The 576716-nt window shown below is 41.1% G+C and overlaps 7 protein-coding genes and 2 long non-coding RNA genes across 33 annotated transcripts in view; 3 read left to right on the top strand and 6 right to left on the bottom strand.

The window, feature by feature from the left end:
• The first annotated feature begins 640 nt into the window (after positions 1–640).
• On the top strand, positions 641–18409 carry LOC109623083 (mitochondrial pyruvate carrier 1). 2 transcript variants are annotated; one of them, XM_020077553.3, is made up of 3 exons: positions 641–927; positions 1317–1568; positions 17256–18409. In XM_020077553.3, exons 2-3 carry the CDS (start codon positions 1397–1399, stop codon positions 17465–17467), a joined length of 384 nt encoding a protein of 127 aa, XP_019933112.3. In that variant the 5' UTR covers positions 641–927; positions 1317–1396; the 3' UTR covers positions 17468–18409. The 2 variants fall into 2 exon arrangements, with proteins under 2 accessions (XP_019933112.3, XP_062702946.1); XM_062846962.1 differs by lacking the exon at positions 641–927 and adding an exon at positions 1050–1193.
• A 318-nt stretch (positions 18410–18727) lies between these two features.
• Positions 18728–42403, bottom strand: LOC134285687 (uncharacterized). The gene is made up of 3 exons (XM_062846960.1): positions 41853–42403; positions 40493–41647; positions 18728–19434 (listed from the first exon to the last, which is right to left on the bottom strand). Exons 1-3 carry the CDS (start codon positions 42153–42155, stop codon positions 18934–18936), a joined length of 1959 nt encoding a protein of 652 aa, XP_062702944.1. The 5' UTR covers positions 42156–42403; the 3' UTR covers positions 18728–18933.
• Positions 42404–53073: 10670 nt separating this feature from the next.
• Positions 53074–330320, top strand: LOC109408315 (solute carrier family 35 member F3). 16 transcript variants are annotated; one of them, XR_009996545.1, is made up of 14 exons: positions 53074–53496; positions 67324–67788; positions 223749–223887; positions 223972–224252; positions 224342–224974; positions 258838–258966; positions 259043–259232; positions 259514–259603; positions 259700–259829; positions 261016–261091; positions 274367–274396; positions 286836–286851; positions 287083–287304; positions 313627–313898. XR_009996545.1 is itself a non-coding variant. In XM_062846975.1 (13 exons), the coding sequence occupies exons 3-13, from the start codon at positions 223800–223802 to the stop codon at positions 329325–329327; spliced, it is 1770 nt and encodes a 589-aa protein (XP_062702959.1). In that variant the 5' UTR covers positions 53074–53496; positions 67324–67788; positions 223749–223799; the 3' UTR covers positions 329328–329478. The 16 variants fall into 16 exon arrangements, 10 of the variants coding, with proteins under 10 accessions (XP_062702959.1, XP_062702955.1, XP_062702954.1 ...); XR_009996547.1 differs by lacking the exons at positions 287083–287304; positions 313627–313898 and adding an exon at positions 329221–329357 and having other exon boundaries at positions 286836–286964; XR_009996546.1 differs by lacking the exon at positions 287083–287304 and having other exon boundaries at positions 286836–286964.
• Positions 91325–211364, bottom strand: LOC109623085 (uncharacterized). Of its 2 annotated transcripts, none has more exons than XM_029860048.2 (3): positions 210352–211364; positions 104994–105091; positions 91325–92612 (listed from the first exon to the last, which is right to left on the bottom strand). In XM_029860048.2, exons 1-3 carry the CDS (start codon positions 210376–210378, stop codon positions 91478–91480), a joined length of 1260 nt encoding a protein of 419 aa, XP_029715908.2. In that variant the 5' UTR covers positions 210379–211364; the 3' UTR covers positions 91325–91477. The 2 variants fall into 2 exon arrangements, with proteins under 2 accessions (XP_029715908.2, XP_062705530.1); XM_062849546.1 differs by lacking the exon at positions 210352–211364 and adding an exon at positions 111053–112410.
• Positions 330321–338554: 8234 nt separating the features above from the next.
• On the bottom strand, positions 338555–361878 carry LOC109408313 (protein C3orf33 homolog). Its single transcript, XM_029860360.2, has 5 exons — positions 361724–361878; positions 361362–361515; positions 339847–339906; positions 339261–339778; positions 338555–339186 (listed from the first exon to the last, which is right to left on the bottom strand). Exons 2-5 carry the CDS (start codon positions 361449–361451, stop codon positions 339081–339083), a joined length of 774 nt encoding a protein of 257 aa, XP_029716220.1. The 5' UTR covers positions 361452–361515; positions 361724–361878; the 3' UTR covers positions 338555–339080.
• Positions 361879–362251: 373 nt separating this feature from the next.
• The window catches only part of LOC109408327 (myosin-I heavy chain), a 254619-nt gene continuing 40154 nt past the window's right edge, over positions 362252–576716 (bottom strand). Inside the window, exons 2-16 of the mRNA XM_029860214.2 lie at positions 477397–477512; positions 443691–443753; positions 398446–398553; positions 396426–397397; positions 395202–396367; positions 393593–394144; positions 381139–382009; positions 380665–381027; positions 380372–380601; positions 379315–379492; positions 378307–379261; positions 377745–378251; positions 377370–377671; positions 376862–377305; positions 362252–364639 (exon numbers count right to left, since the gene is read on the bottom strand). Coding sequence (XP_029716074.2) covers positions 364301–364639; positions 376862–377305; positions 377370–377671; positions 377745–378251; positions 378307–379261; positions 379315–379492; positions 380372–380601; positions 380665–381027; positions 381139–382009; positions 393593–394144; positions 395202–396367; positions 396426–397397; positions 398446–398553; positions 443691–443753; positions 477397–477512 — 7166 coding nt within the window. The 3' untranslated portion in view covers positions 362252–364300. The remainder of the gene's footprint in view (positions 364640–376861; positions 377306–377369; positions 377672–377744; positions 378252–378306; positions 379262–379314; positions 379493–380371; positions 380602–380664; positions 381028–381138; positions 382010–393592; positions 394145–395201; positions 396368–396425; positions 397398–398445; positions 398554–443690; positions 443754–477396; positions 477513–576716) is intronic.
• Positions 432873–439631, top strand: LOC134285688 (uncharacterized). Its single transcript, XR_009996540.1, has 2 exons — positions 432873–437325; positions 437754–439631. It is a non-coding gene; the product is annotated as an uncharacterized LOC134285688 (long non-coding RNA).
• On the bottom strand, positions 491725–503662 carry LOC134285689 (uncharacterized). 8 transcript variants are annotated; one of them, XR_009996543.1, is made up of 3 exons: positions 492142–503662; positions 491971–492058; positions 491725–491910 (listed from the first exon to the last, which is right to left on the bottom strand). XR_009996543.1 is itself a non-coding variant. In XM_062846966.1 (3 exons), the coding sequence occupies exon 3, from the start codon at positions 498161–498163 to the stop codon at positions 492299–492301; it is 5865 nt and encodes a 1954-aa protein (XP_062702950.1). In that variant the 5' UTR covers positions 498164–498387; positions 498448–498535; positions 498619–503662; the 3' UTR covers positions 491725–492298. The 8 variants fall into 8 exon arrangements, 5 of the variants coding, with proteins under 5 accessions (XP_062702950.1, XP_062702951.1, XP_062702947.1 ...); XM_062846966.1 differs by having other exon boundaries at positions 491725–498387; positions 498448–498535; positions 498619–503662; XM_062846967.1 differs by having other exon boundaries at positions 491725–498255; positions 498321–498387; positions 498448–503662.
• The window catches only part of LOC134285691 (uncharacterized), a 36081-nt gene continuing 30602 nt past the window's right edge, over positions 571238–576716 (bottom strand). The window contains exon 2 of the long non-coding RNA XR_009996544.1: positions 571238–576716. This exon is cut by the window's right edge and continues 583 nt beyond it. This is a non-coding gene — a long non-coding RNA (uncharacterized LOC134285691).

The following is a 576716-nucleotide window of genomic DNA, read 5'->3' on the forward strand; positions in this document are numbered from 1 at the left end:
ATCAGTGTTAAGTTTTGTACTGAAGGGTACACAAGTTCGTAATGGGACTGACTTGCGATTACATTTCATTATGGGACAATCTGATTTGGTGTTGTTTTTTTATTTTTACTGAACAAACTATATATTTTTATTCACGCAGCTGAAAGATCATCCAAAGAAAGATCGAAAACGGTCATTAACTCATTTTTGTCCAAAATGCAGATGGGACTGACTTGCGATTCACGGCAGTATAATAAATTCTTCAAAATGCTTAAGGTCTCTTAAGACCTTCTTGCCCCGCCCCCCCTCATATGCCATACAAGTTGCATGCAAGTTGAGTTAAAACGGCACTTCTATTCGAATGTCGATATTTCCTGTTTTGCTTGGTTGTATCTTTCAATGATGCAATTTAATAATTGCTTCTAGGATCTAAAAGTTCAATTTCACAAAAAGTGTGACGTTCTTACATAATCATTGCAAATTTGATAGCAAACTTTAAAACTTTTTTTCTTGCGGGAATATATTACCTGATATACACGTACGTTGCCTTTTGTTGACTGCGATCTGCGACTGACAGTTCTCGCTGTCAAACCGCCGCGGCGCAGCTGATTCTCGCGAATTTGCGTCGCGACGCAGTGCCGATCGATGATGAACGGCGAGCCAAATCGCGATATCTCGTCAATGTTTTTTTATGTTTACGCCAGCGAGCATACGCGAAAACAACACAAGCTCAACTCGTTACGTATTATTCAACACAAGGCCACCGAAACCGACGCAAAAGTTCCTCTCGCTTCAGTCGGATCGGGTTTAGTGTGTTGTTCAGGTTCTAAGTTAGCGAGGGTGCGATAGCGTGCACCTGGTACACAATCGGACCGGAATCCTTCCCGACCGAAGTCCCTTCCCTGTTTGGACAGACACACCCGAGGACAGCGGGACCCCATCCATCCGGTAAGTGTGTTTGGTGTGCGTATACGTATGACGTGGGAGGGCACCTCAAGTTCAATTAGAAGCGAATCAGAATCACAAAATAGACGTCTCAATTGGCAAAAATTATATAACTTCCAATCAGTGAGGTATTAATCGAAAAGCCAAACTTTCGCTCGTACGATCGCGTCCCATTGATAAGGCTAGGCAGAAGGACCGACCGTGGCAGATGTTGATGCTGTTGGTTAGCAGCTAGTTGTGAACAAGGGCGGTTATAAGTGGCTCAGTCGGTAAGCCTAATCTTATCAATCCGCGAGCGGCGAGAGTAATTGAATTGTGATTTCTGTTTTATTACCGCAGATGACTCTTGCTTTGAACAGACGATGATGAATTCTTTTTGATTCACTTTCTAGCACGTTCATATAGTCGGTTTTCTATCTGACTAGCTACACCTAATTGCCCCAGTAGAACGTGATACGATAATCTAGGAGAGATGGCCGCCGCACTGGGAAGGAAGCTGGTCGACAGCTTGAAGAGCAAGGAATTTCGGGACTACCTGATGAGTACCCACTTCTGGGGTCCGGTAGCTAACTGGGGCATTCCGATCGCGGCTCTCGCTGACATCAAGAAGGATCCGAAGATCATCTCCGGGACGATGACCACCGGTAAGATATCAAAGTGCGAGCGTGTTAAGGGAAATGTTAGAGGTATTTGATCATGTTTGTGGTATTTTCTATTATTGCGATATTGAAGAAATGCTGATTCGCTTTGAAGATCTTCTTCTTCTACTTTATGGCTCGACGTCCCCACTGGGACTTGGCCGGCCTCGCTTCAACTTAGTGTTCTTTGAGCACTTCCACAGTTATTAATTGAAGGGCTTTCTTTGCCTGCCATTGCATGAATTTGTATATTGTGAGGCAAGTACAATGCTACACTATGCCCAGGGAGTCAAGAATTCAATTCAATTCAATTCGCTTTATTTTAGAGACTTTCAGCCTTGGGCTGGTTCATCTCTAGTCAAGAAAATTTTCCCGACCGGAACGGGAATCGAACCCGCCGTCTCCGGATTGGCGATCCATAGCCTTAAGATATTAGGTTCAAGGACAAACGCCTCAAACAAATCTCAAGAACCTTCAATCAAACGACAGAGTATTTTATTATTTTGTTCTTGCTCATTTGTACCTAATAAGATTAAAATGAGAAGCTCAGGTGTGCTAGTTTTGTTTACGAAGAGATTTGTGCTCTCAAAATCGTGAGTAGGTGCCTAAGGTCGTACTATTTGGACTAAGGAATCGCTATTAAAATTCTTAGGGAAATTCCCGAAGGAATTCCAGGAGGAACCTTAAAAAAACTGCAGGAGGAATCCCTGGAGATACTCCTGGAGGAATTTCCCAAAAATAAAAACTCGGGAAGGAGTCTCCAGTTCCTGGAATAATGCCTGCAGGTACTGCTGAACGGAACCCTGAAGGAATTTCTGCAAGCATTCCTGGTAATTCAAGAATTTCTCTTAGAGAGATCCCTGCAGAAACTCCCAAAGAAATTCCTGAATGGATTTTTTTAGGAATTCCAGAAAGAATCCCTGAAGTAACTCCAGAAAATTTTGGAAGGAATTCATTCCTCATGAAATGAAGAATTCCTAAAGAAATTCCAGGAAGAATCTCCAAAAGAATTTTAGGAGGAACCCCCGATAGAATTCTAGGTAAAACCCACTAAGGAATTTCAGGAGAAACCTTAACGTAACTGCAGGAGGAATCCCTGGAGAAATTTCTGGAGGAATCTCTGAAATAAACTCGTGGAGGAATCCCTGAAGGAACTTATTGACTTATCCCTGCAGAAACTGTAGCACGGAACCCTGACGAAACTTCTGCAGGAATTCCTGGTAGCTCAAGAATCTCTCTTAGAGAAATCCCTGCAGAAACTTCTAATGTATTTCCTAAGTGGACTTTTTCAGAGGAATTCCCAAAGTCATTCCGGGAAGAATCCACGAAGAATTTCCAGGAGGAGTCCCCGAATAAATTTTGCGATGAATTTTCGAAGGAATTTCTAGAAAGAATCTAGAGAGAAATCCAGGAATCCCCGAAAGAATTTCAGCATGAATCCAATTCAAGGAAGAATGCTCTGAGAAATTTTAGGAGGAATCTCCCAACGCATTCCAGGAAGAAATACCAGGATAAAATTCCAGGAGGACCCCCGGAGGAAATTCCTGATGGAATCTTCGATGAAATTCCAGGTGAAACCCACGAAAAAAAATCCAGGAGTAATCCCCGAAGGGATTCCGGAAACACTTTGGGGAGGACTTTCCACGAGGAATTCCCAAAAAAACTTAAGCAAGAATCTACGAAGAAATGCTGCGAGGAAAACCAGAATAAATTCCAGGAGGAATGTCCAAAGCAATTCCAGGAGGAATCTGCGAAGGAATTTCGGGAGAAATCCCTTCGAAGAGTCTCCGAAGGAATTTCAGGAAGAATCCTCGAAGGAATTCCAGGAGTAATATCCGAAGAAATTCCCGAAGGAATTCCAGGTGAAATTACCAAAGAGATTCCACGTGGAATTCCTGAAGGAACTCCAGAAAGAATCCGCGAATGAATTACAGATGGAATACCCGAAGAAATTGCAGGAAGAATCACCGCAGAAATTTCAGGAGGAATCACCGATGGAATTCCAGGGGAAAATCACGAAAAAATTCCGAAGGAATTTTAGAAGGAATGCCCGAAAGAATTCCAGGACGAATCCCTAGAAAAATCCAGCAGGAATCTCCGAGGGATTTCCAGGAGGCATCCCCGAAGGAATTACAGAAGGAATCCCCGAAGAAATCCCAACAGGAATTCTGGAAGGCATTCCAGGAAGAATATCCGAAAAAAATGCAGGAGGAATATCAGAACGAATTCGAGCAGGAATTCTGGAAGTAATTCCAGTTGAAATCCTCGAAGGAATTCCAGGAGGAATCTCCGAAGGAACTGCAGGTGGAATTCCCGTAGGAACTCCAGAAACAATCCGTGAAGGAATTACAGATGGAATTCCCGAAGAAATTGCAGTAGGACTCCCCGAGGGAACTTCAGGTGGAATCCCCGATGGAATTTCAGGTGAAAATCCCGAAGGATTATTAGGAAGAATCCCCAAAGGATTTCCAGGAAGAATCCCCGGAGGAATCCCTGAAGCAACTTCAGGATGAATCCCCGAAGGGAGTCCAGGTGGAATTCCCGAAGGAAGTCCAGGAGGAATCCCCGAAGGTGACCAGGAGGAGTTCAAGAAGGAGGTCCTTAAGAATTTCTTGAAAGAAATCTTGGAAGCATTCTTGTAGGAATTCCATGCGAGATGCTTAAAAGAAATCCAGGAGATATGTCTGAATATAATAAACACAATTCCCCTGTAGGTATTTCCGAAAGAAATCGCTAATGTAACTCCTGGAAGTATCCGTAAATCCTCCAGAAAACATATGCAATATAACTCCACGTACGATCCCTGAAAAAATCTCCTGAAAAAATCCCCGAAGGAAGTTCTCGAGGAATCCCCTTGGGAAGGACTCCTGGAGAAATCTTAGAAGAAACTGTTGGGCTAATCCCTGAATGAACTTCTGAAGAAAATTCTAGGGGAATCCTTGAATTCTCCTGGCCCAAGTAACAATTTCAATTCCTTTTAGATTTGATTATTTTTATGGAAGCTTTATCACAGCATGACCAATTCATGAAACATTTATAGTTGTTTTTATCAAGAGAAAACAATCTTCGTTCGTTTGCGGTTTTTAAGTTGTCTTCAAGTTAATTTTGAAATTCGCGCATAAAACAACTGAATTTACAAGAGCATTAAATCTTATAATAAGTTTTAAGGCGTATTTGAAGTTATTTTCAACACATAACATCAACATATTTTATTAAAAGTTTATGCTTCGTTTATTCAAGTGCATTTCATCTGGCTAATCCTCCTTTAAAAACTTCTCGAAGCCTTCTATTCTTGAGCTAGAGCCATTACTCTGGAACAAGAACTATGCGAAATAATGATAAGACAACGAACTATTTTTCAATCCAAATTATGAATGTAACAACTTGGTTAAAAAACCGCGTTCTCATGCAAATATAAACACATAAACATGTTTGCTCACTGATAATTTAGCCATTCTTGTGCTAAAAAGTAATCATGTCAACGAAATAATGATTTAACGGTCAATCAAAAATGCGAGTAGCTGGCTGCTGTCGTCCTGCCTTCAACCAGTTTCTCACACAGGCCATAGCTATGCGAATCGAAAATGAAATGGGTACTTACTGTGACTGTGCTCAAGCTCATGCCATATAGTGTAATTGTAGTAAGTTGCACTTCATTATTAATAGCAAAAATACAGGGAAACAAAATAGAATTGGCACATCTTGACGCGAAACACCGCGAAATGTACAGAGACAACTTTCTAGCATCGAAAACGTAAACAAACAATTGTCAAAGGCTGTTACTCTTGTATAAAACGAATAAGTTTCATTTAAGACGAACAAATCTGCCTTAAGATCATAACTAGTAAAAACAATCTTCAATAAAGGCTGTAGCGTTCATGCAAGGTGACTTGGTTCCATCATTGTTTTGAGGGGGTTTGGATTAAAGGTAATAACAATTGATGGCGGCTGCATGAATTTTATTCGCTTGGAACGGCAGCCATGCTTAGAAAGAATTGAAAAAGTGGCGTAGCCTTTTGTTTTTAAAGGAAATTTATGTCTTCGTATATTAATGATTGATATTATTTTTGAGGCGCTTTGTAATTTTCATATGTTTTGGGTGGCATATCAACGAGAAAGTGGGTATGGCACGGAAAATTTCGATTCCCTGTTATCAATGATCTGTCAGGCAATTTAACTGTTTTAGCCAGGCTTGACAGAAACTCCCTCGCGAGAAAATGAGGAAGTGATTTTGGCGATTTTCTGAGGAGCGAAAATAAAACTCAGAAATCACAACGCAAATCCTCAACAGCACCGAGCGCGAGCTTGCCGCGCAGCGAGGAGTTCGTCCAACACTCATAATTTCTTGTTGTGTTTCTCACGTCCACTCACGCTCAAAAAGCTCTCGCGAGTTCCACTCCCATACAAAGAAAGACTCTCGAGGCGAAAATCGCACTCAAAAACCCGAAATAATCATCGACTCTTTTTTCGTTCCCCTCTTCCTCACTCAGTTTTTATTGCCTCTCTGTTTGGGGTTCGCTCGCTCCCTCGCGACGAGGCAAAAGCAAAACACCGCTCTAGAGCATGCTGCAGAACTCTTTTGATTTCGAGGAGGAATATCAAGCCTGGTTTTAGCCATTTCAATTTGATGAAAATTAATTCACAGTTCAGTTAATATTTCATCCATGAAACAAAACTTGTTTGCATCTGCATAATGCTTAGGTAAAAGATTTCATTTATAATGCACTGTTGACACTTTTGAGAAAGACAGCTAAAAGATCAACATGCCTCAAGATATTCTTGTTAAAGTTTCATGAAGTTCTCGAGAAATCCCCTTGGGAAGGACTCCTAGAGAAATCTTAGAAGAGAATGTTGGACTAATCCCTGATTGAAGTTCTGTAGGAATGTCTGAAGAAACTTCTAGGGAAATTCTTGAATTCTCCTGAAGGTTTCTTTGGATCTTCCTGTAAGAATCTCTGAAGGAATTCCTAGAGAGATCTTTAAAGAAACTTATGGAGGAATTCCTGATTGAATTCATGATGAATCCGCACGAATCGCTGAAACTCCTTAAGGAATCTCTGAAGGAACTCCTGGTCTAATCCCTGTAGGAACTCCTGTAGAAATTTCTGAAGGAGCTTCATTAGGAATTCCTGGAGGTATGCTGATTTCTGATTGTGCTACTTTTCCCCGAATGCCCGTTTCCCCGAAACGCGTAAGAAGTAATTTTGAATCATTAGTTTGTGTTCTTTAAATATATTGTTCGTGCAAGTGGTAGGATAAGTTCGGTAAGCAACATTTCTTCCATGTAGTTAAAATATTTTGTACGTTTCACATTTTATTTATTAACGGAGTGTACACTCAACTGGACTTGACTACGTTGTGTTATTGACTAGAAACAATGGGTCAGATACGCTAGGCAGATAATGTAGGGCTAGAGTTTAGAGCCGGCAATACGGATGATGGAGATCTCGTCCAAACATATATTAAAGTACATATGTACATGATTTAAATGAAAAGGAAAAGTTTCTAGTGAAACGACATTAGCTTTATTTATAACAATAACTTCAGCAGTCAACCGCATTCTTTGAAAGAAGGGAATATATCTAGTGAAACTATATCAGCTGCGATGTTAACAACACTTTAATTTCAAAACTTGAAAAAACACCTTCTTTGAAAATAAAGGGTTGATTGATTGATTTGTCTTTATTAGAGAGACTTTCAGAAAATAAAGGGAAATTTATTAGTGAATTAGTATTAACTATAATGTAAAGTTATCTAAGATCTCTAAAGAACAGCCATCTTAGTAGCAAGGAAGATTCTTATAACTGTTAGCTGGTAGACATGCCTGTCCGCACTGAGCACATGAAAATTCTGCTCTTTGGATTTATACCATCAAGCACATCATAAATTAGAAATCTTTTCATCTTATCAGATAGAAGGATGTTGCAATATCTTAAATGTCATTATGAACTGTCAAAAAACCGCACTGCAGAGCCATACGGAGCGCGCAAAGAGATTTTCACCCGGGTGAAAACATTGCAGTGAATTTCACTTTGAACCGCACGGGCCCTGCGAACAAGTCTGCTAGTAGGAAGCGTTAGTTGTACCTAATAGTAACAAATATTTAAGATAAAAACTTGATAGAAGAGGTTAAAAAAGTATTCAATGGAAATTAGACATATAATGTTTTCTTTGATATGTAATACATCAAATTAAAAATATTTTTCGGGGAAGCTTACTTATTCGGGTTAATGGCATTCGGGGTAAAGGGTTATTCGGGAAAACAGCACTTGGGGGAAACGACATTCGGAGAACCGATATTCGGGGGAAAAGTAGCACAATCCTAATTTATGAAGGGTCTCCTGTGGGAATTCCTAAAGGAATAACTCATAGATCTCCAAGAGGCATACCTGAATACTCCTGAAAAAAAAATCTCTGAGGGTACTTCTGGAAGACTATCGAAAGCCGGCCGAATTGAGAAACAGCTGGTCTTACAAATGTTACCTCGGAAAGTACTTGTAAAGATGGTAGGGTATTGGTTCCCTTATTAAGCACTAGCTGTCCCGGCAGACGTTGTACTGCCATTTTGATTGTGATTGTTTGACAACTGCTGGGGAGTCATTTTGGCACCGCACTCTAGATTGGTTTTATTGTGATCGTTTTGAATTTCTTCCCCGCTCATAACAATTTCAGTAATTTTACAATTTCTTTTCTTCGAAGTTGATTTTCGTACCTTTTTTACCCTTCTTACACCCATAAGAAGGGTATAAATATCGCTCGAAAAACCGACTTTCGATCCGAGGCCCGGAGGGCCGAGTTTCATATACCAATGAACTCAGCTCGACGAACTGAGCAAATGTCTGTATGTGTGTGTGTGTGTATTGCGGATTTTTAGAAAAAAATCCGCTCTACGGTAGCCGCCGAGTCCTACCGCAGCTGTCAAAGTCCTACCGCAGCCATGAAAATCATCTTATCATTGAAACTGAAGGCCAAATCAAAGTATGCTTGCTAGGTGAACTACTCTGAAAACCAACAACAAACAATCATCATCGGCGTCGTATCCAAGGCTATCTAAGGCATCGCTTGGGTAGATCGATGATACCTCAGTGAAAATCAGTAGTCTGACAGCTGCGGTAGCTTTTCGTTCTACCGTAAAACGGAAAGTTTTCTCTAAGTTAGCAAGTGTGTGTCTAAGTGTGTGTATGTGCGTTACAAAAAAAAGTCACGCACGTTTCTCAGCCGTCTGTCAACCGATTTGAGTTCTCTTGGAAGCAAATGAAAGCTACTACATCCTAGTAGAACGCTATTGATTTTTTTTTTCAATTGGACGTTTGGTTACCGAGATATCTCTCGAAGAGTACTTATGAGTCATACATCTAAACTTTTTAAGATTTTTGACCAAGTGTATCATAATAAATATTTCGGCCGTTTGTCAATCGATTTGGGTTCTCTTAGCACCAAATGAAAGCTACAACATCCTAGTAGATCGCCCAGAAATTTTATTTCGATTGGACATTTGGTTACAGAGATATCTTCCGAAGAGTACTTATAGACTGTTTCAGAAATTATAAATACACTTTATTTAGTAAATTAAATGAACTGTTCTAATGATTTTTACCTACTTCTTTCATAGTATAGCATATTGTACTTCATATTTTTATATTTCCTTTCAATTGTCTTGATATTTTAAAGAACAGTCGAGTTCTCTAACAAATAACTTATTTTTTCAAATTTGCATTTGCACAAAGGTGTTTTTTAATGATTTCAACATTATTTATCATCAAATACCAAAAATGATCTAATTTTTTATCACTTTCGCTTTCTCAACAAGTTGTCTAAGGAATGCCTTGGTTAAAATTTGGGAAAAATCGATAAAGGCATTTCCACAACATTTTTTCGGAGATCAAGTTTCTCATTTTTTAAGGTTTTTTACGGAACATAAGAACTACCACACAGTTTCTTAGCTTTCGTGAACGCATTTAATCTAAACAAACTTATTTCTTCAGCTCATTCGATCCTTCACATGGCAAAGCTTGTCATACCATAAAAACGAATGCAGTAAGCAGTAATTAAGACATTCGTTTGCTTAACGTTTGTTGCTACTGGTGTTGTTGAGAAATTTGAAACAAAAATTTTTGTTTTGAGAAGGCCCGTAATGGTGGTTCTTGATCAAATATTCCAGTAAAAATTACTCTTACCAATCGAGAAATATCTTTTATTATCGATACAGCAATTTCTATTGTGTTTGGAAATTAAATATTTTATCTGTGAGATTTTTTTCTTTTCTACTATGCTACATTTTTTTACCACTTTGTGCAACTTCAAATTTTGATCATCTTGTTTACAGAGCCCTATTTTTTAACTTTTACCAGAAACATCAACAAAATTGATATTATTTGCTTCGTTAGCATGTTTACTATTAGAGCTAGAAGAAACTTTTTTGGATAATGTGCTCAAATTGAAATGGCAGGTTATTGTTAGTGTATTTATAATTTCTGAAACAGTCTATAGGAGTTATACAATTAAACTTTTTGAGATTTTTAACAAAATGTATCATATTAAATATCTCAGCCGTCTGTCAACCGATTTGGGTTCTCTTGGCACCAAATGAAAGCCACAACATCCTAGTAGATTGCCCAGAAATTTAATTTCGATTGGACATTTGGTTATCGAGATATCTTTCAAAGAGTACTTAGGATTTATACAACTAAACTTCTTGAGATTTCTGCCCAAGTGCATCATAATAAATATCTCAGCCGTCTGTCAACCGATTTCGGTTCTCCTGGCACCAAATGAAAGCTACAATATCCTAGTAGAACCCTATACAATTTTATTAGGATTGGACATTTGGTTACTGAGATATCTTTCAAAGAGTACTTGAGAGTAATACAGGTTAACTTTTTGAGAGATTTTTGAGAAAGTGTATCATAATAAATATCTCAGCCATCTGTCAACCTATTTGGGTTCTCTAAGCACCAAATGAAAGCTACAATATCCTTGTAAAAGGTTCTGAAATTTTATTTCGATTGGACATTTGGTTACTGAGATATCTTTCGAAGAGTATTTCAATAAATTCCTTTTTAACCCTTCTTACACCCATAAGAAGGGTATAAATATCGCTCGAAAAACCGACTTTCGATCCGAGGCTCGGAGGGCCGAGTCTCATATACCAATGAACTCAGCTCGACGAACTGAGCAAATGTCTGTATGTGTGTGTGTGTGTGTGTGTATGTGCGTTACAAAAAAAAGTCACGCACGTTTCTCAGCCGTCTGTCAACCGATTTGAGTTCTCTTGGAAGCAAATGAAAGCTACTACATCCTAGTAGAACGCTATTGATTTTTTTTTTCAATTGGACGTTTGATTACCGAGACATCTCTCGAAGAATACTTATGAGTCATACATATAAACTTTTTAAGATTTTTGACCAAGTGTATCATAATAAATATTTAGGCCGTTTGTCAATCGATTTGGGTTCTCTTAGCACCAAATGAAAGCTACAACATCCTAGTAGATCGCCCAGAAATTTTATTTCGATTGGACATTTGGTTACAGAGATATCTTCCGAAGAGTACTTAGGAGTTATACAATTAAACTTTTTGAGATTTTTAACAAAATGTATCATATTAAATATCTCAGCCGTCTGTCAACCGATTTGGGTTCTCTTGGCACCAAATGAAAGCCACAACATCCTAGTAGATTGCCCAGAAATTTAATTTCGATTGGACATTTGGTTATCGAGATATCTTTCAAAGAGTACTTAGGATTTATACAACTAAACTTTTTGAGATTTCTGCCCAAGTGCATCATAATAAATATCTCAGCTGTCTGTCAACCGATTTCGGTTCTCCTGGCACCAAATGAAAGCTACAATATCCTAGTAGAACCCTATACAATTTTATTAGGATTGGACATTTGGTTACTGAGATATCTTTCAAAGAATACTTGAGAGTAATACAGGTTAACTTTTTGAGAGATTTTTGAGAAAGTGTATCATAATAAATATCTCAGCCATCTGTCAACCTATTTGGGTTCTCTAAGCACCAAATGAAAGCTACAATATCCTTGTAAAAGGTTCTGAAATTTTATTTCGATTGGACATTTGGTTACTGAGATATCTTTCGAAGAGTATTTCAATAAATTCCTTTTTTTATTATTATATTCGCTTGTTATCTTGCATTAGATTTTGACCAGTCTAAGGTAAATTATTTTTCAATAAATAATGCTGATCTCATATAAAGTGTATCGGAGGCGAATGACTTTTTGTTAAAACCTCTTTAATAAATAAATAAATAATAATAATAATATAAAGTGTATACTAGCAGGTTATTATTTTCAATAAAATTATAAATAACAAATTACAAATAAACAGGAATTCTTTGAAAACTAACAATATGTTAAATGAAAGCTTTGAATTTATATATTGTGGGTAAGTGCAAGAACCGGACAGCCAAAATAACTAGCTAATGCCAAAACTGATTTACATAGTAGATATATCATTTTTGTCCTTTTTGCACCATAACTATGAATACCAAGTACTTCGGAGCTAATTTATTCGACTGATTAAGAGATATTAGACAAAGTGTATCTCGCTGATTTTCTTATCCATTTGTTGAATATGGAAGCTATTATTTTTAAACATTCCATACAAGATTCTAGGAGGTGTCTGGCGTTTCTGGTAGTTAAGTCCATGGTCTGATGCTATTTTGGAAACCAAACCACTAGATGCCAAATCCACAATATTTTCTAGAACTTTTGGTCAATCAATCAAAATAAATTTGTTAAATACGAATAATACAACAATATTTTTAATACGTGTAAGAAGGGTTCTGTTCACCATAGGTGGATTAAATCGGGTTTTTACATATAAACACAGCCACCATGAATACGAATCAAACCCTGCAAGAGTCATCCCGATCGGTTCAGCCGTTCGTGAGTTTTGTTGCCTCAAAGGGACTTCAAACTCATTTTATATATATAGATGTGGCTCCCATTTTCATCCTACGAAAAACAAATGATTGAAGCGCTGTTTGTTTTGTTTCTTATTTTTGTATTTTTTGTTAGAAGTGAGCACGCATGAAAACAAAAAGAACGGAATCTATCGGTGCTGTATTCGCTTATTTTCGAATAGGATGAATATGGGAGCGTGAGGTTACTGATGGAACACATACCCTACGACATTTCCCCGAGCGGTCTGGGACTGTACCACCTAAGAATTTGCACGACTTGCTAAATGCTAATTAAAAAAACTTCTGAAAGACTACCAGAGGGAACTCACGAAGGACTAGTGGAGGGAACTTCTGAAGGGTATCCCTGATTAAACACCAGGAGGCATCCCTGAATCCTCCTGAAACTACAAAAAGAACTCGTGGAGAGATCACTGAAAAAACTTCTAGAGCAATTCCTGAAAGGACTAAGTTTCAGTAGGGATCCTGGAAGAAATTCTCGGAGGGATCCTAAAAGAAACTCCAGGAGAAATTTATGAAAGAATTCCAGGAAAAACTCCTGCAGATATTACTGAAGGAATTTCTGGGGTAATCCCAGAAGGAATTCTATGAGGAATCCCTGAAGGAATACCAGGAGGGATCCTTGAATAAATTCCAGAAGGAATCCCAGAAGGAACTCCTGAAGGAACCCTTGATGGAGCCTCTGAAGTGATCCTTGAAAGATCTTCTGTAGTGATGATCCCTGAAGAAACTTCAAGAGAGGTCCCTAAAGGGACAAATCCTGGATTGTAATTCTAGAGTAATTCTGCCGAAGGATTCTCTCAAGGAATTCTTAGACTATTCTAAAGGACCTCCTTGAAGGATCAAATTAATCACTGATGGATCTCCAGGAGACATCCCTGAATCCTCCTGAAAGAATCCCTAAAGGAACTCCTGTCGGAATTTCTAAGAGGTCTTCTGAAAAAATAATAATAATGAAACTCCTACACTTACTTTACTTTCAGTCCTGAGCACCCATGGTGGTGCAGAGGGCCAAAATTGAAAGATTTCCATGCTGGGCGATTGCCAGGGCGATTGCATCGCCTTGATCTGTCTGTGGCCAGGGCAAATTTCTGTTGACTTGCTCTATGGAGGCCGCGCCGCCAGGGCTGTTTGGCATAATGCCATTGGCATAAGGACGTTTGGCATAATGGACATTTGGCATAAAGAACGTTTGGCATAAAATAATTTCAGTAAAAAATGAGCCACATACTTAACGTCAAAAAAGAAAAAGTATTCTAAAGAAGGTGTTGTAGCGGAAACGGAAATGGTCACAGTAGGCATCCAATCTAATGTCAATTAGTCTTTAGAAAAATACACTCATTCCTATTTGTTCGTTCATACTAACTGTACGTGTTTAATTCACTGCGAGTCACACACTCTACAAGAGGTTATGGGCCCAGTATTAAAGTTAGAAATGGCGAATGCGAATCCTGGAATCGAGAGACTGGCCGGCAGGGAAAATTGGAGCACCTGGAAATTTGCTGTTCAAACTTATCTGGAAGTCGAAGATCTTTGGGAAGCGGTTGAACCCAGGAAGAATGCTGACGGAACGCTGGCGCCCGTCGATCCTGTTAAGGACAGAAAGGCAAGAGGGAAGATTATCCTGTTCTTGGAGCCGGCAAATTATTACCATGTTCGTGAGGCCAGAACAGCTCGGGAGGCTTGGATGAAGCTCAACAACGCGTTCGAGGAGACCGGCTTGACGCGGGAGGTTGGCCTGCTCTACAAGCTAATTCGGACCGATCTGGAGTCGTGCGGAACGATGGAAGCAGCGACTGGTGGTACCGGTGGAATTCGGAAGTGGTCCTGCTTCAACTGAGATTGTTCCTACAATTCAAGATGTTGACGAAGCAGCATACGAAACCGCCGAGGAGAATTCAGAAGACGAAGATGCAAATGACACCTCTACAGATACTACTGTTGATGTGACTGTGCTCCCTCCGCGAACAACTTCAAATCCACCTCGGTCACAGGTGTTGAGGCGCAGCGGACGGGAGCACGTACTGCCAGGCAAGTACAGAGATTTCTATATTCAGAGCAAAGGTATTCCCGTACATAATAATTCTCAGGTCGCAAACGATGAGTCGAGCTTCAGTAGCGGTGGCAGTAATCCCGATTCTGACCAGTGCCTGTCAGTGGATCCCAACTGCGGACTACCAGCGATCGAACCGAAGAATTATCGAGAGGCCATGGCATCCCCGTATGCGGAGAACTGGAAGAAAGCGATGACCGAAGAATTGGAGTCGATTCATGCCAACAAGACCTGGACGTTGACTGATCTCCCTCCAGGACGAAAGGCTGTTGGATGCAAATGGGTGTATAAAATCAAGCGAGACGTCAATGGAGAGATAGCGCGATTCAAGGCCCGCTTGGTTGCGCAAGGATTCAGCCAACAATACGGATCTGATTACAACGAAGTGTTTGCTCCGGTCGTGCAACAAACTACTTTCCGGACGTTGATGGCGGTTGCGGCAAGGAAGAACATGACTATCAAGCAATACGATATCAAGACCGCATTCTTGAATGGCGATCTTGAGGAGGAGATTTATATGCGGCAGCCATGTGGATTTGCAGAACAAGGAGCTGAAGGCAAAGTTTGTCGGTTGAATCGAAGCTTATACGGCCTGAAGCAGGCGGCTAGAGCGTGGAACCAGAGACTACACGATGAGCTGAAGCGGCAGCAGTTTCAACGGTGTCTATCCGATCCATGTTTGTACCGCAAGCAACTGAAGGGAAAATGGTGTTACGTTCTGGTATATGTCGACGACCTAGTAGTGGCGAGTGAAGATCCGAAGATGATCGAAGCGCTTGCGAGAAACCTGAAGCATTCGTTCGAGGTCAGCGAACTAGGTGACATCCATTACTACCTGGGTATGGAAGTGGAGAAGGACCGTGAGGGCGATTATTTCTTGAGTCAACAGAAGTATATCCGAGAAGTGATAGTATCAAGCGGATTGGCGGACGCCAAAGATTCAAAAACTCCACTAGATCCTGGTTACATCAAGAATGAAAGCGAAGGGACGCCCTTATCCAGTAATGCAGAGTATCAGAAATTGATCGGGAAAGTCCTGTATGTAGCTGTGAATACTAGGCCGGACATTTCAACCGCAGTATCGATTCTGAGTAGGAAGACAAATCATCCCACCCACGAGGACTGGAACGAATTGAAACGCGTGGTACGGTACCTCAAGGGGACAATCAACTACCGATTACGTCTAAGCAGGAAAGGAGAGGTCGGCGCCATCACCGGTTACTCTGATGCAGACTGGGCTGAGAACCGGGATGATCGGAAATCGTATAGCGGTTTCGTGTTTCAAGTTAACGGAGGTACGGTGAGTTGGGCTTGCCGCAAGCAGTCTTGTGTGTCGCTATCAACAGCGGAAGCCGAGTTCATCGCTCTTGCAGAGACAGCGCAGGAGGCTCTATGGTTGAAGTTACTGCTGCAAGAACTGAATGATGAACAACGAGTTGTCATCTACGAAGATAATCAGAGTTGTCTGAAGATAATCGAAAGGGAGAAACTAACCCGAAAAATGAAGCATATTGCAACAAAATTTCATTTTACTAAGGACCTTATCGAGAAACAAGAAATTGAATGTATCTACTGCCCGTCCGAAGACATGGTAGCAGATTTGTTAACGAAGCCATTGCAGCGCATCAGATTGGAGAAGTTGGTCAAGCTGATCGGACTTTCTATTACCGTTTAGGAGGAGTGTTGTAGCGGAAACGGAAATGGTCACAGTAGGCATCCAATCTAATGTCAATTAGTCTTTAGAAAAATACACTCATTCCTATTTGTTCGTTCATACTAACTGTACGTGTTTAATTCACTGCGAGTCACACACTCTACAAGAGAAGGATATTTAATACATTATAATGCAATAATGTTTCTGAATATAATATGCAGACAAGGATGATCTGCTGGAAAGAACCATTACCGGAATCTAAATTACTTGTATCGATAAAGAACAGCCTATATACAAAATCAAGAACATTCCCCTTCCGGAAAAAATCAAATTCATGGAAGTGAAAGGTTATTTCGAAAATAAGAGATCCAAAATAATGTACCACTAACAAGTTTGCCTTCTTTCCATTGAAGGTTGTTCTTTAATTTTTCTCCAGAGGGAAAATATATTTCACATATTCTTTATGCCAAATGTCCTTTATGCCAAATGTCCTTATGCCAAACGGCCTTATGCCAAACGTACCAGACCCGCGCCGCCATGAGCCTCTGGTTCTGCCTCTGCTGCGATGTTCTGCAGGGTTCCAATGTAACGCTTGTTTGCAGATTTCATTCCTGCTCCCGCTTAGAGTGTGGCCGACCCACATCCACTTTCGCTCCAGAATATCTGTCGCTATCGACTTTTAATAACATCGACGAGGGAGCTCCGCGTTGGAGATCCAATTGTGAGGCCACCATGCACGAATTTATACCGCAGACATCCTCCTAGAGGCATCTCTAAATCCTTCTGAATGAATCCCTAAAGAATTTATTGAAGATATCTTTGAAGAAAATCCTGAAGAGATCTCTAAAGCGATTTCTGGAGAAATCCTTAATTGCAATTTTAGAGGAATCTGAAGGAATTTGAATCTTTGAAAGAATCCTGTAGGAATCTTCGAAGAAACTTCTGGTTATTCCGTTCATTCAATAAAAAATGTCCACTTTTGCAGAATTCATAAAATAGATTAAATGAATAATAACCAACTTTTGCAATTCCTCGTCCACAGCCCTGTGCCTATACTCGCTAGTGTTCATGCGCTTCGCCTGGAAGGTGCAACCGCGCAATCTGCTACTGTTCGGGTGCCACATCACCAACTTCACTGCCCAGAGCATCCAGGGTGGCCGGTGCTTGGAGTACAACTACCTGGGTGGTAACAAACGTGCACAGCAACAGCAACAGCAAACGAATGATTCCCCTGCCGAGGCACAGAAAAAGTAGGCAAAAGGCAGCCGAACCGTTGGGTGGAAATCTCTCGAATGGATCAACAACAATCGAATCGAACCTAGAACAATTTTTAGCAAACGAGATCTAACTATGTGCGGGGTGGGGAAGAAAGTGTTTGGCACATCTATTATACTAGTTAGTTAACAGAAGCTGTTTTGTCAAGCCTTAAAGGTGCTGCTTTCGTGAGAGTAGGGAATATGATTCTGGTAGTTCACTAGCTTTAACTATTGTTTCGGAACTTTTTGTGTTTGTTGTTTTGTGGAGCTTGTAACAAGGCCCAGTGTGTCCTCAGTACTACTTATATGGGTACTATTAGTTTACGGGGGAAAAGTGAAACAAACGGGAGCTCGGGAAAAAGAGGGGTTAGAGCGCAAACAAATTTTTAGAAACATACAACACTTGACAAACAGGATACAAACTTTTACAAACGCACTTTTGCACGAATCGTAGTCTTTCCATAGTTGCACTATTATGAAAATTTAAAGTTAAGAAAAATTAAGATGTAACATAAAACAGGAAATTGTAGCCGGGAAACTCAGGATTAACTTCAGCCAATGTTCAATAGAAATTTAAAACCCAACGCTCAACCCACTTCTGAGTTTTCATACCATAGTGGAGATTACTACAATTGAACCTATTGTAATAAAAGACATAAACCATTTAATTACGTACTCTTGTAATAGACCCAATGAACAACAATCAAACAGATTCAGTTGCCAATAATGTTGATCTTCTCGCCATAAGTGGTCCTTGAATCCTATATCTTTAGCAACAACTGGTTATCGAAAAAGTATACCGAAACCGCACATCACGTAACCAGACAGAGACAACGAGGCGAGATCAATCGGAAAGTACGGGCACACTGTTTTACGGGAAACTATTTTTTGTACATATGTGAAGCAGGTATTTTCACAATAAATGTCTTACTGAAAAGAACTTTTAAACTGCCTATCAAGCGTCGAACTTCTTGTAGATGACAATCCAGATTATGAAAAGAACAACAAATTGCAGGAATCCTAAAACTGCTGAAATAATCTAAGTCTTTGTTGGAGAGAATGGAAAGGAAAGAAAAGGTCTGGGAGAAAGAGGGTGCCATATTCGTTGCCATTTCGATATTCCTACAACTATATCCTTGTCATCTACCATATACTTTGTTGTTGGTAGACAATTCTCCGTACAAACAGAAGAACATGTTGAAAAGTAGATTCAAAACAATATTCCAGGATGTGATATGCAATGACAACCTCAGTTAACTTACTTTGAAACATACCATCAATAATATTGACATTCAAACACCAGCTCTTGCTGATTGGTTACAAGTCACAATTCGAACAAATACATCAAATTTGGCATAAATTTTCACAACTTACTACTCTAATGACTGGATCAAACGGAAATCTAAATCTCATACGTAGACATTTCGGTACTTACCCCTAACAGTCTGTCGAAAGCTTCTCTCCCTACGGAATGATCAGTTGGTCTTCGTCACTGGCGAATGCGTCCTGATCGTCGTCCATATCTTCCTCGTCCTCGTCCCCTTCTTCCCCAAATTCCTCGCCCATTTCGTTCTTGACACCGAATTCCAACTCTCCCTCACCCCCCGTCGCATCCTGGCTAGTGTCTTCCACCGGATCCTGTTCACCCTCCATTCCGGGCAGTTCCTGCAGACACGAGCCCATGTCCAACCCTTCGTCATCCTCTTCCATCATGGGGTGCTCGTGTTCGCTACCCCGATCCTCGAACGACTCGAAACGGCCCTCGATGACGATGAACACCTTACACTTGGTGCACTTCCACGCCATGCGGCCATCGCTCATGAACCGATCCGACGAATAGCGGTAGCCTTTGTACAGGACGAACCGCTGGCCCCGTTTTCCCGGAATGAGTTTGTAGTACACCTGCTCGCTGGTTTTGGCGTCCGTCATGTAGCCCTCGATTACCGTTTCTTTGGCGTAGTCGTCCTGTTGGGTGGAGTAAAAACAAGATGCAAGTCTTTAGTTAGCATCGTATGTATGGTATGTATCTATCAATATGTGAGCCACATGTATTTATTGATTAGAAATGCGAAAAGCTTGGTCATTTTAAGAGATACTGTAGGAAGTGTCTAGAAATAAAGCCACCTTTACTACCTATGGCCACATAATTGTCCCAAATGAATCCAAGAACAAGAAGCTGCGCTATGACAACCTTAGAGGATTGTTTCGTTTCAACAGAGTCGTACCAGGACTCAAGACAGCACCCGGAACCTTATTCAATGTCCGTTTAGCGATAATCTGATTGCTTTCGGAAAGGGCTGGAAATCTTGGTAATTTGAAGACTATCACATAAATTTAACCACCATCGAGAATTACCGAGCTTCGATTTTTCCTTGGGGCGGTGATTTTTTACGGAAGATTCGTTCGAAACATGCACAACCTACGGCATCCAATGAAATAAAAGCATGTCCGCCCAGCAACAAATCAAATGAGAGTGGGAATCTAAATGCCAGCAATTTTTCGACGAATTCTAGATGATTCTCCAATCCAACGTGCTGCTAACTCATTATGACCCCAAGCTACCGATAATTGTTGCAGCAGATGCATCTAGCACAGGAATCGGTGCGGTTATTGTCCATAAGTTTTCAAACAGCAGTTGGAAAGCAATCCAACATGTTTCCAGAGCACTAACTCCAGCGGAAACAAATTACGGTCAACCGGAAAAGTAGGGACCAGGGAGATCTGGTGTGATGGTTAAAGCACGTGACTATCACGCCGAGGACCTGTGATCGAATCCCACTCCCGACTAACTCGCAAAATGTGAGTTCTTCCTTCGGAAGGGAAGTAAAGCGTGGGTCCCGAAATAAAAAAAAATCTCATTACTACAGAAAGAAAAGCAAAAACATTTCCGACTGCCATGTCCAGATCGCCAACATAAAGACCATAGGTGCAACCAGAGGAGATTATCACCAAAGCTAATGACTCAATAAACCACCCATCGTTCTGCCAAAGAACAGTAAGTAGATGCTCCCAATACAGTTCAATACCATATTAACCCAAGTATTAACCTAGGATCTCTTTCGAAGATATTAGTTTGCTCACTAATAAATCTGTTAAGAATATCAATTTGGTTTCATTTGAATAAAATTCACCACGACCAGTGTACGCAGTATATACCACCGCAAGCGAAAAATAGGCAAGAAAGATGGCACGGCAACAACGCTTTGTTTTTTCGTTAGCAGATAATGACAAAATCGCTCCCGAGTTTGTTCACAACAAAAACGGTAGGAATATTTGTCTCGTTCTATTCACATCGTGATTTTCGCATTGTTTTACAACTGAAACTCAACTCTGAGGTTTGCAAGAGTCTTGGTTCGTCCTAATGCTTATGAATTCGATGATGTGGGTCGAAAATTTCAGCAGAAAAGCCGGAATATCAGCACACGCACGGCAAGTGATGTTTGTTTTATTGTTCTCATCGCCTGACATGCGTTTGTTGTGGAGCGCCTTTGTTACCAACATGCACCGCTTAGGACAAAGCGTTTGTTTTTCGGCGTGATCCGTTTTTCATACCCTGACCACGACATATGAAGGACCATGGAGAAGTTTCTTCCGAAATTCTATCAGCAGTTCGTTCTGGAATTCCTCAAGGAGTTTCCTTTGGGATTCCCATTTTTGAGAATCCCTCCCTTTTTAATTCCTTCTGGGATTTCTCCAAGAATTTCCTTTGGGATTCCATTTGAGATTTCCTCCTTTTTGTATTCCTTCCGGAGTTCCTTCTTCAATTCCACCAAAAGTTCCTTCTGAGATTTTTCCGGGAGTTTTTTTTAAGGATTTTCTAAAAGTTTATCCATGGTTTCCTTCGCGAGTTCTTCGGACATCTCTTCAGAGATTTGAAACGGAATTCCTTTTGAGATTCAATCAGATCTTCTTTCTGGGTTTCCTGATGAAGTCCCTTGCGGGATTCCTCCCGGAGTTCCTTCTTGAACACTCATTTTTATGTTTTGTGCTAACGTAAGAACTAACTGACATTCACAAGACGCCACGCGAGACAAACACTTATCGTTCTTAAACCATTTGACGATTGTAAGAACGAAAAGTGTTTGTCTTGTCTCGCGTCGCGTCTTGTTAAGATCCTTCTTGGTTTCCTTCAGGAATTCCCTCAGATATTCATTCCGAGATCTCTGTAGGAAACCCCTCCGGCATTCTTCCAAAACCACTTCAGGAGTTGCTTCTGGGATTCCTCCAGGAGTTTTTTTTTTTTTTGGATTCCTTCAAGAATACCTTCCTGGATTCTTCTTGGGAGTTTCTTCTGGGATTCCTCGAGGATTTATTCAGGATTTTTTTTTTCAGCACTCCTCCCGGAACTTTTCCCGGCATCCCTCCATTCGCTCCTTTCGGAATTCCTTCAGGATTTTCTTTCTAAGGTTTCACCAGGAGTTCTATCTGGATATCTTCCGGGATTCCCCAAAAGTTATTTTCGGGATTCCTTCAAAAATTTCTTCCGAGATTCCTTCAATAATTACTTAAAGCAAGTAATTGTAATTGTAATTGTAATTTTTATTGAAAACTAGCTGTCCCGGCAAACTTTGTCTTGCCAAGCTGTAGTGGTTTGACAACTATTGAGGCCAGTGCAGCATGGCACTCTAGATTGGTTTCATTTCGATCATGTTGATCTTCCTCCCAGTTCATAAAAAATCAGTATGTTGCCGACAAGTAAGCCATGGCACAGGCCCACGTAAGAAATTTTCATTCCCCTAACAACCATTGTTATAGCGAGATCAATAAAACAGTTGTGTGAAAAACAGTTTTGCGAAGTATTATTCCGAGAAGTAGCAGTAGTAGAGAAAGTAGTGAGTAGTAGTAGTAGAGAAAGTAGTGAGTGAAGAATCGCGAGGATTGATTCCGTGTTCCCGGCAAAGGACGATCCAGTGTTCCCAGCGAGGATCGATTCCCGTTTCCCAGGTGAGCCCATCCTGTCGGTGTGACCCCGAGCGAGCCCCTGAAACATTGGTCCTTCTTTCCCGTTTCCCAGGTGAGCCCATCCTGTCGGTGTGACCCCGAGCGAGCCCCTGAAACATTGGTCCTTCTTTCCCGTTTCCCAGGTGAGCCCATCCTGTCGGTGTGACCCCGAGCGAGCCCCTGAAACATTGGTCCTTCTTTCCCGTTTCCCAGGTGAGCCCATCCTGTCGGTGTGACCCCGAGCGAGCCCCTGAAACATTGGTCCTTCTTTCCCGTTTCCCAGGTGAGCCCATCCTGTCGGTGTGACCCCGAGCGAGCCCCTGAAACATTGGTCCTTCTTTCCCGTTTCCCAGGTGAGCCCATCCTGTCGGTGTGACCCCGAGCGAGCCCCTGAAACATTGGTCCTTCGAGAACAAACGTCCAGTTTATATGGAAAGTCACCTGCAACGGCCAAAAAGGTGCAACGCAGGTACAGTGCCAAAAAATCTAGTAGATTATTATATCGAAATCCCGAAATTAGAACGAGAAGCGAGAATGCAGCGAACCCCGGTTACCAAATCCGTACTTCCGGAGGTGTCTCGCGTTGCTGATAGCGTTAGTAATAAGCAGGGTAAAGAGAGTAAGTTGGTGTCGGAATCGCTGAGAAGTTTCGCGTCCGGTAGCAGGCGATCGCATAAAAGCAAAGCAGCGGCGTCGGTTACTCAAAGTCAAATCAGAGCTTTGGAGCTCGTCGACGAACTGGAGGAAGAAGAACTGCGCGTCTCCTTAGAGCAAGATAGGATTGTTGCTGAGCAGCGGCTGGAAGCACTGAAGATCCAGAAAGACCTGGAGCTCAAACGTGAGCAGAAAAAAGCGGAATTCATCAAGAAAAAACGAGAACGAGCAGTTCAGATGAGCGAGCTACGATCGTGCTCAGGCGTGTCAAGCTGTAGCTCTACGCAACGTGTACAGGACTGGTTGAACAGAAATGTGACTCCAGCGATCGAAATCAAAGACGACAATGAACATGTTGAGCCAGATGCAGCAGCAGCAGCAAACAGCGTAAACGAGGTTTTGTGTCACGCGTTAAAGGCACTTCAGAATCGACACGTCAAGGATCAACCCAAGGATCTACCAACGTTTTCTGGAAATATCATGGACTGGCCAATATTCGAAAACGAATTCAAGACGTCGACCGCCGAGTTCAAGCTGACGGATAGAGAAAATCTCAGAAGGCTGAACAACGCTCTGCAAGGGAAAGCTCGAAAAACTGTAGAGTGTTTGTTGTCGGCCTCCGAAAACGTTGGACTAATCATGCGGATGCTCAAATCGAATTTCGGACGTACTGAGTGGGTAGTGGCGAACAGACTGGAGTTGCTACGCAACCTTGACTACGTGAAGGAAGGTAATATCGAGTCTTTCCGAGTTTTCTATAACGCTGTCATTGGAACTGCGGTGGCGCTGAAAAATGTTAATGCGGAGGCGTACTTGATGAATCCTGAGCTGATATCGCATCTGGCAGAGAAGTTGCCCGCTTTTAGCAAGCAAATGTGGGTGCGGCATAAAGCGTTTCTGATGAAGCAAGATACCATCGTCGACTTCCAGGAATTTTCGCGGTGGTTGGAGGATGAGATGGAGAATCAGTTGGCGAGTATGAACCCTCTCTTTCTCAACAAAAAAGATCGCAAGGATATACCGTTCGCGAGATCAAAGCCTCCTGTGTTGAACGTGAACACTCGTACTGCAGACCAGAGAGGACAGTGTCCTTTGTGCAGTTCGAACGACCATCTGAGCCTGGTGAAGTGTGAGCAGTTCGTCAAACTATCTGTGGAACAACGGCGGTCTGCTGCAAGATCCTGTAAGGTATGCTATATATGCTTGAAGCAGGACCATTCTCGTAGTGATTGCCGATCCAACAAAACCTGTTCAGTGTGCAATAAGAACCATCACGAGCTAGTGCATTCGGACAAGGAGTACAGGAAGTCAGTTCGCAAGTTCGGTAAGAAAGAACCTGAGGATATTTGCCATGTTAACGGAAGGAACGAGAAAACTCTTCTGCGTGTTGGTAAGGTTAGGATCCGCAGCCAAGGTAGAGTTCAGGACGTGTTCGCCCTTTTCGATGAAGGATCTTCTATCTCGATGATCGACACGGAGCTAGCCGATAAAATGGATCTCCACGGACCGGTATCTCCTGTAACATACCGCTGGACAAATGGAATAACACACCAGGATTCGAGGTCGATGCTGTTATCCTTCGAAGTTTCTGGACCAAGCGAACAAGCTAAATGGCACGAAGTGAACAACGTACGGACCATTACGAACATGAATCTTCCTCGTGTGAACCTCGACATCGCCAGGATCAAGAGTTTGTATCCACTCCTTGACGAGGAGAAGCTGATTGTTCTGCAAAATGCCACACCTAAAATGCTGATAGGATCAAACAACGCCGGTCTCATAGTTCCATTGAAAACTGTGCAATATTCGTTAAGAGGTCTACAACTGACGCGTTGTCATCTTGGATGGACAATCCACGGAGAAATTGAGCCTGCGACAGTGGACACTGCTGACCAATTTCACGTTTTCCTCTGCAATAACAATGAAGATCTGGAGCTGACGGAGCAAATAAAAGAGTTGTATAAAATTGAAGACTTCGGCATCCGAGATCAAGGTCCAAAAATATCCGAAGAAGATGAACGAGCATTAGACATCATGAACCGCACACTGAAGCGTCGCGACGACCGTTTTGAAGTTGGTCAGATTTACCGATACAACAACTTCACGTTTCCTGACAGCAAACCGCAGGCACTCCGCCGCCTGACCATCATGGAGAAAAAAATGGATGCAGACCCGAAGTTCGCCGAGCAATATTGTCAAAAAATTGAAGATTACGTGACAAAAGGCTACGCACGGAAGCTGAATCCCGAGGAGATGCACGAACCACCAAATACCTGGTATTTGCCGCATTTCAGCGTTATGACTGCAAACAAATTTAGGCTGGTGATGGATGCCAAAGCAAAATCACACGGATTTTCCCTGAACGACCTTTTGTTGAAAGGACCTGATTTCGTTCCGTCTTTGATTGCAGTATTAATGCGCGGTAGACAGAAAAAAGTGGCGTTTATGGCAGACATCAAGGAAATGTTCCATCAGGTGCAGATACGAGAGGAGGATCAGAATTCTCAACGGTTCTTCTGGCGTGGCATGAACCGTACAGAGCCTCCTGAAGTCTACGTAATGATGGCGATGATTTTTGGTGCAGTATCGTCTCCTTCTATTGCACAATTTATCAAAAACTTCAATGCGAAGGAACTAGAAGATCGTTTCCCTGGAATACTGCGTCCAATAGTCAAACAACACTATGTGGATGACTATTTTGATTCGACGGATACTGAAGAACAAGCCATTGGATTACTGAAAAATGTTGTAGCGGCTCACGAACATGGCGGTTTCAAGCTGGTTAAATTCGTTTCCAACTCCGAAGCTGTGCTGAAATCTCTTGACCCGTCGTTGAAAGCTGAACCGAAAGCAGAAGTTCGTGTTCTAGGTCTTCAGTGGAATCTTCACACCGATGAAATGGTGTTTCCGTTGGATTTTCCGAAGCTTGACGTTGCTCTTCGAACAGGTGAAGATATTCCCACCAAGCGACAATTACTGCAGTTCATGATGGGAATTTTCGATCCGTTGAACGTTTTGAGTCCCATCACAATTCATTTGAAGATACTTTTCCAAGATTTGTGGCGTTTACAAACTGATTGGGATGATAAAATACCCGATGGCTTGGTACCAAAATGGAAGGAGTGGCTTCAAGAAACCGCGAAGTTAAAAGAAATCAGAATTCCGAGGTATTATTTTCCCGATGTTCCGTCCTTTGGAAGTGTAGAACTTCATGCTTTTTCGGATGCCAGTGATAAAGCATTCGCTTGCGTTATCTACATGGTTCATCGATGTGCGAACACGTCGCATGTTGCACTGGTTCTGGCTAAGTCGCGTGTTGCTCCGCTGAAATCACAAACTGTTCCAAGACTTGAGCTTCAAGGATGTGTGCTTTCTAGCCAGATGATGAAGGTAGTACAAGAAGAACTAGAAATAGAGGTGACATCAACACACTTTTGGACGGATTCTAAAATATGTCTGGCATGGCTTTGCACCAAGGAGAAGTTGGCAGCCTTCGTAGGAGCTCGAGTCTGCAAGATAAAAGAAAATGGACATGGTACTGCAATGTGGAAATGGGTTCCGTCGGCTTTAAATGTTGCTGATCTTGGGACAAAATCATCCAAATTCGCGAACATATCCGAGTGGCTGCATGGTCCCGTTTTCTTGAAACACCGTCAGAGTGAGTGGCCGAAACAGGAATGTGTAACAATGTCATCCGAAGAGTCTGTAAACTTTCATTTCGAATTGGACTCAAGCGAAGAAACGATTTGCCATCAAGTATATGCAAAAGATATTATGGATTTGCCTGACATTCGAAGATTTTCAGATTATAACCGATTAATAAGATCAACTGCATATTATTTGAAGATGAGGAAGATTCTATCGCTACCGAAAAATGAAAAACCGAACAAGTTCACCATCAACGTGTACGACATGGAAGACGCAAAGAATGAGTGGTTCAAACGAACTCAAATGGAATCGTTTTCCGACGAAATCAACAGCTTGAAAACGTCAGGATTTGTGAAGAAATCGAGCCGTTTGTACACGTACTCTCCAGTTTTGATTGATGGAGTAATTAGAATGAAAGGACGAATACAAGATGACATTGTTACACATTCCTGTTTCGGCCACTCACTCTGACGGTGTTTCAAGAAAACGGGACCATGCAGCCACTCGGATATGTTCGCGAATTTGGATGATTTTGTCCCAAGATCAGCAACATTTAAAGCCGACGGAACCCATTTCCACATTGCAGTACCATGTCCATTTTCTTTTATCTTGCAGACTCGAGCTCCTACGAAGGCTGCCAACTTCTCCTTGGTGCAAAGCCATGCCAGACATATTTTAGAATCCGTCCAAAAGTGTGTTGATGTCACCTCTATTTCTAGTTCTTCTTGTACTACCTTCATCATCTGGCTAGAAAGCACACATCCTTGAAGCTCAAGTCTTGGAACAGTTTGTGATTTCAGCGGAGCAACACGCGACTTAGCCAGAACCAGTGCAACATGCGACGTGTTCGCACATCGATGAACCATGTAGATAACGCAAGCGAATGCTTTATCACTGGCATCCGAAAAAGCATGAAGTTCTACACTTCCAAAGGACGGAACATCGGGAAAATAATACCTCGGAATTCTGATTTCTTTTAACTTCGCGGTTTCTTGAAGCCACTCCTTCCATTTTGGTACCAAGCCATCGGGTATTTTATCATCCCAATCAGTTTGTAAACGCCACAAATCTTGGAAAAGTATCTTCAAATGAATTGTGATGGGACTCAAAACGTTCAACGGATCGAAAATTCCCATCATGAACTGCAGTAATTGTCGCTTGGTGGGAATATCTTCACCTGTTCGAAGAGCAACGTCAAGCTTCGGAAAATCCAACGGAAACACCATTTCATCGGTGTGAAGATTCCACTGAAGACCTAGAACACGAACTTCTGCTTTCGGTTCAGCTTTCAACGACGGGTCAAGAGATTTCAGCACAGCTTCGGAGTTGGAAACGAATTTAACCAGCTTGAAACCGCCATGTTCGTGAGCCGCTACAACATTTTTCAGTAATCCAATGGCTTGTTCTTCAGTATCCGTCGAATCAAAATAGTCATCCACATAGTGTTGTTTGACTATTGGACGCAGTATTCCAGGGAAACGATCTTCTAGTTCCTTCGCATTGAAGTTTTTGATAAATTGTGCAATAGAAGGAGACGATACTGCACCAAAAATCATCGCCATCATTACGTAGACTTCAGGAGGCTCTGTACGGTTCATGCCACGCCAGAAGAACCGTTGAGAATTCTGATCCTCCTCTCGTATCTGCACCTGATGGAACATTTCCTTGATGTCTGCCATAAACGCCACTTTTTTCTGTCTACCGCGCATTAATACTGCAATCAAAGACGGAACGAAATCAGGTCCTTTCAACAAAAGGTCGTTCAGGGAAAATCCGTGTGATTTTGCTTTGGCATCCATCACCAGCCTAAATTTGTTTGCAGTCATAACGCTGAAATGCGGCAAATACCAGGTATTTGGTGGTTCGTGCATCTCCTCGGGATTCAGCTTCCGTGCGTAGCCTTTTGTCACGTAATCTTCAATTTTTTGACAATATTGCTCGGCGAACTTCGGGTCTGCATCCATTTTTTTCTCCATGATGGTCAGGCGGCGGAGTGCCTGCGGTTTGCTGTCAGGAAACGTGAAGTTGTTGTATCGGTAAATCTGACCAACTTCAAAACGGTCGTCGCGACGCTTCAGTGTGCGGTTCATGATGTCTAATGCTCGTTCATCTTGACCAGATGAGATGGAGAATCAGTTGGCGAGTATGAACCCTCTCTTTCTCAACAAAAAAGATCGCAAGGATATACCGTTCGCGAGATCAAAGCCTCCTGTGTTGAACGTGAACACTCGTACTGCAGACCAGAGAGGACAGTGTCCTTTGTGCAGTTCGAACGACCATCTGAGCCTGGTGAAGTGTGAGCAGTTCGTCAAACTATCTGTGGAACAACGGCGGTCTGCTGCAAGATCCTGTAAGGTATGCTATATATGCTTGAAGCAGGACCATTCTCGTAGTGATTGCCGATCCAACAAAACCTGTTCAGTGTGCAATAAGAACCATCACGAGCTAGTGCATTCGGACAAGGAGTACAGGAAGTCAGTTCGCAAGTTCGGTAAGAAAGAACCTGAGGATATTTGCCATGTTAACGGAAGGAACGAGAAAACTCTTCTGCGTGTTGGTAAGGTTAGGATCCGCAGCCAAGGTAGAGTTCAGGACGTGTTCGCCCTTTTCGATGAAGGATCTTCTATCTCGATGATCGACACGGAGCTAGCCGATAAAATGGATCTCCACGGACCGGTATCTCCTGTAACATACCGCTGGACAAATGGAATAACACACCAGGATTCGAGGTCGATGCTGTTATCCTTCGAAGTTTCTGGACCAAGCGAACAAGCTAAATGGCACGAAGTGAACAACGTACGGACCATTACGAACATGAATCTTCCTCGTGTGAACCTCGACATCGCCAGGATCAAGAGTTTGTATCCACTCCTTGACGAGGAGAAGCTGATTGTTCTGCAAAGTCATCCGAAGAGTCTGTAAACTTTCATTTCGAATTGGACTCAAGCGAAGAAACGATTTGCCATCAAGTATATGCAAAAGATATTATGGATTTGCCTGACATTCGAAGATTTTCAGATTATAACCGATTAATAAGATCAACTGCATATTATTTGAAGATGAGGAAGATTCTATCGCTACCGAAAAATGAAAAACCGAACAAGTTCACCATCAACGTGTACGACATGGAAGACGCAAAGAATGAGTGGTTCAAACGAACTCAAATGGAATCGTTTTCCGACGAAATCAACAGCTTGAAAACGTCAGGATTTGTGAAGAAATCGAGCCGTTTGTACACGTACTCTCCAGTTTTGATTGATGGAGTAATTAGAATGAAAGGACGAATACAAGATGCAACCAAACCTTTTGCAGTTAATAATCCAGTGATATTGCCCGACAACCACAACTTTACTAACTTGTTGATCAAGACATTTCACAACGCAAACGCTCATCAAGGATTGGAAACCATTATCAATAATTTGAAACACCGTCACCGTATATTGAAGATTCGGTCCCAGGTCAAGAAGATTGGGAACTCTTGTGTGCGTTGCCGAGAGCTGCGTGCAAAACCGAGCGTGGCACAGATGGGAAACTTACCATCAGAACGGACGACCGCTTTTGTGTTCCCATTTACTCATGCAGGAATTGACTACTTTGGACCCTTAACAGTAAAAGTTGGACGACGCACCGAGAAACGCTGGATAGTACTGTTCACGTGTATGGCCAGTCGAGCGGTACACCTGGAAGTAGTTCCATCTCTAGATACAAGCAGCTGTATTATGGCTATCCGATGTTTCATGGCGATTCGTGGTGTTCCTCAAAAAATCCTATCTGATAACGGAACAAATTTTGTGGGAGCTAATCAAGAACTGAAAAAGTTAATCAAGGAACTAGACCAGCAGCAGATAGAAGAGACTCTTAGCGTCAGAGGTGTAGAATGGACGTTCATACCTCCGGCCGCGCCTCATTTTGGAGGGTGTTGGGAGCGATTGATTCGATCAGTAAAAACAGGAATGCGTGCTATGCTGAAGGAACGGCACCCAACGGATTTAGTTCTTCGAACGACAATTTGTGAAGTGATGAACGTAGTCAACAACAGACCCCTAACTCAAGTTTCCGACGACCCTCATGATCCCGAACCTATAACCCCGAATATGTTATTACTTGGACGGAACAATCATATGCAATACGATCACGATTTTGACGAGAGAAGTCTGGACTGTAGAGCTGCCTACAAGCAGGCACAAGTATACGCTGACCGTTTTTGGCGGAAATGGGTGTCAGCCTACCGCCCAGAATTGATGAAGCGACAGAAATGGCAAGACAACCGAAACTATTATGAATATTCTGTAGGAGATTTAGTTATGCTTGTCGACGAAAATTTACATCGTGGATGCTGGCCCAAAGGAGTCATAGAAAAGGTTAACCGTGGACCCGACGGAAAAGTACGAACAGTGGAAATGAGGACTTCAAGATCGACCTACGTCCGGCCTATCACGAAGATAATTTTGTTACAGGCCAATTCCGCTGGTGCCCCGGAGAATGTTGCCGACAAGTAAGCCATGGCACAGGCCCACGTAAGAAATTTTCATTCCCCTAACAACCATTGTTATAGCGAGATCAATAAAACAGTTGTGTGAAAAACAGTTTTGCGAAGTATTATTCCGAGAAGTAGCAGTAGTAGAGAAAGTAGTGAGTAGTAGTAGTAGAGAAAGTAGTGAGTGAAGAATCGCGAGGATTGATTCCGTGTTCCCGGCAAAGGACGATCCAGTGTTCCCAGCGAGGATCGATTCCCGTTTCCCAGGTGAGCCCATCCTGTCGGTGTGACCCCGAGCGAGCCCCTGAAACATTGGTCCTTCTTTCCCGTTTCCCAGGTGAGCCCATCCTGTCGGTGTGACCCCGAGCGAGCCCCTGAAACATTGGTCCTTCTTTCCCGTTTCCCAGGTGAGCCCATCCTGTCGGTGTGACCCCGAGCGAGCCCCTGAAACATTGGTCCTTCTTTCCCGTTTCCCAGGTGAGCCCATCCTGTCGGTGTGACCCCGAGCGAGCCCCTGAAACATTGGTCCTTCTTTCCCGTTTCCCAGGTGAGCCCATCCTGTCGGTGTGACCCCGAGCGAGCCCCTGAAACATTGGTCCTTCTTTCCCGTTTCCCAGGTGAGCCCATCCTGTCGGTGTGACCCCGAGCGAGCCCCTGAAACACAGTACTTTATCAATTTTCTAACTAAATTAGTTGATTTTTGTAATTTTTAATACTTATAAACACAGCCATCATGAATACGAATCGAACCGTGCAAAAATCATGCTGATCGGTTCACCCGTTCGTGAGTTTTGTTGCCTCAAAGGAACTTCAAACTCATTTATATATATATAGACAAGTAAAATTTTTATTAAGCTTAGTAGAAAGCTACGTAGCATATCATGAACCCCTACTCCCCTATCGTCACAAACACACCTACCAACATGCTACCTTTCTTAAGAGCAGAAAGACAACTCGCTGAATCTGATAGAATGATTAATGGTGTGTCGTCCGCGTGGAATGCAGCCATTGCAAGAGCAGCGGCTTCTGCTGAAAAAACAATACAACTAACAGGGAGTTTACCTTCTATGGTGAAATCTGAACCGATTACTCCACAACCACCTCCTGCATCATCTTTAGATCCTTACTTACTTACCTTCCGGTCAGGCTAAGGCCGGGATGGCCTCTGCTGTACATAGTAGCCGCCTCCATTCCACTCGGTCCATGGCTGTTTGTCTCCAGTTCTGCACTCTTCGTAGGGTCCGCAGATCGTCCTCCACTTGGTCGACCCACCTAGCTCGCTGCGCTCCACGTCTTCTTGTACCGGTCGGATGACTCTCGAAAACCATTTTAGTCGGGTTGCTATCCGACATCCTGATGACGTGACCCGCCCACCGTAGCCTCCCGATTTTCGCGGTATGGACGATGGTTGGTTCTCCCAGCAGCTGATGCAGCTCGTGGTTCATTCGCCTTCTCCAAGTCCCGTCTTCCATCTGCACTCCGCCGTAGATGGTACGCAACACCTTCCGTTCGAAAACTTCAAGGGAGCGTTGGTCCTCTGCACGTAGGGTCCATGTTTCGTGCCCATAGAGGACGACCGGTCTAATCAACGTTTTGTAGATGGATAACTTCGTATTACGGCGAACTTTATTCGATCGTAGAATTCTGCGGAGTCCAAAGTAAGCACGATTTCCTGCCACAATGCGCCTCTGAATTTCTCTGCTGGTGTCGTTGTCGTCGGTCACCAGTGAGCCCAAGTACACGAATTCTTCAACCGCCTCGATTTCATCACCGTCGATATGAATTCGGGGTGGCGGGCGCGGTGATTCCTCCCTGGAACCCTTTGCCATCATGTATTTTGTCTTCGACACATTATTGACTAATCCAATTCGCCTGGCTTCACTCTTTAGTCGAATGTACGTTTCCGCCATCGTCTCAAATTTACGAGCAATAATATCAATATCATCGGCGAAACCAAGCAGCTGAACGGACTTCGTGAAAATCGTCCCACTCGTGTTTATCCCCGCTCTTCTTATTACACCCTCCAAAGCAATGTTGAACAGCAAGCACGAAAGACCATCACCTTGCCGTAACCCTCTGCGAGATTCGAAGGGACTCGAGAGTGTCCCTGATACTCGAACTACGCACATCACTCGATCCATCGTCGCCTTGATCAATCGTATCAGTTTATCCGGGAATCCGTATTCGTGCATAATCTGCCATAGCTGTTCTCGATCGATTGTATCATACGCCGATTTGAAATCGATGAACAAGTGATGTGTGGGCACGTTGTATTCGCGGCATTTCTGCAACACCTGGCGGATGGCGAACATCTGGTCCGTTGTAGCGCGTTCACCCATAAATCCAGCCTGATATTGCCCCACGAACTCTCTTGCAATCGGTGATAGACGGCGGCATAAAATTTGAGAGAGTATCTTGTAGGCAGCGCTCAGTAGTGTGATCGCGCGGTAGTTCCCGGAATCCAACTTGTCGCCCTTTTTGTAGATGGGACATACGATACCTTCCATCCATTCCTCCGGTAATACTTCCTCCTCCCAAATCTTGGTAACGACCCAGTGTAGTGCTCTCACCAGTGCTTCTCCACCATATTTTAGAAGCTCGCTTGGTAGTTGATCTGCTCCAGCGGCTTTGTTGTTTTTCAACCGGCCAACCTCATCCTCAATCTCTTGGAGGTCAGGGGCCGGAAGTCTTTCGTCCTGTGCACATACTCCTAAATCAGTTACCACGTCACCTTCAGTACTTGCAACGTCGCCATTAAGGTGCTCATCGTAATGCTGCCGCCACCTTTCGACCACCTCACGCTCGCTCGTACGAATATCCCCGTGATTATCTCGGCACATGTCGGCTTGTGGCATTGCGCGAGCGGTTCAGCTTCTCGTAGAACTTTCGTGTGTCCTTAGCGCGGTACAGCTCTTCCATCGCTTCGCGATCTCGTTCTTCCTGCTGGCGCTTCTTCATCCGGAAGACTGAGTTCTGCCTGTTCCGCGCCTGTTTGTAACGTGCCTCATTCGCTCTCGTACGGTGTTGCAGCATTCTCGCCCATGCTGCATTCTTCTCGTTTTTCAACTGTTCACATTCGCCGTCGTACCAGTCGTTTCTGTGATTCGGAGTCGCGGAGGCTAGTGCTGTAGCCGAGGTACTACCTACCTATGGTGTATCGGATATCGTAGCCGTAGTCTTGAGCCACTTCTACGTTACGCAGCTGCTCGATGTTGAGCCGCGGCGTTCAACTTCGACGCGTGGTGATAACTGTTGAAAGTTTTGAGCGCATGCATACAGCGACTAAGTAGTGATTCGAATCTATATTCGCACTGCGGTATGTGCGGACATTGGTTATATCCGAGAAAAATTTACCGTCGATTACAACGTGATCGATTTGGTATTCTGTTTGATGGTCGGGTGATCTCCAGGTGGCTTTGTGGATACAGTAATGTTCCGATTTTATTACGCCCTCCTCGCGTCAGTCCTACATTTTTCATACATTTGCTGTTACATTTCAGAGAAAGTGTTCCCCGTCTTCTTCAAGATGAATGTTGAAGGCGCGTTATGTAACGATAAAAATATTGAAAATGCGAAAAGTTTTTGTAGAATACCATACCACAGGAGGCTGCAAAGTTTACGCATCGCTGGCCGTTATCATTCGATACGGCGTGCAGGCTGTTTCGCCCGATTACCGGTCAGTACATTTCCTCCCTTCCTAGCTGCGCGTTCATGTCGCCGACAACGATTGTCACGTCACGCGGCGAGCAACCATCGTATGTTTGCTCTAACTGCGCGTAGAACGCTTCTTTCTTGTCATTGGGACTCCCTTCGTGTGGGCAGTGGACGTTGATGATGTTGAAGAAACGGCCCCTAACTCTCAACATGCACATCCTTGTGTTGATCGGCTGCCTCCCGATCACACGTTGTCGCATCTTCCCCAACACTATAAATCCTGTTCCCAGTTCATTGGTGGTGCCACAGCTTTGGTAGAAGGTAGCCGCTCGATGCCCGCTTTTCCACACTTTCTGTCCAGTCCAACAAAGTTCTTGCAACGCCACGATGTCGAAGTTGCGGGGTTGTAGTTTGTCGTAGATTATCTTGTCACATCCTGCGAAACCTAGTGACTTGCAATTCCATGTTCCAAGTTTCCAATCGTAGTCCTTGACTCCTCTATGAGTTCCAATGAAATTCCTCCAGTAGTCGCTCGGAAATTCCTCCAGCAGTTTCTAAACAATTCATTAATATGTTCCCCATGAATATGTCCAGGAGCTGCTTGGAAATTTCTCGAAGAGTTCCTTGGGAGTGCCTCCAAAAGTTTCACGGCAATTTCGTCAGGAGTTCTTCATAACCTTCATAACCATAAGCAACCTTTAGAAGGAGAGTATTTGAGCACTATGAAAGTAATAATCGATAATTAGTTATACATATATTGATGTTGTTAATTGCCAAAATCATATCAAATCGTATACTTAACGTCAAATCCACCATTTTCGAAACATGTAACATAATAAGATGTATGTCTTGAGTTACGGAATTGAATAAATAATAATAATAATAATAACCTAAAGGAGTTCCTCGAAAATTCCTTCAGAAGGTGCCTGAATTCATTCATACTTTCCCCGTAAATATCTCAAGGAGTGCCTGGGAAATTCCTCCAGGAGTACGTCGGGACTTTCTTCAAGAGTCCCTACAAATTTCCTCTAGAAGTTCTATGGGAATTCCTCTGAAGTTAAATGGACATTTCTCCAGAAACATGACGGAAATTCCTCCAGGAGTTCCTTGAGACTTCTTTCAGGAGCTCCTCAGAAGTTCCTACAGATGTCCTTGAGAATTCCTAAAGGAGTTCTTAGGAAATACCTCCAGGAATTAGCCAGGGATTTTTTGCAGAAATTCCTTGATAAAATCCCCTGGAGTATCTTCGGAAATATAACAGGAGTTCTTCGGATTTTTTTTGTAGGAGTTGATCGAGAATACCTCCAGTAGTTTTTCGGAAACTCAACCAGGAGCTCCTGTGCAATTTATCCATATTTCCCGAGAATATGTCCAGGATTTTCTCGGAACTTTCTCCTGGTGATCGTCGGAAATGTCTAACGGCGTTTCTTGGGAATTGCTCTAGGTGTTACATGAAAATTCCTCACGGAGTTCCATGGAAATTTCTCCTGCAGTTCCTCGGAAACACCTGCAGAAATAAAACGAAAATTCTTCAAGGAGTTCCTCTGAAATTTCTCAAAGAGTTCATCGGGAATTCCTTCAGGAGTTCTTCGGAAATGGGGCACGTTCGGTGTAGTACTAGATTTGTAGTAATGAGCTGAATTTTAGTATGGTGAGAAGGTCAGTTCTCTGTTTCTGCAATGAAATGGTACAAAAAGCGTGGGTATTATGATTCCTTGCCTAATTTGATGCTGTTTGAGCAAAACTTTGGATAACTATGTTGTTTATGTTGCAAGAAATGAAGAAAACAACAACACAGTTGCCCAAAGTTTCGCTCAAACGGCATCAAATTAGGCAAGGAATCATAATACCCACGCTTTTTGCACCATTTCACTGCAGAAACGGAGAATTGACCTTCTCACCATACTAAAATTCAGCTCATTACTACAAATCTAGTACTTCACCGATCTATCCTATTCCTCCAGGGTTTGCTCGGGAATACCTTCAAAGAGTTCCTCGTGAATTCCGCCAGGAGCTCCTCAGGAATATTCCACAGCCAATATTCGAAAATATCTCCAGCAATTGTAATTGTAATTGCTCAGTCCACACCCAGGCCGACAACTGTTAGCCCATCTGCTTGTAGGCAGATGTGGACCTACTAAGCCTCCCCCGGTAACATGTAATCACAGACAAACAGACGTATAACTTGGAACAAATTGCGATAAAAAATCATCGTCACGAAAACATAATCGCCCAATGCTAACCAGGCTGTGTTACGCAAACCACTCAGTAGGTGGCAGTAGTGAGCAAACGTCAAACCGGAGCAAAAACGATGCGAGCGCCGTGATCGAGCGATTTGCGAACTACAGAATATTTGAACTAACCGTTAAAAAGGGTAACGATGAGAAGTGAGTAGAGTGAGACGTCTGTTTGTCTGTGGTACTTCAGTAAGAACTTCTCTTACTCTCCCTAAGAACTCTTTGAGAAATTCTCAAGGAATTCCTGGAAGCGTTACCGACAAACTCCTGTAAGAATTTCCTCAGGTAGGATGGATTTTTCGGGGAATTCCTGGAGATGTTTTCGAATATTACATCACAGACAAACAGACGTCTCACTCTACTCACTTCGCATCGTTACCCTTTTTAACGGTTAGTTCAAATATTTTGTAGTTCGCAAATCGCTCGATCACGGCGCTCGCATCGTTTTTGCTCCTGTTTGACGTTTGCTCACTACTGCCACCGTGACGATGATTTTTTATCGCAATTTGTTCCAAGTGATACGTCTGTTTGTCTGTGGAAGTACCACGAGAATTCCTCTGAAATTGCTGTAGGAGTTTCTCGGAAATTGCCCCAGGAATTTCACAGAAAATCCTCCAGGAGATGCTTAGAAATTCCACCAGGAGCTCCTAAAGAATTCATCCAAACGTTCCCCGTGAATATTCCCGCGGAGTTCCCCGAAAATCCCCCAGCAATTCCATGGGAATTTCTCAAGGAGTTCCTCAGAAATTTCTCCAGGAGTTAACCAGGATTTTTTTTAAGATCCTCTCGGAAATTCATTCAGTATTTGTTCGGAAATTCAACCAGCAGTCCCTATGCAATCCAAGTTCCTCTTTAATGTCTAAACGAGTTCCATGGGAATTCCTCAAGAAGTTCCTCGGAACTTTCTCCTTTGGAATTACCGCTAGTAATATATTGGAAATTTCCCCAGGAGTTCTTCCTGGAGTTCCTCAAGAATTTTTCCAGAAGTTCCTCGGAAAATTTTGCTGGAGTTCCTTGGGAGTTTCTACCGTAACTTCTCAGGAAGATTTCTCAGCAAATATTCGGAAATTCTTTAAGGATTTCCTCGGAAATTCCTCCAAAAATTTCTCGGAAATTGCGCCAAGATTTCGTTCCTGAGGAATTCATGCACACCATCTCAGCGAACATCTCCAAAAGTTCCTCAGCAATTCCTCCAGCAGTTCCTCGAGAATTCTTTCAGGAGTTCGTCTGAAATTTATTCAGGAGTTCCTCAAGAGTTTATCCAGAAGTTGTTTGGGAATTACTCCAGAAGTTTCTTGAAAATTTCTTCAGGGGTTCCTCGGGAATACCTCCAGAATTTTCACGGAAATTCTTTTACGAATTTCTCGGAGATTTCTCCAGGAGTTCCTCGGCAGTAAAAAGTGTCCTAAAACTAAAAAGGTACAAAAGGATCTTTGAGGGTGACCTAACAGGAAATTTACAAATACTAACAAATGTCAACATAGATCCGTTTAGTGACACGAAATGATAACTGGATGCAACAAAAACCCATCTTAGATATGCTATACAAAGTAACGAAAACGATCTACGATCGGAACACGTGGGAATCTGGTGGGCCTACAATTTCACCACGATCTATTGTATTTTACAGACGGTTCAAAAATGGGTGATAGAACTGGGGCTGGAGTGTATGAACCCAGGGCTAAACTCGTCATACCAATGGGTAAATGGCCTACGGTATTCCAAGCAGAAACTCAAGCAATTTTAGAATGTACTTAAAAAGAAATACAGACACGCCCATATCTGTATCTTTTCAGACAGCCAGGTGGCTTTAAAAGCTAGCAGGGCATTTGAATGCTATTCCAAACATGTGTGGAAATGCATTGGATTACTAAAAGAACTGTCTTTAACCCTCGAGCGATCGCGTTGTTGTATTGTGTACAGCACGCTGAAAAAATCTCGCTTTTTGTACCTACTCAGCAAAAGCGTGGTGCTGGCGGTGGCTTCCAACCGCGCGACTGCCGGAAGGTTAAAGCATAAAGGCAACCTTTTAAAGTGCCAGACAGGACATAGTAACATTGCAGGTAACGAAGTTACTGATCAACTTGCTAGGGAGGTGTCTCTGGGTACCTGGGAGTATCCTTAAGTGCATTATCGATAGAACTTCAAAACTGGGAGAAACAGACTGTAGGATCAAATTAGCATACTGGGAATAAACCAGTCATATAGATTCACTTTTCAAAGCGTGAAAAACATGAAGGGGTGGTGGGGGTAAAGTGGACAGGTGGGGTAAAATGGACAGGGTACAGTTTCATGACTTTTATTGTTTTTCAAAATGTTTTAACGATTGAAGCTTATGCCTAAGCATGTTTCATTATACTTTTGCCGATCTTGAACATTAAAATCAAATAAACCTCTTCAAGATGACAAAAACTTTAAAAATCACGTGAAAAATCGGAAATGATGTAAAATCTGCTTATAATTGCTAAGGTTTTCTCGTAAGTTATTTTCAAATTATTACAAGTTTTACACCCTAAACCAATAAAGTCCACGTAGAAGAGTATATTTGACCCAAAACAAAAAAAAATATTTTACTAAAAAAAAAGTTTTTGAAATAATTTTAACAAAATCAGACCGTGGGGGTAAAATGGACAATCGGTTCAAATTTCACCAAAATTTCACATATTTTTTTTCAAACTTCAGAATCATCAGCCGTCATACCTATCGTGAGATAGTTGAAGTAAAAAGATATAAAAAAATATTTTATATCAACAAAATATAATTTTCATCCAAAACAGTGCTTGTTTTTTACACTATTTTTACAATAATTTTTTGAGTGTGTTTCAAAGTTTGTATTAAAAGTTTGAAAACAACAAAATAAAGGTATCGTATGAAATTTGATAGTTTGTATTTAAAAACATAGAAATAATATGCTGTTATATGACTTTTACCGACTTGTTCATTTTACCCCATCGATTGTCCATTTTACCCCCACCAATTTTTTTCACGCTATTTTGATGCACGATTTGGTGAAGAAAATAATCAAAGAAAACAATATTTTTAAATGCAACCCCTTACAAGATTTCTGAAGTATATCATTACCTTCCATGTTGCTCGGAAAAGCAGACGGATTTGGCCACATTTCCGCGGGAAACGACCAAAATGCTTAAGTTGTCCACTTTACCCCCACCACCCCAATGTACTGCTGAAACTTAGCAAGCGCAACTTAGCCGCTTATTAACCGGCCACTGCCCATCACAACACTTCTTAATGAAGCTAAAGAAGATTCATTCTGAAGAAGAAGAATGTCGGTTCTGCGGGTCCAAAACTGAATCCGCTGATCACCAGCTCAGTGAATGCAGTCCTTTCTTGGATAAGAAACGTTATTTATAACGAAGGATGATCCTTCAAGGGTTAATTAGGTAATACTCACATTCGCTCCATGGTTGTGAGCCCACTCGCTCTCCTTGATGACCCTCCCGCCAGCGTTGGTAATCAAATTGGCCGGACAGTTGAACAGACTCTTTTTGAAGCATGCCCAGCGCGAGTACTGCCGATCGATACGGGGAAATCCGTATTCGTACCCCTTGTGAACCATCACGTTCTTCTTGTGACCTTTAAGTACTTTCGGGGTGGCGCTGCTCCTTACGTCAGATATGTTATTTCCATTACGGGGGATGACCACTTCTTCCGTGAATTTTGTCGGCTCATCGTCCAGCACATCCGGTAGCGGTTTGCTCATGTCGTACTGGGCCGGGTGGTTGTGCGGATGGCCATTGGACGAGCACGCGCTAAAGTCCATCCGGAACGACAGAATTGCTTTGCAGTTTTCCTTTCCGTTGTGCTTCATGCAGCGCCAGTATGTGGTCTGCTTCTGGGTGGACCTGGCGTACCGATACTTGTAACCATTGCAAATCATCTGTGTCGGATGGATTGGACTTCGGTGGCTTTTGATCATCTTGTAGGTGACTTTTCGCCCGGTGTGCACGTCTATAATAGTTCCGTCGACGTCATTAGGAACCGCTTTCTTCTTGTCCGGTTGGTGATTGTGACGATGAAATCCGGTGTTGATGGTGCCATTCGGGGAGACGAGAATGGCGGCCCGACACTTGAGCTTCGATTTGTACATGCACCGCCAGTGGACCTTGCCGTTGGCACGGGAAGTGGCACAGGTGTACCGATACCCTCCGTAGTAATAATCCTGGACGTTTTCTCGGCGTGCTCGTTGCTTTGGCAGTGGCTTTAGCTTCCATGGTTCCATTGCAAGGCCAGTTCTTGGCACGGCGCTAGGAGATTCATTGAACTCCTGCGACTGTTCGCTATTATCTTCCTCGTCCGGGATGTCAAATTCATCGGAATCAATGGGTTCATAGTCGGGTTCTTCTTCCTCTTCATCATCATTGTATTTATCTTGAGCCTTGGCAGATGCTTGATCGCCGCTAGTATTAAAATTAATCTTGGAAGGTTTAAGGCGTCCCCTCAATATGGCATCATTGGCCAAGCATTGTTCCTTGTAGACGAAGAATTTTGTAACTTCTTGAATGCAAATTCGACAAATGAATGTGTCGTAATCATCTTCAAATGTGAGCTAAAATAGTAGAAAATGTAAATAAATTTGAGATAAGATCCATAATAGATTTAGATTTGTCTGTTTTTCAGATCAGAATTTTCAATTCAATTCGCCAGGAAAGTTTTGAACATAGAACAAAGCAACATTCAAAACTTTTAAAGCGTCATCTCTAATTACAAAATCAATAAACCCCACCCCATTCCGCCGACCCTGCTTTACTTACTGCGATGGTGAGACAACTGAGAATCCTTCCCAGCAGCGTCTCGTCTGGGGTTCCACTCGGGGGGAACAGCGGCTTCAGCTGCTGCTGCTTAGACAGACACAACCGACAGAACCGATGATCACCGGTAGCGCCGGAACCGACCACCGAAGTCATCGATATTTCCTGCTCAAAATCCGGCTCGGTGGACGTAGTTTTCTTCTCCTCGTACCCATTTCGCTTCGGTTGAACCACCTGCGGGTACCAGCCGCCTCCGCCACCGCTACTGCTACTGTTTTCGCCGCTCCCGGCACTAGCCGATGCCATTTCCAAGCACAATATTCACTACAAACTTCCTAAAACTGACTTATTAACGGGAACACCCTTTCAAATACGTAAAAACTTTACGGTCTTCCTTCACGAAAGTAATTTAGCACAGGTAAAAATCAACACAAAAACACACAAACGCGACAACTCACTCGGCTTCGGCTTGCAGCCAAAACTTGCAAAACTTCAAAACAGAAAGCGATCGGTAAAACGCGACTATACTTGGAAAAGGGCGAAATAGATTGTGTCTTGAGCCATTCTCAACAATAATCGATTGAAACCCTGATTGAAACCAAATATATTTTCAATAAAGAATAATATACATTGATAGTTTTTACAGGCATGTATGAAATTACAACCAATTTTCCGGATTTCGACCGTTGCAACGATAATGTCTACAAGCGTTTATTCCCCCTTTTCCAGGTTCAGTCCAGAAATGCAAAACATTTTGTGACAGCAGCTGTCGGCTTCGGTGTTGGAAGTTTTGGCCGAAAATTATCCGAATCGGGACGCATTCGTAAATAGCACGGAGAAAAACAACGCTTGTAAAAATAAAAAGTCGCGTGGCTGATTTTCAAATTGAAAATTAATTTAGGAACGATTCAAATATGACGTCCATAATTTTTTGGGCATTTCAGACATCTCCTCCACCCTCTGTCACGCTTTTTCATATGCCTAATACATGTAGTGTCACACTTTTTGAACAATTCTGATTGGCAGGGCCGGATCTAAGGGGGGGGGGGGGGGGGGGGGGCGGCAGGGCCCCGGGCCCCCACATTTTAGGGGCCCCTACAAAAACCAATTTTGGTTCAAGAACTGTTAAAAAAACAAAGAAAAACTGTATTGCTCATCACATTTGTACCTCCGAGGGACCTTCACAATCCTTAATCCGGGCCTGCTGATTGGGAATGACCCCGCTCTAGTGTCAAAATTCTCGGACCGCGATGAATTCAGTTCATCGGTGCACTCGTCTATGAGTACACTCTAATGGTAAGCGTTCCACCTGCTACCATAGATTTACCGCCTTAAGGGCTTGTTCACAAATGTCATAACGCTCGAGGGGGTGGGTGGGTGTCCATCGTGGTGTTACAGCTCGAACAAATAATTTTTCTCCCCATACAAACAGTGTTACGAAGGGGTGGGTGGGTGTCAAAATAGACCAATTTTGGCGTTATGATATTTGTGAATGAACCCTAAGTTGTTCGCTCTGCCCCGGAGGCTCGGGCCCTGGCTGGTACATAGACTACCCGTTGGGCTTAAGCTCCTGGATGGGGAGGGGGAGCCAACTCAACTAGCTGTTGTTCGGCTCGCCATTTTCTCCGTTGTTCAAGGACGATTCGAAATACATACCGAGGAAGAAACGGCATCCATCTTGTCCTCCCCCGTACACATTCCATCTTGTCCTCCCCCGTACACATCCTTTCAACAATGCGCTGATGACCCTAAGGCCCATCAACCTGTGTGTACTTTCGAGCCGCTCTACGTTTCGCCTTCGCCTGACCTCTAGCGCGCTCGACCATGCAGCGGCACCATACCGTAGTATGGAGACCGCTGCTGTCGCGAGAAGTCTACGCTTACTCGAGACAATTGCCGAGCTATTTGACATTATCTTCGATAATGCCGCAATCGCCATGCTCGCCCTCTTGCAAGCATATTCCACGTGGCTACCAAAGTTCAGCTTATCATCAATCATGACTCCGAGTGGCATCAATGAGCGCTTGGAGTTGATCTCACACCCGCCTGTGGTGACCACCGCCCTCGTCCGTGTCATAGAGTAGCACCCTATCCTCGAATAGGGACGTCATGTTTGAATGACCTTTATTGTAGTCGCGGTTGAAACTCGAACGTGACACCCAATTCTTCTCCAAATCTATATATAGATAGGACCTATAGGATAGGCATACGCGCCAACTTGTGACGTAGTTGAGGGGCAAGGCCTCTGAATAACAATAAAATACTTTCAAAATCGATGCTGTTCATCCAAATCAAGCATTTTCACGTGAGCACTAGTGCATTTAGCCGAAAAAAATGTTCAATTTTGAAGAGTTTCGTTCCCCCCCCCCCCTTTCCTCCAACTACGACACAAGTTGACTAGAGTCCCTATAATTAGAGTCTGGCGAACTGTCACTTTCGACCAGAGCCAATCGACTTACCGTTACTTACCGGTCAGGCTAAGGCCGGGGTGGCCTCTGCTGTACACAGTAGCCGCCTCCATTCCACTCGGTCCATGGCTGTTTGTCTCCAGTTCCGCACTCTGCGTAGGGTCCGCAGATCGTCCTCCACTTGGTCGACCCACCTAGCTCGCTGCGCTCCACGTCTTCTTGTACCGGTCGGAGCCAATCGAGCATGACGTCATAGTGTCCTCACCGATAAATGCTACACCGTGACGTCATGCTCGATTGGCTCCGATAGAAAGTGACAGTCCGCCAGACTCTAACTAGACTGACTCTAAAGTTGACGCGTATGAGGATAGCGACACTTTTCGACTAACGACATTTTTTTCTGTATTGTCGTCGCGGTTGAAACCCGAAGTTTCCCCACACACGACAATGGAATTTTCTCAAAATCTATACGTGAAACCTACACGGGGAAACGAAAGTACCCAAAAGTGAGTTCATTCCACCCGACTTCGAAGTTGCGTGCGGGAAGCCAATTTTGTGTTGAGAGAGTCGATGTTGAGCTTGGTACATTGCATTTAGGCGTATACGGCCAAAGTACCTATCGTCGTTCTTGTTACTCAACCTTCAGTTAAAATTACTCAACTTTCGGTACTATATCGCTAACTCAATTTTGGGTTCCCGCATCGAACTCTCAAAGTTGGGTTGTTTTGCTCTTCACTCTTTGACAACAATAAAAAGAGCGAATGAAACGGGTGTGGTAACTTCCCGCATCCATTTTCCGACCGCAAAATAGAAAATTAAAACGCAAATTAAATGAGCGATAAAATGGCGTCCGTCAGCTCTGAACTTCGTTTTCTGAATGATCTCAGAACGGCACCCTCGAACCTACCAACCGTCCTCTCACGCACACACATCTGTAAGTCGAACTCGCTATCCATCTTTTTAACAACGCAACTAAGTGTAACCACTTTGTTCGAAAAGCTCTTAAAGCGTTTCACCTTAATCAGCTTTCTAAACATTGGACGAGCTTTCTAACCATTGCATGCAATATTAGATGATCGACTGAAAATTCATGATCGCTCAATGCTGCTCTGACGGCAGTCCGCAGTCAGTGAGAAACGTCAAATTTTGCCTGTTTTGTTTTGATCCAATCGCGAATGATTTCTCCCCCGTAATAATAATTATTATTCAGTTCGCACCATTAGTTGGTAAGTTTTATTTTAAACATTTCTTCATTGTGATGCTCATCTACTACATTCTTTTCCATCTCTACTCTAATAGCGAAAAACTCTTCTGCTACTCAAACACGGAATAAACAAATTTGTCATCGTATCTGCTGGGCTTCTTGATGATTTCTCGTCTGCGCAGTCCTTTGTTCCGACATGGTTGATGGTCCACTGCTGCATCAGATCCGGTTGATGTATCGTCGTTTCCAGTGTTTCTAACACGACCTTCAGCATCACTTGAAGGAGCTGCACTTGAAGAAACGTTTTCCCCAGCCGGTGATTCATCTGCACCCGTAGTCGCATCAACTTTTTTGACGTCTTGTACATTGCGAGCGTACTGGATTCCATTTCTACTAATCACCACAACTTTTGGACCATCTCTAGCTACAACTTTGAAGTGATCTTGTGAGAAAAGTGGATCAGTCTTAGACTTCCGGGCTTGAGCCAGTAAGACCGTGTCACCAATTTTGATGTCGGAATGTTTAGCTCCTCTTGCTGAATCTGCATCGCTTTTGCTGATTAATTTCGATTCAGCATCCTTTTCGCGTACATCGGCCCGATCTAGTCGCTTGCAAGTGTTTTCCCACAGACATGGGAAATGCCCGCGGAATTTCCACCCACACATCAGTTCGAATGGCGTTACTAGGAGTCTTGAATGTGGAACCAAATTGTTATGGTTATAGACGTATAGCTGAAGAGCACGCCTCCAGTTGGTCCCCTCAATTTTCGACGCTGCAAGTGCTTTCGTGATGCCCTGGTTCTGGCGTTCTACGGCCCCATTTGATTGAGGACTTAGTGGGACCGATTTACGCACTTTAACGCCTTTGTCTTCCCAGAACTTGATGAATGGTGCGCCCTGGAACGGAGGGCCGTTATCACTCTGAAGAATGAGTGGACAGCCCCATCGTTGAAATACCTCACACAGTGCCGCGTTGGTATTTTCTGCATCCATCAGCTTCATTTCAACCACTGAAATGTACCGCGAGTAGGTATCGACGACCACCAGGAATTCGCCAGATCCAAATCCGGGGACGCTGAGGAAGTCAATTTGAAGGATTTGCCAAGGACCTTCTGGCAATTCTCTGCTACAAAGTGGAACAGGCGGGTTCTTCCTAGCAAGCCGGAGACATGTTTCACACTTTCGAACGAAGCATTCCACATCAGAGGACATTCTTGGCCACCAGAAATATTCCCTCAAGATGCGTTTCATAGCGACTTCGCCGATGTGGCCACCATGAGCTGTCTGCATGACACGTTGACGCAGACCATGTGGTAAGATGACTCGGGTTTCCTTGAAAATGAGACATCCTAGTGTGCGAAGATATTTCTTTTGAGCTTCGAATTTCCGAAGCTCCGGTGGCCAAGAATCGTTATCGATGGCAGCACGCAACAGTTGTAGCTCATTGTCACCCTCTGAGTTGAGTTCAATCTCCTCCCACGTCACATTCAACGAACCTAGGTAGATTTTTTTTGAATTTGAAACTAAATTTGAAAGCAACCTAAAATACAAAATTTAATTACCTGTGTCAATCGCGAACAGAAAATGATTATCGTCTTCCTCCTCGAACGGAACTGCCTTTTGCGATTTATCTATCAGCCTTGAGAGTGCATCGGCCACATTAGACTCTCCCGGAACTCTTCTTATCACAAAATCGTATGGCTGCAACCGGAGGGCCCACGTATCCGCTCGTGCTACAGCCCGTCTGCCTACGCGATGGGTACCTCCGAAAATATATTCATTTGCCTCTGCGTCAGTTCTTATGGTGAAGCTGCGGCTTAGCAGATACGACGAAAATCGTTCCACACCCCACACAACGGCTAATGATTCCTTATGTGTGTGGGGGTATTTTTTCTCTGTAGAGGTTAATGACTTCGAAGCGCAAGCTATAACCCTCGGCACACCAGCTTGGTCAAATTGCACCAAAACCGCTCCTAAGCCAATAGGCGAGGCATCTACATACAGTTCGATAGCATCTGTAGGACTGTAGTATCCGAGCGTCTTCACAGTATTCAGAGCACCATCTTGTAAAAAACGAAATTCTTGTTCCTCCTCCTCAGTCCAATAAAAATCCTCAGCATTTGCCAGTGCTCTTAGCTTTTCGGTTTTATCTGCACGGTTAATTATGAAGCGGTCGATGAATGTCACTAAGCCGAGGAAGCTTTTTACTTCTCCCCGGTTCTCCGGCCTTCTGAAACCTTTTATAGCTGTCAACTTCTCGTCATCGATCTGCCACCCGTCAGGAGTAAGAACAAACCCCAGGAACTCAACGGATTGGCTTCCAAACACGCATTTTGATTCGTTTAGCTTCACGTTGTGCTCCTTCAGTCTGGCTAGTACTGCTGCCAAATTGGCGTCGTGTTCCTCTTTCGTTCTTCCATGAACCAGTACATCGTCGAGATAATTTTCAACTCCTTTGCATCCACCAAGAATTTGTCTCTGCAATATCTCCTGAAACAAGTCCGGAGCATTGCACAAGCCAAATGGTAGTCGCACACAACGGAACATGCCGAACTCGGTAAAGAAGTTTGTTAAGTGGCGTGATTCTGCATCGAGCTCCACATGGAAAAATGCATTGCTAAGGTCGATTGTAGAAAAATACTTAGCTCCGTTCAAGTTTGCGACAATGCTCTCCAGTGTTGGCATACTAAATGGTGTACGATAAATGTACTGATTAGGTCCTCTTAAATCTATCACAAGGCGTATATCGTGCTTGCCCTTTGGAACCACGATCATGGAGGAACAAAACGAGGTGTCCATGTCCTGCGTTACGTTTTCAATGATGTTGGAACTGACTAATTGTTGGAGACGTTCTTCTACCAACGGTTTGACGGCCTGGGGTATGCTGAGATAAATGTTTCTGCATGGTGGTACTGACTTGTTGTACGAAATTTTCACCGGTGGTATGTTGAATTTCGGAAAGGAATCATTCATGGTCACCGCAGCTATTTCACCCGTTAGAAACGACACCGTAGAAACTGCATTCACCATTACTGGTACCTTAATTCCCAACAGAAGAACGCTATACCTTGTTGCCGTTGACCGGCTCAGTAGTGACCTCAACTCTCTTACAACGTAGAACTTCTCCAAGTATATCGGTCTATCTATGGAGATGAAAAGGTACGCTTCGAAGGTTGCAAGTACCTCAATTTCTCCCGCCGAAGCATACGCTTTCAGAGGCCGGTCCGACTTTTCTTGTACGTTGAGTACCCCGTCGCTGTACTTTGGATCGGAAACCATTACGCGAAACAAGCTCTCCGTGAGCGTATTGACTTGAGCGCCTGAGTCAATGAGGAATTTGCACGGCATTCCTGCTACGGTAGCTTCTATGATGCCTTCATCCGTCGGGTGTAATGTTGCAGTGATCTCGCTAATCGTTTTATTTCCATGCGTTGCATGTGATGATACCTGCCAGAAGATATTATTACTAAATAAGTGGTGTTTTCTCTTTTTTTTTTCCTAATCTTGGATTTTGTTCTACTTTTTTTCTTTTTTTAGAGAGTTTTATTCTTCAGACAATCAATATTTCAAAAACAATCTTATGTAACTCAAGAACTTCAATCCAAATGTATGTAATTCGACGAGATTCTCATGAAAAACTCATTTTTCAGTTTCATCACTTACGTTTTCCGCTGATACCTCTTCCTCCTGTTTTTGAATGGTCGCGATATTACGCGGTGGACCCGCGGACGTAGATGCCCCATATTCTGGCTCGAATTTCGCTTCTGTGTGGGTTCTCGTCTTGCACGCAACTTTGATGTGGCCCTCGCGACCGCAGTTTCTGCATACTTTGTCAATGGCATGACAAGCAGATGGACCATGGAACACGCTTGTACACCTCCAGCATCTGGCGTTCGTTGAAGGTCGTTGATTGCTGTATTGCATTGTCGTTGAAGGTCGCTGATTATTGTACTGTGCATACGGTGACTTCCCATTTCTGAAAAATCGTTGATTTCCGGGTGGCCGAGAATATTGGCGAGCTGCGAAGCCTCCATACCTATCACCATGGTAGAGATTAGGGCTGTTGAAGTTCTGTCCACGGTATTGTCGTTCGTTTCTCGGAAAATCGGCGCTGACAGGTGCCAATGATGCTTGCTCCTTTGGCTCGTGTCGTTCCTTGAAAAACTGCTCACTTAGGCGAATGCACTCAATTTCGCGTACCTTGTCAATAAGGTCGGTGAAAGATCCCTTGCGGTGCAGTATCTTAAGTGCAGCCATACGAACCTCCTTGCATCGAGCGTGGTCGGCAATAGTTCCCAACATAGCTTCGGATTCCCTGTCCTCGCCGTAATCGCACAGCCGAGCTGTAGTTGCAACTCGGGTTATATAAGCCGAGTCAGGCTCTCCTGGCTTTTGAACCATGAGAGCCAGTTTCCGTCGTTGTAGCATCAAATCTGATCCCGATCCGAAATAAGTATTCAGTCGGTACATAGCATTCGAGAATGGCTTAGACACCGAATCTGGAGCATTTTCGTCCGACTTGGCATTTCTGAAAATGTCCAGCAATCGGCTGCCCGCTTTTACCTTGAATATCATGAATTGGGTAGCTTCATCAGATATTCCAGCCAGCTGCATCGAATCCACCAACAAGTTCTTCCACTGTTCAAATGCATGGCGTTGTATCTCTCCGTCTTCACCAATCGGCTTACACTCTGGAACATTTACTGATGAAACGGACAATTGGTTGATCGAAGACATGAACCGGGACTCTTCAGACGTTGATTTTTCTCGCTGAGTGCTGTGTGGACGAAAATTTTCACTGAAGTCACTGACACTTGGGTCAACATCAGGCGCGACCGTTGCCGCAGATTCGAGTTGCTGTTTCTCCATTCGAACTTTTTCCAATTCTTTCCGAAGCTCATCGGAACGTGATCTTTCCGCTTCCAGTTCACTGGCCATAAGTTTGAATTCTCGAACATTGACTTGCTTCTCCTTCTGTTTTTTCTTAGGGACTCCATGTTCCGCAGACGTTTTTCTGTTTTTCTTCACAAGATCGATTTTTGCAGAATTCGTTTCCACTTCTGGTTCCGGCAACTCGGTTTCTTGCTTACGCTTCTTAGCGAACTTTTTCCTAAAAATAAACAGAAATGCTTTTTTTGAAATTAACTGAAGCTTTTCAAGGTATCGCTCATCTGGAAGATGTGTCATAGTAAGCCTACTAGATTTTCCCAGCCTACTTACTACCACATTTTCTTTTACTAATATTTTTTTCATTTATGTTTTTTTCAAGCCTTCTTACTACCGTTTTGAAATAATCTCGTGCATTCAGAAGCAGTGTCATAGTAAGCCTACTGGTATGTTTTTTTTTCCAGCCTCCTTACTACCACCTTTTTTTTTTGCTTGTTTCATTTGTATTTTTTTTTTTTTTTTTTTGAAATATTGCACGTAAAATATACATTCTCTTTCTTTTTTTTTTTTTCAATTAACTGTGTCATAGCAAGCCTACTGGTAAGTCTTTTCCAGTCTCCTTACTACCACGTTTGAGCTGTTTTTGAAATGTGCCATAGCAAGCCTACTGGTAATTCTTTTCCAGCCTTCTTACTACCACGTTTAGAGCCACATTTTTCGGTTCACTTGCCCCTAGCAGTTCACTGTTTTTCCTCCTTTTCAACGGTTTCGAAACACACTTTTCAATCGCTTTTTCACTATTTTCAAAATACTCACCCTGTGGAAGCATTTGCTGCGCCATTGTGGTAACTTCCCGCATCCATTTTCCGACCGCAAAATAGAAAATTAAAACGCAAATTAAATGAGCGATAAAATGGCGTCCGTCAGCTCTGAACTTCGTTTTCTGAATGATCTCAGAACGGCACCCTCGAACCTACCAACCGTCCTCTCACGCACACACATCTGTAAGTCGAACTCGCTATCCATCTTTTTAACAACGCAACTAAGTGTAACCACTTTGTTCGAAAAGCTCTTAAAGCGTTTCACCTTAATCAGCTTTCTAAACATTGGACGAGCTTTCTAACCATTGCATGCAATATTAGATGATCGACTGAAAATTCATGATCGCTCAATGCTGCTCTGACGGCAGTCCGCAGTCAGTGAGAAACGTCAAATTTTGCCTGTTTTGTTTTGATCCAATCGCGAATGATTTCTCCCCCGTAATAATAATTATTATTCAGTTCGCACCATTAGTTGGTAAGTTTTATTTTAAACATTTCTTCATTGTGATGCTCATCTACTACAACGGGATGCAAAAAAGAACTTAAATGTGAGTTTAAAAATACTGAAGTTAGGGTTCTCTTGTTTTTCATTGTAACGTCGGACGTTGTGCGGTGGACAGCGGATATGGCCCTCTATTCAACGTACAGTGCCCGACGCACGTCCGACACACCGTTTAGGAGAAAAATCGATTTTCGCGAGTAAAAAATTCCGGTTTTCAACTGCACGAACAATACCGGGTGCAATGCGCTGTGTTCATTCATTCATTCATTCATTCATTCATTCATTCATTCATTCATTCATTCATTCATTCATTCATTCATTCATTCATTCATTCATTCATTCATTCATTCATTCATTCATTCATTCATTCATTCATTCATTCATTCATTCATTCATTCATTCATTCATTCATTCATTCATTCATTCATTCATTCATTCATTCATTCATTCATTCATTCATTCATTCATTCATTCATTCATTCATTCATTCATTCATTCATTCATTCATTCATTCATTCATTCATTCATTCATTCATTCATTCATTCATTCATTCATTCATTCATTCATTCATTCATTCATTCATTCATTCATTCATTCATTCATTCATTCATTCATTCATTCATTCATTCATTCATTCATTCATTCATTCATTCATTCATTCATTCATTCATTCATTCATTCATTCATTCATTCATTCATTCATTCATTCATTCATTCATTCATTCATTCATTCATTCATTCATTCATTCATTCATTCATTCATTCATTCATTCATTCATTCATTCATTCATTCATTCATTCATTCATTCATTCATTCATTCATTCATTCATTCATTCATTCATTCATTCATTCTTGTCTTCTTGTCTTCTTGTCTTCTTGTCTTCTTGTCTTCTTGTCTTCTTGTCTTCTTGTCTTCTTGTCTTCTTGTCTTCTTGTCTTCTTGTCTTCTTGTCTTCTTGTCTTCTTGTCTTCTTGTCTTCTTGTCTTCTTGTCTTCTTGTCTTCTTGTCTTCTTGTCTTCTTGTCTTCTTGTCTTCTTGTCTTCTTGTCTTCTTGTCTTCTTGTCTTCTTGTCTTCTTGTCTTCTTGTCTTCTTGTCTTCTTGTCTTCTTGTCTTCTTGTCTTCTTGTCTTCTTGTCTTCTTGTCTTCTTGTCTTCTTGTCTTCTTGTCTTCTTGTCTTCTTGTCTTCTTGTCTTCTTGTCTTCTTGTCTTCTTGTCTTCTTGTCTTCTTGTCTTCTTGTCTTCTTGTCTTCTTGTCTTCTTGTCTTCTTGTCTTCTTGTCTTCTTGTTTTGTAAGAAATTTATTGCGAGTCACACTTCCTCATTACTGGAAGGAAAACTGTAAATGTTCCCACACCCCATTTCGCAACAATCAACCATGCGTTCGCTTCTGTTTACATGCATCCATTCAACACATGAGTCGGGAGCCTGGCAGTAACTTCTGCTCTCCCAAACATGCGAACCAACCAACAGCGTGTCCTGCGTGTTGGTATCCGTAGGTATGGTGGTGAGTGCGAGTTCCCTGTTTGTTGTCGCTCCTGGTTTGGTCCCTCGCAATCGTCACGTCTTCCGCTCGCTCGCTCCCGCCTCTGCTTCTGGCTTCGGTCCTGGAAAATCCGATTACATAAAAATGTCGTCCATTGACAGAATTTTCCTCAGTCCGAGCAGAGAACTTGACCCGAGTCGGTGTCGCGGAAAGGCTTCAACACGCGGAAACGGACAAGGACAAACCCGGATCAGTTGCGGGATGGGCGCGTTTTTTCTCCGTGGATTTAATGGCGTGAAAATTGGAAATTCGAGGTTGAATGGTGGATTTTAACTTGTGGTGAGCCGAAGAGTGATAGTACTGATAAGATTGTGATTGTTTGGTGAATGGCTAACGGGATGGTGATTACAATGTCTCTGTTTTTCATTCGATGAAAATTTTCAGCATAATTCCTTTACAGTCAATCATCGGGGAAATCACACAGCTGAGTTATTTCTCAGATATGAAGCCAACGTAATTTTCCACAGTTATTACAGTGATGAGTGGGCTAGCGATAACGATAATACTCCGCGGCAATGGAATTCGATGAAAGTGATTCAATTTCCAGATAATCAATTTCAATCAAGTGAATAGCAAATGAACGGGAAGTAGATTGGAAGAAGTGTAGATGCATACACTTTGGGGGGCTTCGTGCGACGACTTCCTTCGCATTCGCATTGCTTCGCGGTGAGTGGGAGTTCCGTTTGGTTCTCCCTCTCTGCGACGACCCACCGTGGAGGCCGGAGGGCTGCCATCGTTACTGAAAAAGACGTTTTGTGTATATGGGGTGACTTCCCAAGAAACAATTATTCATTTAAGAAATGTTTCTCAAAGCAGTATTATTAAACCATAAGTTGTATTATATTTGGTTTAGTTTAAATTAAACTGTTGTTAAACTCTTGTTAGCCCAGAAATGGAGAATCTGTTCAACTACTACCGTTCTATAGGCATTGTGAATTTTATGTTTATTCAATGGTCGTACCTCGGTTGTGCAGCTATTGTTCAACGTGCAAACCATTAATTGTTTACAAATATGTCAGGAACTTTTCTTCAACGTTTATTAAACAATGATATGTGATGCTTTTTTGTACAATCGTCTAATACAGGTCGTAGACACTCGTCGTGCAACTAGCTGCTTAGGTCATAATAAAAAGCTTTCTATGGCAATTATTCCACTACAATACAATCAAAACATAAGGGACCATTTCTATTTATAGGTTTGATTGAATTAATGCTACAAAAATGTTTCATAAACGTTTGTTCATTATTTCTGGACCAATAAATTAGCAAAAATGTATTATTTTTGTTCATTTTTACATGTGTATTCAAATTGATACAGTTTCATATGACATATAAATAGCAACGCATTTTAAATTACTTTTTTATGGAACGACTCACAATAATGACAAGACTCGAACCTGGGACCTACTCCGTCACTGTCGTCTGCATCTGCGCTTCTCCAATCCGGATCACATGAATCGGAAGATTTGAAGTAATATTTAAATATTGAATCAAATACGTTACCGTTCATGCGTTGCTTAAACATCGCTTAAGTTTTTTAATCGACTAATTGTCCAAATCAACATTGAAACTGATCGATGTTTGAATAATCATTACCGCAACACTTGCTCATGTTTTTAAACTTTTCAGGAAGCTTTGTTCATCTGCAGCGCTACAAAAGCTTAACAGTTCATTTGTATAGCTAACATACATATTTTGTAAACATAGCGGCTCTTCTAACAATTTTTTGGTTTCGAACACCCAAACAAGTGAGCTGTGCGTAGTTTGTGTTACTTTTATTATGTGTCGGGAAAAAATGCCTATCACTCGAGTGAAATCATCCCGGTATTAAATGGATCCTGTTCCCGGTCGAGATTGATTCGATTTGAAGATCGATACATGGTGAAGGATTGAACCGATGGGAGAACTCCTCGTCGATGCCAGTAGTCGCAGCTGCTTCAGCTGCCGTTTTCAGCGAGGTTTTCAGGGCTCGCTGGTTTCGCTGCCCAGTTTAGAATATAAGGTTAGTACTGATGTTTTCAAAGTGTAATATGATTATTTGTTGCTGCAAGGCTCTTATTTTAAATATCACAGGACATCTTTTTTTCCTGAGCAGCTGCGACTTATAATTAGCAACCATGTTTACAAATGATAACATGGCGAACAAGAACAAATGAGGGTTACTATAACACTACTAACCAGCAGCTGAACAAAATATTGAAGCTACTGTTGTTAAACTACGCTTCAACTACTTATTCCACCGTAAATCATATGTGGAATAACGGCTTCTAATGTATTGGAAGCAGCTTGTTTTCAAGCATCATTGCAACGCTATTAAGCAATGAACATAAATACTTAACCAACTTTCTTTACACTTCTGTTCGACTAGTTATTCAATTACCAGTTACATGTTGAACAAAAGTGTTGTTTTCACTGATTGAAATGTTTATTCGTCACTTTGATAAACACATAATTTTGTTCAACTATCGGCACTATTGTAGAACATTTGTTAAACTGGCATGCTTATTAATGATTCTGAATTGTTACTTGGGTTGTCGGCTGCTTTCTGGATGTTGAACAAGGTGGACTGTGCGGTAACTGTCACTGTCGGTGCGAGTTTGAGATATCTGAGTGCAAGCATTCCGATGAACGACATGTCAATTCAAGACACTGCAACAGAAAAGATTTCGAACATCATTGAGTTTAATACATTATCGAACTATAAAATATCAAATTTTGGAGATTTTATGTTGAAGAAGCATTGAAGAAGCATCGAAAATTCAAAAGCAGTCTAGTCTAGTCTAGTCTAGTCTAGTCTAGTCTAGTCTAGTCTAGTCTAGTCTAGTCTAGTCTAGTCTAGTCTAGTCTAGTCTAGTCTAGTCTAGTCTAGTCTAGTCTAGTCTAGTCTAGTCTAGTCTAGTCTAGTCTAGTCTAGTCTAGTCTAGTCTAGTCTAGTCTAGTCTAGTCTAGTCTAGTCTAGTCTAGTCTAGTCTAGTCTAGTCTAGTCTAGTCTAGTCTAGTCTAGTCTAGTCTAGTCTAGTCTAGTCTAGTCTAGTCTAGTCTAGTCTAGTCTAGTCTAGTCTAGTCTAGTCTAGTCTAGTCTAGTCTAGTCTAGTCTAGTCTAGTCTAGTCTAGTCTAGTCTAGTCTAGTCTAGTCTAGTCTAGTCTAGTCTAGTCTAGTCTAGTCTAGTCTAGTCTAGTCTAGTCTAGTCTAGTCTAGTCTAGTCTAGTCTAGTCTAGTCTAGTCTAGTCTAGTCTAGTCTAGTCTAGTCTAGTCTAGTCTAGTCTAGTCTAGTCTAGTCTAGTCTAGTCTAGTCTAGTCTAGTCTAGTCTAGTCTAGTCTAGTCTAGTCTAGTCTAGTCTAGTCTAGTCTAGTCTAGTCTAGTCTAGTCTAGTCTAGTCTAGTCTAGTCTAGTCTAGTCTAGTCTAGTCTAGTCTAGTCTAGTCTAGTCTAGTCTAGTCTAGTCTAGTCTAGTCTAGTCTAGTCTAGTCTAGTCTAGTCTAGTCTAGTCTAGTCTAGTCTAGTCTAGTCTAGTCTAGTCTAGTCTAGTCTAGTCTAGTCTAGTCTAGTCTAGTCTAGTCTAGTCTAGTCTAGTCTAGTCTAGTCTAGTCTAGTCTAGTCTAGTCTAGTCTAGTCTAGTCTAGTCTAGTCTAGTCTAGTCTAGTCTAGTCTAGTCTAGTCTAGTCTAGTCTAGTCTAGTCTAGTCTAGTCTAGTCTAGTCTAGTCTAGTCTAGTCTAGTCTACACATACACAGCCATTCATTGAAATCCTGGAAAATGATAGAATCGAACCATTTTTCTTGTCATTATCAATACCTGCAAAGCATCAGAGATATATTACACGTATTGAAGGCCTGGGCACCCTCGTTCATCATTTTCTTTCTCGTGTTTGTTTAGGAGATTGAATCAGAAAAAAAAGGAAAAGGTAGCTACGCCAATGTTCCTTTATGAAACAGGAGTTTAGTCTGGGATCCAGGGATTCGAACAAGGGATTTCTCCAGGAACTCCTGAAGCATTTCTAGAAGAAACTAAAGGTTCCTAGATGAAACTCGTAAAGGAATCCTATCAATCCTGAAGGTTTCCCTTGAGCAACTCTTGATCTTCTGGCAGTATTTCTACAATGAACCTCTGAGGAATTTTTACAAGGAACGTCTGAAGGATTCTCAGAAACAACACCTGGAAGATTTCCATACGTAACACCTGGAGAGCTGAATGATTTGCGGAAGGAGATTTTCCAGAAGCAACTTCTGGAGCACTCCCAGAAGCAACTTTTGTTGAATTCCTAGAATAAACTTCTGGAGGATTCCCCTGTAGAGGAAACTCTTAGAGGAAATGCAGTAATTGTTGATTTGATTGATTTATCTTTATTTGAGAGACTTTCAGCCCTTGGCTGGTTCGTCTCTGGAAATGCAGTAAGAAATCTTCAAGATTTCCTGAACTCGTGGAGAATCTTTGAAGATATTCATTGAGGAATGTCTTCCGGATGAAGGAAACATTTTCTTTTTCGTTAAAAGATCGAAATTGCTTTCCAAGAGATTGAACATTCCAAGAAGTAAGCAGTCGAGTCAAGTACAAGACACTGAAGACGACCTTACAGTTGACGTCGAAATACGTATCTGTCAAAGGATGCAAATTCTTAGTGGAATTCAAAAGAACAGTACTTAACGCGATTTTCTTTTTATTTACAGATATTCCCCTAACAAGCCCAGGTTCATCATTATCATTCCAAGAAGTGTTATGATTATTCTTAAAAGCATCGTTCAAGGTAATAGAACTGGCATATATGCATCACTCTTACGTTGAATGAAAGAATTTCAAGAAGAATTCCTGATGGAATCTCTGGAGGAATTGCTGGAGGAATCCCTGGGGGAATTCCTGGAGGAATCCCTGGGGGAATTCCTGGAGGAATCCCTGGGGGAATTCCTGGAGGAATCCCTGGGGGAATTCCTGGAGGAATCCCTGGGGGAATTCCTGGAGGAATCCCTGGGGGAATTCCTGGAGGAATCCCTGGGGGAATTCCTGGAGGAATCCCTGGGGGAATTCCTGGAGGAATCCCTGGGGGAATTCCTGGAGGAATCCCTGGGGGAATTCCTGGAGGAATCCCTGGGGGAATTCCTGGAGGAATCCCTTGGGGAATTCCTGGAGGAATCCCTGGGGGAATTCCTGGAGGAATCCCTGGGGGAATTCCTGGAGGAATCCCTGGGGGAATTCCTGGAGGAATCCCTGGGGGAATTCCTGGAGGAATCCCTGACGGAATTCCTGGAGGAATCCCTGACGGAATTCCTGGAGGAATCCCTGCGGGAATTCCTGGAGGAAATCCCTGCGGGAATTCCTGGAGGAAATCCCTGCGGGAAATCCTGGAGGAAATCCCTGCGGGAATTCCTGGAGGAAATCCCTGTGGGAATTCCTGGAGGAAATCCCTGCGGGAATTCCTGGAGGAAATCCCTGCGGGAATTCCTGGAGGAAATCCCTGCGGGAATTCCTGGAGGAAATCCCTGCGGGAATTCCTGGAGGAAATCCCTGCGGGAATTCCTGGAGGAAATCCCTGCGGGAATTCCTGGAGGAAATCCCTGCGGGAATTCCTGGAGGAAATCCCTGCGGGAATTCCTGGAGGAAATCCCTGCGGGAATTCCTGGAGGAAATCCCTGCGGGAATTCCTGGAGGAAATCCCTGCGGGAATTCCTGGAGGAAATCCCTGCGGGAATTCCTGGAGGAAATCCCTGCGGGAATTCCTGGAGGAAATCCCTGCGGGAATTCCTGGAGGAAATCCCTGCGGGAATTCCTGGAGGAAATCCCTGCGGGAATTCCTGGAGGAAATCCCTGCGGGAATTCCTGGAGGAAATCCCTGCGGGAATTCCTGGAGGAAATCCCTGCGGGAATTCCTGGAGGAAATCCCTGCGGGAATTCCTGGAGGAAATCCCTGCGGGAATTCCTGGAGGAAATCCCTGCGGGAATTCCTGGAGGAAATCCCTGCGGGAATTCCTGGAGGAAATCCCTGCGGGAATTCCTGGAGGAAATCCCTGCGGGAATTCCTGGAGGAAATCCCTGCGGGAATTCCTGGAGGAAATCCCTGCGGGAATTCCTGGAGGAAATCCCTGCTGGAATTCCTGGAGGAAATCCCTGCGGGAATTCCTGGAGGAAATCCCTGCGGGAATTCCTGGAGGAAATCCCTGCGGGAATTCCTGGAGGAAATCCCTGCGGGAATTCCTGGAGGAAATCCCTGCGGGAATTCCTGGAGGAAATCCCTGCGGGAATTCCTGGAGGAAATCCCTGCGGGAATTCCTGGAGGAAATCCCTGCGGGAATTCCTGGAGGAAATCCCTGCGGGAATTCCTGGAGGAATCCCTGGGGAATTCCTGGAGGAATCCCTGGGGAAATTCCTGGAGGAATCCCTGGGGGAATTCCTGGAGGAATCCCTGGGGGAATTCCTGGAGGAATCCCTGGGGAAATTCCTGCAGGAATCCCTGGGGAAATTCCTGCAGGAATCCCTGGGGAAATTCCTGCAGGAATCCCTGGGGAAATTCCTGCAGGAATCCCTGGGGAAATTCCTGCAGGAATCCCTGGGGAAATTCCTGCAGGAATCCCTGGGGAAATTTCTGCAGGAATCCCTGGGGAAATTCCTGGAGGAATCCCTGGGGGAATTCCTGGAGGAATCCCTGGGGGAATTCCTGGAGGAATCCCTGGGGGAATTCCTGGAGGAATCCCTGGGGGAATTCCTGGAGGAATCCCTGACGGAATTCCTGGAGGAATCCCTGCGGGAATTCCTGGAGGAAATCCCTGCGGGAATTCCTGGAGGAAATCCCTGCGGGAAATCCTGGAGGAAATCCCTGCGGGAATTCCTGGAGGAAATCCCTGTGGGAATTCCTGGAGGAAATCCCTGCGGGAATTCCTGGAGGAAATCCCTGCGGGAATTCCTGGAGGAAATCCCTGCGGGAATTCCTGGAGGAAATCCCTGCGGGAATTCCTGGAGGAAATCCCTGCGGGAATTCCTGGAGGAAATCCCTGTGGGAATTCCTGGAGGAAATCCCTGCGGGAATTCCTGGAGGAAATCCCTGCGGGAATTCCTGGAGGAAATCCCTGCGGGAATTCCTGGAGGAAATCCCTGCGGGAATTCCTGGAGGAAATCCCTGCGGGAATTCCTGGAGGAAATCCCTGCGGGAATTCCTGGAGGAAATCCCTGCGGGAATTCCTGGAGGAAATCCCTGCGGGAATTCCTGGAGGAAATCCCTGCGGGAATTCCTGGAGGAAATCCCTGCGGGAATTCCTGGAGGAAATCCCTGCTGGAATTCCTGGAGGAAATCCCTGCGGGAATTCCTGGAGGAAATCCCTGCGGGAATTCCTGGAGGAAATCCCTGCGGGAATTCCTGGAGGAAATCCCTGCGGGAATTCCTGGAGGAAATCCCTGCGGGAATTCCTGGAGGAAATCCCTGCGGGAATTCCTGGAGGAAATCCCTGCGGGAATTCCTGGAGGAAATCCCTGCGGGAATTCCTGGAGGAAATCCCTGCGGGAATTCCTGGAGGAAATCCCTGCGGGAATTCCTGGAGGAAATCCCTGCGGGAATTCCTGGAGGAAATCCCTGCGGGAATTCCTGGAGGAAATCCCTGCGGGAATTCCTGGAGGAAATCCCTGCGGGAATTCCTGGAGGAAATCCCTGCGGGAATTCCTGGAGGAAATCCCTGCGGGAATTCCTGGAGGAAATCCCTGCGGGAATTCCTGGAGGAAATCCCTGCGGGAATTCCTGGAGGAAATCCCTGCGGGAATTCCTGGAGGAAATCCCTGCGGGAATTCCTGGAGGAAATCCCTGCGGGAATTCCTGGAGGAAATCCCTGCGGGAATTCCTGGAGGAAATCCCTGCGGGAATTCCTGGAGGAAATCCCTGCGGGAATTCCTGGAGGAAATCCCTGCGGGAATTCCTGGAGGAAATCCCTGCGGGAATTCCTGGAGGAAATCCCTGCGGGAATTCCTGGAGGAAATCCCTGCGGGAATTCCTGGAGGAAATCCCTGCGGGAATTCCTGGAGGAAATCCCTGCGGGAATTCCTGGAGGAATCCCTGGGGGAATTCCTGGAGGAATCCCTGGGGAAATTCCTGGAGGAATCCCTGGGGAAATTCCTGGAGGAATCCCTGGGGGAATTCCTGGAGGAATCCCTGGGGGAATTCCTGGAGGAATCCCTGGGGAAATTCCTGCAGGAATCCCTGGGGAAATTCCTGCAGGAATCCCTGGGGAAATTCCTGCAGGAATCCCTGGGGAAATTCCTGCAGGAATCCCTGGGGAAATTCCTGCAGGAATCCCTGGGGAAATTCCTGCAGGAATCCCTGGGGAAATTCCTGCAGGAATCCCTGGGGAAATTCCTGCAGGAATCCCTGGGGAAATTCCTGCAGGAATCCCTGGGGAAATTTCTGCAGGAATCCCTGGGGAAATTCCTGGAGGAATCCCTGCGGGAATTCCTGGAGGAATCCCTGGGGGAATTCCTGGAGGAATCCCTGGGGGAATTCCTGGAGGAATTCCTGAAGGAATCCCTGGAGGAATTCCTGGAGGAATCCCTGGAGGAATTCCTGGAGGAATTCCTGGAGGAATCCCTGGAGGAATTCCTGGAGGAATCCCTGGAGGAATTCCTGGAGGAATCCCTGGAGGAATTCCTGGAGGAATCCCTGGAGGAATTCCTGGAGGAATCCCTGGAGGAATTCCTGGAGGAATCCCTGGAGGAATTCCTGGAGGAATCCCTGGAGGAATTCCTGGAGGAATCCCTGGAGGAATTCCTGGAGGAATCCCTGGAGGAATCCCTGGAGGAATTCCTGGAGGAATCCCTGGAGGAATCCCTGGAGGAATCCCTGGAGGAATCCCTGGAGGAATCCCTGGAGGAATCCCTGGAGGAATCCCTGGAGGAATCCCTGGAGGAATCCCTGGAGGAATCCCTGGAGGAATCCCTGGAGGAATTCCTGGAGGAATTCCTGGAGGAATCCCTGGAGGAATCCCTGGAGGAATTCCTGGAGGAATTCCTGGAGGAATTCCTGGAGGAATCTTTGGAGGAATCCCTGGAGAAATTCCTGAAAGAATCCCTGGAGGAATCCCTGGAGGAATTCCTGGAGGAATCCCTGGAGGAATTCCTGGAGGAATCCCTGGAGGAATTCCTGGAGGAATCCCTGGAGGAATTCCTGGAGGAATCCCTGGAGGAATACCTGGGGGAATTCCTGGAGGAATACCTGGGGGAATTCCTGGAGGAATCCCTGAGGGAATTCCTGGAGGAATCCCTGGAGGAATCCCTGGGGGAGTTCCTGCAGGAATCCCTGGGAAAATTCCTTAAGGAATCCCTGGGGAAATTCCTTAAGGAATCCCTGGGGAAATTCCTTAAGGAATCCCTGGGGAAATTCCTGCAGGAATCCCTGGGGAAATTCCTGCAGGAATCCCTGGGGAAATTCCTGCAGGAATCCCTGGGGAAATTCCTGCAGGAATCCCTGGGGAAATTCCTGCAGGAATCCCTGCGGAAATTCCTGCAGGAATAACTGGGGAAATTCCTGCAGGAATCCCTGGGGAAATTCCTGCAGGAATCCCTGGGGAAAAACCTGCAGGAATCCCTGGGGAAATTCCTGCAGGAATCCCTGGGGAAATTCCTGCAGGAATCCCTGGGGAAATTCCTGCAGGAATCCCTGGGGAATTCCTGGAGGAATCCCCGGGGGAATTCCTGGAGGAATCCCCGGGGGAATTCCTGGAGGAATCCCCGGGGGAATTCCTGGAGGAATCCCCGGGGAAATTCCTGGAGGAATCCCCGGGGGAATTCCTGGAGGAATCCCCGGGGGAATTCCTGGAGGAATCCCCGGGGGAATTCCTGGAGGAATCCCCGGGGGAATTCCTGGAGGAATCCCCGGGGGAATTCCTGGAGGAATCCCCGGGGGAATTCCTGGAGGAATCCCTGGGGGAATTCCTGGAGGAATCCCTGGAGGAATTCCTGGAGGAATCCCTGGAGGAATCCCTGGTGGAATTCCTGCAGGAATCCCTGGAGGAATTCCTGCAGGAATCCCTGGAGGAATTCCTGCAGGAATCCCTGGAGGAATTCCTGCAGGAATCCCTGGAGGAATTCCTGACGGAATCCCTGGAGGAATTCCTGACGGAATCCCTGGAGGAATTCCTGACGGAATCCCTGGAGGAATTCCTGGAGGAATCCCTGGAGGAATTCCTGGAGGAATCCCTGGAGGAATTCCTGGAGGAATCCCTGGAGGAATTCCTGGAGGAATCCCTGGAGGAAATCCTGGAGGAATCCCTGGAGGAATTCCTGGAGGAATCCCTGGAGGAATTCCTGGAGGAATCCCTGGAGGAATTCCTGGAGGAATCCCTGGAGGAATTCCTGGAGGAATCCCTGGAGGAATTCCTGGAGGAATCCCTGGAGGAATTCCTGGAGGAATCCCTGGAGGAATTCCTGGAGGAATCCCTGGAGGAATTCCTGGAGGAATCCCTGGAGGAATTCCTGGAGGAATCCCTGGAGGAATTCCTGGAGGAATCCCTGGAGGAATTCCTGGAGGAATCCCTGGAGGAATTCCTGGAGGAATCCCTGGAGGAATTCCTGGAGGAATCCCTGGAGGAATTCCTGGAGGAATCCCTGGTGGAATTCCTGGAGGAATTCCTGGAGGAATCCCTGGAGGACTTCCTGGAGGAATCCCTGGAGGAATTCCTGGAGGAATCCCTGGAGGAATTCCTGGAGGAATCCCTGGAGGAATTCCTGGAGGAATTCCTGGAGGAATCACTGGAGGAATTCCTGGAGGAATCCCTGGAGGAATTCCTGGAGGAATCCCTGGAGGAATTCTTGGAGGAATTCCTGGAGGAATTACTGGAGGAATCCCTGGAGGAATTCCTGGAGGAATCCCTGGAGGAATTCCTGGAGGTATCCCTGACGGAATTCCTGGAGAAACCCCTGGAGGAATTCCTGGAAGAGTTCCTGGAGGAATCCCTGGAGGAATTTCTGGAGGAATCCCTGGAGGAATTACTGGAGGAATCCCTGGAGGAATTCCTGGAGGATTCCCTGGAGGATTCCCTGGAGGAATTTTTGGAGGAATCCCTGGAGGAATTCCTGGAGGAATCCCTGGAGGAATCCCTGGAGGAATTCTTGGAGGAATCCCTGGAGGAATTCCTGGAGAAACCCCTGGAGGAATTCCTGGAAGAGTTCCTGGAGGAATCCCTGGAGGAATTTCTGGAGGAATCCCTGGAGGAATTCCTGGAAGAATCCCTGGAGGAATTTCTGGAGGATTCCCTGGAGGAATTTTTGGAGGAATCTCTGGAGGAATTCCTGGAGGAATTCCTGGAGGAATCTCTGGGGGAATTCCTGGAGGAATCCCTGGGGGAATTCCTGGAGGAATTCATGGAGATATTTCTAGAGAAGTTTCTGGAGGAATTTCTGGAGAAACTCGTGGTGGAATTTCTGTAGGAATTCCTGGAGGAAATTCTGTAGGAATTCCTAGAGGAATTTCTGTAGGAATTCTTGGAGAATTCTCTGAAGGAATTCCTGGAAAAAATCTTGGATGTATTTCTAGAGGAATTCCTGAAGAAATTTTTGGAGGAATTCCTGGAGCAATTCCTAGAGGAGTTCCCGAAGAAATTCCTGGAGGAATTAATGAAGAAATTCCTTGTGCAATTCCGGGAGGAATATCTGGAGAAATTCCTGAAAGAAGCTTTGGAGGAATTCCTGAAGGAATCCCTGGAGAGATTTCTGGAGGAATCCCTTGAGAAATTCCTGGAAGAATTCATGGGGAAATTCCTGGAGGAATTCTTGGAGGAATCCCTGAAGAAACTCCTGGAGGAATCTCTGGAAGTATTACTGGAGGAATTGCTGGAAAAACTCCTGGAGAAATTCCTGGAGAAATTCTTGGAGGAACCCCTGGAGGATTTCCTGGAAGAATTCCTGGAAGAATTCCTGGAGGAATTCCTGGAGGAATTCCTGGAGGAATTCCTGGAGGAATTCCTGGAGGAATTCCTGGAGGAATTCCTGGAGGAGTTCCTGGAGGAATCCCTGGAGGAATCACTGGATATATTCCTGGAGGAATCCCTGGAGCAAATCTCGGAGGAATCCCTGGTGAAATTCCTAGAGGAATCTCTGGTGAAATTCCTAGAGCAATCCCTGTAGAAATTCCTATGGGAATCGCTGGAGGAATTCCTGGATCAGTTCTTGGAGGAATCCCTGGAGCAATTCTCGGAGGAATCCCTGGTGAAATTCCTAGAGGAATCCCTGGAGGAATTCCTGGAGAAATCTCTGGAGAATTCCTGGAGGAATCCCTTTAGAAATTTTGGGAGGAATCCCTGGAGGAATCACTGGAGGAATTCCTGGAGGAATCCCTGGAGGAATTTCTGGAGGAATTCCTGGAGGAATTTCTGGACGAAATCCAGAAGGAATTTCTGGAGGAATTCCTGGAGAAATTTCTGGAAGAATCCCTGGAGGAATCACTGGAGGAATTCCTGGAGGAATCCCTGGAGGAGTTTCTGGAGGGATTTCTGGAGGAATTTCTGAAGGAATTCCTGGAGGAATTTTTGGACGAATTCCAGGAAGAATTTCTGGAGGAATTCCTGGAGGAATTTCTGCAGGAATTCGTGTAGCAATTTCTGGAGGAATTCCTGGAGCAATTTCTGGAGGATTTCCTGGAGCAATTTCTGGAGGAATTCCTGGTGGAATTTCTGGTGGAATTCCTGCAGGAATTTCTGGTGGAATTCCAGGAGGAATTTCTGGAGGAATCCCTGGAGGAATTTCTAGAGAAATCCCTGGAGGAATTCCTGGAGGAATCCCTGGAGGAATTCCTGGAGGAATCCCTGGAGGAATCCCTGAAGGAATCCCTGGAGGAATCCCTGGAAGAATCCCTGGAGGAATCCCTGGAGGAATCCCTGGAGGAATCCCTGGAGGAATTCCTGGAGGAATCCCTGGAGGAATTCCTGGATGAATCCCTGGAGGAATTCCTGGAGGAATCCCTGGATGAATTCCTGGAGGAATCCCTGAAGGAATTCCTGGAAGAATCTCTTGAGGAACTCTTGGAGGAAATTCTCGGAGGAATTCCTGAAGGAATTTCACGAGGAGTTCCTGTAGGAATTTTAGCAGAAATCCCTGAAGGAATAATTGGGGGAATTTCTGACGGTATCCCTGGAGGAATTCTTCAAAAAATCACAGGTTTCTTGTTGTTAGCATGACGTTTATTCGAATTGAATGTTACTGAAAATTTGTGAACTTTGAGCAGCATGGCCGGAACATGTAAAAAAGATCTAGAGTGAAATTTGTAAGGAATTTCTCATGTAACGAGATAGGGCGAGAAAATCCTGCAAATCGCCCATAGGCCAGAAACTTCTCCAAAGAAAGATCTTCGAATTTGATGGAAACTTTTCAAATTCACTTTTCAGATCTTTTTGTCTTCTTCGTGAAGATATGTAAGTACCCATCAACACAATTTCTTACAGCCATGTACAAACTCAGTCGAATCTGAGTGTACTCCACACACTGCAATCTTCGGAACTCTTTCTCTCAAATCGTCATGAGCATGAGATACTCTCCTGCTCCTCTCATTCTCTCGCCGCAAGTTTTGACCATTCGGCTCGGTTGCTGCCATGCCATACGTTTTCTACATGTTGCCTACTTTCGGGCAGTTAGTTGACCATCGGCAGTTCTGCGACAAGGACCATGTCCATACTCGGTAGACGTTGAACTCTCGCGTAGCATTCGGATACGGATTCGGATGATGGCCTATACCTACAATACCAAACTGCTCATTTGAACAGATCACCTGCTGGTTTTACTACAGCAAGGCAAGCAACATCGTCGCCCGAAGTGGGACTCCGTGTAGAACCCCAACACGAAGCGATGTCTGGATAGGACACTGAAATGTGGAGTGTTGTTATCCCTCTTGATTGAAGAGGGGGAAAATTGTGGACCACAGAGGAGCAAGGCGTTTAGGTAATGGGACTCTGTTCGATCTGGCATAGACTATGGATGATATTTGACGTGTGTCTCTCTCTTTCTCTGGGCGTTGTTGTTGAGTGATGGATGCAAACACCGATGACGATGGACGCGGCGGAGTTTAAAAATTAAAGGATGAGGAATGACGTTCACGGCACGGCTGGTAGTGGTGTGGTGTTATTTACGATGTTCTCTTTCCATCCATAGTGTGGTTGAAACTTGAATCGGAAGTGGTGTTCAGGCAATAACCGATGTATACAGCAGTGAAGCTAAGTATAGCTGTACTATGTTCAAGTGGCTGTTGAGCACAGGAGGAGGTACACAGCAAGTTAATAGGGCTGCAAACGAACGATGATGGAACGTAATTAATGTGTCCAGGGGAGGAAATTTTTAACAAGAGTGATTTGTAAGTGAAGGAAGGATACATACCATACCCGGATTACGGTTGACGGAAAGCTGTAGTAGTGCTGGAGCTGTAGTGTGCTGTGCGATTAGTGTCGTATCGAATTACGGAAGCGGAAGAGTTTTACTTCTTGTCGTAAAAGCAACGTAAGACATCTATTCATAGAGGAAGGTTTGGTGAAGGTGTTTGGAACAGTGAAACATTGAAGGATGGTGATGATGGAGCAGTAACGAGCAATCAGCAACGATGGATTTATCGGTTCAAGCATGGTGAGTGATTATGAATGTACACACCTTCGTAAGGGGGCTAAATTCGTTGAATTGAGTGTGAACATTACTGATACTTGTACAAGATTGGTCATCTGAAAACTTAGTCCCTTGAGTACCGCTAGCTGATTATGAGCTTCATTAGCGTGCATATTAGTATGGGACACACATCAAATTCTCGCTCCAGTCGACTTTTTCGATTCCATTTAGGTCCCATATCAACTGTACAAAATTTCAGCGCAATCGGTAAAACTATAATTTAGCGCAAGCGGTTCAAAGTTTGCATACGATTTACTATGGGAAACGTTACATTTTCAAACAAAAAATCCCAGAGCTTGCCCTTTGTCTCCTTAATTCAAATCGATCAACGCTTCTTGTAGGAAAATCATTTATGAAACTTTCCTTCGAAGACCGCAAAACAATTGGATGCTTGTGGAAAAAGTTATTGATTTATTACCGATTAGTGATCCAACGAACGGCTTTTTGTTTTGTATTATTAGCAGCACTGTAGCTGCTGCCTTGGTTGTTGCTGTTTCTGGGGGTGGTGATGCCTCCCGCCACCCCATGCAACAACGGCAGCAGCAGTGCTGCTGATAAAACAAAACAAAAAGCCGTTCGTTGGATCACTAATCGGTAATAAATCAATAACTTTTTCCACAAGCATCCAATCGTTTTGCGGTCTTCGAAGGAAAGTTTTATAAATGATTTTCCTACAAGAAGCGTTGATCGATTTGAATTAAGGAGACAAAGGGCGACCTCTGGGATTTTTTGTTTGAAAATGTAACGTTTCCCATAGTAAATCGTATGCAAACTTTGAACCGCTTGCGCTAAATTATAGTTTCACCGATTGCGCTGAAATTTTGTACAGTTCATATGGGACCTAAATGGGATCTAAAAAGTCGACTGGAGCGAGGATTTATTTTTTCCATACAAGCGTGTCCCATACTAGTGCATATGTTTGAAACACTGAATGATGCACAATGTGTTAACTTGATTATAGATAATGTGTTTGGAATGAGCACGAGCATGAGCATTGGTGACCGTACACTTCGTAGTTGCTACTCCGTGATTGACCAGAGCTAGCGGAATTGCACAGAGAATCAATAGATGGGGCTTGGGATTAGCGCACCTTCCTCAATGTACACGTTCCGAGAGCTCAAACTTTTTTGGGTCAATAACGGCGCCGGCCACGTCCTTACGGTCTACCGGGGAAGGAAAAGAATGTTAGTTTGACAACCGTTGCTACTAGAGGTTGTATGTACAGGTAATCTTCGATATAACGTACCCTCGATATAACGTACCCTCGATATAGCGAATTCGATATAACGTACATTTTGCTTCGATATAACGTACAACATTGAAAATTTTTATTTTTACCAGGAATAACCCTTAGATAAACTACGAAATCACTCAAATCAATGTTTTGTTGCAGCATTAGCCTTGTTACCCAGAATTAGTACAATTTGGGGAAACATTTAGTGTACGTTATATCGAAGCAAAATGTACGTTATATCGAAGCACAAAAAACGGAATGACTTTTTCGTGAAAACTCAAGTTTTTCATTATTGGTTTTCTGAATTTCACCGAAATCATTATTTGGGATTAATTTCACGTCGAATACATCAATACTAGCATAAACAATATTAAATTTTTCTCTGCTTCGATATAACGTACACTTCGATATAAAGTACAAAGAGAAAACTTTTTTGTACGTTATATCGATGAATACCTGTACTACTGGACCTTCCACAGTTGTCACGGGAAGGAGTTTATGTTAGTTGGCGGGATCAATAGTTACACAAATCAGGATTCGCTTTGGTAAGCGATGTAATGCATGTAACCGTGAGCATACACAAAACACATATACACAGAGTTGTGTCACCTCACAGTTAGGAAGAATGGTGAGTCCTTGAAAATTCTGAGTAGGAATCTAGAGAATGTCTTATGAAACGAAACAGATCTTGCGTCACCTCGCAATTTAGAGAACTGGTGAACCAATACGCAGTGATACTTGCCTCTGATACCATGGACTCGATACATTGAGACAAAACTCTGTGCCGACACCATCAGTGGCGGACCGCACAATTCAAGGGAAGAAATACTGAAACATATTGTAAAACAAAAACTGAGGTCAGCACCTTGAAGTGCCGGACTGTACAATAATATAGGGAAATTTCATTGAAAAAAAAATGTATTTAGCGAGAATTTTGGCCGAAGTAACGAACTTTACAGTGCTTGCTGCGTAAATTCTTGAAAGATTGATATAAGTAATATATACAAACTTTAATAAATAAATAATTAAAAAATATATACAAACAGAACTAGGTAGAGGAAGTGATAATTTGCAAGATGCAATTTTGGAAATTGACGAAAACAAAACACATGTCGACACTCATGGTGACGAACTATACAAATTCGATGAAAGAATATTGAACAGATACATACACATACATTAAAATTAGACACAGGCTATCATCTATTATGAATCAAGAAGTTAATGAAAATAGAGGCAATATAGAGGAGAGAAACAACAAGGAACAAACTCACCGGATTATCCCCTGCAGCACACCAGAAAGTCCCTCAGGCTATCACGCATGTTCACTCGTTCAAGCCACTCGCTGGATCTTACGTTTTCTAGCTACTATGTTAAAGTGCCCTTGATAACGCGCGACACGAACTCAATACCGAAACACAAAACAAAACAAAAAAAAACTTTTCCTCAACTATCCCAACGACCACGCGCGACCCGAACTCAATGTTGACTCTACCTCGGGCTCGGAAAACGACGACGCACATGACACAAACCAACACAGCGCGACATTTTTCTGCTGACTTTCGACGCCATCTCGAACACACTGAACTACTACGGGGAACCTATAGATAATGTGTTTGGAATAATGGAATAAACTTCAATATATCAAATTCATATTTGTCGCTTGTACCTATACATTAATTATGAATATTCATAATGTGAACCAAATTGGCAACTAAATTAAACCATATTCGCATACGGCTACGATTTACGTTTTCATTCATCTGCCGGGCACGTGATTCAATAGCTTTTTTACTGGAAGGTCAATCCCAACCACAATAGTCCATACGAATAAAACTGTGTAAAAGTCATCCCGAATAAAAAAATACAGTAGAAAAACCGAACGTTGTATTGTAACAGTACTATTTAAAATCATATTTTTACAATAGACACCACTGTAAAAATAAAAATACAAAAACAATAAAATGTAATGTAGAACCCAATACAGTATATTGTAAATAAGATTTTTACAATATACTGTACGGGTGGTTAAGTATCGTAACAATATAAAAAAATATTTTTCTCCATATATATTTTTTTGCAAAACCATACATTATATTGTAAATGAATTGTTATAAATACTGATACGTGGGTTTTAATAAACCGTACTTTGTATGGTACACATATGGTTTCAAACAATAAAATGTACCGTAAATATATTGTTTTCAATTGTAGTTTCACTACTGGTTATACATTCAATTAAATGGTTTTGGAATGATTCTCTTTTGTTATGTTGTATTGGTTTACATTACATAAACCATATAATGTTATATTATCTTGCCATTTTCCTCCTGTTAATGGCATCTTAGGCTTACTAGCATTATGAGAATGCGCTTTGGGAATTCTCCAGAGCGTTTTGGATAACCCTTCATATTGGATCGCCCACGTCGAAGTCTGAGTCGAGGTCTGAGTAGTCTCTGTTTGCATTAACAGTTGAAGCTTAGGCTCCCATGCCCCACCAGCCAGATAACTGGGTTTCGCAAACTAAGCATTATTTGTGGCAACACTTTGAGCGGCATGATGGAACTATGCCGAGCGCGCTAAGTATTATTAGACCACTAATGTAGTTGCATGAAGTGGGTGACGAGGTACATAAGTATCATTACAGCGTGCTTAACCGTTTTTGCAATATTGAGGCTCCAGTTTGACCAAAGTTTGAAATACACGGAGAAAACATAACAACTCATGAGAAAACTGTCAAGTTCGATTCAAGTATAAGTTAGGTTAAAAAGCGAACCCACAGACGAACCTATATTAGAATTTCTTTCAGTATTCAGTCCAGTCCATATGTTAAAGATGGCTCTACGATAAAGTACGTCAATCGTATTTCTCTCATCGCACTCTACATACCTAGTCCACCATATCTCTTGGATCTGCAGTTCTTAAGAGATCTGGTTTACTACTTATTTAAACATTTTAATGACTTTAAATTTATGATGATGATTAACCTGGGCTTGTTAGGGGAATATCCGTAAGTAAAAAAAAATCGCGTTAAGTACTGTTCCTTTGATTCTTAGTGGAATTCAATGGAACAGTACTTAACGCGAATTTCTTTTTACTTTTAAATTGATGTTTCAACTTATTCACTTTTTTTCTTTCCTTTCCTTTGCATCAAAAAAGTCACAAACATCAACAAAACAAAGCACGGAAAAAATCTAAAACTGAATAAATAATTAATAATGCACGGAAAAATAATGTTTCGAAAAATTGAATGGTTCAAACGTAAGAAAAACAGTATAATATATTGTTACATAAAAATCGAATGTAAATGTATAGTAGCTACAATGTGCGAAGCTTTTAGTGAACCATTTCATTACAATATACATTATTGTAGCTGGTACACTGTATGGTGCATGAATGGTTTTCACCAAACACCCTATGGTTAGTTTTTATCCGGGATCACTTAGATCTCTTTGAAGATTCACAGTGATTTGCTTCACGGCTTCACATATGTATTAAGCAATGAGTATTCACTCAGCATTATTCATTTTGCTTAATATCATGCATTGATCATCCATGCAGCTATGTCTCGTTCCGTGACCCCATTCTTGGGTTCCACTTGGTTTGGCATTGAAAAAAGTTCTGGAAGTTTTTCGAAAGCTTGCGAAAATGTAGAATGTATAACATTGCACTAAGGTCCAGGAACGCAAAATAGCCGGACAAAATTAATTACACCGAAATGAACCATTTCCGGCACATGATGCCTTCGACAAAGTTGATTGTAATAATCAGGGACATTGATTGTCAAGAATTTAGTAGATCGCAACTTATCCGCATAGGTGGCGCCTCCATCTTAGGGGCTGTTCATAAACCACGTAGAACAAAGTTTGGCCATCTTAGACCCAGCCCCCTCCCCCCTCGTAGACTTTTGATCATACAAAAATTTTGAAATTTGTATGGAGCGTAGACTTTGGCCAGACCCCCCCTCCCCCCAAAAAGTCTACGTGGTTTATGAACGACCCCACTTTTTAGTTTTACGTCCTAGAGCCTTCGCGTCTTCGGCAAAGTTGTTGATTTCGACAACATTTTCTAGAGGTATTTTGAAAATAAATTTAAATAGTTAAAAATCAGTTTCTTGAGCTTATTTTAGCGTTTTTATGCGACACCATGTGGATTTAAAATATTTTCTGACGCTGATGTGTCAAATATTAACTTTCGGACAGAACACATTCAAAATTGAAAAAAAATCAAAAAAATGGGGTAATTATTGTTAAATTACAATATCTCAAAAATAGCAACCTGAAATTTTCACCAAATACACACCAATACTAGGCAAACATCCCAAGTAATCATAATCAATAATATTTGGCCTCATATAGGCATTGGTAGTATTTTCAAGCTCTATTTCAGCACTGACAATGCAAATAAACTTATCATAAGCATTTGCAATACATAGAAGCCCTTGACCTGCATTAATGGTGCTGATAAGGCTGTATGCAGAGAAGCAATTGTTTAGCACTATATCAGCATTTTATGCGCATACATCAGAGCCTCTCCGTAGTTGAGGGCCCACAATTTCATGCACTTTTTTTTTTCATTTATTTTGATTACCATATGTTTGGCTGCGCTCCATGCACCTAGAAAGTTCGCCCGAAAAATCGGGCGAAAACAACTGACGTTTGTCCTGTTGCTGAATTATGGCACTTTTAGTGCAGTAGCTGGGCTTTTATTTCTGCATTTTCGCAACACGCTATTTCGCCTTTTCTGGCATTAACCCTCTAATACCCAACCCCGCCTTTAGACGGGGTATAGTTTGAGCATTTTTGTAACTTTTGTTTCGTGGAAAATCTTTTTTTTTTATATTTTTGGCTGATATTTAGGACTGTTTTGTATATCTCAAAATGGTTTTTAGTGTATTTGGAAGCGTATTTACATTTTTCAAAAATCATGGAAAAATTGATGTTTAAGTCACTTTTTAGAGGTCATTGTTTATTTTGTATTGAATCGCTACAATTTATATATTTTATTTTTTCTCAATCATTCTACCCTAGTTTAATAGTTTTAGGGAATCGAATACACTCTAAAATTATTTTCCTTAAAATTACACGGGAAATAAAATTTTATATGAAAAAAAATTAAAATAAAAATATTTCAACAATAATCATAAAATCTCAAAATGTTTTCATCTTAAAAAATCCGTACCCCAAATAGGCTTCCAGGAAAAATACCAAAGTGTGGGGATGTTCAAAAATAAAAATTAGAAAAATCAAAAACTGAAATTCACGAAATCGAGAATTAAAAAGAATCATCTTCCAAAACATGTTTAAATCGATTTTAGATGACGAAAAATGATATTTAGATCAAAATCAAAAATTTGGGTATTAGAGGGTTAAATTAGCATTATATCTGCATTTGAAGCAAGAATGCATCAAATGATTGCATTATATTGTAACTATGCCGCTTCTTAGTGCGGACTGGTTACTTTATAAAAAATTTGAAGAGGTTTATTTTGGTGTTTTTGAGATATTTGTTCTTTAGTATTAGTATTAGTATTAGTGAAGGTGGTGTCAGCGTCTAACTTTTGACCGTGACACTATAGAGAATTGGTTCCTTCGAGAAACTAGTTTGTTTTGACAAAATAAACAACTCTTTATAGACGCCAAAATTCCATGGCCTACTGTTTTCGGGTTATTATAAGAAAAGTATTATTGATGTTTTTTGTAATTGTAATTGAATTGATCAATCATACGTAAACCATCCTGTACATTTATCGGGTCAAGGAAACTGTGGAGTATATGCACAGTATGAACTACATCTGTCAATAAATCAAAAATAGTAGGCCGTGAAATTTTAACGTTTATGAGAGAGATGTTTATTTTACTCTCATATTCCTTTGCAACTGGGCCTCTCAATAGGCCTTTTCATGTCCGTGAATGTATTTGTTTACAAAAGTTAAACAACAGCTGCTAACACAATCTGTCATCTCCATAGAATTGGCCTAATCAGAAGACGTTTAAAATCAGCTGATTTTGTGGGCCTTTGACAGTACTCCTATGAAAATGACAGTCCAGCGTTTGTGCCTTTGTTCGGCAGTTGTAAACAGTGGCATACAATTAACTGTCAACTGAAAAGGTCTATAACCGTCAAAGTCCCAAAAAATCAGCTGATTTAAGACGCTAAATGAAAAGGCCAATTGTTATCGATGTGGAGGTTAATTTATTTCTACAAATATTAGTGTTGATGAACCACCACTAGGGTGTTTATCAAGTTTGATGAGTAAAGCCACTAAAATTTTCGATGGGCCCAACTCGTGCTTCATTCACCATAAATCATGGCTTAGGCTCAGGTCCAACTTTCAGCGAAATCCGATAGCTTTGGATCAGTTTACTATTTCCGACATCGTTTTTCGTCACATCCATGACTTTGTTGTTTTGTGGTTCAAGATAAATAGTCTATTTAACGAAACGACAACAGTCAGTGTTGATATTGATATTAACACTCACGGGCTTGGGCGCAACCTCCTGTCAAATTTTCATTCATGAAATGAGCGATCAGCTGATCCGAAACGTCTCGTAAAATGGCTCATTGGAGCCCCGCATGAGTAAAATGCAAACATCGATGTTTTTAGCTGATTGCTACTCCGTGATTGACCCGAACCAATGACAGTTGACAACTGAATAATTCTGGAGCAACATTTGAAAAGGGCTCAAGAGGTCTTGTGTCTTTTTTCTAAAACGCTCCGTAGGGCATAACAGCAGCCCGCCCACGCAAATGAACACCGTTATCCGAAAGATCGATGTTTGCTCTATCTGATAACGGTCTTAGTTTTTGTGAATAAGCTGAGGGGGGCTCAGGAGCGACGTGTGAAGTCATTGTTTACCAATGCTTGTATGCCCTTTTCAAATGTTGCTCCAGAATTGACTTAGAGTGGCCAGCATTCTCACTGTGCACGCTTCAGAGACGGTACAATAATAGCGCCGGCTACGTCCTTGCAGTCAGGTTGGGAGAGGGAAAGAATATTAGTACCAACCTTCGTTTACCGCAGTGACTCCACCTAAGGCTGCAGGAAGAAGTGCGTTAGGGAAGATATCTTTCAGTCTGGATTCACTTTGATAAGGGGCCATTCATAAACCACGTGATCACGAGGGGGGGGGGTCTGCCGAAAGACCACGAAAAGCCACGGAGGGGGGGGGGGGGTCGGTTGTGACCAAACCACGTGTTTTTTTTTATTTGGTATTTTATTTTTCCTGTCTTTTGCAAAAGCATACAATCAATTTTTATTTAACTGACTATGCTGATTTTTCCTGTCCACAGCATGAACAATTGTGTTGTCCATTTAGAGTCCGTACAAACAAACCACCTGTATCATAGAAAGAAAAAAAAAATAACATAGGGAAAGGTCGAGCATTGAGAATAAAGACGTTTAGTGCACTTTAGCCTTCCGTCAGTCGAGCGGTTGGCTACCACAGCTAATGCAGAGTACTTAAAGGAGATTTTTTCAACGTGTTGTACAAAATGCAGGCTGATAAGAAAATGCAAAGAAACTTTTTCTTTTATTTTGGATACCTTTCCGGTTTTTTCTTATGAATACTTGAAATTTACATAATCCCAGCTAATTTGAGTACATGTTTACAAGGTTCGGTCAGGGACAAGTTCCAGATTGCCTAAAATTCCATATCACTTTCTAGTAGAAACAAAATAATATGAATTGAATTCAGGACTGACGCCGCTAACCGCTCCGCCTTGAAGCCCACGCAGGTGTCCCCGAAGGATTTCCAGAAGGAATTTCCAAAAGATTTCCAGGACGAATCTCCAGAGGATTTTCAGGAGGAAATTCAGAAGGATTTGCTGGAGAAATCCTCTATTAAATGCCAAGAGGAATCCCCTAAGAACCTCCAGGTGGAATTTCAGAAGGATTTTCAGGAACAATCCCCGAAGAAGTTCAGGCGTAAGTCCAGAAGGAAATGCACTAAAAAAATCCTGCGTGATTATTGTAGGAAGTCTATGAGACATACATCAAGGAATCTCTGGAGGGATGCCTAGAAGGAAATTCTGGAGAACATCTAGAAGAATTTCTGAAGGAATCCCCGACGGCACTTCTGGAGAAATCCTTGATGTAATTCCTGGAGGCATTCCTGAATCGTACTGGAAAAATCTCCGCAAGATTCCCAGGTGCAATTCCTGGAAGAATATCTAAAGGAACATCTGGAGGTATCCCTGAAGAAGCATCTGGAGAAATCCCTGAAACTCCTGGAGGCATCCTTGAATCCTCCTGGAAAAATCTGTGAAGATCATCCTAGAGAGATCCCTGAAGGAACTCCTGGAGAGATCTTTGATGAAACACCTGCAGGAATCTCTAATAGAAATTTTAGACGAATCCTTGAAGGAAGGTACTTCTGTAGGAATACCTGAGGGAACTTCTGAAGGAATCTCTGATGAACCTCTTGAAGGAATCCCGGAACGGAACTACGGGGTAGTGCCTGTAGGTATTCTAGGTAAAATCCCTGGTTGTATTCCAGGAGGGATACTTGCAGAAATTCTTGGAGAGATTTCAGAAAGAACAGTAGGAATCATTGATGGAACTTCTGGAGGTATCCCGGAATGCTCCTGGAAGAATATCTGAAGGAACTCCTGGTAATTTCTTTGAAAGAACTCCTACACAGATCCCCGAATGCATTTCTAGATAGATTCCTAAAGAAACACCAGGAGAAATTGCGGATTGGAACTCTGGCGAAAGCACTGATTGGAATTCTGTGGAGAACCGTTTTCACGGATACCTGAAGGAACTCCTGAAGGAATCTCTGAAGAAACTACTGGACTAATCCTTGAAAAAACTACTGTTCTAATTCTTGGATTTCAGAAAAAAAAATCCTGAAGAAACTCCTAGGCAAATCTCTGAAGAACCTCCTACCTTCTATAGGAACTTCTGGAGTAATCCCTGATGGATCTCCTGGAGTAGGGTGGGACTAATTTCAAAAAATCTCTCCGATATATGATTTCTCAAGTGGAAAGTGATCTACTAGTTGAAATAAGTCAGCTGTACAAAAATGAGCGATTTCGGTTGATATTTAGGGGTGGCGCAAAGGGTTCAAGTGAAATTTTTGCTAGAACAAACTTTCAAAAATCATTTCAAATTTAATTTTCAAACTTATTTTTTCTAGACTAAATCGGTGATTCTAGAACCCAATTGGGCCAAATTTGTGCTCAAAATTGCGATGTCTCCACTGGTTTCCGAGATATTTGAGAAAAATGTCATATTTTGGTACCAAACCCAAAAAATACTGAAAAACGAAATTTTTTTTCAAATATCTCAGAAACCAGAGATATCGCAATTTTGAGCACAAATTTGGCCCAATTGGGTTCTAGAATCACCGATTTAGTCTAGAAAAAATAAGTTTGAAAATTAAATTTGAAATGATTTTTGAAAGTTTGTTCTAGCAAAAATTTCACTTGAACCCTTTGCGCCACCCCTAAATATCAACCGAAATCGCTAATTTTTGTACAGCTGACTTATTTCGACTAGTAGATCATTTTCCACTTGGGAACTCATATATCGGAGAGATTTTTTGAAATTAGCCCCACCCTACTCCTGGAGGCATCCCTGAATCCTCCTGTGAGAAACTCTGCAGGAACTTCTGGAGCAATCCTTTAAGGTGCTCCTTTTGGAATAGTTGAGAGTTCTTCTGAAGGAATCCCTGATGAAAATACTAGAGACATCCTTAAACCCTCATGGATGAATCTCTGATGGAACTAGTAGAGAGATCTCTGAAATAACTCCTGAAGAAATCTAAAGGAACTTCTGGATAAATTCCTGATTGCAATTTTAGGAGGAATCTTGGAACTCTTGGAAGAATCTCCCAAAAAACTCATATTGATATCCCTGTAGAATTTTCTGGAGGAATCCCTGATGGATCTATGTATCACTTAGCCCACAATTAAACACAACGATCAACGAGCCATTCGCAATCGTTTCGAAACGACAGATGACTACTGAAGAGGTAGATGGTCGCAAATGACTTTGTATGCCTTGAATACCTATATCTCATACAGTACTACGATGCTGAACCCAGTGTTCCTTCAGTATATCAGCTAGTATGAGGGGCGGGTGCTCCGGGTCAAGTAAAGATATCTGCAGTTCCACAAACCGAGTAGTTTCCAATCGCAGTCCATTTTCGGTTGTTGGGGTCATCGTTTCACTCATTTGATGTTCATAAACTACATATGTGACAATGGTTTTAACACATACAAGTTGATGCATGGAAGATGACAGAACACAAAAAGACATACAACATTTGATTTCCATCCTAGCTCACCTTTGTAGATGAATGACCCATAACTATCGTAAAAAGCGGCTGTTCTTTTAGTTCTTAATTCTGCTCTGCTTTGTTCGAAGATGAGCAAGAGAACATCATTGGATGAAATTGCAAATAATTGGTACAATTAACTCCGGCTTGACCCTTTCCGATGGACACATCTATGTTCGACTTCCGGAGATTACCCGCAAATAAGCGTTGTAATTGAACGGTACTTGTTACATCTGCCAACATGCCGAAAATTTTCGCCGATCATTAGCATCATTTTCAAATTACATTAGCGAAAAAGTTTCATGCCTCAGCAATGCTATTTATGCATTCAATTCATCAATTTTCATGTAAATTTTAATGGTTGTTCGCAATTATTGTATTAACCTTGCCGCTCGTGTAACACTTGCCATTTTCCAATCAAGTGCAAACCGCCCAAAACCACACCTCTTTCTCACGTCTCCCTGTGGTGCAGTCTGTCTTCTCATCTTGATTGCAATGGCCCGGTCGATTATGAGTGATAATTCTCAACTCCTTAATTTTTCTCCGGCTGTGCTGCTGCTGCGAAACAGAAAAGCAACGAAGAAATGTGCAACAGATCCCCAAATCCAAAACATCCAACTGGTGGTGGTAGCGCTGTCCGTTTCGTATAATGCACCCCATCGTTGCATAATTTAGCAAGTGCTCATCATCATCTCTAGGTCGTCTCCGGTTCGCTTGCGAGTTCGCACATCCAAGCGAAGGCGACGGGCACCGTTTGTTTGTAGGTAAGGAAGGTACTTCAAACACATCCGGACAAGACAAAACGGCTGATTGCTCCATCACCGACCGACCGGAAGAGAAGCGCTCCACCAACGAACGGACGGGACGGTTGCATTTGCAGCGTGCTTCTCATCATCCCATTAGTGCGCTTCGTCCCTTCTACGTCGTCGTCGTCGTCACAACGTGCCGGCACGATCCTCGCGAATCAAAGGAATCTAGGTCAATTGGCAATAGACAGCTACCCTCTCCGGGCCGGGTGGTACATAGGTACCTTCAGCGTCAGCAGGCTAATGGAGCCATTGCTCCAGCAGGGTTGGCGGAAATGAGCCATCCCCGTTCCGTCCCTACCACAGCTGAACAACGAGTTTATTAATCATGATGATGGCTAGTGGGATGCGAAACGGTGGTGCCTTTTCATCCCAGCTGACGTTGAATGAAGAGTAGCTGGACTGGTCGGTGTCGGTGGTTTGTAGTCCTGTTGCGCTTTTCGTCATCATTTATTCCGACAAATTTGAGCTTTGACGAGTGCTATTTGCTACACAAAAGCTATATTCATTCATTCATTTACCGTGGAGCGGACCTGGTGTGGTGGTTAGAACACTTGACTACCACGCCGAGGACCTGGGATCAAATCCCATTCCCGAAAAACTCACAAAAAGTGAGTTCTTCCTTCGGAAGGGAAGTCTAGTTTGGGTTCCGAGATGAACTAGCCTAGGGCTAAAAATCTCGTTAATACAGATAAAAAAACTGAACGACTTTTATTTCAAGAATCTATGACAGAATTTTCGGAGAAATTCCTGGAGAATTATTTGAACAAATTCCTAAAAAAAATCTTAAGTAATTCCTGGTAAAGTTTCGAAAGAGACCTATAGAAATCTACCTAAAAGAGTTCTTGGAGATTGTTTTTGGAGAAAATCATGAGGGAATATCTGAAGCAAGCCCTCCAGAAATTTCTTAAAAATCTCTCAAACAATTTCTGAAAAAAAAAAAATCACAATAGAAGTTACTGAATGAAACCTTGGTAGATTTTTGGAATACTTTCTGAGGGAATTTATGGATTAATTTTGGAAGAAACCCATATAAGGATTCCTTGGATTTGGAAACCTTGGATAACATTATAGAGGAATCTGACAAGGATCTTTTGAAGCAATCTCCAAGGAAATTTCCAAAATAATCCCTGGAAGAGCTTGTGAAGGAAACTTTGCTAAAATTGCTGAAAGAATCTGTGGAAGATTTTCTAAAGAAATCCGAGGCGAAACTTGTGGAGATACCTTTGATTTTCAAAAATAATCGCTGAAAGCAGTTCCTAATGAATCCTTGGATAATTTTCTTGAAGAAGTAGGGATACCTGAAAAATTCATTAAGGAATTTTAAAGGAAACCCATAGAAGCTTTTTCAGTGGAATTTTCGGAAAAAAATCTGGAGGATCCTCTAAAAAAGTTCAGACGGAAATTCTGAAGCGAATAATAGAATATGTTCTTAAGAACTTTCAAAGAAATAATCCGTGAAAGACTTCACAAAAGAAATTCTTGAAGAGTTTTCTAATGGAATCTATGGAGCAATATCGGAAGGATTCCAAGAAAGGTTTTATAAAAAAAAAATCCTAAATTAATTATTATTTTCTAGAATTTAGAGAAAATTCTAAATGAAACTAAGAATGTTCTAAAGGAACAGTGGATAGAAAAATGAAAGATAATTTCAAATTTTCCGTAAAAGTGCTTTTTTACACCTATTTGGAATATTCACAAGTACATTTTTTTTCGTGAATTACTGAACGAGCAAGCTCTTCCCATACCTGGGTATATCAGAAAGCCGGCTCCAGAGGCACGCTATCCTGCATTTGGGACCTTTGTCCCTTTACCCAAGTTCCATATATTATTATTACTTTATTATAGAGATTTTCAGCTCTAGGCTGGTTCATATGTAGCCATATTTTAGGCGCTCCTCAGTCGTTTACTGAAAATACAAAAAAAAAAAATCCTCTAATCCACCGAAAAAATCACCTATGCAAAATTCCTACATCCAGTGGGACGAAAACAATTCTAATTTCACTGAGAAGCTATTTTTTATTCGTGGCTCAAAAAAAAAAACAAAAGACAAAGCACTATATACTACATGTTTTGAACTTTATTAGCACTATGCGCCATCTAGTGGAGTCGCTGTTCCCAGATAGTTCTCTACTCGTTGAACAACTTTGCTGAAAACGGCATACTTGTAGCTCATCTTGACTTACGTGTTTGAACTTTTTTATACTGGGTGCCATAAATTGGATACCATAAACTCAAATAGTTCTAAGCTTGATTAACAACTTTTCCGAAAACGACATCATCCTATCTCATCAAGATTCTGAGATATGTATAATAATAATTCGAATATTATTGATACCGGCGCGGCCTAGCGGGTGAATCTTGAACCAAATTTGTCGTTGCAAGAGAGTTCTTAGCCTGATGAACAAATTTGCCGAAGATACTATTGTTTTACCTCATCGGCATCTTAAGGTGAAACCTTGGGGCGACGTGGAATGATAAAAACTAAAGCATATGTCCGTCATTATCGAACAGCAAAGTTTTGAGTTTTGTGGTACTTTTCTTTCAAGATCGAAGAAGAAAACAAACACCTTTTCTACCACAAACTTCCCTTAAATTTTTATCTCAAACTTTCCTGTTTCAAAATACTAGCTGCGCTTCTCAAGCTCTGTAAGAAATTTCGTCCATACAACAATAGTATACGAAAAATCTATCAGCTTTTTAGTGGTACCATCAAAATCTTCTTCAGAAATACCCGGAAAACATAGGGAATACGTTATCATCTGTTTATATAGACAAGATGTGTCGTTCTTAGTTGATTTTAGTCTTTTGCATTGCGGTCATTTTTGACCCAAACCGTACACTACGCCATAGGGCCGTTCTCAACGTAATGCAAAAAAGGTCAATTGGTACAAAAAAAACAGATGCTTCGCCAATAGGCTTGGTATACACTTTCCGACAAAACCCAAATCCATCAATCGGGAATCGTTCAAGCAGAACTTTGCGGTAACGCCAATTTTCCGACTGTCGAAGGCAGAACGGCTCTTCTCTACTCCCCAGTGTGAAAACTGGAATGCGACACAATGGGTCCCTACAAATCCCTCCCACGGGTGCACACATCTGTCATGCTGGATTCAGTAGATATAGTATAATCTGAACATCTAGCATAAAGTTAAATCACTGAGCTCACAATAGAAAAAAACATCTTATTTGGTTGCACAATCTATTTACTATTTCAATATCAGACAGAGGCATGTAGAGTTGGCTCTTCCTAGTAGTACTTCCTACCATCAGGAATTATAATAAAACCACATAACATAAGTGGAACTCTGACTCATAAAGTTGAAGCCTTTTCGATTGTGTGAGCTGGTATAGAGGACACCGAAATGTCAATACCATGTTTTATACCATACAGTTTTTCAACATGACTTCACAGATCTAGACTGGCAACACGTGGAAATTATAATAAAACATAAATTGTTACGAAACTTTATAAAGTTTGGTCTAAAATACATTTGTCTAGTTACAAATAAAAACGGAAATCGATATGTGGTACGTAGAACGTGGATGTGTTTTTCCGTAGATTTTAATCATTTTATGACAAAATGGTAAGTGGGTTGCCAGCAACAAGCTTTGCACATGTCCCCGCAGACAATCTATGTTTCTGTGATCTTTTCTAAAACTGGACTACTGCTTGGATCAGATGTTTATTGTTTATCAATATCAATGACAGTTTGTTGCCTTCTATACTAGATATACCAGTACCGCGTGCTGGAAAAAAGATACAACTTTTTCCTTCGTTCTGACTTATTGAGTTCCACTTATGTTATGTTGTAAAACCTCCATGAGTCTATATTAAGGCTTTTTACGGCATCATTAGCATCAGCAGCCATACTGGATATGTGGCTCGAAATTTCAAAGTGATAATTCTTTCCCACCAAAGCGAATATTCGTTTGTATGTATGCTCACTCGCAGTGATGATACTTTTTCTGCTGCGTTGCGGCAAAAATGACAGTTTCGTATCACTTTAGAAACGCGAGGCAAACAATCATTGAAAAGCAAAAAGTCAACGATTCGTTTGTAAGCTTAGTGATCCATCATGACACCTTAACAGGACCATCAACTAATGCAAACACCTAGGCCTAGGGCATGAGTATCCTTCTTCAGCTTACACAGTTAGTCGCGTATGGTAACTTTTACCAAACTCTCAACTGCTGAGCGCTCGGTAATGGTTTTTTTTCTGAAGTTCTGTAAAAAATACCAAATTTCGGTCAAATGTTTTCGTTTATCAATCAAATTCTTTCGAATTTCATTAAAGTGGCAAATTTTGGAAGTATATCAACATCGCTAAAGAAGCCAATTACCCGAAAATGTCTACATGGCTTTGGCTTCCCCACGAATACAACGGGAATATTCCTTGGAATTTCTCTATGATTTTTCTGGAAATAACTACATAAATTATCGGAGAATTTCATCCACAATTTCTATGAAATTTAGATAATCTCTGTTTCCTTTAATTTGAGAGTCTATGCATGCCAAATCATACTTGATAGAATTATAGTCGATAAACCAAATTTACTTCGGAAGTTAACCAAGCATTAATGAACAGTTCTCTCCAGGGTTTCCCAGGTATGTTTCCAGGATCTTCCCGAGTTCCTCGGGTATTCATCCGGGAATTCTTCGGAAATTACTCCAGAATACCCTCGTGAATACCCCCAGAAGATCCCCAAGAAGTCATCCTGGAGTTCCTCCAGCAGTTCCTCCAAGAGGTCCTTGGAAATTCCTCCAAAAGAACCTAGAGGCAAGACACTGCGCAATCCGGAGCAACTCTCAGCAATCCTGAGCACCTTTTTTTTTGTTCGAATTCATTCAGAAACGTCCCTACGAAGCGGAAAATCGGGCAGGACTGCTCAATATTTCACTGCTATCAGGCAACACTTCGGGAAAACCAGAGTGACCCTGAGCTATCCAGAGGAATTCTGAGTAACACTTCGAAAACAGAGTTACTCTCGCTGTATCTGTCTTGCCCCTAGAGAAGATCCTCGGAAAACCCTTCAGGAGATCATCGATAATTTATCCAAGAGATCATCGGGAACTCCTTTGGAAGATCCTCGGGAATTCTTCCTGGAGATCGTCGGGAATTCCCCCATAAGTTTCTTGAGAATTTCTCCACGAATTCTTCGAGAATTTTTTTTGGAGTTCCTGCAGAATTGCTCCAGGAGTTCCTACGATTTTTTTTTTGTTTTGTGTAGAGAAATTTTACCCTGAAGGGGCATTCGTCTCTACACGGAAATTCTTCCAGAAGTTCTTCGGGAATTCCTCGAGGAGATCCTCGGGTACCCTTCCAGAAGGGCCTCGAAAAATCCTCCACGAGTTCCTCAGCAGTTCGTCCAGGAGATCCATGGTGGGCCTCCAGGAAATCCGTGAGAAATCCTCCAGAAGATCATCGGCAATTCCTCCAGGAGTTCCTCAGGAATTCCTCCAGGAGAGGCTCGGGAATTCATCCAAGAGATCCTCTGGAATTCCTCTAGGAGTTCATCAGGAATCCCTTCAGGAAATTGTTTGTGTTTCTCGAGAGTTCTTCTAGCAGTTCGTCGGGAATTCCCTCTGGAGTTACTCGGGAATTTCGCCAGAAGTGAAGTGTTGCTCGGGAAACCCTCCAAAAATTCCACAATAATTCGAGAATTTCTCGAAGTTTTTCCCGGCAGTTCCTCGGGAATTCTTCTAGGTTCCCCGGAAACCTACTCCAGGAGTTCCTGAAAAATTACTTGAGAATCTCCTCAAAGTATTCCCAAGAGAATGCTAGAGGGGTTCTCGAGGAGCTCCTGGAAGAATTCCTAAGTAGCTCCTAGAGAAATTCCCATGGAACTCATTTGGGAATTCCCGAGGAACTGCTGAAGGTATTCCCGCGAATCTTCTGAAGAGATTCCTGGAAGAATTTCCAAGGAACTCCTGGAAGAATGCCCAAGGAACTCCTGGAGGAATTCCCGAGAAATCCCTTGGGGAATTCCCGTGGAATTCCTAGAGGAACTCTCAAGAAACTCCTGAAGAAATTCTCGCAAACTCTTAGGGGATTTCCAAAAAAACTCCTGGTGGAATTTTCGTGGAACTCCTGAAGGAATTTCCAATGAATTCCTGAAAAAAAAAAATTTCGAGAAACCCCTAGAGGAATTTCAAGGAATTATCGAGGAACTCCAAAAGGAATTCTTGAGGAACTTTTGAAGGAATTTTCGTCAATCTCCTCGAGAAATCCCCAGAGAACTCCTGAAGAAATTCTCTAGGAACTCCTTGAGATAATATCCGAAAATCACTTGAAGAGATTCCCGAGGAACTCCTGGAAGAATCTCCGAGGATCTCGTGGAGAAAATCACAAACAACTAATTGAAGAATTCCCGAGGAACTTTTGGAGGAATTCCCGAAGAACTTTTGGAAAAATTTCCAAGAAACTCCAGGAGGTATTCCCGAGGAACTCCTGGAGGGATTCCAAGGAGAAATATCCTAAGAAGTTCTGAAGGAATTCCAGAGGATCTTCTAGAGAAATTTTCAAGAAATTCCTGGAAGAATTACCAAGGAAATACTGAAGAAATTCTGTGCAAACTCTTGGAGATTTTCAGGAAAAACTCCCGAGAAAATCATAGAGTTCTCGAGGAACTCCTGCAGGGATTCCGAGAAACTCCTGGAGGAATTTCCTAGGAACTCCTGGAGGGGTTGCCGAGTATTTTCTAGAGAGAGGGATTCCCAAGGAACTTCTGAAGGAATTCCCGAGCAACACTTGAAGAAATTCTCGGCAAACTCTTGGAGAAATTCCCAAAAAAAATCCTGGAGGTACACCCAACCCGAGCAACTTATGTAGGTGTTCTCGAGGAAAACCAGGAGGAATTGCGAGGAACTCCTGAAGGAATTTCAATGGGAAAATCTGGAGGAATTTCCAAGGAACTCCTGAAAAAAATCTCAGTAAACTTCTGGAATTCGAGAGAATTTCCTGGAGGAATACACGAGGAGTTATTGGAGGAATTTCCGAGAAACACCTGGAAAAATTCCCGAGAAACTCTTGAAGTAATCTCTGGAGGAATTTGTGATGAAAACTATGGAAGCATTCTCGTGGAATATTGGGAGGGATTCCCGAGAAACTACTGGAAATCTCAACAGGCTTTCTTGGGCAAATTTTCGGACAAATCTGCGGGAAATTCTGGACGTATCTGTTTGAAACTCAAACGAGGTTTTTGATAAACTAGAGGAGAATACCCCTAGGAATACCCATATGAATCTCTAGGGGAAACTCTGAAAATCTATTAATATAACGTCTGTCAGAATCTTTGATGGCATTGAAATAAAAGTCCTTGAATGAAATGAAAAATGATATGAACAAATATTTGATTGTTCTGGAAGTTATTTTGAAAAATTTATGGAATGTGTTGGTCACTAATGGTATCTTTATATGACATATTTGGTACAACCTGATCAGAAGAAAATTCCAAAATAGTACCAAGATATGGTAGTCCGATGGGGAATTTATGCTACCGCATATCCACTTCATGGATTAAGTATTACTAACCAACCACAGAGTCAGCACGATGATCCCGTTACACGTTAACTCCCACATGGGATTTGCCAGTTTTCCTTGCACTATATCATACAGTTCAACTAAATTATACCGAAGGGCGTTGACATCTCAACAGTATTCAAATAGAAATCAAAATCATTTGAGTCGGATTGATGAGCCGTCTTTTGCCTTTCTCGTATACTAAGTATACTGGAAAGGCTATATGTCCACTCCAAAAATGACTTTTTGATAAAAGGCCCGGAGAGTCGAGTCACATATACCAATCAACTCAGCTCGTCAAATTGAGGTGATGTCTGTGTGTATGTAAGTATGTGTGTATGTGTACAAACAAACTTATGTCACTTTTTGGCAGTAAATCTCAGTCGATTTTAATGACCGATGGTTCATTCGACGGGGAATCTGGTCCCATTGTTTCCTATTGAAAATGGTTCGGATTGGTCCAGCCATTCCGGAGTTATGGCCATTTAGGTGTTCCGAACCGGTACCCCAAGAAGGGGTCAGATATGAAAGTGCACAAACCCATGCATGCGACACACCAAACCACGGCATTTTCGATACCCTGATGAACGGTAAGAAGGAAAATAGCCTCACACCATATCTGAACCGGTATTGTACCGCAACCGGTTCCAGGTGTCCCGTCGGAAATGTAAAAGTAAATCAAACCCATTTATGCGACTTACAAAACTGCGGCTTTTCCGATATCCTGATGAACGGAAAGCGTGAAAATAATCTCTAACTTTATCTGAACCGCTTGTGTTCCGGAACCGGTTTCGGGTGTCCCGCCAGAAGTGACCAAATATAAAAATGAACCAAACCTATGCATGCGACACATCAAATCGCGGCTTTTTCGATAACCTGGAATGGTAAGAAAGAAAATAGTCTCAGACCATATCTGATCCGGCAGTGTTCCGGAATCGGTTCTCGGTGCTCCGGTGATTTTTTTCAAATGTAAAAATGAACCAAACCCATGCATGCGACATATCAAATAGCAGCTTTTTGGAAAAGCTTATGAACAGCTAGTAAGAAAATAGTCTCAGACCATATTTTGGACAATCGGTAATGTTTGGGAACCAGCTCCGAGTGTCCCACCGAAATTGGCCAAATATAAAAGTGAACCGAACCCATGCGATACATCAAATTGCGGCTTCTTCGATGACATGATGAATGGTTTGCAAGAAAATTGGCCTAGACCTCATTAAAACAACCGGCAGTGCTCCAGAATTGGTTCCGGGTGTCCTGCAGAAAGTGCCTGTATATAAAAATGAACCAAATCTATCACATCAAATAGCTCCTTTTCCGACAGCCAAATGAAAAAAAAGTCTCATACCGTACTTGAGACAACCGGCAGTGTTCCGGATCCTGTTCCGGGTGTCCCACCGGAAGTGACCAAATGTAAAAGTGAACCAAACCCATGCGACACGGCTTTTTTGATAACCTGATGAACGGTTTGCAAGAAAATAGGCTCAGACCGCAATAGTGACTACCGCTATTGTTGTAGAACCAGCGTTGGTTCGCCGGAAATACGAAAGTGAACAAAACCGGTGCATTGTAAGATAACAAAATCTTGACAAAACTAAAGCAATATCATCAAATCACACCTTTTCATTTTTCTGAGGTGTAACTATACAATAGAACGGTTCAACGAATTAAAATTTATTCGCAACAACTCCGGTTTCGGGTGTCCCGCCAGAAGTGCCCAAATATAAAAGTGAACCAAACCTATGCATGCGACACATCAAATCGCGGCTTCTTCGATGACATGATGAATGGTTAGCAAGAAAATAGGCTTAGACCACATTAAAACAACCGGCAGTGCTCCAGAATTGGTTCCGGGTGTCCTTCAGAAAGTTCCTAAATATAAAAATGTACCAAACCCATCACATCGAATAGCTCCTTTTTCGATAGCCAAATGAAAAAAAAAAGTCTCAGACCGTATTTGAGGCAACCGGCAGTGTTCCGGATCCTGTTCCGGGTGTCCCACCGGAAGTACCCAAATGTAAAAGTGAACCAGACCCATGCGACACGGCTTTTTTGATAACCTGATGAACGGTTTGCAAGAAAATAAGCTCAGACCACAATAGTGACTACCGCTAGTGTTGTAGAACCAGCGTTGGTTCGCCGGAAATACGAAAGTGAACAAAACCGGTGCATTGTAAGATAACAAAATCTTGACAAAACTAAAGCAATATCATCAAATCACACCTTTTCATTTTTCTGAGGTGTAACTATACAGAAGGAAGGTTCAACGAATTAAAATTTAATCGCAACAACTCCAAGCAAAGTTTTTTATCCTCTTTTGCGTCTAAAGTAACTGCATAGAATTTTGATGCGATTGGTTGCACCCTCGCGCTCTGTAATGTAGTTGAAATTTTAATGGGACTGATTACGGGGAATTTCACTTGCTGTGCATAAAAAACTTTGTCCAAGACCGCAAAGTGATCGGCCTCCAGTGATAGTGAAGGTGGTCATGCAGTCAACTAAGAGGTCTGATATTTTTCAGCTCTGCCTATGCATTGAACTTTCCTACAGAAGCTGAAAATGCTTCTTTCATAAGTTGTAAAAGCTTTCCTCAGAAACTGTGCAGCATACTTCTCGTGGTAGCTGTGATAAATTCTCACAAAAGTTTTGAAAGGTTCTCACAAACATTGTAATAGTTTCTCTCAGAATTTATGAAAGCTATTTTTCAGAAATTGTTAAATCTTCTTGCAGAAGCTACCCAACAAACATTATCGCTGTGCAACAGATGCGTAAGCCGCTCTTAGGCTTGATTTGGAAAATTTTGGTTGAATAAGCTGTTATTCAGCTATCATTATTGTTACTTGAGTATGCCAGCTTCTCATAAAAGTAGTGCAAGGTTTACATAAAAGCCACAAAATCTTCTGCAAAGAAGCTGCAAAAAAAATTCTTGAACAAGCTGCAAAACATCTCACGGATTTTGTTGAAGCTTCCCTCGGATGCTGTGAACGTTTTTTTTACAATTCTAAAAAAAACCCTCGCAAATTTCAGTAGAAAAACACTTTTTTAACTAGGTGAATCGATCCGGCAACTTAACCTAGCTGGTGGCTTATCCTATTTCATTTCGTCGTCCTTTTACCAGCCAGCGGGTCTGGTTTGGAATTTTTCGTCTCATGAAATATCGCGCTGCGGTTACCGGATAGTGTGCTCTGCTCTGCCTGATGGTAAAAGGACTCCGATGGGAACCATAAATCAGAAGTTAAATAAATGTACGCTTTATGGTTGGGTTTGGGGTGGTAAATTTGTAGGATCCTTTTTGGCGTTGAATTAGTTGTATTGGAATGATGTATTTTTATACGAATTTGTGGGATGGAAATATTTTATGATTTTTTTCACACAGAGTCTTACAAAGATTTACATTTCGAGCGAGATTTGGAATATTTTTTAAGATAATAATCGTAAGTTACAGCAAACATTGTGTTCTGTGGAAGATGTTTTTACCTTGATCTTGAAACTGTTATTTGATTCGTTTTGAGGTAAGAACTCAAATATCTATTTATTTGGCATTTAAAATTGATGTATGTGCCAGGGAATTGGGAGACTACTTACCGTATCGTTTATACTCAATATCAAGCAAAAGGGTGGTTCTTTCACAACAAATCTCTTGCCACATTCCGAATAATTTTCCTCAGCGTTTATTTGTCGTAACAATTTGATTTAAATTAAAAATCTATATTCTCTTTATTGGCTAGAAGAAAAGGGAAGAAAAGAAAGGATGTTTAAGATTTTTATTTAAGCAGGAAACTTGCATGAGCTAGCGAGAGACCGCTCTCACTGCGCGGCGTCACTGGACAGGTCGATCCGGATGTCGATGTCGAATTCCGGCTCGTACAGATCGCTCTGCTTTTCGGATTTTTTGCCAGTGGTGCTGGCCGCTGCCTTGTCCCTGTTGGTGTACCGGAACCGGCTGGCTCCGTTCTGGCCGAACGCTAGCAGGCTGGCATCGGTGACCTTACCGGTGGACTGCAACACGGACGGAGCAACGTACGGTTGTTTGGTCGTGGTCAGTGCTGGTGCGATGTAGGGTCTCCGTTGGACGGGAGCTTTTGTCGGTCTCTGTTGGGCGTGGTACTTGGCAGGTGGCGTAGGAGTCGTGGTCAGCGTTGGGGCCACGTACGGTCGGCGTGTCGTTGTAGCAATCACCGGTTCATCATCTGAGTCATCGTCGAACGTCGACTCAACCACGATTGGCTGGAGTTTCTTCTTCTTGGGCACCGGATGAGAACTGAAGTAGGAGTATCCTCCGGAAATATAGTGGAATCCGGGAATGTTCGTTGGAGATGAGTTGTTTGATAGGAAATGGAACGGTGCCGAAGAGTGACTAGATCCGGTCAATGGCTTAGCCAAGGCCTCTGCCGATTCGGAAGAATCGTCGTAACCATGATACTGGTTAACGCGGTGACCATTGTTCTGTGTACGGAATCCATGCAAACTTGTATCGATTATCGAGCTTGGTTTCGTCGACGGTTTGGGCTTTGAAATTGGTCGTCGTTTGATGGGTCGTTCTGTTTCGTAGTCAAAATTGCTAGTACTGGTCTTTCCGTCGTCATCGTCATCATTGTGGTCTATGAAGGAATGTCGGATCTTCTCGTGGCTTTCGAAGATCGGAATGGAATTTTGCTGCTTGAAGTTGGTGTTACTACTGCTACTAATACTGCTATAGCTAGGGGCGGCTGCTGCTGCGGCCTGGAATTCGTTGTTTGCGAAACTGTGCTCTTGGTTACCCGAGGTGAAAAACTTGTTGAAATAGGGCTGTTTTAAGGGTTGTTTATAAGGTCGCTTGCTTCTCAGCACTTGTTGCTGTTGCTGATGGTTGTTGAAATTGTGGAATCGTTGGTGCTGTTGTGGTTGTTGCAGGTGATGAAGTTTGCTCTTTTCAAATCGTGGCGCTGAACCGTCGTGGTAACTGTAGAGGAGAATAGAAAAAAAGGAGTTTCAGGAAGTTAAGATTAGTATTGGCACTCGATGTAATTGAAGGAATGCAATAAAATTGGTGTTAAAAAGCAAATAATCATAAGACTGTAGAAAATTAATGCCATTTCGTACATTGCGATTTAAAATGTATATAATGGTAAAAACACTGGAACTTCTTTTTATGCTATGGGTTTGGGTGCATAAATTTAAGAAGGGCGTAAAAAGTTTGAACTTTTTCATTAATTTCGTCAGGGATTTAATGAGGTAACTTAGTTCGCGAGAACAGGTCTTGCTCCTGAGCGTTTGAGATATGACCTTGGGGGTTTCTAGAAAGTTCCCAGAGAGCCCAAAGAATGGGTTCAAAGGGGCTTCAGGGGCGTTTCAGGGAGTTGTTTCACGGGTTTCTGGAGCCTTATAAGGGCGTTCCGATAGGTATCATTGACGTTTCAATGGGATTACGGGTATTTCAGGGTCGTTTCAATAATATTACTGGGGTTTCAGGGACTTCACAAGGAGTTTTAAGAGCGATTCACTTTTGAAGCCCCAGGAGCCTTCAAAGGGCGTAACAAAGGGTTTCAAAGCCGTTTCAATGGCGTTACTGGAGTTTTAGGGACGTTCCAATGTATTTCAAGGGCGTTATAATGGATTTCAGGGCATTCCATGAGGTTTCAGGGCCGCTTGATAGCATTTCAGGAACCATTCAAGGAGTTTTCAGAAGCGTTTGAGGGGGTTTTGGGAATGTTTTAAGGGCATTCAAAGGGGTTCAAAGGTATTTCGATTAGATTGCAGGAATTTCAAGAGTGTTTCTATGGGATTATGGAGATTTCAAAGGCGGTTCATGGCATTTCAGGGGTGTTTAAACAGGTTTCAAGGGTATTTCTGGGTGGATCGGGAGCCTATTTAGATCGTTTTTAAGGGCTTCGGAGCGTTTTAAGGCTTTTCATAGGGTTTCAGTAACTTTTATTGCAGAAATTTTTGGTTATATACAGTATCGGACAATAAAAATGCACCAAAACCGTTTTCCCATACAAACTAGTCAACTTTAAATTACCATGTCTCAGTTACTTCTCAGCCGAATATTTTCATTTTTCTGTGACGAACTACAAAGCATTCCAATTTTCGAAGACTATTGGAAAAGTTCAGTAACAACTATTGTTACAAAAGTTACAGATAGGTTGAATTTTAACAATAAAAATGCATCAAGACAAAAAATTGTTTAGCAAAAAATGTTGAAGTCAAATCATGTTTGTCTGTTCAGCAAACTTATTCGTCATCACACAAGAAACATATTTGCCGAAGACACCATAATGATATAACGTAACCATTTTTTGCTATAACTTTTTTTGTCTTGGTGCGTTTTTATTGTCAAAATTCAACCTATCTGTAACTTTTGTAACAATAGTTATCACTGAACTTTTTCAACAGTTTTTGAAAATTGGAATATTTTGTAGTTCGTCATAGAAAAATGAAAAACATCGGTTTAGAATTAACTGAGATATGGTAATCTAAAGCTGACTAGTTTGTATGGGAAAACGGCTTTGGTGCATTTTTATTGTCCGATACTGTAGTAACATCAATTTGAATTGAGCAAACGTCCGTGACACCCCCTGAATCCCCGTCAGACCCCACGAAAATTCTTTGAAACCCCCAGAAGCCTTTAGAGTCACCCTGAAAGGCCTTGGAAAATCCCCTGATTCCCGCCTGAGACCCAAAAAACGCCTGTTACCCCACCAGACCCCCTTGAACGCTTTTGAAAACCCTCACTGGGACCCTCTGAAATGCCCATGAGACCCCTATGGGCCTCCCCGAAATGCCAATGAGATTCCAGAAGTGCCTGAGTAACCCTCTGGAAATGAAATCAATTGAGACTTAATGAAATCTCCTGACATCCCCAAACGCTCATCAGACCTTCAAGTATCACCTCTAAAACACCATGAGGACCCCTGAAACGCCTTTTTTTCTTCTAAATCATGGGGGAAAATCTACTCAATAGACATCCGGACAGAAGGTCCAAGTAGTGTGGAGTTAAGGACCGTGATCACCTAAAAAAATGGCAGGACTTCCTCGACCTTTCCCATGGTCGCCAAACCCTTTGTCTCTCTGGAACCACCAAGAAGGCATTGCTTCAGAGAGGTTAAGGTTAGCTGCGTAGCCTGCTGCAACGAACATCGATGACTCGTTTTGGAGAGTCCACTAAGGTAGCATGCTGACGCTGAGTTTCCCGAGTGGTCCTTAGTCCCTTTGTCCTCGGAAGGGTCCACAACACAGTTGCTTCCAACTGCACAGCAAGTATCAAGATCTGATACCGCGAACACAGCTATTTCATCTTCCCGCAAGTAAGGCGCTATAAACCAGCACACAAAAGGACGTGCTGACATGAGGCCTCTACCTGCCCTGACCTTGCCAAAGATCCCTTTCCAACCGCGGATTCAACCCAGTAGACAGTCGCGTAGTCGCCGGCTAAGAATAGGACTGCTAGCTATAATTCTGTGTGTCGGCACCGCTCAAACGTCAAATTTTCTGTGAGAGTAAGCAGGCCAGTATATATTCGTGCAGTGATCCAAAGGGCACTGCACGAAATTCTCTCCTTCTCTTTCACTCTTACAGAAATTTTGTAAACAACAAGGCCAAGAAACGTCAAAATCCCATACAAAATCAAAATAATGCAGTGGCCTATAGTATAATCGCCTACAATGATCACCGCTTGCTGCTCCGGCTTCGGTGGTTGTTCACAACCACCACTCCAGTTTTGTGGTGAGCCAGCTCCAGTTTCCTGGACCGCATCCACGCCTCCACAACCTTGATCGAGTGGTCGGTAGTCAACTTCACCTCCTCGATCGTTTCACCGTAGACTTCGAGCGTAATGTCGTCGGCAAATCCGACAATCTCCACTACCACTGGGTTCTCTAACCTCAACACCTCGTCGTACATGACATTCCATAACACCGGACCCAGGATGGAACCTTGCGGGACTCCTGACGTTATGTGAAAGCACTTCCGACCCACCTCCGTGTCGTAGACTAGTACACGGTTCTGAAAGTAACTTCAGAGAATCTTGTACAAGTACTCCGGTATCCCCAGACGTAAAAGCGCATCGGCAATAGCAGACCAGCTGGCGCTATTAAACGCATTCCTTACATCCAGAGTCACTACCGCGCAGAAGCGAATTCCCCTCCTCTTGGGCTCGAGTGCTTTCTCGGCGGTTTTTGTAACCGACAAGATAGCGTCTACGGTGGACCTCCCCTTCCGGAAGCCGTACTGGTTGCTCTAAAGACCATTTTCGCCCCTCGGTGAACCTCAACATTCTATTGAGGATGATCTTTTCGAGCACCTTCCCCGCCGTGTCAATCAAGCATATTGGTCTATATGCTGACGGGTCTCCAAGTGGTTTCCCCGCCTTTGGCAACAGTACCAGGCTCTGCCTCTACCAAGCTTCTGGGAAAACTCCCTCGTCCAGGCATTTCTGCATCGCAGACCTGAACATCTCGGGAGCCTCTGCAATAGCTGCTTTTAAGGCCAGGTTCGGAACTCCGTTCGAACCTGGGGCCTTACTTACGCTAAGGGACTCAGCTATCCCCGCAAGTCTCACATCGATGACCCTCTCCTCATCGCCAGCCCCAGTCCCCGGCTGTTTTACGAAAGGAGGCCAAGGACTAGGATCATGATGCGGAAAAAGTCCTCCAATGATCCCCTCCAACATCTCTGGAGATTGCTCTGTAGGAGCCATCACACCTCTCGTCTTGGCCATAACGGTCCTGTAGGCGTCACCCCACGGGTTCGTATTGGCACTCTGACAGAGACCCTCAAAGCAGGTCTTTTTGCTTGCTCTTATCTCGGTCTTAAACGCGGCTTTTGCAGCGACGAACACCACCCGCCGTTCGTTTCGCTATTGCTCTGATCGTGCTCGCTGCATCCGCCGCCTAGCCCGTAGGCAAGCGCGGTGCAGGTCCGCAATCGCGTCGGTCCGGTGGCCTCCCATTTCTAGGGTGGACTCGCCTAGGCATCACACGCACGTGAGAGCACCGCTACCAGCTCGTCGCCGTCAAAACCGATTAAGTTTCGCTCACGGCGGAGCGCCTCCCTAAATACCTCTTCGTCGAAGTATGATGTCTTCCACCTGCGAGGGCTTGGCCTAGGCCTAGCCGCCTCTTCTTCTATCCGCTGTCTGCTGTTGTTGTAGTCGATACTGTAGCGAACCGCCAGGTGGTCGCTGTGAGTGTAGCCATCATCTACTCTCCAGTTCGAACTACTTGTTAGGCCAGGACTACAAAAGGTCACGTCAATAATTGACTCCGCTCCGTTTCGACTATAGGTACTCTTGATACCGACGTTAGCCAAGTCGCCATCTAAGACGGCCAGTGTTTCTAGCAGGATCTGACCCCGCTGGTTCGTAAAACGGCTTCCCCATTCCACAACCCAGGCATTAAAGTCACCCGCTATTACCACCGGCCTTCGCCCTGTTAGCACGGTCGTTAAGCGGTCCAGCATTTGCGTGAACCGCTCGATCGGCCACCGCGGAGGCGCATAACAGCTACAGAAGAAGACCCCGTTTACTTTGGCGACCACGAAGCCCTCATAGGTAGTAGACACCAACTCCTGCACGGGGTATTTACCCGTCGTCCAAATCGCCGCCATTTTCCTGGTCCCATCCGAGACCCAGTTGCCGTTGCCGGCGGGTACTCGGTATGGGTCCGATATGATGGCGATATCCATCTACCACTCAGAAACCGCCTGACAAAGCAGTTGCTGAGCCGCATCACAGTGGTTCAGGTTCAGCTGCGTTACCTGCACTGTGATTTGTTGTTCACTGCGGCTTTCTTGAAGGTCGGGCACCTTGGACCACCCATCGGATGTCTGTTTTTCGAGGATTTACCGGTACAGATCATATAGATGGGCGGACTCGTGCAGCTTTGGGCCTTATGACCTTCAGCGCCGCATCGCCTGCACAGTTTGCGCCTGTCGGGGCCTTTGCAGTCCCACGACTTGTGTCCTGGTTCCAGACACCTGAATCAAACCTCGGGTGGCTCGTGGAATGTCAGATGACACACCAGCCCACCTTTATACTTCCTACTTTAACGGACTTTTTAACGTCGCCACAGATAGCTGAACCAAAGCTATCTGTGTCCCTGCTGGCCCTCTCGCACTGTTGCCGCAGGGCCGTGACGAGCTCTTCCACTTCGGTGATCTCGTCAATGTCCTTGACCTTCAGAGTCGCCTCATGTGTCAGAGCCCTCACCTGTACACCCTCACCAAGGACCTCTTCTGTCAGCCTCTTACAGGCGGCGCCCTTGTGCTCCTTCTGGCGCTTCAACTCCAGGATCATCTCGCCCGTACGAGTACGTCTAATATTGCGTACGTCGGCTCCAAGACCCTCAAGCTTGGCGTCGCTTCGCATCGTCTTCAAGACGTCCGAGTTCTTGGACTGTTCCGTCTTGATGACGATCGCGTCGCCTTTCTCGCGCCTGGCGCCTGAACTCCTACGCCTTGGCTTGCCGTCCTGCACTACTACCTGCGGATTCACCTTCTTCTTCCTCTTCCGCTCTACCTTCGTCCAAGGGGGGCCCTCCCCTTGGATCGCCCTGCTCTGTGGCTGTTGAGGGACCACCAGCGGTCGCAACCCCTTGTTCCCATCGTTCCGGGACGGGCCACCCTTTTCAGGCCCACCCTTCCCAGCTTTCCGGGAACCCTGGCTGGGGTCCGACCTTCCGGCATTATTAGGGGCCGTCCATATACCACGTGGACAGAAAATTCATGGTTTTTGACCCCCTCCCCCCTCCCCGTAGACAAGCGTGGACTTTTCATTGACCCCTACCCAGAGCCGTAGCGTAGTCCCATGGCGCCCTTGGCAAGCATACCGATTGGCGCCCCACGACAATTGGTGATTGTGATTTTTAAAAAGATTGTAGTTATTCATTTTTTTTAAATGTTTTAAAGTTGGGTTTTGGTGTTTCGAAAAAGCAAGTTGTCCCTCGATTATTTATTTTCTTAGAGTACTTTTCATTCGTGTTTTTCTTTTATTGTTCAATGGATGTCACCTATTTTTTTTCCAAAATTTATTTCTCTTGTACGAATATAAGTGCAAACATATTTTGTATTTCAAGAATTTCACTAAGACCAACATAATAATAAGAAATGACATAAATGATGAATACATTTCTTCAAGATATTTTACAGATTTTTTTCTTCCTTGGTTTTTTTGTTCAACTGAATGATGTTTAAAAAATATACTCAATTGATTTTCAAGGGTTTTCAGGAAAACTCAAACGATTTATTTTACAAATTTTCGGCGATTAGCTCAATTGGTTTTACCAGAATTTTTCCATTAACTTAAGCAGATCTTCTGAAATTTAATTACAATATTTCACAGAAGATCTGTGACAAACTTTTCATTAATCATTAGACAAGCTATAGACAGGATCACCCAACATACATTTTTGATGTAGGATGCAATATACCACTCTAAAGCAAGGTTTAGCTTAAGAAACTGCCATACAGCTGGTTCTGCTCTCGAGGTATTCCCGAAGAAATTTCTACATGAGCTTTTGTTGGAATCTGTGCAATAATTCCTGCTGGTATTACTAAACAAAATTATGCAGGAACCTCTGAAGGAATTCTGCTGGATATCATCTGAAAATCCAGGAGACATTTCAGCAAGAATTTCCAACGGAATTCATGTAATAATTCTTACAGGAATTTCTGTAGTAGTTTGTAAAGAAATACATGAAGGAATGCCTGTAGGAATTCGTGGAGAACCCCTGGAAGAATTTCGGAAATACTGCTGAAATTTTTGAAAGAATCCCGGTTAAAGTTCTACAAAAAATCCGTAGAAAATTTTATGAAGAAATCCCGAGAAATTTTTGAAGGAATCCATGGAAGCTTTCAATCAAATTCTTTAAAGAAATTTTGTTACAAATCAATGGTAGATTTTCAAACGGAAAACCTAGTGATGTCTGAAGAAATTCTATATTCACGGTTTTCTGAAGGAATTTATTATAAAATTCATAAAATGTTTTCCACGGAAATTCTACCAGAAATGTTTGGATCTCTAGTGAACATGGAACAATTTTTGAAGATTTTCCAAGCTCTAATGTTGTCGTTGCCTTTTTTCTGAAGGAATCTATAGAACACTTTTTGAAAAAAATATTTGGTCAAACTATTTACTAAAGAAATCTATTAAATATTTTCTAAAAAAAAATAACAGGAAGAATTTCTGAACGAATGCTTAAAGGCATTGCTGAAGAAATCCCTGCAGGAATTTCGAAAGGAAATCTCTGCAGGGTTTTCTGTACAAATTACTGAAGGGTTTCAAAGTTAACCTTGTAGATATTTTTGCAGGAATCTTCTTAGGAAAAAAATGTGAAATAGAAGTAGGAGGAATTTCTGAGGCTATCCTTCAAGAAAATTTACAAATTTATCACTGAAAGATTTTTTGTAAGAATATCTGCTGAAACTCTGACATAACTAAGGTAAAATTATCTAATAAAATCTTTAGAGAAATATCAGGAGGAATCATTTGACTTATTCCTGAAAAACATTCTAGATAACTTCCTGAATGTCTAAAGGAATAAAATAAATACTTCAATGAATGCGAAGAAAACCCTCGGGAGTAATCTCAAAACATCCCCAGTGAGAATGTTTAGGAATTTTTAGAAAGAAACTAGAATTTTGAAAATTGTTTCTCAAAATATAATAGTAGGTAAACTCCCTGCTCATATCATGATAAATGCTTAGAATAAACTAGGGGAATTTGAATTTTTGAGAATACTGAAAAATGAAAAAAAAACATATCAATCTCAAATATTATAAACAGTGAAATCTTGACAACATTCCAGAAATCATAAGCAACATCCGATTGAACACGAATGTAAACTCATCTGGTAAAGTGTTCTTTATAAAACATAATAATTATAATTAGCATCATCCAGTTTCCTTCTAGCCTTAGGCCTTTTCGGCGCCCCTCTGAGGTTGGCGCCCTTGGCGGGGGCCAACCTGGCCAACCCCGCGCTACGGCTCTGCCCCTACCCCCTCCCCCAATGTCCACGTGGACTTCCGAAAAAAAAATGATTTTTTTTATATTCCTAAAATAAACGGAAAATTCATTTTGAAGTTTTTTTTAATATTAGGGGTACTCATTAAACAGATTAAATTGCTGCGTAAGCCATGATTTTCTGCATATTTAAAATGTTTCATGATTTTCGAATGAAATAATCAAAGATTGCCTTGGTGATCACGACGTTTAATCAGTTTAATCAGTTTACGCTGTTAAGTGAATCCCCCTATTGAGCTTTGCAAGGATTTTGCGACGATCGTGCAAATGTTCAATCTTTGACAGCACAATGTTCACACATCCAACAACAAAGGAAACAGTGCATAAACAAACCGATTAGTCGAAACACCACCCCAAAATAACGCTCCGTTACTGCAAAACTGTAGCGCCGACATCAACCAATGTATGCTGAAACCGGTGTGCATATTTTGTGGTGGGACAATTTTGTTTGCCTGTGCGTCGTATTTGGCGCAAGATCGTCAATAATGTTTTCTTTTTTCTTCGTAAATATTGCCTAAAATACCAATAATTAACTACTTTATGAATAAAAAATATTTTATGGAGTTATATAAAATACAAACAACATCAAAAAATAAAAAAAAAATAGGAAGAAAACTTTTTGAGTGACTTCATTTTAAAGTCTTTCTCAAAGAGGAACAAAATAGGTAGCTACAAGTTTTCAACATTGTTTTTAATTGAGCTTAATGTTTGTGGGAGTATGGGTTCGATTCCCGCTCCAGTTGGTGAAATTTTTTTTCGTTAAACGGAAAATTCCCCACTAGGTGTTTCGTGTGATGTTCATCGCCTAATGTAAGTGATTGCTCAGTCTGTTCAATCTCTGGTTGAAGACGGTGGTTTTTAAAAGGTTTTTTTTGTGTTAAGAATCTTAACTTAACTTGAGATAAAGTATTTTTTTTTGTTGAGATAAGATTATGTTTCTCAGTATCAAAGCAAAGCAAAGCAAAGCAAGCAAAGCAAAGATAACCGTACACATCGTAGTTGCTACTCCGTGATTGACCAGAACAATCGAAGTTGCACAGAGAGCCAATGAATGTGAAAGCTTGGGACTAGCTAACCATTCTCAATGTGCACAATTCGAGAGTTCAGCTATTTAAAGTCAATAACGGCGCTGGCCACGTCCTTACGGTCATCAGGAAAGGGAAGGAATGTTAGTTCGACAACCGTTGCTACTAGAAACCGTGGAATCCACAGCATCCCCACAGTTGTCACGGGAAGGAATGGTGGTTAGTAGGGTAGGGTAAGGTGTGGATCTAGGAGCCACCTCTGTTAGGTGATATGATCCACTAGTTATATGGAAATACATGTCGCGGTCTTCATCACGATTATGATTTATTTGATCACGATGACCACTGATCCCGGATTTCGTGCTCGCGTTTCCATCGCCCTACCGTGGAAACCGTCTGATCTACGATTATTGTAGCGCGATTCTGAACCCGGATTTTTCACTCGCACCCCCATCACTCTTACCTGAAAATTGTCTGCCATTCGAAAATTCTCAAGCTAATCTGATTCCGCATTCCACACTATCGCTTGCATGGCTCTACCGAGAAAACCGACTGACCCAATAAGATTATGTTTCTCAGTATCTTACAAAAACAAGAATATCAGCAACTTTTCAAAAATGCATAGAGTATAGCCGAAACTTAATTATATTACTGAGATTTAGACTTCAATAACCTATAGAAACATCTTAAATTTTAAAGGAAGCTCAAAAAAATGATCAAGATAAACCTGCAAATCTTCACATGTATTTTGAAACTTCGGAGAAGTTTACAAAATTTGATATGAAACTTCGAGAAATTCACACAGAACTTCAATGAAAACTCTCTGACGGAAACACCAAGATTTGCATGGTCTATACTCCATTTTAAATCTCCGGATTATTCCTCGATGAAAAAAGTAAGTAATTAGAAGTTGTGATAATTTAAAACAAATTAGTCGATGTGACTCCATGATACCATGATTTTTTTCCTTGAAGAAGTCACGTCCAAATAAAAAACAATGTATAGTAATATAAAATGCAAAGAACTTTTGTTGAAGAAAATCTCATTAATAATGCGACATAATTGATTTCGTTTGTAAATCTTTGTTTCTTAATTCTTATGGCAATGTTGTCCACGTGGACATTTGACGAACCCCTACCCCCCTCTCCGTGGACAAGCGTTGACTTTTCTCGAACCCCCTCCCCCCTCCAAGTTGTCCACGTGGTATATGGACGGCCCCTTACCGACTTTCGGGGTAATGATTCGCCTGGCCTTGCGGGCACCACCAGACAGCTCCTCGCCTGACGGTTGCCTCGCCCGCTTCTGCGATTGGTTGCCCCGTTTGTCGCGAGCAGTCGCTTCCGCCTTATTCGGACTTCCTGCGAAGGAGAAGGCCTCCGTTTGGGTGAACTTCGGCACTTTCTCAATTGCAGGCTCCGCTGCTGGGCAACGCGAGTGCCGCGTGCTCCTGCTTGGCATCGTCGATCGAAGCAAGGCCGTTTTCAGGTCCTTACTTATGTTCGACTTAGTGGACGCAAAGTCGATGATTTTGTCAAGCTGCTGTTCAGCCAGCTCTATTGCGGACCGTCTTTTGAATTCTTGGTTGACAGCTCTCAACAATCACGCTCCGTCCATATCCTCGACCGGCTGGCTTGCCGGGAAGTGGACTGGAGCACCCACGCTCGAGCTCCGTACGCAACTCCCAGCGCCTATCTTCTCGCTTCTCCTTGTCGGAGATCTCATCAACCCGCTTCTTGCGAAGGTGTTGATCCCACTACTATTTCCGCCTAGATTCTGATTTTTATTAAACTTCATGATTAAATCCCACGAGTAGCACGGGAAAGAATGTCCACCACGCCAGAGCCCTGCATCAACGCGGTAAGGGACAGCTTACTGTGGGGGGTGCCCAGGTATCTCACCCCACAGGCTCCGTTAAAGATCGAGCATCTTTTTCACCCCCTCGATCACTCATTCCTCAGCACGTGTCGCTTGACACCTTGAATTGGGGTTAGTAGTCCTATTCGTAGTCGGCGACTACGCGGCTGGCGTCGTTCTATGGGGTTGAATCCGAGCTCGCGGTTGAAAAGGGGTCCTCGGTAAGGGCCGGGGCAGGTGGAGACCCTGCTGTCAGCAACCTTTTGGTGCATCTGATAGGACCTGAAGGGTATCACTTCCTTACGGGCAGGTCAGATCGGGTTGCACGTGAGCATCAGTTCTTGATGCTTGCAAAACAATTGGGTACAGGCGTGGGGTTGACTCTGCCCGCCTTCCGAGAGAGTGATGAGGACCACTCGGGAAACTGGCTAAGCACCAGCATGCTATCGTGGTGTACTCGAGACATGACTCCAGGTAGCGCTGCCAGACAAGGGCGAGCTCAATGTGGCCCCTCTAGAGGACTACGGGAACACTGTAAACGCAGCCATCAATGACAGACTCTCGTACCTACTCTTTAACAACACTCTGGAAGGTATAATGAAACGAACCGGGGTAAGATTTTCACAAAATCTGGTCAATTTGTGTGCTTTGCAGACTATATGAAGAGCATTTGCAACGGTGACAGAGCTGTAGGAACACCCGCATGAAACGCGAAGCAACAAAGGTCGAACTAGTGGTGAATGCGTCAAAAATGAAGTACCTGCTGGTAGGTGGAACCGAGCATGACAGGATCCAACAAGGAAGTAATGTCACTATATACGGGGACATTTTCGAGATGGTGGAGAAATTCATCTACCTAGGATCCTTGCTGACAGCTGGCAATGACAACTAATGTGTGTCAACTTATGTGTGCCATAAAAAACTTAGGCGAAGTATCAATGGAAGTTGTAGCCCAGTCAACCAGTGATCGTATAAGATGCTGAATAAGATGGTAAAGTGGAGGCGATATGCGTACATTTTACATGCGTCTAAATGGAGGCATGCACGCATATGGCCTCCACTTTATCATCTTATGCAACATCTTAGACGATTACTGGTTGTCTGGGAGGGCTCCAGAAGAAATTGTGATAGAAAAAGATTCACCTCCGTTCCAAATGAAGTTACCGTGCACAGAACGGTAATAAGACCGGTGGTTCTCTATGGACAACAATTAAATCTGTCGATGATTTTATTTCGGAATGCCCAATTAAATGAATATCCCAAGGGTATTTTGCACATTTCTAACCTGATTCCCACTCGATACCGTGTAGCTTGTCGCGTGTAAAACTTAATTGGTCCTGTCAATAGTTCCTAGAAATGCGAAAGATAGACACAGAGAGGTATGCCCTGAAGGAGCACCACTGCTCCTCATCCCACTTCCCCCCTCTGATAATGGTGGTATACTCACTGATAATCGTATTCATGACCGTCAACAGTTTTGATGTAGTCAACGCGGTGCTCCGTAACGCCATAGGATTTGACAAACTTTGCCAGGCAAAATATGTTCTGTGTTGGAGAAAGAGAGCAGAAAGTAATGTCAAGAGTTAGAGTTGGAAGTTGATTTGAGTTCGCAAGCACGTGTAAGCGCTGGCTGACCGGAAGCCGAAGATTGTGCACAGGAGATATGGTGCGACGGATGGAAAGTGGTTCGGTTTGCATGGTACAATGTTGACGGCGCGGTGGTTGGCGGTTCGCTCGTTGTTGGATGGACGAAGGCGATGAATATTTAATTCGCACGCTGATAGGATATCCCATTAGTAGTCCCGTAATTGACGATAACGGTGGGTTCGCCACGGTTATTAGCGTGTGGCGTAATTTAGTGGAAACCTCGAGGGGATTTTGAGGAATACTTGTTTGATTAGATGAGATTTTTTTGGTGTTTTAGGATGGCAGTTATCTTTGTAGATTTCATGGACATATTATAACTAAAATATGTAAACGAGAAAATTAAGTGATTCTGAGATGGTCATAACTGGTCAACGAGAGTTTGTACAACCTCTAAGGACAGTTCAATGGCCAATAAAGTATTTCTAAAATTGCAACGGTACGAATTTATCTTACATGCATCGTAAAATCAATTTGCCACATTGTCAGTCATTAATTTTACTGCCCACTCTAACTCGATTGAGTTAAAACAGAAGTGGATATAATCTAAATAGCCATTCATAGTAGCACCTGACACTATGACAAGCAGCTGGCCGCGGTAAGAAGGCGAAAGCGACTAATGCGGTACAAAATCAATGTCAAGATCAACAACCAGTTTCACGCTCCGGATGTTGACACACTCACCGTACTGGTGACGACGACGGCTGCGGTGAACAGCAACGCATTTCGGCAGCTCTTTCTTGCTGAAATAGGCTAAGTCGAAGTACATACCTACCTACCTACCACAGAGCCCTGATTTATATATTGGTCTACCAGCGACTAGCCAGCAACGCAAATTGAATAAAACTCTATTCGCAGTGTTGAGTGCTGATTGAGCAAAATGGACGATACGACAATTAAGTTGTAAAAAGGACTCGACTGTTCAAGTTTTGTCACTCTGGCTGGGAACGTAGGGCAGATGATGCCCATTTGAGAAAAGTACAAAGTAAGCAATTTCCATTGCCGAATACTAAATGGAGGAAGATGAGGAGCATTATTTAGATGATTATTTTTGCGAAGACTAACTGGCGACGACGTGACGAAATGGCAGATGACTTTAATTCCCATCATCATTGGGAAAACTGGTACCAGCTCTGTCACTAAAAGTTATGATTGGATGTATTTTTAGGCAGCAGAGAACTCAATGGCACGGCAGAGCAAGTTACGTCAAGAAGAAAAAGTTTTGAAAATTCGTCATTTGAAAATCCACTAGAACCTTGCTGTCCTCGAAAAAAATATTCAGTATTCAAAGCTAAAAGTTTTTGTGAGAAACAATTGAATGCCAAATGCACATTGCAGAAATTTATTGAGTCTGGTTGGATAAATGATTCAGCTTATGTTTGCCTTTCTTGTACACCAAAGTGTACTGAAAGGCATATGTTCACTCAATAAACGATTTTTTGATAAGCCACATATAGCAATCAACTCAGTTTTTTTTTGTAAAACCTTACATGTATTTAGCAATTATTTGTTACAGTTTAGATAAAATACAAAATTCTCTAATCCTATAGAGTTTTCATGTGTTTCTAGATGATAACTAAAGAAAATACCTAATAGTTTTATAATATAAACTTTAGTGTGTTGGTTAACGTTTCTTAAGTTAAGATATACAAAATCTTCTGGTTCTAATCTGGCTAGGCTAGATTCATGAGCTAGTAGTTCTCGTCGATGAAACCTCCAAATTTCTCTCCTACCATGACAGCGAAATAACTTGTGAATAGTGGTTTCTACTTCACCCGGGCATATTTCACAGTACGGGTTATCTATCACACCTCGTTGGTATAACAGCTCACGATGTTTTATCTTCTTGTGCATTACGGTATACCAGTTTGATCGTTGCGTTGATGTAAGGGATTTGTTATGAAGGTGCCTGAAAATTGCTTTCCAGTCTCGTTGATCAGTGGACACAAATCCTGGATCTGGTTTCGTTTCCAGAAAATGAAGGTAAAACCCTTGGGACGTTGGTGTATTTATAAGGATATCCGGTAACTGGTCCAGCTCGGTTTTTAAAACGGTGATATGGTTGAACACTGCTGGTACTGGATCGATTGGATTTTGGAGTAGACTAGTCACAAATGGAAGTTGGTGAGCCATGGCTATTAGACGATTCAACAAGAGGGCCTTCGATTTTGTTTCAGGACAATGTAGATTTAGACCACCTCGAGATTTAGGAAGAATTAGGTTTGCAAAAGCTATTCTTTGCAAAGATTGTCCAGGCCAGAGGAATTTTCCGATTTCCGCTTTTATTTTTGTTGCAAATCCCTTCGTGAGTGGTATATTGGAGGCCATGTACCATAGTTTTGAGTTGATATACGTATTGATTAATATGACTTTTTGAATCAGATTTAGCTTTCTTGGATGATGAAACCAAAGCCGTGTGCGTAAACCGTTGAGAACGGATTGCCAGTTCAATTTCTGCGCTTTCTTGACGTTTTCTCCGTAGCGTACCCCGAGTATGTTGACAAAGTTTTCAATGTTCAACCATTCCGTGTCTGTGGTAAGATTGACATTGCCAATCATAATTGCTACAGTTTTCTGTTTGTTTAATATAGCTCCAGAAGCAAGTCCGAAATCACTAAAGGTGGCAGCAATCCGCAACACTGCCATCTCGTCGTCGAGAAACATGGATATGTCATCCGCATAAGCATTTATCATAGCATTTGGAAATTTTCGAGAAATGGCGTCCAGGAGTGGTTGAAGATACACGACAAATAGGTGCATTGACAGTGGGTCACCTTGTCTTACTGAACGACTAATTTTGATTTCCGGTGTTAGATGACCGTTGACCAAGATTCTGGAATATGACTGACTCCAAATCGTATCAAGAAAATTAACTAAATTCGGATTGAAGTTCATTCTGTCCATGGTTTGTCTCAGGAATTGATGATCAACTCGGTCAAATGCATGGTCCAGGTCAAAGGAAACTAGCAATGAACTTCTGCGATGATGCTTTAGTTGACAGATTTTGTCGTAGATACGACTTGTTGCTTCGAAAATATTCCTTTTTCCATTGGAACATTTCTGACTGTCTGACAGCACCAGTGGAAGCAGGCCGTGGATTCTCTGTTTGAGAATTCTTGCTAAGACTTTATAATCAAAGTTTAAGAGGGAAATTGGTCGATATCCTCGTGCAGTTTTGTCGTTGCCTTTCTTTTTAACGAGAACCAAGATGCCATCGTAGAATTGCTTCATTGCATTCCCTTGCAGTGCGTCATTTATAACTTTGGTAAATTCAACACAGATGATCTGCCAAGACTTGAGAAAAAATTCTTTGGGAAGACCATCAGAGCCTGGAGATTTTCTTGAACAACTTCCTCTAATGGCTGCCAGGACTTCATCTTGCGTTACTTCTTGCATTATGTTTTCGTTGGCTGAAGTGTTTTCAGGGATCGATTTGATAGGAATGAATTCTGTGGAGGGCTCAGCATTTACCGCCGAGTAGAGATGCTCGAAATACGATGTAATTGATTCCTGTATTTGAGCTTGATCGCAGATTTCAACCCCATCTTCATTTTGAAGTGCTGTGATAGATGTTTTGGATTTTTTTCCTTGAGCTTGAGAAACATGGAATAGTGTTGTAGATTCACCGGAAATGTAAGTTTCGTTGAATTTACGAAGGTTAGCTGAAAAGTTCTTTTGCAGACGAAGCATCTGTGCTTTGATGTGGTTTATCGTTGCTAGTTGCTGCGGATTTCCGTGGTAGTTATCATATGCTTCTTTTAAAAAGCTACGATATAACTCTATTGCATCTCTAAATTCTCGGTAAACGATCGAAGTTTTCCATTTAAGGAAGGAAGTCACTTTTGGTTTGGCATGCAGAATCCACCATTCTATCCAAGACCGGAAATGTCTTCGCGCTCGGACCCAATACTCCCATTTTTTAGACAGCTCGTTTAGAACGTCGGTATCATCGAGAACAAACGGTTGCAGACGCCATATACCACGCCCTACCGGAGTTCCCAAGTGGGGAAGGACGATGCGGACTATGTACGCTTTGTGGTCCGAAAACGATGTCACCGCAAAATGTGATGTCCGAAGCTGGGCTTTCATCCCATTCGAAATCAACAAGCGATCTAGGCGTGATGCTGTGTTCGATCTAATGTACGAATACTCCACCCTACGTCCATGCAATGCTTCCCAGGTATCTACTAGTTTTGCAGCACTCATGAGTCGTTTGCACATCGGACTAACGCTGCTGCCGCCCGTGGCGTCTTTTGTATTGACCACCGCATTAAAGTCTCCACCAAGCACCACATGCTCCGAGGAGTGATGCAGATAGTGAGCAATGGAAGAGTTGAAAAAATCCTCTCTAGCTGTTCTTTGTGCCGCACCGGATGGAGCATAGATGTTTATAAATGTAATAGATCCGACCTTGATTGATATTATGCGATTATCAAGGCTTTTATCAACATTATGCACTTTGTACTGATCCCTAACTAAGATAGCTGTACCTCTCTGATCAGCGTCTACATTGAAAATACCCGTATACCCTGGTATATACAAGTTTTCGCTTTGCACTTCTTGTAGAAAAACAATATCCAACTCAGAGGCATAAACAAAAGACCTTAAGGCATCGACTTTTGTTTGGTTCGAAATATTGCAAATATTAATAGTTGCAATTTTATAACTTAACATTTGCATCACCCTAATGTAAAAAGGAGTCCCACCTTGTAGTGAACTTGTATGCGTTCCCCGTCTCTGAAATTTACTGACACTGATATGTCACGAATCAGCTGTGCTGAAGTCACATTTGTTGTCGTCTCCTCGTACCTTTGGTCGTTTTTGTTTTGGTCATCGTGTTCGCTCACCTGAAACTCCTGAATGGCTTGGGTGTAGTAGTTTACCAACCGTGTAGTCATCGTTCGAAGATTTATCGCGTAGAGCTGTACATCAGCAGTAGTGCCATAGTGTGTCGTCGTCGATCGAGTTTCTACAAAAAGTGATTTTTCCTCTAGTGCGGCAGTATCCAGTATAGCTTCGGTAGAACATATACTAGGGCTTACCTCACAGAGAGAGTTGCCCTCGCCGACAGTGTTTTGTGCGATGGAACAGCGTTGTGACGTGCGTTTCGGTATTGCTGTGTGCATTCGAAATGCAAATATCAAATGCGGGAACACCAAATGCGGCAAGATTTTCCAACAAGTAACCCGATGTCAGTGAGAGCATTTGGATCCAAGGTTGGCGGTGGTTTTGTCTGTGTTTGCTAAGTTGCCTTTGGCAACACTGTGTTACCGCGTTTGAAGCGCATTTGGGCACCGTTTGCAGCTAGAACGCACACAGCAATATTAGTGCATCCGCGGAGTGTTCATTGATAGTTTCGTTGAGTGCAGTTTGTCGAGAAGATGTTTTCCAGTGATGAGACTTCAGAACGGCTGTGTTTTGAAGTTTGACTCCGTGAATGGCGTATTGAGTATTGAACGAGTGGCGAGTTAGCAGCGTAAAGGTGGATTTCCTCTGAGTCGGTCGTCGGTCAAGTCGAAGGTGGGATTTTATTTCTGCAGTATACGATTTTTTTTCAAGTGCGGCAGTATCTATAAGTGCTTCGGTAGGACATATACTAAGGCTTACCTCACAGAAGAAGTAGCCCTCGCTGACAGTGTTTTTGATGATATCCGTGTTGTGTACGTTGCGCTTTTGGTTGTGCGGTTTCATGACCAATGCTTGATGTAATGAATGAAGAAATGTTGGGTGCTGTTGGTCCGATTCACATGCGTAATTTAGTGAATCTCCATGGGGAGGTAGTGTCATGAAGAAGGGTGGATATTGATTGAGATTTGGAGCAGCGTCTATGTTAACTTCGGCAGGACATATACTAGGGCTTACCTCACAGAAGTAGCCCTCGTCGGTAGTGTTGTCAGTCGAAGAAGCGATGCGTTGTGATTGCCTCCAACGGAGGAGATTTTCCATTGTTGTTGTGAAAGATAGATATGATATTTTCTTGAGACGAATAGTAGTATCTGCGATTGCTTCGGCAAGACATATACCCATGGCAAAGCTTACCGGGAAGACGAGTTGTGGGTGCGACTCCTACTCTTGCGTTTGACCTCCTGGAACGGAGCTTCATGGGATTCAGCGGTTTGTTGTGATCGTTGTCGTTTTGGTGCATTTACTGTTCCCTCACTGTCATCGGAAATGACAAAATCCGAGGAGTTCTGGATCGACAGTGAACTCGTGCGACTTGATTTAGGATTTTGTGTGCATTCTTCAAGGGCGAGACGGGAGAGAGAAGATGGCCTGCTGTGTTGTTTTGCAGCTGATCTCGTCATACGGTCTGTAACGGTTGTTACTTGGGTTGTCGTGGGATTTTCCTGCATGTTGTTGTTACTCATCTCCCCATCTGAGGTTTGCATTTCAATTTCATTTTCTGTTGTTGATGAACTGGATGATGGAGATGGATCATTTGCTGACGAAGGCGGGATGACACCTTGAACAACTTGAGCCGCGGTGAGGCGGCTGTTGATGTCAAATCCCTGTTCTTTGCGAGCCTCGTTGCAACTACGACCGATGTGCAGCGGTCTTACACAATATCGACATGTTCGGATCTGGTTTCTGTAGGTGATGAAGGCTGTGTGCGTTGTCATTGGGACGTAGGATGGAATCGGTTTGCGAATTCTCATTCGTGCCAGTCTGACGCCGGTGGGCAAACCAGGCCAAAAGTTTTTCCACACTTCCTCTTGTGTGGATACGACTTCGCCATATGGGGTTAGGTGTTTTGCGATCATTTCGGTGGAGAAGTAAGATGGGAGATCAGCAATCCTAACCTCAACCGCATTGTCGTATGGAACGATTGGGACAGCATACTCTTTGTTGTTTAGCTCCACAGTATGCTTCGAACTATGCTCCGCAACTAGCTCTTCGACATAAGCCTGTGACTTTAGCTCGATTATGACTCGAGCTTTAGTCATGCTGGGCTGAATGCAATTGACTTTTGCCATGTCTAGCTGGATTTTCTTGCTTATGAGCTCGTGAACTTTCTCAAGCTTGGGGCGGATTGGCATGCCGCTGAAGTCTAGGTAAACAGAGTCTCTGCGGTAGTCGTCCATGATGGAAAGACCCGGATTCTCTGCGACCACACTTTTGGCCTAAAGCCGGACAAACTTCGGGGAAACCAATAAACTAGTTTGTTTTCACTTAGCTATTCTTTCAAACACATCAGTTCGACACGACAGCTAACTGTCAACTGTAACTCAGTTTGACACATTGAGATGATGTATGTATGTGTGTATGTATGTCTGTGATCACTTATTTTTAAGGCACTTCCCATTGACCAAAATTAAGGATTTAAGCACGAATCGAACCGGAATTTTAACACATTGCATTGTTTGCTATTAAAAATTCTTCACCGGTGGAACTTGCCGTATATAAAACTGAACCAAACCCCAAAATGAGACTCATCAAATTGTGCCGATTTTTCGTAACCTTTAGCATGGTTGACGAATTTTGTACGGAAAATCCAAAATGGCAGCCACAAAAAAGTCAGCTGTTTTAAAGTGTGGCTTTAAGACCATGGCATATGAAAATATATTTGAGTATGGAGAAGATGTCCGGAGTTCCGTTTTGACTACTAGAATATTCAAGATGGTCACTCAAAATACAAGATTGAGGCCCACAAATTCAAGATGGCGGCTGTTCAAGTGGTTCTATAACATTTACCCGAAAACCATTTACCCGAAACACATTTACCCGAATGACATTTACCCGAACGTCATTTAACCCGAATGCGACATTTACCAGAATGCGACATTTACCCTAATGCGACATTTACCCGAATACGACATTTACCCGAAAAATGCAAAAAAATAAACCGTGGACTTGATCCCTATATGATTTGACAATAATAAATATGTTATGGCTCGGTGTTGTACAGCCGGCTTTCGTTAGACCTTATATTATATTATTTATATTATAAGGCTTATAATCATCAAGCTAAGTGATCTTCAAGCACTCTGGTACAGGACTAACTGACGGTCAAAATGCAATTTTAATTTGAGGATTTTTTAATGTTTTGTTTTACCCTTCTTACACCCATATTACCCTTCTTACACCCATAAGAAGGGTATAAATACCGCTTGGAAAACCGACTTTCGATCCGAGGCCCGCAGGGCTGAGTCACATATACCAATCAACTCAGCTCGACGAATTGAGCAAATGTCTGTATGTGCGTGTGTGTGTGTGTGTGTGTTGTGTGTGTGTGTGTGTGTGTGTGTGTGTGTGTGTGTGTGTGTGTGTGTGTGTGTGTGTGTGTGTGTGTGTGTGTGTGTGTGTGTGTGTGTGTGTGTGTGTGTGTGTGTGTGTGTGTGTGTGTGTGTGTGTGTGTGTGTGTGTGTGTGTGTGTGTGTGTGTGTGTGTGTGTGTGTGTGTGTGTGTGTGTGTGTGTTTTTTTTTTTTTTTTTTTTTTTTTTATTCTAGGAGTCCAAAAATCTTCTAAAGACGCTGTGTGGGATTCGAATGTGCGCCTACCCACTAAAAACACTCTCCTAGTTCGCCTCCACCTTAAATTCCCCTCCGGTACCACCATGCAGTATTTCTTCGGAGGGGAGGCGTTATGTGCCTTGTGCACCATCACCAATTCGTTATCCTAGTTTTCTTCATGCTATGCGCACCGCTTCATTAGTATGCTGTTAATATTACAGTATCGCCACTAAGCGACATGCATGCTATTTTTCAAATTTGTTATTCTAATTCGTTCTTGGCCTTTCGGCTCCTGTTAGCTTGTTATTGCTTAGCGTACCGCCATTGAGCGGCAAACTCTATGTTAGTACCACAAATTTGTTATTCTAAAGCCACGCTGAGTTCATCGGCTCCTACTGATGTGCCCCGAAGAACGATGCCCTCCCGGTGCCGCCCGAGTGCCAATCAGCACTCGAGGCTTCCGCGCACGACTCGGATAGTCCCCGACGGTGGATATATCCTACCCGACGAAGAGTTTCCCGACACTGAAACTTCTCCCGCAACCGACTTCCCGGGCAGATGCCAAGGTCAGTCCTGCGATTCCGGTTGGAGACGGCTTCCGGTTCACAGGCGCCCTGACGACCATGCTCCGGTGCTTCTTCCCGATCGCTCTACTCTGACAGTCCCCGGCGGTGGATCTGTATTACTCCGACAGAGAAGTCCCCGACGAAAGACGTTCTCCCGTTACCGCCCGTGTGCCATTGAGCACAATGACTTTACGCGCACTACTCGGATACTCCCCGGCAGTGGATCTATCCTACTCCGACAGAGAGTTCCCCGACGTAGGAAGTTCTCCCGAATACCGACCGAGAGCCAGTAAGCTCCACACCTTAATCGCTCACGACACCGGTAGTCCCCGACGGCGGATCTACCACACGCGGACGGAACTACTACGCTTGCCCCGGATTGTCTCTACGATCATTCATTTGCTGCTCTCGCCATTTCCGCTGGAGAAACGACATTATCTTTACCACCGCAGCATTCACCGCGTTCCAGCAGGCTTCGTCGCGGCACATTCTAGTCACAATGTTGTCGGCCCTTATACCAGCACCGCAGATTGCTGTCATCTCGCTGCGCTCCACAGTGAAACGTGGACACTCGAAAACAACGTGTTCCGGCGATTCCTCGACATCTCCGCACTCAGGGCAGAACGGCGACCCTGCGTGTCCGAATCGGTGCAGGTATTTCTTGAAGCAGCCATGACCTGACAAGAACTGCGTCAAATGGAAATTCACTTCCCCATGATCTCTGTTTACCCATTCTACCAAATTTGGAATAAGCCGGTGGGTCCACCTTCCCTTCGCTGTGGTATTCCACTCGTGTTGCCACTTCGCCATCGTGACGACTCGCGCTGCCTTCCGAGCTCCTCTAGCGCCCCTGGCCTCGTAGCACTCTTTGTCCTCTTCCAGAACGAAGACGATAGGGACCATTCCGGCGATCACGCACACCGCATCCGATGATATCGTGCGATAGGCGCTCGCCACTCTCATGGCCATCAGTCTGTGCGTGCTGCAGAGCTGAACGCGATTCCTCCTAGTTTTTGTTGCGGTCGCCCAAGCCGGACCAGCGTACCTTAGGATCGATGTGGACACGCTAGCTAGTAACCGCCTCTTGCTACTGCTGATTGCCGAGTTGTTCGGCATGATCCTCGACAATGCTGTGATCACCTTTGCTGCTTTTCCGCAGGCATAATCGACGTGGCTATTGAAATTTAACCGGTCGTCGATCATAACGCCGAGATGCTTTAATTCCCGCTTGGAGTCTATGGCATGTTCCCCGACTATGATTGCAGCCTTCTGCACCACCTTGCAGTTGCTGATCAGCACCAGCTCCGTTTTCTGGTGGGCTATGGATAGTTTCTTCCTCTGCATCCAGCTCTCAACAGCATCTACCGCCTCCGTAGCAAGTATCTCCACTGCTTCTAGGGACTCGCCAACTACCACCAACGTGATATCGTCCGCGAATCCGACGATTTTGACGCCTGTCGGTAGCTGCAGTGTCAGCACCCCGTTGTACATTGCGTTCCACAACGTCGGACCTAGGATAGACCCCTGTGGGACGCCTGCACTTATCGTGACGTTCTTTTGCCCTGCACTAGTATGGTAGCACAGAGTCCGGTTTTCGAAGTAGCTACTGAGAGTCCTGCAGAGGTAATCCGGAACCTTCATCTCGTGCAGCGCTGTAGCGATGGCTTCCCAGCTTGCGCTGTTAAATGCATTCTTCACATCGATCGTGACGACGGCACAGAAGCGGTTACCCCGTCGTTTTTTCGTCCTTGCTTTGTCGGCTGTAGCAACAACCGCCTGGATAGCATCTATCGTTGACTTCCCTCTTCGGAATCCGAATTGCATCCCCGACAGACCATGCTCTCCTTCCGTGAAAGTTGTCAGCCTATTGAGGATGACTCTTTCTAGCAGCTTGCCGAGCGTATCCAGCAAGCATATCGGCCGGAATGAACCTGGTTCACCGGGTGGCTTGCCTGGTTTCGGTAGCAGTACCAGTTTTTGCCTTTTCCACTGAGACGGGAAACACCCCTCATCTAGGCAGATCTGCAGAGATGTCCGGAACATATCTGGGTTGGCCTCGACAGCTGTTCTCAACGCTATGTTGGGGATACCATCCGGGCCGGGCGCCTTCTTCGCCTTCATTTTCTTGGCCGCTGCTATCAGCTCGTCGTTGGTGATACTCACTCTCTCCTCGCCTGTATGGCCGTATGGAGTCGGTGGCCATATCGTAGGCTCGTGTTGAGGGAACAACCCTTCGACGATTACTTGCAGCTTCTCTGGGCATGTCTCAGCGGGTACCGCTGGGCCTCTGATTTTGGCCATCGCCACTCTGTATGCATCTCCCCATGGATTTGCATCAGCATCCCGGCACAACTCCTTAAAGCTTGTTTTCTTGCTCCGCTTGATCTCCTCCTTCAGAGCAGCTTTTGCGGCTCGCAGCACTACTCTACGTTCTTCTCTCTCGCCGTCGGTTCTAGCTCTTTGCATTCGTCTCCTGGCTTTGAGACAGGCTTTCCTGAGGTCCCGAAGCGCTTCATTCCACCAGTATGCCGGACGACGTCTATGGTTCGGCTCGAACTTTCTAGGCATGGTTGTGTCGCACGCACGCACCAGCGCTGCCGTTAGCTCCTCCGGCCTTAGATTCGATCCCGGATCTTCTCTTCTGAGAGCTTCGACGAACAGCTCCTTGTTGAACTGCTTCGTCTTCCACATTCGATCGCGAGGTTGACTGCCAGTTAGTGTACTCCCTGGCCGTGATCCAATACTATACCGGACCTCCTGGTGGTCGCTGTGAGTGTATCCGTCGCAAACTCTCCAGTTCATGTTTCGCGCCAGCACGGGACTACAGAAGGTGATGTCGATTATTGATTCTCGACCATCCCTTCGGTAGGTGCTGGTGCTTCCTACGTTGGCCAAGTCCACGTCGAGCTTTGCTAGCGCTTCTAGCAGAACACGCCCTCTTGGGTTGGTGAGGCGGCTGCCCCACTCAATCGCCCAGGCATTAAAGTCACCGGCGATTACGACTGGTCTCCGGTCGGCTAGCTTGTCGGTTATCTCGTCTAGCATCTGGTTGAACCGTTCTGTAGTCCACCGAGGAGGTGCGTAGCAGCTACAAACAAAAACTCCGTTAATTTTGGCGATCACGAAGCCTTCGTTTGCCTGGTACACTACTTCCTGGATGGGATACTTCCCCATCGTCCATATAGCAGCTGTCTTCGCCTTATCTGCGATCCAGTTATCGTCTCCAGCTGGTATACGATACGGCTCAGAAAGGATAGCCACATCGCACTTCGACTCCGATACGGATTGCCACAGCAACTGTTGTGCTGTGTCGCAATGGTTGAGGTTTAGTTGAGTTACCTCCACTGCGGTTTAGTACCTCTCGCCTGCTTAAAGGCCGGACATCTAGGGCCTCCCGTCGCGTGTCTGTTGCGACTTTTGTCGACACAAAACAGACATCTTTGCTCGTTGTTGCAGTCTTGCGCCTTGTGACCTTCCTGACCGCACCACCTGCACAGCTTACTCCTGTCGATTCCTTTGCAGTTCCGCGCCAGGTGGCCGTATTCCAGACACCTGTAGCACCCTTCCGGTCGCTGGGAGAACCTCAGTGGGCAAACTGAACAACCGACTTTGATTTTGCCGATTGTCATCGCTTTGTTGGCTGCGTCTACTGGAAGCTTTATCGACGCTGCCTGCGTTCCAAACGGTCCTCTTCTCAAGCGTACCGTCATTTCCACGCCTTCCAAGTTACATTGATCCCTCATGGCGAGTCGCACTTCCTCCTCGGTGGTGATCTCGTCCAAATCCTTGCATTGGAGCGTCGCTTCGGGACACATGGCTTTCACGTGCACCTTTTCGCCCATTACTCTCTCTGTAAGCTCTTTATACGCTGAGCTTCTGTTTTTCGAGTCTCTTTTCAACTCGAAGATCATGTCTCCTGCTTGGGTTCGTCTGATCTTCTGGACGTCATCACCAAACTCCTTGAGTTGCGGATCCGTTCTCATGGCCCGCAAGACGTCGGCGTACGTGTCTTCGCTGGTTTTTACGATGACCGCTTCACCTTTCTTCCTCCTCCTGATAGGTTTTTGCGTTTTAGCGCTATCCTTTTTGTTTCTGTCCTTCCTGTTCCGGACTTCGCGCCAGGGGGAATCACCCTTTCCGCCGCTAATCACTTCGTTCGTCGGTCTTGCATCCGCATTCTTTTGTTTTTTGGGTGCTGCGAGCCTTTCATCTCCAGGTGATGATCTGGTTCTCTTTGGGGTGAATGCTGGTGTGCTATCCATCCCCAATGGCTTTCCTTTCGTCTTGGTACCTCTACCGGGGGCTGTTCCGGTTTTCGCCTGTTGTAGGACCGCTGCTGCCAGGGCGTTCTTAGTCGCCGCCAACTCGGATTCAGCAGCTTCCGCTCTCTGTATCAGCCTTCTCCAGTCTTTGATGGCTGACCCAAGGCTACCTTGGATCCTTGCAACGAGGTCCTTGATATCCTTGTGCACGTTGTGCCTTTTGTCAACGAACTCACGGAGTTCGTCCGCTACAGTTTTCGCAGCTTCCACCTTTGATTGTTTTGGAAGCACATTCCATGCGCTTCGCAGCTGCCGTTGCTGCTGCTTCTCGTTCTGTTCTTGTTCGCGCTGCTGTTGGTCACACAGCTCCTGCTCTCGCTTCTGCTGCTCGTGCAGCTCTTGTTCCCGCTCCTGTTGCTCCAGCTGCTGTTGTTGCATCTGCTGGTTCTGTTCTGTCGGCGACCTCGCCAGACCGCTTCTTGCGAACGGATTCTCCGCACCTTTGCCGTTGATGTTGTTGTTGTCGTTATCTTTATCCATGCTTTTCGGGTCCCCCCTCCGAGCCGCTATCTCCACTCGTCGTAAGTAGTCGTCTATTGATCTCATGGTTGTCTATGTAACAGGGAGGCCATGATAAGGTTGTCACGGTCCTTCATGGGGTACCGTGATCAGAGCCGATCGACGCTAGTCAGGAATCTTCAACTGAGCCTACTTTCCACCAGCTAAGGTGGCGAGTTTTGAACGTACTAGGAGGCCTGCCACGGTTTTAACGGGACGGGGGCAAACGTACCATTAGCCCAAATGCCGTTTCAGAACGGTGTCACCCATTCTTAGTAAGGAAGTGGAATAATACGCAAACCAGCTCCATAGCGTCGTGTTGATTAAATCCTTGTGAAATCCTAGTCTTTGCAGCCAGTATACCGTAATTAGGACCTAACTGGTATCGGTCCTAATGTGCTCAGCGGCACGCCTTCTTTTGAGCCACCTATGGAGTTAGGCGCTCGGTCACTTTTCCACCTCCTAGAGGGTGTAGGGGGCAGAGAAAGTGCCAACTGGTGGTTTTTCATTGGCGCTAGGGAACAAGCCCCTAGCTCCCACCTCCTGTGTGTGTGTGTGTGTGTGTGTGTGTGTGTGTGTGTGTGTATGTATGTTACAAAAAAATGTCACTCACGGTTCTCAGCCGTCTGTTGACCGATTTGAGTTCTCTTGGAAGCAAATGAAAGCTACTACATCCTAGTAGAACGCTATTGAATTTTATTTTGATTGGACGTTCGGTTACCGAGATATCTCTCAAAGAGTGCTAGGGAGTAGTACAACTTAATTATTTTAGATATTTTTGACAAAGTGTATCACCATAAATTTCTCAGCCGTCTATCAACCGATTTGGGTTCTTAAGGCCCCAAACGAAAGCTACTACATCCTAGTAGAACGCTTTTGAATTTTATTTTGATTGGACGTTCGGTTACCGAGATATCTTTCAAAGAGTGCTAGGGAGTAGTACAACTTAACTTTTTAAGAGGTCTTTGACAAAATGCTTCATAATAAATGAATCAGCCGTGTGTCAATCGATTTGAGTTCTCTCAGCACCAAATGAAAGCTTCAGCATCCTAGTAGTATGCTATTAAATTTCATGCCGTTTGGACATTTTGTTTCCGAGATATCTTTCCAGGAGTACTAAGGAGTAATAAAATTTACGCTTTTGAGAGATTTTTGATAAAATATATCATAATAAATTTCTCAGCCGCCTGTCAACAGATTTTTAATGATCATATTTGGTTTCTCAAGTTAGTTATACATGAAAATGCAATTGCTACAAATACAGAAAAACAACTATCACTTTGTAATATTTGAGCTTAATAACGCAATTGGCAATAAACAGTAGCAAAAATATAATGGAATATATGTAGGAAAAGCCTTTTTGCTTATATTTATTAGAAGTGTAAGAAGGGTACTGTTCACCATCGGTGGATTAATTCGGTTTTTTTAACGTCTCCACATCACAAGCCCGAACGCCAACCCGAAATCATTCAGGAGGTCGCCCAAAAAGTGTTCACTGTGGACAATTTACTAGAAGTTGAAAAAACTTAATCAGTTAGAAAAGGGTAATCCTTGGGCAATCTTTAGCAACGTTGTGATTCATTAAAGGTTTACTTAGAGGGAAGAATTAGCATAAGTTAAAATTCCCTAATAAAAAAAAAATAAAAAAATTAAGGGTTTACGGAAACGTAAGAAGCAAATGCAATGCATTTATGAAAATTGCGATGAAGGGAGAGGTTGCTAATTTAAACAATTTGCCTGATATTCAGCGTGCATATCCAATGGCCGAAGACAATGTACTTATCCATTCAAATATGGATCCTGAAGAGCTCGGCCTTTTTTGAATCTATTGTGTACTCTTAAAATATGTTTAAACATTTGCTATTGGCTCTAATTCCGAATCATATTTTAATACATAATTCTCCCTTCTTTTTATTATTGGCTGTTCTTTGGAACTATAAAATGCTGCTACAATATAGTTGTTGAAGTTTTTATTTGAGAATTCTTTTTATTTCAAGCTATGAAAGTTCTTTCAAAGCTATAGCTATTTCTTTGAAAGCTATAAGTATTTTAACCTGAAATGTTTCCTTCTTTTAAATGTTGAATGTTCTTTCAAATAAACGATCTTATAGCCATACCCCCACGAAGTTCGTTTTCATTATAATTCATTTGGTACCGAATTCTTGCCCCAGACCTTGTCAAATGGCTAGCTTTCTGATAAGTGAGAATGCCCGAAAAGACATCGAGCCATTCGGCTAAAAATTGTTCATGCCGAAATTCTTGAGGATGAATACTAAATTGTCACCAAGAAGTTTGAGATAAATTGAACTGTTTTTAGCACAACTGAACATTTGAATGTAATGACTTTTTCATTACCAAGATATTACATTTTAACAACACAGGCTGCTTTGAGCTACTTACATTTATATACTCGGTCACAATTTAGCAGCCATACTGCAAGTATTCTCCACTTCTTCTAATATTTGCCTTCTTTTTAAAATAGGGTGTTCTTTTGAATTTGCAGAGTCCAACTGTGTACTGTAGCTGAGTTGGTCGACCAAACTGGAAATAGAGACTATTTTTCGAGTTGGAATGTTATATAGTTAATTTGCAGACGAACTTCTAACTCCATGAAAGATTTGTCCTTCTTTGAATAATAAGCTGTTCTTTCAAGTTAAGATTTACACAATTGAATGGTGGCCAAATTAGCAACTTGATCAGATATTTTCTTTTTTTAGAATAAACTGTTTTTTCGAGGCCTGCAAATCGATCGATCTATCATTTTTTCGGCCTAATAACCGCTCGATTAGTATGCTGGGCTTACTATGCATTTCTCTACCTATAATGGCTTTTGGGATAAAGGTCTATTCTGGGTTATGGATTTCGGGCCGTGGCATTAGGGGTAATTTGGTAGAGTTTCTTTTACAGAAATAGTGTTAACCTCACTAAGTTGTTTGGTGGCCAAACTATTCCTATCCTTCGAAGATTTTTCCTTCTTCTCTTCAAAAGCTGTTCTTTCAAGTTGTATTGCTGCATATTTTATTGGCGTTCGATTTACTAACTGTATATGAGTTTTTTTTCTTCTTTCGATCATAGGATGTTCTTCTAAATTACATTTTTACAGGATTGAGTGATGGATTCCAAGTCTACACCTAAGAATTTTCCCTTCTTTAGTAACAGGATGTTCTGTATCGTGAACAAATTGCAAACTTTTTTATCAAAGTTTTATTTCTATTGATTTGTTGATTTGTCGAGGGCTGTTCTCTAATCGATTCGATCTAATGACCATTCGGCCTACAAATAGAGTCTTTTCTTTAAATCATAAACTGTTCTTTGCTTATCGAAAGAACAGCTTATGCATCAAAGAAGGGTAAATCTCTAGAGGGAATGCCAACAGCAAACACAAAAAATATCCAGCTGCAGTGTTTAGTTTTGTTCAGGTGTTTGCCCTGTGAATTCCTATCGCGGATCATTTCTGAGAAAATTTAATAAAATGTGGTTTTGGGGAATTCGACATTAACAAAAATTGTCTGAGCCGCAATACAAAATAATACATGTACTTTTTGCATTGAACATAACAAATGAACTTTACTCACAAAATCATAATTTATGCAGAGTAATAAACTATTCGGGTAAATGTCGCATTCGGGTATGTGTCGCATTCGAGTAAGTGTCGCATTCGGGTAAATGTCGCGTTCGGGTAAATGTCGCATTCGAGTATTTGGCATTCGGGTATATGTTACATTCGGGTAAATGGTTTTCGGGTAAATGTCTTTCGGGTAAATGTTATAGAATCGTTCAAGTAGTTTCATGCTCTAAAACCATGCAATATGGGTATATCGGGTATGGATAAAATGTCCGGAGTCCAAAAGTAGTAACCAGAATATTCATGATGGCGGCCTATAACTCAATATGGCAGCTGCTTTAAGGAGTTTTAGGCTCTAAAGGGAGTTTTAGGCTCTAGCGTTGGAAAATTACCCAGAATCATTAAAAAGACACTACACCGCCTTCAACCAGAGGTTGCACAGACTGAACAATCATTAACAGTAGGCAACGGACAGTACACGAAACACCAAATGGTCCAGTGGAAAATTTTCCGTTTGACGAAAAGTATTCACTGACTGAAGCGGGAATCGAACCCACGGCCAGACGACTGACGCTCTTAACCGCACGGCCACGAAGCCCATCAGTCATAGTTCAAAAGTGACAACCAGATTATCCAAGATAGTGGCTTAAAGATTGCGGATGTGTTACACTGAGGCAAAAATACTTAGGAATTTAATAAGTCGCAACTTATGAACGGTCGATTTTTTTGTTTCATTACTCGCTTATTGATGTTATAGTTGTCGCAAATGCGTTTCATATCTACAACTTACGATTGACATACGCGACATTGTTGTGAAAAAGCCATAATTGAAATCTATCAAAATCTTCACAATGAGGGTATGGATTCCAGCTAGCTGCGTCTTAGACAAACAAGCATTACTCACAGATCAGTTTTTGGAGCTATCGGACACTCAAAATCAAATTGATTTTATTTAAGTGCCCATAAACTCTGCCAAATCAACAACAACAATGGAATTATACGTAAGTAACATGATCGATTCCTCTTAATTGATCCTAGCGTAAAAGTGACAAGAAGCAAGTTTGACTGAATTCTGAGGTAAAAACAAAACATGCAAACTTGCATTCTTTAATGAACGTACAGTCGAATACGCTTCTTGTCACTTCATTCCAAGTGATTGATGAAGAGAAATCGATCATTTTACTTACCCGGTAATTCAAGACACATGACATGCGAGTTGGTGCAGAATTATTTCATCAAAACATCCACAATATATGAATACGAATATCATTTTACTTGCGTCATGATATTCATAATTACCAATATTGTTTTCTTTAAGTTTCAGTAGTTGATTTCAATAAGAGCAAACTTAGGATTTTTATAACTTTGATCCAATGATATTCTTAAGCAAAACTTATGATTTCGGCAAGTGTCTGGATATAAAAATTTTGCCCTCCTAATCATAAGTGAAATTTATGGCATTCAACAATAATCGTAGTGTCACAAAATCTTAAGGGGATCTTATGCTCTTCCTAAGTTTTTTTGCCTCAGTGTATGGAGTTATGGCTATTTTTATAGAATGAGAAAATCTGCTGATCAGATACCCAAGAAGTGATTCCTCGGGTTATGTGGGTTTCAACCCACTAAAAACTCATTCTCGCTCTTCCTTATCTTCGCGGTATGCCCGTTAGGGATGACTTCAAGAAGAAGGAGGGGACCGTACATGAGTACTCTCTATTGGTTAGCGTTTCACCAGCTACCGTCTTAAGTTGTCCTTACTCCTCTCGAAGCTTGAATCCTAACTAGTACTTCAGACTACCCGTTGGACTAAAAAAACTTGATGGGAATGGGTTGCCCATATAGCCGAGGCGGTAAACGCACGGGTATTCAGCATGACCATGCTGAGGGTGACGGGTTCGATTCCCGGTCGGTCCAGGATCTTTTCGTAAAAGGAAATTTCCTTGACTTCCTTGGGCATAGAGTATCTTCGTGCCTGCCACACGATATACACATGCAAAATGGTCATTGGCAGAGGAAGCTCTCAGTTAATAACTGTGGAAGTGCTCATAGAACACTAAGCTGAGAAGCAGGCTTTGTCCCAGTGAGGACGTTACGCCAAGAAGAGGAGGGAATGGGTTGCCAACTAAACTTGCTGTTGGTTCGACATTTTCTCTGTAGTTCAAGTACGGTTCGAGAGATCGTGGAAGTAACGGAATCCCACTTGTCCGACATGCTATTTGACATTATCTTTGACAATGCCATTATCGTCATGCCGTTTTGCAGGAATAATCTACGTGGCTTTCGAATTTTAGTTTATCGTCGATCATGACACCCAATTGCTTCAGTGAGTACCAGCTTGAGTGAGTAGTGCTTGAGTGCCAGCTGTCTTGACCCTTTCCAGCCAATTGCATGCGTTAGCGTTGATCTCAGTTCCTCTATCGACTCGCCGTATACCACGAGGGTAATATCATCGACAAAGCCGACCTGCTTTACGCCCGGTGGAAGTTTGAGCCTCAATACGCCATCATACGCCGAGTTTCATAGTACCGTACCCAGGATGGAGCCCTGAGGTACCCCTGCGGTGATGTTGTAGCTCTCCAGTATCCGGCATAAGCTAACCGGGAGCGCTATCTCGACCGTTTTGGTTACAGCTCTCTAATAGCGTTCACCGTCGATCGACGCTTCCGGAAACTGAACTGGTTATCCGAGAGGCCAAAATCGTCGGGTTTCTCAGTATAGATAAATTAGCCTCGACAGAATGATCCGTTCCAACAATTTCCCGGTGGTGTCCAGAAGGCAGATAGGTCTGTATGCCGACGGGTCGCCAGGTGGCTTGCCGGGTTTGGGCAGTAGAACCACTCTTTGCCTTTTCCACCTCTCCGGAAATTCGCCTCTGTCTAGGCATATCTGCATAGCTATTCTGAACATGTCAGGGCTAGCCTCGATGACCGTCTTGATGGCTATACTGTCGGGATTCCGTCCGGGACCGGAGCCTTGTTCAACTTAAGTGACTTCGCTATTGCGATAAGCTCGTAGTTCGTTACCCGTAATTCGATCGCCCCCGCTTTGTTCGGTTTGGCCATAGGGGGGGATGGGGGTCCATGGTCTTGTGTCATGGCACGGGAACAGCGTTTCCACGATCTTCTGCAGCATAATGGGGTCGTGTTGGCTACCTGGCAGAGATTTTCGAAGCATGCCCGCTTACGTGCCTAAATCTCTAAGTTCAGTGCCAGTTTAGCCGCCCTGTAGGTGTCATTTCGCTCCATTCTACCCTCATTGGTGCGAGCTCTTTGCATCCTCCATCTAGCTCTTAGGCAGGATTCACGGAGTTCTGCGATTTCTGGACACCACCAGTATACCGGTTTGCGTCCATTTCTGGGTAGGGATCGCCTTGACATTGCGGCGACTAATGCACGGCTTAGGGTTCCGACTAGATCATCGCTGGATAGATCGTCGGTGTTACCCTCCATGAGCAATCGCTCCAATCGCTGGGTTATCGAAGCGCGAGGTCAGCCATCCCCGATGGCGGTCAATGACCTTCGGCTGTGGCGGTCTTCTTCCAAGTTCCATCCTGTATTGTCAGATGCCCACTGTGCGTCCGAGCTCCAGTCCGAGCTAGGGTTAGATCCGGGGTCCAGAAGGATACGTAAATGGACTCCGTTCCTACTGTAGGTTTTTTTGTCGCCTACGTTTGCGACATCCACGTTCAGTCTAGTCATAGTTTCGAGTAGAGCCCGGCATCTCACGTTAGTCTAACGTCTACCCCATTCGATCTACTGATGACCACGGGACTCAATTGTACTAGTGTGCTTGATTGCGAATCCAGCATAGACGAGAACTTTTCTATCGGCCGCCTGGAGGGAGCATAACAACTACAGTAGTACACCCTGATGATCTTCGCAACTGCAAAGCCCTCGTGTGACGTGGAAATTATTTCCTGGACTGGAAAACGACCGGTTGTACAGATCGCCGCTAGCTTGGCCTTATCCGCTACGCAGTTCCCGTTATCGTAAGGATTGCGGCGATGTCTGTACTTGACTCCGAGACTGACTTCCACATCAACTTTTGTGTGGCTTCACAGTGGTTCAAGTTTAGCTGTATAACCTGCATTATCGTTGGTTGGTTCGACCTCCTCGCGTGCCTGAACATTTACGCCCGCCCATCGTGTGACCCTTGTTCGCCGTGCAAATCAGGCATTTTAGTTGGCGAAATGGCCCTCCACTCCGCACTTCCTGCAGAGCTTGCTCCTGTCTGGGCCTTTGAAACTTGAAACACGCCACTGGCGGCTCGTATATGCTAAGCGGGCATACTGACCTACCTACCTTGTTTTTGCCGACTGCAGTCGCCTTATTCACCTCCGCACGCATACCAGGAACCTAAGTATTATCGAACTTCCATGAACCTAAAATCTTTTTCCATGAGCTTTCAGCTTATGGTCTAACCTTTCAGAAAAACCTTAGTTCAAAATATTCTATCGGTGAATCTTCAAAATAAATCAAGTTTGAAGATTTTCTATCAAATGAGGTATATTCAGAGCATAATTTTGATGATCATCCAGAACTGCAAACAACAAGGCATCGTGCGTGATCTGTCAAATACGCGATGGCCTCTTCTCAGTTTTCTGAACATTATATTCACTTGTTATTTCTTCGGTATCTGTGTTATATGATCAGCCCAAGGGAGTCTGCCGTGGTTAATTAGCCCTTTTCTTATTTGGCGGGCTTCGTCATGGGTTTAGTCATGCGATTAGTGGTGTTGAACGTTTTATGTAGTAAGTCATGGAGTAACACTCGGGAGAAAATTTTCGTGAAACAAAAAATCCTAACTATGTTCTGTGTGATGTCTGTTATTTGGTGGTACATAGTAATGTTTAGTCTGTTCAGCGTCTGGCTGAAGACGGTGTGGATTGCCGTATTCGTTAAGTATTTTAAATAACATGAACATTTGCCGGCACGATTTCCACAAGCCATCTTCTTTACCACTGCCACAATATCGTAGATTTTTCCATCAGATTTAATTTACGTGGTTAGCTCAAGTTATACCATCGTCCTGCTAACAATTAGGTGGAACAATTAGGAAGCATAAACGAGGACAGCAATGTGTGTGTGGTGAGGCACACGGTATACCAGAAGACGAAGTACGCCATTTATCTGTAAAAACTTCAATTTTGGACGTCAACTTGTGATGTCATCCTTATCGTCCTTTTACTTGGATGAAATTGATGAGGAGCAATTGATGGTTTTGCATTTGCACAATTTTAATTATGTTCTTCTTCTTCTTTATGGCTTTACGTCCCCACTAGAACTTGGCCTGCCTCGTTTCAACTGAGTGTTGTTTGAGCAATTCCACAGTTATTAAATGAAGGGCTTCCTTTGCCTGCCATTGCATGAATTTGTATATTGTGAGGCAAGTGCAATGATACACTATGCCCAGGGAGTCAATAAAATTTTCCCGACTGGAACGGGAATCGAACCCGCCGTCTCCGGATTGGCGATCCATAGCCTTAACCACTAGGCTAACTGGAGACCCTGTCCCAGTTTTAATTATGTATTAAAATATTTGCCACACAATAATAGAACTTTTTGTCTGTAACGTGTTTTCAAATTTGAGGATTTATCAGGGGATTCTTTCCTATTATATGGATCTAATTATCATGTTGAAAGTAAATAATTGATTCATGAATGATGTTCAAATATTTGATTTTACTTTTGTTTCATAACATTCATTACAGTTTTCAAATTGATAAAATGTTTGCAGATGAGCAATACTTGCAACTTTGATTTCATGTGTCGGAACAAAAGAACGCGTGTTTTGTGTGTGCAGTGTAATAGGGTTGGGCTTAAATATCCCAAGGAATCCCAAAGAAATTTTGAAAAACTTATACATAGAATAATCTTTTTTACGAATACTACAATTAAAGTCGGAGTGTGGGTTCGATTCCCGCTTCAGTCGGGGAAAACTTTTCATCAAACGGAAAATTCTCCACTGGGCCATTGGGTGTTATACGTGTTGTCCGTTGTCTAATGTTAGTAATGTTCAGTCTGTGCGGCCTCTGGCCGAAGACGAGTTAGTGTCTTTTAAGCTTTTAAAAAAGTTTCATTAAACCTTTTGCAAGGAACCCATATACGGCAGATTTGAATATTATTACAGTTTTCACAAATTAATTACTAAATAAATTTAAAAACAAATCACTACCACTAAAGCATTTGGATTGGCGAAGGCACGGCATAAAGATCACAAGACAGACTAGCAACCTATGTAAAAAGCATTTTTGGATGTAAACATGTCTGCCGTGTGCAGCATAGTTGTCCCATGTTAATAGGGATTCCCATAGAACATGGGACAACTATGCTGCACACGGCAGATGTGACGTCGTTCTTATCGTTTTACGTTGATCAAATTGGTGAAGAGTACTAGATTGTGTTCACGCCTATGAAGGATTTGAGTTACGCCATCAAAAAACTGTCAGATTTCCGGAAGGTATCACCTTCTTAATATTGTACACCGTGGGCGAAGGGAAAAAATTACATGCTGAGTACACTCATGGAATTCAAAACATAAAATAAACATGGCCAAGCAGTAATGTTGTTATTACCCAAATTATATTACTTTAATAGCAAAATTATCAATCACATACTAGATTTTATTGAACTTTATCAAGTCAATAAAAAAAATACCTTTCGTTAGTCGCGTGGTCAATCACTACCGCCAGCACCACAGTTAAACGGTATATAACATGCGAGTTTGTATGAACGTGTTGTACAAAATACACCAGCACAACTTCTGAATGGTTAAATTTAAGTGTTCTAATCATAATATGATTATTTGCATGAACATCCATCGAAATTGTTTATCTAGCTCAAAATTATTAATCATTTGAAAAGTGTTACTTCTTGTCGTGCAATGTTTCTGTTGTGGTTCACAAGAAAAAAAAAAAACGCTTATATAGAGTACGGCAGACTTCCTTGGGCTGGTTATATCAATCGGATGCCGGAAGACTATTGTCGTTTTTCTTCTTTAAAGAGCCAAGGTAGGTGTTGAGTCCGTAATCGGTAACGCAAATGACGCATAGCTATTTGCAACTACATATAATCTGTCTAAACGTTCTGAGCGGCTAACGGTGTTTTACTAACGACCGGGTCATGTGTAAGTAAATTCTCCGTTCGGCATAGATTGATGACGTAAATGTGAGTCTATAAAAGTAAACCATAACGCAGTTCTGCTTCACGTAATAACTAATTGAGAATTGTGTGACTACGAGACTCTACAGATAGGTCTGTGCATAACAATACGTCAAAATTATGCTCTGAAAATACATCAAATAAGAGAAAATCTTCAAACTTGATTAATTTTCATTTTCGCCGATAGAATATTTTGAACCAAGGCTTTTCTGAAAGGTTAGACCATAAACTAAAACCCTATGGAAAAAGATTTTAGGTTCATGCAAGTTCGATAATACTTAGGTTCCTGGTATGCGTGCCTCCCCTATAGGAAGCTTCACCGTGGTGATCTGCGTGCCTGCATTTGATGCATCTACTTCGCACTACTGTTTAAGTTTGGCTGCGATCTCTTCTGCGTCGGTGATCTCGTCCAGGTTTTCACACTTGAGAGTCGCCTCGGCCGTAAAGGCTCTTAAATGCACTTTTTCGCCCAGTTCCTCTTGAGCTAGTGCTTTGTAGGAGGTACCTTTCATGGCCGCCTCCTTCTTCAGCACTTGCATCATCGCTCCAGTCCTGGTGAGCTGGATGCTTTTACCATCTGCTCTCAGCGATGAGCGACGATTTTCTCTTCACATGGCGCTCAACTCTTCGCTGTACGTGTCTGCCTCGGTTTTGAAGACCAGCGCGTCGCCCCGTTCGCGTTTGCGGGCTGGCTTCTTCTTTCCCACAACCTTATTCTTTCCGACCGTAATCCAAGTGTTCTCTTCCCTTGGTCCGGTTGGCCAACGGTCCTCTTAGGGTTGGCCTCTTGAGGTTTGGTTTCCCCGTCTCTTACGCGTTTCGCAACCGACTTGGCGCCCGTCTCTGCCGGACACTTTTTGGGTCGCGTCTCCTCTGCAGGTTTCGACCATGCAGCTCGAGCCGTAGGACGTTTGGATCTCACCGCTACGGCTCCAGCGAGCTGCCTGGTTTTGTGCTGCATAGTCGCGTTGCCAGCAAAGACGAAGCTGCCCTTTAGGTGGACCACTCCTAGCCTCCTGCCATCTGCTCACTGGTTGGTACACCAGCCTCTCGTAGTGACGATCTCGCCAGTTCTCCTTGCGCGAACGGGTTCAACGCCGTTTCTCCTGCCTGTCCACTCTCGCTCACATTGTTGTTTATGGATTTAGTAGTAATCGTCAATTAAGGAGTGTATCGGAAATTAACTATAAACATTCAGGATGCTCTATCTCGAAGCATGTTTGGTATTATCATTTCGGTTCTTCTATCAAATCTTCACAATACAGTCAAGTTTAGAACAGCCTGAAAAAAATTGAAAAATGTTTAGCATTATTGAAAATATTGTAGAATGAACACATCTCACAAATTAAAGTTTTGGACAAATTGTTGTTTTTAAAGATTTTTCAGCGTTTCAATAACCTGTAGCGAATACAACTTGTACGGCGAAAAATCCAAAAAATATTAATTATTGTTAGCAGTTATGTACACATAACATATCACCGAACACCAACTTGAAAAAAATATTTATGATCGAAAAACCCTCAATATTTAAAAAATGACCTATCCTAAAAAAACACTAATTTTTTGTCGAACTTTGACAGTCTGTTTTAAATATCTTCAAAGGTTATACAATTCCATTCTCTACTAAAGCTACCTCGTCGTTAAGTTTAAAAACTTTTCCAATTAAAAAAAAATTGAATCATCAATTTGATGTATTTTTTATTTGCGTAATCGTGCTTTGAATGAGCATCAAAAAATAGGGTCCCTGAAAAATGACCTTTTTTCATTTTTAAGAATTGCACTAAAATGGAATCGATTTTTTTCTTGAAAAAAATGTTTTACCTATATTATGAGCAATCTGGGAAAGAATATATTTGCGCTAATATATTTTAAAAAATCAAAAAAAAAAATCCATTTTTCCGCAATTTCAAATTTTTAAGAGGTGTCCAAAATTTCAAGATCATGCGTTTAAACTTTGAGATTGATGACCATGTAAAATAATTATTTTTACAAAAGCAAAAGTGCCATTCCTTTTTCTGAGGATTTATATAGTACCTCCAAAAATAAAATTATTTATAACTTGAATAAATTATTTTTCAGGATGTTTTGAACATATATAGTTAATTTCCGATACAGTCCTTATGTTAGGTCCCGTTTAGAGTCGCTATCTCTCACTGCAAATGAAATTGTCGGCAATGATCGTGGTGGTTATCTATACATGAAGAGAGGCCACCCGAGAGTTGTCCCAGGCTCTTATGTGAACTGAGCTCAGAGCCGGATCAGCGTTAATCAGGTGTGCTTCTGAACCCACATCCAGTTAGTTGCCTAAGCTGGGAACAGGTCAGAAACGTAATTAAAGGCCACGCCACGGATTTATTGGACGGAAGACAGTGCCGACATTAGCCCATCCGCCGTTTCAAGTTATAGTGTCATCCGACCTTACTATTAAGAGGATAAAATGCCGTCGCTATCAGCTCACTTATGCATAGTTACCCAAGCGTGTATACCATAATCAGGATCTTACTGGTGCGTTGCTGATGTACCCGAGGCACTCCTAGCTTGGCTGGGCGCTTGTACAGAGTTGCTTCCGGATGTGTGGAATTTCTGAAGACGTCCAGTACACCTGCGCTTACTCCGCTTGAGCAATCCATATGCCCCTGTGCTCGGTCACCTCCCAGTGCCAAAGGTGGTAAGTCCACACAGGTGTGTGTATATGGTTCGATTAGGGAAGAATCCTAGGCTCCCACGTGATTCGCAGAAAGGGGGGGGGGGGGGGGGGGGTTCGTCAAGCCTCTAGACTGCTCTTCACTGCTTCCCTAGACTGTGGAAGAATTAAGTCATAGAGCAACTGTGGAAGAACTCAAGCTGAGTAGCAAGCTTTGTTCCAGTGGGGAAGTTATGCCAAGAAGAAAAATAAGGGTGCCGAGGAAGAAAAACAAGGTTGAGGGTTATTTCTGCGGGTTCCAGAGGATTTCAGGGGCGTTTCAGGCACACTTCCACAGGGTTTTAGCAGGTTCAGAGAGAGATCTCAGAGAGTTCCAAGGCGATTTATGCGGCTTTCAGAGCCGTTTCAAGGGTATTACATGGAGTTAAGGGAGTTATAATTGATGCCCTGGAGCACCCTACGAAGAGTGCTGAAAAAATCAAGTTTTGCAACGAGTTTCATACAAAATTTTATGCAATGTACAGGGGGTGGCCAAAATGTTTGGGATAGGCAACTTTTTTTCTCCCACAAAAAAATTCAACATGCTGTAACTTTTCATAGAGCGCATCAAAAAATCTAAAATTTTGACTGTTTATCAACCTGTTATATGTGTATCGTTGGTACAAATTTGGGCTCGATTGAATAGTTTTTCACGAAGTTAGAACCGTTTGGGTAAAACACTATTTTTTAGACAGCTCATTTTTGAGCTGTCATATCTCGGAAACCAGTGAACCGAATTGAATGATTTTTTAACGATTATCAACAATATATTGATACTTAATACAACGTTATAAAATGTAATATTTTTTCACGGCGAATTAAGTTATACCGGGTTGAAATTTTTCCCCTACAGAGGATAGTTAGTCAAATTTACAGTATCATACAAAAATTACTAAATGTGTTCTTCCTTTAAACTAAATTGGCTCCAATATATCTGATTAAAGATAACTTGAGAACAGATGTGGAAAATCTTTGGACATCAACTCTAAAATTTATTAACATTGACGTAAAAAAATTACATTTTTTCGAGGAAAATCCAAAAAGTGTCTCTCCATGATAACTTTTTTCAACGTTCAAAAAGTATCTATATTTTAATAGTTTGTGAAGCATTTGTATATTGTTAGTGTACGTTCAAAATTTCATTCAATTCGGTTCACTGGTTTCCGAGATGACAGCTCAAAAATGAGTTGTCTAAAAAATAGTGTTTTACCCGAACGGTTCTAACTTTTCGAAAGATTGATCAATCGAGCCCAAATTTGTACCAATGATGCACATATAATAGGTTGACAAACAGTGAGATTTTTTTATGCACTCTATAAAAAGTTATAGCATGTTGAACTTTTTTGTGAGAGAAAAAAAGTTTCCTATCCCAAACATTTTGGCCATCCCCTGTATTCTTCATAATGCAACTCATTTGAGTTGCATAAAGTTCATAGTGCATCTCAAATGAGTTGCATTATGAACATTAACAACTGTTTTTCATTATGCAACTCTTTTCAGTTGCATTGGCAATTATGATACCGAAATGAGCTAAATTGCATAAAGAAATATATGTAATAGCCATTGCCAATGGCAAATAGCAAATTGTAGAACATTTTTTTAAATAAAACATGATAAGGCGGTGTCCATTAACTTCTTAGACTCATTTTTGGTCATCTAATAGTAGAATGGCACATTTTGCTGACGGAAAAGATTTCCTTAAATCCAAGTCAGTCTCTAGATGAGTTATGCCCTTCGTCAAGTGTAAATTCAACTTAGCTCTAGATAGCAAGTACGGAGAAAAAGCTACTTGAACGTGATGGTTGAAAACTGCTTTGCCGCTGAAGATGGTATAGGATGTGCAGTCAAGTGCCACTAGGAGATGCAAGAGAGCACTTGGTAGTCAACTTCTAGTCTTCAGCGTAAATAACACAGCCTTATGTAGTGAAATGTAGTTAAAGAGAGTTAGCTGATACGCGCTGATTATTTTTTATATGGTTGAAAATTATCATAACCACTTTCCGAATGCTAAACTGCTGTTCCGCATGACCCAAGACCATTTCCTCTTCACTCGTGAGCCCTACAATTAATCTAAGCAATGCTCAAGGATTTCCGTTTTCGAATCTGTGTATTGAACAAAAGCAACAACATATCGACCTAAAAACATCATCGCCGAAGTCGCGTTCATCGACCACCGCTCAAACAGAGCCGAACGCCCTTCAAAGTTAAAAACCGAAAAACGATCAGAAAACGATTCAATTATGATCAAGATCAATCGATCCGCTCTGGCTCTGGTGTCCGACACCCCAAAACCCAAAACACCTTCCGCGTACCGCTATGAACTCCACGCCGCGGTTAGATCTGATTTCCTCGCGCCCGTTTTCGTGGTTTCTAAGACTTGATCCGCGACACTGAGCATAAAGAACAACGGCCACAAACCCATATTTTGTGGTTTATTTAAAGAGCATTAGGCGACCAGCTGAACTGTGTCGATTTCGTTTCTCATGATCGATCAGCTCCTTGAAATTGACACTTTGTATTTTAAGGTTGGTTTATGGTACTGCACCACATCGATTGATTGAGTACCTCTGTAATTGACACAAAATGCAGCAATTGCTGAAGTCGTAGCATTGGAGGTTCACGGTTGTCAGTTACCAGAAACCTACCGACAAAGGAACCCGACCCGTCGAGGCTAGATTGTCTAGATGGCAATTTACTTATGACATGAAACTTAAATGGAAGCCAATTTTGGGCACTACCAGCAGGCAAAACGGCAAGAATGAAAGCTCGAAATTGCGTAACCCTTCGGAAAGTAAGTCGCTTTGTTACTTTCTGTTGCTTTCGAACAGAAAAAAAGAACAAGATAAATTGAGACAAGACCTGCCAATTGAACCGAATCCGATTGCAATCAACAAAGACCAACGGTGCAGTTTGTTGTTTGCAACGGGAAAAGGAGCTGACCTTCGTCGTTCTATGGAGCTCGTTCCACTTTCGCAAAATCAACTACCAAACCCTGTGTGAAATGTTTGCGATATATCTTTTCCCCAACTTAGCAGTGCTGCGCTGGGTCCTCCGGTTTCACACGAAAGCGTGTGGTACATTTTGGAGGTTAACAAGATTGGATTTTCATAATGTATGTAGCATGTCGTTGTCTGGGGGCTTGGAAAGAATGTATCTCAATGGGTTTTCAATTTGAGAGCTGTTCTAAATGCATTCATTTTGAGCTGAGCTGGGTGAAACTGGTTCCGGTGCCTTTTGAATGTGTGGGGGGATTTATTAGATCAACAAGTATGTGCTTATATTACTTTTCATGCAGGCTCAATAACAGCAAATCAGATTGTCCTTCAAAATTATTCACGAACGATTCACATAACACAATCCGAAGCTCATGCGAACATTCAGTATCATTAAAACATTTTGTATTTAGTTTGCAACGCGTACTGCATTTTTTCTCCATGACACATTTTATTCACTTATTACATCGAAATGTGCTCACAATGACTTAGTTAACTGTTTTTCTTATTCATTTCAGGTGAGACATTGAATTTGAGGTGGTTTATTGCTATCGGTAAGATAATGGTATGTTTCTCTATCTAAGAAATCTCAAAGAGTCATGAAGCAATACCCAGGAAACCAATAAGCACTTCAATCAGCCGCATTTCAGTATGAAAACTGCAATCCACCGGATTAGCAACTGAACTGCTACCTTGAATCTGACAATTTATGTTATTCTTCATAATTTTACACGTTTATTCTTCATAGTTCTTCTCAAAGCCAACAAGTCGCTTTATATCAATTTTTTTTAAAAGAATATCCGTTTTTTTTATTAAACAAATCTTGCAAAAATTTCCAAAACAAAATTCTGGTGAGATATCATGAGGGGATCCTGGAAAAGTTCCTGGCCAAATTCCTGCAGAAATTTCGGGAGAAACTTCCAGAGTATTTCCTGAAAAAAGCTCCATAGGAACTCCAGTACGGATCCCTAAAGTACTTTCAGGAAAAAATCTAGAAAATACTTTTTATGAACTCCTAAAGAAATACCTGCACAGTTCGAAAAAAACCTGTAAAATTATGACGGATCGAATGTAACAAAAGGACCCCGTCATATATGATGGAAATTTTTGTGCGATCTTAAAATTACATTGCAGATATCTGTTAGAAAATATAAAGAAAAATTGAGATCCGAGCGAGAATTGAACTCAGATCCTTGGAGTGTGAGTAGCACGCCCGAGCTCTCTCGGCTATCTCAGCTTGTTGAAAAGCAGACAGTCAAAGTTAAACTGCTTCTACCATAATGCATGCATTCCCGACTTGCTCCGACTGCTGCAAAGAGTATTGAGAGAGACAACGAGAAAACCGCCACAGCTGCGAGCAGCCGTTCTTTAGCTGACGACGGAGAGTGGCTGGCATGGTTTATAGCAGATGCATGTAAATTTAAAGTGAATATGCTTTAAAATCTGTAAACAAGCCGTCTGACCAGCAGCGGACTGCTCGGCTGACGTTAAATGTTGGCGATTTACATTTTTCTGTCGCAAATTTCAGTTGATCTTCAATTTACGTGCTGTTTAACTTTCATATTTTTTTGCTGTGTGGGTAATCTTTGGAGAAATTCTAAAAATATTTTTTTGCAGGAAACCATTGAAAAGTTTTTTGGGCATTTTTGAAAGGATCCTTATAGAAAATCTCTCAAGAATCAGTAGAAATTCTTAGAGAAATTATTAAAGGAATCCCTGCAGAAATTTCTGGAGGCATCCATGGAAGAGCTTTTGGAGTAAATCCTGGTGAAATCCCGTTAAGAATTCGTGATTGGGATACCTGGAGAAATTACTTATAGGATCTGGGCTGGAGAAATATTTGTAGATACCCCTATAGATATGTATTTCTAGAGATTTCTTGGAGATATTCCAGTAGGACAATGATACATATTGCCCATTTTACTGGCATTTTACCAGATTAGCTGGTATGTCTGCAACATACTGGAAAAACTTGTAATTAGAAGGCACGAAATGTTGCTAATTGGCAAATTGAGCGATGAAATTTGTGAAAAAAATCGCGTTCTGGTGGGATTCGAACCCACGACTCCGTATTCGCTAGACCGGCGCTTTAACCAACTAAGCCACAGAACAGGTAATGGTTCTGCGGAATAGAAAGCCAAACTGACTCTGAAGCCGCACCGTGAACACTCCTATTTCACAAACTCATCTCTCTTTTCGGCTTAGATGCCAATCCACAACACACTCCTATTTGTGCCCACTAACTACAAGTGCGAGCGAATTATTTATATGAAGCCGAGACTTACTCTCGCACTCCGCATACCTAGCCACCAGGCAGTTTGTTTTGCTGGTGTCTAATTAGTATGCGTCGAGAGCTCGGCACGGTCAGACGCTCGGACGACCGAACTGCGCCAGAACTGCCGCAGAACCATTACCTGTTCTGTGGCTTAGTTGGTTAATGCGCCGGTCTAGCGAATACGGAGTCGTGGGTTCGAATCCCATCAGAACGCGATTTTTTTCACAAATTTCATCTCTCAATTTGCCAATTAGCAACATTTCGTGCCTTCTAATTACAAGTTTTTCCAGTATATTCCAGTAGGAATCCCAAGAAGTATTCTTGTAATAATTCTTCGTAAGTTTATGGTATTCCGGGAGAAATTCGTGATGAAATCCCTGGAGAATAACTGGATGAATTTCTCAAGAAATTACCGAAAGAAGTACTGAAGAAATTGCTCAAGGAATTACTGAAAAAATCCAAGAGAATCCTTGTGAGAATCCCTGGCGGAATCCATGGTGTTATTCCTGAAGGAATGCATGGAGGAATTATTGAAGAATTTACAGGATGAATTTCTGAAGGCAACCAAGTTTCTGAAAGAATCCCATGATGAATTCTATGTGGCATCTCAATAAGAATTTCAGAAGAAATCCCAAAAGGAATTCCTGAATACATTTTTCGGATGAATTTTCGAATGAATCCTGAAAGAATTCCAAAAACTATTCCGGAAGAAATTCCAGGAGAAGTTCCTGAAAGAATCCCAGCACGAATTCTTGAATGAGAGGAGGAATGTCTCCCTAAGCAAAAAAAGACCTGTAGGAATTCAAGAAGGAATCTCAGGATAAATTCAAAAATGAATCCCAGGAAAAATTTCTGGTTGAATCTTCAGAGTAATTTCGGGCGGAATACCGGGAGGAATTGTGAGAGGAATACCAGGAGGAATTGCAGAAGAAATCGCAGGAGATATTCCTGAAGAAATCCCTGTAGGAATTCCTGAGGGAACCTTGAGAAATTTGTGCAAGAACTTCTGAAAGAATTTATGGAAGAAGTTTGTTGGGCAGTCTGTTAAGAAGTTCCACAAGAAATTATTGAAGAAATTTTTGGAATACCAAGCGTAATTTTTGAAAGAACACATGAAGAACCTTTGAAGATATCTGTTGTGTATTCCGGGGGACACGCAGTTTCGCTGGGAATTCGAACATCAAGCTACGCAGTACGAAAATAAAACGCGTGTAAGCTTGTCGTACTCACTAACAGAATGAACTTTTTATTTAGTAATGTTGGTATACATTCGGGTGAGAACCAAAGTAGTTTATATGTCAAGGTGTAATAAAAATCGGGTAGCCCGGAATTCAAGTTGGCAATAACAGCTCTTCCCTCCTTAGTTCAAGCAATTCACAAATCAAGTCTTGTAGGCGGTCACGTTGCCCTGCCGGATCTTCTCAGTAATCTCTCTAAATCAGCGGGACAGAAATGGATGAATCAGGAACAACTGATTCATCTGGTTGATTCGGGTTATAATCGTTCGACACGTGTTGTTTCCTGTGCTGATGTTCGGACCAGTATCCTTTGCTTGTGGTGATACTACAACTGGAATGTTCGGTAACTCACACAGCTGCGGTACCCTGGTGCTATCGAACCTGGAACCAACTTCCCTGAGCTGATCGATGTGCCTTTTCCATGTTCTCCGTATTTTCACGTATCGCTGTCGATGTAGTCTCTAGCCGCATTTCTCGCCCTCTTCACGATGATTCATACCTTCTCTGTAACATCCTTCGCGACATCAAGTCCAAACGAGAACCGCAGCGGACTATTGAAGACCATCATAGCCGGAGACTGGCCACTTGCTGGATGAATAGTGTTCCTGTAGATGAGTAAAACGTTGCGTTGCACAGCTTCGCTTGCAGCATCGCATCGCCCGTCAAACTTTTGAGCTTGGTCTTGAATTTCCCAATCAACCTTTCCGCTAATCTATTCGTAGACGGATGATATGGTGTTCCTATCTTGTTGTAGACACCATTCTTCTGAAGAAAGTCCTGGGATGCTTCAGAAGTAAACTGAACGCCATGATCCGCTCAAACGGTCTCACCGGTTGTTGCCTTGTCATGCCAAAATAAGTTGAATGCAGTTCACTGAGGACTCTTTCACGAAGACTCAGGGGAACGTAGAATCTGATCCCGCGCAGAATACAGCCTTTCTGTACGGTGAGCTCCGATCTGACATAATCGACTACAAAACGGTGACCTGGCTCAACACTTCTTCCAGTTAGCAAACCTTCCAGTTCCAGCAACGCTTTCCCGGTATGATTGGCTGCGGTAGCCTTTGCGAGCTCTTCAACAGTTATCGGCAAAGTCTCGATCATGTTCACCTCTAGCATGTCCGTCTCTTCAATAACGTTGTCCGATACTACTGATGATAAATCGACTGTATGGTGAAATTAATTATGTTTGGCTACGCAGTCATTAACTGAACAAAAGACGTTCTTTATTAACTCGACGTGTCGAAAGGTAGGGTAAATAAAAAACGTCGTTTGTTCAATTAATGACTGCCTAGCCAAACATAGTTAATTAAGTTAGCTGTCCGGTACTTTCTCCTTTAGCGGTAGCCTCGAGAACGAATCGGAATTCCCGTGTTATTTAATTAGTCTGAATTGGATGCTGTAGTGAGTCGAATGATTGCAAGAATATCGCATAGTGTTGCATTCTTAGTGCTGACATTTTTGGAAGACCTTTCGTGTCCGACTGGATTTGCCGGCATTGTCCGTGACCAGAATGAACCGTCTGCTATATATAGGTATTGGTAGAATCGCCGAACTTCGAAAGTTATCGCGTCAGCCTCCCGGTCAACTTGCTTGTACGTCTGTTGGGTTGCGTTTAACTTTAGTGAAGCATACGATATTGGTCGCTCCGAGCCATAAGGATAACGTTACTCAAAACAGTGCCGACCCCGTACGGTGACACGCCAGTTGCCAGGACCAATGGAAGATAAGAAACCTATCTGAATGCATCTCCTGCTTCACGCTGTCGAATGCTGCTTGTCATTACTTCGACCAAACGACTGGAACGACATTTTTGAGCAAGTTATATAATGGGTACAGTGCCGTGTTGAGGTTCGATAAGAACCTCCCGTAGTACTTAATTTGTTAGCCCAACGAATGGCCGTACTTGATCTTTGTTCGCAGGTGTCGGCTTATTTTGAATAACCTCAACCTTGAATACCGGTTTTTGTCGATTTGGTATCTTCATTCTTATTCAAATCTTTATAGAAATGGCTCAACTTTGGCTCTCCAGAACTCTTAGAATTTCTAACAACACTAAATGTTTTCTTCCTCATTTTGAAGAACTACTCTTTGCCTTTGTCCGGGAGCAGCGAGCTCGTAGTCTATCCTTCTCCGCCACACACCGTTCTCCTGCACATCGCCGAAGACCGTCCTTAGCACGCGTCTCTCGAAAACTCCGAGTGCTTGCAGGTCCTCCTCGAGCATGGTCCATGTCTCGTGCCCGTAGAGGACCACCGGTCTTATTAGCGTTTTGTACATGGTGCATTTGATGCGTGGGTGGATCTGTTTCGACCGCAGTTTCTTCTGGAGCCCGTAGTAGGCCCGACATCAACTGATGATGCGCCTCCGAATTTCACGGCTCTTGTCGTTGCCAGTCGTCAGTAAGGATCCGAGATAGACGAATTCCTCCACCACTTCGAAAGTATCCCTGTCTATCGTAACATTACTACCCAGACGGATCCGGTCGTGTTCGGTTCCGCCTACCAGCATGTACTTTGTTTTTGAGGCATTCACCACCAGTCCGACCTTTGCTGCTTCGCGTTTCATTCGGGTGTACAGCTCTGCCACCGTTCCAAATGTTCTGGCAATAATGTCCATGTCGTCCGCAAAGCACACAAATTGTCCGGATTTTGTGAAAATCGTTCCCCGGCTGTTGAGCCCGGCTCGTCGCATCACACCTTCCAGAGCGATGTTGAAGAGTAGGCATGAGAGTCCATCACCTTGTCTCAGTCCCCGGCGAGATTCGAATGAATTGGATAGTTCACCCGAAACCCTTACGCAGTTTTGCACACCGTCCATCCATGGGCGAAACTACGGATTTTTCCAGGGGGTGCACCACAAACAAATATTCATTAGTTTATCCATTCATCATTCATCGCCCCATATCTCACAGCAATGCATTTAAATTCTAGGGGGTGCCTGGCACCCCCGGCACCCCCAGTAGTTTCGCCTATGCGTCCATCGTTGCTTTAATCAGTCTAATCAGCTTCCAAGTAAAGCTGTTTTCGTCCATGATTCTCCATAGCTCTGCTCGGTCGATACTGTCGTATGCCGCTTTGAAGTCGATGAACAGGTTGCGTTGGGACCTAGAATTCACGGCATTTCTGGAGGATTTGCCGTACGGTAAAGATCTGATTCGTTGTCGACCGGCCGTCGATGAAGCCGGCTTGATAACTTCCCACGAACTCATTCGTTTTAGGTCACAGACGACGGAAGATGATCTGGAAAAGCATTCAAAATAGTGATCGCCCTGAAGTTCTCACATTCCAAATGGTCGCCTTTCTAGTCAATGGGGCAGATTACCTCTTCCTTCCACTTCTCCGGTAGTTGTTCGGTTTCCCAGATCCTGACAATCAGCCGGTGCAACAGGTAGCCAACTTTACTGGGCCCATCTTGATGAGCTCAGTTGCGATACCACCCATACCAGCTGCTCTGTTGGTTTCGAGCTGGTGAATGGCATCCTTAAGGTGGCTTCCCTCAGCGAGCGTGGGAGTTGGCTCATTTCCGTCCTCTGCTGCATTGGCGTAGTCGTTACCTCCATTATCGTGGTCTCCCGTGCCTGCGTCCTCCAAGCCATTCAGGTGCTCGTCAAAGTGCTGCTTCCACCTTTCGATCACCTCACGTCCGTCCGTCAAAAGGCCTCCGTCCTTATCCCTGCACATTTCGGCTCGCGGCACAACGCCGTTGCGGGATGTGTTGAACTTCTCATAGTTTCATGGGAACGGCACGGCAGTTCCATTTCCTCGCACTCCGCTTCTTCCAGGCGGCGCTTTTCCCCCGAAAGAGTCGGGACTGTTGATTAAGCTTCTGTTTGTATCGTTCCATGTTCTGCCGGGATCCATGCTGCAGCATTACCACCCGTGCTGCGTTCTTCTCTTCCAAAACCGCTTTACACTCCTCGTCGAAACATTCGTTTCGTCGGCTCATTTCCACGAACCCGATCGATGATGCTCTCGACTGCGTCGTTAATGGCTGCTTTAACTGTTCTCCAGTAGTCCTATAGAGGGGCCTCTTCCAGCTCGCCCTTGTCTGGCAATGCTGCCTCGAGATTCTGCGCGTATGCTGAGGCGACATCTGGTTGCTTCAGTCGCTCAAGGTTGTGCCGTGGCAGTCGAAAGTACCGTACATTATTGATGACGGAAAGTTTTGGGCGCAGTTTGGCTATCTCCAGATAGTGGTCGGAGTCGATGTATGTGTAGGCCCTAATGTCAATAATGTCGGAGAAGTGATGTCCATCAATCAGAACGTGGTCGATTTGCGATTCCGTTGGCTGTGATAATATTCAGGTGAAACGATAAGGAGGGCTGTTTAGGGAAAAGGTGCAACGTATGACCTTGTTTTTAGAGGCTGCAAAATTGATGAGTCGTAGGCCTTTTTCATTTGTTGTTACGTTGCCGAATCCACGACCTTCCAGTAGATCGGCGAGTATGCAGGTGCTTCCAATGAAATTGAAGAATTTGTTGTTCAGCGCATAGAATTTCCAACCGTACAAAAGTACATAAATGATAAATTGCGATAAACAGACTATCAGTAGGATTCCTCAAAGTTATTTTTTGCGAGAAGTAGACTCGTCGCCATTTGAAACATCATGACACAGGAAAAGAAGAATGATATAAAATAAGAAACCCTGTCATTCATACAGGAAAACTAAAACACGAAAAGATTACACGCAAAAAATCCGTTCCGATATGCGTGCACTCTCAGTCAGGGGCCTACATCGTCGAAACCAAAACATGACGCTGAAAGCGAGCACCCATCAGCATCGGACGGACGCCGACGATGGGAACATTCATAACAACATGCATGCGCTTCGCTTCATCCATCCTTTTTGTCACTTTCTTCGACGCAACGACGGGTGGCGGCTCATTTTCACACCGACTGGGATTCAATTGAAATTTTCGATTTGTCTAAAATGTATGTTTGCTTAATTTTTTTTTATGGGTAATAGACTATTTCAGTAAAATATGCATAGCATACATTAACATTACACAGATTTGCCGGTTGTTACACTCATTATTTGAGTTATAACAGAGAAATTCATTCGATGCCCAACGAGCGTGCGTGAGCTTGTGAGTGCGAAACAAAGTGGCATCTGCGACGACGCAGCACCGTCGGTTCATCGGTGACGATGACAGTCGGGCTGAGCGACGACGACGGCGCCTTGTTTCCATTGACGATTGAAAACATTGTTTTCAAACTTCGTCTGAAAATTTCAATTGAAATTGAAAATGTAGGGCCCTGCTCTCAGTCACGGCAACGGGAACTATGCATAGCAACGATAACAACAATAAGAAATGTACACCGTGAACTAGATGTTACGGTCTCTAGAACGACCTTATTGACAGCTGGAACTAGTTCCAGTTCACGGTGTATATTTGCTTGTTCTCATATTTGCGTTTGTTTGTTCACGTTTATCAGAACGGATTTATTCGCGTGTCTTACAAGTTTTTTTTATTAGAGAGACTTTACCTCTGGGGCATTCGTCTCTTATTACAAGTTTCATTTTTGTGTTAAATGTACTATTTTAACTTGTAAGCATTTTCCTAAGTTTAAGGCACATTTATAGTGCACTGAAGTGAAAGAGCACCATGCAATCAGCAATCTAATTTTTAATGGCCTACTTTCAGGTCATTTCGGGCAAAAAATTAATTATCAGATAAGGGAGCGTGCAAAAATTACGCCACGCAGCTCTTTTTTTCACTTTCAATCCCTTCCCCCCTATGTCACACTTTTTGTATGAGGCTTCTGAAGTTTTTGTATGGGTTATCAAACTCAACCCAAATCCTCCCCCCCCTAAAAGCGTGACGTAGTTTATGGACGTTCGCTAAGTGAATCTTTCCCTATCAGAAACATCAAAATGTGAACGTCTCGTATTAAAACCTGAATTTTAATGTCCCCGTTAGAATTACAAATTTCTAAACAAAACTCAAGCTATGAAAGCAACTAATGCTGCGAACTACAGGGACTCTTCCAGAGAAAATACGATTACAGGATTGGCTGATGGACCAACAACAATTATGAAACCTCGTCATCCTGTCATCAAAAATTGTTATTCAATAAGGCAACAGGACAACATCCTTGTTCTTGTTGTGTTTGTCCAAATGCGATGTTCTAATTTTTCACGCATTTGTAGTGTACCACAATTAGATGTCATATTTTTATATGCATTTGTAGTGCTTCACTTTTTTCGTAATAATGTATTCATCGTACTCATATTTATTTAAAAAACAGTGTATGTGTGTGCGAAAAAAAAGATTTTTGATTTTGACCCACGCTTTACTCATTTTCGAAGAAGAAGAAAAAGTCATTGCCAAAAAGTGCACCGTGAGCCAATAGGTCTGGAAAGCCCTGAGTCTAATCAATTTTCTCGGAATGCCATCTGGAAAACACTTTCTGAAAACGTGATCGCTTCCAATCAAACATTTTTTCTTATCGTCGAACGAACAGCAACAGCAGCTACAAAAAATGCTAGGAACTATAATTACGGTAATCAAAAACTCATGCGAGTGCTCGCTCCACAATAATAATAAATATCAATTCCAGAGAGCCCCGTAGTTGGCGAAAACTTTTTCGGCAATGTGTTTCGGTGCGTTGGGTGGAGACCCCAACAACGGCTAAGAAAAAATGCGAGCACGTGTACGCCGGCCGGTAAAGACGTACACTGTTTGGAGCTCCAAAAAGAGATTAAATACAATGCGGCATGCAGCAGATGAAGATGCGATTCATGCTTCTATGATGTTGTGGGAAATTTCCATTTGGCATGTGCATGTGGCTTAATACCAATTATTGAGAACAGCAATCTTTAATTTATATTCTGTTTATAACAGGACCCAGCCGAAGCGGCAAACGCGTTGGTATTCAACAAAACAGTCATACAGGGTTCGATTCTCGGTAGGTCCAGGATTTTTTTTTTAATTCCTCGTCTTCCTTTAGGCATAGGGTATCTTCGAGCCTGCTTCTGGGGCGCTACGTCAAGAAGTGGAAGATGTAGATAAGTATTGAAAAAGACACACATTTCATATATCGACCTTGCACTTCGACACACACGATTCATTCATCATGAACCGTCGTCATAAATCACGCGGCAACCTCCCACAAAAACATGACGTTCAACACCTTCACCAGCTGATTGAAAATACCTAGTTCGTCAGTTTTTCGGACACGGACACGGACCATGACTTTAGTCGCGCATAACTCCGCGGTAAAACATACCGCGTAAGTGGCAATTTGAAGCAATTGAGCAAAACAACACTTCGACAGTCACTTTGGTTCGCACTGTTATACCTACCAGTGAGAAACACGCAACTATTATAGACGACGACGATGACGACGCTCTGGTTTGGCTGCAACAAAATGTCTTAATTGATACCAATCATGGCGTAACCATCAACGACTAGCCACCAGCACAACCGTCCAGTATGTGGTTTGGTCCGGTGTACATGTGAGGCGGAAAATGAAACACCATCCACCTACGATTGGAATGCTTATTACTCGTACCGCACCTATAACATATGTATGATGTACATTAGCCTGGTACACGGTTTATATGGAAAAATACAAAAAATGTGAAAACTCAAGTTCCTGTATACTTTTTGAGTTCCACTTTGGTCCCATATCAACTGTGCAAAATTTCAGATAGATCGGAAAAACTATATTTTAGCGCCCGCCATTCTTAGTTTTTCATACGATTTACTATGGGGAAATTTTACTCCTGCAAAGAAAAATCACTAGGAGTCACCCCTGGATCCCTAAAAATAAGTCGACGAATGATTTCTGTAGAAAACTTCATTAGGAATCAGACCTCCGAAGACAGCAAATTGATGCGACGTTCGTGAAAAAAGTTATTAGGCCTCACCCGATCGATAAAATAACGAGATTTTATTATTTATTGTTATTCCTTACATGTTAAACAGCGTTTGCATGCCATTCGGTTTTCAGTCAATAACTTGTTTCACATGCCTTAGATTGCTTTGCGGTCTTCGGAGGGTTGGTTCCTCGTAAAATTTCCAACAGAAATCATTCATCGATTTATTTTTAGGGGTCAAGGGGCAACCTGTGGCGATTTTTCTTTGAAAATGCGATTTTCCCCATACTAAATCGTATGAAAACTTAAAATGGCTGGCGCTAAAATATAGTTTTTCCTGTCGACCTGAAATTTTGCACAGTTGATATGGGATCAAAATGGAACTCAAAAAGTGTACAGGAGTAAAATGTCTTTTTGTGTCCCACGCTAATGTACATGCCTTACCATAGTTCGCAAGGTAACTTCTACATAGTAGGTATGGAATACCTTGGCCTTGCCTTAGGATCAGCTGACTTTGATCACTATGACCGTCGACGTCGTCGCACTAGTAACCCGTGAGTCATGGGCTACCATAAGGACTACTAGGTAGATCAGCCTTGATGCATGAACTCTACGTCTATCATTGTTGATGTTTGTGCGGAATTTGTCAGAGCAAATTGCGCCTATTTCGGGGGTTGTTAAACATACGCGTAGGATCAGTTAGTATAGATCATAAACATACAGTTTAAGGTTAATTGTTTTCGGTTTCACTTGTCTAAGTTGCAATTGTATCTTGTGTCGAAGGCGTACCTACCTACTCGACGAGCTCAGGCAGAGGTGTCATTTATGGCCGAGACATTGACTTTCAAGTGGAGAAAAAAGTGCAATGTTGTCTCTGCTGCTCAAGGTTGATGGCAGGAATTACACGGTCATTAAGCTAGAATTGACGGAATTTCATTGGCATCGATTGCGGTTTCCTTTGCAGTTTCATTTGCAGTGCATTCTAATTATCGTTTTTTTTTTGCAATCTTTGAGCATCCACCGGAAACTTCCACGATTGCGCTCAACTATAACTTTGAGTTTGAGAACATTTTCAATTTGTCAACACGGTTAAATATATGTTATCTAAAACAGTTAATTTTATTCGGACAAATTTACAATTTACCACACAATCACTACGAAAAGTAGGCGTTGTTACTACAAACTCATCACCGATTCCGTCGGTCATCGTATCCACGATCAAAGCATATGCGTGATTGATTGCACTGTGATTGTGATATGCCTTCGTGATAGATGGATGATAGGTGAATGCTTCGATTGCGACTGACCGAAGCGACTGACTGAGCTTTGGAGCATTATCTGCTATATCCACCATCCACCTAATAGCACCACAACAATTGTGTGAAATTGACATGTAATCGCTATTTCTCGAGAGTTTTGTGCGTGTGTACGTTTGCGTATGTTATTGATGGAAGATTCTCCTTCACCACCGTCGATGTCAATTATCGCAATTATTGGTTGAAATGCGACCGAAGCCGTTAATCATGATAAATGATTTAAATCACTGGAAGTATTTTCGAAAACTGACCAAATTGTGGATGAACATAATTGATCAGATACCAGGCATCGGTTTGAATTATAATTCATCATCTCTCACAATTAAAAGTCAATAAAGCGGGATTCGTATAGCCTTGACGTGCAGTTTTTCACCAAGGCCATGGTGGCAGTGGGGCTGACTGGGTTTGATCCAAGACAATTAAGAATTTGTGATGAAAATATCAGTAACTTTTTTAGATATAAAGTATTTCCGTAACAATTGACAACTGAGAAAATTGTTATGCAAACCTGCCACATATAAATGAATTATTAATGAAAATATGTAAAAAAACATGTAGCTATGTTTGAGATTTAAACTCAGGACCCCTGTATGCTGGAGGAGCGCTTTACCAACCAAGCTACCGAGCTAATTAATGCCATGGAGCCTTTAGTTATTTCAGGGAAGCTGAACTACGATCGACCTTGGTTCATCCATCCATCCAAGCATCCATCTCAGTTGCGCATATTGTTGAGTAGTGGAAGTACAACTCAACTTGATAGCTTGGTGGTTCAAGGCTTGTTCGTACTGCTCCAAAATATCTTCAAACCATTCCGACTACTACGAAGGTGGAAATTTTTCGATGCGCCTTCGTATTTCATGGCAGCCCCACCACGGTAGATAGGGGACCTTAGGGCAACAACCTACTGTCTCCGAAACCCAAAAAACGTTACTGAAACCGAAAATGAAAGATTACGAACTAATTCAACGGCAACGACTTTTAGCACGAAACAACGGACAGGAATTGGAACTTGGAATGTATTAACCCTAGCCCAGCAGGGTAAACTGACACAACTAGCCAATGGGGCATGCCGTATGAAGCTTGAGATCCTAGGACTAAGCGAAGTCCGTTGGTCGAACTTTAGAGAACACAGATTGGCGTCGGGTCAAATTCTGCTATACTCTGGTCTACGAGGTGAACACGCTCCTCGCCACCGTGGAGTTGGTTTCCTGCTCAGCGCTCACCCCCACGCTGCGCTCATGAAGTGGGAACCTATTAGGGGCTGTTCATAAACCACGTAGACCAAAATTTGGCCATCTCAGACCCCCCCCTCCCCCCTCGTAGACTTTTGTCCATACAAAAATTTGGAAATTTGTATGGAGCGTAGACTTTGGTCAGACCCCCCCCTCCCCCCTAAAAGTCTACGTGGTTTATGAACGGCCCCTTAACACTTAAACTACTGAGGGGGTAAAAACTCCCGCGAACTACCAAGGGTCCAAAAAAAGTCGGAAGTCCAACTTTGACAAGGCATTTCTCGGCCGTTTTTCAACCGATTTTTTTTGCGATGGAACCGGACAGGTTTCAAGATCATCGTCCATTTAAAAAAATATAAAATAGATGCGTCTACCCAAAGTTATTAAGCAAAAGGCACTTCCTAGTTTTTTTGAGAGCACATTTTTTGCGCACATTGATCAATAAAACAAAATTAAAAGCGATGACATATGGTTTTTTCGACTCTAAATCATACGTACAGCTTGAGTGAACATGTTTATACAAAATTAGTGATTTTTTAGTACACTGATATTTTACCTTACCCACAAAATTGCTATAATACCCTATTTTTCACATAAAACAAGCAATAAATCAAAATTCAAAGCAATGACATATAGCTTTTTTGGTCTTAAATTGTTCGTAGGATTGTACTCGACATTTTTGATGAACAATGAAAATGTTCCAATTACACTCTTATTTTGTTTTACTCGGAAAACTGTGAAAACTCCATACTTTTTACATAAAGTTGTCAACAAAACCAAATTTAAAACGATAATATGTGGTTTTTTAGCCTTGAAATGTTCGTAGCAGTTTGGGGGACATACTCGAAGAATAATAGTGATGTTTTCATTATACTCTAATTTTGATTGACTCAAAAATCAACGAAAGTACCACATTTTTCACGCAAAATGGTTAACAAAAATAATGGCTTACAATGCAAAGTAGTTTTTTTGCCTTTAAATTATTCGTGAAAGCGTACTGGACGTTCTTGATGAGTAATAGAGACGTTTTCATGACACACTTAATTTATTTTGCTCGAAAATCTACAAAAATACCATAATTTTCTTACAAAACAGTCAATAAAACAAAATTTAAAGCCATAACATGTAGTTTTATGGCCTTAAATTTTCCATTACAATGTACTGGACCTGTTTTTGATAAAATGTTAATGTTTACATTACACTAATATTTTGTTTTATAAAAAAGGACGAAAATACCAAAAAAAAGCGAATAAGCCAAAATTTACAGCAATGATATGTAGTTTTTCAACTATGAATTTATCGTAGTAGTTTAGTGGATTGATTTAAACAACCCTAGTGATGTTTTTATTACACTCCTATTTTATTTCACTCGGAATACTAGGAAAATATCACATTTTGCACACAAAGTAGTGATCAGATAAAAATTGGAGTCAATGCATTATAGTTTTTTTTGCCATGAAATTATTTGTAAAAAAGTACTAAAAGTACTAAAAGTACTAAATAATAAATAATAGTGATCTTTCAATTACACTCGTTGTTTTCTAAATTTTTTTATAAAAAATCAAAAATAACTCAAATAGAGAGAACTTACTATGCGCAGCATATAGTCACATGTTGATGTACCGTAAAAAATATATATTTTTTACAGATAATGATTTTTGATAGCTAAAAGCACTGAGATTTTCACTCTGGTGGAGTACTGATTCACTTTGTTATTTATAATTTTATAAAATTCTTCATGTTTTGATACAATAAATAAACCTAACATATTTCATACGGCTTTTCCTATCTTACTGATACTCTTTACGTTGCAATCTGTAATATTTTTTGGGATTTGATATGTTTTTCAGAGCACTTTCAAAATTTCCCCAAAATGAAAATGTGATCCTCGCTCATATGAAAGAAATATTGATCACCAAAAACAATTAAAACTGTCCGATCCTTACACTGCAATTATAACTGAGACGCCAGTACTTGTTTTAAAACTATTAAATCAGGAAAAATACTATCAAAGTTACCCCGTTTTACGGTATTGCTTCAGAAACTCTTCTATACATTTGTTTTTCAGAAATTTCCCAAAAGGTGCATTTATATTTTAGGAAATCTTCCAAAGATTCTTTCAAAATATTTTGTCGTGGGTTCTTCTCGAAAATCTTTCAAAAATATTCCTGAGATTCCTTCAGGGATATTTTCAAAAACATCAAGGATTCATGCGGAATTTATTTAGGGGTTCTATTTCTCGAGGAATTCTTTTACAAAACTTTTGAAATGTTTTCGTGAATTATTCCTTTGGGTTTTCATCAGAAATTCCTCTAGCGATTGCTTGATAAATTTCTCCAAGGATTCATTTAAAAAACCTTCCGTAAATTTTCTCAGTGAATCCACCAAAGAATCATTTAGAATATTATCATATTTTTTCAGGAATCTCTTATTTTTTTTTCCTGGAGCATTTTCGATTTTTTTCTGGCTTTCTCCAGTTCTCTTAAGTTTCCATCCTAGTTCCCATGCAAAGTGTTTTTCTTTTATTTGCTCCCATTAATAGTTACTTCGTGGTTTTTTCGATATTTTTTTTAGATTTCCGATAATTACTTCTGGAATTTCTGCCAAAGACTTTTCCGATATTTCTCCTAAAATTCTTCGTTGGTTTTCATCCGGAATTTCTCCCGGGATTTCTCTTGGAGTTTTTCAGAGTTCTTTTATGAATTTTCTAAATATTTCCTACCAGAGCTTTTTTACGAGATTTCCCAGTTCTTCTCAGGATTTCTTCCGAAGTTTCTCTTGCGTTCCTCATTGCAGAATTTCTCGCAAAAATGACGTGGATTCATTCCGACATGTCTCCGGGAATTTACAACAATGAAATTTGTAGGTTATCTCAGGCAGGAGGTTTTCCGAGAAACACTCCTAGAAAAGTACAGTACTGGATGCATTGATCGATTTTCATACAAAATTCTTAAGTTTGGAGCTCTGCATTCAGCTTCTAGAGCACTAACTCCGAGAGTAATCTCAGGTGAAACTTCAAAACTCTCTCGCGAGAACCTTTATAAAATATCCCGGATGAAACTTCTATAGAAATCCGGGAAGAAACTCAAGAAAAAAATCATTGAAATTACTTAAAACTTCGGGAGAAATCCCAGAAGCAATTCCTTCAGAAAACTCGTGAAAAACTCCTTTAAAATCCGGGAGAAGCCTTAGTTGAAATCCCAGCAATAGTTTCTGTAAAAACCTTAGAAATACCGGAAAAATCTCATGGAGAAGTACCAAGAGGAATACTGGAAGAAATCGCGGAAAACCTTCAAGCGAAATTCCGAGAGAAATTCTACGACAACATCTGAGGTATATTCCAGGAGAAAAGAGAATAAATTCCACGAAATTTGAGCAAAACGCTGTAGGAAAAATCCAACGAGAGACTCTGAGAGCAAACATGGAAAAATCTCAGGAAGAAAATCCATAGGATTCCCATAAAAACCTTCAGGAGACAATATTTGGAATTCAGAAATCCTGCAATATTCTCCAGGATTTTTTTCCGGAAAGAACTGTTTGAATCTAAAAATAAAAACGTCGATAGGAATACGAAAGAATCTCCGAGAGGAATATGAAAAGGAATCCCAAGGAACAGGAATGAAAGAAGGCTGAAAATCTCTCTAATAAAGACACAAAACCTAACCTTAACTTTGAAAACCAGTTAAGTTCGTATTTTTTTTTCATTTTCACGGGATTTCCGTTTATTTTTTGGTGATTGCTACTGCAGGTTCAGGAGACGCAAATGGACTCAAATAAAAACAAATAAAAAATCCCTGGTGGATTTTCGGTTTGCCTTGTATTTTTTCAGGTAGTAGATAACGTGAAACTGGTACAAAAAATCAGCAATAGAAATCTGCATGTGTTTGTTTTGAATTTTGTGTTATTGACTATTTTGTGTGAAAAATATGGCACATTTATGATTTTTTAGTAGAACAAAATGTGGATGTGATGCAAACATCTAAATTTTCTCAAACACATGTCTAGTACATTCTGACGGAAAATTTTAAGACTAACAACTACATGTCATTGCTTTGAATTTTGTTATATTGACTATTTTGTAAGAAAATTATGGAATTTTAAAACTTGTTTGGTAAAATAAATTAAGAGTGTCATTAAGGCGGTATTATTATTCAATTTTCATCATTTCACGAAAAAATTCAAGGCAAAAAAACAGAATGCATTGCCTTATATTTTTATTTGTTGACTACTTTGTGTGAAAAATGTGGTATTTTCCTAGTATTCTGAGTGAAATAAAATATGAGTGTAATAAAAACATCGCTAGGGTTGTTCAAATATATCCACAAAACTACTACGATAAATTCAAAGTTGAAAAACTACATATCATTGCTTTAAATTTTGGCTTATTCGCTTTTTTAGTATTTTCGTACAATTTTTTATAAAACAAAATATTAGTTTAATGTAAACATCAACATTTTATCAAAAACAGGTCCAGTACATTGTAACGGAAAATTTAAGGCCATAAAACTACATGTTATGGCTTTAAATTTTGTTTTATTGACTGTTTTGTAAGAAAATATAGTATTTTTGTAGATTTTCGAGCAAAATAAATTAAGTCTGTCATGGAAACGTCACTATTACTCATCAAGAACATCCAGTACGCTTCACGAATAATTTAAAGGCAGAAAACTAATTTGCATTGTAAGCCATTATTTTTGTTAACCACTTTGCGTAAAAAATGTGGTACTTTCGTTGATTTTCGAGTCAATCAAAATTAGAGTGTAATGAAAACATCACTATTATTCTTCGAGTATGTCCCACAAACTGCTACGAACATTTCAAGGCTAAAAAACCACATATTATCGTTTTAAATTTGGTTTTGTTGACAACTTTGTGTAAAAAGTATGGAGATTTCGCAGTATTCCGGGTAAAACAAAATAAGAGTGTAATTAGAACATTTTCATTGTTCATCAAAAATGTCGAGTACAATCCTACGAACAATTTAAGACCAAAAAAACTATATGTCATCGCTTTGAATTTTGATTTATTGCTTGTTTTATGTGAAAAATAGGGTATTTTAGCAATTTTTTGGGTAAGGTAAAATATCAGTGTACTGAAAAATCACTAATTTTGTATAAACATGTTCACTCCAGCTGTACGTATGATTTAGAGTCGAAAAAACCATATGTCATCGCTTTAAATTTTGTTTCATTGATCAATGTGCGCAAAAAATGTGCTCTCAAAAAAACTAGGAAGTGCCTTTTGCTTAATAACTTTGGGTAGACGCGTCTATTTTATATTTTTTTAAATGGACGATGATCTTGAAACCCGTCCGGTTCCATCGCAAAAAAAAGTTTTGAAATCGGTTGAAAAACTGCCGAGAAATGCCTTGTCAAAGTTGGACTTCGGACTTTTTTTGGACCCTTGGTAGTTTAGGAGTTAATGAGAGGATTATTGTAGCCAGCCTTCATTCTGTTACCAACGATAATGATCTGCGCCTTGTGACATTCGCTGCTGCTAGAGGGATGGCAATCAGCAGTACCTACTTCGCACGTAAGAATATCCGAAAACACACCTGGCGACACCCGAGTGGTGACACTTGCTCCCAGATAGACCACGTGCTGGTCGACGGGCGACATTTTTCGGACGTCATAGATGTGAGGTTCTACAGAGGCCCGAAGATCGACTCGGATCATTATCTTGTCAGCCTAAGGGGTTGCTGCACAGTACCATCAGAAGCTAGACGAGAGGATAGGAGAGACCAACGGATCTGGAGATATCAACAGCTTATGGGGAATTATCCACGAGGCAGTGACAACAACAGCGCAAGAGATGATAGGTACCGCTCAGCGACGCCAACGTAATGATTGTTTTGACGAGGACTGCCAACGAGTGACGAACGAAAAGAATGCCGCCCGAAGTCGAATGCTAGTGGCCGGTACCCGGCAGAACAGAGAGCGGTACAGCCCAAGTAACACACATGTTACAAAGGAGTGTAGACAGCGCAGACTTTTGGTTATACAGGAGCTACATTACTGTAATTTCCACCCAAAGGCAGAATAACTTGAAAATAACTCGTGTACAACCAAAAACCTGCGCTGTCGACACTTCTTTTTGACATGTGTGCTGCTTGGGAGGGTTGCAAGAGCAGAAGAGAAACGCATCCACCTCAGAAAAAACGGCAATACAAAGAGAGTTTTATTGCTGAAGCGCAGGAAAGTATGGACAGGAACGATATGCGGAGGTTTTATGCAACTGTCAATGGCGCGCGGCACAAGACTGCGCCAGTGTACGCCATGTGCAATGACCGGGAAGGAAATTTGCTGACAGACAAAACAATGGTGGCAGCCAGGTGGAAAGAGCACTTCGAAGATTTGTTGAATGAAAGCAGCGAAGGAGAACCCAGGAACAGGATTAACATAATGGATGACAGTCAAGCAGTGGAACCACCAACACTGGATGAGGTTAAAAAGGCCCTTAAGGAGCTGAAAAATAGCAAGGCTGCTGGGAAGGACGACAACCCGGTCGAACTTCTTAAGCACGGAAGCGAGCAGCTACATCAATCAATCCACCAGATTATTATAAAGATTTGGGAGGATGAAGAATTGCCCACCAGTTGGTTGGATGGCCTCATATGCCCAATCTACAAGAAAGGGCACAGACTGGAGTGTGCCAATTACAGAGGGATTACCCTTCTAAATTCGGCGTATAAGATACTGTCGCGTGTCCTGTTCAACAGACTGCGACCTCTTGAGGGCCGATCAACGACGGATCAAATGTTTACCCTGCGGATGATCCTAGATAAATTTCGGGAATATAACTTGCAGACTCACCATCTGTTCATTGATTTTAAAGCAGCATACGATTCAGTGAAAAGAAATGAGCTTTGGCAGATAATGTCAGAACATGGTTTTCCGGCGAAACTAACTAGGCAGATACGCGCAACGCTGGATGGATCAAAATAAAGTATTCGGATCGCGGACGAAGTGTCTACGTCGTTTGTGACCTTGGATGGATTGAAGCAGGGGGATGCTCTTTCAAATTTATTGTTCAACATTGCACTCGAAGGAGCGATTAGGAGGTCAGGCGTGCAGAGGAATGGCTCTATCATCACACGGTCGCACATGCTCCTCGGTTTTGCGGACGATATTGATCTCATCGGCATCGATCGTAGGGCAGTGGAGGAAGTTTATGCTTCTCTGAAGAGAGAGACAGCGAGGATAGGCTTGACGTTTAACTCTACAAAGACGAAGTACATGTGTTTGAAGTTGTTGAAGAACTTGTTTATCTTGGAACACTTGTGACATGTGACAATGACGTTTCCCGTGAAGTAAAAAGGCGTAATGCAGCTGCGAATAGGGCCTTTTACGGATTGCGTAGCCAGCTTAGGTCCCGTAACTTGCAAACGCAAACAAAATTCGCTCTGTATAAGACGCTGATTCTTTCGGTTGCCCTCTACGGTCACGAAGCGTGGACGTTGAAGGAGGTAGACCGTAAAGCTTTTGGAGTTTTTGAGCACAAAGTGCTGCGGACAATTCTCGGTGGGAAACAAGAAAATGGAGTGTGGCGCAAACGCATGAATCACAAGTTGTACCAAGTGTACGAAGATGCGAATATTGTGAAACGTATAAAATACGGCAGACTTTAGTGGGCTGGACACGTAGTGCGAATGTCGGAAGAAAGAATAGCGAAAACAATATTCAGCAGAGAGCCCGGTAGAGGAAGGCGACTTCGTGGGCGGCCGCGAACTCGCTGGCTGCACGCGGTTGAAGAAGATCTACGATCACTACACGTTCGCGGAAACTGGAGGAACATCGCCCAAGAACGACGAAGATGGTGCTCTACTATACGCTCGGCGTTGGAGTAAAGTTACTTTGTAGCCAACAAGGTATCAAGGTAGGTATTGTAGCCAGATTCAGAACACGGGTTCGAAACCTTACCATGATCCAACGTTACGCACCAACCGATGCTGCCGAATTGCAAGACAAAGAGAACTTTTACAGTCAACTGAATCTTGTCGTGGACAAGATTCCGAAAAGTGATATCAAGATCCTCATGGGCGACTTCAACGCGAAGGTTGATTCCTACAACTCGGACTATGAGCACGTCATGGAACGCCATGATCTCGGAGAAATGAGCGAAAACGGAGAGCTGTTTGCAGAGTTTTGTGGCAACAATGACATGGTGATTGGGGGATCGCTCTTTCCTCATCGACCAGTGCACAAAGTGACATGGGTTTCCCGTGATGGCGTCACGGAAAATCAAATTGACCCATCTGCATCAGCCGAAAATGGAGACGGAGCCTAGGACGGAGCCTGCTTGATGTGCGGAACAAACGTAGCGCCGACATTGCGTCCGACCATCATCTTCTAATCGGCGCGATCCGACTGCGCATTGCCAGGATCCAGCGACAGGAGGAGAAAATCGGGCGCCGGTTCAACACACGCCGACTGGAAGACGCTGCGGTGAAAAGGTCCTTCGTCGAGGAGCTAGAAAACCGTGCTGCGGATATTCCAGCAGGTGAAAGCGTAGAAGATCAATGGAGCGCCATCAAGAACGCCTTTATCGCCACCGGCGAGAATAATTTGGGTGAGCTACGAACCCGGAGAAAGCAGTGGATCACAAAGATAGAGATTCATAGAGATGAAGATGGAGAAGCGAAGGAACGCCAAAGCCGCGATAGAGCGAGCGAAAACACGAGGAGCCCAAGCCGTAGCCCGTCTGCGCTATTCGGCTCTCGAGAAGGAAGTAGAACGCTCATGTAGACGGGACAAAAGAGCGTGGGCGGACTCCCTAGCCGACGAAGGCGAGAAAGCCGCAAACACCGGCGACATCCGTCTCCTCTACGATGTCTCACGTCGCCTTAGTGGGGCCAATATGAATGCTACGAAGCCCATGAAAGACACGTCTGGACAGTTACTGACCGACCCGACTGACCAGTTAAAACGCTGGTTCGAGCACTTTGGAAACCTTTTTCAAGAGTCGGCCACGCCATCAACACCTCAGCATGATCCACCAAGGGTTCGACGCATTATCCGTGTCAACACCGAAGCTCTATGAGTGCAGGAGATAGAAACAGCCATCCGTAGCATGAAATAGAACAGGGCCCGAGGGGTCGATCGCATATTAGCTGAGATGCTCAAAGCTGACCCCGTAGTATCCGCACAACTACTGCATCAATTATTCTGCAATATATGGGAAACCGCGACATTTCCGGCCTACTGGATGCAAGGCGTCTTAGTAAAGGTACCCAAAAAGGGTGACCTGACGACTGTATGCGATAGTTGGCGGGGTATCATGTTACTGTGTATCGTTCTCAAAGTCCTCTGCAAAGTGATCCCTAACCGGATACAGCAGAACATTGACGCAACTCTCCGACGGCAGCAAGCAGGATTCCGTGTAGCTCCGGGCACTGCGTGAGCGATTCCTATTGGAAGCTGTACATACACCTCGTACAGCGCTTCAATGTATCCTACTCTAATTGTACTACATCGAACTGGTTGCCGTTGCGCTGCTTTCACTTTCTACCCTCCCGGGTAGACGAGAATATCTAAATCATATCTCAATTCGAACACTTTTTGCTGTCATAGCTCGATGTGATTTTGATGAGTTATTCAAAAATCTGATGAATATCGCACGAATAGCTCAAAGTGATATGATATCAGTTTTTGTTTTTTGTCGAAATAGCTGAAAATTTCTACATAAGAACAAGTTTAGCTCTTCTGCACGAAATGGAACACATACACTCATGGCTCAATGTTAGTGAAATGCCATGTGCCCCTTTCTGAGCTGTGGAAACGAAGAACCGCATGCTCTTATTCCCATGTTATTTACAACAGCGAACCATAGTTGAGTGGTAAGCATCGCCGCCTGTGAATCCTAAGGTCGTAGGTTCAATGTTGGATGCTTACATTTTATTTATTTATTTTTTTTCTAGAAAAAAGTGACAAATCTTGTCTGCTATTGTTTTGATCTTGTTATATCTTAACGAGCTATTATTGAGTAGTTCACCATATTAGATTTTGATATTATTTCTGTTCTTTTACCTCTTATATCAATCAAACCAATATCAGTTTTTGCTCTTCAGTAATTCAATCAATCATAACTGAATATGCTATTCATCAGATTTTTCCACCTACTCGGGAAGTTACTTTTACGCTAACTGATCTTAAACAATCCCAAACAAAACCAGAAGGATTTAACATGATGGTTTCCATATTTTTCATTCTGATAATCGATTCCTGCTTCGAAACTATAAACGCCATGTTGATGTTTGGATTGTTATTTGAATGCATAGTTTTCCAAGCTGGATGGAAATTGATATTTTTTGACGTGGCGTTTTGTCTTATTTCGGAAGTACATATTATATTGCATTTAAATCATCCTGCCAAACTACCACCCTATAAACGCAACGCAATGTTTTGCAAGCAACGTTTGTCGCCAGACTTCTGAAGAATGGTACTGACTCGCAACCTTGGGTGGAATTCATGGGTAACATATCAGTAGATTCAACATTGTTATTAGATACTATTTAAATGAAAAATTGAAAAAAAAACACAGATTAAATTACATGTAGATGCCGTAATATATGGCATCTACATGTAATTTAATCTGTGTTTTTTTGAAGCAAATAAGATATAAAGAGTAACCTATGCAAAGAAAAGGGAAACCATCATTTTTCAACAATTTTTATGTATTCAGCATGACCATGCTGAGATTGACGGGTTCAAATCCCAGTTGGCCCAGGAATTTGTCGTAATGACTTCTTTGAACATGAAGTATCTTCGTTTCTACGATATACATTTGCAAAATGGTCAAGGGAGGGGAAGCTTTCAGTTACTAACTGAAGAAGTGCTCATATAGTACACTGAGCTGAGAAGCTTTGTCTTAGTGAGGACGTAATGGCAAGAAGGAAACCCCATGACCATTCGGCCTAACAACCTTCGACCGAATGGCCTGATACCATACAGATGCTTGATACCATTAAGAATGTTGTACATTTCTCCAACAATTTGCTTGCCAATTTCTTCAATAATTCTGATAAAATTTATGCTGCTAGTCCTAAGGGAATTTTTTCGGCAACTTCTTCATAAATGCCCAACGTTTTCTTTTTTCGATTTTTAGAAGCTTCAGCGGCTACTTAACTAGAGATTCTATGCTTCATCTATTTGAAAATTTCCAAACATATATGCATAATGCTAGGAATTTTTCCACAATTCTTTAGCAATGTTCTACCCGAAAGAATTTTAAAATATTTTTTTAAGAAGAAATTTTTAAAGAAATTGCAATTTCTAAAAGAAAAACCGAAAAAACCTGAAAATAAAGGAGTTCTCATAGGAACTGTCAGAGAAAAAATCTGAAAAAATTTCAGAAAAACTTCCTGACAAATTTCCAATGGAATTACCAAAGAAGTTTCCATAGCACAATCCTAGAGGAAAATGGTAATAAGATTCCAATGGTTTTGTCGAAAAAAGTTCAAACTTCCGCTAGTATACCCAAATTAATTTCTGAAGGAACTTAGAAAGAATTCTTCAAATAACTTACAAGTAATCAAGTAATTTCCGAACTGTTTTTCGAAATCAAAGGAATAAATGATGACATTTCCAAATGAATTTTTAAAAGAGTTGGTGAATGAATTTTCAAATCTATTTGCAAAGGAATTTCTATCAAATTTTTTTGAAAGAATTACCGAAGAAATTCTAAAAAACACTTGAAACTATTTGCCTGATTTTTTTAAAGAGATTGTCGTTGAATCTCATAAAAAATGTTTTGGTACAAATTTCAAAGAAATTGCCGAGGTCATTCTCAAAGAAACTGCCGCAGAAATTTTCAACTGCATCACTGAAGAATTCACGGAGATATTGATTGAAGAACTCATAAGAATTGCAGAAGGAATTTTATAAATTCCTTCTGCAAGGAATCATTAACCTTTCAGGACGCGCGCCATCAAGCAACTGAAATTGCACTGCGCTCGCGCTTTATACGACAAGCGAGGTTGTTTGGTAGTATTGTACTTTTTACAATGACGAGCGTTCTGAAGGTTTAAAGGGATTACCGAAAGATGCCTCAAAAGGATTAACAGGTGTTTTTCGATTTAAGTGATTAAATTAATTATGAAAATATGAAATTTTTTTATAGAAAAAGGGCCCTATGTACAAAAATAATAGAGATACGAGTTTGTCGTCTAAGATAAAAATGTGTGATATTATAAGTATAAAAACCAAGAATTAGATACAAAAATTCATTAGAAGAAACGCGTTTTTTCCTATGTGTATTATTTCAGCATAGAAAGATGAAAATAAGATCTTTTGAACAAGACTTAAAAATTTAAAATCGGCTTGCGGCCTTCTAAGAAATTTAGTGTCAAAAATCAGCCAGGTTTGAAAGAAAACCACGAATAACTTATTAAATTGGTACAACTTTGCTGTCTTTGGAATAAAAAAAACGTGGCTTCTTAAATGCACTGAAACTGCTCGGAATAAAGTTTTTGGGAGAAATCAATATTTAAAAAGTTATCAATATTGAACCTTTTTTTCGGTGGCACTATTTTTGTTCTTTAAAAAATAATATTACTCTGTAACTATAAGAGATATCAATATGGTTTGTTCGGCAAAGTTGTTTAGAATTTAGTACTTTTCAACTTTGTAAAACATTTTATTGCTCTATATGGATACAATAAAAAGTTCACATTGTGATCTTGAGATTCTCAAGTTGAGAACCATTTGGACCACCCCCATTTCAAATTTTTGGAAAAAATGTTCAATAATTATGAATAAACTTGTCTGAAGACAGCCAAAACTAATATTTTAGGCGGAAATATTTTTTCCATACGGCCCTCGGACCAATGTGGTGCAATGTTTTGAGGCGTGGCAGTTGGTGTAAGTGAAGTATAGCATGGCAGTGGGAGTGTTAAATAGGTTGTAAGTTTAAAATGCAAAAAGCTACTATTACATGATTGTGTCTCATATCATGCCCTGGACAGCCGCCGATCAATTGAAATTTTGGATTGCCCAAAAGTTCGACCGAATCGGCAAATACTGCGTAACTGTTGTTTTCCAAATGTTCGAACAGTGCAACAACTAGCTGTGTCATTACAAATTAATCACTGGTTGAGTTTTCCAATTCAACAACCGTCTAATCGTATTGCCTTCCATGAAAAGTGTGCAAAATTTTTACGATTGACAGCCTAACAGTTTGCATGATCGTGTCTTCAAAATTTTGCACGCATCGGTATCATTTGCCTTGCGCGAAAAAAAGCATTACACCCAATTGGCACTATTTTGCGCCACAAATCCGTTGCATTAACCAACAGTCTAAAACTGGATGGCTAAAAAAAGTACTAAAAACAAAATTACCGCACCTGTCCCGGTCAGTGCTCGATTGCTTACTTACCCACGCGCTCAACGATGCGATGGATCATGGCGATCGGGGTAACCAACACGCGAGAGAGCGAGGATCATCTGTTTACTTACACACTGCAACCGGGTCGAACTAATTCATGGCGATCTTCTCTGTTTTTATTACATCACCGTCGAACATAAAAATCAACCAAAGCTTTCATCAGCCAGTCAGCTGACTGGCGACCACGGTCTGCAACCGGCGCAGCGATCTACGCAGCTTTTCCAAAGGTCTCATTTTTTATTACTAGGTATTACCCATTATTTGGGCACAGCGTCCATTTTCCCGCGCAGTTTGCAATTGCGTTGGCAAATTTGAGTCAAATCGCATCCATTAGCTGCTGAAGCCATGCATAAATCGATCGATTGACTCGCGATAGGTTCGCTGAACCCACCGCAACGCAGCGTTGTTGACGTCATAACTAAGCATTCCACAATCGGATAGATCACCGAGATCCAGATAAGATCTAGACTACGGCAGCATTGAACTTCCGTCCGGCACGGCTACTAGACGATCGTGATTGGCACTACCAGACAAACGGCCAGACGAAGCTCACGATGCCCGCCGATGCACACAGGTAGGTACGACCTCTAAGTTCAACCTCTTCGGCCGAGTTGTTCTTCCAATTACCATGCTTCAGCGATTTCAGCCTACGCTGCACAACAGTATGTGGCTAATTCTGCCGGACCGGCTTCTTGTTGAATCGTCCAAACTTGGGAATGTCCGCAAATCGGATACGGGCCCATTTCGGATGCGATTTGATGCATGCAGTTCCCCATGAGATGGTTCGATTTGGTATGCATAGTAGGTTCAACTCGCTGCGAACGGATCCGAATTTGTGGCGCGTGCTCGGCGGACCGCGGAAAAAAAACTTTTCTATCTCTTCTTTTTTTGATGGGCAAAAACTTTACGCAATCACTTTCGATTTTTGTGTCGGTTGGTTTCAGGTGTTATTTTTGGGCTACTATTAGCTGCTGCATTTTGACATTTTCTGAGTTTTTCGAGGTTGTGTGGCACAACCGAACGACGACATCCACGCCACGGTATGTTTTGTGCATTTACAACAATCGCGAAGAGGAAGAAAGCGATGATGACGCGACGACGCGACGTGCCGCAATGTAAATTGTACCCCCGCGTCGGCTGTTGCTGACTTCGGAACTCAAATCTGCAAGTCATGGTCCAGCTACAAACCTCTCTGAATGAATGGGAAGTGCTTAGCTCAGTACAGACAGACGAGAAACGAGGAATTGATTAGGTTGAAGAAACATTGTCCGAAGTCCGGCGCGAGGTCAAGTTTTGCCTTGTCATGAATGTTGATTTTGTTTAACCTAATCCGTTGGGTATAGTGATTTTATGTGAGCTAATTGGATATGGCTGTGTTGTAATGCTTTTTTTCATCATGAATGATTCATTTCACTAATCGAGCCGACATATTGAGAACTACATCAAAAAGCTTAATCTTACTAACTAACTAACCAGATTTTTGTCTATTTTCCGACGTGTCGGCGCAATGTATTTTGCCTCCCTCTTGGGATGTTTAATTTGTACCATTAATTGATTATTATGTCTGTTGTATGTTATTTACTTACTAGAATTCTTTTTTTTTGTCATTTTATATTGTCGTACTTTTTGCTTACGCACCACTGTTATGAAATCGATCAATGGGACATGTAGTAGAAATAAAAACAAAAACCCAGATTAATCCACCTAGTTGTGATAGTGCCTTTCTCGTCGAATATGTACTCATGATCTTTCCGTCGACGTTAGCCAAAATGTTCCTGAACTCTGATAACACTTTATATAGAAAAGCAACAATTTTAACAGAACCATCATCGATTTGGAAAACTTATTGATGGTTCAACAGCAAAATAGAGCTGAAAAATATCAGACCTCTCAGTTGACTGCTTGACCACCTTATCCCTAGTCGAGCACTCGAGTAATTATGACCCTATTCCATACGCTACGGCAGCGGGGTGAGCGTCAGCTAATGCATGAAGAAGGTTCACTTTATTCACAATCACAGATCACTTTGTGATCTTCGACAAAGTTTTTTTTTTCAACACACTTTAGGGTATATTTTATTATCATTGGTAACACGATTCGTGTAAAATTTGACCTCCTTACGAGAAAACTGCAGAAAATTGAAATTTTCTATTCAATTTTCAATCGCAATGAGAAGAGCAATGGCTCAACCAGCCGCACCCAAATTGTGAGCAGTATATTTAGAAGCAAAAGGAGATTGAAGATTGAAAATACTTTTTTGTAATTGCGTTGCGTTTTCCCCTACTTTTCACTCGCGGTTACAATGATAAAACGGCCTACTTTTCTTCACTAAAACAAAAGTGCCGAAAAATACTACTTTTCGGCACTCTTAAGAGTGCTGAAAAGTAGCACTTTTCGGCACCTTTGCCAGAACCCACTTTTCGATAACTTTCACAGCTACCATAGACACAGCTGCTGCATCTACATCCTCTGCGCAGCTCCAATCTGAATTAGGACTTTTCAGGTTCTGATTAGAACTGCAGCATATCGGCGTAGAAACAGCAGCTGAAACTACTTTTGCTCTTGCCCATGCTGCAGTATGACGACGACGGGAGCTTGCAAATTTCTGACACCTGCCCTATCGTAGCCTACCTGATCGAACAAAAGCACCACGCTGACGCGTATGAATGAGTGGCACGTGGTTGCTCTTAATACATGTTCATGTAGAAAAGATTATACTGATTGAGTAATGTTTTGCAATTACAAAAAACTTTGTATGCAACTCGTTGCAAAACTCGATTTTTTCAGCACTCGTCGTATTTATCCAACTCGGCAAGCCTCGTTGGATAAACGTACGACTCGTGCTGAAAAAATCATCATTTTGCAACTTGTTGCATAAATAACTATATTCGGTGTTGGTGTGATTAAAATATAATTTTTCCATAAAACGTTGTTCCATTCTACACCGTAGGAATCTGAAATGGTCTGATTTGATGAGATCGCTTTGGTCACGATTTTGACTCACTCAAAGTGCAAATTTTCGGTAATACCAATCCGTGTGGTCAATTATGAATTTCAAATAACTCAACGTACATATGTACAGATGGGTAAATTATTGGTCAAATTGGGAAAAAATCCACAGCTACCAATAATCCAATAATACATAAATATCCAATTTAATCAATAATTTACCCATCTGTACATATGTACGTTGAGCTATTTGAAATTCATCACGATTTTGTTTCCTGCATATATGAAGACTTCGACCATTTCTTCACTTATAATCTTACCCATCGTTTACAGGCCACGATTTGATTTATCGCTTTGACATATAGGGGAAATAACCTATTCTCGGCCGTTTTGTTCTCTTCGTCTTCGGGGGTTTTTCGAAACCTATTGACCTCAGAGTTGGTCTCGAATCCTTCCCAACTAAGCTGAATCATATGGCCAAGTTTCAGGCAATTTGGCTGAGAAAAACCCCCCATGACGAAGAGAACAAACCTGCCGATAATACCCATTGTCACCCTATTTTGTTTAATTTAATAATTCCGCTATTTGATGTGCAGCTTGCATGGGTTTTTATCAATTTTACGTTTGACTACTTCCGGCAAGACACTTGGAACCGATTCCGGTTATCTCAAATATGGGTAGAGACTGTGTTCTTGTCAACTGTTCATCAAGTTACCTAAAAAGGCGTAAATTAATGTGATCTGAGGCTATTTTCTTGCTAACCGTTCGGCAAATTTTTGAGGAAGCCGCGATTTTATGTGTCGCATGCATGATTTTGGTTCACTTCTATTTAATCACTTCCGATGGAACACCCGCGACCGATTCCGAATTACTATTACAAGTTCTAGATGTGGCATGAGACTATTTTCTTGTTGGCCGTTCATCAGATTATCAAAAACGACGCTATGGTTTGATTCCCTTTTACATTTTACCATTTCCGGCGGATAACTCGTCTCGTCACCAGTTCTGGAACACTACCGGTTCTTCCAAATATGGTCTGAAATTATTTGCTGGCTAACCGTTAATCATGTTACTGAATAAGTCATTGAAATGTCGCATGTATTGGTTCTCTTTTAGATTTGATCATTTCTGGAGAGACACCCGGAATCGGTTCTGTAACACACTGATATGACTTGCGTCTATTTTCTTGGGACTTTTCATCATGTTACTTAAAAAGCCGTGATTTGAGGTATCGCTTGCATGGGTTTGGTTTCACTGCCGGCCCGGAACCGGTTGCAGAACACTGCCTGTAGTCTCTTAAATAGTCTGAGCCTATTTTCTTGCTAATGTTTATTAGGTTATTAAAAAAACCGTGCCTTGCTGTGTCGCATGCATGGGTTTGGTCCAATTTTATATTGGGCCGCTTTTGGGGGGAAACCCGGAACTATTTTTGGCACTACTGGCAGTCCCTAACGTGGTAGCCTACTTCCTTGATAACCGGTCATCAATTTGTCAGAAAAGCCGTGATTTGATGTGCCGCATGTATAAGTTTTGATCACTTTTATATAAGGCCACTTCCAGCAGGATACCCGGAACCGGTTCAGATATCGTCTGAGTCTTTTTTATGTCAACCTTTCATTATCAAAAAAGCCACGCTTTGATATGTTACATGCATGGATTTGGTTCACTTTGATACTTGGCCACTTCCGGCGAGACACCCGGAGCCGGTTCCGAAACACTACCGGTTCAGATATGGTCTGAGACTGTTTTCTGGCTAACTGTTCATCAGGATATCGAAAATGCCGCAGGTTGATGTGTCGCATGCATGAGTTTGGATCACTTTTATATTTGACCACTTCCAACGGGATATTCAGGACCGGTTCCGAAACACTACCGGTCCAGATATGGCCTGAATCTATTTAATGCCTACCTTTCATTAGGTTATCAAAAAAGTCGCGCTTAGATTCGCCCCATGCATAAATTTGGATCACTTTTATATTTGGCCACTTCCAGCGGGACACCCGGAACCGGTTCTAGATCACTACCTGTGTCCAGATATGATCTGAGACTATTTTCCTGCTTACCGTTCATCCGGTTATCGAAAATGTCGTGGTTTGATGTGTTACATGCATGGGTTTGTAGCATTTTCATATCTGACTCCTTCCTGGGGTACCGGTCCGGAACACCTAAATGGCCATAACTTTGAAACGGTTGGACCGATCCGAACCATTTTCAATAGGAAACTATGGGACCAGATTCCGCGTTGAATGAACCGTCGGTCATTAAAATCGGATGAGGTTTACTGTCAAAAAGTGATGTGAGTTTTTTTGTACACATACACACACAGACATCACCTCAATTCGTCGAGCTGGGTTGATTGGTATATGTAACTTGACCCTCCGGGCCTTCTACCAAAAAGTCATTTTTGGAGTGAACATATAGCCTTTCCAGTAAACTTGGAAACTAGGATGCACTACTTCCACAAAAATCTGCATGCCAAACTAAAAATTGTGAGATTTCTAACAGTCGCTAAAAGTAAAGAAAATTTTTGATGTTCAAACCAACTTCTTTCACAATACAGTTTATTGTGTTTCATATTTTAAAACATCATGGTAGTTGAAAACAGTCGAGTTTTTCAATTATTTATTTCATGCTCTAAATATTCATTTGCACAAGGATATTTTCAACATTATTTATTACTAAACACCATAAATTATCCAATTTTTTACTAAAAAATTTATATGGGACGACTGGGTTGACTTGATCACTGTTTTTAATTTGTCTGTTATTTTAAGGAAAACACTAAACCAGATCGGTTTGTGCACATAATGTCAGGTAGACATCTATTGTAAGTTACATACATAAAAGAGTTTAAATTATTGAAAACAAATGCAGTTTTTTGGTGCCATGTCTTATGGTGCATTTTTTCAAAAATAGGTGACGTTTGACTACCCTTTGAGCACTTGGCTCATTTAAGAGAAGAAAATGGCCTCATGGAATTTCAATTCAATTTGTTTTAGCAGTGCTTCCTAAACTGTGCACCGTGGCTCCCTTGAACATTTCGCTGTTACTCTTAAGCCAAAGCAAAAAGACAAATATAAAATTCAATACAACTTCTTTTTTTTTTTGTATTAATTTTTTCAACACTTGAATATTCTATGGAACTTCTGGTAACCTCTCAAAACATTTTAATTTTTATCAATTTCTTTAATTTTCAGTTCTGAGAAATTTTCGTTAGAATTCTAAAATGGTCGCATTAATTTCTCGGTCTTCATGTTGTCTTTTAGGAGCGGCATTTTTTTACTAACGTCATTATCATAGAATACTTCTGCAAATAGTCGGTTTCGTGCAAGTAGGTCACATCTCAAAACTGATTGTTTTTGAGATCTTGATGAAAAGTGATGGAATAGAATAGTATGTAACTTTTGATCTCGTGAAGATTCGCTCCAAAATTCTTTATGAAACGTGAGATTCTGTTTTTTTGTGCACGAAAGGGATTTCTTAAAGTTAATCAACCTTTTAAATGGTCGCAAATGCAAGGTCCATAATCAGCAATGCAATGACTCATAATCAGCCTGGTCCTGAACATTCTAGTTTTGTTTTTAAGTTTGCTGAAACTTTCCACGCTACATTGGTAACTAACATTTTTTTAAAGTTTTGTAGTTTCCTCAAAAATCTAAGATTTTCATATAATTCTGAATAATCATTCAATTTATCAAAGTTATCGAAGTCCATATTGCACAAGTTTTTCTGTTTTTGGTTGAATTATCATGTAACAGTAGCTTCCTATAAATGTAGAAGTTTTTGTCATAGTTGTTTGGTTTGTGTGATAAATAAATATGGCATTTGAAATGTTATAAATATTGATGAAATTCTTATAAAGAAAGCATGTTGAGAAGCACATTTTTATTTGGATTTTGCGAAAACACGGTACTGAAAATTCTGCATAGTTTTGCATTTAAATTTTTTGAACTAAAATTTTCTGAAATAATGAAAATTCTCTGTAAAAGATGTTGGTGCGCCGTGACATTTTCGAAAATTGCAAATGGCACCGCTATAGCAAAAAGTTTGGGAACCTCTATCTTTTAGAGTTGTAATGTTACCCTTCATACACCAATAATAAGGGTATAAATATAACTTGAAAAATCGACTTTTAATCCGATTCCTGGAGGGCCGAGTCTCATACACCAATCAACTCAGTTCGACGAACTGAGCAAATGTATGTATGTGTGTATGTGTGAATGTGTGTGTTTGTGCGTTACAAAAAAATTGCGCACGTTTTTCAGCCATCTGTTGACCGATTTGGATTCTCTTAGCACCAAATGAAAGCTCACAGACAAACAGACTTAAACACTCTTCAAAACGGCTTGATACATGCAATTTAACGATCATGAGTGCCTGGTTCACTTAATTCCGGAGTTATTCCGGATTGTCTTGGGGTACCAAAACTATCCACATACTTTGCACAACGTAGAAGAGTAGTGTCTTCGGCAAATTTATTCAGAATGTCAAGAACTAACCCAAGTAACACACTTGTCACAGAAGAGTCACGGCGGCGCAGGTTTTTGTTGCGCAGAAGTCACTGTGACTTACTTCTAACAAATAAACACTTACTTGTTAGAAGTAAGTCACAGTGACTTCTGCGCAACAAAAACCTGCGCCGCCGTGACTCTTCTGTGACAAGTGTGTTACTTGGGAACTGACAACGGCGACTTTGGTTCGAGATTCGGTCGCTAGGTGGCATCAGGTTCAAACATATTCAAACCCGCATATCTCAGAATGATACTGTCTTCAGCAAAGTTCTTCAGCAAACTTAGAACTATCTGATAGTAAACTCTTTGGTTTTGGGATTTATCCGCTAGGTGGTGCCTTGTGTCTGAAAAAATCAAACACGTATATCTCGATACTCTAATGAGCTACAAGCATGCCGTTTTCAGCAGGCTAAGAACTATCTGACAATGGCGTCTTTGGTTCGAGAATCGTCCGCTAGGTGGCGCCAGGGTAAAAAATGTTCAAACTTCTATGTCTTAGAATCCTGATAAGTTAGAATGATGCCGTCTACAACGGAGTTCTTCAGCAAACTAAGAACTGCCTGGCAGCTGAGTTTTTGATTCGTGATTTATCCGTTAGGTGGCGCCATGACGAGCTAAAAGTATGCATTTTTGAACAAAGTTATTCAGCAAGTTGAGGACGATATTGTAATGCAGTCATATATACACATATATAGAATGTTTGTTTTCCATTTAGTGCAATAACTATTGCTTATAATATGTTTTTCATTTAAATCGTCTTCTTCCTCGACTTTTATTTACTTGCTTCAGTGCTTAGTTTTAAAGGCTAGCTCAATTTTCTTGGTGTATTCGCAACAAATATAACACCTTCCTCGTTTCGTTGCAAGTTCAATCTTGAATTCTAGCAAAACTTGGCACAAGGAGAAGATATACATTTCAATTGATTAGCAATGAGGATCACAGTAGACGATAGAGCATTTTTCGCACTACCTCAACAATTTTTTTTCCGCCCACATTTGCTCCAAACGGTTGTAGATTCGGCACAGCATACTTTTGTTCGAAGTTCTGAATAAAAATAGTCATTGCTTCCTTTTCTCGATGATTGAGTGGTTTCAAATTTTCCCTCTGCCGAACATGATCCAAATCCTTCGACAGCCAAATCCTTCGACAGCCATTTCACAAAGAATGCTTTCCCCAGGGGATGCCTCCAGGAATTCTCCCCAGTTATTCCTCCAGGAATTCCCCCCGGGGATTCCTCCAGGCATTCTTTCCCACACACCAAATTTTTTTCGCTGAAAATCAGCAAAGTTTTGCTGAATTTTGCCGAGCTGTAATTTCAGCAAACAATTCAGTAAAAAAAATTACTGAAAAAGTCAGCAATTTGAGCTGTCATCGAAGTTGACAGGGGTTTACTGAATGATCAGTACATTGTGCTGAAATTTCAGTAAACTCGACCGAGGCGGAGTTTGGCACCGTTTTACTGAAGAGTTTCAGCAAATCAAAGCAAAATACTAAAAATGATTATTGTAAATACTCATAAAATCAGCTAAATAGAAGAAAATGCGCGTATTTATTCAAATTGATTAGTTTTATTCAATTTTACTTCGACATAAGTCCATAAGATGGTGAAAAATAAACTCAAAACACAGCCTGCAGGCTGATTTTTTTGCTTCAAATGTGCTGTCCTTCGTGCATGATCGCAGACGGATATCATATACTCGAAATATATAAAAACATCCTGGACTGGAGGAGCAATTGCACCGTACAGGGGATAGACAAAATGATCGGGACAGGCAAAATGTTGCCTTCTCAAAAAATATTCAAATAGCTGTAACTTTTCGAAAAGTGCATCAAATATTCTCAAATTTTTACTGTAAGTAGATCAACTAGTTGTGCATCAGTGGACAAAATTTGAAAAAGATCGGGCTATTCTGCACGAAGTTATAAAAATTATAGAAAAAGGTATAATTATCCGATAGCCAACTGTGAGCTGTTATATCTCCGGATTCAATGAACCGAATGCAAGGAAATTTTGACCATTTACGACTTATATAATGAGCTCTGAAAAATGTTTGACTCAACATGAAATTATTCACAAGAGAAAAAGTTACAGCGATTCCATTTATTTTATGATTTTTTAGTAAATTGGTCCATTTTTAATATGCATCCCATTACTTTTTCAATGAATTGCCGGCTATGTTGTTTCTTTCTTTCAAAACATAATTATATTCAAGACAATTAGAGGGAATATAAATGAACTATAATTAGCATCTTGAATTTTGAAACGATGTTGAAATTTAAGAAAATTTGGTGATTAATTAGAAAAATAATCTAATTGTTATAATTTTCTTCCGTGTTAAGAATTTTAAGTTAAGTCAAAAGTTTTTCAAAGCTCATTATATAAGTCATATACGGTCAAAATTTCATTGCATTCAGTTCATTGAATCCGCAGATATAACAGCTCAAAGTTGGCTATCGGATAAAAATACCTTTTTCTAAAATCTTTATAACTTCGTGCAGAATAGCCCGATCTTTTTCAAATTTTGTCCACTGATGCACAACTAGTTGATCCACTTTCAGTAAAAATTTGAGAATATTTGATGCACTTTTCGAAAAGTTACAGCTATTTGAATATTTTTTGAGAAGGGAAATTTTTGCCTGTCCCGATCATTTTGTCTATCCCCTGTAGTTATCTTTTCGGACATCGTCGGATCTGTTATTTTTCCCCTGGGAGTATCACCTGTCGTGCAAAGGAAACAAAAGTTTTACAGTGATATTATTAACTTATTCGAAATTTTCGTTACTCACCTTTAACCCAAAGAGACGGGAAGAGCTAAATTTGCTTCTGGTTAGCTCTTAACTTTATTGAAAAAACGATCTGGATCGTGAAAAATATGGAGTTAACTATTCCGGTGGGATGCACAGCATCAACTTTTTATTTTTCACTTTGACAACTGACCGATGTGGCTGCTGGCAGACGAGATTGCTGAAAGCTCAGTATACCCGACCAGTTTGCTGATTCTCAGCTAATAAATCCAAAGTGCTGATTTTTTCAGTAAAATGTATGTTTGCTGATAATTGTTCAGTAAACCATTTTGCTGAAATCCCAAATCGATTTTTGGTGTGCAGGGATTCCTACAGGAAGGAGGATTACCTGAAAAAAAATCCAGAGGAATTGCTGGAGGAATTCCTAGAGAGATTTCCTGAGGAATTTTTAGAGAAAGTCCAAGAGAAATTCGCAGAAGATTTCCTGAAAAACATCCCGGAAGATTTTCCGAAAAAATTCCCGGAGGAATTCCTGGAGGAATTTCTGAAAGAAATACTGGAGGATATCCTGGAGACATTTTCAGATGAATTCCTGGAGAAATTTTTGACAGAATTTCTCGAAAAATTCCTGAAGAAGATCCCGGAGATATTTATAGCAATTCCTGGAGACATTCCCGAAGACATTCCAGGAATAATTCCTGGGGAAATTCTCTGTGAAATTCCTGGAGGAAATCCTGGAAAAATTCCCGGAGGAATTTATGCAGAAATACCCAAAAGAATTCCTGGATAAAATCCCGGAAGAATTCCTGTATAAATTACCGAAGGAATTCCTGGAGAAATCAACGGAGGAATTTCTGATGGGAATCTTAGAGAAATTCCCGGAGAAATTCCTGGAGGAAGTACCAGAGGAATTCCCAGAGGAATTCTAGGAGAAATAATAGAAGTATTTCCTGAAGTAATTCCTAGTGGAATTTCTAGAGAAATTCCCGGAGGAATTCCTGGAGAAATCCGTGGAGGAATTTCTAGAGAAATTCCTGGAATCCCTCTCCCGAAAAACCCACCAAATGTGAGTTCTTCCTTCGGAAGGGAACCAAAAGCATATTTTCAATTAATTTCTGTTTAAGTTGCTTCTTTTGTTCTGCCGCTGATCTTATGCAACTCAATTAGTGACGTCACTAATTGCGTTGCATAAGATCAGCGGTAGAACAAAAGAGACACCTAGTGGTTCGTAATGTTTATCAGCGTCACCTGTAACTGTACCTCATTGAATTTCATCCAGTACCCTATAGGGCGCGATTACTAAGGTAAATTTTGGAAGTCTTTGACGATTGTTGTTTACGATTCAGAGTTAGAAAAATGTTGATAGCTTTGTAATTCAGAAAAGCTTTGCGAGCTTTTCGTGGGTGCTTTGATTTAATTCAAAACGTGGGGAACGCCTATGAGGGAATGATTGATAACTACATGGTGGCATGGTGGCTCCCTCCTGGAGGTCTTTCTGGGATTCCACAGGATTTTCATCCGGGACTCACAAATTCATTCAACAGCTTCTCCTGGAGTTCCATCTAGGATTCGCAGCGAGTTCTTAATAAGATTTTCTCCAGGGCTTCATTCAGGTTTCCTTCAGAAGTTTCCTCTGGGGTTCTTTCAAAACTTTCTTCTAAGATTGCTAAAGAGGTTCCGTCTGGAATTCTTTCAAGAGCTCTTGCCAAATTCCATGGACTAACGGAGGTGCCATATGTCAGGCACCTCCTAGAATGTGTGTGCATTGTTGAGAGATATGGGATGATAAATGATGAATCATCCATTCATATTTGTTTGTAGTGCACCTCCCGGCAAAATCCGTACTTTCGCCCATGTAGGATTCCTCCAGGAAGTCGACCCGGGATTCTTCCAGAGACTCTTTCTGTGGTTTCTCTAATAATTTATTGCAGGTTCCCCCTAGCATTTCCGACTGTGATTCCTCAGGGAGCTATATCTGAGAATCTTTTTGGTATCCCTTCAGAAGGTTCCTCTGGGATCCCTACAGGAGTTTCTTCTGAGATTCCTTAAAGATTCCATCTGAGATTCCTCCAGAAACTCTTTCCAGGATTCTTTCTAAGATTTCCTCTGGGACTTTCTGTTGGGATTTATCAAGGAGTTCCGGGAATCTTCCAGGAATTGCATCAGAGATTCACCTAGTAGGTCCTTTTGGTTTGTCTTCAAAAGTTTTTTTTTTCGACTTCCAGAAGGTATTCCTGGTAAAATATAACACCAAATGGAAATGTTGGAGGATCACCAGAAGGAATTTGTTGGAAAACAAAACATGGTGGAAGAATCCCAGAAGGAATCCCAAAGAAATTCAGGAAGATTGGCGAAGGAGTTCTTGAAGGAGTTCTAGAAGTAATTCCTGACAGAAGCCCAGAAGAAGTGGAGAATCACGTTATTAAATAATCTGAAAAGTCTTGAACAGTGTACAGTAGAGTGGGTCATCGTTTATATAGAAAAATGAAAAATTCAATGGTATCCCATCAGATCAAAGCTTTTTTGATCCCATTTCAGGACCCAAATAAGTGTGCAAAATTTGGACAGGATCGGTTATGCCTACGTTTTGCGCATCACGTTTGAAGTTTGTATGGTGTTTTACATGGGAAAACACACTTTTTTGCATTTCTCTCATAACAAGCTCTAATTTTTCTAAAACCATGTAACCGATAAAGTGAAAACATAGCCTAAGGTGTCCTGAAAAACTTTGTCGAAGACCGCCAAGTGATCTGATGCTTATGAAAAAAGTTATAGCGTTGGTATTGCTTGGCGAAACAGCATGATTTTGTTGCTATTGTTATTCCTTTACATGTTAAAACATAAATACATGCATGCGGTTCGTTGGTTATAACTATTTTCACAAGCATTGGATCGCTTTGCGGTCTTCAACAAAGATTTTCAGAACATCCTGGGCTATCATTTTACAGCATCGGTTAAAAAGTTTCAGACAAACTTTTTCAACTTATGACAAAAATGCAAAAAAGTATGTTTTCCCATACAAAATCCCATACAAATTTCAATTGCAATGCGCAAAATGTAGACGCAACCGATCGTTCTCAAATTTTGCACAGATACTCAGGACCCGAAACGGAACCAAAAAGCTTTGATCTGAGAAAACGGTTCCGATGACCCACGCTAGTACAGGTCTACAACGCCACAAGGCCACAAGCTTGATTCTAGCTAGAGGCTTAGGTTCTCAGAAAATAGCATTGTTCCTAAATAGTCAATTGAACTTTTCATGGTCTGACTTGGAAATCTATATGCGTTTGTGTCACAATGAAGTCGTCAAATTCTACCATTCATCCATAGAATAAAAAAAAAAGATTGGGATGACGCTGTTATAAAAATCAATTGCAGTAGCGTTTCTTCTCGGCCAATACTGCCAAGTTCAATGCATTTGCAGTGGGTTTTTCACCGTCTGAATTTGTTTTGAATTCGTTTAGGTTATGGCTATGCTGTGCAGCCTGCCATACGGTCTTCACCAGCCTTGAAAAGCTTGAGACACTTCGAAAACATTTATAGCCCAGAAAATTGCTATCACAGCTTCAAATTATCTCGATGCGCAATGTTTTTCTTTTTTTTTTCTCTAGTGTTTTTCAAACTTCAGTTTTTTTCACATTTGATACGCACTGGCTATAACTTTGATTGTTTGTTGATTGCCTTCTTTTCCTGTGCCATCAAGGCTCTTCGTCGCTCGGCTTGCAAGCAGCAGCCGCAGCACATCGTTGGAAAAGTAATTTTTGGGTCACTGTGCATCGGGGATCCAAACCGATCCGATCCAATCCAGTATGGGTATATAGCGATGCAGTGCGCGGCACCTATGTATGTGCGGTGGACAACAGATGGTAACTGTGAGAAAGGTGTACAATAATGGTTTGGTTTTGGATGTCGTCCGAATGGTCGTTGCAAAGCCCCCCAAGCCGCCAAGCCCCAACAGCAGCAGCCGGAGAAATGCGGTGAAAAATGTCCACTTGCTTCGTTTCGGCTCTGTGGTGGTCAGTTCAGTTGCATAATCGTTGGTGGCTGGGTGATTGGCCGCAAGCGAGCTGGAAAGGTTTGTGCTTGTGAGGTGAGCTATGGATGGGAATAAGTTGATAAGTTTGGTAAATAAGTGGGTTTTCAGGTTTTTTTCTTCGAAGCAGTGATTATTGTGGTTATGGAATGTTCAAAGTCACCGAAGTGCGTCGGTGAGTGACCTTGCCAATTTGCGGTTGCACAGTCACCTTGAGATACATTCTCCTTTATTGAGAGCGGTAATGCACCCGTAGGCTTGAAAAAATGATTCCACAATTTGCGGTGGACCGGATAGGTTGCTAAAGTAGTGTGCATACAATTTACAAACCTAGTAAACATGAAGATACAGTTTTGTTGTAGACTTCAGCAAAAGTGAAGGGAAAGAATCAATTAATTTATTCATCAACCAATGATGCACCAATCATCTCGAAATCTCAAAACAAGTATAAAATTTCGTATCGCCCTCTGGAATACATGGTTATTGCACTAGTTTACAGCATTTTTGTGTTATATCTCAAAAATTAAAAAACATACATCTCTGATTTTTCGATATGCTACGACCAATTTCCTGAATTTTCTGATAAAAATATAAAACCGGGATACCATGATGGTTCCTTTAACATTTTTTTCTTCAAACCTACAACTTAATGCCTGTATCCGCAATAATCGGGACACAGAAATATGGCTGTAACTCTGCAATAGATACATTAAAATTGCTCAAATTTTGCCTGATAATATCTTAAGATGCGTTCATTTCACCTGCAAAATTTCATGTGACTCGGTGAAGTACCTTGTGTTGTAGCAATGAAACTTTAGAACGCGAGCGATTGAATTTTGTACAGCCCCTGGTTTAGCTTGTCAGCGCTGTAACTTTTGAATTTGATAAAGGAAATGGCTAAAATTTTGAACACAAACCTCTCAATCTACTTTACTTGCATAGGCAAAATTTCAAAAAAATCGATGCACTACCAACAATTTTATAGTCGAAACATATATTGGGGCTGACCGTGATTTTAGCCCCTCAGACAACAATTAGTGAGTACCCCTTATTGTATCGATTGTATTGTTGAAAGTACTACACCAATAATCATCAAACTTTGCAGGCATAATATACACATAATCAACTACCTTCAGTGAAAATTTCATGAAAATTGGCAGAGACATTCAAAAGTTATGAATGGGCAAACATCGAACATGAAAAACATGAAACATTTTCACTAATACTATCAACACCAGTAACTTTTAATCCAAATGATAAAAGTTGATGAAATTTAGCAAGAATGTGTCTCTACAAGTATCATAACTGCTCACGAAATTTCATAATTATCCACACAGAACTTTGAATTGTAGCAGAAAAGAACCATCTAGTATGCAAATGAAAATGGGTGATGATTGTACAAAATCTTAAAAACCACGTCTGTTTGTTTCTCATCCACAGTTAAAAGTAATGCATCGATTTTTATGAAATTTTGCACAAATAATAAACATACACTCCCGTTCAAAAGTTTGGGGTCACCCCCTCAAAAACATGTCATTTTTTTAGGCCCATATCTCCGCCAAATTGCGTCCGATTTCAAAACCCTAGGTTTCATTCAAAAGATAATAAGTCAAAGAAACTTTGAACATGATTTTAAAGAAACTTTTTCAAAAAAATTTGTATGTAAACTTAACCCAAAGTTGCCAAATTTTCTAAAAAATGAATATAAACTTACGGCAGTGTCGCTGGAAGTTGGGTCGACCAAATTTTGAGATGAGAGCGGTAATATGACCCGTTTTCTATTAGCTTTCAACTGCTTTTTACAGAACTTAGCTAAAAAATCTAGAAAAAAAGTTATTAAGTAAATTAATCCTTGATGTCATCGACCAAAAGTTTGGGGTCACCCCTCAATATGATGTATCGGCCAAAAGTTTGGGGTCACTTTCGTAAAACATGGAAAAGTGATTTGGTGATATCTTCGTCAACTATAGTTCAATTTTAATTATTTTTGGCTCATTTCAAAGATAATTAACTAAATTTACGTTTGATGTCTTCAACTTAACGTATTTAACGATTTTTGTACATATATAAAAATGTTATGTAAAGTTAGCACATTTTACCACGCTTCAAAAAATTTAGTATGTAAATTTCAACAAATATGTGTGGTTCAATGTCTATGCAGTAAGTATCATTCCTTTTGTTTCAAATAAGCCAAGAAGAATTAAAATTGAATGAAAGATGACAAAGATATCAACAAATCACTTTTCCATGTTTTACGATAGAAACTTTTGGCCGATACAGCATTTTGAGGGGTGACCCCAAACTTTTGGTCGATGACATCAAGGATTAATTTACTTAATAACTTTTTTTCTAGATTTTTTAGCTAAGTTCTGTAAAAAGCAGTTGAAAGCTAATAGAAAATGGGTCATATTACCGCTCTCATCTTAAAATTTGGTCGACCCAACTTCCAGCGACACTGCCGTAAGTTTATATTCATTTTTTAGAAAATTTGGCAACTTTGGGTTAAGTTTACATACAAAATTTTTTGAAAAAGTTTCATTTAAATCATGTTCAAAGTTTCTTTGACTTATTATCTTTTGAATGAAACCTAGAGTTTTGAAATCGGACGCAAATTGGCGGAGATATGGGCCTAAAAAAATGACATGTTTTTGAGGGGGTGACCCCAAACTTTTGAACGGGAGTGTACATCAAAGAGTTCTCAGTTAATTTTTGGCCAATTTCTATTTATTCACTACAGAGTTACTGCCGTACTTCTATGTCCCAAATATTGCGGATACAGGCTTTAATAGCTTTCAAAAAAAAACTCGGAAAAAAGACGCCTGTTTAAAACAATAAAACGCATGGTTGATTTTCAAACTGAGAATTTACTTACACCAAAATCATATTTCAATGTTCTTACTTAGAGTTTATCGATCAAAACAATCAATTACCATCATTCCATATAACGTTAGAAACTTCACGAAACACATGTTACAAATTCTTACCCGAACTTCGCCACAACGAGGAGGATGTAGAAAATCCATCACCGCAACTTCCAAGTGCAGTTTTGGTCGTGATGGATAACGCGCAGGTATTCCCAACCTGATCGCGGAAAAATTTTTCCAATTTATTTTGTGTTACTTTTATGATAAAATATTTAATTGCATAGGGTATATGTAACATTCCTTGGCCTAATTTGCAAGCCACCTTGACAATTTTGACCATAACTCATGAATTAATAGCACTAGAAATAAAATGTTGACTCTATTGTGCACTCTAGGCAATGCATGTTTCACCAATTGGAAGTAAACTAACGTAAATATTCAAGAATTTACTTAATTTCGTTGAAAAGATTCGATGTGATGGTATGCAACGTTGGTCTATGGTACACAAATTGGCCTATTAGTGGATACAACGTTGGCCTATTGCTTTCCAAGCGCTAAAACCACTTATTATCTCATTTTTTAATATTTCTAATGGAGTATTATCACTGTTTGTTCACCAATCGTAATTTCAAATTACATTTTTAGAGCCAAATTTTCAAAAAAACTAAAAATAATTCACTTATACTAAAGTTCTTTCTTAATCGAAGACATTTTCCGGCAATACAGTCAATTAAACCTTGCGTTGATTCTTTTAAATCTTCGCCAACGTTTCGGCCCTTGTTGGGACCTTCTTCAGGGCTCGATCTAAATCAACAAATCGAGCCCTGAAGAAGGTCCCAACAAGGGCCGAAACGTTGGCGAAGATTTAAAAGAATCAACGCAAGGTTTAATTGACTGTATTGCCGGAAAATGTCTTCGAACAACAACACCAGTCGTGCCACCAACATCGTTCTTTCTTAATTTAGTAACGAAAACAACGCAACCCTATTATTGTGTTATATTTTTACAGTCAACACACAAAAACTTTTTCTTCCTGTTTGTTCTTTCTGGTTCTTACGTAAGCAATGTTGTTGACGTCACTTTATCGGTGTTTTTGACGTCACTTTACTGATGGGCCAAGATTTGGGTACATAGTGAAAAAAATGTCCTCAATATGCGGCCCACATTTAATTTGTAAAATAATTATTATTCGTTGAAAACAAATATGCAAGTTCAAAATAGCATCTTTGACCGTCGCAATAAATGTTCAGTTATTGATTGAATAGTCAACTCGAAATGTTCCAGAATCATGCCATTTATGATCATGTGTATAGACTATCCACTAAGCCGAAGAATCATGGCGTCTAAAAAAGCTAAACAAAGTGCCATTTTTATTCAATTTTAATGCTCCAAAGTGCTGAAATTGAAACGAAATGTTGCAGTTGTTTGGCGCATAGCTTTTCCGATACCCAGTTATACGTGTTTGTTTGAGTTTTTGGTTTACGTTAAGATAGGCCGAACGAGGGGACCATGCCAACGAAGCATCCCGATACCCTATTTCAAAAGTATTAGTGTTGTGAGTGGGGGGAGGGGTGGTCTGCAATGCTTTTTATTTCGTTTCAGAGAGCGAGTAATGGCGCTTAAGCCTAGGCTATCGAGCCCGGACACAGATCAAATACCTGTGATCCATCCCAGGAGTTGACATACCAATGGAGTGCGTATTAACCTTCTTAGCTTCACCACTCCCAACGATTGTTTCAATCCTCATTCCCCTGTAAACGAAACGGTTGGTACGGTTGTCCCCGTTTCTACTTCTGTCAAATTCGAAAACTTGTGTCAACCATGTTATTCATAAGTAGATCATCTGATTGCCACATTTTTTTGAATTATCTTTGAACCCATTAGTCTGCACAGTGCGCCTGGCCGTTTTAATATTTGTATCACATCATACCTGATATGCTGCAAATATTAATGATGACAAGAAAATATCAGAAGTAATTTTGGTATTTCCAGGATGCTTTTCAATACTGGCTGTGCAAGTACTAGGATAGAATAGAATAGAATAGATGGATAACGCGCAGGTATTCAAGACAGCATTCATAAAACGTTCGTCGGTTTCGCCTCATTGTCTTTTTCTGTTTGTTCTATTTCCCATCCGCTTACCGAGTGTCTAAAAATAGATTTCCGAGCCGCCGCAGGAGCTGTTGTTACCAACACACAATCACAATCCGGCGTTGTTAGCAACGAAAGTGCAGTCGTTTGAAACAATCCATTATTTTATGTTGAAACTACCAAATTTCAGTTTGGTCTAACAAACTGTCAAAAATTTTGACAAATAGAAATATTTGTATTATCAAACAATAAAACAGTTCAGTTTAAACTGGAAATCAGTTTGTCACTATAGCAAACTGAAAAATCGGTTGATTTGAACTAGAATTTAATTGTGTAAAGAAGTTCAAAATCTGTCAACTGGTTCAACCGTTATAATTTTTTGAAAGTTTATGGTTTTTAAAGACCTTGATTTTTAGGACCATCCTATCTGAAAATTGGTCACCCTAATAAAGAATTAAAAAAAATACGGCTCGATGACGAACTACAAACCCACCAAGTTTTACGATATTTGGAGTTGCACTGTATCGTTTTTCTATTGTTTTCTCGGAAAGTGATCCAATATTGCTCAAATTCGGTAGGAATGATCTTTACCAAAAATAATAAGATCCGTAATTTTTTGTTTCGCCATTAGGATAGCAATTTTGAAAATAGAGTTGTCGAAAAAAACGATATTTCTCATTTTATTTTATTTTTATTTTTGAAACGTCATATCTTTTGAACCAACTGATCGATTTTCAGTCTTTTTTACGAATGAAAAGATTATTAGTTCTAGATTTAAGAACAAAATAAGTTAATATGCAACCATGATCAAAATATCAGTTTTTTAGGGTTTCCACAATTTTGGACCACAACGACTATACTTTTTTCGATTTTTTTAACTAAAGTTTATCTATTTTTACAAAACATATAAAAAAATAGAAACATCAAACAATTAGAAATGTTCTTCAAGTCGTCTTGGTGCTGTTTTTTTCAATTTCAATTTTTGTGCTCATATACGTATGGAATGACCATGCATCTCAATCATATTAAAAATGTTAATTATTGTTTTTTTTTATATTTATAAATATATGCAGCCATGGATTACTGGGTGGACTCCAGTTAGTAAAAATACCAGCTGCCACAGAGCAAATTCCTTCAGACATTCCTTCAGAAGTACCTTCTGGATTCCGCCATAAATTCCTTCTGATTTTCCTATAGAAGTTTCTTCTCAGATTTCTCCTAAAGTTTTTCCCTATGATTCATGAGCTCCTTCTGGAATTTCTCTAGGAGTACCATCACTTGCGTGCGCAGCTTTTTCTTTTTTCTCGCTCGTTCTCTTTGATACACGCAAGAAAGAGCGAGATAAAAGAGGGGGCAAAATGCCCCCTCTTTCATCTGTTTCTTTCTCGTGTATGTTTACGAACGTGAGTGAGAAAAAAGAAAAAGCTGCGCACGCTAGAGAGTACCATCAAAGATTGATTTTAGAGTTCTTCCTAAGATTTCTCCAGAGGTTGCTTCGAGAGACCCCTAGAAGTTCCTGCTGAAATTACTCTAGCAGTTTCTTCCGGTGTTCCTCCAGGAATTAAATCTGGGAATCCACAAGAAGTTTCTCCTTGGATTCGTTAAGAATTTCCTTGGGATTTCCATTACAGAGAATTCCTCCAGAAATTCCTTCTGGTAATGCATCGAAGGTTCTGATGTTTCAATAAGTTTCAATGAGTTCTTCCTAAGATTTCTCATGAAGTTTCTTAGAGTCTTTCTTGGATTCCTCCAGAAGCTCCTTCGAGGATTCCCTCAGGAGTTCCTATCTGACTACCTCCTTGAGTTCCTTCTGGGATTCCTTCAAGATTTTTCAAGATTGACCAGAGTTGTTTCTGGGATTTATCAAAGAGTACCTTCAAAAATTCATTCTGGGAATTTCAGCGCCAAAGCTTAGAATATTTACAAGAGTTTTTTTTTTCTAATCAAGAATGCGCAAACATATGAAAAATCACGCAGGAGATTTTCTTTTTTTTACGTAGGACTATGAGCACGTCATTGAAAGCCATGGTCTTAGAGAAATGAGCGAAAACGGAGAGATGTTTGAAGAGTTTTGTGACAACAATGACATGGTAATTGGGAGATCGCTCTCTTCCCATCGACCAGTGCACAAAGTGACATAGCTTTTCCATGATGGCGTCACGGAAAATCAAATCGCATCAGCCAAAAAAGTAGACAGAACTGTCTGAATGTGCGGAACAAACGTAGAGCCGACATTGCGTCCGACCATCATCTCCTAATCGGACGAAGCCGAAATTATTGTTACACTTTTGTTTTTTTTGATTTTTTTACAAGCAACTTTCAATTGCCTAAATACTACTGTTACACGATAAGTTTTGACGAAAAATTGCAAATGTCCCTAACTATAGATTTCTCAGCAGTACCTGAGGTTTCGAAAATGGTCAATCTCGTCTATTTCTCATAACAACTCTTGGGGTTTTCCAAAAAAAAATCTAAAGAAAAAGCTATGACACGAAAATACATGAATAAGTAAAAAAAATCATGACGTGTTGCTGAAATTAATTTAGCAGTTCTGAACTTCAATGAAGCCTCACCGGGCCAACGGATTTGAACCCATTCCAATTCTGCCACAGCTCACAGTATACCCGTGCTAGCGCCAGCCTTCGGAAGAGGGAACTGCAAAACCAAACAAACTAGCCGCAACCGCCCTTGCTTAGCATTGTGTTCATTCAAATGTCTCAAGTCAAGTTGAAAATACACTGTACCTACAAATCACGTGGAACCGGTGAAATCTAAAAGCTGCAGCGGCAAGCTAGTAACTAACGCAGCACAAAGGAAAAGGCGCGATCTGTGAAGGTGAAAAATAATCAATTCAAACCGAAAAAAGCCCCCAAATTAGGTAGAAAGTTTGCCAAGTTGTCGCTTCTCGTGAAGACAACAGCGCAAGCAGTAGTTTTGCAATGCTAATTTTCGGGGTTAGTTTGCTGGCAGTTGATAACAATCTACGCGCCATCCTTGTCGTAGCCAACACGAGACAACTATTCGTAGTTAGCTACGAGCTGTTGCTTTCATTGTTGGACGCAGTGAAAGAAGAACCGTATCGTGTCTAAACAACATCTCATCGCGCGCGCGAATTGAATAACTTGAAGTTTTTTTTTGTAACTATCCTCGCACGACGACGCGACTACGCCGCCAGCAGCAGCCGCAGCGTGACTTGCAGTTGGTAGGTAGGTAGCAGTCAGGTGAGACAACCAAGCCATTCATGCTATGGATCGCGCCAACCACACATCGCATCGCACCAGGGCAATTGTTTCGTTGTTTCGGGCATGGTTGTAAATTGGCCATAACAGAGAAGGTGACGGCGAAGCAGGATGACGTTGCTGCCGCGGCGGTGCGTGCCCCTATGCACAAAGAGCCTCCCAAAGCGTGAAAGTGGCAGAATTATGAAATTAGTTGTAATCGATCCCCTGGCGATAGGCAGGTGTAACAACACCACCAGGGAAAATATCTTTTATTGATTCTACGAAGATCTTAGTTAGACAATCAAAGGTTCCCGCTGATTACTATGAAGAACTCATGGAAAAAAAAATCATAAGCAGACTTTATCCCAGTAAGTATATTACTTCCAGTGATTCAGGAGGATTTCTATCACTTGCTTCCTTTCAGTCCTGAGCACCCCCGATGGTGCAGAGAGCCGAATTGAAAAATTCTGGGCGATTGGCCAGAATAATAAGTATTTTTTTTTCAAGTATCATGCACATTACAAATTTAGGATAGCCCATGTTATCAAAGAAATTGGGATTTTTTATGGTAACAGCTATATGCATTCTTGTAGATCTGTTTATTTTAAATAAGTTTGGTTAAGAAGGACTTGGTGGTCTACTGGCTACCGCTTCTGATTCATATGCAGATGACCCTGCAAGTAATATTTTTAGTCAAATAGACTTAAAGAGGTTCTTAAAACCACCATAAAATAAAAAAACAAGATTTAAGGTTCTATGACGGTTTTCATAATCTCCTCAAGACCAATCAGTCATCAAAATTTTACTAGGGCTGGGTTCAATCCCTGGTTCATCCTTTTCCTTCTACTTTAAATCTTATTATAGAGTTTTACCTTCTTATCTACATAGGGGGTGGTCTAAAGGCTTGGGATGAGCAAATTTTTTGTCAAAATTAAAATTGACGCCCTTTTAACATGCCGGAACATCTCCGGTGTCCGCACATGGTTCCCAAATCTTAAGCAATACGCAGTAAGTCACAGTGACTTTTTTCCTCCCCTGTTGGGAAAATTAAGCCACTGCGTCCAATAAGTTGAACTTTTGTGGCATGTCCCGTTATGATATTCGCATCTAACTAGCTAATTGCCATGTGTCAAGTAATCAGCTTCTGTCACGACACGTCGTCTCCCAGTCAGGTGCAATGGAATTAATAAACCCCAAGAGCTTTCCAGGTTCAGCAGACCAGATCTCACTGGGTTGCAAGCAGCCACTATTTAGAAATCTTTGCCTGTATAAAGCAGACTGTAAAGCAGATGTTTCGAAGTTTCACGTTCCGTACACTCAAACCTCCATTTAGGTAGGATCCATTTAGGTAAAATCTATTTAGGTCCCTCCATTTAGGTAACGTTACCTAAATGGAATTTGATTGTGTTCAGACCAGTTGTAGTACTTAAGGTTAGGTATAAGGTTGGTTTACGGGAAAGAAGTAGTGAGTGGTGTTAAGGGGGCATGGGGGGATGCAATGTTGAGATATGCTCCCTTAAACACCCACCCCCCTCCCCCCAGGCAGTGTTGAAAAGTGTCAGTATCCAGCGTCATTTCCACCTGAAATTGAGATAAGCAACCATCCTTCCATCATTCAATTGATATCAGCTCCAGCATTGATGACGTCAAACCCGACATCAACCTATCATTCACCTGTTTTTATTTTGGCCACCAAACCCGAAATAGACTTAACAGTTGTTCGATGTTGGTCCAACAATGGCCCAACATACGATAAAAAGTGGCCCGACTTTGGCCCGACATTCAATAATTTTTCAGTCTGGTGGAATTTTGCAGGGTTTTTTTCGTGTTTACATATTCCATATTGTTTTCTCAGCTAGTCATTTGAATGACAATTCTTATCCAAAATACCCGAAAACGCCCCTGAAGCCCCTCCCCTCCTGAAATCCACCCCCTCCTAAAACTCCTTGAAAGCCATCTGAAACTCCGCATGACCTCCTTTAAATCTCCTAGTAACTCTACCTTCTTAAACTATTTTGCAACCTTGTACTCCATTTAGGTAATAAACTGAATCCATTTAGGTAATGAATCCATTTAGGTAAAAATTCTATTTAGGCAGTCCCGACTCATTACCTAAATGGAGGTTTTGGTGTATTACAGAAACGACAGATAAGACTCTGAATCTGGCCAATATTTTTCAAGCGATACCTGCTCGGACAGTGTCCAGTTACTAGGCCAGTGTATGTACATAGAGCTCTCTTGTTGAGCTCTAAGAGCGTTTTGGTTTTATAAGCATTTGGTGTTATAAAACGTTTTGACTGATTGCAATTTTTCACATCCATCCAATTGGATATCACCCTCTGCTCAGCCCAGCATTTCAGGACCATTTTTATTGTACAGTTTTATATACCGTAGAATGGTTCTGGGCCCGAAAACTGTAATTTGGAACCACTTTTAGCAAGCTCGTCTGCCATTTCATTCCCTTCAATGCCACAGTGACCTGGAACCCAGTATAAGTTAACTGAGTTCCCTTGACACAACCTGCGCAGTGAAAGAAAGCATTCCCAGACAAGCTTTCACAGTGACTTCTGTGCAACCCTTACATGCGCTGCCGCGACTGTTTTGTAACCACGTGTGTTGCTTGAGAGGCTTTCGGAGGGTTTCCGAAGGTTTGAATTACTTTGTTACACCCAAAAGGCCGTGTCATGAATTGGCGGCTTTAGGACATTTCCCCGAATTCCATTACCCCGAATGGTCAATTACCCCGAATGATCCATTACCCCGAATGACCCATTACCCCGAATAATTTATCCGCAAGCCTATCTGGAGACTGGGTCTGGGTAACTAACGGTGCTCGAAGTTGATGGCCATATTTTCAACAAAGATTTTCCTTCTTTGCGCATATGTTGTTCTTTCAAGCAATACTACTGAGGAACTTTTTGGCATTCCAACTGCTAATGAGATCATCAGATATGTATCCTTCTTTCAAACATAGGCTATTCTTTCTAGTTACTTTTATCAGAGATTTTTCCTTCTTTTTATCATAGGCTATTTTTTAAGGTGTACTGTCATATGGAATAGTGACAAGACCACTAGTTTATTATTCTTATTATTCATTATTATTCTTCGACCATATGAACTGAAACCAATAGTTCAATAATTATATTTTCCTTCTTGTAGCTTTTGGTAGTTCTTTGGTGTTCCAGGATTTGAATATACTCTCCTCTAAGTGATTCAGTTCTCTAAAAGGCAGAATGAAATATTATCAACCAAGCTTGTTCATTCCGGGGCTAACGGCATGGCTTTCCTTCATTTCAGAAAAAAAAAAGAAAATTAATTATAGAGAAAAAAATATTCGGGGTAATGGGTCGTTCGGGGAAATGGAATTCGGGGAAATGGGTCATTCGGGGTAATGGAATTCGGGGAAATGTCATAGAGTCGTTGATTTTTTTCCGTAATTTCACTAATTATTTATCCATCTGTACATATGTACGTTGAGTCTATCAAATAAGTTTCATAGATATTTTCAGAAACATTTCAGGAATTCAAAGCGTTTTATGGGGTTTAACCCTTCCCTTCCCATGATTTTGAATGACTTTTTCTATGCTAAAAAAGCGTTTCCAAAAAAAGTGCTCGAACAAAAATTATTTTAAATTGGCGAAATTTTTCGAATTCAATGAAACGAATTTAGCTGTGAATCAATAGGTTTTTGATTGCTTTTCAGTAGTTCCACTATTGAAACAAGTAGTTAGTAGTTGGACTAACCTTATGCGGTTAAGTCATATTCTAATTGTATCATATCCATCTAATTCCGTTTGTCCCGAGTTCGTCGAAAATCTATGGTGCTCTAGAACAACCATGGGAAGTAGAGGGTTTGGTGTTTCAGGGGGCTTTTGGAAGTGGTTTCTGTAATTTCAGGGTGCTTTCCTAAAGGTTTGAAAGATATTTCATCGGGTTTCAAGGTGTACCATGGGTTTTCAAGACGTTTCATGAGGCTTTAATCTTCGTTGTGCATCACGTTGACAGCAGCTCGCCAGACATGGGCAAAACACAAAACCGTGCCGCACCGGTGGCGTGTTTGCCCGTAAACACACCACCGTGTGTGTTCATATCACCACCTTCGTTCAGCTTCTACACGGAACCAGAAATCAACCCAAATATAAGTTCTTTTCACTCATATTGGCTCTTCCGTGCGAGAACCCAAATTTGGCTATACTGCGTTAAAGCTCTGAGTGGGTAGTTTCCGTTTGATCCCGGCAGAAAATTGCAACCCACCGCAAAGTTCTTTCTACCTAGCGTCGACTTTCGAAGTACCCTAGTGGGTTGAAATAAACCCACTTTTGAGTAAACGGCAAAAAACCCAAATTTGGCTTCTCGCACGGACATTATCGGCTAGGTAGCTGCTTCTCGCTTTGTTTTTGACAACATTGCGAGCGGGAGAGCGAGAAAACAACCCACTGCTGGGTAAAAAGTTCAAGCGATTTACTTAATTTTGCGTTCTTTTAACGTATTTTTTAGGTAATCTGTTTTTTCCGTGTACTGATGAACACGCAGTGCGACTGGCGAAACACTCGTATCGGTGTTATAACTCGAGCCTCAGTTTCGGCTCCGTGTTTCAGTTTTGGTTGGGCACGGAGGCCGAGTGTTTCCGATTGTATGAAACACCAAAGCAGTGAGCTCGGCCACAGTGCGTGGTAGCTTGGCTGCATCAGAGGCACTGAGTCAGAAGGGACGAGAAAGACACAAAAGGAGCCGCCAAGTACTTCACTCTCGTCGTCGACCAACAGAATTTGCAAATTGCAACTGGTGCTGGAGAATGAACGGCACCGAGCGCTTGAACTCGAACGAGTGTTTTGCATAATCGGAAACACTCGGGCTCCGTGTTACCCGAAGCGTCAAACACCGTGCCCAGTGCCTGAGCACCGCCACCGACACCGGTGTTGAGCCAGACACGGTGCGTGTTCGTTCTGAAACACGGAGAGCTAGGTGGTGGCTTGGCACCCACGGTGGTGTGTTTGAGCATCGACTCCTCGTGCAGTGTAGTGTTTGGACATGTCTGCTAAGAAGGAGGAAGGAGAAGCCAGGGATTCACCCCAGGTCGTTCTGCATATGAATCAAAAGCGGTAGGCCCGCCAAGCTCATCATTCTATGAAATCATTAATAATACACGACGAACATCATATTAAATGATTAAGGATATTTGTGCATACTTCTTGCAAGCAATTTCGTAGAAATAGTACTAAAGGTGCCATTAGACTGTTTGTCATTATGACAATTTTTTGCCGTTTAAGCCCGACCTTCATTCAAGGTTCACGTTGTGTTGGTCATTTGTTGGGCTTGTTTGGTCAAATATTTGTCATGTCTAATGGGACCTTAAGGAAATTCGTAATAAATTATTTTCATAAATTTCCACTATAAATTCTTTTAATATTCTCAACATGATATTCCTTAAAAATAAAACTAGCTCCTGAAATTCAGTTAAAATTCTCTCTGTGAGTTTCTTCCAAAACTAGTTAAAGAATTTCTCATTGAAATACTGAGGAAATATTTGCCGGTAGTATGTATATGCATGGTTAATGCCAGAAACTTCTATGTAGCCCTTAAGTTTTACCTTTATATTCACCAGATTTTTTTTCAAGGGATCTGTTTGTAGGGGAAGGTGGGGTAATATGCACCCTCTAAACAAACGTGGCCCTATAACTAAGATTAAGATGATTTTATGGGTGTCTTGCGTTTTGAAAGTTAGTTTACTTATTTGACCAAGAGATGCCAATTTTACCGATTGAAATTAAAAATTTTAAAAAGTGTTACGTTTTGAGTACTGAAAAATTGTTGGGGGCAAAACGCACCTTGAGGTGGGGCAATACGACCTCTGGCATTTCTAGCTTTGAATTCTAATGAAATACCAGGCGGCTCCATCTTACTATTAACGGTAGCAAATGGAAGGTGTAGGAGGCGGATGGTAGTTAATAGGTTGATTCCATATAATCAGCGCACAATCGCTTAAATTGCGTGCTCTCTAAATTAGACAATCTTTCCAAATGTGGAAAATCATCGTTTTCCACGCTTGTCCACGGCTTGACCGGCTCAATTTTACGTCTAGTTTGCTTGCATCGGACGGAACTTCACTTATATAATGAAATAGCGTGAGGGCGTTTTGCCCCAGAGGTGCGTATTACTCCAGGTTACACTATTTTTTATTTACATATTTTAAGACATTTCCATGTATCTCGCTCAGAATTGTAAAAACATCTTAAGCTTTTGTACCGATTTTTCAATCCCTCTAAGCTTTTTCGAATGAGTGTAATCAGTTTTGAGCCGTTTAATTCTGCCCAGTTTTGCTTATCCTTCGACAGATACGCGTATTTCGACTACCACTTGTAATCTGCCTCAGTGTCAGTTATCCACTTTGGATCCTCTCTGGGTGATAACTAACATTGAGGAAGATTACAAGTGGTTGTCAAAATGCACATTTTTATTAAGGTCGTTCCCTACTCCATCTCATGCTAATAAACTTGGCAACGTGCTTGATACTTCATCATTTGATCAAAAATCCCATGCAAGCTAGGGTTACAATCCACATGAACATGTGAAATTATCCATTTTAATAGATTTCAATCAACTCAAGATCCCCTTAAAAATGGAATTGGGTTTCATCATTGATCTACGTTCTGATCGCACTTCAAAAGATTATTTCAATGAAACCATTAGACCACTTCGATAAATTCAATGTCGTTACTGTCGAAATGAATACTCGTGTCCTCGAACGACTTCTAGCCGAAGCTGTTAGCCGTTTACCAGACTAACCCACTTAAGCCCCCGTATCAAGTAAGACAATATACAGCCTGTGCTTAAGATACTTCCACACCACTAATCCGATTATGTCACTTTTCCGTCCACAATCACCTTCGATCTGGAAGGACCCCCACTAAAAGGAGAGACCAATCTTGCTTCCTGGGCACGTTTCATGTCAGCCATAAAACACCTTCACTATGGCGACGACGGAGGATGATGATGCAAAAAGCTTAGCTATATAGTGCAACCTGCGGCCATCGCGGCGCGACCGTCAGCTAAATTGAACGTTATGGCATGGGCACTGACTGGCTGGCGGCTGACTAACGCTGCTGGCTGACTGATGAAATTCTTCCTACCTTATGGTTTCAAGTACGGCCACTAAAAGTTTCCAATTCTGGGTCTTGGCACTTGCCAAAAAGTTCCAACCTCAAATCGAGCAGAACACGGCGCTCCGCATCGGTTTCTATTTTTTCCCTTCACTTCTTTGGTTCATATCCGCCTTTGGCTCGTGACAAACATAAGGCGTCACTCACTACCTTCCGCCGCCAATCCTAGTTTGTTCAACTTTCAAAGAACTCGAAGCGGTAACGAGAAAGCAAAAACCTCCAGCCAAATCCTGCTCCAAAGCCCAACCCCGACCTAAGCTGGTAATCCAATTTTGATGTTTGGGGCTGGTGGAGGAGACTGACTGTTCGGCATGGCTTTGTGATGTTATTGTTGGTGGGCGACTCACCCGTCAATATCCAATTAAGCTGCACTCAAGTGTCCGACGCTACGTTGCCGTTGCCTTGGGGCCGTTCAAGGTCGTTTAGAGTGTTTACTATGAGCTCACCGTCCGTCGTCGGAAACCTGTGGCTAAGGGAAACTTTCCATTCTAACTAAAGGACGAACCTAATTTGAATACGCATGGGCTGAAATTTGAACATAATAAAATTGCCAGAAATCAATGTAGGTTCGTCGCTTGCTGCTGTGCAAAGTAGCAGCAGTCTCTGTTCGGTGTTGGAAAAGCCAAGCAAGTTAATTTTCGAACAATATTATATCGTTGAGGATGTATCCGTGGATAGATGAAGGGTTTCTTCTTCTTCTTCTTCTTTATGGCTTTACGTCCCAACTGGGACTTGTCCTGCCTCGCTTCAACTTAGTGTTCTTTGAGCACTTCCACAGTTATTAATTGAAGGGCTTTCTTTGCCTGCCATTGCATGAAATTGTATATTGTGAGGCAAGTACAATAATACACTATGACCAGGGAGTCGAGAAAATTTTCCCAACCGGAACGGGAATCGAACCCGCCGTCTCCGGATTGGCGATCCATAGCCTTAACCACTAGGCTAATTGGAGACCTCTGAAGGGTTTATGTACACTGAAATCTCTATTAAGGTAGGACCCATTCAGGTTAAATCTATTTAGGTCCCTCCATTTAGCTAACGTAATCTAAATGGGATTTGATTGTGTTCAAAGCCGTTGGAGTACTCAAGATTACAGATAAATTTGGTTTACGGTAAAACAAGCAGAATTAGGAGTTAAGGGACGTGCACGGAATTTTTAAGGGTTAAAAGTTTAAGAGTATCCGAGAACTCCCTGAAGTTTGGGCCATCTGATCTACAACCGGAATCAGTGATCTATTGGAGCTTTATGAATGAAATTTATGCTTGCATAGCCTCATGCAACTATGCCAAGTGGTGAGTTTGTTGTCAGTTTAAGGATCTCCAAGAACTTCCTAGCGTGTAGGTCATCGGATCTATCAATGATTCTTTAAGGTTCTCCAAGAATTCCCTTGAGTATATAGGTCATTGAATCTACGAGGGCTACTAGTTGTATATAAGAGCATAAAGAATGAGTTTTATACTCACACAGCCCCAGGCATCTATGTTCTATCAAGTGGTGGGTTCTATGATTGTATAGTATATCCGAGAATTCCCTAGAGTTAAGGCCATGTGATCTATAACCGTGATCAGTGATCTATTTGAGCATTATGAATGAAATTTATGCTTGCATAGCCTCATGCAACTATGGGCTGTCGAGTGATGAGTTCATTGTCAGTTTGAGGATCTCTAAGAATTTCCTTTAGTATAGGGCATCGGATCTACTAACGTATTTGGTTGTCGCTAAGAGATTTACGACTAAGGTTCATACTCACACAACCTCAGGCAACTATGATCTATCCAGTTTTGAGTTCGAAAAATCTTAAGGGGTCTCCAAGAGCTCCCTTGAGTATATAGGTCATCGAATCTACTAAGAGCACACAGAATGAGGTTCATACTCACACAGCCCCAGGCATCTATGTTCTATCAAATGGTGGGTTCTATGATTGTATAAGAGTATCCGAGAACTCCCTGGAGTTAAGGCCATCTGATCTACAAGTGAAATCAGTGATCTATTTGAGCATTTTGAATGAAATTTATACTTACACAGCATCATGTAGCTGTGTGCTATCAAGTGGTGAGCCCATTGTCAGTCTGAGGATCTCCAAGAATTTCCTTGAGTAGGTTATCGGATCTATTACGTATTTGGTTGTCTCTAAGAGATTTACGTAATAGAGGAAAAGTAAAATGGGCTTCTATATTCCCCTGAAACCGTCTATATTCCCCTGAAATGGTCTCCATATTGAGATGCCTTGAAACGTTTTGAAACCCTATGAAATCTTCATGAAATTTACCTGAGAGCCTCTGAACCCCTCCGAATCACTCTGAAACCTCCTGAAACGTCCCGAAACGCATTGATACGCCTCGAAACGCTTTTAAACGTCTAAAATCTACGAAAAATTCACCTGCGAGGCTCTGAAGCCTCCTAAATCCCTCCTGAAACCTCCTGGGACGCCCTGAAACTAGCGTTGGGCAATTTTGAATCGATGTTCTGTTTCGATGATTCGATTTTTTAAATCGATGTTGAAGGCCCACAAATTAACTAAATCTAGGGTTAACTAAATCGATGCATACCTGTATATCTCAGGTTTCTTGGACAAATTCTCCCAGAAGTCTAAGTAAATCTTACTCAAGATTCTGGAGGAGGCCTGCATATCCTGCTTATGGTCTAGAGTCCCTTTCAGGGTTCTAGCGCATCCTTCTCAGGATTCTTGGCCAGTCCATCTCTGGATTCCGAACATTTTTTTTTGAGAATCCCTCTCAGGATTCTAGATGAATTTCTCTTAGGGTCTGTCCATAAACTACGTTGACTGTTAGGGGGAGGGGGTACAGGCCAAAGGCTACGGTTCATACAAATTTCAAAAAAAAAATGTATGAGCAAAAGTCTAAGGAGGTGGCGGTGGTTGTCTGAGATGACCAAAAATTAGTCTACGTAGTTTATGGACAGCGCCTCTCAGGGTTCTGGGGCCATCTCTTTCAGGACACTAATGGGATGTCTCTCATTACTGCAGGTGAATTTCTCTCAGGATCTAGGAGAATCCCTCTCAGGATTCTGGAAGATTCCACCAGGGTGTTCTGGGGATATCCGTTTAAGCATTCTGGAAGAATCCCAAGGAAAAACTTCTCTCAGGATTCTTAGGCAATCCGTCACAGGATTTAAGAAGAATTCATTTTGGGAATCTGAAGAAATCCCTCAGGATGCCGGAAGAATTCCTCTAAATATTCTGAGAGAATTCATCTCAGAAAACTGGAGTAATCTCTCCCATGATTGTAGGGAAATCCTTTATAGAATGAAGGGTGTTTTCCTATTGGAAGATTCTTTCTCTCTTTTCTGGGATAAGGTCTCTCTGGATGCTGGTGTGATCATTTTCAGCATTTTGAAGGAATCTCTCACAAAGTTTTAGAGGAATCCTCATAGTTATGGAAGAGTCCCTTTAAAGTTTTAGAGGATTTTTTTACAGCAATATTTATGGCAACTCCTATCAGTATTCTTGAATCTAAGAGAATTCATTTCACGATTTTAGGGTATTTACTACCAGGGTTCCCTACCAAGGGTGAAATCGCTTCCAGGATTCCAAGACATTTCTGGATGACGTGATTCCTCTAAGGATTCTGGAAGAGCCTCACTTAGGATCTCACTCAGAATTCTGAGGAAATTTTTCTCGGCATTCTCAGGAACTTTTCTCAGACTTCTTGGAGAATCATACTCAGAATTCTCAAAATTGTGGCGAAATTTCTCTCGGAATTCTGGAAAAATATTTCTAAGGATTCTAGTGGTATCTTTCCTAGGATTCTGCGTTAAATTCTTTTAAGATTCTGGGGAAATATCACTAAGTATTCTGCGGGTACTTTTCCCAAGATTCTCTGAAAATTCGGCTTTTTGGGGTTATCCCCGTCAGGATTCTGGGGAAATTTCTCTCAAGATTCTGGAGAATTTGTCTCATGAAATCCTTGGGATTCTGGTGCTGTATTTTTCAAGAAGCTAGGGCACTTTCTTTCAGAATTATTAATTATTGATGAATCTGTCACGAGATTCTGGGCAGAGTTTTCTAGATAAATTCGGATTTTTGAGAATCCCTCGCAAAGATTTTGTGATTCCTCTTAGGATTCGGCAGAAATCCTTCTCAGAATTATACGAGAATCCCAGTAGAATTCTGTTTTCTGTATTCTGGAGCAGTTGCCCCCATAAATCCCTTTCAGATTTCTGGGAGAATCTCTCTTAGTAATAATGGAGAATCCCTGAAAAGATAATAGGGAAATTCTTTTGAGATTCTGGTGTAACAAATTAAAGTATTCTAGAGGAACCACTCTCAGATATCTGGGACAATCCCTTCCAGGAGTTTAGGGAAGTCCTTTCAAAGATTCTGGGGGAATGTCTTTCAGGAATCTGCGGTATTTTTTTTTAAAGAAATTTCCTCAGAATTTTCTCAGATTTTTCTCAGAATTCCAGAGAATTCTTCTCAGGATGCTGGGGAAGTCCATTCTAGAAGTTTTCGTAATCCCTTTCAAGGAGAAACCATATCAGATTTTTCGAAAACAAAATCCTTCTTAGTTTTCTAGATGAATATCTCTTAAGAATCTGAAAGAACCTCTCTTATGATCCCTCTCGGGATTCTGGGAGAATTATTTACGGGATTCTGACAGAATTATTCTCATCATTCTAAAGGATTCCACTCAGGATATTAGAGGAATTTTGGGAAAATACTTAAAAGGATTCTGGAGGAATTCTTCTCAGGGAATCCTATCTCTCAGATTTCTGAGAGAATATATATCAGGTTCCTTTGGCAATCCCGTCCAGCATTTTGAGGGAACCTTTCTCATGATTCTGGAGTAATCCTTCTTAGGTACCCTTTTCAGAATTCTGGGCCATACGTTTTAAGTTTCTTGGGAAATCCAGCTTAGAATTCTGAAAATATTTTGGTGAGAATCTCTCTTATTATTCTAGATGAAATAGAATGTGAAAGAACCGCTCTTGGAATTGCTCACAGGGTTCTGGGAGAATTCATCTTAGAATTCTGGGATAATCCTTCTTAAGATTCTGGAATATTTTGGTAGCATCCCATGGGAAAGCTTATCACTGTCTCAACGTTTTATCCACATCAATTTTCAAATCAGTGTCGCGAAATGTTCGATGTGCAATCTCAACCATGAACTTGAACTACATGTAGCAAACGAATCATTTATAGTTTTCAGTTGAAAACATCGATTCAATGCTTTCAAATTAATCGGTGAATCGATTCTGAAACGCCCTGAAACGCATTTAAACGCGTTGAATTACTTTGAAACGCTTCTGAAACCCTCATTAAACCTCCGTGAAATTCGCCAGCGAGCCGCTTAAGCCCCCTCAAATTCATCGGAAACCTTCTAGAATGCCCTGAAACGCATTGTAACGCATTGAAACACTTTGAAACGCCTCTGAAGCCTCCGTGAAATTCACCTGCGAGCCTCTGAGGCCCCCTTGAGCCCTTTTAAACCTCATGAAACGCCCTGAAACGCTTTGCAATACTTTGAAACGCCTCTAAAACTTCTTTAAAACCGGAGTGAAAGTCACCTGAGAACCTCTGAAGCCACCTAAAACCTCTGTGAAACCTCCTGAAACGTGGCAACGCTTTGAAATGCCTTGAAATACTTTGAAACGCCCTGAAACGCCTTGAAACGCTTTGACACGCCTCTGAAACCCCTATGAAACCTACGACAAATTCACCTGCGAGCCTTTGAAGCCCCCTAAAACCCTCCTGAAACCTCCTGGGGCGCCCTGAAACGCATCAAAATGCCCTGAAACGCTTTGAAACGTTTCAAAACGCCTCTTTAACCCCTATAAAACTTCTCTGAAATTCACCTGAGAGCCTCTGACGCCCCATAAAATCCCTGTGAAACCTCCTGAAATGTCCCGAAACTCCCTGAAACGCATTGAAATGCCTAGAAACGCATTGAAACGCCTCTGAAACTCCCATGAAATCTCCGTGAAATTTAAATGCGAGCCTCTGAAGCCTCCTTAAATCTCCTGAAACTCCCTGAAACGCATTAAAACGCCATGAAATGCCTTGAAATGCTTTGAAACACTTTGAAACGCCTCTGAAACATTTATTAATCCTCCTTCACCTGCGTCCTCTAAAGTCACACTTGAACCTCCTTAAACCCCCTGAAAGGCCATACGGCCTGAAACGCATTGAAACACCTTGAAACGCTTTCAAACGCCTCTGAAACCGCCATAAAACCTCCGTGATACTCACCTGAGAGTTTCTGAAGCCCCACAAAACCTCTCTGGAACTTCCTGAAACGCCTTGAAACACCTCTGAAACACAAATGAAATCCATGTGAAAAGCATCTGAAGCCCCCTAAAAGCCCTCTCAAACCTTCTTCTTCTTCTTCTTCTTTATGGCCCCACTGGGACTTGGCCTGCCTCGTTTCAACTTAGTGTTCTTTGAGCACTTCCACAGTTATTAATTGAAGGGCTTTCTTTGCCTGCCATTGCATGAATTTGTATATTGTGAGGCAAGCACAATGATACACTATGCCCAGGGAGTCGAGAAAATTTACCCGACTGGAACGAGAATCGAACCCGCCGTCTCTGGATTGACGATCCATAGCCGTAACCACTAGGTTAACTGGAGACCCCTCTCAAACCTGCTGAAACTATTTTGCTCTCTGAAACCCTAAGATTTTGAAAATTTGAATAGCTGTCGCGGGAGACCGTGCCAGAATGTGCAAGTAGAAACTTTCCAAGATTCTCGTTTTGTAGAAAAAAAAATATAGTATGGGATGATCTTTTGGCGTATCTTTGTTTTGATATTTCCGGACCGTCATAGTGAAAACTAACACCTTATTAAGCTTTTGTTGCTATGGACCTTTTGGCTCTATAACTGTGTCTGGCTGTAGGGAATAATGGCTACCCCGCTGCTTCTTTCAATTGAAGGGTGCAATGTGCAAACAACAATCGATTGACCGTCGATTCAGTAGTCTGAAATAGCCGAACTGGGTTCGTCTTGAGTTTCGATTATCCAATGATTTTTCACGTTGAATAACTGATCGTAATTTGTGTTTTTACACAGACACTCGATGCCGTCCGTCGCGTCGTCGTCGGTGTGCAATTTTTATTATTCATTTGCTCCTCGATCGAGCCAGGCTCAGACCATGTGCGATGTTGTTGAGCTGTCGGCATTTGATGAGTTAGAAGTCCGGTATGAGCCAGTAAAACAACGTCTGCTGCGTGGTGAACGCATGTTAATGTGGCGGCCGACGGATTACTTAGCCAAAGAAATTAGACAAGCCGAATTCAATTTCGGTGCAAATCGAGCGGCTTTGTTTTTGGTCGGAGCATATGCTGGCTGTAGCCGGCATAAAAAGTGCTGATAAGGTCGCATCGGTTCGCAGGTGTTACATTTGAACTCATTTTGAGCTATGTAATGTAAAAAATAAAGCATCTTGCAATGTATGATTCTCTCTGGCACAAATCACATCTCTACAGATTCAATTAAATTGATGTTTCTTATTCACTGCTGATCATGACATTCTGATGAACTCGATCCGATTAAGTCTGTGAAGTTTTTTTTTTCATGAAATGCACATTTCCTAGAAGTAATATGCTACTTTATCTTCATTTTACTATTACATTGCCAGCTTATCAGCACTTTATGAATGAAATTCATGCTGGCACAGTCTTTTGTAACCATGTGCTGTCTAGTAGTGAGTTCTATGGCTGTGTGAGGAAAGCTCTCTTGAGTATTCGCCTTGACGGAGGCTCTCTGAGAGAATTGCGCTGTGCACGCAGAACTCGATGTACACAGCGCAACGAGTAACTTTCACGCAGCGACCGAAAAGACAAAAGAATTTTCACGCAGATTTGTGTAACACCGGATCAACACAAAAAATGTGCTGATCCGGTGTTACACAAATCTGCGTGAAAATTCTTTTGTCTTTTTGCTCGCTGCGTGAAAGTTACTCGTGCGCTGTGTTGTTTCATTTAAGGGTGTGCGTGAAAACAACTTTTTTTAACATGAGAAAGGATAGGAGCTGCATTTTCAAATGCTTCTAAAATATTTTAGGGACTTCAGATTGAAGAAAGTGTTAATGTTTTGCAATATACTTTCAATTAGCTACACTATAACTGGTTTTAGACAAAAAGTTTTTAAATCACAATGTTATGTCTATAATATAGCGTATCAAAATCTCATTCGATAACATTAAGAAGGTTTGGCTTAAAAAAATCTATAAAGAATTAGAAGCATTTGAAAATGCAGCTCCTATCCTTTCCCATGTTAAAAAAATGTTTTCACGCACAGCGCAATTCTCTCAGAGAGCCTCCGTCAAGGCGAATAGGTAATGGGATATACTGGCGTAATCAGTTTGGAACGTCTTTTTTCTGAAACCGTCTGAAACGCTCACTTTAGAGCCTGGGAAACCCCCTAAAACTCTCAAAAACCTCCTGAAACGCCATGAAACGCCTTGAAACGCCTGTAAATGCCTCTTATACCCCCCACGTAAACCACTCTGAAGCTCTCCTGAGAGCTTTTTGAACGCTCTAAGACTCATCCGAATTCTACTGAAACGACATGAAACGACCTGAACGGCCTCGAAACGCATTGAAACTGCTCTGAAACCGCCCTGAAATTCCAATGAAGTTCATTATAGAGCCTGTGAAGCCTCCTAAACGCTTTGTCTAGAAACAATAAACCAGCAGGGAAGCAGGGATTACAGTCCAGAGGCTTGGTGAACCGTGACCGTGAACAACAGGCACCCATTCATTGGGTGGTCTAAGGTGCCCGGCTTTCAAAAAGAGCCGTAGCGAACAAACCACAGTGCAGGTAACGCAGCTGAACGTGAACCACTGTGACGCAGCTCAGCAACTGCTTTGTCGGACAGTTTCTGAGAGGGGGATGATTATCGCCATCATAGCGGACCCATACCGAGTATCCACCGGCAACGGCAATTGGGTCACGGATGGGCCCAGAAAAATGGCGGCGATATGGACGACGGGTAAGTACCCCATCCAGGAGTTGGAGTCTACTTCCTATTAGGGCTTCGTGGTCGCCAAAGTAAACGGTTTTTTTTTCTGTAGCTGTTATGTGTCTCCGCGGTGGCCGATCGCGCAGTTCACGCAGATGCTGGACTGTATGACGACCGTGCTGAAAGGGCGAAGGCCGGTGGTAATAACGGGTGAATTCAAATGTAACAAATATTTATACCTGTAACATTCTACTTACTTACTTTCAGTGCTGGGCACCCACGGTGGTGCTGAGCGCCAAATTGATAGATTTCTATCCTGGGCGATTGCCAACCATCGCCTTGACCTGTGGCCAGGTGAAATTTCTGTCGACTTGCTTGATTTCGCTATTGAGGCTGCGCCGCCAAGAGCCTCTGGGTCTGCCTCTGCTGCGATGTCCTGCTGGATTCCAGTCTAACGCTTGTTTGCAGATTTCGTTTCCGCCCCTGCGTAGAGTGTGGTCGACCCACCTCCACTTTCGCTCCCGAATTTCTGTCGCTATCGGCTTTTGATGACATCAACGATGTTCTCCACTGGTACACACCAGGTTTCACTGGCGTATAGATTTCACGTTCGAGTTGAAAATTCGGATTTTGTGCTCCATGGTAATGGGCTGCCACAGCAATCCACGATTTGGTTCACGGTCAATCGCACCTACCAGGATCTCGTCGATTACGATGAGGAACAATAGCGGTGAAAGGATACATCCTTGCCTTTTTCCAGCGACGACCCGGATGGGATCGGACAAAACACCGTTGTACAGTACTCTGCACGAAAATGCCCTGTACAGTGCTTCAATGAGGCCGATGATTTTCTCAGGGAGACCCTTGCGCCTGAAGAGTTCCCACATGTTTCCGTGATTGAGACGGTCGATAGCTTTTTCGTAATCAATGAACACCAGGTAGAGAGACTCTTGGAATTCATTGATTTGCTCCAGAATGATACGGAGTGTGACAATATGGCCCACACAGGATCGTCCGGCACGTAATCCTGCTTGCTGCCGTCGAAGAGTTGCGTCAATCTTCTCCTGTATCCGGTTAAGGATCACATTGCAAAGGACTTTGAGAACGATACACAGTAACATGATGCCCCACCAATTATCGCAAACAGTCAGGTCACTGTTTTTGGGTACCTTTACTAAGACGCCTTGCATCCAGTCGGCCGGAAATGTCGCGGTTTCCCATATGTTGCAGAATAATTGATGCAGTAGTTGTGCGGATACTACGGGATCAGCTTTAAGCATCTCAGCTGATATGCGATCGACTCCTGGGACCCTTATCGATTTCATGCTACGGATGGCTATTTCTATCTTCTGCACTGATGGAGCTTCGGTGTTGACACGGGTAATGCGTCGAACCCTTGGCTGATCATGCTGAGGTGATGATGATGTGACCGACACTTGAAAAAGGTTTCCAAAGTGCCCGAACCAGCGTTTCAACTGGTCAGCCGGGTCGGTCAGTAACTGTCCAGACGTGTGTTTCATGGGTATCGTAGCATTCATCTTAGTCCCATTGAGGCGACGCACAATGGGAAAAAAATAGGTATAAAACGCGAATAAATTCAATATCTCTGCTCGGAGTGGATGGATTTGAATGAGTTTTTGACACAAACTGCAAAAATCTCTATACATAGTTTCAGATAAGGTTGGAAATCAGAGTATCGGGCCCGTTTTATCCAACTCTCTCTTTTTCACATTTTAGAAAAATGCTGGAGTGCAAAATAAACGATTTATTTAGTTCGTGTTTGTGTAAAAACTTCCGTAGCATCGAATGGAGCTGGTTTGGCTCACCGCACAGCCCTAAAAATTGAAATGTCTTCAAGTTACACCGATATCCCCTATTTCATTGAAATTTTACATGCATCTTCGCTCGGAGTGGAACGCAATCGATAAGAGCAGGACCAACCCTATGTCAAGTTGCCGATACTATGAAAGTTTTTACATAAATATGAGCTTAATTAATCATTTAATTTGCACGTCAGTCGGGAATAAATAAGGATTTTCTCTAAAAAGTGTGTAAGAGAGAGAGTGGGGTAAAACGAGCCGAATACACTGATTTCCAGCATCGTGCGGCGAATGGCACCCTCCTTATCTGAAACTATAGATTTTTTTTACAGATTGTGTCAAAAATTCATTCAAATCCATCCACTCCGAGCAGAGATATTGAATTTATTCGCGTTTTATACCTATTTTTTCCCCACTGTGCGACGTGAAACATCGTAGAGGAGACGGATATCGCCGGTGATTGTAGCTTTCTCGCCTTCGTTGGCTAGGGAGTCCGCCCACGCTCTTTTGTACCGTCTACATGGGCGTTTCACTTCCTTCTCGAGCGCCGAATAGCGCTGACGGGCTACGGCTTTGGCTCCTCGTGCTTTCACTCGCTCTAAAGCGGCTTTAGCGTTCCTTTGCTCCTCTATCTTCCTCCAGGTACAGTAGACGTTCGCTCAGTGCAAACGGTTTAACTGCAATACTTTTTAACTGCAAGTCCGCTAAGTGCAACAATTTTGCAGTTATCGCTCCGCTATTTGTCAAAAACAAAACGTCAACAGAGTTGCGATGTTATCGAATGCATTACAGCTGCATTGCGATGTTTTTGAGTGCAGTCTGGCTACGTCCAACAGCAATTGACAACTGTTTGACGGCTGCCAGTCGTTGCAATTAGCGAATTTCATTCGGTAAAAAACGTAAACATGTTGCACTTATCGAACGTCTACTGTATCATCTGTGATCCACTGCTTTCTTCGAGTGCGTAGCTAATCCAAATTATTCTCGCCTGTGGCGGTGAAGGCGTTCTTGATGGCGCTCCATTATTGATCTTCTACGCTTCCACCTTCTGGAATATCTGCAGCACGGTTCTCTAGCTCCCCGACAAAGGACCTTTTCACCGCAGAGTCTTCCAGTCGGTGTGTGTTGAACCCGCTCCCGATTTAATCCTCCTGACGATGGATCCTAGCAATGCGCAGTCGGATCTCACCGACCCAATGCATTATTCATTTCAAAATTTGGTCGACCCAATTTCGCATTACACGGAAAACAATTTAATGTCAGATTTATGAAAAACACACAAGTTTGGGCAAACTTTTTATGAATTAGTCGTTAGTTAGGGCGAGGTTTTGCAGAACGTGACGACCCATACAAACAGTGGCGAGGTCCCATATAAAAAGCGTGACTAGAGGGGAGGGGAGGGGGGTTGAAAAAGGACGTATTTTGCGTGACATAATTTGTGTATCACTCCTTAGACTAACTCGTTTTCGCTCAAATGCTGAACGTAGCTCCTGGGAGTCCAAAACAATCGATACAGGAGGTAAGACTTGCCATTTTTCGAATTTTATGTTTTTCACATAAGTGTGGGCCACCCCAATACGCTCTTTTCAAATGGTAGTCTAGATAAATGTTAGATTATGCAAAATTGCTTCTTCAACAATTTTTTAAACATCCATAAAGTTTCATTGGTTGATGAGAGGCTACTGAACCTATATATGGCCATGTTGGCACGAAACACGATAAAAAATATTCACTCAATTTGGACATGAAAAAAGTTTTTGTTAGAAAAACTTTTTTCCCTTAAATATGTCACAGCAACATTGTTTGGAGAAAATGTAGGTAATTGAAATACCTTTCTCCAGAAAAAAAAAATCATCGATTTAAAAACATAGGGTTTTTTGTAATATCGATTTAAATTTTTAAAACCTTTATTTTTCAGTGTAGGAATTAATTTTTTATTTTTTAGATATTTTTTTAAAAAACTTCATGGATTTTCACGATAGTCCGCCATACAACACTTTTTTGTAGGTCTTCTCATTTTTGAGTTACATCGATTTGAAAAAAAATCTATGAAAAAAAAATTAGGCCCTCTTCAAATGTTTCTCTTGAAAAATTTCGAAAAACAAAATATGCAAAGTTGCTTAGAAAGACCTATTGTTTATCACAAAGTTTCGTTCGATTCTGAGAGGGTGCTGCCAGCCCCATAGAAGGGTTGGCGCGAAATTCGTCGGATTAAGTTATACCGGTTTGAAATGTTCACTAGTATGGTACACGCTTGTATGGAAAAAATAAATCCTCGCTCCAGTCGACTTTTTAGATCCCATTTAGGTCCCATATGAACTGAACAAAATTTCAGCGCAATCGGTGAAACTATAATTTAGCGCAAGCGGTTCAAAGTTTTCATAGGATTTACTATGGGAAAATATGCACTTTCAGATAAAAAATCCCAGAGGTTGCCCTTTGACTCCTTAATTCAAATCGATCAATGCTTCTTGTAGAAAAATCATTTATGAAACTTTCTTTCGAAGACCGCAAAACGATTGGATGCTTGTGGAAAAAGTTATTGATTTATTACAGATTGATGATCCAACGAACGGCTTTTTGTTTTGTTTTATCAGCAGCACTGCTGCTGCCGTTGTTGCTTGGGGTGGCGGGAGGCATAACCACCCCCAGAAACAGCAGCAGCCAAAGCAGCAGCTGCAGTGCTGCTAATAAAACAATACAAAAAGCCGTTTTTCGGATCACTAATCGGTAATAAATCAATAACTTTTTCCACAAGCATCCAATCGTTTTGCGGTCTTCGAAAGAAAGTTTCATAAATGATTTTTCTACAAGAAGCATTGATCGATTTGAATTAAGGAGACAAAGGGCGACCTCTGGGATTTTTTATCTGAAAGTGCAACTTTTCCCATAGTAAATCCTATGAAAACTTTGAACCGCTTGCGCTAAATTATAGTTTCACCGATTGCGCTGAAATTTTGCCCAGTTCATATGGGACCTAAATGAAATCAAAAAAGTCGACTGGAGCGAGAATTTGATGTTTGTCCCATACTAATGTTCACCCATGTAGTGGAAAATAAGTCATATTTACAATACCACACAAAAATACTAAATGTGTTCTTCCTTCAATCCAAACTGGCTCTACTATATCTAAATAGAGATATCCTGAAAACAGATGTATCTTTGGATATCAAAACTAAAATTAAATAACAATAATGTAATAAAAAAATCATTTTTTCGAAAGAGATCCAAAAAATGTCAATTCATGATAGCTTTGTTAAACGATTGAAAAGTACCTATGTTTTAATAACTGGTGAAGCATTATTATATTTTTGATAAACTTTCGAACTTTCATTTAATTCGGTTCACTGTTTTCTGAGATATGACAGTTCAAAAACTGGTTGTCTAAAAACAAGTGTTTTACGTAAACGGTTCTAGCTTCACGAAATATTAGCCAATCGAGCTCAAATTTGTACCAATGATGCACATATAATAAATAGGTTGACAAACAGTCGAAATTTGAGAATTTTTCATGCGCTCTATGAAAAGTTACAGCATGTTTAACTTTTTTGTAAGAGAAGCAAGGTTGCCCAAACATTTTGGCCACCCATGGTGTATGTATGTGTGTATGTATGTATGTCTGTGCGCAAAATAAGTTCACTCACTTTTAGAGAATTTTCCATTGGACAATATTTCGGATTATTGCTGGAATCGAACCGGAATTTTACCGCATTGTTTGCTATTAAAAAAAGGTCCGGATCGGTCAAGGCGTTCCGGAGTTATGGCCATTTAAGTGATCTGGACCAGCACCGGTAGAACTGGTAGTATATAAAACTAAACCAAGCCCCATCATGGGACACATCAAACTGCGGCGATTTTTGTAGTCCTTAGCATGGTTGACAAATTTTATGCGGAAATCAACACTGAAGACCAGAAATTACACGATTTCGGCCCAAAATTCAATATGGCAGCCCAATATTCAAGATGGCGGCTGTTTAACCCACGCGCTGTTGTATTTTGTACAACACGTTGATAAAAGCTCGCTTACTGTACACAGCACCAGTGCGATGCTGGCGGTGGTATCCGACCGCGCGAGTTACGGAAGGTTAATAGGGTTTTGGGCCCTAAAACTTTGCAATATGGGTATATTTGGTATAGGGAAGATGCCCTAAGTCCAAAAACGGGCACCAGAATATCTAAAATGGCAATCTAAAATCCAACATGGCGGCTTAAAAGTCAAGATGGCGACTGTTTAATGGTGTTTTAGGTCCTGAAACCATGCAATATGGGTATATTTGATATAGAGAAGATGTCTCAAGTCCAAAAGTGGTGACCATAATAACCAAGATGACGGTCTAAAATCCTAGATGACGGCTCAAAATTCAAGATGGCTAGAAAACCATGCAATATGGGGATATTTGGTACAGGTAAGATGTCCGGAGTCCATAAATGGTGACCAGCGACTCTAAGATGGCGGTCTAAATCCAATATGGCTGCTCTAAATTCAAGACAGCGGCTATTTAATAGTGTTTTGGGCTCTTAAACCATATATAAATATGGCTATATTTGGTATGGGGAAGATTCGGAGTTCAAAAATGTCGACCAGAATATCTAATTACACGTCTCACAATGCAAGATGGCGTCTTTTAATTCAAGATGGTGGCCGTTTAATGGAGTTTTAAGCTCTTAAATCATGACCCATCAACTAGTCATCGTATAAGATGTTGCATAAGATGTGAAAGTTAAGCCGATATCCGTATATTTTACATGCGTCTAAATGAAGGCATGCATGCTAAAGGCCTCCACTTTATCATCTTATGAAACAACTTATACGATGACTAGTTGTTTGGGGAAACATGGGTATGTTTGATATGTAGAAAATGTCCGGAGCTCAAAAATGGCGACCGGAATATCCAAAATGGCGGATGTTCAATGGAGTTCGATGCTCTAGAACTTTTCAATATGGGCATTTCTGTTATGGAAAAGAAGTCTGGTGTCCATGGCAACCAGAATATCCAAGATAACGGGCTTAAATCGAAAATACCCGCTGAAAATTTAAAATTGCGGCTCATTTTATAGGCCGTTAAACGATTTAAAGGCTGAAACATCAAAAGTCAGATAAACGACAAGATTTCAAGTGTCATGAAATGGATTTTTGTTAAACGTATGAAAGTGCGATACCTAGTCAACACACGATCGCATATGATGTTGAATAGGATGCAAAAGTGATGCGTAGAAGATATGCGTACTCCTTACACACGGTTAAATGGATGCATGAACGCATATGGCCTTCACTGTATAGCATCTCATTCAACATCATATAAGACTTTGTGTTAGCTGGGTATTCATCAACATGTTACTTGAGTTTTGCCGAAATGAGTTTTTGAAGGCACGAGAAAGGTGCCATCACCGCTAGGTGGGTAACGATTGTGATCAGAAAACTTTTCCGAAAACCAAGTTCACTTTTATGAAGTGGGATTTCTTAAGCATCCATTTATCTTTTGCGATCATATACGGTCCATTCGATACCAAGGGGTTAAAAAGTACAGAACGACTTTTGGTAATCAACCTGAAAACTTCATCGAGCTGCAATTGATCCACTCAGCATTATTGGAGGATTTATAAATTTATAAATGTGTCCCGTAACGTGGGTAGATCACCTTAGAAAGGTGCGTTGCGGTGTAAGATCTACCAAATCAAATTTTGATCTTGATATTTATATTTTATATAAATATCCCAGGATCAAAGCTTGATGTACTTGTTTGTGTTTGTGTAGTATATGTGTTTCAATTAGCTGCTAATTAACATTTTATTTCAGAAGGATTCAGGTAAATTTATCATACAATACATAATATTGTAAAAATATGTATCTGTGGCGAGCGTATCACTAATATGTAGCTTACTCGACGTACGATGTTAATATTACTTTATATTTCAGATTTTCAACCGAAGCATCTAGTAATTTAACCAAATGCCATCAAGATGACGAGGAAACCAGGATGGATTGGGCAGATAGCTGATTTGAAGCAGTTGAACAATAGTGTGCCTGAATGTTTACCAAACGTATCCTTTAGAGTCTACCCTTCCACTAACAACACCCAAATTCCCGTGACATCTAGGCCTAAGGAGAGATCGTAGAGTTGTCTACATCTTTCTTAGGTGTCCAACTAACAATCCTTTCCCTTTCCTCAGCAGTCGCAAGGACGTGGCCAGGACAGTTCTCAACCATTGGAGGATTGCATCAGTCTTGTCTAAGAGTCAGAGATTAGTCCCAAATCTTTGTGCTTTGGTTCGGACGGGAAGGAGGCAACCCTCATAACAGCGGTCTAGGACTGTACCACCTACGAATTTGTGCGACTCGCTTGATGCTAATGCTAATTTATAAATTTATAAATGTGGTATACGATCGATTGATGCTTTTTTTTATCGTATTATCGTAGGAGAGGGAACACCATTCGAATGGGACGGCATCGGAAGTGGTGGAATTTGGCAGTCAGCTTGTACATGTATTTTCTATTAATTAAAACGGTTTTGTTGCTGTTCCATCTAATTGGAATTCAGGGTCGAAATATAAGAAATTTTTGGATTAATTGAAAAAAAAAAGAAAATGTAAAGGTAGACCAAATTCTAGTAAGATCGCAGAGCCAGAAAGAAACAGAAGAAGAAAGAATTGAAAATATATATATATATATATATATATATATATATATATATATATATATATATATATATATATATATATATATATATATATATATATATATATATATATATATATATATATATCCAATTTATTCGTCCTATTTACGTGACTGGATCACTAGAATCCCATATAACTATCAGAAAGGGCTTTTCGTGAAGGATCAGAGGTTTACTAAGGTATTCAAGTACGTACTGAATACTAAGCTGTGCATACTTAGTGAACATTCTCGGAGTATAACAAGGTCACAATCATTACAACAGTTAGCCATTATCTGAGACTAACTTGGTCATATTCGACAAATTCTTGACCGAGATCTACATTAAGCTAAATTCTTACTTTTAGCTTACACAAACTTACATCACTTACTGAACGCAATATGTAAAGATTTGATTTCATCATTTTTACAGACCGTAGCGTCATTTGCTCTTGATAAACTCAACTTGCCCGTAAATCTTATCATCACCTTTGTTCGCTGTAAGAGTACAATCATAAACATATTGCATCGCCTTTGTTGAGCACGTGTTTCACCGGGCGGCATACCACATACACATCATCATCATCACTTCGAACCATTTTCCATCCATTATCCATCAATCTTCGGTTCGTATGTTATTCTGTTGCGGACCCCTCTCCCCGTCCTACAAAAAAAGTTCTACTTACAACCAAAAGTAACACCAAAATTCTCATCTTCGTTGGATTCTATTGTGGACACCTGTTGTGGAGCCAGTAGCACTACACTCATGTACGGTGGTCGCGCATATATATGTTAGGCTATCTGCACTGGTTCTAATTGGACGAGCTGGATCGCCGACGCCGCCGCAGCCGCATGCAACTTCTTCAGTGTTGTAGTCTTCAGAGGTCTCGGAGATTTGAACGACCTTCCTTCCGATTGGCGCGCGTTTCGCTCCGCTTATTTTCTTCCCCTTCTGCACTAAGGCTCCGTCTAGCGCGTCGTCGTCGTCTATCAACCGCGATTGGTTCCGTTTTCACTAGCGACTAATTCCGTTCCGCGGAACACAAAAGATTCGGTTCTTGCTTGCAATCACCACTGGATCAACGACGAAAAAAAAGAATCCATCAATCTCAAACGGTGGATCTTCTTCGCAGTCGTCGTTTGCTTTTCCGCACGTCAATTTTTTTCGCGTATTTCTTGTTTACACTCTCACTACTTCTTGTGCACCGATCGGTGGGCAACCGAAAAAAAAATTGCCAATCACTTGCAATTTTGCTTCGTTTCGTTATAACTCGATCGACGCTTCCTATTTACGCTGGTCCCAAGCCGAAACGCAGCACCCCCTTGACCGATCACCGAAATTGCAGAAACAGATAGATCACACCTCAGACTCGACGTCGTCGTCGTCACTCAATCAACCAGCGGTTCGTTGCGGTGCTCGCGCGCGCGCTCGTACTCGATACTCAACCGACTAGCTACAGCAGCAGCAACAGCCGGTGCAACGTGGTATGTTCAAACGATCGTTACAGACTGATGGCCGCTGGCGGTTTCGAATCGCTACGAAAGCTTGTGCAGCGCGAGCTCCACCGCGATTCGGATCCGATCGGAACCACCACGCCGCCGCCGCCGTGGAGTCGAGAGGGTATGTAGTTAGTTGGCTTCGAAAAAAGCTCCGATGGTCGTCGGCACACCTGCCCGGGTCGCTGAATGAGGGATGTCTTTCTCTTTTTTTTGGCGAATTTTTCGGCAGTGATACTTGGAAACGGGTGCAATTTTTGATAGTTGAAAATGATCACTGCTCCAGAGGTGGTTGTTCTTGAGAATTCCTGTCGTCTCGAATGGCCCAGTATGGGGTTATTCATGCACATGAATAGAAAGGACAAGCGGGCTACCTTCGATGTGATGTCCTTAAATTCAAAACTGCATTCCAGTAACGTAATGCGAGGATTTGGGAAAGTAGATCAACTTGAAGTATGTAGTTTGATTGGAGCAAACCTATTAAATCCTTTAGGCTATTTTCTTCTTAACCATTCACTATTCACTCAAATTACCCTAATTACTCCGAAAGGATAACTGTCCAAGATATCTTGATCAAAAGAAAAAAAAAGCTACAGATTAAGAAGACAAGAAGACAAGGAGATAAGAAGACAAGAAGACAAGAAGACAAGAAGACAAGAAGACAAGAAGACAAGAAGACAAGAAGACAAGAAGACAAGAAGACCAGAAGACAAGAAGACAAGAAGACAAGAAGACAAGAAGACAAGAAGACAAGAAGACAAGAAGACAAGAAGACAAGAAGACAAGAAGACAAGAAGACAAGAAGACAAGAAGACAAGAAGACAAGAAGACAAGAAGACAAGAAGACAAGAAGACAAGAAGACAAGAAGACAAGAAGACAAGAAGACAAGAAGACAAGAAGACAAGAAGACAAGAAGACAAGAAGACAAGAAGACAAGAAGACAAGAAGACAAGAAGACAAGAAGACAAGAAGACAAGATGACAAGAAGACAAGAAGACAAGAAGACAAGATGACAAGAAGACAAGAAGACAAGAAGACAATAAGACAAGAAGACAAGAAGACAAGAAGACAAGAAGACAAGAAGACAAGAAGACAAGAAGACAAGAAGACAAGAAGACAAGAAGACAAGAAAACAAGAAGACAAGAAGACCAGTAGACCAGAAGACCAGAAGACCAGAAGACCAGAAGACCAGAAGACCAGAAGACCAGAAGACCAGAAGACCAGAAGACCAGAAGACCAGAAGACCAGAAGACCAGAAGACCAGAAGACCAGAAGACCAGAAGACCAGAAGACCAGAAGACCAGAAGACCAGAAGACCAGAAGACCAGAAGACCAGAAGACCAGAAGACCAGAAGACCAGAAGACCAGAAGACCAGAAGACCAGAAGACCAGAAGACCAGAAGACCAGAAGACCAGAAGACCAGAAGACCAGAAGACCAGAAGACCAGAAGACCAGAAGACCAGAAGACCAGAAGACCAGAAGACCAGAAGACCAGAAGACCAGAAGACCAGAAGACCAGAAGACCAGAAGACCAGAAGACCAGAAGACCAGAAGACCAGAAGACCAGAAGACCAGAAGACCAGAAGACCAGAAGACCAGAAGACCAGAAGACCAGAAGACCAGAAGACCAGAAGACCAGAAGACCAGAAGACCAGAAGACCAGAAGACCAGAAGACCAGAAGACCAGAAGACCAGAAGACCAGAAGACCAGAAGACCAGAAGACCAGAAGACCAGAAGACCAGAAGACCAGAAGACCAGAAGACCAGAAGACCAGAAGACCAGAAGACCAGAAGACCAGAAGACCAGAAGACCAGAAGACCAGAAGACCAGAAGACCAGAAGACCAGAAGACCAGAAGACCAGAAGACCAGAAGACCAGAAGACCAGAAGACCAGAAGACCAGAAGACCAGAAGACCAGAAGACCAGAAGACCAGAAGACCAGAAGACCAGAAGACCAGAAGACCAGAAGACCAGAAGACCAGAAGACCAGAAGACCAGAAGACCAGAAGACCAGAAGACCAGAAGACCAGAAGACCAGAAGACCAGAAGACCAGAAGACCAGAAGACCAGAAGACCAGAAGACCAGAAGACCAGAAGACCAGAAGACCAGAAGACCAGAAGACCAGAAGACCAGAAGACCAGAAGACCAGAAGACCAGAAGACCAGAAGACCAGAAGACCAGAAGACCAGAAGACCAGAAGACCAGAAGACCAGAAGCCCTTTTCGGACCCTTGGATCTTCGGATATCGTCATCTTCGGATCATGGTATCTTCGGACCATGGGATCTTCGGATCATGGGATCTGATTTTCGAATCCTCAAATCTTCGGATTTTAGGATCTTTAAATCTTGAGATCTTCAGATCATGGGATCTTCGGATTTTGATATCATCGGATCATAATACATTTCTTCGAATCCTCTGATCTTGGGATTCAAGATCTTCGGATATTAGGTTCCAAGATCTTCGGTACTTAGGATCCAAGATCTTCGGACCGTGAAATCATCGGATCTTGGGATTTTCGGATCTTCAGAATTTCGTATTTTTGGATTTGTGGATCTTCGTATTTAGGGAGTATCTTGGGATCTTCAAAACTAAGGACTATCTTGGGATATCTTGGGAGACCAGAAGACCAGAAGACCAGAAGACCAGAAGGCCGGAAGATGAGTGGATTAGAAGACCAGAAGTTCTTTTTCAGACCTTGGGATCTTTGGGTCTCGCCATCTTTGGATTATGGAATTTTCGGACTATGGGATCTTCGGATCATAAGATCTGATCTTCGAATCCTCAGATCTTCGGATTTTATGATCTTTGGATCTTCGGATGGTGATATCATCGGATCATGATAGATTTCTTCGGAACCTCTGATCTTGGTATCCAAGATCTTCGGATGTTAGGATCCAAGTTCTTTGGAACTTATGATCCAAGATCTTCGGATTCTCGGAATTTCGTATTTTCGGATTTAGGGAGTATCTTGGGATCTTCAAAACTAGGAAACCAGGGACTATCTTGGGATATTTGGGTTTTGGATTCTCTGGATTTTGGTATGTCCGTCAATTGAGATCTTCGGATCTTGGGATCTTTAGGTCTTGATGTTTTAGAATCTTGGGAATTTTTTGATCTTCAAGTCTTCGGATATCGGATCTTTAGATCTTTAGATTTTTTGATCTTTGAATCTTCGGATCTTTGGAACTTCGGATCATTTGGATTTCCGGATATTGGGATCTCAGATTTTTGGTAACTGTTTGGATATTTGGATCTTCGGAATTTGGGATCTTTGGACCATGTTATCTACGGATCTTGGGATCTCAGATTCTAGGCATCCACGGATTCTAGGGATCTCGGATTTAGGGAAATTCGCATCTCCGGTTCTTGGGATCATTTTCGGGACATTTTGATTTTTGAATTTAGATCCTTCAGTTCTTCGGATCATGAGATCATGAGATCTTTGGATTTCAGAACCTTTGGATCTTGCGATCTACGGATCGTCGGGTATTCAGGTCTTCAGATCTTCGTATTTCTGGATCATCGTATTTTTGGACATTCTGATCTTGGGATATCCGACCCTTAAGTTTTGGAATAGTTGTACCATGGAATCTTCGGATATTGAGATCTTCCGATCCTAGGATCTTCAGATCTTGAGATCTTAGAATTTTTGGAACGTTTTGAATATATTTTTTTTTAAATTAACACAAAACTTTCAGTGATGGAGTTATTAAAGAATTGATAAGTTTATACGTTAACCTTTTGGAGCCGATTTGTTTCGCGGCTGTCGACGCGACCTCGCTGGTGTCGAACACGTTTGTTATGCTCGGTTTCATCGCCGAGGTCATATATGACCCCTCCGGCTCCAAAGGGTTAAGGAAATAGTTCAGCAAATTCTTTTGTATATTCGATGGGAGAGTTTTCTCAGGTTCTACTAAAAAAATCTAGAGCATTTTGGTAAGGCATTCTTTATGAATGCTTCAGGACATTCCATTAAATTTTTTATTCACGCTGCTCTGTAAGCATCCCTCAACGAGTTTTTGGTAGGTTTTCTCAGCAATTTCTGATAAAGAATCCAGCATATTCTTGTAATATGTACATAAAAAATCCAGGAGATATTTAAGACCTTCCAATAATTTTCCATTAGAATTCCTTTGTGCATTATTTTGAGAATTCATCATAAGAATTCATCGCAAAATTTCAAGAAGAATGTCTTCTACATTTTCCTGAAGACTTTTGAATCAATTTATCAGAAGTTTCTTTACTAAGATTTTATCAGAAATGCTACACCTCCTAAAGAAGCTTTTGAGGAGAATTCTTTAAGAAGTTTTTGGAGGTAGGTATCCGAATTCAAAGAGAAGTCCAAGGAAGAGTCCCTATAATACTTATGGAGAATCCTTGAAAGAATCTTCAAGGAATCATTGGTAAACATTCTAGAAAAATCATTGGAAAACATTCTGAAGAAACTCTCGGAGGGGATCCTCGTTTGCTGCTGAATCCGAAGATAAATTGTCAGAAGCATTACAGGAAGTAAGATGTTACGGATTGTAGTATTCCCAGGGGGAATTTCTGGAATGAAATGAAATAAAATGAAATGAAGAAATATTTGACGGAATCCAAGGTGGTATTCTTGTAGAAATGCAGAAGAGATTCTTAGAAAGAATCTTAGAGGGATCTTTGTAAGAATCCTTGGAGAAATTTCTGTAGAAGTCTATTTAAACTTTTGAAACAATGGTTAGAGAAATGCATCAAAATAATAATGATGAAATGCTTGGAGTTATTTATGGAAAAATTCGCCATTTTCGCTTCTTATCTTCTTTCGAAAATTTAGCGGATTCCGAAATTCCATAGAAGAAATGGAAAGGATTTTTCAAGGATTCTTTGGAAGATTTTTTTCAGAAATTTCTAAAATTTCTTTTCAGCATATCTTCTAAGGTTATCTCAGGAATTTCTTTTGAAGATTTCTTCAGGACTTCCTCCAATGATTCTTTATGAATGCTTCAGGACATTCCTTTAAGTCTTTTATTCACGCTGCTCTGTAAGCATCCCTTAACGAGTTTTTGGTAGCTGGCCGGTTTCTAAAATTTTCTCCAGAAACTGCTGAAGACATTGTCCCAATAATTTCTGAAGTAGTCCTTGCAAGTACTTGGCCTATGAATCTTTGAAAGAATTTTTGGAAGGATTATTTAAAGAATTCCTGAAGGGATCCACTGAAAAGAACTGCTGAAGGATTTTCCTGATAAATCCTTCCAGAGAAATGCCAAGAGGAATCCTTTAAAAAAGCAAAGATTCCCAACATTAATTTCTGGAGGAATTCATGGACGGATTTGTACAAAATTGTTTGGATCAACCCTGAAAGATCCAAGGAAGCATTTTCCCAAACATTCTTTGAGTAATATTTGTAATAATCCTCGGATGAAGGTATCTTCTGACTTTCTGGAGGGCTTTTTTAGAAGTTTTTATGGAGAGATCCTTGAAAAACACTTGGATGAAATTTCTGGAAGGTATTCTTAAAAAATATATCTAGAGGTATCTTTGAAAATTTTCTTGTGCAATTTTGGAAGAGCTGCCGAATAATCACTTCAAAGAATTTCTGAAGGGATCTTTGGAAGAATTTTGAGTGAAACCTTGGAATAATTCCAGGAGAAGTCCTTAGAGAAATGCATCAAAATAATAATGATGAAATGCTTGGAGTTATTTATGGAAAAATTCGCCATTTTCGCTTCTTATCTTCTTTCGAAAATTTAGCGGATTCCGAAATTCCATAGAAGAAATGGAAAGGATTTTTCAAGGATTCTTTGGAAGATTTTTTTCAGAAATTTCTAAAATTTCTTTTCAGCATATCTTCTAAGGTTATCTCAGGAATTTCTTTTGAAGATTTCTTCAGGACTTCCTCCAATGATTCTTTATGAATGCTTCAGGACATTCCTTTAAGTCTTTTATTCACGCTGCTCTGTAAGCATCCCTTAACGAGTTTTTGGTAGCTGGCCGGTTTCTAAAATTTTCTCCAGAAACTGCTGAAGACATTGTCCCAATAATTTCTGAAGTAGTCCTTGCAAGTACTTGGCCTATGAATCTTTGAAAGAATTTTTGGAAGGATTATTTAAAGAATTCCTGAAGGGATCCACTGAAAAGAACTGCTGAAGGATTTTCCTGATAAATCCTTCCAGAGAAATGCCAAGAGGAATCCTTTAAAAAAGCAAAGATTCCCAACATTAATTTCTGGAGGAATTCATGGACGGATTTGTACAAAATTGTTTGGATCAACCCTGAAAGATCCAAGGAAGCATTTTCCCAAACATTCTTTGAGTAATATTTGTAATAATCCTCGGATGAAGGTATCTTCTGACTTTCTGGAGGGCTTTTTTAGAAGTTTTTATGGAGAGATCCTTGAAAAACACTTGGATGAAATTTCTGGAAGGTATTCTTAAAAAATATATCTAGAGGTATCTTTGAAAATTTTCTTGTGCAATTTTGGAAGAGCTGCCGAATAATCACTTCAAAGAATTTCTGAAGGGATCTTTGGAAGAATTTTGAGTGAAACCTTGGAATAATTCCAGGAGAAGTCCTCAGAATAATACCGAAGAAGTCTTTGAGAGGCATTCTTGTAGAACTTGCCCTTCACTGGCATTTTACCAGATTTGCTGGTATGTCTGAAACATGCTGGAGAAACTTGTAATTAGAAGGCACTAGATGTTGCTAATTGACAAATAGAGAGATGAAATTTGTGAAAAAAAAATCGCGTTCTGATGGGATTTGATCCCACGACTCCGTATTCGCTAGACCGGCGCTTTAACCAACTAACCCAGACAACCAGTAATAGTATACGATGTTGCATAAGATGATAAAGTGGAAGCCATATGCGTATATGCCTCCATTTAGGCGCATATAAAATGTACATATATCGCTTCTACTTCAACATCTTATTCAACATCCTATACGATCACTGGTTGACTGGAAAGCCGCAGAATTATTTCCTTAGGCTTAGCGCTGGTCTAGCGAATACGGAGTCGAGGGCTAGAATCCCATCAGAACGCCTCTTTCTCACAAATTTCATCTCTCAATTGTAAAGAAATCATTGCAGAAATTTCTGGTGAAATTCACCAAGCAATTCTGGAAAAAAATCTCTGAAGGGATTAAGAACCGCTATTATCGTTGAAAATGTACTGCTGGAAACCGCAGATAAATTGTTAGAAGCATTCGCGGGCAAACTTTGGTATTATTGGAGGAATTCATCGAACAATTGCTGGGAGGAATTGCTGAAGAAATTTCAGAAAAAAAATCCCATGCGAAATTCCAGGAGGAATTCCTGGAGGGACCCTTGAAGGAATTTCTGGCAATATCCCTGGAAAACTTCCTGGAAGAATCTCTGCAGAAATTCATAGAGGGTTTCCTGAAGCAAGGAATTGCTGACATAGTTTCTGGAGGATATCTAGGAGCAATTCCTGGATGAATTCCTGAAGAAACTTCTGTGGTATTTTCTGGCGGAATTCCTGGAAAAGTTCCTGGAGAAATTCCTGGAGGAATTCCTAGAGGTATTCCTGTGTGAATTTCTGGAGGAACATCTCTAGAGGATTTCTTGAAAGAATTATTGAATTAATTTCTAGAGGAATTCTGGGAGATTTCTATTTCTGAAAAAAAAAATCTCCTGATAGATTACTGGAGGAATTTCTAGCGGAATTTTTGGAGGAATACCTGGAGATATCCTCGAAGGAATTCCTGAAGGAATCCCTGGAGAAATCATTGAAGAAATTTGTGGAGAAATTCCTGGATAAAATTTTGGAGGAATGCCTGGAGGAATTCCTAGAGGTATTCCTGTGGTAATTGTTGGAAGAATTTCTAGAGGAATTCTTGAAATAATTACTGGCTACATTTCTAGAGAAATCTGTAGAGGAATTCTGGGACATTACTATTATTTGTCTATTTCTGAAAAAATCCCTTGAGAAAATGCTTGAAGAATTTCTAGCGGAATTTCTGGAGAAATCCTCGAAGGAATTTCTGAAGAAATCCCTGGGGGAATCCTTGAAGAAATTTCCGAAGAAACCCCTAGAGGAATCTCTAGAGGAATCTCTAGAGGAATACCTGGAGGAATCCATGAAAAAAATGCTGAATGTATTCTTGGAGAATTTCCTGGGAGAATTTCTGAAGAAATCCCTATAGGATTTGTAGTAAGAATCCTTAGAAGAACTTCTGCAGGAATCCCTAAGAAAATCCCTGGAGAAATTCGAGTAGAAATCCCTGGAGGAATCCCTAAAGCAATTCATGAAGGAATCTCATGAAAAATTTAATTACTGTAGAAATGCCTGGAGGAATCCCTGAAAAACAATCCTGAAAGTATTCCTGGAGAAGTTCCTGGAAGAATTTCTGAAAAAAAAACCCAGAAAATTTTCTGGAAAAAAACTCCTGGAGAAATTGCTGACATAATTTCTGAAGGATGTCCAGGAGCAATTCCTGGATCAATTCCTAGAGAGATTGCTGGAGGGATTCCTGAAGAAATACTTGGGGTAATTCCAGAGAATTTCCTGGAGGAGTTCCTTTGGGAATTGCTGGAGGAATCCCTGAAGGAATTCCTGAAGGAATCTTTCGAGGAATACTTGCAACAATTACTGGATTAATTGGATAGAGAAACTTCGGGAGAAATTTCTAAGAAACTCCCTGAGAAATTCCTGGAGGAATTTCTAGAAAAAAATGCTGGTAGAATTCCTGGAGAAATCCTCGAAGGAATTCCTGAACGAATCCCTGGAGGAATCCTTGGAGAAATTCGAGGAGCAATCCTTGGAAAAATCCCTGAAGATGTTCCTTGAAAAATGTTTAGCGGAATTCCTAGAGGAATTCCTGCAGCAAATTCTGGACGAAAATCTGGATGAATTCTTGGAGGAATTCCTGAAAAAATTCAAGAATATCTGAAGAAATACATTGAGGAAACCCTGGAGGATTTCTTGGAGGAATCTTTGAAAAAAATCTTGCAGAAATTCTTGGAGGGATCCCTGGAAAATATACTAGAGGAATGCCTGTAGGAATTGCTAAAGGAATCTCCAGAGGAACTCCTGAAGAAACCTCTAAAGGAATTTCTGGCGGAATTTCTGGAGGAATTTCTAGATGAATTCTTGGAGGAATATTTAAAGAAATACCTGCAGGAATCCCCAGAGAAATCCCGGGAAAATTTTCTAGAGGAATTCCTGAAGAAACTAGTGAATAAATCTCTTAAGGAATTCGTAGAGGAATACCAGAAATAATTCTTGAAGGAATCGCAGAAGGAATTCTTTGAGAAATTCTAGAGGAATCCTCAGAAGAGCTCCTGAAAAACTCCAGAAGGAATCCCGGAAGCAATTTCACGAGGAATTCCCTAAACAGTCCCTGAAGGAAGTACTGATTCAATTCCTGAAGGAGTTTTTTTTAAGAATACAAGGAGAAATTTCTGAAGGAATCATGAGAAAAGTTCCTGGGAGGCTCTTTCGAGGAATTTTTAAAATAAGTTGTTCCAGAAAGAAACACAGAAATTGAGTTATGCCCTGCAAAAATCTTGGAGGAATTATTGGAAGAATCCCTGGAGGATATCCTAAGAGGAATGCCGGTCTGTCTGTCTCTAGAAGAATTGCTGGAGGAATAATCTGAAGGAATTCCTGGAATAATTCCTGGAGCAATCTCTGAAGAAATCCGTTGAAAAATTTCTGGATGAATCCGAGGAGTAATTCCTGAAAAAATGCAGATGCAATCCTTGGAGAAATCTTGAAGGAATTCTAAGAAGAGTTCGTGGAAGAATTCTTTGAGGAATCCCTATAGCAGTTCCTGAAGGAATCTCTGCAGAAGTTCCTAAAGAAATTCCAGGAGGAATCTCGGAAGCAGTTCCTGAAGGCATTCCTAGAGAAATCTCTAAACAGACCCTGGAGGAAGTACTGGATTAATTTCTGGATTAGTTCCTGAAGGAATTATAAAAAGTGATCCTGGGGGATTTTTAGAAATAATTCCTGGAGTTGTTCCTCAAAGAAACACAGAAGAAAGTCCCGGGTGAATCCCTGGAAGAATTTCTGACGGAAAACCTGAAGGAATTGCTAAAGAAATCCCATGAGGAATTCCTTTGCCTAATCGAAAGAGCTCATTTTTATGAGTATAAGGTAATTTAATTGCGTTCCACTTCCTTTGTTTTTTATGGTTAAATAATAAAAACAGTTTTAATTTTCGTGGATAGAATGACAGTTCAATCGATAAACTGACAGTTCGCCCCGAACAAAAAAATTTCCCCATACAAACTTTAAATGCATTTTAAAAATAGTTCCCGGGCACCAAAAAAGATGAAATTTTGGATTTCGACTAATTTTTGGACGGAGATTCCGAATATGCAATAATCTGGATACCCCTAAAGAACCCAATTGTGAGGACCATCGTCATAGAGAAAAGTTGTATCACAGTAGGCATATAATCAGGATTCGAATGTGAATGTCAATTTGTTGGTTAGCTTTCGCGATAATAAACGTGTGCTTAGGAAAAATGTGAAGCGTTTTGAATTTAAAACGAAATAATTAACGAAAATGATGCAAGAACATTTCAATCACTACACCAGGAAAGCTTTCTTAATAAATTCCTGGAAATGTTTCTGTAGGAAAAATATATGAAGGAATCCATGTCTACAAAAATTTTTGGGCGAACTATTGTTGGAATCTTTGGATGGATTGCAAAAAAGATCGTTTTGTACAACATTCTTTAATTTTTACCTAATCTCTGGTAAAAATTTTTGTAAGGGTTTCTGGAAGATATTCCTGCTGAAATACTTCGAATTATTCCAGATTGAATTATTGAAACAATCACTATTGCAATTCCTGAAGGAACATGTGGAGTAATCCCTGAAGAAATCTCTGAACGAGCACATGCAAAAATACTTGAAAGAATTTCTGTTGACATTCCTTTGGGAATCCTTGGAGAAATTCCTGGAGAAACCCTCGTAATAAGCACTGGAACAATCACTGGAGGAACCTCTATAGATATCCCGGAGGAATGTCTGGTGAAACCCAAAGAGGAATTCTTGAAAAAATCTCTGGAGCAATCCATGATGAAATCACTGAAGGAAGCTTTGGACAAATTCCTGGAGGAATTCGTCGATGCATCCTTACAGAAGTATCTGTAAAAAAAAATCTGAAGTAATCATGGGAGGAATTATTGAAGCATTTCTTGGAACAAAACCCGAAACAATCACTATTGGAACCTTGCTAGATGCCCATGGAAGAATTCACGAAGGAGAAACTCCTGGAGAAGTTCCTTGTGGAATTTCTAAAAGAATCCCTGAAGAAGTTCCAGAATAAACGCATAAATGAAGGTGTGCTTGAAAGAATTCGTAAAGAAATCCCAGGTATGTTGCTCTTAGAATGACGTTTGTTTGATTGAATACTATTTAGTGAAAATTCATGCAGCAGTAGCACATAACTGCACTCTAAAGCAGCATATGGTTCTACAAAGTCCTTCTTTTTTTCCTACCGCACCCGGTTCTGGCATATCTGAAAAAGTTGGCATGCTGTTTTTGTATTTCATAAATAAACATTACAAAATTTAGCCATTCAACCAAGCTTGTTTTTGGTAAAATTCTATAATAAGATTGAAGTGGTTCTCTTAAAGAAATACTTTGCGGAATTTCCTGTGGTTCTCGAGTTAAAAAGGTTCGATAATTGTGGATAAAAACCTTAGTGATGAGAATAGTTTTTTTTAGCTATTTTTTCTGGAACTCTGAGTCATTGGTATTTTTTCAGTTGGCTCGATTTAAAAACATAAATATAGTGGCAGCCCCTCTGGCTACGCTCATGGCGTGTATTTTACAAATTTATGGAGAAATTCTCAGCGGAATACTTGAATTCTAAATCTGCAGGAACCCATAAAGTAATTTATGGAAACATTTGCTTATTTCTTTTCTTGTTTCCTCCCAAAAATATCAAAACTCTGGAAGTCAAACATGCTTATATGTAGTTTTGATCAGAAAACCAAGAATAATTCAAAACCAATTCCTTTCACTAATTCTATCAAGATTGAAAGCCCAACCTCAGAACGATCAAACTAACCAAACAACTAATGGCAACTCCCATTTCCAGAAATTTACTGCCACTTTTGATTGAACGATAGAATGGGTGCATGGAATTTTGGGGTGAAACGCCCAGACATTAACCTCACGTAGCAGCAAACTTAATTGAATTAATCGCGGCATTCGAAATAAAGCCAACCTTGCTGGTCAGTTTCGAGAAAAAAAAATCGATTCTGAGAGGTATTTGAAACTATTCCGAAAGAGGAAACGGCACTCGACACCGTCGCCGTGCCGGTCGCTCTCTGCACTGACCTGGGTTCATTTCAGGTGGTGTAATTAATGGTTGGAATTTTTCGGCATAGCTCGCACCGGTCCAGTTTTTTTCTTGTGACTTCATACATCTCACAGCTTGAACATTACTGATTTATGACGCATTTTTTGTTGCGTACATTTCAAGTTTTATTCTGCTCTAATGTGTGTTCTGATTTATATCCGCCTTTCTCTCTCTCTCTTGTTTTTTTTTTTGTTTGTATTTATGTGTATTTTAACTTATGCTAATTCTACACTAATCTCTCTCTCTCCTGTTCTTGCTTGCAGGTGATCTCATAAAATGGAAACCGCAGCATACCAGCCGAAAACGAACGAGACATGATCGACAACATTATGACGCGTGATAGCGAAATACCGGCCATATTCAACCCGAAACGTGTTCGTGCCCCCTCCGTCGTTGTAACAGGTATAGATAGATAGAATCCGAATGTAGCGAAACCTATAATTATTGACACCGCCGTCCATTACATCTTTGCTTTTATCTTCCAAGGAGATTCGCCAAATGGCCCCTTCGGTGGTGGCTTTACCAACAATGTGCCACAGATTATGCATTCCGATTCGGTGACCTCGAGTCAACACGACGGGCAGGATAGCCTGATCGGGGTGACGGTCACCGGAACGGGATGCGACACACCAACCTCGGGCCTACCTGGACAATCGGGTACGGCCCTGGGGAATAACACCAATCCAACGGGAACTCCGACGCCAACCACCAGTACCAGTCGGCTGAAAGGATGTCGCGATTCCTGCTGTTCCGAACTGGCTCAAAAGGTGAGAGAATTTGTTATCCTACATTCTATATCCAATTACTGTCTTTTTGGAATAACGCCGTTTCTTCACCTTTTCCTTCCCACCTGTAGATGTACTTCGGCGTGTGCGTGACGATCCTGGTAACGGCATCCTGGGTCGGTGCCACCCACTGCATCAAGTTTCTCTATCTGCGGCGGAACGCGTACGCTTCCACACTGCCCCCGCATCTGACGGCATTCATCACCGACCACGAAATGGGCGGGAGTGTCCTCACGACGGCAGACACCAACTCGTCGGCGCTGATCGTGCACGGGTTCGGTCCCACAACCTCCTTCATGCCATCGACAACGAAACCGATCGTAACGAAGGATGGGAACTTCCCGCCACCGCCATCGACGCACATTTTCAACGCACCGTTCTTCGCGTCGTGGTTCTGTACGAACTTTTCGATCCTGTTCTTCCCGATCTACATCCTGGGGCGGGTGGCGATTAAGAAGTGCGACGGCACCGGGGAGATTCTGGGGGAGATACTGAGGGGCTTCCGGGATCGGGGGTTTACGATCGGAAGGTTTCTGAATCGGTGCTTAACATTCTGCATACTGTGGCTGCTGACGACGTACTTGTATGCACTGTCGCTGAAGGCCCTGCTGGCGACTGATGTGATGGCACTGTTTGCAACGAATGTGGCGTGCGTGTACCTGCTGGCGTGGGTCATCTTGCAGGAGCAGTTTGTCGGTGTGAGGGTGAGTATCATCGACTTAACTGGTCGAAGTTTAGTCAGCAATACCCAGATATTCTCGCAGAGACTTTTGAATACATATTCAACCTTCCTTGGCAATCGCTTCAATTATTCTAAAAAAAGAGTTCATTCATCATTCAGAACTACCACCTTGAATTCGTTGTACTATGGCATGGTTTCGTAGGTCCTCGCTTCGAAGATGGTTCGTAGCTTATACTCAACTCCAAATTTGAGTTGTACATCATCAAGTGGATATTTTCCAGCTCCGGGAAAGTTACGATCTTCGCCTGATCTCTCACGGTGAACATCGTATTGGTGAAGTACCGTAAACCGGGGTCAAATTGATCTTCGGGTCGAAATTGATCAGACGTTTTTCCGTTAGATAAAGTATGTTTTAAATAGTTTTCTCACATGTATCGTGTAGTATAGGATTCCAACAATCGACTTAAACCAGAACTAATGTTTCAAACTTCCATTATCTACAACAAAACAAATTTCATTCGAACTTACATGTCAATCTCCAATCGCTTATGATTCGATCCTAGAACGCTCCTGGCTCATTTCATTTCATCGACTTGGAAGGAAACTATGTAAAGTATGCTTGATCTAACTGGAAAACGTCTGATCAATTTCGACCCAGAGATCAATTTGACCCCGGTTTACGGTACGTTCGAACACATATGACGTACGCATGATTCGGTAGAAGACAGGTGAGGTTCGTCAGGAAGTTATCCTGCAGCTCCTTGTAGTCTACATTCAGAGTGAAAGTCAACACTCAGCTGCATTGTATCAAAAACTTCACAAAACTTACCCCCGATTACGCCTTCTGCACACTTTTTGCAAAGCCCCAATTTCGTGATCGAATTTATTTTGGGCATGAGAAATTGATTTAAGAGGCTAAGTGTCCTCGGAAAAGTTGTTTGGTATAGCAGAACCCATCTTTTAGAAGTATCATAAATAATGACTCATATCTCTAGAAATAGAGCAGATAGAAAAAAAATGTTCGGCAAGTTTACTCATAACTACATTTTCTACAACTTTGCTAAAGATTCAAGGACGCTATCTTCACTTATACAAAAATTCAAATTTCTATCTCACTTTTAGATGGATTAATCATATTAGCGCTATGTACTTCCAAAAAAGGGCTCTGATATACCAAACAACTTCTCCGAAGTCACTTAACCTCTAAAATCAATTTTCCATGCCCGAAATAGGTAATTTCGATCACGAAATTGGGGCTTTAGAAACAGTGTGCGCTGCTGCTTGTTCGTTGACTTGTCGTAGATTATCTTCTCGTTTGTCAGTGGATCTCGTACCAAGCACTGTTACTGTTCAGTTCACCACCGACAGTGTCCAATGTACAATATCTTTCGTCGGACTGATGACTTCAGCAGGGATGTTCTCCAGCTTGGAAGGAGTTTCCGCGGCTGTCCTAAACATCGTGACCGCACCCATACACGGACTGTCCAGCTCGGCAACCTTTTTGTTGTGCCCCTGAGTCCTGGTAGTAATTGATCAACTTCACCTGGATGTTGTACTTGATGACGAGTCAACCCTTCTCTAGTCTATCTGCGATCATAGAAACCAGCTCGAAGGCTACTTGGATTACAGCCGTTGGGGTTCTTCTCACTCAATCTTCTATCTATCTATCTATCTATATATATCTTCTATATATAAAAATGCAGTGGCATACGTGGGACCGCGCATAACTTGCGAACGGATGGACCGATTTGGAACGTCTAAGTGTTGTTCCGTTAGTTTTCACCCAAGGAAAGTTTATGAGGCAAAAAACCTGGGAAAATTGAGAGTTTTTGAAAATTGGGTTTTCATACATTTTGAACGGGGACTTGGGCTTGGCTAGGAACTTGAAACGTCAAAAAACGCAGTAGGCAAAGCAAAGTTTGCCGGGGACAGCTAGTTCCTTATAAATTATTACAAACTAGCTGTCCCGGCAAACGCTGTCTTGCCAAGCTGTGGTGGTTTGACAACTGTTGAGCTCATAACGTCACCGCACTCTAGATTGGTTTCATTTCGATCATGTTGATTTTTTTCCCAGCTAACGAAAATCAGTACTTTTCTAGTTGATTTTCTTAGCTTTTTGTACATATAAACACAGCCAACACGAATACAAACCGGACCGTGCAAGAGTCAAGCTGATCGGTTCATCCGTTCTTGAGTTTTGTTGCCTCAAAGGGACTTCAAACTCATTTTTATATATATAGATAGAAGATATATAGATATAGATATAGATATAGATAGATAGATAGGATTCCACTGGGATTAGTTGAACAATTTAGGTAAACATCCCTGTTGACCACAACGAAATCAACGAGTTCTTCGTACGCTGCTGCAACAGATTGGACTCATAGTCCAGATCTCTCTGCAACGAAATCAAGGACCGTCGCTTCAGGAAATACTGAAGAAGCAGTAAGGGGAGCAGAGTCCTCACATGAGTGATCTCGATCGTCCTCTGATCTTCAATTTCACTTTCATGATCACTGCCTTTGGCGATGCTTTTTTTTCTTCTTCAAGCAATGAGCAGATAATCTGCTCAACAGACACCTTGAATAAAATATATAAAAAAAAAAAACTGAGGTAGTAGAGAATTGGGACCAACTTCGGCACAAACGAAGAAAAAGGTTTACTTTACCAAACTATCCGTAAGCTATTCCCACTACCTCAAAGCCTATCGTCTCCCCGAGACCACCAGACAGGGCTAGTACAGTTCGTACCCTCGAGATTAGCTGCCTAATCTTTCAGTTACTGACTTCGAGGTTCGCTCTTTTAGGAAGATACCAAGGCATGCTGCCATCGCTTTGCCTGCTTCGTGAGTGGTCCTAAGAGTCGACACCACGCCTGCATTCCCGCTGCACTGACAATATCAAGAACTGAAACTGCGTGCACCGCAACTTGATCTCCCCGTAAGTAAGACCCAATCCGTTATAATATGGAAGGTTGTGCCCAGGGAAGGAGGAAGTAATGTTCCACGTATCCCACACCTTGCCATAAAAGCAAGACAAGATTGACCACAGGATACCCTTATGACCTGAGTTGCCAACTTTCGATTCCAGACACCACCTTTAGATTGCGACACTCGGGAGAAACCGCATGACCGAAATGGTGTAAAGACTGTCAAAAGCAGCCATGATCCGAAAGGTTGCATATTACTTCCCCGGCGCCTATTGACCTTACCATTTACCCTTGGAATCAATCTGTGGGTCCACCATCCTCTCAACGAAGCCGACGATGGCCATGCCTACCAGAAATTTCGACCTCAATACCTCGTCGTACAGTGTAGAATTAGCTTAAGGCGAAACTGGAAGCAATTCCTCACTTTTTGGTTTTTGATTTTTTATTTAATAACGAAGCAATATTTTCAAAATCGGTTTTCGTGCACATGTAGCGCATGGATCAAGGTGTCTCCTGATTTTTTTTTCCTAGTGGAAAATGTTTTTCGTTTTTGCGAAAACCATTTTTGAACAAAATTTCACAAAAAAATGGTTTCCGCAAAAATGGAAAACATTTTCAACCACAAAAAAATTCAGAAGATACCTTGATCCATACTCTACATGTGAACGAAAACCGATTTTGAAAATATTGCTTCGTTATTTAATGAAAAATCAAAAACCGAAAAAATGAGAAAATGCTTCCAGTTTCGCCTTAAGTTAAAATACACAGAAATAAAAAAAAACTAAAAAAAAACCTCGCCGTACATCACATTCCATGACACCGGACCCAGGATGGATCCTTACGGAACCTTACCTCTGTGCCGCATTCTGGAATCAGCTTCCGAGCTTTGCGTAATTTTACCTAAGAAATGATGGACATAATCAAAATTGAAGCTTTTTGTCGCTCAATTTACATGGTTCATTCTATTTGCAGGGCGCTGTCCATAAACTACGTAGACTTTTTCTTAGGTCATCTGAGACCCGCCCCCGTAGACTTTTGTTCATACAAAATTTTCGAAATTTGTATGAAGCGTAGACTTCGGCCAGACCCCCCCCCCCCCCCCCCCTAAGAGTCTAAGTAGTTTATGGACAGGTCCCACCCGGGCAGACGAGAATATCTGAATCATATCTCAAATCGAACACTTTTTGCTGTCATAGCTCGATGTGATTTTGATTAGTTATTCAAAATTCTAGCGAATATCGCACGAATAGCTCAAAGTGATATGATATCAGTTTTTGTTCTTGTCGAAATAACTGAAAATTTCTTCATAAGAACAAGTTTAGCTCTTCTGCACGAAATGGAACACATACATCCATAGAGATGGCTCAATGTTAGTGAAATGCCTTGTGCCGCTTTCTGAGCTGTGGAAACGAAGAACCGCATGCTCTTATTCCCATCTTATATACAACAGCGAGCCCAAGAGCGAGCCACAGTTGAGTGGTAAGCATCGCCGCCAGTGGATCCTAAGGTCATAGGTTCGATGCTGGATGCTGCCATTTTTTTTTTTTTTTTTTTCTAGAAAAAAGTGACAAATCTTGTCTGCTATTCTTTTGATCTTGTAATATCTTAACGAGCTATTATTGAGTAGTTCACCATATTAGATTTTGCTATTATTTCTGTTCTTTTACCTCTTATATCAATCAAACCAATATCAGTTTTTGCTCTTCAGTAATTCAATCAATCATAACTGAAAATGCTATTCATCAGATTTTTCCACCTACTCGGGCAGTGTCGCTACTGTACAGTAGCGATTTCCCATCCTCTTTCGCTGGAGAGCTTAGGAATCGTACCTGGCTATGCCGTTCCTAAACCTCTGGGAAGAATCCTTCGTCCAGGCATTTCTGCATAGTAGATCTGAGCTTCTCAGGATCCTCCGCAGCAGCTACTTTTAAGGCCAGCTTCGGAATTCTTTCCAGGCTTGATAATCCTCCTCGAAATCAAAAGAGCTTTGCTAGATACTCTAGAGCGGTGTTTTCCTTCTGCCTCGTCGCGAGGGAGTGAACGAACCTCAAACAGGTAGGCAATAAATACTGAGCGAGGAAAGGGGAATGAAAAAAGCAGTGAGGTGACACAGCTGTCAAACTCGGTAGGGGAACAAAGCCCAAAATGCCAAGATGGGGTAAAATGGCCCAACTCATAAAATCATTCCTGAATGGGACTTGATCATTACTACAGGTGAATGGTGTCAAGATATGTTTACTTCGAACATTCTTGTAGAAGCTAGGCCACCAAACCCACGAAAAATCTTCTGATTTCCCAATGAAAATTGGCAAACTCCGGTTTTTCGTGCTTACAATTAAGGTTTTCTGGTGATTTTATTGCCAGCCAAGTGTTTCCAACGAGATTGAGGCACCCATGGAGACGCATGGTTGCTGATGTCTACGCTTTCCATGTTAGGGGTCATTCAAATATTACGATCATCGTTTTGCGGGGTGGGGGTAACACTACATTTATTGAGTATTCGTAAAAAGCGGGACTGAGGGGGGAAAAGGAGTCAGAAATGCTCGAAAACTGATGGACGTAATTTTTGAATGTTTTCAAGAAGTGGCATCTTACCCCATGGCAGATGGCCTTTTTGCACCACTTCCGTTTTACGAACCAGTTTTTAAAATCGCTGTAAATCGATGAAAATGCAATAGTTTAATGAATATTTTTGCTGAAGTATCGAGCAAATATTGTCTAGTTGCTGTTACCACTTTGAAAGCCTAACAAATGAGGCTAATTATCATTGAAAACGATGAAAGTTTGAAAAATGGCATTTTACCCCACTTGACCCTACATTGCCGCCTCACCCATCATCGTTTTTGGTACGGCGCGTTTTGGTACCCACTTTCTGGACAGTATACCCTAACTTGCTCCTGATTTTCGGGTGTGTGGCTCGTGTGTGTGATATCGAGATACGACATAGGTGGCCATGAGTATAGGTGGCGTAGAGAGAGTGAGTTGCGAGGACACGATGAAGTGACAGTTGTGAATATAAAGAATAATAATGGAAAATCCATCCTTTACCGTTTTAATTAAACTCCGAATTGACCAGATATCACATTGGCGACGAGGATGAAAACAGGAATAATTGAAGTGCATAAAAGTGATTAAATGTGAAGGGAAGAAATTCGTGGAAAGTGAACTGATCTACAAACAACAGTTGTGTGGGAGGAAATTTCCGTTGACATGCACTTTTCAAGATGAGAAAGTGTATGCCGTGTATGCTAGAAGATCGCTTTAAATGATCAACGGGCAATTTTTGAAAGAAGCTGGTAATGTTTGTATTGAAACATCAATTTTACGGAGGTATGTACAAGTAGGGTAAGTGTACCAATTATGGCCATAGTACCGATTGTTCGCCATAGTTGATTTTCACCCTTTAACGATATATATCAACAATAAAAAAATAAAAACAATAGATCACGTTCACAAAAGATGGTTGCACTCATTTAAAGTTCACATTTTGCTCAAATTATGTTAGAAATAAATCATTTTCCTTAAAATTTCGGCTTCCTTGCACCCTTTTTCGCCATAGTGTACCAATTATGGCTAATCCCATAAGAAATGCATGCAAATAGTGCGAAAAGGAACCGAAGTTAAAAAAATGTAGCCATAACTGGTACAGGGTTCCTATCATTGGCACTCACTGTAATAAATACTAAAAGTAGTTTTGGCTCCGTTTTTATATTTTTCCTGTAAAGTATGGAAACTAAACTATCTTTTAACATATTGGTGACATTCGTTGGTCTTCTCGTTATTTTTGTACAAATAGTTTTCCTTAGGTAGTGCCATAATTGGTACAGGTACCCTAGTAGTTTTCAAAGATTTGCGCTACGCGTTGGACCTGCTATGACTAGTGTACGAAAAGACATTTTTATGACTTCTGATGATACTAGTGCCGAACGGTAAACCAAGTGCAATTGACATAATTGGATGGCAGTCAAAGGAGAACTGTGGCAATACTAATTAGAATCATTTGAGTAGTTATAATATCTCAGTGTTTGTAAATCCATACAGGTTGGTCAATCGAGAAAAGTCTTCGAAATTGCGTAATATTTTGTTAATCGAATACGCAGTAAGGAACATTTTCATTTGTAAATGAGCCATAGCCTTCATTACGCTTATTCCAACATTTTTGATGTGAACGTGAAGCGGATAGTTTAATTGATTGTGCATCACTGGGCAGAACAGCAGACTTTGTTCTCAGAAAAAAATGTTACTTTTCTTAAAAAAAAAAAGATAAATACTATCTAGAACACGCCATAATTTAAAGTAACAAAGAAAAGGAAAAGCCTCCAGTCAGACACATGGATATGGTTTTGAATCGCCAACTCGGACATGGAAGGTTGGATTCCCGACTTTTTGGGATTATTTTGCCAGCACTGCGAGAAGGCGATTTCTTCGATACTTGGAGAACGCGGTTTTCGCTAAAACTGTGAAAAGGCAGTTTTCGTCAAATCCATGAGATGACGCTTTCGTTAATATTTCCAGCAGGCGGTTTTCGCCAATCCAACGAAAAGGCGGTTTTCGTTAAAACTGTGAGAAGGCCGATTTCGTCAATACAATAAGAAGGCGGTTTCGTCAAAATTTTAAGAGGACGGTTTTCGTCAAATCAATTAAATTTGTTAAAACTACGAGAAGGCGGTTTTCGTCAATACAATGAAAAGGCGGTTTCGTCAATATTTTAAGAAGGCGGCTTTCGTCAAATCAATTAAATTTGTTAAAACTATGAGAAAGCGGTTTTCGTCAAAACTGTGAGAAGGCGGATTTCGTCAATACAATAAGAAGGCGGTTTCGTCAAAATTTTAAGAAGGCGGTTTTCGTCAAATCAATTAAATTTGTTAAAACTACGAGAAGGCGGTTTTCGTCAATACAATGAAAAGGCGGTTTCGTCAATATTTTAAGAAGGCGGTTTTCGTCAAATCAAATCAATTTGTTAAAACTATGAGAAGGCGGTTTTCGTCAAAACTGTGAGAAGGCGGTTTTCGTCAAAACAATGAGATGGCGGTTTCGCCAACACTATGAGAAGGCAGTTTCGTCAATATTTTAAGAAGGCGGCTTTCGTCAAATCAATTAAATTTGTTAAAACTGTGAGACGGCGATTTTCGTCAAATCCGAGAGATGGCGGTTTTCGTCAAATCAATGAGATGGCGGTTTCGTCAACACTATGAGAAGGCGGTTTCGTCAATATTTTAAGACGGCGGTTTTCGTCAAATCAATTAAATTTGTTAAAACTGTGAGAAGGCGGTTTTTGTCAAATCAATGAAATGGTGGTGTCGTCAATATTTCCAGAAGGCAGTTTTCGTCAAAACAATAAAAATGCGGTTTTGGTTGAATCAATTAGAAGGTGGTTTTCGTTAAAATTGTGAGAATGTGGTTTTCGTCAACACAATGAGAAGGCGGTTTCGTCAATATTTGAGAAAGACGGTTTTCGTCAAATCAATTAAATTTGTTAACTGTGAGAAGGCGGTTTTATCAAATCAATGAAATGGCGGTTTCGTCAACACTATGAGAAGGCGGTTTCGTCAATATTTTAAGAAGGCGGTTTTCATCAAATAAATCAAATTTGTCAACTGTGAGAAGGCGGTTTTCGTCAAATAAATGAGAAGGCGATTTCGTCACTATTTTAAGAAGGCGGTTTTAGTCGAAACAACAAGAAGGCGGTTTTCGTCAAATCAATGAAAAGGTGAGATTTGTCAAAACTGTGAGAAGGCGGTTTTCGTCAAATTATAAAATAGCGGTTTCGTCAATACTAAGAAAAGGTGGTTTTCGTCAAATAAATGAGAAGGCGGTTTTCATCAAAGTTTTCAGACAACGGGTTTCGTAATCATTGTAAGAAGGCAGTTTTGTCATTACTTTCAGAATGCGAATTTCGTCAAATCAATGAAATGGTGTTTGTCAACACTGTGAAAAGCCAGTTACGTCAAAATTTTGAGTAGACAATTTGTGTTAACAGGTTCAGAAAATATGGTTTTCTTCAACATGAAAAAGCAGCTTTTGCTTTAGAGACGATATCGTCGAGGTGAGAAGGTTAATTTTATCATTACTTAAATGAGGGAATTTCGGTAATATTTTGAGGAAAAGGTATTTGTCAACACTTTATGTCGGATTTCGCCAAATTATTGTAAAACCGATTTTTTGGACGATCCCATTAAAACTCCGAAAGCGGATTCTTTCGTTGTTATAGAAAGAACTAATTGATAAAAAAATAAGAAAAAGTGGATTTCATTATGCTCTCAAAAGAATTATGCTCCAATTACTAGAAAAGCTAATATTAAAGTAGGCGGTTCTGCCAGGATTATTGAAGACGTTCTTAAAATGAGAAAACAAACACGATTCCCTTAAAAATGATGAAATCTGGAAGTATATATATTATGGTTCTATTGAAATGGTTGTTGGTATCATGAATAAGTAGAAACCAAATTCATCAAGAAGCCTGTGAACGTTTTGAATAATCAGTTTGTGTTTGCTATAACTGTTTTAATGTATGCTGATTTATTCAGGATAGTAGGTATCTTAAATCTGCGGTAATTAAAAAGTTATTTAAAAAATTTTATTGCATATTTCACACAAAAATGCTATTCGGGTTCACTCATAAAAAGGTTTCAGGTTCCGCTATCAGTTTCTAGGTATCTTTTCAAATTATTTCATAATGCATATGCGGTAACAGATAAAACACTTTTCATCGACGTGTACAGGGCTAGCTATTAAGTTAAAATTCACTAATAAAAAGAGTAAAGAATAACTTCATTGAAGGTAAGGAAAATCGATAAATATTGATTCATTTTGAGAATGAGTGTACCGCAAGATAATGAAAAATGTTTTATACATAAAGGAAAATTATTGTATTGTTAATATGAAATTGCTATTTCAAATAGAAAAGATTTACTGATACATAATACAAACTTTTCAAGGTTGACTTTCTAAAAAAATATATAACCAATTAAAAAAAAAATATAAAAATAAAGATTAAAAACAAGTTAGTATTGCCAAAAGCTGTAAAGTCACAATCAGTTATTTAAGTTAAGAAATCTGCATGGAATCAAAGATTAAATCAATTTTCGACTGAGGCTGTTTTTGAATAGGCTGATACGAACTATTCATATTTTCATAAGGCAGCACCAATCAATACTGCAAGTTTTTAAAAGTGACGTGACAGTATGCACGAGAGATAAGACACATCAGATTTATCAATAGAAAGGCTATAATAACTTCCCAAGTCACAAAAAAATAAAAATATATTGTCTATGTTGGTTGAGATATATAAAATCTTTGGCAACAATATTCTAGGAGGATTAAATGAGAATATTTAGATAAAATTGAGATACAATAACAGGATTTTTGAAACTTGATTACATACTACACATATTGCTTGTTTTGTTTCTGTAACGGTTAAAACAGAGATAAAAACTTTATTATCATGAAAACTATTTACTGCGTAAGAATATCGTATTTATTTATCCGTGAAGTAACCGATTTTTAAATGTATTTGTTTTATTTACTAGAGAGCTATTTTTATTTTCTTTATAGTTGGCAGCACAATAATATTAAAAAAGTTAATCAGATTAGACTTCATTCACATTTAAAAAAAACTATTTTTCATATAGGAATTGCATATGTTCTGTTTTATTCTCAAAAGTATTGCTGACTAGTCTGTCAAGTTCATTCATATAGTAATTGAATGTTTTAATCCAAATCATTGGGGTCATTATAACGCTAGATAGGGACGCTGAGTGAGCACACCGTCAATTTGATGAGCTTTAGCTTTTCTAACATGAATAATTGTTTAAAAAAAATAGAAGTACAGTGGGCCAATTTAATGTCCGTTTATGTCAGCACGTAATCTTCCATAACCACAATGATAATTTTAATCTATATTTTAATTAGTAAACTTCAATTTATAAGTAAAAATATAAAAACAACAGAAGTGTGATTTCGAATTAAGCTTTGGTTTACATATTCAGAATAAAACATTATAGGCTATTATTTTGTAATAGAAAGTTGTCTCCAATTTACATGTACTAAAAAGGCTTAGGATATGCCGAGTATGGAAATGATCTCAAGAATTAAGAAAATGAACTCATCAAGACATTTTCAAGCAATTTCAGAGATTTTACCAAGAATGCTTCAATTACAATCTCAATATCTGAGTATCTAAGTCGAGTAACAGCCACAAACGCACATTCTCAAACATCTCAAAAAAACACGTTGGCACGTTTTTTTCGGTAATGTTATGACTATGACTATGGGAGTATAAAGTCTATGGTAATATCTAGGAGCTATTTTGTTAGAGATGTTGCCTTAATAATTAGAGGGAAGGAGTAGAGTTCAAACAATTCTTACAACTAGATCTTAGCTTTCTACAAAGATGCCAACGAACATGCAGCGCTACACGATGCAAGAAATGGTGACAGTCTTGTATAAAGAAAGATGAAGTATCAATATATGCCATTCTGGTGTGATGGTGCACATTTTTATATTAGGAAGAGGAGTAGTCGAGAAAGAGATGATACAAAGATCTTAGATGTGCGAGTCAGAAGAGTTCAATGTTATTTTGCTACATTAGTCACATGCATATAATTATAATATACACTAAAAAGATGTATGTATTCATTGCGACCATTTCATGGTAAATTAAAATATTAAGTAAGGGGGGAGTGTGATATCGAGATACGAAATAGGTGGCCATGAGTATAGGTGGCGTAGAGAGAGTGAGTTGCGAGGACACGATGAAGTGACAGTTGTGAATATAAAGAATAATAATGGAAAATCCATCCTTTACCGTTTTAATTAAACTCCGAATTGACCAGATATCACAGTGTGTTGCTAGTGCTTATTTCGGAAATTACACATTTCAAGCGAAATTGTTGTTTTTTGATGATTGTTTCTCTTTCTTTATCACTTTGCACGATATTATATGTAGCATCGAAGCAGTGTCGATGTTTCAAGCGCATTTTTGCCGTATATAAAGCAATCAAAACAAAAACATTGGACGCCATGTTGAATCGAATGATGGGTTCCTGATTCTGGCCGTTCGTCATCCCCCTGGAAAAAAGAGCCGATGATTATTTCGGGTATCGGAGTGCGATTTTTGCCTCGAGAGTCTTTCTTTGTATGGGAGTGGAACTCCCGAGTATTTTTTGAGTGTGAGTAAACGTGAGAAACACAACAAGCAATTATGAGTGTTGGACGAACTCCTCGCTACAGTGCTGTTGAGGATTTGCGTTGTGATTTCTGTATTTTATTTTCACTCCTAAGAAAACCGCCGAAATCGCTTCCTCATTTTCTCGAGAGGGAGTTCCTGGTCATACCTACGTAAAAGGATTTGAAATCCCCGCAATTTCTTCATCGTAACCAATGTAACCGATCGCCGAATTTACTCGAGAGTCTTAAAACTCGGTGGCCTTTGCGCCACTCTTGCGTACGAGAGACCACCGGTTCAGTGAAGAGAATTGTCAGACAAAAGAGGCATAAAACAAGCAACAAAAAAGGCGCGATGATTACTCTTTATCCCTACTGGTAACAGATAATGACATGATCTCGAAAATTTTTGTTGCAGACAAAACGAAAGCTGAATTTGTTGCGTACTTTTCAACTCGTGAATAATCAATTATTACTAACCCAAAATCGAAACTGTTTGATGATAGATCTTCAGCAGAGTTGAAGTGTTGACCGACTCGAAGTTATTGTTCGAAAATCGTAATGCAAAGCTTAAAAATCTCTAAACTTGCTGTGTACGATGTTTATCCTATTTTTTTCAAGTTGGGACAAACTTATGTCGCATTGGGTGGATTGTCGCAACAAATACAGGTTGCGACATTGTCATTATTGTTGCGCGATTGTTGATTTTTGATTCACTGCACCGGTTCATTATAGGTTTGTTAACCGACGGCGGATCATCAAACGGCGGGTATTTGGCAACGAGACCATAAAGTACGTAATGGAACACGAAAGAAATATGGTATTCGGATGATACTCTTTTTCGATAATGCTAGAGATGTACCTGTTCCTCGCGCAATCAGACGACCCTCTAGCCAGCTCGGGAAACAGTACCAGGAAAATGGTTCGGACGCGATAATTGTGCTTTGGAACATCAAACCGTGTTGGAATGACCTCCCCACCTAAGATACGCGGCGACGTTTCTTTTATCGGAACGAAAATCAATTCAACGGGTGAGCGTATTCAATCTATCTACTAATTCTAGATTTAAAACTAACATAGTATAAGCAATAATACTAAATTAGCTCCGTAAGCCTTTACGCTAACCAAAACATATTTGTAGTGTCTAAATTGTTCTTTTGTGGCGGAATTGTCATATGTTATGTTTTGGTGAATGGATTTGTGTTATTTGTACTTTTTGGTAAAGTTGCCGATATTGGGATGACGAAATCGTCTTTTTGTTTTTGTAGTTTTGTTAGCGAACAGATATGTTCTTTGAAAGTGACGGACTCAGGACAGTTTATTTGTGCTATTATTATTTTGGTGATCACTTTCTGAGTTTTCTAAAGGGGAAAGGACTGTAGTGTCTACCTAATAATTGTGTGCATAGGATATCTACCTACATGGAATACTATTCATTACAGTACCTAAATGTCTAGGTATGATTCATTATGTCTACCTAAGGTAGTATAAATACGTGTGGTCATTGGACCACACTGCAGAGACTGCACAAGCCTTGGACTTGTAAACATCTTTAATATTCTTCTTTTGAAGGATATAAAAGTGGCGTCTTTAATATTCTTCTTTTGAAGGATATAAAAATATTAAGCGAAAACATTTGGTTGACTTGCTCAAAGCAGTCTTCCAAACACGTCTTCAAAGCAAGCAAAAACAGACAAACTATATACATTATTACAAAATTTCATTAATCTAATTCAAAGGTAATTTTGCTTAAAAAGAGAAAAACGTTTTTCTGTACATATTTTCCAATTATTATTCAAAAATTCTATCAAATGCACACAAAAATGTCTAAAATAGAATACAAAACTAGAATTCTCGAGAAAAAAAAAAGTTCATAAAATACTCAAAAAATTAATTAAAAATATAAAATTTAAACGTCTGAAGATCAATTTACATGCAACTTATGCTAATTTGACTCAACTGAACGTAAATGAACTAAAAAAAATGAAAATTTACCCGAAACTCAATCTAAAATACTGAAAAAATCAACGTAAACTGTACAAAACTAAAAAAGAGAATAAAATCAAATTCTTTTCAACTCAAAACCGTAAACTACACTAAAAATCAACTTGAAAGTCCAAATTCATCATACAAATATTTTTTTTTTCCTCCCCTGTTGGGGAAATTAAGCCACTGCGTCCAATAGGCTGAACTTTTGTGGCATGTCCCGTTTTGATATTCGCATCTAGCCAGCTAATTACCATGTGTCAAGTAATCAGCTACTGCCACGACGCGTCGTCTCCCAGTCAGGTGCAATGGAATTGATAAACTCCAATACCTTCCCAGGTTTTGCAGACCAGATCTCACTGGGTTGCAAGCAACCACTATTTAGAAATCTTTGCCTGCGCGTGTATAAAGCACCACAACTGCAAAGCAGATGTTCCGAGGTTTCACGTTCCATATTACAGAAACGACAGATATCACTCTGAATATGGCCTATATTTTTCAAGTGATACCTGCTCGGGCAGTGTCCAGTTACTAGGCCAGTGTATGTACATAGAGCTCTCTTGTTGAGCTCTAAGAGCTTTTTGGTTTTATAAGCATTTGGTGTTATAAATCGTTTTGACTGATTGCAATTTTTGACATCCATCCAATTGGATATCACCCTCTGCTCAGCCCAGCGTTTCAGATCCATTTTAATTGTACAGTTTGATATACCACAGAATGGTTCTGGGCCAGCAAACTGTAAATTGGAACCATTTTTAGCAAGCTCGTCTGCCATTTCATTCCCTTCAATGCCACAGTGACCTGGAACCCAGTATAAGTTTACTGAATTCCCTTGGCACAGCCTGCGCAATGAAAGAATGCATTCCCAGACAAGCCTTGAAGTACATTTGTAAGCGCACAATGCTTTTAGTGCAGCTTGACTATCTGAGAAAATACAAATATTTGCATATCTGTATTTTCTCTCAAGGCAGATGTTTGTGCATTTCAAAATAGCAAGAATCTCTGCTTGAAACACCGTAGGATAGTGTCCGAATCATACAAATATACAAATTCAACTAAACTTAAGCGAAAAGGAAACTAAAATAACAAAATCTAAACAAAAAACACACTAAAAACTTAAACAAGCAAAACTATTTCTGTTTTAGTCAGAAATTTATAGTTTTTGACGTTGGGCGCCAATGAACCCTCCTCTCATCACCTGCGCAGTCCCCAGCGCTCCTACGAAAGGAAGCCAAGGCCTCGGATCATGTACCCACGGGTTCGTATTGGCACTCTGACAGGGATCTCAAAGCAGGCCTTTTTGCTTACCCTTATCGCGGTCTTGAACGCGGTTTTGGCAGCCGCGAACACCATCCGTCACTCATTAATAAGTACGTGCTCGCACCTAGCACGTCACCTAGCCCGTAGGTAGGCGTGGCGCAGGTTCGCAAGCTTGACTTTACTATTACTTTAGAGCTTTTAGTAGAACTTGTTACTTCAGACTCTAGTTTAATTTAAAAAACACTTCACTAATACTTTACTTTTGCAAAAGAAAATAAAAAAAATGAATAACTCTTTTAAAGAAAAACTAGAAAGGACGAGCAAATTCCTTTTAATTCTACTACTGTGCTTATCTTCGGACAGATAGGCCTATTTCGTCTGTGACTTACAGACTTCTTCAGTGTCAAGTGCTCGACTGAAGAAAACCTCGCATTCGTTGTGGTATTTATACTAGGAGTGTATGTGTAGGTACGTGTGTGGGTAAAAGTGTAGGTATAAAAATGTAGGTACAAAATTGTAGGTACATATTTGTAAAAAAAAGGGGGTGTATCTGCCTGTTAGAAAACAGGGTGTCAATAAGATACCTAAAGCTAGGAAAATTCCTACCGATTTGGTAGGTAGTCAATTGGTGTTTGTTGTGTTATTTTTTCCTGCCGATTTGGTAGGTAGTCAATTTGTGTTTTGTGTATTGTGTAATGTTTTGTGTGTGTTAGGTAAAAATTTAAACAGCCACGTGTACCCATTGCCCTGATCCTTGTTTAGTAGTTTTTTATTGTTTTGTTTGTAAATTTCTAAACTTTCTGCAACATCAAGTTTCCATGGGTTTGTAATGTGTCGTAAGAGTTTAATATTTGAAGTATTCATAAAATGTCCTTCATTGAAAATATGTTCAGCAACTTTAGATTTAAAATGATGAATGAGTCCCTTGTCTGTGTCTTTGTGTGCTTTTGATACTTCCGTTATGTGTTCTTTGAATCGTGTGTTGAGTGTGCGTTTTGTTTGTCCTATGTATATTTTGTCACAGTGATTACATGTTACTTTGTAAACACCAGATTTTGTTAAGTTGTCCAACGGGTCTTTCGTGGATCCTAAGAGAGTTTGAAGTTGGTTAGCTTTGCTTGTGAAAACTAATTCAAAACCAAACTTTCTGAGAATTGGTCGGAGTTTTTTGGTGTCATTGTTGTAGTTCACAGTTATCCGTTTAAGTGTAGGTTCTGTCCGTGTCAGTGTAGTCAAAGAACGTCTGTATTGTTGTTGTGTCTTTTTGTTGATGATCTGTTGTATTGTTTGTTTTGTGTAACCGTTCAACTGTGCTGTTTCGAAAATGTAATTAAGTTCTTTCGTTTTTCCTGTTTCACTAAGTGGAAGTGTCTGCATTCGGTGTATCATGTGATTGAAGGATGCAATTTTGTGTTGATGTGAGTGATTTGATGAATTTGGAATAGTGCGTTGAGTGTGTGTCGGTTTTCTGTAAATTTCGAAGGAAAGTGTTGATTCTTGTTTTACGATGAGTATGTCCAAAAATGGTAGTTGGTTGTTCTGTTCAATTTCACAAGTGAATTCGATGTTTTTGTGTGCATTATTGATATTGTTCAAGATTTCAGGTAAAAGATGTTTCTTAACAATGCTAAACACGTCGTCAACGTATCTCCACCAGACTTCAGGAAGCTGTTTGTTGTTTTCTAAGCGTTTTTCCAAATTTGCCATAAAAATTTCACTTAAAAATGGAGAAAGTGGATTGCCCATGGGGGCACCATTAAGTTGTTTGTAGGTTTCATTTCTGAACGAAAAATAATTTTCTTCCATACAAAGTTTGGTTAATTTGATGTATGTACGAACTTTCTTAATCCAATCTGAATTTGAATCTTCATATTGGTTCAGAAGCCAATCTTCTAGTAGGTTAATGGCCTCTTTAACTGGAATGCTTGGAAATAGTGATTTAACGTCGAATGAAACTAAAATTTCGTCGTCGTTAACGGATAAATTCTGTACTAGTTCTGTGAATTGTTCGGAATTCTTGACAGATCTACTGTGAAATTTTTTAGGCATGTTTTGGAATTCTTGTACTAAATATTTGGCAATTTTGTGTGTAGGTGAACCAATGGCTGAAACAATCTCACGCATTTCATTTCCAGGTTTATGAACTTTGGGAAGTCCTTTTATTCTTGGCAATGAAGGGTTAGATTCTTTCAGGCTTTTAATGACGCTTCCTAAAACTGGTGTAGACTCTTTGAGAGTTTTGTCAACACGTCTTACTAATCCTGGAAGAGGATCAGTACGTTGTTTTCGGTAAGGTCCATTTTGAATCTTGTTATTCATTATTTCATCATAGTCCTCTTTGTTCATGATTACTGTTTTGTTTCCTTTGTCAGCTTTCAGATAGAAAACTGGTTTCTGGTTAAGTTCTTTGATTATTCGTTGTTCTTTCAGGTGTTCTTTGTTCAATTTGTTTTGTTGTGTGTTTTGAATAGTGTTAGCTGTTTGTGTTCTGATTTCTTGAATCTGTGGTGTCTGTAAATTGTTCTTGTTGATAGCTGTTTCAATGTCGATTATGGTTTGTGTTGAATCTGGTTTAGAGTGTACTGCGTAGTTAAGACCTTTGTTGAGAAGGGTCAATTGTTCTTCCGTAAACTGTTCGGAAGAGCGATTGACCACTAACCCAGTTAGTTCTTGTGTTGTGTTTTGTGGTTGTGTAGAAGAACATGTAAACTTCGGATTTTGCATCTTTAATGCTTTAAGTTTTTTATCTAGTAATTTCCTTTTTCTTTCTGATTCACAAAATTCTGCAACTTTTACTTTTGTTAGAAAATTAGGGAAAGATTCAGGATAATCTTTCGCTAACTTTAAATGGAGAGAATAACATTCCAAAGTTTTCATGTTGATCTTGCTGTGTAGTTTTTTGATGCTTTCTTTGATGAGTGTTTGTTCAAGTGTCTTTACTATGTTGGGGTTTGTGGCTGTTTTAACTTTTACCTTGTGACTTACGGGAGTAAGCCTGTACTCTATACACTTCTTGAGAAACGCGATATCCTTGTGTAATCCTGCGATGGTCTTCTTCAACTCGATGAACTTATTCGGCTCTGACTTTGGCTTGGTTGCCATCTTCACTTTACTATTACTTTAGAGCTTTTAGTAGAACTTGTTACTTCAGACTCTAGTTTAATTTAAAAAACACTTCACTAATACTTTACTTTTGCAAAAGAAAATAAAAAATGAATAACTCTTTTAAAGAAAAACTAGAAAGGACGAGCAAATTCCTTTTAATTCTACTACTGTGCTTATCTTCGGACAGATAGGCCTATTTCGTCTGTGACTTACAGACTTCTTCAGTGTCAAGTGCTCGACTGAAGAAAACCTCGCATTCGTTGTGGTATTTATACTAGGAGTGTATGTGTAGGTACGTGTGTGGGTAAAAGTGTAGGTATAAAAATGTAGGTACAAAATTGTAGGTACATATTTGTAAAAAAAAGGGGGTGTATCTGCCTGTTAGAAAACAGGGTGTCAATAAGATACCTAAAGCTAGGAAAATTCCTACCGATTTGGTAGGTAGTCAATTGGTGTTTGTTGTGTTATTTTTTCCTGCCGATTTGGTAGGTAGTCAATTTGTGTTTTGTGTATTGTGTAATGTTTTGTGTGTGTTAGGTAAAAATTTAAACAGCCACGTGTACCCATTGCCCTGATCCTTGTTAAGTAGTTTTTTATTGTTTTGTTTGTAAATTTCTAAACTTTCTGCAACATCAAGTTTCCATGGGTTTGTAATGTGTCGTAAGAGTTTAATATTTGAAGTATTCATAAAATGTCCTTCATTGAAAATATGTTCAGCAACTTTAGATTTAAAATGATGAATGAGTCCCTTGTCTGTGTCTTTGTGTGCTTTTGATACTTCCGTTATGTGTTCTTTGAATCGTGTGTTGAGTGTGCGTTTTGTTTGTCCTATGTATATTTTGTCACAGTGATTACATGTTACTTTGTAAACACCAGATTTTGTTAAGTTGTCCAACGGGTCTTTCGTGGATCCTAAGAGAGTTTGAAGTTGGTTAGCTTTGCTTGTGAAAACTAATTCAAAACCAAACTTTCTGAGAATTGGTCGGAGTTTTTTGGTGTCATTGTTGTAGTTCACAGTTATCCGTTTAAGTGTAGGTTCTGTCCGTGTCAGTGTAGTCAAAGAACGTCTGTATTGTTGTTGTGTCTTTTTGTTGATGATCTGTTGTATTGTTTGTTTTGTGTAACCGTTCAACTGTGCTGTTTCGAAAATGTAATTAAGTTCTTTCGTTTTTCCTGTTTCACTAAGTGGAAGTGTCTGCATTCGGTGTATCATGTGATTGAAGGATGCAATTTTGTGTTGATGTGAGTGATTTGATGAATTTGGAATAGTGCGTTGAGTGTGTGTCGGTTTTCTGTAAATTTCGAAGGAAAGTGTTGATTCTTGTTTTACGATGAGTATGTCCAAAAATGGTAGTTGGTTGTTCTGTTCAATTTCACAAGTGAATTCGATGTTTTTGTGTGCATTATTGATATTGTTCAAGATTTCAGGTAAAAGATGTTTCTTAACAATGCTAAACACGTCGTCAACGTATCTCCACCAGACTTCAGGAAGCTGTTTGTTGTTTTCTAAGCGTTTTTCCAAATTTGCCATAAAAATTTCACTTAAAAATGGAGAAAGTGGATTGCCCATGGGGGCACCATTAAGTTGTTTGTAGGTTTCATTTCTGAACGAAAAATAATTTTCTTCCATACAAAGTTTGGTTAATTTGATGTATGTACGAACTTTCTTAATCCAATCTGAATTTGAATCTTCATATTGGTTCAGAAGCCAATCTTCTAGTAGGTTAATGGCCTCTTTAACTGGAATGCTTGGAAATAGTGATTTAACGTCGAATGAAACTAAAATTTCGTCGTCGTTAACGGATAAATTCTGTACTAGTTCTGTGAATTGTTCGGAATTCTTGACAGATCTACTGTGAAATTTTTTAGGCATGTTTTGGAATTCTTGTACTAAATATTTGGCAATTTTGTGTGTAGGTGAACCAATGGCTGAAACAATCTCACGCATTTCATTTCCAGGTTTATGAACTTTGGGAAGTCCTTTTATTCTTGGCAATTAAGGGTTAGATTCTTTCAGGCTTTTAATGACGCTTCCTAAAACTGGTGTAGACTCTTTGAGAGTTTTGTCAACACGTCTTACTAATCCTGGAAGAGGATCAGTACGTTGTTTTCGGTAAGGTCCATTTTGAATCTTGTTATTCATTATTTCATCATAGTCCTCTTTGTTCATGATTACTGTTTTGTTTCCTTTGTCAGCTTTCAGATAGAAAACTGGTTTCTGGTTAAGTTCTTTGATTATTCGTTGTTCTTTCAGGTGTTCTTTGTTCAATTTGTTTTGTTGTGTGTTTTGAATAGTGTTAGCTGTTTGTGTTCTGATTTCTTGAATCTGTGGTGTCTGTAAATTGTTCTTGTTGATAGCTGTTTCAATGTCGATTATGGTTTGTGTTGAATCTGGTTTAGAGTGTACTGCGTAGTTAAGACCTTTGTTGAGAAGGGTCAATTGTTCTTCCGTAAACTGTTCGGAAGAGCGATTGACCACTAACCCAGTTAGTTCTTGTGTTGTGTTTTGTGGTTGTGTAGAAGAACATGTAAACTTCGGATTTTGCATCTTTAATGCTTTAAGTTTTTTATCTAGTAATTTCCTTTTTCTTTCTGATTCACAAAATTCTGCAACTTTTACTTTTGTTAGAAAATTAGGGAAAGATTCAGGATAATCTTTCGCTAACTTTAAATGGAGAGAATAACATTCCAAAGTTTTCATGTTGATCTTGCTGTGTAGTTTTTTGATGCTTTCTTTGATGAGTGTTTGTTCAAGTGTCTTTACTATGTTGGGGTTTGTGGCTGTTTTAACTTTTACCTTGTGACTTACGGGAGTAAGCCTGTACTCTATACACTTCTTGAGAAACGCGATATCCTTGTGTAATCCTGCGATGGTCTTCTTCAACTCGATGAACTTATTCGGCTCTGACTTTGGCTTGGTTGCCATCTTCACTTTACTATTACTTTAGAGCTTTTAGTAGAACTTGTTACTTCAGACTCTAGTTTAATTTAAAAAACACTTCACTAATACTTTACTTTTGCAAAAGAAAATAAAAAATGAATAACTCTTTTAAAGAAAAACTAGAAAGGACGAGCAAATTCCTTTTAATTCTACTACTGTGCTTATCTTCGGACAGATAGGCCTATTTCGTCTGTGACTTACAGACTTCTTCAGTGTCAAGTGCTCGACTGAAGAAAACCTCGCATTCGTTGTGGTATTTATACTAGGAGTGTATGTGTAGGTACGTGTGTGGGTAAAAGTGTAGGTATAAAAATGTAGGTACAAAATTGTAGGTACATATTTGTAAAAAAAAGGGGGTGTATCTGCCTGTTAGAAAACAGGGTGTCAATAAGATACCTAAAGCTAGGAAAATTCCTACCGATTTGGTAGGTAGTCAATTGGTGTTTGTTGTGTTATTTTTTCCTGCCGATTTGGTAGGTAGTCAATTTGTGTTTTGTGTATTGTGTAATGTTTTGTGTGTGTTAGGTAAAAATTTAAACAGCCACGTGTACCCATTGCCCTGATCCTTGTTAAGTAGTTTTTTATTGTTTTGTTTGTAAATTTCTAAACTTTCTGCAACATCAAGTTTCCATGGGTTTGTAATGTGTCGTAAGAGTTTAATATTTGAAGTATTCATAAAATGTCCTTCATTGAAAATATGTTCAGCAACTTTAGATTTAAAATGATGAATGAGTCCCTTGTCTGTGTCTTTGTGTGCTTTTGATACTTCCGTTATGTGTTCTTTGAATCGTGTGTTGAGTGTGCGTTTTGTTTGTCCTATGTATATTTTGTCACAGTGATTACATGTTACTTTGTAAACACCAGATTTTGTTAAGTTGTCCAACGGGTCTTTCGTGGATCCTAAGAGAGTTTGAAGTTGGTTAGCTTTGCTTGTGAAAACTAATTCAAAACCAAACTTTCTGAGAATTGGTCGGAGTTTTTTGGTGTCATTGTTGTAGTTCACAGTTATCCGTTTAAGTGTAGGTTCTGTCCGTGTCAGTGTAGTCAAAGAACGTCTGTATTGTTGTTGTGTCTTTTTGTTGATGATCTGTTGTATTGTTTGTTTTGTGTAACCGTTCAACTGTGCTGTTTCGAAAATGTAATTAAGTTCTTTCGTTTTTCCTGTTTCACTAAGTGGAAGTGTCTGCATTCGGTGTATCATGTGATTGAAGGATGCATGTGATTGAAGGATGCAATTTTGTGTTGATTTTTATGGCAAATTTGGAAAAACGCTTAGAAAACAACAAACAGCTTCCTGAAGTCTGGTGGAGATACGTTGACGACGTGTTTAGCATTGTTAAGAAACATCTTTTACCTGAAATCTTGAACAATATCAATAATGCACACAAAAACATCGAATTCACTTGTGAAATTGAACAGAACAACCAACTACCATTTTTGGACATACTCATCGTAAAACAAGAATCAAGACTTTCCTTCGAAATTTACAGAAAACCGACACACACTCAACGCACTATTCCAAATTCATCAAATCACTCACATCAACACAAAATTGCATCCTTCAATCACATGATACACCGAATGCAGACACTTCCACTTAGTGAAACAGGAAAAACGAAAGAACTTAATTACATTTTCGAAACAGCACAGTTGAACGGTTACACAAAACAAACAATACAACAGATCATCAACAAAAAGACACAACAACAATACAGACGTTCTTTGACTACACTGACACGGACAGAACCTACACTTAAACGGATAACTGTGAACTACAACAATGACACCAAAAAACTCCGACCAATTCTCAGAAAGTTTGGTTTTGAATTAGTTTTCACAAGCAAAGCTAACCAACTTCAAACTCTCTTAGGATCCACGAAAGACCCGTTGGACAACTTAACAAAATCTGGTGTTTACAAAGTAACATGTAATCACTGTGACAAAATATACATAGGACAAACAAAACGCACACTCAACACACGATTCAAAGAACACATAACGGAAGTATCAAAAGCACACAAAGACACAGACAAGGGACTCATTCATCATTTTAAATCTAAAGTTGCTGAACATATTTTCAATGAAGGACATTTTATGAATACTTCAAATATTAAACTCTTACGACACATTACAAACCCATGGAAACTTGATGTTGCAGAAAGTTTAGAAATTTACAAACAAAACAATAAAAAACTACTTAACAAGGATCAGGGCAATGGGTACACGTGGCTGTTTAAATTTTTACCTAACACACACAAAACATTACACAATACACAAAACACAAATTGACTACCTACCAAATCGGCAGGAAAAAATAACACAACAAACACCAATTGACTACCTACCAAATCGGTAGGAATTTTCCTAGCTTTAGGTATCTTATTGACACCCTGTTTTCTAACAGGCAGATACACCCCCTTTTTTTTTTACAAATATGTACCTACAATTTTGTACCTACATTTTTATACCTACACTTTTACCCACACACGTACCTACACATACACTCCTAGTATAAATACCACAACGAATGCGAGGTTTTCTTCAGTCGAGCACTTGACACTGAAGAAGTCTGTAAGTCACAGACGAAATAGGCCTATCTGTCCGAAGATAAGCACAGTAGTAGAATTAAAAGGAATTTGCTCGTCCTTTCTAGTTTTTCTTTAAAAGAGTTATTCATTTTTTATTTTCTTTTGCAAAAGTAAAGTATTAGTGAAGTGTTTTTTAAATTAAACTAAAGTCTGAAGTCGCAAGCTTGAGCTCATCAGTATGCCGACGGTATCTCATTCATAGGGTGGACTCACCTAAGTAACGTGGCAACGCATATACGCGATAGCACTGCTACAAGCTCGTCAGTCTTCATTATTTACTTAAATCAGGTAAGTTTCGTTCACGTCCCTAAAATCCTTGTCGTTGAAATATTATGTCTTCCGCCTACTAAGGCTTTGGCCTAGTCACTTCTTCCACCACCGCTGCCTGTTGTAATTGTAGTTGATACTTGAGCGAACCACCAGGTGATTGCTTTGAGTGTAGGCATCAACTACCCTCCAGTTTATACTATTTGTTAGGCCAGGACTACCAATAGTAACATGAGCCAGATAAACATCTAACATGCCATTGCCTTTAGCAATATTTGATTGCGCTAATTCGTGAAACGGCTTCCCCATTCCGCGGAACTGAAGTCACCCGCTATTATCACCGGCCTTCAGCCTGTCATACAATCCAGTATCTGCGTGAACTGCTCGATCGACCACCGTGGAGGCGCATAGCAGCTACAGAAAACGACTTCTTCGTTGATATTGGCGACCACGAAGCCCTCGTAGGATTTACCACCAACTCCTGGACGGGGTATTTATCCGTTGTCCATATCGCTGCCATTTCGGACCCATCCGCGACCCACTTGATGTTGCCGACGGGGGAACTAGGTGTGGGTCCGCTGTGATGACGAAGTCCGTCCTCTACTCAGTGGCTGCCTGAATTAGCAGTTGCTGGGCTGGGTCACAGTGGTTCAGGTTTAGCTTCCTATCCGACACTGTGGCTGTTTTGAATGCCGGGTACCTTGGGATTGGGACTCCCGTTGAGTGCATGCTGTTCGCTGATTTTCCAGAACAAATCAAGAACTTGTGAGGGTTTCTGCAGCCTTGTTATGGTCTCCAGCTTAACCCTCGAACGATCGCGCTGCTGCATTTTGTACAACACGTTGAAAAAATCTCGCTTTTTGTACTCAGCATTAGCGTGGTGCTGACGCAGGTAGTCAACCGCGCGAGTTACGGAAGGTTAACATCGCCTACAATGCTTGCTCCCGTCAGGACTTTACAGTTCACGACTTGTGTTCTCCTCCAGTATCTCGTGTATATCCTAGCGGACATCCCAACCGTACCACTTTCAGATTCCCTATCCTAACGGGCCTGTTGGCGCCCACCACAGGTAGCTAAATCTAGGCCTCCTGTGTCTCTATTGGACCTTTCCGTAGCCTGCACCATGCGCTGTTTCTGCAGTGCCATGACAAGCTCTTCTGCGTCCGTGATCTCGTCCAGGTTTTAAATTTTTAAAGCCGCTCCCGTGATGAGATCCCTCACCTCGACTGTTTTTCCACCTCATGGACTTCTTCTACCAAACATTTGTAGACAGCGCCTGGTCGGAATCCCGCTTGCCGACTTTATCAACGAGCCGGCATTAACAACCTCCTGGCCTTGCGAGAGCCGCCTAGTAGTTCCTCCCCTGACGTTGCCTCGCACGCTTCAGCGATTGCTTGTCGTTAGCCAACTCGTCTGGCATACCCTTCAGGCTACCCGCGAATTTGAACCGTCTTCGTCTGGATAGACTTCGGCAGCTTCAGCTTCACGGGCTCTGATATGAGCTTGTCATGGTCCTACTTGGCCACCATCGTTGACTTAAGAAGTCTCAACAAGGTCTGCTCGAGGTCCTTGCTAATTTTAGACTTCGAAGATGCAAAGTCAATGATGGAATCAAGCTACTGCGCAGCCACCTCCATGTCATAAACTCCATCGCTGTTCTTTTTGATGGCCCTGATTGAACACGTTCCACCCATGACCTCTTCCGATACGCTAGGCGGGGAGGAAATGGGGTTCCCAACACTGGTAATTCGCGTAAAGCTATTTTCTCCTATCTCTGCTCACCTTAGAGGAGATTTAGCTTACTCGCTTCTTGCAAGCGTGTTGGGATATCACAAATTTCCCAAATGGAGGAGAACGTGGCTCTGGAGCCGACCTATGTAGGGAATCGCGCCACTTGGGCGGTGGCTTCTATATTCGTCTGTTTTCCACTATAACTCAGTAAAATTTGAACCAATTGGCACAACTTTTGGAATGTGGTGAGATAGGTATAGTATCTACCCGTGTACAACATTTCAAGTCAATCGGTTCAAAATTGACTGTGTTATAGTGGAAAACAGATGAATATAGAAGTCACCGCCCAAGTGGCGCGATACCCTACTGATACCTTGCGAGCGGGTTAACATCACCACTAGCTGAATTTCGATTTGTATTATGCTCGTTTTGAAATCCTACGAGAAGCTCAGGAAAAGAAAGGAACAGCACGACAGTCCTGCATTAACGCAGTAAAGGACAAATTTCTCTGATGGGTGCCGGCCAAGTGCCCAGCCCAGGTGCTCCACAGACTCCATTAACGATAGAGTATTTTTTTTTTCACTCTCTCGATCATTCACGCCTTGGTACGGATCGCTTAACACCTCGAATTGGGGTAACCCTGTTTAATTGACGCTCCAACCGGAACAGGTGGTCATTTCACCGATACGACTACGTTAAATACTGACTGCGTACGTTTGTTTTCAGATCCTTGAGTATTTAGATTTGTCGGTCCTGATGATGAGAGGGTCACCCTTGTCTTGATTGGAAACTTCTCTACTTCATCTCTTTTTTTGTCCTTTTGTTTCGGAGTTACCATACTCCTGTTCTTGTAAGTACCACAGGTTAGCTCCTCTTCCGACAGCTGCCACGCACGATTGTACGACTGCTTTGAAAAAGCGGTTGCGTCTGACGTTTTTGTCGGGCAATACGCGAATGCGATAGCCTCAGTCTGGGCAAACTACGGATTTCACCGTTGCCACAGTTGCCAAGTATCAGCAGGCCCTTGGGGTCCTTGCTGATGTTGCTTCCTGAGGACGCGAAGTCGGTTATTACATCCAGCTGTTGGACAGACATTTCTGTAGAAGGAATCCCTTCTCTGTTCTTATTGACAGCTCTTGCCAACCACGCACCATCCATTACTTCTCCGCGACGCGCCAGTGGCTCCTCGTACTGGCACTGCCTCTACACCGATATTTGCCCTCCTCGGTGGAAACCTAGCAAATCCGCCCCTTGCGAATGGATTATACTCGCTGCTACTTACTCTACATGATGAATTTTGGTGTTGATTTAAGGTCATTTCATGTTTCCGCAAGTAGCACCGGGAATAATGTAAACCGTGCCAGAGTCTTACATTATCGCAACAAGGGATAATTATCGTTAAAAGGTGTCAACCACATCAGTCGCGAACACCAACTTTGCAGGGTTGTTGTTCGGCATTCTTACAACATGTCCTGCCCATCGTATCCTTTCGGCTTTGGCCACCTTCTGCATGCTGAAAGACCACCACACACCCAGAGCCGTAGCGTGGTTCCACGGCGCCCTTGGCAAGAATCCAGACTTGCGCCCCATAGTAATGTCTAATGTTTTAATTTTTCAAAATTTCTTCAAAAGATGTTTTGTTTTGATATTTTGGTGATATTTAAAAAAAAAATGTTTTTTTTTCTCAAAGAATTTCATAGTTGTTTAGAATTTCTATTATAAACTGTTTTAAACCATCGTATTTCATTTGTTGGATATTCAACGATATCTTTTTAAAAATATCCCAAGACATTCATCTGTTTACTTTTACCAAACCGTTTTATATTTCATATGTTTTATTAGGAATTAAAACAATTTTTTATATCACTTTTCAACACAACTTCAATAGCTTTTTTTTTCCTAAAGTTTATAACCATCCTGGAGACCTCTAAGAAGCCTTATACAATGCATTTTTATATTTTCCGTGAAAAGTTCATTCAGTTTTGCGCTTACCAAAGATGCTTTATGAAATTTTCAAGATATTGAATCAAAATATTCATAAGTAAATCAGTAGTAGTTAATTGCAAAAGCAATTGAGATTGGGATGATTTTCTAAATTAGTTGCTCTATTTACAAAATCTATCTTATCAACCTAACCTTCTTCAACTTATGCCAATTTGGGGGGCGCGGACTATGTCAAGAACGCTTGAAATAGCCAATAAATTATTTAAAGAACATAACTAAGACAAACAACTTGTAGCCATACATCTAGATTTTCACAGGAACCATATTAACTGGCGAGAACAAATATTATAATTCAATGCTCAAGATTTTTTGAAAATCTATTTTTGCGATTTGGCTGAAAACATATTTGGAAGATAATTTGAGACATAGGGTCTTGTACCATTTGGGCAGGTGTACCTATTTTATTTTTTATTTTTTAGGGCCCATATAGCCGAGGCGGTAAACGCACGGGTATTCAGCATGACCATGCTGAGGGTGACGGGTTCGATTCCCGGTCGGTCCAGGATCTTTTCGTAAAGGAAATTTCTTTGACTTCCTTGGGCATAGAGTATCTTCGTGCCTGCCACACGATATACGCATGCAAAATGGTCATTGGCAGAGGAAGCTCTCGGTTAATAACTGTGGAAGTGCTCATAGAACACTATGCTGAGAAGCAGGCTTTGTCCCAATGAGGACGTTACGCCAAGAAGAAGAAGAAGAAGAACCTATTTTATTTATTTATTTTATTTATTTTTTTATTTCCTACGTCTTCAACATACAATGTTGTACAGACTGAATAACTTAAACTTAATGCTATTTAACATAAACTATTCACAGTTACATAATACGTGTAAAACATTAACATCATCAAAACATTTAATTCAATTACACAAACATAACAACATAACTCAATTGCACTTACTTAAACATTAAGGAAATTATTAGCATTTCACAAACACTATCATACACTGTGCGGCGTGATCACGTTCTGACTCATTCTTGCTGCTGTCGTATGTTCTATCCGTCGGCGCTTCAGATACAATCGGCGTAGAATGTAGAATAGCAGGAGACGAAACATGCAGGGTGAGTTGTTGTAGTTTTTCTATTATTAACAGAACTTGGCATTTCAGCTCGGTCAAGTTTTGTTCAATTGCATTCGTTTCGAGAGACGTGGATGTGTTGTGCTTAGCATTTTGCCGCCAATCGTTGAAGCTAGGTCGACACTCTTCGCAAATCCATACAAAGCCTTGTGAAATCGCACGTTGTTGTTCCCTACTCATTCCAATGCAAGAGAGATGGAATGAGTTGCCACACGGACCACCACACACAACACCGCATTCCAAATTGTATATACAAATCGCGCAACTTTTGCAATATACCGTATCGTTATTCGTAGAATTTGAGTTCATCATTTTAGCTTAATTATGCGAATTTCACGTGTATTCCACAATAATTCGACGGATCCCAGCGTTAATTTCGAATACGCAGCAGTTTTAACGATTTTAGGCGCGAAGGAAGTCACAGATTACACAAATATTTCGGCGATCGAGACGCGAGCAAACAATCAGCGGTACGGTATTTTGGGCACTTGCCGCTATAACTAAGTCAATTTCAAACCGATTGATTTGAAATTTTGTATAGAGCTAGGCCCGTACAGTATCTAACTCTATACAAAAATTCAAATCAATCGGTTTGAAATTGACTTAGTTATAGCGGCAAGTGCCCAAAATAGGTACACCTGCCCAAATGGTACATGACCCTAGTGAGAATGCTGATGGACTTAAAAAAACCAACAGAAATTGGGAATTTTCGAAAATTTCCACACAGTGGAAATCGTTTTTATTTCTTTCGATTAAATTGGGAAAAATACAAATCTTAAAAAGGGCATGAATTCTCAGGAAAAACTATTGTAAACATTCAAAAGAAACTGAACAAATCTGTGAATGGAAAAATGCAACAACAACAAAAACACGATAACTGTGGGGTGTGAACATAGGTTAGTCATTCCCCTTGTGTGTTTCTGAGATACAGTGTATTAGTTTGAATCCTGTTGAAAATCCCATCCCGTCTTTTTCAGCCTTTGGCCAATTTGGCGCCCCTCTGAGGCTGGCGCCCTTGGCGGGGGCCAACCTGGCCAACCCCACGCTACGGCTCTGCACACACCATTCTCCTGCACACCGCCGAAGATCATCCTTAGCACGCATAGCTCGAAAACTCCGAGTGCTTGCAGGTCCTCTTCGAGCATAGTCCATGTCTCGCGTCCGTGGAGGACCACCGGTTGTATTAGCGTTTTGTACATTGTGCATTTGGTGCGTAGAGCGGAGGTGTTTTTTTTCGACCGCAGCTTCTTCTGAAGCCCGTAGAAGGCACGAATTCCACTGTTGCGCCTTTGAATTTCCCAACTGACATTGTTGTCATCCGTCAGTATGGATCCGAGGTAAACGAGTTCCTCCACCGTCTGGAAGGTAACGTTCGCACCATGGATCCTTTCCAACAGCGCTACGATGCTGAACCCGCGGTCCTTCAGTTGATCGGCGAGATCGCGGGTGCTCCCAATGAAGTTGAGAGATCGGCAGTTCCACGTACCGAGTTTCCAATCGCAAGTCCTTTTTGTTCGCTGAGGTCGTTGCCGTTGTTCTCGGTTCGTATTTTTCTGTTGCTGATTTTTTCGCTTCCTCTTCTTCTACTACTACTTTGTGGCTCTACGTTCTCACTGGAACTTGGCCTGCATTATCTCAAACTTAGTATTCTTTGAGCACTTCCACAGTTATTAATTTCTTATTTCTTTGCCTACCATTGCATGAATTTGTATATTGTGAGGCAAGGACAATGATACACTATGCCCAGGGAAGTCAAGAAAAATTCCCGTCCCGGCCTTATCCACAAGGCTAACTGGAGACCCCGCTACTTCTAGGAACTTGTAAGTTCCGATAGAGTTCCGAGAAGTATTTTAGGCAGCTTTCAAAATGTTTAGGAGGTGCTTAAAATTGAGCTTTGCTCGAGCAAAAGTGCAGTAGTGTACTGGTCCAGCTGCCTAAGATGCTGTCAGATCCTGCTAGAAACACTGGCGATCTTAGATGTCGACTTGGAAAACGTCGGTACCAAGAGTACCTATAGTCGAAACGGAGCGGAGTCAATTATTGACGTGACCTTTTGTAGTCCTGGCCTAACAAGTAGTTCGAACTGGAGAGTAGATGATGGCTACACTCACAGCGACCACCTGGCGGTTCGCTACAGTATCGACTACAACAACAGCAAACAGCGGATAGAAGAAGAGGCGACAAGGCCAAGGCCAAGCCCTCGCAGGTGGAAGACATCATACTTTGACGAAGAGGTATTTAGGGAGGCGCTCCGCCATGAGCGAAACTTAACCAGTTTAGACGGCGACGAGCTGGTAGCGGTGCTCTCACGTGCGTGTGATGCCTAGGCGAGTCCACCCTAGAAATGGGAGGCCACCGGCTTACTCCCGAGATGTTCAGGTCTGCTATGCAGAAATGCCTGGACGAGGGAGTTTTCCCAGAAGCTTGGAAGAGGCAGAGCCTGGTACTATTGCCAAAGGCAGGGAAACCACCCGGAGACCCGTCGGCATATAGACCAATATGTTTGATTGACACGGCGGGGAAGGTGCTCGAAAAGATCATCCTCAATAGAATGTTGAGGTTCACCGAGGGCGAAACCGCCGAGAAAGCACTCGAGCCTAAGAGGAGGGGAATTCGCTTCTGCGCGGTAGTGACCCTGGATGTAAGGAATGCGTTTAATAGCGCCAGCTGGTCTGCTATTGCCGATGCGCTCTTGCGTCTGGGAGTACTTGTAGAAGATTCTCGAAAGCTACTTTCAGAATCGCGTACTAGTTTACGACACGGAGGTGGGTCGGAAGTGCTTTCACATGACCTCAGGAGTCCCGCAAGGTTCCATCCTGGGTCCGGTGTTATGGAATGTCATGTACGATGAGGTGTTGAGGTTAGAGTACCCAGTGGGAGTGGAGATTGTCGGATTTGCCAACGACATTACGCTCGAAGTCTACGGTGAAACGATGGAGGAGGTGAAGTTGACTACCGATCACTCGATCAAGGTTGTGGAGGCGTGGATGCTGTCCAGGAAACTGGAGCTGGCTCACCACAAGACAGAGGTGACGGTTGTTAACAACCGGAAGTCGGAGCTGTAGTGGATAGAGAGGAAATTAGACGGAGATCAGTGTAGGAGAGTACACTATCCTGTCAAAGCGCTCCGTCAAACACTTGAGCGTGATGATCGACGATAAGTACCTTCGGTAGCCACGTCGATTATGCCTGTAAAAGAGCCTCCACAGCTATTGCGGCACTGTCCCGGATGATGTCCAATAGCTCTACGGTGTACGCCAGTAAGCGCAAGCTTCTGGCCAGTGTTGCTACGTCCATACTTAGGTATGGCGGCCCGGCGTGGGGCATCGCGCTAAGTACTGAATGCTACCGACGGAAGCTGGAAAGTACTTACAGGTTTATGTGCCTGAGGGTTGCGAGCGCGTACCGTACCGTGTCACACGACGCTCTCTGCGTCATTACTGGTATGATGCCTACCAGCATTCAGCAGTGAGGACATGGAGTGCTTCAAAATGCGCGGCACAAGAGGCATACGCAGGACTGCCAGGATGGCCTCTATGGTCAAATGGCAGCGCGCGTGGGACAGTTCCACCAAAGGAAGGTGGACCCATAGGTTGATACCGAGGGTAGATAGTTGGATTAATAGGCGCCATGGGGAAGTCACATTCCACCTGACATAGGTCCTTACAGGTCATGGTTGCTTCCGACAGTATCTACACCGTTTTGGGCATGCGGATTCTTCCGAATGCCCAGTGTGCAATGGTTTAGAGGAAACGGCGGAACACGTTTTGTTCGTGTGCCCGCGTTATCGCATAATACGTGACCGCATGCTTGCCACATGCGGGGAGGACACAAACCCGGACAACTTGGTCCAGAGGATGTGTAGGGATGAGTTTGGCTGGATCGCCGTTTCAACGGCTATCACCCATATCGTCTGGGAACTACAGAGGAGGTGGCGCGTGGACTCGGAGAATGGCTAGTCCAGATGCAGTACAAGAGGTGGTCCAGGGGTTCAAAGTCGGCTTCGTAGATCATACCGGTGCCCTGCGGTCGAGATCGACCCTTACAGCGATTAAGTGGCCGCGGAGTGGAAGTCCCGGTAGCGGTGCTGTCATGGCGTTGGTCTACTGGGTTGGATCCGAGCCCGCGGTTGGTAAAAGGTCCCCGGCAAGGGTCGGGGTAGGTGGAGACCCTGCTGTTAGCAATCTTCTGGTGCAGCTGATAGGGCCTGAAGCGTAATGATACCCTTGCCTTCAGCAGGTCAGATCGGGTTGCACGTGGGCATCAGTTCTTGATATCTGCAAAGCAGTTGAGCGCGGGCGGGGTTGACTCTGCCCGCCTTCCGAGGACAAAGGGAGTAGCGAGGACCACTCGGGAAACTGGCTAAGCGCCAGAATGTTACCGTGATGGACTCTCTAGAGCGAGTCATCGATGTTCGTTGCTGCTAGGCTACGCAGCTAACGTTGAGGGTGCAATGTGCACTAGCCCCTCTCTGAAGCAATATCTTCTTGGTGGTTCCGGAGAGACGAGGGGTTTGGCGACCATAGGAATGTGTTTTAGTGGGTCGAGGAGAGAGTAGTCCTGGCTTTCACTAGTGTTGTAGAAGACGGCCTTAACCCCACACTACCCTAAACTTCCTGTAGCAGATTTTCCCCCCTATGGCTTAGAAGAAAAAAAAAAGATGCTGTTTCAAACTTTGGGTAGCCTGAAGTATCTTATGAGCCTACTTTGCCTCTTAAGGTAATTCCGTTTGGAACTCTACCTGAACAATGTTCTTAAAGAAACGTTATATCTAGAATTCAAGTAGCTTTTTTTCAACATTTGGGAAACTCTAATATGAACATCTTTTCAGATCGTTGCGGTCATCCTGTGCGACACCGGCATCGCTCTGTTGGCGTACATGGACGGAATTACGGGTAGCCCAACACTGGGCGGAGTAGTACTGGCAGCACTAGCTGCCGCCGGGTATGCAGTATTTAAGGTACGTACTTTGCTGGCGCTCATTTAACCAACCGCAAACTAAACTCAACTGTCTGTGCCTTTTCTTCGCTATTTAGGTAATGTTTCGTAAGGTAATGGGCGATCCTCCGGTCGGCCAAATTGCGTTCACTTTCTCCATCATCGGCTTTCTGAACGCGGCCATCCTGTGGCCGGTTTGCATCGCACTGTACTTCACCGGAGCGGAGGTGATGCCCTGGGAGACCCTGCCGTGGATCGTGCTGCTGATGGCCAGCATACTGCTGTTGGGTAAGTTTTGCCGGCTCCGAAAGCGGGGCACGGTGGTTCAGATGGCAACTCTGGTTGACCGACCAGTAGGGTTTTCAACGCAACTTTGTGGTTTTAGATTTTTACCAATCGGTCTTAACGATTTCATTGTGAATCCCATCAGAAAGCCTCTAAAACAAAGTTTGTTCAAAATACCTAAAATATATTGAATAAAATCCCACGATTGCAACCTGAACCACTGCAAGACAGCCGGCAAAAATCTACCCTCATTGCTGTGAGCTAAACATTTTACACTCCCGCAGTGTTCCACATCTTGACGCAGTTCAGCAGCGCCGTTACGTACAACATGTTCGTCACACTAGGTTTAATTACGGCTGTGCCAGTGTCGGCAGGTAACTGACCCTTCCCAATAAAAAAGAACGAGGATGGAAATTTGTTTTTCTTCTAAAACAGTATAATCGATACGTTTATTTTCTCACGTAAAACAGCACTGGACATCGTTCTGTATGGAGCGCACTTTGCCGGAATGAAGCTGGCGGGTATTATATTAATAGCCGTCGGTTTCTTCCTGGTCATGTTCCCCGACAACTGGCCCGACTATATCACCCGGCTGCTCAGGTAAGCCCACCCTATGCATTTTCCAATTTGGAACGATTTACCCTGACTGACTGCCGCCTATTTACACCACTACTGAAGACAATTTAATTATGCGTGCGCCCGCCGAAAAAAAGAGTCCGATAATGCTCCAAATTAGTACCAAATTGAACGAATCGAATTCGATTCATGGGAGCTAATAGACGCGCTTTTCAGTAGAAACTAATTACACGAAATTTATTCAAACTTCAATTATCTTTATTGGTTTCGTTTTGTTCAGAAAACTCAGTTTGTTCGTTACATTTATCGTCCTCTTTACTTAGCCTTTCTGTCTGAGCCATAGGTTTACTTTGGGATTAGATACCTCAGTCAGGGATGGGAACACTCACTTGCAACAAGTTACATTCACTTGCTATTTTCTCAGCTCAGAAGCGTGCAATGAAGAAACGATGTATGGGCGACTTTTGCCTTGTGATTTTGCCTAAAACTTTGCCGAATAGAGTAGGGGTCGCACACGAACCCCAAGGTCGTGACAGAGCTGTGAAAGCGACTCTCCACGAGGTGAGTGTAATTTACATTCACCTCGTGGAGAGTTGCCTCCGCAGCTCCCTCACGACTTCGGTATGCGTGTGCGACCCCTGCTCCATTCGGCAAAGTTTTAGACGAAATCACAAGGTAAAAGTCGTACATACATCGTTTTTTGATTGCACGCTTCTGAATTGAGAAAACTGCAAGTGAGTGTAACTCTTTCCAAGTGAGTGTTCCCATCCTTGACCTCAGTTACATTTAAGGTTTTATTATGGTTCTAATGAGTAGGCATGATGTTTAAACCCTTTTTAAAACCTTTATAAAACCAGGAATGTAACTTGTTTTATAAATTACTTCGAAGTAGTTCTATTTCTTTTACAATTTGTGCATTTTTGTGATTATTAGTTTGGTTGTTTTGATTTGCAACATTCAAGTACCTATGTTAATTTACAAATGAATGTGATTTTTGAATGCATTTTCAAAGACGGTGATGCTGAAAAATGTTATGCTCCATCTTTTGAAAGTTCGGCTCGTTATTCATTTCTTATATCCTTTCGAATATTAGACAGCCTTTCTACATACATTATTTTATATATTTCTGAATTTATTAACGCAAAAACAAACCAACCAACTGAACCTACTTTGTGTTTTGTGCTCTTCCCCTTCCATCGACAAATTACAGAAAAGCTGTTAGTGCATTGCTCAGAAATCGTTGTTGTTGCGATTCCTCCTCCACTGAGAATGATTACGAAAATTCGGTAGGAAAAAACACAAGTTTCAAAATCTGATTTCCCCGTATTTATTTTCCTAACCTCTATATCGAAGTCCATGAGCGAAAACTCGATTCCGTTACCTTTTTCACATAGTATAGTATTGACTTTTATTGTTTTGTTGATTCGATTATTCTTTGAGTACACAAAAATCTAATGCTACAAAGAATTTCATCTGAACTTTTATTATTTTTTAGAAGAATAATAGGTCGTTACCAAAATCATACTGACAATCATGCACCTACACACTTCCAACCAATATTTGCTTTTTACGTTCGTGTGCAATCTTCGTAAACGCTCGAGGGTTGTCACAGAGGTAAATTGGAAGTTTTATTGGTATTATTTGATCCACAGTACTCTTCAGAAAGATTCGCTACAGAGTGCATATCGCTACAACGTTTGTAATTTCTGTAATTTCGACTCACCTGTATACATTTGAAATTATTTAGCTAATTTTCTATCGAATAACCTAACTTTAACTATACTTTTACTATTATCTAATGTCTTTTATACTTGTAAAATAGGATATTTTTCAATACTTTGAATAGTCTAGTAGCGTTCACCAATTGGCTTTGTTTTGACTATGGATTAGAATCAGCTAGAATCGTGAAAGAGTAGGTATCCTCGGACTGTCCCTTTGACCCAACAAAACCGGCATATGTTGATCTCTAGGCATCAATCACCACCGTAGGTAATGTTTCCTGCAACAGAATTTTCATATTCTATCTGTTTTTTTTTCGTTTTTTTCACTATTCTAAAAACACTTTTTTCTCCTTATAAAGAACAGGTCTGCTGAAACCTAAACATCTGTTATAGATTATTTGTCACAATTTACACAACATTTAAGCATAAGATTTTTAATCAATTTGCAATGGAAATTTTGGTTCATTTCGTCCAACAGAAAATGGTAGCGTTTGCATTAGTCTGAAGCTACGTTACCTCGTGAATTCGCAACTCCTATTTCGTGGTTATAACTATGGTTATCATATGGACTCCATACGTACTAAATTTCCTCTTTTTATAAGCACATTTTTTGGGCTTGTTTTTTTCAGTTTACATTTGTTGATGCTTTTGTTCGGTTTTTATGATTTCCATATGTTCTTTTTTGTAGTTATGTTTAATTATCAAATCGTTTTTATATATTGGCCACACTATTCTACTGCTGGTACTGCTATCGAATCTATCAGTAATATCTATACTGCTACTATCTAACCTACTACTATTACTATACTGACTGGTATAAACAGTAAAACACTGGTAACACGGTACAACAGCACATATAAACTTTGTTCTGTCCAGCTCTTACTTTAATGCTTTCGACGAGAAATTCATATACAGAAGTTTTGATCCTTCCGTTATGGGATAAGGAAGGGCATTGATTTGAAAAATCAATAAATTTTCGATGTTAAAAAATAAATCACAAACACGTTTCAAGCTTTAAGTAAGCTTTCTGCTTTTTGAAGATCACTAGACAACGAAATGCCATGTCATTCCCGGTTTCACAGCCGAAAAACTTTATCCTCCGGATACGGTGAGATCGAAACACCATGCGACTAAATTCTAATCTTAAGGCGAAACTGCCTAATTGAATACTCCAGTACAGTGCCAACAAAATAAGTGAACATAATTTTCAAAAATCCCAACGTAAGTTTGTAGAACAATTATTATACCCCACGAGCTAATTCAAATTTAACTTAAGCACATGCACAGAATACCAAAAGATCCCAAACAAACATTCCGTTTAGCAAAGACTACAGACACAGACCGAAACAAGTGATTGTAAGTTTACACAATGAAGAAAAACAAAAATTAAGAGCAAATATTCTACAATAAAATCCCTCAGTTTCCCCTGAAGATGGCAATAATAAACATTGCCGAAACGTAGGGACGAATTAAAACCGTTGTCGTTCCAAGGAGTTTGTTGACTGCATAGCCGAGAAATCCTTAAAACCAAATTTTGTTTTTTTTTTATTATATTAAAGTGACTTGTTGCATCACTGAGCATTCATACAAATTATTGAATTTTTGCTTACCTTCAAAGACACCTGTAGAAATTCCTCCGGAATTTTCTCCAGGATTTTTTAAAGATTTTTCCAGGAATTCTTCTAGAAATATCTGCAGGAATTCACTAACATATTGTAAAGAAACTCCTCTAGCGAATCTTTCAGAAGTATCATCGAAGATTACTCCAGATATTTTTTCAATAGTTTCTTAAGAAATTCTTGTAGGAAACTTTCCAGAAGCTCCACCGAGTATTTATTCCAAAATTTCTTCAGTGAATTCTACGTAATTTCAGACTCTTTTTTTTTGCAAGAATGCTTTTTGTTGGAGCTCTTCGAAAGGTTCCTTTCGGGAATTTCTCCGGAGATTCTCTCCGAAAGACACTCCTCCAGGAATTTTTTCCTTGAATTCCTCTAAAAGTTTTCCTTATATTTTTCTAGGAATTCCATCTCCAGGTATTACCCAGAGATTTCAGCAAAAACTCTTCCAAACATTACTCCAGAAGTTGCTTCAGAAAATTTTGTTCAGGAATTTCTTTACCTCCCCATTACTGGCACGCCCCTGAGCGAATGACTATCGCGCTTATTTATGAGTAAGTTCCGGAAAAACTCATCCGTGCATTATAATTCCACAATTGTTTTTGTAATTATCGTGGGAAGGGCATTCTTGCTGTAATTCCTTCTATGAGTTTAGAAAAAAATCTACCTAATATTCTGAAAAAAAAACCTCCAGAATTATCTCCTTGGATACCGCCAGAAATTCCTGCTTTGGAGATTCTTCCAGGATTTACCAAAAAAATCTGAAATGTGACCAGAAAGCAGATACCTAGAATTACTCTAAAGATTCCTCTTAGTATTTCTAAAATTCCTTCAGAATGCATCCCTATGACTTTCTTTGAAGTTCCTTGAGGGACTTTTTCAGAAATCCCCTCAGGAATTTTCCCTGCGACCTTTGCAGAAGTTTTCCAGAAATTTCTCAAAAAAAATAACATCTTGTAACTGGTCCTATAGAAAATTTCTTATGCTACATAAGTTTATGCTTGTATTCCTTTGTGTGTTTCTTCAAACGTTTCTGAATTTCGGGATTATTTCAGAAATTATTCCTCCAAACGTTTTTCCTAAGGTTGCAATTCCAGGACCCTAGTAGCACACTTGCTCTAGAAATGTTTATCCTACTCTTGTATGACCAAATTTGGTCATACAAGAGTTGCATATACTTTTGTAGAACATGTGCGCTACTCGGGGAGAATGTTTTGCTCAAAGATTCGTAGATCCTTTCAAATTATTCAGATTATTAAAATTCAGATTATTTTGCGGAAACTTTTCAGAAATTATAGCTTGAATTTCACCAAAGGTTCCTTCAAGTATTACTCCATGTATTCAGGAATGTGCTCGTGCATTTAGTTAGAAATTCCTCTAGAATTTCTGAAGAGATTCTTCTGAAAGTTCCTCCAGCAATTTCTCCAGGGGTTCCTACAATAGTTCCTTCAGATCCTCTTCCAGGCACTGCTTTGGATAACATACTCAGTTTTTTTATTTACTCATTTTTTCAAATATTCTCTCAACAAGCGCTGCAGAAATTACTCCAAAATCTATTCACTATCATGTTCAAATATTTTTAATAGAATGCAACACCATGCGACTAAATGCTTATCTGAAGACTAAACTGGAACTGCTCAATTGAATACTCCAGTACAGTGCCAACAAAATAAGTGAACATAATTTTCAAAAAACCCAACGTAAGTTTGTAGAACAATTATTATACACCACGAACTAATTCAAATTTAACTTTAGCACATGCACAGACTACCAAAAGATCGCAAACAAACATTCCGTTTAGCAAAGACTACAGACACAGAACGAACCAAGTGATTGTAAGTTTACACCAGAACGAAAAACAAAAATTAAGAGCAAATATTCTACAATAAAATCCCTCAGTTTCCCCTAAAGATGGCAATAAACATTGCCGAAACGTAGGGACGAATTAAAACCTTTGTCGATCCAAGGAGTTTGGTGACTGCATTAGGGTGGCCCACACTTATGAAAAACAAAATTTTTTAAAAATGCCAAGTCTTACCTTCAAAATCAGTTGTTTTGGACTCCCAGAATGCGGAAACTTTTCAGAAATTATAGCTCGAATTTCACCAAAAGTTCCTTCAAATATTACTCCATGTATTCAGGAATGTGCTCGTGCATTTAGTTAGAAATTCCTCTAGAATTTCTGAAGAGATTCTTCTGAAAGTTCCTCCAGCAATTCCTCCAGGGGTTCCTACAATATGTAGTTCCTTCAGATCCTCTTCCAGGCACTGGATAACATGCTCAGTTTTTTTTATTTTTTTTTTTCAAATATTCTCTCAACAAGCGCTGCAAAAATTAATCCTAAGTCTATTCATTATCATGTTCAAATATAGTATAAAGAAATTTTCGTTTGGATACCTGCAGAGGGTTTTCCGGTTCTTCTAGGCATTTCAAAGATTCCAATGATACATATTGCCCATTTTACTGGCATTTTACCAGATTAGCTGGTATGTCTGAAACATACTGGAAAAACTTGTAATTAGAAGGCACGAAATGTTGCTAATTGACAAATTGAGAGATGAAATTTGTGAAAAAAATCGCGTTCTGGTGGGATTCGAACCCACGACTCCGTATTCGCTAGACCGGCGCTTTAACCAACTAAGCCACAGAACAGGTAATGGTTCTGCGGAATAGAAAGCCAAACTGACTCCGAAGCCGCACCGTGAACACTCCTATTTCACAAACTCATCTCTCTTTTCGGCTTAGATGCCAATCCACAACACACTCCTATTTGTGCCCACTAACTACAAGTGCGAGCGAATTATTTATATGAAGCCGAGACTTACTCTCGCACTCCGCATACCTAGCCACCAGGCAGTTTGTTTTGCTGGTGTCTAATTATGTTTAGGATTGGCATCTAAGCCGAAAAGAGAGATGAGTTTGTGAAATAGGAGTGTTCACGGTGCGGCTTCGGAGTCAGTTTGGCTTTCTATTCCGCAGAACCATTACCTGTTCTGTGGCTTAGTTGGTTAAAGAGCCGGTCTAGCGAATACGGAGTCGTGGGTTCGAATCCCACCAGAACGCGATTTTTTTCACAAATTTCATCTCTCAATTTGTCAATTAGCAACATTTCGTGCCTTCTAATTACAAGTTTTTCCAGTTCAAAGATTCCATCGGAAAAATAGGTTGCAATCTTTTCTGTGGTTCTCTTAAGAACTCCTCCAGAAAAATTGCCGATATTTTTGCCAGGAGTTTTTTTTTTCAGGATTCCTCCGAAAGTTAAGAATTTATTCAAGAACTTCTCCCAAACGTTTTAAAAAACGACGCAATTTCAGGATATTTTTCTGCACAAATATTCCAAGATTCTTTTAGAATTTCTTCTAAGGTTTTCCCTTTGATATTTAGTTTTTTTCAGAAATTTTAGCTTGAATTCAGTGATTTTCTCGGGCATTTATTTGGGAATTCCTATAAAGATTCTTCTGGACTATCCTCCAGGTGTTCCTACAATAATTCCTTCAGGTATTCCTCCAGGCATTGATTTGGATAACATACAGTCAGGTCTTTTTTACGCGGTTTTCATTTACACGGCCGCGTAAATGAAAACTCCATATAAAAAAATTTCATCGTCTTATTTTTGCATGATTCGTCGAGAAATGGTGAGACTTTTTTTTACGCGGTTATTTGAATTTTGAACTGAGTTTTCTTTTTACGCGGTACGTATCCCCCGCGTAAAAAAAACCTGACTGCACTCATTTTTTTTTATTATTATTTTTTTCATATATTCTCTCAACAAGCGCCGCTGAAATCACTCAAGAATCTATTCAGTTTAATTTTCAAAAAATTTAAAAGAAATTTTTTATTAATACCTGCAGAAAATTTTCTAATTCTTCCAGGTATTATTTTTAAGATTTCATCAAAAATTCAGTGGTGCCCTTGAAAATTCCTCCAGAATATCCCTTCAAAAATACTATTTATTTTTTCTGAGATTTTTTCAAGAGTTCTTCCAAAGATTTCTGCCGAAAACCCTCCAGAAATCCCTCAAAAATATTTTGAGGGATTTTTTTTCAAATTTCTACCAGCAATTTCCGCAGAATTTATTAAAAGATCCCTTCAGAAATTTATCCTCGTATTTTATACGAATCCCCAAAATGTATCTTAAGGTGTTTCTTCAGGTTTTCTCTAGGGCATTTATGCAGGAATAGACCAAGAGATAACTTCAGGAATTTTTGTTCAGCAATTCCTCTAAAAAATTTCCGAAGGTATTTCTAGAAATTTTTTGAAAGATTTCTAGAAACAATCCTTCTAGGATTTCTAAGAAATTCCTTTAGGATTTTCCTAATTATTTCTACAATAATATTTGAGCTATTTCTTGAGGAACTTCTGAGGGAGAATATTTGAACAAATTCTGCAGAGATATTTTAAGACATCGCAGGAGATATTTCTGATGAAACTGCACGAGCAAATTGCACAAAAAATCCTTGTAGGAATTTCTGCAGGAATCACTGATGTAATTTTTAAAAGAATAATTGTTGATAAAACCCTAGAAAAGAATTGCGAAGCAATCTTTCTAAGATTTGTAAAGATTTTTTTGGAATAATTTCTAAGAAAAAACTCCATCGAATAACTTTAAAAAAAATCTATAAAATTTTGATGTAATTTCTGGAGATAAACATTTTTTTTAAAGCAATTTCATAAGGAATTCCAGCAAAAATTTCTGAAGAAATTTTAAGAAGAATCCCTGTAAAATTCTAAGGAAGCACTTTTGACCAAATCTCTGCAAGTATATAAAAAGAAATATCAGGGAAATTCTTGAAGGAATCCTAAGAGGAATTTCTTTTTAAGAGTTTCCTGGAAAAAACTGCTCTGGAAACCCTTGCAAGCCAATTCCTACAGAAATCCTTGAATATTAAGTCTTGGAGGAAAGTATTCTTGAAGAAATCGGTGGACGAATTTATAAAAAAAAATCGCACAGATTAACGTCGGCAAAGAAGAAATTCATTGCTCATATATTTGAAATAAAAATGTCTTAAAGTATCCGTGGAGAAATTATTGGAGTTATCCTGAGAGAAAATGTCGGATAAATTTCTGGGGTATCAGGTACATGGAGGAAATCCTGAAGGAATCTCTGTATGAGCTTCTGGATAAATTCCTGTCTAAATCACCGAAAGTAGTGATGCAACATTCTCTGGAGGAATTCCTGCAGTATGTTCTGGGTAAATCCTTGAAGAAATTTCTGGACACATTAATGTGGGAATGGAATCCCTGGATTTATTTCAGCACAATTCTATAGTATTCTGAATGAATATCTGGAAAATTTTCTGAAGAGACCAATAAAAAAATATTAAGGAATCTTTAAAAAAATGTTTGAAGAAATCTCCGTAGAAAATTCTAATCGAGACCCTGAAGAAATTTGCGATGATTTTTTTTAACGAATCTTAAGAATTTTTTTTAAAGTTATTCCTGGTGGAGCTCCGGAAGGAAACTACAGAAATCTACCTCAAGAAATCCTGGAGAAGTTTCTTGAGAAATCCAGCAGGGAATATCTGAATGAAGTCCTGAAGAAATTTCAGAAAGAATCTCTGGAAGAATTTCTGAAAAAAAAACTAATCGCCGGAGGAGTTTCTGAAACAAATCTTGATCGATTTTTAGACCTGGAAGTGTTTCCTGTAGTGTTTTCTGAAGGAATCCATTAAGGTGGCCCACTCTTATATGAAAAACAAAACTTTTGAAAAATGCCAAGTCTCACCTCCTGGATCAGTTGTTTTGAACTTCCAGAAGCAACGATCAAAATTTGGGCAATATCAATAAAGCCTAAGGGGCGCTGAACGAGTTTGAAGTTTGTATGGGAAATCTTGGCCACATGTATGCAGACAAATTAAGTTTTCGAATGTTAACACTAGGTGGCGCTGTAAGCGTTAAGTATTCAAAGGTAAAGTGAGGTAAAGGGGGGTGAAACATTATTGATATTTTGCCAGTACATGTAAAGGAATAATATCAATAATGAAATCTCAACACTTTGCCTCACTTTGCCTAGGGTATAACTTTTTTTCACAGACGTTGGATCACGTTGCTTCGACAGTTATTTGGTATATAGTCACCTACAATAATACCAAAGGGTTTCAATATTGAACGTTTACAGCGCAACCTAGCGGCAAAATTCGAAAACTTAAGATTTCTGAATACATTTCTCCAAGATTTCCCGTACACACTTCAAGCTCGTTGAGCGCCCCCTTAGGCTTTATTGATTTTGCTAAAATTTTGAACGTAGCTTCTGGGAGTCCAAAACAAATAATTAAGGAGGTATGACTTGGCATTTTTCATTTTTTTGTTTTTCATATAAATGTGGGCCACGCTTGAACCCATGGATTATTTATGAAAAAAAAAATCCTGTGGAAGATTTTCTAAAAAAATCTTTGTGAAAATTTCTGGAAGAACCCTTTGATTTTCTCAAAAAACGGCATTGTAGAAGGAATCCGTTTATGATTTCCGAAAAAAATCACGTTCGAATTCCTGAAAAATCTATGAAGGAATTTTCGAGGACATATTCCATTAAGCTTTTGTAGAGGATTTTTTGGAGAAATTTCTGAAGGATTCCCTAACGGAAATTCCGAAGGTGGTTCTAGAGGAAACACTCAACCGATCCATGGAAGATTTCTGTTACCGTTACTTTTAGAAACTTAGTGTCTTCAGAGAATATTTTCCCAAAATGTCCACGGATTAGCTGAAATCTGGAATACTTTTTAGTTTGATGCCGAGCAATGCTATTTCGAACAACTTTGCCGAAGACACATTTTATCTAGCTCTTGAATTGAACGTAGTAGGCCAATTTTATGTTTTGGCTAAGGGTGATCCTTGAAAAACGAGTTTTCACAAGTTTTTTGTTTAATATTTTATTGCCAAAAACCTCCATTTTTTTTTTTTGAAAGAATATATGAATAATCTCCATAGAAAAAATTTTGATGGAAATCCTGGATAAATTTGCGATGTTTTTAAACGAATATTAAGAAAAAAAAATTTAAATAAATTCCTGATGGAGTTCCAGAAGGAACCTACAGAAATCTACCTTAAGAATTCCTGGAGAAATTTCTGGAGAAATTTAGAAGGGAATATCTGAATGAAGTTCTTAAGAAATTTGAGAAGGAATCTCTGGAAGAATTTCTGAAAATAAACATAACCGCCGAAGGAGTTTCTGAATAAAACTAGATCGATTTTAAGACTGAGTTCCTGGAGTGTTTTCTGAGGGAATTAATGGATTAATTATGGAAAAATTCCATGCAAATTTCCTTAGACTTTGAATCCTTGGACAAATTTAAGGAGAAACGTCATAAGGAATTTCTGAAGGATTTTTTTTTAAAGAATCCCTATTAGAATTTCTAAAGTAATTTTCGTAGGAATTTCTGGAGGAGTCTATGGAAGATTTTCGAAAAAAAAATCCTTGTAAAATTTCTGGAAGAACTCTTTTATTTTATAAAAAAAAAAACGGTATTGTTAAGCTTTTCTAGAGGATTTTTTGGAGAAATTTCTTAAGGATTCCCTAACGCAAATTCCGAATGTGGTTCTAGAGAAAACCCTGAACCAATCCATGGAAGAACTTTCAAACAAATTCCGTGGAAGGCTTTTCGAATGGAATCTCCCGAGTTTTTCGTAGAGCTATAGCGGAAAAAGTAAGTACAGCTGCCAATTGGAATCGCTCATGTAGTGCCCTAGTGAACGAACACACTGGACATTAGGTTAAGTGATCAATACACAATGTTCCGCATCCACGTTTTAGCAGGAAATAACTTCATACCTCTGTTATCGTTACTTTCAAAAACTTAGTGTCTTCAGAGAATATTTTCCCAAAATGTTTGATTAGGGTGGTCCATAGATTAGCTGAAATCTGGAATACTTTTTAGTTTGATGCCGAGCAATGTTATTTCGAACAACTTTGCCAAAGACACATTTTATCTAGCTCTTGAATTGAACGTAGTAGCAAATTGTTTGTTTTGCCTTGGGGTGATCCCTGAAAAACGGGTTTTCACTAGTTTTTTCGTTTGATACTTTATTGCCAAAAACCTCCAATTTGCCGAAGACAGTATGACCCTATCTTTGAAATTGTATGAATTATATGTAGTTTTTTGATATTTACGGGGATTTTTGAAATCGATTTATTCCAATTCAAAAAAAAAACGCTTTCGTAGTTTTTGCTCCAAATATGGTCTTATATGTGACCTTTCAAATGCTACCTACTCAAGTAACACACTTGTCACAGAAGAGTCACGGCGGCGCAGGTTTTTGTTGCGCAGAAGTCACTGTGACTTACTTCTAGCGAGTAAGTATTTATTTGTTAGAAGCAAGTCACAGTGACTTATGCATAACAAGATCCTGCGCCGCCGTGACTCTTGTGTGACAAGTGTATTAATTTGGTAGAGAATTTTTCATCGTACTTACCCCATAAGATATAGGATTTTTGAAACATCGTTGTTTTTCTGCTAAGATTGCCCATAACATTTGAATAACAAGACCTAGCTACATGCAATGTTCAGAACAAATATGCGTTGTTACTTGCTCTCAAATGTTTCGAAGGACGTGGACCACCCTAACCAAAAAATTTGGGAAAATATGCAGCAATCAATTGCAAACAACCAAAGACATTAAGCACATAAAGCACGATAACAGAGGCATGAAGTTTTTCCTGCTAAAACGTGGATTAGGATCATTGTGCAATGTGAAGCTTTAGGAGCATTATAAATCAAGAATCATAATTTGGAATTGCAATCAGTACAACAAAGAAGTACAACCAAGACTTTATAGGGTTTAATATAAAAAGTTATTTTAAGAAACATCATTTTATAAAAATTTCATTTTGCGAAAGTTACTCGATTCCTTGGCAGTTATTTTATATCTGATACTCAACAGTACATTTTTTTTTTCATTTTTGATAGATATCGCGTCTTTTACCTAAAAGATGATCAAGGATGGTCAAAACTTCAGTTTTATGAATTTTTGGTCGAATACTATAGCAAAAATGTGAAGTATAGAGCTGGACAGAAAAGTGTTGATCCGTGTAATATTTAGAAAATAAATTCAATAGATAAATGTTCCCACAGCTACCGGAAGCATCCTTCCTTACACCCCCTACTCCTATTCCCCCGGAAGGCACTTGTATGTGTATGTGTTTGCTATGCCATGCAAGCAGTACGAGTTGCATTTTGTACGGACACAGTGTTAATGTTAAAAAAAAACACTTAATGAATTTTCTCTCTACGGATGGTCGGTGCTATAGTAAATAATATCATTCGGTTTGTTACGTAGGGCATTTTTACAACAGACAACAAACGGTAGAAATAGAATGGGTGTAACCATTAATTCCGCCCTGAAAAGCTTATCCTTTGACAGATACGGGTATTTCGATAGGATACAAGATAGAAATAGTCCATGACCTTAGCCCATAAAAAATTAGGGAAACGTTGTTCTAAGCTTAAAAGATTAAAACATATTCGGAGATGAACCAGCCATCGGCTGAAAGTCTCGATAATAAAGATAATAATAATAATAATAATAATAATTAAAACATGCTAAATATATAGACATTCTAAATTTCACTTAACTGATTTGAACTCAATCATGCATACTTCTTAATTTAATCCATACACGTATACCTACTTCAAAACCTTCCAAACCATTCTCTTCTATATTTGATCCACCCATTTTTTTGATTGATGATGTGACGTGACACACTGTTGATTTCCTTTGATTAAAATTGCGCCTTTCAAGTTTATTTCCGACACACAGTAAACTTGAAGGACAAAGCTTACTTTTCACTTTGCCAGCCGTCCTTTGAACAATCAATATTTTGTCGCTCGTGACCAAGTTAATTTACGGGCCGGCACGGCTTCCCCCCTACAGTAGGGTGGGGCTAATTTCAAAAAATCTCTCCGATATATGATTTCCCAAGTGGAAAGTGATCTACTAGTCGAAATAAGTCTGCTGTACAAAAATGAGCGATTTCGGTTGATATTTAGGGGTGGCGCAAAGGGTTCAAGTGAAATTTTTGCTATAACAAACTTTCAAAAAATATTTCAAATTTAATGTTCAAACTTATTTTTTCTAGACTAAATCGGTGATTCTAGAACCCAATTGGGCCAAATTTGTGCTCAAAATTGCGATATCTCCACTGGTTTCCGAGATATTTGAAAAAAGTCATATTTTGGTACTTAACCCAAAAAAATACTAAAAAACGAGATTTTTTTCAAATATCTAAGAAACCAGTAGAGATATCGCAATTTTGAGCACAAATTCGGCCCAATTGGGTTCTAGAATCACCGATTTAGTCTAGAAAAAATAAGTTTGAAAATTAAATTAAAAATGTTTTTTTAAAGTTTGTTCTAGCAAAAATTTCACTTGAACCCTTTGCGCCACCCCTAAATATCAACCGAAATCGCTCATTTTTGTACAGCAGACTTATTTCGACTAGTGGATCACTTTCCACTTGGGAAATCATATATCGGAGAGATCTTTTGAAATTAGCCCCACCCTACCCCTACAGGTCCCAAGTAGGTAGACGCGTGTTCAAGCGCGTAAAAATCGCATGCTTTCTACTCCGGATAATTCTCCAGGCCTAGCGCGCCTTCATCAAGAACCAACCAACCAACCAACGCCCGACAAACTTTGCCGATGTCGCCTCAAGGTCATTCGCAGTCGTCCAATTCCTCGCGAGGGGAGGATGCCTTAGCCTTATAAATAACAATGGCATATGAAAAATTGATGACCAATTCGCATTTCAGTTCCCTGCTCGGTCATGTATGACAAATTTCGATTTTAATATTTACTTGTTCATAACTAGTCCTTGCTCTCCGTCGTACACTTTTGTCCACATAAAGTTTTGTGTTACATTTGGGGCAGAATCACCATCTACTTTCAAAATGATAACGTATCTAATGAACAACCCAGAGGAAGACCCACCATCCGAGTAGAGAAACGTTTCTCATTCCAATGCTAGGTTTTCAGTTAGTATGGTAGCCAACTGTAAGGCACATTCCCAGACGTACACAACACAAGCTAGACTATTGAGATGTGGAGTGATGCCCTTCCGTCAAATGCTCCTTAACCTAGGTTCTAGACACTGAAGAAAAGCCCATGTTGTGTGTTCGTTCCCCCACATCCTAACGATCTATCCTCCCACTCCCCCGTATACTGCTACCCCTCTATACACACGTAAACATTACATTTTCTTATACGAAATCATATTTCGCTATTTTTCCAGAAATATCATCTTGTTGGGTCACAACGCGAGGTGAGTACTATCAATAATTGATGTTCGTATTACATATCAATAGAGTTTATTATACATATAGCTTTAGAAATTATCGATTCTATATCATGCTTTAGAGTAGATTTTCTTGTCATTGAACTACGTTTATTAGACTCCAAAAGACAGTGAGAACTAGTTAACGTGCACATATCAATAAATCGAGAAACATTTTATAGCAAATCGCTTTAGTTCACGCATATGATGCTGTCCATCAGGCTTATGAAAAGATGCCTACGTCTTCAGAATATATAGTTTTCAAGTCGATTAAGGATGAAGATAAAACGAAGCAGAACCTCGAATTTTCAAGAACACTACTCGAAAGTACGAAATGATCAAACTATGCCAACGAAATTGACCAAAAGTTGATCTACTTTTCTACACAAACCGTAATTTGGTTCTTCAGAATTGTGCTTCTAAAAATTTGAGGTGTGGCTTCGTCATATTTTCACCCTAAAATAAATATTACACAAAAATACACACAGCCGAAGCGGTAAATGCACGGGGAACGGGTATTTTGCAAGACCATGCTGCTGGATAATATAAGTTTCTGGGAAATTGAGGTGCTTTTATGGACAAGGTATTTGGAGTACATAGCTCAAAATTTCTAGAGCACCGTTTTTTAGAACCGTTGAACGGATTTGGATTAAAATGCATCACGCTGTTGACAACCACTGAACAATTAGCGTGATGCATTTTCATCCAAATCCGTTAAACGGTTCTAAAAAACGGTGCTCTAGAAATACCTTGTCCTTAAAGGGGTAGGTTCAGGGACTTCGGGAGGCTTCGAGACAATTCTCGGGAGTTCCAGAGGGCTTATAGAGGGTCAAATATAGTTCCTGTGGGTTTTAAGGCGTTTCAGAAACTTTCAAGAGAGCTTTAGGGATTTTTATGAAGGCTCTGTAGCTTCAAGAGAACTTTAAGAGAGATTTAGATACATTTCAAGGCGTTTTAGCGGAATTGAGAACGCCTTAGCGGATTGGGGCTTCGAAAGAAGTTTCTGGAGGTTTTTGGAAAAGTTTCATGGTGTTTCAAGGTGTTTCAATGAGCTTCAGAATGTTTATGGGGACTGAAAGCCACCTCGCGCTTTAGCGAATTTAAGGTGAAACATCAAGAAATCCCATTGCAAATTTTCATACAAACTTCTAAGGGACAAATTTGACCAACGAAGCATCGAATCAAGCCGCACTTGTTAATCCTGGCTTTGCTCACTTGCAAAAAGAGGCAGCTTTTCCAAATCGAGCATCTGTTAACGAATTTTTAAGATTGGTGCTCTTGAAAACGTGAGTAGGGGTCCAAATCGGTCATTGTGACAGCCATATGCGTATTCTCTGAAGTTTCTCCTTAAGAAGTGTAGTGCGTCACCAACACAATCAAATTCCGGCTTTGTTAGTGGCAAATGTAAAGTCGTTCAAAACAATCCATTATTTCATGTTGAAACTACTAAATTTCTGCTTGTTCTAACAAACTGTTTTTTTTTTTGAATAAAAAACGCTACAACTTTGCTGAAGACGTCAACCGTCTATCTCATCAATTTAAAAACATTAATTTTGTATCTCACTTTTAGGGGATTGATCCGAAAACTCTAACTGTCAAAAGATGGCGCAGGTCATTCCCATCAACTTTGCATAAAACATCATTCCTCTATTTCCTCAATCCTACGAGCTATTAATTAAGGGGGCTACGAAGGATCCCGACATTTGAAGAAAGTTTCTGGGTGGGGTGGTTCTCTCCAGAGATGTTTCATGGTGTTTTCAGATACTTCAGCTCTAGACGGTTTGAAGGGTTTCGTGAAGTTGCAGAAAAGCATCAGGAATCCGGAAAATTTTGGAGAGTTTTCGGGAAACAAGGACAAGCTTCTGGAAATCGTAGGGGGCTTTTGCAAAGGCTTCAGTGCGATTCAGGTGGATTCGGAGTCCTTCAGCAGAGTTTCAGGAGAATATTCAGTCGTTTAAGTGGGTTTCAAGGAGGTTTCCAGCTGTCTAAGAAAAGTTCTTGATAGTCTCGGGGGCTTTTAAATGGGATTTCATAGGGTTTAAGGGGGTTTCAGAGAGCTTCCAGGGGGTTATAGGTAGTTTATGTTTGTTTAATGGAGGCTTTAGGCCTGGTACACATAGCGTTCATTCCGTTTCTGTTTGCGTTTTTTAACAGTTTTCGCATGGCAAATCTGTCAAACTACTGCGGCTAAAATATAAACGACTCATAAGAAAGTGATCATTCTTCATAAATAATTCGAAAAGTCCCAGTGAAGAAACAGGGGTGTAAGCAGTAATAAATTACAAAAGTTCCATAAACAAATAAAAAAATGCATAAATAAATCAAAAGTTTCCATAAATAATTGATTTTCGAGCAATTAAAAAAGTCAAAAATGCAATGAATAAATCAACTGCTGCAATAAAAAAGCCATTTTTCCCACCAAATAACTTCGAATTTTCCATAAATAAATCCGATTTTTCCATAATAAATTAGAAAATTCACAATAAAAAAATATCGAAAAAGCAATAAATAATTCAAAAAGTGCAATAAACGGAAAAATAAATTATCGATAAATGTCAAAAAACAAGCAATAAATGTAAATGCATTTTGATCAAAAAAAAAAAGACCATGCGGCGAAGCCGCATAAAGGATTGAGGAACTGAGGCGGCAGAAGGCCGCCGAAGTTTCCGATATCCGATGCACCGCAACTGCATCGTTTCGGTTCTAGGCAAACCACAGATCCAAGAATATGCCCGGTATAATGCAAATATAGATGTTATCCCTTTTTTAGGTCCGACGAGCGATAGCGAGTTCGGACAGCAAGCGATTGCTCGGTAAATTGCAATCATAGTTATGCAGGCTTTTCAGTCGTTACAGTCATATAAGTGCGATTCAGCATTTGACTGCCTCATACTTTCCTGCATTTGTTTTTCATGGGTAATTTAGTCATTTTTTATGGCATTTTCTGAATTTTTTATTGCTTTTTTAATATTTTTTTATTGTGAATTTTCTAATTTATTATGGAAAAATCGGATTTATTTATGGAAAATTCGAAGTTATTTGGTGGGAAAAATGGCTTTTTTTATTGCAACAGTTGATTTATTCATTGCATTTTTGACTTTTTTAATTGCTCGAAAATCAATTATTTATGGAAACTTTTGATTTATTTATGCATTTTTTTATTTGTTTATGGAACTTTTGTAATTTATTACTGCTTACACCCCTGTTTCTTCACTGGGACTATTCAAATTATTTATGGGAAATTTTGTATTTATTATGGAACGTTTAATTGTCTGCCAACTACTGCCACGTACAAGTAAAGGTATGCGTTGGGTGGGATACTTAGGAGGTATTTCAAGTTAGTCCAGAGTTTTTCAGGAGGACTTCAGGGAGGTTTCTGAGGGCGACCGGGGGCAAGAGCGTATTAAGGAGGTTTCACCTCCATACACATTTAGCAAACGATCACATTTGCAAGTGCGGTAAGCTTTCCCATAATCCTTTTAGTAAGATTTTTACAATAAACTACGTTCTTTAAAGTTGCGTTGCGTGGTAACGGATTTTTTCATACTTTGCATACTGACAGTTGCCATGTTAAAAACTTTAGTATTCTTATTCTGATTTATGGATAGATATTTGAGATCTAACAGCTATCCAATTGGAGGTTGAAATTGAAAAGACATGACAACTTCCATTGCTGGCTACGCCCACTTTTTCCATTACGAGGATAGGAAGGAATGTAATGATACGACACCTATTTTACAAGATGTAAAGCGACTCACCGACGCCGCCATAGGGTTCAAGGAGTTGGATATTTGGAAAAAATGATGATTTAGGATTCACCATAATAGAGTGATAGGACAAGATACAGCTTGTGTATATGTCACGAATAAATCATGTAGATGTGGTGGTGTGCGATTTCGGTATATTGAAACAATAACGTTGGGAGTGACGTAGCTAACAGATTGTCTGTCACTCCATGGGCTATTTTGCTTCAGGAATGGGGCACAGGCATTTACACCATGTTTACTGGCTAACAAACCTTGGCTTAAGCGCCATTGATCGTTCTCTTAAACGAAAAGAAACACAATTGAGTCCACGTGAAGGTGGCAAGGGATAGTAGGGATGTCGAGATGCCAGCGACTCACGACGCCCTCGTAAATAGCAAACTTTGGTATTGGTAAGGGAATGCTCTAGGATGCACTATACGTAGGCAATACGACTGGATTATTATTTAATAATGCCGGAACAAATCTCATTTTCTTCTTTTGTCACAATACTCGTTGGCTCGCTAAGGGGGAGGACAATAAATAATAAATGTATTTGATGAAGAAATGCCCAAACAATTTGGCAAAATCTATAAACTCATTGGATTGCAACTCTAATTTCACCTTAAAATTTCAAAATTTCTTGAATAATTTATTGGTGTCTCCCCTCAAAATGTTGAATTTCGACTAAAATTTTCCGAGGGGGCGGTAACATAAGAGAAAATCGAAATTTGTGTCAGCCTAATAATATTGGGATTGGTGGTTCCGAAGAAAACTCCATGATCATGATTAACAGTTTAAATCAGAACGAACTCACCAAATTTTCTTGTTTGATATGATGTCTTCCTTGGTAGACGAATTCACTGTGGTGTGCTGCGCCGTATTACGCAGCGCTCTCAATCGGACAGCACCGAGTGCTGCTCAAGGAGGTTTGGAAGATGGTAGTCTGGCTTCCCGCCTTTCACGTATGACAACAGAGCTTTTCTAACAATATCCATCAGAACCAGTTATTCCTACCCGGGTAGAGGTTAAATACTGACGATCAAAACATGATATTGGGTTGATTAATATAAGAGATAAAATATCTTAAAATAATATCTAAAATATGTTCCTAGATCATCTGGACAATATCAAAATTTGATATTTTAAGATCAAACAAATAGCCCGCTGCTATTGGTTAGATCTTAAAAGATCTAAGTATGATATGATGATGATGTTCCAGGAGTGAATTTTTGATATTATTTTTAGATCTTTTATCTCTTATATCAATCAAACCGATATCACTTCTTGATCTCGATATCAAAATATACTATTATTGAGCCCTTTTCCTCTTCCCGGGTGGTGCTGCTGGAAGGTCTGGTTGTGGAGGCGCTCGATTTCGTTCAAGGGTTTACTCATTTCTTCGGAATGGCGCTGTCGTTCGACATTCAATTACAGTTTCAAATCGTGCTGACGAGACTTCTTCACTCAGAGCGCACTTTATTTAATCAACGTTTACTGAAAGCACTACTTGAAATTAACAAAAGTTAAATTTCTAAATTGAAGCGATAAAAAATGTTATTAGGGCAAAAAATAACAAAACTTTGAATTTCTTTGTTGATACCACATCAGTTCCTTTTTTGCACCAAACATAAACTTAGCAATAGTTTTGCCTTTATCTGCTGTCAGCCTTATGCTCCGTAGAGGAATGAACGCAAACAAAAAGCGTTATTTCATGATGAACAATCCAGTGTCACATCGTAACACCTACCATCATGCCAGTCAGCCAGCCGCAAAGCTGTAAAAACTGTAAAAAAAAATCACCACAACACACGTCGTCGTAAAACTTCTCGTTTATCTTCATTAAAACATAAACAAGCTTGCCCCCAAAGCCGCACTAAACTTAAAGCAGGTTCCCTTGGCTATGATAGATGGGTACACTACATGAGGGCCATAAATTTTCAGAGTCTGGTGATTTGGTTAGCAAAAAGCTGCTATCAGTTGCAGCAAGCCCGTGCAGCTTACTGAATCTAATTTCTAGGATAGGGTCACAGTCAAGGTTCTGTAATTGACACAAGAAAAATCCATTTAATATTTATGTGTTAACCTCCTTTAATGTAGTCAGCGAATTCTTAGGTATTAAATATATCATCATCAATCAAAGTGTCCATACATCAAAGCAGCGATAAACGACGACTTTAAGTTTCATTAGAGTAACTTAAACTCGATAGTAAAACCTACATACTAAGATTCTAATTTTCCAGCTCAGTATTTTTTTCACTGAATTCAGTATTTTTCCATCTTTTTACTGAGTTCTCAACAGCAGATTTATCTCGGTACACTCGGTAATCGTATTTACCGTTCATCAGTAATGACAGTTACCGTGCATCAGTAACTTTTGACAGTTAATTAGCTGAGCTCTGTAACTCATTTTCAGAATATCAGCAAAAGAAACAACCGAGCGTACCGAGATAAATCTGCTGTTGAAAACTCAGTAAAAAGATAGGGAAAATACCGAGCTGATCTTAGTGTGTAGGGTCACACCGACATCTGTGTACTAGGGTAGGTCATTGTGATTGCTTACTGAGATTAAAGCAAAACTGGATGCATTTGTTCGCTTTTTGGTTTTTGATTTTTTTTTATTCTATAACGAAGCAATATTTTCAAAATAGGTTTTCGTACACATGTAGAGGAAGTATCAAGGTATCTTCTAATATTTGTTGTAGGGTTGAACCCCCGAAAAACCCTCTTTTTGCAAAAAAACATTTTTCTCGAAATTTTGTTAAAAAATGGTGAACATTTGCTCTGTAAATATTGTTTCTACAGTTCACAAATTCCAAAGGGTTGATCAATTCATTCAAGATGTATCAACGTTGCATATACAATCGAATATTTGTAGGGGAGACTGGGGAGACTTGATCCCTTTTTCTTAATTTGCCTGTAACATTAAGAAAAAACACAAAACTAGATCCATTTTTTGTACAGAATGGCAGGTAAACATCTATTGCAAGTTTCTACACAACAGAAGGACTTCAAATTATTGTTAAAGTTTTCAAAACTGTGTTTTTATGGAGGCATGTCTTATGATGTATTTTTCAAAAATAGGTCACAATTGATCCCCTTTAGAGCACATGTTTAATTTAAAGGGAAAATAACTCCAGAAGCTTCCTGTTCATTTCCTTTTCAAGTTTTCTTACATTTTTTATGAATATGGTGTATTTGAAATTAAAAGATTTCCTTAAATTGTTAAGGATATGTCGTATTTTGAAAATTGGGAGACTTGATCCCCTTTTTAATGGTGTGTAATAAAAAAATAGGGGTACTCACTAAACTGATTAAATTGCTGCGTAAGCCATGATTTTCTGCTTATTTGAAATGTTTCATGATTTTGCGAATTAAATAATCAAAGATTGCCTTGGTGATTGCGACGTTTAATTAGTTTGATCAGTTTACGCTGTTTAATGAATCCCCCTAATAATTATCTGACACGTTTTATCATTGAATATACTAGAATACCGAGTAAATCTGGACGAACATTTGAAAAGGGCCTATCTGCTTTTTGTAAACAAACATGTTTTTGTCTCTGTAGGGCCCATCTGCATCCACCCACGCACATCAACACCCTTAACAGATAGCTTGAAGAACACTCTTTCTGATAAGGGTGTTTACGTGCGCGGGTGGATGCAGATGGGCCCTACAGAGACAAAAACATGTTTGTTTACGCAAAGCAGATAGGCCATTTTCAAATGTTCGTCCAGAAATAGAGGCTTCCAAGCAGAATTTCATTTTTCACATGTATAATGTGTGTGTTATCCTCGAGGGATCAAGTCTCCCCATGTCACTGTTGCATATACTAAGCTACATTAATTGAAATATTTATATAACAACCTTATTTGGATAAATACGTTTGATAGTATTTTATTTATACTATGTGCTGTGAAATTTTGACACGATTTGGTTCAATTTTCACAAAGTTATTGAGATTTTTCGGAATCGCCTAAAAGATTTCTGAAGGACTGAAAACAAACCATCAGCCATTAAAAAATAATGCAATGCACAATTAAAATCAATTGTAGCCAAAACATTGTCGTCTGTCCAGATGTCGTTCTGGAAAAATTATGCTAGAAGAAAACTGTTTTTGATTCCGAGAAAATATGGGGGGAACAAGTCTCCCCAGGGATCAAGTCTCCTCAGTCTCCCCTATCGTTTTACATCATAAATACATGTTTAATGGTCCCTTTTATTAAGGCTGTCTATATTACAATGATGACAAGGACGCATTTTACGCGCAGCTCGAACGCGAGAACGATCGCTGCCCAAGCCATGACGTCAAGATCATCACAGGAGATTTGAACGCTCAGGTAGGCCAGGAGGAGGAATTCAGACCGACGATTGGTAAGTTCAGCGACCACCAGCAGACGAACGAAAACCGCCTACGACTCATTGATTTCGCCGCCTCCAAAAATATGGCCATACGTAGCACCTTTTTCCAACACAGGCTCCCTTATCGTTACACCTGGAGATCACCACAGCAGACGGAATCTCAAATCGACCACTTTCTGATTGACGGACGGCACTTATCCGGCATTACCGACGTCAGGACCTATCGTGGCGCCAACATCGACTCCGACCACTATCTGGTGATGGTCAAACTGCGCCCAAAACTCTTCGTCATCAACAATGTACGGTACCGGCGACCGCCACGGTACAACCTAGAGCGACTGAAGCAATCGGATGTCGCCTCAGCATAAGCGCAGTATCTCGAAGCCGCGTTGCCTGACGAGGGCGAGCTCGATGAGGCCCCTCTAGAGTACTGCTGGAGTACAGTGAAAGCAGCCATCAACGACGCAGCCGAGAGCACCATCGGGTACGTGGAACGGAATCGACGGAACGAATGGTTCGACGAAGAGTGCAGAACGGTTTTCGAGGAGAATAACGCAGCAAGGGCGGTAATGCTGCAGCAAGGGACCCGACAGAACGTGGAACGTTACAAACAGAAGTGGAAACCGCAGACCCGCCTCTTTCGGGAGAAAAAGCGCCGCCTGGAAGAAGCGGAGTGCGAAGAAATGGAACTGCTGTGCCGTTCCCAAGAAACACGGAAGTTCTATCAGAAGCTCAACGCATCCCGCAACGGCTTCGTGCCGGGAGCCGAAATATGCAGGGATAAAGACGGAGGCCTCTTGACGGATGGACGTGAGGTGATCGAAAGGTGGAAGCAGCACTTCGATCAGCACCTGAACGGCGTGGAGAACGTAGGCACGGCAGACCACGGCAACGGAGGAAACGACGACGCCAGTGCAGCGGAGGACGGAAATGAACCAACTCCCACGCTGAGGGAAGTTAAGGATGCCATTCACCAGCTCAAAACCAACAAAGCAGCTGGTAAGGATGGTATCGCAGCTGAACTCATCAAGATGGGCCCAGAAAAGTTGGCCACCTGTCAGCAACGGCTGATAGTCAGGATCTGGGAAACCGAACAGCTACCGGAGGAATGGAAGGAAGGATTAATCTGCCCCATTCACAAGAAAGGCGACCATTTGGAATGTGAGAACTTCAGGGCGATCACTATTTTGAATGCTGCCTACAAAGTGCTATCCCAGATCATCTTCCGTCGTCTGTCACCTAAAACGAGTGAGTTTGTGGGAAGTTATCAAGCCGGCTTGATCGACGGCCGGTCGACAACGGACCAGATCTTCACCGTACGGCAAATGCTCCAGAAATGCCGTGAATATCAGGTCTCAACGCATCACCTGTTCATCGACTTCAAGGCGACATACTACAGTGTCTGTCGACCGCGCAGAGCTATGGAGAATCATGGACGAAAATGGCTTTCCTGGGAAGCTGACTAGACTGATTAAAGTAAGGATGGACGGTGTGCAAAGCTGCTTAAGGGTTTTGGGTGAAATATCCAGTTCATTCGAATCTCGCGAGGGACTGCGACAAGATGATGGACTCTCATGCATACATACATACATTTATTTGTGATTTTAATGATGCTGAATTAAGACAAGACATAATCAACAATATACGCCACAATACTCGGTTTGTGGCTACCGCTCTCCATCCTCGGTCGCGCCCGATGCTCGCCAAGTCACGCTCCACCTGGTCCGCCCATCATGCTCTCTGCGCTTCACGCCTTTTTTTGCCAACCGGGTCAGTTGCAAACACCAGCTTTGTAGGGTTGTTGTCCGGAATTCTTGCAACATGTCCTGCCCACCGTATCCTTCCGGCTTTGCCCACCTTCTGGATGCTGGGATCGCCGTAAATTACAGCGAGCTCGTGGTTCATCCTTCTCCGCCACACACCGTTCTCCTGCACATCGCCGAAGATCGTCCTTATCACGCGTCGCTCAAAAACTCCAAGTGCTTGCAGGTCCTCCTTGAGCATGGTCCTTGTCTCGTGTCCGTCCGTAGCGGACCACCGGTCTTATAAGCGTTTTGTACATGGTGATTTGACACTTCTAGGACCAGCAATGACGATGTAGGGATGTGCCTAACTAGATGTTGGTCACACGAACTTTCGCAACATTGACATGCTGTGGCTTGTTATTCTACTATGAAATGTTAGGCTCTTAAATCATGCTATATTGGTATATAAGATAAGGGACAGATACCCGGGTTTTTAAAATCACGTTCTTAAAATTCAAAATAAGGAGCTACAAATTCGTTGCATCAAATATGATTGCTTGTGCTATGATTTTTTTTTTGTTCAACATGTAAAAGTGCGGTGTTGCGACGCCGCTACTAAGGTTTTTTTGAACCGGTCTAAAAATGGACCAGTCTAACATGAGCATAATTGCAGCATGACAGTTCTTGCGCGTTAGTAGTGGTAGGTAAAATAGAGGTTAGATGAAAGTAAATCTGAAGCTCGATTAGAATAGGTCGTATGTGCTTTCGTCGATATAAAATTCGATCAATTGGATTCGCTTATTGAAGCGAAAGCTGTTGAAATTAAACAAAACTTATACATACAGCCGATTCCTTACAAAACAGGCTTTCCGTTCAATCACTAAAAGTCCTCGAAAAATAATTGACATTGCTACAGTAACTAGAATAAACTGATCGATTTTTATATCGACGAAAGCACATACGACCTATTCAAATCGAGCTCTAGAAATAAGCGATGGATTGATAGAGCAAGCGATAAACAAACAAGAGCCGAACTACAGTTTCGCCATTGTATACAAACTGAATCGATAGTTCTGCAAATAAGTTGAATTTTATTGCGCCAAATAATTAGTGGTTGGAAGTGTGTTGAAATCTTAAAACAGGATAAGAGTGTGGGGAAATTAGTGGGTAGAATCCGTAAGTAAACATGTGTAGTGAAAACGTGTGAATTCGGCCAGAAAAATAGTGTAAATACTCACCTGTCTACTTTCCCAGGTATGCAATTAACGAGACCTGGTGACACCTGAAACAAGAAGAAATAACCAAAACTTACCGTGCAAGTGGTTACTATTGTAAGTAGATGCATGAAAAGAGAAACTATGCAAAATAAGTTCACCATTTCGAACCGTTTGTGATTCCACTAGCATCCACGCAACAATCCTTCAATTTAGGGTAACAGCACCTAACTTAAACCACCCATAATTGAAGAGTAGAGAGAAATCTTGGCAGAGGAAACCACTTAATTGTAAGTTGTTAGTAATTAAGTTTTGCGTTGTCAATTGTGCTAATTGATTTTTTTGTTAATAAATTTCATAGTTTAAACGTTGCTACAAAAAACTTGAGCCGCTCTAAAAACATGATTTCCCTCTCGGGAACATGCGGTATTCGTGAACATGTCACTTGAGCTTGGTTACAATGGTTTTTCGAGGGCACGAGAAAGACACCATCCCCGCTAGATGGATTAGGGTTTATATTTATATGGTTCGTCAGATCTCACTCCTCGCTCAAAGCGGGACGTAATTCATAGACGTCCAGCCACCATCAAAAATATTTTCGCCATGTGACCTGATCGTCTAAGGACCTCTGGATGTAGGATGGAAAGCTGATTGACAGTTCCTCAGAGGTCAGGTTTGAATCCAGGTTCAACAAATAAAAACTACAATTGGCGTTGGTTTTGGAAGATCTCCAACGCATCTACTAATTTGAATCCAATTGAAATAATTATGCAGATTTTCAAGTATGAGGCGTTTCTCCATTCAAACGTTTACAAATTTACAAAAGTCATTCAATTCATATCCTCCCAAGGTTAAGCATATATTGTTCGCGGATAACAAAAAACTTTCAGCATTATTCTCCCATTATTTATAATACCAACAGATGCCTGCCCTTGCACAACCGATCCGCAAACTTTGAGACTCAGGCGACGTGCACATAAATTATGGAATTTAATTAAATTCATTCAGTTTCGCACGCTCATCCTGTTTCAGAGCCTTTTATGACACACTGCTATATATGTAGTAACACAGATAGGACAATACATACTGCAAAAAGAGGTCTTTGCGAACAAATGAGCCACGGAGGCAACTTTTTTCTCTGCTTATCTCTTGCACTGATTTACAATGCGTTCATTGAATCACGCATCACTGAATAGCAAGTATAGTTTTTTTTTGAATTCCTACAAATGCTTAGTGCAAAACAAAACAACAAAACTTAACTAGCAATGGACAATTTTTAACATTCACTTCAAATATTACTCTTGAATTTCAAAATAAAGGATTCGCTTAACTCACTCTCAAATCCCTTGTATCCTCATTCCAGATATACCGCAAAAGAGGTAAACGTTTAACTGAGCCTTTAAACTGTTGAGCCAAAATGTACCAATTTTAAACAATCAAGCCAAACCCCATATCCACCTATAAATATTCGCAACCCAAACGCCCCGATCAGGTGAGAAGTTCTAATTATGCATTTTCTTTCACGTTTTCCCACCGCTACTCTCGGCACCCCCTACATCCGTCCCTCTGGTTGTTGTCGGTTGTCTCGCAACCAATACACCCCTGAGTAGTCACAGTTCTGACATGGCGACCGTGTTTCGGGTGATGATGATGAGTTGCTATTGTGTCCGGATCCTGTCGAAAAGCACCGTCGTTCATCATCATCGACCGGTTACTGCGTAGTACCTGCTATTTTAGCGATTAGACCGTCCTAGGTGCTGCACTTTCCATTCCACACACCTTCCACTGTGCCCTCTTCTCCAACGTAGAACCACCAAACAACCAATCAACAAGTAATTATCTACCTTCAACATCCGTCGGGAATGTCGAAAATTTGCAAATTTCAACGCCAATCTCGCGGCACATTCAAACTAGCGGTCACGCTTCAAGCTTCCGTAGCCACATTTTGGCATTATCGCTCGTAGCTGTCCGAAATTTCGGAGCTTCTACAACTCCACATTAGTCCAATGTTTCGCTATCTATCCCACAGAAAAGCCCCATTAAAAATTCACAACTATGCAAATGACATTCAACAAAAACCACCCCAAACAACAAAGGTACTGGATGAGCTCGGATCCAAACCGGGCAATAAAGGGCTGCTTCTGACCAGCTTTTAATAAGTTCACTCTGCGCTTGACCTTTCCGTTCTTTTATTTTACTCTCCTTTGCTATCGCGGCTCACCGCCTCCACTTTCAGTAGCGATAAATTTTCAAATCCTCACCTGATCTCACCTTCCTCTTGGAAACCAATCTTATTTATTATATTACCAACTTTGCACTTCATTTTAGTAACTGTAGATTCAGATTGAACATTTCTGAACTGTTTGTATTGGGAGAAAAGTGTGTGCAAACACATAAGAACAAATGTAGAGAGAAACTCTACATTGATACATCCAAGAAAACAGTCTGAAAAATATATGAAATTTGAAACTGGAGACAATGCAAAAGAAATATGCATTTATTTTTGGGGAAAACAGCAGTAATATAAAAAAAATCGTTGTGGTAATTTCAAACTATCAATAATACTATAGGGTAGCGAACCACTTGGGCAGCGGCCGGTATTTTGGGCACTCTTCGCTATAACGCAGTCGATTCCAAACCAATTGACTTGACATTTTATGCACGGCTAGATACTATACGTATCTCATCGCGTTCCAAAAATAGTGTCAATTGGTTCAGAATTGGCTGAGTTATAGCAGAAAAGTGCCCAAAATAGGAAGGACCCCTGCCGAGATGGTCCCACTTCCCTATTAATTCTAACCAAGAATCGCTCTCTACGTTTTCCCTAAATATCTTTTAATATAGCAGAAACGTAGAACGCGTCGCGTGTTTATTCAGCAAAACTATGTAGAGAAAGACGGATTCGACTCCAGGTCCAGACACTTTTCGTAATGGAAATTTCTTTGATTTTCGTGGATTCATAATCATCCTTTGTACATACTTGCAAATCGATACAATTAATCAATTAGCAAATAAAGATTTCAATAAATAGCTGCGAAAGAAAGCATGAATCTATGCGGACCTTGATGCGGACCTGGTGTGATGATTAAGACAAATGACTATCATGCCGACGACCTGGAATCGAATCCCACTCTCGTCTCGACATACTCACAAAGTGTGAGTTCTTCCTTCGGAAGTAAAGCGTGGGTCATGAGATGAACTAGCCTCGGGTTAAAAATCTCGTTAATTAAGATAAAAAAAACATGAATCTATCAAGCAGGCTTTGTCCCAATTATGATTGGGACTCGCAATCAAGCATATTGCTACCGAACAGTAACATTTTGTTTGTAATATATTGATGTGGGACCGCACACGGTCTTAAAATTTCGATTATTATCGAACTTTCATGTACCTCGGATTTTTCTTCATTGAATGTTAGAATTTCGGCTATAATGTATAAATGCAAAATTTGAAAATATTCTATCGGGGAAAATTTGAGTTAGATGAGTTTTTGAGTATTTTCCATACTAAAAATCAATAATTACTATTTTAGCCCAAAAAACGTCCCATACAAAATGTATGGAAAAATTTTCGCCGATGAAATATTTTCTAGTTTTCCGATTATGAATGTATAGTCCAAATACTTATCATTTTCGAAGAAAAATCCGAGGTACATGAATGTTCGATAATAATCGAAATTTTGACACCGTGCGGCAGGGCTTCCTAATCAGTTTATGGGGCTGTCCATAAACCACGTGGTCATTTTTTTGGGACTTCTCAACCCACCCCCCCCCCCCGCGTGGTCATTTGTCCATACAAAATTTTTAATTCGTCCATACAAAATGCTCATAGGCCGAACCACCCCCCCCCCCCCCCCTCATGACCACGTGGCTTATGGACAGCCCCTATAAACGAATTATTTGAATAGTGTGGTGGTGCGGGCGAAAAACCAACATGTTGGTAGCCAATGAACTCATGCACACTGAAGTTATCTGCAATGGTGTGGAAACGAATAATGAGTGCTCTCTACTTCGGGCCATGAGCGGTGATCTAACGAAGGTAGGCCACAAAACGCAATGAGGCAGTTAGTGTGCAGAGGTCGAAAGAGAAAGACCGAACAAGTGGTCCCATCAATCTACGGGCGGAAGACCGCACGCCAGTCCTGGTCGGCCGCAGATTGAAGACCAAGACCAACGTCGTTAACCACCAATATCGCCGAGAACGTTGGTGTCCTGCCGGAACCGAGAAAATCCGTGGAGTGATCAGCCGGTAGACGGGGAAACCCACCCCCCCCCCCCCCCCTGTGAACAACCAATACGATACGGATCGGTGGATCGGTGGGCAAACACGTGACGGAGTGGAACGAAGTCTCCTAAAACCGGGAAGAACCGGCAACCACTTTCAGACCATCGCATCGGTAGTATAACGGAAACCCGAGCAGTAGAGAATATCTACAGCATAACAAAATATGTTATTTTGACAAAAAAAACTGAGTAACGGAAAGAGTTATTTTTGTGTTATTAACATAACATATCATGTTATAAGCTTGTCTGTCATAAGCGGCAAAATAACAAAAATCATAACAAAAAAATGTTCCTGGAAGACCAGTTGAATAACACGTTTTGTTGGTTTCAATAACAACTTAATAACAGTGAATTTGTAAAATATTTCAATAACAAATTTTGAAATTAACAAGTTATTGATAACAATTTTAAAATAAAATGCGTTATAAGATCTTATAAGGCCTTAGGGGGAAGAGGGGTTTGTGAAAATGTGACAAGCAATGTGTTAAGTATATGGGGTACGAAGTGGAGAGGGGGGACGAAAATCCCCAATTTTAGCGTGACGTACTCAATGGATGCTTCCTACTGACACAGTTAAAATGTAATGTCAGAAAGAAAAGGAAGAGTAACTGACCAGAAAACATGGTTTTCTCAACAGTTCCTTGCGAAATGCTGTGAACAACGTCAATCTCGAATGGTGTAGTTTTGACTGCAAAACATGTTATTGATGTATTATTGATGATCAAATATTTGAAAAGTCCCAAAAATTCAATAATAACTGAACTTGTTCAACAACAAAACATGTTATTGAAATGTTGTTTAAAGAAAATATATTAATAGCACGATCATAACAAAATAAGTTTGTCCAACAAAACATGTTATGGAAAGGTATTGCCTCAATAAGTTAATAATAACAAACCAAGATATAAAAACAGATTTTGTGATTCCGTTGTTATCATTTTGATATTCTCCTCTGCTCGGGAACAGGGACGTTTTAACGCACCCCCCCCCCTTGCCTTCGACAACATAAGAGAAACATCCGGATCCTGAAACCGATCCGGTCAGCTGCGACCTCGATTTACATCGATGGACGAAGACTGACAGGTTCCGCCTCCACCGCTATCGCTCGTAGACGCAGACCTTTCGACCCCCCCCCCTCGCACTACAATCAAGTGGCCCGAGGGATCCGCCACGCAAACCAAGGGCTCATCCTCCGTATTCTGGGGGCGAACCGTCGGAAGCTCATCGGCGCAAGGTACCACAGCGATACGTACCGCCATGGAAGAAGCTGCCACCATCAACCAATAGGTACCATACGATCCGAAACTTCCCCACCTCTGATACGCCCTGGGACCCGGGAGAAAAGAGGCCATGAGTGCACACCCCGGAAGCGGCCGTGGCTGGGACCAGCCGCTTGGGGTTTAGGTTAGTAATCATCTAGGACGACGAGAGCTCCCGGGTTATAAGACGTTTCAATTTATTTACAACAACTGTGACAAAATTTGCTTCTATGTTCTTTTGGGTTTCTCATTAGTGTAGGCTGACCAGATAGCAACAAGATAAAAACGGGACATTTTAATTGAAAATACGGGATATATAAATTAATTATTAGTGAAGTTATATATTGTTTCAATACACATTAGGATGCGATTATATTTCGAAAATTCAAAAATATACAGTAGAGAAACGTCTACACTGCTCATGATCGCATAGTTGACGTAACCACCATTGACAATGTCAGCATTCAAAAGCTAATATATATCACATGTGCATAATTGTGACCAGTTTAATTCAATGGATCACAAGATCTATCACTAGCTAGACATCAATTTGAAAAAAGTCATAAACTTTTCATTAATCATTGGTAAAATTTTAAATCTGTATTGAAAACTACAGTGGCGCTTACGTCAACTATGCGATTATGGGAAGACAGTTATAGTTTTCAAACAACTAAAAAACGAGGTTCTAAACTTCTGAAAAACCTTATTTTTAAAAGAACTACCCTATAATATTCCAAATCGGTTGAAAAATTAAAAAGTTATCTTAGTTTAAGTCGAAGTCACATTTTATTCATCACAACTACATTTTTTGGCTAAAACTTCCATCTCTTTTTATGTAATCTGCAACCACAAGAACACAACAATTTTAACATCTGGGAGCTTTCGAAAAATAAGCCGCAATATGTCACAAAATTATAAAAAGGATTTAATGATTCAGTTAACTTATCTGTTTCAGTAAATTTCTCGAATTTTTTTTTTGCTTAGTTTTCAATGCAATTAGTTTAAAAGAGTCATAAATTAGTCCATTGATGTTATTTTGCCTTTTTAATGGATAACTATATCAAGAAATATGTTTGAGATTCTTCTATTATTTTTATTTTTCGCATATTAGTTTTGAAAGTCTTTCTAATATAAACAGTTTTGATTTCATCATATGATTGAGTGACTATTTGACTTAGTTTTAGATCTATTTGGCATGACTTGATATTGTCTATTACATTAATGATAACTTTAAAAATTTCAGACTGCTGTGGGGGAATTTAAACGGTTTACTCTAAATCATGCCATGCTGAGAATTTAAATAAAGTCATAAAGAACTTATTAAAATATAAATTGCAGTCAGTCTTCTGGCCAGATTTAACTCACGAAAATATTAATATTTCCAAATCAAGGAATATCTATTTTATATAAAAAAACGAAACAATATTTAAAAAAAATAGCTTGGCAAAATTACTTACTTTTATTATTAAAACTGAAATACTCGTTTTCCGTAGAATACGGGACATTTTGGCATTTTTCCACAATATTACGGGACACCCCTAAAATGTCATAAAAACGGTACTGTTTCGTTAAATACGGGACGTATGGTCAACCTCCATTAGTGTTTCAAATTCTGTGATAATGTGAAAATCTACTGAATTATCATTTCCCAGTTACATTTCACACTGGTCAAACTTTGTTCGTTTAACTGTTGTGCAGCAGACGTCCCTGTCATGAGTTCAAGCGACTTTGTGTACGTTAACTACGCGAAGTCATGTGCAAAATTCGATTGTGACAATAATAAATTTGGGCCGAGTCTAAATGGATGCAAAGGTCGCAATATGTTTTGTTTCATAGAGCGCACAGTTCGACAGACAATACTCTTCTTTTCTCACATTTCTGATTCTCGCAGGGCAATAACAAACATTTGCCAAAATGCTACACAAATCTATGAAATTACTATATGCTGATTTATTTCATGTAAAACAATTTAAAATCCTATATCGTATTCAAGTGTCGGAAACCTGGAACGCCCAACATAGCTATAGTCCTCACAAGTTCCTACCTCATGCTTCCACGGATCAATAGACTTCCAGCAAAGAGTTGTATATTTAGCTCAGTGATCCTCAGCTAACCTGTCTAAGCGAACCAAAATTGATGTTTTATAAGAGTTTAGAGAATTTTCAACAAGCTGAAAAAGCTAATACAGAATGTCTACTTGAAAACCTGGAGGCTCAAAATAAAGTGAATTGTCAAAACAATGTGAATTGGCTTCTTTAACGGTGTTGAGATAATTCGATATTCTGAATCTGCATGTCAAACTTAGCCGAAATCCCAATTTTCATGAATTTTGGAGCCCGGGAACCTATTTAAAAATCAATTTGAAGTTTATATGGGAGCGATTTGTCGAATCACCCCTCGTCGCAGTTTGTACTGGGCGGAGCTGTCAAACAGTTGCCCACCTGTCAAAAGGTGATTTCAAAAAATCTCTTTGAAATTGATTTTAGGTATCAAAAAAAAGTTCTAAAAATCTGAAAAAAATCATAGTGACTCAGAAAAAGGTGCTCTTTCGTATAAAATCAAAAAATCAATACATTTTTCAAAATTTAAAAACCCAATTGTGAGATTTCATTTTACCTGGGAAAGTCTTGGAAATCACAGGGAATTCCTATCTTAAAAAGTGAATTAGGCAATTAGATTTCGCAGTTCTTTATATTTAAAATGTGGAGCAATTACACACAGCATAATAATAAGTTAAAAGTCGTTCAAAAACATTCAATACTCCTATTAGATTGAGAAGGTTCGTGCCAAGCGCCCGTCCACAAGGGAGGTGCGACTCAAACAGTGTCTTTCCTAGCACCCAGCGGCTGAATAAGAAGCGTTGTATCGCATCAGCTATACCTAAGGAGACTGTAAGCAGCGCGACTCCGGCGAAACCTTTGACCACCACGAAAAATGAAGATAGAAGAAAAAAAATGCTCTCAGAAACCCACCAGGTAACTAAATAAGGTCTATGATTTGAAACTTGGTACCAGAAACGTCAGGACCTTAAAGGAACCTGGACGAGTGTTCCTTTAGACTCGTGGGTTGCAAAAAAAAGGTATGTGCGAGGCTGCTATTCAGAAAGGGCGGTGTCCCAAATCTGGTGAACGTGAATTCAAGGCGCGGGACCCGTCGCAAACACATCATCCAAATGTAATATCTACCACAGCAGCAGCGATAAGGCAAAACATGGGGTCGTCGGATGCATATTGATCGGAAAATAGATGAAGTGAGTTATGAGGTGGATCCTGATCAACGAGCGGCGACGATTTGAGGCAAATTTAATAACTACAGCCTTATCAACATCTATGCGCCGACCAACGACAAAACCGGTGAGGCCAAGAATGCATTTTACGAATGTATCTTATGGAGAATACCTAAAACCTTGACGCCATGTTTCCATCATCGGTGACGCAAACGCGCAGGTTGGAAGACAGGGCTTTTTTTGGTCCAATCATCGGTACGGAGAGCCTACACTCCGTCACTAACGACAACTGCCTGAGATTGGTCAAGATTGTTGCTGCCAGGGGGATGGCCATTAGTAGCACCTACTTCTCACGCAAGGATATCGACAAGCACACATGGAAACACCCAACCGGCGAAGTCTTCAACCAAATCGACCATGTGATGTCGACCATGTCAGAACTTATAAGGGTTTCAACATCGACTCAGACCGCTATCTTACACGCAAAAACGGCTACGCTCAAAAATGTGTTCGGCCTGCACATTTTTAGTAAACATCCATGCCGCACATGACTGTGTTGGAAACACACATTTTTTTAAAATTGCTCGTACGCTCACATGAGGATGTATTTTGCAATAATTTCGACATGGCAACCTCACTGGGTTTATAAACCACCTTCAAATACCGAAAAATATTGATATTTTGCAAAAATGTGAGCGTACGAGCAATTTAAAAAAATGTGTGTTTCCAACACAGTCCTTGTGCGGCATGGGCGTTACTCAAAAATGAGAGCTTTTATTTTAGAGAGTACAGTAAGATTTAAGTTCGGTTTTCAACCGTGTCAGACTCTACATATCGACGATCGAAGTGTTTCAACATCCAGCGTTTTTTCAACAAACGGTACTATACACGAAGAAAACGAAGTACCCAAATATGAGTTTATTTCACCCAACTTCGGGGTTGCGTGCGGGAACCCATATTTGAGTTCGTGGAAGCGATGTTGAAGTGAGTTTTTTTTTACATTTGATCCTGTGCGGCAAAGTACCTACCGGCTAAGTTTTTTTCACCCAGTTCAAAATACTCAAATTTGAGTTCAATGCTGTTTACTCAATTTTGGCTTCCCGCACCGAACTGTCAAAGTTGGGTTGGTTTGCTCTTCGCTCTCTGACAACAACAAAGAGAGTGGATGAGAAAGGTAACAAAAAAGAACTCAAAAGTGAGTTTAAAAAAACTCAAATTTAGGTAGGTTGAGTTTCTCCGTGTAGCTAACTACCACCAGAACCTGCACGAGCGAATAAGTAAGATCAATGAGAGCGATAATCTCAACACTCTATGGGAGTCTATCCACGGAGCTATGAGTACGGGAGCGCGGTAGGTGACAGGCACTGCTAAAAAAACAACTTAGGAACGCGGAGTGCCAGAGGACAACGAACGAAAAGAATGTTGCTAGAAGCTGGATGCTGGTGTCAGGGACCCGGCAAGAAAAAAAGAGAGCAAAATGTGGTTGCACACGCGCAAGAGAATATAGAACAGAATGATATGCGGAAGTTTTACATAACTGTCAATAGCGTTCGGAGAAAAACAGCGTCTTCGCCCGTCATGTGCAACGAACATGATGGAAACTAGCTGATAGTTAAAATAATGGTTGCTGCCAGGTGGCGAGAGCACTTTGAAGTATTGTTGAACGGTGGGAAATCAAAAACGACAGACATAATTCAAATCGACGACGTTGGACACGCTGCGGAACCTCCTACGCTAGACGAGGTCAAGACAGCAATTGCCATTGCCAGACAGCAAATGACCATTGGCGTAGCTAGCTTTTTCTTTTTTCTTACTCACTCTCCTAAACAAACACGAGACAGAGAAGAAGGGGCCTGTACCCACTCTTTCATTCTTCTCTTTCTCGTGTTTATTTAGGAGAGTGAGTGAGACGAAAGAAATAGCTAGTAACGCCAATGTAGAGGACTGAAGAACATCAAGATTGCTGGAAAGGACGAATTCTCAGTCGACCATCTCAAGCATGACAGTGCACAGATGTATCTACTGAGGAAAGATGGCAGTAATGTTTTATCGGTGTAGCAGTCTCTTATGTAAATCAAAAGAAAATTTGTTGCAATGTCCGACGTTTCGATGTATTTAACACCTTTTTCAAGGGTTCTAAAAGTGATTACAAAATGTCATCAATTAATTTCATTAGTCAAGGAAACTTACACAAATCTTACAGAAACATTTGCAATTTTGTCAGGAGGCTCTTGTTGTTGAGCAGTGGTCATTGAGCATAAACATTTAAACATTTGAACAAATACTTCCTATAAACATATTCAAAAACATTAAACATCTGTACAAGGTCACAATCTTCTTTAAATTTAATAGTTTCCGGCATAAAACACTTAATTTTAACACTTATTACAATATCATCTTCTCTTCGTCGCAAGAATTTTCAAGTTTGGGTATTAAATCTGGAGCTCGATTTGAATAGGTCGTATGTACATTTTTCGATATAAAATTCGATCAGTTTATTTTAGTAATTGTAGCAATCTGGAAGATATTTTGGAGACTTTTAATGATGGAACGGAAAGGCTGTTTTGTGATGATTGTGCTGTATGTATCAACTTTGTTGAATTGCAACAGTTTTTGCTATAATTTGTCGGCTGTTCGAGTCCGTATGAAGTTGATCATCAATATTAACTTCTTTTCTCGATCAGCCTAGATAGCTGTGTAGTGTCGGTAGCGATTGTCTCAATTGGCTAAGAATAACACTACGGACCGCCTGTTCCGGTAGTAAGAATCCACCAACAGGTGACCCCTAATTCATGGTGTGATGCGGCTTTATGCTTACCGTGCCTAGGAATGAATGGCTAGGGGGGTCTAATAAAAACCTAACCGCTAACGGAGCCTGTGGAGTACCAGGGCGCCCTCCACAGTATGTAGCCCTTACTGCGCTAACCGGAGCAATGGTGCAGTGGACCTTGTGTTTCTCCGAGACAATCAGCTGCCCTTCTTTAGTCTCACTTGAGGCTAAATAAGGGCGGGATTATGAAGATGTTGTTAATTAGTTTAAATTTTCACCTATATGGTTTCGCATTATGCGATTTACACAGTGTATTCTGTGTATCCTCGCCTTTGGCGTTTTCCAATCGATACCGATTTGGTTTTATTGTTGCTGTTCTTTGTTGTGCTGCTGTTGCGAAGAGTTTAATCTTACCTAGTTTGGGTAGTGGCTACGGTTAGGATAGCTCAGATCAATCTTCAGCATAAAAGAACAGCAACGATCAATCTTTGCAGACTTATGCAAAATGGTACAGCCCAAGTGGCCTTGGTACAAGAACCTTACTTTCGTAAGGGAAATTTCTATCTAGGAAACCTTGTGAACCCGGTGTTTGCCACTTTCAGTAAACATGAAATGGCAAACTCGCGTGTCATGCCTCGAGCCTGTGTGCTTGTCAACAACGCAATAGTTGCTACACTCATCTCTGAACTAACCACCAGAGATGTATGTGCTATCACAATTGATGTATCTGTTGGAAACCTCAACAGGAAATACGTCTATTGTTCTGTGTATTTACCACATGATGAACCATCCCCTACGGATGCTTTCAAACAAGTCATCGCATACTGCACTTCAAAAGGCCTTCCGCTAATTGTTGGCAGTGATGCTAATGCTCACCATATCATCTGGGGCAGCTCAAACATTAACTTGAGAGGCTCCAGTTTGATGGAGTACTTAAGTAGTACAGATCTTGCATTACTTAACATAGGCAACCGCCCAACCTTCGTGGTATCTGCTAGAGAGGAAGTGTTAGATATAACGCTTTGCTCTAGCAGAATTAGTCACGAGCTGACCAATTGGCATGTGTCAGATGAAGAATCTTTATCTGACCATCGCTATATCTTTTTTGAACATTTAAATGTTACTTCGCAAACATTGCGTTTCAGGAATCCTCGGTCAACAAACTGGGATCTTTATACTGATTTGGTTGCAGCCAAATTTCATGGATATTCACCATCCATTGACACTCCAAGTGATTTAGATGATGCCGTTGATACTACAACGACCTTCATCATGGAAGCTTTTGAAGAAGCATGCCCTCTACGGTCTGTGAAGATCACAAGAGGAACCCCTTGGTGGAACTCTGATCTGGCGAAACTCAGGAAACAATGTAGAAAGAGTTGGAACAGACGACGTTCGGCTGGTTCGGAGGCTTTCAGGTCGGCTCGCAAGGCCTACAGGAAAGCTCTCCGGTCTGCTGAACAATCCGGCTGGAAAAACCTTTGTACAAATGTTTCCAGCTTGAGTGAAGTCAGTCGGTTAAACAAAATCCTTGCGAAATCTAAGGATTTCCGGGTGAACGAACTTCGTCTGCCAAATGGCGATCTGACTTCCTCTGATGAGGAAGTTCTGGAATGCTTATTCAGCACACACTTCCCTGGATGTGTGGATATTACATCTTCGGATGATCCTGATGTCTTTTCTTGTAGTTATGATTCTTTAGCTTCGGCTCGGAGTATTGTAACTATAGAATCGATTGAGTGGGCTCTTAATAGCTTTGCTCCTTTCAAATCTCCTGGGGCAGATGGGATTTATCCTATTTTGCTTCAGAAGGGATTTGATTATTTCAAACATGTTTTGAAAAAACTACTTGTTTGCAGTTTTGCTACAGGGTATATTCCCAAATCCTGGAGGGATATTACTGTAAAGTTTATTCCGAAAGTGGGTCGTGCGTCGTATGAAGAAGCAAAGAGTTTCAGACCTATCAGTTTGACCTCTTTTCTTCTGAAATGCTTAGAACGCATTGTGGATCATCATATCCGTGATGTTCATCTGGCCAACGTGCCTCTTCATGTGAACCAACATGCCTACCAATCTGGTAAGTCCACTGTGACTCTTTTACACAAGGTTGTTTACGATATCGAGAAAGCATTCGCTCAAAAGCAATCTTGTTTGGGTGTTTTCTTAGATATCGAGGGTGCCTTTGACAACGTGCCTTTCGATGCCATATTGGAAGCCGCACGGAGTCATGGTATATCTCCAATGATTTCCAATTGGATTCACCAAATGCTCAAAAACCGATATCTCTTCTCGACATTGCGTCTAGCAGGGATTAGGAAATTGAGTGTTTGTGGATGCCCCCAAGGGGGAGTCTTATCACCGCTTTTGTGGAATCTCGTAGCAGATACGCTATTGAGGCAACTCAATAATAGCGGTTTTCCTACTTATGGTTTTGCCGACGACTACCTAACATTGTTAGTTGGTATGTGCATCAGCACCCTTTTCGACCTGATGCAAAACGCCCTTCAGGTAGTTGAGGGTTGGTGTCGCCAATATGGCCTTTCGGTTAATCCGAGTAAAACATCTATTGTTCTTTTCACGGAAAGGCGAAACCGTAATGGCGTTCGACCTTTGCGTCTCTTTGATTCTGAAATCGATGTGACTGAACAGGTAAAGTACGTTGGAGTCATTCTTGATTCCAAGCTTTCCTGGACACCTCACATTGAATTCAGAATCAAGAAAGCTTGTATGGCCTTCGGGCAATGCCGGCGTACTTTTGGTACAACTTGGGGTCTAAAACCCAAGTATATCAAATGGATTTACACAACTGTGGTTCGGCCAATATTGGCTTATGGATGTCTTGTGTGGTGGCAAAAGGGTGAAGTGAGAACGGTCCAATCAAAATTAGGCCATCTCCAAAGGATGTGCTTAATGGCGATGTCTGGAGCGTTCTCTTCAACTCCTACGGCAGCGCTAGAAGTTCTCTTTGACGTTGCCCCACTACACATTCATCTCAAACAAGAAGCCCTTTCTTGCACTTACCGGTTACGGGTACTCGGTCTACTAGAGGAAACTCCTGTGAACCGCAGTTCAACACACACCTCGTTGTTTCCACTTTTGGTGAATTGGGACAAAATTGTCCTTGCTCCAAGTGATCTTACAATTGCTTGTAATTTTCCATATAGGACATTTTCCACGAAATTCCCTTCCCGGGAAGAGTGGACATCTGGTTATCTGGAAAGAAGTATTTCAGACGGCATCGTATGTTACACTGATGGCTCCCTTCTCGAAGGTCGAGCAGGTGCTGGTGTTTATTCTCGTGAGCTAAGGCTGTATCAGTCTTATTCACTTGGTAGACACTGTACCGTTTTTCAGGCCGAAATCTTTGCTCTTATGTGCGGAGTGCAATCAGCACTTCAGCAGCACGTAATGGGCAAAGTAATATACTTCTGTTCAGATAGCCAGGCTGCTATTAAAGCACTTGCTTCGGCCAACTCCAGGTCGAAGATAGTTATCGCTTGTCGAACTCAAATCGAGGAGCTGAATTCAGCAAACGCTGTTCACCTTCTATGGGTACCTGGTCATTCTTCCATCGCTGGAAATGAATTGGCTGATGAGTTAGCTCGCTCTGGAGCATCACATGACTTCATTGGCCCTGAGCCAGCTATTCCGATATCGAAGTGTTGGATTAAGCTTCAGATTCACACCTGGGCTGTCACTCAACACAGACAATATTGGAATAGTTTGGAGTCATGTCGTCAAACCAAATTGTATAGTGCTGAGCCATCTCTACGGGTGGCGAAGTATCTAACTAATCTGTCTAAGCAGAATTGCAGCATGCTGGTCAAAGCATTGACTGGCCACTGCCGACTCAGCTATCACATGGCGAATATTCAGCAAGCTGATTCATTTGCCTGTGATAGCTGTGAATCCGATTATGGAACTTCGTATCATTTGATATGTAACTGTCCAGTTTTCGCGCAACTGCGTTTCCGAGTATTCGGTAAACACTTATTAAGTGAAACTGACTTCAAAACCTGAATCTTCAGGATATTCTGTTGTTCTTAACCCGCTGTGGTAAAGAGCTATAGGCTCTCTTTCGCTTTATGCGTTATTACAGTGCCCTTTTCAGGTCGCTGTTTGAACCCATTGTGGTACGCTTGTGCGTTAGTACCCTCTTCCAGGGTATTTTCCTATTTCCCTACCTGTCCCTATCCCCATCCAAATCCTTTTTCCTTCCTTTTCCCTCAGGTAGATGATGAAATAGGCTGTTATTTTGGCGATGGCACAAATGTCCCAAATGGAGGATAACGTGCCTCTGGAGCCGGCCTTCTGATACCTTATAATGTATCAACTTTGTTGAATTGCAACAGTTTTTGCTATAATAAGCAAATCTAACTGATCGAATTTTTAATCGACAAAAGCACATACGACCTTTTCAAATCGAGCTCCAGAAATGTCGGGTCACAATCTTCTTCGGGTGGGTCATGTTGTATTCTGTCTGCGTTGTTGTGTTCTCTTCTTTGGTTTCTGATTGTATGTAGCACACCAGATAATACGAAGATACAAAGTGAACATATGATCGATTGTTTACCGTATGATCAGTGTTGACTATGTGGTACACTAAAAAAGGGAGCGCAGAGGAGCGTCGATGTTGATCAACAATTTTTGTCCGGTCAAATGCAAACTATGGTGCTCTTTCTCCAGGCAGCGTTGAAACAGATTCCTCCTTCAAACGAAGGAGACTGGTTGGGCTCTCGGGATTACGCTCTAACATTTTGTTTACATCAGATTGATGGTATCTCTAAGATATCTTGTTACTCCCACTGACAAACAGACGTCCTCTCTCTCCTCTCTCCTCTTCTTGGCGTAACGTTCTCACTGGGACAAAGCCTGCTTCTCAGCTTAGTGTTCAATGAGCACTTCCATAGTTTTTAACTGAGAGCTTCCTCTGCCAATGACCATTTTGCATGTGTATATCGTGTGGCAGGCACGAAGATACTCTTATGCCCAAGGAAGTCAAGGAAATTTCCTTTACGAAAAGATCCTGGACCGACCGGGAATCGAACCCGTCACCCTCAGCATGGTCATGCTGAATACCCGTGCGTTTACCGCCTCGGCTATATGGGCCCATCGAAACAGACGTAACACTTGCGAAATTTCCATCGATCACTCTTTTAGCGATAAGTTTGCGTTTGCGATAATCGCTTTTCTTTGCGTTTGACAGAGCCTTCTGTTGACGATATTGCACAACTCAGTGTAGCGTGAAACATTACCACCAGGTGATGGTAGTGTGAGCTGGGCGATGGATTTTCACGAAAATTGCTCTGGGTGTTACGTCTGTTTGTCTGTGTTACTCCCATGAAAGTATTTTAATCAGGAACTTTTTATAAGCTTATACATATCTAGTAAGATTACATGTTTATTTTATTACTTGATAACTCAATGATATCTATTCTGTCCTCGGGCGCATAAATAGGGAACGTTCAAAAATTACGTCCAACATTTGGGGGAGGGGGGGGTCTAGAAAAGTGTGACAGTACGTGTATTGGGTATAGGGAAATTGCGTGACAGAGGGGGGAGGGGGGGGTCTAGAAATCCCGAAAAACGATGGACGTAATTTTTGAATCTTCCCATATCTTCTTCTTCCTTTTTTCTGGCCAACTAGCACCGTTCGACGCCAGTTGTGTTTTACGTCGGCGGGTCTAGGAGCTAAGCCTTAAATTGCGACGCCTAGGGAGACAGCCACCATACCTGGGACCCTACATATCGAACCCATCAACACATGGGCCGGGACCTACGGCCATTGGCGTAGCTAGGGGGGGTTCCAGGGGTGCCTGGCACCCCCTAGAACATATTCGGCACCCCCTAGAATTTTTCCTCGACAGGCACCTAAAATTTAAAACTTCACACAATAATTCTAATATTTATTAATGGCACATTAGAACAGAACACATCCGTAATTACTTATATGTGTAACTGCTGCACGTTTTGGATATTAGTAAGAATAATCAATAGACTTCTACATAGATCCCTCCAGAAATACCTCTTTCTATTCATACAGTGATTTCTCTAGGCTTCCTTTATGGATTCCCCTTGATAAACTTTCCTTAGGATACTCCAGGCAGTCATGATGGGGTTGGACTTACTAGAAATTTCTGCAGATATTGATCCAGCAAATTCTGCTAGGATGTCTTTGGAAATTCTTACTATGATTCTTCTCGGAATTTTTCTAGGGATTTCTCTCTAAAAGATTCTATTGGAATTTTCTTCAGGAATTTCTGCTGGAATTATTCAAGCAATCTTCCTGGAATCCTTTTAGAAGTTCCTCCGGTGATTCTTCCATGAATTCTTCCAGAGATTTAATTCAGAGATTTTTCCAGAAATTTGTCATGGAATTCCTTCAGGCGCTTATATTGGCCTTCCTCCGGAAATTGTGGCTAGGATTCCTCAAGCAATTCCTGCTGCGATTCTTACAGCAAAGTCACTCCTCCTCTACAAATTCTCACTGTGATACCTTCTGGAATTCTACTAGGAAAGTTCTTCCGGAAATTCTTCAGGAAGATCTCCCTGAGATTTTCCTATAAAATCCCTTCATTGATGCTTCCATACATTTCTTCACGGACATATCCAGGACTTTCTTCAGAAGTTCTTCCAGAAATTCCACAGGGGATTTCCCCAAGAATTTCTATTGTCTCCATGAATTTCAGCTGGAATTCTTCAAGCAATTCCCATTAGGACTTCTACAGAAATACTTCTAGGGATTTCTCCAGGCATACTTACTTGCTGCAATACTTTCGGGAAATCTTCCTGAGATTCCTCCAGAAATTCCTCCTGCGATTCCATCAGGAATTCCTCCAGTATACTTCTACCGATTTCTTCAAGGAGAACTGTGGGTATTCCTCCTGGCATTTGTTAGAGGAACTTCTCTTAAGATACCCCTGGCATTGTTGAATCTAGGATTTCTTTTTTTTTGTTTTTTTAATTTTTATTTTTGTGTATTTTAACTTAAATGCATCTAGGATTTCTCAAGAAATTACTTCTATGATAGCTCCCGGAATTCTAATAATTCCTCCAAATATTCCAGCTGTGGCTGCTCTAGCAGTTCATGCGGTTCTTCCTGCTATTCTTCCTCCAGAAATTCTAACTGTGGTATTTCCGCAATAATGCTTCGGATTCTTCTAGAGCTTTCTCCTGGGTTTTATGCTGAGACCTTTCCAGGCAATCTTCCTGGAATTCTTGCAGAAATTATTTTGGTTCCTCCACCAGAGATTCCTGCAAGGACTCATCTAGGAATTCCTCCACAGATTTTATCCAAAGATGTCTCCAGAAAATCCTCATGGAATTCCTGCAAAAACTCTTTTTGGCCTTCCTCCAAGAATATCTAAAACAACTCATCATGTAATTCTTCCATCAATTCCTCTAGAAATTCTTCCTAGTGATTCCTATACGAATTTATCCTAGCATTATGGCTGGAATTCTACCTGAGATTCTTTCAGGAAAACCTCCTGCGATTCGTTCATGGCCTTCTCTATAGATTCTTCCAGAATACTTTTATATCCTTCAAAAGAAGAATAATAAAGATGTTGACAAGTCCAAGGCTTGTGCCGTATCTTTATTATTCTTCTTTTGAAGGATATAAAAAATACCTCTACCGGTTCTTGCAGGGACTTCTCTAGGTATTCCAAGGATTTTTTCTTTGGATTCATCCCGGCATTCCTGATGGGGTTTCTCTAGAAATTTCTTCTAGGATTTCTGAGGTTTCTACAGTGATACATCCCAGAATCTTTCTAAGAGTACCTCCTGAAATTTTTCCTGTGATATCTTCAGAAACTCTCCGGTGATTCCTCCAGGTTTTTTTTATCCAAGATATTTTGTCCACGGATTCGCTCATAAATTTCCCATGGGATTCCTACAGGAACTCCTCTTGGCCTTCATTCACAAATTGCAGCTGGATTTCTCAAGCTATTCCTGCTGTGGTTCTTCCAGCAATTCCTCATAGGACTCCTCCAGTCATTCTTACTGTAATACCTCCCAGAATTCTTCTACGGATTCTACTAAGAATTTCTCCAGAGATTCCTCCAAAAACTTGCTGGGATTATTCAAGACAATCGAGTCTTGCAGAAGTACCTTCGGTGTGTCCTCCTGGAAATCTTAAAAAAAAATCTGGGATTTCTCCTAATATTTCTTGTTGGATTTCTCCAGGAACTCCTCTTAGGATTCCATAAATGATTACTGCTGCTTCTAATGTTTCAGGAATGCCTTCTAGGTCTCCTCCATTGAAATTCTTACTGTGATACCTGCAGAAATTCCTAGAGATTTCTTCTGGAATTCTTGCCGGGATTCTTCTTGCCAGTTTTCCTAGGATACTTCCAGAAATGCCTTTGATTCTTCCAGGGATTTTTCTAAAGACTCATCCAGGAATTCATGGATTACTCTAGAAATTAACCATAGTATTACACCTGGAACTCTTTTTGGCCTTCTTCAAGGAATTCTAGCTGAAGGAATCCCAATAGAAATCTTTAGAGGAATCCCTAAACGAATTTTGGGAATAGTTGGAATTTCCAGAGAAATTCTAGAAGGTATTACTAAAGAAATCTTTAGTGAAATCTTATAGGAATGTACGGGAAAAACTTGTAATTAATTAGAAGGCACAGAATGTTGCTTATTGACAAAATGAGAGATGAATTTGTGAAAAAAGAATCGCGTTCTGGTGGGATTCGAGAACACACCCCAAGCAACCAAAAGTTCGGATAAAATAGCATGTTTGGGCTTAATCAGCTATTCGAAGGAAGATGAATAGCATTCTATTCAGCTCACTTTTTAAGTAATTAATCGAACTTCAGTTCACAAAAAGTACACTTGTGTCGCTGGAGGGAACGCTATTCAGCTTAAAAATAAGCTTCGAAAAAATGAGAAAAAATGCGCTTAGTCCTCAAAAGTAATTTATTATTAAGACACATTAGTACATGTGGAATCCAAATTGACTAATACCTTGGAATAATTTTTGATGTTTTTTACTTACTGAGATTTGAACTCGGGTTCTCCTCGTTGAAAGCCGGCGCCTAACCACTACTCCATGTATGTGTTGTTGGGCACTGTGGGATTTTACTCGATGTGCTGATATCTTTTAGTAGAGCTCAATCAGGTTCGCGTGTGAACTTTTCCTGAACCTGAAGCCGAAGGTTCGAAAGAAGTTTACGTGGAACTTCTTGTGAACTTACACAGTTTGACGTTTTCAGTTTGTTTTGGTTCGTAATTTGAACAAGTACAAAACAATTTATTAATGCCAGTGCCAATAATTCAGAAAAGTTTACATGTTTTCAGTGATACGATCGCGTCGATTACCGGCGCGCTGGTGCGACTAGTCAAACGGGGTTGAAAACATGGAAGACTTTTATCCGCAGTTGAAAAAAAAAAACTCCAGCGGAATCCTGCTCTACCAGTTGTCCGCTGCCAGGCAGCTTTTGAGCCACACAATATGGATGTTTTGCGTTGATTACAAGTAAGTACGTTGAAATATTATAGTGAAACAAAGTATACTTGTGATATTTACACAAAATGTGGCTGCTGCGTTCGATTTCCGAGTCATTTAATTGAATGAGAACTTCTCCCCAGCTCCGCTGTCGCCGAAGTTCAAGCGAAGTTCACTTTTGGTACGGTTAATATTTATCCGAACTTTGAGTAGTAAGTTCAAAACAAGTTCGAAACAAGTTCGGAACGGAACATTTCAAGTTGCTGGAACATGTCCAAATGAACTTTATTTGAGCTTTAGAGGCACGCACAAGTTTAACATGAGTTCGGTTAATATTTGATTGAACTCTGCTCTAAAGTTCAACGTAAGTTCTTTCTGAACCTGTTTTGGACTTTAATGTCGTTTTGAAGTGAAGTCAAAAGCTTGTACATGTACTTCTAAGTACGTAAACAATACATGAGTAACTTTTTGGAGAATCAAGTTCGACGAAGCCAGAATTGAACCAAATTTGAACTTCTGAGTCCGCACTTCAAGTGCAATCCGAACTTTTGGTTGCTTGGGACAGCTCCGTATTTGCGAAACCGCAATATGGCCATTTCTTTGAGGGTTCTTTCGACATGGTGTTTTTTTTTGAAAATTTCTACGGTAGTTCCATTGGAACCCAACAAACATTTTAGCTTTATAGAAGAGGAACAACCCACTCATAAGCAAATTTTAGTTTAAGAAACTGATATTCAACTATTCTATTGACTATTCTTGGGAATGGAATCAACAATTCCTTTGGATTTTTTTTCTATATTTCAATGGCTATTCCTCCGTAATTATTTTAGTAATTTCTTTTTCAGTTATTTTGCAAATTTCTCAGGAAATTTTATCGTAATTCTTTATGATTCAATTGTATTTAAATTTATTGCTTCCGAAAATGGTGGATCGGTATTTCTTTTTGCAAAAAAAAGCAAAACAATCTGGAAGCTACTGAAACTGGCACCCCCCAGGCACCCCCTAGGAAAAAATCCTGGATACGCCAATGCCTACGGCTTCACTTCCTATCCGAAGGAAAACGTAATCACCGATTTTATGTCTCAGAGAATCCCATTGGCGTCGACGGGAATTTAATCCCGACCGACTGGGGTGAGAGGCAGCCACGCTTACCACTACACCACCGACGCCGACCGCTTAGATGTCACATGTTACAACAAAAAAACACGAGTAAAACACATTTGAAGTTTCAAAATAAACTTGGCTCTTTTCGGTGACGTAATAAAAACAGCATATTTCGCGTTACGCGTTTCGGCTAACTTCTCTTCAGCCTTCTTCAGACGCCTAGAACATTTATTAAAACGATTACAATTTACTTAGTCAAGATTACATATAAAAAATACAATACACTTACAACGTGCTGAATGTGACCATCAGCTTCCCGAGCAGAAGAGAACAACAACAGCATAACAAAATGCGTTATTTTGGCAAAATAACTGCATAATGGAATTAGTTATTTTTATGTTATTAACATAACATATTGAGTTATAAACTTGTCTGTCATAAGCGGCAAAATAACAAGTCAGATAACACAAATTTGTTCTTGGAAAATCAATTTAATAACATGTTTTGTTAGTGTCAATGACAACTTAATAACAGTGAATTTGGGAAATATTCCAAGAACAAGTTTTGATATTAAAGAGTTATTGATCCCGAAAGCAAAATTAGTTATGATATCAAACAATCGCACATGCTGTTGAATAGGATGCTAAAGTGGAGGCGATATGCGAACTTTTTACCCGTGGTTAAATGAAATCATGTACGCATATGGACTCCACATTAGCATCCTTTTCTACATCATATATGACTTCGTGTTGGCTGAGAATGCTACACATATTTAGACTAGCATGTGAGAATGGCGGAACAATCATTGCGAACTTCAGTTTCTCTCTTCCCTCATAGGCGTATTTTCAACTATTCATGTAATCTTTTACCACAAATAGGTAGATCCGACTTCATCCTCTGGAACGACAAGGAAAACATGTGAAAATATAAAATATTTCTCATATATTTTCAGCATTCGAATTTCGGTCCCCATACAGAGTACCTCGGATCATTATCATCGTTTGACGAATTCTTTTCAAGATTACGGCTCAGCTATGGATTATTTCCGGAAGAGCCTTTATTTAGTTTTAAATTTGTTTATAATGTTTTTCGAAAAGATAAAGAGGTTTTGTGCCTTTTTGAGAACGATTTCACGCATAGTTTTCGAAATCACTCAAAGGGGTTTTTCCCTCTTCCCAAATTTAGAGTTAAAAATAAATAAATAAATAAATAAATAAATAAATAAATAAATAAATAAAATATTTCTGAAGCATAACTCGCGAAATACTGTAAATAACGTTGTTGAATGACGTATCAGAAGGCTGGCTCCAGAGGCACGTTATCCTCCATTTGAGACATTTGTGCCATTAAAAATATACATTTTAAGTATATACATTTTAAATACTATTTTTGCTGTATAAGAATGGAATAAATCATTCTTCAGCAAACTTTAGCTTAAGAAACTGTTGTTCAGTTACTTTTGTTCCTTGGGATAGCATTAAGTATTTGTACACTCTAAATAATACAATAATAATCAAACTTGTTCCACAACAAAATGTAATATTGAAATGTTATTTAACGGCTGTATACCAATAGCTTGGTCATAACAAAATAAGATTGTCCAACAAAACATGTTATGGAAACGTAATGCCTTGATAATACAATAAAAACAAAACGAGATATAAAAACAGGTTTTGTAATTTCGTAGTTATTAATTTGATATTCCCCTCTGCTCGGGTTGGTCTGTCACAAATATACTAAATTAATTTTCCCAGACCACCCAATCATTCTAACACCCTATTAGACCCCCATTCCGTTCGGTTCGTTTTCGGTTGCGACGTCATTCGTTCTTTCTCTCGTTTGTGCTCGCGTTTCTCCACGTAGTCGGGCCAATAGTCCGTTGTACGTCGTGTTGAAATTTCCACACTCTCGTTGGAGATTAACCGTCTGCTGTTCACCTAGCTTTTCAATATGGAACACCTCCGCGATCATTCTGGTATCTGGGTGTTCGATTCGTTCCAAAATCGTTGTGTTGTCGAAGTCGAAAACGTGGCCTTCCTCCATCGTGTGTACTGTAAGGCCAGATTTGGGAACTCTCTTTTTGCAGTCGTTCTTGTGTTCTGCAATTCGTACCTCGAGCATTCGTTTCGTTTGCCCGATGTACACCTTCCCGTCTTCGGCTCCGCACGGTATGGAGTATACCACATTCTTCTGCTTCCCTGGTGGTATCGGGTCCTTCATTTTACTGTGGTAAATCTCACAGGCAACGTAAACAAAAGTTTGTTTACACACAAACAAGTAGGCTGTAATAGACCATCTCACGGCGAAATTCTATCTCTTTTGCTCCTTCAGAGAGTTTGAAAACAACAGGACCAGTACCTGTCAAATTTGACAGGTGTTGGTCCTGTTGTTTTCTAATTTCCCGTAGGAGAGAAAGAGAGCGATTTCTTGATGACGTCACCGTGCAATGGGCAATGGCTGAATTATTGAAACAGTTTACTTCACATAAAACAAAGTCTAAACAGATGAAACAAATATGCAAAACTGCTACCGCTCAACAGCACAATAATTGTGCTGGTTCGTCACGAAAGGGATATGGAATAAAAAATTTGTGCAAAACTTTGAGCCTCATTTACTCGAAAGTTAGTTTTTGTCACTTACGACCATTTGCTTCTAACCACCACGGTGTACAGAAGAAGGTGATATATTCCCGAAATCTGACAGTTTTTTGATGACGTAATTCAAATCGTTCATTGAGTTGTCCAAAAAATGTCTCACTAAACCTAATGCAAGCCTATGCATATACGGGAGAACAAAAGATGTTTACAAAGTTCTTACAGATAGATTAACACGGGAAATCTGAACACAAACCACTACCACACAGGGATTTGGATTGGTCAATAGGCGATCTAGTACTCCACACCAATTTGATCTACGTGAGAAACGATAAGAACGACGTCACATGTTTACATCCAAAATAGATGTTTACATAGGTTACTAGCCAGCCTTGTGATATTTATGCCGTGCTAACCACCTCACTTGATGTAATTCTTTCTGGAAATTCTAGCAACATTTTTCTTCGATTCTTTGTGAGTTGTAGCCCTGAGCAAAGGTTAAAGTTAAATCATGAAGAAGGGCTTGCTTTAAGGATTATCTAATAAAAAAAAAAAATGAGCATTCTTTATTAGACTATTGTGTCCATAATGTTTGCACAATGATTATTTGCATACCTCACTGAACACCTGCGTTTACTTCCGGTTACCCCGCGGGGGCTCTGAACCAGCCAGAGGAATCTGGAAAATCCAGAAACAATGTTGGGATTCAAGGAGCTGTTGTAAAGAGTGGGTAGTTGTTAAAGCTGGTAAAATGTGGAATTATTCAGTCCAGATATGAAAGGAAACTTGAGTTAGAAACTAGGATCAACAAGGAGGCTCGTGAATTCAGAAGGAACAAAACGGTTGTAATCTGGGTGAACTGGAGCCAGCTGGTTCATCCGGTACCATAAATCAGTGGCTTGTTAGCTGCCTCACTAAGGCCGCTCTAGAAAGAACTATTAGCGCATATCACTGCGGACAAACTATTCCTGGACTATCATTTTACACCTGATGTAGTACCCGACTGAAACTGGCTGTACCTACCCGACGGTGAAACATGAAACATTTCTCAAAAACAAATTTCGCTGAAGATTGTTTGTGAGTACTTCGAGCTACTCCTAACTTAGCACAATCTTAGTTGGCGTGCAGGAAAACGGTGTATGTCGGCGAAGGATGAACCACGAGCTCGCTGCACTCTACGGTGAACCCAACATCCTGAAAGTGGCTAAACCTGGAAGAATACGGTTGACAGGGCATGTTTCAAGAATGCCGGACAACAACCCTGTAAAGTTAGTGTTTGCTAACCACGATGCGATGGGCGGACCAGGTGTAGCATGACCTCTGGCGAGCGTTGGACGTAACCGACGTTGGAGAGCTGCAGCTGTGAGTCGAGAATTATGGCGGAAAATTGTTTGATTCAGCATTATCATGAACTTGATATTGAACTAAATATATTAAATGAAATATATGATGGTTAGCAAAGCTTAAGTAGCCATTATGCTGCTCCTCACGCTAAGACCGCTCAGCACTAAAGTGCATCATCAAAAATGTGTAACACATTTACAAAAACAGCTCCTGCGTCCGCAAAATCGTAAAATTCGCGAAAAATTTTGTACGGCAATCCAGTGCCGGATTTAGGCTTCGGGAGCCTGGGGCAAACCCTATAAAGTGGGTCCCCAAAACCGAAATAAAAAAAACCATGCATAAACTTTTTAAAACTTTTTTATTATTTATATTATTTGTAATTTTTATTTTTTATTTTTTTTTGGCAAGATTTAGGAAAACAATTCATACACTTTGGTATTGCCCAATATATTGAATCGCTGGCTGTTTCGAGATCTTATTGAACTTTGGGTTTCCAAAACTGCCCCAAATTCCCAAACATCTCTATCTAATTTTTCTTATAATAACATCTGTCTTCAGCAAACTCGGGCATTAGGTATTTTGTAAGCAGTTGTTTTCACGATTTAATCGTATGACCAATAGATATAATTGATTGAATTGTGAAACTACAAGAAAAAAAATGATTTTTAGAGATGTAAAAGTATTGTTTAAGTTTAAGTTTAACATTAGCTTTTAGGCACTCTAGGCTTTTGTGTAGCAATTTTGAGTTCCGCAGAAGTGTTTCTGCAAAATTCTATATAATAATTTCCAAGAGCTGTTAGATAAAGTTGCGTATACCGAAATTTAAAAAAATCTAATAATATCTAATTATTTAAAACTGCTCCCAAAAATTATAAAATTTTGGATTTTGATTTATTTTAAGGAGCAAATCAAGATTAACATCCAAAAATAGTCTGTATACGCTTTAAGAACTCAATAATAGACATGCATAGAATATGAACGTCTGCTGAAGTGCATTTTATACGGTTTCGTTGCAAAAAAATATATAGTGTTCCGGAATTCTTGGGGGCCCCTCCTTACCGGGGGGCCCGGAGCACTTGCCCCCAACGCCCCCCCCCCCCCCCCCCCCTCAAATCCGGGCCTGGGCAATCTATCTAGGTTTACTAGTGACCTTCGTAAATGAAAAAAAAATACCGACGTTTTGCATCTATTTAGAAGAGTATACGAGTTGTTTTTGTGAATGTGTACCGTCTACCCCCGTTGGTTTGACCTCATCTAATATGAACACTTTAATTTGACCCCCTCTAATCTGCACATCGTTCAAACTAAAAATGGTTCAAACGTCATTCTGCTCATGGAACGCGGTGAAACGGAACGCGGAATCAAAACAAAACAGCAAAAAGAGTTACCATCAGTGTGTTTTCCAATGCCCACTGGGAAACTAGAAGTTCAAATTAAAAAATGAACCCCGTGGGTTTGCATGAGGCGTCGTTTAAACCAACGGGGGTAGACGGTAGCTGTTAAATCAGGAAATGATTGTTGAACTGATAAGTTTATTTACAGATCTCCATGACAGTCAATGACTATTAGATCATTCAACAGTAACCAAAATATTTAAGTGGTCATTTAATACAATGCTCTGCTCACTTTATCCCAGCTGGGTCGCTACATAAAGAATAAGAAGAAATTTCTTCTTAACGATGAGAAAAAAAAATAACTGAGTTTCGAAAAAAGATATCCCGTATATAAAAATCGGAATCAGAACTCTATTATATTCAAGGCCTGGTATTGTTTGAGGTAAAATGTACGATAAGTACTTTTAGATACATCATTTCTTTCATTCGAAAACAAAATCATCAAAAGTTCGCACCCCAGTAGTTAGTTTAATAAATTATTATAAAGTTTTATACATAGTCACTATTGAATATCCGTACCACTATCACGTACTATTTGTCTGATTTCCTTTTCTCTTTCTTCTTCTTTCCTTCTGCTCTGTAACCGTATTCACGAACAAATACACACATTTCACGACACTTCCAAAAACTGAACCACATCGTATTGCTATCCGAAACCCAAAACCCAACATCAAATCCGCACACCACTCCCCATAATCGTCCTAAAACAAAACGTCCGCCGTACAGTCGTCCGGCTTTCTGTAGACGGGACATCGTCATGGCATCGCCGGCTTCGACGGCCAGATAGAAGTCACCGACACCCGGTTGGAGTCACCATTTTCACTTCCATCGTCACCATGAACACCATCACAACCAACAACAGCAACAACACCAACTTCAGGACCTTCCCACAACCGAACACACCAAAGCCACCTATTAAAGCGCTAGAATCATCATCCGTTCTGAATTCCGGGGCAAAGCTGTAGCTAGTTACGTGCGAGTCGCGGGGATTGTCGCCTTCAAAGGTAAGTGAAGTCACTCTTTTGGTTTGTGCCTCTGAATCTGTCCCTTACTCTAACATTTCACTGTGACTTAAACTATCTCTACTGTAACGCCTATATATCTTCATATGTTATCCTGTTGGGTGTGTAGTATGTTTGTTCTAATTAATTGATTCCCATTTATCATCACCAACTTGTTCGGCTCTTTCATCGTTTTTTATGTATTTCATACACCCTGTTGTGCTTTTCCAAGCATTGTATTATCTGGTATCATTGGGATTTTTCTCGAGTCGATTACTTGTTCTCTCTTAGCAGCAAATCTCCAAATGCCTGCAGGGATGGAGCTGTGCTAAAACGAGTGGAAGATTGAATTGTTCTCATAATTTTCCACAGTTTTGCCAAGGCTGCCCGTTTCTTATCCCTCCGAGAAATAAGTTGGAGGCCAACATTTCAAGGATGAATCTATCTTTTTAACGCTTTCTTGGTTCAAACGTGGGTGGAATGGAATTGCTCACGTTTTTGGGTGGGATGTTGAGCAGACATTATTTTCCTTTGTTGTGTCCTTTACAATGAATATATTGAATACAGTGGGATTCAGATTTTGGCAACATAGTTTTGATTTTCGGTTGTCAAAAACGGGACCATTGACATAATATGTTTACCCTCCTCTGCTTTACAATATGCCATTTTATTATGGAACCATTAGAAAAGATGAATCCGGGAAGTGAAAAAAGTACTGGGGAAATATCCGGAGCAGTTCCAGGAGGAATCACAGCAGAAATGCCTTGACAATGTCCAGCATGAATTCCAGGAAAATAACCTGAAGAAATGGAAACCCCCTTCCATAGAGGAGACCAAATTGGAAAATCTAATAGAGAAGGAACTGAAGGATTCCCAAGAGGAATTCTGGAAAAAAATCCCTAGGAATTAATTGCTTCGGAATTTTTACTCAAACCTTAGCCCAAGGATATTTCCAAAGAAAACCTGCAAAGATTTCTTCAGGAAATCCTAATAGTTTTTCTTAAGAAATTCCTCGACCAATTCACTAATTCTTTTCGAAAATTCTCCTCAAAATCCTCAAGAAAAACCTCCCAGGCTTCTTTTTTTTATTTTGATATTGTTCATGGAATACCTAAGAATACATCTTTAGAAATTTCTTCAAGTTTTGCTAAAAAGAATTGCTCAGAAGATGTCTCCGGAAAATTATCTAAATATTTAAAAAAAATTCTTCGAAGAAGTTTCTGAAAGTTTCCATTTCCCATGCTTGGCTCTTTTGCCACCCAATCTATCGTCACCTTACCTTTCGTTCAACAATCGAAGCGAGCTTGCAAACGATTGAAGGGTCCCGAAACATAGTTTGGAATGCTACGCCGCAGAGTAGGAAATCATCAAAATCAAGAATTTCTTCAGAAATATCTTCGAAGTTTGCTGCAGACATTCCCCGACCACTTCTACAGATTTCTCTTCGAGGGATTGTCTGAGAATTTTACAAAATTTCTTCCAGGGATTTTTAAGGCTCAATAGAGAAATGCTTAAGTAATATATAACTTTGCGTAAGGTTTTCGACTGGAAGTTCAATGTTTTGGAGATTTTGGCTTTCTCAGTCTAGGGAATCCTAGACTAGGTAAAGCTTTACCCTTGAAAAAGGCAAAATAAATTAGGCCGAAACGTCGTGCAATGCCAATTTAATCGTTTGGATTCCCTAGACTGAGAAAGCCAAAATCTCAAAAAAATAAGTAATATATAACTGAAAAGGAACTTTCCTCAATATTATCAACAAATTGAAGAGCATAGGAATGTCCGATTGATCGTTTTCTCAATTTCAACAATCGGACATTCTTATTTTCTTATTTGATCATTCGGAAGAAAAGTTCTTTTGGAAATAATGCAATTCCCAATTGGGCCTTAAAGGATGCATCTAGGAACCCAGAAAGGGATGTTCGAGGGTTCGACTGTTTGGATGTAACGGTTGGTGGGAGTTCGGCTTTGCAGTCTAAAGTTCTCTAGAACGACCGTTTAGGATTCGTCCCTACGTTTCGGCAATTGTTGGTGCCTTCTTCAGGGGAAAAATCATGAATATCGTTCACTGACAACACTATTAGCAAAGACATTAGACGGTGAACGATATTCATGATTTTTCCCCTGAAGAAGGCACCAACAATTGCCGTAACGTAGGGACGAATCCTAAACGGTCGTTCTAGAGAACTTTAGACTGCAAAGCCGAACTCCCACCAATCGTTATAGCAAATATTTAACAATGGGTTTTGCAATAAATGACTTCGGAGTTTCGTCGAAGTTGATTCAGTACTTTCTCCTTAAATTCTCTTTTCTTTTAGCAACTCCTCTAGAAATCTCCATATATGTACATCTCACATCACAGCAATCATTCAAAAATGTCTTTGAAAAGTTTTTCAGATAATTTGCCGCAAATTCGACGAAACATGTTTCCTTTAGAAGTTCATCCGAGAACTCCTGTAATAACTCCTTCGAGATTTTTTTTTCTAGACGAGAGACGAACCAGCCAAGGGCTGAATGTAAAGAGACTTTCAGCCCTTGGCTGGTTCGTCTCTCGTCTAGAAAAAAAGACAAATCAATCAATTTTTTCGAACTATTTTGCGAAGATATCTTTAGATATTACTGCGAGCATCTCTTCGGAAATTCCACCGAGGATTTTCAGATATTTTTTTTTTCGAAAGCACCTCCAAGGTATCTTTCCAGCAATACCTTCGAAACTTCCTTCAGAAATTTTCCAAAGGATTTTTCCAAGAGTTCTCACATAAATTTCTCCGAGGATTACTCTATACATTCTTCCGGGAAAAGTTTCAATGATTCCTCTGGAAACTCTCCCAAGAACTCCACAAATAAATTAAGGAGTTTTCCAATAAGTAGCTCTCTAGTTTCTCCTGAGTATTCCGAAATAAATATTTTAACTTATTATGATTTCGGTTTTTCCAACTAGTAGCTCTCTTGTTTCTCCTGAATATTACAAAATAAATATTTGAACTTTTTATGATTTCGGTCAGCAGTTACAGACAAAACATTGATTCGGTGAGTTTATCATCGATGAATGTTTCTTAAAAATCTCTTAAAGATGTCTACTTAATTTTTTTCCCAAATTTTCACCAAGAATAATTGCAAGCATATCCATTTTCCTCTTCTAATTTTTTTCTGTAGGTTTCTCCAAAAATGTCTTCATATTTTTTCCGAGGGTTTTTTCATAAATTTCTTCTAGAAGCCATTGCTCATCCTTAAGTTCTTCCGCAAATTCTTTCAGAAATTCCTTCAAGGTTTTGTCTATAAACTTCTTCGATGATTCCTTCGATATTTCTTCGCCAAGAATTCCTGTGACAATTATCGATCAAATCCTCTGAGCATTTCTCCAAAAATAACTTCAAACATATTTTACGAACTTCTCTGAGAATTTCTCCAGGAACTCATCCTAGGATATTTTCTGAAATTTTCTCCAACACATTTCTGTATTTAAAGGAATATCTTAAAATATTTTAAAAGCAATTTAGGGGGGATTTCACGTCAAAATCCGAAAAGGGATTTCAAGAAAAAAAAAGGTCGGTTATATCCTGAAGGAAACCGAAGTAATTCTTGGAATTTCTTGGAAGATTTGAAAAATAAAATACAGGAAGTATTGCAAATTTCGGAAAATCCCTGAAGAATTTCGCAGAGAAATATGTTATTGGATGCTAGAAGAGATAAACGATCTGAAAATATATCATATTCCTGAACAACGAAAAAAAAATGGCATGTGAAGGTTTTCGAGGATTTCAGAAAGCGTAAAGGAGTTTCAAAGGGTTTTAATACATTCCAGTGAATTCAGAAGTTTCTGAAGGTTCATGTGGGTTCAGAAAAGTATAACTGAAGGCAACGGGTTCGAAGTCAATTCTTTGGATTTCGTGGGGATTCACGGGGCTTCAATAACGTTTGAGAAATGCCTGCTGAGGTCTCATAGGGGTTTCGTAGACGTTTCAAGGCGCTAACAGAGAATCTCGAAGGAACTGCATGGGACTAGAGATTAAGGGAAAACTACGGAGGGGTGCTTTTTGATGATGATCTTTACGAGGTTTTAGGGGGCATTAGTAGAGTTTAAATGAAGTCTACAGGCGTCTCAGTATGTTTTTAGGGGTTTCAACCCGTTTCAAAGTGTTTCGAAGTATTTCAAGGCATTGAGTGAAGTTTCAGGGATTCTCAGGAGATTTCAGGAAGTTTCAGGGGGCGTTAGTAGTAGTAATAGTAGTAAAGGGAATTGCCTCAGGGTTTTTTTTTTTCTGAGGGATCTCAAGGCGTTTCAAGAAATTTTAGAGGATTTTAGGGGGCCTCAGGGAGCTTCAGGAAAGTCTAAGAAAAGCGTAGCCGGAAGTGTGTCCTCATGGAGGTTTTCTAACGGGTTTATAGGCGTTTCGAAGAGTACCGTAATCCTGGGTCAAATTGATCACTTTAAAACAACTTTTACGGATAAAAGTTAGTGACAATTCAAATATTGCCAAAAGAATTTCTGTAAAATCAGTACCCAGTGGATCTCCATGAAACCATGTGACAAAATTTTGTTCAACAAGTTTAAACTTTTAGTTAAATTAACCCTTATGTGGCCGGCAGGGTACCCGGGTACCCAGCACCCATTTAAAATACACGATGTAGAAAAAAGCATAAAGTTTGCCGGCCACATAACGGTTAATTTAAAAATCAATTATTTAAGGATGCCACTTTGGAGCGAAATTGATCAGTATACAATTAAACATCGGTTAAAAAGATAAAAATCCCTATCCACTTAATTTTGCTCAAGTGAACCCGAATAACGCGTCAAAACTCTTACAACTGACACTTAAAACGCAAAATTAAATTTTGAAATTTCTCCCTTAATGCCTACAGGTAGGCAATTGCCTTTAAAATAAGTGATTTTTGTTACAATAAATGACTTTTTCGTCAAAAAAGAACTTTCTTTTAACTTATTCATATTCAGAATAGCTTCAGAACTTTCCAACCAAGGCTCCACAAAAATGTTAAAACAAAAAATTTACGGGAAGTCCTAGTGGCAATCGATTGTTTGCTGTCAATGATTTCAGCTAAGTGAGAAATACATTGCAAATTCCTTAAAAAATAAGGCAAAACTAACTTTTTTCGACACAAATAAAAGTCTGAACTCATCTCTAGACATCTATAAACTAGATGAGGTAAGAAGTTTGAGATCATTGCGACGCTTAGAAGTTCCTGGTATGCAATTACAATGTAGTACCCAAATGATCAATTTCACTCCGCTGATCAATTTGACCCCGGTTTACGGTACAAGTGGATTTAAACGGTCGAATATGGAACATGAATCTAAATTCAGTGAGAATTCACTAGTTACGCTTGTATATTCGATGGTGTCCGGCCATTTGGCCGAATGCCGTTTGGCCGAATGTCGTTTGGTCGAATGCAATCTGGCCGAATGGGTTGTTTGGCCGAATGCCGTTAGGCCGAATTATGATCAAAAGATTCAGTGGAAGTTTTTTTACATTCTAACTACCAATATGATCATCAGAAATATTTCCTTCTTTTAATCAAAGGCTATTCTTTCTAGATTTGAAATTCACAGATTAGTTGGCGTTGAATCTGCCAATATTTTGCAATAGATTTTTCCTTCTGTGGATCACAGCCTGTTCTTTCGAGTAATACTGATGCGAGGAACAGTGGCATGGTCACTTATGTTCATCTTTCATTTTCGGCCTAACGTCATTCGGCCAAATGAACCTTTCGGCCAAATGGCATTCGACCAAATGACCCGGAACCATGTTCGATGACCTATACTCAAGGTAGTTCATGAGGTAGTTCATAACCCTAAATAGTTATAGAACTAACTACTTGACCCAACTTGACCCAAGCATGTCGCTGTAAGAGCATGAACTTTGAACTGTGAGGAGGCCCAGTCACCCCACCGCATAGGATTCGCTCGACTATCATCATATGCAACCTTCCTCGCGTAAATCCAATGACCTGAATTCAAAAGAGTTCTTGGATACCAATATACGATTAATATTTATTATTATCTAGTTTTTCCTAGTTCTTAGAACGCTCTTATCCAAACATCGGTTTGAAATTTTAAGAAGATTGCTTCCATTGTAAGCCCAACTATAGCTCAACTTCAGGTTAGTGTTCATTGGATGTCATGATGGCGCTTGCTTACTCATGTAAAGTGCTCATAAATCTCACGAAAATTATACTCATTATTTCAACCAATCTCAACATTATTTCTGTCTCCACATTCCTTTCTTACTATTATTAATAATATCCAAAAATTCGATCAAGTTCACAGCAATCCTACCCAAGAAAATGACGCAGCCAGGGTGGAACAAAATAATTTGACGCTCGGTGACAAAGCATACCTCAAGCCAAAATCCCTCGAAACACGTGCCGGTGGGGATATTAAACTGTTTTCCCAGAGCCACAAAAAAAATCTTGTGACAACACCTCTGCCAGCTCACAACGCCAGACAGACGCGACGTGACTGTTCCTCGGAAGATAATGGCCAATAAGGACTGTTCATTTTATAAAGAGGACAACTTTGCAAGGCTATAAAAAGAAAACGCGTAGTTCAAATTTGAGCAGCCTTGGTTGGTTGTTCAGTACATTATATTAGCAGATAATAACTATATTTAAATTGGGTTAAAATTGTTGGACTTCATAGAAATGTGGCAAAGTGTTAGGAGAGGTCAATTTTTCGATCCCCAAAAACTAAAGATAAACACAAAATTACTGTAAAACATCGGTGTATCGTTTTTAATTTCATAAAAGTGTTTGCCATACTGCAGCAGTATGAGTGATACATATTCTGGCAAAATATAGACATAATGCGAATATTAGTTGTTGAGATATTAAAGTTACAAGTTGGTCTCGATTTTCAGAACAAAATTTATTTGTTAAACAAAAATTATGAGAATATTAAATTTTGAATGTTTTCAATGGATCTAGCCGAAAGTACTAATAATGCAATTTCAAATGCAGAAAACCGCTTCTTGATAGCATTGTTGGCTTGGTTACTGTGCTTCATGGCAGTTACCGGAGGAAAAACAGCTTCGTTCTTTGAAGGTTCTTCTAAATAACGATGTAACCCATTGCAAATACAACATAACAATGATGTCGAAAATAAAACTTTACTTGTAGTTATTTTGAAATAAGGTATATAATCACATAGGATCAAGCCTTGCTGAAAATAAATAATAATAAGCTTCTCTAGAATCGAAAACTTGCATTTATGGGGCAAGAAAATATGAAATTTTTCACTATGACCATAATTAAGGATTAAATTTATGATGAAGAATGTGCTTTAAAGCATATTTTTCTTCGGTATAATTTAGAATGCGACTCTCTTCTATACTGGACAAATTTTGAACTGAATCCGTAGTGTTATTGCATCACTGGACTTAAATAAGTATGTTTTATCAATTTCATTGATAACAAGGCAACTTACTATATCAAGCTGTATAATGCTTGGTGCATTATTATTGACCAACTATTACGTTCTACCTTTAGTAGAATAGTATTAGATCCCAATACATTGAAAAGTTCATAAAAATTTAAAAGTTATGTATGTGGAAAGTTATGTAGAATTTTGAGAAATTGGTTTTTACTGAGTTTTAACGAAAACCACTCCAGTTCCATCACCAAGGACAATTTGTATAATGTTATATTTTTCCTACACTGTAGAATAGCTATGGAAGTTTATGCAAAAAACTGGTAATGATTTTATTGAAAAATAAAAAAGATATCACACAAATAAGGTGTCCTCTTTATAAAATGAACAGTCCTTATTGTAACATCTACCGTTCGGCAATTTAAACGACAGCGAACGCGACGGCGGCGGCGTGACAGTTAACTTTAAATACCGTCATTTACGGTTTTCAACCAATGAAGAGTATTCAAATTGATTGGGAAATAAGCATTATTGGTGAAGGTTATTCGACTATTGCATGAGCATGATTTTGGATGATTTCCAGGACTCACGTCTCAAGAAGCTTTGAGCCTCCTCAATTGCAAGTAAGAATCGTTCTTACCATAAGTGGAATTATTCAAACTTTTTTTATATCGAACAGGAGTCGTCTGAAGTGTGTCCTGTCGCCTGAATGAGTAGAGGCATGTGGCGATGGAGCAAACTTACGGGGAAGGCTTTTTTCCATTAGCTTCAAGCGCGTGTATGCCCATATTTCCCATCGTACCCCCAACGTAACGGAGGGTGAGAAAAAGCGATTTTCCCACAAATTGTGAGCCTACTTTTGCACTGTAGTCATCGTCGCCGCCGTCGTCGTGAAGTATGTGTATATTACAATATACCTACACTTAAACAGAAAGCAAACATTCACACGCCATCGTTTTTTCTTAGAAAGGTGGCGGAGATTTGGCTCTTCGATTGTTTCAATATACCATTTGAATCATCGAGTGTATAGTATAGGTGTGGTGTTTATTTTTAGTCCTTTGAGAAAAGAAAAATCAATTATTATTAATACACTATTCCACGCATTCAATATAAGTCAGAGAATCCGACGGTGGATGCAAAGTATCTTAGAATTATGCACTATTCTGTATATAGTGGTGCACTACAAATGCGTAATAAAATAGGGTAACATCACATATGGACATGTACAACACAGAACATATAGTTTGCCCCGTTACCTAATGGATAACAGGTTGACTTTTGTTCGCAACATTAGTTGCTTTCATAGCTTGAATTTTGTCTAGGGATTTCTAATCCTAAGGGGGCATCCCGTTTCGGGTTTCATCACTAGAGATCTATAACTTGAAGTCTGTGCCAGGGAAAGGTTTACATCTTTAGTACTTAATCACGGCCCGAAATGGCTTGAATGTTGGCAATTAAGATAGGATTGCGGGCCTCTATTCTGCCAGAGCCCTATAAATGTGCATTAATACTTAGGGGAATATTTACAAGTTAGAATACAACGTTCAATACAAAAATAAAACTTGTAAGTTTTATTTTTGTATTGCTTAGTTATCAGAATTGCACTCCGAAGCTCTAAGAGTAGTGTAGTTCATATTCCGCGAGCATTCGCTATAATAAAAATATCCAAAGATTCCCAGGTATTATGACCCATACTTCAAAATACATTGGTATCCATTTATATACCAGTGGGCATCTAACTAGCAACACATAGAGATACTCGTAATATTATGAGGTGCAACAGACGCAACCGTGAAAGAATTATGTCGATAGAGTGAAGAGAAACAAGAGTAGTACCTGTAGACCTTGAAGGTCCTGATTCCAGAATAATTTGGAAAGCCTGGAATCCATGAATGTATCAAAAGCATTCTAGTTGTACACTGAGGCTCCATCAGCAGTATAGACTACAATCCACGAATATTTTTTACAATCAAAGAATACAGTATGTAGATATCGTAACCCAAACTTCAAAATGTATTGGAGGCCATTTGTATTTCACAGAATACAGTCGAGACTCATATAAGATCACTGGTCGGGGGGCGCAATAGGAATCCGCTTAATAGGAGACTAAGAGCTTATGGGATTTCGGCATTTTGGGGGTGTGGCCAAAAAAAATCGAAAAAAGACGAAAAAACCCGGTAAACGCCACCTAGTGGCAGAATTGCAAAACAAGTGTTTATTTTTATGTAAGTTTATGTCATACTGATCAACTTTGCCGAAGACACCAACTTTCTAAGTTATCAGGATTCTGAGCTATGAGATTTCTAAAATTTGCATGTTCATTAGCGCCGCCTAGTGGCAGAATTGCGAAACAAGTGTTTATTTTTATGTAATTTCATGTCATACTGATCAACTTTGCCGAAGACACCATCTTCCTAAGTTATCGGGAATCTGAGATATGAGGTTTTGAAATTTTACTTGCTCACTAGCGCCGCCCAGTGGAGGAATTTCGAACTTCGCAACTCTTCGTCAGTAAGTTATTGGCGTACCCAACAACTTTCCCGAAGACACCATCCTTCCAAATTATCAGGGTCTTGAGCTGTCGCATATCGTAACGTTTGCTTGACAACCTGATATGGTTCCCGTAGTGCAATTTAGCATCAAATTGTTGATGGTCCCTCTAGCGGCCAAATTGCCAACTAATCATATGAACCAAAGTTCTTAATGGTAGATCTTATCAAGCCCTAAAATTTTGCCGAAGAAAGTATTGCGTTAACTCTTAACACACCCGAGATAATAGGCCACACCCCCAAAATGCCGAAATCCCATAAGCTCTTAGTCTCCTATAACGCTCACCCCTGTCTAGTAGGAGTTCGTTTAATAGGAGTCCGTTGAATAGGAATTCGTTTAGTAAGAGACTCGACTGTACAGAATACGCATTATCGAGTTGCTCGTAGCATTGCAAGGTCTAATGGACATGAATTAAATTTCTTGAACAGAGTTACCACAAATGATGGTAGATCCAGTAGATCTTAGGAAATCAATTCCAGAGTAGTTTGGATGACTTAGATCACGCAATTCATGTACACTGAACTGTCCAGGGGTGTTCTGAGGCTTTTTGAGTACCGAAGACTATGTTCTGTGATCATTCATCGTGTACCAAATTTGGTTTAGAATGTTGGATTTGTGACACAAACTTCGGAGTACTTTAGAGGCCTCAGAATAGCTCTGGGTTGAAAACTTCAACAGACTATAATGGGTAGTGATACATTGCACGTCAAGGATCAGGTAAAACTATTGATGATTAGCAATACGATGAAATTTGAGCAGAAACATGTAGAACCCACGTACACTACCCGCCATACTTATGGAATAGCATCGTCTAGTATTGCAACACCCCAATTGAATATTGCAGCACCCCGAAAAGTTTGGCGCATCGTACACAAATTACGTAACGCTATAGAGGGAGGGGGGGAGTCGAGGTTAGCGTTACGATCCATACAAACATTTTTGGCTTTTCATACAAAAAGCGTTACATGGGGGGAGGGAGGGGGTCTGAAATGGCCAATTTTTGCGTTACGTATTTAATTAGTGTACCATGCCTCACCTGAAAGCCTTATGATTTACTAAACTATATCTCAAAAACCGTATCCTCTGCAAAGTTTAGACCTTCAGCAAAGTTGTTCAGAAGGTCTATGGATTTCATATGGTGGTAAGTTTAGTGCGTTATTCTGCCGCTATGTGGTGCTAGAGTGCATTTAAAACGAAGTACCGTAAACCGGGGTCAAATTGATCAGCGGGGTGAAATTGATCATTCGGGTACTACATTGTAATTCTATACTAGGATCTTCTAAGTGTTGTAATGATCTTAAACTTCTTACCTCATCTAGTTCAGAGATGTCTAGAGATGAGTGTAAACTTTTATTTTTTTGAAAAATGATAGTTTTGCCTTATTTTTTTAGGAATATAAAATGTATTCCTCACTTAGCTGAAAACATTGCTACTAAATAATGGATTGCCATTAGGATTTCCCGTAAATTAAATGTTTTAACATTTTTGTAGAGCCTTTGTTGGAAAGTTATGCAGCTATTTTGAACATAAATATATTTAAAAAAAAGTTCATTTTATGACGAAATAGTCGTTTATTGTGATGCAAATCACTAATTTTAAAGGAAATTGCCTACCTTTAGGCGTTAACGGGGAAATTTCATAATTTCTTTTTGCATTTAAATTGTCAAATCCACTAGTTGTAAGAGTTTTGAGGCATTATTCGGGTTGAGAAGAGCAAAATTAAGTGGATAAGGAAATTTTTCTTTTTAACCGATGCCTAATTCTATACTGATCAATTTCGCCCCAAAGTGGCATCTTCAATTTTTTGAACTTTGAAGTAATTTAACTAAAAGATTAAATTTGTTGAACAAAATTCTGTCACATGGTTCCATGGAGATCCATTGGGTACTGATTTTACAGAAATTCTTTTGGCAATATTTGAATAGCCACTAATATTATTCGCAAAAGTTGTTTTTAAGTGATCAATTTGACCCCGGATAACGGTACTTTGACATGGTTTATCTCATGATTCTGACCACCTAGACCTGTGTGCCGACTATATTTTGTTTATCGGCGGCGGCGTAACCAGCGTCACGCCGGTGTCTGCTTTCGGCGGCGATGGCGGCGACAACGGCGTAAATCGGTGTGACTAAAATTTGACCATAATGTTACATTGGCAAAGCAAACAAGTTATCATTACGCTTTAGAATTTATATTTAGTCCGAGCTATTTCATAACCATTAATGACATAAACTATAACGATTGAATGAATACCTTTTTTCAGTCCTGTTCAGATCCGTCGCTGCGACCAGTGATAAGATCTATTATGACATTACTCGTATCCTTAGTGTAGTTCATGTTGCATTACTCCATTGCAAATGAAGGCAATACAATATCGATTTTGCTACATTTTTTGTTTCGTTTTCTTAGAGCATTCAGAAGCTATCAAATTTGATAATAAGATCGCACTATTTACACTAAGCAATCTCCGAAGATTTCAAGGAAAATTTTCAAGGACTTATCTCGGTAGGAACTGCTGTATGAAACCCTGAAGGAACTTCTGCAGAAATCTCTGGTGGTTCAAGAATCTGTCTTAGAGAGATTCATGCAGAAACTTCTATAGGAATCCATGATTGAAATTATCGAGGAATTTCAGAAGGAAATCCAAGAGGATTCCCTAAATGAATTCAAGAATAAATCCCAAGGGATTTACAGCAGGAATCCACCAAGGAATTCCAGCGGGAATTTCTAAAGGAATTCAAGAAGGAATCTTTCAAGCAAGGATTTCTAGGAGAAATTAACGAAAAATATCCAGGAGAAATCCTGAAAGAATTTCCAGCAGGAATCCTCAAAAGAATTCTAGTGGGAGTTTCCAAGAGAATTCGAAAAAGAATCCCCAAAGGATTTCTAAGAGGAATCAACGAAAAATACCATAGAGGTATTTCTGGAGGAATTACAGAAGAAATCCCTGAGAGAACTCTAGTCTAGGAGGAATACCCGAAGGAATTCTAGGAATTCTAAGAGGAATCCCCGTGAGAATTCGAGAAGGAATCACCGAAGGAAGTCTAGGAGAAATCTCCCAAGAAATTAAAGGAGTAATTTCTGCAGAAATCCCAGAAGGAGCCACCGAAAGAATTCCGGGAGAAATCTTCGAAGGAATTCCGAGCGGAATCTTCAAAGGTTTTTCAAGAGGAAACCCCGAAGGAATTGCAAGAGGAATCACCATAGGAAGTCAGAAGGAATCCCCGAAGAAATTCAAGAAGGAAACCCCGAAGAAATTCCAGGAGGAATCCTGGAGGAATTCAATGAAAAATTTAAGGAATTCCTGGAGAAATCTCCGAAAAAAAGAAGAAGAACCACCACAGGAATTCCAAGAGGAAACTTCACAGTTATTCCAGAAGGAGTTACCGTGATATTTTAGGAGGAGTCCCCGATGGAATATCAGGAGCAATACCCGAAGAAATTTCAAAAGGAAACTTTGAAGGAAGTCCAGCAGGAATCAACGAAGGAATTCCAATACAAATCCCCGAAGGAACTCTAACAGGATACCCCGAAGGAATTCATGGAGGAATCCACGATGGAATATTAATAGGAATCCTCGAAAGAATTTTAGGAGGAATCCATGAAGGAAGTCCAGGACTAATCCCCAACGAAATTTCAGAAAAATTCATTCGTGAATGAATCCTTGAAAGATTTCTAGGACAAACCATAAAAAAACACCTAGAGGAATCGTCGAAGAAATTCCATGAGGAATCCCTGGATGAAATTGAAAACGAATCTTCGAAGGGATTTTAGGGGGAATCCCCAAAGGCATTTCCGGAGGAATCCCCGCAGGAATTTCAAGAGCAAATTCCGAAAAAAATATCCTGCGTGAATCCCAAAGGAATTCCAGTAATTATCCACAAAGAAATTCCAGCAGGACTCCCCAAAAGAATTCCAGCGGGAATTTCCAAGGGAATTCGAGGAAGAATCCCCAAAGGATCTCTAGAAGGGACCAACGAAAAATATCCAGAGGGTATCTCTGAAAGAGTTTCAGGAGAAATTCGTGAGGGAATTCTTGAAGGAACCACTGAAGGAATTCCAAGAGGAATCCCCAGAAGAAATTCTCCCAAAAAATTCCAGTAGGAAACCCCGAAGGAGTTCTAGATGGAGTCTCCGGAGGAAATCCATGAGAAATTTCCGGAGGAATCTCCGAAGAGAATCGAAGAGGAATCACAAGAGGAATTCCAAGCGGAAACTCCGAAGAAAATCCAGGAGGAATCTCCGAAGTGATTGCAGGAGGAAGTTTAGCAGGAATTTATGAAAGAACTACAGGAGCAATCCCCGAAAGAATTCCAGGAGAAATCCCCAAAGGAACTCTAGGAGGAATCCCCGAAGGAATTCCAAAAGAAATCTCCGAAAGAATTTAAGGAGGAATCTCCGAAGGAAGTCCAAAAAGAATACCCGACGGAATACCAGAAGGATTTCGTAAAGGAATTTCAAGAGATATCCCCGAAGGAGAAATCCCAGAGGGAACCCCTGAAGGGATTCTGGGAGGAATCTCCAAAAGATTTCCATGCGGAATAATCGACGGATTTTCAAGAGGAAACCTCGAAGGAATTCCAAGAGGAGACCCCATAGGTAGTTCAGGAGAAATATCCGAAGGAACTCTATAAGGAATCCCCGAAGAAATTCCAGGAGGACTCCTGGAGGAATTCCATGAGAAATCTCTGGAGGAAATCAAGGAGGAATCACTGTAGAAATTTTAAAAGAAATCGTCGAAGAAATTCCAGGAGGAAACCCCGAAGGAATTTCAGGAGAAATCTCGTCGGTGATCTCGTCTTGGTTTTAACACTGGAGATTCGCCTCCGCCATTAGGGCTCTCACCTGTACTTTTTCGCCCAATACCTCCTAAGCTAGTGCCTTGTAGCAGGTGCCTTTCTTGGTCGCCTTCTTCTTCAGCAATAGCATCAACTCTTCAGTCTTGGTGCGCCAGATGCTTTTTTACGTCCGCGTCCAGCGGTGAGAGACGATTTTCGCCTCGCATGGCACCTTCCCGAGCAGAGGTCAAGTACTGACGATAAAAATGTGATATTGGTTTGTTTGAGATAAGAGGTAAAAGTACTGAAAATAATAGCAAAAATTTGTTCTTGAACCATCTAATCAATATCAAAATTTGATATTTGAAGATCAATCAAATAGCTCACTGCTATTGGTTAGATCTTACCAAGATCTAAATGTGCTATGATGATGATGTTCCAGGAGTAAAATTGAGATATTATTTTCAGTACTTTTACCTCTTATCGCAAACAAACAAATATCACTTTTTGATCTCCGTATCAAAATATGCTATTATTGAGCTATTTTACTCTGCTCGGGTTGTACACTATTCATAAAACCCTTCCTCCTTTCTTCTCCGTTCCATTCCAGATGGGGTCGTCATCCGCGAAGCGGAACTCCCTCCCAGCATCGCGACGTCATCGACTATCGGACGGGCTACATTCGATCGCATCTTCGGTCTCCCTCTGGCCGGGTGAGATGACCGCCGAGCAGCAACAGTCCTACCAACTGCAGCATCAGCAGCAGCAACAGCACATGCAGCACTTTCAACACTACATTCGCAGCGACTATGGCAGCGACAGCGTTAGCCTGAGCTCCAAACTGCGGCACTACTCGCTGACGGAGACGACCAGCTTCGGTGCGCGCAGGTTCGGTGGCACTAGCGCAGCCAGTGGTGGTGGTGGTGGTGGAATGAACGCGGTGATGGCTCAGCCTTCTGCCCGGCAGATCAGTGGCCGCAGTTGTTCCTACGGGTCACTGCAGTAGCCTACAAACAAGCGAAGATGTGATCGTTTTTCAGAAATTCTGACATTCAGTTTTATTCCGTTCTTATATCCCGGTGGCAAAATGCGGAAAAACGTCAAATGTTTTGAAGGTCGATATCACATGTGATCAACAGCCGGAATTGATATAAAATTTCCGATTAGGGTAAAATAGTGTAAAATCTCAAAACCTGATTACCTGATATTTTATTTTTACAAGTAAACTTTTGCAGCGACAATACCAATTTCAGTTTATATGTAATTCAAACTCTAAAATGTTGAGTCTTTACTTCGTAATCAAATCTATTCAAGCATATTCTGATGAACGTTGGATGATTTGTAGCAGATTCACTGAAGGCAAGCTCAACTAAATTATCCAAACCATATGTATAACATTCCGAAAAACTTCATTCAAAAATCAACCCAAAATCACTTTATCTAAAGAGCACGATTAATCAGAACTGAATGTGCAGGTGATTGATTATCAGAAATCTAAAACAGAAAATACTCAAAACATTCGGGATGTAAAGTTAAAACTTGACCCTGAATCCAAAAATACCCAATACTCAACAAAGTTTTTTGAAATCACATTCCACTTAACACAAAATCACAGTTAAAAAATAATAAAAAAAAAATCATCCGTCATTATGTAAATTCAGCAAAAAAAAAGACAAAGTTGCATTTCCACATTGAAAAAGACAACAAATACATATAACGAAAAACTTTAAAACACGCATCGTAACTGTAACAATCAAATCTTTTATGAGCATTTAAGAAAACGACGAACGAAAATTAAAAATAAAAAACTAAGCGTTTCTATTGAAGAAGAAGAAATTACGAATTCCAAAGTTAGTATATAATCACACACATAGACAAGTAAGAAAAACTAAATAAAAAGCCACACAATAACTAGAAACGTTCAATTTTTAGATTTTAGCACTTTATGGGGTGGGCAGATAACTAGAATGAAAATGTCTGAGTCGTAACAATACGTGTAATAGTGGACGTTGGGTAATGATAGAAACACAATCGATGTATGTCGTGGTATATTTGTTCGAATTCAGTGCAACTTGTTAGTTTGCAGGATGTTGAAACGAATCGTAATATTATAAGTAGAAGACATGGCACGAGGAGCAAGGGTGCAGATTTACGAAGGAATATGTTAGAAAAGGGTTTTTCAATAAAAGTGCTACACATCTCATAGCCAAATTTCTTAAATTTTAATGTGATGGTGTGTTTGCTTGCTTTCCGATGACATATCCCGATATCCGGCGAAAAGGGGCTTTGGAGTTGTTTATATACCACGTGGACAACTTGGAGGGGGAGGGGGTTCGAGAAAAGTCCACGCTCACCCACGGATATGAGGTGGGGATCCGTCAAATGTCCACATCAACGAAACAAATCAAGCCAAGTCATTGATGTGACTCTCCAATTGCTTTTATTTGGAGACAGCATCTCCAAGTAAAAAATCATGGCATTACTTTAAAATTTCAAAATTTATTAAAAATTATGAAAATATCGAAACAAATCCTAATTAGAGAGCACTATGGAGCATGGACCATAACATTGTTGGAGTTTCTGCCAGAATTTCCGTTGACGTCCTAAATAGATTTATCGAAATTTAATCACAGTTTAAAAAATCAAAGCTTCAAGTCTTTCTTTGCAGGTATACCTCAAAATATTGTCTTCAAATTTCCTCTTAAATAAAGTTTATGTATAAAAAGCATTTGAGCCTAAATCCCAGCACTATATAACTCTGTTTCAAAAACTATATACTCTTCTCAGGGTCAACTCAGAAGGTTTCGAGGATTGCAGTGGGTCTCAGCATTTCAGGATCTCAGAGAACTCCAGGGGAGTTCAAGAGGGTCTCAGAGGCGTTTCAGAGGGTTTCAGAGAGTACCAGGAGATCTCAGGGGCATTTCACGGGGTCCCAGGGGGACCGGTAGGTCTCAGCGGCATTTAAGGAGTTCCCAAGGGCAGTCAGGGGGCTTCCGGGATCTCTAGATAGTCTCAGAGGTGCTTCAGGGACGTTTCAGGAGGTCTTAGTAGCGCTTTGAGGGGTCTCTGGGAATTTCAGGGGCGTTCTATGGGGTCTCAGGGGCGTTTCAGGGGATCCCAGTCGGTTTCAGAGTGGTTCCAGTGGGTCTCAGGGCACTACAAGGAGATCTCTGGGGGCCGCAGGGACGTTTTAGGGAATATCACGGGGTTTCAAAAGGGTACCTGGAGGTAGACGTGTGCGCCTTGAGATATTTTAATCATTTGCAAACTTATTTATAGTTTCATTATTATCATCTTCATTTCTACCTGCAATACTTCGAAGATAGTAGCTTTAGAACACTTTTATGGTGGAATACGATCAATCTTGGTGACTTATTTACAATTCCCTCGGCAGATTTCCAGCCAAACTTCCGTTAGCCTAATGGTTGAGGCTTGGAATCGCAATCCGACGAGATGCCAGAACCTACAGAATATTCAATACAATCTCGGGATTTTTTCAGGAGTTCGTCTAGAGCTGCTACCGTAGATTCCTTTTAGATATTTTTCCATGGATTTCTTTAGAAATTTTTCCATGAATTTCTTAATAAATTCTTTCCTCTAGAGGAACTTCCAGGAATATATTTTTTCTAGGAAAACTTCCATGCTTGAGGAATTTTTCCATGATTTATTAGAAAAAAAGGAATTCTTTTCGAAAACTATCCACGGATTCCAGACATTTCCAGCGATTTTTTTCTAGAAAAACAAGAGTTTGGAATCCTCACATAAATTTCTCCAGGGATTTCTTCAAAAAAAATCTTCTAACTATTTTTACAGAAATACTTTGCATAGAAGATAATTAACGAGCAATTCATTAAGAAATATCTTCCAAGTTCCCCTCCGAAATTCTTCAAAAAAATTCTTCAAAAAATTCTCCAAAGATTCCTCTATAATTTTCATACTAATTCCAATTGACAATCTTCTGTGGATTCCTTCTAAAATTGCTCTTTGGTTAAGAATCTCATAAAATTCATCACGCAAAACTTTTCCCTTTCAACCCCCCTTCCCCCCTAGGACAAACTGTTTGTATGGAACCTCTGAAATTTGTGTGTGGGTCGTCACACTTTGCTGATCTTCTCTCCTTCCTCAAAGCATGACGTAATGCTAAGACGTTTCTTCTTCAGAAATATCTTCAGGAATTCCATTATAAAGTAATCCATGAAGTAATCCAAGAATTATTTCAGGAATTCTTCGGTTCCTTCAAAAGTTCTTTCAGGAATTCTTGAATAAATTTATCCAAACAGCTATTCCTCCAGAGATTCCTGCAGAAATACATACAGAAGTTCCTTCAGGAGTTCCTTCATGTATTTTCTCGAAAATTCTTCCAGGATTCCTCGCAAAGATGCCTTTAGAAATTTCTCAAGAAATGTCTCCTAGAAATTACTACAGAAATTCCTTTGGAAATTTGTCATGAGATTTTTCTATAACACTTTAAAAAAGTTTAAGTGTTTCTCTAAACATTCTTCCAGGGTTTTCTTTAAAAAAAACTTTCTCGATTTCCTGCGGTAAGGAATTCCTCCAGGAATTTCTCTTAATATTTTCTAATACATTCCTTAAGCAATTCCACCAAATGTTTCTAAAGTATTTTTTTTTCCCTGTAAAACTCAGCGAATTTCTTTAGGAAGATCTTCTAGGTTTTTTTCAGGAATTTCCCTGGGATTCTTTCAAATATTTTCGCCAGGAATTTCTTTAAAGAATATCTCCAGAGATTTCTAGAGAAATTAAAAAAAAAATATTCAAAAACTATTTCAAGGATTCTTATTGAAATTCATCCACGGATTCTTTCAGAAACTTCTTCAGGAATTCCTCCAGAAATTCTTCCATGGATTCTACAGGAATTCTCCAGTAAATCTTTGACATATTCCTTCACGGATTTTTTTAGAAGTGCTTCATAAAATTACAAATACTGGGGAAATTTTTCAAGGATTCCCTGAAGGAATTTCTAAAGTTATTCCTGGAGATATTTTTGGAGATTCCAAGATTATTTATAAAAATTATTGCTGAAAAACTCTCTAAAGCAATTTTTATGTAATCTGCAGGAGTAGTTTCTGCAGGAATTTTGGAGGAACTTCTTGAGATGGCTCTGGAGAAATTCCTAGAAGTATTTTATGAGATACTTTAGGAGATATTCAAGGAAAAATTCTAATAAAAAAAACCTAATTAATCCACCTAGCGGTGATGGCGCCTTTCTCGTGCCTTCGAAACCCCATTTCAATAAAACTCAAGTGACATGTTGATGTATATCGCGCTTTCATATGTTTCATTTGAGCCTTTAACTCTTGAAAATAGCCGCAATCTTAAATTTTGAGTCACCATTTTTTATTTAAGTTTGGTATCTTGGAAATTCTGGTCGCCATTTGTGGACTCCAGAGTTCTTCAACATACCAGATATGCTCATATTAAATAGTTTTAGAGCCCAAAACTAAATTAAACAGCCACAATCATGAATTTTGAGACGCCATCTTGAGTATTCTGGTCGCCATTTTTGAACACCGGTTGCCTTTCCCATAACAAATATACCCATATTAAATAGTTATAGAGCCTAGTTCTCCATTAAACAGCTGGCACCTTAAATTTTGAGACACCATCTTGAATTTTGAGATGCTATCTTAGATATTCTGGTCGCCATTTTGGATATTTTAATCGTAATTTTTGGACTCCAGACATTTTCCCTATATCAAATATACCCATATTGCATGAAAGCCTAAAGTTCCATTAAACAGCCGCCATCTTGAATATGGAGCCACCATTTTGGATTTTGGACCGCCATCTTGTATATTCTGGTCGTCATTTTAAGAGTCCAGACATCTTTCCCATGCCAAATATACCCATAGTGTAAGATTTTGAAGTCTAAAAACCATTGAATAGCCGCCATCTTGCATCAGGAGTCGCTATTTTGGATTTACGACTGCCATCTTGGATATTCTGGTCGCCATGTTTGGACTCCGGACATCTTACTCATACCATATCTATTTATATCATCTTGAATTTTGAGCCATCATATTGGATTTTAAACCGCCATCTTGGATATTCTGGTCACCATTTTTGGAGTCTAGACTTCTTCCCTAGCTTCTTTCCCACACCAAATATACCCATATGGCATGGTTTAGGCCATCTTGAATTTTGAGATGCCATCTTGGATATTTTAATCGTCTTTTTTGACTCCAGACATCTTCCCCAATACCAACTATACCCATATTGCATGGTTGAAGAGCCTAAAAGTCCATTAAACCACCGCCATCTTGAATTTGGAGCCGCCATCTTGGATTTTAGATCGCCATCTTGGATATTCTGGACGCCATTTTTGGAATCCAGACTTCTTCATACCGAATATACCCATATTGCATGGTTATAGAACCTAAAACACCATTAAACATCCGCCATGTTGAATTTGGAGCCACCATCCTGGATTTCACACCGTCATCGTCGATATTATGGTCGCCAGTTTTGAACTCCGGAAATCTTCCTCATACCAAATATACCCATATTGCATGATTCTAGAGCCTAAAACTCTAATAAACAGCCGCCATCTTGAATTTGGAGCCACCATCTTAAATGTTCGGCTGTCATCTTGAATTTTGGGGCGACATCGTAGAATTTCAGGTCTTTAGTGTTGATTTCTGCACAAAATTCGTCAACCATGCTAAAGGTAACAAAAATCGCCGCAGTTTGATGTGTCGCATGATTGGGCTCTGGACGGCCAGTTATACCGGTGCTAATCCGGATCACTGAAATGGTCATAACTTCGGAACGCCTTGACCGATCCGGACCATTTTCAATAGCGTAAAATTGCGGTTCGATTCGATTCCGCTATAATCAGAAAAATCGGCCAATGAGAAGTGCCTTAAAAGTGAGACAAACATACATGCATACACACATACAGACATCTTAATTCGTCGAACTGAGCTGATTGGTATATGGATATAAGGAATCAGGAAGACATCAACATATTTCAGAATGAAATTCGCATATTCCACACATGGTGTTCGAAAAACCTACTACAATTAAACATCAAAAAGTGTAATTTAATATCATTCAGCAGAAAACGAAACACACCAAACATATCAATTTCCTTAGGAGATCAGAATGTGGAAAAATGCAGTAGAGTTAGGGATTTAGGAGTAATCTTAGATTCTAAACTTAATTTCAATGACCACTACAATACCATTATACATAGGGCAAATAATATGCTTGGCTTCATAAAACGCTTTAGCTTTAATTTTGACGACCCCCTATACAATAAAAACATGATATGTTGCCTATGTTAGGTCGATTCTGGAATATTGTAACATTGTCTGGTCCCCATTTCAAAGTAAGCATATCGATCGAATAGAATCAGTACAAAAGCAATTTCTATTATATGCTCTTCGAAAATTAGGTTGGACTACTCTTCCATCTTATGAAGCGCGCTGTAGGCTTATCAATATTCAAACACTGAAACAGCGTTGTGAAACTGCTATGGTTTCATTTGTTAACGACATCGTTTCGCAGCGAATTGATTCAACTGAAATCTTATCAAAATTAAACTTTTACATACCCTCGCGGCAATTGCGAAATCGACACTTGTTTAAAACTACCCATAGTCGCACAAACTATGCCAAAAATGAACCTTTGAATCAAATCATAAATATTTATAATCAACACTGTGAAACTATTGACTTAACTATGTCGCGGCATAATTTAAAGAAATATTTTAACACTATAAGAAATAACATCAGTAGTAGTACTTAAAATATTTTAAAAGCACAAATTATACACACATCCACCAGCATACACTATTTATATATTTTCTTATATGTATTTTATTAACAATATGTACTATAGCTTTAAGAAATGAAACAAAAACTGTATGTATATGTACTAGTCTACGTTGTTTGACGAAACTGAATAAATAAATAAATAAATAAATAAATAAATAAGTTGTTCCAGATGTTATGTTGGTTCGTGGGTGGTTTCAGGGGGTTTCAGCAGGTACCAGGAGGTCTCAGAGGCGCTTCAGGGGGTCCCAGAGAAATTCAGTGGGGCTACAGGGGCGTTCCTGGGGGGTACCTTGAGATCTCATGAGTGTATCAAGTGGTCTCAGGGGGTCAGGGGATCTCGAGGTGTTTCAGGGGGTTCTAGGGGATCTCTGGGGCGCTTCAGGGAGCCTCAGGATAGTTGCAAGAAGTTTCAGTGGCGTTTCAGGGTGCCCAGGACGTCACTGGGGCTTTTGAAGAGATTCCAGGGGGTTTCAGGGGAATTCCAGGGGTATTTCAGGGGGTACCTGTAGGTTTCATGACCGTTTCAGGGGGTTTCAGGGGATTTGCGGGAGATCTAGGAAATTTGGACAAATGACGTTTGGCCAAAAATTAATGATGAACTCAAATGATTATGCTACTGTTCTCTACATAAGTATAACTCGAAAAAACAGCTAATTATTTATGAAGGAGACATCTCTGATCAAATATTGGCAGTTTCAGCGTCAAGTTATCCTTGAATAGTAAAACTAGAAAGAAAAATCTATGACCAAAATAATGGAAATATTTTTGATGATTATTTTAACAACTACAATACCGAACATTTCATATAAAGTATATTGATTACAGTTCGACCAGATGGCAGTTGGTCAAATGGTGTTCATCCAAATGACATTTGGCCAAACGGCATTAGCCTAAATGGCACACCTTCAGGGCAATCTAGGTTGTCTCCGGATCGCTTCAGGAAGTGTCAGAGGCGTTCCAGGGGGTCTCATGCGCGTTTCAGGGGGCACCAGGAGTTCTCTGGCATCTCCAGGGGGTTCAAGGGGCGCTTCAGGAGGACTCAGGGGTGTTCCAGGGAGTCTCAGTGAGTCTTAGGGACATTTGAAGGCGTCTCAGGGGTATGTCAGGGAGTCCCAGGGGACACCTGGAGTTCTCAGGAATATTTCAGGGGATCCACGGGAGTTTTAGATGGGTACCTGTCTCAAGAGCGTTTCAGGAGGTTTGATGAGGATTCTGTGGGGTCTCTGGTGCGCTTTCAACTAATGAAACGCTCATGAAATCTTTGTAACCCCTTTGAAATTCCCCTGAACGACCTTAAGACCCCCTCTCGAGAAACCATTCAAACTCCTTGAAACGCCCCTTGAATGCCCTGAAAACTTCATAATACCATGGAAACTTCCTCGAAATCCCTGTAATCGAATTGAAATGCCCAAGAAACTCCTTGAAACGCGTTTAAGTCTCCAGAAACCCTCTGAAACGGACCCGAAAACCTCTTGAGATGCTTCTGAAATACTATCAAATCTCTTTCAAACATTACTGAGAGTACCCTGAAACACTCTTAAATGGCGTGAAACGGCCCAGAAACTACTTGTAACGCCCTTTGAAGGCCGTTGAGACCTACCTGAATCACCCTTAAAGTCCCTTGAAATGTCCCTGGATCCCGTAATCCCATTGAAACGTCAACAAAACCTGTTGGAGCGCCCTGAACCCTCTACTTATCATGGTTCATCAGAAGGTCGGCTCCAGAGGCACGTTCTCCTTCATTTGGGAAGTTTGTGCCTTATCATGGTTGCTCTTAGAGACTAGCACATCATCGATTTTCGACGAAATCCAGCCATACCCCGTAGAATATGATTCAATAGGTTTCAAAATATGATTGTAATGTCATTAGGTAAAATCAACTGCTAACTACTTTCTTAAATAGTGGAACTATTGATAAACACCGGAAGAACTATTAAAGGGCAACTAATTGTATTTTTTGTTAATTTTGAAAAAAAAACGGCGAATTCGCAATATATTTTGTTCAAACGGGGCCCCAAAATTGCATGATATTGTTTATGGATGTTTTAGTAGTATCCAAAGAGCGTGGGAAGAATACTTGCTTCGTTGCACTACTTTACAACTTCACGGAATCTTCAAAACATGTGTCGAGTTTAAATCTATGATCAATTGATGGTATTGCTCAGTCTCTCTCTCAACAATTGGTTTATTCATCAGCTTGCGTGTGCCTTCAAATGATCATTTCCAAAAGCAGTTTCTATTAGTGAATCGGATTTTTTTTTAACCGGATCGAAACATCATTACTCCTATGAATACAAAATAAATCAATATAAAGGACTAATTCAACAGCAAACATGTATTCATTCAACGCTATCGCCACTAGTTTCTATTTTTTTTTCGGCTCACTTTTCTACAGCACTGACCACAACTCGGACAATGACGGCGCTAATTCGACACGCCTCCAAAAGACGATGATTATCTCTTCAAACGCGTGCTCTCTATTCAGGCACTTCTTAGAAACTCAAAGAAAAAAAAATACTATTCAAAACGGTAACAAGTTGTCATTTTACGATAAAAAACGAGCAGTGACCAAGCTAATGGGCCACATTCTCGTTTGATTTGTTGCGCTTGTTTGGCGAAGGGCAGATGCCTCGGCGTGGTTTTTCGATTGCACATGCTTCTTCTGCTGGCATATTCATCGTACCAGTTCGGGAACGCGATGCGACTGGGGAGACAGACGTTGGGACAAGCCGTCCCACATGGATTGCCATAATCTCGCGGGAAGTACTTTCGGTGGCAGACTGATAAGAGAAAAGAAAAAGTTTAAGATATCATAGGGGAAGCGCCTCAACCAACAACGGTACATGATACTCACGTATGTTGCCAAAGTCCCACCCGACGATCCTTGGCCTTACTCTCGCTGTTGGCCAACTTCTGGAAGTATGCGTGCACCTGCTTCTCGTACGGATCCTTACTGGTCAGCTTGACTCGCGGCACCGGAGCGCTCAATTTTGCGAATCCCAACTGAAGAAGGGCCTGACCCAGATCGACCTTCCGGAGCCACTTCTTGTCCGAAGACAGCTCGTTGAAGTACACACTGCATTCGGCGTAATCCTTGCCGGTTTCGGTTTTCACCGGAACAAAAGTAACCTGCCGATTGAGGACCACGGTCTGGAGCCAAGAGTACCCGTTGGCGTTGAGGTCCACCCCGGCGATTTTGACCGGGAGCGTTTTGTTGGACCAGAAGATTAGGTTCAGCGGGGGACGATGCTTCACGATCAGCAGAGGGCCGGACTGGATCGACGGTTCGATCTTGGTGACGCGGCCGTACTGAGGGATTTGCTCGCGGACAAAGTGCTTCGGGATGTCCGACGCTTTGGCAAAGCGGGTTATCTGGATGGGTAAGTTTTAACCAGTTAGTTATGAATATTTTTTTAGGACTATTACAATAGTGTACTTACAGGTCGGATTTTGTTATATGCGACGACGAATAAAATTCCAGATACCGTATAAGTCGCAATCTATGGAGAAAAAATAAGAAATTGTATGGGAAAGCTTAAGATTCATTTATGTGACTATCGGGAATTGAAACCTTGAGAAAACTGGCATCTTCAACATTAGTTTGAGATTTCGCACCTCCCCCCAAAATACTCATTAATGGACGGTTTCTTATAGGAAATTCAAATACAAAACTAATTTGGGGTCTTTTCGAATTTCTGAATTTTGTATAAGGGAATATTTCATCGACAGCACAAGTGACAACATCTAATACGGGTTTAAATATTTGTTACATTAATAAAACAGAATAATTGTTTAATGTGTTCTTTGTGTTATATGTTTTATTTTAACCTTGTCAAGATTCCTTATATTTTAATAAACATTTAGGGTTCTGGAAGAATAGAGACCCATGAAATACAATCCCATATTGATTGACAACTTTCAAGCCATTTTGGGCAAGTTATAGAAATCTAGTAATAAAACCCGAATCGGGATGCCCGATTAGGATTAGTTTTCCTAGATAAAATCAAGCTATGAATGCAGCAACAGATACTGCGAACTATAAGGCGAACTATAAACCAAACAAAACACAATTCCAGGATCGGAACTTGTTATCCATCTAGATAACAGGGCATATTTTCTTGTTTGTGCATTTATAAGGTTCTATGTGTCCGTGATTTTTCAATGCTTTGTATTATTTTTTTATTTCTGTAACACATCGTAGCGCTGCAATCGGCGATCTCATTATACTAATGTTTCAATTTACTACCAACTGTAGGATTTGTCTTGTTGAAAATTAGGATCTGAACACATGTCACGTCAAAACCGTAATAAAAATAGCTTGTCGATTTTTTTTACTCTCGCATGAAAAATATGTAACAAGCAATGTTTTCCAACGATTTCATCATGTAAAAATTTTTCTTTAGTATTCCTTGAAGGATTACTGCGAGAAGTCCTTTGGGTATATCTTTTACGATTCATCTAGCAGTTACTTCAAGGATATCTACAAAAAAATCCCCTATGATTTACTTCAGAACTATTTTCAGGGATTGCTTCAGAAATTCTTCTAAGCATTGGTTTAGGAATACTAACAATAATTCCTTTCAGGAACACCTCCAAGCATTTCTTCAGGAATATCTTCAAGGATTTTTATTAGGAATTTCTTTAAGCGTTGGAGTTCATCAAGGAACCCTTCAGATGAACTTTAACGAAGTACTCCAAGGATTATTTTAAAGATTTCTCCAAGAAGGAATCTTGTACAAGTTCCTCATGAAACTTTATTGAATGTCTGACATCATACTTGGAGTCATACTTGGACGGATCTTTGGGAAATTTTCTAAATAAATTTTTGAGGAAATCTCGAAGGAATTCTTGTGGAAATGCTGGCAGGAATTTTTGGAGGAATTTTTAAATGAATCCAAGGATATTCTAGATGGATTCTATGATGAATTCGGAAAGAATCATTGGACTGGTTTTGGAGATATCTGATAATATAATTGAAGGATTGCTAGAAAAATGTAAACAGGACCCAAGAGCGTTTTAGTAAACAATCATGTTTTGGGTGAGGTAGGTCTCAACTCGATCCACCCACGGACACCTATACATACTACCGTCTACCTCCGTTGGAACGACACCTCATACAAACCAACGGGGTTGTTTTTTAACCGTTATGTGGCCGGCAAACTTTTTGCTTTTTTCTACACCGTGTATTTTAAATGGGTGCTGGGTACCCGGGTACCCTGCCGGCCACATAAGGGTTAATTAGAACTTCTAGCAACCCTGTGGGCATCGAAAACCACACTGATGGTAACCCGTTTTGCTGTTTTGTTTTGATTCTGAGTCCAGTTTCAGAGAGGTTCAAATTAAAAAGTGTTCAGATTATATGTGGTCAAACCTGTTGGAGAAAATGCAACGGTCGTCCGGTATTCGACCTGATTGCCGAACCCCCTAGTGTCGACCAGAGACGAGACTCGCGATGAGGAAAAAAAGCAACGTCAAGTGCAGCCCAACTGAGCTGTCAGTTGTAGCCCGTTTGATTACGTTACCTAAAACGAGGAAAGTATTGCTATCCGAGATAAATTCTGAAGCCAAAATTCACTCCGAGCAGCATTTTCTTCTCCTGTACTGTCAAAAATAAATTGAAAACAAAATATTCCAATGATTACTTTGCTTGGCGATTGTTGGCGATGCAAAATTTAACCTCAACATGATTTTGTGCGTGAATGGGATTCAGTCACACTGCATGTGAGGTGATGCGGTCACGTACGTGTTTGAACCACCAGCCCTAAACATAATGTCAACACAGATAGGAAGAAGAAAAAAATAACAGAGTGGAGAAAAAGAAGACCGTCTTCGCGAGTCTCGTCTCAGGTGTCGACCTAATTGTCGACACCCCTGTTGTGCATGTTTTGATAGCTCGTTTTGTGCACGTCCCCAAGACAATTGACCAATTGAGTTGTCCAAAAAATGTCTCACGAAACCTAATGCAAGCCTATCCATATACGTGAGAACAAAAGATGTTCACAAAGTTCTTACAGATAGATTAACACGGGAAATCTGAACACAAACCACTACCACACAGGAATTTGGATTGGTCAATGGGCCTTTTCATTTGACGTCTCAAATCAGCTGATTTTGGGGGTCTTTGACAGTTCTCCTATGAAACTAACAATTTGGCGTTTGCGCCTTTGTTCGGCAGTTGTAAACAGTGGCATACACGGACCTGTCGTCTGAAAAGGCCTATGACAGTGAATGTATGTATGACAACGATGAATGTATGTTTACCTGTTTATGATTGTAATTGTTATCGCTTGACAACGGACTTGCGTTTTTCCACGACCATTACTGGATTTTGAACATTGGAACATTTCTGTCAAGATAGGGTATGTGTGCCATCAGTAATCTCATGCTCCCATTTTCATCCTATTCGAAAACAAGCGATTACGGCACCGATTGACTCCGTTCTTTTTGTTTTCATGGGTGCTCACTTCTAACAAAAAATACAAAATACAAAACAAACAGCGCTTCAATCCTTTGTTTTTCGTGGGATGAAAATGGGAGCCACATGCTTAATATGGGACCAATACCCTACTTGGTAAATTTTTATTAGGTTTTCTAGCTAACTCATGAGATCGGAAGAAGATTTCTTTGAAATTATTAACCCTTGAGCAGTCGCGTCTTTGACTACCTGCAGCGACGCCGCGCTCACGCTGTGTACCACATGCGTGTATTTTTCATGGTGCGTGTACTCAGTACACGACGCGACCGCTCCCGAGTTAACACGTTTTCAATAGATTTTTTTGAAAACTAATTTTGTGAATAGTGCTAGATCCTTTCTCAGGTCCTACGCAATCCGCGTCCGATCAGGCTAAGGCCGGGGTGGCCTCTGCTGTACATACAGTGCGAGAAATAATTATAAAGACAGAGCCGTTTTCCATACAAAATAATCATGTTTAGGGATCAAAATCTCTTTTTCTAGCGATTCGATTGTTATTGAATTTTGGCTGCAACCTTAAAATAACTAGAATTTTTACTAGAAATATAAATCATCATCCATGAAAACGTTTATAAGGTACCCCGGGGCAAGTGGGACCTAAAAAAGTGCTTATTTGGTTTTGTCATGCCAAAAATTTCAGAACACAAATTCTTTAATAATTCCAATGGACCCAAAAGATGTTGTTGGTATATTTGTACTTATTAACGTGCATTAAAACTGTTTCAAAATTTTTACATTCCATATATTAGGCATATAATGAAAAGTGTAGCAGATCTTCATTTACTGCGTTTCACGGGGCAAGTGAGACATATTCAGAGTATTTGTTCAAAGGGTTTAATATAAGTTGCAACAAATAAGGTAACATAAATCATAAATCTCTTATATGAATGACTATGTTTAGAGATTAAAATAAGAAGAGGTTTATGGTATCGTGCATAAATTACGTAACACATAACAAATCGCTGGGGAAAAAACTTGAATCAACTCTAGCAGCTCATGCAAAATAAATTGATTTTTCTTACAAAAAACGCCGTAAAGTGAAGCGACAAAAGATTTCTAAACTTGGTCTCTATATTATATAGTTGATGAATCTCATCAATATGGACGGTTTCAATTTATTATAGACGGTATCCAATTTATCATAGCTCAGAAGAATTCATTATGCAGCGTTGAGTGAAAAAATAATGGAAGATATATAAAGAAAAACGAAAAATACATGCTTTTGATTTTTTTTTGTTTTACCCAAGGTTTTACCATTTTTAACAAGAATTTCATCATCTAAATAGAGATAATAGAGTATAATTCAACAGTAGATTACTTATTGCGTCAATTTTTATTGACTTTCGTGCTAATTTCATCTTAGGCTGGACAAGGCGAGATGAACCCATATAATTGTTTTTGTTTATTCTCATAGGTCCCACATGCCCCAGATAGCGAAATGCACTGGGGCAAGTGAGAGCAGTAAACTAAAGGTAATAAATAAAAATAAAATGCAGCTTTTTCGCTTGATATAATTTGCAAGAACTCCAAACACTATCCTGAAACCGAAAAAGTATTTGTAGAATAACAAATCTATTTTTAAACGACGAATGTAGTAGAGCACGTCAATCTCACCTAGTGAATTGAAAATTACATATGAACAACAATATCGTATACGGTCCCTTTATGGTTGAAACAATATTTTTTTTTTGTATTCAAACTATCCGTAGGTGTGATACCTATGTTTTCCATGAAGAATGTTAGACTTAAAAATTTATAATAATAAAAATACTAGCTATAGGTCTCACTTGCCCCCGATTCTCACTTGCCCCGGGGTACCTTATCGACTTTTCAGATTCAAATAAATATAAAGACACATTTTTATATGGAAATAGTGTCTTTATATTTATTTGAATCTAAAAAGTCGATATGAACGTTTTCATGGAAGATGATTTATATTTCTAGTGAAAATTCTAGTTATTTTAAGGTTGCAGCCAAAATTCCATTATAATCGAATCGCTAGAAAACTAGATTTTGATTCCTAAACATGATTATTTTGTATGGAAAACGGCTCTGTCTTTATACTTATTTCTCGCACTGTATGTACAGCAGAGGCCGTCTCCATTCCACTCGGTCCATGTCTGTTTGTCTCAAGTTCCGCACTCTGCGAAGGGTCCGCAGATCGTCCTCCACTTAGTCGACCCACCTAGCCCGCTGCGCTCCACGTCTTATTGTACCAGTCGGATGACTCTCGAGAACAATTTTAGTCTGGTTGCTATCCGACATCCTGATGACGTGACCCGCCCACCGTAGCCTCCCGATTTTCGCGGTATGGACGATGGTTGGTTCTCTCAGCAGCTGATGCAGCTCGTGGTTCATTCGTCTTCTCCAAGTTCCGTCTTCCATCTGTACTCCGCCGTACATGGTACGCAACACCTTCCGTTCGAAAACTTCAAGGGCGCGTTGGTCCTCTGCACGTAGGGTCCATATTTCGTGCCCATAGAGGACGACCGGTCTAATCAGCGTTTTGTAGATAGTTAACTTCGTGTTACGGCGAACTTAATTCGATCGTAGAGTTCTGCGGAGTCCAAAGTAAGCACGATTTCCTGCCACAATGCGCCTCTGAATTTCTCTGCTGGTGTCGTTGTCGGCGGTCACCAGTGAGCCCAAGTACACGAATTCTTCAACCGCCTCGATTTCATCACCGTCGATATAAATTCGGGGTGGTGGGCGCGGTGATTCCTTGCTGGAGCCCTTTGCCATCATGTACTTTGTCTTCGACACATTAATTACTAATCCGATTCGCCTGGCTTCACTCTTTAGTCGGATGTACGTTTCCGCCATCGTCTCAAAATTGCGAGCTATAATATCAATATCATCAGCGAAACCAAACAGCTGAACGGACTTCGTGAAAATCGCCCCCCTCGTGTTTTTCCCCACTCTCCTTATTACACCTTCTAACGCAATGTTGAACAGCAAGCACGAAAGACCATCACCTTGCCGTAACCCTCTGCGAGATTCGAAGGGACTCGAGAGCGTCCCTGATACTCGAACTACGCACATCACTCGATCCATCGTCGCCTTGATCAATCGTATCAGTTTATCCGGGAATCCGTATTCGTGCATAATCTGCCATAGCTGTTCTCGATCGATTGTATCATACGCCGATTTGAAATCGATGAACAAGTGATGTGTGGGCACGTTGTATTCGCGGCATTTCTGCAACACCTGGCGGATGGCGAACATCTGGTCCGTTGTAGCGCGTTCACCCATGAATCCAGCCTGATATTGCCCCACGAATAGACCTGTGCGCCGCCGCGCCACGCCGCCGCCGCCGACACTTTTTGCCCCACGCCGACGCCGACCGTGATATCGGCGGCGCGCCATACGCCGATGTTCGTCACGCCGCCGATTTTCATTTTTCACGCCGGTGATCAGTGCACGAATAAAATTTTGTTTACATTAAGTTGAGATAAAATACTAAAACTCTTTCGAAGATTTCTCTAATATTCCAATCAAAGAATTCTTCAGAAGTTCCTTTAGAGATCTCTTCAGGAGTTTCTTCAAAGATGTCTCCAGTGGTTCCTTCAGAGATTTAGGGATGCCTCTAGGAGTTTTAACATGCTTTTTTTCAGAAGATCTCTCAGGAAGATCTCGACAGGAGTTCGATCAGATTTTTTTTCAGGAGGTTTCTGGGATTCCTCCTAGAAATACATCCGAGATTCATCCAGAAGATTCATCAGGGGATCCAATAGGTGGTCCTTCAGAGATTAGTCAGAGAGTTTCTCCAAGGATTTCTTCGGAAATTCCTTCAGGATTACATACAGGAGTTTCTTCAGGAATTAGTCCTGGAATTTCTTCAGAGATTCCTCTAGGAGATCTCCCAGGAATTCCTCTAGAATTCCAACAATGGGTTTCTCCTGGCGTTCTGTGTTCTTCAGAAATCACTCCAGGAGTTCCATCAAGGGTTCCTTCAGGAAATCTTTCCTGGAATTTTTTCAACAATCCCTCCTGAAATTCCATCAGGGATTCCTCTCGGTATGCCTCATGGAAATTTTTCAGGAGTTCTTTTGGGGATTCATCTAGGAGTTCGTTCAGATATTCCTACAGAAGTTCCTCCATAGATTCAAGAGCATTTTCAAGGATTCATGCAGTATAGTAGTTCTTTCAAGTAATGCTCCAAAAGTTCCTTCGGTGACCTCTTCAGGAGTTCCTTCAGGGATCTCCTCAACAATTCCAGGAGGGTTCAGGAATGCCTCCAGGTGTTCATTAGGAATTCCTTCAGAGGTTCTTTAAGTTATTTCAACAGAAGTTCGCTCGGGTATTCTTTCAGAAGTCCCTTCAGAGATTCTTTCAGGAGGATTCATAGATGCCTCCTGGAGATCCATCAAGAGTTCCGTTAGAAGTTCTTTCAGAAGTTTTACGTTGTAATGCCTTTTCCAGTCTTGATAAATTTCAAATACAGCTATTATTATATCTTGTCCGACGTTTCGGTTACATTTGGTACCTTCTACAGGGACTCAAATATTGCTGATTTTTCGTCCAGTGTTGTTCTGTCTAACAACAATTAACGATTTTTGGATTCGACTGCGATAGAATTTAACTTTGAAATGGCTTATCTAGTCTTGACAAAATTCGAATACGGCTATTTTATTAAGTTCTTTTAGACATTCATACAGGAGTTCTTACAGAAATAAGTCCAAGAGTTTCTTCATAGATTCCTCCAGGAGTTTCTGGGATTCATGAAGATGTTTCTTCAGAGGTTCCTCCTAAATTTCTTCAGGGATTCCTTCAGAATTTCATTCAGAATCCTACAAGATAACCTTAGGGGATTCCTCCAGAAGTTCATTTAGGAATTCAAGGGATCGCTCTTGGGATTCTTTCTGAAATTTTTCCAGGAGGACTTACGAATGCACCAGGAGTTATATCAGAGATTTCTTACAGGAGTTCTTTCAGGGAATCTTGTTAAAGTTCCTTCAAAAATTACCTTAGGAATATAATCAGGCATATCTCCAGGATATTATTTAGGGATCTCTCATGGAGTTTCTACAAGAATTCCTCAAGTATTTCCTTCTGGAATTCCTCCAGGAATTCTTTCGGGGACTCCTCCTGCCAATCTTTGGGGAATTCCTCTTACAAATCCTGCAGGGATCCGTCTACCCAAAAAGATTCCCTCGGGAGATTCCGCTGAAAATCCTTCAAGAATTTCACCTGGAAATGCTTCGGAGATTGCTACCGGAATTCTTTGGGGTATTTCCCCCGGAATTCCTGCAGCAATTTGCCCTGTAATTTCTTCGGTGATTCCTCTTGGATTTACTTCAGGGGTTCCTTATGGACTACCTACGAGTATTCCTCCTGAAATTCCTACGGGAATTCCTCCTGGAATTTATTTGGAGATTCTTCAAAGAAATCATTCGGAAATTCCTCCTGGAATTATTTCGAAGATTCCTCTTGGAATTCCTACGGGGATTCTTCCTAGATTTTCTTCAGGGTTTCTTCCTAGACTTCCTTCAAGGATTCCTTCTGAAATTCTTTCAAGGATTCCTCCTGATATTCCGTCGTGGATTCCTCCTGGACTGCCTTTGGGGATTCCTCCTGGATTTCCTTCGAAGATACAACTTAAACCTCCTTCTTGGAATTCTTCCGGGGATTTCTCGTACAACTTCTTTGGGGTCTCTCCTAGAGTTCCTTCAGGAAATCTTCCTGAAATTCCTTTGGAGATTTCTTCTGGAGTTCCTTCGCGGATTCGTCCTAGACTTAAATCATGGATTTCACCAGAATTTCTTTCAGAGTTTTCATTTGATACTCCGTCGTGGAGTTCCCCTGAAATTTCTCCTGGGTTTCCTCCTGGAATTTCTTAGATAACTTCTCTTAGAACTCCTTTGAAAATTCCTCCTATATTTCCTCATGGAATTCCTCCAGCAGTCCTCCTGGAATTCCTTCGATAATTTCTTCTAAAATTCATTCGGGATTCCTCCTGGAATTAATTTGGAGATTCCTTCTAAAGTTCCTTCGGGATTCCTTCGGGAATTTCTTCAGAAATTACTCCTGGAGTTCTTTGGGGATTCCTCTTGGAAATCCAATGATTATTTCGGTTTGAAATCCTTCGGGGATTCCTCCTGGAATTCCTCCAGAGATTCCTTCTAGAGTTCCTTCGGAAATTCCTCCTGGACTTCTTTCAGGGATTCCTCCTTGAAGTCCTCCGGGGATTTCTCCTGAAGTTCCTTCGGAGATTATTTCTAGAATTCCTTCGGAGATATCTCTTGAATTCTTACTTAAATTCCTCCTATAATTCCTTCAGAGATTCTTCCTAGAGTTGCTTCTGGGATTCCTCCTGTAATTTCTTCAAAGTTTCCTCTTGGAATTCCTTTGGAGTTTTCACTTCCAAATTCTTCGGAGATTCCTCATGGAATTCCTCCTAGAATTTCTTCGGGGTTTTCTTCGGTGAATCCTCCTAGAATTCCTTCGGTGATTCCTCCTTTCTGAGTTCTCCTGGAATTTTTTCGAGGATTCATCTTGGAATTCCTTCGGTCCTCTTAGATTTTTTTAGGAATTTCTCCCGGAATTTATTCAGAGATTCCTCTTGGGTATACTTCGTTGGTCCGTCCTCACAATTCTTCGGGGATTATTTCTTGAATCATCCTTGAAATTCCCACTGAAATTAATTTAAGGATTTTTGCTGGAATTTCTTTGATGTACTGCTTGAACTCCTTTGAGATACGCGCAGGTATTCTTTCTGGATTTTCTCTTGGAATTCCTGCGGAAATTCTTCACAGAGTTCTTTCGGAGATTTCTTCAGGGATGTACTTCCTGTACTTCCTGCGGGGTTTCCTCGTGAAACTCCTTCGAGGATTCCGCTTGGAGTTCCTTCGGAGATTCCTTCCGGAATTCCTTAAAGGGGTTCCCCCTGGGATTCCTGTAGGAATTTCTTCTAGAATTCTGTCGGGTATATCTTCTGGACTTCGTTTGCGGATTTCTCCTGGCATTCCTTCTGCAATTTCTTCCTGAACTTCCTTCGAGGATTCCTCCTAAAATTTCTCCGGGGATTCCTCCTGCACTTTTTTCAGGGATTCCTCCTGCACTTTTTTCAGGGATTCCTCCTGAGTTTTTTTCCAGAGATTTCTCTTGGAATTCCTTTGAGGTTTCCTCCTAGAATTCCTTTTGGGGTTTCACTTCAAATTTCTTCGGAGATTTCTCTTAGAATTCCTTCGAGGTTTCCTCTTGGAATACTTTCGGCAATTTCTCCTAGAAATCCCTCAGGGATTTCTCCTGGAATTCCTTCAGAGATTCCTCTTGGATATTTTTCGTTGATTCCTCTTAGAAATCCTAAAGGGATTCTTTTTCGAATTCACTTTGAAATTCCCACTGGAATACCTCCGAGGATTCTTTCTGGAAATCCTTTGGGAATTCCTGTTGGAATTTGCTTGGAATTCGTGCTGGAATTCTTTCGAAATTTCCTTATGCAAATTCTGCGGGAATTTCTTCTGGAATTCTTTCAGGGCTCCCTTATGGAATTCCTATGGGCATTCCTCCTGGAACTCCTTCCAGGATTACTACTTAAATTCCATTGGGGATTCCTTCTGAAATGCCTCCGGGATTCCTGCTTTAATTCTTTTGGGGAATCCTCTAGGAATTCCTTCGAGAATTCTGCATAAGTCAGTGATCTCTCTAAGAGAGATTCTTGAACTACATTTCAGTTATTTCAGCAGAAGTTCCTTAAGGGTTTCATCAGTGTTGCATTTGAACGCGATCAATTTGCGTTCAGGTTCAAATTCGGCACGCTGCGATCAAAACGATTTGAACATTGTTCAGTTCAAAATTTGGAACGCGAGCGAGCTCGAAATTGAACGCACCTTGAACAATGAGCAAGAACTGCACCAGTATAATGCCAACATGCTAACATGATACCCTGGTACCCGCTAAACTGAAACGGTCATATTTCTGCCATTTTTTCGCCAATTCTAGCAATCTTGGCTCATTGGATTGAGAATCTGACCTTCTATTGTGAGGGGGAACCGGACCGACCACCGTGGTTTGCGGATAATCCGTATTTCGGTGCAGAATCTTAATGCCCGATGCCACAACCCGAGCAAAGCTTGACAGCGAATTGAAAACTAATTTTGATGTTGTGATATTGCAAATTATGATAACTCAGGTTGTTGTCATTTTGGTCGTTTTAACGGTTAAAACATCAAAAATGAGAGCAGAAAAATGTTCCCGTAACAGCAAGTTGAAAACAATTCCTGCCATCAGTGATATCAAATTGATAACTGTTTTTGCTATCAGTGCGAAAAAATGGAAAAAACCGTTAATCGAATGATATGAAAACTTAAATGCAATATGTTAATTGCACTGATGGTATAGCATTAGTTGTATTATACAAGGTCGTCTAGAAGTTTTGAAATTGGTTAAAAACTTTAATATTTATAATAAGTTGAAGTGACAGCAAAACGAAATCAAAATTTGAATTCAAGTTGAGTCAAGACAATCTGATATCAAATTGTGATATCAATTTGCTGCTGATTACAAATCGTGTTTTCGATTTGCTATCATTTTGTTGTAAGACTTTGCTCGGGAATGGCCTAGGTCGTATGGCGCGTTTTTCTGTGCAACAACGAGTGTATACAAATGCTTCACATAGTCCTAGGAGAGAAGGCATATAGGATATGATGACACATTCAAGCTTTTGGATGTTGTTTCGCATAAAAACGCGTCATAAGGTTCGAGCTGTGACTCCGGACGATTCGATCCGCTTCCTTCCCAACCCCACAATGCAATGTATGTACGTATTAGCGTGGTTCAAAAAATCGTTTTTGCTCCACACCGCTTATTCGATTCCTAACCAGATTATATGACTTCTCCCAAAATTTGAGCTCATTTAGTTGAAAATTGAGACTGCACAAGCCCTTCAAAGTTTGTATGGGAATTACTATGGGAAAACGATGTTTTTCATTCAATCCACCGTAGCGTTTTCCCAAGTGCCCTAGTTGGTTAGTTGACCCTTGGTAATCTTTGGTTACTCTATCAGCTACAACTTTGCTGAAGACCGCATTTAAATCGGACGCATCATTAATTAGTTATCGATTTGTTTCCAACTGGACAAACTTTAACAGTGATCCTCCAGCTTCCCAGCAGGCAACATTGCTGCATATGGCGCCAAAGATAGCACACTGAAACCATGGCTACTATGTTTCACTGCAAAATGCAGTGATGCCTACCGAATAGTTTAAAAATCATGAGTAAAGATTTCGGTTCTGGACAAAAATCGGTAACTAATTAATGAGGCGTCCGATTTAAATGCGGTCTTCGGCAAAGTTGTAGCTGATAGAGTAACCTAGAATTACCAAGGGTCAATTAACCGACTAGGGCACTTGGGGAAATGCTACTGTGGATTGAATGAAAAACGGCCTTTTCCCATAGTAATTCCCATACAAACTTTGAAGGGCTTGTGCAGTCTCAATTTTCAACTAAATGAGCTCAAATTTTGGGAGAAAGCATAGAATCTGATTAGGAATCGAATAAGCGGTAGGGAGCAAAAACGATTTTTTGAACCACGCTAGTACGTATTACTAATATGGTATTATGTGGTACAGTAAAGGGCCATGTTCCATGAAGTCTTATTTCTGCGGAACTTTTGATGACTGGACCGATTCATTAGCTTTACATATTGATAGAATAGTGCATTAGAACATTGAGCCGAATGGGGATCTGAACGGGCGTTCTTGAGCAGTGAAAAGCTCTGACACGCAAGTTCAATGTTTACTGCGTTCACGTTCAAAAAATTGAACGCGTTCAGTTCATTTTTGGCTCGCGTTCAGTTCAAATGCAACACTGGGTTTCATACAGCAGTTCTTGCAGGGATTGTTCCAACAGTTTCTTCACGGAATCTTCCAGGAGATTTTTCAAGGCTCCTCCTGGAATTCTTTTGGAAATCATTCGAGGATTCCTTGAAAATAGTGCGACCTTATTATCAAATGTGATAGCTTCTGAAGGTTCTAAGAAAACAAAACGAAAAATGTAGCAAAATCTATATTTTTGCCCTTAATTTGCAATGGAGTAATGCAACATGCACTAATACGGATACGGGTAATTTCACAATAGATCTTATTACTGGCCACAGTGATGGACCCGAACAGGAATAAATAAGGTGTTCATTCAAACGTAAGGGTATAATTACTCAGGGTCAAATATTTGACAAATGAACTCAAGAAAAAAACATCTGTTTGACACTAGTGAATCAAACAAGATGTTAGAGCATTGGTTTCTTTTTGGCCAAATACTTCATCCTGTTTACTGGCATAATAATAATTCATGTCATAAATGGTCATGAAAAAGCAAAGACTGAACTACAAATTCTACAGCGTAGAGACAACTTCTTTGTTTCGCCAATGTTCACATTACGGTCAAATTTTGGTCACGCCGATTCACGCCGCCGCCGCCGCCGCCGAAAGCTGCCACCGGCGTGACGCCGATGACGCCGCCGCCGCCGGCCAAAAATGGCCCTCACGCCGCCGCCGAGCAAATTAAAGTCGGCGCACAGGTCCCACGAACTCTCTTGCAATCGGTGATAGACGGCGGCATAAAATTTGGGAGAGTATCTTGTAGGCAGCGCTCAGTAGTGTGATCGCGCGGTAGTTTCCGCAATCCAACTTATCGCCCTTTTTGTAGATGGGACACACGATACCTTCCATCCATTCCTCCGGTAATACTTCCTCCTCCCAAATCTTGGTAATGACCCAGTGTAGTGCTCTCACCAGTGCTTCTCCACCGTATTTTAGAAGCTCGCTTGGTAGTTGATCTGCTCCAGCGGCTTTGTTGTTTTTCAACCGGCCAACCTCCTCCTCAATCTCTTGAAGGTCAGGGGCCGGAAGTCCTTCGTCCTGTGCACATACTCCTAGATCTGTTACCACGCCACCTTCGGTACTTGCAACGTCGCCATTGAGGTGCTCATCGTAATGCTGCCGCCACCTCTCGACCACCTCACGCTGGCTCGTGAGAATATTCCCGTGATTATCTCGGCACATGTCCTCTTGTTTTTTTTTCGCAATCGTGAATAACGATTGATTTGAGTGAGAGAAAAACAGGGCCGGCTACATAACGAGACGTGCGCTTGAAGGAGAGAAGACGCATCACCCAACTGCGTGTGTTGTAGTTATTTTTATTGGAGCTCGGCAAAACCCCATAGATGATCGGTTAGCATTGCAAGTTATCAATCAAATGATATAGGTTCGATATTAACAAAAGTGCGTTTACTAAACAAAAAAGTAAATGTGGCCATTCGTCTTAATTCTTGTATCTTGAAATGTATCTTGTTGCATTGGTGCCATAAGGATGAAGAGAACGAAATTGAGGGTTTGAGCGTAAAAATAACAAGCCTGCTAGTGAGAAAACTTTTTTTTTTTCGGAGAAGAGGGAGAATGTGGGGTATTTTTTTTTTTTTTTTTTCCTTCTAAACCATAGGGGGATAAATCTGCTCATCAGACACCCTAACAGGAAGGTTAGGGTAGTGTGGGGATGAGGCCGTCTTCTACAATGCCGGTAGAAGCCAGGACTACTCTCTCCTCGACCCACTAAAACACATTCCTATGGTCGCCAAACCCTTACGTCTCTCCGGAACCACCAAGAAGGTATTGCTTCAGAGAGGGGCTAGTGCATATCGCACCCTCAAGGTTAGCTGCCGTAGCCTAGCAGCAACGAACATCGATGACTCGCACTGGAGAGTCCATCACGATAGCATACTGGCGCTTAGCCAGTTTCCCGAGTGGTCCTCGCCACTCCCTTTGTCCTCGGAAGGCGGGCAGGGTCAACCCCGCCCGCGCCCTACTGCTGAGCGGACATCAAGAACTGATGCCCACATGCAACCCGATCTGACCTGCTGAAGGCAAGGGTATCACTACCCTTCAGGCCTTATCAGCTGCATCCGTAGGTTGCAGACAGCAGGGTCTCACCTACCCCGACCCTTGCCGGGGACCCCTTTCCAACCGCGGGCTCAGATCCAACCCAGTAGACTGACGCCACGACAGCACCGCTACCGGGACTTCCTCTCCGCGGCCACTTAATCGCTGTAAGGGTCGATCTCGACCGCAGGGCACCGGTATGACCTACGAAGCCGACTTCGAACCCCTGGACCACCTCTTGTACTGCATCTGGACTAGCCATTCTCCGAGTCCACGCGCCACCTTCTTTGTAGCTCCCAGACGATATGGGTGATAGCCGTTGAAACGGCATTCCAGTTAATCTCGTCCCTACACATTCTCTGGACCAAGTTGTCCGGAGTTGTGTCCTCCCCGCATGTGGCAAGCATGCGGTCACGCATTGTGCGAAAACGCGGGCACACGAACAAAACGTGTTCCGCCGTTTCCTCTAAACCATTGCACACTGGGCATTCGGGAGAATCCGCATGCCCGAAACGGTGTAGATACTGTCGGAAGCAACCATGACCTGTAAGGACCTGTGTCAGGTGGAATGAAACCTCCCCATGGCGCCTATTAATCCAACTATCTACCCTCGGTATCAACCTATGGGTCCACCTTCCTTTGGTGGAACTGTCCCACGCGCGCTGCCATTTGACCATAGAGGCCATCCTGACAGTCTTGCGTATGCCTCTTGTGCCGCGCATTTCGAAGCACTCCATATCCTCACTGATAAGAATGCTGATGGGCACCATACCAGTAATGACACAGAGAGCGTCGTGTGACACGGTACGGTACGCGCTTGCAACCCTCAGACACATAAGCCTGTAAGTACTTTCCAGCTTCCGTCGGTAGCATTCAGTACTTAGCGCGGTACCCCACGCCGGGCCGCCATACCTAAGTATGGACGTAGCAACACTAGACGATCCCGCTAGACGCCTCTTGTGCCGCGCATTTCGAAGCACTCCATATCCTCACTGATAAGAATGCTGATGGGCACCATACCAGTAATGACACAGAGAGCGTCGTGTGACACGGTACGGTACGCGCTTGCAACCCTCAGACACATAAGCCTGTAAGTACTTTCCAGCTTCCGTCGGTAGCATTCAGTACTTAGCGCGGTACCCCACGCCGGGCCGCCATACCTAAGTATGGACGACGCAACACTAGACGAACACTAGCAACGGCTTACTGGCGTACACCGCTGAGCTATTGGACATCATCCGGGACAGTGCCGCAATAGCTGTGGAGGCTCTTTTACAGGCATAATCGACGTGGCTACCGAAGGTAAGCTTATCGTCGATCATCACGCCCAAGTGCTTGACAGAGCGCTTCGACAGGATAGTGCAGTCTCCTACACTGATCTCCGTCTGCTGCGCCGACTGCATGTTGTTCACAACCGTCACCTCTGTCTTGTGGTGAGCCAGCTCCAGTTTTCTGGACCGCATCCACGCCTCCACAACCTTGATCGAGTGGTCGGTAGTCAACTTCACCTCCTCGATCGTTTCACCGTAGACTTCGAGCGTAATATCGTCGGCAAATCCGACAATCACCACTCCCACTGGGTACTCTAACCTCAACACCTCGTCGTACATGACATTCCATAACACCGGACCCAGGATGGAACCTTGCGGGACTCCTGAGGTTATGTGAAAGCACTTCCGACCCACCTCCGTGTCGTATACTAGTACGCGATTCTGGAAGTAGCTTCCGAGAATCTTGTACAAGTACTCCGGTATCCCCAGACGCAAGAGCGCATCAGCAATAGCAGCCCAACTGGCGCTATTAAATGCATTCCTTACATCCAGAGTCACTACCCCGCAAAAGCGAATTCCCCTCCTCTTAGGCTCGAGTGCTTTCTCGGCGGTTTTTGTAACCGACAAGATAGCGTCTACGGTGGACCTCCCCTTCCGGAAGCCATACTGGTTGCTCGAGAGACCATTTACGCCCTCAGTGAACTTCAACATTCTATTGAGGATGATCTTTTCGAGCACCTTCCCCGCCGTGTCAATCAAGCATATTGGTCTATATGCCGACGGGTCTCCGGGTGGTTTCCCCGCCTTTGGCAATAGTACCAGGCTCTGCCTCTTCCAAGCTTCTGGGAAAACTCCCTCGTCCAGGCATTTCTGCATAGCAGACCTGAACATCTCGGGAGCTTCTGCAATAGCTACTTTTAAGGCCAGGTTCGGAACTCCGTCCGGACCTGGGGCCTTACCTACGCTAAGGGACTTAGCTATCCCCGCAAGTTCCACATCGGTGACCCTTTCCTCATCGCCAGCCCCAGTCCCCGGCTGTCCTACGAAAGGAGGCCAAGGACTAGGATCATGACGCGGAAAAAGTCCTCCAATGATCCCCTCCAACATCTCTGGAGATTGCTCTGTAGGAGCCATCACACCTCTCGTCTTGGCCATAACGATCCTGTAGGCATCACCCCACGGGGTCGTATTGGCACTCTGACAGAGACCCTCAAAGCAGACCTTCTTGCTTGCTCTTATCTCGGTCTTGAGCGCGGCTTTTGCAGCGGCGAACACCACCCGCCGTTCGTTTCGCTCTTCCTCTGATCGTGCTCGCTGCATCCGCCGCCTAGCCCGTAGGCAGGCGCGGCGCAGGTCCGCAATCGCGTCGGTCCACCAGTAAGCCGGTGGCCTCCCATTTCTAGGATGGACTCTCCTAGGCATGGTCGCATCACACGCACGTGAGAGCACCGCTACCAGCTCGTCGCCGTCTAAACCGAGTAAATTTCGCTCACGGCGGAGCGCTTCCCTAAATACCTCTTCGTCGAAGTATGATGTCTTCCACCTACGAGGGCTTGGCCTTGGCCTAGCCGCCTCTTCTTCTATCCGCTGTCTGCTGTTGTTGTAGTCGATACTGTAGCGAACCGCCAGGTGGTCGCTGTGAGTGTAGCCATCATCTACTCTCCAGTTCGAACTACTTGTTAGGCCAGGACTACAAAAGGTCACGTCAATAATTGACTCCGCTCCATTTCGACTATAGGTACTCTTGGTACCGACGTTAGCCAAGTCGACATCTAAGATGGCCAGTGTTTCTAGCAGGATCTGACCCCGCTGGTTCGTGAGACGGCTTCCCCATTCCACAGCCCAGGCATTAAAGTCACCCGCTATTACCACCGGCCTTCGCCCTGTTAGCACGGTCGTTAAGCGGTCCAGCATTTGCGTGAACCGCTCGATCGGCCACCGCGGAGGCGCATAACAGCTACAGAAGAAGACCCCGTTTACTTTGGCGACCACGAAGCCCTCATAGGTAGTAGACACCAACTCCTGCACGGGGTATTTACCCGTCGTCCATATCGCCGCCATTTTCCTGGTCCCATCCGAGGCCCAGTTGCCGTTGCCGGCGGGTACTCGGTATGGGTCCGAAATGATGGCGATATCCGTCTCCCACTCAGAAACCGCCTGACAAAGCAGTTGCTGAGCCGCATCACAGTGGTTCAGGTTCAGCTGCGTTACCTGCACTGTGATTTGTTGCTCACTGCGGCTTTCTTAAAGGCCGGGCACCCTGGACCACCCATCGCATGTCTGTTTTTCGAGGTTTTCCCGGTACAGATCATGCAGATGGGCGGACTCGTGCAGCTTTGGGCCTTATGGCCTTCAGCGCCGCATCGCCTACACAGTTTGCGCCTGTCGGGGCCTTTGCAGTCCCACGACTTGTGTCCTGGTTCCAGACACCTGAAGCAAACCTCAGGTGGCTCGTGGAATGTCAGGTGACAAACACACCAGCCCACCTTAATACTCCCTACTTTAACGGACTTTTTAACATCCGCCACAGGTAGCTGAACCAGAGCTATCTGTGTCCCTGCTGGCCCCTTCCGCAGCCTGACGGCTGTGGCGGCCACCTGAACATCGCACTGTTGCCGCAGTGCCGTGACGAGCTCTTCCGCTTCGGTGATCTCGTCTAGGTCTTTGACCTTCAGAGTCGCCTCATGCGTAAGAGCCCTCACCTCCACTCCATCTCCAAGGACCTCTTCTGCCAGCCTCTTGTAGGCGGCGCCCTTGTGATCCTTCTGGCGCTTAAGCTCCAGGATCATTTCGCCCGTACGAGTACGTCTGATACTGCGTACGTCGGCTCCAAGACCCTCGAGCTTGGCGTCGCACCTCATCGCCTTCAAGACGTCCGAGTATTTCGACTGTTCGGTCTTGATGACGATTGCGTCACCTTTTTCGCGCCTGGCACCTGCCTTCCTACGCCTTGGCTTGGCGACCTGCGCTTCTACCTGCGGATTCCCCTTCTTCTTCCTCTTCCGCTCCACCTTTGTCCAAGGAGGGTCTTCTCCTTGGACCGCCCTGCTCTGTGGCTGCTGAGGGCCCACCATTGGTCGCAACCCCTTGTTCCCATCAATCCGAGACGGGCCGGCCTTTTCAGGCCCACCCTTCCCAGCTTTCCGGGAACCCTGGCTGGGGTCCGACTTTCCGGCATAACCACCGGCTTTCGGGGTTATTATGCGCCTGGCCTTGCGGGCACCGCCAGACAGCTCCTCACCTGACGGCTGCCTCGCCCGCTTCTGCGAATGCTTGTCACGTTTGTCACGAGCATTCGCTTCCACACTCTTCGGACTACCCGCGAAGGAGAAGGCCTCCGTTTGCGTAAGCTTAGAGGCTTTCTCCTTTGCGGGTTCCGCCGCTGCCGCAGCCAGCAACGCGACCGCGTGCTCCTGCTTGGCCTCATCGACTGACGCTCTAAGCCGAAGCAAGGCCGTTTTCAGGTCCTTGCTTATATTCGACTTAGTTGTCGCGAAGTCGATTATTTTGCCAAGCTGCTGCTCAGCTACCTCCAATGCGGGCCGTCCTTTTCCTGCTACTTGGCTGATGGCCCTCAGCAACCATGCTCCGTCCATGACCTCCGCCGGCTGGCTTGCCGTGGAGTGGACAGGAGCTCCCACGCTTGAGCTGCGTAAGCAGCTTCCAGCACCTGACTCCTCGCTTCTCCTTGTCGGAGACCTCATCAACCCGCTTCTTGCGAAGGGGTTGATCGCACCGCTACTTCCACCTAAATTATTTGATTTTGAATTCTTGCTCATTGTTCCCACGAGTTGCACGAGAAATAATGTCCACCACGCCAGAGCTCTGCATTAACGCGGTAAGGGACAGCATACTGTGGGGGGTGCCCAGGTACCCCACAGGCTCCGTTAAAGATCGAGCATCTTTTTCACCCCCTCGATCACTCATTCCTCGGCACGGGTCGCTTGACACCTTGAATTGGGGTTAGTAGTCCTATTCTTAGCCGGCAACTACGCGGCTGACTCGCAAGCGGGGGGGTGCGTCAGGCCCCAGGACATCCGTCCCTGCTGCCCCTAGAATGTGGGGTATGAACAAAGCTGAGTAGCATTTCCCATGCGTGTATTTCCCCTAGCAAGCATCAGTGACAGCCAGCACCATGACGGGGTCGTCGTCAGTGTGATGCTGCCTCATTGACGAGTGGACTGTTGGCGGAGCAAGTCGCCATCACCGTGAGGTTCCGTATTATGCCAAGTGATTCTACTGCAGTTTGCTAAGATGGCTGGGAACGGATTGTTCCAGTGAGTTGCCCGGCATTCACAATAATGTTTCAAAAATGTGTTTAAAAATCTTAAAGTTTCACTAAAAGTTCTATAACTTTCAGAAAACTTATGCGGTCTCGCTCAAAATTTTACCAATGGAGCTTTACAATATGGTTTATAATTGATCAAAATTTTAGCGTATTTGATTGACGTATAAAAAAGTTATGACCATTTGAATGAAAAATTATTGTGACCAAAAAATTGCAGTACGGACAATTGTTTGATACACTGTACACCGAAATTTGATGGCAGACTAATGTAAATTTTTATTCGGGAAAGATCAATGATTTACATCCGCTATCCCAAAATATAACTCCAACTAACAGTCTCAAAAGATGAAAATGATATTCCTTATTTTCTACCTACCTAGAAACCGACATGCTGCATTCTTACATTAATTTCCAAAACATAACACCATGTTATGCATAGAATAATGTGAATACTCTGTTATTTTAATTCACTTATATATGGTCCTGGGTAATCCCCAAAATGATTATTTGGACTACTACAGCTCGAATAAATAAGTTTTTCATACAAAATAGCATACAGAATCAAGAAAACTCGTGTAACTTTTCAAAACAACTGCTTGAAACACCTTGAAAACAGCAATTCATTACACGTCCGGTGCTCGGCTGTTTTCTTCAGAACATTTCAAAACAACTTTTTTTTGTATAGTACGCTTTACAATAAAAATCACATCACGTTTTCTTAATGAAAAAATCAACAAAATGTGACTTTTTTCTACACCGGATCGTCAACGCAAGTTTAAATCACCATATACAATCCACTTTTGATAATCGCTTTAATAAATGTTAGTTTTTTTACGAAACATTCTTCTTGATTTTTGGTCCAAAGTAACCCCGACTGACGGTAGAAGACTTATTTCGCTGTTGCTTTTAATCCGTGAAAATTCCCTAGTTTAGCTTCCGATCTACTACGCATCTCAAATAAACCACGAAAACATATGGGAAACGGTCCAAAGATATGCTATAAGGAAAACTATCAACAAAACAATACACGCACGCAAAGGTCACCTACCTCGACTCCTTTGGTATCGTGGCTCATGTAATCGCAAAATCGCCGAAAATAGCCCTTATCTTCCAGCGGCGCTGGTGGTTCCGCAGCCATCTTTTTTCGTTTATCGTAAGCTTCTTCTTTCGTTGGTTGGTTCGCTTAAGACGGTAACTTTCACCTAAAATAGAAAGATTGTCAGTACCTGGTATATTCATAACACACATACCGCACCACAGCGGAGCGGTCTGTGTTTTTATTTTGATCATCGCTCGTTTCGAGGATGACTTCACAGAATCACGGGATGTGCGCGCGGTCGTGTGGCGCTTGGGATTGGATAACACGGCTCAGGACTACACCAGGCCAAGGTCACTTGTATTTACACTTACATGCGGTGATGCAATAACAACAATGGAGTAAGGCGGTTGATCGGAACTGCAAAACTACGGATATGGTATGCTCTATCGAGTCAGACGGCTAACAGGTTGATGACACACTGCTTGAAGGAATGAAAACAAATGCCTGAACTGATGGTATTGCGATAGTAGCTAGCATAAGCCGTATGCTTAGGCAATCATCACCATCATTTTAATCATCAAACGCAATAAATTGTATGTGAGAAAACTTATGTTCAATATTGTATGGAATTGTTGCTTACAAGGTTGTATGCGATAATCGATTAAATTTTTGTTCTCAATTGAAAAATCGTCCCAATGTTTCCAAGAAAACTTTAAAGGAAATGGTACCTGTAAAGTTCAACATTACAAATTTGTAAGCAAGTTTTCTTTCGAATTTGTTGGTAAATTTCACAAACTTAAATTTAACGGAACATGGTGTGATGCACGATCGAAGCAATCAAGTCAAGATCGCCCAACGCTACCAGGGGCTTTCGGATGTAAAAAAAATCGACATCTGTCTTTCAATTTTTGCTCAATAAATCTTGATTTACTTCCGTTATGAGATTTTATGACCAGTATAGAAAGCAGAGTATAGCCGCAATACTGCGCCTCTCTTCGATTGATTGGTTTTTAACGAAAAATACCACTTTCATTCAGTAATGGTTTTCAGTACACGAGATCACGATAATGGCAGCCGGACCCGGAGGTTCGCATCGCCAATTTGGGCTGGAAATTCATCAGACATTTGTTTCTCAATCGAGATTTATCGTTCTTGTGTCTCGTTTCTCTCGTATAGAATGCGGTTAGTCAACTACGTGGAGCCAACTTACACGAGGGAAGATATAGGAATTAGAAAGATTATAACTCACTTCTCATTTGGTAGCAATTCACTAGAAAGTAGTTCTGCTGCAACGCAATTTCATTATACCAATTAGTCTTGACTAGTGAAATTTTTGTTTCTCGTTTACTGTTGGTTTATGTTTTTGTTTTGTGTTTGATTAGTTTGTTAAGGTTTTCTGTTTACTTTTTTTTTCGTTAGTGCTATGTTTAAGGGGTTAGGCTTCCTTTCTGGGTTTTTCTTCGATAACATTTTACTTGTAACTATTCAATAATCATTTTCAACCATTTTCAATAGTTTTGCAATTGTTTGCTTAGACTTTCAATATATAGTTCTGTTTCTCAGTTTATTATACCCTACTTGGTAAGATTTGATAAATAAAATTCTGAACTTATCTCGAGTTGAAGTAAACTTGAAGAATTCTTATGCAAATGTGTGTAATGGTTAAAAGCGGGGTTTGGTGTAGTTTTGTTTTAAAAAGTTTCTATCTGCTAGAGTGTTTAGTTAGTATCGTTAGTATGTGTGTAAACAGGAAAACTTATTATGGCCAATATCATTATACAAATAAATAATTGTTTATAAATAAATTACTCACATTCGTACGTATCTCTAGAGAAAATTATCGCTAAGCTTAACCTATCTGAGTTTCACTTAGGTGCTAAACAATTATACGAAAAATTTGTATCAAAAGAGATTTCTGCGTATATCAATGCACTGATAGAAAATCAACACAGCATATCACACGTTTTTCCATCGAAAAAATCACGAAATAAACATATAGGGAAGAAAATAGCTAAAGATAGGCAACTAAATTTTACTCGTAATGGCCTGAGTCCCAAACAATTCGTGAAACAGTTTGACAGTGTAGAATTGTTGTATAAAAAAATAACATAATAAATAAGAAAGTGAAAGACACTTGTTGAACAAAGCGGCGGAAACGAAGGCAGTATTGTGCAAGTGTTAGTGTGTTTTGTGCTACTAAGTGCTTGGGGTTGTGAAAGGCGCTTCCTATTTCAGAATCTTTATAGGTATACCTGTGAGTTGCTAATAACAAGTCCATAGAAATCGGAACCAATTCGTCGGCTTACTAAACCATGTGGGTGTTCTGTGAGCAAATTGCGAATGGTTGTTTCGACTTAATGAGATCATCAGAGCGCGCAACGAATTCGAGTGGCGAGGGAGATTCTACTACTTGGCGCATGATTGCTTCGCTCAGGTAACTGAAACTACGATTTTCTTTTGCTATAATATTTAAAAAACTGTTTCAACTTCGATTTCAGCGACGCAACGAAAATCAGAATTTCTATCGCAAAATTTCACCGGTTTTCATTACAAAGTTTGATTACTGTAGCTTACCTTCCTGGTTACTGCTGTTGGTTATTAGAGGATATATTTTGATTTCATGAGACAATTTGATATTGTTGTAAGTAGAAAATTTTGATTTCCATGCGTCTTGACTGAGATCCAAAACCACGTGTGTTGTGTTCGTTTTCCGTTGTTGATTCGAATTAGTTCTTGAACGTTCCTAAACTGATTATCAAACCTTTCACACGTGTCCAATATTTGCTTAACTTGTAATAACTTGTTTTTATCAGTCTCTCACACATACATTTATTGTAATCCTTCCGTATTGTTAATGCAACGTCGTCCCTTCGTGAGTGTTTTACAATTACTATCGATATTTAAGCTAATACTCTGTAACATGTTTCTTTCCGCAAAGCACTCCACCCTTAACTTGGTTGCGGAGCAACCAAAGCCACTCCACCTGACTGCCGCAGCATTGCCATCGAAGAAGGCCTTGTCGACTGTCCGCTCGAACCGCCCTTTCGATGATCCTGCTGTTGTTGCTGCAGCAATGCTTGTTGCTGTTGCTGCTGCTGTTGCAGAAGCAACTGCTGCTGTTGCTGCGGCGTAAGATTCTGATGCGGAGGCGGAAGCGGTTGATTGTGCGGTGGTACCTGAGGCGCTACTCCGGCCGTTCCGGTGTTGGGGTCTTTCTGTGACTCGTCGTTCAACTGCGACTGGATGACCTCCATGTACTCGCGGATCAGGTTGGCGATTTGGAAGGCCTGAAAATGGGTGAATGTATGATTAAACTTTCTTACAATGGTGTTCGAAGTTATCCTTAATAAAATGATTCCTTAGATATTCAGTATAGCAATGAAACAGAGGTCAGACGGTTTTTCTATAGTATGTATTTCTAAAATACTTTCATTTATAAGCCACAAGATCAGGAACATAACTCAAATCTGCTAATTTATTGGCAACATTAATCCCTGAAAGACTTGGGACCAGAATGGGATTATTTAGATGCAATCGCTCGCTTTGATGGTGGCTCCAAAGAGGAGTGTTGCGATGACGAGGCTTGCTTCTGACTTATGCGAAGTATGCACTTCAAACGGAATCACTCAAGTAATTTTCGTTCAGTGCATTATTTTTCCGTAACCGGAATAGTCAAGAAATTTAAAACAGCAAGCCCCATTTGATTTGACGTTTCGTTTCAGCTCCTTACTACACGGTAAAAAATCTGCTCTCTGATATGAACAGATTGGCATTTGAATTCACACTACTGTCCAAACAGTTTGTTATCATCTAATTATCATTTGAAAAAGAACATCCAATGCCTCTTCAGTTTTACTGGAAGTGCACTTCAATCCATTGTTGACAATGTTTTGATTTCAAAATAAAAAATAAAAAAGTGTACCCCCGTAACACCAAGATTCGATACCAGGGCCTTGAGGGTCACGGTCTTCTGCTTTACCACTACACTACTTCACATCTGATATATGTCGGTACAGGGAATGACCAGAGCAGAGATTCCGACCGCAGGGGACTTTCGAACGCGTAGGAAATACGGAAATCGGTTTACTCTTTACGAAACGTGTTTTATTCTCTGCGTATACAAAAGGGTTATGACAAATCGAAAAACAATGCGAAGTGTTACAAAGGTAGGTATGCCATTTTACTCTCTACACTTGTGTTCAGTGTGCTAGCACCTGTGACGTAACACCAACACTCCTCCTCGCTTAACGCTGAACAGAGCGTATCCTTATTCCGTTGCGAGTCCGAGGCTCACCGCGAACTGGTGGATCTTAGTAGGCCCCAGAGGTTTTGTGAAAATGTCAGCAACCATCCTTTCAGTAGGACAGTACCGCAGTTGAATATCTCCTCTCGCACAAAGATCTTTAGCGTGATGCAGTTTTGTATCTATGTGCTTGCTCCGCTTGTTCTGCCGCTCCAACGAAGCAAAATCTATGCAGCTGCGGTTGTCTTCCTGTATCGTCGTGGGTTCCTGCTGCTTCCCGCCGAGCTCGTTCAACAGTCTGCGCAACCAAACAGCTTCCGACGCCGCTTCGGAGAGCGCTATATATTCGGCCTCCATTGTCGATGTTGCCACGCAATTCTGTTTTCGGCTCACCCAACATACCGTTGCTCGCCCAACTTGGAACAGAAATCCACTGGTTGACTTCCTGTCCCGCGAATCGCCCGCCCAGTCTGCGTCGCAGAATCCGTTGAGCGTCAATCCGTCTTCCTGTCCGCCATCCAGTCGTAGTTCGTAATCTTCAGTTCCAATCAAATAACGCACAATCCGCTTAAGTTCAACCCAGTCGTGTTGTGTTGGACAGGTACTCTTCCGTCTTAGAATGGAAACTGCCGCCGAAATATCCAGTCTGGTATTGGTTGATACATAGAGGAGCGCGCCTACCAGACTGTGGTATTCCTCATTGTCGGGTAGCGCCTCACTGTCCTTCTTCCAGTAGCCGATGTCCAAAGGGTACTTTGAAGGCTTCGCTTGTTCAAGTTCAAAACGGCAAGCAATCTCCCGAATGAACGCTCGCTGACTGAGGCAGAATACGCCGCGGTCATCCTTCCTGACCTTGATGCCTAGGAAATGACTTACCTCGCCAAGGGACGTGATTTCTATCTTCTTCCGCAAAGCTGTTTCCAGCCGTGTTATTTCCCGATCGTCCTTGGTGGCCACGATCATGTCGTCCACGTGCATGAGCACGTAAATCCAGTCACCGCTCTTCAGTTGCTTTGCGTAGAGGCAAACGTGCGATTCCGACTGCCGGAAGCCGAGCTCCAGCATGATCTCCTTCACGGTGCTATTCCAAACCCGGGCTGCCTGTTTAAGCCCGTAGAGGCTCCGCTTCAGTCTACAAACAAGCTTCTCCTTGCCCGGCACCGAGAATCCAGGTGGCTGCCGCATGAATATTTCCTCCTGGAGGACCCCGTTCAGGTAGGCGTTCTTAACATCAATGTGCCGTACATGGTACTTCCGGTGGCCCGCCACCGTTAGAAGCACTCTCAGGGTTGACTGCATAGCGACTGGCGCAAATACCTTCCCATAATCTACGCCAAAACGTTGTCCGAATCCTTGGGCAACCACCCTTTCTTTAAATCGCACGGTCTGCCCAAGTGAGTCCTTTTTCTCCTTGAATACCCACCTTGACCCGATGGCAACGGTACCAAGGACCATGCACCTCTGGACAGAAGAGACTGGTATTCTTCGTCCATTGCTTTGATCCACTCCGACTTTCGTGCACTATTGACCGCTTTCTTGTAGTTCTTGGGTTCACTCTCAGTCAATCGCGCCACGCCAACAACGTAATCCTCCATACGCTTCGGTAGCGCACCAGCATTCGACCGTCGCGACCTTCGTGGTTGTTCTACGTTTGTATTTGCTTCATCCGGATCGAAAAACTCCTCATCGGTTGTGTCCGCGTCATCGAAACCACGAAACGATGGTTCATCCCGCAAACTTGCATCATCGCCGCTTCCGATTCCGGGTGGTTCCGGCTCGTCGTCCACCTGTTGCCGCAGAGCATCCAGCTCCACCTCCGGTGGCAATGCCTCCACCTCCGATCTTGATTCCACGACCTGTTCCGGAAGTCGCTCCTCCTGAAGCTGCGAACCCAACTCCAGAAACTTTGCGTCTCTGCTTACGGTAATCTGGTTCGTCTGCTTGTTCAGAAACCGATATGCTTTTGATCCGCAATCATAGCCAACGAAGATGAGCTTCTTGGCCAGGGATGGCATTCACCATTTGCAAAGAGTTACATTCACTTGCTACTATCTCAGTTCATAAGCATGCTATCAAAAAACAATGTATGGATGACTTTTACATTGTAGTTTTATCTGAAAGTTTGCCGAATAGCATAAGGGTCGCACACGCATGCTTAACTCGTGAGCGAGCTGTGAAAGCAACTCTCCACGCCGTGAATGTAAATTACATTACATTCGGCAAACTTTCAGATAAAACTACAAGGTAAAAGTCATCCATACATTGTTTTTTGATAGCATGCTTATGAACTGAGATAGTAGCAAGTGAATGTAAGTCTTTGCAAATGGTGAATGCCATCCCTGTTCTTGGCCTTGCTGTTCATTTTACCTCGCTTCGCGTCCGGAACATTAACGAAAGCTTCGCACCCGAAAACCTTCAAGTGCCCGATCTCCGGTTTCTGGCCACCCCATAGCTCGAATGGTGTTTTGTGTACTGTGCGGCTCGGCAATCGATTCTGGATGTATGCAGCTGCTGCCACAGCTTCTCCCCAATACTGTTTTTTTTAAACCAGCATCGAGAAGCATGCACATCGCCATCTCCTGCAAATAACGGTTCCGCCGTTCGGCGACACCATTTTGTTCCGGCGAGTATCCCGCTGTCAGCTGCATTTCGATCCCCTCGTCCGACTAGAACTGCTTCAACTCCTTATTGACGAATTCGCCGCCCCGGTCAGAACGAATAATCCGTGGCTTCCGACCGAACTTGTTTTCAACCATTCTTACGTAACTCTTGATGCAATCCTTCGCCTGAGATTTGTCTCTCAGTAGGTACAGGACAAGGTACCTGGAGTAATCGTCGATAAGCGTCAAAAAATACTTCCGCCCTCCGGCCGACGCGTTGCTCATTGGACCACACAAATCCGTGTGTATCAGGTCCAACGGCTGTGTTCTCTTCCGCACCGACTGCTGCGGGAACGGCAAACGCGCCATTTTCCCCTCCAGGCAGGACTCGAACTGGATTCGCGCACCGCAATCGACCAGCTTCATGCCCAGCACTAGTTCCTCCTTCCTGACCCTGTCGAACACCGAGTGATGCCGATGCCCGAACCGGCGATGCCACTTATGCTGGCATTGGTGGAATGGTTCCTGGGTTTTGCACCACCACGCACTTCGACTGCTTCAACTCGTGCAAGTCTCCACTTCGTCCCCCCATAGCAATAACTTTGCTCGCCTGGTCAATCACCTCGACGCTGTCTCGCTTGAACAGAACACTGTAGCCGTTGTCCGTTATTTTGCTGACAGACAGCAAACCACTGTCCAAATCAGGCACGTAGAGGACCTTTCCGTAGTGGCACGACGCGCCACTGTCCACTGTCTAAACACTTTTTCTTTTTACCAAACTAGTGGATTCACTTTTTTCTTCTACCAAAAACACCGCCGCAGATTCATCCTTGTCCGTCGCCTGTTTTGCCTTCGCCTTCGCCGGGTATTTCTTACCAGCCGGTTTGCTCCCAGATGGTTCGCAATCGTCAGCATTCACCTGAGCCTGCCACTTCCTGCAGTCACGTTTGAAGTGGCCAGGTTACTTACAGAACTAGCAGACTTTTTCGGTGCTCGCTTTCTGTGTCTTCAGCACCTGTTCCTTCGATGACGACTTACCGCATCGCTCCAGCCTCTTGTAATACTCATCCATCAGCTTCGATCGAACCAACTCCATGGTGATATCATCGTCCGGCCGAGCCTCCAAAGCCGATGCCAGAAAATGGTACGACTCAGGCATGCTTCGCAGTACCATGGCGATTTTCAGCTTTTCCTCCAAATCCAGGCCAGCGTTTTCGAGCTTGTCAAACAGAGTGTCCATCTCCAGTAGATGCTGCTCCACATCACCGGATTCGCCGAGCTTTGAGTCGCAAAGTCGGATCAACAATGACAGCTGGGGTTTATTTTTCGTGATACGCTTTACGCGCATCCCATACCGCTCTCGCCGTCGTGCAGCCTTTGATGAGAGGGTACTGGCTCTGCTCGATACATAGCCCGATCGTAGCTCTGGCCTTTTTGTCCGCCTTCCGCCAAGCATCCGTCTCCGGTTCCGGCTTTACTTCATCCACCGTGTGCCAAAGTTCCTGGTGAGGAACATTTCCATTTGGAACTTCCATGTTCCGTAGTTCAGTAGGTCGGCTCTAGAGGCATGTTCCGTAGTTGCTGTTCCCGAACTTTGACTATGGAAAACTTTCCAAAATCCGCCATCCCGCTCACATCCAGCAATCTTCCGGGGGTGACAAGTCCACACCTCACCATCTTTGCACCAGCCAGCGACGCCACACAACAACCGCACGAAATCCGCGATTTTCACCGCCGAACCGAAACGATTCCGCAATTCCCGAAACTGGGCCAATAACCTGTCGGTACAGGGAATGACCAGAGCAGAGATTCCGACCGCAGGGGACTTTCGAACGCGTAGGAAATACGGAAATCGGTTTACTCTTTACGAAACGTGTTTTATTTTCGGCGTATACAAAAGGGTTATGACAAATCGAAAAACAATGCAAAGTATTACAAAGGTAGGTATTTTACTCCCTACACTTGTGTTCAGTGTGCTAGCGCCTGTGACGTAACACCAACAATATAGAGGTGCGAATCGAAGCGAAACCTTTTCTACCACCTGTCATTTATATTTACTTTCATGCCCAAAACAGTCATTACCAAATCAACAGCTTTTCACTTTAGATTGTATTGCTTTGTACATTAGTGCAAATCGAAGTGATTTTCAGTTAAGTTCTTCGGTGGGTTTGTTTTGGTTCTCAAATCAAAACTGATAGCATTGCGATTTAAAAGGAAAAGAATTTCTAATCATGTTGATTGGGACGTTGAATAGTTAAGGGATTTTTCCCTTACATCCAGCGTGCAGAATTTTTACCTATAGGATCTGGAATAAAGCGACGCTTATTCATTTCTTGAGCGATTCCTTGCCTGAATTTTCCACGCATCGAGATAGGCAAGAAAGATTTCTTGCGTTCTGCGTACTACCCATTAAGTAGATTAAGTTGAGGTTAGGAAGACAAAGGTCCTTCTATCAGAGGGAGGGAGGCTGAGTGACGTGAGAGATGGCGTGCATGGAGCAGAAACAATTCAGTAAATAGTACATTGCGACCATGTTTCAACCACAATACTGTGGCTTTCAGTAGTGAAAGTTTTAGTTTTGCTGAAGTTAGCAGAATTATATCTGCAATAATATTTATTGTGCTTAACATAACTAATCATCACAAAACACACGATGAAAATAAGGGAAAATTGAATTTTGATTGGATTTGGTTTTCCAAGAATCAAAGAATCGAACAATTAAGAAATCGAAGAATCGGTAAGCAAGAACATGAGATAGTGTTCCGGAACATGTCCCAAGTGTCCCTTCGAAATAAAACGAAATAAAGTATGAAATTGAGCCACACCTAGCCAAACGACGCATCAAAACCCCATTTTTGATAAATTGATGAACGGTAAGCAAGGATTCATCATATAGTTACCACGTCACGAACGCGAAGTGTGAAATTTGAGTCCATACAATATGGAATGAACGCTTTTCGAATATCACAATAAAATAGGTTCCACGATTTTAAACGTAGAACTGAGCAGCAATTTTTATCAGCATAACGAAACAAGAGCCATGCGACTGTCTTTGAGCGACAGATGGAAACCATATCATCTGGGATTTTTCCAAGAGTTTCCATTAAACAAATCTCTAGGAGCTACAGCTGAAATTTACTCTAAGAATGCTCTCTGCAAGGATGACATGCTCCTTAGTGTGAGTGCAAGTGTGCGCGAAAATTAGCTGCACTGTGCACATTTTCAGTGCAGAATGCCATCCCTGCTCTCTGAGAATTCCTCCTGGTGTTCCCGCTTTTGATTCTTTTGAGAGTTCTTGCTGGGAATTCTTCCAAGAGTTCCTGCACTCTTTCAGGAGTTCCCTCTGGGACCACCTCCATGAGTTCCCGCTGTTGATTTCTCCAGGATTACGCTGAAAATCTCTTTAGAAGTTGTCACTGTGGATTCCTCCACGAGTTCCCGCTGGGAATTCCTGCAGGAGTTCTGGGTGATGATTGCTCGAAGAGTTCTCGCTGGGCAGGCATCCCACCAAAAATTCTCAAGAACTCCGGGAGCTCCTCCGAGAATTCCTCCAGGTGTTCTTCCGAGAATTTATCCAGGATTTCTTCCAGGAATTCTTCTAGGAGTCCTTCCGAAAATTCCTCCAGGAGCTCCTCCGGGAATTTCTTCAAAATTTCATCCGGAATTTCCTCCAGGAGGTCCTCCGGAAATGTAGAAAGTCTCAAATCATCACTGAATTAATCATACTTTTTCTTAGAAACGGCTACGCAGTCTTTTAACAGTGAAACGATGTTTATTAACTGCCCAACGTTTCGACACGGGATTAGTGTCTTCTTCAGGGGAAATTAACTTGGTCGTTCCCCTGAAGAAGACACTAATCCCGTGTCGAAACGTTGGGCAGTTAATAAACATCGTTTCACTGTTAAAAGACTGCGTAGCCGTTTCTAAGAAAAAGTTGAATCCCAACAGTCGAGCCTCCAATAGCATTAATCATACTTTTTTCCGTCTGGTACGCCACGGTTCCGAATGCGAGTAACTTTGGTAAGAGCTTGAAAAGGCCAGTTTGATAGCGATTTCAGTGTGGGCAAGCATTTGTTTGCTTACCTTGGTACTGCTGGTATACCACCTTTCGACTTAGTAACGTCTTCGAATGCGAAAAAATTTGACCAGATCAAGGAAATTTCCTTTGTGAAAAGTTCCTGCGTCTCAGCTTAGTGCTAATCTATAAGGTCTCCACAGTTCTTAACTGAGAGCTTCCGCTGCCAATGACTGCGTTGCATGTGTATATCGTGTGGCAGGCACGAAGATACACTATAACCAAGGAAGTCAAGGAAATTTCCTTAACCCTCGAGCGATCGTGCTGTTGTATTTTGTACAACACGTTGAAAAAGTCTCGCTTTTTGTACTCAGCATTAGCGTCGTGCTGACGCAGGTAGTCAACCCAAGCAACCAAAAGTTCGGATAAAATAGCATGTTTGGGCTTAATCAGCTATTCGAAGGAAGATGAATAGCATTCTATTCAGCTCACTTTTTAAGTAATTAACCGAACTTGAGTTCACAAAAAGTACACTTGTGTCGCTGAAAGGAACGCTATTCAGCTTAAAAATAAGCTTCGAAAAAATTAAAAAAAAAAATAAATTAGTCCTCAAAAGTAATTTATGATTATGCGACATTAGTACATGTGTAATCCAAATTGACTAATATCTTGAAATAATTTTTAATGTTTTTTACTTACTGAGAATTGAACTCGGGTTCTCCTCGTTTGAAAGCCGGCGCCTAACCGCTACTCCATGTATGTGTTGTTAGGCACTGCGGGATTTTACTCAATGTGCTGTTATCATTTAGTAGAGCTCAATCAGGTTCGCGTGTGAACTTTCTCTGAACCTCAAGCCGAAGGTTCGAAAGAAGTTTACGTGGAACTTCTTGTGAACTTACATAGTTTGACATTTTCCGTTTGTTTTGGTTCGTAATTGAAACAAGTGGAAAGCAATAAATTAGTGCCAGTGCCAATCATTCAGAAAAGTTTATAAGTTTTCAGTGACAACGATCGCGTCGATTACCGGCACGCTGGTGCGACAAGTGAGACGGGGTTGAAACATCCAGCAAAGCTGGAGGACTTTTATCCGCAGCCGAAAAAACTCCGGCGGAATCCTGGGCAGAACAGTTTTCCACTGCGGGGGCAGCCTTTGAGCCACACAATACGGGTGCTTTGGGTTGATTACAAGTAGAGGTTCCATTTCCCGACCAATTTGCTTGTCCCGGGATTCGGGATAAAATTTGTTGCTTGTCCCGGGAAATCCCGGGATCCCGGGAAATTTTTCAATGTGCTTAAAAAATGCAATTTTGTGGTTAGGAATATGTTTTATTCATCAATAAAAAAAAATCAAGAAACTGGTTTTATCAATTTGAATTCGTTCTCTGGAAATACAACTTCAAGAAGCAAATGTTTCATCGGACATTGAGGTCCACTTTTTAGAACAGATATTTCCTAAGTTCGAAAAGATGCGCATGCTATCGGTTGACGTCGGTGTAATTGATTTTAAGCCGCCGAAAATTATTTTTTGATTCTAGCTGAAAATGACAGCTCTTTCGTTTTTCAGCATCGAAGAAGTCGTTTCCAAGTTTGGAGTTACTTTTCTTAAGCTTCGAATACAAGAAACTCAAGCAGCCTTCCGCAGACAGTAATGTAGCATCTCGTCTTTTAAATGCTTCCGAAGCGAATCGGATTGGCTGAAGAGCTTCCTGAAGGTATTTTGCAACCTCGAAATCATTGTCCAACATAGGACCTGAAAGGCTTACTTCGGAAAGTTTCTCTTCGATGCAATTAAAGACAGACTTTTTAGGATCCCAAAATGGCCGCCACAATTAGAGCGCACAAATCTCTTCGTAAACAAAACCAGCGCACCTGATCTTCTTATTTTAAGCCTATTACAAGTGAGCAAGAACAGAATAATAAAATGCACTGTTATTTGGAGCTTGCTTAAGTTTTGCTTCTTAAGTTTTGTGCATTGGAAGTTCTGATGCACTGTTGAAGCGGGATTTCAAGACGTTTCTCCTTAAAACCGCGAAAAAAGTGCCCCATCATCGTTTCAGTCGAGTTAAAACGAGTTTTGACGTCCACACACAGTTCAAGTGGTTCATTTGGTAACATTTTCGTGATTTTTTCTTGAAGCAGTGCACGAAAAATGGTCACGCCTCTTCGAATACCTTTCAGAGACTCTCCAAATCCAAATCAAAGCGAAAAAAATATGTAATAAATGTGTGTCCCGGGAATCCCGGGATTTTCGGGACGGTAAAAAAAATATCCCGGGATTCGGGAAATCCCGAATTTTTAAAAATCCCGGGATTTTTTGTCCCGGGATATCCCGGGTTGGAACCTCTAATTACAAGTAAGTATGTTTAAATATCATAGTGAAAAAAAGGGTACTTGTGAAATTAACACAAGCTGTGGCTGCTGCGCTCGGTTTCCGAGTGATTTAATTGAATGAGAACTTCTCCCCGGCCCCGCTGTCGCCGAAGTTCAAATGAAGTTCACTTTTGGTACGGTTAATATTTATCCGAACTTTGAGTAGTAAGTTCAAAACAAGTCCGAAACAAGTTCGAAACGAAACATTTCAAGTTGTTGTAATATGCCCAAATGAACTATATTTGAGTTTTAAAGGCACGATAAAGTTCAACATGAGTTCGATTAATATTTGATTGAACTCGGTTTTAAAGTTCAACATAAGTTCTTTCTGAACCTTTTTTCGATTTTAATGTCGTTTTGAAGAGATGTCAAAAGCTTGTACATGTACTTCCAAGTTCATAACTAATACATAAGGAACTTTTTGGAGATTTAAGTTCAACGAAACTTGAATTGAACCAAACTTAAACTTCTGAGTTCGTTCCTCAAGTGGTATCCGAACTTTTGGTTGCTTGGGAACCGCGCGAGTTACGGAAGGTTAATGAAAAGTTCCTGGACCGACCGGGAATTTAGCCCGTCACCCTCACCTTCTTTTGAACATTTTCTTTCTAGAATCATTGCCAAAATAGTCTTTGGGCTGAAACTGCTGATATTCAAATCATACATTTTTCCTTGTCTTTTTCAAGACAAACGTCTAGAAATCCAGCTTCAACAGTGCATCAGAACTTCAGACGCACAAATCTCAAGAAGCAAGCTTCAAAAAAACATTGCTTTTTATTATTCTTTCTGTTCTTGCTCACTTGTAATAAGCTTAAAATGAGAAGCTCAGGTGCGTTGGATTTGTTTACCAAAAGATTTGTGCTTTCAAAATCGCGAGTAGGTGTCAAAGTCGGCCATTGTGGCGGCCATTTTGGGATTCTAACAAGTCTGTCCCTAAATATAGGCTATTCTTTCTTGTTTCATTGTAAAAATAGATTTTGACAAAAATTGTTGAAAAAGGTAAAAAAAAATTGTTTCCAGTTTCATAACTGCTGAATTGCAATTCATCCTGATGACCATTTGGCCCAATGACCGTTCGGCGTAATGACCATTCGGCCTAATAACCTTCGGCCTATGTCCCTGCATCCTAAAGTTAGCATATGGTGGCTCCAAAGAGGAGATACTGCTGTCAACATACCTATTTCATTATTTGTTTATTGATACAAATATGATAATTTGGTAAAGTTGAAACAGTTGGCATGACCAATAAGGTGTTTTAAAAAGATGCATATTTATGCTGGCAACACTAGTATCAGCAACCAAGTCACCAACTTTATTGATATTTTGTTTTCACAATTAGATAGCAATTGTCAATGTCTTGGTCTTCTAATAATAGTGAAAGTAGTTCAAACAATTGCATATTGATTTATGTTTCTTAACAACTAGCAACACTGCTTAACTGATATGAAAGAAGTCTTAACCTTCCCCAACTTGCGTGGTTTGTCGCTACTGCCAGCACCACGCAAATGCTGAGTACAAAAAGCAATATTTTTTTCAACGTGTTGTACAAAATACAACAGTGCGATCACTCGAAGGTTGATGCAAATACCGCTTTTGTTTTTATGTCTTGCGTCGGCGTGTGTATTCTCGAGCAAAGTTTGTTCTCAACAATTTCCTCATGGTTGGATTACAACAAAAGGACATCTAGCTGTTTACTGCTTTTCTGGATTTGAATAGCCTTTCTGAGAAACGGTACCGATGCTGATGCTTCTAAGAACTGATCCTATAATTTGTATAACCATTAACAGATTTCAATAGTGCAGACATAACAATCTTCTAAATGTCCCTCCACATGTATTTTAGCAACACTGCTAAATACATAACAATCTCATCACTTCGGATAACTAGCAAGATATAATTTTTCACTAACATGAATAATTTATCGGGATCCCCACAGAGAATCTATAAAGGATGAAAAACTGCTTCCTAGCTGGTAACACTGATACCACAGACAAACAGACGTTACTCTTAGAGGAAATTCAACAAAAACTTTCGCCCGGTGTCTTTTTCATGATCACACTGCCATCTGTTGGTAGGGTAGAACCGCGCGAGCCACTGTCGGCCATGATGGATTTCGATTTGACGCTTGCCTAATACGCACACTACTACACAAAACGCCTGTAATTTTCGTTTGCATCATTCAGCAACGTGTACACTGGCAAACGTCAAAGCAATCGAACATTAGCGCCTCTGGTGGAAGGATCGCGCACCAGCGACAACCCCAGTTTTAAGATCGTGCACTCACCTGCGACGTCGTCAGTATAACCTTCGACTGCTTCTTGTCCGACCCGGTTATGATCATCAGGCAGTTCATGTTCGGCGAGAACGACAGGATCGACTGGTACTCGTACGTGCACAGGGTGTTGCGTGACCGGTGCTCCAGCAGGTGCAGCCCCTTCTGGTCCACCGCCAGCCACAGTATCCGAGGCCAGTTGGAGGTAAACGATTGCATCACATCAAAGATGGTCGCCTTGTGCAGGGGCCAGCTTTGAATCAGATTGAGGAAGGACTTCTTCGCCTCGGCCGAAGTCATTCCTCGCAAGCTTTGGTGATGCATGGCCACTCCCTCGTGCGGGATGTTCGGTACGAAGCGTGGCGGTAGACAGTGGGCCGCAATCGCACGGTAGTCCTGGACCACGTCCGTGCAGTCACCCAGCTCGAGCTGACCCTGCAGGGCCGTCAACATGATCTAGTGGGGTGGAGGAAGTGGGTTAGTAATCGAGTAAGTGGACAAACACGTCATGAAAACTTACCGCTTCCATCTCGGAAATTGGGAACCGCTCGGTCCTCAAACCGTGCAGTACCTGGTGATAGAGCAGTTCCTTCTCTACCGGATCGTCGAGGTTCATGTACTGATCGCAGAACAGATGCTTTTTGAACAAGAAAAGGTGGTGTTGCCTTCTACAAGCCGGCGGAAGACTCGAGTTCTGATTCTGTTGAACGGCTTGAGCGGCAGCCGTGCGATATTTCTCCCATTTTGACATAACGTCGGCAACCTTTTCATCCGGAAGCAAAGCTCGTTCGGAAGCACCTAGCACTTCGTAGATGGCATAGCCTACAGGGAATGATGAGATGGAGGCAATGATCAGGACTGGTCAATGAACTATCTACGTAGTCTTACACCTTACCTTGTGCATTCTCCTGCAAACCGATCTTCTTCTTGACAATCTCCATCACTTCCCGGGACGTCGAACTCGGATGGAACTCTACCGAGTGGTACTGTCCATCCATGAAGTGGAACCGCGCGTAGATCGGTCTTCGATTGATCGTACACACGATCTCCTCCCGACTGGGAGGCCACTGCCGTCGACGGGTGCCCTGGGTCTTGAAGAAACACTTCTCGGCGAACCGCGCGTATTTGCCTTCCTCGCTAATGAAATCGCTAGCACAACGTTTCAAATGGCCTATCAGATATTTTCTAACTACTTTTTGCGGGGGCAGGATAACGCTACAGGCCAGCGAGAGCAGTGCCCAGTGGCGGAGGTTAACGCGAGAATTCGGATCCGGATGATCGGTCGTTTGCTTGATCAACTGCAGATAGAGTTCGTTCAGCAGAGATTCCTTGCGCATGCAACGATCCATGATCGATTGGATCAAGGTGATGTGTTCGTCCTCTGCGCGTTGAACAGTTTCACCTGAAAAAGAGAGGTTAGAAAATCCGGATGGTCTTGATCATGGAGGAACTCTCACCGTTTTGACCTAGGCCAGCATACGTCAAGATCGAGTTGAACACCTGGACCATGGCCTGTTCTTCTTGATCCGGTAGCTTGCTCATGCTCTGAGGCAGAGCCTGCCGACTGAACGCCCAGTACGCATGAGGGAAGCCCTTGTAGGTTTCTCCGTGATCGTGCGCCGAACTGCCGTGTTCAGCTCGGAGTTTCTCCAATCGATGTTTGGAAAGCCGTCGCAGAGTGTTCCTCAAAAAGCCACCGCTAGGATCTTGCGGCTTTCGAAGGATTTCTGCATCCACCAGGTGTCGCCGACATACAACCACATTGTGATGCAGCCTGACGCGATCTTCGTTGGTGATCCCCTTGCTTTTCTTGACGGGGACCTCATTTTCAGTGATCCAGTTCGACAACGCCGGGAAGTAAGACACGATCAGCGATCCGATCTCGTTCTTCTGCGACGTTTCGAACACGAAGCATCGCTGCTGGTCTGCGTTATTGTTTGTGCTTGTATGGCGGTTCATACTGATCGTAATGAAGCTATCGCTCGGATCGAGCATGATCGACTCAATGTCGTTGTAGCGGAGCTCGGACAGCACGAATTTGTCATCCGGCTTGATCAGGATAATGCCCTCGCAGTTAACGCCGAGGATCAAACTGTTTCCGTAGCTCCAATAGCCCCGATACGATACAGCGAACATTGTGGTACCGTACAGCGGATACTGCATCACGCAAGAAAGATACAAGACCTTAGCGGTAAGTTCTGTACGGCCAGCGCCGTACTGTCGGTGAGCCTGGGCCAAAATCGGGACCCAAAACTGCTCCTCGCGGGATTTGCTAATGCGTTCCGGTAGATAGCTGTTCACATCCGAGTAGTACTCAGGCTTGGGCTGATTTGAAGGATCTCCAAGGGCGACTTGAGCTTGCAAGCCAGCCAACTGTAGAGCCACTTTCTCCGATACAGGGAAGTCGTCACACTATAAGAAATTGTTATACAGAAATATTCCTTATCAGGAATCACAAAACTTACCTTCACAACGCTGTAGACGGCCTGTGCGTACAACATGTTGACCTCGACCGGGTCCTGCGACAGTTCACGGGTGCTCTTGAACAGCCGCTTTTTGAAGACAAACCGATTTTCACCTGAACCCAAAGTTGTCGCATTCTTGCGCAGCGTTGAACTTCCGGCATGGATTTTCGTTTGTTTACTGTAAGAAAAATTAGGGGGGTTTCCCCACAATCAGCTAGATTTGCTAGATGACTACCAGATCTACGATCTATGAGTGTATTGTTCAGTCCCTACACGAGTGTAGTTCATTGCAAGTTGTGCCCTGTCAAGTTGTGCAGTATTGTGGTATGTATTTGCTTTGGAGTTCTTCCGGAAGTTTCAGATAGAGGAAGATTCGATAGGCCCGTCGGTTGACCTTCTTGACGATGTTGGTCTGATGGCAGCCGCGATCACGTCCGCTGAAAGAGTCGTATACATCCATGTTATGATTGGTGTTCTTCGGAAGGTTGTTATTCCACAGCAAACCCCTTTTCCGATGATACACACTGCCTCTCCACTTGAAACCAAGATTTATTTGAGCACACTCGATGATCTTTGTACATGGAAATGAAGTTATTGTTTGATGTCCTTTGTTCCGCTGTTTACCGAGGTTCTTATACATATCAAAAACTCCTTTAATCATCTACTTATATACATTTTTGAACACACTCTTCGGCAGTCGGTTAGTTGGGTCAAACGCCACGCATTAGTCTCTTTAGAATTCTTATTCCAAATAAGGCTGATACAAATTGATTTTTGACTTTTTGCCCCCCCCCCCCCCCCCCCCTTCAACAATTTTTAGCTGGATTTCGCATTTTGAGGGGGCAGATGAAAAATATTTATCAAAATATCGGGTCTTGCTGAAAATTCTTTAACAAATCCGATGAGTTTTTAATATTTTTCAGAATAAATGCTTTATTATTTTTATCCCCCCCCCTCGACCAGCCAAAGAGTGGTGGGACAAAAAGTGAAATAAATATTTGTAACGGCCTAACTGTACACAATCCTCATCAAAATCAAAATGAAAATTGATACTTACGCTTCCCACGCGGCAATGATGTCGTACAGATAGTCATGTGACTTGACGTGCTCCTCACCATCGGGTCGTGACTGGTAAATAGCCCAGCCTTCAATATTACACAGTCCCAACTTCTCCGCAAGTTTGGCAACGGCATCACTAGCCGTGTCCGTCGGATGCACATCTATGGCCTTGGTACGGCCATCCAGAAAGAAGAACCGACACACGATCGTTCCCAAGCGTCGCATGGCCTACTCACGCAGGAGATTTTAATACAGAAAATCTGGCAACACTGGTTCCGCAAGCATACTTACCGCAATTTCAACACTGGATGGAGCATACTGCCGACAGCGAACTTTCGTATTCTTACAATTGTCCAAGCACCACTGAACGTACTGCCGCAGTTTGCCCTCCAACGTTTCCAGGTTCTTTTTCAAAAAACTTACAAAGTATCGGAACAATAGCTTACTGGGCTGGAACGCCACAATGGTTAGGCAGAGCAGCAGCCACACTCGATCAGTCCAATCCACGCTCGGATTGTTCGTTGACTGGCGCATACATTGCACGAAGATTTCATCTCGCAGTTCCTCCCGTTCGATGCCCTGCCCGATGATGAACTGAATGACCTGCAGTTCCTTCTCGTTGCTCAGCTCACCGCGAATGTATTTACAGAGATCCTGTCAATGGTAAAGAATACAGCATAGGCTTAAGTCTTTCCCGGTGAAACCAATGCAATGAGAGTATATTTATATACTCTCATTGCGGTGAAACCGTCCCGATCTACTCACCCTAAAAATATTGCACGCAATTGTCACATTCTCCGGATCGTACATATGTATATGCGACGACGGGATTGTATTGCCCCGGTAGTACGTAATCATCTCATACTTCGGTACCATGTCGACCGATTTGCGCCCCTTCCGCGTCAAAGTCGCCATAATAGTTCCCTCCGGCGATCGTTCGTGAGTGTTATAGTAACTCTCAGCAAACTCCAGAATATCATAATACACATCATCGCGCAGCAGTTCCTTCTCCCTCTCAGTGATATCCATCTGTTGCATCTCCTGTAGCTTCTTCTCCACACGGTACTTCCGGCGTTGTTCCCGCTCAGCCAACGGGTGACCACCGCCGGTGGACGAAGCTCGCGAACTCGGTCGACTGTGCTTCGGCGAGGAGGGGCTCATCGGACCTCCAGAACCCCGTTGAACTGGGCTGGCGGATCGAATGACGGCCGGACTCTTCGGCCGCAACTTGTGGCCTCCATTCTCCATGTGCTGCGGCTGGTGGATTACTCCGTGGGCATGCGGAGGCGGTGGAGGCGCATGGCTGTTGTGCTGCTGTTGCTGTTGAAGCTGATGCTGAAGACTGAGTTGATGCGCAGCAAGTTGCTGTTGATGCTGTTGCTGGAGCTGTTGCTGCAGCGAAGGCGGGACTTGTCCCGGCTGGTGCTGCGGTACCGGTGGAACTTTTTCCTGTGGTTCGGGAGGGGGAGGCAGTTCCTTGAGATGGATGACGGCTTCGTAGATGGGTTCCTCCTTGCGGCGGATGTGATGTTGGTCCATGGTGGACGGAATCGGTTTGGAGTTTGGCAGTGACTGGTTGTTGTTGTCGGTTGGGATCGGTGGCGGTGGCATCGTTGGTTCCGGGAGAGATGGAATACTGAAAAGGGGGAATATAAATTTGAACGTCAGCGGTGCCCATTCTAAGATATTCACAAAATGCTACAAAATGGAACTGCTATGACGTTCGCAGGAAACACGCACGTTCTACAAGAAGCTTAATGTTCCTAAGCTAACTGGCAACGCTTCGGCCCTGCGAGAACCACTCACAACAACCGACGTGACAATGCTATACCTGCAGTTTCTATAGCATCGCAAGATCAAAACAAAACCTATAACGAAACCTCAGATGAGTGCGAGCCCTCGAAGTATGGTGAAGTGAATGTGCATCATAATTATTATTTAGATATTATATCGGAAAACCGTGAATTTCTACAATATATACTCATTAAACTATCCCTTTTTCTTCTTCTTCTTCTTCTTCTTCTTCTTCTTCTTCTTCTTCTTCTTCTGTATAGCTCGATGTTCCCACTGAAACTTGGCCTGACTCTCTCCAACTTAGTGTTCTTTGAGGACTTCCACAGTTATTAATTGAAGGGCTTTCTTTTTCTGCTATTGCATGAATTTGTATATTGTATGGAAAGTACAATAATACGCTATGTCCAGGGAGTCGAGAAAATTTTCCTGACCCTCCGAACCCTCCGTCTCCGGATTGGCGATCCATAACCTTAACCATTAGGCTAACTGAAGGCTCAAACTATCCCTTATCTAAGTGAATTGAGCGATAGTGAAGCGTAAGCCCGTTTATTGCCTAAATAATTATAAAATTCATTACCTATCGAACCCCGTAACGGATTCGTATCGCGCACCGGAATGTGCACAGATCAGGACGGAAGGTTTTTGATGAATGGAAGGATAGCAGCTAATACACACCACTCAGCCGGAAAACGTTATGTAAGAGTGAATGTGTGAGACCCTAGGACTCCTAAGCGAAGCTTATCCACAACCTTAAACATCGAGTCTAATTTAGGCTGGTAGCGGCGGCATTCTATCCTATCAGTATGTAGGTTCGGGTGACAAAGATCTGTAATTGCGGGTGGACTAATGTAGGCGCCGCCTTCTGTTCCGTAAAACCGCAGCGAGACCTAAAAGAATGTACTTGACTTGTATCCAGCCTAGGCAACTGACTGGGTGGAAGGAGGTTCAGATGAACACAGCCCCAAGTTCAGACCCCATAAGGATGGTAGCCTTCCCACTTGCATAGATACACACCACTCAGCCGGAAAACGTTATGTAAGAGTGAATGTGTGAGACCCTAGGACTCCTAAGCGAAGCTTATCCACAACCTTAAACATCGAGTCTAATTTAGGCTGGTAGCGGCGGCATTCTATCCTATCAGTATGTAGGTTCGGGTGACAAAGATCCGTAATTGCGGGTGGACTAATGTAGGCGCCGCCTTCTGTTCCGTAAAACCGCAGCGAGACCTAAAAGAATGTACTTGACTTGTATCCAGCCTAGGCAACTGACTGGGTGGAAGGAGGTTCAGATGAACACAGCCCCAAGTTCAGACCCCATAAGGATGGTAGCCTTCCCACTTGCATAGATAATCACTAGGATCACTGGCGACTACTTCATTGGCAGGGATAGCGGGTTTAACCCTAGTCGGATGTTGGGATCAATATTACCCATATAGGCTCGCTGAACGTACTCTACACCATCGTGGTGCGTCTAGCTTAAGGGTTAAAGGAAATCCAACAGTCATGTAGACATCGAATTTACAAGAGAAAGAGGCAGAGGGTGAAGCTGTCAACGAAAGGTGGTTTATACGATCCTATACGATCAGGTATCAGTGAGTCGGCTCCAGAGGCACGTTTTCTGCACCCTCATACGAGCGCTGAGGACAAAATCTGGAGTACCGATCACTCACCAGACGGGAGGTGCACGTATCTGAGCAGCACAAGCAAAAGAAGCTCAGATGAGTGGTGCAGACTTCACATGGGCGCTGAACCCCTGCATAAGTAGCTACCTAATAAGATGGTGCGATACTTGACCATCATGCCGAGGACCTGGGATCGAGTCCTACTCCCGACAAACTCGCTAAATATGAGTTCTTCCTTCGGAAGAGAAGTTAAGCGTGGGTCCCGAGATGAACTAGCCTAGGGCTAAAAATTTCGTTAATACAGATAAAAAAAATAATAAAAATGGTATTCGCAAAGCCACTCGATAAGCTGTCGGGGTACATCAAGTGCGAAACACATCAGCAGGGCCTGCTGAAACTCCGCAAGCCGATGACTCAGTCCAAGAAGGCGTGCGACTTTTCGACTGAAGAACGAAGTGCGTAGTCGAAAGGTCAAACCGCCCTATGGTTCTAGCTGCATGACTGAAGCAGACAAATTGTATAACATGTTGCATAAGATGATAAAGTGGATGCCATATGCGTGCATACCTCCATTTAGGCATATGTAAAATGTACGCATATCGCCTTCACTTTAACATCTTATTCAACATCTTATACGATCACTGATTGACTGGGACAGCAGACGGCAGACGGCATACCGTTAAAGGAGAAAATGACGGCTAGCACGAGTAGCCAAGGGGAAACCCAGGCCAAAGGTACGCACAGAAATGATAGACCCCTCGCAGAAGGTTTGCAATAAGCCTGGCCAGGGATGGTAGGTAAGAAGAAACATACGAAGAACAAAGCTAGACCAAAGCAAGCCCGCAAGCATGATAAAGGCGAAGCGGTGGTCTTCAAGAACGAGGCGGCTTAGTACGCCGACGGTCTGAGCCCGAGGCGAAAAATGGCTCTCGTCACTGGGCGTGATAGAGGCATTGTGGATGTCGCGAACGTAGGCGAGAAAAGTACCTACACAGGAAACGCTGCAGATTCTATCATCTATGTGAACTTTTGAAGTCCGCGTTAAACTCACAATAGAAAGTCAACGATGGGTCTTGCAATGGGTAGAAGCGTAGTGATACTGTACCATCTGGTGATTCGGTACAGGATCAAGTATGGAGAAAGGCGATCGCAGGCAAGGGTCATAGATAGCCGTCGCAAATGGCTGATCTCAAACTTCGACAAGCCGGCTCTTATAGAGCAATTACTCATGGGTAACACCGACGACGACCTGTTCAGCGACGACCTAGCCGCAATGCCAAGATTATCGCTATCCAGGAACGGGTACTCTCCAGTGTACTGGTACCTGGTGGTTCCCAGATATCGTGGAGCTACTTGTATCCTGCCTAAGGGCTAGGAAAATTAACGCAAATAGATCGCATCCATAACGAAAAAGCGGAGCGAAGTACTGCATATAAGGCGGATAAAATGGCACTGAACAAGGAGAGCACACGTAAGCACACGTGCATCGATAATTTCTACCAGACAGCTAACACAAACCCCTGGGGCAATACCCCCAGCGCGCCCCCAAGATGCTGTCGTACAGGGGGTGGCCAAAATGTTTGGGATAGGCAACTTTTTACTCTCACAAAAAAATTCAACATGCTGTAACTTTTCATAGAGTTCATCAAAAATTATATGATATATGAGATATGACAGTTCAAAAATTTGTCTAAAAAATAATGTTTAACGAGAACGGTTCTAACTTCGTGAAAGATTAACTAATCGAGCTCAAATTTGTACCATAATGCACATATAATAGTTTTACGAACAATCAAAATTTGAAAATTTTTGATGCACTCTATGAAAAGATACAGCATGTTGAACTTTTATGTGAAAGAAAAAAAAATTGTCATCCCCTGTAAAGGATCGCCTGTTCCCACGCCACGAAACGCGACCATAAGCTTCCATTCTCATACGGCCAAACCGTCCAGAGCCAGGATGTCCCAGTAACAGACGATGAACTCATCACAACAGCAATGTCGTTTACGGTGAAAGTCATTATGATGGCCATCGAGGCTCACCCTGACATGTCCAGAATGGTTATGCAGATGTACTTTGATAGAGGTGCATTTCCGGAATGGTTCTACTACCCAAACATGAGAAACTACCTGGGAACCCGTTGACGAATAAGCCACTCTGCCTGCTGGACACCCCCGGGAAGCCGTTGAGGCGGATGACTCTGTCTACTCAGACTCTGGGCTCCAGAATACCAGTTTGGCTTTTGGAAAGGACAATCGATGGTGAACGCTGACCAAAACTGGTAGGATATCACTCCATAAGAAGCGTTGGGTAATCCGCTACTGCGCGGTTGTCACACCAGACGTGAAGAAGGCGTTCGACTGGGCCGCTATCAAAGTACCATACATTAACTAGGAATCCGGAAATTCTATGCTGAATCCTTGAGAGCTACTTTCAGAAATGCTCCTCTACGGCACCGGGGAAGGAAAGAAGTGCTACAAAATCACCACGGGAGTATCTCAGGAGGCAACCCTGAACCGGTACTATAAAACCCGGCGTCTGACATGGGTAGATTTATAAAAAGGTGCACTCAGCACTAAGCAGGCTCCAAAACGAGGTGAATTTTCAAGTGGGATTCCGTTTCTTGCCCAGTCTCCCGAATCGTGTTTGAACTATATAGAAAATGATGAGCTGGCCAACAGCAAGTCGAGTAGCCCACCTTTACCCCTGAGCTTGAGTCCAACGGGGAGTCTACAGTACTAAACTAAAAACTCAGCCCCAGAAGTCAAACATTAGCTTGAGGTTCTTACAGGTTTGTTGAGATTGCGTAAGTTAACGATTGCAGCCAAGCAGAACCATAATAAACTCATGACAACTGCGGTACAGCAGGGCCCGTGATGCTGAAGGCCACCACAGTTGAGAGCTCTCTTGACCCTAGTGGATAGACAGAATAGGAATAGAACGGATAGGAAGAAGGAATAGAACAAAAGAGCTTGGGGACGCTAAGCCAAGCAAACGTAGGATGGCAAGTGCAACGGACGAGTCTAAGTACGTGGCCGTTTTGAAGGCGATGAAAAACCAAGCTTACGGTTCTTTGAGGGGGAGCAGACGTACACAGTATTCAACGTACTTGTGTGGTATATGTCTGACAATGAGCAGACTAACGAGCCTGGATAAAACAGAGGAGAAACGGCAAAATTGGAACAGTCGATTTTGTGTCATCCCCATAGTTCCAATAGAGCAAGAGACCTGTCAAAACGACAAGAATTCACCACTTTGGTTTACTCCAGACACTTTAAAGTAGAGCATCTCTCAGTGTGTTTAGAGTCTTATCCCTCATCGAGAACCATCAGCCGAATTCCTATAGTACTCGTACAGGTAAAATGATGCTCGAGCTCGAGCACGACAAAACCGGATAAGGCGCCACGTCGAAAACCTGGATGAAATCACGGGCACGGAAGCTTGTCATTGCGGCAACAATGCGAGGTACAGGAGGCCACCGCTGCCGTTCAGCTACGGAAAGGCCCAGCTGCGATACAAATGGTCTTGGTTCAGCTACCTGTGGCGAACGCTTACAAGTCTGTTATGAAACCTCAATGTGAGCCTGTTGGGTTATCCGTTGGGCATACACGAGTCACCGAAGGTTTGCTTCAGGTATTTTCAAGCAGAAAACAAATCATGGGGCAATAAGGCCTTGACAGGAGCAAGCTGTGTTGGCGATGTGAAGGTAAAGTACTTGATTTGTTCCGAGAAAACTACGAACAACAAGCACCTAATAGGGGGCCCAAGGTGCCCGGCCTTCTAGAGAGACTCAGCTGACAAGTCACACTGCAAATAACGCAGTTTAACTTGAACCACTGTGATGTGACGCAACCCAACAACCGTGTGCCAAGCAGTCGATAAATGTGGGACGGATATCGTCTTCTTGGCAGAGCCATACCTAGTATCCGTCGGTAACGGCAACTGGGTCGCGGATGAGTCCGATATGGAGAACGGGTAAATACCCCGTCTAAAAGTTAGTGTCTACATCCTTCTACGTCTAGTGGTCACCAAGGTAAACGGGGTCTTCTTCTGAAGGTGTTATGCGCTTTTCCGATGGTTGATCGAGCAGTTCCGCAAATGTTGTACTGTTTGACGGCGGAGTAGACAGAGTGAGTATCGGTGGTAGTAGCGAGTGACTTCAATGCCTAGGCAGTAGAAGGAGGAAGCCGTTTCACGAACCAATGGGGACAGATTCTACTAGACGCACTGGACTATACCAGATGTCCTGGCCTGGGTCCTGGGTAACCCTGGCCCAACAAGTAGTTCTAACCTGTTCTAACAGAAGAGTAGATGATGCCAACACTCATAGCGACAGCAAGCCGTGGGCGAAAGAAGGAACACTGTGTTGAGGTACATCGAAGGTGTAGATGCCCTCTCGAGCAATCAGTTCGGCATTCGGAACGAAAGGTCGACCGTAGCTCTCCAGTGTAAGAGAAGGGGAATTCGCTACTGTGCAATAATGACATCCAATGTAAGGAATTCTTACGAATTCTTGGGCAGCGTTGGTGAACATTGGCCGAAGATTGAAAGCAGCAAACGCAAATCGAGTATTGTGGCGTATACCTACCAAGCACAAATAGGTTTCATCAATGCGCGGAATATGCAATCAAGTAAAGGTTCAATGCGCGTGGACCAATAAAAATATAAATTATAAATCAAAACAGCAAAGATTGAACAAGCCCCCAAGCCCCAGTCTTAGTCGAACCACCTTTGAGTTCGGACGCGCGTAACAACGCGCTTGTAAATATTTTTAAAACACAACTTTTTATTTTATTTTTGACCCCGGGTCCGTTCGCGCGCGAACCTGCGTTAGTATTTTTTTTTCTCTACTTTTCGCCCCAACGCGAATCGTTTTACCCGTCGACGTCGCCGCCGTGTGTGTTTAATTTTCAACTTTAACCATGCCGTGTGGTGTGAAAACATGCACCGTCAACGACGACCACCTTCTATGGAGGTGCACATATTGCGACAAGAAATACCATGCCGCTTGCATTGGAGTGCAACGGCATCGCGAGCATATCATCACCGCTTTCATGGTTCCTATGTGCGCAGAATGTCAAGACATTCTGAAGAAGGAAGCTGATGTGCGAAAGCTACTTTACCAACAAGATAAGCTTCTAAAGGCAATGCATTCACAAAACGATACAAATCTGCGAATTGCAGCTGACCTACGCAAGTTTAGTTTAGTGTCAGCGCTGTTCGAAAGCATTGAGCGCTTGCTCAATGAAGTAAATGAAACGCTGGCAATGGTCAACAAAAATAACGAAAGCATTCGCAGCGCCATCAGCCAGCACATGGAATCGTGTGACTCACGTGTGGCTACCGTAGTAACCGACATAAATTTGTCAAATTGCACATTGTCGCAGAAAATAAATAACCTATTTGAAGACCGACTCACGTGCCTACGGAATGACATGGCTCTTTTAACAAGAAATACCGAGTCATTAACTACATCAATTAATCAAGCCAGCCATCAATCCACGCATGATTCACAACTCAGAGAAATTCTTGAGGAAGTGAAATTCGTATCGGCGAATTTATCTGGACTAAAATTTAGTAATACAAATGACCTGCTACCCAACAAAACCTTAGAGGAGGAACTAGCGGAAATAACTCAAATTAACGAAGCATCGATGACCCTGGAGGAAGAATTGGCAGAAAATATACCACGGCATCAGCAACAGACGCCGCCGCAGCAAACAATTGAACAACAACAGCCAGAACCACTCCCGGCTAGTAATAAACCTGCCAGTAACGCCATTGCTGAGCTGTTTGCTGAACGTCGAGCCAAAATGTCCAAGCAAAGCGCTGTAGCTCCACCGAAAAATGAACATTCTTCTTCTGGTTGGCGAATGATAGGAAATAAACGGTGCTGGAAGCAAGACTGGTCTGGGTATGATATCAAGCGCAGCGCTCGACAATTGCAAGAAAAAACTGCTGATAAGGCTAGACATAGTAGGAAACGCAGAAAACAACAACGCGCCCGCATAAACAGTCAACAGCTCGCGAAAAAAACCAACAACAATAAGCCACACATGGGAACGGACAAGGAACTACTGGCCACCGCAAAAACTCAATTTTCCGTTCCACCTTCTTCAATCGATCACCCGATTGCAGGCCTCTCGGTGTCAAAACCCATCAGCTTCAGAAAGGGTGAAATCATAAACCCATACCGAGCAGAGAAGCAGATGCATCCTACCAACAACATCGCATCACTACCAACGGGAAATGCTACACCTTCATTATCACTTCAAGGACCGAATCAGCAAAACCAACAACAGCAACAACCTCAAAACCAAGCCTTATGCAGCAGTGAAACCCGGTTCGATTTGGACCCAATGCGACCTCCCATCGTGCGACTCACTGAGCAATCTACGGAGGGTGACGGTCGATTCTTGAAAGCACGTTTACGCGACCCTAAAATAATGGGCATCGTTCGGCTGTTCCTAGCTTATATGAAGGATCAGCCTGCGACAGTCTGTGTGGAAGGATTGACCCCGACTAGCATTCGAATGTTGCTGGCATCTGAAGGTCTACCGACGGATCCTGAACATCTTCGCATCTTTAGTGATGTGCACCAGGAGTATGGATTGGACCCTACGGCAGCCATGGCGGATCTGCAGTCATACCGGCAGTACCTATCAAGCGAGCGTACCCATCGACTGCAGCAACTGCGCGAGAGTGCAAACAAGTTCAGCTCTCCTTCGCCTTTTCGCAAGTAACGACGCTTTCTTCTCCCGAAGAAATAAGTAGCATATCATCAACCGACGAACTTCCGGAAACTTGTTCGCATTTTAAACAGAATGTGATCGAAGTTTTGATATATTGTCAAAATTTCAATCGCATGAAAAGCCCAGCCAAAATGAAGGAAATTTATAAAAACATACTAAGCTCATCCTTCTCGGCTATTCTGGGAACTGAAACGAGCTGGGATGAAAGTGTAAAAAGCGAGGAAGTTTTCGGAAGCAGCTATAATGTATTTAGAGACGACCGTAATTTTCTGGAGTCTCAGAAAAAGTCTGGCGGTGGAGTTTTAATTGCTATTTCGGCAAATTATAATTCTGAATTAATAAGCACTTCAAAATTCAAAACGTTTGAGCATATCTGGGTGAAATCACACATAGCAGGTGAAACGCACGTGTTTGCCTCAGTGTATTTTCCTCCAGACCATGCTCATAAAAGCACATACGAAAGTTTTTTTCCAATGTGCTGAACAAATTTTATCACAGCTTCCTCCTGAGGTTAAAGTTCACATCTATGGAGACTTTAATCAACGCCATGCAGACTTCATTCTGGACTAAGAAAATGAAAGCATCTTACTCCCAGTCGTTGGGGATAATGAAACATTGCAGTTTATTTTTGAAAAATCCGCAATTTTAGGACTGAACCAAATTAATCACATTAAAAACCAACAGAACTGCTATCTAGACTTTTTATTAACAAATATTAACGAAGATTTCTGTGTGACCGAATCATTAACTCCATTGTGGAAAAATGAGGCTTTCCATACAGCAATCGAATATTCTTTATTCATACATAAAAACCAAAGACCCAACGACTGTGAATACGAGGAAATCTTTGAATACCAATTGGCGAACTATAAAAATATTAAACGTAGGTTAAGTAGTGTGAATTGGCAAGTAGTTTTAAGAAACGAAGGAAATGTCGATACTGCTGTAGACGTATTTTACAAAATTTTATCGGAAATAATTATCCAAGAAATTCCTTCAAGGAAAAAACGTCGTAGCAGAAATTTAAAAAACCCAATCTGGTATAATAGACAGATAAAAAAATTGAAGAACCGCAAACAAAAAGCCCATAAAAATTACAAGACACACAATACCAATGAAAATCTAGCAAATTATTTGGATATATGCGAGCAACTGAACTTAGCCATCAGTAATGCATTTGAAGAATATAATTCAAAAACTGAAAACGAAATAAAGTCCTGTCCAAAGAACTTCTTCAACTACGTAAAATCCAAATTAAAATCTGACAATTTTCCATCCGTTATGCATCTTGATGAATCTGTTGGTGATAACTCGGAAAAAATTTGCAATCTTTTTGCAAATTTCTTCCAAGAAATCTATACAACATTTTCTGAAGAAGATCGTGACCGCGATTATTTTGCATTTTACCCAGAATTCCCTAGGGACATTGGCGTAAACCAACTCCAAGTGCAGGATATTTTACATGCTCTTAAGAATCTAGACGCCTCAAAAGGTCCTGGTCCTGACGGGATCCCCCCAGTATTCATGAAAACTTTAGCACAGGAACTGACTGCTCCTTTGTTTTGGCTTTTTAATATGTCGCTGGAATCTGGTAATTTCCCAAAACTATGGAAAAGCTCTTTTCTAGTACCTATTTTCAAATCTGGCCGAAAATCAGACGTACGTAATTATCGTGGTATAGCCATTATCTCTTGCATTCCGAAACTTTTCGAGGCAATTGTCAACGAAAAGCTATTTCTCCAAACCAAAAACAGAATTACTGATATGCAACACGGCTTCTTCAAAGGTCGGTCGACCTCAACAAATTTACTGCAATTCATAGACTATTCATTAAACGCAATGGATAATGGAAACCACGTGGAAGCTCTCTACACGGACTTTAGTAAGGCATTTGATCGCATTGACATACCAATGCTACTTTTCAAACTACAAAAAATCGGAATTGAGCCAATTCTCCTGAAATGGCTTGAATCATATCTAACTGACCGTCAACAAATAATTAAATTCAATGGAAACAAGTCAAACCCAATTCAAGTCACTTCAGGTGTCCCCCAAGGCTCTCATTTAGGACCTCTTCTCTTTATTATGTATGTAAACGACATTTCCTTCATTTTAAACAAACTAAAAGTTCTAATTTATGCCGATGACATGAAGCTCTTTCTGGAGATACGAAATGAAGAAGACATCAATGTATTCCACAATGAAATTCACAAAATGTGGAAAAATGTGAAAGAGTAAGAGACTTAGGAGTAATCTTAGACTCTAAGCTTACTTTCGTAGACCACTACAACACAATAATTCACAGGGCTAATAACATGCTAGGGTTTATTAAGCGTTTCTGCTACAACTTTAATGACCCATACACAATCAAAACTCTGTATATTGCATATGTAAGATCAATACTGGAATATTGCAGCATTGTATGGTCTCCTTTTTCAATCACGCACGAAGAAAGATTAGAATCAGTACAAAAGCAATTTCTATTATATGCTCTTCGTAAATTAGGTTGGACTTCATTTCCACTTCCATCATATGAAGCACGCTGCAAGCTTATCGACATACAAACATTGAAAGAGCGGCGTGAAATTGCAATGGTTTCTTTTGTTAACGATATCGTTTCACAACGTATTGATTCAACAAAAATCTTATCCTCATTAAATTTTTACATACCTTCTCGGCAACTACGAAATCGAAACATATTCATAACAAACCACCGTAGAACAAACTACGCCAAATTTGAGCCTCTTAATCGAATGATGGACATTTATAATCAACACTGCGAAACCATTGACTTTACAATGTCTCGGCATAACCTTAGAAAATACTTTTACAGTCTTCGAAGTCCCAACACCTAAAAACATTATAAATACACTACCTATCCTAATTTAATTTTTTAATATTTTTTATGTATTTCTTAGACTAAACTATAGCATTAAGAAACAAAAAATATGTATATGTAAATGTACTAGTCTACGTCGGTTGACGAAATAAATAAATAAAAATTACTATGTCCATGATCATTTCAAATTCATAGAATGTTGTATCTACTTACCCCATCGGCTTTGGCGTCGTCGGCTTATTGTTCATGATCATATTGTTGTTGTTGTTATTATTATTCACTCCATTGGCGGCAAGTCCGTTCATCATCGGCGGCGCATGCGGTGCTCCACCCCGAGCGTTGACATTATTATTCCGCTCACTGGTCAAGCCCTCGATCTCCTGCTGGATGACCGACTCCAGCTCTACGTCCAGGTCCTCCACCAGATTGTCCATCTTTTCGCCGATTTCGTCGATGATGGCATTTGAGTTGGCCCCGTTCGGCTGTACCTCGCTGAGAAAGGCGAACAGATTGTCAAGATCGACCGATTCGTTGCTCTGCTGATGGGCATGGTTAGCGGCACTGGAAGCAGCCAGCGATACGGCTGGGGAAGCCGTACCGGAACTGGCACTCCCGTTATGGAGGGCGGTGTCTTTGCTCGGGCCGTTGTTGTTGTTGTTGATGTTATTGTTATTGTTGGCGGCGTGTTGCTGTTGTTGCGAGTGAAGCTTGGAGTTAATTTGCTCGGCCATTTGCGACAGGGCCAGAATCTCTTGCTTAGCGACCCTGGAATTTGGTAGGGGGTTAGAAAAACGATAGGCAGCGTCAGTTAGGATCGTGAGTGCGGTAGCTGGAAGCATTGAGCGTTTTCACAGCGTAGCGTTGTCTATAAATTATGAGAGTGTTACAAACAAGTTTACTAGTTCATAGGACCACAATCTCCATTACTGGGTCCATAACCCTTGGGAAATGAGAAGTAGTCTTATCTACGCTCTTTAGTGAACACTCTGATAAGTTCTTTTATCGCCATAACAATTCAAAATCGTATGATTCATATTACACAGATGAGGTACTCTACTTACTACAACGCAAAACGCACAATAAGATGGAATGATTCAAACACAACGATTTATTGCATGAGTAAAATAGCCAAACACTTATCAAATAACACTGCTCTAAGATCAGAAGGATACAACTCACCCCGACTCGGAGCTAGTCCGTCGGTGTCCGTCTCTACTTTTACGCATGCTTTCGATTTTTCGGTTTTCAATCAATAGTAATTAGTATGGAGGTAGGTATGGCATTCAATTTGAAAGTTAGAGATGTTAGTACGACAAAGCAAAGATAGGTACGAGCAGCCGGGATGCACGATATTCAAAGAAACTCAAAAGTATTTGGGATTTAACTCAAGGGAGACCACACTAATTATGAAAGACTTTGTTCTGCTACGATTTTGGCACAAATGTTTCTCGTAATTGACGCGGAGTGATTTATTCAGGATACGACAGCGGTTATAACGACCGAGAGTAAAATCAAAAGAAGTACCAGCGTCAAATTGGCAAAGCTGAAAACGTTGATAAATTTTAATCATTTCTCTAGTCTGTTGGAAAACAACGATTTCTTGAAGATCACTTTCGGGAAGGGCGATCGGGTAGATCGACTTAGCCCCACCGGAAAATGAGCAGATAAAAAAATAACTCAAGTTACTCAAACATACATTGATAGAGATTCAAAACTACAAATGCATCCAAAGTCTACATTCCTTTACCATTCACTGTTTAAATTATGCTAATATCTCAGAAAAAGAAACAGAACAGCGCTACAAACCGACAAATTCACTAACCTTTCACTCTCCTCCAGTGCTTTTCGGTCAGCCTCCGCTTGCGCCGCTTCTCGTTCCTTCCGTTCCGCTTCCAGTCGTTCCCGCTTACGCATCTCTTCGTCAACTCGGCGCATTTCGCGGAGTGCCGTCGCCACTTCCCTTGCAAACACTCCCCGCAGATGGCTCTGAATGACAATGGCAGCTCGGCGTTTCTTAAGAAACTCGATCCGCAACTTCCACCCTTTGTACGCATGCTGTATCCTGAGTGCCGCCGCTCGTAGCTTCGCGTAGTTCCGCCGTTGGCTGTAGCGTTTCCAGTTTCTTTGGATGACCAAGGCCTTCGAGTTGATGACCTGTTTACGGGCGTCCTCTAGCGGTTCGTGGACAACGTTTCGCAGAAATACTTTGGTTTTGCCGGTCTGCCACTCCGTTTGCGGCACGTTCAGTTCCCGTATCACGGCCAGGGCTTGATCTTGGCTTGAGAGATTGCGGAAGCGCTTCGTGAGACACTGGTATCGCTGCACAAAATCGTCGAAGGTCAAGTGCACTGGGAAACCCTCCCGTCGGATCCGGATGATGTCCAGCATACCCAAATACCTGAGTTGGTCCAGCACCAGCTGGTCGTCGTAATCGTTTGGTAACTTATCGGAATTCGGTTTGATACAGCGAACGTACCAGGGGTTCGTACTCTGAAGAACATCTACCAAGGCTTGCAACTGCTGCCGGAACGTGTCGCTAACGGTTAGCTTTCCTTTGGAGGTTCCCCGCGACACGGTTCCTACCGCAGAAGCCGTCTGCACCTGTTGAATACTCAACAGATCTTGGAAGGATGAAATCTCCTGAACGAAACTGTTCGTGCTTCGACTCATGTGGTCAAACAGCACATCCTGTTGTACGTCCCGATTTTTGTCCACGAAACCCTTAACCGTATAACTCACGCACCCGGCATAGTGTCGGATACCGAATTCCGACTCCCAATGTCGCCGGTCCTGACCCTTAACATACCGTGGATGACTCTCGAACTCACCGTGAAGATTCGTGAGGTAGGCCGTGTCCGAACCCTTTGGCATATGGCACTGCTCCGTCAGAAGCTTCAGAATACAGCGTGGCGGTTTCTCAATCAACTCCAGACAGTGCGTATTGTCCGTGAACTGGATGTGCGAGAATTTGATCTCCTCTTGACGGTACTGTTGAAAAGGTTGTGTTAGTGAGTGACTACATAAACCAGAGGGAAACAATACTTACGATTTCCTGTTCCAGTGCGAATACGTAGTGATTGAAGAACTTGTGCAACTTCTCATTAGTGTAGTTGATGCACAGTTGTTCAAACGAGTTGGTATTGAAATTCTCGAACCCGAAGATGTCCAGCACCCCCAGAAATCGAGACGCATCCTGACCTGGATTGATGCAGGTATTGATGTGACTAATCAACCAAGCGAATGTCCTCGAATACAAGGCCTTCGCCATGGCATGCCGGTTCTCGCGAGCTTCCTGCAACTTCAGCGGAATCTCCGTGATGTTCCCTCGAACGTTGATCTGTCGTGACTGGAGTACCTGTTCCAGATCTTCATCCTTCAAACCCAAAAGCTCAGCGACGATCGGGACGATCGCCTTGTCCTGCTCGGCCAACTCACACCGTTCGCCGTCTATATCGGCAAAGTCTAGATTACCTAACCACAATATGGCACTTAGCACCTTGAAGATTCCATCGATCAAGGGTTGTGAGATCTGCAGCACGTTGAAAGCCAGCCGCAGTGCTTCGAACTTCTTCGATTCGGCCGCAATGTCCAGCTCATCTTGAGCGGATGTCTCGGAAGAATTCAGATACCGATAGAAGGCTGCATCCCGGAGGTGCAAGGATGCAGCCACCTCATTGTTGTTGGACCCTTCGGCCACCAGTTGGTAGAGCACGTGATAGTTCCGCTCGCCGGGACTTTGGAACGTTATCCGGGACTGTTCCAGCAGGTAGTCCTGGATGATGCAACCCTTGATGCACCACTTGGAATCGAAGCAGACCTGCATAAACTTGCCGAAGCGTGAACTGTTGTCGTTTCGGATGGTTTTGGCATTGCCGAACGCTTCAAGGATGGTGTTTGCCTCGAGAATCTGCTGCTGCACCCAGGTGGACACATCGCAGGTGACCGAGCAGAGGTACTGCAGAATGAATTTGGTGGTTTCGGTCTTTCCGGCACCGGATTCGCCGGAGATGACGCATGACTGTGGGAAAAGATGGTAGAAAGTGAAGAAAAGTAAGATCTTGAGAATTCCTATTGGGGATTCCTACAGTAATCCCTCCTGAAGATTTCTGCAGAAATATTGTTTGTTTATTCCGAAAATTCTTTCTGAGGATTCCTCAAATTTCTTTCATAAAATCCTTCTGGGGGTCTCTCAAGGAATTCTTTCAAAAGTTCTTTTAAGGATGCCAGCAGAATTAAAGTCTGGGATTTCTCCTAGAATAACCGCTAGGAAATTCTATCTAGGAATTTCTCTCGGAACTCCTGAATGGTTCTATGAAGGCACTCCTGGAGAATTACTCGGGAAAACTTCAGAGAGAACTCCCGGTGGAATCCCTATAGGAACTTTTGGAGGATTCCTCAAAGACCACATAGAAGATACTCAGAAGGAATTTCTGGATGATTTCAAGAAGAAACTTCAGGACGATTTTTAAAAGGAACTCCTGGAGGATTCCCAGAAAGAAATCATTGAGGATTTCCAGAAGGAGCTCTAGGAGATTTTCACAGAACATAAACAGAACAGAAACAGAACAGAAACAGAACAGAAACAGAACAGAAACAGAACAGAAACAGAACAGAAACAGAACAGAAACAGAACAGAAACAGAACAGAAACAGAACAGAAACAGAACAGAAACAGAACAGAAACAGAACAGAAACAGAACAGAAACAGAACAGAAACAGAACAGAAACAGAACAGAAACAGAACAGAAACAGAACAGAAACAGAACAGAAACAGAACAGAAACAGAACAGAAACAGAACAGAAACAGAACAGAAACAGAACAGAAACAGAACAGAAACAGAACAGAAACAGAACAGAAACAGAACAGAAACAGAACAGAAACAGAACAGAAACAGAACAGAAACAGAACAGAAACAGAACAGAAACAGAACAGAAACAGAACAGAAACAGAACAGAAACAGAACAGAAACAGAACAGAAACAGAACAGAAACAGAACAGAACTAGAACAAATCTTGTCCGAAGATGACAACTAATGAAACAAATGTCAGATTCAATTCGCCACTTACCTGATTAGTTTCGTTATCACGGATGTTTCGGTACGCTGCCTCGGCGAGTGCAAACACATGAGGTTCCAGCAGGCCAAGCTTTTGACCGTGGTATTTGGCAACGTATTTCTGCAAATGGGAAGGAAATGGAAAGTGGAAGGAGCGCATTAGAATCGTTATAATTCACATTTATTGCGTCATATTGCGGAACGAATGATTTCTCGTTCAAATGTCAATTATTCTGAGTAGAAGAATGCCAACGGAGTATTCTGAAGGCTGGGAACCATTTATCATTACTTTTTTTTCGTCGACCATTCCAAGCGTATTCTACTACCATGCGGAACAACTGAACTCAATGCCCTACTTACGAGAACACGTGAATGAAAAACTGAGTAAAATGCCATTTCAGAGACCATTAAATACCTGAGAGTGCCTAATGACGAGCACTTTGGAAGGCTCATGTCCAACGGAACGGAACAAAGCTAGTAAAAGATGTTCCTTTTTTTTAGGAAAAAACAGAGATGAAGAAGTGTTGTATGGAACTACCATCCTGTTGCAAACATCTCATCCTTTAAACATCAATTTCCAGAATGACGCGTATCATACCGGCGACCACCCTCACATCGTCAGGTGGTGGGTGGTTGAATCGGTTCGTCACAGTCGTGCCCCAAGGGTAACCTCTCTTATTATTTACTGACCTATATTTTGCTAGGCCGGTTGACGATGACGGAAGCAACGATACAGCATGGCACTAGGGTGCACCCTTTCACTACTATTTACAATAATCTAGACCCACTCATTTACAAATACCTTGCCAAATCATTGCAAACATTGTTATTTCATATGTCTTATCATCAACTAAATAAACGCCCATAGACCTGATACAAATTCCAATAGATGATAGGATAGCAAACAATAGCGAATACAGAATACTAGAATACTAGAATAATATAATGTACACATAATTAATTGGAAGGATCTCACCAAGTACGATCTCGTCGTACTGCTGCAGTCATGCTACCAATTATTTTCTATTTCGGTACCAAAGTTATACACTATTGTTTCATTGTATAAAATTTTTAAAAAGTGGTATGGTGAAACCCCCAAATGATATTGTTTCAAGAAAACACAGTTTTTTGTAACACCCTACACAGGCCACGTTAAACGGTGGCGTAAGGATGACCGAGCCACGAGCGACTGGCACTGGTGAACGGTTTTCATTGCGAAATAAGGACACTTCGTGCGCGAGAATAATCCTGTAAAATGCAGTGTTTGTGATTTTTTTTCTGTTTTTTATTTGTTTCTCTCTTCATTTTCTATACCTAGCGATCACACGTGGAATGGGTGTGCAAAGTAGGGCAACCACTTTGCGCTCCGGGTGGGTTGGATTGAAAAATACATAAACGCGAAGCGGGGGGAAACGGATATACGTAATGTGTGTGATGGATGTGAGATATATGGCGGAGGTAAGTTACATTGTCATACGCGAACAGGTGATTAATTTTGGAAGCTAATTTATGATGAATAATTTGTTTTCAGGAGTTCAGGAGTACAAAAATGTAAAATAACAACTACTTTTGTCAAAATGTGAAAAAAAACTGTCTATAACAGTGGGTATGCTAAAGATTGAATCTAGATTTCTCGTTGACAAATTAAACTTTTTGTCGTCTTATGATCCTTATTTTCAGATAGTCCCGTAACGAGGGTAGATCATCTTATAATGGTGCGTTACGGCGTAAGATCTACCATAACAAATTTTGATCTTGTAGTTTCTTAGCTTTGTTAATTTAAATGTAGAAAAAACCCAAGATCACAATTTGCTCTACTTTTTTTTTCTTTTACATGTTATGTTTATCATTGTTAATAAACCATCTCTTTCAGGAGGATTTAGGTAATTTGTAATTATGTTACTGTTGTGAGCCTATCACCATTTAAAAATCTATAATTTTACTTTTTATTTCAGATTTGGAATCGAACACCCAACAAGGAATTAGGAAAGGAACCAGGCATCAACCAAAAATATTGCGTGCACCTGAACGTTGACCAAACGTTTCCTTTGAACTTTACCCTTTCACTAACAACCAAATTCCCGTGACGCCTAGGCCTGAAAGAATGTAGAGGTCTCTATGTACTTTCATAGGTTTCCAACTAATCTTCCTTCCCCATCCCTCAGCTGTCGCAAGGACGTGGCCAGGACAGCACTCGACCGTTGGAGGATTGCGTCAATCTTGTCTAAGAGTCAGAGATTAGTCCCAAATCTTTGAGCTTTGATAACGGACAGGAAAGATGCAACCCTCATAACAGCGATCCAGGGCTGTACCACCTACGAATTTGTGCGACTTGCTAAATGCTAATGCTAATGCTAATGCTAATGGTAATGCTAATGCTTATGATCCTTATTTTCAGATATTTTGGGCTCCAGCTTTATTCTGTCTTTGCATATTTCAACCTTTAAGTGACCGGTCGAAATACAAACAAGTCCTAGTGGGGCTGAAAGAGTATTTTCTGGGAAGTGGACTAAATTTTCTTGATATATTTCTGGAAGTATTCCAGAAAAAAATTCTGGAATAATTTAATCCCTGGTGTAATTAAAGAATAAATATCAGAAAGGTTTCCGGTTTCCAGACAAAAAAAAATCCAGGAGAAATATCATGGGCGCTGTCGATTAACTACGAATATTAAGTTTTGGGCATCTCAGATCCCCTCTCCACTAGACAGATCGTAGCAGGCTGTGCGCGCGAGCGGCTACGCTTTCGAAATTATCACGCGTTTTCTTTGCTCCGCGTTGTTGTGATTATGGCCTGCAGAATTCAAAACAGCTCGTGGTACTAGGGAAGTGGAACCATCTCGGCAGGGCTCTTATTTTGGGCACTTTTCTGCTATACCTCAGCCAACTTTGAATCAATTGACATTATTTTTGGAACGCGGTGAGATAAGTATAGTATCTAGCTGTGTACAAAATTTCAAGTCAATCGGTTTGGAATCGTCTGTGTAATAGCGGCCACTTCACTGGCCCAAGTGGCTCACTAAGCCTTCCGCAAATTTTGCCTCGGAAACTGTTTACAAATTGATCTTCGGATAATTCGCGATTGTCGTGAGATTTTGTCTTATTCCCAACGTATTGCCGGAATTCGTCTTCAATTTCGCGTGGTTTCCGTGTATTTTTATAGGTGATTTTGCTGCTGGAAATGGAAGTCATCAATGTCATCTCGAGAGTACTGGAATTCGTATAATTTGGTAAGTTTGATCCTGTACATCGTTTTGGTGCCTAACCGTTGACCAAACGTATCCTTCGAATTTAACCCTTCCACTAAAAACACCCAAAATTCCCGTGACATCTAGGCCAGAGAGGGCGTGTAGAGATCACACATCCCTCTCTCAGGTGTTCAAGTAATTTTCCTTTCCCATCCCTTTGCTGTTGCAAGGACGTGGCCAGGACAGCTTCCGGCCGTTGGAGAATTGCGTCAATCTTGTCTTAGAGTCAGTGATTAGCCCCCAACGGATCTGAGGAAGTTGGTATACACGAATGGCTGTAAACTTGAGCAAATTTTAAAAGCAGAAGAATCGGGTACTCACGCGTACTTGCCAGAGGTTGCAGACTGAGTGACCCTACACCACATCGCCGACCACAACCGAGATGACAGAAAGGGCTAGCATTGATCTTGCGGTGACATGAGACGACGAGGAGCTGACGTGGGTCAGAGCGACCAGGGGCTATCGTAATGCCCGGAGCTTCTGGTAGATGATCATGAGGCAACGATTTTGTAAAGTTTGTATCTTCCGAAACATCGATTTACTAGCAGCCCTCCAAATAAACACCATATATGTCAGTTTAGAATGCACAAAGGTGTTGCAAAATGTATCCCAAAATATCAGCAGCATTCCCTCGGAACACGTCTGAGTTTCATTGGCGCATTCTTTCAATTTTCGCACGTCACCCGCATGGCTGGTAGTTCACCACCACACGTGTTGAAATCAATCACACTACCCATGGAAAGCCGACGAAATTTCCGAATCGTATACAACAAGATCAAGAAACGTCAAGGAAGAGCACCGCACGCCGTGCCACGGCTGCTTAGGAAGTCTTCGACGTTTCATGACCTTGGTGTTTACGATTCGACTTATTTCGTTGGCTTCATCGGGTAGTTCATAAATGTTGAGCAGATTTCCGGGTAAAACGGGTCCCTCTTGGTGCTGCTTCTGAGATTCCTCATGGCCTTCCTTCCGGAATACCCCTTAGAAGTCCTTCAGCATACCTTCTGGGATTCCTCCCAAACACTTCTCCTAAGATTCCTCCAAAAAATCTGTATTCGGTTTCTCCGGCAATTTCTTCCCGGATTCTTCAGGGAGCTCCTTATCCCTTTCGTGACGAACCAACACAATTGTGCTGTTGAGCGGTAGCAGTTTTGCATATTTTTTTCATCTGTTTAGACTTTGTTTTATGTGATGTAAACTGTTTCAATAATTCAGCCATTACTTATACTCGTTTGTGTGTAAACAAACTTTTGTTTACGTTGCCTGTGAGATTTATCACAGCAAGGTAAACAAAAAGTGGACAAAAACCGTAAATCATGAAAAAGTTTTGTCTGTCGCATAATTTTTATTTCCGGTTTGTCTAGGTAGTCAAAGCAAGAAATCGAAAGATAAAGAGTAGTTCTTCCAAATGAGGTAAAATAATTGTTGTTTTGTTGGAAAATCTAAGAGTTCTGGAGAGCCAAAGTTGAGCCATTTGTATGGAGATTTCAATTTTTTGCGCTCCGTCACGAAAGGGTTATGATATTCTTCGAAAGGTTTATTAAGAATTCCTTATTCTGGGATTCTTCCAGAATCTCTCTCTCTTCTTGGCATAACGTCCTCACTGGGACAAAGCCTGCTTCTCAGTGTTCTATGAGCACTTCCACAGTTATTAACTGAGAGCTTCCTCTGCCAATGACCATTTTGCATGTGTATATCGTGTGACAGGCACGAAGATACTCTATGCCCAAGGAAGTCAAGGAAATTTCCTTTACGAAAAGATCCTGGACCGACCGGGGATCGAACCCGTCACCCTCAGCATGGTCATGCTGAATACCCGTGCGTTTTCCGCCTCGGCTATATGGGCCAGAAACTTCCAGAAGTTTCTCCTGAATTTCCAAAAGAGGTTCCATCTGGGATTCTCCTAGAAGTTATTTATAGGATTCCTCTTGGAACTCCTTCCGGAATTGCTCTTGATGTTACTCCGTACTCCGGGATTCGCCTCTGGATATCTCCTAGAATTTTTTCTGAGATTTGTCCAGGAGCTCCGGCATTCCTTCCGAGATCATAACAGGATTCTTTCCCTGAGATTGTTCCAGGTGTTCTTTCCGGGATTTCTCAGTGAGATATTTCTGGAATTCAATCAGAATTTTTTTCTGAGATTCTTTAAAAGGGTTTCATCAGGTATTCCTCCAGGAACTCCTTCAGAAATTCCACCTTCTGAGATTTCTCTAAGAACACTTTCTGGGATTCATCCCGGAGCTCCTTCTGGAATTTCCCTGAGATTTTTTTTCCTGAAATTGACTAGGAATTCCATCTGGGATTCCTACACGAGTTCCTTCTGACATTCCTCTAGAAGTTCTCCAGGAGCTCTTCTTCCTTTTCAGATACCTTGAGGAGCTCTTTCATGGAAATCTCCAGTAGTTCTTTCTAGTACTCCTCCAAGAGTTCTTCCACGGAAAGGAATTCCTGGAGAAATTCCAGGAAGAATTCCTGGGGTACACGCTATGTCCAAAGGGAAGTATTATGAAAATCGAATGTACCTCAAATGTTATTCCCTAGGATCGTAGTTTTGGACCTCTAGTTTCAGAAAATGTGTGGTTTGAAATATTTCATCTTGGGTTTTTAGATATTTTTGATTTTTTTTTCCTATTTTCCCATACAAATATCGAAAAAAGTCATTTTAAGGCCAATTTCGTCCCATATAAAAATGTATGGGAAAAAACCCCAAGATGAATTATTTTAAACCACACATTTTCTGAATCTAGAGGTCTAAAAATATGGTTCAAGCGAATACATTTTGAGGTACATTCAACTTTCATAATACTTCCCTTTGGATATAGCGTGGGGTAATTTCGGAAAGAACTCCTGGAGGAATCTTGGAATGAATTGTTGAAGGAATCTCGAGAAGAGCTCCTGGAGGAATATCCGAAGGAATTCCTGTAGTAATATCGGAGTGAATTCCTGGAGGAATCTTGAAAGCAATTTCCGAGGAAACCTGGAGCTCCCGGAAGAATCTCAAATGGAGTTCTTGAAGAAATTTCGGAAGGATTCCCGGACCTCCTTATAAATCCCAGAAAAAAAATCATGGAGGATTCGAAGGAAGAACTCCCCGAGGAATCTCGGAATATATTCCTGGGAAAATCTCAGCAGAAATTTCTCGGAGTGAATTGCTGGAAGAATCCTGAAAGGAATTGCAAGAGGAAACCTGGAGGGTTGCGAAGAATCTCAAATGGATTTCTCCCTGTAGGAGTTCCTCGAAGAATCCTAGAAGGAAGCTCTTTTAAAATCATTGAAATATTTCCCAGAGGAATCCCAGAAAGAACTTCTGTAAGAAACCCAGGAAGAATTGCCGGACTAATCTCGGGGATGCCTGGAAAACTTCTGGAACTGGAATCCTGGAACCTGGGATCCCGAAAATAACTTCTGGAGTAATCCCCAGCGAAACCTTTTGAGGAATCTCATGGTAAAATCCTGAAAGAGCCCCAGAGGGAACTTCAAAAGCAATCCGAAAGGAACTTTTGAGAAAGGATGCCTGGAGGAATCCCAGGAGTTCCTGGGGAACCCCACTAGCAAATCATAAACGACTACACTTTTCAACGCCCGCAAAACCACATTTTGTATTCAATCACACTACCCCTGATCTTGCTTCAGCACATATTTTTGCAACAACTTAGAACGAGCCGCTACCTTGTTAGGATCCCACATAATTCCCACACTGGAAGTTTGCCCAGACCCCACGCAGGATATCTTCCCCCGAAACTCACAGTTCGGGTTTACCCGGAAACTCAACCAATAGTTGTGAATTGGCATATGCACCACGTGCGTAAGAACCATACTATTCAATTTCCAACCAAACTACCCGAGGAAGCCAACGAAATTTTTCTTCGAAACATAAACGACAAGGTCACGACTTCAGACTTAAATTTTCCTTAGCAACCGCAGTGTGATGTGCCCTACCCGAGCAGAAGAAAATAACAAGTGAATAACATATCAAGGTATTTATCTTAAATACTATCATACCATGATATGCCCTTCATTAGGTGGTAATAAGAGGCAGAATAACAAAAACGAATACCAAAATTTTACGTAAAAACACCTAGAAAATGACAGGTCTTGTCATTCCAATAATGAATGCATACCTGAAATTTCAAGTGCTGTATTTGTTATTCCAAAGTTATTGAATAACAAACTAACAACATTTTTTGTTATTAAATGTGTCATTTGTTCGATGACTTCATGATGTAATAACGAATCTTGTTCTTTGGTTATTTTCACTGCTAAACCAACAAATACTACATCAATACCAAACTTTGCTCAAATGCCTCCAACTGATATTGTGATGTTCTCATAACATTTCGTAGAATAACGTAGCAATAACAATTATAGGTACCCGAGCAGAAGAAAAAATCAACAGCATAATAAAATATGTTATTTTGGGTTAATAACTGAAGAATGGAATCAGTAATTTTTATGTTATTTGTATAACATATTATGTAACAAACTTGTCTGCCATAAGCGCCAAAATAACAAATATCTTAACAAAAAAATGTTCCTGAAAGACTAATTCAATAATATGTTTTGTTACATCAATTACAACTTAATAACAGGAAATTTGTGAACTTGTTATTGTTGTGTTATTGTTCATCACATATTTGTACATTTTCTATAGTAGCATAATAACTAAACTTGTTGTACAACAAAATATGTTATTGAAATGTTATCTTGTGGATATATCCCAATAACTTGAACATAACAAAATAAGATTGCCCAACCAAACATGTATTAGAAAGATACATTTTGATAAGTTAACAATAATAAATTATGGTATAAAAACAGGGTATGTGATTCTGTTGTTATCAATTTGCTATTCTCCTCTGCTCGGGTATTAGAGCATATGTTGCTCTTCGCATGATATTTGTAAGGTATGCCCTTCTGCTCGGGTATTGGTACTGAAATAGTGATAGATTAGGGTGCCTTTGAAGTTGTTGAAGAATACCAGTGTGTTGGAGTACTTGTGAAATTTGACAATGATGCTGCCGGGGACTATCGGGCATCTTCAGCGTGGCATCTTCTATTTTAAGGCCACAATGGCACCTGCCACGTCAGGTTACAGGACAAAATGAGGAAGGCGAAGGAATAGGGAATTGCATGAAATTCTCTCCTTCTTTTTCACTCTCAAATAAAGTTTGTAAACAACAAGGCCAAGAAACATCGAAACCCCATACAAAATCAAAACAGCGCAGTGCCCTATTGATGAGTGCTACCGTACCACGGCAGACTGAATATACCTCTGCTAGTACCTCTGCCTCTGCACAAATTCATGCGGATGTCGTTGTGTTGGTGGAAAATGGTTTGCACAAGGTTCAAACATTGGTGCGTGGATGCCAGACGTAAGGTGAAAGATTAATGTGTTTATTACGCTGAATATGATGCGGCACAGTTCGCTTCGCTTGATTGCATAACTCGTAGGCATTCTACCAAGTCTGATAGATTGACACTGTGCAGCAAAGGTCGGAAGGAAGGGAAACGGCTTTTTTCAACCCGTTTCTATTCTAGCGATGGCTATGAACATGTGAATATACATGTAAAAATATACTACAACAGTCTTCAACCAGAGGTTGGACGGACTTAACAATCACAAATAACTAAAAGACTAAAGACAACGGACAACACACGAAACATCATCCGGTGGCCTAGGAGAGAATTTTCCGTTTGACGAAAAGTTTTCACAGATTGAAGCGGGAACCGAACCCACCAGACGACTGACGCCTCTAACCGCACGAAGGTCATAAAGAGTTGCATCTTTAGATAGGAAGAAGAATATGTAGAAAGAGTGGGTCAACGTTGTATGGAGAAACTTTAAATTTGACCGCATCAACCCGGAACAAAGCTTTTTTCATTCCTTTTTGCGTCCAAAACAACTGTGCAAAATCTGGGAGCAATTGGTTGCGTCCCCGTATTCCGCATTGTGATTGAAATTTGTATGGAAGTTAGTATAGGAAAACGTACTTTTTTGCATTTTACTCATAAGCTGAATTCTTTTGTTTAATACCGTTTAACCAATGACGTTAAAGTATAGCCTAGGATATGCAGAAAAACTTTGCCGAAGACCGCAAAGTGATCCGACGCTTCTGAAAAAAGTTATTCGCTTGGTAACTTAGGCCTGAAACTGAGATTTTATTATTGATGTTATTCCTTTACATGTTAAATGATAAGCACACCAATCTGTGCGTTATAACTTTTTTCACAAGTGTCGGATCACTTTGCGGTCTTCGGCGAAGTTTTTCGGTATATCCTAGGCTATACTTCAATGTCATTAGTTAGATCGTTTTAGACAAAAAAAAAATACAATTTAGGAGAAAAATGCAAAAAAGCAAGTTTTTCCATACTAAATTCCATACAAATTTCAATCGCAATGCGGAATACGGGGACGCAACCAATCGCTCCCAAATTTTGCACAGTTGTTTTGGACGCTAAAAGGAATCAAAAAGCTTTGTTCCAAAAATTCGCCTTTGTTGACCCAGTCTAAATTGTAGATAGAAGTATATAAAGTAGGAGAAAAGGCACGGGTCAGGGTTTGAATCCTCTGCATACGAATTAGAAGTGGTAGCCAGTAAACCACCAAGCCTGTTTTGACAATGATGTTTTCCGTTAAGTGTCATGTCCCAAGATTTGGAAAGGACAACAAAAAATCAAAATAGTTTACAACAAGGTTTACAAATAGGTAAGCTATATGAATGATCTAAATTAAATTTATTGAAAATACTTTGAATTCCACGTTTTTTTTTTTTTTTTTTTGTTTAGAGAGACTTTACCTCTGGGGCATTCGTCTCTGAAATTCCACGTTAATATTTGGTACTGCATGGATTATACGCATATGATTCCTTGGATGACCCGAACTCCTAATGTGACTATCTCTACAAAACGTATCAACTAGTGATACATGTGTTTCACTGATGATTAGTGAATGTTGTTTCATGACGACAACCACAGCACTCTACGCCGCCAGTATTCGGTGATATAACCTACTGATTATAATTCCCACCACTAATGCTTCCGGTTTGACTGATTGTCTACACCAGAAGACCAGTTTCGCTAATCCGGTTTTTGTTTATTCTCAACTGTCGGTCGTTCTAAACGCTGTCACACATCAGCTCTGTGTTTCTTAATTACTCCAACAAATTCCCACATGCTAATCTACCTTTAGCCCTGCTCCCGGTAGCACCCCCACCTTGTACCGATCAATTACATAACACCTTAATGGCACACTACGACGACGATGATGGGGGCAAGCTTTTATGCAAACTTTCTCACGCGCTGATTGAAGCGCCCGCCGGCTGCCGGCTGGCGGCTGTCTGTCACCGGAGCGGAAACTAGGAACCTATAAGGCGAATGAAGCTTGTAGCCGAGTAAAATCCATCATTAGGGGTCTGATTTTTTATGCATAGGTACCTACAACAATCTGAAACTGAAGTTAGGTGAGCGCATGTTATATGCAGTAGGGTACAAAGTGATCGTAGTCAAACGATAGCGACAAGTGTGTCGTTTAAGGTAAGAGGTATGATTAAGGACGAAAAGTTTTTGCGACAACTGAAAGACTCGCAATACTTATAACATCAAAAAGTGTCTTGTACCGACTTTTCGAACCCTCTAAGCAGAACACCCTCTACGAATGAGTGTAATCAGTTTTGTACCTTTTAATTCCGCCCTATTTTGCTTATCCTTTGACATATACGCGTATTTCGACTACCACTTGTAATCTGGAAGTGGATAACTGACACTGAGGAAGATTACAAGTAGTAGTTGAAATACGCGTATCTGTCAGAGGATATGCAAAATAGGGCGGAATCAAAAGGTATCAGAAGGCCGGCTCCAGAGGCACGTTATTCATGAAAATGTGAAACTTCATCCAGTGGGATTTTTCTTTACTAAAAATAGTTCAAACTGTGTTGAAATATACCAAAATTTTATGCGTGTTGTGATCAACAAAAAATAACCCTAGAAACCGTATATAAAAAAAAACAAAAACGCTTGTTTGATGAACAAACTGATATTTGAATCCAGAAATCCACGTGCTCCGGTGGGAATCGAACTCACGACTCCCAATCCGCTAGACAGGCGCTTCTTTCCTCCAAGCTCCGGAGCCACTTGACAATCTCCGTCCCCTGAAGGCACAGGATTGAACTCGATTCTACGGAGCACGTGATTTTCTTTTCGCAATTCAAATCACAATTTGTTCATGAAACACGTGTTTATGTTGTGTGCATGAATGTCAGAGCAATTAAACGTTGTAACTTCCACTTGGTTTGGCTAGTCTAAAAATTGATAAATTGACAAAACATTTTAGTTTTCCTCAAACATATCGTTTTTGGTAGATCACGTTGTGTATTCTACAGACGCATTTAACAGCCACCCCTGTGATAATCCATCCAGTAGACCAGTAGTGTTCGATGACGGGCAGCTTTGTCGCCAGCCAGCGGGCAGGACAACGATAAAGACGCCGATGAAGATGGTGATTGATGGCGTTTGGAAAAGCCCATAACCTCCTTGAGTGTGCCCACTTTCGATGGGAAACTAAGTACCTACCTAAGTGGTAGTGGTGGATAGATGCAATCAATATGCAGGAATAGCTGCAATTTCCCATTTTTTGATGTTATGTGACTTCTGTGCTGATTTACTGGGAGGCAACTGAACAATTTGCGGAATGATTAATGTATGTAAGATATAACATCTTTTTCTGGAATAAATGAGTATGTAAGTCGATAAGAAATTTAAAGAGTTCCTATTGGCATGGATGACTTCTCCAAGGATGGCTACTAATCTCATTGAGTGTTAATCCAAACGCTTGTTTAGCACAATTTCTCACATTTTCCTTGACACCGTTCTACTCCGTGGGAATCATAGTAGCGAAAAGAAAAACATGATAATGGTTTTATTACGATAAGTGAATATACAGCGTGCGATGTAAATTTTTACAGCACTTCCTCGTTGCGCTTATTGACCGCTTTTTATGTTGATATAGCATCAAAATCATCATAAAACCTTTACTCCGTATGTTTGAATATATTCAAATGAACGAAACACCAATGGTTAACGTTTGCATCGAACAATCACGATGTCTCTGATGCCGGCCGACCAACCGACCACCGAAGAAAGGTAAGGCCTTTTCCAGTCCGATGCACATGGGTTCCTTTTCGGTGGTTGACGATGAGCGAAGGGAGCGATAGTGAATTCCCACCGTAATTAGCATAGATGGGCAAGACATGAAGAACAATGAACTCTCGGAATAGGACGGTCCCGTCTGGTCAAATCGTCAAGTTTTATGTATTTTTAAAAGAAATTTAATTCTTAACTATTGTGAACGTTTGCTTTCATTATCATATTTTTATCGTAAAATGTGTAGATGTTAAATTACGTTTACATGTAGCAATCACCACTAATCAACTTCAGTATTAGATTTAAAAACAATTCACTGGCAAGTAGAAAAGAATGATACTACATAGAGTTTATGTTTTCAAAGAAACATATAAAACTTGAGTATTAGTACTAACGGCAATGAACTATTAATGGTCCAAAAACAGTCCATGACGATGACTTGTCACTTGAACAACTAGTGGTGAATGTAACTTAACAAATTGCTACCGGACGGACCGAATGTCTTTGCATGACCCCAACCCCAGGTACCACCGTTTATTTGTTGCATTATGAAGAAGCTAGCCAGCTCGAGTGATTCTCAAATAAATCATTCCCTAGACGCTTGGGAGTAACTTAGCTGTGAAACCCGGTATCCATCCGACGACGACGCTCAATTGGCGTTTAGGAAATGACAGTTATTTGTCTCTAAACGCGCGCGGGGAACTAGTTTGCCGGTCACGCGAACCTCTTTTGCGTGCAAAATGTCTTAATAACTTTCCAACTTTGGCTAGTAGTTTCGAGATGCCGCCATTTGGAATCTATTAATCAATCTACGGGCGTTGCTTTAGACTAGATACTAGACAAGATTACGCGAGTGCGTTGTTTTTCACGGAGAACTGAATGCTATAGAAGATTTGTTTCGACTGGCGTGCTTCGTCCAGTACAGTAGACGATGGCCGACAGTAGTTATGTTTCGGATAGCGCAGCGATGGAACAATGGATGGATGCATATTGGTGAGCTCGTTTCATGCTATTTTGCTATTATCAAATTGAACAATGAAAATGTCTGTTACGACATTGGTTCGGGAATCATCGCTCAAAACATCAAAAATCAAACGTCAGTACTTGGTATCAGGTATCAAAGAGCTGGCTTCTGAGGCACGTTGTCCTGCATTTAGGACGTTTGTGTCATCGTCATAATAAAAGCCTGTTGCATCTTCTAGCTGAGGGAAAAATGAAGTAATTTAGGATGAGGATGGGAATAGGGACAGATAGGGAAATATGAAAAGATTCCCTGGAAGAGGGTACTAACGCATAAGCGTACCACAGTGGGTCCAAACAAAGCCCTGAAAGGGAACTACAATAACGCATAAAGCGTAAAGAGAGCCTATTATTGCTCGTGACCAGAACGGGTTAAGAATAACAGAACATCCGAAGATTCAGGTTTCTGAAGTCAGTTTCACTTAATAATTGTCCATCGAGTACTCGGATACGCAGTTGTGCAAAAACTGATAGCTGAATCGGCAGTGGCCAGCCAATGATTTGACCAGAATTTGGTAATTCTTCTTAGACAAATTAGTTAGATACTTCGCCCCCCCTGGAGATGGCTCAGTACATGATGGCATTACTCCAAACTATTCCAGTATTGTTTGTGTTCAGTGGCAGCCCAGCTGTGAATCTGAATCTTTACCCAACACTTCGATACCGGAATAGCTGGCTCAGGGCCAATGAAGTCATGTGATGCTCCAGTGCGAGCTGACTCATCAGTCAATTCATTTCCAGCGATGGAAGAATGGCCAGGTACCCATACAAGGTGAACAACGTTTGCTGAATTCAGCTCCTCGATTTGAGTTCGACAAGCGATAACTAACTTCGACCTAGAGTTGGCCCAAGCAAGTGCTTCAATAGCAACTTGGCTATCTGAACAGAAGTTTGTTACTTTGCCCATTACGTGCTGCTGAAGTGCTGATTGCACTCCACACATAAGAGTAAAAATTTCAGCCTGAAAAACGGTGCATTGTCTACCAAGGGAGTAAGACTGATACAGCCTTAGCTCACAAGAATAAACACCAGCACCACCAGCACCTGCTCGATCTTCGAGAAGGGAACCATCAGTGTAACATACGATGCCGTTTGAAATACTTCTTTCCAGATGTCCACTCTTCCCGGGAAGGGAATTTAGTGGAAAATGCCCTATATAGAAAATTACAAGCAAGTTGTAAGATCACTTGAAGCGAGTACAACTTTATCCCAATCCACCAAAAGTGGAAACGAGGTGTGTGTTGATCTGCGGTTCATAGGAGTTTCCTCTAGTTATCCGAGCACACTAAAACCTCAATTTATTCATGTTATTTGTATGTACATTTATGTAATTTATGCACCTTTTTTATGCCCTGCTTAAAAAGAGGGGGAGCTACTCAGAACCAACATTGTGCATAAGAATATTTATTTAATAATGATTATAACTATTGCAACGGCGACCAGGGGTGTTTATAGGGATTTTTTTTTTTTGTTTTTGTTAATAAAAAAAAAAAAAAAAAAAAAGCAAAGTGAGGTCGCAGGGAATTTTCAGGGAATCCCAAGGGGATTCCGCGTGCTACCAGGAGATCTCAGGTGATTATTCGTCGGTCTGTGGTTGGGGGGGGAGTTGGTTTGGTTTTGAAAGCATTGCAGAGTTTCAGAGGATTTTCGACGGTAACCATCCACGGTCAGGGGCGCTTATAGTGGAGAGGGAGGAGATCTCAGGGGCGTTTCAAGGGGGTCCGAATGGATTTCAGGGGAATACCAGGAGACCTCAGATATGTTTCAGGCGGTCCCAGCGGGGTTCAAAGAGATACCTGGCAATCTCAGAATTTTTTCAGGATTTTTTTGGAGGCGTTACAGGTACGTTTTCAAGGATTTCCGAGGGTCTCACGTGCGTTACATGGGGTTCGAGTGGGTCTTAGAGGGATTTGAAGGCGTAAGGCAGGCGTTTTTGGGGGTTAAGATGCGTTACATTGGGTCCGAGGGGGTTTTAGGGGATTTTGGAGACATTTCAAGATGTTTCAGAGCACTTTCGGTGGAATTCGGAGGCGTTACGCAAGCGTTACGGAGGAGTTTTCGAAGGTTTCTGAGCGTCTCAGTGCGTTACATGGGGTCAAGGATGGGATCATTCATTTGCAATCAGTTACATTCACTTGCTGTTAACTCGCTTCAAAAGCATCGTAACAAAAATCAACGTGTGGAACACATTTTCATATTTGTTTTGCCTAAAACAGGGGTTCCCAACCTTTTTCAGGTGGCGACCCCCTTTAAGAATTGTCAAAACATCTGGGGCCCAATGAATTTTATTAGAAAAAAAATGAATTAGATGTACGAAACCGTATTTTTTCGGGTACAGTGACGTAGCCACAAGTTTACTGTGGGAGGGATTTTTCGACGATCAATGATACGTTTCGACACTCCTATTTCGTAAACAATGATGTCATGAATATTAAATTTAAGTCGTAGCTGAAATTTTTTTCTTCTGAAGGCGTTTCATACTGAAAAATTGTTTCTCAAATTGTGGCTACTGGGGTAATTTGGTATGATTTGCACAAAATAGAATAAAAATTTAACATTTTTTCTGGTAACATCGCGGCCCCCTGGACTGGCTTCTCGGCCCCCCAGGGGGCCGCGGACCACCGGTTGGGAACCCGTAACCTAAAGCTTTGTAGAACAATGTACTAGTGTAGCATCAATAATTAAGTCAACAGAATCCAGCAAACGCAACTCTCCACGGCGTGCTAGACGGCGTGAATGTAATTTGCATTCACGGCGTGGAGAGTTGTCTTCACAGCTCGCTCACGACTTTGGTATGCGAGTGCGACCCTAATGTCATTCGGCAAACTTTCAGATAAAACTACAAGGTTAAATTCATCCATACATTGTTTTTTTTATAGCATGCTTCTGAACTGAGATAGTAGCAAGTGAATGTATTTTTGTTTGCAAATGAATGATCCCATCCCTGCATGGGGTACGAGGGTGTTTAGGGGGATTTTGTAGGCATTTCAGGAAGTTTGAGAGCATTTTCCGTGGGATTCGGAGACGTTACTCAAGCGTTACGGAGGAGTTTTCGAAGGTTTCTGAGCGTCTAAGTTGCGTTAACTACTTGTAACGCACCTGAAAACCTCTTGAAACGCCCCTAACACCAGTGTTGGGAATACTCACTTGCAAAAGTGATACTCATTTGCTTCTATCTCAGTCCAGAAGCATGCTATCAAAAAATGATTTTTGAAGGGTTTTTAGATTCTAGTTTAATCTAAAAGTTTTTCGAATAAAGTAAAGGTCGCAAACGCATACCAAAGTTGTGAGGGAGCTGTGAGTACGAGGTGAGTAAAATTTGTGTAATTTTTACTTTGTGCTCACAGCTCTCTCACGGTTATGGTATGCGTCTGCGACCTTTACTTTATTCGGGAAACTTTTAGATTAAACTACAATTTAAAAGCCCTTCAAAAATCATTTTTTGATAGCATGCTTCTGGACTGAGATAGAAGCAAGTGAGTATAACTTTTCGCAAGTGAGTATTTCCAACACTGCCTAAAATTCTGGGAAATGTTCCTCTACGAAATGTTTCTGAAACCTCCTTGAATTCTCTGAAATGTCTCTGCAATCTCGTGAAACGCACCTCAAACCCCTAGTAACGCCTTTTGAATGCTCCTGAGATCCCCTGAATTGTCCTTACAGCTCCTTGAAATGTTCCAGAACCCTCTAAACTATATTGAAATGTCCCTGAATCCCCCGTAATCCCATTAAAACACCAACAAAACCTGACAGAACGTCCTTAAAAGGCTCCTCAAATCCCTTGAAACACCCCTGAAGCCCCTTGAACTCCCATTTTTAGGCTATCTGGAAACTTTCTGGAAACCCCCTTAGTCCCACCTTGAATACCCTGGAGCAAGGACTGTTATAGCGAACTACATTCCCTCATTAAAACCCAAACAAATTTCCCTCTCTTTATGCACATTTTAATTTACGCACAATTTGAATAGATCGACATTCCAAACTAAAAATATAACAGATGGCTCTTTTTTGTTTAGTAGTAAAATCTGAATTTCTCGGTGAAGAAACTGTTCCGGAACATGAAGTAAACATAAAAAGTTGCTATTTCAAACCATTTTTGATTGCTATTCACTAACTTTTCACAAAACTATCCCATTTTCTAACAATTCACGTTTTTCGTGATTTTCCCATACGATTTGACAGTTCTTGACTACCATGCTTCCGTGAGCTTGAGGTGAGAATTTGAGAAAGTTGATAACCGAGAGTAGCACAAACGATGCATTGAATATAAGTGATGGTGTCGCCACCGGGCTGTCAGCGCTGGAAACTAGATGCTATAAAAGTTCTTGTATGCAATTTTCACTGCTGGCGCCAACTGGAAGCATTCAATGGAAAAGTAAACAGGTTTTACCCTATTGAATATTATTAATCTGTGTAACCAGCTTCAATGCATACACCAACATGCAGAATTAATCATATATTGTTCAACCTTTATTCAAATATTTTTTGACAGCTGACCCAAACAAGTTTTCGTAGAGTACACACCGCATTTTCAGCCTCAATACAGGCTTAGTTCAACTTATGTTCTCGACAGTGCTGAAAATTTCATTTCGTCATATCCAAATTCGACCACCTACAGCTCATTTTAGAAGCTGAACCTGAGAATATAGTATATGAAAAACTTGTGCGGCTAATTCAGTTCTGCAAGAAAGTCACGGAAATACTACTATTTTTTGAATATTTAAGGTAAATGTCACGGACTACCTTTGAAAAATGCCAAATGATATTCACCGTGAATATCATTGGGATTTTTCGAAGGTAGCCCGTGACATTTACCTTAAATATTCGAAAAACAGCGGGTTTTCCTTGACTTTCTTGGAGAACTAAACTAGTTGCACAAGTTTTTCATATACCATATTCTCAGGTTCAGGAAATAGGAAGCCGGAAGTGGTAAAAATAAGCTTCCAAACGTGTATAATTTATATTTTTATACAATAAAAAAATTGATTGATGACTGATTAAGCACGTATTAAGCCTTAAACCAGCCTTTCAATGAACCTCAAATCAGCTAAAGGTTAAACAAAATCACCATAATTAGATGTTTAGGAGCTGAATAAAAGAGTGTACCTCTAGTGCTCAGCTTCTGTTCAAATGGAGGCTGCTTTCAAATAGTTGGAAAAACGTTTGTAAAGCATCACATTGTTACCTGGGTAATTGCATCGTACCTTGGCGGTGGCATCGATAATAGACGCAGATGAACTCGATGGAACTACAGTGGTATTATCACGACGTCTGGAGGCAGATGTATCCAAATGTTGAACAACCGATGGCGAAGCTTGTGAGGCAACAGAGTTTGCATTCATAATATATGATACCAGTTGAGTATGACTCGCATTTTCAGGTATGCTTGTCGTAGTATGTTGCACAGTGTTGATGTTCGAGGACTGGTTGTTATAAGCTTGGTTGGCTCGATCGCCTGTGACAGCAACGGTGACTTGACTAGCATCAGCATCTGTGCTGTAGCACCCAACGTCATTCACGATAATGGGAGATTCGCTGATACAGTTGTCTTCAGTTATTTTTGCATGCAGGTTTCCAGCAGTAAGAACACTAAAATCTTTTGAGAGGTCAAATTGCATCCGATCCGTCAGAGCTTCATCAAAAGTGGACGACTTGTTCAACAGCGAGGTTTTAGAAACGCTGCTCAACAAACGACACAATGAGCGAGTTATGTCGATTTGTGTGGATATTAAGCGCGATAGCGAGATGAGAAGATGCAAAACGAGATCGATTGTATAGGCTGGTATCGCTTGGCCCAATGGATTCTGGCTGCTACGGCATGGGCAACAAAACCAGAATACTCCAGGCAAATCACGAACGGCTCGCCACTGGCTTCCATTGAGATTGATGCATTTTATGTGAAACTTTTTGCGGCAACCTCTGCATTCAATTTTTTGGCTTCTAGTAGTAGATCCACCTAAGCAAGACACACTATCACATTTCTTCGTCATTGTTGACAAACAAGCACACTTTCCATAAATTTCACAAATGTGTATGTGTTTCACTTGATGGCCGTGTATCGATGCCAATAACAATGGCAGAGTTGAGGAAATTGTATTTTAATATTGCACCCTCTAATAACGGCAGGTCTCCAAAAACTACACTGATTTGGCGGTTTTGAACGCTAAGAGATACACATTTCGATAAAATATTTATTTTTGGAGAGGCTAAAAACTCTAGTTAACGACGAAATCAATTCCGAACAAAATCCATGCAAACTTTTCGTTACGTAGTAGTAGTGACTGGTTCTAGTAGTAGTGGGTAACTCCCTTGCAGGGAGAAGAGGAGTCGGAAACCATTTACCCGAAAGTCAAAAGAAAGCCTAGAGAGCCAAACATTCATACCCTAAATCAAAGGAATAGCCGATGTGCTTTGTCCTTTGATTCAATATAACTAAATATAACTATATACATGAAATATGAGGCTATGCCAGCTTAGTGTTATATGAGTAGTTTCACGGTATTTACTGACATAATCGTATATCGTGTGACAAGCCCGATACTATGTCTGAGAAAAAAGTATATTTCGAAAAGATCCGGATCACATCGAGAATTGAACCCAGGCACTACATATTAGCCGTATACTTGCTGAGTACTTATTTGTTCACCGGTTGACCTGCTGTGTATCAAATAGACTAAGTGTGATTTAACTTATTAGCTTTAGTATGCTATAATTTCCCACGCTTTGCAACCAAACTCAAGCTTCCCATCGATCTGCTTTTACCTTCAATGGAGCTAAGAGAGCTATCATAGAAGTGCAATTTATCGCCCATTCACGAAGCAAAGCATCCAAATTCGTACTCTCCATGCTACTCAAGCTTTGAAAGCGCTCATCTTCCACCCGAGATCACTTCACTCATAAACTTAGGCAAACAGTGCCAATTACCGTTGCCTGAAACCGCGCCCATTTCAGCACACTGATTATTGTTTGAACCCCCATTTTCAGTTGCGGGGCGAAAAAATTTCACTTTTATTAACCTGACTTGGGTCTTGGCGATCGGTTTTTTTGTGTGTGCGCGTACTTAAACTGCGCACCCGCGAACCATTACTCACCGCGCGCGTAAAAGACTCATAATCTTCGCCTCGATCGTTCCGAGCCTGGCGGCGTGGCACGGCATAAGCCACGCGCAATAACCATAAAGAGAAGAGGTGCTAATCTGGATGCTCTTCTCTTCGGCTTCGGTGGTGCCCCTCTCATCGAAAGAGGAGTCTTCGCTCGGGCTCTATTTTTGAACTCTGCTGAGAGATATAACAACAAACGAGCATCTGGCGTTTGACCCACATATTTTTCGGTCTGAAGATAACACAAACCTTTCCTTGGAGTTTTCATAATTTTGCTTTTGGCGTTTTATTTCCGACGGCCGTTTAGCTGTTTGATGCGGGTATGCATTCGTATTTATTTTGGAAAATTGCTATACTGGAAGATGGTAGCACGTGTTGCGGAGGAACCGCGATATTTTATATGTGCTGTATCATTTCTTTGGTGTGTCAAAGGGTTTGAGGTATGACGAAAATGAACGAAAATATGTTGGTACAGATGATATTTACACTGCTAAAAGCGAGCATCCATGGGAACTTCCACCCGGGTACAACTCCAGCCCAAAGCCGTCACCAGGTTTTAGCCCTGCAATAGAACAATTAACGGGTTCTTTCACAATCTTCCGGACCTGGAGATCCTTCAGGATATGCCTTCATCGACAGTGATCGTCCTGCAGGAATCCATCAAGCCAATTCCATTCCTGTCGATTCTGAATGACGGCTCAAATACTTGTGGGCGGATAAACCACATCAACAAGGGCAAACTAATAGAATCGACCATAGACGTCACTCTAGCCTACACGCAAATAAATGGTAAAGTGACTTGGGAACCCAAGTAACAATGTAATGGAAAAAAACAATCCCAAATGGAGGAGAACGTTCCTCTGGAGCCGACCTACTGATACCTGAAGTAACAATGTATGCTGAACAGTGAGAGTATTAGCTGAATAATAGCTTGTTAATGGTATCAATAGCTGAACACAATGACAGCTGAGTATTGGTCTAAAGTATGACTTGTTTAACCACTTTAATCAGCAATACATAGATGGCTGAATAGCCAGTTAAATAGAACATTATTCATCTGGGTAACGAGCCTTAAAACAAACACCAACATGCAGAATTAATCATCTGTTGTTCAACCTCTAATAAAATATTTTTTGACAGCTGTAACAGCACGTTTTCCTGAAGTCCACATCGCTTCTTCAGCCTCAATGCAGACTTAGTTCAACTTATGTTCTTGACTATTCAGACACAACAAGTTATGCTCTTGTTTTCGAGGATATGTATACAATTGTGTATGATGTAGGTGCTAAGTAAGTGACTTTAAATCTGGAGGTCCGAGTTCAACTTCTAGTTCTGGAAATAGACGCAGCTAATGGCAAAAATAGGCGCACGAAAGTGTTTTTATTTTATTTTGTACAGCATCAAATTGTTATCTGGAAAGCACACTCCGACCTCCACGGAAGCGACCACCGGTCATTTTTGGTCTACCAAACTGGCAGCGATGTCCCTGGAACTTGTAAGAGGCCGAGGTGGAAATTTGATCAGGCAGACTGGGCTAGTTTTTGAGCAAGGTTAGAGGATCGCCTGAGTAAAAAAAAACCCTTCAGGAAGCATACTAGACTTGTCCACTGTCATCAGAAAAGCAGCGTCAGATCGTGTCTGCAAACCAGTTCTAACCCGGACCTGAGAACTCTCCACTGGAGGATGAGTTGTGGTGAAGAAATCGGTCAAAACATGACGGAAAGCCCTGAGGCGCCTGAAGCGACTCCCAACGTAATCCCAATCTGGATTGGAAGAAAACTGCGGACGACTTGCATGAGACTCGAAACAACTGCCGGCAGGTCATCCGAGAGTCGAAGGACGCGTCCTGGATCTCTATTCTAGAGTCTGCGTCCGAGCGGTGGAGACGATTGGATGCTCTGCAAGTGAAGAGGCGTCAACTACGGTGCCATCCTCACAATATCCGAATTATTACCGTCAACACCCCTGCCCAGGAAGCATGTGCTGAGGTGAATCACCGCCGATACAACATAATATTAACTCTGACGATCGGCTGTAGAGTCGTTAAATATCTACAAAACACAATTGACGATGGTTTAGTTGGCAACTTCGACAACTAAGCCAACCAAGCTATAGCCGATATGACAATCCCTCAGCTTCCCCCGGTGGCAGGACTTCACCGAATCGGCCCCAAACTCTGGGGCGCAGAGATACCAAAGATAGACTTTACGATTAGGAAGCACTTCCACAGGGACGCGACCCCTCAAAGCGTCAGGGCTAGTTTTGAAAAATAGGCTTGCGAGAAGTCCCGAGAAACGGATATCCTCACAACCGACACCACTAAAAAGGACGACCTGGTTGGCATCGGCATACACAGTAAAGACTACAACGAGTTCCACCGACTAGCAAGTGTGTGCCCGATGTTTTCAGCCAAGACGCGCACGCCCATTCGGCCCCATTATCAAACGTTTCGAATTCGGCCAGCATCCTTAATGCTCTGCAGACCCCCAGTGCCTCAACACTAGCCAGTCGACGTTACGTCAGCTGTTAGTCGAAGCTGTTGTCATCACTGATTCCCCGGAAGAAGCAAAGCAGGAGAGAGGGATGGAATAGGAAGGGAAAAAGGAGGAGGGGTGATGTGAGCACAAGCGGAAGAAATGAGAAGTTGAATGAGCGCAAGCGGAGAATAGTGAGAACCTTCACACCAAGCGGGCACATTTTTGAAGGACAATGCAAGACATCATGCGTGTAATCGTGTGTGAGACTAAGAAGTCGAAGTGATATTGTTCGTAAACTGATACCATTCAGCTCACGCCAGATTTGGAAAAGTTTCCCCAGACAAGCACAAGCCATCGTTAAGCCTCCCCGTGTCCAACGGAAACTTGTGTTTGGAGAGCCTTCTCCGAGTGCATGGTCTAATCAGCAATACACTGGTTACCAAGACCGAACTGGAAGACTGGACCAGGCAGGAACCACTGGCAGGAGTGGACCAGAAAAGAAAGACTGGACCGTTTCAATCGGTTACAGCTCGAGGGATCCCGGAGAATCCTCCTTGTGCACGTGGACGGACTAAATCGGGCCATTGCGGCCTCTTGGACCGGTAGTTCCACAGAAAATCATCCCTGGTCGTTCTACGACCGGCTGTGAATTTGCTGGGCAAAAAAGACCGTCAATTTGGTTCCCAGCCAGTAATGGTAGTCGTGCGTCTTGCTAAATATTTCATCGCCACATGCAACGGACAAAAGTGACTAAAGTCATCGAGGTCAGGGATGGGAACACTCACTTGGAAAGATTTACATTCACTTGGTATTTTCTCAGTTCATAAGCATGCTATCAAAAAACAGTGTATGGAGCACTTTTACCTTGAGGTTTTATCTAAAACATTTCCGAACTCATCAAGGGTCGTACACGCATACCAAAGTCGTGGAGTGCTATGAAGACGAGTCTCCACGAGGTGAATGCAAATTGCACTCACCTCGTGGAGAGTTGCCTTCAACGCTCTGTCACGACTTTGGTATGCGTGTGCGACCCTTACTTTATTTGGGAAAGTTTGAGATAAAACCACAAGGTAAAAGTGCTCCATACACTATTTTTTGATAGCATGTTTCTGAGATGAGAAAATACCAAGTGAATGTAAATCTTTCCAAGTGAGTGTTCCCATCCCTGATCGAGGTGAGGGTTTAGCTAGCTAAACCCAAAATACGATGCGTCACATCGCCGTGAGCGAGCAAGCGGAACGTCGGGTAGACCATCCTGCGCCAACCAACCCGCTCCAACAACATCTTCACGTGCTGGACCCGGATCAGACGAGAGGAGCTACGTTTCAACGAGTTCCGGGCTGGTGGTCTCAGTCACGCCATTACCAACCCACACGTCAACCCACACGCCACGTGCAGCACCGGTCGTAGTCTCTGAGTTGAGAGTCCAGCCAGCTAGAACCCAATATCCGATGAGCCTCCACGCCATGAGCGAGCCCGCGAACGTCGAGTCCAAGGCAAACTCAGAAGAACCCGTTGGAGATCTGTGGTGTAAAACCTCCGTCTTCAACAACCTGTGACCGCGTTGCGAAGCAAGGCTGCTAGCGTTACCACCAAGCTAGGCAATGTCACCATGGGACCCTCCCAGAACAGAACGGCCGCAACGATCATTTGTCCCTTAAACGAATGTAAGTCTAAATAAATATATGTATATAAGCTAAATTTGTACTGTGCTTTTGTTGTTCTTTTAACTGGATGAGGTCCTCGGATGTCTCATGTTGGTCCGCCTCAGTTTCTTCGTACGATTCGTGTCCTATCGCAGCAAGTAAGGCGACTCTGAGATGGAGCCCTGAGCTAGTCGATTTTTAACATAAGAAACCAAACATTCACTCCTTCAAACCAATGAATGGCTCAACCTGACACGGACAACGATAAATTACAGGAGCTCTATTTGGAACATAACCGGAACTAAAAACCAAGAACACGGGGCCCGTGGCGTAGTGGCTTCACGTTTGCTTCACAAGCAGATGGTCATGGGTTCGATCCCAGCCCCGGCACTTTCGTCAGTTGCTTTTTCCCCCTGAGAGCAGCTGACACTGACCCTCTTCTGAGCCCATGGCTCAAATGAACCCGGATACTTGGACATCAGCGAACGGCAACCCATAAAGGACTCCCAATCGGACTGGAAACAAGAACAACTAACAGCCACACATCAACATCCTCGAGCTCATCATTCTACCATGATTGGGTAGAAAGTGAAAGCAGCGCAACGGCCATCAGTTCGGTGTACTACAATAAGAAATAAAATACATTTAGGCGCTGTACAAAGTGTATGTACAGCTTCCAATTGGAACCGCTCACGCAGTGCCCTAGTGGACAATAGAGCTGTAAATTAGGTTAAGTGATTGAAGAAACCTATAACAAAAGTCCGTGGGTCAGACCCCATGTCTAAGCACTGAATATCAAAGCTACGGATTACCTATCGGCTAGCACGGGCAGTAGTAAGCATGCTAAATCAGGATATTTTGACACAGTACTTGAATGCTGTACACAACCTAGAGGATCTACAGTGTACTGTGTATTCAGCTACAGTGGCTGTTGTCAAGACGCTGGGATTACGGACACGCCCGCAAGGAGACGGTGAAGGTCGCACACGTCCCAGCACACAGAAACCCGCGCGGATGTGACGTTTGGACAACCTGATCGCCACACGCCGGGACCAAGGTTGGTCGATTAATACAGTATAAGCAGGGGAATCGATCAACGGGTTTAGTTCGTTATGTTGCGGAAATTGTGAAGCCCACAGAATTCCGAGATCTCAACATCAGGGAGATCCCCAACCCCCATGTACAGCGGTTGGATGTTCTGGCGAAACGATTGTTCAAAGCGGAAAGAACAAAAGCATATGTTCAACATTAACGAAAGGGAGTTCTACTACTGCAACTGCGAAACGACAAGCCTGATTATGAACAAGGCCTTCCGGAGATCGGCGACGTCACACAGTTCTGGGCCAATCTATAGGAGAAGCCTGTACAGCAGTTCTGAGAGAGCAACAGTGTAATGGGGTTGGAAACATGACCGCGGTCGCAGTAACCACTCAGGATGAGGCTACTCGGTATAGCAGAAATTGGGCTGCACCAGAACCAGATTTCGTGCACAATTTTTGATATAAAAAACTCACGACGATTCATGGACGGCTGGCGGAATGCTTCAACATGGTGCTAGTAGACCCCACGCAGCTATCAGAGTTCATTACCAGGGGTATCAATCATCTTCTGTCGAAGGACCAAAGTACAGACCAATAACGTACCTTTCGAGTGTGTACGAAGTGCGGTAGTCGGTCGCAAAAACACGCAAGGCTGCAAAGATCAGGTCATCATAGATGCACTCATTGTGGGTCAAGTTACCGAAAAGCAGAGGAACCTGAGCATGGCGTACAATACATCGACTACAAGAAGGCGTACGACTCAGTACCGTACTCGTACCTTTTTAAGGTAATGCAGCTGTAAATACAAGGCAGACGAGAACGTTATCAGGCTGATGCAACACGCGATGGGGATGTGGAGCGCGTCCCTACAAATTGCCGACGGAACAGCTGTGTAGCGTCCAGAACCTTCAGCATCAGAAGGGGGTGTTCCAAGGCGATATCTTTAGTCAGGTATGATTCTGCCTTAGCAGAGCACTCAACCAATGCATCTATGGTTGTCAATTGAAAAGTGGAGGAAGAAGTACAAGAATAACCCACACCTTTTTATGGACGACTTGAAGCTGTTTGCGGAATCAGTAAGGGCTACACCAACTGTTGCAGCTTGTGACGTTGTTTAGCAACAGCATCTGTATGGAATTTAGAATTGACAAATGTCGATCAGTCCATCTTCACCACCGGGGTCAAGTAGTGGACGCCAGCTGTTTCTGCGTCAACGAACAGGAGATTCAGAATATGATTGAAGGGAAAGTCTCGGCTTCCTGCAACTTAGAAGTATTCACCACAAACTTAGAAGTATTCACCACACAACGATCAAGAAGGAACTGCAGGACAAGTTCTTGCATCGTATCAACTGTGTCCTGAGGAGCCAGTAACAAGGTGAAGGCAATCAACACGTTTGCTGAGCCCCTAGAGCTTCGGGGTGGTGAAGTTGACCAAGACTGACCTCGAGGCGTTAGAACGAGTAGTACGAATGGTATTCAGCAAGCATCGCATGCGCTATCCGAAGAATTACCGTCGGTATAAATTGCACGAAGACGTGTAGGCCCGTTCCACGGTGTACAACATTTAGAAGGTGATATCTTCCGGAAAACTGACAGTTTTTTGATGACGTAATTCAAATCGTTCAGAGGCGATCTAGTACTTGATCATGTGAAGAACGATTAGAATAACGTCACATGTTTACATCCAAAATGTATGTTTACATAGGTTACTAGCCTGCTTTATGATATTTATGCCGTGGACCGTTCTAGAATGTGCAATTCAGTCGAAGAAATGATCGAGCATATGTTGCAGGCTCTTCAGTGTAAGCTGGAGCAGCCTACCTCGATCGTCACAATGAAGTTACCTAGATTATTGTGCACCAACAGTTCGCTTTGAAGCACAACTTGATCGACAGATTTGTACCCTACTAAAAGTAACAGCTGGACCTGGTTCTGGAAAATAGATGCATAAAGCTGAACTGGGATGATTACGGACGTCCTCATTTGTGACAACATGCCCGACATTACGATTTACGGCAAAAGGATGGAGCGGGTAATCCTCATCGATATCGCTGTACCGTTAGACCATGAAGTCCAATCAACGTTCTCCGGCAAGATAACCAAGTACCACGACCTAGCGGAGGAGTTGAAGCAGATGTGGCACGAGGAGGACGTCCGTATAGTTTCAGTTGTGCTCTTGGCAACTGGAGTTGTCCCTAAATCTCTCCTAGGATCATTAGACGAGCTGGAATTGAATAAACTAAACACCTGAACAGCATCCTGGAAGCGGTGATTCTTGGAACCTGTAAGCAATTGTTCCTGAAAAGCGGAACTAACAGTCGTGTGAATGCATTTTACAACAACTTGCAAAAAAACCTCAGAGCAGCTTCGCGAAATACAGGCGAGTTCTTGCAAGCTTTTCTATTTCACGAGTAAAGATGTGCGAGTATTCCCGGATCCCTGTTGTTCATGATTAGGTTTATGATTATGCGCTTGTGTCTGTTCAGCTGCAGTCTTCACCGTTTTCTATCCCTGCCCTGGAGTAATATAACATGATGGCAGATTAGTGTCTTCGTCAAGGTTGGGAACACTTCAATAGTGCGTGATTCAGTACACAAATTTGTCCCAGCTTTGCGGTTGATGTTGCTGACAGAAGCATATTCTACTCTACTCTGCAAATGGCGTGTGACACAGAATAATTAATCACGAGTTGTATCAAGTGTGCAAGGAGGGAATATTCCGAAAAATTTAAAATACTTCATTTGCTGCCTTATCGTCACTGACAAACATTTCCGAAATCGTGTCGTTAGCTAATACAAGTTTGGACAAAGGATAAGCACCTCGCCTTCTTTGTCGTTTGTTTTGTCTTCTGCGACAATTCTCTTCACTGGGCCCTTGCTTCTATGGTTCATATATCACCACAAACATATGATCTGACATGCTGACATCGCACGTTGCCGTTGACCCGTAAAATTTCTCGTGTTTGGCCAGTTTTCGGATCGTTTGTTATTCTTTCATCGTTTGCCATGTTTGTGCCTTCTGCTTGGCAATTGCTTTCCCCAAGCTAACAACAAAACTGTGCCGCCGCTCTGCCATAATGGTCAACTGACAACATTACACGAGCTTAGGGCATATTGTGCTGTCCTTGCACTCTCTGCAACAAAGCAGCACAACAGCGACCAGCACATTATGCATTGCAGTGCATTATGCAATTTTCCGTGGCATTCTAAAACCGTGAGACCGACCGGCAATTGATGCGACTGCAGCATTAGCAATGGCTGGGCCCGCAACGACGACGACGATCATGACGAGATGTCGGGTCTGAGTGGCGACCGACCGGCTGAAAATCAGAGGAAATTATGATGGATGAGGACAGTCAGTGCGATTTCACGTGACACTCTCGATGCAATCTTGGGACACTGTACGAATCACTGGATGTTGAGTTCGTTAAGTATGGCATATGGAATAAGGAATGGAAAGCTTTGATGTATTCGAAAGAGATTTCACATTTAGTGTGTAGAACAAAATTTCTTCCGACAAGAATCATTATTCCCATTTATTTGAGTATCATTCCCGCTGTGCCTCGCAGACCGATGAATGCGTAGACCTTTGCACCGCCGTCGACGACGATGAGGACGACATCGTTCCAGCAATGCAATGCTGCTCCAATGCAACCGGTGTACCTCTTGATGCACGGTGCACCACATGATGGTCGGCTTTGTTTTATTATGTGTCAGGTCTTTGAACCATCGCCATCCCCAAGTCCCCACAGAGTAGTACGGGAAGCGGCCGACCGACCAGCAGCATCAACGGTCTAGATTTGTCTCCAAGGAATTAAATGGAACGTGTCGCGTGTGTTTATTTGTTCGTAGCTTCCTTTTTGGCTTGTCGCACTGACACCATCATCATCATTATATGTAGGACAAAAAGAAGAAGACTAGGCAAATTGGAGCTCGTTAGACGCAATTAGATTTACGACTAGGTTTACTCTCTAGAAGTAGCAAGTATTTGTTTCATTGAGAGAGGCGTGTAGGATTCGTTATGGGGCGACAAAAACAAAATTGAAAACAAAATATGGAAAATAAAATATATACATGAAAGAGAAGACAAAGAAAAGAAAACAGAGGCGAGTGGACAGAAAACAGCAAAAACATGTGACAGAATAGGGACAGAAGACAGAAGACAGAAGACAGAAGACAGAAGACAGAAGACAGAAGACAGAAGACAGAAGACAGAAGACAGAAGACAGAAGACAGAAGACAGAAGACAGAAGACAGAAGACAGAAGACAGAAGACAGAAGACAGAAGACAGAAGACAGAAGACAGAAGACAGAAGACAGAAGACAGAAGACAGAAGACAGAAGACAGAAGACAGAAGACAGAAGACAGAAGACAGAAGACAGAAGACAGAAGACAGAAGACAGAAGACAGAAGACAGAAGACAGAAGACAGAAGACAGAAGACAGAAGACAGAAGACAGAAGACAGAAGACAGAAGACAGAAGACAGAAGACAGAAGACAGAAGACAGAAGACAGAAGACAGAAGACAGAAGACAGAAGACAGAAGACAGAAGACAGAAGACAGAAGACAGAAGACAGAAGACAGAAGACAGAAGACAGAAGACAGAAGACAGAAGACAGAAGACAGAAGACAGAAGACAGAAGACAGAAGACAGAAGACAGAAGACAGAAGACAGAAGACAGAAGACAGAAGACAGAAGACAGAAGACAGAAGACAGAAGACAGAAGACAGAAGACAGAAGACAGAAGACAGAAGACAGAAGACAGAAGACAGAAGACAGAAGACAGAAGACAGAAGACAGAAGACAGAAGACAGAAGACAGAAGACAGAAGACAGAAGACAGAAGACAGAAGACAGAAGACAGAAGACAGAAGACAGAAGACAGAAGACAGAAGACAGAAGACAGAAGACAGAAGACAGAAGACAGAAGACAGAAGACAGAAGACAGAAGACAGAAGACAGAAGACAGAAGACAGAAGACAGAAGGCAGAAGACAGAAGACAGAAGACAGAAGACAGAAGACAGAAGACAGAAGACAGAAGACAGAAGACAGAAGACAGAAGACAGAAGACAGAAGACAGAAGACAGAAGACAGAAGACAGAAGACAGAAGACAGAAGACAGAAGACAGAAGACAGAAGACAGAAGACAGAAGACAGAAGACAGAAGACAGAAGACAGAAGACAGAAGACAGAAGACAGAAGACAGAAGACAGAAGACAGAAGACAGAAGACAGAAGACAGAAGACAGAAGACAGAAGACAGAAGACAGAAGACAGAAGACAGAAGACAGAAGACAGAAGACAGAAGACAGAAGACAGAAGACAGAAGACAGAAGACAGAAGACAGAAGACAGAAGACAGAAGACAGAAGACAGAAGACAGAAGACAGAAGACAGAAGACAGAAGACAGAAGACAGAAGACAGAAGACAGAAGACAGAAGACAGAAGACAGAAGACAGAAGACAGAAGACAGAAGACAGAAGACAGAAGACAGAAGACAGAAGACAGAAGACAGAAGACAGAAGACAGAAGACAGAAGACAGAAGACAGAAGACAGAAGACAGAAGACAGAAGACAGAAGACAGAAGACAGAAGACAGAAGACAGAAGACAGAAGACAGAAGACAGAAGACAGAAGACAGAAGACAGAAGACAGAAGACAGAAGACAGAAGACAGAAGACAGAAGACAGAAGACAGAAGACAGAAGACAGAAGACAGAAGACAGAAGACAGAAGACAGAAGACAGAAGACAGAAGACAGAAGACAGAAGACAGAAGACAGAAGACAGAAGACAGAAGACAGAAGACAGAAGACAGAAGACAGATGACAGATGACAGAAGACAGAAGACAGAAGACAGAAGACAGAAGACAGAAGACAGAAGACAGAAGACAGAAGACAGAAGACAGAAGACAGAAGACAGAAGACAGAAGACAGAAGACAGAAGACAGAAGACAGAAGACAGAAAACAGAAGACAGGAGACCAAAAAAGAAAAAAAAGAAAGCAGTAGAAAGATGTTTAAATACAAAAGATAAAAAAAGAAGATAGAAATAGACAACGGACAGAAGATACATGGTATTCGATGGAAGATAGAAAAATAAATATAAATATATATTACAAATCGAAGCGATTTAAAATGGTTTACACCGAAATGCGACCCGCAAAAAGTAAACAAAAACGACACCGATTGAAAAGCGTAATGTTCGTTTATTTGTTTACATACTGAGCCTGTCGCCTGAGCTGGCAGTGATATGTTTACTGCCTTCCTTCAGTAAATCATTTGAACCCAAACCACGTGATCCACGGCAGAGGAAAGTCAACACAAAAATGCATTCGCGTATCGAATTACACCATCAATCTATTTCCATCCAGCTTCAGCAAATCCTCATCAATCATCGTGGTGCTGTGTTTCGATAATAATTTCAAACAACCATAGGTATAGATGCGAAAGTTAAGCGCACCCGTGGAACGAAAGTTGAAAGTTGAGCGTTCGATTGTTGAACGTTCAAACCTAAACCTAGGTCCAGCCAAAAGACCGCAAAGTACCTTCAGGAGAAAAAAAACAACCGGTTTGGGGTGAACTGCCCGGGCGGTATATCCCACCTAGGAAGTTTCCCATGCTGTGTACTCTGTGTACTGTTTTGTTTCTTTGGCGCATTGCATTTCAAGTACGATTCAGCACAGTCAGTCGCGCTTTGCTCGCTGGGCGAAATTTGAGCCGATGGCGTTCCCGCCGATAGGTGAATCCATGTAAACGCTGAGCCAGTTGACGTTTGAGAAAGTCAACCTGGTACGGGGTTGTTCGAGGTCAACGATAACAAAGTGTTCCCACGCTGCTCCGTTTAGATGACTGACCGACTGGAGTTGACAGTTTAATGGAGAAGGTATTGTGTGCAAAACGGTTAAGTGAGGAAATTGAACCGTTTTGCGAGAGGTTGTTTGTACCACTTTGGTTGATAGCGATCTCAAGATGAAAATGCGAAACTCCAACAGTGATGGAATTAAATGCTGTATATTTTAAAACTTTTACGATTCATTCACATAATACACTATTAAAAACCAATTTTGCAATAAAAACTCTTTACGCTACCTGACCGACCGCCAGCAGTAGTGGATCAAGATTAATCGAACCACTGAAGCCATCATCATTATCCTCATTATATTGTATCACAGCTTCTCAAGAGCCGCAGCCGTCTCAATCTCATGTCAGGAAGAAATAAAAGAAAGAACGAACAAACCCGTGCTTAAATCCACGGAGAAGGTTTCATAACACAGCACGTGCCAGTCAAGAAGTGAAGTATCCTACTTCTGCAGTGATCTAGATCAATGTAAATTTTCGATGTGATTCTCTACTGCTCTAGAAACGCAGCCTACAGGGTTTCATTTGCGATCTTCGGCAAAGGACGTTAGGTTAGTTAGCGAGAAGTGAGCAATTAGAAATAAGGAGTGAGTAATGAAATCAAAGGTGTGAGCAATATAAAATGTGGAGTGAGCAGAAAAGTTGGAAAAAGCTGAGAGAAGTAAGCAGTGAAAAGTGAAGACTGAGTGAGACGTGAGCAGTACGAAGTAATAAGTGACCAGTTTGTAGTGAGCAATGAGGAATAAGCACTGAAAATGAGGAGATGAGTAATGAATAGTGAAGGCAAGCGATTAGCAATAAATAGTGAACAGCGAGAAGTGAAGAGGGAGAGTAAAAGCGTGAAGCAATAAGGAGTGTGAAGTAATGACACTGCTCACTAGCATGCGAAAGAGAAAAACATTTCATTCCTGTACACTTTGTGAATTCCATTCTGGTCCCATATCAACTGCGCAAAATTTCAGCTCGATTGGAGAAACTATATTTTAGCGTCAGTCGGTTTAAGTTTTCATTACTATGGGAAAAATCACTACAAGTTGCCCCTTAACTTCTAAAAATAGATCGATGAATGATTTTTGTTGGAAATTTTACGAGGAGCCAACCCTCCGACAACTTCAAAGCGATCAAAGTCATGTGGAAAAAGTTGTTGATTGAAAACCGAATAGCTTGGTAACGCTGTTTAACATGTAAGGAATAACAATAAATAATAAAATCTCGTAATTTCCCGATCGATCTGAAGTTTTGCACCTTTGATATGGGACTAATATGGAACTGAAAACGAATACAGGAGCTAGAATTTTTACATTTTTAATATTTTGCCATATAAAGCGTGTTCCAGGCTACTGCTCACTAGAGATAGTGTTTTTTATAGGAATGAGCAGTGATTACTAAGTATTGAACAGTGAAGAGTATGGAGTGAGAAATAATCAGGGCGAAGTGAGAAGCGAACAGTGGATAGTGAGGATTGGGAAGTTAGTAGTGAGACGCATGCAATGAAAAGAAAAGAATGAAATAAGCAAGCAATGTAGATTGAGGAGTAAGAAGTGAGCAGTGAGCAACGAAGAGTGAGAAGGGAGAAGTTCGATGTGAACAGTGAAGAGTTAGAAGTATGGAATGAGCATGTGTGAATCGATGAAAAATGAGGGTGAGAAATGAGGTGCGAAAATTTAGAAGTGAGGAGTGAGAAGTTACGAGTTAGAAATGAGTAATTAGCGGCCTACCATAAACCGCGTAGATGTTTTAGGGAGAAGGGAAGAGAGGGTTCCTAGCCAAAGTCTACGCTCCACAAAAATTTTAAATTTTTTGTATGGACGAAAGTCTACGAGAAGGAAGGGAGGCCTGAGATGACTAAAATATGGTCAACGTGGTTTATGAACAGCCCCTTAGTGTGTTGTGAAGTGAACAGATTGAAGGAAGATTGAGGAGCACGAAGTGAGTAGTGTGGAATGAGCAGTGAGGAATTACCAGTCAGAACTTCTTTAAGTTTCGACGTCCGATCATCCATCATCGTCAGTTGGCGGTATCAAGATCGACATAAGAGCACGGCTAAAGAAGGCTAGAGCTGCTATTGCGAGTTTACGAAATATATATAGAGATTCAATCAGATCAGTCAACGCACCAAAAGTCGAATTTTAATTTTCAACGTGAAATCTGTACGTGGTGCTGGTGCATATCAGCAGAGACCATACAGAAACTACAGGTTTTCACCAACCTTGTCGCCAACCAATGTCAGCAGTTTATAATTCGGGCCGGGTGGCTTCGCAACAGGATCTCGAATACTGAGCTCCATCGACGATGCTATTAAAAATCCGAGATCAACAGAAACTCGAGAAAGTAAATGCAGGTGGGTCTGCAAGCAAGCGCTGGATTGGAATCCGGCAGGACATCGCAGCAGAAGCAGACCTAAGAACTCGTGGCGATGAAGCCACATGAAAGAAATCAAGTAAGTCGATAGGAATCTGCCCTGGGCCCCCAGTTCAAGTCCAAAGCGAATAGGCACGCAGGATGGCTAACTTTTACGTTCCCCTATGCACCCCCAGAGGTGCTCAGGATACATGAGTAAGTGAATGAGTGAGAACTGAGCAGTGTGGAGTGACGAGTGAGCAGTGAAAAGTATGAAGTGGGTTGTGAGGATTGATTAGTGATGAGTAAAGATTCCAAATTTCAGCGCCCCCTTTACTGGTACGCACTCACGGATATGACTTCAATATTGCGCCCTATTTTGGAATTATTCCGGGAAAACCACTTCGTCATTATTATTTCACGAAATTGTTCTGTAATTATCGCGGAAGAGACATTCTTGCTGGATTTCCTTCCATGAGTTAAGCAAGAAGTCATCCTAAAATTTCTAGAAAACTTTCCAGGATTACCTCCAGGGGCACCACCAGCAATTCCTTTGGGGATTCTCTCAAAATTATACAAAATAATCTGGAATGTTTACAGAAAGAAGACTATTGCATAATTTCTTTAAATGATTCTAGCAAGAATTCCTTTAAAGAATTCTTCCAATATCCCTTCACATCCCTATCCATGGATTTCTTTGAAATTTCCTCCAGGGGTTCCTTCAAAAGTTCTATCAGGGATTTTCGTTAGGACTGCTTCAGGAGTTTCTCAAGAAATTTCTCGTGAGATTCACCCCGAAACTTGTCAACCGGTATCCTTAGAAATTCCCTTCGAATTTCCTTGCGGAATTGCTCAAGGGATTTCATCGGAAATTCTTTCAAGGATTGCTACATAAGTTCATGCTTGTATTCCTTGATGAGTTTCTTCAAACATTTCTAAAGCAATTCCTCAAGGAAATTGTCAGATTTTTTCCCTTGAATTTTTCTTAGGGATTTCTCTGAAAATTTGTCAAAACATTTTTCAAGAAATTCATCTAGGAAACCGTTTCTATTTATCAAAACATACAATTCCAGGAGTTTTTTTAACATAATTTCTAGGTTCTTTCAGAAATTCCTCTAGAATTTCTTCGGGAATTCAAATTTCTTCCAGAAACTTTTCAGAAATTATTGCTTGAATTTCTCCAGAGGTTCGTTCAGGTATTGCTTCATTTATTCCGGGATTTTTTCGAGAACTTATTGGGAATTTCCTTTTTGGATTTATTAAGAACTTCCCTCAGGAGTTCAGGACTTTTAAGGTTCCAAGTTTTTCTTAACAATTACTGCAGAAATTATTCCAGAATTTACTTCTTAGCATTTTTCATGGAATTTTTCAAGATTTTTTTCTACGAATACTTTCAGAGGAATCTCCAATTCTTAAAGGTATTATTCAGTTGTCAGCTAGCTCTCGATCGGTTCGGTTGCCTTTCCTATCGACCTCGACGTTGTGCTATTGTTAAAAGTCTAACAATGGGCATTCCTCGAAAAAACACGGTAGTCGTTGATTTCAACGTGCTACCCAAACGTCCGAGCCCTGCAGAAGTGCAAAAATTCATCCGTGAAAAATTGAAGCTGGATATTTCAACAGTGAGGAATTCCACGGAGTCATGTCAGGCGATCCTGAGCGACCATTTCAAAAATATCTGAAACTTTGCACAGTTTTTCAATTTCATCTAAATCGTCATTTTTCGATATCAAACCTTCATATTCACTCACGACTAACTTTTCAGAAGGGTGTATGCTAAAACAGCTCAAAAATATTCTAAAAGCTGTACAGCAAAAACGGATTTTTCGATTGTTATGAATTTTTCAGCAAAGTTAGATAACTAAATGATGATTTCTTAGAAAATATACACTGTAAAAAATTTATTTTTTTACTTAAAAAAAATATGATTTTTGTCACAAAAACTCAAATATCTCAAAACCCTATCTTTTTACCAACGTTAATTTTTTAGGGGAAATGGCCCTTTATATCAGCTATCTACCATAAAATTTTGGTGATGGTAAACTGATAAACAAAAAAGTTATGACATTTCAAATATTTCACAATTTTTACATTTAGTAACAAAAAAAATTTTTTTTCTGTGTAAATTATTTTGAGAATTATTTTTTGATGCTGATTTTATTGTAAAGGCTACCGCCTGAATTAAACAAGTTGTTTTCATGATACTTTTGTTTGATTATTCATAATTTCTATAGTATCTATTTGAAACTTAGACGCGATCCAGTGTTTTGATCAAAAATATTGAGAGTGTCATACTTTTTATTGTACGTGACTGGTGAAAAAATCCCTTGATAGTGTTGAAAAGCTGTTGATTATAAGAAAAATGGAATTAAACTTATTTTTAAGACAAAAGCTGTATAATAAAAGTTTTATATACGCGTATACGTCTAGTTTATCTTCAAAAAAATACCTCTTAGAGAACAGACTTTATGATCGGAAGAATGCGAGTAACTTCAACAACAACAAATGCATGAGAGTTACCTACCACGTGAAAATCCATCGCCCAGTTCACACTACCCCCACCTGGTGGAAATGTTTCACGAAATACTGCGATGTGCAATATCGTCATCAGAAGGCGCTAGTGTGAAACGTCAAACGCAAAGAAAAATGATGGGCACTCTTCTGGTTATGAAAGCCACAACCAAGATTCAAAATGATCGTTAAAGGCGTGGTCAATGAAAATTTCGTCAGTGTTACGTTTGTTTGTCTGTATACATACCATGACAATGCTCACGAAAAAGCAAAAAAAAAATACTACCGCTATGGATATTAAATAGTAAATTTTTTCTTCAGCCAAGCAAACAACACCAAACTAGTCAGTTAAAACTAATAAGTGATTTTGTTTATTATAATCTAACGAACAACATGAACAGTCGCTTTCTCAAAGGTCTTCAACTCAACTCTCTCTTGTAGACCGTTTGATGAAAAAAAAATGATCAAAGGAGTTACGAAATCTCACCGAAAGCACCATAGATAATCTGAAAGAGACTGGTTATGCCCAAATTGAATCCAAATTTACGCATTTGCACGTCCTGCCGTCTAGACTTTGACAAACGAGCCATCTGTATATCATCGGTAAAGCAGGGCGTAGGAAGTTCGAAAACGACAACAACTGAGAAATTGCCAGAAGTGCTAAGTGCAGAGAGTCATGTCACCGTACCATCAGCGACATCAGTTTAAACAATTAATCACGCCCCTTTTCAAAAATGCTTTGATATATACTTCAACATCTATACCCATTTCAATATTTTTAACGTTGCAAAACACGCTTTCAACATTCATTTTGAAGAAGAGGGAAAACACTTGTCCTCAAATGTAACAGCAAATAATGAATAAACGACTAATGCGCGGAGGGCGTGATAAAATCGGAACATTACTGTACATATAATATACATAATACATAATAAAAACAGCTTGTTTTACTCACGCAAGGCCATTAACAATAAAATCAGCATCAAGCTGCGATTTCCGGCCGAAATAAAGGCAGGAACAAATCTCATTTTCTTCTTTTGTCACAGCGCTCGTTGACTCGTTAAGGGGGAGGATGATAAATAATAAATGTATTCGATGGAAAAATATCCAAACAATTAGGCAACATAGATAAACTCATCGGATTTATTAAGAAAGTTTCTGTGGAACTCGAATTACACCTTAAATTTGTTGATTTTCTTGAACATTTTATTTGTGCCCCCCTCAAAATGTTGAATTCCGACCAAAATTTTCCGAGGGGGCGGTGACATAAGAGAAAATCGAAATTTGTATTAGCCTAATTTACACTAAAAAAAATTATTACTAAATGTGAAAATTGTGGAATGTTTGAATTGTCATAACTTTTTTGTTTATTAGTTTATCATCACCAAATTTTTATGGTAGATTGCTAATACAATGGACCGTTTTCCCTAAAAAAATTGCGTTGGTAAAAAGATAGGGTTTTGAAATATTTGAGTTTTTGTGACAAAAATGATATTTTTTAATGTTAAAAAAGGTTGGTCACACGTTCGCTTCATATGCGGATGGTCATGGGTTTGATTCCCAGCCCCGGCACTTGCAATTTTTCGTCAGTAGCTTTTCCCCCGAGAGCAACTGACACTGACCCTCTTCTGAGCCCCATGGCTCAAACGAACCCGGATACCTGGACATCGGCGAACTGCTACTCATAATGGACCCCCAATCGGACTGGAAAGGAACAACGGCCATCCAGTATCATCCTTGTGCTCATCATTCTACTAGGTATAAAGTAGAAAAAGTGAAAGCAGCAGAAAGGCAACCAGTTCGATAAAGAAGAATAGAATTTAGGCGCTGTACAAAATGTATGTGCAGCTGTCAATTGAAATTGCTCACGTAGTGCCCCAGTGGACAATAGAGCTGTAAATTAGGTTAAGTGATTAAGAATAAAAAAAAATGTTAAAAAAGATTTTTTTTCACAGTGTATATTTTCTTAGGAATCACCATTTAGTTATCTAACTTTGCTGAACAATAAAATCAGCATCAAACTGCGATTTCTGACCGAAATAATTTACACAAAAAAAAATATTTACCAAATGTGAAAATTGTGAAATGTTTGAAATGTTATAACTTTTTTGTTTATTAGTTTACCATCACCAAATTTTTATGGTAGATTGCTAATACAATGGACCGTCTTCCCTAAAAAAATTGCGTTGGTAAAAAGATAGGGTTTTGAGATATTTGAGTTTTTGTGACAAAAATGATATTTTTAATGTTAAAAAAGATGTTTTTTTCACAGTGTATATTTTCATAGGAATCACCATTTAGTTATCTAACTTTGCTGAAAAATTCATAGCAATCGAACGAACCATTTTGGCTGTACAGATTTTTGAATATTATTGAACCATTTTCACATACACCCTTTCGAAAAGTTAGTCGTGATTCAAAATAAAAATTTGATATCGAAAAATGGCGATTTAGATGGAACTGAAAAACTGTGCAAAGTTTCAGTTCAATAGAAAATCATGAATTAAAAAATTTCCTTAATTTTGATGCTGTTGCTTGGAATCGCTCTGTAATTTCCGAAGATTTAAGGCACGATTCAATATCCGTAAACTTGTTCATTGCCAAAATGATTAACTTTTTACGCGTTGATAAACATAAAGAAGTCAAAAAGATATATTTTATGTCTGATGGAGCAGCGTCGCAGTACAAAAACCGTAAGAATTTTTCGAGCCTATGTCAATTTAAATCAATGTACGGAATTGATGCAGAATGGCATTTTTTTGCTACGTCACATGGCAAAGGTCCTTGTGATGCTATTGGAGGAACAATAAAGCGCATGGCCACAAGAGCAAGTTTAGCCAAAGAACGTGAGCATCCTATTAAAACTGCGAAAGAACTTTTTGAATGGGCGAATCGTAGAAAAGAAGAAGATTTAACCAAATTATCATTTTGTTTTACTACTACGGAAGAGTACGAAATAAAGGCTTCAGAGCTCAGCGAGCAATATAATAACGCGAAAACGATCCAAGGAACCCAAAAATTCCATTGTTTCATTCCATTGTCAGAAAATAAAATTAAAGCAAAACTATACTCAAACTGTTCTGACAATAATGCCAAAGTGTTCGATATTGTAAAAAAATAAATAAAATCAAATAAAAAATAAGTAAAACTGTTTTCATGATCTCATAACCCATAATAAAATCCAAACCCAAAACTCTTAGCCCTCTCTTACCCCTATTGTGTCAAATCTATGATTATTGTTGTGTAATTTGAGAATTCATTTATATGTATAAATATTATATGTATATATATTATATGTATATATATTACATGTATATACATATAATATAAATACATATAATATTTATACATATAATATACATAATACAAATGAATACACAAATATTGAATATCGTAAAAACAACTTGTTTAACTCCCGCAAGACCCTTAACAAAAAAAACAGCACCAAACTGTGATTCTCGAAATAATTTAGACGGTAAAAAATTTTTTTCTACTAAATGTAAAAAATTGTGAAATGTTTGAAATGTCATAACTTTTTTGTTTATTAGTTTACCATCACCAAATTTTTGTGGTAGATAGCTAATATAACGGACCATTTTCCCTAGAAAAATGACGTTGGTAAAAAGATAGGGTTTTGAGATATTTAAGTTTTTGTGACAAAAATTATATTTTTTAATGCAAAAAAAATATTTTTTTTACAGTGTATATTTTTTTAGTAATCACCATTTAGTTATCTAACTTTGCTGAAAAAATCATAACAATCGAACGAACCGTTTTTGCTGTGCAGCTTTTTGAATATTTTTCAACCATTTTCATATACACCCTTTTGAAAAGTTAGTCGTGACTCAACATGAAGATATGATATCGAAAAATGGTGATTTAGATGGAACTGAAAAACTGTGCAAAGTTTCAGCTCAATAGAAAATCATGAATTAAAAAAAGTCCTAAATTTTGATGCTGTTGCTTGGAATCGCTCCAGTGAGGAATCTCCAGAAGCACAGTATCCGTCGTCAGACGCTAATTGAATTGAACAGCTTGAAAGCAGCAGAACGCCTAGTTTTTGCCCACAATATGAAACACTACTTGGAGGTGGAGAAGAAAAAGTACATTGTTCCTGTATTTCTTGAGGACATGGCAATCAATGTTAGAGTGCATGATCTGCCACCGGATATGCCAAATATCGAAGTAGCGGAGAACATGAAGAGGTATGGAAAAGTTAAATCTGTCGAAAAGGAAGTATGGAAAAAATACTTTCCTGGAACGCCCAACGGAGCTAGAATTGTTAGAATTGAGTTGAAAGAGCCGATTCCGTCCTATATTCGTATAGGTGACGAAATGAGTATGGTAACTTACAAATCGCAAATTGCCACCTGTTTGCACTGCGGTTACAAAGTACATCCCAAGGTGAAGTGTTCGGAAGCCACATCCAAAAAAAGTATCAGCAACCGACGCCGTAGCTGTTCCACCGCCCCATGCAGGACAACAGCAACAACCATCACCGCAGCAGCCGTCGTTTTCATCGCGTCCGCTGCCGCCACAAAGAAAACAAAGCGAAACGGAAAACAATAAGGCTGACAACTCGTTAGGTGCACTCTCGGATAAAAAGCGCAAGCGAGGACGTACTGCAGACCCTGATAAATCAGAAATGAATGACATGGACTGTACCCCAGAAGCAAGCGATAGTAATAAGAATGAAATGTCTCACGAAGAGTGGTTATCTTATCAAAGTAATAGGTTAGATCGTATTATAGAAGCAAATAGGAAATTTATAGAAAAGACTGCAATTGTACTTTCGAAATAAATTCAGAGACGAATGCCCTGCTGGGTAAAGCCTCTTTAATTAAAAAAAAAGGTATTATTTTAAGGATTTTTCCTTTTTTATACAACGGTCCTCTACAGAATTCTTTCAGCATTTTTTTTGTGTCTGCAGCATTTCCTTCAGAAATTTCTCCAGGTAGTGATTTAAAGGTTTTTGTTTACACATCCCTTCAGAAATAGCATATGAAATTTTTTGCTGAGAATTTCTTCAGAGGTATCTCCAGGACTTTTTCCTAGGATTATTAAAGAATTCATTCAATAATTCAACCAGTTCCTTCGTCTGAGATTTTTTGTACATTGTACATTATATTGAATTCTCTAAGTCTTGTTTTCAGTTTGCGCAGCAATTCTCCTGGACACCCCTCCAGGAATTCCTTCAAAAATCCTCCTGGAGTTGCTCCGAAGATTCTCCAGAAGTTTTTTGGAGTTTATTTTAAAATTTGCCAATTAATCCTTGAGTTTCTTCTGCAGTTCTCTTCACGGACTTGTTCAGGAGTTTCTTCAGGAAATCCCATGAGATTTTTCTACGTAATCCCTTGAAATTCAGATCTATTTTTAGATTCCCCAAAAGATGTCGTTCTGTCATTCCTTCAAGAATGTTCATGGGATTTCTGTAGGTAATCTCGCAAGATACCACTTGGTAATCTTAATCTATTAGTGTTCGATGATAATTTTTCATTGAGATCTCTAATAGGGTTCCTAAACTGGGATTTCTTCAGCGAGTTGCTTCTGTGATTAACCCAGACGTCTCTTAATCATTAATAATACTTTCTGGTGTTTCAACGAGGAGTTTAAACATGAATTTGACATACGTAATGGCTGAAGTTCATAGGCACATAATGTGTTGAAAAATGGACCGAAGCAAATGGTGAATTGCGAGGAAGAACGAGAGGTAAGATGTGCGTTGGATTTAGGTTGGCTTTCTACTTCACAGAACCGTTACCTGTTCTGTGGGGTAGTTGGTTAACGCACCCTGTCTAGCGAACTTTGGGAGACGTGGATTAAACCCCCACCAGAACTAGGGTCTTGTACCATTTGGGCAGGTGTACCTATTTTGGGCACTTGCCGCTAGAACTAAGTGCCCAAAATAGGTACACCTGCCCAAATGGTACAAGACCCTACGTGTTTTTTATTACGTGAAAAGTGAAGCACTACTTGATTTCGCTGATGATATTGATATTGTAGCTCGAAAATTTGAGACGATGGCGGAAACGTATATCCGACTAAAGAATGAAGCCATAAAAAATATTTATCAAAATATCGGGTCTTGCTAAACATTCTTTAACAAATCCGATGAGTTTATAATATTTTTCAGATTTAATGCTTTATTATTTTTATCCCCCCCCCCTCGACCAGCCAAAGAGTGGTGGGACAAAAAGTGAAATAAATATTTGTAACGGCCTATCTCAGTTCAGAAACATGCTATCGAAAAACAATGTATGGATGAATTTCACCTTGTAGTTTTATCTGAAAGTTTGCCGAATAACATTGGGGTCGCACACGCATACCAAAGTCGTGAGCGAGCTGTGAAGACAACTTTCCAAAGCGTGAATATAATTTACATTCACCGCGTGGAGAGTTGCCTTCACAGCTCGCTCACGACTTTGGTATACGTTTGCGACCCCAATGTTATTTGGCAAACTTTCAGATAAAACTACAAGATTAAATTCATCCATACACTGTTTTTCGATAGCATGCTAATGACCTGAGATAATAGCAAATGAATGTAAATCTTTGCAAATGAATGGTCGCAACCTTGGATGAACTCGAGGTGGTTGAAGAATTCGTGTACTTGAGCTCACTGGTGACCGCCGACAATGACACCAGCAGAGAAATTCAGAGACGCATTGTGGCAAGAAATCGAGCCTACTATGAACTCCACAGATCTCTGTGATTGAACAAAGTTCACCGTCACACGAAGTTAAGTATCTACAAAACGTTGATTAGACCGGTAGTCCTCTATGGGCACGAAACATGAACTCCACGTGCAGAGGATCAACGCACCCTTGGAGTTTTCGACGTACCATCTACGGCGGAGTGCAGATGGAAGACGGGACTTGAAGAAGGCGAATGAACCACGAGCTGCATCAGCTGCTGAGAGAACCACCTATATCGTCCACACCGCGAAAATCGGGAGCTACGGTGGGCGGGTCACGTCATCCGGATGTCGGATAGCAAACCGACTAAAATGGTTCTCGAGAGTCATCCGACCGGTACAAAAAGACGTGGTGCGCAGCGAGCTAGATGGATCGCCTAAGTGGAGGACGATCCGCATACCCTTCACAGAGTGCGGAACTGCAGACGCACAGCCATGTAACGAGTAGAATGGAGACGACTTCTACATACAGCAGAGGACACTCCGGCCTTCGTCTGACCGGTAAGGTAAGGTGAGTACATTGTGTGGCAGGTACGTAGATTTTCTATGCTCAAGGAAGTCAAGAATTGGACATTTAAGCATTCTAAATTTTGTTATCATTTTTCATTATCATAATTTCATCTCTATGCAATCTACTCTACAGACTTCACGACTTTTTCTTGGGAAACACTATGCATCTCCACTAGTTATCTCCCAAAAAGAAGAAACCCAAACCCCAACAATTCAATGTCGTGAAATTTTTACTACCTTTTACATCAACTTAACGCCGGGCGTATTCAGTACCGCCACCGTTATAACAAATTTATTGCAGCCCCAATCATAAATCACTCGCCGTGCGGTGAAGTAGCTACATGGCGTGCGCGCTTCTTTTGTCACACCCAACGCCTCCAAAACAGCCAAGAGTGAAACAAAACTTCATGAGAACTTGATTCGTGTTACGACCCCCGGACCAGCCCTCCACTAATATGTCGTGCCTGCACGAATGGATATTGGATACCCAAGCGCAACAGAACAGCACCCATCAACACGGACTAAACTGCCTACTAAACGTCGGCATCTGTCGGTCGTTTGCCCCACATAAAAAGACTCATCTGCTGCAACAAACTACTGTGGAAAGATTAGAGAACTGCAAAAGAGGGGAATTCCCTTGTTGCAACAAATTGAAAATCTAAATATACACTTACCTGGGTGTAGCACTCGATTTCTTTGTACGGGTTCACGGCTACCAGAATCGATCCAGTGTAGGTCTGCAGCGGTGCGGCGGCGGCAAGGGTGACGATCTTCGGTTAAGGAAAATTGTCGCTTTGATCAAAGTATTGGGGTGGGACGATATAAAATTCTTAAAAATTAAGGTTAGGCTTTTAAGAATTTCCCCAGAATACCACCACAACTCTTGCCAAATTCAGAATGCTAGTAAAACTCGCTGTAAAACATAATAAGAAATTCCCTAAAGCGTATATAATTCTCCAGAAGAATCAACACATTCTATCCCGATATCCCGACATAACGAATATAAGCTAAATTGAATAGTATTTTGTACGGTCGCATTAAATAAATTACCGTTTAGAAATGAGTCATACTACCTATCTAACATCTCACTCTTATCGAGATGAATCAGCTAAAATAATCCCCTTTGGGATTCCACTGAGGGGAGCCCACGCCGGATGGGCACACGCCTTTTTCACCCGCTTCATTCATCTGCTCCATAACAAACTTGTGGAACAAGCAAGCAGTCCAAATTCTTCGCATAGCTGAGAGAATCGCTAAACCACAACATTCTCCTCTCAGCCTCAACGCTCATCCTCAACGCCACCGAACGCGAGAGGGCTCGAAAGGCACGAGAACAGCCCCAAGCAGCATTCCGAGAAACGAATGACGTAGGTACAATGTACCTACAGAAGAGCAGCGAAACCGCGCGCGAAGTATTGCGCCCTTGCGTTGATATGCCGCTGTCCGCCACGTGATAAAATTCCCCATGCACAAGCCGGCAATGACTCATCGCTCGTCGCCCATCGGCTTCGCCAAAGCTTCAGCGTTCAGATACTCAGTTTTAGGCCAATCCACTCTTTACGAGCGATGCAGTTTTACGGACGACTTTATCGAACGAAAGCGTCTGACGGAGTTACGTTGCCATGGCAATGATAATGACTGGCATTTGCTGGACCACCGACGGAATTCCGCTCTAATCTTCAACAGCTCCGCTTGGGAATGCCGCTAATGGTGCGCGGTTATAAAAGTCGCGACATTCTGTCATAATGTGATATTTTATGATGCATAGGCCATGGCCAAACATTCAAACAGAGTTTTTCTTGCTGCTGCAGCAGCAGCGTCTACCCCATCCCTAAAACGCAATAGCCATCCAGCGATGATGGATTTATTGAAGACTAAGAACCTCGTTTTGAGTTTTAGTGTTATAACAGCTGCTTTTGATTCATGTTTTATCTTCACAGTTTAAAATCATTCCTATATCATCTAGTCTCATGACTCATTACTAGAAAAGCCATGAAACATTATAACATCTTTTTTAACAATAAAAAAAAAAATGTTATCCGTTTGGCTACTACACCTGTTGTTTCAAATAAGCACATTTATATTTCTGGATTTCAGAGGGTTTACAAAGAACATGAAACCTCCTGAAACGCCCCAGAAAACCCCTGAAATGGCCCTGAAATTATCTAGCATTTCCCTGGAACGCCCTTGGACCACATAAAACTTCCTTGAAATATCTTGAAACTCCGTGGAACGCCTCTGAACCCCCCCTGAAACGCCCTTGAAACCCTCTAAAACGATCTTGAACCCTTCTGAATGCTCCTGGAACGCCGTTGAAACTGGAATTCCCCTGTTACCTCTTGAAACTCCATAAAACGCCCCTAAAACCACCTGAAAAGGCACCTAAAATCACCTAAAATCGCATGGAACGCTTCTGAAACCACTTGAAACTCCCAGGAACGTCCCCAAAACCCTGTGGATTGCCCTTGAATTTCCTAAAGCCTATGGAACGCCCCTGGAACATCCTGAAACGCCCCTGACATCACCTAGAGTACTCTTGAAACCCCTTGAGACCCCTAAAACACTACAAGAACGTCCCTGCAAACCCACCTAAGCTCCTAAGAACCCTGAAATATTCTTGGAACTCTTTTGAGACTCCTTGTTCTCTTTGGTAATGTTCTTGACGCCTTCGGAAACTCCATGAGATACCATGTAGCACCCCAGCAACGTCCCTGAAACCCCTTGAGAACCCCTGAAACTGATTGAACCTCAATAGAACGTCTATTCAACGACAATCCAGCCAGCGTCGTCCTCCATTTGATCGACCCACCTTGCTCACTGCAAACCATGTCTTCTCATATCGGTCGGGTTGCTCTCGAGCCCACCTTAGCCTCCCGATTTTCGTGGTCTGGACAATGGTTTGTTCTCTAAACAGCTGATGCAGCTCGTGGTTCATTCGCCTTCTCCAAGGGCCATCTTCCATCTGCACTCCGCCGTAGGTACGCAACACCTTCCGTTCGCTGAAAGTCTCTTTAATAAAGACAAATCAATCAACCTTCCGTTCGAAAACTCCAAGGACGCGTTGGTCCTCTGCACGTAGGGTCCATGTTTCGTACCTATAGAGGACTACCGGTCTAATCAGTGTTTTGTAGATAGTTAACTTCGTGTTATGGCGAACCAGTGCCGGATTTAGGGGCGGGGGGGGGGCAGGGGGGCCAGGGCCCCGGGCCCCCACATTTTAGGGGCCCCCACAAAATTTTACTATACGAAAAAAAAAAGTGAAACAAGATAAAAGAAGCAGTGCAATAAACTTCTCTCGATTCGATTATTGTCATAAGAGCTCCACATTACTGTCTACTTGCAAGATGTACGTGATATGTTGTGATTTTTTGAGAAAGACTGCAACTAGTTGTCCAGCTATTATGAAATCTATTGTTTTCCTCCAAAACTAAATAATTTTTATTTTATTTGTACAATTTCTCAAGATAAATTACTGGAAATCCTAAAGAAAACATTCGACTAAATTCTGGAGGAACTCCAAAACTCTATGGAATGAAGTGTCAAAATGCTCCTTCTGAATTTGTGTTTTTTTTTTCTATATTTGTTTTTGAAATATTTTGAAAAAATTTCCATCAGAGTCCTCGGAAGAATTATAGGATTTTTTTTAATTTGGAAGTAGGTATTTTTGGAACTCTTGAGTTTGATTTTACTTAGATAGATTACGACTTATTCAAATCGGAGAACACCAAAAGTGTTGAAACATAATTAAGAGGATATCTAGTATGCCTTTTGATCAGATTATTCTGAAGAGTTTCAGTCCGTATTTCTTTCACTGAAATAATGAATCCATTATTTATTGAGAACTTCGAACATAGATTTATTGAGAACTTGTAGAGAAATTGACTAAAAATTTGTCTGGGTTTTCCGCTGAAAATTTTCATGCAGTTTAATAACAAATTCTATTGTGAATGAAGTCAAAAATTTTATCAGGAACTTATCATGGATTTCCACTAAAGTTTCTTCAACATTTCCTTTTAGATTTTCCTTTATGATTTCAGAGTTTTGTGGAAAATTATTTTGGAAGGTCGCTGGAGCTCCTGGCAGCCGCTTTAGAAGAAGTTTTTATTAAGCGTTCATTCTTTATAGGCATCGACTATCACCAGAGATTGCTGCAGGGATCCCCTAGAAATTCTCTTGGAATTTTGAAAAATGACAGCACAATTAGCTGGAATGTGCTACAATGTTTACTAGAAACTTCTCAAAAAAGTCAGTTCGAATTATTTTTGCAGTTTCTTTACGAACTTTCTTCATAAATTTCTACAAAATCTGGGGTTTAATGCCGTGAGCACACTCTCGAAAGGAATTTTTTTTGCGTTACATAAATTTCTTTTATGCAATTCAGTATCATAATTTACATTTTATATAACTCATTTTGGTATCATAATGGCCAATTTTTCCTAACTGGCTCATAATGCAACTGAAATGAGTTGCATAATGAAAAATAGTTGTATAATGTTCATAATGCAACCCATTTGAGTTGCATTATGAACATTATGCAACTCAAATGGGTTGCATTATGAAAAAAATCATTGCATAAAATTCTGTATGGAACTCGTTGCAAAACTCGATTTTTTCAGCACTCTTCGTATTTATCCAACTCGGCAAGCCTCGTTGGATAAATGTACGACTCGTGCTGAAAAAATCAACTTTTTGCAACTCGTTACATAAATAACTATTATCATTGTTACAACGCCCTGAAGAAGATCCCAACATCTGGAACGAAACGTTGGCGATGAGATAAGAAAATCAACGCATTTCTTTGACTGAAAGCCGAAATCCCCGAGAATTAACTTGAATTTAAAATCTGTTATGAATAAATTTAGTGGATATCAAAATTTTACACAACTCTGCTTATTGCTCTAAATTCAAATTATTCGACAACGGCATTATTACCTGTATCAATACATTTTTGCAAGAATGATTAGTATTTTTAGATTTTTTTTCCATGTCATTTGGGCAAATATAAATTTCTATATAAAGGGCCCCCACATCACTCTGGCCCCGGGCCCCCACATTTGTTAATCCGGCCCTGTGGCGAACTATATTCGATCGTAGAGTTCTGCGGAGTCCAAAGTAAGCACGATTTCCTGCCACAATGCGCCTTTGAATTTCTCTGCTGGTGTCGTTTTCGGCGGTCACCATTAAGCCCAAGTACACGAATTCTTCAACCGTCTCGATTTCATCATCGTCGATAAAAATGCAGGGTGGCAAGCGCGGTGATTCCTCCCTGGAGCCCTTTGCCATCATGTACTTTGTCTTCGACACATTAATGACTAAGCAGATTCGCCTAGCTTCACTCTTTAGTCGGTTGTACGTTTCCGCCATCGTCTCAAATTTACGAGCAATAATATCAAAATCATCAGCGAAACCAAGCAGTTGGACGGACTTCGTGAAAATCGTTCGACTCGTGTTTATCCCCGCTCTCCTAATTACACCCTCTGTCGAACAGCAAGCATTTTTTATCTGTATTAAATAGATTTTTAGCCCTAGGCTAATTCATCTCGGGGCCCACGCTTTACTTCCCTTCCAAAGGAAGAACTCAAATTTTGCGAGTTTATCGGGAGTGGGATTCGATCCCAGGGCGTGATAGTCAAGTGTTCTAACCATCACACAAGGTCCGCTCCTGAACAGCAAGCATGAAAGACCATCACCTTGCCGTAACCCTCTGCGAGATTCGAAGGGACTCGAGAGTGTCCCTGATACTCGAACTACGCACATCACTTGATTAATCTTATCAGTTTTTCCGGGAATCCGTATTCGTGCATAATCTGCCATAGCTGTTCTCGATCGGTTGTATCATACGCCGATTTGAAGTCGATGAACAAGTGATGTGTGGGCACGTTGTATTCGCGGCATTTCTGCAACACCTGGCGGATTGCGAACATCTGGTGCGTTGTAGCGCGTTCACCCATAAATCCAGCCTGATATTGCCCCACCAAAGCCTGAAATCTTGGTAATGACCCAGTAGCAGGGATGCCAGATGTGAAGACATGTCTTCAAATTGAAGACATTTGAAATTCTGTGAAGACATTTATTTTTGTGAAGACATATCGAAGACATTCCAAATTGTGTGAAGACATTTGAAGACTTTTGAATGCTGAAAAGAACTTCATCCTGAATTTTCCGCAAACTTGTCCGAAGATTTGTCCAAGTCTTTTAAGATTTCTCCAGTAGTTCCTCGAGAATCTCTCTAGAAGTTCCATGGGAATACCTTCAAAAGTTTCTCAGGACTTCTACCAGATGCTCCTCGGAAATTTCACCTGGAGTCCCGCAGGAATTCTTTCAGTTCCTTGGGAAATCTTCCAGGAGTTTATATTTTCAGGAGAGCCTCGGAAATTCCTCGAGAATTCATCCTGGAGTTCTTCGGGAATTCTTCCATGAGTTCATCGAGAAATCCTTTCTCGGAAATTCCTCCTGGACTTCCTCTGAAATTCATCCTGGAGTTACAAGGGAATTTCTCCGAGAGTTGCTTGGGAATTCCTCGAAAATTCCTTTAGGTGTTCCTCGAGAATTATTTTAAGAGTTACTCGGTAATTACTGTAGCAACTTCTTCAAGGAGTTCCTTGGGAATTCCTCTGGAGCTCCTTGGGAATTCCTCTACAAGTTCTTTGAGAATTCCTTCAAGGGTTCCTCAGTTAATCCTCCAAGAGAAGTTTCTCAGGCATTTTACCAGGAGTTTCTCGGGATTCATCTAGGAATTACTCGGGAATTCCTCCAGGAGTTCCTCAGGAATTCATTCTGGAGTTCCAAGGGAATTTCTCTGGGAGTTCCACGGGAATTTCTTCAGAAGTTACTCAAGAAATATTTTAGGTGTTCCTTGGGAATTCCTCCGGAAGTTCCTCGGTAATTCTCTAGGAATTCCTCAAAAATTCTTCCAAGAGTTCCTGGTGAAATCCCACATAAATTCCTCAGAAATTTCTCCAGGAGTTCCTCGGGAATCCTTCCCGGAGTTCCTAGAAAATTTCTTGATGTATTTCTCGGGAATTTCTCCTGGAGTTTTCTGAGATTCCTCCAGGATTATAATTAATATTTATTAAAGACACTTTACCAGTTATGCGGCATTCGTGTCTATATTCCTCCAGGAGTTACTCGGAAATTCTTCCAGAGTTCATCGGAAATTTCTCCACGAGTTCCTCGAGAATTCCTTCAAGGAGCTACTCGGGAATTCTTCTGGAGCTCCTTTCGAACTCTTCTAGAAGTTCCTCGGGAATTCCTTTCCTCCAAAAGTTCCTTAGAAATTCTCTCAAATGTTCCTCAAGAATTCCACCGGAATTTCCTAAGGAATTCCACTAGGAGTTTCTCAGGAATTCATTCTTTGTGCCAAGGGAATTTCTCCAGGAGTTCCTCAAAAATTACTTCAGAATTTGTTCAAGAATTTCTTTAGGTGTTCCTTGAGATTTTTTTTAAGATTTCCTCGGGAGTTCCTACAGGAGTTTCTCGCAAATTCTTCCATGAATTCCTCGGGAGGTTCTACGTGAATTCATATTTCTCCAGATGTTCCTCGGAAATTTTCCAGGAGTTTATCATCAGCTTTTTCAGGAGTTCCTCAGGAATGTCTTGAGAATTCCCCTATGAGATCCCCTAGAATTCCCATAGGAATTGCTAGAAAATTTCGTGGAAAATTGCTCCATGTATTCCTCGAAATTCTTCTAGGAGTTCCTCGGCCATTCCTCCTGGAGTTCATCGCAATTTTTCCAGGAGTTTTTTGGGGATTCCTGTAGGGGTTACTCGGAAATTCTTCCAGAGTCTCTCGGGAATTTCTCCTCCAGTTGCTCGGAAATTCTTCAAGAGATTCTCGGGTATGCCTCTAGGAGAATGCCTCTAGGAGTTTCGGAAATTCCTCCATCAAGTAATTCGATAATTCTCAAAGGAGCTTTTTTTGTGGAATTTCTCAAGGAACTCCTTGGAAATTCCTCCACAAGTTTATCGAGAATCCCACTAGCATTTTCTCGGGAATTCTTCCAGAAGATTCTCGGGAAATGTTTCGGGAGTTTATCAGAAATTCATCTGGATATACCTATGAATACCTCCAGGAAATCGTCGGGAATTCCTAGAAAACTCCTGGAGTAGGTTTTCTGGGTGTGTGGAGTGCAATGTATAATAAGCAACATGTCTTTAGCGTATTTTAGAGTGTTGCCCCCAATCTACTAACGAACCGAAAACAGCCTTTTTCCAAGTAACGCCTAACGCCCTGCTGTCAGCGCGTTGTCAACCAGAACAAGGTTGGCCATGACTTTTCCTCTTTCTTCGGTTGGCCGTCGGACGCACCGGACGCATCGTTGCTCGCTACAGCAGACCACCAGTGGGTCAAAGCCGGACTTGCTCAATGGCGAACCTGCCAGGTTTATTGCGAATTTTCGCAATAAGCTGTGGCTTGCACTGGAGATTTGTAAGTATAATAAAGTGAAAAAAGTGAATCCCGCGGCTGGTGATTGTCGTCTGCAAGCAAATGTCGCGCATTGTTGGTCGTTTTTCACCAACATTTTTCATTAAAAAAACAGAACGTGAAAGGGTGAATAAGATAGAAATGTGTTGTTTAGTTTGGCAATTGAAAATGGCCGGGGAGCCAGAGGGAAAGTTTTTGAAGCGATATTGCTGGTTCCGGCTACTGTCGGAGGCGCTCTGGAAGAGCGCCGGAGTAATTCGGATCTCGGGTTCGAATAGGAAAAGTGGCCTGGAGGGCCACCGCAATATTTTTGTTTCGGCTGGTGATGCCGAAGGCGCTCTGGAAGAGCGCCGGAGTGATTCGATTTTGGGATCGAATAGAAACGTGGCCTGGAAAACCACTGCAATGATTTGGTTTCGGCTGGTGATGCCGAAGGCGCTCTAGAAGAGTGCCGGAGTGATTCGATGTCGGTATCGAACAGAAACGTGGCCTTGGTTTGGTTTCGGCTAGTGATGCTGAAGGCGCTCTGGAAGAGCGCCGGAGTTATTCGATTTCGGAATCGAACAGAAAACTGGCCTGGAGAGCCACCGAGTTGCTTAACATTTCGGCGGGTGATGTCGAAGTTGGTCTGGAAGAGCGCTGGATTGATTTTATATGGGGATCGAATTGTAAAAATGGCCCGGATAGTCATCGGATTATTTCGGTTCTGGATGGTGATGCCATAGGCGCTCTAGAAGAGCGCCGGAGTGATCCATTAAGCAAATGTAGCCTTGAGAGTCACCGAGTTTAGGGTTCGGCTGATGACGCCGAAGTCGCTGGAGTGATTGAATTACGTCATGGTTTCAAATAATCAAAGATGGTTTCTGAAGAATCACCGAATTATTTTGGCTCCGGCTGGTGATGCCAAAGGGTTGTAGTAAAGCACCACCGATTACAGAATAGATAAAAATAAAATGCTACTGATTTGTAGTTTTGGATTCAGATGGCGAAGGTACTCTAAAGTTCCCCACACAATGCATACGTTTGCGTGTGCGTAACAGTAGTTTGACACATTTCCCATGAGAAAACGGTAAAAAAAAACGCAAACCATTAATTTTGATGTTATTAGGTCCGCCCAGGAAGAGCGATTAAATAGTTTTTGGATCGAAAGATGGAATATTCTGCAAGCCTTCAGGGTTACAGAACACTGTAAAAAAAGTTTTTTTTTATTGTCCGCTTTACTCTACATTTTGATGCAGGAAATGCTGTACAAACGATTAGTGATCTTGATGACGATGCAGAAATGTTGAATTTGGAATTTGGTGTATTCAGTGAACGCAGAATATGGCACCGCAAGCAGAAAATAGGCAACAAAGAAGGCGCGGTAACAACGGTTTGTATTTTTTTTCGTAAAAAAAATGACATAGATCACTCAAGAGTTTATTTGCCAGAAAGGCAGTGTCTCGCACTGTTTACACCGTGATTTTCGTATTGTTTTACAACTGGAATTCGAATTTGAGGTGTGCAAGAGTCGTATTTCGATAGTCGAAAATTTCTGCAGAAAACCCGGAATATAGACACACGCACAGCAAGTGATGTTTGTTTTATTGCCATCGTCGCAGGATTTGCGTTTGTTGCGGAGCGCTTTTGTTGCCAACATACACCGCTTAGGGCAAAGTGTTTGTTATTCGGCGCAGTCCGCTTATGCGTACCCCTGGATGTATTACTGTTTAGCTATCGAGGCCCTGTTTCAAGAAATTCCTATGATTTATTGAAAATGACAATCTGAACAGTTCAATCGCATTTTCCAACGAACAAAGTTTGATTTCTGAAAGCGAGTATTGTTAATGATATGCTAAACTATCTCGTAAACAGTTTCTCCGATAATAATCCGATAATGCAGCCAATTGGAGAAAGGCGATTGAAAAATAACGAGACAATGCGCAAGGTCACAAATCCTATATTTTTAAGGAGTTGGACTTACAAAACATTAAATAGTTTCTGTCATCACGTAAGCAATATGTAAAATAACTTGACTTGACTAATAGGGCTGTAAATAATATTCGATTATTTAAGTACTTAGTCTACACGAGATTCTCAAAACAACGATAAATAAAAGGTACTTAACGGTAGAATGGTTCACAAGGACTAGTTCTCTTTAGAGAACCGTTCAATCGAGAACGATTTCCTTAAAGTTTTACCCATTATTTCTAGACCAGTATTAAAAATCAGATCGTATGAAAAATCGCAAAAAGTATAGGAATTTGGAAAACAGAAAAGTTAGTGAATTGAAATTGAGAATTGCTCTGAAATGTATTATTTTTGTAAAATTCCGGATTCGGAGTGTATTTTCACTAAGAAATTGTGCAACAAATATAAGAACACAGTGCACTATCGTGAGACTAAAAATTTGGATTCTTGTGCAACGTTTAGTAGTTCATGCTCCCGATGTTTAGGGAAAGCAGAGCGGAAATGATGGTGCACTTTGAATCCCGGCACTCCAGAAGTGGTATCCGAGCACTCGGATTTAAAAATGATAAAAGTTTTGAAAGCAAATCAGATGTATTTTCATTGTTGAAAAAACGAATCTTGGCTGACAGGACAATTTCATTAGGATTAAGAAGAGGGATGGCAAAGCCAAAAATCAGCATTCGATTCAACATGGCGTTTATTATGTTTGGATGTTTTATTGCTCAATTCATAGGAAAATGAGCTTGAAGCCTCGCTGCTGCGTATAATATCATGCAAAGTAATAAACAAAGAGAAACAATCATCAAAACTAATGATTTCAATTGAATAGTGTATTTTTCAAAATAAGCACTAGCAACGCACGAGCCTTATACCCGAAAATGAAGAATAAGTTATGGTAAACCGACCCTTCTGGGACTTGGTTAGTCTTCCTATATTAAGAATTTAACATTCATAATATGTGTTTTCAGCTCATTAATGTGTTTGCCGAGAACTTGCCGGCATGCACAGTGCGATGCTAAGGAGCCTATGTACAATCTCAAGTGCTTGTCTCCCTTTTTGCCGAGAGACAGAGATGTATGAATGAATGACGTATGAAGCCTTTTGTAACTTTGCGAGAGACAAATCGCAGCACTAGCTCTACTATTGAGGACGCATAGAAGAATGCACAGTGCATTTGATTGATGCTTTCAACTAACAAAAAGACACTTGATAAACTAATTAGAGAGTTTTTGTTTTCAACAAAGTTGTTAGGCTTGTCCAGGACTTACAACTGATGGATCGATTGATTTACAATCTTATCAATCTTGCGTAGAGTGCCAAGCACAGAAAAGCACAGAGAGAGTGCACTCCACAGAGAGTGAGAGACAGGATCTCTAGCACACTGCAAAGGAAGTGTGTAACACACAGCCAACTGCACGTACTCGCTTCCTTCTGATTTGTTGTGCAGCTTCGTGGAGCGTTTGCGGCGCACAAAGAATTTTGAGTCGCATCCTATCACTGACCCAAAACAGTTCAGTAGAGGCCTCAAGGGTAGAAAACTTTAATGGTATGGTATTTGAAGCAGTTAGTATATAATGGTATTCGTCCCTCTTCATAATAAAGAGTGTCTGATCGATAGGCCTGGAAACTAAATACATGTATCGAAGATATGAATTCCTCCGAAGAAATATTATTGCATGATGATAGCATTTTACAGAGTTCGATAATACCAACAGAACATTTCTCTCATTATTTTGGTTTCGTTTCTCTGTATTTCTCTGTAGGCCGATATTCGATTGTACATGGTTGTCGGACGAGTTTTACAGATTGGTTTTAAGAAAAACAGTGTAGCAAGAACTCATTTGTTTATTCTCCGAGTAGATTATAGAGCGATCAACAGATAAAACTCGATTAATTGCAAGGGGAAGACAGCTTTTGCCCTTCAACTTGCTCTAAAGGTAGGCTTAGAGCAGCTCGTGTTACTCGTTTAAGAATGCTCATAGCCACATGTTAATATGTTGGATCCGTGCCTGTTAATGATAGGTTGCAACATGCGTTTATATATAAACTCTAGAACGAGACGTGGACGTTCAAAGGTGTCTCTGTTCAGCAGAGCGTGATGCAGCTCAAATCCCAACCACGATCAGGTTTTCTCTGTACTGTAAACTTCGTCCAGTTCCTGACCGGATGTAGTGTAAATAACCCGTAAATCGGTGACACGGGAGTACTCATCGCCTGTTAAAGATTGCTGATCTACACCCAAAAGTAGTTTGTAACGGCTAGATAGCAGTCTGATAATACATAGTAAAGTTGAAAGACTCCAGAAATAGATATCATCTGAAGTTGATAAAAGTGGCTCAGACTATATAATCTTCCAGTTAGACTGTTATTGTGAGTTTATTAAGTTTAGATCGAAGCTGAGGCGAGATTCGCGAGAAGAGAAAAAATAACGTCAAGTGTAGCCCAAATTCAGCTGTCATGAAATGACAGTTGCAGCTCGTTGGTTTTGTGACCGAAAACAAGGATCTTTGTCTTATTTTTTTTTAGAGAGGAGGAGGAGGATGTGTGGAGTGCAATGTATAATAAGCAACATGTCTTTAGCGTATTTTAGAGTGTTGCCCCCAATCTACTAACGAACCGAAAACAGCCTTTTTCCAAGTAACGCCTAACGCCCTGCTGTCAGCGCGTTGTCAACCAGAACAAGGTTGGCCATGACTTTTCCTCTTTCTTCGGTTGGCCGTCGGACGCACCGGACGCATCGTTGCTCGCTACAGCAGACCACCAGTGGGTCAAAGCCGGACTTGCTCACTGGGGATCAAGAGGAATTCCAGAGGAATAGCCGGAAAAGAACCTCGAGAAACTATGAAGAACTGCACGTGGAACTCTTGGAGGGATTTCCGAGAAGCATGTAACTCCTCAGAAATTTCCCGAGGAATCCCAAGAGGAATTCCCATGGATCTCCAGGAGGTTTTCACGAGAAACTTGAAGGAATTCTCGATGAACTACTGGAGAAATTCCCGAAGAACTCCTGCAAGAATTCCCGAAGAACTCCTGAATAGAATTTACCGAGGATCTCCTGTAGAAATTCCGGAGGATCTTTTGAAGGAATTCCTGAGGATCCTTGGATAAATTTTAAAGGAACTCCTGGAGGAATTGTTGAGGATTCTCGTGAATTTCCTCCATGGATCTCCTGAGGGAATTTTGGACAAACTCCTGGAGGATTTTTCGATGATCATCTGAAGGAGTTCTCGAGGATCTCCTGGAGGACTCCTCGTGGAACTGCTGGAATAATTACCGAGGAGCTCCGGGAGGAATTTCCGAGGAACTCCCTAGAGTAACTCCCGAGCAACTCCTGGAGGAATTTACGAGAATCCCTGGAGGAACTCCCGAGGTTCTTCTGCAGGATTTCCCCAAAACTCCTGGAAGAATTCTCGATTCGACCTCCTAGAGCAATTCCCGATGAAGTCCTACAGGAATTCCCGAGAAACTCCTGTAGGAATTTCCGAGGAGCTCCTGGAAGAATTGCCAAGGAATTCCTGGAGGAATTTCCAGGGAACTTCTGGAAAAAATGCCGAGGAGCTCTTAGAAACATTCTCGGGAAACTTCTGAAGGAATTTATGCCAAACTTATAGAGGAAATCCCGAAGAACTTTTGGAGAAATTCCCAAGGATCTTCAGAAGGAATTCTGTAAGAATTCCCGAAGATTGCCTGGAGGAATTTCTGATGAATTCCTGGAGGAATTTCCGAGGATCTACAGGAGAATTTCCCGACAAATTTCAAGAAACTCATGAAGGAATTCCCGATGAGGTTCTGGAGGAATTCCCGATAAACTTCTAAAAAAATTCGGGGACTCCGACAGAAATTTCCAAGGAACTTCTGTAAGAATTGCCGAGGACTTCCTAGAGGATCCCCAAGGATCTCCTGGAGGAATTCTCGAGAAACTCCTGAAGGATTTTTCGAGGATTTTCTGGAGGAGTTCCCGAAGATCTCCTGGTGGAATTCCTAAAAAGCTCCCCGATGAACTCCTAGAGAAGATCCCGAAGATCTCATGGAGGAATTTCCTAAGAGCTCCTTGAGTAATTCCCGAAGAGCTCCTGGAGGAATTCCAGAGAGTTTTCTGCTCAGCTCGACCAAAACCAAGTAGTGGCCAGAATCGATAATGTCGGAAAAGTGTCGTCCATTAATCAGAACATGATCGATATGCGATTCCTTCTGCTGTGGTGATCTGCAGGAGTAACGATGAGGGAGGATGTGTTGGAAGCAAATACTGCAAATGGCTGTGTTCTTGTAGACCGCGAAATCGTTTTCACTCGGTAGGTGATGGGCGCTGAACCTTCCCAATCGTCGATCTGAATTCCCCTCCTGGCCTACCTGAGCATCTAGGTTGACTTGATGGACAGCGGTCGTACCTCCATTCGAGCTGTGCATATAATGCACAGTGTCCTCATCAGTGGTTCCTGAGTGTGGGTTGAGCACGTTAATTATGCTGATGCTGAAGTAGGGTAATTTGCCAATTGTTGCACGTCTAAAAATTCGCCAATTATTGCACACCCCATAAGAAAAGCATGGAGTGTGCAACAATAGGCGAGTTTTTAGCCGTGCAACAATTGGCAAATTACCCTATCAGCCCTTGATCATGAACCTGCCCATCCTTTCGTCGATCAACTACCAAACGGTAGGTCACGCTACACTATGAAAGCTGTTCGCAGCTTGTGTGTATCGCCGTAGTTCCGGTTATCTCGGCATGTATGCGGGTGCTCCCGATGAAGAATGAAGGATTTACATTGACACTTACCGAGTCTCCAAGCATAAACTCTTTGCCGTCGCTGGGGTTCTTATTGGTTCTGGTTTGTTTCTTTCTCTTGTATCCTCTTCGCTGCTTGTGTTTTTTCGGCTCGCTTACAGGGCCTGATCTACTAACCTAGGAAACTTGACTTATTTTCACGGAAGTTTCGGGTTCTATATTGGCTGTTTTTTTTTTCAACTACAGTGCTTTCTTATGATAAGTTAATTGCTTACTAGATTTAATATAAATACGCAATGAAAGGGCAAACAAAGGCTAACAAAGATTGCTTCACCTTTTTCACATGTTGGCCTATAAATTTCTTTTCTCTATGTAGGCGATGCCGCGGTAAAAATGCACAAACCCACATCACTCATTAGTTAAATTGGCTCAACAACTACAACAACCATTTACACTCCACGGCACGACGACAAATGACAACCGTCCGTTTTTATGATTTGTGACAACAACGACCACATGACAGCACCCGTGGGAGTTCATCTCCGGGCCGTTTTCCTTTTTGTCGTGCAACGAATTAACAAGAGTGCAATGCTCCACTTTGTTCCGTATTGCATCTACAATGGTTTTGGGCTGTGGTCGTACTCATAAGTGTATGTACAACCGAAAATAAAAACTTGACATGAGCGCGCGTGGCCTGAAAACACTGTTTCTCCCAGTAGCTAATTGTCCTTACTGGTGGGCATTGTCTGTTGTGTACATTTCATTGTACCTACTCATAACATGGGCGTAGCCAGAGGGGGGAAGGGGGGCGGGGGCTCGTGGCCCCCTCCTGGCCGCCAGATTTATTTTTGTAAAATCGAACCAACTCAAAGATTATTAATAATACAGAGTTCCTAAAAAAATATCTCAAAAATATCTAATAATTAAGGTTTTTGTCCACAACTAGCTGTCCCGGCAAACTTTGTCTTGCCAATCTGTGGTGGTTTGACAACTGTTTGGTTCATTCCAGCACGGCACTCTAGATCGGTTTTATTGCGATCGTGTCGATTTTCTTCCCAGTTAATAAAAAAAAACAAGTTTTTATCAATTTTCTTACTTTTAAGATGATTTTCACAACTTTTACTACTTATAAACACAGACGCCATAAATACGAATCGAACCATGCAAGAGTCATGCTGATCGGTTCACCCGTTCGTGAGTTTTGTTGCCTCAAAGAAACTCCGAACTCATTTATATATATATATATATATATATATATATATATATATATATATATATATATATATATATATATATATATATATATATATATATATATATATATATATATATATATATATATATATATATATATATATATATATATATATATATATATATATATATATATATATATATATATATATATAGAAGATTATCAACCCTTTTTTACTCGAGAACCACAGCGAATTTCGCCAAATGTTTCTCCAAGAGAATCACTTCAATCTTATCATTTTTTTTTCAAATAAAAAAAGTTTGATTGAATGGCCAAATTTTGTGATGTTTATTCATGGAATACAAAAACAGCATGCCAAATTTTCCAGATAACCCGAAACCGGTTCCGGAAGGGAAAAATAAATACTTAGTAGAATTGCTATAGAGTGTAGTTATGTGCTACTGCTACACGAATATTCACTAGTATTAAATTCAAAGAAACGTCATGTTAAGAGCAAAATATTTGGGATGTCTTTACGAATTCTGTCAAGTACACCTTCAGAAATTCCTTTAGACATTTAGACAGGAACTTCTTCAAGGATTCTTTCAGAATTTCCACAAGGGACATCACCACGAGTTTCTCGTTAGCGAATTCTTCCATGGACATCTTGAAGGGTTCCGATAGTGATTGTTACATGGTTTGTTCCAAGAAATGCATCAAAAATTCCTTCCACGATTCCTCAGAACTTTTTTACAGATACTTTAACAAGGATGCATCGACGATTTCCTCCAAGAATTTTTCAGTGATTTCATCATGGATTGCTCCAGAGAACTTCTCAAGAATTCCTCTATAAGTTTCACTAAACATTCCTCTAGAAATTTATCCTGGGATATCTATAGAGGTTCCTGCAGTGATTGTTCAAGTTTTGTTTTTAAGATTCCTCCATCAATCACTCCAGGGATTCCCAAAAAAATTTCAACAGAAATTCTTTTATTATTTCTGCAAATGTTCAGATATTTCTTCATAAATAATTCGAACTATTTCAGCAGGAATATCTTCCAGAAATCCTTGCAAGAAATTTTACCAGAGATCAGCTAAATATTAATCTAGAAGTTCCTTAAAACATTGTTCAAAACATTCTTTTGGTAGTCCATTCAAAGATTCCAATAATAATTCGTCCAACAATTATTGTAGACATGGATTCCTTCATATTATTTCCTACAGAAATTTTTCCAGGAATTTGTTAAGAAAACTTTCCTGGGATTTCCTGAGAAATTCCTCGTGGGATTGCTTCAGGAATTCCTCCTGGTTTTCCTCCCCGGGAGTTTCTTCTGTGTTTCTTTCAGGAACAACTCCAGTGACTGTTTTAAAAAATCCTCCAAGGATTCCCACAGGAACACTTTTTAATGAGTTCCTCTTGGAATTCTTTCAGGAACTTCTCCAGGAATAAATCCAGTACTTCTTCTGGGGACTGTTTGGGGATGCATCCGGGATTCCTCCTGGAGTTCCTTCTGGAACTGCTACAGGGATTCCTCAAACATTTCCTCCACGAACTTTTCTTAGAATTCCTTCAGGATTTCTCCACGGATCCATCTGAAATTTCTTCAGGATGTCAGCAAATAATCCAGTAGTTTCTCTAGGAAATCCTTCAGGGATTCCCCCACGAATTTCTTCAGATATTCCTTGGAGGATTTCTCTAAGATTTTCTCCAGAATTTTTTTTACAAATTCCTCAAGGTATTTCTTAAAACGATTTTTCAGAAATTTCGACCAGAGCTCCTCTAAAGGTTCCCCCAGAAATTTATCCAGTAATTGAAGCAAGAATTCCTCCAAAGATTCCTCCAGGAATTCCTTCAAGGAAAACCACCAGGATTCCTTCAAGGAAAACCAGCAATTCCCAAAGGAAAACCCCCAGGAATTTCTCCAGGAATCCTCCATGAAATTCTCCATGAATTACCACAATTTCTTCAGCAATTTCTCTAGGAATTGATCCAGGAATTGCTCCTGGATATCCTTCAGAAATTATGTCAGCAATTTCTCCAGGAATTTTTCCAGAAAACCTTCTGGGGATTTTTTCAAAAATTCTTCCAGGAAATTCTCCAGGAATACCCTCAGGATTTTTTCAGAGATTCATCCAAACATTTTTCCAGGTATTTCTCCTGAGAATCCTTCATGAATTGCTTCAGCCATTCCTCCAGGAATTTGGCTAGAGATTTCTCCAGGAATGCCTTCAGAAATTCCGCTAGAAATTCTTCCAGAATCTTCTCAAGTGATTTTTTTTTAGAAATACAAACATAATAGTAATATCCCAGAATTCCTATGGTGATTCCTCCAGGAATTTCATCAAGGATTTCTCCAGTAATTCCCACTGGAATACCTCTAGGAATTCCTCCAGTCATTCCTCCAGGAATTTCTTTAGGAACTCCTCCAGTCATTCCTCCAGGAATTTCTTTAGGAACTCCTCCAGGAAATTCTCCAGGAATTGCTTCTGGACATCCTTCAGAAATTATGTTAGCAATTCCTGTAGGGATTCCACCAGGCTTTTCTCCGGAATTTCTCCTGAGATTACATCAGAAATTGATTCAAGAATTTATCCAGAGATTTCTCCACGAATTTCTCCAGGGATTTTCCCATAGACTTATCCAGGAAATCCTTCGAGAATTCCTCCAGGAAATCCTCCAGAAGTTTCTCCAAGGATTCTTCCAGGAAATCCTCCAGGGATTAAGAAGTTCCTTAAGAAATTCTTCCAGGAAGAAGAAGAATTTTTCAGGGATTCCCCCAGGTTTTCCTCCAGGAATTCCTCCAGGGGTTTCTCCACAAATTTCTGCAAGCATTCTCCCAGGAATTCAGAAATTCCTTCGAAAATTTCTCCAGGAATTCCTTCAGTAATTGCGCTAGAAATTCCTCCAGGGGTTCTCAAGGTTTTTTTTTTCAGAAATAGAAATAGAAATCTCTCAGAACCCCTCTGAAGATTCCTCTAGAAATTCATCCAGTAAATCTTTGAGGAAATCCTTTAGAGACTCTCCAGCAATTCCTCCAGGCATTCCTCCAGGATTGCATCCAGAAATTCCTCCAGTAAATACTCCAGAAATTTCTTCAGAAATTCCTGCAGGAGTCGCATCCTTCAGAAATTATGTCAGCAATTCCTTCAGGAATTTCTTCAGAGATCCTTCCAGGAAATTCTCCAAGAATGCTTTCAAGAGACATTCCTCTAGGAATTCCTCCAGAGATTCGTCCATGAATTGCTTCAGGGGTTTCTCCAGATATTTCTCCACGAATTCCTCCAGGGAATCCTTCAGAAATTCCTTCAAGGTTTCTTCCAGGAAATCCTCCTGTAATTTCTCAAGGTATTTTTTTTTTCTGAAATTTCCGATCAAATTCTCCCAGAATTCCTCTGGATATATAACCAGGAATACCTCAAGGATTTTTTTTTCAGGGATTGCTCCAAGAATTCATCCAAGAAATTTCTTCAGGAATTCCTGTTGGGTCTCATCCAAGAATTCTTCCAGGAATTACGCCAGGAATTTGTTCAGAAGTTTCTCCAGGCATACATTCAGTCTCTAGAGATTTTCCCATGAATTGCTTCAGGGATTCCTCCAGAAGTTCCTTCAGGGATTTCTCCTAGAATTCCTCCAATGATTCCTTCTGAAATTTCTCTAAGATTTCCTCTAGGAATTCTTCAAGAGAATATTTCTGAAATTTTTTTATGGATTCCTCCCAGAATTATTTCAGGAATTTCACCAGAATTTTGTCCAAGGATTCCTCCAGAAATTTATCTAGGATTTATTCTAGGGTTTCCTCATAAGATCTCTCCAGATATTTCTCTAGGTATTCCTCCACTAACTTATACAGAAATTCATTTACGTATACTTTCATAAATTCCTTCAGGATTCCTCCGGGAATTCCTCTATGTATCCTAAGGGCTTCCTCCAGGCATTCCTGTTAGAATTGCTCCAGGAATTGCTCCGGGAATTCTTCCAGGGATTGCTCCAGGAATTTCTAAAACGATTTCTTTAGAAATTTCTCCAAGGTTCTCTTCAAAAATTCATTCAGGAGTTCTTTCGGAAATTTCAGATTTCCTTCAATCATCTTTTCAGGGATATACGCAACAACTTCTCCAGGAATACCTGATGCTTTTTTTGAATTATTTCAAGAATTTCTGGAGTATTTCCTTCAACGAATAGTATTGGAAGATAATTTAAAAATTTAATTTTAGTATTAGAAGATAATTTAAAAATAACCCGGAAATTCTAGTCCTCAAAAAAGTTCGTAATTTCCAAAAGAGTTCAGTTATATTTTCTTATGAATATTTTGGGCTGAAAGTCTCTTAAATAAAGACAAATCAATCAATCAATTATGAATATTTTGTAGACATTAACAAAAAATAGAGCAAAATAATGCACGAGTTAATAAAAATCCTTAATTTTCCAGAAATTGGTCAGCGCTACCAGCACCACGTTAATTTATGTAGTAAAGGCTTTTTTAACGTACTTATTATACAAAATAGAACAGCGTGACTGCTGAAGGGTTAAATAATGCTTAAAGAATATAATATTATTATATTCAATTTCATCATATTGCGCGTAGTTATAAAAGCTAGTAGGTACAAATTTGCTAAGGGGGCTTGCCCCCCTCTGACCGAAAAGCTGGCTACGCCCTTGTTGGTGGGTAAGCTGGCCGTCGTAATTGTAACTGCCCACACACTTCCCAGTCTGTCCCTATCGATCATAGTTAACATACCAAACTTCAACGTGTTTCAGCTCTGATGGCGATCTGGACACGCGCCCCCGACCCTAGTGGTGAATTGTGTCCCATAATTGCACTCCGTTTGGAGTACATGTAGGTGTATAAAATGCTTTATTGAGTAGTTGCTCAACGACTGATATTCTCAGAACCTATAGTATTAGATTTTAAATAGTAGATTTTAAATAATACATCGTTTGTGCATAAGTATTTAAACTTCTTCAACAACTTTAACCCTAGTACGATGTTGGCGTCAATATGACCCAGACAAGCACGCTAAATGTGCACTACGCCATCGTGGTGTGCACAGGGTTAAACATTTCCAACAATTTAGACGTCAAATTGTCTTTCAAATATTTAAAAGCAACATATTTCCAATCTTAATCGTTTGTTTTGGTAACACTCGCCCCTATCATATGAGGTTTAGGTTGATTTTCGTCAGGCTCCCCAAAATGTCATATCATATGCTCTGGACGGGTTCACTTTGTTCGCGTGTCTAAGCCCAATTGAACGGGTTGAACAACGCAAAGTCTTTGTCCTCTTTAGTCTTGGTCTTGACTGCGTGGCAATTCGATCTAGATCGTCTTGGGATACATATAAGACTTATTCCTATACGGGCGATATACACTGCACAGCACACTGTGTAGAATGAAGCAAACAAAAACAAATTGATCATAATTTGTGCAGTCGCCCGCTTTTGAAACTGGCTGGTGCTGCTGCTGCTGCGGCCTTTTTTTATGCTCTCGCATTCTTGGCGGCGCTAAAACGTTTATATAAGAACTAGAACAGTCGGAGCGTTCTTCAACCAGATCGATTTCTACAAGATTACCCGATAGACCGGATGATGCAGATGATGCAAGATTATTGTTATGTTTTGTTTACGCACACTGCGCAAACGCGGTCGGTGGTGAGGCTATTCTCATGAAGCGCTTTTTTTATTTTTCAATTTCAATCAATTAGATGATGATAGCCCGGGATGGGAATCGGACGATGAAAACTTGGTAATTCGATCGGAAACGTGTGAGAAGAACAGTGGGCAATCAACAAAAAAATGCATATACACACTTAAACATACACTTTTCCAATTTTCTTTTGCTATCGGCTTATCGGAAGCCGCTCAACGATTGCTGCAATCTTGGCGGTATAATCGAGTGTAAGCAGTGTTTGATTGATAAATTGCTATTTTTTTAACTGCGGAGTCGGCAAAATTTACGTATGTTGGTGTGATTGGCCTATCAAGCAATTTTCACTTATGAGCTGTTAATTGTACTTGCCAACATTTGGGTTGTCTTAACATCTGCAATTGTTGTTGTGATGATCGTGAGCCTGGGACTCGAAAATATGTGTTAACGTTCACAAGATACAAAGTTTTATGCATTTTGCAAAGACTTCGTGCTTACTTAATGAAATTCCAAGCATCGGGTTTGTGCCCAATTTGAAAAGAGTTGTTTCGGGTCATTTGGCCGAACTCCATTTGGGCAAAAGAATCACTGTTCGCCACATCAGTATAACTCGAAAGAAAATTTGAATGATAATTAGGAAAAATCTCTGATAAAATATCGGTACTTTCAACGCCGACCAATCTCTTAAGAAAACATCTTCACTGAAGCGCACTTTTGGTTATCCAGAGTTTGGTTGCACCTCTGAGTTCTTTTGATTACAATTCGGCCAAACGGCATTCTGCCAAACAACCCATTCGTACCCAAAGATCGTACCCCGCGCGTTTGGAGATTTTTAAGCATCACATTGCGATTTCCTAGGAGTAACTTCGAGCTGGTAAACACCGAACCACTCAAATGTCAATTACTTAATTTTGCTTTGGCTAACCAAGCCATGTGGAAGTTACGCTGTTGAAAATACTTTGACATCCATGTGCACAACATAAACGATGAACAAATTGAGATTTGAATTATGAACAGAAATCCACGTACTCCGGTGAGACTCGAACTCACGACTCCCAATGCGCTAGATGGGTGCTTCTATTCCTTCAAGCTACGGAGTCACTCGACTCGACTTTCACCAACGAATCATTGTTGGACAGCCGTCTTGAAAAAGTTTTGATCTTCGGTACATAATAATTGATTGTTTACGAGTTGAACAGTACGCCACGAACTCAGCTTCTTTTTTGACAGTAACAAAAAAAAAATAGATTTTATCATTATCTGTACAAGTTGGAACAAGACGAGAAATATTCTGTAAATTATCGTAGCAGATTGTGCGCACGACCGGCTGTGTTTCCGAAACTGTCACGCGTTTTCGTTTTCTTCGCTCGGCGTTGTTTTGATTATGGCCAGCCGAATTGAGAAACGATTGGTGTTGCAAATTTTACCTGTAATCAAGGGACAATTCCATTCAAATGGCAGAGTGAGCTGTTTTGTCAATAACTATGACAAAACGACATACGGCTGCTAGTTCGGATGTGTGGTTAGTGAACTTATGTATAATGAAAATGTGCTATTGTATGGTTCCAAGCTGGGTTCCACATAATTTATGCCAGAATTTGGATTCAAATTTCTATTTTAATGTAATAAAATAAGGAAAAACCCCTCCCTTGACGCCTTTTCTGTGCACGGGCCTGCCACACATCCTCAGAAGTGTGGAACCTATTTAGTAAAAAAACTAATAAGTGTCAAATTCGATACTTTTTCCGCCTAGAACACGAATAATGGAAGTGTGCACACCAATTTGTTGGGATAGCTGATGTAAAAAAGTGCAAAAAATTTACAAACCAAAGTTACATCTAAAGCTAAGTTTCCTGTTGCCAAGTAGAGCGCTCAAGTAAAATTTCACCTTTTTCCGTAAGTAATTTTGACATTTGTTTAACTGACAGCATTTTAACGAAACGATGCTGTAAGAAGGATGTGAAGAAAAGGGCACCAGGTTGTTTACGATTTAAACTTAGAGACTTCCTTCGGGGATTCCTCCGGGAAATTCCTCCAGGAATCCCTCCCGGAAAGTCCTGTAGAAATTCTGGAAGAATTGCACAGGTATGTCAGAGGAACTCCCGGAAAATTCCTGGTGGAATTATTGGTGAACTTCTGGTGGAATTCCCGAGGTAATTTTAGATGAGTTCGTGGGAAACTCCTGGAGGAATTTCTTGGAAACTCATTGGGGAATTCCAAGGGAATTTCTGCAGCATATCCCGGGGAACTCCTACAAGAATTCACGGGGAGCTCCTGGATATATTCCCGCAAACACCTGAAGGAATTAACGGGGAACTTCTGGAGGCATTCCCGGGGAACTCCCGAAAGTTTTATTGGGGGTTTCCTAGAAGTGGAACCTGATAATTTCTGGATGATTTCCCGGGGGAATCCCTGGAGGAATTTCCGGAACACTCCTTGAGGAATTTTCCGGGGAACTCCCACGAAAATATCCGCGAAAATTCGGAAGAATTCCTGATAATCTCCTGGAGGAAGAAATGGAGGAGAACTTCTAGATGAATTTCCGTGAACTCCTGGGGGACATTCTAGAGGAAATATCGGGAAACTCCTGAGAGAACTCTTTTAGGAATTTTCGAGAACTAGAAAACCTCAGATTTCTTTTGATAGAGCAAAACAGAGCAAGAGCAATGCTGCAGATTCTCACATAATTCCTTTCTTCCAGGAAACAAACATATTCACCGAGGTGGAGTTGTTCTGAAATTAACCACAGGATATCCGTGCTCCTTGTGTTTTGCCGCGCATACGCGCCAACTTGTGACGTAGTTGGGGGGCAAGGCCTTTTAAAACCAATCGAATGCGGAAAATATCGAGGCAATTCATCTTATTCAGGCATATTCACGTGAAAACTAGTGCATTGGACAAAAAAAAAGTTGAATTTTGTCCAATTTTGGAGAGCTTCGACCCCCCAACTACGTCACAAGTTGGCGCCTATGCCGCAGCGGCATACTTGCAGATTTTTTTAGTATGTACCGCAGTGCTTCCGCATTCCATTGCCGAGCCCATTGCGTTTTCCGCAATCAAATAAATAAATAAAATATTTGGCGCTGTGTACTACATGTGTAAGGCCCCTGTGTACTAACAGCTTTATGCACCCTGATGTCTTTGGTGCGAAAGAAGAAACAAAAACGAAAGAGAAATGCCACTTTAACTCACGGAATAATACATCGACATATTATTCCGTACGGAAAATTAACAACATGACTGACAGCATCGCATGACAGTGCCATCTGTTGACAAATCTTTCTGGCTGCAAATTACTTATCAACTGCGAACGCTTAAGTAATTTTGATTGCAAAAGTTTTACGTGCCATTACTTGTCCTATCTTTTTACACAGTACTTACCAGGTGGAAACTAGCCATAAGGTAACAAAAATCATTTTTTTGGAGATATTTTATTTTTTTTCGTAAAAATATGTTAACTCAAACGTAAAGAAACTTTTTTATTTTTATTTATACGATTTCAGTTGGAAAAAGTAATAACAATAACGTGGTTTTCCTTAAACAAGGGTGGGCATCTTGCCCCGTTCTGGCACAGTTCCCCTACTGGAATTCGTATAATTTGGTGAGTCTGTTCATGTACAAAGTTGTGGTAGGGAACCGAATCACTTCCCAGATAACCAATTTCTACGTATAATGAAGTTTATGCTATACGTACTTTTATGCGACAAAATTATATCGCATAAGATGCAGCAATGGTGCCTTTTGCGTACAGAATTAGAGGCGCTATAGGTGCATTGACGGAAAAGTGATAACACCATATGAATTATGCACGGTGTGCACTATCGCGACGGAATATAGCATCCTATGCTTGATCTTATACGACTTAATCATATTAAAAAAAAACAATTCTTGTTCTTTCAGTTTCGAATTAATAACCTTTGCATTATCTAGCCATACATCACAATTATCACCAAACACAAGTTATGACACACACTGATTAATTTTGTCATGACATTCTAACTCACCTCAGGGTTTATTGGAATGCACTTGGTTCTCCTGTGCTGTACATGTTTGGCAGGCTATCTGGAGCTCAAAATTACAAAGCGCAATTTCCCGCACAGTTATCACTATCCCTTTCTTGCTAGCACCACCCATAGTTGACTATCAGGTCAACAAAACAAAAATGATAACATCAATTTGTTTTGTAGCTTTTTTGGCACTCCAACAGCACCTCTTTCATTTTTATCACATATCATATCGCAATATGTCAACGTAAACGATTCTAGCTTATGCGAGTTTGTACGCACATTTAAACGAGTTTATTTTTTACTTTTATGCGATTTAGTTTATACATCAATGCGAGTTAAACTGATATAACATGAAAAGTACCAAGCAAAGTCATATAATCATCGCAATACGCAATTATGCGAATTCAATTGACACTTTGTAAGTTCGCTTGAAAGCTTTTGCGTTCGTCACAATAAAATATCGTCTACTACGATGTAGTCATACATTATATAACCTAATTTGCACTCTTATATGATTTTACTATATACATCGCAATAAAATCAAGAAAATAACATCATTTGCGATGAAAATTGTCCTTCAGCCGTACATAAGGACTGTATCGTTAATTATGAGTACACCTGTGCGGCTCTGTATTAAAAAGACTATGCCTTATTTTGACAACTGCTCTGTGTCTATGTGTTGCTAACGTTGTAAACAAACGATAACCTTCATTAAAAGTTAAAGTTTTTCCTCCAGCGGAATAATACGAGGGTTTACGGAAGAGAAGCGAAAATCGATTCTGACCAGGCACTGCAATGAAATATGATTATCGCTAAGAAAATTAGCAAAAGTTGAATGTGTTAGGGTTTTTGTTGTCCAAAATGCTATCAAACGATTCAGTATGCATAACAAACTGAAAGACTTACCCGGACGCGGCAAAAAACAGGTGCACCCAAGTCAAATTTGGACAGCAAAATTTGCTAAATCGTCAAAGGAAAATAGGAGGTATCCATCAAAGATTACGCAAAAAAATGTGGAACGACTGTTGGTATGGTTCAGCGCGCCAAGGAGCGTAATTCCCTGAAGACCTACCCAAAACAGAAATGTCCAAAACGTAGTCAAATTCTGGCGGATTGAATGAAAACTCGGGCTTGGAAACTTTACGACGATGTTTTGAGCAAAAATTGCATGTGCATAATCATGGATGATGAAATGTATGTCAAATTGGACTACAAGGCACTTCCAAGGGCACAGTTTTTCATTGTGAAGCATGGCACGGATGTTCCGAATTAGGAGAAATCAATTTTTTGCGAAAAAAAATGGGTAAATGTGTTGGTTTGACAAGCGATTTGTCAATGTGGTATGAAATCGTCACGTTTCTTCACTGTCCCAAGTATGAACGTCGAAATATACCGGAAGGAATGTGTCCAGAAACTTATTCTGCCACTCATCTGAAAACACAAAGGTCCTACATTACTTTGGCCGGATTTGGCATCCTGCCATTATGCGTGTGACAACTTTGACTGGTATGAAGAAAACAATGTTCAATTTGTTGAAAAAGTAATGAATCCTCTAAATTGCCGGCAAATAAGGCCCGTTGGACAATAGTTAACTTTGATGAAAGGAAAACTACGGAAAAAGGATAGAGGAGCAGAGGACGTCACAAAATTGAAGAAAAACTGGGTCAACATAAGCAAAACCATCGTCGGAACGGTTGTCCAAAACCTTATGAAGAACGCCAAGAAGAAAGTGCGAGAGGTGGCAAGATCCACGAAACATCAAATTTACAATCATGTCATGGGCTTTTCTGATGCTCAATAAACAATGTAATTGAATTTAATTTACAAAATAAATAAAACATTTTCAAATACAGCAATTTTCTGGTGTACTCATAATTAACGATACAGTCCTTATATGTGATAGTGACTTAAAATTGTACTTTATATGATGTACAGCGTGCATCCTTATGCGATTCCTGGTTGTCTGGGTTGGGCAGTGGTTTCTATTTTCGGGCACTTTCCAACTTAGTCAATTTTGAACCAATTGACACAATTTTTGAAACGCGGTGAGATAGCTATACTAAATCCTGTATCCGCAATAATCGTGACCCAGAAGTACAGCTGTAGCTCTGTAATGAATCTGTAAAATTGGCCAAATAATTGACAGAAAACTCTTTGGTGTATCTTTATTATTTGTGCCAAATTTCATAAAAATCTATACATTACTTTTAACTGTGGATGAAAAACAAACAGACGTGGTTTAAAGCATTTTGTACAATCATGACCAATTTTTATTCGCATAATGGATGGTTCTTTTACGCTACAGTTCAAAGTTCTGTGATGATAATTATGAAATATCGTTAGCAGCTGTGATACTTATAGAAACACTTTCTTGCAAAATTTGAACAACTTTGATCAATTGGTTTGAAAGCTACTGGTGTTGATAGGGGTGAGTGTTAGTGATTTATTTTTTTATTTTTTTCGTGATGCTTGCCTATTCATAAATTTTGAATTTCTCTGCCAATTTCCGTGAAATTTTCACAGAAAGTAGTTGATTACGTGTATATCATGCCTGCAAAATTTGATGATTATTGGTATAGTACTTTCAATAGTACAATCGAAACAATAGAGGTTGCTGACTATTTGCTGTCTGAGAGGCTAAAATCACGTTCAATCCCAATACACGTTTCGACCATAAAATTGTTGATAGTGCATCGATTTTTTTGAAATTTTGCCCATGCAACAAATGTAGATTGAAAGGTTTGTGTTCAAAATTTCCGCCACTTCCTTTACAAATTGAAAAGTTAAAGCGCAGACAATCAAAACTAGATGCTGTACAAAATTCAATGGCGCACATTCTACTCTTTCATTGCTATAACGAAAAGTACTGCACCGATTTACATGAATTTTTGTAGGTAAAATGAACACACCTTAAGATGTTATTAGACCAAATTTGAGCATTTTTGATGATGATGATGATGATTTGTTCTACCATCTATTGTAGCAAGGCAGCTGCCTATAGCACTGGAATAATCTGAAAAGCGATTTGATCAAGATTGTACAGTTGTTAGTGATCAGGCAATCTCCTGTATGAAGGGCCAAAAACGAATGTGCGGACCCACAAGCAGAAACACTTGCACGAAACCCGCGGCAGGGAAAAAGAATCTCCTTCCAGAAGAAAGTTTTCACGAACAACAGTAAAATCGAGCCCTCGATTAGCCGAATATTCCCAATAGATGGGGTCGAAGAGCCCGCCCTCAATCCACGAAATGTTAACAACAAGGAGGAGGCAGTTCCAGGCTCCCTGTCCAAATCGCTTCAATCCGGTGCCCTGGTGGTCCCACCCTCCCAAATAAGTGCATATAATCATTGAAACATAAATATACAGTTATAAAATGAAAAGATCTCACCAAATTAGTTGGAACCGACGGAAACGCCTCCAGTGCATAAAAAACCAGCCAAGTTTCAATGTTCAATACACTGAAGTTTTTTTTTTACGCGGGACCAAATTTGAGCATTTTTATGTAAAAAATGGCAGAGTTACAGCTGTATTTCTGTGTCCCAATTATTGCGGATACAGGCTTTGTCTATCAAAATTTCAAGTCAAATGGTTCAAAATTCACTAAGTTATAGCGGAAAAGAGCCCAAAATAAATACCACTGCCCATGTGGCCTGGTACTTACCTAAACGTTGACCAAACGTATCCTTTGGATTTGACACTCCCACTAACACCCAAATTTCCGTGGCACCTAGGCCTGTCAGGACGTAGAGGTCTCTACATACCCTTCTTAGGTGTCCAACTAATTTCTCTTTCCCAATTCCTCAGATATCGCGAGGACATGACCAGGACATCTATCATCCGTTGGAGGATTGCGTCAATCTTGTCTTTGAGTCAGTGATTAGTCCCAAATCTTTTTACTTTGGTAACGGACGGAAAGGAGGCAATTCTCTTAACAGTGGTCTGGGGCTGAGCCACCTACGAATTTATGTGACTTGCTTAATGCTAATGCTAATCTGTACAAGTTGAAACAAAGGATATACTTCGTGCCTTTTTTGTCGTTTGTATGATGCCTTTTTTGTGCGACAAACCTCTATCTGTTCGTACCGCAACCTGAAATGTGCAAGGAGGAGGATGAGAGCATCCTTGCGGACTAACGTGAGGTAATTAAAAGGTGGAAGCAGCACTTCAACAAGCACCTGAATGTCTAGGAGATTGCAAGCACGGGGAATCAAGGTGACGAAAGAAGTGACTGCGTTGATTCTGCAAAGGTCGAACCGAACGAACTTCGATGCTGAAAGAAATCAAGCGTGCCGCGCATCAGTTCAAAACCAACTAATTCAAAATCACCCAACACTACACTACTGCCATTATAAATTGTGGCATAGTCCAACCACGTGGTTTCAAAAACCACTCCAAGCATATCTAATTTTAATCTATTGCGCGATCTACATTAAGAACTATTATACAAAACATGGCAACCTCTCACGGCACCCGATTATCCAGAGTATATTCCCGCGTTTATAAAACCAACCCACTTTATAACTCCCCATCTCCAATCCGTCCATCCCCGAACACTCAATGCGTGAGTTTGATAAATCTTCCAAACACCTTTTATCCACTCGCCGCCTACCAACCAAATATACCACGCACCATCGCATCGTATCCATTGGTAGGTACCTACATTGAAGATCATTCCAGCGTGAAAATAAGATTTATAAGCCAGACCGACCGACTGGCTGACTGCGACTGGGATCAGTTTTTCATCGGAACCCGGAAAAAAGCTGCTGGTTCTTCTTTATGCTTGTCCGTCTTCCCCGCACTCAGCGATTCCCCCCAAATCTATTCACGGAACTTTAATGTGAGCGGGCATTATCTCCTCGTGTTTAACCCGTTCTCGTGTTCATCGATCTGCCCGTGTGCTTCGTCCGCCTGTCCATGTTATGCAATCCCCAGACCGACCGGCATCCTCATATGCATGCAGTTATGGATGGCTAGCCGGCGGATCACTTCCCGGAACAGCCGCCGAAAATTTGCCTCCATTCATCCACACATCCATCATGTAATTTTCAGCTGTCTCATAAAGTCTCATGGACAATGACGGCGAGGCGACGATATGATGGAAGTATGCGGCTGTCTATCATAAGAGGAAACCCTTTGAAGCAGCCAGGCAGCAGCGGTTTGTTCTCATCTGCGCTCCCCCGAAACTCATTTGTAGTGACAAAAAGTGACTTTGGGTTTGCCGGGTGAAAAATTAGGATTTTTCGTTATTAGCACCAATGTTTTTTTTTCACGTCTAGCTGCATTGGATCGAAAACCCTTTTTGCTTTGATGTTCGATGGGGATAGTCGTGTAAAATAATTCTGCTTAGAAATATCAGAGCTCTAAAATGCCACGAAGAAAAAAATGTCATGTAATATTCTAGTTCTATGAAGCTCATTCCGTTAGCATCAACAATCAATAATGCTATAATTATAAAAAAAAATACTTATGTCGTCGATGACATTTTCTCTAACTGAGAATGATAGAGTTTTGATAATGAGAAGAAATATTGAGACAAAAATGGCACTCGTGCATGAATTAACTACGAATATTTATACTGGATGGAATGCTATATTTGAATGATATTGGAAGACTACTTGGAGAGAATATCATGCCCTAAATTTTACTAAATATTCCAGAAATTTCTGGTATTTTCTCTAAAATAATCTATCCAAATTTCAGTCAAAAACTTTTTGGAAACTGCCATTGGAAACGACTGGTATTACAAAAAAAATGTTTTTTTTTTTCAGATTTTTGTTATGTTTTTTTTTGTGGATTTTTGTGATTTTTGAAAATAAATTTCCAAAATAAAAGCATAGCATTATTGCAAGAATTCCACTAGAAATGTCCCTAGGAATTCACTCAATCAGTCATTTAACTGAACACAATGATTTTATTCTAGCATTCCTCCATAAAAATCATCAAGTACTTTCAACAAGAATTCCGGTAATAGTTTCTTAAAAAATCATAACAAAAATTCTTAGAGAAATTCCCAAGATAAACCAGCCTCGAGTTGAAAATCTCGTTAATTCTGTTATTTTTTTTTATGAAGTAGCTCTTTATGAATAACCCCTTAGATTTATATCAGCATTTGTGCCATGGTATTCATCTGAGATAAACATTTCCAATGACTAAACCCCAAAACTATTTCTCGAGAAATCTTCGACTTTATAATACTAATAAATTCCTTAATCCAAAATCATAACATAACAAAATTCAGGAATTCTTATGATATAGAGCCAGTGGTGTCATCGAAGTTACTCCAAGTTAATTACTGAAAAACCAGCTCTCTAGATAAAAAAATATCATACTTTCTAGAATCCGACCACACACTGAGTTGTCATCGTTAGGCAGTGTCCGAAGCTCATGAATTTTTCGAAATTGGTCTAAGGATTTTATTGAAAAACTCTTCCAAAGACTTCTACAAAAGTTGTTTTACGCGTTTAGTCTAGTCTAATCTACACATACATAGCCATTCATCGAAAGAATCCTGGAAAATGATAAAATCGAATAATTTTTCCATTTTTCTTGTCATAATTAATGCTTGAAGTACATCGGAAAAGCATTACAAGCATTAAAGTGGCCAGGCCTACTGTGCAGCGTTACAAGAAAGCTATTGAGTGGGGACATTTCGTACTAACCGCTCGGCCTTTTAGAAAGCAAAAAAAACTTGAAAATTGGTGAAAGTGACGATGCTGAGAAAGTTATTGTCACCCCTTGGCCCTTAGTTTCCTGGGATGGATCACAGCTATTTACTATCAAAATTATGCAAATAATTATTACGAGTTCAGAAATCAGAAAAAACTCACCAATTTCATCATTTTTCTTCAAAAGTTTTCCTTTCCCTTTTTTTAAATTTCTCTAATGATGCGTTTAGAAAATCATTCAGAGAAAATTTCAGAAATTATTAGAAATCTTCCAAAAACTTTTTTCAAGAAAAAAGTCCGGCATGGATTCCCATAGAAAATCCTACAGGGATTTCTTTAGAAATGTAGGGTATCGGGTAAGCATGTGGTTCCCATTTTCATCCTACGAAAAACAAAGGATTGAAGCGCTGTTTGTTTTGTTTCTTATTTTTGTATTTTTTGTTAGAAGTGAGCACCCATGAAAACAAAAAGAACGGAATCAATTTCTCCAGGGTTACCTTGAAAAATTCCTCAATTCCTCCAGACATTTCTCAAATAATTCTGTTCTAGTACTTAAAGTAAAAACTTCCAACAATGATTCATTCTTAAGAAATTCCTCTAGCAATTCCTAAAAAAAATATTCTAAGGAAATCTCTCTAGCTGTTCTTTCAAAAATGTTCCCAGGGATTCTTGAAAAAACTTTTAAGGGATTCCTTCAGATGTTCGTTTATAATTTTATTTTTTTTCCAGAAATTTCATCGAGGATTCCTTTAGAAAATCTTTCTTGGATTTTGTCACAAATTTCTGCAGGGATTTCTTCAAATTTTGTTTCTGAAATTCCTTCAGAGATACTTACACAGATTGTTTTGAAAACTCTTCGGTCGTATTGTTTCACAAATATCTCCAAAAATTACATTGAACATCCTCGAAGGAATGTCTACATATTTCGTTTTTCTCGGGGATTCATCTATAGACTGCCGCATGAATTATTTTAGATATTACAGCAAATTCGTAAAGAAATTCATTTAGACATTTCACCAGTAATATGTACTAAGAATTTTAACAGGAATTCGTTTAAAAAATTCTCAAAAAATCTAAGAGAATCTTATCCAATATAATCAAGATACTACTTCAGAAGTATCCCTTTGGGATTCCTTTAGAAAATCGTTCACGAAATTAATCCAAGAGTTTCTCCAGAAATTCTTCGGTAGGCATACTTTTAGGTATTTCATCAGGGACTTCGCAGGAAATCACTCAAAGGAGTTTTCCCCTCTTTCGAAATTTTGAGTAAAAATCAACAATAAAAATAATAATAATCAGGAGCTTCTCAAGGAGTTTCTTAAGTATTTTCTATAAAAAGTCCAGCTTAGATTTCTTCAAAAAAAAATCAGTATTCTGTGGATTTCTTAAAGAATCTTCGCAATGATTTTTTCTATGGATTTTTCCAAAACTTTTGTATGGATCTCAAGGGAATTCCTATTAGAAAATCCTACAGAAATTCTGTGGGGTGTACCGGCTTTGAGGCGCCGAAATTTCAAAACCTTGGGTAACCAGTTCTGATTTTACCATGATAGTACTATATAGAATGACTGCTTGAATAGATTACTCATGATGGATTTCATGTCCTAAATTTTACCAAAGATTTCTGAAATTATTTTTACTGGAACAATCTATACGGTGCAATTAACGTCAATTCCCTCCATATTTAAGTTCAACCACCGCCATTGCATCGGTACTGATTTGTTTTGACTGAAAACCTTCACTTATTTTTGTTTTTGTTGAAAAGGATACATAAATCTGGTCTCGTTCGTAGCGCACTTTCAGGTTGCGGTTGATGCCATTTTCGTCGATGTCCGAAATGCATGTCATATCCGGGACGCCCTTGTCCGGCGTCGAGCCGACCCGGCCTGAAACGATAGACAAAACAGAGAAGTGGGTGATTAGTGGAGGTGCTGGGAGCTGTCAACGGCTTTGAGGAATGTTGGGAAAAATTACAGTATTTGTCTTAAAAAGCTGCATCAGCTGCTGGGAGAACCAACCATCGTCCATACCGCGAAAATCGGGAGGCTACGGTGGGCGGGTCACGTCATCAGGATGTCGGATAGCAACCCGACTAAAATGGTTCTCGAGAGTCATCCGACCGGTACAAGAAGACGTGGAGCGCAGCGAGCTAGGTGGGTCGACCAAGTGGAGGACGATCTGCGGACCCTACGCAGAGTGCGGAACTGGAGACAAACAGCCATGGACCGAGTGGAATGGAGGCGGCTACTATGTATAGCAGAGGCCACCCCGGCCTTAGCCTGACCGGTAAGGTAAGTAAGAACGTGTTCGGAGCTGCCAGCGGATTCGGGTATAGTTGGGAAAAATGGCAGCATTTGTCTTGAAACGAAAATTTTTCAAAATCATGGTTGTAATATAACAAAAATTCAAAATACCTTATGATGTTTAAACTTGATTGACCGCCCAAAGCATAGAAGCAGACGCTACCCCACTTGGAACGTCACACCAGAAAGAAGAGGAATTAGGTTTGGAAAAATATCGTGTCATTTCCCATTAATTCCCTTTGTGTTAATAGGTATACCAATATGACGAAACTGAACAAGAATTGCGCAATCACACTATTGCCTAATCGGTATCGGAAACGCCGTTATTTACCTGTCGTTCGTAGCACCATGCATCGTCCAAATCAAAGACCAGCACTTAGGTGTCAGTCCACTAAAGAGACGACGATGATTCGTTCTATTTATGTACGTGCCATCGTCGACCACAAATTCACAAATACAAAGAAATTAAAAAAAAAAAAAAAAATTAAATCGTCGACCACACTTCCGTTCTTTGTTTTGTTACATGGTTTACTCAGCAGCGCCAAAGACAAATTGGACAACGTTTTCGAACAGTGCTCACAATGGATGATATATTGATAATCATACCTATATCCATTCAAACGGTTCAAACGGTGTCTAATCGAATTGCAGTCAATTTAGCACCTTGACTGAAGAAGGTGCCAAACCAAAATCCATTTTTGGTTTTGGCCTTCTTCTTGTACCGGAATGCGAAACAAAAGTTCAAGCTGATTCTAATCACGGGATATTGGTGTTTTTACAAAACTTGCAACTGTGCAGCTGAATTATGATTTTTTTTTTTGCTCAGCTTTACTTTCAAATTTCGCCATTAAAAATATTGTACAACTATAGAACAATTTACAGAACTATTTCTTTCTGTTATTCACTCAAATTGTGACGTAATGACTCGACTACATAGATAACTGTTTGGTTTTTTACTTCCGCAGTCTAGAGGACCGCGATCGGACTTTCCGATCAATCAGCCTGGGGGAGAACAACAACTAGTGATAATTTTTTTGGAACAGCATCCGGAGTGAATCCGCGACTTTTATGTGATCTACTTACGATGAGACGATCCTATTCCTTCTGCATATTCTACGCGCGAATGTCGAATGACGATCCCTGCAGAGGCCCAAATCCAGCACGGCATATGTCTTTGGAAAAAAGCAACGTTTCACAGCCAAAACAAACTTCAACAAGTCATACCTAATTTAGGTGCATGGTTTTTACTTTTTTTTTCGAAATTTTTGTTGACATTAAGGAAATATCTACAAAGGATCAAATGTTGTTCTTTTAAATTTCAAAAGAAAGCACACACATACATCCACAGTGTGATTAAATGTTAAAGTAATGCCGTTAGTTGTTTAGTTGGCTGTTGCCTACATCCCAAGTAACATTTTTTAGTCAAATAAACTAGAAAAAGTTCTTAGGACCATCATAAAACCAAAATTAAAAGTATTCGGTTTTATGGCGGTTCTAAAAACCTCTACAAGACTTATTGGTCATCAAAATTTTACTTGGGATAAATTGTTGATATTTTTCATGATGTTTTAGTTCTCATCTCAAATAAACCAAAAGCACTTTTTGTTCGTCGGTAATTCAGTTTTAAATAGCTAAAAGTGATACTGGTTAGATGTTGCCGTTTACTCGGGTATGCACATCCAACAGGTTGTTATCAGTCGAAATGAAAGGCATAGAGCTTGATCTTACTATCCCAACTTGAAACACCTAATATCTATTCCATTAAAGTGCAAACAACCTGCAGGGCAATGCATTCCAAGACACATAACAATTAAACAAATTTTGTAGTTTTTAACAAAGACAATGACTTGAATTCTGATTCCTCGTCGTTGCCAGTGGCTGATGGAGCAAACCAGTGCGCTGTGCTGTGAAGGCATCATCATCTGAGGGTTCATTACTGACTCAAAGTTGACATGTCGGTTGATAATATCTAATAAGCCTCCATCTGTATGACGGGCTTGGTGGTCTAGTGGCTACCGCTTCTGATTCATATGCAGAAGGTCATGGGTTCAATCCCTGGCCCGTCCCTTTCATCCTACTTTGTATATTTCTATCCACTTTCTCTCTCTCTCTCTCTTCTCTACATATACAACTCATGTATATTCATATGTTCATAGCCATCGCTAGAACCAGAAACGAATTGGAAAAAAGTCGTTTCCCTCCCTTTCATCTTCCACTCACAGCACAGTGTATATATAACGCCTACAAGTTATGCAACCAAAGCGTGCTGTGCCGCTTGACCTTATTCACCTTATTCACCACACAATGTATCACCTTACGAACACTATAAATAACCCCCAATCCATGGATCGCATCACCGACCCAACGGTGACTCCCAGATCTCCCATCCTTTCCATCTAACAAATACCCCAGTCCGTGCTGATTGTGGGGATGCAGAGGTGATCTCGGTCTTTAGTAGCAACAACCAGCACACTCTAACATTCCTTTCCCTTCCCAACTGACTATAAGGACGTGGCCGGCGCCGTTATTGATCCAAAATGTATGAGCTGCTTAAATTGCACTTTGAGAATAAGTGGAGTGTCCCAGCCCTTATTCATTTGGGTCTCAGTGCAATTGGAACCAGCTCAGATCAATCACGGAGTAGCAACCATTGACATGTATAGTCAGATTTGATCGTTTTTTTTTTTTGATCGAATAAGCCTCCATCTGTATGATGATCACAGCCATTGCTATAGTAGGTACCAGCCAGCCAGCGGGCATTCTGCGTTCGAGCGCGCGCGACAAGGAAGAAACTGAACAACAAACGATAGCGAAACTCTGCTCAAGTCTTGCTGCAACAAACGCACTTTCAACCGCAATTGATAGTCGCCCAGCCGCCGCGCCGCCCGCCAACAACGGGGAAAGCAAATTACAAAAACAGCTGCCGGCTCGGCTGCCACTGCACTGCTGCAATGCAATGACTGACTGCTGACTAGTAGCCGGCTTCTTCACAGCAGAAAACCGGTACAAACCTGCCTACTCCCTCGTGAGTAATTTCAAGGTTACTTGCTTGGTTGGTCGTGCAGGCTTTCCGGCTTTTTTTTACTGCCGACCGCCACTCCTGTTCCCTTTGTTTCGGACTTCAAAACGTGTGGAGATGGGGGTCTTACTAGTGGCCCACCAAACAGGTCCAAACCAGCCAGACAGGTGATGGCTTTATTTTGTTGTTTTTTTTTTGTCAGCCTTTCATCCCCTCGCAGATGTGATATGAGTCTACCGTTTGCAAGGTACAGGTACAACGTGTTGTGGTGGTGTAAATCTAAAGAGCAGAATGTCCTATCCATGCGTGCAGTGTAGACTAATCTGCAATACGGTACATAATTGCATAATGGATCTTAGCATTGACTGAATAATTCCATTGTAATACAATCAAAGGCTTTATTTTATCGTATTCGATACGATATTTATCAAAATTTTGATACAACAGTAACAGTGAATGCTAATATTTATAGCGTTCGATTTGAATAGGCCGTAATGTTTGCTGTGATCCCCGCCAAACGCCAGATTTAGTTTTGTATATTCACAACGGAGTTTCCTTGATATGGCATTGAAACATGTTTACTAAATGCCGATAACAACTTTGCCGGGCTGCAAAACGATCGTCAACCTGAAATGAGCGTCCAACATAGCTCTGATCCTCACAAGTCCCTATCTCATGCTTCCAACAACGGGTCACAGTCGATGACAAAGACCGGCAACTAAGAGTAGTGTGCTTAGCTGTTAGTGTAGCCTGGACACTGTTGCCCTTCTAACTTCAGCTTTCTAGATTGAGGAAGAACGTCCGAAACGTATTTTCACCATGGAGGTGCGGCTCGAACAGCATCTGTTCTGGCATCCAGCGGCTGAATATGAAATGCTCCTCGTGAGGTTCACAACCGACAGTTACGGAAACCGAAAGTCAAGGATTACGGACTAATTTAATGGTATCGACTTTCAGCGCGTAATAACAGACAAGAATTGGGATGTAATAATCCTAGCCAAGCAGGGAAAACTGATAGAACTTACCAATCAAGCATGCCGAATGAAGTCTGAGATCCTAAGACTGAGCGACAACAGTTAGCCAAACTTTAAGAAACACAGATTGGCACCGTGGAGTTGCAGTCGCCACCGGCGCGAATAATTTGGGTGAGCTGCACTCTCCGAGAAAGCAGTGGATCACAGATGACTCCTCGAGGAAGCGCAGGAGCGCCAAAGTCACGGACGGCAGGGGGTCTCCCTCCGGTCCCTCGAATGGAACATGCTCCAAACGTCCAAGAAAGGACTAAATCGATCCGGTGGATCGAAACGCCAACTGGCTCTCACTAAGTTCGCCACCGGTGGATAAAGCCTCCAAGGACGTGCCTGCGCTTAGTTATGACCGAGCTAGCAGCAAAGCAAATCTTCCCGCTGTTTAAGCTATGCCTACTACAACGAGGATGGAAAGCATCGGAACGAGAAACAACATGACTTATTCTGCCACGATTCACTCGGAAGCTATCCACTGAAGCTGCTCCTGTATGGCCTGCAGGAGTACACCTCGTAGGCAACGATCGGCGAACTGAGGGCAGCCAACTGTGTTTTCCATAGGAAAAATCCACAACGAAAAGCACTCCGTGAGGATGATGGATCTACACGTTCGGTTCGGGCAATATCACAGGTCATCGTCGAGTGGAAGAAGTACCACCCGAAGAAGGTGTCGAACCGAAGTGCGGACGTGAACGTCGACCTTCTCCTCCTCCTCCTCCTCCTCCTTCGATGTCCGAGGAGCACTCTCGCGACTTCGGTAACAGGTGATGCTTAAGATAAACCACGGCCAAGCAGAGGCCTGCCAGCCCGTGATGATCCCAGGCCATCTGCACAACAACGCCTCGCAGCAGCCGCTGCGACAACGTCCGGGAGCGGTCTTCCAGGCTGGGGAAATTAAGAGCGCAGAACCCTCAACCCTCGCAACCCCCCTGGTCGACCCGCTGGACGTTGGCACTCGTTTCCCTACGCAAACGATTATGAGATTCACTCAGAATCTCTTCGATCGGTTACTCTCTTACCATACTAATCGATATCAAACCAACGCCGTCTGCGCGACGGTTCAGGACGGTGTTGACCCTGAAGAAACGATATGCCTGAACTGGAATCTTTGTTTCATCCACAACCAAAATTACGAACTTGTCGAACTCAATATGAACAATAACGACATCGCCATCATCACAGAAACGCACCCAAAGCCCAAGCTATTTATTATCATACCAGACTTCCGGGTCGTAAGGCTGAACCGGTGTAGCTCCTACAAGGAGTTGCCATCGCCTTGTGGTCTAACAGCAACTGCCACCTGTTGCCGGGGTTCCACCTAAAACTCATCGAGGCCATCTGTGTCAACACCAACTCGCAAACAGTACAAACGCACTGGTCTACTTGCTTTGAGAAGCTATGTAAACTGCATGAGCAAATTTATTAAGACCAGAATGGTGGACCTCAGAAACAACGTTTTTTCCAATAAGGTCCGTTCGCTCCCAGACTGTACTAAGCCACTCTGGAACCAGACAAACATTTTGAAAACCAAGTCATGACCCATTCAACCGTTGCGTCTACTAGTAGACAAAACCAACTCTGTGGATCGCCTAAAAACTCCTGCTGAGAAAGCTGCTGAGTTAGGCCAGCACTTCATCTTCATCTTCCTTCTGGTTGTGGACTCGCGAACTCCACTGATGGTAGGGTCAGTTGCCGTGACTAAATGCCCTCAGCACTTCATTATCTCACACACTTTTGAGCAAGACATTGCGTAACCTTGGAGCTCAGGGATTAGGGATATAAGAAATCTTCTGGGTCGTAAAGCGTAACTTTGAGTTTGTTCCCTCGGTATTTATGTCAGTGTTTTGTTGAGATGAGAACAGGAACCGCATAAAATTGCCTATAGAGGAAACTGAACATCTGCTACAATAGCTGAATAGCGAAAATGATGCCGGAAGGGGGGGGAGGGGAGGAGGGCCAGAAGCACAAAAAGCCTTATACTTTACCGCTAAAAAGATAAGGCTTGGCGGCTCGCCCGGGAAAACGACATAACATAACAGATGGTGGAGAGACTTTTCAAGAAGATTCGATTCTAATATTTGGAATACACTGTGATTTCTATAACTACTACATATATACAATGATTTATTGGTGACATCACATACTTAGAAGTTCCTGCGCATTGTGGTGGTTGATGGTACAATTGGCTATTAGAACGAAGCAGATCATTCATGAGAGGTAGGCCAAGGTGATCACCGGTATGTTGCGAGCAGTCTTGTTAGCGATCACAGTCTTTGACACCTTTTCGTCGATATTCGGCTGCCTTTGTCTCCAGCATTCTCAACACAAGCGATCAAACTACTGTACGGAGCAAAAATGTCGAATGAATGCGCTTGACCACGATTGCGTCTTCGGGAGATGGTTCGGTTTTTGTTCTTCCTGTCTTTCTCATAAAGAGAGCTGTTTTGGATAAATGTATGTGTCGTAATCAATTTATCACACACGAATAAACTAATATTATACCAATCTTAATCAAAATTGGCTGAAATCTTGCAAAAAGCTGGAATTAGACAAATGTCATCGTGTCAGACGACGATGATTTGATCCACTTTTTTGTTTATTGATCTTCGTTCTGCCGCTCGTGTTGTGTGTAAGAGGTAGCGGTCGCGCTCGAATGAAACAAAGCAAGCTCACACCCGACCGCGGCAACCAAACGAAGGTAGTAAAAAGTGGCGAATGTTTACAAGCCTGGTTGCGAGTGTTGACTGTAGAACACAAGTAATGTCGGGGCCGGGTACTAATAACGAACAGTATTGGCCAAGGCTGACAAAGATGGGGGTGTATAGCTTCACCCGAAGCCGGAAAATATTGGATTTGTATGCCGATAGAGAAGATGGCAGCACATGGGATTTCACATATACGCTAAAACCGCTCAGCACCTAAAATGTGTAAGGCCTACTCATAACTGCATAATTTCCAGAACACACAAAAATGTGTAACAGTTACACATTCTAAAAAACAGCCCGTACACTCTTCTAGATGCGAAATTTCGATATTTTTTTGTTTACCAATGTCACTAGTAAACCTAGCTAGATTTCCGTACATTTTTTGCGGATTTCACGATTTTGCGGACGCAGGAGCTGATTTTGTGAATGTGCAAGGGTTACACATTTTTGGTGTAGTCTGGAAATTATGCACTTTTAGTGCGGAGTGGTCTTAGCGTGTAGCTTTCATCCGCAATCACAAACGATCGGGACAAACTATAGACGGATAACACATTCGCTGCTCCGATCTTGGGCGCTTTCGTCCAGATTTCTCCGAATGCTTTCACCGATAAAAAAAAAAGAAAAAGGCCCGCTCTTTGGGCCTAACCAACATACCCAAGTAACACACATGTTATATAAAAGTTCTAATATATTAGAACCCTGCGACGTAACTAGCTTTGTTCTTTAGCATTATTGACCACTATTTTAACTTTTTATTCTTTACCTTTTTTTGTCGTTTTCTTGTATGTGGTGAAAGTTTCAGTTTTTTTTTTCTTTTATTTGGTTGCATGCTAATACAATAACTAGAATTTAACACATTTAACATTAACATTAACAAACATTTTCATGATTTTTTTCCTTTATACAAAACTCACAGTAATAATCATCTTTGATACTTTGTTCACTAACAATTTCTAACGAACTAATATTTCGTACAAAAAAAATTAAAGAAAAGAAACTCTGAGAATTATTTCCACACAATTAGGAGGTATCACAGGCTAACCGCAAAAAAACGAAAACTTGACACACGCGCGCATTACGAATCGTTTCAGGATCACAGACGAAAGAGAGTTTTTGTGCCTGGACTTCCATCTTTTTATATCAAACGGCCACGTATTGTGGATTTAGCACCAAATTGGTGTCGGAAGTAACTTCATTGACTTCCGCTGCTTTGCCTGTGCGTTAAACATAACGTCGGAAGTAGTGCGCTGAATAAAGCATCAGATTTGCTATACAGCGCACTACTTCCGACGTTATGTGTAACGCATAAGAAAGGCAGCGGAAGTCAATGAAGATATTTCCGACACCAATTTTGTGCTAAATCCGCAATAAGTATATCAATCATACATTAGGTAAGATAACACTCATTCTGCATTACACCTACGATCTATCTGTTGGCTGGTAAACAAAGCGCTTAGTAATGTTTTGCTCAAACTGCTCGACATCTCATAGATGACACTTGACAGTGACATTAAAGTGGAGCACATTCACTTCACGTTCTAATCGACGGTAAATTCTTCTCGGATATAACCAATGTCCGCTCATACCGCAGTGCGAATATAGATTCGGATCACTACTTAGTAGCTGAATGCATGCGCTCAAACTTTCGAAAGTTATCACCACGCGTCGAAGTCGAACGCCGCGACTCAACATCGAGCAGCTGCGTAACGTAGAAGTGGCTCAAGACTACGCGCAGCAGTTAGCAGTGGCCCTACCAACGGAAGAGCAGCTTGGCGCAGCTACACTTGAAGATGGCTGGAGGGACATCCGATCCGCCATAGGTAGTACCTCGGCTACAGCACTAGGCTTCGCGACTCCGAATCACAGAAACGACTGGTACGACGGCGAATGTGAACAGTTGAAAAACGAGAAGAATGCAGCATGGGCGAGAATGCTGCAACACCGTACGAGAGCGAATGAGGCACGTTACAAACAGGCGCGGAACAGGCAGAACTCAGTCTTCCGGATGAAGAAGCGCCAGCAGGAAGAACGAGATCGCAAAGCGATGGAAGAGCTGTACCGCACTAAGGAAACACGAAAGTTCTACGAGAAGCTGAACCGCTCGCGCAGAGGCTTCGTGCCACAAGCCGACATGTGCCGAGATAATTACGGGAATATTCTCACGAGCGAGCGTGAGGTGGTCGACAGGTGGCGGGAGCATTACGATGAGCACCTCAATGGCGACGTTGCAAGTACCGAGGGTGGCGTGGTAACAGATTTAGGAGTATGTGCACAGGACGAAAGACTTCCGGCCCCTGACCTCCAAGAGATTGAGGAGGAGGTTGGCCGGTTGAAAAACAACAAAGCCGCTGGAGCAGATCAACTACCAAGCGAGCTTCTAAAATACGGTGGAGAAGCACTGGCGAGAGCACTACACTGGGTCATTACCAAGATTTGGGAGGAGGAAGTATTACCGGAGGAATGGATGGAAGGTATCGTGTGTCCCATCTACAAAAAGGGCGACAAGTTGGATTGCGGGAACTATCGCGCGATCACACTACTGAGCGCTGCCTACAAGGTACTCTTCCAAGTTTTATGCCGCCGTCTATCACCGATTGCAAGAGAGTTCGTGGGGTAATATCAGGCTGGATTTATGGGTGAACGCGCTACAACGGATCAGATGTTCGCCATCCGCCAGGTGTTGCAGAAATGCCGCAAATACAACGTGCCCACACATCACTTGTTCATCGATTTCAAATCGGCTAATACAATCAATCGAGAACAGCTATGGCAGATTATGCACGAATACGGATTCCCGGCTAAACTGATACGGTTCATCAAGGCGACGTTGGATCGAGTGATGTGCGTAGTTCGAGTATCAGGGACACTCTCGAGTCCCTTCGAATCTCGCAGAGGGTAACGGCAAGGTGATGGTCTTTCGTGCTTGCTGTTCAACATTGCGTTAGAAGGTGTAATAAGGAGAGCGGGGATTAACACAAGTGGTACGATTTTCACGAAGTCCGTTCAGCTGCTTGGTTTCGCTGATGATATTGATATTATTGCTCATAAATTTGAGACGATGGCGGAAACGTACATCCGACTAAAGAGTGAAGCCAGGCGAATCGGATTAGTCATTAATGTGTCGAAGACAAAGTACATGATGGCAAAGGGCTCCAGGGAGGAATCACCGCGCCCGCCACCCCGAATTTATATCGACGGTGATGAAATCGAGGCGGTTGAATAATTCGTGTACTTGGGCTCACTTGTGACCGCCGACAACGACACCAGCAGAAAAATTCAGGGGCGCATTGTGGCAGGAAATCGTGCTTACTTTGGACTCCGCAAAACTCTACGATCGAATAAAGTTCGCCGTAACACGAAGTTAACCATCTACAAAACGTTGATTAGACCGGTCGTCCTCTATGGGCACGAAACATAGTGGTTTCGCAGCGCGGCGTCACGAACACTAATGCAAATCTACTGGTTGAAAATATGCCCATTTGATTTTGCCGGGAACAGCTGATTTTTGTTTACTATTTTCAACCAGTAACTCAGGTAGTGTTCGTGTAATGCAGCGTGTACGTACACGCAACACTACTAAAAGCAGAAACCACTATGGACCCTACGTGCAGAGGACCAACGCGCCCTTGGAGTTTTCGAACGGAAGGTGTTGCGTACCATCTACGGCGGAGTGCAGATGGAAGACGAGACTTGGAGAAGGCGAATGAACCACGAGCTGCATCAGCTGCTGGGAGAACCAACCATCGTCCATACCGCGAAAATCGGGAGGCTACGGTGGGCGGGTCACGTCATCAGGATGTCGGATAGCAACCCGACTAAAATGGTTCTCGAGAGTCATCCGACCGGTACAAGAAGACGTGGAGCGCAGCGAGCTAGGTGGGTCGACCAAGTGGAGGACGATCTGCGGACCCTACGCAGAGTGCGGAACTGGAGACAAACTGCCATGGACCGAGTGGAATGGAGGAGGCTACTATGTACAGCAGAGGCCACCCCGGCCTTAGCCTGATTAGTAAGTACATTCACTTATTTGCTTTTTGCGAAAGTTTCAGCGAACAGTTCAGCTGAAATCGAGCAAAATTATGCTGATTTGTTCAGTAAATTCTGCTGATCACCAGTAACGTTTTGCTGAAATTCAGTAAACTTTGCTGAAAGTTCAGCAAAAAATTTTGCTGACCCTTCAGCTCGGCAAATTTTAGCAAAATATTGCTGAACGCGTTTGGTGTGTACAATTGTCAGTCCGCATCAAGATGCTGTTTATAAGCATGCTTCCAATCTTCATCTGATTCCCAATTCTCGGAGGAGTGAAAGATCACAGCTGATGAACTGACGTTCTACAATAAAGCAAAATTATGAAGGCCCCAGGTTTCGACAGCATCCTGAACTTGGAGTTTAAGAACTTGAGCTCCCGGTACTACGAACATATGACACATTCCAGCGTAACGGGACACCGCGAGGAACTAACTTTCGTGAACAAATGACGTCTGCAATCGAATGCAATGTTCATGACCATATGGTTTAACAGGTTTTATAACAAGCTTATTAGATGTACTTCCTGATGCTATACTTGTTCTATGGGGTTTTGGTTCCAATTTACATAATATAACATGTTACATTTCGTAACGGGACACCATCGCAGAAATCTTGTTTTTTAAATTTTCAAACTGAAATGCGTATATCAGCTCTGTTATGAGGTTTTGAATAATAGAGTCTTCTAGACATATCTCTCTATCTCGATGCGATGTCGTTCATTTTTTTTTTTCTAGATTTTCTCTCCATATGTCGATATGCTCGTTTTTACAGGTTGCTAGATCTCGTTTGTTAGGTACAAAACATTCTGGAGGAGCAAAGTGACATCTGTTTGTTGACGGTTTTTCCTAGTTACGGACGATTTTTCAATCTAGTGTACATTACAAATTGGTTCTTGAATTCGATCTCTCCCTATCTCGATGGCCCCTTCAATATCGACATGTAAAGAGTCAACTGTTGTACATTCTTCCAACACAGTCTTTTCAAGCATATGTCGCATGTTGCTTTAATCCTTTATTTGAAGGCTCATGCGCCTAGGGAATTAAGGAATGAATTTTATTTGAAATAAATTTTACATTTTAAAGGGGTTTTTTGGTTTTTGGGGAACCGTTAAACTCGCGGTTTGGTCGAGGTTAGAGAAAACAATATTTTATTTTGGAAGCGATGGGATTATGGGGGCTTTCCGTTGCTAACGACAACCAGTAACAATACAAACAAACGGATTTTGAGAAGAAAAAAAGGTTGACAACCAGGTTATTTTCATTAAGAATATAAGCTTCAAAATATGTTTGTCGTCATAAAAGTAAATTATACGGTGATTAATGGGGTAAAAAAGGAATGCCAACCATCACTTCGGGATTTTCATGTTTTGAACGTTGTGTGATTCTATAAGCCTTTTTATACATCATGGTGGTAATTCATAGGAAATGTTGAAAAGGTTATAGAGTTCAAAGAGTATGCTGTCGCAACAAAACTTAATAAAATATCACTTGTTATGCTGATCCATCAGAATACCTGCCATTTCTTTACGTAGTTTTCGTAGAGCTGAGAAGCTGGCTTTGTTCCAGTAGGGCCGTTACACCAAGAAGGATAATGTAAATATATACCACCTACAATATCATTTCATCATGGTTACAGTTTTTTGGTTAAATATTTGATCAAATTAAACTTATTTATCCACTTATAAATGTCTTTAAAATTTTCGTAACGGGACACCATGTCTACGTACCCATTGTAACGCCTAAGATAAAGCGTCGATCAAGGTAACCCATATGTTGGAAGAAAGGTCTCCACGAGTACTAAGAGAATCCTGAAAATCATTTTTCTAAAGTTCGTAATAAATTAGTTATTACAACAAATGTGCTATTTTCGTAACGGGACACCATTAAATTGCGGCTATTGAAAAAAGTGCTTAAAAAATATGTTCGGTATCACCGTAAATGAATTAATCCTTAACTAGTTTGTAAATATTGTAAATAATCTAACCTTAGTCTTAGTATGAAATTAATTGAATTCATATAACCCTATTAACGTTTTGAACTAGCCTAATGTAGAATGATACTCTCTTGAGAGACGCAATGAGAGCAAATCATCTCAATTGGAATCACCAAGCTGACCACTGTGCACAGCACACAAATTTGTAGCAGTTAGTTCGAAATATATCCCCACAGCAAACGCATCGGTGCGGTCGATCGTTCTTTGTGTTTAACTCCTCGCAGTATCGCGAAATAAAGTGGTGCGAAAAAGTGAAGCACAAACGAATTCCTCAGTATCCGAAAATGTGTGGGATTCTCCGTGGTGGCCAATCGGGGCAACAAGCACGGCAATAAAACCTTATCCGTCGGTCGGTCGGTGTCGTGCGTGAGTGAGCCTCACAACTGTGTTAATTGATCACAGCGAAGAACGGGTTAAGTGATCAGTAGTGAAATCGTTCTGCCTTCGGTGAAGAAGGAGAAGATTCAGAAAGAGTGAATTAGTGCTAATCTGTGTCCAGTGATTCCTGTGCGCCGTTCGTGCATCGAACGGGAAGTAACACCTTCAATCCCGGCAAATTACGAGTCCCGGCTCGTTCAAAATATATAAACCCATTTTTATAAAAAGTTGCCTATGGGTGCATAAAATATACATTATTATACTACATTTACAAAAAATAGGTATAATGTTTTCGTACTTTCATATGCAAGCAGGCATATTTGAAACTTATCAATGAAAAATTTCATTTTTCTTACATAAAATGCTATTACTTCACCTAAATATTTAAATACGTTACCAGTCAAATTTTAAGTAAAACAAATGGTTTTCCTAAGATTGAATCTACCCTTTTTCATATGCTGGAAAGCTTGGGGCAAAACAATCACTTTGAAATTTCACACCCTTGCACAGTGGCTGATTTCGTCATTTTAGTGCGCTTAATTAATAACTTTTTTACTATGAAGTTTAGCGTCATGGTGTCTTCGGGAAAGTTTTTCACTATAATAAGGAGCTTCTTTTGAGCTTCTGTGAAAAATGATTAATCCCCCTTGTTCGGACTGGTGTCAGAAACACTATATTTTTTCCAGCAGCTTTTGTAGAAGCTAAAACTAAATATTTATTTATTATAATTTTGATTGTTCATGTAGGTAACATCAAAGTAACTCACAAGAAGTAGTTTATTTCTGCCAACCTCGTGCTGCGGACAGTGTAGTTGTAGACTGATTTTACCTAGCCTAATGTAGATTTCAATAATTTTATCGCGTCTAGTTTTTTACAGATTCAATAATACTCACAAGTTTCACGATTTTGGATCGGAATTATGCCAGATAATTACAGTTTGGTTTGATTTAAGGTAGTGGTAAGCCACTATTCTCCAAATCACTAAGGAATAGGTAACAAATTTTAGTTTATAAATTAATGTTCTCTGCCCGTCCTAGATTTAAGTTCAAACCATAGTAACTTACGTAGTTTTAATTCAATTCTTCGTTTACTACTTTTAAGGAAAATATAGCTGTAATTCTATAACGATAATTTCAACAAATTTAAGGAACAATTTTAATTACTTCCAACCTGGTTTAGTTTTCATATTTTTGTCGTCTCATTCTGCTTTGACAGATGTCTTCATAATGTCAAGTCTGTCAAACCTTTCGATTTCGCCTGTCCCTTAGCAGTGGTGCCAGCACATTCCCCCGGCCGTAACTCCGGTGCGGAACCCCCGGCCGTTCCGGATTTACCGTCTCTAATCTCCAGCACTGCCAAGTTTACGGTTGCACGCTTGAACACGCCACCAGATGTCCTCACAGTGACTTGCCGAACTCGACCATCAGATCCTGGAAATACCTCTTCGACAATTCCTCTTGTCCACGACTTTCGAATGCGTCCATCTGCCACGAATACTAGATCTCCTGCTCGGATCGAACCCTTGTCCTCAAACCATTTTGTACGATGGTTTATGGACGGCAAATACTCCTTTGACCAGCGAATCCAGAGTTGATCGGCAAGATATTGTGATCTCTTGTAGACATCTCGAAGCGTTCCTGCAAAGTCGATGACCTGATCAACCTCTAAATCTTCGGCCCGTACTGCACCTCGCAAAAAATGATTCGGTGAGATTGCTTCTATTTCTGCGGATTCCTGAGGGACATAAGTTAGCGGACGAGAGTTAATCATGTCCTCAGCTTCTGCCAAGGTTGTAAGAAGAATTTCGTCGGTCAATTTTCTGCCATCATCAAAAACGTGTAGAGCTTCTTTCACTGAACGGACCATTCTTTCCCAGGCCCCTCCCATGTGTGGGGTACCGGGAGGAATGAAGGTCCATTTAGTCCTGGAACTGGTGACGCGATCAGCGCATTCGTCATTGATGGTTTTAGCCAGCTCTTTACTAGCACTTTTGAAGTTCGTAGCGTTGTCGGATACAAATTCCTCTGGAACGCCTCTTCTACAGCAAAATCGCCGAATCGCCATTAGGCATGCCTGGGCAGTTAAGCTGAAGACCACCTCAACGTGAACTGCCCTTATTGCCAAGCAAGTGAATAAGGCGACATATCTTTTCTCCTTCCGTCGCCCAACTGTAACCTCTATCGGCCCAAGATAGTCAACTCCAACTGAACTGAATGGTCGCAGGTGGGCCGTCACACGTGGAACAGGTAGTGGTGCTTCCTTGGGAATTTTGGGTGAGCATCGGTAGACCCGACACCAGATGCAGTCGTTCATAACTTTCAGAATTACGGAACGCAGTTTTGGAACGTAGAAGCGTTGCCTCATTTCATTAAACACTGTTTCGCGGTTTGCGTGTCCGAACTGCTCATGATAGTGTTGCACCAATCTTTTTGTGATGACGTCATCTTTAGGAAGGATGATTGGAAATTTGGTATCGAATGGCAGAAATTCCGCCTTTTCCAGCCTGCCTCCTACACGTATGACTCCATTGTCGTCCATAACGGGAGTCAATTTATACAGAAGACTTCCTTTTTCAATTTTCGCCGATGTTACATTCGTTTTCTGTGCTCGCTTCAACGTACATACTTCGTCCGGGAAACCAGCGAATTGGGCCTGTTTCCATAACACTGTTTCTGCTTTCAGGAACTCTTCTTGTTGTAACGGCCAGCAGATGTTGGGCCATTGTAATTTTAGCAATTTCGTCCGACTCCCAACTGCCTTCGTAGTCCAAATCGGTTCGCCCTTTTGCTTGCGACGACAATTTGCAGCAAACCTTAGCGCGTAAGAAGTTGCTCTGACGATGCGAGTCCACTGTGACATCAAATGAACGTGAATTAGTGGTAATTCGTGACTAGTTGTGTCGTGGAACAGCAAATGAGCACGCATTTCTTCGGCAATATTGGTCAGCGGAAGTTTTTGAATTGGCCAGTTCTCTTCAGGTTGATACAAGAACTGTGGACCTGCAAACCACGGACCATTTGATTCAAGTGGGGGTCCTTGGCCCCATTTGGTCAGAACGTCTGCGATATTTTGGTTACTTGGTACCCAGCGCCAATCTGCAATGTTGGTTAATTCATGAATCTCTCCGATTCTAAAGGCAACAAATTGTTTATATTTGTATTGATCTGAACGAATCCAGCTTAACACAGTTTGTGAGTCTGTCCACAGAAATCGTCGATGAACAGGCAGTGTGTGACTAGATTCGACAGTGCGCAATAGTCGAGCTCCCAATACCGCAGCCAAAAGCTCCAGCCGGGGAATTGATTGCCTTTTTAGTGGTGCTACCTTCGATCGTGACATGGCTAACGCACACTTGTACGTTCCGTTCACCGTTGCTCTGAAGTACGCCACTGTTCCATACGCATGTTCACTAGCGTCAGTGAACACGTGTAATTCGAGGAAATCGATTTCGTCTGATCGTAGACTACCGAAATAGGCCCGTGGAATTCTTACTGATTCCACGCATGGTAAAAGAGCAGTCCATCGCTTCCAATCTGCCCAAGTATCGTCGTTCACTGTTTCGTCCCAATCATAACCCAGTCGCCATAGGTTTTGCACAATAAGCTTACCGTGCACCGTGTAATGAGAAAACATACCTTGGGAGTCAAAAAATCCCATTACACAGCTGAGGATGATACGCTTTGTAGGTCTTTCGTCTCCTACGAGAAACTCCTCAAGATCCTGTCGGTGATTTGCAGAAAACGCGAAGGTGTCCTCAGTCGGATTCCATACGATTCCCAGGATGCGTTCGGTTTCGATGCTTTTGTCCTGCGTCAAACGAACCTTGGTGGTAACTTCCTGTTCTCCGAGGTTGCGAAGCACTTCCTCAGAGTTGGACACCCAATTTCTAATTAGGAATCCTCCTTTTGCATGCACGTGTGCCACATCTTTCGCTCGTTGAACAGCTTCTGCTACGCAGTCCACACTGTCGAAATAATCATCGACATAGTGGCTTTTGATGATTGCTTCCGCTGCGCTTGGAAACTCGTTGGAGAATTCAAGAGCATTCAGGTTCTTTATGAACTGAGCAGAACACGGAGAACTTGTGGCGCCAAATGTGGCAACATCCATTATGTAGATGGCCGGTTCATCTGTACGTTTCGCTCTGAACAGAAATAGCTGAGCCGATTTATCCACCTCGCGTATTCTCAATTGGTGGTACATCTCTCTGATGTCTCCACCAAAGGCAACCGGTCGCTCTCGAAAGCGGCATACGATTTCCGGTAATGCAGTCAGCAAATCGGGTCCTTTTAGGAGCTGCGAGTTTAGAGAAACGCCATCGACGCGTGCCGCCGCATCCCACACCAGGCGAACTTTGCCGGGCTTCTTTGGGTTTAGAACCACGTTCAAAGGCAGATACCACATCCTGCGACGATCCATTTTGGTCAGTTCTTCAGTCGTTGCTCGATGCGCGTACCCCTTGTTCTGGTATTCGATCACTTGTTGTCTTACAATCTCGTACAATTCAGGTGTTTTTTCTAAACGTCGTTCCAGATGTTCCAAACGCCGAAGGGCCATCGGGAAGCTATTCGGGAACACTATATCGTCAGCTCTCCATAGAAGTCCCGTCTCAAAACGGTCTCCTATGCGTTTCGTCGTCCGTTCCAGGATGTCACGGGCTCTTCGATCTTCCTTCGATTCTTGGAGTACAGCTGTCGCCGATTCTTCGAGGGCATAATGCACTTTTATGAGATCATGAATTGCTTGGTTGCTCACTGCGTGATGACCCACTAAGGCTTCGCTTATAGTTTCTCCCATTTGTGGACCATACACGGTCCAGCCTAGTTTTGATTTCACCGCGATTGGTTCTCCCGGTCCACCTAGTTTGGTTTCGATTGGTGCAATGACGTGGATATTGTTTAGCCCGATCAATAGTCCTGGGCGCCCACTTTGATAGGAAAGGAAAGGCACGTCACGCAGAAAAGCATATCGCTTCGCCATTTCCGTGGATTCAAGTGATTGTGCAGGAAGAAGCAACTCACGAACCGTCTGCACCGTCTTCAGCAGATTCTTCTCGTTGCTTCCAGGGGATGAAATCCATAAATTTGTGCAGATCGAGTCGCTTTCAGTTCTGGAAATATCTGAAGTCCAGTTGATTGTTAACGGGAGATTCACGCCGCTTGCGCCAATTTTATCCGCCAAATGCTGCTCAATCAGTGTTACCGACGCACCTTCATCGAGGAATGCCAGAGTGCTCACAGACTTTTGTCCGCAGTGCAGCATAACGGGTAGCATACGGAAAAGAATTGAACCGTTCACTCGTACATGTGCATTAATCGCTAACGTCGTTTGCGGGGGATGCAGAAGCGGATTGTGGCGTTGTTGGCAGTCGCCAACATTACAACGTAGCTTGAATTTACACTCAGCATTCCCGTGGTCGTTGAGGCACACCTTGCAAAGCTTTTTTTGCTGCGCTAGCTTGATGCGATCGGCCGCAGGCAGTTTTTTAAAGTCTTCGCAATATCTCAGACGATGATCATTGCGTTGGCACACTATACACGGCTTTTGTGACCGTCTTGCATCGTCGCTTTTATTGGAAGGTTCCAACGAACTGTGGTTGAACACGGCTCCCTTCGATATCCCTTTGGTGGCCTTCGTCGACACAGAAACCCTTGGATCTGGTTTGATCTCTAACGAAACGTTGGCTTCGCACGCCTCAGCTACGATTTTCGATAGGAATTTCGAAAGCGTACACAGCGTCACAGACTTCTTCTTCTTCTTATATCGAACCCATTCGCGTTTGTCACCAGACGGTAGCTTGTCTACCAAATCTTGTAGAAGAAGAGGGTTCACTAGATGTTCCTTTAGTCCGGCCATCTTGAGGTGATCGCAGAGCTGCTCTACGGCGTTGCCAAACGGAACGTAGCTTGCGAGCTTATCCGCCTTCGGTGAGTCCAACTTCCGAATTCGCTCCAGGTGGCATTGGAGCAGCTGCTCCGGCCTTCCATATAACTGACGCAACTTCTTTATGACGCGAGGAACGGATTTTGGCAACAGAAGTTGGCAACGAACGCTTTCTAAAGCCGGCCCTTTTAAGCTCTCTTGCAAGCGGACAAGATTTTCGACTTCGCTGAAACCACATGCTTCCGTCGATGCTTCAAATGCCCCGATGAATAACGGCCATTCTTCGGGCTTTCCGGTGAAAATGGGTAACCTTTTCGTAATTCCGTTTCTAGCCGCCAGCTGAGCCTTGGACGGTCCCATTCTTGGTTTCTCCGCTTCTAAATCCGATTCATCCTCTTCAGACTCCTCCTCTGAAGACTCGCTGTCAGACGTCTCATCGCTATCGTCGCTTTCGGTTTCATGACTCTGTTTACTTGGGGCGAGTGGCTTGAACTTTGACAAGTTCGATCGAACAGATACATTTGTGGCATCCGCGTTGACGAAAGTCGCTCGAGAGCTCTCTCCTAGAAAGGCTCGATTCCGATCAACTGTCTTCGGAGTTTCATCAGCGTCGGACGTTGTGTTCAACTGTTTTATCTCCTGCTGGACTTGATCCATTTGAGATCGATACTGCAGTCTCATCAGCTTCAGCCGGTCTAAATGCTCCTTTTCCTGTGCGAGTGACTGTTCAAGCAACTCCCTCTCCAATTCCATCTCTCTGTCCCTCATCTGTTTCTCCATGGCCATACGTTTTTTCTTGAACTCTAGATCCATCTCGATGCGCTTCTCTCTCATGATCCGTTCCATTTGCAGCTCTTCATCTTTGGACTTCTGCTCATTCTGCAACGTTTGCATGATTCGGGAAAGATGCGGTCCAACTTGGCGGTCCGATTTAACACTCGTCTTATCGGAGTCCGACGTATGTCCAGAAGCCTTTTTGGACGTCTTGCTGCTCCTTTTTGTGGTTCCTTTTTTCTGGCGTTGACACTCATCCGCGGAGCAAAACCACTTCGGTTCAGCCAAGTCAGCTTCTGTGGCATTGACGCACCGACAATGGAACCAACCTTTGCAGGAATCACAGCCAACCATCTGCTCGTTGGTATCCGATGTTTGCCCACAGGAACTGCAAGCAGTCAGTGTGAGATCTACGTTTCCATCCGTCATCGCGTTGGGGTTAGGTCCAGTTACTTCTTTTTTAGAAATTGTTCGGACTGGTGTCAGAAACACTATATTTTTTCCAGCAGCTTTTGTAGAAGCTAAAACTAAATATTTATTTATTATAATTTTGATTGTTCATGTAGGTAACATCAAAGTAACTCACAAGAAGTAGTTTATTTCTGCCAACCTCGTGCTGCGGACAGTGTAGTTGTAGACTGATTTTACCTAGCCTAATGTAGATTTCAATAATTTTATCGCGTCTAGTTTTTTACAGATTCAATAATACTCACAAGTTTCACGATTTTGGATCGGAATTATGCCAGATAATTACAGTTTGGTTTGATTTAAGGTAGTGGTAAGCCACTATTCTCCAAATCACTAAGGAATAGGTAACAAATTTTAGTTTATAAATTAATGTTCTCTGCCCGTCCTAGATTTAAGTTCAAACCATAGTAACTTACGTAGTTTTAATTCAATTCTTCGTTTACTACTTTTAAGGAAAATATAGCTGTAATTCTATAACGATAATTTCAACAAATTTAAGGAACAATTTTAATTACTTCCAACCTGGTTTAGTTTTCATATTTTTGTCGTCTCATTCTGCTTTGACAGATGTCTTCATAATGTCAAGTCTGTCAAACCTTTCGATTTCGCCTGTCCCTTAGCAGTGGTGCCAGCACACCCCTAAAAGTGAGATAGAAAATTTATTTTTTGAATTTTTCAAGATACGAGGTTGGTGTCTTCACAAAAGTTGTAGAAAATGTTGTTTGGAGCAACTTTGCCGAAGACACCAAGTTCGTAACTCCGTTACTTTTCAAGATACGTTACGTTTTCTTTCATCAGCCCCTTGAAAAAGGTTTTTGCGCCATAACTTTCTAAATATTGATTCTAAATTTTTCTCATGTTCTACAAAGTTATAGATAATGGTAAAACACACAACTTTGCCGAACATGACATCCCGCTAATTCCAAAATTTAAATAGTTATAACGGTTTTTATAGTTTTTTGGGCCATATTTCAAGCATATATAACTTAGCTATAGGCAATTATATGCAAATTTCCTTTTGCAGATGTGAAAATACATGTAATTGCCTCTCTTAGAAAGCCAAAATCATCAAACTGTAAGAGACTGTAAGATGGTTTTTGTATAGAAACTTACATCTAAAGGGTGATACGGTCAAAATTTGGTCACACAATATGTTTCATAACTTGAGACTGCGTACACCAAAACAGCTGATTTTTGAACCAGTAATGGTACATTATATGTAGCTTATACCATAAAATTTTCATCAAAATCGTAGTATTTGCGGAGATATTGTGAATCCTGAAAACTGCAATTTTAAAATTTTGTACAAAGAGGATTAAAAAATAGGAACACATTTTTACTTTTTTATTTATAGAGCCAGAAATACTGAACCAATTTCAATGAAAATTTTTCTGTATGTAAAGTATACATATCAAAATGTTGTGTAAAAATTTTATTCAATTTGATCCAGCCGTTACGAAGTTATATTTGTTTAGGTGGTAAAGTTTTCTCAAATTTTGCCATGTCAAGTCAAATTTTGGTCACACATTTTTTTTTTATAACTTTAGATTGCGTACACCAAAACAGCTGATATTTGGATCAGTAATGGTACATTATATGTAGCTTGTACCATAAAATTTTCATCAAAATCGGTCTCGTATTTGCGGATATATTGTTGAACCCTGAGATCTGCAATTTTAAAATTTTGTGCAAAGAGGATTCACACATTTTAAGTGTTTTATTTATAGAGCCAGAGATACTTAACCGATTTCAATGAAAATTTTTCTGTATGTGAAGTATGCATATCAAAATGTTGTGTAAAAATTTCATTCAATTTGATCCAGCCGTTACAAAGTTATATTTGCTTAAGTGGCACCCGGTCAGTTTTTTTCATATTCAAACTGCTACAACTTTGAAAGTATTCCTACAAAATGGCTCAAAATTTTACTAAGAACATATTTTCATAATAGTATTATACTGTAAAATTTTGATAAAAATCGGAGCAGTATTGGTAGTTCTATAATCAAAATTGTGCTTTACTGACTTTAAATTTTCGAAAATTTACTACGGAGCGCCTTTGTACAAAATTTTAAAAAGGTAGGTCGATGGTTTTATCTATATATCAACCAATACTTAATCGATTTTGATGAAAATTTTATGGTATAAGCTACATATAATGTAGCATTACTGGTCCAAAAATCAGCTGTTTTGGTGTACGCAGTCTAAAGATATGAAAAAAATTGTGTGACCAAATTTTGACCGTATCACCCTTTATTTATGTTACTCCTATATGGGATTTATATAGATTTTCAACATATTTATTTGGTTTTTCATATCAGCTTGCATTTTTATTGTTATTGTAAGTGTGTGTTAATATAAAGAAAGGTTTGTGGTGTATTCTGGATCATTCATGAAGTACGTTACATAAAAACTCACCATCTACTTCTATTTACTAACTCACAATGCTCCACGTAGTTCACGAAAAAAAACGCATAAAGTAAAAAATCTTTCGTCGGATCACGATTTAACAGCAGCTTTCTTTGAAGTGCAATAAAATTTATATTTTACTATAACCCATGTAGACATGTGTAGATATGTACTAGTGAGAGCGTTCAAAGAACATGTCACGCGCATGTTTGGATTTTTTTTAAAGAAATGGGCTTCATTCGCTCTTTTCGTGGACTACGTGGAGCACTTGAGTTAGTACGACAAAAGAAATAGATGGTAAGTTTTTATGTAACGTACTTCATGAATGATCCAGAATACACCACAAACCTTTCTTTATATTAACACACACTTACAATGCAAGCTGATATGAAATATCAAATAAATATGTTGAAAATATATATAAATCCCATATAAGAGTAACATAAATGGATGTAAGTTTCTATACAAAAACCATCTTACAGTTTCTTACAGTTTGATGGTTTTGATTTTCTAAGAGAGGCAATTACATGTACTTTCACATGCGTAAAAAGAAATTTGCATATAATTGCCTATAGCTAAGTTATATATGCTTGAAATATGGCCCAAAAACTATAAAAACCGTTATAACTATTTTAATTTTGGAATTAGTGGGATGTCATGCTCGGCAAAGTTGTGTGTTTTACCATTATTTATAACTTTGTAGAACACGAGAAAAATGTAGAATCAATTTTTAGAAAGTTATTACGCAAAAACCTTTTTCAAGGGGCTGATGAAAGAAAACGTAACGTATCTTGAAAAGTAACGGAGTTACAAACTTGGTGTCTTCGGCAAAGTTGCTCCAAACAACATTTTCTACAACTTTTGTGAAGACACCAACCTCGTATCTTGAAAAATTCAAAAAATAAATTTTCTATCTCACTTTTAGGGGGATGGATCATTTTTCACAGAAGCTCAAAGGAAGCTCCTTATTATAGTGAAAAACTTTCCCGAAGACACCATGACGCTAAACTTCATAGTAAAAAAGTTATTAATTAAGCGCGCTAATATGACGAAATCAGCCACTGTGCCTTGGCGTAGAAGTACGTGGAATGTGTCATATGACACTGATTTTTTATCAGTGCCTTCAAATCAACTACTTCCCCCCGTCGTGGAAGTAAGCTAGTAACACCCATTCGGAAGTCTGGAAAGGATCCTTCTTCTTCAACCAAACTAATATATTGCTTGGGGAATCGTTTGGCTTCCGACGAGGTCGTTCCACTGCAGACCAACTGATCCGATTCACAAACGTCCTCAGATGGAACAAGTATGTGGCCTTGTTCGAAGTTGAAGAGACTGTTGGCAAGGTCTGGCACGACGGTCTGATTTACAAGCTACAATATCATCGATACAATATTTCAAGCTACCTACTGAAAATAGCACAAGGCATGATGCAGTCAGTCTCTGACGCGCAAGATGTGTCCACCGGTGCTCCATAGGGAAGCATACTAGGTCCACTTCTGTTCAAGCTGTTCACCTCGGACATGTCCAAACTCCACGAAAACGGATCTGTTGTTGTTCGCCGATGACATCGCAGTCGTTCACAAGGGTCACACGAGCGCTCACGTCACCACTGGAAAGAAGCCTGACTGAATGTCCTGACTGAGTACTTCGCCAGCTGAAAGCTTTATGTAAACGCGCTGAACACCCAGGTCATCCTCTTCATCCATTCCGTACCCCTCGGAATTGTTCCAGCTGAGGATGAAAAAATCACCCTCCTTGGTGCAATGGTCGAACGTGGTTGACTATCATGGCCTCACCTAAAACAGCAAACTGCTGTTCAGAAAATAGTTCGACAAGACGGTCTCCAAAAGTAACATCTTGCTAAAAGCCCTTTACCTTCTCACCAACTGTAAGTCGACTTTGTCCCAGAAGAACAAACTTGCTGTCTACAAACAGATCATCTTACTAGTAATCGAATGTGGCCTCCCAGTTTGGGAGAGCTGTGCCAAAACCCACCACTGAAAACTTTAATGAGTCCGAAATAAGTTCCTACGGATGATTCTCCACGGTCCTCAGAGAACGAGAACATCCAAAGTCCACGTCCGGCCGAAATAAAACACTCGATGGTGAGTCTTTCGTTCGGTAAAAGGCACGTTACCACAACTTCGACCAACAGGTCATCCGGGACCTACTTTTGCGAGTGTAAGGAATGCATGAAAAACAGTCAGATTAGTCGACCGTTCCAAATCCCGAATTTCCAAACCAAACATGAAATGTATGCTGCTGTACGCCAGTGAAGCCTGGTGTGTATCAGTGGATAATAATCAATGGCTGCAGGTCTTTGTGAATAGATGCCAGCGCTATATAAATAATTCGTTCATGGTGGCCTCACAATTGGATCTCCAACGTGGAGCTTCATAGTCGATGTCATTATGGGTCAATACTGCTTTTGGCCAATCGGCCACTATAAACGACAGTATCTAGCAAATGTCAACCAAAAGAAAACATTATGGAAGTGCCACCAGTGTAGCTAATCGGCTACTCACCGAATATTAGATTCAAACAGCAAATAGGTCAGCGAAGACGAGTGACGTATGCATGTCTGTGGCTCGAACTCCACTTCGACAGGTTACTGAGTTCAAGTTACGAGTACCTATGCAAAAATCAGTGAAAAAACTGCATAAAAAGACGTCTTTCCCCGTGTGCAACACTAATAACATAAATTATTCATTATATGCAGTGGCGCGTGTCTCAATCAACGCGTTAGATGCCGCCACCACCTCGGGCGACATGTGGTTGGCTAGTAGATCAGAGTTAACGGACGGGTGTTGAAAACGAAGATTAAACCGCGCCGGTGACGAGAAACACATTTATTCACGCGTTCTGATCTGTGGTAGCAGCTGCGGTGGTGGTACCATTGCATTCACGTGCACCACCTAGTTAGTAAGTGCGACCGCCACGCCGGCACAGTCCGATTCCAACTGTTGTTGATTATCTTGGACAAGAGTGCAATCATGTAATGATGTATCTATGTAGAGTGCCAGCTGGGATTGAATTCTTTGTAGGGAACCACACCACCACCGACCGGTCAGCTGGGCGTCAAGTGTTGTCGAATTAGAGAGAAACAGTAGGTATAACTGAAAAGTGGTTGTTAAACAACTAAGTGCGAATAGTTTTGAAGAGGTTTTAAAATGAGAATTTTTGTCCAATTGTCAGGGAAAATAGTGCCGCCACAAGAACATTGCTACATTGTCAACAACACATCCACAACGACGGTCTTCTAGCCTTACATTCGGGTTTTAAACGGCTAGGATTTAGTAGAAATTGATTATGGTTTTTACCTCTAGATAGGGATATATATATATATATATATATATATATATATATATATATATATATAGAAGTTGTGGTCTGCTACTGAGGAATTCCACGGAGTCATGTCAGTCGATCCTGAGCGACCATTTCAAAAATATCTGAAACTTTGCATAGTTTTTCAACTTCATCTAAATCGCCATTTTTCGATATTAAACCTTCATATTCACTCACGACTAACTTTTCAAAAGGGTGTATGCGAAAATAGTTCAAAAATATTATAAAAGCTGTACAGCAAAAACGGATTGTTCGATTGTTATGAATTTTTCAGCAAAGTTAGATAGCTAAATGATGAATCCTTAGAAAATATACACTGTAAGAAATTTCTTTTTTTACTTTGAAAAAATATGATCTTTGTCACAAAAACTCAAATATCTCAAAACCCTATCTTTTTACCAACGTCAATTTTTTAGGGGAAATTGCCCATTATATCAGCTATCTACCATAAAATTTTGGTGATGGTAAACTGATAAACAAAAAAGTTATGACATTTCAAACATTTCACAATTTTTACATTTAGTAACAAACAATTTTTTTTTCTGTGTACATTATTTCGAGAATTATATTTTGATGCTGATTTTATTGTAAAGGCTACCGCCTGAATTAAACAAGTTGTTTTCATGATATTTTTGTTTGATTATTCATAATTACTATAGTATCTATTTGAAACTTAGACGCGATCCAGTGTTGTGATCAAAAATATAGAGAGTGTCATTCTTTTTATTGTACGTGACTGGTGAAAAAATCCCTTGATAGTGTTGAAAAGCTGTTGATTATAAGAAAAATGGAATTAAACTTATTTTTAAGACAAAAGCTGTATAATAAAAGTTTTATATACGCGTATACGTCAAGTTTATCTGCAAAAAAAATTACCTCTTAGAGAACAGACTTTATGATCGGAAGAATGCGAGTAACTTCAACAACAACAAATGCATGAGAGGTACATACCACAGACAAACAGACGAAACGCCTAAAACTATTTTCGTGAAAATCCATCGCCCAGTTCACACTACCACCACCTGGTGAAAATGTTTCACGAAACACTGCGTTATGCAATATCGTCATCAGAAGGCGCTAGTGTGAAACGTCAAACGCAAAGAAAAACGATGGGCGCTCTTCTGGTTATGAAAGCCACTACCAAGATTCAAAATGATCGTTAAAGGCGTGGTCAATGAAAATTTCGTCAGTGTTACGTTTGTTTGTCTGTATACATACCATGACAATGCTCACGAAAAAGCAAAAAAATACTACCGCTATGAATATTAAAAATTTTATAGTAAATTTTTTCTTCAGCCAAGCAAACAACACCAAACTTGACAGTTAAAACTAATAAATGATTTTGTTTATTATAATCTAACGAACAACATGAACAGTCGTTTTCTCAAAGGTCTTCAACTCAACGCTCTCTTGTAGACCGTTTGATGAAAAAAAATGTTCAAAAGAGTTACGAAATCTCACCGAAAGCACCGTAGATAAACTGAAAGAACTGGTTATGCCCAAATGTCCACATTGAATACAAATTTACGCATTAGCACGTCCTGCCGTCTAGACTTTAACAAACGAGCCATCTGCATATCATCGGTAAAGCAGGGCGCAGGAAGTTTGAAAACGACAACAACTGATAAATTGCCAGAAGTGCTAAGTGCAGAGAGTCATGCCACCGTACCATCAGTGATATCTGTTTAAACAATTTAATCACGCCTCTTTTCATAAATGCTTTGAAATATTCTTCAACATCTATACCCATTTCAATATTTTCAACGTTGCAAAACACGCTTTCAACATTCATCTTGAAGAAGAGGGAAAACACTTGTCCTCAAATGTAACAGCAAATTAATGAATAAACGACTAATGCGCGGAGGGCGTGATAAAATCGGAACATAACTGTACATATAATACACATAATACATAATAAAAACAGCTTGTTTTACTCACGCAAGGCCATTAACAATAAAATCAGCATAAAACTGCGATTTCCGGCCGAAATAATTCACACTAAAAAAAATTATTACTAAATAGGAAAATTGTGAAATGTTTGAATTGTCATAACTTTTTTGTTTATTAGTTTATCATCACCAAATTTGTATGGTAGATTGCTAATACAATGGACCGTTTACCCTCAAAAAATACGTTGGTAAAAAGATAGGGTTTTGAGATATTTGAGTTTTTGTGACAAAAATGATATTTTTTAATGTTATTTTTTTTTCCACAGTGTATATTTTCTCAGGAACTACCATTTAGTTATCTAACTTTGCTGAACAATAAAATCAGCATCAAATTGCGATTTCTGAACGAAATAATTTACACAGAAAAAAATATTTACCAATTATGAAAATTGTGAAATGTTTGAAATGTTATAACTGTTTTGTTTATTAGTTTACCATCACCAAATTTTTATGGTAGATTGCTAATACAATGGACCGTCTTCCCTAAAAAAAATACGTTGGTAAAAAGATAGGGTTTTGAGTTATTTGAGTTTTTGTGGCAAAAATTATATTTTTTTCATGTTAAAAAAGATTTTTTTCACAGTGTATATTTTCTTAGGAATCACCATTTAGTTATCTAACTTTGCTAAAAAATTCATAGCAATCGAACGAACCATTTTGGCTGTGCAGATTTTTGAATATTTTTGAACCATTTTCACATACCCCCTTTTGAAAAGTTAGTCGTGATTCAAAATAAAAATTTGATATCGAAAAATGGCGATTTAGATGGAACTAAAAACTGTGCAAAGTTTCAGTTCAATAGAAAATCATGAATTAAAAAATTTCCTTAATTTTGATGCTGTTGCTTGGAATCGCTCTACTTCGTTATCAACGGGGATGTCTGCAATTATCTGGATTCCAAGGAGTTTCTTAAGCATTTTAAGCTACTTGAAGGATTTACGTTCAGCGTAAGCCTCTGGGGCTTGAAAGCTGTTTAAGAAGCTCCTTGGAACTTCATGAAGTAATATTACAAAATTTCAAAGTTTTACTGCTTAGTTCTTCTCGTGAATACTGCATGTCGTAAATCGAAACATGTATGAACGCGTGTAATGATTGAAAGATGAAAGTAGCTCTACAAACAGCTCTAACGAAGCAAAGAGCATGGACTTGAAGAATTACTATCCGTTGTTCCTGTTGAAAATATTTCACCAAGGAAACATCGGAAAATTTATTTCATGTAGAAGGCCCATAGAACTATGTAGTTCACTTTCCTTCTCTCCAATCAATGTAATTGGCACGCACCCAGGACCCAACCCGACCTTATTCCTGACCGCGTAAATTACGGTCACCGCACTCGGTAGCGCGCCATAATGGTCCGTTTTACGAGCCGCTAATGATCCATTTTGCCATGCTGCCATGCAAGACGCCGGATTTATGGCAATGCAGTAGCAATCAGACAACGGGTGGTCGCCACCGGTCAACACTTGTTCAGAACATTACGACTATAGCGGCCGGAGGTACAAAACGTTCGACCAGAACCCATGCATTATATTGAATCGATTGACCGACCGCCCGACCAATGACGGGCGACGTATGTGATTTTAATTGCATTTTACATTTGCCACAATTTAGCACTACTACTGTGCTGCTGCGCCCGTCTCAATCATAAAAAACTACATCCAGTGTGTCTCTAACTTCCCATAGACTCTAGAAGCCCAACCAACTTCACCGTGTCTTATCTCCTCCCGTGGTCGTGCAGCAATAGCCAACAAGCGCGCAGGAGCCCCGGTAGCAAATTACCTGGCACTTGATTTATGAATCATAGCAGGCGAAATGTGATTCTAATTACCACCATCGGGCTCCAGTGTTTACTGCGATCTGACGTTGTTGGGTTTGTAGCCTAGCCCTAGTGGCGATCGAATAACCACAGTAAGCCAATTCTCTGCACACTGGTTTGCATAATAGTATGACCGAAAGACTTGGGCATGAAAAATGAAGCAAACTCGATCGGGTTGCATTATGAAATAGGTAACATCAGTGCTTGGCAGAACTTACACAGACACCTACACACAGTAGAGATGCAGCCCTCCCTTGGCCTTCTACACGGGAGACTGGTGGGAACAAATGGTGAGGTCCATCAAAGTAGCTCCAAGTGCAATACTAGCCGATAACAAACTCGACGACGAATTACTGGAAACATTCTTCGCTGAGGCCGAAATTATGATCATCTTTCGACCACTTGCGTTCGTCTCCCTGCAATACGCACGTCGCACATATGCTAGCTAAATTGGGGTAGTGCATCAAGTAGATTTTTCTACATCAGATGGTATCTTGAGAGGATCTGTTGCCAAATAAGCGTTATTGGATGTAATACCTGAGGATAGTGGCTCTACAGAGGATGCGATGCTTGCAAAATCAAGCAAGGTAGAAGATGGTGGCTCCAAAGAGGATGGCTGCTTGCGAACCCAAGCGCGACATGTGAAGGAAGTTGTAGCGTGCAAACCACTCGGCACATGGCAGAACATGATTCCCAATCAAACCGGGAATCGAATCTACATAAGAACATGATAGTTTTGCTTGAGGATACTAACCCGGTCATACCATTTCAAAAAGCAGTATAATTACGGTCGCCACAACCAGAGAAAGATTAAGAGTCACTGTCAATGTTTTTACTGCGCTACCAGATAATGCAGCGGTCGGATTAAGCTTCTTCCTCATTTCCTGGTTGGTAAGCCGGAGGTAGTGGACGCCGGACACGGTTGACTTTGGTGTAAATTTTCGTGATCGACCTTCTTTTCTTCCACCGTGAATGGGCTGGGTAGGAGCACTAATTGCTTAATCATTGCAGGCAGCAGAAAGCTGAGAAAAACAATTTGTACCAGCATGTTGCAGTAGATACCTACCTACAGTCAGTGTGTGGTATAGATCATGATACCTACGCGTCGCAAGGTCCTAGCGCGGATGTTGGAAAGCGCCCGAGGTGGTTCCCACCGAATGGCGGCGCCAGCAGCAGTATACTCGGGGTGGAGCAATTACCAAATCACAAATCACAGAGGAGGCGGCCCCTACTACTAATACTGACCCCGATCGATAGAGGCCCTAATGCATGTGACCCGTTTAATCCGCCTGAGTAGTGAACGGCTGCGGTGATTGATTGGTAATGAGTTTTGGAGGTTGCCCAGCAGACACGGGCGGTGATTAGAGTGGACAATGTCCCCTCAAAAGCGTGAGAAGTTTTGATTGATCAGACATGATTGCGAAATGTTGCAGTGGAAAATGAGCAACGAGAAAACGCGTTGCTCTAGTTGAGACTAATTAAAATGGCTAAACCCAAGGGTCGTTAATCATTTCATGGGCATGTCATGTACAATCAGCTATGAAATTCACCTCTATTCAGGACCTAGCGCTGAACAGTATTATCAAGTCCGCCTTCTCCAAATAAAATGTTTCACATTGTTACAAACATCTAGAGCACTGGTATAGGACCACTTTAGCCCACCAGCAATATCGGCGCGAAGGTCATTTTCAGTCGTTTGACATGTAGGATACAAGTATTTACGAGACTTTATCTTAGGTACCAAAGTAAACTACGAGAAGGCTAACCTAAAGAGCACGTGCAATCTGCGCAAACAACCACCTACGCGCGAAATTTCTCAATTTATCTCTATCAGCTGGCTATGATCCTGTCCTGTCATGTTGTTCCTAATGCATTGGTCTGTGCTGGTTGATATGGGAAAAGAACGCTAATCCATGGCTTCAAAACTACCCCAGATAGGACCATTTTCGGAGCACTGCTTTTCAGTTTATGCTATGCGAGGCCGTGGGTGCAGCTAGGGTATCAAAGAAGGAGTTATTTTCGAAATTTAGATGCAATGTTTCAATATGTACTTAATCATATTTGTAGGTTATTTCGTTATAAATCAAGACAAATTTCCATGCCTGATCCTCAAAGCTGGTACTAAGTTATGACTTGCTGGTGGCACCCTCTAGGAGCATCTTCTGGAATCCCACAGAAATTCCATCCAGAATTCCTCCAGGACTTCCTTTCGCGCTTTCTTCATAAACTTTTTGCAGGGTTCTCCTTGGATTCTCCCAGAATGTATCTAATGAGGATTTAAGATTCCTTAAGAACCTAAGTGACTCTTCCAAGAATTTCATCTGAGATTCAGTTTTCATCCGGAATATCTTAAGGAATTCTTCCGGGATTCCTTCTGAAGTTCTTGCTAGGATTTCCCAGATGTTCCTTTACGGGTTCGTCCATTGTTCTTTCTGGGATTTCTCATGGATTTTCTTACATTTTACACCAGGAGTTCCTTGTGACGTCCTCCCAGGAATTTTACCAGATATTCCGAAATTCCTCAACAAGTTCCCTCCTGGTTTGCTTCAGAAATTCATTGCGGGATTCCTTATTCCAAAATTCCTGCAGAGATACCGGAGATTTCGGAATTCCATCAAGACTTCTCTAGAAATTCGAGATTTTTTCATGCGTTTCTTTTGATATTCTGAGATTCATCATCTAGGAAATCCTTCCGGGAATTCTCCAAAAACTTTTTCTGGTATTCCACCCAGAAGTACTTCCGAGATTCTTTCAAGAACTTCTTCCGAGATTTCTATAGGAATTCCTTCAGGGATTCCTCTAGGGATTCCTACGTGAACTCCTTCCGGAATTCCCTCAGGAACTTCTTCCGGGATTCTTTTGGAAACTCCTTCCGGGATTCCTTCAGGAACTTCTTTCGGGACTTTTCCAGGAACTGCTTCCGGGGATTATTCATGAACTCCTTTTTGGATTGCTACAGGAACTCTTTCCGGTATTCTTTTGGGAACTGTGGGAAATCCTTCTGAGGTTCCTCTGGGAGCTCCTTTCAGGTATACTCCAAAAACTTCTCTCGGTATTTTTCCAAGAACGTCTTCAGGGATATTTTCAGGATGTACATCCGGAATTGCTTCAAGAACTCCTCCCGAGATTCATCCGGGTATTCCTTCTGCCATTCCTCCGGAAACCCCATCCGAGATCGTTCCAAGAATTTCTTTCGGGATTCCTCCAGGAACTTCTTTCAGAATCTCCTCCCTGGTTTCCTCCAAAAAGTCCTTCCAGGATTCCTCCAAGAACGTCTTCCGGAAACCTTCCAGGAACTTCTTACGAGTTTTTTCAGGAACTTTATCTGGGATTCTTCCGAGAACTCCTTCCGCGATTCTTTCAGAAACTGCAACCAGATTTTTTTCTAGAACTCCATTCAAGATTTCTCTAGAAACTCATTTCTGGATTCCTCCCATGGTTCCTCCAGGAGTTTCTTCTGGATTCTCTGCAATTCCTCCAGATATTCCTGGGAAGGAGATACTCCATGAGTTTTTTTATAGCATGCTTTATGGAATGAGCCTAGGAGTTCCTTATGAACTTCCTACAGGAGATTCATGAGAAATTTCTCCAACAATTTCTCATGGAGCTCCTTCATCAGCTGGAGTTTCCTCCAATAGCTCTTTCCGGGATTCAACTAGACGTTCCTTCTGGAAATCCCAGAAAAAAAAACATCTGAAGACATTTCCCAAGAAACTACTAAGAGAAATTCAGAAGGAAATCCTAGAGAAATCTACGAAGAAATGCCCGAAGGAATCTCGGAAAATGCCTTGGAATTCCAGTAGAAATTTCTGAAGGAACCGCGGATAAATCCCAGAGGGAACTGCTGAAAGAACCCCAAGAAATATAACGCGTGGAGCTCCCGATTTCTCGAGGACTTTGATAGATATACTGCTATAGGAATCCTGGAATCAATTTCTGGAGACACCACCAGAGGATTCCTAGAGACATTTTGACAGGAATTTCTGAAGGAATGCAGGAGCTTTTAGAGAAATCTTACAATCGCGGAAGGAATTCCTGAGTAAATAAGGAGCTCCTGAAGGGATGCCATTAGCAACTCATCAGTCAGCACCCTCACGCGAACCAAATATTTTGAATTCAATCGACCACCCATGGGAAGCTAATGATTTTTTTTATAAGTCTAAGTTTGTAAGCAAGAAGGCCACGAAACGTCAAACAGTGCAGTGGTATAGGACACTGCATAGGGCACTGCATTGTTTTGATTTTGTATGGGATTTTGACGTTTCTTGGCCTTGTTGTTTACAAAACTTCTGTAAGTGTGAAAGAGAAGGAGAGAATTCCGTGCAGTGCCCTATTGTTTTGAGTTTGTTCGGGATTTTGACGTTTCTTGGCCTTGTTGTTTATGAAACTTCTGTAAGAGTGAAAGGGAAGGAGAGAATTCTATGCAGTGGCATATGTCGGTTGTTGTGATATTTTTTCGAAGTCTTTGACGTTAAGTAGCCTTGTTGTTTATTTATGATCTGGAAATTTTTCATTGGCTTCCTCGGAGGGGGTAATTGAAATTAATGGTTCGCGCCAGTAATTACTTACTCGTTAGATTCCCCCTGGAGCTCTTGGATTTCTGGGATTTCTGCAGGAGATCCTTCCGGAATTCCTTTAGGAATACAATAGACATATATTAGACTTTCAATGGCGCTGCAGATCTTGTGACTAACATCTAGTGTGCTTATTTTAGAAGCGGTCCTCAAACTGTCAAATTCTCTCATTTGTTATCAGAGTAGCCGTACTTGAAAATCAAAACACAGATTCAATCACGGCATTAGAATAACTAGCCACAGAAGTCCAATGTTATGCCACAAAAGTTCAGCCTATTGGACGCAGTGGCTTAATTTCCCCAACAGGGGAGGAAAAAAAAAAAAAAAGTCCAATGTCGCGACTGTTCGTGTGACTAACATCTAGTTTGCCACGCCCTTACAGCGTCAGTAGCGGTACTAGAAGTGTCAAATAAATTTTGTTTACCAAAAAAAATGTCCTCTTCAAGATGGAGACATAAAAATAGTCAATTATTGTAATTAATGTTATTAACATAATTAAATGGGAAAAGTGACGGCAGCGCCATTGGAGTTCTAGTGTATTTCTATTATCACGGCAAAGAATTTGATCTCGACCGTACGCGCGGTAGTGTTTCAAGTATTTATTTAATGTGTGCTATCAAGAACTCCACTTCGTCCAGCCGGTAAAAGAGATGTCTTGGAGTATCATTTCACAGGTATTTCAATTTTTAAGTCATTAGCAGCAACCATTACTTAATGATTTTTTACAGATTGCCGAAAGACTTGATAATGGCCCGATGGAAGACTTGTCTGAAGGAATATGAACAGGATTTGCAGCTGAAATCATGGCTGAAAGGTTTTCGGTGTCTGCAGCAGCACCTACCATTTTCCGACAAAGTTTTAACGAAACCTATACGGTTCCAGTTCCCAACGATTCCAGTTGACGAGCCTAGTTCGCTAGATGTGCACAGATCGAAAAAAGAGTGTAAAATTCTGTGATATATAATGCACATAATTGGAGCGTGGAATATCACAGAAGTTTACATGACATATCATGTAAAAGTTATAAAATATCATGTAAACTTCCATTATATGTCATGTAATTCAGCATGACTCTGTGTGTTTACATGACATATAACACAAATTTACATGATATATCATGTAAACCATCATAACACTAAGTTTACATGACTAAAATTAAGTTTACATGACGAGTAAATCTCATTATTTTTATCTGTGTGTATGTTGTGAACTCAAAGCATAAATGTTGCAAATAAACAGTTATAAAGCCAGAACAAATGTGACTTTTTTTGCCCCAACTCGAAATTCTGATATCCGACCACAATCTTCCGTGGCAGGGGGGTGTTGGGGAATTGGAGTTTATCAAACTTTTTTCATAGTAAATCAGCTGTAAAGGCACGCAAAAATCTAGCTCGAGGAAGTTCTATTCTACGAATGATGGGAGCGAAGTAACATCCCATCATTTGTAGAATAGAACTTCCGGAAGTTCCTCATAGTTTCAACCATGGTTTTATCACTCGTCTCAAACTGTCATGCTCAGATTACTTGCTGCACAAAAATCAAATCTGATCCACCAAACATCGTTCATCGTTCCATTTTCTCTTGATTGCATACCAAAACAACATCCGATTTTGACACATTAAGTACCAGCGTTTACGTTTTCGGAAAATCATGGCTACTATGGATGAAACATCTTGATCACAGCCATTGTATGGAGGAACAGCGCCTCTAGCGTTCTATACTTGTACTTCTATTAGGAATACCTTCTGAAATTCTGTACAAAATTTCTCCAGGGGGAGTTTTTTTTTTCATCTGTTTTAACGAGATTTTAGCCCTAGGCTAGTTCATCTCGGGACCCACGCTGTACTTCCCTTCCGAATGAAGAACTCTCATTGTGTGAGTTTGTCGGGAGTGGGATTCGATCCCAGGTCCTCCGCGTGATATCCAGGGGGAGTGTTCTTCGCAGAGTTCCGAGATTTATCCAGAAATCTCTTCCGAGACTTCTCCAGGAAAGAAAAGGAATCTTTTGAGATTCTACCAGGAATTCGTGCCACGATTTCACTCGGAATTTTTGCTAGGATTGCTCCAGTAATTGCTTCCTGGATTTCCCCAGAAGTTCTTTCGCAAATTCTTCAGAGGTTAATTCAGAATTCCTTCAGAGGCTTCCTTTGGGATTCTTTCAGAAGTTTCTTCTGAGATTTTCTCTGGATTCTAAAGATCTACAGGGATTCTTTGCAGGATATCACCAGGAATTTATTCTGGGATTCCTCCAGGACTTCCCTTCTAGGCTTCCTCAGGTCTTCCAGGAGTAAAAGAAATCTTATTGGTTTTCTAAAAGGGTGCCTTCTGGGATTCCCCCAGAGTTCTTTCAGGAGTTATTCTACGGACTCCTTACCAGATTCCTTAAACGGTTTCTTTAGGAATGTCTTCCGGGATTCCCCCAGGAATTAATTCCGAGATTCCCGCAGGAGTTGCTTCCGAGATTTTACAAGCAGTTCCTTCTGAGATTCCTCTAGAAATTTCTTCAGCAATTTCCCTAGGAGTTCATTGCAGGACTTCAACATTTGAGGATTCCACCTTCTTAGATTCCTCCAGGACCTCTGTTTTGGGATTACACCAGATGGTCCTTTGAGGACTTCTTTCCGGGATTCCTCCAGCATTATTTTCTGAGATTGACCAGGAGTTTCTTCTGGAATTTCTTAATGAGCTCCTTCTGTCATTTCTCTGAAAGGCTTTCTGGTACTTAACAGGGAATTCCTTCTAGGAATCCTCCCTTTGAGGGTTCATTCTTCTGATGTTTCTTGAAGAGATCTTTCTGGCATTCCTCCTAAAATTCCAGAAATTAATCATAGCAACCGCCAGGCCCAGATAAAGGATTGTGGGAGCCCGAGCCGATTGGGGGCCCTTCGGAGAGATGAGCAAAAACTTTTTTTCTTTATTTTTGAACAGTACCGTCAAACGGGGTTACTTGCAACAGCGGTGTAACTTGCAACACGATGACATACACTAAATGTGAAGCATTTTCTCATAATAATAAAAACTAGTATGCCCTACTATTTCGGTTATAGAGATTATGTGTATCAATGATCGATTTAGTATAAAAATTAGCTTTGTTTCTTTGTTTATGGTTTAGCTACACCGTTAAAACGGATTGCTCATTTTATGCCATAAAAACAAGTATGAAAATCGTGGTTGACCTCTCCCTTATGGTAAGTGCGATAAGTCTGATGACCTTGCTTGCAGTTAGGGTACCTAATAGTAAGCTTAGCTAAACGATAAAAGTTTGATAAACTTATCGACTTAGTAATGCAAAAAATCAATATTATATTCGACAACCACTATGGGGTAACTTGCAACAGTTGAATTTAACGAAACCTTCTATTATTTATCTTCATTTCACGATATACTTGACAGAAATAACCGAAATGGATCATTTATTGATTACGTAACGCGTTCATTTTCAAATGACAATTCATTTTTTACATTTTTTTGCACGTGACTTTCAAGCATTGTTAGGAAATACCAAATTTTGAAATTTCATTCATGTTTCATCATGTTAAAAGTTCAATTTTTGTTTATGAACGCTGTAAAGCAATCTCCAATATCAATTCTGAACCTAGATGGAGTAAATTAAATATTTCAGTTTAATACCCAAATTAGCGAGTTTGACATTTACAAGATAGAATAGATGTGTTTCAATCATGTTAATTTAGCTGAAATTGCCTAACACCACTTCATATTGAAAACTACTTGAAGATGACTCACTCTACCTTTTCAAGAAATGACAATAATCATTGTTGACATTTTGTTATGAGTGCTAAGTCACGAGAATCATATATATTTTGTGTTTGAGGGACGTGAGACCTGTTGCTAAACGATATACTCTCGCTTGCAATAACTATCAATCCTTTCATTAAAAATTATATGTCAATTGGTTAGTGTACATCTTTTCATGGTATGTTTCATGCATAACATCAAAAATTTACAATACGACTAAATACTAGAATGTTAGTGCTGTTTAATGATAGCTAACTTAGCTTCATGTCCTATGTTGCAAGTTACCCCACAGATGGGGAAACTTGCAACAAGCATGTATTTCGCACCTCCTGATTAGGTGGCAACGTATTTTGGTAAACCAAGTGCTGCATTGTATTCTACTCGGGGTAATTAGCGTACACGATGCTTCACAGGATGTTTCAAATGTTTAGATTTTCAATGATATTGCTTCAAAGTCGAAAAGTGTTGCAAGTTACCCCATTTGACGGTACTTGAGCAAAGGGTTTTGTGGGGGCCCCTAAAATGTGTATTTGTAATTTCCGGCGTGTTTCCGCTTAGGATAATTATTAAAGGTTTTAGTGATGCATATGATTCAAGGTGGGAAGTTCTAGGCGATCTTAAGGTGATTTTTTTTACCCTGGAGGGCATTTATCTCAGTTTTAGGTGATATTCTTATGCGGATTCCTATTTCTTCAAAAATTTCTTCAAGGTATTCCTCTAGAAGCGCTTACCGAGGTTCCTCCAAAAATTTCTTCGCGGATTTCTCAAGAAAATCTTCTTTGTTTTCCTCCTGGAGTTCCAGGAATTCTTCCGAGATTCCTTTATGATTTCGTACTGAAATTCCTCCAGGAAATTCCTGATGAAATTGACGCAGGAATCCTACCCGGAAATCTCCAGGAATTTCTTCTGTAGTTTCTCCAGAAATTTATAACAAGATGTTTTCAGATTTTTCTCAGGAGGAATTCCTGACACAATCCCGAAATAAAGTCTTTGAAGGAATCCCCGAAGTAATCCTGGATAAAATACCAGGAGGAACCCCAGAAGAAACTTTGAGAGGAACCCTAAAAGGAACTCCTTGCGGAATGTACTAGAGATAACACAATGGAAATGCCTATGGAAATCCCGGAATGATTTCCCAAGAGGAAACAATCTTGAAACTGCATGGAAACAATGCATCTTGAAACAAATCTTGGAGGAATCCCAGAATGATCTCCTGGAAGAACCTTGTAAAACTACATGATTGGGAAGAAACTATAGCAGGAACCCATGACGAAACTTTTGGAAAGATCACAAAAGGAACTCCTGGTTAACCTCAGAAGACAACCCCGGAAAAGTCCTCCTGAACTCCGGGGAGAACCCGTGAAGAGCTGCTTATTAGAATTCAGCCGAGAGTCCTTCTAACTAAGAAGTTCTAAGATCCCGCAACACTATCTTCAAAAGAAGGAACAGCAACTCCTGAAATCCGAAAAGAAACTCCTTGAAGAATCCAAGAAGAAACTCCTAAATAAAGTTCAAGAGAAAATTCGGAAGGAATTCATGGAGAAATCCGCGAAAGAAACTCTTGAGTAATCTCGGTATGAGTTTCTGGAGGGACCCCGGAAAGAACTCTTGGGGGAATCAGGTATCAGGTATCAGTAGGTCGGCTCCAGAGGCACGTTCTTCTCCATTTGGGAAATTTGTGCCATCGCTATGAATACGAGCCTATTCATCATTTACCTGAGGGAGAGGGAAGGGAGGAATAAGGGATGGTATAGGAAAAGGGAAGGGGTTAGGGAATAGGGTCGACATAATCGTATAAGCGTGCAACAACGGGTTCAAACAGCGCCCTGAAAAGAGCACTGTAAAACGCATAAAGCGTGAAGTAAGCCTATAGCTACTTGCCACAACGGGTTCAGAACAACAGAACATCCTGAAGATTCAGGCTTCTTAGGTCAATTTCACTTAATCAAGTGTTAACCGAGTACTCGTAAACGCAGTTGCGTAAAAATGATTCAAAGTTCCACAGTCGGATTCTCAGCTAAGATATACAAATGAAGCAGCCTATTGAGGCTTGTGATGGACATAATCTTAAGTAGGAAAACCACATTGAGTTATCTCAATTGCGTTTCTGCTACGAGATTCCTCAAAAGTGGTGACAAGACTCCCGCATGTGGGCATCCACAAACACTCAATTTCCTAATCGCTGCTTGACGTATTGCCGAGAAGAGATGTTGGTTTTTGAGCATTTGGTAAAACCAATTGGAAATCATTGAAAGATAAAAAGGACAATCCGTGCGGCTTCCAATATAGAATCGAAAGGTACGTGTTCAAAAGTATCCTGGAAATCCAAGAAAACACCCAAACAAAATTGTTTTCGAATGAATGCTTTTCCGATATCGTAAACAACCTTGTGTAAACAAATCATAGTGTACTTTCCATTTTGGTAAGCATGTTGGTTCCCATGGAGAGGCATATTTGCTAGAAAAACATCACTGGTGTGATGCTCGACAAAGCGTTCTAATCATTTTAGAAGAAAGAGGTCAAATTGATAGGTCTGATCTTCATACGATGCATTATCCACTTACGGAATAAACTTGACAGTATAATCACACCAAGATTTAGCAAGACTGCAAACAAGCAGTTTTATCGAAACATTTTGGGGCTCGAGGCATGTCACGTGAGATGGCCATTTCAATTTTACTGAAAGTAGCAAACATCGGGTCAAACGCAAAATGCGGAACCATATAGGTGTAAATTAAAGCATTACATCTACATAGAAATCCCCCCTATGATTCTTGGACCAAAGCTGTTCTTTTATGCTGAAGATTGATCTGAGCTGTCATAACCATAGCCACTACTAGGCACGATCAAACTCTTACAATCACAACACAAGAAAAAAGAGCAGCGATTAAAACGAATTCGGTATCGATTGAAGAACGTCAGAGACGAAGATACACAGAGGACACTGTGAAGAACGCATAATGCGCAAAGCCATATGGGTAACAATTAATGCTAATACAGGCTCCGTTAAACGGTTAGGATTTTATTAGATCCCCCTAACCGTTCATTCCTAGGCACGGTAAGCATATACACAGGGGATTTTTCGGCTTTCAGTCTGTTAAGCGATTGAAACGAAAATATCTTTCTTACGCCCGACGTTTCAATGGGCTATGCCATCTTTTTCAAGGGTTAAGAATATTTTTCGTTTTTCGTCTGGAGGTTCAAACTTTGCGTGAAAACTTGTCAACATAATCTGGTTCATCAATTTCTATTGGATTTACTACACGAAACGGGAAGAAAACTGGACACTGGACTACACCATAGTTGATTAACCAGATTATGTTGACAAGCTTTCACGCAAAGATTGAACCTCCAGACGAAAAACGAAAAATATTCTTAACCCTTGAAAAAGATGGCATAGCCCATTGAAACGTCGGGCGTAAGAAAGATATTTTCGTTTCAATCGCTTAACAGACTGAAAGCCGAAAAATCCCCTGTGAATTCGAAGCAGTCGATAGCATCTACGTACTATGGTAAGCATATAGCCGCATCACACCATGAATTAGGGGTCACCCCAGCCAACAAATTGGTTCACATTACTCAACTATAACTCTGCTAAGTGATCCTTTACTCGATCAAGGGAGATTGTTTAAAATGCACAGATTTGCTCTATTCGTACAAATCTGGAGGCCATATACGTACATTTCACTGAAATCATTCTGTCATATACAACTGCAGATGAATTGATCTGTCGCAATATATAACTTCAATTATAACTGTGTTTGGATACCAATATGATTTCCTTTTTACAAACAATAAAAAACGAAAAGCGAAAACAAATGGATTAGTGAGTCTTGATATTTTGACCAACAGCTTCGTATCCAGATACTCTACCACTACGCCGTTCATTTGATGTTTTAGGATGCAGAATTTTAGCAAATATAAGTATTTTGCGGACTGGCCAGAAGACACTTGGTGCGGGCAATGAAATCTAAAAACATATAAACACAAGACCGAACTGAACTTGACTTTGTGGACGATTTCGTTTGCGCTAACGTTGGAAGGAGAAGGAAAAGTTAATGTTTACGATCTTCCGGGAGAAGAAAAACCTCACCTAATATCGACACTAATGGAAGTCCACGACATGGCCAGCACGGGCCTTTTTAATCGTTGAAGTTAAATGGATACCCAGGTAGGAAAATTGAATAACATCTGAATTCTCTTCGATCTTTGTCAACATCAAAATATTAACTTTCCACTGCCACCGCATTCAGATTCCCCCTGTATAATTTCAGATTTACAAATATGAACTTATAAACCATCAAACACTATAGATTACACTATAATCGTAACTACTGCAGAAGAGATTGTATAAGAATGCTAATATTAAATTACATTGTTGTCCATTTGAAGTTGAAATTATACAAGACGTAAAACTTGATCGGACGAAATTGCTGGCTTCGTAAACGATTGCAGTTGATCAGTTATCGCATCTTTTGTAATTTTGAACTTAATCTGTACATAAAAACGATTTGGAATTAACATCCTTATGTGATCTCTGGTTTGCTGGGACCTGTTTAATGGACTCTTACCACCAGAACAGGCAGTCCATAGTGTTATTCTTAGTCAATTGTGACAACCGCTACCGACACTACACAGCTATGTATCTAGGCTGATCGAGAAAAGAAGTTAATATTGATGATCAACGGACCAGAACAGCCGGGAAGTTCTGAAAAAAAGTAATTCGGCGTGGCTTCGTGGTCGTGCGGCTAGTGTCACCAAGCATTTGGTCGCATCGTGCTGAGGAGCGTGGGTTCGATTCCCGCCGCAGCTGTCAGGAAAAGTTTTCGGCTGTGCCACTGGGCGTTGCATGCTAGTCCGTTGTCTAGTGTCATGCTTCCTTCAAAGAGCGAATAGCTCACTGGAAGCATTAAACGTGTCCGTGTTTATAATTCCTGGAGAAAATTTCTGGAGCTTTCTTGGAATGAATTCTTAGAGAAAATTCGGAAGGAATTCATGGAGAAACCCGCGAAAGAAACTCTTCAGTAATCTCGGTATGAGTTTCTGGTGGAATCCCGGAAAGAACTCTTAGGGGAATCCTGAAAAAAAATTTGCAAATACCGGTATCACAATCAAAATAGCAGGAACGTTCGGGAGATCTGTAGCACTGGAATGTGGATGGCGGGTTCGATTCCCGTTCCGGTCGGGAAAATTTTCTCGACTACCTGGGCATAGTGTATCATTGTGCTTGCCACACAATGAACAAATTCATGCAATGGCAGGCAAAGAAAGCCCTTTAATTAATAACTGTGGAAGTGCTCTAAGAGCACTAAGTTGAAGAGAGGCAGGCCAATGCGTACGTCGAGCCATAAAGAAGAGAATGAAGATTCTCCAGGGCCAGACTATCTAGTTTGGTAACCAGGACTGCGAATCAAGTGGGAATCTCGCAACTTGTGCTGTAGCCTAGATCATCTGAGTCATCTTAACGTGGATAGCGTGAAACGACTACCTAGTATGGTGATCGACAGGGACATTTCGTACTAAACGATGTCATCCACCATTTGCCATTTGATCTACTCTGGCTCTTACTTCACCTTTGGAGCTCCCGCTCCAGCACCAAAGTATTGGACAACTTCAACCAACTGCAGTCAAAACCTCGTCGTCGGAGACAGCAAGGCTCCTCGGCTATCACGCCCACTGGTCTACTAACTCCTTATGGTAGCCATCAAATTGTAACCATAAAGTACCACAATGTGTTTACTTTGCAGCATTATTTGCAGCTCTTTATCTCCCATTCTGTGAACTGAGCAGAGACTCGCCCCGTCGAATGGCTTATTATTATGGTGATTAATCAGTATATTATGAGCGTGCGATAAAACCGCAGTGATAGCGTAGGACCGATGGCGGTAGCGCGCGACGCGACGCGAAAGACGCATGTAATTCCCCGTAAGGAACCGGTGCGGTGTCCCATTCAAGTGTCCGTCGCGGACACTGCTGAACTCCCGGGGTGTAGATAGAGCTGTCCATTTATCTGACCACATTAACATAATGTTGAAATGTGGCAATAATTATAGCGCAAAATATCGAATTGAATATTGAATTGTACGGTTGCTCCGCGGCTTCGATTGCGGGAGACTGTACGGCGGCGCGGAGCCGCCGGGTCGAGAATTGATAAAGACCCCCGCTGTTGGCAGCTTGATTACAACTCCCTGACCAAGTCGGCTAGAGATAGATACCGACCGACCCGTGTGGAGACAAGCTCAGGTACTACGTTCGCTTTTGTCAGTACACCCATTGCAGAATTGTCCAGCGCGACGTGTGTGTGTAAACGGTATCATGATTTTCTCACGAATTACTTGTCGAAGACTTATCGGATATATCTCGTTGTTGCTCCAGTTCGAACTCATAATTACGGGGCTGTCCTGCGGTGCGGTCCAAGGATTGCGTTTGGGCGTAGTAGGTACGTTTGCGTATGGACATGGTCCGTCGTCGTGACCCAACAATCAATGCAGGTCCTCAACGCAGCAGTTGGCCACCACAGACGTACAACTTTGTAGTTCAGATTGTAAGTACCGTAAATGAGGCAGCATTGGAAAGGTTTTTTCCAAGGTGGGGTCTAGTGGTCTTGTGGATCACATACATTTGTATAGTAAGCAATGGTAATGGGTTCAATTCTTAGCACTGCCAATAGATAATGTTTCATCAAACCGACCCAAATGGATATCAATGGATAATGAAGCATGGCTACATCTATAATAGACTTTCCCTCTGATGGATCGACAAATAAAAGCAACAACAATAACAACAGTGAGCTATGTTATGACAGATCTTAAGAGGCTGACACTTAATTTAATCACAACTTTACGCAAAAGTTCAGGCAAGGCTCATCATTAGCCTCTTAAGCAGTTTGGGCGCTATCCATAAACTACAAAGACTTATAAATTTCCCAATAATCCGATCTTCTGGCTTCTTCGGCGGGCAGTGTTACCCAACTTTACGGTGCCCATACATCCTTCACAAAGGACTGAAATAAACGAGCAATCAGTGGGAGCGAAATTGAATATAACATGTGCTGATTTACGAGTCGGATTCAATCGCTATAATTTCCAATGACTCAGCATGACTCGGTTGGACCGACCATGTCTGTCTGCCGCATATCTCCCGGGGGTAGCTTTAAAAGTTGCCTTTCCAATCAATCGGAGAAAGTTTCCAAAGATCATTCATGTTATTGTTGGATGATAAAATCTGGAAGAAGCTGCATCGTTCTTATTAATTAGAACTATCAACACTGAATTTCTACTTTTTTTAGAGGAGAAATTCCCGGGGAAATGCCTAGAGGAATTCTTGCAGGAATACCTGGAGTAAACTCTGTAAGAATCCCTAGAACAATTCCTAAAAGCATACCTGGAGCAATCCCTGCATGAATTCCTGGAAGAATCCTTAGAGCAATTATGGGAGGAATCCCTGGAGAAATTCCTAGAAGAATGAAGAATTCTCTTGAGACATTTCTGGATGAATTTGCAGACAAATTTCTGTACGAATCCTTGGAGGAATTCCTGGACGAATTCCTGGAAGAAACTCTAGAGGAATTCTTGGAGAAATCCCTGAAGCAATTCCTAGAGGAATCTCTAGAGGAAATCCTGAATGAACTTTTGGACTAATTCCAGGCGGGATAACTGGAGAAATTGCTGAAGGGATTTCTGGAAGTATACCTAGAGGAATTCCTGGAGAAAGCGTTGGATTTTTTTTTGCAAAAATCCCTGGAGGATGTTTTGCAAAAATCTCCGGGAGGAATTTTTGAAGGAACAACTGGAGGATTTTCTAGAGGCATCGCAGAAATTCCTGGACGAATACCTGGAGCAATCCCTGGATGAATTCCTAGATGAATTCTTGGTGCATTCTCTAGGGGAATTCTGGGAGGAACCTCTGAAAAAAAAATCCCGGAGCAATCCCTAGATGAATTCCTAGAGAATTCTCTGGAGCAACTTCTGGATGAATACGTGGGAAATTCGTAAAGAAATTCCTAGAGAAAACCCTGGTGGACTCCCTGTAGGAATTTCTGCATGAATTGCTTGAGCAAACCCTGGAAGAAATCCTGAAGGAATCCCTGGATGAAATCCTGCAGGATTCCCTAGACGAATTCCGGGAGGAATCCCTGGAGAAATTTTGGAAGAACCTCATAAGGAATTCCTGGAGGAATCCTTAGAGAAATTTCTGGAGAAATTCTTGAAAAACCTCTGGTGGAGTTCTTGGAAAATTCCCTGGAGGAACTCCAAGAGGATTTCCTGAAGCAATTTCTGGATGAGCATCAGGAGGAATGCCTTAAGGAACTTCTAGACAAATTCCTGGCGGAAATCCAGGAAGAATTCCTGGAGAAATCACTAGACAAACTCTTGGGAAAATTCCGTGAAACTACTTGTCGTGTCCGAAACGAGGGGACTTACTTTTGGTGGCCTGGAATGAGCAGCGAAGTCAACAATCTACTATCCCTGAATGAATTCTTGGAAGAGTCCCTGGAGGAATTCTCAGAGGAATTTCTGGAGGAATTCCATGAGGAATTCTGTGAGGAATTTCTGGGGAAAGCTTTGGAGGAATTGTTGGAGGAATCTCTAGGAGGAATTCTAAGAGGAATTTCCGGATGAAGCTTTGGAGGAATTCCTGGAGAAATCTCTGGAAAAATCCTTTGAGGAGTCCCTGAAGTAATTTCCGGAGGATTCCCTGGAGGAATCCCTGGAAGAATCGCAGGAGGAATCCCTGGAGGAGAAATTCCTGGATGAATTCCTGGAGGAAACCCTGGTGGAATTCCTGAAATAATTTCTGAAGGAATCCCTGAAGGATTTCCTGGATAACCAGGAGGAATTTCTAAAGAAATATCCTGGGTAGTAGAGGTTCCAACCCGGGATATCCCGGGACAAAAAATCCCGGGATCTTGAAAAATTCGAGATTTTCCGAATCCCGGGATAAAATTTTTCACTATCCCGAAAATCCCAGGATTCCCGGGACACACATTTCTTATATATTTTTTTCGTTTTGATTTGGATTTGGAGAGTTTCTGAACGTCACAGGGTCGTGATTTTTTTTTTCGAAAACCGCTTTCAAGAAAAAATCACGAAAATGCTACATAGACCCCTTCAACTGCGTGTGGATGTCAAAACGTGTCAAAAAGTTACTGAAACGATGCTGGAGCACTACATTAGCCTCTGAATGCTGTCAGGAGATTTCTGAGGAAATGCATAGACGAACCCATGGAGAAATTCCTGGAGACATGCCAGTAAGAATTCCTGGTGGAATCTCTAGAGGAACTTCTGGAGAAATCCCTGCATAAATTCCATGAAGAATCCATGCAAAACTCCCTAGATCAATTACGCTTGTAGCTTTAAGATCTTACTCGCGAAAATCCTTGGATAAGCTAAGTTCTTGGATAACCTAGAGCACTTAGAACACTTTCATGAGGAATCTCAGGAGGAATCCCTGGAGGAATCTCTAGAGGAACTCCTTAAGGTATCTCTAGAGGAAAAACTGCAGGAATCTCTCGAGGAATTCCTAGAGGAATTTCTGGAGGAATTCCTGGACGAATCCCTGTAGAAATTTTTAGAAGAATCTCTGCAGAAATTTCCAGAGGAATCCTGGAAGAATTCCTGAACGAGTTTCTGGAGGAATCCCTTGTGGAATTCCTTAAGGAATCACAGGAAGAATTTCTGAAGAAATCGAAGGAGCCGTTCCTGAGGAAATACCAAGAGGAGTTTCTGAAAAAATCCCAGGAGACACTAAAGGAATCGTTGAAATTCCTGTGGAAGTTCTGAAGGATTTCTAAAAAAAATCGAAGTGTTACTCTTGAAGAAATCCCTGAAGAAACCCCAGGAGGAATCTTGGAAGCAATTCCACGAGGAATTCCTAAGGGAATCTCTAAACAGTTCCTGGAGGAAGTCTTGGATTAATATCCAGAGGAGTTTCTAAAAGAACTCCAGTAGGAATTCCTAAAGGCATCCCAAGAAGAATTCTTGGAGGCATTTCAAAAATAATCCCTGAAGTTGATCCTGAATGAATCACAGAAGGAATTCCCGGGTAAATATTTGGAAGGATTTTTTTTTTTTAAGAAACCCCATGAGGAATCCGGGAAGCAATTCCTTACGGAATTTCAGGAGAGCTTTTAAAGCGAATACATGGAAGATCCCTGGATTAAAAAAACAAAAACTGGAGAAAGTGAAGCGGACGTGGTGTGATGATTAAAGCACGTGACTATCACGCCGAGGACCTGGGATCGAATCCCACTCCCGACAAACTCACAAAATGTGAGTTCTTCCTTCGAAAGGGAAGTAAGGCGTGGGTCCCGAGATGAACTAGCCTAGGTCTAAAAATCTCGGTAATATATATAAAAAAAACTGAAGAAATCTGTGCCTGCAGTAATTTTAAGACAAATTATTGAAGGAATACTGGGATGAACTGCTAAAGAAAATTTATGTTCAAAATTTATAAGCAATTCTTGCTTTTACAATCTCTTGTAAAATGTTTCGAAAAAAAATGGAAGACATTCCTGCAGAAATATTTCGAATAATTCCAGATGGAGTTTTCTGGAGCAATCTCTAGCGGAATTCTGGAACGAGTATATGGAGAAATCCTCGAAGGGATACCTGCAGAAATACATCAGAAGATCTCTGGAAAAAATCCTGAAGGAAACCTCGAAAAACAGACTGAAACAATCACTGGAGGAACCTCTAAAGATATATAAAACCCCGAAGAAAAGCCTGGTGGTTTACGAAACTAGGAACAAATCTAAAACAGTCATTTTGATTCCTCAAAACTACAATTCTGATTTGCATATTCACATATCAGGCGCCCATAGCGTCAAGTCATTCAAAACCAGGCCCCCCTGAGCCCCTTCCAGAAAAATCATAGCTACGCCAATGGTAACAGCTTTCCTACTGAAGTAAAAACAGTTCGAGAAAGCTTAACACACACAAATGACGGTTAACAGTTCAAACAAACACGATAACCAAAAAACAACTACTCTTTCGAATCCTTGAAAAAGGTCCAATAAGGACCGAAACGTCGGATAAAGAAAGCATATAGTTGTTTTGATGCTCCCAGAAAACTGAAAAGCCAGCAACTTAACTAAAGACATCCAACATACAGTCGATCACCCAAGAAACATTTAGGAGCTACGTCTGTTTGTCTGTTCAAAAAGTTCGTTTTGGATTATAAATTTGGCCGGGGATGAACTAAAGATTCAAAACTATTTCACGCAATTACACGTATCGTTATCATAACTGTCATCCCATTTTCCCGATTTTTATCATTCAATTGCAAGCATTCGCGAGCAATTGCGAGCAGTCGCGTTTTCGGTTATCCTCGGCGACACCACGGACACGCTTTGTATCACGAACGAGCTTTTTTCATGGTGCGTGTACTCAGTACACGACGCGACCGCTCCTGGTTTAATACCTACTTATATTATTATTATTCCATGCTATTTATTTTGTATTGTCTTCGAAGATGTTTCAGGATACATTTGAAGGACTTTTAGAAAAAAAAATACACTCAGAGTAATATTCATCGCAAATTTATGTTAGATATCATATAGTTTCAATTTTCCAAAAACCTTACCCCTTGTTTTTTTCAATTCTTTTTCTGTAGAATGTGGTAAAATACTGGGTAGCTCAGGAAGGTCAAATGCTTCTAGGATGTCCGTTCTCTTTGTTATCATACATGCTCACACTAAGCAAAAATACAAAAAAATAAAAAATAAATAAAAAAATATATAGCGTAGCGCTTATTACCTATGTTTTCGATAGGATGTAAATGGAAGCAACTTGGATAAGATAAGTTTCGTTCTCCTAACTATTTTTTCTCAAATTTTCATTTTTCATAAATTTTTAAACAATCAATGTTTTATTTTGAAAATAAATTCTACATTACAAGTTCCAATGAAAAAACTACACATATGTTTTCCAATATCTAACCATACTTAAGTTATAGCGAATTCAAAAAATCAGAAAAAATAGGAAAGTCAGAAAATTCACATATCGGAGAAGTAATAGATCCTTTTTTTGATTTAAAAAAACTGTAGAACAGTAGGAAATCTCGAATTACATTTCACAAGGTCCCATACATTTTTCTTATTTTTTTTTTAAATTAAAAAACAACAAAACATGTAGCGCTTATTACCTATGTTTTCGATGAGATGTAAATGGAAGCACCTTGATTAAGATGATACCGTTCCCGATGAGACGTTGCCCAAATTGTTTTTGCTCAAATTTTTATTTTATATCGATTTTCAAAACAATCAAAAGGAAATTGCTTCCTGAGATGTTTTATTTTGAAAATAAATTCTACATACAAGTTCCAATGATAAAAACTACACATATGTTTTCCAACATCTAATCATAAATCTCGATAAACATTTCACAAGGTCCCATACATAGAATCTATTTTAGGATAAAAAATAATCAAAAATAGTTTGCTTTTGTTTGTTTCAAAAATCGATGAAAAATAAAAATTTGAGAAAAATATTAAGTAGCGTTTTACCACCCTGGGCTTGTTGACAAATGTTGAGGGTAAAAGTCAGTTTTCTACGGTAAATTAATAATGAAAAAAAGAGTGATGTTTTACTAAAATTGAAATTATATGACATCTAACATAGATTCGAGATGAATATGACTCTCCGTGTATTCTCCGTGTAGTCCTTCAAATATCCTCAAACATATTTGAACGCATCATTTCAATCCAACAAACCATTTTCAAGTATTTTTTAAAGAAGAAAACTTAGAATTTTTCGTACGCCCTACTCAAAAATGAGGTAAGGAAAAATAATTATCTGTTGATGCAAAATCTCATTAAAATTGAAAAAAAAAATCGAGTCAAAAATAGTTATTTTTTCGTGTTTTGGGCTGGAAATGCTCCATAGCTCTCTACGTTGATTTTGCAAGTGCAGATTTTGCAACAATCTACCAAACTCATAAGCCTCGGTCAAGTATACTGTTCTACATGAGCAGCCAAATTGGATTAGGTGCTCAAATCGTTCCCTTCAACTCGCTTCGCTGGATGCTCGTTAACTTTTATGTGATTTCAATTTATGCCAACTGTCAAGAGCCCATTTAGCGCAGAACAAACAATTGGCACTTGACTTCGGTCCCGATAGAGAAGAGAATGGGATGCTGCTGCCAGTAGGTCTGCCACGGTAGAGAGGGTGGAGGCCTAATTAATTATGCCATAAATTTCCCGAGCCCCCACCCACCTGCGCAATCACTGCACTGACTGCAGGTTAGCAAATATACTACTTACCTAAGTAGACTCCAACTTGCCATTCTTTCTGACCGGGCGCCTTCACTTTGACCGACCACGTTTTAATTCTCCAGTTAGACGGCGAGCACAATCATTACAAAGTGCAATAAATTGAACTCACATGTCTTATAGGAGTTCGATAGTTCGAAATGAATGGCTGAAGTAGGTATGCAAAAAATTGTGCACCTATTAGCCACGCCACACGAATCGATCCTAGGTGGGTAGGTGGGTATAGTTTCGTACTGTTATCGTAAAATAGTGCAATAATTGATATATTATACGGATTGTTTTATCTAAATCATTCTCTGCCCATATTTTAATTACCGGCTATACACATGCCACGGTAGCAGCAGCAATTGCGCCTATTACCCGGCTTGGAACGGAATTGTCACAGATTAGGCTCGCCTTTCCGACTGATCTTGCTGGCGCTGGCAAAGTGGGTGTGGGATACCATAAAACTATCAACGGAAATTATTCGAATGACTTGTCGATCGGGAAAATTGTGGAAACAGACGTTATGTGGTTAACTAGAATGGAATAGAATTGAATAAAACAGAACCGCTCTTTAGTTAGAGCAACGGATTCCATTCCATTAATCACCTTCTCAAATCACGACGACGCCACCAAAAAGCATATTGACCTTTCCGTAACACACCCCACACAGGCACCATCATTGACCCACTTCATTCCAAACCGGACCCTGCCCAAACTTCGATTGGTTCCGTCTGTATAGCTCAGCCAGCTGGCAACCTTGAAACCCAAACATAATAAATTAGCGAAATTCGTTTCGCGTCATCGCACTTTGATCGGGTGGCGGCAGTGACTTTCAGCTTTTGCCGACTCTCCATCAAATGCAAATCGAAATGGTTTGGGTAGAGGTCCGTGTTTTGACGTAGGACTACGTCTCTCTTTTCTATACCGGGTGTCATTCTAAATTTTCAGAAATCAGCCGCGTTACGTTTAAAGTGGAGATTTTGAGCGTTAATAGCTCAGCCATTTCTTGTTGAATTTTCAAAATTTTGGCACCAATCGATTGCAAATCTTTACACCAATTATGTCCAATAATAATATTTGCTGTTTTTCAATAACAAACTATTGAAAAATTGGGAAAAGTGAACCCATGTTTATTCCAGCCAATCACGATCGAGCACATTTTGGATGCTCCCGTCGAATATAAAAGCTACTGCTTCTTCGCATCTTCCCTCATTTGCCTTTGTCGTCTCGAGGTGAACGCATCGAACGAGAGCTGCCCACTTTGGGTTCGTTCAAATATTACGTAACGCTAAGGGGGGAGGGAGGGGGTCTAGCGCTGTGTTACGCTTCATACAAAATTTCAAAGTTTCCCATACAAAAGTTGTTACGTGGGGGAGGGAGGGGGTCTAAATTTGTCAAATATTGCGTTACGTAATATTTGAATGAACCCTTTCTTCGTTTGCGTTTTCGCTCATTATTCTTTGACGGCCGTGTTGGCTCGGCGTCGGTGGTTGTCGGCAAGGGTGCTGTTGCACATTCGCCTTCTAACCGTCTAACGCGGCAGACGAAGGAAAGAATACGTTTCATCGATTGCTCGGCGGTGGTGGCAGAGGCAGCAAAATCCACAGAAAGATCAGCGACATACGAATTTGCGAGTTGCGTCGCTGTCCTCGGGGCTCGGTCCTTTCGCCGATTGATTGGCGGTGGCGCATTGATGATAGCATCAGGAACATCCAGGGCAACAAGCGGCGGGCCAATTTTCGACGGCGTTCAGCATTCAGCACGGAGGAATCCAACACGCATTGCGTGGCATGATAAATTCATGTCATTTTTTGTCTAAAATCTTTCAATATTCAATCGGTTCTTTTCAGGACCATAGAAAATTATTCATCAAGAGTTGTGAATCAGATAATTATTTCATTCCATCATGGATCGGTAAAAGTGTGGTGCAACCGAAAAGTGAAAGATTGAATGCTTGGTGGCCCCGCAAGAATGATGATGCCGGCCACTAATGGTTCCATCCGGAATTTATCAACCCTATCCGAACCATTTTTCGTGAAACATCGATAAATTATAAAGTTGTTCGAGTTAAAATGATCTTAACCTTACAATATTTTGATTACTTTATTCGTTAAATGGAAATTTTCTCATTTCTCGGTTGATTAACCGTTTCAAGCGTCTGGTGCATGCGGGGCGGGTCATGCAAATAAAATATACTGAAAAGCCAGCCGAATGGGAGGAGCTTCATCTGCTAATCTAGGGCATAAAAGCTGCTCCCTCTGATTTCTTTCGTCATTTTCGTTGGATCAGTCAAGCAGGGTGGATGTCACCTCCACACCTGAGCACTACCCATCGGCGACTCTCGGCTATCGTGCTGATAGCGTCATGAATCTTATCCACGGCAGAAAGCGGCCTACCAATTTTCGGTGGCATCCTGCAGGATTAGCACGGAGAAAACCAATACGCATTGCGTGGCAAGGCGGTTTCATGCCATTTTCTTCCTGAAATCGTTACTTTATCAAACGGTCCTTATCAGGATCACCAAAAAATGATTCTTCAAGAGTTGTAAATCAGATAATTTTACTCCATCAATCGAGAAAAGTGTGGTTCACCCGAAAAATGAATGATTGAATTCCGGCCACTAATGGTTCCACCCAGAATTCAGCAACGCATTACCCTATCAGAACTATTTTCCGTAAAACATTGTTTAACTCTAACAATTTTCGAATTAAAATGATCTAAATCATCCAATATTTTGTTTACTTCAACGCATAATGAATTTTTTTCCATTTCTGGGTTGATTAATCGTTTGAAGCGTCTGAAGCAGGCGGGGCGGGCCATGCAAATGAAATATTCTGGAAAGCCAGCCGAATGGGAGGAGCTGCATCTGCTAATCTAGGGGTATAAAAGCTGTTCCCTCTGATTTCTTTCTGGATTCCGAGTCTGGATCATTCGAGTCTGAGTGTTTGCCCCGAGCAGACGTGTGGATTTTTTCTCGAGCGCGACGAAAAGTGAACGCGAAGTGCGAAGAAAGAGAAGAGAAGAAGTGAAAAAGTATGGAGCTTGAGTTCGTGGCCGGTGGCGCTACCGGTTCATGGAAAGAAGTGAAGGGGACGAAACGGAGGAAGAAGAACGCCGGCGATCCCAGTTTGGCGTCGGAAAGTGTGACATCGGAGAACAGATTCTCCGATCTCGAGGAAGATTTCGGTGATTCGGACACCGCACAGCAGCCACGCAAGCAAGCGAAAGTGAAACCGTCGGCAAGCCTGCCGAAAAAAGCCAAGTTGCCTCCGCTGGTGGTGGTCAACTTCAACTTCCACAAGCTACAACCGCTAGTGGAAAAGTTGGGCGTCAAGCCAATCTTCAAGATAAGCGGCATCGGCACTAAAATCCTGTGCAAAACTGAGGATGAGTTCCTGCTAGTGGAGAACCTTCTCAAGCAGTGCAAACTGGAGTATTTCACCCACGACAAACCGGGTGAAAAACCTTTCAAGGCTATTGTTCGTGGTCTACCCGGTGTGACCAGCGAGTCGCTGAAAAAGCAGCTTCTCGTGGAGCATCAGCTGCAGGCACTCGAGGTCCGCGAGATAAAGCGACAGGAGGACTCGAGGTACAGGGACACCATGTACCTCATCTACTTCCAGCGCGGTTCCGTCACGCTGAAGCAACTCAGAGACATCCGCACCATCTCCAACATCCAGGTGACTTGGGATGCGCACCGTTCCAGGCATGACGTCACTATGTGCATGAACTGTCTCCACTTTGGGCACGGCACCCGACACTGCCATCGGGCCAGCCGGTGCAACCGTTGTGGTGCCGCTCACTCTACCGAAAAATGCCCCGCAGAAGAAGAATCTGATCCTCGCTGTGCCAACTGCGGCGGAAAGCATCCGGCGTCCGACAAAACGTGTGGGAAACGAGCTGAATTCCTCAAGATTCGACGACAAGCTACCGTCGGCAATCAACCAGGGCGTCGAGCCGATCGACGTCCGCATTTCTCGTCTGCGAATTACGAATCAAACTTCCCACCCCTGAACCCAAACCAAATCGAACCTCCAAAGATGCCAACCGGCATTCCGCCGGGCTTCCAGCGTACGTCCAGTTCAAAACCTCCCCCGACAGCGTGGCACTCGGAAGCGCCCTCAAGCACGCTTCACAGCAGCGCGGAACTGATGGCGATTTTCGTCGAAATGACCAATGCTCTTCGTGGCTGCAAATCAAAATTCGAGCAGATCCAGGTGCTCGGTACGTTCGTCATCCAGTATGGGTTCTAAGCCACTGAAGGTGATGAACTGGAATGCTTGCTCTATCAGAGCAAAAAAGATCGAACTCTCCTCCTTTCTACACGAGCAACACATCGACATCGGACTAATTACCGAAACTCACCTCAAGCCCAAGGACAACTTTAGCCTACAAGGATATTCCACCATCCGCCTCGACCGCCCTCGTTCAAACGGTGGCGGTGTCTGCATCATCATCAAACACGGTATTCGGTTCTTCGTACTCCCCCACCTCGCTACCTCCACCATCGAAGCGCTTGGAGTGGAAATCGAAAGCCCTACTGGCAACATCCGATTCATCGCTGCCTACTGTCCGCGGCAGTGCAAGGACCATGATGGGTCTTCCTCTAGCTTCAAAAACGACCTAGCCAAGCTGACAAGGTGCAACACGAAAACCGTCGTCGGTGGAGACCTTAACGCCCGGCATGAAGCTTGGAAAAATTCCAAACGAAATCGCAACGGATGCCTACTATTCGACGATGCTCAACTGGGCCACTACACGGTTGAGTTCCCCGACGAGCCCACGTTCATCTCTCCAGCCGGTGTACCAAGTACATTGGACCTGTTCCTTGCAAACTGCTGTATCTCCAAGCCAACAACTGTAAACGACCTGAGCTCGGATCACAACCCCGTGGTTTGTCTGATCAATTCAAGCGCTTCCCAGACTCCGACGCGCTTTCGCAAAGACTACCGCAGCGTCAACTGGGTGGCGTTTCGACGTGTGGTGGACGACTTGGTGGAAGAAAATCCACCGCTCAACAGCACCGAAGATATCGACACAGCGTTGGTGGACCTCCAGAGAGCGATCGACACGGCGGATGAGGCATGCGTTCGACGCCTACAAACTAAGGGTGAGTACCTACAAATCGACCCGCACACCAAATACCTCATCCAAGCACGAAACAGTTGCCGACGCCAGTTTCAGCGCAGCGGGGACCTTAATAAGAAGCACCAGATGTACATGCTCAACAGACTAATCAAAGATCGATTGGAGTCTCTTCGAAATGAAAATTTTGGAAGAGTTCTTCAAGGCCTCGATAAAAGATCCAAACCTTTTTGGAAAGTCTGCAAAGTTTTGAAGAACAAACCTAAACCTGTCCCCCCATTGAAACTCGATGATAAAATTTTGGTCACCTCCGCCGAGAAACTTTCTGCCATCGGAAGTCACTTTGTTCGCTCTCACAATCTGGGTAGCACCATGTCAAGTCCCCTTGAACAGGAGGTTGCCCAAAGTATTCAAAACACCGACTGCTCCCCCTCGGATGTTCCCGAGGAGAAGAAAGTCTCGACTGAGGAAATCTCGAATGCGCTAAAGAGTCTGAAGAACATGAAGGCCCCCGGTTTCGACGGAGTCTTCAATCTCGTCCTCAAAAACTTGTCGACCAAGGTTCAAACCATCCTAGCCTCCATATTCAACCGATGTCTGGAACTAAGCTACTTTCCTAGCTGCTGGAAGATCGCAAAGGTCATACCTATCCTCAAGCCAGGCAAGGACCCATCCTCCCCAAGCAGCTACCGCCCCATCAGTCTCCTCGCCTCGATTAGCAAGCTATTCGAGCGAATAATACTGGATAGGCTCCTCGAGAACATCAACTCGAACGACGTGCTGCCTCCTGAACAGTTCGGCTTCAGGCGGGGCCACTCTACAGTGCATCAGCTCAAGCGGATGGTGAACTGCATCAACAACAACAAGGCCGTCTCCAAGTCAACAGCGATGGCCCTCCTCGACGTAGAGAAGGCCTTCGACAATGTTTGGCACGAAGGCCTTATCTATAAGCTAAATATTTTCAATGTTCCTCTGTATCTAACAATGATAATCCGTAATTACCTTCAAAACAGGACGTTCAGGGTGTCGCTGGAAGGTTCAGTGTCTGATAGTTACGCCATCCCGGCGGGAGTCCCACAAGGCAGCTTGCTGGGACCAATCCTGTATAGCATCTTCACCTCGGACCTACCACAGCTACCGGATGGATGTGTACTTTCGCTGTTTGCGGATGACACATCTATTGCGGTAAAGGGTAGATCTCCTCGAGAATTAACAAATAAACTCCAGCGATGCCTAAACGTCCTGGTAGAGTACATGTCAAAATGGAAGATTAAGATCAACTCTACCAAAACTCAAGCGATAATGTTTCTTTATAAGCAATCAGAACGACTCAAACCTGCAAACAATTGCAAAATTATAATCGAAAATAACATGATCGATTGGTCTAAGGAAGTAATTTTACTCGGTGTAACTTTAGATGAAAAAATGTTATTCAGGTCTCACACAGAGAAAACCAAGAACAAATGCTTATTACTTCTAAAATGTTTATACCCCCTAATAAACCGAAAATCAAAACTTTGTATTGAGAATAAACTAGCAGTATATAAGCAAATTGTAGCCCCACTAATTGAATATGCTATACCTGTCTGGGAAACCTGTGCAATGACACACAAAAGGAAAATTCAAATAGTCCAAAATAAATTTTTAAGGTTAATTCTAAATGCATCTAGATTTACCAGAATTGATGATCTTCATGAACAAGCAAAAATTGACAAAATTTGTGATCGCATTAACAAACACAGTGAAAAGTTTAGAGAAAAAACACAAATATCAAATTATGAGTTAATCAGGAACTTATATTTTTTGTAAATAGTAGTATAAGTGTGTATAAAGTGTATATAGTAGATTTAAGTTGTAAATTTTGTATATAGTAGTATGTAAGTTTTCAAAACAACACTGGCATTAGCCAACAAAACAATTAGTTAAGCACTTGTTTAACAAAACTACATAGCATCCAATCAAAATGACTCAAAGAAGAAAAACGTAAGTTGTATCTCTTAACCAAAACTGTAACACAGAATGTAAAAATTTGACAGAAATAAATGGTATCTATCTATCTATCGATGCGTTCACCTCGAGACGACAAAGGCAAATGAGGGAAGATGCGAAGAAGCAGTAGCTTTTATATTCGACGGGAGCATCCAAAATGTGCTCGATCGTGATTGGCTGGAATAAACATGGGTTCACTTTTCCCAATTTTTCAATAGTTTGTTATTGAAAAACAGCAAATATTATTATTGGACATAATTGGTGTAAAGATTTGCAATCGATTGGTGCCAAAATTTTGAAAATTCAACAAGAAATGGCTGAGCTATTAACGCTCAAAATCTCCACTTTAAACGTAACGCGGCTGATTTCTGAAAATTTAGAATGACACCCGGTATAGAAAAGAGAGACGTAGTCCTACGTCAAAATGTCGAATGTCGGGTTAAAGTCGGGTCAATTTTTATCGAATGTTGGGCCACTGTTGGACCAACATCGATCAACTATTGGGTCTATGTTAGGTTTGGTGGCTAAAATCAAAATAGGTGAATGATAGGTTGATGTCGGGTTTGACGTCATCAACTATGGTAAAAGCTTTAAACCTACAACACCACAAATTTATGCTTCCTAGCTGGGGCTCAATTGAATGATGTGCCTTGACTGAGGCTGGAGCTGAAAATTAGTAAAAGCTCGAGATCAGTCTTACCCAACCAATCACAATCAAGCATAGTTCTGTGAGGCGACACGACGAAACTTATATAAGTGGTGCACACACTCATTTCGATCATTTCATCGGCACACACAGCAGCGGACGGACAGCACCGAGCGGCAGCAAGATCCCAAAAAAGATCCGCTTCAACGGATGAGCAAGCGGGTGGCACCGCCCTCTGTCCAATGAAGCCTCGATTCTTTTCGGATCCATCGGCAGTGGAGGCAGCAGCGGAAGCAACATCCAAAGAAAAATCCGCCTCGGCAAACGAAAATTCGATTGGCGTCACTTTTTGTTTGCCGGGGCCCCGATTCTTTCATGGATTGTCGGTGGCAGCAGCAGCAAGATCCCAAAAAAGATCCGCTTCAACGGATGAGCAAGCGGGTGGCACCGCCCTCTGTCCAATGAAGCCTCGATTCTTTTCGGATCAATCGGTGGTGGCGGCATGGGTGGCAATGAATTATACCAAAATGGTTCTTTTAAGGGCCCCAAAGCTTCCGAAAGAGTTATTTGGAGCATTATTCAATTATTTCTAAAAATTCAACTAATTCTAATTTTTATAGTTTAGTTTATCGATAAAATTTAATTTTTATACTAAATATACACCGCTGTATATTTGGTATTTGAAATTCCAAATTTACTGTCAATGTCATTCCAATCGAGTAGGATACCTGTCAAATGCGCTTTAAGGTTGAAGGATTCGTCATTGACATAATCGTCATCATTGAAAGTTCGAAAGCAGTTTTCTCATTCTAAACTGAAATTTCTGCAGTGAAAATAAGTTCACTGTACTCCAATCTTCAGCCGCAATACAGTGAATACATTTTCACTGCGGAAATTTCAGCTTTGTACGAGAAAACTGCTTTCGAATTTTCAATGATGACGATTATTTCAATGACGAATCCTTCAACTTTAAAGGCATTGCTCGGCAGCATCATCGTCATGATACGGGAATCATCATTACCAGCAACAATCGCCAGATTTCGAGTCTTTAGCATATAGTGATTTTACTCTGGCCGTTATTTTTGCTGAATAGATACACGTTTACTTCATCTGTGAGCCCCAAATTCTTTATTATGCGTTAAAAATTAGTCCTACGTCAACATTGCGGTTATGTCTCAGACATTACACACTCCTAGTTTTTTGTTTCGTTTTCATAACATTGGGTAACTGTCGCTGAGACCGCCCCACTATTTACATCATGTCTTCAAAAATGTTTAAGGTGGCGATTTTCTGAAAATCTTCCTCAAAAAGTAATAAAAATGCACTTGGTTAATCTATTTGATGGACCCCCCGTTAGTTAGAGCCACAACCATTTTTGCGGACCCCTCGATGTTGATCAATTGTTGGCTCAATTAAACCGTTATAACTCAAAAGTTTCTCCAAAAACCACCTAATAACAAAATGTTGTTGAAAAGAGGAAAGATAGGGCTACTATTTACAGTTATAAAAATTTGGGTCGGCCATATTGATTTTGGACGCCATCTTGGATTTTTATACCAAAACTTTGTTTCCGCCATGTTGGCAACCGCCGATTTTCAAAATTTCAACAACATATCAAAAATTTAGAGATGCATCTTTTTCCTATCAAAAGTTATCTGCAGTTTTCGCTTTCGATTGACGCAAAAATTTTTAAAAATTGGTGGTTGCCAACATGGTGAAAAAACAGTTTTGGTATAAAAATCCAAGACCTATTTTTTAATAACTGTAAATAGTAGCTCTATCTTTCCTCTTTTAATAACATTTTGTTATGAGGTGGTTTTTGGAGAAACTTTTGAGTTATAGCGGTTTAATTGAGCCAACAATTGATCAAAATCGAGGGGTCCGCAAAAATGGTTGTGGCTCTAACTAACGGGGGTTCCATCAAATTGATTAACAAAATGCCTTTTTCTTACTTTTTTGAGGAGGACTTTCAGAAAATCGCCACCTTAAACATTTTTGAAGGCATGGTGTAAATAGTGGGACGGTCACAGCGAGAATTACCTATTGTGAGATTGTTGGAGCAGAGGGCATACTTTGATGTCTTTTCGTTATAATTTCAATTTGATACCAAATAACTTAAGTTGTTTTACATACAACAACTAGATACGTACAGTATCTAGAATCAATCTAATTGTTTGTTCATTTTCAAATCTAACCTATTATCAGGCAAATCACCATCTAAAGTTTTTAAAAAGAAAAACCTTATTAATTAAGGAGATAAAGAATTCAAAAATAAATCCCAGAGCCACTGTAAATTGTACAGTAATTTTGATTTATTACTGTTAGTTTTAGAACAAATTAGGCTCCGGTCTATGGCTTGTGTTGAAATATGATGTTTAAAACTAAAATTGGACAAAAGAACTCGAATTGGAATTACACGCTAGGAAAAATGTAATTTTAAAATTTTCTAGTTCTATAACCCATATCTTGGTACAAGAAAAATGGCCGAGAAATAGGCAATGCTTGACTAAATAATAAACTAGTGGAGAAAAAAGGGTTTCCAGATTTTCACATTAAAGGTGCCAATCTGGCTGATATCTGATAAGCCACCGTTTGGAGCTCACAATGGATAGACACCATTAACACTGTGCATCAACTATTCTGAGAACTGTTCGAAAGCGATGTCCAATTTGTCTACGGCGGCGATGAACAAACCATGTAACAAAATAAACGGAAATGTGGTCGACGATGGAACGTAGGTAAATAGAATGAATCATCGTCGTCGCTTTTTAACACAGTAGTGTCTAGTGGCAGACCAGCATTTCCTTTGGGAGGTGGTGCTATGGTGCTATGCGATATGTAAATAACGGGATTTCCGAATCCGATTAGGCAATAGTGTGATTGTGCGATTCCTATTCGATGTCGTCATATTGTAAACCAACACAACGGGAGTAATAAAGAATGACACGTTTTTTTTTCAAACCTAACTCAAGGCGAACATCACCAAACACCGTTTGTAACAAAACCCAAAATTTGAGAAAATCGGTGATGAAGTTTACTTCTTTCATAAAAATTTATACATTAATCATTTCAAAAACATAAAAATTCACGATGTTTTTTCATAATCAAACGCAATTGTGGGTATTCATACACGAAAATATATGAATCTAGATTTTGTTTAGGGGTACAAAGTCCAAAATGCCAAAGTGGGGTAAAATGATACAACTCATTACTCAAAAAAAAATTGCTGAATATGATTTGATCATTACTATAAGTGAATGCTGTCAGGATATGTTTGCATCAAAATTGGCAACTTCCGGCTTTTCTTGCTTGAATTTAACAAGCAAATATAACAAGTTGCTGTTACTACTTTGACTGCCTTACAAATTAGGCTATTTATCATTGAAAACGATGAAAGTATAAAAAATGGCATCTTCCCCATTTTACCTTAATGGCATGGCTATGATCATAACACAGATGGGGAGCAGGACGTTCGGCCGAAAGCCATTAGGCCGAATGCCGTTAGGCTAAAAGGGTCGTTAGGCCGAAAGAGTCGTTAGCATCTCGAAAAAGCTTATTTTTAGTCAGAAACAAAGAGTTATGATGAACGGGCACAACCAAAGCTATCGACAGGATAAAGATATTCAATACAGTGACATAGTCAACATAAATATACTATGTACTTGCAAATGAATGTAATACAAATCAAAAAAAGCTATTATACCTAACCTAAAAGCATCAACATGATCGTGCTGATCATTCTAGCATGAGCAGGATGCAAAAAAGGAAACAGCGTTCAGCCGATTGGAATTGCTTACGTAGTGCCGTAGTGAACAAAAAAGCTGTAAGCATAAATGGTTTAGAATAAATACAGCATATCAGCTATTAAATTTATCATTGGGGATTTGTCCTTCTTTTAAACATAGGCTGTTCTTTGTTGTATCAATGTTCTAATCACTATGAGCATTACAGCAATTAAATTTTTCATCGGAGATTTTTCTTTTTTTTTAAATAGGCTGTTCTTTCTAGTTTAACTATTCTACTCATTATAAGTATTTCAGCCATAAACTTTTTCATAAGAGAATTTCCTTCTTCTACAGGCTTTTCTTCTGGTCTAACAGTTGTACTCACTATGAGCATTACAGCTTTTAAATCTTTCATCGGAAATTTTTCCTTCTTTTGAAAATAGGCTATTCTTTTTTCATTATAAAGATTACAGCCATTAAATTTTTCATCAGAGTTCCATTTTCTTCTGAACATAGGCTGTTTTACTCGTATACGTATTAAAGCTATCAACTTTTTCATCTGAAATTTTACTTCTTCTAAATTCTTTCTAGTTTAACTGTTCTGTTCTTACGTTAGCACTAAATACACAAATTGAAAGTTTAACTGTTCTGTTTCAAGGCGGTAGTCTACTGTTGCTCTTTTTAGTTTTGATGTTTTACTCATTATGAGGATTACAGCCCTCAACAGTAGTTTTTCTTCTTCTGAACATAGGGTGTTTTTCGTAATATTACTTTCATACTCACTATAAGCATAACGTCTAATAACTTTTTCATCGAAGATTTTTCCTTCTTTTAAACATAAGATAACATAAACATTTTGTTAATCATGTTCGTACTGGAACTCTGAATTTGTTCCCGGTGTAACTATAATATAGACTATGAAACGCGAAAAATTATTAGTGTGTTTATTCAACTAACCATTTAAAGCCAATCAAAATTTCAGCGTCGAAGACCGTTTCCTTCAAACATTAAACAGTTTCTTACCATCCAGTTGCCTAAGCAAACCGTTTAACCTAGATAATTTGGCCTAGTGACCTAGTTCGGCATAACGACCCGACCCATCCGGCCTAATGGCATATTCGGCCTAACGACCCTTTCGGCCTAACGGCATTCGGCCTAACGACATTCGGCCTAACGGCTTTCGGCCTTGCAGGTTCATTAGTCTTAAATGGAATAGATATTTCAAGTTGAGATAGTTGCACTGGATCATTCACTATCTGGTAGTACTGTTTAACCCTCTAATACCCAACCCATCCTTTAGACGGGGTATAGTTTGAGCATTTTTGTATTTTTTTTCTTGCCTGGGTAATCAACACAGTTAATCGCGTTCGGTAATTTTTACCGAAATCTCAACTGCTGAGCGTTCGGTAATGGATATACCGAAATTCTGTAAAAAATTACAAAATTTCGGTAAAATGTTATCAAGGTTGGGATCATTCATTCGCAATCAGTTACATTCACTTGCTGTTAACTCGCTCCAGAAATATCGAAGCAAAAATCTGTATATGGAACACTTTTTCATTTTCGTTTTACCTGAAACTTTGTAGTACGATTTACAAGCACAGCATCAACTATTAAGTCAACAGAAGGCAGCCAACGCAATTCTCCACGGCGTGAATGCAATTTACATTCACGGCGTGGAGAGTTGCATTCACAGCTCCCTCATGACTTTGGTATGCGTGTGCGACCCTAATGTTATTCGGAAAACTCTCAGATAAAACTACAAGGTTGAATCCATCCATACAATGTTTTTTGATAGCATGCTACTGAAATGATATAGAAGCAAGTGAATGTAACTCCTTGCAAATGAATGATCCCATTCCTGAATGCTATCGTTTATCTGTCAAACTTTAACTAAGTTCAGTAAATGTTGCCAGTTCACCGATTTTTTAGGTAAACAAAACAAAATTTCACCGAAGTCGGTGATTTTACCTAAGTGTGTAACCTCATTCATTTCATTAGAAACTACATTACATAACATTTTTTTTTAACTTGCGAACCTAGACTGATAATTTTATGTGTTACAGAAATTATTAGGTCAGATTCTGAATCAGTGGATCAAAATCTATTGAATAAAAATATTGTTTATGATGAGCAGATGAAAAATTGAAAATTATAAAGACAATAGTTTATTTTACATGAAAATGAGAAATTTGTGAAAAAAACCCTATTACTCTTCAAAGTTTTACGTGTTACAGAAATTCTTAGGTCAGACTCCGTATAAGTATATGAAAGTCTATTAAATACAAATATTGGTTAAGATGAGCAGATACTAAAAATAAAATTATAAAGACAGTAGTTTATTTTGTATGAAAATATGAAATTTTGTGTATAAAACCATATTTTTCTCAAACAGTTACATAAATTCTTAGGTCAGATTTCACATTAGTTTATGAAAATCCTATAAATATAAATATTGGTTAAGATGAGCAGATAAAAAATTTAAAATTATAAAGACAATAGTGTATTCTCTAAAGCATTGTCCAGTTAGAATCCGGACGCAAAGGATAATTTATTGTGACGCTCTCAATGATCATGATCATATTTTTTTTACAGCAGTCTGATCATAAACAAGTCCTCTATTGATGGTGAAAATTTCATCGATTTTCTTGCTACGAGTGAAAAGTTATTTCAGATTGAAGATAAGTAAAGGAAAAAAATTTTGCACAAACACGCTGAAAATTAAGCGTGGTCAGGTACGACAGTCGCGAAAAATGTTAATGTCTCCATAACCATTATGTGTGATGTGCACAGATGTTGTTAACCATGCCATGAGGAAGTGCCCAAGGAAGATTGAAGTTTATGTTCATGGATAAATCTGCTTGGAATTCCAAGATTTGCCAGCAAGTTCGAGCTCTGGACATCGTTTTCTCACATCACGATTTTGACACCAAATGTGTACAAAGATGATAACCTCAGGAATCGCGTGCTGCTTTTCAAAAATGCACACAAGGGGTCTGTAGTGGTTTGAGCTAATTTGGTGAGCTATCACGACAGCCTGAGATGTGTAGTGGTGTCATCACTGTTGGATAGTGTTTATTAACGAAAAAACACTCAAATTTCGCTTCTTTGGAATTCACTGAATAGCCCTTAATTTCGCAAGAAGAGAAATATTTGGCAAAGTTTCTTTGGAATCCTGATCAGATTGGTAGAGGGTCTCAGGACACTACAAAGATGACCTGATTGTTAAACAAATCCGCCGAAGGGGTTGATGTTAAAATTTACTACCATTGTGCAGATTTTTAAGGAAGTAATCACGGAAAAAATGAGAAAATGTATTAAAAATTAAATTAAATAATTTTAATGATATTTTTCCATGAAACTACAGTAAATTATCTTTGTTTTGAGGGCTTCACCTTTTCTGTTTGTTATTCCACCTCTGAGATATAAGTGATTATCTGCGTCCGGATTCTAACTGGACAATGCTTTATGAAAATATGGAATTTGTGAATAAAACCCATTTTTTTTTTTCAAAAAAAATTCGCGTGTTACAGAAATTTTTAGATTAGATTCTGACCTAAGGATCCTAAGGATCAAAATCTATTGAATATGAATATTGGTTATAATGAGCAGATGAAATATTTAAAATTATAAAGACAATATTACATTTTCACTGAAAATATGAAATTTTGTGAATAAAACCTTATTTTTCTCAAAAACTGTACGTGTAACGAAATTTTCAACATTGAAGGAGGCAGCACTCCAAAACAAACTGCTGTCAAAATTTTCCATATCCGACCACTAGGAGCGCCTCCAACCCTCCAATACCCAACTTTTGGATTTTGATCTGAATATCATTTTTCGTCCACGGTGTGTCTAAAACCGTTATTAACAAAATAAAATACCCATCTAAGCGGTACCCACCATTCGAAAGATATAGTATCCAGGTATCATTTCTGAAATTTTGGAAATGTTTCATCGAGGGAATTGATAGTTTAAGCGATTTGAAATTTTAGGGCGATTTTCAATGAAATTCTCTTTGAACTATTAATATTCAATCGTGGTTGTATCACGATCGTGGTCATCGACCTGTCCCTCATAAATTTGGAATTTCAACATTCGAAACATATGGTATTCGAGCATTCTTACTGAAAATTTGAAAACATTTCATCAAAAGTATTCGTGAATTGAATTTATAATCCAAATCCATCGGCTTTTACAGTATTTATGGCAAATAAACGATTACAACTACAAATAATCAAAATCAGTTCAAATGCCCGCTATTGTAGTCAATCACAGCATTCAATAGTTGGATGAAATAGGATTTCGATGTCTTGGACGTACAATATCTCACCCATGTTTCGACGAAATCGCTGGGAACGCTCTCAGTAGCTTGCTCTCTGAACACACCGAGAGACTTCCCAGTGTATTCTCAGAATTGCTCTACGTGGAACCGCTAAATATGAAACTTTTAAGAAATTGTTCCAAACTTTGCAATCAACGTGGTATATGAATGGTCAAATGATGTCAAGTAGGGATGTAGTACCGGTAGTACCGGTACCGAAAATACCGGTATTACCGACCATTTTTTGGTACCGAAATACCGGTACTGACTGAACCTTGGAACCGGTACTTTCGGTACCGTGAATTCTCTCCCGAAGTGCTGAAATCCGGTCATTAGTATATTAAATATGATGGAAATCAATGAAAACATATAAAATCAAGTATTTTAACAAACAATCATTTCATATATGCAACCTTTCTGCAAATCCAGGATATCATAGCAATGATTGGTTCAATGAACGTTAAATTTTGGCTTTACTAACTTAGAATAAAACTTGTTAGATTACGGTTTCTAGTTATTTCCTCAGTTTTTAGAATCCGTTGGTAGCATCATCAAGAAACAATCAGTTAAATCTTCTTCTGTTTTCACCTTGCAGCTATCTATCTGATTTTGGTACATGTAAGGTTGTTCCTATTTCATTTTAGACTGACCAAGATACTGCCTGTGAAACTGCGCAGAAGCTAAAAACAATAGCTCCAAAAACAGTTTCATGCAACTCATTTCTTTCTATTTTTTTTATCCATCTATATTTTTTGTTTCATTCAGTATTTTCTGGTTAGCTTCTATGACTTCCTTGAAACCGGAATTCGCAAATGCCTGGTAAATTGTAAATTTTCTGTGTTAAATAACTCATTTTAGTAAAAAATTTCCAGTACCGGTATTTTACCGGTACTACCGGTACTGTAAGTCCCAGTACCGAAATACCGGTACTCATCAAAAGTGGCCGGTACTGCGATCCCTAATGTCAAGCGGAATTGTAACATCGCTTATCAGATATTGAGAAATGAAAGCAGCATTTTTGTAATGTGTAGAAGCGAGTCAGCACCCGACTAGAAAATTGTAACAAAAATATAACATAATCCTAACAAATCATGATATTTATTACTCATTGTGATATAATCATGCTCAAAATCCTTGGTGATTCCAAAATACTATAACTCAATTATATCACATTATGTTATAAATATTGTTTCATAACTCATTGTATTATAATTTGGATTTGGATCTTCGACATTTGGGAAATAATGTAACAAAATTATATCAAATTATGATAGAAACCAGTAATCCTGAGGCTAAAATTCATATCACATTGTGTTATGATTTTGATATGATTATAACAAAATAGGTTATAATCTCGATTAGGCCAGTGTACTTTTTGTTATAATTTTAGTTATTTTAACATCATCCTGCAGCTAGTTTATAACATAATAAGTTAGAGAAAAATATTATAACATCATAACACAATATGATACAAAGTTGATATAATTTTCCAGTCGGGCAATTAAGGCGAAACTGGAAGCATTTCCTCACTTTTTGGTTTTTGATTTTTTTATTAAATAATGAAGCAATATTTTCAAAATCGGGGTTCGTACACATGTAGAGTATGGATCAAGCTTTCGTTTTCATTTAAGCAGAAACCATTTTTGAACAAAATTTAAATACGTTTTCAATATACCGCCCAAAATCGTATTTTTTCTCTTGGTTTTTTTTTTCGCGCTTCTACTATTGTAGTGACTGTGGTCTTTATCATCGCCTCTCGACATTGTGCCCATTGTGACATTGTTACGTCACACGCAATTTCTTCAGTCAAACTCGTATAGAAGGACAAACAAAACCACATCAACGCATGCGATAAAAATTCCCCATCCAACTGGAAATATATTTTGCCGCAGTATGGTTCGCTCCACAAAGGGTATAAGCAACCATGTTCATCCTTTTCCAGAAACAGACGATTTAAGGACAAACGTCTTGGAATCCCGCTTCAACAGTGCATCAAAACTTTAGACACACAAATCTCAAGAAGCAAGCTTCAAACAACAATGCATTTTATTATTCTGTTCTTGCTCACTTGTAATTAGCTTAAAATAAGGAGCTCAGTACCGCTGGTTTTGTTTACGAAGAGATTTGTGCCTTCAAAATCGTGAGTAGGTGTCAAAGTCGGCCATTGTGACGGCCATTTTGGGATTCTAATAAGTCTGTCCTTAAGCACCAATTGTTTCCGTTCTTCTTGTTATCATGCATGCTCACTTCTTAAAAAATACGAAAAAAAACAAAACAAATGGCGCTTATTCGGTTTATTTTTTCGATAGGATGAAAATGGGAGCACTTTGCTGAAGATGGGTTCCGTTCCTCTATATAGCATAATCGGTTTCGCATGGCGCTTCATTCCGCCGCCGCCTCCAGATGTATACCAAGTGTCAAAATAATTCACTGCTCGCAGTAGTGTGATATCGGTCGTCTTTATGCATATTTAGTAGAGATATGTACTGGGAAACCCAAAATGAATGTCATGAATGTTAATGGGCGTGCACAAAGGAATGAGTTTTGTGTGTTTGTTCCTCCAACCTTCGTCCATGCCAATGTCCAGCATATTGGCGCAAAATGCTTTATGGTAAAACATCCGCACTTCGGTGAAGTTTTTCAAAATGACTTGAAATCGTTATCTCACTCCTTAGACATATATTTGAATTCAGCATGATATTTTGAATCAGTTGGTTAGCTAAAATTGAGTTTTTGAACTGATTCGTTGATTTTGTTTTTATGACCTGACATGCATCTATTAAATAATATGTATTTACATTTATATACCTATTTTTGTGGACGAAAGTAATACACAATCGGGACTCTTGGCAAAAAATCTTTACACCAATCACTGTTAACAACAAGTTCACGCAATAAGGTATCTAATTCAGATCAAAGAAGTGGACGAAAACGGTCATTTCGTTGTGAATTTAAGTAATGCAAAATTTTGTTCACCTGCAGTGCCGGCAATGGGATCAAAAACCCTACGGGTTTGTTGATTGATTGATTTGTCTTTATTAAAGAGACTTTCAGCCCTTGGCTGGTTCGTCTCTCGGGTTTATTAAAAAAAACTAAAACAGAACTACACTATTTGAACTCTCACTTCGAACTTAATAAAGGACAGGTGAGAAATTACGGCGGGCGGAGCATTAATGGCACCATGCAACAGGAAACCCGATTGTACCTTATATCTATTTTAATTTCCTTCCAGACTGTTAATCCTTTGCCAGTCACCCTAGGTCACCCTCGCTTCGATCGACTCATCGAACGCCCGTTTCTAAATAAGAAGGGGCATTGTTCGTCAATCTAGCTGATGGAGGATCCTTCTCGTTTTCGGATATGTATACAAATTCAAAGCATGGCCTGCAAGAGCCTAACAGCAAACATAAATAAGCTCACAAGGAACTAGACGTCATACTCAAAAGGATCTGTGTATTTCTGTCTGTCTGCGTCATATTTCGTACGATGTATACATTGTTGGATTACATTGATTGAAAATAATCCGACGAAAGGGTACACGCTAAAACTGCTCAGCACTAAAATGTGTAAGACCTACTCATAAGTGCATTATTTCCAGACCACACAAAAATGTGTAGCAGTTACACATTCTCGAAAAACAGCTCGTACACTCTTCTAGATGCGAAATGTTGATTTTTTTTTGTTTTCAAAGGTCACTAGTAATCCTACCTAGATTGGCGTACAAAAATTTTTGCGATTTTGACAATTTTGCGGACACTGGAGCTGATTTTGTAAATGTGCAAGGGTTACACATTTTTGGTGTAGTCTGGAAATTATGCACTTTAGTGCTGAGCGTCGTTAGCGTGTAAATACTCGTGTCATCAGTTTTCAATCGCGACAAGCTCACACTAAAAAGCAAAGTAAGTTTCATGCAGTGATCGATTTTGTTTCGTCATTTCTTGTATTTAGTGCTGCTAAAACTTGTGCAAAATTACACAAAATAAAAACGATGATAGACCAACAATTTCTCCAGAGATTTCACTGTAAACTCTTTTGGGAACTTTTGTAGCACAAATCCGAAAAGCGATTTTTAATTCATATAATTTCTCTATCATGGTTTCATACTATGTAGAATCAAATTTGGTTAGCTATCATGGATGGATTGGCACTACTCTAATTGGCATAATGAAATTTGGCATAAATGCCATTTGGCATAACGGCCAGTTGACATAATGCCGTTCGGTATAATACAAGGTATAATATGAAGAACTGCTATCCTAATAAGAATGTACATAATCCTCGTTATGCCAAACGGCCATTATTCCAAATGGGGTAGAGCTGAGTGAATTATAGTGGGTACATTTTTTTCGTGCCGCAAATATCTGCCAGTCGACAACTAATCTCATAGCGTTCATCTCATAATATGTTCACTTGTGCTGCTATCATCAATTAATTTGTTCCGCCCCGCAACACCAAATCGATTTTACTTCGTTCGGAACGATCAACCAAACCACACACATACAACACCCATAACGATTACTTTCCAACGATTAAAGCTAGCATGCAAAATTGGATTAAGCCCCTCTTGTTGGTTAAGATTAGCAAAAAATACGCATATGCAGTTAGGTACGATTTCTTGCTGCTGCTTATCTTTTCGACGAATCACAACAACCGACTAGTAATGCACCGCTTCTCCCTATAGGCACAACAAACCATATCAAACAACAAATCCTACGGTCAATTGATACCCCGGATCAACGTCATCGAAAGATGCATAAACTAACGAGCGAACAGCAAGAAGAAAAGAAATAAACTGACCAACCCATCATGTGGTCAGCGATTAAAGAGGCTTTCGGCACAATAAGCCGCACCTACCTACTAGCCACTAACTGGGGGTATTTATTATCTGAATGTGTCTGTATGAAATTGTGTGTATGCGATCAATAAAACATAAAACTTTCATGATCGTTTGGAGTAATTATTTCCGACTACTGCGGCTGCTGCATGCCGGCTACTGTGCTCCATTGCCCACTACAGGGGATACTCAAAATAACTGGGACAGGTAAAATTTTCACTTTTCAAAAAATGTTCAACTCGCTGTAACTTTTCGAAAAGGGCATCAAATATTCTCAAATTTTTACTGTAAGTTCATCAACTGGTCAGAATTTGGAAAAGATCGGGTCATTTTACACAAAGTTATAAAGGTTCTAGAAAAAGGTATAATTATCCGATAGCCAACTATGAGCTGTTATATCTCCGGATTTAATGATCCGGATGTTTCAAAGGAAAGCAACCAAATAGCCAGCATTAAATTGAAAAAGAAATGGGATGCATATGAAAAATAGATAAATTTACTGAAAAAACATGGAATAAATGAAATTGCCATAACTTTTTTTCTTATTAATAATTTCAAATTAAGTCAACTTTTCAACATTCGGTTTACTGAATCCGGAGATATAGCAGCTCAAAGTTGGCTATCGATTAATTATACCTTTTGCGAGAATCTTTATAACTTCGTGTAGAATGGACCGATCTTTTCCAAATTTGAACCACTTATACACAACTAGTTGATGAACTTACAGTAAAAATTTGAGAATATTTGATGCCCTATTCAAAAAGTTACAGCGAGTTGAACATTTTTTGAAAAGTGAAAATTTTACCTGTTCCAGTTATTTTGAGTATCCCCTGTATCATCCCCTTAGTACACACCGACTTCACGACTACGGTTGGATGGATGATGCATGATTGCATTTTTGATTCAGTAGCTAGCTAGCTCCCCGCGGATGGATGACTGGTGGATGCAATGAATTAGTCACTGGACCGTGCCTTATTGAAAATCGTCATAATGATGGCATACAGTTGATAAGCTCGATAGAGCAGATAGATAAACGTACTCGTGTGCGGTGTGAGGAAAAAAAGAACTCATGGAAACTTCCCAACAAACAAACGATTTATGTGTTGGTTTTATTTCGGTAAATTGTTGCGTAATGTGACAACATAACTCAAGATCCGGTCATAAAACAAACACGTTTCTGCATGGCTGGGGCTTTTAGGAATCAGAATTCACCAACGAACTTCATCATAACTATCAAAAAAGCGATCAATTCAAATCCTATATTCACAATTACAACTGAGAATTGCGGAGATAGTCATCACTATCACCTTTGTCATGCGAAGGCTCCCCAGTAAACCACACATCGTATAGAGAAGTACATTTAAAATCCCATTTCTAGCCATCAGAAATCAAAATCGTAAAAACCGTTGAATCTTGTTACAAGAATGACGAATCCAATTGTATATGAATCATTGTTGCGACTGGTTTACGAGGAACTTTGTTGTGTACAACCCAAGCCGTAAATAGAGCTGATTGAAATCGTCGCTGTTAGCAAACGCTGACATGTCATATATTATGTCAGTTAAATTTTGTCGGGAATCGCTATGACTTAATGAAAATTATTACTTAATTTCGGCATTGATGGTTATAAAACATCACTGCGGTTTGTTCACCTTTTTTAACGTAGGTAGGTACAAATTCATGGTCACATATAAGATTTGCTGCTTCACATTCCGGCATATTTCATCACACCAGCACTTCCCGGTAAAGATCAATACACAATAATCACATTCTTTCAGAAACTATAATGTACCCAAATCAAATATCTTTGCTGTCTTGCTATTTATTTTCATTTCACAATATTCAACATAATATTCAGAGCAAGTGGCTTGCAGCAAGTACGAAGTTTGGCACCGCGACGATGTGATTGGATGGGATAAGGTGCAGAATGCAATAATCACGAACTTACCTCGCTCACCACCGGCTGCCACTGATTTATTTTTATGTATTGGGAACGTTCTACCTACCAAATGATGTCCGAGAAATCCTTGTGAATGTCTTCGTTATCGAATAAAGACGAGTTTTACAGTAACTTTTCCGTGGGCAATTAACTTTTTCCGCGACGACGACGACGACGACGACAGCGACGATTTATGTTGTAAACAAAACATGCCGTAATAAGTGCGTTTCAAACTCGCCATCAGTTGTATAATTTGACAGCTCATCATGTGGTGCCTCGTATATCAGTACAGCTATGTAGTGAATGAAATCGCAATGACTTATAAAAAATTGCAACTCAGTCTTCATATCAGCATTCATGTAGGCAGGCAAGTTTCATGAGTGGGTAAGAAAGCTTAAGTTTATGTTGGTCAAAATTTGTGCTGTATTTAAGACGGATCAGTTAGTGCACTGGTACGAGTCTATACTAACGATGTTGAGGTTCCGTGTTTGAGGCTAAGTGTTAACATTTTTTTGTTCATTACTATTTTCGGACATCGTATTGCCAATCATATGAAGTCGTATTTTTTTCTTTCGATCGATTTTTTGGGACATCCTAATAATGATCATAAGAAATCGTGAATTATCGTCTGAAGTATGTATAACGCCTCCACTTTGGTACGTATATAGCAGTTTTGTGCACTTTATACGATGGAAAAGGTTCTTATATAATAGTGTATAACACAAGTTATACATACCAAAATGTTATCTGGGTCGTTCAGATTGTTCCTAATTTGGTGAGTCCGTTCCTGCAAATCATTTTGAAACTTTGACCAAACATAATACAGAACATCAAACAGAGCATTGCATATCATAGCATAAGAATAGCATAGCAAAGTATAGCATATCATAGCATAGCATATCATAGCATAGCATAGCTTAGAATAGCATAGCATAGCATAACATAAGCACAGCAAGGCAAAGCATAGCATAGAATAGCAAAGCATAACATAGCATAGCATAGCAAAGCGCAGCAGAGCATAGCATACCATACCATAGCATAGAATAGCATAGCATAAGCAAAGCGTAGCATAGCATATCATAGCATAGCATAGAATAGCATAGCATAGCATAGCATAACATAGCGTAGCATATCATAGCATACCATAATAATAGCATAGCATAGCAAAGCATAGCATAACATAGCATAGCATAGCATAGAATAGCATAGCATAACACAAGCCCAGTATGATAAAGCATAGCATAGCATAGAATGGCATAGCATACAAAAGCATAGAATAACAGAGCATTGCATAGCATAACATATCATATCATAGCATAGCATAGCATAGAATAGCATAGCATTTTCAAAGCGTAGCATAGCATATCATAGCATAGCATAGAATAGTATAGTGCCTCTAGAGCCGACCTACTGATACCTGATCGTATAGCATAAGCATAGCAAAGCATAGCATAGCATAGCATAGCATAACATAGCATAGTATATCGTAGCATAGCATAGCAAAGCATAGCATAACATGCCATATCATAGAATAGCATAGAATAACATAAGCACAGCATGGCAAAGCATAGCATAGCATAGAATAGCAAAGCATAACACAGCATAGCATAGCATAGCAAAGCATAGCATAGCATAGCATAAGCATAGCATAGCATAGCATAACATAGCATAGCATATCATAGCATAGCATAGCATAACATAGCATAAGCATAACATAGCATAAGCATAGCATAGCATATCTAGCATATCGTAACATAGCAAAGCATAGCATAGCAAAACCTTTTGAAATTGCTACATATACAGGGGATAAACAAAATGATCGGGACAAGCAGAATTTTCACTTTTCAAAAAATGTTCAACTAGCTGTTACTTTTCGAAAAGTGCATCAAATATTCTCAAATTTTTACTGTGAGTGCATTAACTAGTTGTGCATCAGTGGTTCAAATTTTAAAAAGATCGGGCCATTCTTCACGAAGTTATAAAGATTCTTAAAAACCCTTATTAATCCACCTAGCGGTGATGGTGCCTTTCTCGTGCCATAAAATATTCTTTCAACAAAACACAAGTGACAAATTAAGTCCACTTAATATAGATATATTTTATATGAGCATGATTTGAAATTTCGATCATTGTGGATTTTTTATGATTCCGGATATCTTCTTCAACTAACCAAGGAGAACCATTTTTCTTGGTTTCAGAGAATAAACTCAAGAATACAATCGCCGTATTAAATATTGAGGCATCATATACACTCTTAAAAAAATATGAATTTACACAAGACGTAAAGCATCAACGTGACTGAATGGCAAATTTGACTCAATTTTATATCCATCATGTTAATTCGAGTTGGTTGCATAAGATGTCAACAAACCTATCTGACCAGATAGGTAGGAACAGTTTTACATTTATCACTTGCCTCACAACTCGGTGATACAGCTGAGAGGTATAGAACGTGCCACTCAATCAGCGAACCAGAGTTCGAATCCTATTCATTTTTTCACATACATATAAATCTCTCGCTTCGGCTCTAACGATTGCTAGCTCGATTTTATTTGTGATAAAAGCAGGGTTGACAAACGTCCTTCTCGTCACCACTGCGTGAAGATAACAATAAAACAATCTTCGTCCGAAAGAACCAACGGTGACGATTAGCCTTTTCGTCGCCGACTGCGGGCGTCACGACGAAGCTCAATCATAAATAGTCACCCCCCAACTTTTCCGTCGTCCTCTTTGTTCCCATGAAATGAGCGACGACGGGCCAAGCGAACGCCAACTGGGAATAGCTTTTATTGGCGTTTCGGCACTTACGGTGATATGAAACCTCACTAGCTCAGTTGGTAAGAGTGCTGGATTAGCAATCTAGAGGTTCGTTGTTTGATTCCAGGTGCAATTATTGTTTTATTAAAATCTTTTTTTTTTGTGTGTTGCTGGTGGCAACATTGACTCCGTCGGCTAGATGCACTTGGACGAAGAGAGAAACAAAGCGAATGAAGATTTTGTTTTCGTCACGACGCAAGCCCTTCACGACGATTCGCTGGCTTGAATGAGTCATCCGATGTGGAACGAGCAACGATGACGATCTAGTTTTCGTTCTCGTCGTCGACTTTTTTGGTCGTACGGCGACGATTTTCAGCCCTGGATAAAAGACGTAAATTTGTGTCAAACGGGCCGCGCTCCTTTTATGTGCATCCAAGTGAACTTAAATTTACAAAGAGTGTGACTGCAGTAACACAGAGACGAAAATCAGAACCTTTCAAATGTGCATCAATTGCGTTATTAGCTGCAGCACTAACGTCGAGTAAACGCCGTGATGCATGCAACACCCAAATCACGTTATTTCTTGGCGTATTACATTTACACCCTAAAACAAAACAACACAGGATCACATATTTTACTTTATCGATCTTGTTGCTCTCCTTTTCATGCTCATGTCAAGATGACCTGAGAGTTGTCAGTCATTTTGAGGTTAGGTTCGTTGGTGTAATAAAGAATAGGGAGAAAATTTTGTAGAATACACTGACATCTCCTTTGTGTATTGAAAATCATGGGTAGGACATATGGACTGTCCTACCCAGCATTTTTTGTGGGTAGGATATGTCCTAGCAACTCCTCGCGCCACTTTTGAAGTCTTTAAAAACATCACATCACAAATACCACTTTGTCTGATGGGCCGAACCTGTGGAATAAAGAACATTGGCCTTGTGCCTTTGGTTTTGAAAATGAAAACGTGCACTCATGCAGAAATATTTCCACTTGGCCAATGAGTTGGTCTTACTTAATATCCAATTTAACGCCCAGATGTATGCAACTTAGCGTTATTACTTACCGTTACTTGGCGTGCCATTGCCTTACTACATTCATACACCGAGGTAAATTGCTACTCAGTCACTGAGTTGGTCCTACTCAGAAATAGAAACGACTTTTGTTTTCTTACTCAATTTCCGTTAAGTTAAAACTGAGACAACTCAATGAGTTGCCTCACTTCTAACTGAAACGTAGCAAGAAAAAAAATAATTTGGAATAAGTCCATCTCAGTAACTGAGTAGAATTTTTTCTCTTAAAACCCAACGGCCAATAAGAACATTAATTTCTCTTATAAGAAAAATTATATGAGGGAGTACCCATAAAAAAACGTTACGTTTGAAGAGGGAAGGGGGTTTGGGATAGTTTGACACGTAAAAACGCACGGAAAAACATGTGCGAGAAGGGGTGGGGATGTACATTCGCGATTTCAGCGTGACGTACGTAATGGATGCTCCATGATGACTGTTTTGATAATTAAACAGCATCCTGTTCGCCAGATACACTGGGAACATGGCAAAAAATTCTTGGGGAGCGTACATCACGCGTTGATGGGGAGGGGGGGTTCAGTAAAGTGTGAAAGTGTGAGCATTATTTTTAGAGTTCTCATACAAAAAGTGTGACATAGGGGGAACGCGGTTTGAAAATCGGCAATTTTTGCGTGACAAAATTTATGGACGTTCCCTTAGGGGTGATACACAAATTATGTCACGCAAAAATCGACCATTTTCAACCCCCCCTCCCCCCTATGTCACACTTTTTGTACGGGCCCTCAATATTTTTGTATAGAGCGTCACGTTCTGCAAAACCCCCCCTCCCCCATAAAAGCGTGACGTAATTTGTGCATGGCCCCTTATGATATCACTTTAAGTTTGCTGCACATGAAGTCGCCTCGTAAGAGTGATGCACGAATTAGATATTTTTTATTTAACGCAGCAAATCAGCCGCCGCCGTTGAATGTGGGTCTAGCAGGGTCTAGCCATCGCTAGAACCAGATCAATAGATGAATCATATATATAATGTGGTCCATCCAGGTGTTAACTATCCTAGTATGATAATTAAAGAAATACAAGAAATCATTATTTTTTATCTAAATTTAATTTGACTCTGAATTTGTACTAGAATCGCATTTGCCACGTGGTTTAAATAAAATACAATTTTGAATATTAGTTTCCTTAAATTACTGGGCTTGAATTTCCTTTAAATTTCTTTGAATATTCGCGTCAATTCAAAAGTTCTGAAACTTTAAAAAATCTGAGAAATGCCTGAAATTATGTTTCGTATCGAGAATTTCCAATGTCCTAGATGCATACGGATATAGGTATCTTTTACAGGTTTGGTTTTCCGAACAGATTTATATAAGCTGTTGCAGGCATGTGGCTAAATTTCCGACGTGGTGGAACTGCTCATGTAGTTCATTATGAATTTTGAGCTCGTTATTAATAAAAAAAAGCTTTGACCACGATTTTTAGGTAATATTTTGAAAACCATTATGAACTGCATGGGAACTGTATGGAATGATTATGTCTTTTGCTGCTTCATAAGGTTAGCCTTTTGTAATACTCTAAATCAGTTTGCGTAGATCTTACGGTTGCGTTCTGGCGGAATCTAAAGCTACCCGTTTCCACAGTAGCCAGATGAGAATCTAATAAAGCGCGTAAATAAATACCCAATTACTCGCATACCTACGCGTGTTCGAGAACGGTTTTGACCAGAGAAGTTGTTATAGAGATGCGCGAAGAGGATTTAGGTTATGTTTATTTACATCACATCCAATAACAATCAATTTTTGCGGTGAACAAAATTATATTTTCGCGTGCGTGTTAGTTTGATCTGCCCATAAGATGTCAATGCATACAAGTGACGTCATGCTTTGCACTAACACACTTTCATGTGCTTTCATGTTGCGCTTTGTTGCCCATGTTTTTCTATTTCCTTGAATTTGCTCGATTGGGACCGCGTTTGACGGTTCAATTGGAACCTTTGGTTTCAGTCTTCGCGCATCTCTATAACAACTTCTCTGGTTTTGACGACCGCCGCCCAGGGTATCACGCAACCATAATCGATGAACCACCGAACCGCCTCTGCCTCTGTAGGCTGTAGCACGTTAGTGCCGCTCTTTCGTCGTCGTCGTTCTCTCTCACATTCTCTCTTACTCTCGTTCTCGTGGTGTGCTGTGGCGGCCGTCGCGTCGTCGCGGTAGTCACCCACCAAGAGCCTGCTTAACCAAATTACACCTGTCGCTCGGGTGAAAAATATTGGTCCGGATCACTAAATTGGCCATAACTCCGGAACGCCTTGACCGATCCGAACCATTTTCAATAGCAAACAATGCGGTAAAATTCCGGTTCGATTCGAGCTATAATCCGAAAAATCGGCCAATGGGAAGTGCCTTAAAAGTGAGTGACCTTTATTGTACACAGACATACATACACACATACACACATACACACATACAGACATCATCTCAATTCGTCGAACTGAGTTGATTGGTATATGTGACTTGACCCTCCGAGCCTTCTATCGAAAATTCGTTTTTTGAGTGAACATATAGCCTTTCAGTACACTTTGGTGTACGAGAAAGGCAAAAAGGTAAAATTATTCGATTGCCAACTTTGAGCTGTTACATCTCCGGTAACAGCTCAAAGTTGGCAATCGGATTCAAATGAAATTTTGACTATTTATGACTTATATAATGAACTCTGGAAAACATTTGACTTAACTTGAAATTTTTAACAAGAGACAAAATTATAGCGATTTTATTTTTTTTTACGATTTTTTAGTAAATTGGTCCATTTTTAATATGCATTCTATTACTTTTTCAATTTATTGGTGGCTCTGTTGTTACTTTCCTTTAAAACACATTTATATATAAGTCAATCAGAGGGGAATTAAATGAACTATAATTTGCATCTTGAATTTTGAAACGATGTTGATATTTTGTAAAATTTGGTGTTTTATTAGAAAAATAATCTAATCGTTATAATTTTCTTCCGTGTTAAAAATATTAGGTTAAGTCAATGGTTTTTCATAGCTCTTTATATAAGTCATGAATTGTCAAAATTTCATTTCAATCGGTTCAATGAATCCGGAGATATAAAAGCTCAAAGTTGGGTATCGGATAATTTTACCTTTTTCAAGAATCTTTATAACTTCGTGAAGAATGGCCCGATCTTTTCTAATTTTGGACCACTGATACTCATTTAGTTGATGAACTTACAGTAAAAATTTGAGAATATTTGATGCACTTTTCGAAAAGTTACAGTTAGTTGAACACCTTTTGAAAAGTGAAAATTTTGCCTGTCCCGATCATTTTGTCTATCCCCTGTACATTAGGAATAATATTCTACAACGAAGGACTACATAATACCTTCTAGACCTCCAAATTTCATTGGACATTTCAAAGTCCTAAACAGCACACTAGTTCTACAAGCGCACTTTGACTGAATTGCGCTCATTCACTTCAACATGCCCAATTACCATATGTCATGTTGTTGTTAGGGCAGCCGGCAACAACGCGTTGTATTCGAAACGCGTGCCACTGATCGTGGTCCCACATTCACCGAATCCGCCGACCGACCCCGACAGTAGTCAACATTCACATAAATCCGTATAGGTCAGCGTTTGGAAACGTGGAACGTGGAACCGTTGACGTTCGGTCTAGTTTGTACCAATTTATGTCGCTTAATTGAATCTAATCGAAATCAACATTCTCCCATGCTGCTGCAAAGGACTGTGCAAAGTCAAAGGCTTCGCGGTCGATCGACCGTCGTCGTCGTCGTCGTCGCACATACTTATTACTATTCAATTAATTCGCGAAATACTTCGATCCGATTCGGTCCAGCTTGCAGAGTGTGTCCAAACTTGGAGGTTTATGCGGAGTGATTAATACGCCCTGATAGTGCAAAGGTTTGCAAATTTCCGAACCGACTGCGCTTTGTTTGTACAACCTTAACGGTTCCTTTCCGAGCGTAACCCAGCTTTATTGGCACAAGGCACGCTATCATTACTGTCCTATCGACATCGATCACTATCGCGGAGACGGCTGGAGCTAATAAGAGTGGATTTGTATCCCTACCACGAGCAGCGCCGGTTGTCGTAGCACACGTATCAATAAATCTATCTCCTCCCGGGCCGGGCCGGGCCGGACAGGAGACAGGCCCACTGACGGACAGATTGACGTTTACCTGTGCTACCTGCTGCTCTACGTGCTGCACGTCCCGATCAGAACTAGATACCTGGATAATAGAAACTGTTATGAACTTGTTAAGATACAATATCGAAAATATATGCTGATTTAACTACTCAAGTTATTTCAGTAGCAAATGAAGAACAAATGTGTTATTATTTCGATATTGTAATCATTGGTTTATGTTATGGATTTTATATTGTGTGAAAACATGCCAATGCACGTTTACTTACAAATACAAATATGTAACATATTTTGATATTATTGTGCTATTTCGCTCGGATCGGTGTAGACAGACTCCGCCCTCGCCTGGACACGCCCCGGACCGGACACCGGACCGAGCAGCCGGGATCATGTTCGCTGTCGATCCGCGAAAGGTACAGAATTATTTATGACCCTCGCAGTTAGGTCACGCGTTATTTTTTTTTATCTCCTTGTAGGGTAATTCGCTAATTGTTGAACACCACCCAAATGTTGGACAGTTTCTGAAAATGTTATCATAAATCTAACTTAAGTAATTTTCGCTCAACGTAAACGTATGATGTAGATGCGTATACATGTGTGTCACGATATTGCTCCAATTAAGTTACAAAATTATACATATTTTACGTCAAAAATATTGACAGCAAATTTTGTACCGCTGATGTCACGAAAACTGCACAATTCTTAAGATTAATTTTAAGAAATTGCTCTTACGAAATAAGCTTTGCTGGCAAATCGACCACAAATATCAATGTCACACCATAGTTACAAGAACTGGAAGGATGTTCTTAACAGTTTAACATTGTTTAAAATAACATTTTCATTGTAATTTCATTTGTAAAAAATATTTTTCTTATCACACTATCATCATGCATCTAGGGTCCCATTGTTGAACACTGACATAACCTGCGATGTTAGCAAGACTGTCAGATTTTTTTTCACTTTACCTAATCGTGCATGTCATGGGGTTTCAAGGGCGTTCCAGCGATGTTCCAGGGGTGTTGCAGAGGGCTTCAGGATGGTTCCAGGGGGTTTCAATGGATTTCAAGGGCGTTCCAGAGGTATTTCAGAGGGATTCAGAGTGTTAAGGTGGCCCCAGGAATATTTCAGAGCGTTCCAGAGGAATTTAGGAGCGATCCAGGAGTTTGCAAGGGATTTCAGAGTCGTTGCAGGGGTGTTCTAGGGGGTTGAGCGGGTCCCATGGGTATCGAGGAGTGTAGCAGGGGCTTTCAAAGGCGTTCTTTTATTCAATCGTCTTCGGTTCTAGTCAAATCTTTTCAGACATTTTTTACATCTGATCATGCTTAAAACGATTTCAGTCCACTAGAGCTCTTTTTAAATGAGAAGCAATTCCCTGTCATTTGAAAAAAATGCCATTCAAATGACTTACTGGTCACAAATCACGAAAAACTCGGAAAAATTCCGCCAGAGTGAAAAATTATCGGATGTCGGGCCAAAGTCGGGTCAAATTTTATCAAATGTTGGACCACTGTTGGACCCACATCGGATAACTGTAGGGTCTATGTTGGGTTTGGTAGCCAAAATAAAAACAGGTCAATGATAGGTTGATGTCGGGTTATACGTCATCAATTGCGTACAAAGCTTGAACCGTTCAACAATTAGCGAGAATCGTCCAACATTAGGATGAGCTTGCTTAAGGAAGCGTTCAACATTTGGGTAACAGACTTCCCATACAAATGTTCTATTTTCTCTTAGAAAATGAAATTTAAGGGAATTTAAATTCAATGGGAAGTATACGGAATGGGTGGATCTAAACGTTCACTGGATATTTTTCAACTAAAGTGGAATTATGCAGGGAAAAATAAACGAAAAAAAAATGGCAGTACTAACCGTTCAACAATTGGCGAATTACCCTATACAAGCAAGCTGCGAGCGAGATGATGTGTGACCCAGTTGCCACAGCAGGGATTGAATTGCAAGTTGTTGAAAATCGATAAGAGCATGCTGAAACATTTGCATAATCAATCAAAGTAGGCACCGTGGCATTGAGTTGACGCTGTAGCTTGCAGCCGAAATAGAGCTTTCTTGGTTTTATTTCCTGACAACTTCTTGGTCTCGCATCTGTTTTAAGCCCAGTTTCGTGTTTCAAAGGAATCGCTCAAATTTCTTGACCGATTCCTGGCAGAAACTTTCTACAGTGACTGCCATTTGAATTGTCATTTCTTCGCAACTGCGTACTGCGATCGGAGAAAAGGCGGTTTCTTGAGCGATTCAGGCAAGGAATTTTCCATGCATCAAGATAGGCCGAGAAATTCCTTCTGATCTGCAAACAGTTCTTTAAGGAGAAACATCAGTGGATACAAATATGGCTGTCACAGTGGCCGACTTGGACCCCTACTCACGTTTTCAAGAGCACCAATCTTTGAGATACGTAAACAAATGCGCTCGATTTGGAAAAGCTGCCTCTTTTTGCAAGTGAGCAAAGTCAGGATAAACAAGTGATAAGATGTGTGCCTCCAAAATTTGTAAGCAAAATTGCAATGGAATATTTTTTGATGTTTAACCTGGCTTCAAGTAACAAAATCAACTTTCGATCCGAGGCCCGCAGGGCCGAGTCACATATACCAATCAACTCAGCTCGACGAATTGAGCAAATGTCTGTATGTGCGTGTGTGTGTATGTGTGTGTATGTGTGTGTGTATGTATGTTACAAAAAAATGTCACTCACGGTTCTCAGCCGTCTGTTGACCGATTTGAGTTCTCTTGGAAGCAAATGAAAGCTACAACATCCTAGTAGAACGCTATTGAATTTTATTTTGATTGGACGTTCGGTTACCGAGATATCTTTCAAAGAGTGCTAGGGAGTAGTACAACTTAATTATTTTAGATATTTTTGACAAAGTGTATCACCATAAATTTCTCAGCCGTCTATCAACCGATTTGGGTTCTTAAGGCCCCAAACGAAAGCTACTACATCCTAGTAGAACGCTATTGAATTTTTTTTTTTTTATTGGACGTTCGGTTACCGCGATATCTTTCAAAGAGTGCTAGGGAGTAGTACAACTTAATTATTTTAGATATTTTTGACAAAGTGTATCACCATAAATTTCTCAGCCGTCTATCAACCAAATCGGGTTCTTAAGGCTCGAAACGAAAGCTACTGCACCCTAGAAGAACGCTTTTGAATTTCATTCCGATTGGACATTTTGTAACCGAGATATCTTTCGGGGAGTACTTTGGAGTAATACAACTTAACTCTCTTACTTTGACAAAATGCTTCATAATAAATGAATCAGCCGTGTGTCAATCGATTTGAGTTCTCTCAGCATCAAATGAAAGCTACAGCATCCAAGTAGTATGCTATTAAATTTTATGCCGTTTGGACATTTTGTTTCCGAGATATCTTTCCACGAGTACTAAGGAGTAATGAAATTTACGCTTTTGAGAGATTTTTGATAAAATGTATCATAATACATTTCTCAGCCGTTTGTCAACAGATTTTTTATGATCATATTTGGTTACACAAGTTAGTTATACATAAAAATGCAATTGCATCAAATACATAAAAGCTACTGTCTCTTTGTTATATTTGAGCTTAATAAACAGTAGCAAAAATATCACGGAATGTATGTAGGAAAAGCCTTTTTTACCCTTCTTACACCCATAAGAAGGGTATAAATATCGCTCGAAAAACCGACTTTCTATCCGAGGCCCGCAGGGCCGAGTCTCATATACCAATGAACTCAGCTCGACGAACTGAGCAAATGTCTGTATGTGTGTGTGTGTGTGTGTATGTGTGTATGTGTGTATGTGTGTGTGTGTATGTGCGTTACAAAAAAAAGTCACGCACGTTTCTCAGCCGTCTGTCAACCGATTTGAGTTCTCTTGGAAGCAAATGAAAGCTACTACATCCTAGTAGAACGCTATTGAATTTTTTTTCGATTGGACGTTTGGTTACCGAGATATCTCTCGAAGAGTATTTATGAGTCATACATCTAAACTTTTTAAGATTTTTGGAAAATGTATCATAATAAATATTTCGGCCGTTTGTCAATCGATTTGGGTTCTCGTGGCACCAAATGAAAGCTACAGCATCCTAGTAGATCGCCCAGAAATTTTATTTCGATTGGACATTTGGTTACAGAGATATCTTTCGAAGAGTACTTAGGATTTATACAACTAAACCTTTTGAGATTTTTGACCAAGTGTATCATAATAAATATCTTAGCCGTCTATCAACCGATTTCGGTTCTCCTGGCACCAAAAGAAAGCTACATCATTCTAGTAGAAGCCTATACAATTTCATTGGGATTGGACATTTGGTTACCGAGATATCTTTCAAAGAGTACTTGGGAGTAATACAGGTTAACTATTTGAGAGATTTTTGACCAAGCGTACCATAATAAATATCTCAGCCGTCTGTCAACCGATTTGGGTTCTCTAAGCACCAAATGAAAGCTACAATATCCTTGTAAAAGGCCCTGAAATTTTATTTCGATTCGACATTTGATTACTGAGATATCTTACGAAGAGTATTTCAATAAATTCTTTTTTATTATTATATTTACTTGTTATCTTGCATGAGTTTTTGACCAGTCTATGGGAAATTATTTTTCAATAAATAATGCTGACTTCAATAAAGTTGGCAGGTTATTGTTTTCAACAAAATTACAAATAACAAATTACAAATACACAGGAATTCTATGAAAACTAACAATACGTTAATTGAAAGCTTTGAATTTATATATTGTGGGAAAAATGCAAGAACCGGACAGCCAAAATTACTAGCTTCACTCTTTGGCGAGCGTTCGTGTGAGACAGTCGCAACTTTTCGTTCGTCCGGTTTGTCTCCAGATATTCCCAGTTCGGTAGCTAATTTCCAAAGCGCTAGTTTTCCGAGTGATCAAGTGTTTAAGTGGTTATCCCTAGTGGGACGAGTGCGGTTGGCTAGGCCACTATTTTTGCCGCAAAAGTTCAGTTAGTTTGAGAAAATTTCACGTTTTTATTGTATCACGTGGCGGATTGACCGATTATCGAGCACAGCAGTGCAGCACCCCCCGCATACCACGCCGCTCGCGCGGCCGTGATCGGGTTCTTCCAGTGAGTACCCAAGCTCATCGTCGTCGACAGCAGCAGCCCACCGAGAGAAGAGCAGAGAGCGTGACGGGCGCTCAGCAGCAGCTCGCCTCTTCCCAGTGCAGGCGATCCGATCGCTGTCGTCGTCGAGCCTGTGGCTATACAGAGTGCACAAAGATAAGTACATAAAGTTACCCTTCGTTGTTCCCCCTCTCCACTGACTCTTTGATTAGATTTTATTTGGTATATAAGCATTTTTTTCTCACTTTTCCTGTAGCGTTATTTTTGTCCCTTGTTTTTCGATTATTCCTCGTCCCCGTGATAGTGTTAATTTTTGAGTGCCCCGTGGTGGTAGTTAGCTACCGCAATGGGCGATGATGAAGATGGCGGGGGTACGTCGTACCGCATTAACGAAGCTACATTATTGGCATCGGATTGCTCGAGCCAACATGGCGATGTAAATGCTAATCCCTTTGTCTCCCTTCACCCTGACGCTTCTGCAATGGACACCAACAGTAAATCTGTTTCGACGTCCCCCCGCCTCAAGGCCTACCCTCCCGACTTTGGCGGGCCATATGTTGTTTTCTTCCGACCCAAAGGCAAACGTTTGAACACCGTTCAGATTAGCAAGGACTTGACAAAGCGGTTTTCTTCTGTTATCGCCATTGACATGGTTGGTACAGGAAAGCTTCGGGTTTCGGTTGGTGACCGAAAGCAGGCTAATGAGATTGTGGCCTATGAGCTCTTCACACTTGAATATTTCGTTTACATTCCAAGCCATCAGGTCGAGATCTCGGGGAAGGTCGCCGAGGGATCTTTGACCTGCGAAACGATCATGCAAGGCTGTGGTCGCTTCAAGAACCCTTCTCTTCCTCCTGTCCAGATACTGGACTGCCGGCAACTGCATTCGGTCTGCCAGGAGGGCGAGAAAAAGGTTTACACACCATCGGATGAGTTTTGTGTGACCTTCTCCGGATCAGCATCACCAGACCTGCTGGTGATTGGCAAACTTCGGCTACCTGTGCGGCTGTATGTACCAAAGGTTATGAACTGCACCAATTGCAAGCAGCTGGGCCACACTGCCCAGTACTGCGGCAACAAACCTCGCTGTGCAACATGCGGGGAGAGACATGTGGACGGTGCGTGTAAAACGCCGCCCAAGTGTGTTTATTGTGGCAGTGACCGTCCACATGATCTCAATGTCTGCCCGAAGTACATACAGCAAAAACAACATCAAAAACGGTCGTTGCAGCAGCGTTCAAGGCGAAGCTACGCCGAGATGCTGAAGAAAGCTGCTCCGGTCGTTGAATCACGCAACATCTACTCGTCTTTGTCTCTCGATGATCAGGGCTCTGACTCTGAGGTTGGAGACGGGGTTCCCTTTGTTTTCAAAGGTGAAACGAGGAAACGGATGAGGCTCCAGAGACCAACCAAAAAACCTCGGAATCTGCCTAGCAGTGACCCCCAACCCACCGTGACAAATTCTAGGAGTGTTAAGAAAGCCACCAAACGTTCACCTCCTGGATTCAAAATCCAAGATGAACGGGACTTTCCTTCGCTCCCAGGAACATCAAAAATCCCAGATGTTCCAATTTTTTCAACTTCTCAGCCAGAGGGACAGCATTCAGAGAACCAGGAACAACCCCTTGGTGCTCCGATGTTTACGCTGTCTGGCATCGTAGACATCATTCTGAACTTCTTCAATGCTCCCGACTCAGTGAAGAACATTATTAAAGGACTTCTTCCTTGTGTGTCCCCTCTTTTGAAGCAGCTGGCTTCTAAAATGCCTCTTCTTGCGACAATCGTATCTTTCGATGGCTAATTTAACCCCCGAGGTCGAAGATATGATTTCTGTGCTACACTGGAACTGTCGTAGTATAGTACCGAAATTAGACGTTTTAAAATTTTTACTTAGCAATTTACAATGCGATGTTTTTGCGCTCTCCGAAACATGGCTGACACCTGATGTGACCCTACCTTTTACCGATTTCAATATCATCCGCCTTGATCGATCCGACTCGTATGGAGGGGTGCTTTTAGGGATCAAAAAGCAGCACTCATTTTATAGAGTCGATTTACAGCCGATGACAGGCATTGAAGCCGTCGCATGTGCAGTGACTATCCGGGGGAGAAGCCTAAGTTTCGCCTCCATTTATCTTCCACCGAGAACTGCGATATCTCGCAGAGATCTCGCTCACATCTGCTCGGTTATGCCTGAGCCACGGCTGCTGATGGGAGATTTTAACTCCCATGGTACAGGCTGGGGGGAACTGTACGATGATAGCCGTTCATCTTTGATATATGACCTCTGCGACGACTTCAACATGACAATTTTGAACACTGGGGAAGTTACGCGAGTGGCACCTCCAGCTAAAGATGGCAGTCCTAGAGACAGCCGATTAGACCTCTCAATCTGTTCGAGCTCACTATCGCTGGAGTGCACATGGAGGGTTATCCAGGATCCCCATGGTAGTGATCATCTGCCGATCGTTGTTTCTATTTCCAATGGCCCACAGCAGCCTCCATCTATTGACATCACCTATGACCTCACGAAACACATTGACTGGGGGAAGTACGCGGAAGCAATCATCGACGGTGTGCAATCTGTAGAAGTCCTTCCACCGCGGGAAGAGTATCAGTTTCTCTCAGAACTGATCATCGGTAGCGCGCTTCAGGCACAACGTCGGCCAGTACCAGGTCCGTCGGTTCGTAGGAAACCCCCCAATCCATGGTGGGACAGTGAGTGTACAGAAATCTATCGCGAGAAATCCGCGGCGTTTAAAGAGTTTCGTAAACGCGGTACGGTCGAAAACTTTGAGCGGTACGCTTCCCTTGAACGCAAGTTTAAGAACTTGATCAAGGCGAAGAAAAGCGGTTATTGGCGTCGCTTCGTCGAGGGCTTGTCGCGCGAGACTTCGATGAAAACTCTTTGGAACGTCGGGAGAAGAATGCGTAACGCGTCGTCGGTTAACGAGGATAGGGAAAGCTCTCCCCGGTGGATTCTCAAGTTCGCAAAAAAAGTTTGTCCAGATTCCGTACCCGTGGAGCGAATAATTCGTAACGTTTCCGAAGATAGGGATGACATGGATAGACCGTTTTCGATGGTGGAATTCTCACTTGCTCTCCTTTCATGTAACAATTCTGCTCCAGGGATGGATCGCATCAAGTTCAACTTGCTTAAAAACCTCCCCGACGTCGCTAAGAGGCGCTTGTTGAACTTGTTCAATCAGTTCCTGGATAACAACATCGTTCCGGATGATTGGAGGCAAGTGAGAGTGATAGCTATTCAAAAACCAGGGAAGCCCGCGTCGGATCATAACTCGTACCGTCCAATCGCGATGTTGTCTTGCCTACGGAAGTTGTTGGAGAAGATGATTCTCTTTCGACTGGACAAATGGGTTGAATCGAAGGGCATGTTGTCAGATACACAATTTGGTTTCCGCAGAGGCAAAGGAACGAACGACTGTCTTGCGTTACTTTCTTCAGAAATTCAGCTTGCCTTTGCTCAAAAACAGCAAATGGGCTCAGTGTTTTTGGATATTAAGGGGGCTTTTGATTCAGTTTGTGTCGATGTTCTTTCCGACAAACTCCACGAAAGTGGCCTTTCACCAATTTTAAACAACTTTTTGTATAATTTGCTGTTTGAGAAGCAGATGAGATTTGCTCATGGTGACTTGACAGTTTCACGAATTAGTTACATGGGTCTCCCCCAGGGTTCATGTCTAAGCCCCCTTCTTTACAATTTTTATGTCAGAGACATAGATGATTGTCTCATGGAAAATTGCACGTTAAGACAGCTTGCGGATGACTGTGTTGTTTCTGTGACGGGATCAATCGCAGTTGATCTGCAAGGACCATTACAGGATACTTTGGACAATTTGTCCACTTGGGCTCTCAAGCTGGGTATCGAGTTCTCTCCGGAGAAAACTGAGATGGTTGTCTTTTCTAAAAAACACAAACCGGCTAAGTTTCCGCTCGTTCTGATGGGTAAGACAATCACTCATAGCATGTCTTCTCAATATCTTGGTCTCTGGTTCGACTCTAAATGCACCTGGGGGAAGCACATTGTGTATCTGATACAAAAATGCCAAAAGCGAATCAATTTTATGCGAACTATTACCGGAACATGGTGGGGAGCACACCCGGAAGATCTGATCAGGCTGTACCAAACAACCATTCTGTCGGTTTTAGAATACGGTAGCTTCTGTTTTCAATCCGCGGCGAAAACACACTTACTGAAGATTCAACGGGTTCAGTACCGTTGCCTTCGGATCGCGTTAGGTTGCATGAACTCAACTCACACTATGAGCTTAGAGGTACTTGCTGGTGTACAGCCTCTGACAGACCGCTTTGCGGAGTTATCGTTCCGGTTCCTCATCCGATGCGAGGTTGTGAATCCATTGGTCATTGAAAACTTCGAAAAGCTGCTTGCACAGAACCCTCAAACTCGTTTTATGAGTGTGTACTACTGGTACATGACGTTGGAGGTAAGCCCATCTCCGGTTAACACCAATCGTGATAACTTCTCAGACTTCGACAGTTCCTCTGTGGATTTTGATCTATCCATGAAGGATGAGATCACCGGAATACCAGAATCTTTTCGTTCCGTGTGTATTCCACAAATTTTTGCAAGTAAGTTCGGGCATGTTAGCGGGGACAGACAGTTCTTCACAGATGGTTCGAAAACCGATGATTCGACTGGTTTCGGTGTCTACAACGAATTTCATAGCGCCACCTTCATGCTTCAAAAGCCATGCTCGGTATACATTGCTAAGCTAGCGGCTATATACTACACCTTAGAGTACATTCGCACTCTCCCACCTGAGCACTACTTCATTTTTACCGACAGTCTAAGTTCTCTGGAGGCTGTTCGGTCAATGAAACTGATGAAGCACTCAGCGTACTTCCTGAATGTAATTCGCCAAGTCTTGAGTGCTTTGTCCAAACGCTCATACACCATCACCATAGCTTGGGTCCCTTCACATTGCTCAATTCCGGGTAATGAGAAAGCGGACTCTCTGGCTAAGGTGGGCGCTAGCGAAGGCGATATTTACGAGCGTCAAATTGCCTTCGACGAATTTTTTGCATTAGCCCGTCAGGAGACCTTGATCAGCTGGCAACACAAATGGAGAGATGGAGAGATGGGTAGATGGTTGCACTCCATCATTCCGCAGGTATCGAAGAAGCCATGGTTCAAAGGGTTGGATTTAGGCCGCGATTTCATTCGTGTAATGTGTCGGTTGATGTCCAACCACTATTTGTTGAACGCACATACCTTCCGTATTGGGCTCTCGGAAAGCAATCTCTGTGTCTGCGGCGTGGCTTACCAGGATATCGAACATGTCGTGTGGGGATGCGATGAGCATCGTGAAGTCAGATCTGAGCTGTATGAAACTCTCCGGGTCCGAGGAAAACAACAGAAACCCGTTAGAGAAGTGTTGGCAGGCCTTGATTTGGAGTACATGGATCTTATTTACCAGTTTTTGAAACGTGTTGATGTCAGAATTTGATCTTGTACGTTCCTTGTTTTCGTTGCCCGAAATTTGGTTTTGTTGTTCGCTCCCTGTCTTTCGTTGCCCCCCTTTCCGTTTGTCCTCTTCTTGTCGTTGTCTTCCGATAAAGCCCTTTCTGTTTAGTCCCGTTACAGATCAGGACAGTCGGTCCCATCAAGGTTTTTAGTATAAGATAGCAAGTAATTTAGTATAAGTCCCTTAATTCCCTCCTTTCCAACTTTATATATTTGTTATCCCTAACCTCGAAACAGCCGCGAGTACTTCGGCTCCCAAAACTAACCTAGTATTAAGTCAGTATAAATTTAAAAAACAACATGTAAAATCAACATAAAAAAAATGTAAAGATGATTTCGGCTCTGTTATGCCCAAGTGGCGCCCGAGCCTTCCAAATAAACGAATAAGTAAAAAAAAAAAAAAAATTACTAGCTAATGCCAAACCTGATTAACTTAGTAGATATATCGTTTTTGTCCTTTCTACACCATAACCATGAATACCAAGTACTTCGGAGCTAAATTAATCGACTGATTAAGAGATATTAGACAAAGTGTATCTCGCTGATTTTCCTACCCATTTGTTAATCGATTCAAGATCTTTTGGCTGTTAACAAAAGATACAATATTCCAGAATGTATAAGCTATTTTTTCAACATTCCATACAAGATTCTAGGAGATGTCTGGCATTTCTGGTAGTTTAGTCCATGGTCTATGATGCTATTTTGGAAACCAATCCACTAGATGCCAAATCCACAGTATTTTCCAGAACTTTTGGTCAATTACACAAAATAAATATGATAAATACAAATAATACAACACTAATTTTAATAAGTGTAAGAAGGGTTCTGTTCACCATAGGTGGATTAAATCGGGTTTTTATGATCAAATTTGGTTTCTCAAGGAGCTCTGCATGAAAATGCAATTGCATCAAATATATAAAAGCTACTATCTCTTTGTAATATTTGAGCTTAATAAACAGTAGCAAAAATATCACGGAATGTATGTAGGAAAAGCCTTTTTACCCTTCTTACACCCATAAGAAGGGTATAAATACCGCTTGGAAAACCGACTTTCGATCCGAGGCCCGCAGGGCCGAGTCACATATACCAATCAACTCAGCTCGACGAATTGAGCAAATGTCTGTATGTGCGTGTGTGTGTGTATGTGTGTGTGTGTGTGTGTGTGTGTGTGTGTGTGTGTGTGTGTGTGTGTGTGTGTGTGTGTGTGTGTGTGTGTGTGTGTGTGTGTGTGTGTATGTATGTTACAAAAAAATGTCACTCACGGTTCTCAGCCGTCTGTTGACCGATTTGAGTTCTCTTGGAAGCAAATGAAAGCTACTACATCCTAGTAGAACGCTATTGAATTTTATTTTGATTGGACGTTCGGTTACCGAGATATCTTTCAAAGAGTGCTAGGGAGTAGTACAACTTAATTATTTTAGATACTTTTGACAAAGTGTATCACCATAAATTTCTCAGCCGTCTATCAACCGATTTGGGTTCTTAAGGCCCCAAACGAAAGCTACTACATCCTAGTAGAACGATATAGAATTTTTTTTTTTGATTGGACGTTCGGTTACCGAGATATCTTTCAAAGAGTGCTAGGGAGTAGTACAACTTAATTATTTTAGATACTTTTGACAAAGTGTATCACCATAAATTTCTCAGCCGTCTATCAACCGATTCGGGTTCTTAAGGCCCGAAACGAAAGCTACTGCATCCTAGAAGAACGCTTTTGAATTTCATTCCGATTGGACATTTTGTAACCGAGATATCTTTCGGGGAGTACTTTGGAGTAATACAACTTAACTTTTTAAGAGGTCTTTGACAAAATGCTTCATAATAAATGAATCAGCCGTGTGTCAATCGATTTGAGTTCTCTCAGCATCAAATGAAAGCTACAGCATCCAAGTAGTATGCTATTAAATTTCATGCCGTTTGGACATTTTGTTTCCGAGATATCTTTCCACGAGTACTAAGGAGTAATGAAATTTACGCTTTTGAGAGATTTTTGATAAAATGTATCATAATAAATTTCTCAGTCGTCTGTCAACCGATTCGGGTTCTCTTAGCATCAAATGAAAGCTACAACATCCTCGTACAATTGTATCGAAGTTTATTTTGATTGGACATTTAGTTACCGAGATTTCTTTTGAAGAGTATTTGGGAGTAATCTCAATAAATTCCTTTTTACCCTTCCTTCACCCAAAAATCACAATCATGCATACGAATAATACAACAATAATTTTAATGAGTGTAAGAAGGGTTCTGTTCACCATAGGTGGATTAAATCAGGTTTTTTTTGCTATTTTCGAATTAAAAAAAAAACAAAACAACACTAAAAATAATCGAATAATACCATTTGCAATCGGAAGTACTTTAGAAAGCAGAATTTTTGATAAAATTCGTTCTGGAACACTCCAACATACGTTTTGAGTTAAATTATCCAAAACGGAATCATATTCTCTGTAGTATTATGGTTATTTGCTCTTCGGCACCAGCACAAATTCTTAAAATTCGGGAAAGCCAAATGCGTTCCAAAAACTAGCTTTTCGAAGGCAATCATGCTGAACGTAGTAGCTTTGCTTCCTTGAATAGTTGGAGGAGTCCATAAGCTTACTACCTACAAACCCCAAACTAACTCGGAGCATTGGAAACAAGCCGAGAAAGAGAACCGAGCTAGAAGAACACGCTTATTCTAACTTGAGCAATATTGTTCTACTAAAAAATTATAAGAAAATACAAAACTAAAATATCTTAATCTTATCACTTGAATTTGTTGTTTTAGACATCTAACAACTGCAGCAAAAGTTCGAACGGGATTGAAGTCGCAGAACGAGAAGGAGTCCTTGATGTTGTATGGACTCTTGATCGATTTATGCTGCCGACGAACTTAGCAAGCTTGTACGATGGAGCAATCATCTTGGGAACGACCGGGTGGAGTGGTAAACTTGCTTTGTGGGCCTTGGGTTGTCCATAAATTCTCGGGCACACTGCTGAGTAGGTTTTAAGCGATCGGACTGTTTTGTCATCTACCAATTTAAGCGCATGGAGACATTGTACGATACTGTTGTTATGGCTCTGGTATCGGTTTGTAGAGTCGTGGGATCCGTTCGTATGTCTGTTGGTCCCCTACAAGGGCCAACATTTTTCTTTTGTAGTCTTCCGAGGTTTTGTTTTTTGTTTCCTTTGTCCGATGGAATGATTAGGATGTCTGGGTTTTCAGCTGTGTTGAAGAATTTCTCAAGAATAGAATAGAAGATCACCTAAGAATAGAAGATCACCAACGCACAGTGGAGCACCTAGTACATCAAAACTGATCAAAATTATTTTGACGTATTTTCGAACCCCAAATACAACCTAAATTAGTAATGAATCGTATTCTATAGTTTTCAATGAATTTTATAACAATAAATTCACCTAGCAGTAGGAAACAAACAATCTAACCGACTTCAACAAGCTTTTTTTTTAAATAATTATACCACCATTCCATAGAAAATTGATATACAAGTCGGACTCGATTATCCGGGTGACTCCGAAAAAAAAATCACCCCGGATAATCGGGCCAGATTTTTTTATTTTATTTTTAAGATTTATCAATCAAAATTAGTTGGGTAAACATAGAAGTAAGCTTGTATGATGTTGTAGTCCTTAAATTCAACGGCTGGCATGATTATAACCGTATTTGTTGAAAATGGAATTTGGCTGAAAAATCTGCATAATAAAAATAATTCTCAAATAGGCTGAATCTGATTTATGGGTGTTGTAGTTGACATTTGCTACATCTTTTGACATATTGCCATCTAAAATCATGCAAATAAAACGAAAAATTATTTGGTTCCCGGATAATCGAGCCATTTTTACCCTTCTTACACCCATAAGAAGGGTATAAATACCGCTCGAAAAACCGACTTTCGATCCGAGGCCCGCAGGGCCGAGTCTCATATAAAAAATCAACTCAGCTCGACCAACTGAGCAAATGTCTGTGTGTGTGTATGTATGTGTGTGTGTATGTGTGTGTGTATGTGTGTGTGCGTATGTTACAAAAAAAGTCACGCGCGTTTCTCAGCCGTCTGATATCCGATTTGGATTTTCTTAGTTGCAAATGAAAGCTATAACATCCTAGTAGAACCGTATTGAATTTTATTACGATCACACATTTGGTTACCGAGATATCTTTCGATGAGTACTTTGAAGTCATATAGGTTAGCTTTTTGAGAGATTTTTGACATTTAACATATTGATGAATATCTCAGCCGTCTGTCAACCGATTTGAGTTCTCTTGGCAGCAAATGAAAGCTATAACATCCTAGTAGAACGCTCTGAAATTTTATTTCGACTGGATTTGGTTACTGAGATATCTTTCGAAGAGTACTTAGGAGTTATACAACTAAACTTTTTGAGATTTTTAACAAAGTGTATCAAACTAAACATCCCAAGTAACAATTTAAATTTTATCAAAGTTTTTTAGCGATTCAAAAATCCTAAACATAAAACCATTGATGCCGACTTGAAAATGCTCTCGAGTTCTTGTATGCCTCAATAAGTCCACGTTCTGGCTAGTTGGCCCAGTCTTATTAGGGTCTACAGGACTTCGTATGCAAACCGGCTTAGGATTTCGGGTTGTATCATAGTTTTATCAATCTTCTAAATAAAACCATCTTCTGACTTGTCAAATAATTGTTTTGATTATTTTTCACTTTCAATGTTCGATCGTCAGAATAAATTATGCTTCGTTGTTTATCCAGCCATCAATTGGAAAGATGCAGATATGGAATTCAGATTTGTTTTCCTATTTAATACGTGTCAGGAGACATGCCACGGAAAATTTGTGGTGAATGTGACTGTGATAATAACAAAAACTAAGTGCGCCACACAAACTATGCATAATTTGGAAGTTAAATGCATTTAATTTACTCGGTGGAAATGGGTGCAAAAAAGGGTTTTTCAACACAGTGGAGTTAAAAAGACATTATGTATTTTTTCTAACAAAATAAAATGACGGAAACGTGTTGTATGGTTTAATTTGATCTTAAGCTGTACGTGAAATCATAAAATTGAGTAATATTTTTTCTGTATTTACATAAATTATTCCGGCTAGGCGACATATTTTTCTGATAAAACTCTGTGTTCCTGATGATTCCTTCAATAGGGCTGACCCTCCTGAGGTAGTCATAACTAAGCTCATGATAGAACTAGCAGTTTTATCACAGCATTTTTTTGGTTTATGTTACGGCCGCGAAATCTTTTGTTGGTTTTATTCATTGCCTCACAGTTTTGTGTATTTGTTTACAAAAAAAATCTCTCCGACAACAACCGCAAACGCAAGTTTTATTGGAATGGTATATAATAAGTGATAAAACCAATTAATGTCTACTTGCAAGTCTTTAACTGAAGATGTTTATAGCAGAAGTTATATGATAGTTTTATGGAACGCAAAAGGTTCAAAGTAAAAAACTACCACATAAAACTAATTTAGAACAACTAGCTTTTTGACATGCTCGTATAAAACCAGGATAAAACATGAATAAACCTTCAAGGCATGCTGATTGTTACTTGGGATCTCAGCCGTGTGTCAATCGATTTGGGTTCTCTTGGCACCAAATGAAAGCTACAACATCCTAGTAGATTGCTCAGAAATTTTCTTAGGATTGGACATTTGGTTACAGAGATATCTTTCGAAGAGTACTTAGGATTTATACAACTAAACTTTTTGAGATTTTTGACAAAGTGTATCATAATGAATATCTCAACCGTATGTCAACCGATTTCGGTTCTCCTGGCACCAAATGAAAGCTATAACATCCTAGTAGAACCCTATACAATTTTATTAGGATTGGACATTTGGTTATCGAGATATCTTTCAAAGAGTACTTGGGAGTAATACAGGTTAAACTTTTGAGAGATTTTTGACCAAGTGTATCATAATAAATATCTCAGCCGTCTGTCAACCGATTTGGGTTCTCTAAAGTGTATACTAGCAGATAATTGCTTTCAATAAAATTATAAATAACAAATTACAAATAAACAGGAATTCTATGAAAACTAACAATATATTAAATGAGAGCTTTGAATTTATATATTGTGGGAAAAATGCAAGAACTGGACAGCCAAAATAACTAGCTAATTCCAAAACTGATTAGCCCATAGTAGATATATTATTTTTGTCCTTTTTACACCATAACCATGAATACCAAGTACTTCGGAGCTAATTTATTCGACTGATTAAGAGATATTAGACTTTATCGATTCAAGATCTTTTGGCAGTTAACAAAAGATACATAATTCCAGAATAAGTAAGATATCTTTTTGTCTGGCATTTCTGGTAGTTTAGTCCATGGTCCACGATGATAT

The sequence above is a fragment of the Aedes albopictus genome, chromosome 1 (genome assembly GCF_035046485.1).
Source record: "Aedes albopictus strain Foshan chromosome 1, AalbF5, whole genome shotgun sequence".
NCBI classification, from domain to species: domain Eukaryota; kingdom Metazoa; phylum Arthropoda; class Insecta; order Diptera; family Culicidae; genus Aedes; species Aedes albopictus.

Excerpts from the sequence above, each read along its gene's own strand:
- LOC109623083 (XM_020077553.3), top strand. The coding sequence starts at position 1,397 with ATGGCCGCCGCACTGGGAAGGAAGCTGGTCGACAGCTTGAAGAGCAAG. Across the intron at positions 1,569-17,255 it reads CTCCGGGACGATGACCACCG|CCCTGTGCCTATACTCGCTA; the intron begins GTAAGATATCAA and ends CCTCGTCCACAG.
- LOC134285687 (XM_062846960.1), bottom strand. The coding sequence starts at position 42,155 with ATGGCATCGGCTAGTGCCGGGAGCGGCGAAAACAGTAGCAGTAGCGGT. Across the intron at positions 41,648-41,852 it reads TCAGTTGTCTCACCATCGCA|CTCACATTTGAAGATGATTA; the intron begins GTAAGTAAAGCA and ends CTACTATTTTAG. Across the intron at positions 19,435-40,492 it reads CTCACAACCATGGAGCGAAT|GACGACTACGCCAAAGAAAC; the intron begins GTGAGTATTACC and ends TCCACCCAACAG.
- LOC109623085 (XM_062849546.1), bottom strand. The coding sequence starts at position 111,217 with ATGGGTATATGTCTTGCCGAAGCAATCGCAGATACTACTATTCGTCTC. Across the intron at positions 105,092-111,052 it reads ACGAGGGCTACTTCTGTGAG|AACATATTTTGCCTGGCAAA; the intron begins GTAAGCCCTAGT and ends TCTCCAACACAG. Across the intron at positions 92,613-104,993 it reads GGTCATGAATACGATTATCA|TTACCACGACGGTTCAGCGC; the intron begins GTGAGTATACCA and ends TCTCCTCTACAG.
- LOC109408315 (XM_062846971.1), top strand. The coding sequence starts at position 223,800 with ATGATCGACAACATTATGACGCGTGATAGCGAAATACCGGCCATATTC. Across the intron at positions 259,604-259,699 it reads GGCTGTGCCAGTGTCGGCAG|CACTGGACATCGTTCTGTAT; the intron begins GTAACTGACCCT and ends CACGTAAAACAG. Across the intron at positions 261,092-274,366 it reads AGAATGATTACGAAAATTCG|AAATATCATCTTGTTGGGTC; the intron begins GTAGGAAAAAAC and ends CTATTTTTCCAG.
- LOC109408313 (XM_029860360.2), bottom strand. The coding sequence starts at position 361,451 with ATGGCTGCGGAACCACCAGCGCCGCTGGAAGATAAGGGCTATTTTCGG. Across the intron at positions 339,907-361,361 it reads ACGATACCAAAGGAGTCGAG|ATTGCGACTTATACGGTATC; the intron begins GTAGGTGACCTT and ends TTTTCTCCATAG. Across the intron at positions 339,187-339,260 it reads GTGGGACTTTGGCAACATAC|TCTGCCACCGAAAGTACTTC; the intron begins GTGAGTATCATG and ends TTCTCTTATCAG.
- LOC134285689 (XM_062846966.1), bottom strand. The coding sequence starts at position 498,163 with ATGACGGATGGAAACGTAGATCTCACACTGACTGCTTGCAGTTCCTGT.